This window comes from Folsomia candida, unplaced genomic scaffold, assembly GCF_002217175.1.
Source record: "Folsomia candida strain VU population unplaced genomic scaffold, ASM221717v1 Fcan01_Sc019, whole genome shotgun sequence".
NCBI classification, from domain to species: domain Eukaryota; kingdom Metazoa; phylum Arthropoda; class Collembola; order Entomobryomorpha; family Isotomidae; genus Folsomia; species Folsomia candida.
Window position 1 is genome coordinate 1,046,152 of NW_019091211.1, and position 515,468 is coordinate 1,561,619.

General features: G+C 36.5%; 97 protein-coding genes, 10 long non-coding RNA genes and 1 other non-coding gene across 154 annotated transcripts; 65 read left to right on the plus strand and 43 right to left on the minus strand.

Annotated features, from left to right (window-relative positions):
- The first annotated feature begins 216 nt into the window (after positions 1–216).
- On the plus strand, positions 217–1,117 carry LOC110857659 (uncharacterized protein YkwD). Its single transcript, XM_022106261.2, has 2 exons — positions 217–568; positions 647–1,117. Exons 1-2 carry the CDS (start codon positions 350–352, stop codon positions 929–931), a joined length of 504 nt encoding a protein of 167 aa, XP_021961953.1. The 5' UTR covers positions 217–349; the 3' UTR covers positions 932–1,117.
- A 156-nt stretch (positions 1,118–1,273) lies between these two features.
- On the plus strand, positions 1,274–6,298 carry LOC110857847 (paired amphipathic helix protein Sin3b-like). Its single transcript, XM_035858297.1, has 14 exons — positions 1,274–1,463; positions 1,531–1,775; positions 1,963–2,572; positions 2,780–2,980; positions 3,055–3,414; positions 3,484–3,823; positions 3,932–4,137; positions 4,220–4,642; positions 4,713–4,935; positions 5,001–5,263; positions 5,337–5,505; positions 5,592–5,761; positions 5,825–6,007; positions 6,073–6,298. The coding sequence occupies exons 1-14, from the start codon at positions 1,407–1,409 to the stop codon at positions 6,136–6,138; spliced, it is 3,516 nt and encodes a 1,171-aa protein (XP_035714190.1). The 5' UTR covers positions 1,274–1,406; the 3' UTR covers positions 6,139–6,298.
- Positions 6,299–19,757: 13,459 nt separating this feature from the next.
- On the minus strand, positions 19,758–22,500 carry LOC118438231. Of its 2 annotated transcripts, XM_035858133.1 has the most exons (4): positions 20,887–22,500; positions 20,293–20,654; positions 20,125–20,219; positions 19,758–20,013 (listed from the first exon to the last, which is right to left on the minus strand). In XM_035858133.1, the coding sequence occupies exons 1-4, from the start codon at positions 21,172–21,174 to the stop codon at positions 19,988–19,990; spliced, it is 771 nt and encodes a 256-aa protein (XP_035714026.1). In that variant the 5' UTR covers positions 21,175–22,500; the 3' UTR covers positions 19,758–19,987. The 2 variants fall into 2 exon arrangements, with proteins under 2 accessions (XP_035714026.1, XP_035714025.1); XM_035858132.1 differs by having other exon boundaries at positions 19,758–20,219.
- A 379-nt stretch (positions 22,501–22,879) lies between these two features.
- On the minus strand, positions 22,880–28,057 carry LOC110857527 (solute carrier family 43 member 3). The gene is made up of 11 exons (XM_022106116.2): positions 27,802–28,057; positions 27,423–27,718; positions 26,065–26,195; positions 25,920–25,966; positions 25,799–25,843; positions 25,568–25,692; positions 24,167–24,566; positions 23,918–24,022; positions 23,658–23,853; positions 23,452–23,572; positions 22,880–23,148 (listed from the first exon to the last, which is right to left on the minus strand). Exons 2-11 carry the CDS (start codon positions 27,639–27,641, stop codon positions 23,029–23,031), a joined length of 1,509 nt encoding a protein of 502 aa, XP_021961808.1. The 5' UTR covers positions 27,642–27,718; positions 27,802–28,057; the 3' UTR covers positions 22,880–23,028.
- Positions 28,058–40,795: 12,738 nt separating this feature from the next.
- Positions 40,796–42,880, plus strand: LOC110857559. Its single transcript, XM_022106149.2, has 4 exons — positions 40,796–40,975; positions 41,256–41,810; positions 42,198–42,299; positions 42,364–42,880. The coding sequence occupies exons 1-4, from the start codon at positions 40,849–40,851 to the stop codon at positions 42,810–42,812; spliced, it is 1,233 nt and encodes a 410-aa protein (XP_021961841.1). The 5' UTR covers positions 40,796–40,848; the 3' UTR covers positions 42,813–42,880.
- A 1,253-nt stretch (positions 42,881–44,133) lies between these two features.
- On the plus strand, positions 44,134–45,225 carry LOC118438175. The gene is made up of 3 exons (XM_035858001.1): positions 44,134–44,272; positions 44,338–44,380; positions 44,959–45,225. The coding sequence occupies exons 1-3, from the start codon at positions 44,255–44,257 to the stop codon at positions 45,210–45,212; spliced, it is 315 nt and encodes a 104-aa protein (XP_035713894.1). The 5' UTR covers positions 44,134–44,254; the 3' UTR covers positions 45,213–45,225.
- A 2,511-nt stretch (positions 45,226–47,736) lies between these two features.
- On the plus strand, positions 47,737–48,655 carry LOC110857685. The gene is made up of 4 exons (XM_022106292.1): positions 47,737–47,897; positions 48,069–48,175; positions 48,246–48,400; positions 48,478–48,655. Exons 1-4 carry the CDS (start codon positions 47,824–47,826, stop codon positions 48,565–48,567), a joined length of 426 nt encoding a protein of 141 aa, XP_021961984.1. The 5' UTR covers positions 47,737–47,823; the 3' UTR covers positions 48,568–48,655.
- Positions 48,656–49,792: 1,137 nt separating this feature from the next.
- On the plus strand, positions 49,793–50,590 carry LOC110857546. Its single transcript, XM_022106133.2, has 3 exons — positions 49,793–49,997; positions 50,070–50,163; positions 50,250–50,590. The coding sequence occupies exons 1-3, from the start codon at positions 49,914–49,916 to the stop codon at positions 50,492–50,494; spliced, it is 423 nt and encodes a 140-aa protein (XP_021961825.1). The 5' UTR covers positions 49,793–49,913; the 3' UTR covers positions 50,495–50,590.
- A 298-nt stretch (positions 50,591–50,888) lies between these two features.
- Positions 50,889–52,046, plus strand: LOC110857545. The gene is made up of 3 exons (XM_022106132.2): positions 50,889–51,048; positions 51,123–51,216; positions 51,736–52,046. Exons 1-3 carry the CDS (start codon positions 50,965–50,967, stop codon positions 51,987–51,989), a joined length of 432 nt encoding a protein of 143 aa, XP_021961824.1. The 5' UTR covers positions 50,889–50,964; the 3' UTR covers positions 51,990–52,046.
- Positions 52,047–53,653: 1,607 nt separating this feature from the next.
- Positions 53,654–59,327, minus strand: LOC110857792. Its single transcript, XM_022106403.2, has 6 exons — positions 59,198–59,327; positions 58,894–59,109; positions 54,261–54,296; positions 54,076–54,193; positions 53,913–53,989; positions 53,654–53,848 (listed from the first exon to the last, which is right to left on the minus strand). The coding sequence occupies exons 1-6, from the start codon at positions 59,255–59,257 to the stop codon at positions 53,807–53,809; spliced, it is 549 nt and encodes a 182-aa protein (XP_021962095.1). The 5' UTR covers positions 59,258–59,327; the 3' UTR covers positions 53,654–53,806.
- A 3,756-nt stretch (positions 59,328–63,083) lies between these two features.
- LOC110857797 lies at positions 63,084–64,307 on the minus strand. Its single transcript, XM_022106409.2, has 6 exons — positions 64,172–64,307; positions 63,883–64,098; positions 63,685–63,720; positions 63,501–63,618; positions 63,351–63,427; positions 63,084–63,269 (listed from the first exon to the last, which is right to left on the minus strand). Exons 1-6 carry the CDS (start codon positions 64,232–64,234, stop codon positions 63,228–63,230), a joined length of 552 nt encoding a protein of 183 aa, XP_021962101.1. The 5' UTR covers positions 64,235–64,307; the 3' UTR covers positions 63,084–63,227.
- A 3,771-nt stretch (positions 64,308–68,078) lies between these two features.
- Positions 68,079–68,907, plus strand: LOC110857781. Its single transcript, XR_002548708.2, has 2 exons — positions 68,079–68,619; positions 68,717–68,907. It is a non-coding gene; the product is annotated as an uncharacterized LOC110857781 (long non-coding RNA).
- Positions 68,908–69,149: 242 nt separating this feature from the next.
- LOC110857732 lies at positions 69,150–70,277 on the minus strand. The gene is made up of 6 exons (XM_022106344.2): positions 70,120–70,277; positions 69,847–70,047; positions 69,730–69,765; positions 69,522–69,639; positions 69,375–69,451; positions 69,150–69,310 (listed from the first exon to the last, which is right to left on the minus strand). The coding sequence occupies exons 1-6, from the start codon at positions 70,177–70,179 to the stop codon at positions 69,260–69,262; spliced, it is 543 nt and encodes a 180-aa protein (XP_021962036.1). The 5' UTR covers positions 70,180–70,277; the 3' UTR covers positions 69,150–69,259.
- A 1,261-nt stretch (positions 70,278–71,538) lies between these two features.
- LOC110857593 (endothelial lipase) lies at positions 71,539–74,214 on the plus strand. Its single transcript, XM_022106191.2, has 6 exons — positions 71,539–71,686; positions 72,044–72,168; positions 72,251–72,553; positions 72,958–73,098; positions 73,169–73,379; positions 73,474–74,214. The coding sequence occupies exons 1-6, from the start codon at positions 71,559–71,561 to the stop codon at positions 73,526–73,528; spliced, it is 963 nt and encodes a 320-aa protein (XP_021961883.1). The 5' UTR covers positions 71,539–71,558; the 3' UTR covers positions 73,529–74,214.
- A 502-nt stretch (positions 74,215–74,716) lies between these two features.
- Positions 74,717–78,762, plus strand: LOC110857790 (putative endothelial lipase). Of its 3 annotated transcripts, none has more exons than XM_035858087.1 (6): positions 74,717–74,872; positions 75,330–75,454; positions 75,532–75,840; positions 75,899–76,042; positions 78,264–78,474; positions 78,566–78,762. In XM_035858087.1, exons 1-6 carry the CDS (start codon positions 74,739–74,741, stop codon positions 78,630–78,632), a joined length of 990 nt encoding a protein of 329 aa, XP_035713980.1. In that variant the 5' UTR covers positions 74,717–74,738; the 3' UTR covers positions 78,633–78,762. The 3 variants fall into 3 exon arrangements, with proteins under 3 accessions (XP_035713980.1, XP_021962091.1, XP_035713981.1); XM_022106399.2 differs by having other exon boundaries at positions 74,717–74,865; XM_035858088.1 differs by lacking the exon at positions 74,717–74,872 and adding an exon at positions 74,990–75,292 and having other exon boundaries at positions 75,355–75,454.
- Positions 78,763–79,722: 960 nt separating this feature from the next.
- LOC110857613 lies at positions 79,723–83,331 on the plus strand. Its single transcript, XM_022106211.2, has 6 exons — positions 79,723–80,001; positions 80,069–80,320; positions 81,014–81,382; positions 81,454–81,694; positions 81,983–82,281; positions 82,869–83,331. The coding sequence occupies exons 1-6, from the start codon at positions 79,815–79,817 to the stop codon at positions 83,045–83,047; spliced, it is 1,527 nt and encodes a 508-aa protein (XP_021961903.2). The 5' UTR covers positions 79,723–79,814; the 3' UTR covers positions 83,048–83,331.
- A 3,420-nt stretch (positions 83,332–86,751) lies between these two features.
- LOC110857770 lies at positions 86,752–90,778 on the minus strand. Of its 3 annotated transcripts, XM_022106381.2 has the most exons (5): positions 90,477–90,778; positions 90,279–90,422; positions 89,141–89,500; positions 88,254–88,786; positions 86,752–87,972 (listed from the first exon to the last, which is right to left on the minus strand). In XM_022106381.2, the coding sequence occupies exons 2-5, from the start codon at positions 90,405–90,407 to the stop codon at positions 87,549–87,551; spliced, it is 1,446 nt and encodes a 481-aa protein (XP_021962073.1). In that variant the 5' UTR covers positions 90,408–90,422; positions 90,477–90,778; the 3' UTR covers positions 86,752–87,548. The 3 variants fall into 3 exon arrangements, with proteins under 3 accessions (XP_021962073.1, XP_021962072.1, XP_035713923.1); XM_022106380.2 differs by having other exon boundaries at positions 90,279–90,777; XM_035858030.1 differs by lacking the exons at positions 90,279–90,422; positions 90,477–90,778 and adding an exon at positions 89,741–90,153.
- A 2,523-nt stretch (positions 90,779–93,301) lies between these two features.
- Positions 93,302–94,995, plus strand: LOC110857801. Its single transcript, XR_002548712.2, has 2 exons — positions 93,302–94,031; positions 94,558–94,995. It is a non-coding gene; the product is annotated as an uncharacterized LOC110857801 (long non-coding RNA).
- Positions 94,996–97,705: 2,710 nt separating this feature from the next.
- On the minus strand, positions 97,706–99,314 carry LOC110857922 (putative endothelial lipase). The gene is made up of 6 exons (XM_035858307.1): positions 99,162–99,314; positions 98,975–99,099; positions 98,592–98,900; positions 98,390–98,533; positions 98,108–98,318; positions 97,706–98,020 (listed from the first exon to the last, which is right to left on the minus strand). Exons 1-6 carry the CDS (start codon positions 99,293–99,295, stop codon positions 97,957–97,959), a joined length of 987 nt encoding a protein of 328 aa, XP_035714200.1. The 5' UTR covers positions 99,296–99,314; the 3' UTR covers positions 97,706–97,956.
- A 281-nt stretch (positions 99,315–99,595) lies between these two features.
- LOC110857709 (pancreatic lipase-related protein 2) lies at positions 99,596–101,983 on the minus strand. Its single transcript, XM_022106321.2, has 6 exons — positions 101,513–101,983; positions 101,124–101,248; positions 100,701–101,003; positions 100,367–100,510; positions 100,089–100,302; positions 99,596–100,014 (listed from the first exon to the last, which is right to left on the minus strand). Exons 1-6 carry the CDS (start codon positions 101,638–101,640, stop codon positions 99,969–99,971), a joined length of 960 nt encoding a protein of 319 aa, XP_021962013.1. The 5' UTR covers positions 101,641–101,983; the 3' UTR covers positions 99,596–99,968.
- A 402-nt stretch (positions 101,984–102,385) lies between these two features.
- On the plus strand, positions 102,386–105,564 carry LOC118438345. The gene is made up of 3 exons (XM_035858331.1): positions 102,386–104,030; positions 104,353–104,900; positions 105,373–105,564. The coding sequence occupies exons 1-3, from the start codon at positions 103,511–103,513 to the stop codon at positions 105,430–105,432; spliced, it is 1,128 nt and encodes a 375-aa protein (XP_035714224.1). The 5' UTR covers positions 102,386–103,510; the 3' UTR covers positions 105,433–105,564.
- Positions 105,565–105,916: 352 nt separating this feature from the next.
- LOC110857849 (acetylcholine receptor subunit alpha-type acr-16) lies at positions 105,917–107,472 on the minus strand. Its single transcript, XM_022106460.2, has 2 exons — positions 106,710–107,472; positions 105,917–106,602 (listed from the first exon to the last, which is right to left on the minus strand). The coding sequence occupies exons 1-2, from the start codon at positions 107,470–107,472 to the stop codon at positions 106,058–106,060; spliced, it is 1,308 nt and encodes a 435-aa protein (XP_021962152.1). The 3' UTR covers positions 105,917–106,057.
- A 2,344-nt stretch (positions 107,473–109,816) lies between these two features.
- LOC110857850 (acetylcholine receptor subunit alpha-type acr-16) lies at positions 109,817–111,273 on the minus strand. Its single transcript, XM_022106461.1, has 3 exons — positions 110,641–111,273; positions 110,529–110,580; positions 109,817–110,358 (listed from the first exon to the last, which is right to left on the minus strand). Exons 1-3 carry the CDS (start codon positions 111,271–111,273, stop codon positions 109,817–109,819), a joined length of 1,227 nt encoding a protein of 408 aa, XP_021962153.1.
- Positions 111,274–114,649: 3,376 nt separating this feature from the next.
- On the plus strand, positions 114,650–115,335 carry LOC110857785. Its single transcript, XR_002548709.2, has 2 exons — positions 114,650–114,810; positions 114,890–115,335. It is a non-coding gene; the product is annotated as an uncharacterized LOC110857785 (long non-coding RNA).
- An 8,433-nt stretch (positions 115,336–123,768) lies between these two features.
- Positions 123,769–128,529, plus strand: LOC110857754. 8 transcript variants are annotated; one of them, XR_004836676.1, is made up of 5 exons: positions 123,769–124,060; positions 124,455–126,418; positions 127,010–127,622; positions 127,685–127,750; positions 128,073–128,529. XR_004836676.1 is itself a non-coding variant. In XM_022106363.2 (2 exons), exons 1-2 carry the CDS (start codon positions 123,884–123,886, stop codon positions 125,070–125,072), a joined length of 795 nt encoding a protein of 264 aa, XP_021962055.1. In that variant the 5' UTR covers positions 123,769–123,883; the 3' UTR covers positions 125,073–125,279. The 8 variants fall into 8 exon arrangements, 1 of the variants encoding a protein (XP_021962055.1); XR_004836679.1 differs by having other exon boundaries at positions 127,685–127,737; XR_004836678.1 differs by having other exon boundaries at positions 127,010–127,516; positions 127,587–127,622; positions 127,685–128,529.
- Positions 128,530–128,555: 26 nt separating this feature from the next.
- On the minus strand, positions 128,556–129,813 carry LOC118438262. The gene is made up of 2 exons (XM_035858189.1): positions 129,446–129,813; positions 128,556–128,947 (listed from the first exon to the last, which is right to left on the minus strand). Exons 1-2 carry the CDS (start codon positions 129,759–129,761, stop codon positions 128,589–128,591), a joined length of 675 nt encoding a protein of 224 aa, XP_035714082.1. The 5' UTR covers positions 129,762–129,813; the 3' UTR covers positions 128,556–128,588.
- Positions 129,814–129,944: 131 nt separating this feature from the next.
- LOC110857594 (zinc transporter ZIP3) lies at positions 129,945–132,694 on the minus strand. 2 transcript variants are annotated; one of them, XM_022106192.2, is made up of 5 exons: positions 132,529–132,694; positions 131,349–131,683; positions 130,850–131,143; positions 130,561–130,779; positions 129,945–130,491 (listed from the first exon to the last, which is right to left on the minus strand). In XM_022106192.2, the coding sequence occupies exons 2-5, from the start codon at positions 131,673–131,675 to the stop codon at positions 130,282–130,284; spliced, it is 1,050 nt and encodes a 349-aa protein (XP_021961884.1). In that variant the 5' UTR covers positions 131,676–131,683; positions 132,529–132,694; the 3' UTR covers positions 129,945–130,281. The 2 variants fall into 2 exon arrangements, with proteins under 2 accessions (XP_021961884.1, XP_021961885.1); XM_022106193.2 differs by lacking the exon at positions 132,529–132,694 and adding an exon at positions 131,944–132,429.
- Positions 132,695–133,725: 1,031 nt separating this feature from the next.
- On the plus strand, positions 133,726–134,595 carry LOC110857651 (urease accessory protein UreE). The gene is made up of 2 exons (XM_022106252.2): positions 133,726–133,879; positions 133,958–134,595. Exons 1-2 carry the CDS (start codon positions 133,804–133,806, stop codon positions 134,464–134,466), a joined length of 585 nt encoding a protein of 194 aa, XP_021961944.1. The 5' UTR covers positions 133,726–133,803; the 3' UTR covers positions 134,467–134,595.
- A 2,370-nt stretch (positions 134,596–136,965) lies between these two features.
- LOC110857852 lies at positions 136,966–138,146 on the plus strand. Its single transcript, XR_004836701.1, has 4 exons — positions 136,966–137,007; positions 137,084–137,198; positions 137,265–137,633; positions 137,906–138,146. It is a non-coding gene; the product is annotated as an uncharacterized LOC110857852 (transcript).
- A 105-nt stretch (positions 138,147–138,251) lies between these two features.
- LOC110857644 (putative carbonic anhydrase 3) lies at positions 138,252–139,582 on the minus strand. Its single transcript, XM_022106245.2, has 2 exons — positions 139,228–139,582; positions 138,252–139,158 (listed from the first exon to the last, which is right to left on the minus strand). The coding sequence occupies exons 1-2, from the start codon at positions 139,475–139,477 to the stop codon at positions 138,527–138,529; spliced, it is 882 nt and encodes a 293-aa protein (XP_021961937.1). The 5' UTR covers positions 139,478–139,582; the 3' UTR covers positions 138,252–138,526.
- Positions 139,583–143,562: 3,980 nt separating this feature from the next.
- Positions 143,563–146,010, plus strand: LOC110857853 (cyclopropane-fatty-acyl-phospholipid synthase-like). Its single transcript, XM_035858083.1, has 3 exons — positions 143,563–143,813; positions 144,268–144,520; positions 144,926–146,010. Exons 1-3 carry the CDS (start codon positions 143,634–143,636, stop codon positions 145,726–145,728), a joined length of 1,236 nt encoding a protein of 411 aa, XP_035713976.1. The 5' UTR covers positions 143,563–143,633; the 3' UTR covers positions 145,729–146,010.
- A 194-nt stretch (positions 146,011–146,204) lies between these two features.
- LOC110857590 (zinc finger protein 771) lies at positions 146,205–148,331 on the plus strand. 2 transcript variants are annotated; one of them, XM_035858117.1, is made up of 5 exons: positions 146,205–146,228; positions 146,296–146,403; positions 146,487–146,948; positions 147,019–147,659; positions 147,740–148,331. In XM_035858117.1, the coding sequence occupies exons 3-5, from the start codon at positions 146,495–146,497 to the stop codon at positions 147,947–147,949; spliced, it is 1,305 nt and encodes a 434-aa protein (XP_035714010.1). In that variant the 5' UTR covers positions 146,205–146,228; positions 146,296–146,403; positions 146,487–146,494; the 3' UTR covers positions 147,950–148,331. The 2 variants fall into 2 exon arrangements, with proteins under 2 accessions (XP_035714010.1, XP_035714009.1); XM_035858116.1 differs by lacking the exon at positions 146,205–146,228 and having other exon boundaries at positions 146,235–146,403.
- A 9,012-nt stretch (positions 148,332–157,343) lies between these two features.
- On the plus strand, positions 157,344–164,078 carry LOC110857854 (calpain-5). Its single transcript, XM_035858162.1, has 10 exons — positions 157,344–157,640; positions 157,906–158,225; positions 159,951–160,155; positions 160,240–160,361; positions 160,453–160,530; positions 160,606–160,683; positions 161,035–161,350; positions 161,523–161,969; positions 162,053–163,419; positions 163,494–164,078. The coding sequence occupies exons 1-9, from the start codon at positions 157,464–157,466 to the stop codon at positions 162,236–162,238; spliced, it is 1,929 nt and encodes a 642-aa protein (XP_035714055.1). The 5' UTR covers positions 157,344–157,463; the 3' UTR covers positions 162,239–163,419; positions 163,494–164,078.
- Positions 164,079–171,563: 7,485 nt separating this feature from the next.
- LOC110857720 lies at positions 171,564–174,221 on the plus strand. Its single transcript, XM_022106332.2, has 7 exons — positions 171,564–172,131; positions 172,386–172,506; positions 172,671–172,813; positions 172,901–173,018; positions 173,133–173,430; positions 173,494–173,673; positions 173,752–174,221. The coding sequence occupies exons 1-7, from the start codon at positions 171,632–171,634 to the stop codon at positions 174,132–174,134; spliced, it is 1,743 nt and encodes a 580-aa protein (XP_021962024.1). The 5' UTR covers positions 171,564–171,631; the 3' UTR covers positions 174,135–174,221.
- Positions 174,222–174,469: 248 nt separating this feature from the next.
- LOC110857721 (probable serine/threonine-protein kinase DDB_G0280717) lies at positions 174,470–177,494 on the plus strand. The gene is made up of 8 exons (XM_035858057.1): positions 174,470–174,968; positions 175,064–175,432; positions 175,497–175,571; positions 175,674–175,985; positions 176,185–176,410; positions 176,488–176,920; positions 176,997–177,179; positions 177,255–177,494. Exons 1-8 carry the CDS (start codon positions 174,932–174,934, stop codon positions 177,438–177,440), a joined length of 1,821 nt encoding a protein of 606 aa, XP_035713950.1. The 5' UTR covers positions 174,470–174,931; the 3' UTR covers positions 177,441–177,494.
- Positions 177,495–177,842: 348 nt separating this feature from the next.
- Positions 177,843–178,605, minus strand: LOC110857793 (salivary glue protein Sgs-3). Its single transcript, XM_022106404.2, has 3 exons — positions 178,419–178,605; positions 178,096–178,341; positions 177,843–178,026 (listed from the first exon to the last, which is right to left on the minus strand). Exons 1-3 carry the CDS (start codon positions 178,516–178,518, stop codon positions 178,013–178,015), a joined length of 360 nt encoding a protein of 119 aa, XP_021962096.1. The 5' UTR covers positions 178,519–178,605; the 3' UTR covers positions 177,843–178,012.
- Positions 178,606–180,319: 1,714 nt separating this feature from the next.
- On the plus strand, positions 180,320–181,848 carry LOC118438250. The gene is made up of 3 exons (XM_035858163.1): positions 180,320–181,421; positions 181,501–181,575; positions 181,658–181,848. The coding sequence occupies exons 1-3, from the start codon at positions 180,639–180,641 to the stop codon at positions 181,742–181,744; spliced, it is 945 nt and encodes a 314-aa protein (XP_035714056.1). The 5' UTR covers positions 180,320–180,638; the 3' UTR covers positions 181,745–181,848.
- A 4,293-nt stretch (positions 181,849–186,141) lies between these two features.
- LOC118438318 lies at positions 186,142–188,826 on the plus strand. Its single transcript, XM_035858279.1, has 2 exons — positions 186,142–186,404; positions 188,299–188,826. Exons 1-2 carry the CDS (start codon positions 186,181–186,183, stop codon positions 188,783–188,785), a joined length of 711 nt encoding a protein of 236 aa, XP_035714172.1. The 5' UTR covers positions 186,142–186,180; the 3' UTR covers positions 188,786–188,826.
- Positions 188,827–195,391: 6,565 nt separating this feature from the next.
- Positions 195,392–198,611, plus strand: LOC110857856 (farnesoate epoxidase). The gene is made up of 9 exons (XM_022106468.2): positions 195,392–195,485; positions 195,568–195,702; positions 195,761–195,978; positions 196,117–196,422; positions 196,881–196,998; positions 197,076–197,256; positions 197,640–197,757; positions 197,828–197,969; positions 198,178–198,611. The coding sequence occupies exons 1-9, from the start codon at positions 195,392–195,394 to the stop codon at positions 198,357–198,359; spliced, it is 1,494 nt and encodes a 497-aa protein (XP_021962160.2). The 3' UTR covers positions 198,360–198,611.
- A 378-nt stretch (positions 198,612–198,989) lies between these two features.
- Positions 198,990–201,538, plus strand: LOC110857858. The gene is made up of 5 exons (XM_022106471.2): positions 198,990–199,449; positions 199,548–199,774; positions 199,864–200,001; positions 200,076–200,249; positions 200,321–201,538. Exons 1-5 carry the CDS (start codon positions 199,183–199,185, stop codon positions 201,333–201,335), a joined length of 1,821 nt encoding a protein of 606 aa, XP_021962163.1. The 5' UTR covers positions 198,990–199,182; the 3' UTR covers positions 201,336–201,538.
- A 429-nt stretch (positions 201,539–201,967) lies between these two features.
- Positions 201,968–206,714, minus strand: LOC118438159 (farnesoate epoxidase-like). Its single transcript, XM_035857973.1, has 8 exons — positions 204,043–206,714; positions 203,767–203,984; positions 203,171–203,485; positions 203,002–203,113; positions 202,759–202,939; positions 202,564–202,681; positions 202,355–202,502; positions 201,968–202,292 (listed from the first exon to the last, which is right to left on the minus strand). The coding sequence occupies exons 1-8, from the start codon at positions 204,332–204,334 to the stop codon at positions 202,114–202,116; spliced, it is 1,563 nt and encodes a 520-aa protein (XP_035713866.1). The 5' UTR covers positions 204,335–206,714; the 3' UTR covers positions 201,968–202,113.
- A 607-nt stretch (positions 206,715–207,321) lies between these two features.
- Positions 207,322–208,592, plus strand: LOC110857731. The gene is made up of 6 exons (XM_022106343.2): positions 207,322–207,480; positions 207,575–207,790; positions 207,984–208,019; positions 208,093–208,210; positions 208,283–208,359; positions 208,429–208,592. Exons 1-6 carry the CDS (start codon positions 207,421–207,423, stop codon positions 208,471–208,473), a joined length of 552 nt encoding a protein of 183 aa, XP_021962035.1. The 5' UTR covers positions 207,322–207,420; the 3' UTR covers positions 208,474–208,592.
- Positions 208,593–209,358: 766 nt separating this feature from the next.
- Positions 209,359–212,373, plus strand: LOC110857625 (farnesoate epoxidase). Its single transcript, XM_022106225.2, has 9 exons — positions 209,359–209,494; positions 209,612–209,746; positions 209,987–210,204; positions 210,263–210,577; positions 210,636–210,744; positions 210,804–210,984; positions 211,045–211,162; positions 211,231–211,372; positions 211,453–212,373. The coding sequence occupies exons 1-9, from the start codon at positions 209,404–209,406 to the stop codon at positions 211,629–211,631; spliced, it is 1,488 nt and encodes a 495-aa protein (XP_021961917.1). The 5' UTR covers positions 209,359–209,403; the 3' UTR covers positions 211,632–212,373.
- A 144-nt stretch (positions 212,374–212,517) lies between these two features.
- On the plus strand, positions 212,518–215,120 carry LOC110857627 (farnesoate epoxidase). The gene is made up of 9 exons (XM_022106227.2): positions 212,518–212,822; positions 212,943–213,077; positions 213,283–213,500; positions 213,561–213,875; positions 213,942–214,050; positions 214,110–214,290; positions 214,358–214,475; positions 214,547–214,688; positions 214,774–215,120. Exons 1-9 carry the CDS (start codon positions 212,732–212,734, stop codon positions 214,950–214,952), a joined length of 1,488 nt encoding a protein of 495 aa, XP_021961919.2. The 5' UTR covers positions 212,518–212,731; the 3' UTR covers positions 214,953–215,120.
- Positions 215,121–218,271: 3,151 nt separating this feature from the next.
- LOC110857626 (farnesoate epoxidase) lies at positions 218,272–220,915 on the plus strand. Its single transcript, XM_022106226.2, has 9 exons — positions 218,272–218,535; positions 218,687–218,821; positions 219,042–219,259; positions 219,316–219,627; positions 219,719–219,827; positions 219,885–220,065; positions 220,135–220,252; positions 220,362–220,503; positions 220,593–220,915. The coding sequence occupies exons 1-9, from the start codon at positions 218,445–218,447 to the stop codon at positions 220,769–220,771; spliced, it is 1,485 nt and encodes a 494-aa protein (XP_021961918.1). The 5' UTR covers positions 218,272–218,444; the 3' UTR covers positions 220,772–220,915.
- A 274-nt stretch (positions 220,916–221,189) lies between these two features.
- Positions 221,190–224,011, minus strand: LOC110857859 (cytochrome P450 2K4). The gene is made up of 3 exons (XM_035858228.1): positions 222,428–224,011; positions 222,218–222,359; positions 221,190–221,368 (listed from the first exon to the last, which is right to left on the minus strand). Exons 1-3 carry the CDS (start codon positions 222,542–222,544, stop codon positions 221,190–221,192), a joined length of 438 nt encoding a protein of 145 aa, XP_035714121.1. The 5' UTR covers positions 222,545–224,011.
- Positions 223,023–223,903, minus strand: LOC118432873 (farnesoate epoxidase-like). Its single transcript, XM_035858229.1, has 4 exons — positions 223,828–223,903; positions 223,538–223,755; positions 223,164–223,469; positions 223,023–223,118 (listed from the first exon to the last, which is right to left on the minus strand). Exons 1-4 carry the CDS (start codon positions 223,901–223,903, stop codon positions 223,023–223,025), a joined length of 696 nt encoding a protein of 231 aa, XP_035714122.1.
- A 4,742-nt stretch (positions 224,012–228,753) lies between the features above and the next one.
- On the minus strand, positions 228,754–231,598 carry LOC110857925. 2 transcript variants are annotated; one of them, XR_002548716.2, is made up of 4 exons: positions 231,360–231,598; positions 231,056–231,246; positions 230,669–230,981; positions 228,754–228,942 (listed from the first exon to the last, which is right to left on the minus strand). It is a non-coding gene; the product is annotated as an uncharacterized LOC110857925 (long non-coding RNA). The 2 variants fall into 2 exon arrangements; XR_004836616.1 differs by lacking the exon at positions 228,754–228,942 and having other exon boundaries at positions 229,921–230,981.
- A 357-nt stretch (positions 231,599–231,955) lies between these two features.
- LOC118438177 lies at positions 231,956–234,259 on the minus strand. The gene is made up of 4 exons (XM_035858022.1): positions 233,921–234,259; positions 233,717–233,854; positions 233,071–233,656; positions 231,956–232,976 (listed from the first exon to the last, which is right to left on the minus strand). Exons 3-4 carry the CDS (start codon positions 233,347–233,349, stop codon positions 232,257–232,259), a joined length of 999 nt encoding a protein of 332 aa, XP_035713915.1. The 5' UTR covers positions 233,350–233,656; positions 233,717–233,854; positions 233,921–234,259; the 3' UTR covers positions 231,956–232,256.
- An 8-nt stretch (positions 234,260–234,267) lies between these two features.
- On the minus strand, positions 234,268–237,744 carry LOC110857739. Its single transcript, XM_035858021.1, has 2 exons — positions 237,608–237,744; positions 234,268–237,088 (listed from the first exon to the last, which is right to left on the minus strand). The coding sequence occupies exon 2, from the start codon at positions 235,677–235,679 to the stop codon at positions 234,486–234,488; it is 1,194 nt and encodes a 397-aa protein (XP_035713914.1). The 5' UTR covers positions 235,680–237,088; positions 237,608–237,744; the 3' UTR covers positions 234,268–234,485.
- A 76-nt stretch (positions 237,745–237,820) lies between these two features.
- LOC118438178 lies at positions 237,821–238,310 on the plus strand. The gene is made up of 3 exons (XR_004836643.1): positions 237,821–237,955; positions 238,021–238,184; positions 238,251–238,310. It is a non-coding gene; the product is annotated as an uncharacterized LOC118438178 (long non-coding RNA).
- Positions 238,311–238,371: 61 nt separating this feature from the next.
- On the minus strand, positions 238,372–239,488 carry LOC110857746. Of its 2 annotated transcripts, none has more exons than XM_022106358.2 (3): positions 239,336–239,488; positions 238,983–239,264; positions 238,372–238,742 (listed from the first exon to the last, which is right to left on the minus strand). In XM_022106358.2, exons 1-3 carry the CDS (start codon positions 239,409–239,411, stop codon positions 238,519–238,521), a joined length of 582 nt encoding a protein of 193 aa, XP_021962050.1. In that variant the 5' UTR covers positions 239,412–239,488; the 3' UTR covers positions 238,372–238,518. The 2 variants fall into 2 exon arrangements, with proteins under 2 accessions (XP_021962050.1, XP_035713916.1); XM_035858023.1 differs by having other exon boundaries at positions 239,340–239,463.
- Positions 239,489–239,564: 76 nt separating this feature from the next.
- Positions 239,565–242,996, minus strand: LOC110857745 (farnesoate epoxidase). The gene is made up of 9 exons (XM_022106357.2): positions 242,198–242,996; positions 241,987–242,121; positions 241,698–241,915; positions 241,323–241,631; positions 241,114–241,234; positions 240,850–241,030; positions 240,417–240,534; positions 240,198–240,339; positions 239,565–240,115 (listed from the first exon to the last, which is right to left on the minus strand). The coding sequence occupies exons 1-9, from the start codon at positions 242,292–242,294 to the stop codon at positions 239,937–239,939; spliced, it is 1,500 nt and encodes a 499-aa protein (XP_021962049.1). The 5' UTR covers positions 242,295–242,996; the 3' UTR covers positions 239,565–239,936.
- A 3,631-nt stretch (positions 242,997–246,627) lies between these two features.
- On the plus strand, positions 246,628–247,561 carry LOC118438286. Its single transcript, XM_035858230.1, has 3 exons — positions 246,628–246,951; positions 247,031–247,295; positions 247,385–247,561. Exons 1-3 carry the CDS (start codon positions 246,628–246,630, stop codon positions 247,447–247,449), a joined length of 654 nt encoding a protein of 217 aa, XP_035714123.1. The 3' UTR covers positions 247,450–247,561.
- Positions 247,562–248,119: 558 nt separating this feature from the next.
- On the plus strand, positions 248,120–249,151 carry LOC118438265. Of its 2 annotated transcripts, XR_004836682.1 has the most exons (4): positions 248,120–248,264; positions 248,357–248,551; positions 248,631–248,881; positions 248,993–249,151. It is a non-coding gene; the product is annotated as an uncharacterized LOC118438265 (long non-coding RNA). The 2 variants fall into 2 exon arrangements; XR_004836681.1 differs by having other exon boundaries at positions 248,120–248,551.
- A 2,963-nt stretch (positions 249,152–252,114) lies between these two features.
- LOC110857580 (zinc finger protein 345) lies at positions 252,115–255,587 on the plus strand. 3 transcript variants are annotated; one of them, XM_022106170.2, is made up of 7 exons: positions 252,115–252,267; positions 252,420–252,790; positions 252,859–253,135; positions 253,263–253,943; positions 254,320–254,625; positions 254,689–254,773; positions 254,907–255,587. In XM_022106170.2, exons 2-7 carry the CDS (start codon positions 252,427–252,429, stop codon positions 255,324–255,326), a joined length of 2,133 nt encoding a protein of 710 aa, XP_021961862.1. In that variant the 5' UTR covers positions 252,115–252,267; positions 252,420–252,426; the 3' UTR covers positions 255,327–255,587. The 3 variants fall into 3 exon arrangements, with proteins under 3 accessions (XP_021961862.1, XP_021961864.1, XP_021961863.1); XM_022106172.2 differs by having other exon boundaries at positions 252,862–253,135; XM_022106171.2 differs by having other exon boundaries at positions 252,126–252,255.
- A 2,082-nt stretch (positions 255,588–257,669) lies between these two features.
- LOC110857525 (methyl farnesoate epoxidase) lies at positions 257,670–260,837 on the plus strand. The gene is made up of 9 exons (XM_022106114.2): positions 257,670–258,074; positions 258,147–258,281; positions 258,695–258,912; positions 258,988–259,296; positions 259,477–259,597; positions 259,678–259,858; positions 260,140–260,257; positions 260,334–260,475; positions 260,552–260,837. Exons 2-9 carry the CDS (start codon positions 258,218–258,220, stop codon positions 260,728–260,730), a joined length of 1,332 nt encoding a protein of 443 aa, XP_021961806.1. The 5' UTR covers positions 257,670–258,074; positions 258,147–258,217; the 3' UTR covers positions 260,731–260,837.
- An 800-nt stretch (positions 260,838–261,637) lies between these two features.
- On the minus strand, positions 261,638–263,143 carry LOC110857526. Its single transcript, XR_002548686.2, has 3 exons — positions 262,731–263,143; positions 262,251–262,326; positions 261,638–262,149 (listed from the first exon to the last, which is right to left on the minus strand). It is a non-coding gene; the product is annotated as an uncharacterized LOC110857526 (long non-coding RNA).
- Positions 263,144–265,095: 1,952 nt separating this feature from the next.
- On the minus strand, positions 265,096–267,812 carry LOC110857860. 2 transcript variants are annotated; one of them, XM_035858029.1, is made up of 5 exons: positions 267,043–267,812; positions 266,472–266,727; positions 266,270–266,361; positions 266,064–266,195; positions 265,096–265,296 (listed from the first exon to the last, which is right to left on the minus strand). In XM_035858029.1, exons 1-5 carry the CDS (start codon positions 267,139–267,141, stop codon positions 265,285–265,287), a joined length of 591 nt encoding a protein of 196 aa, XP_035713922.1. In that variant the 5' UTR covers positions 267,142–267,812; the 3' UTR covers positions 265,096–265,284. The 2 variants fall into 2 exon arrangements, with proteins under 2 accessions (XP_035713922.1, XP_021962165.1); XM_022106473.2 differs by having other exon boundaries at positions 265,096–266,195; positions 267,043–267,811.
- Positions 267,813–269,528: 1,716 nt separating this feature from the next.
- LOC110857861 (acetylcholine receptor subunit alpha-type acr-16) lies at positions 269,529–273,182 on the plus strand. Its single transcript, XM_022106475.2, has 2 exons — positions 269,529–270,749; positions 271,775–273,182. Exons 1-2 carry the CDS (start codon positions 269,999–270,001, stop codon positions 272,329–272,331), a joined length of 1,308 nt encoding a protein of 435 aa, XP_021962167.1. The 5' UTR covers positions 269,529–269,998; the 3' UTR covers positions 272,332–273,182.
- Positions 273,183–274,769: 1,587 nt separating this feature from the next.
- LOC110857862 (multifunctional procollagen lysine hydroxylase and glycosyltransferase LH3) lies at positions 274,770–277,831 on the plus strand. The gene is made up of 9 exons (XM_035858136.1): positions 274,770–274,894; positions 274,973–275,203; positions 275,285–275,468; positions 276,527–276,688; positions 276,764–276,868; positions 276,951–277,100; positions 277,183–277,314; positions 277,385–277,509; positions 277,584–277,831. Exons 2-9 carry the CDS (start codon positions 275,094–275,096, stop codon positions 277,612–277,614), a joined length of 999 nt encoding a protein of 332 aa, XP_035714029.1. The 5' UTR covers positions 274,770–274,894; positions 274,973–275,093; the 3' UTR covers positions 277,615–277,831.
- A 202-nt stretch (positions 277,832–278,033) lies between these two features.
- On the plus strand, positions 278,034–280,233 carry LOC110857863. Its single transcript, XM_022106477.2, has 4 exons — positions 278,034–278,191; positions 278,332–278,809; positions 279,129–279,841; positions 279,906–280,233. The coding sequence occupies exons 2-4, from the start codon at positions 278,340–278,342 to the stop codon at positions 280,061–280,063; spliced, it is 1,341 nt and encodes a 446-aa protein (XP_021962169.1). The 5' UTR covers positions 278,034–278,191; positions 278,332–278,339; the 3' UTR covers positions 280,064–280,233.
- A 315-nt stretch (positions 280,234–280,548) lies between these two features.
- Positions 280,549–285,886, plus strand: LOC110857917. Of its 2 annotated transcripts, none has more exons than XM_035858197.1 (3): positions 280,549–280,662; positions 282,296–282,775; positions 283,315–285,886. In XM_035858197.1, exon 3 carries the CDS (start codon positions 284,287–284,289, stop codon positions 285,505–285,507), a length of 1,221 nt encoding a protein of 406 aa, XP_035714090.1. In that variant the 5' UTR covers positions 280,549–280,662; positions 282,296–282,775; positions 283,315–284,286; the 3' UTR covers positions 285,508–285,886. Both variants share the same exon structure in this region, with proteins under 2 accessions (XP_035714090.1, XP_021962222.2).
- A 760-nt stretch (positions 285,887–286,646) lies between these two features.
- Positions 286,647–288,738, minus strand: LOC118438267. Its single transcript, XM_035858198.1, has 3 exons — positions 288,355–288,738; positions 287,775–288,090; positions 286,647–287,454 (listed from the first exon to the last, which is right to left on the minus strand). Exons 1-3 carry the CDS (start codon positions 288,731–288,733, stop codon positions 286,965–286,967), a joined length of 1,185 nt encoding a protein of 394 aa, XP_035714091.1. The 5' UTR covers positions 288,734–288,738; the 3' UTR covers positions 286,647–286,964.
- A 4,589-nt stretch (positions 288,739–293,327) lies between these two features.
- On the plus strand, positions 293,328–294,450 carry LOC118438287. The gene is made up of 2 exons (XM_035858231.1): positions 293,328–293,741; positions 294,064–294,450. The coding sequence occupies exons 1-2, from the start codon at positions 293,376–293,378 to the stop codon at positions 294,448–294,450; spliced, it is 753 nt and encodes a 250-aa protein (XP_035714124.1). The 5' UTR covers positions 293,328–293,375.
- Positions 294,451–302,194: 7,744 nt separating this feature from the next.
- Positions 302,195–305,758, plus strand: LOC110857773. Of its 4 annotated transcripts, none has more exons than XM_022106385.2 (5): positions 304,402–304,554; positions 304,799–304,820; positions 304,895–304,979; positions 305,049–305,193; positions 305,457–305,758. In XM_022106385.2, exons 1-5 carry the CDS (start codon positions 304,475–304,477, stop codon positions 305,563–305,565), a joined length of 441 nt encoding a protein of 146 aa, XP_021962077.1. In that variant the 5' UTR covers positions 304,402–304,474; the 3' UTR covers positions 305,566–305,758. The 4 variants fall into 4 exon arrangements, with proteins under 4 accessions (XP_021962079.1, XP_021962078.1, XP_021962077.1 ...); XM_022106384.2 differs by having other exon boundaries at positions 304,403–304,554; positions 304,799–304,826; positions 304,901–304,979; XM_022106386.2 differs by lacking the exons at positions 304,402–304,554; positions 304,799–304,820; positions 304,895–304,979 and adding exons at positions 302,358–302,503; positions 302,581–302,694.
- Positions 305,759–306,181: 423 nt separating this feature from the next.
- LOC110857772 lies at positions 306,182–307,358 on the minus strand. The gene is made up of 2 exons (XM_022106383.2): positions 306,685–307,358; positions 306,182–306,614 (listed from the first exon to the last, which is right to left on the minus strand). Exons 1-2 carry the CDS (start codon positions 307,007–307,009, stop codon positions 306,487–306,489), a joined length of 453 nt encoding a protein of 150 aa, XP_021962075.1. The 5' UTR covers positions 307,010–307,358; the 3' UTR covers positions 306,182–306,486.
- A 3,224-nt stretch (positions 307,359–310,582) lies between these two features.
- LOC110857632 (acidic endochitinase SP2) lies at positions 310,583–311,663 on the plus strand. The gene is made up of 3 exons (XM_022106232.2): positions 310,583–310,733; positions 310,813–310,974; positions 311,061–311,663. The coding sequence occupies exons 1-3, from the start codon at positions 310,673–310,675 to the stop codon at positions 311,528–311,530; spliced, it is 693 nt and encodes a 230-aa protein (XP_021961924.1). The 5' UTR covers positions 310,583–310,672; the 3' UTR covers positions 311,531–311,663.
- A 486-nt stretch (positions 311,664–312,149) lies between these two features.
- LOC110857608 (non-reducing polyketide synthase PKS19) lies at positions 312,150–319,272 on the plus strand. Of its 7 annotated transcripts, none has more exons than XM_035858107.1 (13): positions 312,150–312,308; positions 312,439–313,320; positions 313,398–315,435; positions 315,505–315,705; positions 315,770–315,992; positions 316,179–316,327; positions 316,394–316,552; positions 316,612–316,671; positions 316,798–316,865; positions 316,933–317,024; positions 318,371–318,388; positions 318,659–318,756; positions 318,828–319,272. In XM_035858107.1, the coding sequence occupies exons 1-3, from the start codon at positions 312,302–312,304 to the stop codon at positions 313,871–313,873; spliced, it is 1,365 nt and encodes a 454-aa protein (XP_035714000.1). In that variant the 5' UTR covers positions 312,150–312,301; the 3' UTR covers positions 313,874–315,435; positions 315,505–315,705; positions 315,770–315,992; positions 316,179–316,327; positions 316,394–316,552; positions 316,612–316,671; positions 316,798–316,865; positions 316,933–317,024; positions 318,371–318,388; positions 318,659–318,756; positions 318,828–319,272. The 7 variants fall into 7 exon arrangements, with proteins under 7 accessions (XP_035714000.1, XP_035714001.1, XP_035714002.1 ...); XM_035858108.1 differs by having other exon boundaries at positions 318,375–318,388; XM_035858109.1 differs by lacking the exon at positions 318,371–318,388.
- Positions 319,237–321,064, minus strand: LOC110857864 (conidial pigment polyketide synthase PfmaE). The gene is made up of 3 exons (XM_022106478.2): positions 320,961–321,064; positions 319,999–320,883; positions 319,237–319,926 (listed from the first exon to the last, which is right to left on the minus strand). Exons 1-3 carry the CDS (start codon positions 320,965–320,967, stop codon positions 319,451–319,453), a joined length of 1,368 nt encoding a protein of 455 aa, XP_021962170.1. The 5' UTR covers positions 320,968–321,064; the 3' UTR covers positions 319,237–319,450.
- Positions 321,065–323,244: 2,180 nt separating this feature from the next.
- Positions 323,245–326,783, minus strand: LOC118438207 (non-reducing polyketide synthase PKS19-like). The gene is made up of 2 exons (XM_035858084.1): positions 325,947–326,783; positions 323,245–323,907 (listed from the first exon to the last, which is right to left on the minus strand). The coding sequence occupies exons 1-2, from the start codon at positions 326,653–326,655 to the stop codon at positions 323,432–323,434; spliced, it is 1,185 nt and encodes a 394-aa protein (XP_035713977.1). The 5' UTR covers positions 326,656–326,783; the 3' UTR covers positions 323,245–323,431.
- A 6,216-nt stretch (positions 326,784–332,999) lies between these two features.
- Positions 333,000–334,129, plus strand: LOC110857595. Its single transcript, XM_022106194.2, has 2 exons — positions 333,000–333,124; positions 333,361–334,129. The coding sequence occupies exons 1-2, from the start codon at positions 333,070–333,072 to the stop codon at positions 333,963–333,965; spliced, it is 660 nt and encodes a 219-aa protein (XP_021961886.1). The 5' UTR covers positions 333,000–333,069; the 3' UTR covers positions 333,966–334,129.
- Positions 334,130–334,225: 96 nt separating this feature from the next.
- On the minus strand, positions 334,226–336,011 carry LOC110857596. Its single transcript, XM_022106195.2, has 6 exons — positions 335,862–336,011; positions 335,647–335,674; positions 335,489–335,567; positions 335,273–335,415; positions 335,157–335,178; positions 334,226–334,385 (listed from the first exon to the last, which is right to left on the minus strand). The coding sequence occupies exons 1-6, from the start codon at positions 335,939–335,941 to the stop codon at positions 334,297–334,299; spliced, it is 441 nt and encodes a 146-aa protein (XP_021961887.1). The 5' UTR covers positions 335,942–336,011; the 3' UTR covers positions 334,226–334,296.
- A 352-nt stretch (positions 336,012–336,363) lies between these two features.
- On the minus strand, positions 336,364–339,330 carry LOC110857581. The gene is made up of 6 exons (XM_022106173.2): positions 339,088–339,330; positions 338,652–338,917; positions 338,366–338,595; positions 338,155–338,286; positions 337,905–338,078; positions 336,364–337,818 (listed from the first exon to the last, which is right to left on the minus strand). The coding sequence occupies exons 2-6, from the start codon at positions 338,907–338,909 to the stop codon at positions 336,816–336,818; spliced, it is 1,797 nt and encodes a 598-aa protein (XP_021961865.1). The 5' UTR covers positions 338,910–338,917; positions 339,088–339,330; the 3' UTR covers positions 336,364–336,815.
- A 495-nt stretch (positions 339,331–339,825) lies between these two features.
- On the plus strand, positions 339,826–342,606 carry LOC110857756 (kelch-like protein 11). 2 transcript variants are annotated; one of them, XM_022106366.2, is made up of 8 exons: positions 339,826–339,985; positions 340,066–340,290; positions 340,673–340,795; positions 340,866–341,077; positions 341,162–341,287; positions 341,364–341,570; positions 341,639–341,776; positions 341,926–342,606. In XM_022106366.2, the coding sequence occupies exons 2-8, from the start codon at positions 340,102–340,104 to the stop codon at positions 342,413–342,415; spliced, it is 1,485 nt and encodes a 494-aa protein (XP_021962058.1). In that variant the 5' UTR covers positions 339,826–339,985; positions 340,066–340,101; the 3' UTR covers positions 342,416–342,606. The 2 variants fall into 2 exon arrangements, with proteins under 2 accessions (XP_021962058.1, XP_021962059.1); XM_022106367.2 differs by having other exon boundaries at positions 339,831–339,996.
- A 92-nt stretch (positions 342,607–342,698) lies between these two features.
- LOC110857757 lies at positions 342,699–343,799 on the minus strand. Its single transcript, XM_022106368.2, has 4 exons — positions 343,495–343,799; positions 343,265–343,419; positions 342,865–343,191; positions 342,699–342,789 (listed from the first exon to the last, which is right to left on the minus strand). Exons 1-4 carry the CDS (start codon positions 343,643–343,645, stop codon positions 342,772–342,774), a joined length of 651 nt encoding a protein of 216 aa, XP_021962060.1. The 5' UTR covers positions 343,646–343,799; the 3' UTR covers positions 342,699–342,771.
- A 321-nt stretch (positions 343,800–344,120) lies between these two features.
- On the minus strand, positions 344,121–346,431 carry LOC118438288. Its single transcript, XM_035858234.1, has 4 exons — positions 346,226–346,431; positions 345,203–345,802; positions 344,689–344,850; positions 344,121–344,613 (listed from the first exon to the last, which is right to left on the minus strand). The coding sequence occupies exons 1-4, from the start codon at positions 346,352–346,354 to the stop codon at positions 344,530–344,532; spliced, it is 975 nt and encodes a 324-aa protein (XP_035714127.1). The 5' UTR covers positions 346,355–346,431; the 3' UTR covers positions 344,121–344,529.
- Positions 346,432–348,388: 1,957 nt separating this feature from the next.
- Positions 348,389–349,553, minus strand: LOC118438330 (acanthoscurrin-2-like). Its single transcript, XM_035858301.1, has 2 exons — positions 349,348–349,553; positions 348,389–349,013 (listed from the first exon to the last, which is right to left on the minus strand). Exons 1-2 carry the CDS (start codon positions 349,481–349,483, stop codon positions 348,808–348,810), a joined length of 342 nt encoding a protein of 113 aa, XP_035714194.1. The 5' UTR covers positions 349,484–349,553; the 3' UTR covers positions 348,389–348,807.
- A 4,348-nt stretch (positions 349,554–353,901) lies between these two features.
- On the minus strand, positions 353,902–355,190 carry LOC110857866 (DEAD-box ATP-dependent RNA helicase 9). The gene is made up of 2 exons (XM_022106479.2): positions 354,972–355,190; positions 353,902–354,890 (listed from the first exon to the last, which is right to left on the minus strand). Exons 1-2 carry the CDS (start codon positions 355,123–355,125, stop codon positions 354,505–354,507), a joined length of 540 nt encoding a protein of 179 aa, XP_021962171.1. The 5' UTR covers positions 355,126–355,190; the 3' UTR covers positions 353,902–354,504.
- A 2,089-nt stretch (positions 355,191–357,279) lies between these two features.
- Positions 357,280–358,231, plus strand: LOC110857748. The gene is made up of 2 exons (XR_002548704.2): positions 357,280–357,402; positions 357,567–358,231. It is a non-coding gene; the product is annotated as an uncharacterized LOC110857748 (long non-coding RNA).
- A 5,402-nt stretch (positions 358,232–363,633) lies between these two features.
- On the plus strand, positions 363,634–368,966 carry LOC110857867 (esterase FE4). Of its 3 annotated transcripts, none has more exons than XM_035858224.1 (12): positions 363,634–364,075; positions 365,362–365,502; positions 365,580–365,648; positions 365,845–365,915; positions 365,978–365,991; positions 366,066–366,205; positions 366,284–366,526; positions 366,891–367,062; positions 367,182–367,360; positions 367,755–367,902; positions 368,213–368,345; positions 368,655–368,966. In XM_035858224.1, the coding sequence occupies exons 1-12, from the start codon at positions 363,776–363,778 to the stop codon at positions 368,848–368,850; spliced, it is 1,806 nt and encodes a 601-aa protein (XP_035714117.1). In that variant the 5' UTR covers positions 363,634–363,775; the 3' UTR covers positions 368,851–368,966. The 3 variants fall into 3 exon arrangements, with proteins under 3 accessions (XP_035714117.1, XP_035714118.1, XP_035714119.1); XM_035858225.1 differs by having other exon boundaries at positions 363,931–364,050; XM_035858226.1 differs by lacking the exon at positions 363,634–364,075 and adding an exon at positions 365,115–365,205.
- A 4,787-nt stretch (positions 368,967–373,753) lies between these two features.
- Positions 373,754–378,747, minus strand: LOC110857918. Of its 2 annotated transcripts, XM_035858173.1 has the most exons (11): positions 378,401–378,747; positions 376,603–376,876; positions 376,328–376,512; positions 376,098–376,260; positions 375,878–376,008; positions 375,731–375,794; positions 375,517–375,657; positions 375,312–375,436; positions 375,119–375,233; positions 374,930–375,013; positions 373,754–374,855 (listed from the first exon to the last, which is right to left on the minus strand). In XM_035858173.1, the coding sequence occupies exons 1-11, from the start codon at positions 378,680–378,682 to the stop codon at positions 374,815–374,817; spliced, it is 1,605 nt and encodes a 534-aa protein (XP_035714066.1). In that variant the 5' UTR covers positions 378,683–378,747; the 3' UTR covers positions 373,754–374,814. The 2 variants fall into 2 exon arrangements, with proteins under 2 accessions (XP_035714066.1, XP_021962224.2); XM_022106532.2 differs by lacking the exon at positions 376,603–376,876 and having other exon boundaries at positions 378,401–378,537.
- Positions 378,748–378,958: 211 nt separating this feature from the next.
- LOC118438241 lies at positions 378,959–379,702 on the plus strand. The gene is made up of 2 exons (XR_004836669.1): positions 378,959–379,351; positions 379,429–379,702. It is a non-coding gene; the product is annotated as an uncharacterized LOC118438241 (long non-coding RNA).
- Positions 379,703–380,751: 1,049 nt separating this feature from the next.
- LOC118438342 lies at positions 380,752–382,565 on the minus strand. Of its 3 annotated transcripts, none has more exons than XR_004836699.1 (4): positions 382,046–382,565; positions 381,472–381,769; positions 381,271–381,386; positions 380,752–380,905 (listed from the first exon to the last, which is right to left on the minus strand). XR_004836699.1 is itself a non-coding variant. In XM_035858328.1 (4 exons), exons 1-4 carry the CDS (start codon positions 382,311–382,313, stop codon positions 381,344–381,346), a joined length of 534 nt encoding a protein of 177 aa, XP_035714221.1. In that variant the 5' UTR covers positions 382,314–382,564; the 3' UTR covers positions 380,752–381,343. The 3 variants fall into 3 exon arrangements, 2 of the variants coding, with proteins under 2 accessions (XP_035714221.1, XP_035714219.1); XM_035858328.1 differs by having other exon boundaries at positions 380,752–381,386; positions 381,472–381,563; positions 381,639–381,769; positions 382,046–382,564; XM_035858326.1 differs by having other exon boundaries at positions 380,752–381,386.
- A 472-nt stretch (positions 382,566–383,037) lies between these two features.
- LOC118438162 lies at positions 383,038–385,257 on the minus strand. Its single transcript, XM_035857977.1, has 2 exons — positions 384,853–385,257; positions 383,038–384,378 (listed from the first exon to the last, which is right to left on the minus strand). Exons 1-2 carry the CDS (start codon positions 385,157–385,159, stop codon positions 383,456–383,458), a joined length of 1,230 nt encoding a protein of 409 aa, XP_035713870.1. The 5' UTR covers positions 385,160–385,257; the 3' UTR covers positions 383,038–383,455.
- A 4,130-nt stretch (positions 385,258–389,387) lies between these two features.
- On the plus strand, positions 389,388–391,559 carry LOC110857868 (lipase member H). Of its 2 annotated transcripts, none has more exons than XR_004836698.1 (6): positions 389,388–389,646; positions 389,726–389,850; positions 390,110–390,418; positions 390,500–390,643; positions 390,771–390,849; positions 390,924–391,048. XR_004836698.1 is itself a non-coding variant. In XM_022106481.2 (6 exons), the coding sequence occupies exons 1-6, from the start codon at positions 389,507–389,509 to the stop codon at positions 391,289–391,291; spliced, it is 999 nt and encodes a 332-aa protein (XP_021962173.2). In that variant the 5' UTR covers positions 389,404–389,506; the 3' UTR covers positions 391,292–391,559. The 2 variants fall into 2 exon arrangements, 1 of the variants encoding a protein (XP_021962173.2); XM_022106481.2 differs by lacking the exon at positions 390,771–390,849 and adding an exon at positions 391,222–391,559 and having other exon boundaries at positions 389,404–389,646; positions 390,924–391,134.
- A 6,973-nt stretch (positions 391,560–398,532) lies between these two features.
- LOC110857869 (putative nuclease HARBI1) lies at positions 398,533–399,567 on the minus strand. The gene has a single exon (XM_022106483.1). The coding sequence runs from the start codon at positions 399,565–399,567 to the stop codon at positions 398,533–398,535; it is 1,035 nt and encodes a 344-aa protein (XP_021962175.1).
- A 2,126-nt stretch (positions 399,568–401,693) lies between these two features.
- LOC118438336 (serine/threonine-protein kinase Nek5-like) lies at positions 401,694–406,040 on the plus strand. 4 transcript variants are annotated; one of them, XM_035858315.1, is made up of 8 exons: positions 401,694–402,092; positions 402,165–402,341; positions 402,881–403,157; positions 403,217–403,378; positions 403,796–404,404; positions 404,459–404,718; positions 404,901–405,354; positions 405,512–406,040. In XM_035858315.1, exons 1-8 carry the CDS (start codon positions 401,905–401,907, stop codon positions 405,560–405,562), a joined length of 2,178 nt encoding a protein of 725 aa, XP_035714208.1. In that variant the 5' UTR covers positions 401,694–401,904; the 3' UTR covers positions 405,563–406,040. The 4 variants fall into 4 exon arrangements, with proteins under 4 accessions (XP_035714208.1, XP_035714207.1, XP_035714209.1 ...); XM_035858314.1 differs by having other exon boundaries at positions 404,901–406,017; XM_035858316.1 differs by lacking the exon at positions 405,512–406,040 and having other exon boundaries at positions 404,459–404,765; positions 404,901–405,069.
- A 5,379-nt stretch (positions 406,041–411,419) lies between these two features.
- On the plus strand, positions 411,420–412,743 carry LOC118438331. Its single transcript, XM_035858302.1, has 2 exons — positions 411,420–411,852; positions 411,935–412,743. Exons 1-2 carry the CDS (start codon positions 411,434–411,436, stop codon positions 412,389–412,391), a joined length of 876 nt encoding a protein of 291 aa, XP_035714195.1. The 5' UTR covers positions 411,420–411,433; the 3' UTR covers positions 412,392–412,743.
- A 185-nt stretch (positions 412,744–412,928) lies between these two features.
- On the plus strand, positions 412,929–414,650 carry LOC110857753 (proline iminopeptidase). Its single transcript, XM_022106362.2, has 4 exons — positions 412,929–413,361; positions 413,434–413,595; positions 413,682–413,898; positions 414,107–414,650. The coding sequence occupies exons 1-4, from the start codon at positions 413,180–413,182 to the stop codon at positions 414,530–414,532; spliced, it is 987 nt and encodes a 328-aa protein (XP_021962054.1). The 5' UTR covers positions 412,929–413,179; the 3' UTR covers positions 414,533–414,650.
- A 1,493-nt stretch (positions 414,651–416,143) lies between these two features.
- LOC110857761 lies at positions 416,144–417,575 on the plus strand. Its single transcript, XM_022106373.2, has 2 exons — positions 416,144–416,513; positions 417,329–417,575. The coding sequence occupies exons 1-2, from the start codon at positions 416,219–416,221 to the stop codon at positions 417,520–417,522; spliced, it is 489 nt and encodes a 162-aa protein (XP_021962065.1). The 5' UTR covers positions 416,144–416,218; the 3' UTR covers positions 417,523–417,575.
- Positions 417,576–420,843: 3,268 nt separating this feature from the next.
- On the plus strand, positions 420,844–422,540 carry LOC110857719 (SEC14-like protein 2). The gene is made up of 6 exons (XM_022106331.2): positions 420,844–421,058; positions 421,138–421,213; positions 421,557–421,600; positions 421,703–421,820; positions 421,900–422,187; positions 422,252–422,540. Exons 1-6 carry the CDS (start codon positions 420,936–420,938, stop codon positions 422,452–422,454), a joined length of 852 nt encoding a protein of 283 aa, XP_021962023.1. The 5' UTR covers positions 420,844–420,935; the 3' UTR covers positions 422,455–422,540.
- An 870-nt stretch (positions 422,541–423,410) lies between these two features.
- Positions 423,411–427,054, plus strand: LOC110857778 (oxygen-dependent choline dehydrogenase). Of its 2 annotated transcripts, XM_035858053.1 has the most exons (11): positions 423,411–423,670; positions 423,765–423,884; positions 423,952–424,145; positions 424,206–424,404; positions 424,470–424,595; positions 425,011–425,135; positions 425,225–425,395; positions 425,651–425,962; positions 426,251–426,407; positions 426,502–426,724; positions 426,805–427,054. In XM_035858053.1, exons 1-11 carry the CDS (start codon positions 423,631–423,633, stop codon positions 427,001–427,003), a joined length of 1,866 nt encoding a protein of 621 aa, XP_035713946.1. In that variant the 5' UTR covers positions 423,411–423,630; the 3' UTR covers positions 427,004–427,054. The 2 variants fall into 2 exon arrangements, with proteins under 2 accessions (XP_035713946.1, XP_021962083.2); XM_022106391.2 differs by lacking the exons at positions 423,411–423,670; positions 423,765–423,884 and having other exon boundaries at positions 424,012–424,145; positions 424,206–424,305; positions 424,377–424,404.
- Positions 427,055–427,826: 772 nt separating this feature from the next.
- Positions 427,827–429,899, plus strand: LOC110857870 (oxygen-dependent choline dehydrogenase-like). The gene is made up of 6 exons (XM_022106484.2): positions 427,827–428,361; positions 428,592–428,785; positions 428,847–429,045; positions 429,111–429,236; positions 429,379–429,503; positions 429,576–429,899. Exons 1-6 carry the CDS (start codon positions 428,208–428,210, stop codon positions 429,789–429,791), a joined length of 1,014 nt encoding a protein of 337 aa, XP_021962176.2. The 5' UTR covers positions 427,827–428,207; the 3' UTR covers positions 429,792–429,899.
- Positions 429,900–430,056: 157 nt separating this feature from the next.
- On the plus strand, positions 430,057–432,530 carry LOC118438333. 3 transcript variants are annotated; one of them, XM_035858310.1, is made up of 3 exons: positions 430,057–430,799; positions 430,867–430,960; positions 431,031–432,530. In XM_035858310.1, exon 3 carries the CDS (start codon positions 431,313–431,315, stop codon positions 432,501–432,503), a length of 1,191 nt encoding a protein of 396 aa, XP_035714203.1. In that variant the 5' UTR covers positions 430,057–430,799; positions 430,867–430,960; positions 431,031–431,312; the 3' UTR covers positions 432,504–432,530. The 3 variants fall into 3 exon arrangements, with proteins under 3 accessions (XP_035714203.1, XP_035714202.1, XP_035714204.1); XM_035858309.1 differs by having other exon boundaries at positions 430,890–430,960; XM_035858311.1 differs by having other exon boundaries at positions 430,890–430,960; positions 431,034–432,530.
- A 119-nt stretch (positions 432,531–432,649) lies between these two features.
- LOC118438334 lies at positions 432,650–433,809 on the minus strand. The gene is made up of 4 exons (XM_035858312.1): positions 433,588–433,809; positions 433,297–433,405; positions 433,085–433,238; positions 432,650–433,006 (listed from the first exon to the last, which is right to left on the minus strand). Exons 1-4 carry the CDS (start codon positions 433,696–433,698, stop codon positions 432,928–432,930), a joined length of 453 nt encoding a protein of 150 aa, XP_035714205.1. The 5' UTR covers positions 433,699–433,809; the 3' UTR covers positions 432,650–432,927.
- An 8,047-nt stretch (positions 433,810–441,856) lies between these two features.
- Positions 441,857–444,472, plus strand: LOC110857774 (BTB/POZ domain-containing protein 6-B). 4 transcript variants are annotated; one of them, XM_035858069.1, is made up of 8 exons: positions 441,857–442,028; positions 442,116–442,311; positions 442,387–442,509; positions 442,586–442,797; positions 442,876–443,001; positions 443,088–443,294; positions 443,367–443,513; positions 443,595–444,472. In XM_035858069.1, exons 2-8 carry the CDS (start codon positions 442,147–442,149, stop codon positions 444,076–444,078), a joined length of 1,464 nt encoding a protein of 487 aa, XP_035713962.1. In that variant the 5' UTR covers positions 441,857–442,028; positions 442,116–442,146; the 3' UTR covers positions 444,079–444,472. The 4 variants fall into 4 exon arrangements, with proteins under 4 accessions (XP_035713962.1, XP_021962080.1, XP_035713963.1 ...); XM_022106388.2 differs by having other exon boundaries at positions 442,415–442,509; XM_035858070.1 differs by having other exon boundaries at positions 441,858–442,020.
- Positions 444,473–444,477: 5 nt separating this feature from the next.
- Positions 444,478–446,907, minus strand: LOC110857775 (thyroid hormone receptor beta-A). Its single transcript, XM_022106389.2, has 6 exons — positions 446,593–446,907; positions 446,007–446,512; positions 445,767–445,941; positions 445,341–445,607; positions 444,704–445,069; positions 444,478–444,644 (listed from the first exon to the last, which is right to left on the minus strand). The coding sequence occupies exons 1-6, from the start codon at positions 446,725–446,727 to the stop codon at positions 444,546–444,548; spliced, it is 1,548 nt and encodes a 515-aa protein (XP_021962081.1). The 5' UTR covers positions 446,728–446,907; the 3' UTR covers positions 444,478–444,545.
- An 803-nt stretch (positions 446,908–447,710) lies between these two features.
- On the minus strand, positions 447,711–449,369 carry LOC110857656 (bacillopeptidase F). The gene is made up of 3 exons (XM_022106256.2): positions 448,190–449,369; positions 447,946–448,117; positions 447,711–447,874 (listed from the first exon to the last, which is right to left on the minus strand). The coding sequence occupies exons 1-3, from the start codon at positions 449,297–449,299 to the stop codon at positions 447,825–447,827; spliced, it is 1,332 nt and encodes a 443-aa protein (XP_021961948.1). The 5' UTR covers positions 449,300–449,369; the 3' UTR covers positions 447,711–447,824.
- Positions 449,370–456,470: 7,101 nt separating this feature from the next.
- On the minus strand, positions 456,471–459,596 carry LOC110857872 (thyroid hormone receptor beta). Its single transcript, XM_022106486.2, has 6 exons — positions 459,299–459,596; positions 458,528–459,021; positions 458,285–458,465; positions 457,459–457,728; positions 457,359–457,388; positions 456,471–457,288 (listed from the first exon to the last, which is right to left on the minus strand). The coding sequence occupies exons 1-6, from the start codon at positions 459,392–459,394 to the stop codon at positions 456,845–456,847; spliced, it is 1,515 nt and encodes a 504-aa protein (XP_021962178.1). The 5' UTR covers positions 459,395–459,596; the 3' UTR covers positions 456,471–456,844.
- Positions 459,597–459,875: 279 nt separating this feature from the next.
- On the minus strand, positions 459,876–462,151 carry LOC118438249. Its single transcript, XM_035858161.1, has 2 exons — positions 461,743–462,151; positions 459,876–461,389 (listed from the first exon to the last, which is right to left on the minus strand). The coding sequence occupies exons 1-2, from the start codon at positions 461,913–461,915 to the stop codon at positions 460,903–460,905; spliced, it is 660 nt and encodes a 219-aa protein (XP_035714054.1). The 5' UTR covers positions 461,916–462,151; the 3' UTR covers positions 459,876–460,902.
- Positions 462,152–471,075: 8,924 nt separating this feature from the next.
- LOC118438224 lies at positions 471,076–474,380 on the plus strand. Its single transcript, XM_035858123.1, has 9 exons — positions 471,076–471,288; positions 471,453–471,576; positions 471,678–472,002; positions 472,077–472,440; positions 472,573–472,928; positions 473,008–473,269; positions 473,338–473,442; positions 473,604–473,964; positions 474,040–474,380. The coding sequence occupies exons 3-5, from the start codon at positions 471,707–471,709 to the stop codon at positions 472,915–472,917; spliced, it is 1,005 nt and encodes a 334-aa protein (XP_035714016.1). The 5' UTR covers positions 471,076–471,288; positions 471,453–471,576; positions 471,678–471,706; the 3' UTR covers positions 472,918–472,928; positions 473,008–473,269; positions 473,338–473,442; positions 473,604–473,964; positions 474,040–474,380.
- A 4,951-nt stretch (positions 474,381–479,331) lies between these two features.
- On the plus strand, positions 479,332–482,328 carry LOC118438158. The gene is made up of 5 exons (XR_004836615.1): positions 479,332–480,188; positions 480,330–480,441; positions 480,506–480,634; positions 480,695–481,723; positions 481,792–482,328. It is a non-coding gene; the product is annotated as an uncharacterized LOC118438158 (long non-coding RNA).
- A 9,001-nt stretch (positions 482,329–491,329) lies between these two features.
- On the plus strand, positions 491,330–492,384 carry LOC110857755. The gene is made up of 3 exons (XM_022106364.2): positions 491,330–491,461; positions 491,523–491,683; positions 492,007–492,384. The coding sequence occupies exons 1-3, from the start codon at positions 491,459–491,461 to the stop codon at positions 492,299–492,301; spliced, it is 459 nt and encodes a 152-aa protein (XP_021962056.1). The 5' UTR covers positions 491,330–491,458; the 3' UTR covers positions 492,302–492,384.
- A 567-nt stretch (positions 492,385–492,951) lies between these two features.
- Positions 492,952–496,057, plus strand: LOC110857873 (SET and MYND domain-containing protein 4). Its single transcript, XM_022106487.2, has 4 exons — positions 492,952–493,402; positions 493,738–494,211; positions 494,574–494,701; positions 494,765–496,057. The coding sequence occupies exons 1-4, from the start codon at positions 493,156–493,158 to the stop codon at positions 495,671–495,673; spliced, it is 1,758 nt and encodes a 585-aa protein (XP_021962179.1). The 5' UTR covers positions 492,952–493,155; the 3' UTR covers positions 495,674–496,057.
- A 4,343-nt stretch (positions 496,058–500,400) lies between these two features.
- On the plus strand, positions 500,401–503,958 carry LOC110857567 (multiple epidermal growth factor-like domains protein 10). Its single transcript, XM_022106156.2, has 5 exons — positions 500,401–500,758; positions 500,826–501,284; positions 501,697–502,024; positions 502,362–502,690; positions 503,425–503,958. Exons 1-5 carry the CDS (start codon positions 500,440–500,442, stop codon positions 503,889–503,891), a joined length of 1,902 nt encoding a protein of 633 aa, XP_021961848.1. The 5' UTR covers positions 500,401–500,439; the 3' UTR covers positions 503,892–503,958.
- Positions 503,959–504,340: 382 nt separating this feature from the next.
- On the plus strand, positions 504,341–507,545 carry LOC110857562 (protein draper). The gene is made up of 5 exons (XM_035858026.1): positions 504,341–504,855; positions 505,494–505,943; positions 506,220–506,565; positions 506,756–507,072; positions 507,218–507,545. Exons 1-5 carry the CDS (start codon positions 504,564–504,566, stop codon positions 507,238–507,240), a joined length of 1,428 nt encoding a protein of 475 aa, XP_035713919.1. The 5' UTR covers positions 504,341–504,563; the 3' UTR covers positions 507,241–507,545.
- Positions 507,546–509,256: 1,711 nt separating this feature from the next.
- On the plus strand, positions 509,257–511,289 carry LOC110857658. Its single transcript, XM_022106260.2, has 4 exons — positions 509,257–509,546; positions 509,647–509,796; positions 510,249–510,345; positions 510,421–511,289. Exons 1-4 carry the CDS (start codon positions 509,529–509,531, stop codon positions 510,657–510,659), a joined length of 504 nt encoding a protein of 167 aa, XP_021961952.1. The 5' UTR covers positions 509,257–509,528; the 3' UTR covers positions 510,660–511,289.
- The last annotated feature ends 4,179 nt before the right edge of the window (positions 511,290–515,468 follow it).

Consider the following 515,468-nt stretch of genomic DNA (forward strand, 5'->3'; position numbering starts at 1 on the left):
TGTTGTGTATTTGATAACATTTACATGCATACAAAATACAATAAAACTGCTACGCATATATTGCTTGGAAATCGCAGATAACTGATAGTTATTGTCCTTGCATGTAATTTTCGGCATCAAAATAAACGCTAAAAAACATTTTGTTCCTGAGAAATTCAAATCCCTCTGTTTATAAGCAATACGGAAAACCAAACATTTCTGGAAACCGATGCTGCACTTCAACTTCTCTCCATGGTCAGGATTTTCATATAAAAAGGCACAGGTTTGCATGAAAATGTATCATCACTAACATTCACCCTTTGACATCAACAACTTCAAATTCCCATAAACCTTCAAAACCTCCAATACAATGAAGCTTTTCATTTTCATCGCCATAATTGCGACTGCATCTGCAACCCCAGTGGACGAAAAAGAGGGGGACAACATCGGGGAACCATTGTACCAAACGACCGATTACCTCTACGTCAATGACGACTTCAACTCCATCCAGCAATCTGGACTTTGCCTGGCTGAAACTAATTCCGTTCGGGCAAGAAACGGCAAGGGGCCACTCGCTTGGGATGGCAGGGTAACAAACCGATTTCAATTAAATTGTCCTACATAATTATGTATCCAGATAAATATTCTGTTAAATGTATGCCCACAGTTGGAATCAGCCGCTCGAAACCACAACAATGTTATGGTGGCGAAGAACTGTTTTAGTCATCAATGTCCTGGAGAGCCAAATTTGGGAACCAGGGTCAGCCAAGTCGGGTATACTTGGACCAGCATTGGGGAAAATATTGCCAGCGGTTATCCAGATTGCAATGCCGTGGTGAATGGCTGGATGAACTCGGCCGGTCATAGAGAAAACATTCTGAGAGATTATTTGCAAGTCGGGTGTCACAGGGCTAATCAATACTGGACTTGCGTTTATGCCCGAGGACGCTAATTTTAGTGGAAGTTTGATGGAAGACTTGTACAATGAGCTGTTAATTAAATACCTACTAATCCATAATTAGTTTCTTTCGAATAAAGATTGATACAGATATACATTGCTTGCAATATGGATTTATGAATGATTTGTAAGATGTACATTTTTTATAAGGAAACTAATAATAAAAACAATAACAAAAAACATAAATTATATATTTTATTACATAAACACTAGTGGAGTTTTTAAATTTACATTTAAAAGCTTCTCATTCTCGGCAATTTTACCTTGGCATCCAATCCTGCAAAGTGAGACGAGGCGACCTCGCGCGTCTTCTTCGCAATGAGGCTGGCTGGACTAACTCCGGCAAACGAGTGGATGTGAATCCTCTCCTCTTCAAAAAACAGCAAACGTTAGCAGTTATTTTCGAAAAACTCTTTAAAAAATTTAACTGGAAAGTATCAACAAGTTTTGAGAGGTTGGGTACAACAAAATGGAGCAGGATCCAAATCACGGATCTCAATCTTCTAATTCTGCTCAAAGTTCACAGGTGAAATTTAATTGATTGACACTTGTTTCACTAGAAATTTTTATATTCTCTCCTTCTCAATATCTAGATTACATCATCCCAAGGTCATATGATGCCAGAGAGCTTTGATGGTGGTGGTCAAGAAGGCAATTACTCCTCGATAAGCCATGACCAAAATCAATCGACTCCTCTTGACCTATCGGTGACGGGATACATTCCGTCTAGCACGCAAGACGCCTTGGAGTATTTGGACCAAGTGAAAGATAAATTTAGAAATCAGCCTCAAGTCTACAATGACTTTTTAGAAATTTTGACGACATACAAATCCGGAGAGTGAGTTATTTTGACCTTTTGAAATTTTAAAACCTTGTCAACTTTTGCGAGTCATAGACTGTGACTACCAATTTACATATTAGATAATTCAAATTTCTTAAAAAAAACTCTAACATATTCCATAATGTGGTTTCTTGTTAATCTTAGTGGTCTAATTTTCTGATTAAAAATGTTACTCCTTTTCCAGCGTCAACATACATGGCGTAATTTCACGAGTGGCCAACTTATTTCGTGGCTTTCCTGAGCTGATCATTAGCTTCAATCCGTTTCTTCCGGAAGGATGCAAGATTATTCAAGTAGATGAACAAGGATTCCAAACCTTGTATCGAGTGTACGGCGAGACGGACTATATGTTGAAAAATGAGCCCTTCGTTCCTCCTCCGGCAGCAGCTGTTTTATCGTCACCTCCCACCTTGCCACCGCCGCCGCCGCCGTCACAGCAGGTAGCACTTTTTCAACCGGAGGACAACAACGTTCGACAAATTATGCAAACCTCCTTCTTCAGCGGTGGACCCATGTCTTCGTCGTCCATTCCGGTAGCATACTCTCAAGCCCGCTCGTCTTACGGAGACCTAAATCAAGTTGCTAGTTTCTACCAAAGTCCGCGTTATGAGACCATCTCGCCTCCTTTAGATGACACAATGACATTGAGTTACCCCGATATTAATTTTGTGAGCGTGGTTGAGCCACCGACCTCTTCTACATCTGCACATGCATATTCATCACTCGAAGGAACTGAGCTCCCCTGGGAACCAATCAAATTTGAAGATGCGATTACCTATGTTAACAAAATCAGGGTAATTAAATATTGATACCATTCCTAACAACTTTATTCTAACCTTGTCAACTGTGCAAATCATGTGATATGAGTAAGATCCAAATTTTAGATAGGATACCAGATTTGATTTTTTACTATTTCAACTTGTACGAATTTACAAATATGTCTTGTCAAGACAGTCTTGACAAACCGAATATGTAATATTGTAAATATTTTGGATATTTAGGAAAGACTCCGTGACGATCCAGAAACATATAATAAGTTTCTGCGGGTCCTCGAAACAAACGTCCACAAAACTCCACAGATGAATGATGCTGACCACATGGAACCATGCACTACCGAAGTTTATTCGGAAATGGCTAAAATATTTCAAAACCAGGAAGATTTACTTAAAGAATTTGTCCAATTTATCATCCCTCCAAACTGCGTAAGTTGCAGTTTATACTATCTACTTTGTAATTCTTAATTAATTATTATCGAACAATTTAATGTTATATTTAGCGTTCCATAAATCAGGGTCAAGTTCCAGAACCAGTGCCCGAGTTGCCTAAAAAATCTGTAAAATTCGCTCTGCCAGCCACCAGTGTTCCTATTGCACAACCAACCCCGTCCAAAAGGGGACGTCCTAAAGGTGTACTTAAAAATAATACGTCCAGGGACCAAAGTGCACTGAAGAAAATTAGGAAGCCTAAAGATCAAAGTATTCATAAACAACGAAAATCACCTAATATGCCTGCCTTTGCTGCGTTGCTTCCTGATTGTCCAGTTAGCAAGACAAACCTTGCCACTCCCAATAAAGTTATCCCAGCAACTGATGCGCCACAGCATGGGATATTGGAAGAAAGCGCATTTTTATCCGAGGTAAGTTTAGTGTGTTTCCAATTGGGTTCTTGTGCTAAACTGATGCATTTATTTATTCTGGTTATATAGTGCCAATCAGTGTTGAAACCTCACTTTGTATTTGACGACGTTAAGCGATGCTTGCGCCACTTTTTCGAGGGATTAATTCCTCGCAAGCATGTTTTGGAAATGGCTAAGCCACTTTTCGCTAAGCACCCGGAGATGTACCGACAGCTACGGAAATTTTTGAATACTCATAAGAAGCAGGCCACTTGTGAACCTGTGTCACAACCACAATTGACTCCAGAAAAGCCAAAAGAATCTGTAACTCAGCCACAGCTGACTCCAAAAAAGCCAAAACAATCTGTAACTCAACCCAAATCAACTCCAGAAAAGACCAATGAACAAACTTTGAAAAGGGGGAAACAATGTGAGCAGAAATTTTATTAATTAGCTAAATACATATTGCCATTCATATGCTCATATTTAAATCAATTTATCATGCTAATCTAAATACCACCTTCATAATTCGAATTAGATCACTCAACTTTTAAAAAAGTAGGAACGAGTTACGTACTTGTTCCGGAAGACCAAGTCCCTGAGATCTGCTCGGGTCGAACCGCCCTTTGCAACGAAGTTCTTAACGACAGGATTTTCTCGTGTCCAAAAAATAAAAGTTTTCTCATGCCGAAAAAATCTCGCTACGAAGCTACTCTCGGTTGTTGTGAGAATGAACGATTCGAGGTAATTACTACATGTATAATTTAATATGCACATTATTTTTCAAGTTACCCGTAAATATGCAACTTACATATTTTTAATCAAGCTTGACTATTCGATCGACTCAAATGCCGAGACAATTAGGACATTCGAAGCCGTCTTACACCGCGGGGCGCGAATGCGTGCAGAGGAACGAAATTCCTATCAACTCTCCAACTCTTTGGGTGGCACTTCGGACATTATCAATATCCTATCTATTCGTCGCATTTATGGAGAAAGAGCTGACAAAACTATCGAACGTCTGAAACGACAACCCATCTCCTCTATTCCGGCCGTACTGAAGCAGTTGAAGTCGTTGGACCAAAAATTGCGAAAAGAGAGGGATAGTAAAAACCAAACTTGGAAAGACCTAATGGATCGACATTACTTGAAGTCGTTGGATCATCAGTCATTCAGTTTTAAACAGACTGACGTCCAAATGATTCGCTCGACATGGTTGGTCAACGAGATTAAAACTATTTACGATAAGGTGAATTTATCAAGTTTTTCGTGCATTCTATAATCCAATTCGAAAATAACCTTTTATTTTTACTTGTTAGCGACACGATAAAAACAATGAAATTCCGGGGACTGGACCTCACTTGAATTTTCAATACTTTGGACATGTCATGCTGGATGAAACTATCAATCTCCTATTGCACCATGTCCGACGCCAAATTCAGACTCATGAAAAGGAAAAAATTAAAAAGTTGCTGAAGAAATTCATTCCAAATTTGTTCAATCATACCAGAATGAAATTGCCTCATAAAAAAGTTGAACAAGGTTTGTTGAAAATACTTAAAATATGATTCAACTCTGAAGTTAAATCTTTCAAATATTTTAAACAGGTGGCAGTCAAAAACGTCCACTCGATGTTGTACAAAATGTGACTCCGAGGACCAAGGCAGCTTACAAATCGTACGCAAACACGAACAGCATGCCGAATGTTGACGGATATGTAGTTGACCCTGGTACCCCGAAGGTAGGCGAATCCAGGAGAACGGTCTATAAGCGGCGATCTATACGAAGGCAGAGAGAAAATATTGAAGGTGAGCGGCGATCCAAAAAGGAAAATTCGTCAAGTGTACTTGCAGCTCCGCAGAGAGATCAGGTATGCAGTGGCATGTCTGTTTTTGTTAGCGACTATGTAATATGTAATTATTGTGTTTTTATTTTATGCAAAGGCCGAAACGTACACACTCTTCTACGTCAACAATGATTGGTACGTGTTCTTGCGTCTGTATCAAATAATTTTGGAGCGTCTTCAAAAGATGTCGGATACGGCAGCGAAGACTGAAGTAGAACCGATTGGCGTGGACCAACCTGCTGTGAACTTAGGATTGAGGGCACCAAGTTAGTTCATTTTGTTATGCATAATATTTGATTTGGATTTGACCTGAGAAAAAATCCACTTTTATGTACATACATCTATCTTCTAGATAAACTACAACCAGACGAGTACTTCCCTGAATTCATTAAAATGTTGAAAGATGTTTTGGATGGGGGCATGGAACTGGCAAAATATGAGGAAAAAATGCGTGAATTGTTCGGCATTCACGCCTACATTTGTTTCACGATGAACAAAGTTGTAACGAACGCTGTACGACAGGTTGGTTAATAGAATTCTATAAAAGCTAAATGTGAATGTTGTTAAAAACTTATTAATTTACAGCTGCAAACGTTAGCCTCCGACAAAATGTGTATCCAATTTACGGATTTATTCTCCCAAGCCGTCAAAGAAGAAGCTGCTGGAGGACCCTCTAATACTTCCGATGATCGTTCACAAGCGGAAGAAACTTACCAAGAACTCGCACAGAAGATTGATCCGAGCGGAAATTGTTACAAAGTTATTTTCGTGAGTCATTTATCGACTTCTTAAACATGACTTTAACTAACCTTCGTTCTCTTTCTGCTCACCAGCACCACAAGTCACTCCGGATGACAATGGAACTCTTGGACGGTGATAATCTTGAACGAAACGGTTGAGAGAAGTCCCAAACCCTGTGGCGTAACAGTCGAACGAACATGGTCTCGGATTTTCGTACCTGAAAATATTTTTTTTTACATCACAGGAAGAAATTTTACCTAATTTTTATAACGTTTTTATAATTCATTTCAATCTAAAATTTTATTCATAGTTTTTGCTGAGCATAATCTTTTCAGAAAATTTTAAATAAATGCAGATTTTCTTTTTTATATAACTTATCATTTACTAGTCTACGTCGTTAGCAAGAGCGTCGTTAGAATACTTAGCACCTGGTACAGAAACCTGATAAAGGTTGAATGTTTCAAGACAAAAAATGGTAATCCCGTCCTCAGCCGAATAATCCAGAACGACGCGACAATTTTCCCCTTTACACTTTTCCTCCTATACTTTGAGACGCAATTTGTAATAAATTTTTCCGCCCGGTCCGATAGTCCTGCAGTTATTCGGATTTCGACATACCTGAAATTTTATCAAAATTATCAAAATTCCACCTCTAAAAAAGTATCTCAATCCCATACTCACGTTACAAGGATGGAGCAAAATACACCAAAAAGTGTCAGGATGCTTGTCGCCCTATGAATCCGGTCTAACCACTTCATCGCCATGTAGCTCGACACCACGCACATGATCAACATGCCCAAGAGATGCACTCCCACCAGAATATTACCAAATATTACATTTGCAAATTTGTCCATGACCTGGAGTTGTCGATATATTCGTAGTAGTCAATACTATCGGAAACTGAAACCAGACCAGCTTTCCTCCAACGAGTCCTGTTTTGTGGAACTTTTCTTTCAGGAATTATAAGTATCGAGAGCCATACTCCGATAGAATAGGTGTAAAGTACCCCGTAAATTAAGTAGTGACAAATTACGTTGCACACCTGGAAAATAAGAGTATTTGTGATTAAATAGTGGACAAATTGCTACTTTAAGGAGAAATTGTTGCCGTATTGTATTTTTTAACCAGAAAAAATTATACTCGTGACTCATTTAGCAAATTTGCAAAGTCTCCAAAAATTTATGTCGTGAGGGGATTTGCAAAATGTGAGTTCGCAAAGGTTATCGCAGCCTTGTTATCCTAATTTGAGGATGGTTTCAATTTCTATTACTTGTAGTGGAGAGGATAAACTTGCAAAAAAATCCCATGGCTTTTAAGCAAATTTTAACGAAATTCACAAAACTTCGCAAGTTATATTGCCATGTTTATAATTTTCGAGATACATAAAATATTGACTTGTGAGTAGCATCCTTAGATAGATACATACGTTTCTCACCTGTAATACGAAATACGTAATGCATCCCATCAGTGGAAAATATTTCCATTCCGCCCTCAACCGGATATGGAACACATCCCTTAAAAATCGGTTGATCGGGTCGACTTTATCCAGCAGTACAAACCCATGCAACACCGGGATAACTGCGGTCGTCACGCTTATTAAAATCAGCAACGATTCCGTAACAACCATTTGCAATTGTAACTTTTCCCGGTATTTCGTAACCATCAGGCTTTTCAGGACAACATTTTGCGACCCTTTTCTCATCCCTTCGTCCAGGGACATGAGTACGTTAAAAATCTTGACGTGTTCTTTCCGCCTCATCGCGACCAGGAGGATGAGGGCAGCACTCAAACTGACCAATACACCGAGGTCGATATCCACCACAAACTGCGTCCGGTTGATTTTGGTCTCCCAAATCCGGAGGTACATTCTCGACATGGATATCGTGCAATAGGTCAAGGTCAAAAGTGTAAAGAATACGTAAACCAGAAAGTTTTGCCATTTTGAGACACCCAACCGAACACGGTCTCCCACAGGTTGGCAAATGTTAAAGGCTGCACATCTCGAGATATCCGTGAAGCGTTGTCGTGAGCAAATAATTTTGAGCATGCGACGAGACAACATGATTGCACAGTGGTGAAAATGACACCGAAAGAGGGGCGATGAACTAAAATATAAATGTTTCTGGAGATTTATATTTAGTTGTAATTTTTGCAATTAATCGTGTACGTATGTATTTATTACCTAGGAAAATATTCCTTAGTCGAATGTACACTCAAGTGCACTGTTACTTGCGCACGATATTTGTGCATGATATTAAATAGTTTCCAGGAAAGTCAGCTTATAATTTACTTACAATTAAAATTAGGAAATAATTTATTCAGTATTGTTATTACTCTGTAATTATTTATGGAAGCATTTCAATGACCTCGTTTTTCTCCAGGGAATGTATAGAAAATTTTATTTCGCCAAATATAGAATAATTGACATGAAATGCACTTGAAGAAAAATGTAGGCATTTAAATTTAAACGCATTTGTGCATATGTATGTATGTTTATTTAAATACATATGTTTGGAACAATACATAGTTCATATCATCATTATTATCTTATGCATACTCCCAATGCGAATTTTTGACTGGTCGAAATTTTTAATTGTCGTGGTGATATATTTGATTAGCCAATTAAAAATCGGATTGAGAGCATGACATGGTGATGACATGAACTATAGAGTGGTTATGGCTGCATATTCTAGATAAATGCATAAATATTTCTAGTAAATTGTTCCATACTTGACGAAATAAAATTTTTTCATGCAGATTCAATTATGTGCCTGGATTTTTAGTCATAACCCCTAACGAACCTAACCTGCTACGATTACTTGCATACTCTCTGCGGAAATCTGTACTTCAATACGTACACTGGATTGGCATATGAACATATGTATGTGCATACAAGTAATCTCGTTCTGGCAATCACGAAAACTATAAAAAAATAAGAATATCTCTTATGATCCAATGAGGGATTCTAAACCGATGAGATTTTTTAAAAATAATTTCAGGTTCTCAACGGAAATCAGTGATTTGCGTATATACTTTATTTATCTACTACTTGCAAAGATTCGCTGTAGGCTGTAACGATAAAAAATAACTAGTACCGTTTTTACAACAAGGTCTGTAGGGTATTTATGTAGGTATGTATACATAATTTAATAAATATGTTCTATAATCTATCATAAATCATTTAATCAGGCGCTTAACTTCCAAATATAGATAATTCATGCTTATGATCATGCACATACAGTATGTCACTTTATTGTAGATGCAAGCCTTGTATGCATTATATAAATCACAAATACTCCACAACGGGTTAATATTTCAAATTCGTTTTTAGACCAATTATTAGCAATATTTCATACTACATTTGTGCAAAATTTCAAATGAATTGGGCTAAAACTGGTGAAGTTATAGATACTTAAATGTCAAAAAGTTGCAAATTGCACGCCACAAAATTGTAGATGCAGCTGAGTTTAATTACGATAACGACCCAGTCTTTCAGTCTACATACAAATTTTGTTCGGGAATGTTTATTTTGTGTAAGTACAGTTGTTTATATTGTCAATAGAAAATATTTTGTAGAAATTTTATTCCAAAATCGTACATGACAGCGAGGTCAATCCAGGATTTCGGGCGGAAAATGTCGTGAGTTATAAAAAAGGGTTAAGTTGTGGAAAAATTTTCGGAGAACATGAAATTTAACAAAATATTGTCAAAAGAATGGGATTAGATGGAAACTCTTGTGAACAATCACGACCGTGGTCAAAAACGCAGCACATCGCCGAGTGAGGATGATGCAATTATAAGAACAGTGAGGATAATCCTCGTCTGTTCAAATCAAAAATTTCGAAAAGTGTTTAAAGTGACCTTTGAACTGATGACCACCTATAATGGATTAGAAACAGGCAGATATTCACTGAATTATCGGGAGATTTGGCAAAATAAACATGTAAGATCTCAAGGAGAGGCCATAAGAAATACTTAGCCTTGGTTAGGCAGAAGTCAGGACGTCCGTTTGTGACAGGAAAAAATTTTAGTTTCTAGATTACACCAAAATTCCATTTCCTGGTTCAGATGGAGTGACCAGAGTGTGGTGGAATCAGAACCAAAGTTCGATAAAGTGATTTCTGGGACCAATTGTAAAAAAATAGACTTGTCAAGGAAATAATAATAATAATAATAATAATAGTATTTATTATACTGATCTTATCATAATATGTGATACAAAAAAACACCTCATGTTATAAAATAGAGAAGGAGACTCTACCAACATTTAGTTAAGTAAGCAACATACATGGTTTCGACAGTTTACAAACTCTCTAAGCCACTACTATTAGTTGGAATGATACTTAACAATACTTATAACTAAACACAATTAACTAAACACAATTTTTATCTTTCAGCATTAGAATAGTTTCATACTTGCAACTAAATATAGTGTTTTTTTCCCTGTATTCAGAATTGATTAATCTAATTAAGGTAGGTAATGTTGAGTTATAATATTTTGCATTTTTAATATTGGTCTGATGAACAATATTAGTCTTTCTTAACATCATACTTGATGAACCAGTACCGAATTCAGGCAAAAATACAGAATAACGACCAATTATTAGTTTAAACCCGAATTTTTTAAGTGAAATGTCCCTACGCATTTCAAGAGATTCAATTTTGAAAGAATTCAATACATCAATATAATTAGTATGATCGACCCGTTTTCTTAAAATAATGGATAAAGCAATTTTTTGCACTTTTTCAAGTTTGTGAATAAGTTTGATTGGTAAACCGGGACCCCAAATGACCGCACAATATTCTAAACCAGATCTAATATATACATTAAAAACATGAATTAATTCCGAAATAGAAAAACCAGACTTGAATAATTTTTTTAATTGATACAATTTGCCCACTGCTAAAGACACAATTTTAGAAATGTGATAGTTCCACTCATATTTCGAGGTGAAGTGAACTCCTAATAATTTTAACTTGTCAACAACAGGAATTTTAACATTATTTATATAGAAATCTGTGGAAAAATTTAATTTCCTACCACCAAAGTTTACAACTAGAATTTCACATTTGAGGGGATTAGGTTTCATATTAATTTCGGAACACGCCTTAGAAAGGACATCAAGAGCTTTCTGCATGTTTGGGAGATTATTACCCACAACTCTTTCTACAATTACAAGATCATCAACAAATCCTGCTTGACAAAAATTTAGAAATTTAGAAATTATTTCAAGATCCAGCTTGTTTAAAACCGAATTCATTACCACAATAAATAGTAATGGAGCCAGCTTTGTTCCAGCCGGTGCTCCACAGGAAATTGTTTCAAAATTGGACAGACATTGGTTAATTTTAACAGATTGTGACCTAGACTTTAAGAACGACATGATCCATAAGATATCTAATTCGTTGACACCATAATCTATTAAAATTTGAGCTATAACTAAGTGATCAAGCAAATCGAACGCTTTTAAAGTATCAACAGCGGCAATGATAACTTTCGAACCCGGAATATCCGCCGTTTTTAAAATAAATTCATTTACTTTACCCAAATAATAAGCAGTTGAAGCTCCTTTCAAACTACCAAATTGAGAAAAATTGATTTTGTCAATCAAGCTAGCATACAACTTATCAAACATAAATTGCTCGGCAATTTTAGAAAAAATATCAGTTTGAGTAATGGCCCTTATATCATTGAGCGTTGAGAATTCTACTTTTTTTTAATAACGGAGTAATAAAGCCAGCTTTCCACACATCCGGAACTGAAAAAGTTTCAAATGAGTAATTGATTATTTCAGTAAGTAAAGGAACAATGAAACAATTCGACATTTTTACTAATTGGACAGGGATACGACCAGGAACATTACTTTTTTTAACATTTAATTCAGTTAATAATTTGTTAACTTGAATTTGAGTTACAGTTAATGGGCTTTGGTTACTCGGAACTGGACAGAGAACAAGCCTGTTAACTCCATCATAAGTGTTACATATAGTAGCAAAGTGATAATTGATTAAATCAGCTACTTGCTTGGAATTAAAATTAGAATAATCAGGTACACTCAAAATTTTATCATAAATACTAGGCAAGGAGAGACCACAAACCTTTTTTACAAGTGAATACCACTCTGACGTATTTGCACTCATAATTTTTGATTTAAATTTATCACGAATATTGCTCTTAGATAATTGAATTTCCTTTTTAAGTAATGAATCTAACTCTCGCCACTTGTTATTCCCTTTCACTCTTAATTTATTTTTGGATTTGACAAGTTTGCGCACACGACTGGTGATCCAGATGGGATCATGAATATTAATCAGTTTATCATAAGGAACAGCTAATTGATTAAACGTTTCTTCAAGAATAGAATTCAATTGAGCAACTTTAGTGTTCAAATCGAGAGAAGAAAACCAATGAATGTCGACTTGAATGTCGTTTAATTTTGAAACAAATTCCTCACTAATTGAGTCTATAGAGGGTCGACAAGTGATAGTTTTACGCATTTTATGACAATTAAATTTCTCATTAGCCAATCTTAGCTGTGGGTACTTATAGTATATGGTGTGAAACCTCTGAATTTTTGCAGGAATGTAATTGTTGGGGGCAGTCACAGTTAAGCCGGGGTATTAACATTCAAATCTGACGCTTACGTCATGACAAACAAGGCGTATCTTGATTTGCAGAAAATAAATCTTTGTCGATTTATAACAAAAGCTGACTTTGGTCAGCGATTTATCCTTCAACATGGCGAGTATTATATCAATATTTAAAAAATCTTCTCAAAATGCTTCAAGGGTAATGGAATAAAGGTGTTGGGTTGGGTTTTTCAATCCCCTGGCCTCAGTCCGATCTAGCATTCATGGTAGACCCTGAAGCGTCCTGCGGCAGAACGGAAACCAACAAATGCAGCTTGTCTGAAAACCATAGTCGCAAAAGAGTGGTGGAATATTGACCAAAGTGTCATTAATAGATTGGTAGATTCGATGTTAAGACGAATTCAAGCCGGCATTGCCGCTAAAAGTAGGTCATCAGCATATTGAATTGGCTGTTCAGCTGTATCTACAATTTTGTGGCGTGCAATTTGCAACTTTTTGACATTTAAATGTCTATAATTTTGTCAGTTTTAGCCCAATTCATTTGAAATTTTGCACAAATGTAGTATGAAATATTGCTAATAATTGGTCTAAAAACTAATTTGAAATATTAACCCGTTGTGGAGTATTTGTGCTATATATAATGTATGCATGCCTTGCATCTACAATAAAGTGAGATACTGTATTTCTAGTGGAAAACCACCCAACATACATACGTTAGTACGTATTTACATGCATGAACTTGCCTACATGTTGTACTTTGATATCACATTTAAGTACTGTATACTTTTATTCACTTTATTTATAAAAAACATTTCAAGTCGGATATATTCCAATGCGTATGTATCTGTTGTAACTCACATATTTGCGTACTTATTTATTACCTATTAAAATTACATGCACCTGCATTTTTCTTTGATATTTGCCCAGCTAATTTTCGCAATTTGTCACGTACATCATTGCTAGCGCTTCCTTCGCAATTAGTACATTTATTTAAGGTTAAACACCTATCATTACGTGTACCAACCCAATTACTCCGCTCATAAGTTTAGGCAGATACTTAATTAACATGTTTTCTTCATGCACGTCGCGTCGTGTTCCAGGCCACGTCATATAGTATCTAATAAAAATTACACTCCTAAGTTCATCCCCGTTATTATGACGAGAACTATAATGGCATCCTAAAATGAAGCATATTTATCCAGTGCTATCCCGCATCCTGCCGCAATTCGGATGCAGTTGGTCTTCATCATGATTACGAAACGCATGCTAAAAATCTACACGGAACGACTTCGTCTCACTGACCAATTTCAGTGCACCCCGATCAGCATCTCGTCCCCAGAAAGTTGCCCACCAACGTTACGGAGTTCAAAATGGAAACATTTTTCCCTCTTCGTCATCTTCTCCATGAGTACGGTTATCTACGTCGTGACGTGTGGAACGAGGACGTTGTTCCGCTTATGGGAAAGTAAATTAAATCTTGTTCACTTTCTCGTGGATGCAGTTTTTGGCCAAGCTGTGTTAGCAATTTGCACCTTGTCGATCTGGATGATTCGCAGTAGGCGAGATCATGCCAAAATGTTTAACGGGCTGATCAAGTTGGATTCCGAGTTTAAAAGTATGAAATAATCGCAAAATTTAGAAAATTATTAATTTCCCGTTCAATATTTTTGCATACATATTTAGAAAAGTTGCAATTTATCGTACTGCAAAATGCGGATGGTTGTCACTTCCGGAATCAAAACTTATCTCTTGAAATGCTAATGTTTGCGACATGTCTGGTAACAACATTCCTCCCGGTTGTGTATGGTCTTACCATGCTGGATAAGGCAGACCCGATTCATAGAGCTGTCAAGTATTTGTTTCACTGGAGGGTTCGGTTGCGATGGAATTTTCTACCAGTTTTGATGTCCGGAATGTATTTTGTGCTTCAAGTAAGTTTCACTAGAATTTTTGTTACCCAGCAAACCCTGTAAATTTTGCAAGCTTATTTTTCAAAATGTTTACGCAACACAAAACTCACTTGAATTGTGTGCAGATATATTTGTAAACTGTTATTGCATATATTGTCAAATGCACGGGTTTTACAGACATTATGGTACAAATGCCTGCGTAAATTATTTGCGGAACATGTTGCTGATAATTTTGCAAATTTGTTGTTTGCAAAATTATTGGTATTAACTTTACTATTAGTTTTAGTATTAGTTTTACATATGTGTGCATTTATGTAGCTTTGCAGCGTTGGATTTCACTATCTTGGATTCTCAATCCTATACTTTCACTCAATCACGGTTTGGCTCAAGCTAATCACACCACGAGGATCGCTAAATAACCCAGGGAAATTCCTCCTTAAGAAAACGTCTCTCTGGAAGAAAACTGATCTCATCTCGCAACAAGATCGTTTCAACATTTTGCAAATTTATCGCCAATTCCAAGTCTTGGATCGATACATTAACGCTGTCTATGGTCATTTTCTGGTCACTCTGCACATGGGTGTGCTCCTTGGCATAGCTCTCATTGCAAGTTACATGTGTATCAGATCTCTTCACGTGCTAAACTTTGCTCCCCAAGTATTAATAATTCTTTGCGTTGTTGTCGCGATTGCGATCATGTAAGTAAATATTTAGTAATGCTACTTTGTGAGAGTGAATTTCATTTAAGTAAATAAATTATTAAATTTTCAGGTACTTCGAGGTTCGACATCTCTCCAATATGTCGAATCTTTCAGATAAATTTATTAAAATTTGCGGTGCACGATATCGAAGAAAAAGTGTGAAGGGGAAGGTAGCAGTGTCGCTTTGGACGCTGCATATCCGGTCTGGATCACCATTTTTTACCATAAAGCATTCGAGTTTTCTACAATTCGTGTATCAACTGATGACAGTTTTAGCTACGTTGCTATTGACGACGTGAAGTTTGATATTTTTGCATATGTATCGTGTTAAGGTGTGGGGAATCAAAAATTAAAAATTAAGTCAGTATATTGACAGTGTTCATGTATGTGGTTAATATGCATCAGATATGTGTATGTACATATACTTAAGTGCTTATTAAGTAAGATGAGCTTAAAATGTTTGCAAATTTTTGAAAATATACTGATAGTGTGAAACATTTTAGCTAAATAATTTAATTAGTTGGTATATAAATATACGCTTCGTATAACGTTTTTCATTGTTAAACTTTCTACGGAAATTCATTACTTGACGCGTGTCACTATATTCACATGTATTAAACGAATGATTTCTCAAATTTGGAGCAATAATGGGTATCATTGAACAAAAATAGCTTTGTTCCTAATTTCATCACTTTCATCCATATATTGCATAAAAACGTCATTGTTTATATGTATCCATCCCACGTGTACAAATTAATGTCTGCTAGGTATGTACATAATACCGTAATACCGTAATATGTACATACCATATTTTCGCATATTATGAGAAAATGTTGTCTACTTACGTCATAATGAAAATAATTTATGTATAAGGACAATCATGTTCAGCGTAAATGTCAAGTTACATATAAATACTTATGATTTAGGTTTCATAGAATTTTATAAATACTATGCAGGTGAAACTTTTGTATCAATTTGGTACCATGGCAGTACAATAAATATGTGACATTCGTATCATATGTATGTAAATATGTACGTACGTAAATAATATGTCAATGTGTTCAGACTCGACATATAGATATGTAGATACATTCTGTGTAATATGATAAACACTAAAAAAATACATGGCGTACTACTGTAAATTATTAGAAGTACTAATATCAGAAGGATTTAACTCATAACTTGCCAAGATAAAGGAAATTTCCTGTAATTAATCTTACATTAAATAATTTTATAACCCATGGAACCTTAACACTGGTGAGTATAAAGATATTTGCTGATGATGTACATACATATGCATTCTAACAAGGGACACTCACGACCTGTCGTTTGAGTCCAGGGTACCCACTATGTTTTTTAGAATCTACTAGGACCCCAGATGAAGGATTCATTCTTATTTCCGTGTAAAACTCATATTTGGCGCCATGGCGTGGCGCCAAATTCGCCAAATTTGATGGTTTTTCATTTTAAAACCGCCATAACTTTTGAAATCCTGGACGGATTTTCAAAATTTTTGGCAAAAATCATGACAAGGAGTTCAACTTTGGTATTCTATGAAATTTTTTCCAAAATTATCACTTTTAACTTTTCACAAAATTTCGAAATTTCGGGTTCGTCGAAAAAATGCTAAAATTATCTCAAAAATTAGAAATTTTGTATTTTTATTTTTTTCTCAAAAATTTAAGTTTGGCGCCACGCCATTGGGCCAAATATGAGTTTTACACGGAAATAATAATGAATCCTTCATCAAGGGTCCCAGTAGATTCTAAAAAACATAGTGGGTACCCTGGACTCAAACGACAGGTCGTGAGTGTCCCTTGTAAGACGAAGTTAATTTTTTTAACAAGATAATATCTAAAACCTTGGCAGGAACATTCAAGTTCTATTGAAAACTGTTTCGTGGTCATCTTCACGTAGACCTGATCCAATTGCGGTACGTAACGAATGGAAATATCCACAAATGACAAACTAATTTTGGAACACCGATTAGCGTAGTGCAGTAAAATATTTTTGTTAAAGCTATTTTTCATAATAATCATCAAATTTAAATTTTGACTACTAAATACCTAGATATTTTAATTGTTAAATTGTATAATAGCTCAATTGGTTCAATTTTGGCTCTCAGGTTTTTTAATATATACAATTTACAAAAATATTAAGGTCAAACTATGTATATTCTCAATTTGTTTAAATTTTTGGAAATACATGTTCGACGACTATGCACGTAAAAATGTGTGTATGATGATTAAAATTAATAATTTCCCAACTACAAAAATTCATGAAAAATTACAAGTTTTATTATGAAATTGAAACATCTTTATGAAAATTAATATTCTTGACAAATGTACATAGGTACATATTTATACCTTATCACCATCCTTATTCCGTCGCGATAAGTAAGGTAGACAAGAAATTAAGCAGCAAAGAAATAAAACCAAGAAAGCTGGTATGCTTCAAATGGAAGAAGGGTTCTCCCGTCTGAAAATTTATCAACCACAATGACTTTGTCATTTTTCCCTTGATACTTTTCCGTCGATGTTTCGAAGAGGAATTGCGAATAAAGGTTTCCGATAATTCCGCAACCGTGGCTGTAAGTTTGACTTCGACAAACCTAAAATCACGACAAGCCAAATTATATTTTGTACAACTTAAAAAACAAAATCAGCAATACAAATCACTCCCAACTCACATTGTGACGAAGCAAACACAAATTCCAATTAGTGCCACCATTATTGTGGCTCGATTCAACCTATCGTGCCATCGGATGATCATGTAATTCGTGGCAATTGAAATTCCCAAAATCCCGCCGAGATGCACGGACATTAGGAAATGCCCATAAATCACGTTGAGCCATCGATCCATGACCTGGAGATGCCGATAACCCTTGATAACGTCAAAGGGATCCCTCGTCATAGAAATCAAGTCGCATCTCATCCATCGCGTGTATCGTCGCCTAAGATGCGCCTTATTGACAACGATTAGCCACACAGTTATGCAATGAAGATAGAGCATGGCGCAGCACAGGTTGTGGAACATAACGTTACAAATCTGCATGCATAGCAAGACATTAATTCATACGCGGTTTTTAGTTTCATAAAATTATTTACGGTTCAGCCAATATTAATAGTCGCAAAAAAATCTGAAAGGTTTCCTGGCAGATACAAGCTAAATAATAATAGCAACTAAATAACCTCTCAGAAAATTTTCGAAGGAAATTCGGCTCCTAATATTGACTGAACAGATTATCACCCACCTGCAGAATATAGTACATGATGAGGAACAAAATTGGCAAAATTTTTACCGCGAGGCGTAGTCTGATTCCCAAAACATGGAGGAAAAATCGATGAATTATTGCAGCTTTATCAAGGACAACAAATCCGTATAAAATCGGCATAAGCACGGTCGCCACGCCAGCTACGAAAAATAACGCCTCCATCGTCAACTCTCTTAACTTGACGCGTCTCTTAATTTTTGGTGCGGCGGAAACGTAGAGAATAACGAAGGGCAGATTTTCTACACAAAAAAATTAAAAATTCAATCAGTTTTTTGACAAATTTTGAGCATTTTGATGAGCATTTTGATATTTGCCACGCAAACTAGAAGTTTTACCCCAATTCTCACCATACCCCATTTCAAAGATATCCTTACCCTTCATACACTTATCCAGAGACATCAGCATGTTAACCATGCTGGCTTGATCTCTTCGTTCCAGCGTCATCAGCAGGGCCATGGACGTCACGACGAACACAGACAAACCTAACGACACGTCAAAGACGAATTGCACCCGGTGAACTTTCGGCTCCCAAAGTTTGAAGTACATTCGGACCACAAATATTATGCAGTACGAGATTAAAAACATGGTGAAGAAGATGAACAGCAGATGTTTTTTCCATGATGAAATCCTTAATTGGATGGGTCCACCGAATTTGCGTAACTGGAATGGCGTGCAGCAAAATATGTCCATGATGTGCTGACGCGCCTCGTAGATCTTGAGCATCCGTAGGGTCAACATAGCGACAGGAATAGATGCATTAAGGACAATGTCGTCACTCCGACTGAATTAAGGTTTGACATTGCAATACCTAAAATACATGTGAAGCAATGTGTCAAGGTGGTCGGGGACAGTTTGTTTAAAAATATGTTTTATTCGCAAAGTTGCAATTAAATGAGCAATTGGCAAATAATAAGGGAAGTTAATTTTGTCCATATTTTTGGGCATGGATAACTTGACATTAGCAAAAATTGGTCTGGTTTTTTCATAAATTACAAATTATAGAAAATGAGATAATTTCTTAAGTGCTTAATTATGCCGGGATATTTTTCCTTCGCAGTTATGTACATATATATTTGCATAAATGTCAGCGTCAGCACACACGACTACAAATTTGTTATAGAATGATGAAATTAAAATAATTTCCTAGCATGGGATGTTTAACATACACAAATATGTAGAAATGTAAAGACATGCTTATATACTTATTTTTTTACATATGCATACACCTTGCAAGCTGATTAACGTATGTATCTACATATTTGCATATGAATAAGTACTAATTTCTTAAATATGCATTTATTTAATACCCCGAAGCGTAAATATATATGCATATGTTTAGAAACAAATATACCTAAGTATGAATTCTAGGACGTACATAAATACCTAGCATGCATACTTAAAATTTAAAAGCAGGTTCTCCATGGTTTTACAGTCCCAAGAAATATTGTTGCCATTTAATTTACTCCCATTTTCCATACTTTCCGGCGATTAGTTTCAGTATCACTGGTTTCCTTAGAATTGTTCTCAGTATTTACTTTGTCGCGATCAGCAGGGTCGCTAAGAAATACAGTAGCTCATTCAGAAAACGAAGAAAGCTGTGACGTCCCAAAAGGAAGAATGGTCGTCCCGATCGAAATCGGATCGTCCAAAGCGACGCTACCAACTTACCCTTCACACTTTTCTTCCTAAACTTTGAGGTACAAGCTCGTATAAACATTTCACATGACGAGGAAACCATTTCGGCCAACAGTACTTCTCCGTAACTAAACAGAAATTTAGCAAAGTCGGATTAAATTTATATACATAAATTTACTTTGAATTTAATTTAAAACTTACACAATTGAAACACAACTCAAGAGTCCCGCCAGAGCAAAAATACTCATCGCCGGGCTGACTTGACCGGGCATTCGTATTAACAGAAAACTTGTAGCGAGTGAAATAACGAAAGTTCCGGCGAAATGAACGCTGAGTAGAAAATTGCCATAAATCACGTTCACCCATAGGTCAACGAGCTGAAGTTGTCTATAAGTTTGAAGAAAATTTAAGTTGTCTTCCGTGTTCGAAACGAGGTCACATTTTTTCCATCGTGTTATCCCTTTGTTTTGAACTCGCGAAACCTCCACAGTTTTCAGCCAAGCGATAGCAGCGTAAATGTAGAGTAAGCCGCAACCGAGGTAGTGGAAGATCACGTTGCTAATCTGTAAGAATTTTGGCAAGATTAAAATTGAGTACGTATGAAGTCTATTTTTTTGAAGATTGGATAAGTATTTGCAAATTTTTCACGTTTTGCACTCGCGAGAAATATGTAAATATATGACCAATCACGCACCTGTAAATTTAAAAAAATGAAATAACACATAATTAATTTTTGCGATGATTATTCGCACAAATTTATAATTTTTACATGTGCAAAAAATATCTGGGACTTACCTGTAAATTAAAAAATACGATGAGGAATATCAAAGGCAGAATTTTCAATTCCAGTCTTAATCGGATGTTGAATAAGCTTAAGAAAAGTCGATGCATAAATGATGCAGGGTCGAGGACAACTATTCCGATAATCAACGGAACCATTAAAGACGCCACTGCTGCGAGGAACATGAGTCCTTCAATGCCCAATTTTAAGTAAAAAGTTTGCATCTTACTTTTCATGAAAAGCATGAGAAATGGAATGTTTTCTAGGAATAAAATTAAAACGCTTGAAACTTTTGTCGGCATATTTACATACTCACGACAACCTTCGCATATCTTGAATGTTGAGCATAGTAAACTAACTTGACGACATTTGCGAGATTTCGCAATACTCTTGATAGATTTCGCAAATTTACCAAAAAGTTTCTATTTCGCAACATTATTTTGTAAACTGGTCCTCTCCATCAGAAGCGATATTTAGAAATTATAGATATGTAATCCATGAAAACTAAATAAGCTAAACAGAACAGTTTTTATTTGGTCTACGAAATTTACGAAATCATATTTTGAAAATCCTCTCTTTTGAGGTACTTTTGAGGTTCGTAAATTTTCTAAATTAGTTGCGATGCTAAGGTTGTCTTGAGTACATTTTGTAAAATCTCGTCCGGTCTACTCTAGATTTTACATAAGTATGAATCGTGACAATTCTTACTTTTCAAATTTTTGTCCAAGGACATTATGATGTTGAGCATATTGATATGATCCCATCGCCCTGTGACCATTAGCAGTGATAACGCCGCCGTGAGAATCGCAGTCTGGCCTAGCGCAACATCCATGACAAATTCTACTCGGTAAATATTAGGTTCCCAGATACGCATGTACATTCGTAAAATCGACATCACGCAGTAGAACAGGAGACAAATGCACAGGACAATAAAGGGCACAAGCTTTCTCCATGGTGACACTTTCAATATTGGTTCACCACGAATTTTTACCACCTGAAATGGCGTGCAGTGAAATAGGCCGGTGATATATTGACGTATCCAGTAAGTTTTTAAAAGTCGATTAGAGAACATTGTGAGATTTCTCGTCTTACAAATGTGTCGTGCTTGTTATTTTTTTTTGAAAGATCAGAAGATGAGCAAAAAAACCTGACACAATCGCGAAATTGAAGACGTAGGAAAATTTGCTTGTTTCAGCTTTAGACGATGATAAAAAGTATTTAATAAATAAACCAGAAATAATTTATTTATGTATAAAGTCTCGAACGCAAAAATACGATAATGTATTTATAACTTATGTAACTCAGAAGCATTTAAAGTGTACGTACAAATACAATGCTCTTGAAAAATGATAATGGAGAATCACTGCCATTAAATACATAAAATTCTCATTATAGCCACAAAACATTATTATATACAAATTACTGTATAACTACATACCTGCATGCCTGGCATGGTTATGGTAATTTGTGATCATTTACGAATTTCGCAGAAATTTAGTTAATTGCTTGGAAAACTACTAATAAGTTAGTATTAATAACTGTAACGAATTTAAACGAGCAATGCTCGTCAGAGCCTCAGAGGCATGTTCATAAATATATACTAATTTAAAACTAATCAAAATTTACATATGCACAGACACATGTATGTACATAAATGTCATGAAAATTGAGTAATTTGTATTAAAAACTGGTCGAAAAGTATTTACAGACGAAGAAGTCGACAGTTAAATTAATTGCAGAATGCACATACGCTAAAAACTCTTGTCAGTATTTCAGCACAAACGTACCACAAATTACATTGAGAGCCATCCAGCCATACTTAAATTACATAAGTAAATACAATCACACTTAATACAGGTGCCTAATCGATGTGGACGATCTCGCACATGGCACGCAAGTGGATGCAACAGAATTTGGACCGACTCATAAAGATGACGACAATATTGCTGATTGGTAGTAGAATTTGCTGATTTGCGACAAAAAAAACGTGGAACCATGGATGAAACATTTATAAAGTACAGCAATTACTTTGATTTTATTAAAAATTTACATGATGAATAAAATACAACTCTGGAAATAGATACATAACTCTACTAAAAATAGTCTACCATATTACATAATCGTATCTCTTTAGTAATGACAAAACACAAATGGAATTAAACATTTTTTCGATTTCGAATCTCTTCTGCTGCAAATCGAAGTGGGAATCGTCTAAGCATCAAATGTCCAGGGCTGATGAACGTGCACAAAATCACTATGCAAAAGGATGTGCTCGCCTAATGAAAAAAAAAGATATTTTATCAGTACATAGAATTTCATTATTTTTAGGACATTACAAACTTCAAAATTTAAATTAAAGAAACTATGGGCATACTTAAGTCAGGCGTTATTAATAAAATACAAACTTATTCATGTTCCAGACGCGTTTTCAATTCAGCTTTACGGTGTTTAAGTTTACAATTATTATTGACATGAGTATGCCCATTTGCGAAAACCAAATTTCGCAAAATTTTTCACTTCCCAAAATTGCAAAATGCCACGTTAAATTTAATCTACAAAATATTTCTTATCTTTCTTACCAGAGTGTAACTCTCATCGGAATGGAAAAGCCAAACATACATCGGATACTGGGCCAGACAAACTATAGAAATCACTGTAAATCCTAATCCCGTGAGTCGGTTGAAATGTTCCGGATAAAACCTGCATTATCACAAAAATCTTGGATTAGCACTGTTCATAATAAAATTGTACACAAAATTTGCAATTTAAGCATTTTGTATCTCACCTAATTCGCACATAGGTATACACACTCGCTATAGTAACCGGCCTGGCTATCGAGACCATCACGATTGAAATGTACACAGCCAACGGAGAGTAGAATAATTTGCACACATAAACCGACAAAATTAGTGTCGTAGTTACACAAAGGATTAAAACGGGAGCTTGGAATTTCGATGCGAGTCGTTCCACTTTGTCCTCCTCTGGAAGAATTTTATCCAAAATTGAGAATTTCGTAATTTCATAAAAATTTGCAATTAATCTCACTCTGTCCAGCCTTCTTTGTAATATAATCCGTCACAATTCCTCCAATTGGGCTGATAAATGGCGAAATTAAGGAACACGTGCCAGCAAACGAGTTGTAAAACGCAACTAGACAAAAAATGTGTGAAAATCAATTTAGTCCCTTAATTTTTTCCATAATTTCTCAAATTTTTAAAGTTATAGAGCAACTATTTATGAAACAATGTATAATTTTTCATAATTTTTCTAAAATAATGTGGAAAATTCTCACACCTTGACTCGCATCGTTTGTCGTCTTCCACGCCCACGTGTTAAAACTCGTAATGTAGAATCGTAACATGTAGACGTTGATGAGCCAGATCATGTGGAGTACGAATGACATGGTTTTGATGGATTCCATCAACGGAATGACGGTAGTGTCGGATTGGCTCTTTTCCTCTTTGTCGAGATGACCCACGCTCCTCTCCAGTTCTCCAGCTTCTCGAGATTTCTCCAGAAAAACGTTATCCTTGGATGATTTCATTGGGATTTTCTCCTTGTATTCCGGCTCAGGAGCGGCTGGTTCTTCCACCTTCATTTTGGGAAGGATGAAAGTGCTGACGAAAGTCAGACCACAGATTACAGAAACTGCTAAGGCTGACGTTTGTAGGGATAAGCCGGCGGAATTGGCGTACTGAAAAACAAATTTTGAGCTTCTTCAGTCATCAGTATGATTTTTTTTTAAATTTGTGTCTAAAAAATAAATAATTTTTAAACATTGAGCGTACTCACGTCAACCTTCGCATATCTCGCATATCTCGCAAATTGAGCATAGCAACATAACTTGCGAAGTTTTGCGAGATATGCGAGATTTCGCAAAAAATTTGCTAGAAAACCATGGGATTTTTTTTCGCAAATTTACCCAGCAATTGAGTATGTCCTTATTTCGCAAAATTATTTCGCAAAGTAATTCTGCAAGAGAAATTACAGAAATCTATGGAAACAATACCAAAATAGGTGTTTTTCTGTAGATTTGCGAGATAAGGGAGTTTTGCGAAGTCATATTTTGCGAATCCCCTCACGACAGAAATATTTTGATCTTCGCAAGTTTGCTAAATGAGTTGCGATGCGAAATAAGAAGTTGTCGTGAGTACGCCCATTAATAGCAAATTATGAACGAGCATTAAATTCTAAATTTCTAATTTTAGAAATATATAAAGGCGAATGGAAGATAAATTGATGTCGTTTCTACAACAAATAAATAAATAGCTATGTATGCATGATATGTATCGCGCAACAAATTATTCTAATAATAGTTATGCAAATGCAAATTGAGGGCAGGTTAAGTAATCACAAAAAAAATATAAAAATGAAAATCTTAAAACATGAAAAAATTCCACTAAAATACCCTCATGAAAATGATAAACGATTACATTTCCTCATTAAAGACCTGGAAATTTTAAAGCCTAAAATTTTCATACGTATTCAACATTAAACTAATCCTAAACCATTCCTTCGTATCCGTGGTAGATATATACATGACCAAAATGCATCCCAAACCACCAAATCCCAAATTCTTCTCCATCCCATCCCATCCCAAAATCAACCAATTATCTCTCAAATTCCAAAAACGGAAACATTCCTTCGCCCAAGATTCCTCTTTTCATCCCTTACTTAAACCCTATCCCTTTTTACCTGAAACATGAGAAACACCGTCGTGGAGATAGCATGGGCAGACGTGTACAGAAACATGATTGTTGATCGCTTCTCCGGCCAAGCGTTCCCATACTGGAGGGCACACAACCGGAGGGTGTTCGCACCTGGTGCACAATATAATAATATATATTAATATGCGCTAATATATTAAAGGTCTTGTTATAAAATGTAAAAATATTATTAATACAGATATATTACAAATATGCTTACCAAGGCAAATGCACAGCATTCCAGGCCATAGGAGCCACGGGGTTTCTATTCAATTCAATTCCCCTCGTAAAAAACATTCCTTTAAAGAAGCATAAAGAAAGAATCGTATCCTCATATTTACCTGCTGTTGCGAAAGACAGCGATAAAAATCCAGCCAGAACCATTGTGCTAAAATTCATGCAAAAAAGACATTATGTATAGGCAGATGTTTCATTTAACCACGTCACATCTTGACCGGAAATGGTCACATAACATGACACACTCACTTTCCGAACAATCTCGTATACCGGAGACCCAAGTAGTCCAGGGAGAATCCAATAATTACGGATGGAATGCCAAATGCTGCCAACATGACGGAATATAACAGACCGAACATGTTGTCTTGGTCTTTACATTTCTGGAAATTTGAGACAAAAGTTTAGTCCGGAGTTGAAATTAGTTTCTTAATGTGTTGGAATTATAATAAATCGTCAATTTTTAAATTCGCATCAACACGAGACTTAAAAATTCATGAATTTATGAATGAAAAAAATTATTGCATGAAAAGGTTTAATTCTGAATCTTTCATTTATGAATTAAAAAAATTATTCTATGAAAAACTTTAGTTTACATAGTGGGGTCATAAGTTCTCGTAAATGCATTTCCGGTAATAAATCCCAAAGTATTAGAGCTATCTGTTCGAAATTTTTATGGATTAACAAGGTATTAATATTGTTTAGAAATCATAACTTCTTTGTCAAGATTTCGTCCACGGGCAATTAGACAAGACATAACTCGTGACGGCCACAGGTCGATCGTGGTACGCGCCAATTTTCGTGCCAAAAGTATTTCAGACTTTTCACCGTTGGCAAAAAATTTAATAGAAAAAAAGGCCAGATATTTGTTGTACAGAAGTCTGACATCCGTTTAAGTATGCGGAAGTCAATACGAAGTCATCACCGTGGTGTGCATGGGAGCAAGTTGGCTGGAGAAATGAAATCTCTGTTTTTTACCGCAAAGGGTACAAGTTGAAGCCAAGAATTATTTTCAGAGTGTCCTAGAGACAAACGTTAATAACCTGAACCCTGGACCCTCCGAAAATCGCCATTGGACCTTTCAACAAGACTCTGCTCATGCGCAAGGTGCAAAATTATCCAAAACTGGCTTCAGACGAATTTTCATGACTTTTTTTCATCCGTAGAACGGTGCTCAGTATCTGCAGACCTTAATCCCCTAAATTATGACTGGTGGTCAAAATTATAGGTACAAGTATGCTCTAAATTTCACCCAAGTGTGGAAGGGCTGAGGTCGCACTTACTGAAGATCTGGCGCTTTTCCCAGGAAATCCGTGCGTGCCGCGATCGAGCAGTTTTCGCCACGACTTATGTCTTGTGTACAAGCCCGTGGAGGAAATTGTGAAAACGAAGTTATGATTTCTAAACAAGATTAATACCTTGTTCATCCACAAAAATTTCTATCAGATAGCTCTAATACTTTGGGCTTTATCACCGGAAATGCATTCACGGGAACTTATGGTCGGACTATGTACATGTAAATTTCAACTATGTAATATTTATCAAAGAGTTAACGCATCAAATTTCATCAGTCAATAAATTGTCCACAAACTGTTAATCCAACATCTTACAATGATCACGTGGTCATCTCCAGTCGCATTATTTCCTCCTCCAAGCAACAAACTAGTCGCATTTTGACCATAATCCTCCCCAGTGAGACACAAGTGTGAATAAACCCCCTCAATTTGTAACACATGAACCAAACTCGGCCACCCAAAAATTAACCCGGAGAAAATCAAGGATTCGCAAAATCCTATCGCGACGGTAACAAGTGGTCTCCACGGAACCATTTTCACTGACTAGAATTAATTATGTCCCTTTTTCTGTCTATGAATTTCCTCTCCACAAAAAATATGGCGTGATAATTCTTCAACAAAGAAAACAAACTTAACAATTAAACAAACAGTTTGCATACAAAAGAATCCAACAATTCTCAGAATCGCGTCACACCTTATCCAAAATCTCACCCTTATCCCCACTGGCCGGCTTAAGAAAAAAAGTATGTATCAAAAATTGCACGGATTATTAAAAATTAACGACTTCCCGAGTTTAAAGACCTCGTGTAACTAATGAAATTCAAGCTATTCTCGCATAAAAAAAGAAAAGTAAGTAAGTAAAACACAAATGGAATGAATTGTAAAAAAGTCTCAATTTTATCTCTCCTCTCACAGCAGGATCTCCCTTTCGACTGGAACTCTTTACCCCGGCGATGAAGACCAAGTAGGAGCAGAAGCTTGAGAAGAAGAATAAAAAACGGGGCAGAATTGCAGATGCGGCATGGCAGCATCTTTTCTTTATCAAATACATGTACATGTACATGTACCATACATTTCTCAGTATGTTGGTTAGTAGTTCTTATCCGAACATAAAGACGACCACACCACCAAAAGGAACCAATAAAAGAGAAGCATCATAAGTATATCCGTCTAAAATAAGTATATGTATAATACATAGTTAGCTAACTATGCATACTTACACCTAACCAAGCATGAACCGAATCGCGTAAGAAAAAATGTGTACGACTCGGTTTTGTTGCAACTCGACTAAATTGAATGCCAGTTCACATTAAGAAAAGCAAATGTTGATGTTAAGCAAAATGCAGAGCCAATCATGAACCCATATAGCAGCACGTATCTATTTGGTAGGAACATTTTGTATGGAGATGCATACTAAATAATGTGGCGACAAAATTATCACCGAAAGTACATACGCATTATAAATAGATATATGTGCGTCGTTGGTAACGATTTATGCCTCCTCGGTGACAAGAGTTGTCGTCAACCACGCTTAATTAAATAAATTTTGGTACGGCGGGATGGTGACAAATATCAATTTCGTGTAAATTTTTACCCCCTCGGTGCCAATTTTGTCACCACATTGCTTAGTGTGCCCATAATAAAATGCAGAACGACTCTCCGTCCCGTCCAATCGCTTCAAGGCAACTACTTGAAACAATCGACTGGACTGGACATGAGGACACCTTTTGCACTACCGAACTATCCTGTTAATTAATGTTTTATGATAATTTTATAAGTCTTCTTCTTCTCCTTCTATTTGCGATGAAGTAAACAAGTCCAAGGTTGAGTGGTTTGGTTTGCATTCGCCGATTTTATCTTCGACTCGAAACCTGTGTCACGATCACCACGACCACCAAAAACTTTTCAACTTGTCAAAAGCAATTTTTTTGTCCTGGCTGCTTCGGAATTAATATGTTGGTCGTATCGCATCGTATCGTGTACACATAGGAGAATCACATGATGCCAAAGTGAGAAGGGCGTCTCCGTGTGTATCCATGTAATTAAATGTTGTATAATAATATTGAGAGTGATAGAGCAGTATTTTAATATTTTGATCTTGCATGGTTTGTATGAAAGGTGAACAATTTTTAATAAATGGTCACCCCACCGGCATCGCTTACATATTACTTTTCACAGTTTGACGAGTTGGTCCACCAATTAGTGAGTAGGTGGTTTTAAATGCCTCGAGATATGTCTTGTGACCTGGAATGTGCTGGGTGTTGAAATTCTTATGTATGCGTTTCTTAGAAATGTTAATAACCTTTTTTTATTACGCAGGACTGATAATAGAGCTAACATAGCGAATAATCGAAAAATAATGATCGATAATTCCAGAATTAGTTCAAATTAGATTAAATAATCGATAAATTTAATAAATTGGGCAAGTTTGCGAGTCTTTTTTTAGTTTATGAGGAAAACCATGTTCATATTTTACTCGCCAATTATGATTAAATTATCTAAATAGTTGATCAGTTTAATACATTTATGAATTTTCCGAGTTTTTTTTTCGTAATTTGCGAGGAAAACCATGTCAATATTTTACTCGTCATTTACTTATGCAACACGACTTGTTAACCTGTTGCATTTATCAGTACATACATACATACTCACTTCTTGCTGCATTTTTTTGTACCACCATGCAATCTGCCCACGTATCTAGAAACGAGCCCAGTCTGCAACTCGGCAAATTCTCCACACCTACAAGTACCACTCTATTCATACTGCAAGCAATGAATACCAAGAATTGCATCATTAAATAATAATTGATGTATGCATGTAATGTGACACTCTCAATAAGTCATAACTCACTCAAAAATAGATAATAATTCACATGCAATTCATGTCTGTCTGTTTGCAAAGCAAATTGAAAATGACGTGAAATGAATGTACATATTCATTTCATGAGGTCTGGAGTGAATCTGCTGACAAAGTGAGACTGACTGCACCAGGCTGTAAGCCAGCAGTTTGGTCAAAGTAATGTACATCTAATGAGTGGGATCGTGTTGGTTTGGTTTGGTTTTGGTTGACCACTTAATCTTTATTTAGTTTTTATCACTTGGTCAATTGGTTGGGTTGTAGAAAGCATGGCCATAGTAATTTGTATGTGTATGACTTCGTAACTCATATATATGCCTTGTTGTCGACTGGCTAACAAGGGACCCTTAAGTGCTGTTACATCTCGATTTCCTTTAGGATGGTCGTAATTGATGGATAATTTAGTGTAACTAATACTGTCATAGAATATATGGTCCAAAATCACGTTTTTTGCGAAATGTTTGCCGAGAGCTGCACCAAAACATGGCATTTTGTCAATGCTTTTAACATACATAGATAAGAGCCTTCGGAATAATGAAATGAAGTTTATAAGTTATACACCTGTCCCTTATTTCATACTGATCACTAATATGCAAAAACCGACCCAATCATTTTTCATTGGTTCAAATTTTGAAAATCTGCAAAATTGTCTAAATTTGAATTTCCTCGTTTTTTGAAATTTTAGCATAAATATAGGACGTCCTATATTTATGCCTCCCTACATATAAATACTTCATAGTGGAGTGACCCCGTAGGGTCCCTCCCGATGAATTTTTTTCAGTTTTCCAAAAAGCTTAAAATCTCGAAGGAGGTGTGGGGAAGTTATTTTGTTGAATATGTGAAACGCTAATAGTACAAATTAAAAAAAATTTTTGCAATTTGCAAGAAAAATATGGCCAACAATTTTGAAAAATAAACTAGCATTGGTCATTATATCTTTTTTCATGAAAAAATGTGAGGTCCAATTTTAGAAAATGTTGGCCAATTTTAGTTGCAATACAAATAAAAACAATCCATTTTGAAAACTTTTTTGCAATACTTAAATATTTAAAGAAGTTTAACATTCAATTTTGCTAAAATTTCAAAAAACGAGGAAATTCAAATTTAGACAATTTTGCAGATTTTCAAAATTTGAACCAATGAAAAATGATTGGGTCGGTTTTTGCATATTAGTGATCAGTATGAAATAAGGGACAGGTGTATAACTTATAAACTTCATTTCATTATTCCGAAGGCTCTTATCTATGTATGTTAAAAGCATTGACAAAATGCCATGTTTTGGTGCAGCTCTCGGCAAACATTTCGCAAAAAACGTGATTTTGGACCATATATTCTATGACAAAGTTTAAGTTGCACTAAATTATCCATCAATTAAGACTATCCGAAAGGAAATCGAGACGGGACAGTACTTAAGGTTCCCTTATAAGTCTAAACTTGAAGAAATTCACAACTCGGTTGTTTATTAATCGTACTAAAAACGTACAACGTCCCACGATTTTAATGGCTTTGGTTATTAAGCAATCATATCTTGGGAGATAAGCGAGATGAGATTCACTTTTTGTGCCGACTAAGGTAAATATTTCCTTATCGGGGTGATTGATAAGACTGGAGCCACACGATGGTAATAAATCTTTCCACTACTTGTCGAATCGTCACGAAGAAGTTATTTGATAAGTCATAAAATAAATGAGGGCTGTCGTTAATAAGTTTCAGATGAGGCCAAATCTATCATAAAAATATGTACGAAAAGATAACAGGTTTTGTAAGAAATATGGTTGAAAAGATGTTAAAAAGAGCAAAACAAAGTAATAAAGTGAGCATAAATGTTTCGAATTCCTTAATTATCCAGCAGTAACTAGTGGAGGTACGTATTGTTTACTGTGAGATCTACTTTTTTGAAGAGCACGTGTTACTTACATGTGACTCAAATTATCATCGCAAACTTCACTGTAACATAATATTGTTTCAGGCTAAATAAGTTGCCGTGCTAAGAGAAATTTATCTCCTTAGACAAATACAACAACACCATAATTTAGCGGTAAAACCGCAGGAAAACCTATTTTTTCATTTCCTGTTCCATGTCTAATTTCATTTCATTCAGTTTCACAGTATCAAAATTGAGAGGAAATGCGAGAAACAAGATTTTTTTTCAAATATCGGTACTACCCAAATTGGGTACTACCGATATTTGATGGTGGGGAAAAATAGGCGCAAATATTGACTCCGGAAACTACATTCTTAATTTTGTATTTTAACTAATTGCAATTGTGATGCTTCATGCAAAACTTTTCACTGGTTAAACATTTTTATTATGGCCTAACCTATTCTAATCTAACTTGACCTATATTCCTCAATCTCGACAAGTATGAATTATATGGTGCGATCCCGCCTCTAGTTGAATTTAAAGATTGTAGGACATTTGACATATCACTTAGACATTGAAAATTAAGGCCTGCACATTGAGTAACCGATCGACCATGACAATGGATATTGGGATGTTGATGAATTTCAGAGGTTAGGGGGGTTGATGAGATGGACCAAATGAGCCAATACATTTGCCAAAATTTGCGCCTATTTTTCCCCACCATCAAATATCGGTAGTACCCAATTTGGGTAGTACCGATATTTGAAAAAAAATCTTGTTTCTCGCATTTCCTCTCAATTTTGATACTGTGAAACTGAATGAAATGAAATTAGACATGGAACAGGAAATGAAAAAATAGGTTTTCCTGCGGTTTTACCGCTAAATTATTTACCAATTTTTATCTACCTCATTGTTCACTTCGCTCAAGCTATTTATTTCAGATTAGCTAAATACATTTTGGCAATTGTTGTTTTGATTATATATTTAAAGTAAACAATATTAAAGAAGTTTATCCCTAAGCCTTCTCATTTCCGCTACCAGCTTTTGATTTAGTTCTTGGCACAACTTGGTATCGTCTTGCTGTAAAATAGCTACACCATCGAGTGTTCGGACACGACTAAGGGCAACATAAGCTTGTCCGTGAGCAAAGAGCTCCGGTCCAAGATATATTACGGCAGTGTCCACTGTTATCCCCTGTACCTTATGAACCGTGACTGCCCAGCAAAGCACTATCGGTAGCATTCGACGCCGTATTTCTTCACCCCCGCGTCCGTTGTTGTACACGACGTCTTCAGGTCGGAGATCGAAGATACCATCTGAATTTCCGCAGATCCTTGGGTCGTCAAACTTTACTTGTACGGTGGCGGGTAGGTCACCAGAACGGTGTTGTTCTCTTGCAAGCATATTCCAGGTGAACCCAACAACGGTCCCCATTGACCCATTGACCAGGTATCGCGTTGTCGTGGAATTTCGGATCACCATAATTCTAGATCCAGCAGCTAGTTGGATGGAAGCAGGAAATCCTCCGCATTTATTGCTGTCTCTAGAACTACGGGATAGAGGTGCTTGGCATCCAACATTTGGTCCAGAGTTGAAGGTGTCCCTTGCCCGAATGGTGTAGACATTTATACTTTTGTCATCGCGAAGTTGTCTAGTCCGCAGGCGATTGTAGCTTGCTACTTGGGCACGGGTTGCATAGATACGGATGGAATTCTTAAACTTCTCTTGCATGTCTTTCATCTTTGGCTCCAGAGGGTTGGCATCCTTTAACTCCCTGGTTCTTAAGATCTCAAGGTCTTCGCTTGTGAGATTTGCTTCACGTAGATGGTTACATATTCGAAGGAGGGGATCATTCACTTGACGCATGTTTACCGTTAATTCCCGAAACTCAAAAGCATGCCAAATGTTGGCTTCTCCTAGATAGAAACGCGGCGTTTCGTAGATGCAGTGTCCATTCACTGGTTCCAACTGGAAGAGATCCCCAACGCAGATAACGTTCTTTCCTCCAAACGGCATCTCAGAATCAAAACAATCGCACAGGCGATGATCAATCTGCCGGAATACCTAATTAAAAATAGTAATTCTTACTATTCATGGTACCGCTGGACCATCATTAATACGAAATATAATTAATGATACATTTGCCTCACCTCGTAGGAAATCATCGAAACTTCATCAAGGATGATCCACTCAACGTTCCTAAATTTTTCGCGCATACGCTGTAGCATTTGAGCTCCTAGTTTGGCGTAGTGTGGGACAGACCCTGCCTCTACGGCCAGATGAAATGTACGATGGAGGGTCTGACCGTTTATATTCAGAGCTGCAACTCCTGTTGGAGCAGCAAGCACTACGCCGTCCAGTCCAGGACCGCCTTCCTTTATCGGAATGAGGTTAGTCAGTAAAGAGATCAAAAACGACTTTCCAGTTCCCCCAGCACCAGTAATGAACAACTTAAGTTGGACTCGTCCTTGATCATCCAAACACTGCTGAATGAGATCGTAGATCTCCTTTTGATCAGGGTTCATTTTGGCCAATTCAGTTTCGAAGCTTTCTTCGTCCATGAAAGGGATTTGATATTCGTCCCCTGGTGCCATCAAAACGTTGCTTGCATTATCAACATCGGGGAAGTAAAGGAAATGGTCGTCCTCAGCAAGGTCATTTTGAAGTTGGGCATCTCGATCATGTGAAATTTTGTCTATAGCAGCCTCCAATGCTGTCGCCATCTCCGGACGGATGAGGTGAAAATCTTCATTTGTCCTCATATCGCTCTTCCGTCGTTCGTAAGTCTCCTGCACAGATTCGCCTGGAATTAGCAGCTCTACCTCCTCATTTCTGAATGGAATGTATAGGAGAATGTGCGCGTAGATAAAATTGGCTGCATCAGTGTCGCTATGGAAAGATGGGCTTTTGACTATGGAAAAGGTTTCTCTCTTTTTCCACATACCCATGCTTCTGTCTCTTAGGTAGAAAGCCCGAGAACCTCTTTGTCTTCGCAGAATTTCCTCCTCAAACCCTTCAACCAAATCCTCATCTGGTTGCACATAACTTCGACATGGTTGATATTTCGAAGCAAATTCAAAGAGGCAGATATTGCCAAGATCATCCGGGCGTTCACAATATTTGTCAATTATGTTACTAGAGTTAAAACAAAATTTAATTTTATGATTAGCATTAAAAGGCAAATATTTATGATTACAATATTGTCATTTACCTAGCAAATTTTACTTCGTCACCATTCAGAAATGCATCCTTTCGAAGCATTCTTATCCGATCCCAAGGACGGAAGGTGGGAACGAAGACGAAGCTACGCGACGAAAACCGCATTGGGATATTACACATTCTGGCAGCACACTCTTGAGACGATAAAGTCCGCCGATTCAAAAGAATTCGGGAAACTTTCTCCATCTGATAACGAATCGGATGATTACCTTCCCTCAAGGTTTGAATTGTGCGGCGAATATCTTCGCGGAAGGTTTCCGGTTCATTCTTACCAATATATTTAGCGATATACAGGGCTACTGCTGCAACCCCAAGAACGGGCTGTATATCCATATTACAACGGAGGAGCCAAAGGAGTTTCGGATGATAATTGTTAATCCACATCTCATCTTCATTTCTTCGTAAGATGATGCCTCGTCCTCGGGTCCTGCTGTCTTCGTCCAATGTTAAACTTGTCTCAGCCATTACAGGTCGAGGAAAGCCGAAGCGGCATGTGCTACCTTTCTTGAAGCATGTAGGTGTATTTTTGTGCGTTTGGTAACGTCTAACCAGGTCCCCAATTTCTGTTTCACCATGGAGACTGCATGAAACATTGGCGTCAATGAATTCGATACCTTCTGTGGTAGCAAAATCTGGTGGATTTTCTACCCAGATGAGGGAGTGTAGATGGGGACTCCCGCGGTCTTGAAATTCAACACGGAAGGTATAGTCGACCACCGGCTTTCCAAATATTGTTGGATCATTGGTCAGTAACTTTATCAGTTCCTGGGTCCTAAGGTTGAAATGACGTGCGGCTGCCACGGGATTGGAGTTTAATAGCTCCCGACGTTCGTCATACGGCAAATTCTGAATATTGGCTGGAACAGGTTCGTCACGCGATGCCCTCCACATTGCAGTGAGAATATCAGCGGAACCAATATCATCAGTAGACACTGTAAGGAAGAACGTAGGTGGACCAAGTCTTGTCACCATTGCCATGATATCTCCTGTGTATTTCTTCCAGTACGACTTGGAACCACGGATGGCGCTCATGTACAAATGAATATTTTCTGCCACCGGAGCATTCTCATTTTCCTGGTCTTGAAATTTCATGTTGGCGCAGACGGCAATTTTGGAATCCATGATAGATTGTTCCGACCTTGAAAGTGCATAGAAGAGATAGTCATTACGACGAAATCGACGATCGGCTGACATCACTCTGGTCGCAAAGTATGCGTGAGGCGTTAATTTAGCAGCGTGATCTTGGTCTCTATTTTCGTCCAAACCGTATTGTCCGTGGGGGAAACATTGAATGAAGCATTTCTCCTCCAAATGAATTTCGTAACGCACGTTAATTGGCGGAGCAGCCGTCCTATGAAGATTCACATTTTCTTGCAAGTTGCAAGAGCTAGTGCAAACGAGATCGGTCACATCTTCTTGCAATTGTTCTTCTCTACTCTGCCCAAATCTGTCCAACCGAGGCTCAAGGAAGTCAATATTGTGGATGAGGCAATCTTCTTGTGCCTCGTCGCCAAATGCAGCATGCATGTCATTGGGATTATCTATCTCTTCAACTTCCGATGGGCTATTTATGTCTTCACGAATTGTAATATTCAGAGGAGTTACGGTAAGAACAGCAGCATTTAGGCTTTGAACACAATTGTTGTTGACTATTTTGCAAAGATGATGGTAGCTTTCTTGACATTGGCGTAGCTTTAAAATTAAAGCCTGCTGAGTTGCTGCATTTGAAATCATGCCTTGTTGAGTCCTAGCGTGACTGTCAAAATAGTAGAGATGTCCATCGCTTTTGCTTAGGCCCATTGTGTATTGACCTACGGGATGGGATTATTTTAAATTTTTGTAATGGAAACATGTTGGCAGTATTTGTGATTATACGAACCACCAGTAATTAACGCGTAGTCTGAGTTGCTCGAGACGAAATCCTCAATGGCACTGGCTAGCGCCCTCTTCGCATAGTCTTCTACTTCTGCCATCCACCTTTCAAACGCAGCGTAGAAGACAATACCTCCGTCCACCAAGCTTATACTAACAGATTTTCCAAAAACATTTGCAATTTGTCCCTCGATCTCATCAGGGTTTAAATAGTCGTATGCAACAATCTGTGCGCGGCCTTCACCATTAGTTGCGTTCCTTTCTGTATGTAAACACGAAATTTACCACTCAATCACAATATCTCAGCACGAATATTCCACATACCTATAATCCTGTTGCGACATTTCTGGTAGTAGTAGTCACCAGCCGTCAACATCCGGTCTCCATCTTGTATTGTCCAAGTACCCGGAGATTTTACTGCAGCATACGCCACAGCGGCAGCAGACATTGCAGTGCATTGTTTTCCTCCAGTTCCTGCTTTTAGAAATCGCTTGGAGGTTTGACAGAAGCTCAGCCGCATTGCCATCATCCACGGTTTTCTTGGAATTGGAACATATCCACCCTCGATGCGTGGCCTTCCCTTCCTATCAGTCACATCTGGTGTTGGATAACTATCACCTTCGTTCTGTGCTACAACGGCATCTTCAAGCCGAATACCGTCCAGGTTGAACTCCTCCATTGTCACCTTTGAGTATCCGGGATTATTTATGAGCAACCACTCTAGAGCTTCACGAAGTACTAAAACCAATACAATTAACATTATGTACTAAGAAAATTGAGTAGTGATTTAAATTGCTCTACCTTGAGGCCTTATATCAAATATGGAGGAATGTGGAAAGTCTCCAACTGATTCCGTGACAATTATTGTGCCGTTTGATGTGTTCGGCCCGAGGCATAACTGCTCCTGAACTTCCTCCACGCTTTGGGCAAAGTGGATGACCTGCCCTTGAAGAGCAACTTGTCCTCGTCCTCGACTCAATTTGTGGATTTTAAGAAAGGCCTTCGCACGACTGACCATCCTTGCCTCCACATCCGTCAAAATACTGATAACGTTGGGTGACTCTGGGACATACATGTTGTTGACCATTGCGGTTGCTGGAACTTTTCCTTTGTTCAGGTTGTCATGGCAACGATGGCAGCGATGGTCTATTTGGTCTCCAGTAGTTGGAACGAGATGTTCCAAGGTATTACTGTCGTACCTATTTGCCACTGACCCCAGGACTCTTCGAATTCCTTCAGTTACTGACAAAACCCTGCAAAATTTAAAGTAAAAATAAATTTGGTGCCGATTAACATGATTCCTTTGTTTCATTATATTTTCTTTTACGCTAACCTGATGCCCTTATCGTACCAAAGACGATTGCAAATGAAACATGTCCGGTTTGCAACTTGGTTGATATTCCTGATGAAGAGTTGTTGGTGAGGTGACAGGGCCAGTTCAACCTCAGTGGGGTCTATTTCCATCTTTTCGACATCAATACTTTCTTCTTGTATGGTTTTTGTGTCCTTCTGAATTTTGCACTTGTTTGCTATATCGTGCTTGTACTTTCGTAACTTTCTTTGTCTAGATGGCATCGTTTGTGTTTATTGTGAACTTGACGTGTAATTAATCGCTTTTATTATGTTGAATTTAATTAAATACTTCGATAAATATAAAAACAATTATATTCTTCGCAATGACATGTGAAGCAACAGTCGTGCAGGTAAACACACCACTTTCCTTATACCGCGAATTCATGGGGTAAAGGGAGACTCACAACACATTCAAACGAAGACACCCATGATGAGAAAATATTATAATATCATTAATACTACATACATATGCATATATGTTAATAAATATTATAGAAAATATTATACATCAAAAATTGATAAAGGTTAACTTTGGAATTGAATATAATATGTAAGTATGAAATCTAATTGAAGTTCATTGGATACTAAAACTATTTGGGCTACAATATTATGGCCAGAATTTGCAAAACCCGAACAAAACTGAATGTAAACGTTTGGAACACGTGAGTTTGGCATTTTTTGCCCCATTGAGGGTGTGGGGGGATGGGGGCACCAATGGGGCCATGGAGTCAAACAAAGATTTTTGTACACTCATGGTGTACTACCATATATCCATAGTACATCGAAATGTGAGATGGACAATTAGGGAGGATCTCCTCCTCAATGACTAACCCTCTCACATCTTCACACCGCCATAACTTTTCACCTAAGTGCGATTTCGAAAAAAGTGGTCCTTTAAGGGCACCCCTAGGGACCCTCAGGAACACAATGAACATCTTTCCAGTTCAAAATATTAATCCCCCCAGTCTGTACCCCTGTCAGACTGAAGCCACCCAAAATTCAACATTTTGAATTTTCGCGCGTATAGGAGGCCCTATTATAAAAAATGTTTCAAACATTTGTTGTAGCCCTAGGCCCTGTAGACAATATCCCGCAATCAGATTTTCATTCTCATTCACCCAGCCCATTTGAAAAAATATTTAGTGTCCCTAGTGCCCATTTACACTTGAAGGTGAAAAGATAAAAAAGTAATCAAAATTTCCAAAAACGGTTCGCGTACCCTATGCCTACATTTTTGAGCTTGTTCGAATGCCACTAACCGCATCCATCTAGCTTAAAAAGTCGGCCTATACGACCAAACAAAATTAACATTGCCCTTAAGTGATTGCATACTATATGTTTCACATATACTTCCATGAGTCATGCAAGTAAATGGGAAAAAATAGAAAAATAAGAATTTTTACAATAGCTCTGACGCAATTTACACTTATACGTTAATATTTCAGTGCTACATATAAACTTGTCTCATTTTTCCCATGACGAGCACACAGAGCAGTCTTATTTACTACTGCTTCCCCTGCTTCAACATAATATTTTACACCATGCACACCCAGCCATGCAAATTATACATTTAGTGTGCAGTTACTAATATGTATAATCTACAATGTAAGTATCAATTACAGACATATTAAGTATGTACATACATACATAAATATTAGTAGTGTGAAACTATGTATTATTTCATATCGTCTCATTTTTACTAAATCATAATAATATAGTAAGACTTTTACATTAGATTCATCTTTGGTAAAATTGATTGATTCTTCTTGAATAAATTTGTGTCACAGATTTATCTAGGAAGTGGCTGGTTTTCTAAATTAACATAAATTCAGGGTAGGAGTATGTTTTGCAAAAATAAATATTTGAGTAGTTATGCATTTTAGTGTTTACACACACGCTTTATTTTTTAGCTACCCCTTAATTGACGCAATTTAGACTTGGTGCTTACTCACATTATTAAATTTAATTCACAATCGCTCCCCGTCACTGGGCAAAACAATGACTTAAATTCAATCTAAATCATGATTGATCCAGATTTATTTAACTATAAATCATGATAATTTTGTTGTTTTTAATCCACACGGTGGATCATCTCCAACATTATGATGGATTTGATTGATTAATGAATAACTACAAATAATGGGATTATCTCAAAATTTGACTCGCAGACCACCAGCGTACATAACAGGAACCCATGATTGCTGTTCGTATGCAGCTAAATTCCATTATTGCGATATGCACCCACCATCTTTCCGCGTCATCGTCAATGTCAAGCTTCTTGGGGTTAATTCTGGGCTAAAATTATCCTCCAATTGAGCAAAATAAATACAGATGTGTGGCAACTATTCACTTACCAATGGAATTAAAATCTTTATCTCATGGATTACTAATTAATCCGGTGTATGCAAAGTTCGAACCCATAGCGTACATACTTAAGATGAAACAATGTACATGCTTATGTATGTATTTGTATTACGAGGGTGGGGATCACATATCTGTCCAGGTATATAAATCCGAACAATAAAATGAATAAATTAGTTGTGCAAATTATTTGTTGCCTTGAACTTGCACTTTAAAATGGCCAGCTTTGTCCGTTCCACGCTGTACTTCTTCCTTTTGTTTGCCGTCTCTTTACAAGTTTATGGTAAACCTCGTGGAATAAGGGAAATAGTAGAGACGAGGTGGAACAAGAGGGGACAAGTTGGTAAGACTTCAAAAATGGCATACAATTTTTCAAAATCGAAGGCAGTACTCACGAATCCCATTGAAAATTTTGCAAATATAGTTTGCGAAATAAAAAACATGGTCACTTTTTCCTAAATTTGGCAGCAAAATTTGAGTAGATATCTTGTCAATTTGGCAAAAATGTTTGGCATATATTTGTGGTCCAGTTGCAAGATTTTGCGAGATATGAGCACATGGTCTTGAGTGCAAAAATCATTCGCAAAATTTCATTAAATTAAATCCCCAAATTTTTTCCTCAGTCTTTCTTGGTGACTCCATCACTGCGGGATGGAACGGAAATGGTCGTCCAACCTTCACCACGTACTACGAGCCACTTGGTACCGTGAACACGGGTGTTTCTGGTGACCGGACAACCACCATCATCGACCGAATCAACAATCAAGGCATCATCAACGACTTGCACGCCTACCTCGCCGTCCTGAAAATCGGGACAAATGATCTCTCTGGCAATGTCCCAGAACAAACGGTGGCGGACAATATTGCCACAATTCTTGGTCTCATTAAGAGCAAAAACCCCGGCGTTAGGATTCTGCTTCTCGGCGTCCTTCCACGAACTGGGGAAGCTATTCATACACGAATTAGGACGGTGAACACGCTAATTTCCTCGTATGCAAATGGGAACGATGTGTTCTTTTTGAATATGGAGGACAAATTTTCCACCGCATTGGGGACCGTAATTCCGGAACTTTTCACGGACGGGTTACACTTGACGGCGGCCGGATACGTGAAATGGGCAGAGACGATGGGACCCCTCTTTGGACAGATTTTGGCTGGGTCTTACAGCGCAAAAACTGGTGAGTCGAGAAAAATGGGAACCGGTGGAATTTTAATGAAAGGATAAAGCTTTATCCTTTCATTGTAACCCTAGGGTTACAAAAATTTTACAAATTGCAATTAAAACTTTGCATAACATAATTACTGAAACATTTATATGCAAAAGTGGTACACAATTCTTGGAAACATTTCCTAAACCGGACAATTTTAAAAGAACATTCACGTGGAATGTATCACCATTATAAGAACTTTGCAGTTTCACTTGATCTTGTAAACTGAATTTTCGATTTTTAGCTTCCAACTCCCACCCTATCTTGAATTTTATTATGTACCTCAAATTTTTTACCCAGAATTTTTATACAAATATGTGTACATTTAAAAAAAATAATCTCTCTCCAATTTTTTAGTCTGGCTGGGCGACTCTCTCTCTTCCCAATGGTCATCGACCGGTATGTCCGTGTGGAATCAGCATTACGCGGCCCTCCAGTCGCTCAACGTCGCCGTCTCAGGTGACATATTGTCATAATAATTTCACCAAACTTGTCAATGCATTAATTTATGCCTTGCGTATAGGTCACAAGACGAACAACACGCTTGACCTCATAGAACGAGTCGGTGTCCTGAATGACCTCAACTCCAAAGTCGCCATGCTAATGATTGGAGGAAATGATCTCCAAGATGGCATCCAAGCACCCACAATTATTACCAACATTAACCGAATAATTGCCCACATACGGGAGAAAATACCTCACGGGAGGATCCTGTTAATGGGGCTTCTCCCCGCGGGAGGTGTGCCCGACTGGGTCATCGAAGAAGGAAAACTGGTCAATGACGCCCTAGCTCTGTTGGAAAATGGCGACGATCTCCGCTACATTGACATGCGGGCCCAATTTGCCGATGAAAATGAGAATATTCATGAAGAACTGTACCATGCTGACAGAGTGCATTTGTCTGTACTGGGGTATGAATTGTGGCAGAGGACGATTGCTGACTTGCTCGCAGAGTTGCTGGAATTTAGTTAGAGGGGTAAAATTAAGTGTGAAATGATGAGATTTTATTGAAAATAAATAATTGTTGGTAATAATGAAGACTTCAGGTTAATGTATTCATGAGATTGATGATGATGGTCAGAAATTTCTGCTCGCAATTAAGAAAACGAGAAACGTCCAGATTCTGGACTCCAGATTGTGAGGTATAAGCACGTGGTGTAATTGAGGAAGTACTGAATGTTAGAGAAAGTTTGTTCAAAATGTGCATACCAATTGGTATTTATGTATTCAATTCCTGACATTTCAATGTAACAAAAAGTATGAATGTATCCACTAATCTGTCTTCACCTTGCCCATATGCATAAATATTTATTGCGAAATTATCATAGCTATAAATATTTAGACCGGCCACTGTATTAAGTTAGTTCGTGTAAAGGAGATATATGCTATTTTCAGAATCATGACCTCAATTATATAATTTGACATAGTTGTGGTCATTTATGATGATTATAATAGGGTCGCACATCACATGCCTCCAAATACTTTTTACAGAGATTCGTGTGTGCTCAAGTATTCGAAACGTTGCACTGTTAGCAATTGGATAGTTGCGTATGTACCTAAATATTTAAATTAGTATGCATGCAAATAATTAAGACCATGCATGTAATATGCACACATACATATGTTTAATGAAGGAGGTAAAAGTGTTTGAAAATTTCTGGTCATAAATTAATATTAGTAAATTTACTGGGGACGCCAAACAAACAAATTTCACACCTGAATTATCTACTGATGATCTCATGGGCGATCATATGCATGCAAAGTTTCCCAGTTGAAATGGAAAATTATCATCTTTTTTCCTATTCATTCGTACATACATAATTCCGTAATTATATAAGTACATATAAAAAGTAAAGCAGCCACAAACTTTCCAAGCCTTGAAACTTTCCTTTCGCATGTAAAATCCCATAATCGTAATTTGCAACGGGTTCGCCAACCGTACAAATCCTGTCGATCAAATTTTTAATCTCGTCACGGCACACTTACATATCTCCAGGAATTTCCAGACATTCAGCCCCAATAAACCAGAATTATGTTCATAACTCTAAATCTCTGTGCAAGATTCGCAACATTGATTTATATGCCAATATATGATGAGTACCTTGATACGATAAGCATCTCAAAGAATAATTTGGATAACCCACAAATCTAACCGTTTATTGAATATAAATGCGTATGGTCAGTTAAACATATCAATCAGCAACAATTGAACATCTTTCGTATTTCCCAAATTTTTGATACGATAATATTTCCATATAAATAGTACCCCATCTTGATCTCGTTGCACATTAACTAGTCTTCTCCCATTTTACGAACCCATTCCTTCCAATCTTTGCAAATCATCAAAATGAACTTCGCCAGCATCCTGATCGGCGTCATTTCTCTTTTCACCTTCACTTCCGCCGGACCAGTAAATGTGTCTCGATGTGAAGGTAGTAATCCATCTTTTAACAATTATACTGGTGTCAATATTTTACAGAAATTATTATTTTACTAGGTTTTGGAACACCGATTGAGACCAGAATTTCTGACTGTGACGGGTACTGCACATTCATTCCGGGCCGCGTATCGTCGTACTAATTCAGAAAAGACCTAAGTGCAGTGGATGCTTTATTCAGAAAAGACCTAAGTGCAGTCGGTGTTTAATTCAGAAACGACCGAAGTGCAGTCGATGCTCAATTCAGAAAAGACCTAAGTGCACAGAAAAAAAGCAAAAAAAGACCTATGTGCAAGTATGTATTTACTTATGGCTAAATCTTGCCAAAATGATTTTTCATATATATCGCGCGATTTAGCCATAAGTAAATACATACTTGCACATAGGTCTTTTTTTGCTTTTTTTCTGTGCACTTAGGTCTTTTCTGAATTGAGCATCGACTGCACTTCGGTCGTTTCTGAATTAAACACCGACTGCACTTAGGTCTTTTCTGAATAAAGCATCCACTGCACTTAGGTCTTTTCTGAATTAGTACGACGGTATATAATGCGGAGCAAGATTTTATGCCAAGTAAATTAGACAACGCATGCATCATAATTCACAATAATTTCTAATTAATAATTTCATATGATCTTTTTAGCCAATAATTTCAAATTAATTTCATTTAATTTATGTGTGTAGGTTCTGCCACTCAATCGCTCACCCTTAAGGTTGAAATTTGCATGAGTCCTGGATTCTGTATGCAAATTTTCGAAGTGGAGCTTCCCGGTTCAGTCGTCCAGCCTGGATTCGTCTACACGGCGAAATACTCCGTTGTACCAAATGACATTTTGGCCGGCAAAACGGTCCAGATGAGGGCCCAAATCTCCCATACCGATACTCGCCGTGTCGACGTTTGTATATATTGTGATGTTGATATTGCACCATTGAAATAAAAAAAAAGTTAAAGGAAATTACTCCAATCGTAAATAAATACATTTTGGTAATTATTGAAAATACGTATGTACATACAACGCAGTGCAAATAATTCATGTTATATCTTCATTTCTCCGATGACCTTAATTCAGGTTAAATAAATATGTAGTTCACGGAAATGTATCCAAATTTAAATTGTTTTATTATTTTGAAAGTTAAAATCTATATTATAAGCTGGAAATGTCTCTTGGCAACGGAAGTGAAAGTGATTTTCCGTGACGGAAGTGAAAGTGGAGAAAGTTAAGTTTCGAATGGCGCGAAAATTCAAAATAAATTAAATTCGAAAAATTAAATGCCAGAACGTGTGGTACTCTTTGTGGGCGTATTTATCTGGGGGTGGTGGTTATCTGGGGGTGGGTGGTTATCTGGGGGTGGGTCGTTATCTGGGGGTGGTGGTTATCTGGGGGTGGGGGTTACTTGGGGGTGGATGGTTATCAGGGAGTGGTGGTTATCTGGGGGTGGGTGTTTATCTAGGGATGGCGGTTATTTGGGGGTGGTGGTTATCTGGGGATGGATGGTTATCAGGGGGTGGTGGTTATCTGGGGGTGGGTGGTTATCTAGGGATGGCGGTTATCTGGGGGTGGATGGTTATCAGGGTGTGGGTGGTTATCTGGGGGTGGTGGTTATCTAGGGATGGCGGTTATTTGGGGGTGGGCGGTTATCTGGGGGTGGGGGTTATTTGGGGGTGGGTCGTTATCTGGGGGTGGTGGTTATGTGTGGGTGGGGGTTATTTGAGGGTGGGTGGTTATCTAGGGATGGCGGTTATCTGGGGGTGGGGTTATCTGGGGGTGGGTATTTATCTGGGGGTGGCGGTTATCTGAGGGTGGGTATTTATCTGGGGGTGGCGGTTATCTGAGGGTGGAGGTTATTTGGGGGTGGGCGGTTATCTGGGGTTGGGGTTATCTGGGGGTGGGTGGCTATGTACCCCCAGATAGGAGGGGTAGTCAGGTAACAAGATTCGATTCGAACGTTCATGTCATGAACTGTTTGTGTTTAGTGTGCACATGTTTGCACTAAACAAGATTGAAAGTGGTTATCGGGGTATGGCTGCTGCATGGTGGTTATCGGGGTATGGCTGTATTATATAGACATCATGAGTAATAGAATATGTATTAATAAATGTATGAAACTGTTCCTCACGACACTTTCCAAAGTGTCTGACCTAAATAGAAAGGAAGTGCTAAATCCTTCTCCCAAGAATGGGAATGCTAAGAATGAGCTGACACTGTACAAAGGTCCAATAAAGTCGGTGCCATAAACATCCGTTATAAAAGGCTACTTGAAATAGCTAACCTAAATACCTAATGTTAGATCATTTTATCCAACAACTGTCAGTGGCACTGTCATTGCCAATGGCAGACTAGGCTGGTAAATATGACAGACTGGGATGGCAGAGATGACAGAGCCAAGTGGATGACATTTAATTGTCCACTTTAACTTGCGTTGCATTGCCAATTGCTTTCACTTCCGTTCGCGTCAAATTGTTTTTTAAAAATAAATATATACAAAATATTTAACTGGTGAAATTTTGATAATCTAATCATCTCTCGCCCGGCGGGAGACGGGTTTATACGCCAGTATTAAATATCTCTCAAAACCTTTGATTAAACAGGAATCGCACATAGCAGATGTTTATCCTTAAAACTAAAATTAAAGTCAAGGGCGTCTTTCTACGTATTTTGTAAAGTTTGTAAAATTATTTTACAGAATTTACGGACAAAATTGCTAAGAACTGCGCCAATTGATTCATTATCACTTAGGAGAAAGTTAAATATGAACCAGAGCGTAGAATTTTCCTTGATTTGATAATGTAACTGTAAAAATTGAGACCTCCGTAGACGACACTGTCGTTTCCTTACTGAAATAAACTCTGGAATGCATAGATATCGAATAATTTAAAGCAAATATCTTCGTACATATTTAATTGTGAAAAGTTAACAAAACCCAGGAAGTAAAAATCTTCATTCCATCCGTCATGAATTCTATCACTACGTAATCTTCGTCCATCTCTGAAAAATTTCGCCAGACCAAACAATCACATTTTCATACAAATCCTTACCTCGTCATGTAAGTACAAAGAATTTGCAACCTGTCGAAATCTGTAGCTTCATGAGAGCCCAACCCTCAACTGATATGCATAAATATGCAGATATTGTAAATCGTAATCATTACTTAATTGTTAATTAATAAATTTGTACTATGCCCTCCATATCAATGTCATAACACAATTTACAGCCTGCTTTACATGCAGATTTACATAATGAATCCATGTACCGTTATCTCCATAGATTATTATGTTCCCCACGTCAAAGAATTTTTTTCAGGAATATATTTCTCGTGGAATAATTTTTTCCTGCGTCACCCACCCATTGTAATTCATCCTTGATCTGGATCTGACAGGCTGAAGAGGTTAACAACAAAATCACGAATTATGATAATCTCTGCACGTAGCTAATTCTTTGTAAAAACTTTGCATAAAAAGGAACCCGATTTCGGACAAATGTCACAATACAGATTTTCATCTCTTGTTAAACAGTGCAAAAATTGTAATTCGCAAAAATCACATTCAACATGCAATTCGCCACCGTTGTCGCCCTTCTCTCCTGCGTCGCCGTCTCATACGCCGGTGTCGTAACTGTTAACAGGTGTGTGGAAATTTGAATTGAACCCGTACTTCACTCCTTAGTAACTTGCGCCATAGTTAAGTTATAACATTGGCGCAAGTTACGAAGGAGTAGTATAAACTAGCTTTAACTAAATACCACAAATAGTTTTTAAATTAATTTGCTAATAAATTTCATTAATTCGATTTCTAGATGCGATGGTATGGGAACGCCAATTCAGACCAGAATTTCCGACTGTGAAGGACGTTGTACATTCCAGCCAGGCAAAATCTACAATGCAGAGCAAGATTTTATGCCAAGTAAGACTTCAATTTAAATGAATCAAAATTCGAGAAAACTAATGTTTTTTTTTGCAAATGTACTTATCAGGTGCCGCCACTCCATCTCTCACCCTGAAGGTCGAGGTCTGCTTTAATGGAGGATTCTGCATGCAAATTTTGGAAGCTGAGCTGCCAAACTCTTCCGTCCAACCTGGATTCGTCTACACTGCAAAATACTCCGTTGTACCAAACGACATCCTTTCGGTAAGATTTAATTTGATTAAAACTTTTATTCAAGTGTCACAATCGGCTATAATTTAACAAAATCGTCTATAACTTAGGGTCAGACCGTTGAGCTCCGCGCATATATATTACATACCCCGACTGCCCGTGTCGACGTTTGCATCTTCTGTGATGTTGATATTTTGTAAAAATAAAATATTTAATCTAGTCTCAAATTGTGTTTGGTTTTAGAGGAAAAAAGTGATATTAAAAACAAGACGAAATATTACGGAAAAATTGTTTTGGAGAAATACTGTACTTAATTTATTCACTATTCTTAATACACATATACCTACATACCTTTTCATGTATGTATTAAATACTAGTAAATCAATAGTTGCAAGTACGATTCATATACTGATATATTCGATGCTAATATCTATCAAGCTAAAATAATGAATCAAGGTAAGAGTATAGAAAATATGGTTCGAAAGAAAAGAAAAAAAAAACAGAAATTGAAATGTTCTCTTAATTTCAGGCAGTTCTGAAATGAAGCACAATGCACAATGACCAAGGATACTCTGAAATTATAATTGGCCCGCAGAAAATGCTGGTTTCGAGCGTAACACGCTTTTCTCCACAGAAAAAGAAATAAAAAGGTACGTTTACTGTTTTAGTTGCTTTGCACAAAGCGATATCACACAATTTCTAATAACTTTGACCACTCCTTAGAGTGAGGCAGAAAAAGTAAAAACAAAAAAGTTGTAATGTTTTGTACAATACTGCGGGCCGTGTTTTTTGGAACCATTTAGTTTGGCACGCACGCTGATTTTGATAAGTGGTCATTTATGGTCATCCTAGATAAAAACCCTTATCAAAAGCAAAATCTTGGGTTATGGATGACCGGAATTTCTGAAGGTAGTCAAAATCCCGGAAATAATCTCCCTTACTTATCTTAATATTTTAACTCTTATCTGTACCACTCACATTCTCCCATCATAAATACGCACACAAATATACTTATCTATTACACACCTATCTAACACTCACCGATTATGTAATACCTACGAATTAAACTTGATGGTAAAACCTGACTAATAATTCCAGTTTCAAACTGACCATGTCATTATCTATGTTCCACATAAACAGCTAACAGGTATACACATACCTATGTATATTAATCGGTGCTTTACCAATCTCGCAAAATTATTGCCTCATTAAAAACAGCACTTCATCCATCCTACATATGTACGTATCACTGGACAAGTCATCAATTACACAACGAGGAACTCTTCACGTCCACACAATCTTCGGGATTATTGTGTTTTCTACGTCAAACAAACAAACATAACGTCTCTGATAACGTACCTCGACGTCAAAACCATTGTGTTTAACGGTGACAATGTCAAGTCTGACAGCCCGCAAATTACCCATGTCATTGTAACAATTGATATAAAAGCAGCCCACATCCTCACCTACCCGTCACAACCGGTTACTTGTGCTAATTAACATAATTTGCAACTTTTAACCTCAATTTTCAAAAACCACGGTCAAGATGCAATCCACCATTCTCGTCGCTCTCTGCTGTATTGCCGTCGCCTCGGCCGGCGTGGTAACTGTGTCGCGTTGTGATGGACTTGTAAGTTCGAAATATTGCTAAATTTTACAAATTCAGGAAATCTTAATTTTTATTTTTATAAACATATTTAAGGGCACCCCAATCCAAACCAGGATTTCTGACTGTGACGGATACTGCCGATTTCAACCCGGAAAAATCTACAATGCTGAGCAAGACTTTATGCCAAGTAAATTTTCGACAACTTAAATTATCTCTTAATTTTGAAGCAAATTTTTCGCCAATTCTTTTATTACAAATTCGCAACTTTCTCAGGCGCTGCTACTCCATCGCTCACTTTGAAAGTCGAGGTCTGCATGAACGGTGGCTTCTGTATGCAAATTCTTCAAGCCGATCTCCCCAACTCGTCTGTCCAGCCTGGATTCGTCTACACTGCCAAATATTCCGTCGTACCAAACGATATTTTGAGCGGATCGACCGTTGAGATGAGAGCCTACATCCTTCATACGCCGACCGCCCGTGTCGACGTTTGCATCTTCTGCAACGTCGACGTGTTGTAGATTTATTCTAATCAAGAAATGCACAATTTTGAACATATTTTATTAACAACGCGCAAAAATAATATGAAGACAAAATAAACTACACAAAAATTCTAATTTTTTTTACTGTGGACATTCAATTGTTTTTTGCATCGCTGTCTCAAAAGGTTCCCCAGTTTTACACATTTATGGCGAACCCTATATTTCGCACTATCTACACACGTCCCTACATAATCCGGGGATTACTTTGTTCTGGGATATATATCACCTGAATACGTATGCATTCAAAAATTCGTACCTTTCTGATAACGTTGCACGATATGAAAACCATTGTGTTTCATTGTAACTCGACACGATCTTGATGGACAACCAATTATCCGGATCAGGGAAACATTTCCATATAAAAGCGACCCGGATTCGCATCCACCACTCATTAACCAACTCTTCTTCCCAGTCATTCCGCAAATTTGACTTGCCAAACCAAACTCAAGATGCAATCTGTCATCCTCATCGCTCTCTGCTGCATTGCCATCGCCTCCGCCGGCGTGGTCACCGTGTCACGTTGTGACGGACTCGTTAGTTCGAAATAGAGCTAAATTTACTGGATTAATTGTATACTAAAATTTTTATTTTTTATGCAATATTTAAGGGCACTCCTGTCCAAACCAGGATTTCTGATTGTGACGGATACTGCCGATTCCAGCCAGGAAAAATCTACAATTGCGAGCAGGACTTTATGCCAAGTAAGATTTCGACGACTTAACCTCTTTTCACTTAAATACGTCATATGACGTATTTCAAAACATGTCCCTAAGAGACCAAATTCGTCATATGACGTATCATGACGACTACCCCTTGAGGACCAAATACGTCATATCACGTATGTTTAAAAAATGCAGATTTCTCAAAATTTTCCAAAATACGAGCGTTTCGTTGTAATTTGTGGAAAACTAGATGGTAAAAAGTTCACTTTTTTGGATATTTTTCTTCAGAAATTCTGGAATTTTCCCCATACCGACCAATGTTAAAAAGTGGAGTTTTCGTGATTTTCGCCAAAAAACTCATAACTTGGAAACAGGCTGAAATAAATATTGAGTTTTTACAGACAATCATGTAAATTCAATTGGTTGCTACCAGATGTAGTTATACATTCAATATCGTACACAACGGAAATTTTAATCGAGATAAATAAAATTGAAAGAGGTTAAACTATCTCATAATTTTGAATCAGTTAACTAATTATGTTTCTTCGTTTTCCTTAGGTGCGGCCACTCCCGGACTCAACTTGAAAGTCGAAGTCTGCTTCAATGGAGGATTCTGCATGCAAATTATCAACGCTGACCTTCCCAACTCATCCGTCCAGCCTGGATTCGTCTACACGGCGAAATATTCAGTTGTTCCCAACGACATTCTCGCCGGTCAAACAGTTGAGATGAGGGCCTATATAGCTCACGTTCCGGAAGGTCGTGTTGATGTCTGTGTCTTCTGTAACGTCGACATCTTGCCAGTGTTGTAAATTTTTTTGAACAAGATAAACATACAAGAATAAAGATTTAAGAAATAATTGCCAAAAGCAATTGGAATTTTATTTATTTATTTTGGTGCGGCTAGAATCGTGAGGGTCATGAAGTACAAGCCAGGAGTTTTATATTTGTTGTAGGTGATGATTGTATGTATCATGATATTAAACGATAAGCTCAACCTGGGAAATCCCTGGATTGATTTTTAGGCGTTGTAAAGTCAATGGTGTCAATGTCAGCAAAAAAAGTCAAGCATGGATCTGATCACCTTTCTGGTGCTTATTCACGTACTTGTTTATATACATAAATATTTGAATGATAGGTGATGCGTATTTACATATGTAAGGCGTACATTTGCATTTCACTCGAGCATAATTTGCATATAAATTAAACCACGGTGTTATATGTATGTATTTCTTGACGATTTCTGGCCAGCTTTTCTCACATTCGTCAGTTTCTGAGCTACGTCGATACTTATTTGGCAAGTTTTACTTTGTCCTAAATATGCGTTCTAACTCTAAAACCTAAACAGAAAAAATTGTAAATTAATTTGCCAGTCAACAGTTTTTTATACAAAGTTATTCGTCCTCCGAATCCCAATTGATCAATCGATCAATAAACATGACGCAAAATAAGTGTTAATTGAGGACAGGTAATTCCCAGCATTGATTGATTGGATCTCTACGTCATTATCGGTTGGGATTCAACCCAAATCAATCACCACATACAAAATTGAAGCATTATGGATTATCGGCGTAGAGATCACATTTATTTCATCATTCGTCATATCTATATCAAAAGTCGTAACTAAATACATTTTGTAAATTTCTGACCATCGCTCGCATTGTTGCTTTGAATAGTATCTATTACAATGTTGGGGAACATATTGATGAAGGTGATTCAAGATTTATTAAAAAAATATATACTATAACTGGTGCATGGTTTTCTGTCTTGCATTGTATATGCACTTAAAAATCTATACACATTCATATGCCTATACAAATATATGCACGTATGTATGCGCGTATGTATCTTTAGCAGAAAGTGAGATTGTAATTATTCCACACCTGATGTTAATATTTGCGACAGGATTAATTACTCCATTCATGTTCTCCTTTTGTTTTCAAACAACTTATATAATTTGCATATGTATGACTACATAACGCTTTAATTGATTTAGTCATTGATTTCACATGCGCATGCACGATGTGAGTTAAAATTATAAGACCACTACATTTATAACATTATTTTCAATAGCTTATGATATTCAGATAGAATACTATTTTACATGAAATTTGCCACGATATTTTGCTATGACACTTTACGATGATATTTTGTCAGGGTACGACAGCTTTTGACAACTATTTTTCATAGCCTCAAAAGCTACAGACATACATCACATTTTTTAAATGTGTACAACATAAAATTAATTAGAAAATTTGCAAGGAAACACATTTGTCCGCAACGCTGGACCCCGTACTTTGGAATTTGTTTGGACTACAATGAAATATGTGATACAAATTTACATAAGTGATGGTTGATAAATTGATGATAAAAATCCGTATATTCTTTTACATATTTACCTATTTACCTACAAGAATAATGTTAATGTATTTACTACGTGTGTTGCATCACGGTGATTTGTGAAATTCATCTGTAATTTAGGTATGTACAGTAGAGATTTTATTTTTTAGCTCCATATAATTTAACCTCATTTATTAGTGAAGGAGAACGTATTTAAATATTAGCATGTTTTAATAATTTCAGGACCGATTATATATATTTATGTATCTATATTGTATCAGATATAGATTTAATCGTCCTCCGGAACATCTCCCTTTTTGAGTTCGCAAATCTGATTGGAAATAAGCATTTGTAAAAATCGTGATAAAAATTGGAAAAAATATTAATCTACAAACCTCCATAACAGATTTCATTGTGCATTCTTTGAACGCCTTGTATCCAGCACATTTGTTGTCCAAACTGAACGATTTACCTGAAAATGGAAAAGTTTCATCGTTGTATCCTCATAATCGTAATAAATAAATAGGACCTAATATTTAATAATATTGCTAAACCGACCATTAGTAGATGCACAATCATCAAAGGCCTTCTTCAATGCGGATTGAACTGCACTGGGGAAAATTTCTTTCACCCATTTTTCAGCCTCAACTGCATTGTAAGTTCCGTCAGCGTTGAGCTAAACGAAGCAATTGAGTTACATTTCACTCACACCAAATACTGAATTTGTACTAACTGAAACTTACCGTTTTCTGCTTCTTCATTGAGCACACATCCATGCACTGCAAATGTAAATTGCATAATTGTAAATTATCACTAAAAAAAGGTTCATGCTAGCGTATTTTAAAATTCATATTCTAACTGAATTCCATTTTTTTCAAGTCATCATATTAACGGATACAGAACATAACAGATCCGATTAAGGACCGTATCAGTGGGTATCCTAGGATCGGTACGGCCTGTGGAATTTCTAAAAGTACGGCCGGTGTGTTGAAATTTTTACTTCGACGTAATCCACTAATTTTTGAACTTTAAAACTTCGTGCACAAATTTAAATATATATGCATTATGTGCAGACCAATGGAGATATTTATTGTGACGGGCAGGTCATAACTTATCTACAATGAGGAGGTGTGAGGTGGTTATCGTCAATTTTACAGAGGTGGGCAAGATCAAAGTTTTCGAAGATCAAAATAAAAGATCAAGATCAAATTTTGCGTCCCATAAGATAAAGATCAAGATCAAATTTTGCGTCCCATAAGATAAAGATCAAGATCAAGATAAATCTGCCGAATACTAAAAGATAGAAGATCAAGATCAAGATTAAACCCCAGATCAAGATCAAGATCACAAGATCAAATAAATTGCAGCTATGTTGCAAACATTTGTTATACATAAAACGATAAATACAACTATGTGTAATGTACGTAGCGTACACTGTCAACTGTGCACGATACAAATACTAGATAAGTAACCAAAATTGGTTGTGTAACCAATTTTAGTTCTTCAAAGCTGACAGCATCAACGTTGTTAAAATTCTTTATAGTTATATAATACTTAACAAAACGTTTGCTGTGATGTTCTAAGTAGTTGAAGTATCAGGTCGTCACAAACTGACCCAAATCGTTGAGGGGTTAAGGATACTCGAATGTAGGGACAAGATCGCCGTTTCAAGAACTGATTCCATTAATCAGTAAGAAAAAAATTAAATCTCGTACGAGTGTTTTTCGTTTCCTTGAATGTGCTTTGAGTAATGGACCAATGCGTTATTTTTCAAAAATTATCAATATGTTTCAAAATGCTACTTTTCATATTTGGGATTTTGATCTTGGACTTGAAGATCAAGATCAAGATAGAAGATCTTACCGAGCTAGATCAAGATCAAGATCAAGATCAAAAGCTCCAGTCGAAGATCAAAGATCAAGATATTATCTTGATCTTTGATCTTGATCTGGTATCTGAGATAATGATCTTGCCCACCTCTGCAATTTTACCTATAATCGGTAAATTATTCACTCCTAGAAATAAGCGGACACGTATTTTTCGTTTTCGCTGGTTGCAGAATTTAAAACATTACCAATTCATCATTTTTCAAAACGCTGTCACCTTTCGAATTTTAATCCGATTTCAAAAACAAAACAAAATCTTTGCTTAGACTTTCTTCCTGGAAATTACATATAAAAATTCAAACCTTTTAATGTTAAAAAAATTATCCCATTTTGAATTGAAAAATTCAAAAATAGCTAAAAACTATGAAATTTAACCGAATTTTAAAAATTAATTTTTATAACTTTATAAAAGCAATTCTGTAATAAAATTTTGTTTAATTAATGATATTGGGTTAAAATTAGAGGTAACAACTTTTTAAGAAATTATGATTTAGGCATTAGTTTTTTTAACTCCGCCACGGGTAAAAAATGCGCATTCTTGAAAACTCAAAAATACGGGTCCGCTTGTTTCTGTGCGTGAAAAACGTAAAATTAGTCCCTTCAAAATCGGCGATAAGCACACTATACCTCTTCATTGTTAGAGTTATTTTTCTGAAGAAATTTAAGCCGTCAAGAAAACTTAATGTAAACTTAACAAGTTTTTTAACTTTAATATTTCTAATTGAATGCGAACTGTGTTTAAAGAAATTATCTATCACATGACTTGACAGCATACGATTACTCGATGAAAACGGACTATATTGTTGTGGTGTAATGTAAGATTATTCATAGAGTGTATATTCATATTTCCTTGTAACTCTGTATGAATGATCAGAACTGGACTGGACATTAAACTCATAGCACGTATTTCGCACTTGCTCCTCTCGTATTTATTTATTTTATGTTATCGATGTCAACCCCGCTAGACGCATCCCACTTGACGACCGATATAACATCACATGGTGGCAGCGGAGTCACTAAATAGTCAGTGGCTTATCGAACTCTTGTCGAAAGTGTTAAAAACTTTCAGTGAAAAGTTAATCTCTCTCTCCTCGTGTGTCAGTGTGTGAAACAGTGCAGTACAGATGGCGTCCAATAACTCAACCTCAAATCCTTACCAAGTTCAAGGACCAGAGCCGTTCTCATTCTCATCTCCTTCGAATTGGCCGAAATGGAAAAGGCGATTCGAACGTTTTCGTGTTGCTTCCGGACTTACCAGCAAGTCTGAAGAAGAACAAGTGAACACTCTCATCTACTTTATGGGCGACACGGCAGACGATATCCTCCTCTCGTTTGGACTCTCAGCTGCGGATCAGAAGAAATATGACCCAGTTCTCAAGAAGTTTGAAGACCATTTCATAGTGAAGCGTAACGTCATTTATGAAAGATCGAGGTTCAACTCCAGGCGACAGGACGATGGGGAGCCGGTCGACGACTTTATCACCTCTCTCTACTCTTTGGTGGAGCATTGCAACTACGCGGCGTTGAAGGATGAGCTCATCCGAGATCGTATCGTCGTTGGTGTCCGTGACCGTCAGTTGGCACAGAAAATGCAACTGGACGATAAGCTCACTCTAGAAAAAGCAATCAATATGTCTCGTCAACACGAAGCTGTTAAGAAACAACAACGTGAACTCTGGGGCGAGAGCAACTCTACTCATTCTGTGGATCGTGTCGGGTCACAGAATCATCAGGAGCACAAAATATCTCAAGAGTCTCAAGAAGAAGGTCAAACTGAAAATCAAGTTCAGCAGACTTCCTGTTCTACTCATCTCGTTGCATCGTGCAAATTTTGTGGCTCATTTCATCGAAGAAAGAAGGAAAGTTGTCGTGCGTGGGGAAAGGAATGCAAGAAATGTAAGCAAAATAACCACTTCGCAAAGTTATGCCCAAATCAAGCCTCTTCCTCATCATCTCAAGTCCGCTCTGTGGAAGTGGAAAAGCAGCAATTTTTCATCGGGACTCTTCAAGTGATTGGATTCGTTGACACCAGCAAGAAGACTCAGCGCCAGTGCAGTGTCGATCTGGAAATGCGGTTAAGCAGTGGTGGTCATCGTCAATCCCGTTGGATCGAAAAAGTGAATGTCGACCAGCAAGAAATCGAATTCAAGCTAGATCCAGGAGCAGATGTCACAGTAATCTCCTCCAAAACGTTCTCTCAACTCTGGCTTCAACCCTCCACCAGAATTCTCAATGGACCGGATGGTCAAAATCTCAACTTGCAAGGGAAGTTTCGCTCACGATTATCATTCAAGGAGAATGATATCAAGAAAGAAATTTTTGTCGTTTCTCATCTCGACCGTTCTCTACTAGGCCTAGCAGCATGCGAAGACCTCAACTTGGTAAAGTGCCTCAACTGCTGGGATGGTATTTCTTGCGTCTCTCCTCTCTCTGAAGTTCCGGAACCCTTCGACGGGTTCGGAAAAATTGAAATTCCCTACAAGATCTCTCTCACGAAGGATACAGCTCCTCCAAGAAAGTCGAAGCGTTGATGGACAACATGGTTGAACCTGATGTCATCGAACCTGTCGACGAACCACCTCCTCTTACCCCTCCTCCAAGAAAAGTCAACTCTACTTCAAGAAAGATCAACTCTCCTCCTCCTCAGCTCTCTCTCTCTCAAGAACCTCAGCGTCACGGGAATTACGTCACCCGCTCAGGACGTGTGGTTAAACCTGCTCAACGTCTCACTTATTAATTTGTTATTAATAATTTATTGATCTTTGAAAGGGGGATGTGGTGTAATGTAAGATTATTCATAGAGTGTATATTCATATTTCCTTGTAACTCTGTATGAATGATCAGAACTGGACTGGACATTAAACTCATAGCACGTATTTCGCACTTGCTCCTCTCGTATTTATTTATTTTATGTTATCGATGTCAACCCCGCTAGACGCATCCCACTTGACGACCGATATAACATCACAATTGTCCTCCAATTAGGATAGGTTTCAAGTCTAAAGTCGCTTCTGCCATGGAAATTCTGAAGCTGAAATTTAGGTGTATTTGCGGTTAGGCAATTTCGGTATACAAATTTGTATTTTTTAATGACGTATTGTTAAAAACACTAAATAAAAATAAGTACAATTTACTTAAAGTTGGGAAAAAATGAGAGTGGCACAACCGAAAGGTAAAATTTGTCCAAACAGGACAAATCTTGTTTAGGTCAGTTCAAAATTGCATAAAATTTGTTAAAAAATATGTCCTACGGGTAGCTAAATTTGGAACACTGTTGAATGAATTTTGCTCATGGGTTGTGTCATCCACTTTTTTACTCACCCATGAGTAAATTTTAATTATTTTTATTTAGCGTGTATTATCTGGTCACGGTGCTATCGTGACCGGGTCCTGGTACGGCCGGTCCCACTGTCCGGCCTGTGGACACGTCCACACTCACCCTTATGGACGGATACCCTCTGGACCGTATGCCTAAATCAAAATAAATTACCAATGCATTGTCCTTCCATTTCTGAATCATCTCTTTTTTAGCCTCCTCCGTCATCGTTTTTGGGCTGACGGTGGTCGCAGAGGTTCCAAAAATCTCGTCGTGACATTCCTTCTTTCCTTCAAACATGCCCTTCATCTTGATTGCCTCCCCCTTGCAGGTCAAGTTGTGGTGCTTGTGGTGACCGTCCTTCATCTTCTTTCCTTCCAGCTTTCCAGCCTATGTGGAATTGAAAATCAGAAAGTAAATATTTAAGTAAATACATATTTATTTGTGTAATGTTTCCAACAAAATTTGATTAACTTACGGACGCTCCAGCAACGAGAACCAAAAGTGCGACGGACAAAGCGATGGCTAACTTGTACATTTTGAAGCTGTTTTTTTAATCTGGGCGAAGATTAGTTTAGTGAGGAAGTTGTTAGTAAAGTGATTAATGTTTGAAAAAAGTTTGCTTAAATAGCAAAGTTTTACATGGATAATCTATTTTGCTACCGAGTGACGATAATCACGTTTCATTTGTCACAATTTTTGCTCACATATAAATAATTACCTAGGTAAATACATATCAAAATTAGTTGTATGAAATTCGTGAGGTGAGTCAGATCCGGTCCTATGTTTTCCTCAAAATCATAAATGCATGACACTAAAGTAATTTTTGGGGATGTGTATAAGTAAGTGTATATGTATATTATTATACACATTTCTGCCATTGACCATGGCAACCAATTATCAAAACTTGTGAACGATTTCATCATGAATTGACACATTTGTGAATTGCACCATCAATGGGAACCGGATGCATATATACGTAAATGATTGTCTAGTTGCTTGTGGTGCTAATCCTAAACTGACCCTAAATACCTAAGCACGTGGGTAACGTTTACATATGTACATATTTGTGACAAATCGGTTATGTACCGTGTGGCAGAGCTCGGCGGATATCATGGATATTGGAGGTTGGAGGGCGATATTTTTTCATGGATATTGGAGGTTGGAGGGCGAGAATTTTTCATGGATATGGATACTTGGAGGTTGGAGGGCGAGAATTTTTCATGGATATGGATACTTGGAGGTTGGAGGGAGATATTTTTTCATGGATATTGGAGGTTGGAGGGCCAGATTTTGGCCCGGATATGGATATGGATATTTGGAGGTTTTCACCCGATATCCGCCGAGCTCTGCCGTCTGGTCCATTTTAAATTTTAGCAAACCACACATTTTGACTATTTCTGTATTACAGCTTCATACATGCATATGTATGTACGTCTTTAAGGTCTCATAATGTGTAAATAAGTTCTTAGTTTCTTACATTATGTGTTAGCACTGGTGATTGTGATACTGAAATGTTCATCTCGAATATTATAATACTGAATAAGTAGTACGAATTTATGAATTCTTTTATTAGAACTTGCTCGAACTTGCAAACATTTTCCTTTATGTGACATCATTATTCCTGTATTCCTGCAGATCTGAATAACAGTCGCAAATGTATTTGAAAATATAATGCTCGCTTTCCTAGAATAGAATATATCGCAAATATCAAATCAAATTACTTACTTGAATCATGTCGCCCAATATATAATTTATAAGAATTGAGTAACCCAATTTCTCAAAGCTTTTTTATTTAAATAGATTTATCAATTCTCATAAAATATTTTACTCAATTATTACATAAGTATGTTTATTTTTCAAAAATGGTTTAACCAAATAAAAATGTATATATCCATAAGTTAGCATAAATCGTTTGACTTCATTGATTTTAAACATATGTAGTAGTAAACATTGTTGAATTACGTAACATATTTTGAAAGTGGAGTATCTAAAAAAAGTCTCTGACATGAAGTGAGGCAGTACAAATTATTATACATATTACTATTCACGAGATATTTTACATTAAATATACATTGAATATTTTCTAATTCGTATTTAAAGCATACAAGTTTGGCCTTGGCTCATCTGCAACTAAGATTTTAGAAATTAATGCAGGTGTATCAGACAAATATTAATTTATTTAGTTGTTGTTTAGACATCACCTTCAACCTCGCCTAACCCTGAGAAAAAAGTGACGAAACGAACTTAATTAAATTAAATAATTTCGAAGCTGATAGAAATTTTAAATTATTCCTTACATAAATGCATCAATACATAAACCTGCATACATTTGATTCGTTACTACGCATTTCTCATTAGTTTGATCCCACGAGAGTTGAGTGAGCATTTCCCTGCGACATAATCAAAATGTGGCGTCGCGAAGGCCTCCATCATCTCCACCGCGCAATTGCGGTCATGCAGCACAGTTCGCTAAAATGCGCCTACTGTTTCACGTGGAATGAAAAAACTCAACGGCCAAAACCTGTCCCACCAAAATCCTGGACTTCCAAACGTTACCAACTCTTCGTTCTCTGGGTTATTCTCATATTCGAACCGATCCTTTTAATTAAATGCTATCAACTGAACAAAGCATCTCCCGGGTATTTCACTTATCCAGTCGCAATATGGGTTTGGATGGTCTTGCCATTTGCCTGTGTCCTCGCCCGGCCGTCCAGCCCGGTTACATTTATCGCGTATTATGATTCCGTGGCGAACTCTGAAAAATGGTTATCGGGTATGGAACACTCAAAATTTTAGCTTGAGCAAATTTGTCACACCATCGCCCTCCCAGGTCACTGAGGAGGGATGATGGTTGACAAGTAGTATGTAAGTTCACCGGCAGGGAAAGGCGTATTTACACACTACTTTACATACTTTGTCTTTACATACTACTTGTCAACCATCATCCCTCCTCAGTGACCTCGTTCGGGCTCTGGTGATCGTAAAATTACGATCAATTTCTCATCTTACAGGTAAGTCTCGATTAATCGTCAATTTTACAGTGTACTCAATGTTGAAAATTTGTGAAACATTTATTTTATTTTTGGCACAATCGAATCGATGAAATTTATTGACTGATTGTTTTAAGATTTTACTAATGGTGTCGCACGAGTATCAGCGTAACTTGTGTTCAGCTCTGGACACAAAAGCTACATGCCATAATATAATTTGACAAAGTTAGGAATATTCATATAACACAACGTTGAGTAACTTTTACCTACGAGGCAGGGAATAAGTCTTAAATTTTTACAAATCATGTACCGAAATCTGTTGGTTTTCTCAGAATTTGTCCCGCATCAAGGATCCAGACATACGCAGGAACGCTGTGAAAAGACCAAATCTGTTCTATCGCTTTTTGCAAAGCTGCTTTACTTCGGCTTCGATTACGCTTCACCAATTGGAATTCTTGGTTTAGCGTTTTCAAAATTCAACCCATTCTACGAGTTCGTCCTGAGCCTGTTGAATTTGCAGCAACCTTGCTTCTTGACAATCGTATTTCTTCGATTGGTCATCGGTTGCATCATCTTAATCGCAGGAATGATAATGCTATCTATTTTCGGAATTTGCATTTTGATCACACTTTACGGAATTGCAACGCTCCTCTTGTGGTCGGTCTTCATAGCTTCGGAAGTAGCCGAAAAATCGCTACAGTTCGAAGCACTAATCCGAATCCATAATTCTCTAAGAATCATGTCACTGCAACAGAGCGATATGGCACGTTTTCTGGTTCAATCGCGTCTCCACCACTTCTACCTCGTCGTCTTGTCAACGTCAGTCTTGTATTACTTAATAGTGCAGTTCCTCGCAGGAAATGAGGGGTCCATGAGTGTCACCGTTCTCGGTACCAGTACAATTTTTATTACAATAGTGACTGAATATTTCGCAATATGCTTCATTGCAAAGGCGTCGTGCACTTCGAAGGAATTCATCAGAAAATTGGTGGGTATTCATGGATCGGATAAATACAGAAGAAAAATTGTCCGATCCTTGCTACCGAATTTTATAAATTTGGAGTTTGTAAGTTCAGTAGACACTCTAAAGAATGGGATTAAGATGGACTACTTTCTCAACTTTTTGGAGAGAGTGACGGGTAATGCGATGAGTTTCCTAATTGCGTCGAAAGAAGGGTTGTAAATGAACTGATTAATAGATTGATAAGAAACATCCGTATTTTTCTTTAAACATACTTATATTTACCTATACCTAATGTACATATGCATGGAAATATGTACTCATGTATGTATGTATTTATGTATCTACATATCTACTATACTGTATCCCCGTGACTTGTGAATTTCATGTGTAACTTAGGTTTATGCAAATAGGTATAAATGGGATTTTATTAACTCGATTTAGTTCATTTAGCGTTGAAGGAGAACGTATTTTAATTTTAGCATGTTCTATTAATTTCGTTACCAGTTATACATATGTAAATAGCCAAATGTTGTGCCAGAGATGATTGTGATTCAATTGTCCTCTGGAACTTCTCCCTTTTTGAATTCGCAAATCTGATGAGAAATAAGCATTTAGTAAAATTGTGACTAAACGCAAAAACAATTGTTAGTAAAAAAAAACACAAGTTTACAAACCTCCATAACTGACTTCACTTTGCATTGTCTGAAAGCTTTGTACCCAGCACATTTGTTGTCCATACTGAAGGATTTGCCTAAAAATGGAACAGTGTTATCGTCATAATCTCCAACGGCATAAATATAGTATTTGCACATTGACAAACTGACCATTTGTGGATGCACAGTCGTCAAAAGCCTTCTTCAATGCGGATTGAACTGCACTGGGGAAAATTGCTTTCACCCATTTTTCAGCCTCAAGTGCATTGTAAGTTCCGTCAGCGTTGAGCTAAAGCATGAAATTGAATAAAAATCGCAACCATAAAATGCAATTCTGTACGTTTAATGAACTCACAGTTTTCTGCTTCTTCATTGTGCACACTTCCATGCACTGCAAATATAGGCAAATTACATAATTGTAAATTGGCAGTAAAAGGAAAGTGGTCTTTAAAATTCATTTTCCGATTGAACTCTAATTTTGTCTAACATTCACCGATTTACAGAACCCAACCGATCCGATTTTGGACCGATTGTGGAAATAAAAATAATTTACCAATGCATTGTCCTTCCATTTCTGAATCCTCTCTTTTTTAGCCTCCTCCGTCATCGTTTTCGGGTTGACGGTGGTTGCAGATGTTCCAAAGATCTCGTCGTAGCATTCCTTCTTTCCCACAAACATGCCCTTCATGTTGATTGCCTCCCCCTTGCAGGTCAGGTTGTGGTGCTTGTGGTGACCGTCCTTCATCTTCTTTCCTTCCAGCTTGCCAGCCTATGGAATTGAAATTTAAAAATATTTAGAAATCACATTTACATAATAAATACAAATTTGAATAACTTATTACCGAGGCTCCTGCAAAAAGCGCCACCACAACTGCGACGGACAAGACGATAGCTAACTTGTACATTTTTGGAGATGATGTTTTCAATCAGGACTAATTTGGATAGTTTAGTTAGAAAGTAGCAAGTGAAGTGATTAGTAGCTGAAAAAAGTTTGCTTAAATAGTAGAATTTTGCGTATGTATGTCACTACCGAGTGACGGTAATCACGTTCCATTTGTGACAATTATCGTTCACAAACCCTTACCTAGGTAAATGTCAAAATTAATTGTATAAAATTCGTGACGTGAAGCAGGTCCGGTTCTACATTTTAAAAAATCATAAATGCATGACATTGTAGTAATTTTTCTGGTTGTAAATTATCAAACCTATGTATGCAAGTTGTCATATTTCTGGCATTGGCCGTGACAACCAAATGTCAAAACTTGTGAATGGTTTGATCATGAATTGACGAATCCCCCTCATCAAATGGCACCGGATATATCTATGAATACATATGTAAGTATGCGTCGTGAATGGTCCGGTTGATTGTCAATTGTGGTGCTAATCCTAAGTTGGTGTACACGTACATATACATATGTCCGAATACTTTATTGCATTTTTGCACATATCCATGAAATCGTTTTACATATATACATATATACATGTACATATGTACATAGGCATGCACAGCATATATGAACGTGTACTTACCAACGTAGTTTAAAAAAAATCAATTATGTACCGCTTGGAGCATTTTAAATTTCAGCATTGTGACATGTGACAGCACTACATATTCCCAATTTTATAAAATTGTAGCCTCATATGCATGTTCTTTAAGAGTAAGTTAAGATCGTGTACATATCGTATATGGTACCACAGTTTATGTATCTCTGAAATGGATAAGAGTCGCAAACGTACATATTTCTAATAACGTTCCCCGCTTTCTACCATAATTTTCGTAGAATATATCGCAAATATCAAATTAAATTACTTGAACGAAATCTCTCCAAAATATAGATAGAATTACTTCTATCTGCATAATTTAAGAATTGAATAACCTTATTTCGCAAAGCGTTTTTATTATTTAAGTAAATTTCTTCGTCCTCACAAAATATTTTATTCGATTATTAAATAAGTGTGTTTATTTTTCAAAAAATTGTTTAACCAAATAAATATCTGCATGGGTTTGCATCAATCGGTGGATTTCATTGGTTTTAAACATAATTCGCAGTAAACACTCTCGGATTACGTTATACATACATTTTGAAATAGGAAAATCTAAAAAAAAGTCGCCGTCATAATGTGAGACAATAAAAACTATTAGATAATATTCAATGCCGTTTTTTTATACGACAAATATATACGTATTAACTACTTGCAAAATTTTCTAATTCATATATGTCTGTATTTAAAGCATAACAAAAGCTTGGCCTTGATGTTTGGTCTTCAATTATTGGTAAGTCACGATTTTTGAAGTTAAGACAAGTGTAGAAGACCAATGCTAATTTGACCGTTGATCAACCTCAACCTCACCTAAGAAAAAAGATGTCCAATCAAACTTTAATTTAATAAAATAAATTAAAACCGGTTAGAAATTCTACGTTCTCCTTTGCATAAATACCTGGAACGGTTCAATAACTACGCCACTTCTTACCAGTTTCGTCCTACGTTTAACATTTTTCAGTGACATAATTATTCGTAATGTGGCGTCGCGAAGGTCTCTACCATCTCCACCGCGCAATTGCGGTCACGCAGCGCAGCTCGCTAAACTGCGCCTACTGTTTCACGTGGAATGGAAAAACTCAACGGCCAAAACCTGTCCCACCGAAATCCTGGACTTACAAACGCTACCAACTCTTCGTTCTCTCAGTCATTCTCATTTTCGAACCAATCCTCGTAATAAAATCCTATCAACTGAGCAAAGCACCCCCTGCGACAGATGGAGACTATGTCGTCATCGCATATTTCACATACCCAGTCGCAATATGGGTTTGGATGATCTTACCGTTCGCCTGTGTGCTCGCCAGGCCCTCCAGCCCGGTCACATTTGTCGCGTACTACGAATCCGTGGTGAATTTCGAACAATGGTTGTCAGGTATGGAATAAGCTAACTTTTAGCTTGAGTAAATGCTATATTGTTGAAAATGTTAAAACAATTACTTTATTTTTGGTATAATTCGATGGGTAAAATTCATCCAAAGTTGTTAATGTTGACACAACATGGAGTAAATTGAGTCTTAGGCACACCTGTTAAAAAATAAACCAAAACTTAGTCCTACCGATCTGAATGAAGGTTCATATTAATATTCGGTCGTTTTCTTTCATTTCATTTCATTTATTTAGTTGGACTTCATTTTTTGCTTCACGCCATGTGTCAACCACAAGATAAAATATGAAAAAAGCCAAATAGCCTTTCATTCACGGTCATTCATCTGAAAAGAGAAAATCCTACGTCCACTTTCATTCAAATGAAAGGAAAGTCATAAATATCAACCATCATAATCATTCCTACATATGTATGAATGAATGAAAGGAATAACTCTTAAGATTACACAAGTTATAAAAATATGTCTATTTTCAGAATTTGTCCCACATCAAGGATCCAGACATACCCAGGAACGCTGTGAAAAGGCAAAATCTGTTCTATCTCGTTTTGCAAAGCTGCTGTATTTCGGCTTCGATTACGCCACACCAATTGGAATTCTTGGTTTAGCCTTTTCCAAATTCAACCCATTCTACGAGTTCGTCCTAACCTTGTTGAATTTGCGGCAAGCTTGCTTTTTGACAATCGTGTCGCTTCGATTGGTCATCGGTTGCATCGTCTTAATCGCAGGAATGATAATGCTATCCATTTTCGGAATTTGCATTTTGATCACACTTTACGGAATTGCGACTCTCCTCTTGTGGTCAGTGTTCATAGCTTCGGAAGTCGCTGAAAATTCGCTACAGTTCGAAGCATTAATCCGAATTCACAATTCTCTACGAATCATGTCACTGCAACAGAGCGACATGGCACGTTTTCTGGTCCAATCGCGTCTCCACCACTTTTATCTCGTCCTCTTGTCAACGTCCGTGTTATTTTGCTTGATAATGCAGTTTCTGCCAGGATATGGTGTGTCCATGACTGTCACCATTCTTGGTAGCAGTACAATGTTTATTTCAGGAATGATTGAATATTTTGCAATATGCTTCATTGCGAAGGCGTCGTCCGCTTCGAAAGAATTTATCAGAAAACTGGAGGATATTCATGGATCAGATAAGTACAAGAGAAAAATCATTCAATCTCTGCTACCGAACTTTATAAATTTGGAATTTGTAAGTTCGGTGGAAACTGTAAAGCATGGGATCAGGATGGACTACTTTCTTAACTTTTTGGAGAGGGTGACTAATTACACGATAAGTTTTTTAATTGCGTCCGAGTAACGAATGCATTGGCGAGAATATAAACATATGTATGGGTATAATCGGTGGTTTGCCGAGGAATAATTTGTGATGAGCAGGATATTTATGAAAATATGTATAACAATACGGTTTGATTTTTATTTTACTTCGCATGAAATTACATTAATTTGACAACATTGCCATTATGATTTGCAATTTTATGCCATAACCAACGGAAAGCATTGCAAAATTGCCAGAATAATGCAGCCATGTAGAGTGCTAACACCCAATTATTTAATTATGATATTAAACTGTTATCTTTAATAAAAACATGTTACACAATATAGCATGTTTACACCCATGTACACATTTATTTAGCAAATTTTACTTTAAAAACATTTTTGCAATCATTTCTCTTTTAGATACGCATCTGCATCACAATGGTTTATGTAACGATATTATATTTAAGTAAATAAGCAGAGGACCAGACCCACAGTTTTAATTACATACAACATACGTACATACGTCAGGTAAGGGGTAGTAACGTCAAAAAATAACCCCAGCACAGAACGAGTGACAGATCAACAGGATACTACGAATTATATGAATTAACACCTTTGCATGGAAATTGTACCTATTTTTAGTGCATTTTAATGCGATTTAATAATGCCGTCACGCTAGCTGTTTCTCGTATTCAGTTAAAGTTTGAACTTGAAAATATTCATACAACAAAGAAGGTTAGAAGGCTTTATTCGTCCACAAGTATTAATAAAAATACTTCACCATTTTTCTTATTGTGCATTCATCATATTTTTGGTAAAGCTATGGCTCAACGACGATTAATTGTCGTTCTTGCAATAACTGCAGTATTATTAGTCTCTCAATGTGTCTCCGTTCGGGTCAGATTTTGCTCAGGCATTGACCTGAGTGGGACTTGTGCCACGAAAAATGTCGAAATAGGCATGTTTCGTACCAAATGTGAGGATTTCCCTTGGAGATTTCGCTGGATCTTTACTGCTCGTTCGGTGAAAGTCGAAGGCAGTTTTTTCACCGGATGCCACTCCGTTTGCAGACTACACAAGAGCGACAGGTAACAAATTGAAGGTTTTGTCATTTTGGAAGCAAACTATAATTATATATTATGACTAATCATTTGCATTCATATTTTTTTAATCCAAATAATGTAGTTGCAGCTGCTGGTTTGGAAATTGTCCCACATTAGACTTTGCTTGTGGTATTAAAAACCTGGAAGAAAGTCATGGATGGGAGGGTGTCACTTGTGTATAAATTAGTTGGTCAGGCGTAAACTTTTATCGAGTGAAAACTTATTGGACGTAAATAAATGTGAATGTAAATAATTAATGAGAATACATTTTTACTCAGCATACAATGTATGCATGTAAATTGTCCATATACAGTTAAATTATTGCATTCATTAAATTGCCGTCTAAATGCTTAGACAAATCTTTAAAACTCTGAAGTCCTTACATATGTATTAGAACCATTTCTGTGCCATCCATCCATGCTGAACCTTGTGTAGTTCAGTACATGCATATACGCCATACGTATAAATATGAACGCATGTACATAAGTACGCTGAAAATTGCCAGACTCAGAACATGCATGTTGACCAATTATAAAGTCCAATAATTTATTTAAAACATCCCACTGAATGTAATTTAGAAAGAAACATCACAATAATTCAAGATCACAAATCACAAATTTAACTTTTATATTTCCTCCGATGATGGCCCGGCATCGCTCTTTTTGAATTCGCAAATCTAAAACAAATTCCGCATAAATTTTACGTAATTAAGGCGACAAGACATATGCAGAATCACAAACCTCCATAAGCTTTGCGAGTTTACAATCTCTGAAAGCCTTATATCCAGCACATTTATTGTCCATATTAAATGCCTTGCCTAAAGTGAAATACGTACATACATAAATAGTCAGAAGTCGACATTTTATTAGGAATATCCTAGCACTAACCATGGGTGGAAGCACATTCATCAAAAGCTTTTTTTATAGCAGGTTGAACTCCACTAGGAAAAACTGCTTTCACCCATTTGTCAGCCTCTTCCGCATTATAAGTTCCGTCAGCGTTGAGCTAAGAATGCGAATTAGGAACGCATTTTCATTAATAATACAGATGCAAATCAATAATTTAAGTAGTTATCTATGTACATGATTAACTAACCAGCTTATGTTTCTTCATTGTGCAGACATTCATGCACTGAAATTAATTAAATCTCATGGTATTAACTCTCATTTGTAAGTGTAAGACTGATCTTTAAATTATTTTTCAAAAACATACCACTGAGTTTTCCATCCACTTTTTCATCATTTCCTTGCGTGCTTCTGCAGTCATGGTGGTGGGGTTGACGGTTGTGGCGGATACTCCAAAGACCTCATCGTGACATTCCTTGTGACCCGTCATCATTGCCTTCATATTGATGGGTTCCCCTTTGCAGGTCATGTTGTGCATGGGATGACCACCTTTCTTCTCCTTGTCAGCCTGGCGGACAAAAAGTGGACATAATTTAAATTTCTATAAATATTTGTATAATAAAATTTTTACAAGTTTTACCGACGCGGTGGAAACAACGACCAAAATGGTCACGGTCAAAGTAACTAGCGACTTATACATTGCGGATGGATTTATGTAATTAATCTGGCCAGATATTACTTTTAGTGCCTGGAAGGTTTGACTAAAGTGAATCTTTTTGGAGGAGACAAATTCGTTAAATATCAAATTTTCGATGTCAAAATTCCCCACCTCAATAAATTAATAATCACGATAATAACACATCATTTGGTGACCAAGCGTTTATTGCAGACGTTTGAACAAGCTCGTGATATGAGGCACATCCGGTTCTAAAATTTGCGTTAAAAATTGTCAATCATGTAGTATTTATTATGTCAAGACGTGGATTTTACAAATCATTGCACATGTTTATTTAAAATTAAGGTGATTAAATAAATGCGTCACATTTAAATATAACACGGATTCAGTTTCACCTTGAAATAAACTTGATTTGTACATAATCGGAAATTGCATATTTTTGTGAATGGGCTTTGTCATGAAGTTGCAAATTTTATTTTACGTAATTGCATAAGTTCATCGGAAGTACAGACAAAATACAATTGGGGCTTACGTGTGAATTATTAATAATAATCCATAATAATTTATTATATTTATTTAAAGATGACTAATATTCAAATCGTTGTAAAAACAACCTTGAAATTAATTCGCAACGTACATAAATACATTTATTACTTTCTGTAATGTAATCTGCAGAAAAATCTATGAGGTGACTTTTGAGAGCATTTTAAAGTTTGAGGATTTGTCAACAAGTGATAAATCGAGTCTGATTAGCGTAAAAATTATATTCCAATTTTTGCCACATGCAGCTTAAATGTATATCGTGGTTGTGTATTTATATAACATATGCTACGAAAAACAACACATATAAAGCTACAAAAATTTGATTAAGGTAGCAGAATAATTGGTCTGCTTTGAAAGCTTTTAGCCATTTTTATAGATCCGTCTGTCTATATTACTTTATTATTTAAATCGCATTTTCTATTGTTTTACATAAGCAATCATTTCCGGATTTTGCTTATCACATTAAATATGTACTTGCATATGTAGATGATGCTTCAAAAAAACAACTTGGATTTATTTAGGTACCATTACATAATGCCGACATCTCATTAGCCGTACATACACAAAAACCTATATTGACTAAATATCTAAAGATCAATCCGTCAATTTAACTTTAGTACCTTAATCACTTTCACTCATGAATATAAATGAAAAAACTGGTCCAAATTATGTAAATATGTGCCAAAGCAGGCTGTAAATATTAAAACACGTCGTACTCCGCGTACCTGAAAATCGACCCTTGAGTACTTGTTCTATTAGCATTTAAATAACAGGTTTAAACCAAATTATCAGAAGGATGTGATGCTATATGTTCCATCAAAGAATAACCACATCATCATTTGCATCAAATAATCGTGACCATGCCACTCCACTCATTAATAGTTTTAAGTTTTGTTGCAAATCTTCCACTCTGTGCAAATGTGCTTCTCCCCTTTGAAATCGGATTCAATCCAGACGACATAAAATTCTATCTAATACAAAGTATAAGGTAAAGTAAGCAGTAAAATTCTGGCACACAGTGGAATTATTCGTGCGTGTTACCTCATTTGCATAAATCTCAGTATCTCCATTTTTGGTGATACGGGCTTTCCATGTTGAATAAACCCTGTCTCGCGAATGAGTCAAAGTATGCAAATTAGGTGACACGCACAAATAAGCCGAACTATGCTTTATTATGCATAACTTAAATACAGCCTTGCAGATTCGCAAGTTCTGAAATTAATTTTCAACTAAAATATTTTGGCGAGCTTGCGAACTTTTTTTATAACGATGCGAACTCGTCATGAAGACCCTCTTTATTTTTTATTAAAACAACAGTCACAATTATGCTACTATGTATTTTCAGTTTCAAACAAGAAATTAAATACGGGGATGAACTATCGCTACGCAACAGTTTCTTTAAACCAGGAGGATTGACTGTTATTAATCTTCATGGATTCGTTAGTCCGATGAGCTACATTTTTTCAGAGAGTAATGAAAAGAAAAACAATGCATTAAATGCATTGTTAATCTAATTAAAAATTGTGACAAAATTCATTCTAAATTTGTTCAGAGTTGATTATTCCCATCACGGAGTCAAAGATTGTCGACAATTTTATTATCGTCGACTGGAGTAAGCTTTCAGGAAAAGTCCTCTTCCCTCCGGACATTCCACTCGAGTACTTAGCAGCCATAAAGAACATCAAAACGACTGCGGATAGGATAACCAATTTTATTGCGTGGCTTACATACAATAATTATTTAAATTTGGATCGAATTCACATCATCGGGCATTCACTCGGAGCACATCTTGCGGGTCGGATTGGAACTGAAATTCAATTGATCATGGGAGGCAGGAAGTTACCACGAATTACGGGTGAATCAACTTATATAAGCACATTTTTTTAGTTCCATGTGGAGTAAATATATGTAGTATACGTAGCACTTGGTACAGTTTCATGCAAGTTTTCTGCGTAGATAAATACTGGGGGTATTCATTACGAATTCGCAATGTTAGCTGAAAACAAATCTCGAAAGTTCCTAAAAAAATATGTAGTTTGGCTTAAAAATTCATTTACCAACTTACTCATCTCCAAGGCTAGTTCGAATTTTTTACAATTATGTTGCGATGCGAGCATGCGAAATCGTAATGAATACCGCCTGTATTTTTAGACTTTGCATTACAAACAAAATATTAAAATGTGTACATAGCTTAGATTTGCAGGTGAATACCTTAGTTACTTTGCACAAATAATTCGGAACGCTCCTTTTCACATTCAGGCCTAGATCCCGCCGGACCTTTATATGATTCACCTTCAGAATGGAAGATTGACAAGAATGACGCCTACTTTGTCGACGTTTATCACACAAACGCCGGTTTGGCCGGTGATAGCTCGTTGGACGGACATGCAGACTTTATGCGTTGGTTAAATCAGTTGAATAAGGAAACCTTTCAGGCATCATGGTTCATGTATCAGTTTTTGTATTTCAGTAAATGGCGGACACTTTCAACCGGGCTGTGACATCATTTCGGAATTTGATGGTTGTAGTCATACTTTTGCTAATTATTGGTTTGCCGCTACTTTTCGAAAGGCTTACATCGGATGCCAATGTTCGAGTCGTGAGTTGGATGCGGCAAATTTTCAGACGTGCCGTGCACAATGTCCGAATCCAGTTTTTGCGGGAGTATACGTACCACACACGTATGTACATAACGTATTTATGTGTATACTTACATACATATATGCTCATAGTTGAAATTGGACGTGCTTTATTCTGATGCCTTAATTCAATCAGGACACGTGGTGAGTACCAAGTTGATTTTCCTGCACTAAGGAGTTCCAGCGGATGACAGAATCTGGAGCATAATTTAAGTTTACAAATTTTATGGAAGTCAGGAAAGCACTGGGATATTTTAGCTGGCAAATTACTTTAATTAACGATAAGTAATAAATAAGTACATGCTTTTGTACATACGTATTTATACCCATACAATTACTTGTATTACAAATACGAGTGTCTAGTACTTACAGAATTAGAGGGGTGGATACAGTATCTATGTACATAGACTTACATACATAAGTGCGTTTTGCATACTACACATGCAGATATTTTTGATGGAATTTGTTCAGATTTTAACCTTGCTCACCATTAAGTGTATACTAAGGGATCCGTACTTTTTCGAAAGTTGGAATTTTTTTTTCATTTTTCACAAATTTAAAATGCTAAATTTCTCTTTTACGCCCCTGCGCACAAAAAGGTTTTTACAGGTAAACTTCAAACCGCATTCAGTTGAGCATAGTGTGTATCTAATTTCGGGATTAAATTAACGACCCCGGTCAAGGGCTGGTGAACAATCATGACAATTTTTACTACATTGAAGCGGTTAAGGATGAGACGCGAATTTGTCACTGTTTGTAACCAAGAACTTAATCAGCATTCTATTCTATGTTGCATGTAGAGATTTCATGCAGGTCAAAGTTCGAAAAAATGTGCACATATATATTAAAATATTTATCTCAAACTAATTTATGTAAACATCTCCGAATAATTTATCTATATCTACGTCAGTTAATATTTATTTCGCATTGTCGCTAAATGATTTCTTGTTATCTTGGAGTTTTTAATTAATTAATCCACATAGATACATAATGTATGTCATCCCAAATTATAAAAAGCAGAAACCAAAAATTATTTTTTGTCATTCGACATAAAATCATAAATGCATAATAAAAATGATAATCTACCTAAATAGCCATAAAATCAGAACATGTAGCCCACACAGGAAACCTGTTGTTCCAACGAATATCTACCTAAATATTTATTTGATACATACTTATTTCCATGTGCATATACAATACTTGCTTGACAAGTTATTTGTGTGGATACTTATCTATTCAAACGTGCTAAAACTGCACACCTGCATAAACTACAATTTATTTAATGAATTGCTATATCCAAGTATATCAATGCATTATAGGTGTCCACGCATTTTATGATGTACATAAACCAGATTTATATGCTCATCTCACATTCGAAATCTCGGTCACCATTTCACCATCATGAGTTTAAAGTTGCCCTTGATCTTGCTCATTTTTGCTTGCAATCTACTCTTCTCCACCAATACATTGTTACTACCGTTTGAAATCGGTTTCGATCCGAACAAAATAAAATTCTTGCTGGTAAAAGGTCCGGGGTTAGTTTACAGATAGAAACATATCGTCGTTGAAGGTGCATTGTGTGCTATCTCAATTTTTGACCGTTTAATTCGTCCCAACACTGTTAGAAATTTGGTATAGTGAAGTAGGTATAGATTTCTTGGTATTAAAGTTGCTACCGCTTACATACTATTAAAATTATACCCGTTAAAAGTTTGCTACCGATATGGTAAAAGTTGAATACTGAACTATTTCTGCACAGTATTACATACATACGTATCAATACCACTTTGGTAGAGTAATAGGTATATGAATACCACTTGGTATTATTTTAATACTGGATTTCTAATAGTGCAGAGCACCATGTTGGGGGATACATAAATATAACGCCCAACAAATGTGATATCACCGAATGCATCAACGACGCTAGTGTTGATAGTTAGCTGTGTAAATACATGGTAACGTGAAATATGAAGTTAGATAAAATGTTCTTAGGGTTTACAAAGAGATTAAATACCAGGATAAGGCATCCCTACAATCAACCTCTTTTAAACCGGGTGGATTAACAGTCTTTCTCACACATGGATTCGCAACACCCGCTATTTTTTACGTTACAATGGGTATGCTTTAGCACCTTATCTTGTAAAAATGATTATCCTCCAGAATAATTTAATTTAAATTAATAAATTCATTGTAGGAAATATCGTCTCCCCCTTCACAACGGATTCGCCCTTCATTGACAACTACATTTTTGTGGATTGGTCAGCTTTATCGGGAAATGTCATCTTCCCCCTCGACCTGCCACTCCTGTACCCAATTGCGGTTAAGAATGTCGCCACTGCGGGAAAACGGGTCGCGAATTTTATAGAATGGCTTCATTACGATGGCAGCATAAATTTGGACAGGATTCATCTAGTTGGCATTTCCCTCGGAGCCCATCTCCTCGGGCGGGTGGGCACTGAAATTCAATTAAGCATGGGTGGAAGGAAACTGCCACGAATTACGGGTAGGTCAAATTTTTGCAGTAAAATTCGCAACGATTTGCAACGCTGTATTTTTCATAGGGCTCGATCCAGCCGGCCCGCTGTATTATCCGTCCCACCCTGATTGGAATATTGACAAGAGTGACGCCAGTTTTGTCGATATTTACCACTCGAATGCCGGTTTTTACGGGGAGAGCACGCTGGGTGGACATGTTGATTTCATATGTACGTTAATTTAATTGTATGGACTGGTCACTGATTGAAAGTGTCAAGGTTCCCCCTACTTTTTCAAACACTTAAAAACTAATTTTGGATATGTAAAAAAGCATAAAAATTTGCAAATTTGATAAGCTTTCTAAAACTGAAAACAGAATTTGATTATCTCTTTTCGTTAAAAAATGACAGCACAAAATTTAGAGGAACTGGAAAAATTAATTTGCCACTCGTGCGAAAAAGTGATTTTCTCGGATCGGAAAAAGGCTCGTGACCACCTCATTTTTCAAGGGATGCACCGGGCAAAATTAATCACACACTATACAGTTATAACGATCGTAAAAATGTAAAACACAAAATTTTGCCTTATCAAACCGTCCGTCAGGAGACCAATATACTGACACGAAACGGAAAAAATGTTTTGGCGAAAACCCCAACATCTCCCTGAGGGTTGCACCCAGACAACTATAAATTTCAAAAACCTATCTTCGCAAGATCATAGCCAATAAGTTGGGCTTCAAAACTTGCAACTTTATAACCGCGCTAAAATACAATGAAGATAAAAAATCCGGGGCTAAAACAATTTATCGAAAACTTGTTGAGAAAATGTTGAAATCGTCTCCCAGAAGTTTCTCGCCGTGGATGATGAAAACTACTGCCCCGCTGACCTCGAAGCGTCAATCGTGTAAAGTTCTGCTCATGTACAAGTAAAAATGACGTTCGTTCGAAATATAATTTCAAAACCAAGGAAAATTTCCAATGAAATATATAAAATGGCTGACGAGTGACAAAAATCGGAGGGTCTCCAATCCATTCTCTTCCACCAAGAATACGAACTCTGCAGTTTATTTAAAAGAGTTTATCATCAAAAGATTGACCCCCTCTATTAAAAACAAACGCGTTTTATTTTGGTCTGACATGGGTACGTGCTAGAATGCCAAAATAATGACAGCGTACCATGGAAGGAAAAAAACTGATTTCGTCGATAAAAAAGACATCGCTCTAAACATACCTCAATGTCGGTCCATTGAAAACTTTTGGGCACTAATTGAGAAACAATATACTTAGAAAAAGGGACACCAACAAATTTCAAAGTTTCGATGGGTTATGAATAAATTCATCATGGAAGTTGGTGAAACGAGTGGCAAACCGCTCATGAGAGGTGTGCGACGAAGCGTTCTCTCCACCGGTAGGGAAGGTGGATTTGGACCAATGAAGGATTAAAAAACTTCCGTCTGGTCATTCTTAGTATTGCACAAAAGTTTCATTAGATTTAATTCATGCATTCATTTTTTGCAGGTCAAAATAACTTGACACTTTCAATCAGTGACCAGTCCATATTTGCATAATAAATACTAATATAATTCTGACTGTTGATCGTAAAACGACTTGCCTGATCAGTATTTTTCGAAATTTTTAGTGAAGTTTCCTGGTTACAGTAAAAAAAAACCTACATAACAGACTTGATATAGCCCGAGTCAGGTCCCAACTTTTTTGTATGAAATTTTTTCGTAAATGGATTTCAAAAAATTTTAAAAATGTAAATGGTTTTTTCCAATTTAAATTCACATTCTTCCATTAATAACAATTGGCAGTCTATTTAACAAATTTCAGCTTGAGACTAAAATTTCAAAAAATACGCATGGGTCATCCAATAGGTCCTCCAGATAAATATTCTTTCCTATTTTAATCCGTATTGTTCCATTAAGAGCCATTATCAACTTGTCTACCAAATGTCAAGTTGACATTGTCAACTCGATTGGATGAGTTTTAAAGATCGGTATGGGTCACCCCCTAGGGTCCCTCCAGATGAAAATTTTTGCAATTTTACTTTATATTCTTTCATTAGAAACTATTAGCAACCTCTGTACCAAATTTCAGCCTTTTACGATAATTTTCAAATTTTGGTACATAATACCCCACCCACCTGTATGACCCCCACCGGTCAACCACTTGACCGATTATTTCGCCCATCTTCGAATTTACCTCCTCATTTGACCCATACTATATATGTGCAAAATTTTAAGTCGATCGGATTGGTTTTACGACAGTTATCGCAAGACAGACAGACGGACGTGACGGGCACATAAGCCTTTACTCAAGCTAAAAACAGCGTAATTCTTGCAAAAATTCGGTTTCTATGTCAAAATTTCGAAAAATACTGATCAGGCAAGTCGTTTTACGATCAACAGTCAGAATTAATTGATGCAATATATTTATGAAAATATTCCAGTAAACAACGGACACGCTCAGCCTGGGTGCAATTTTATCACTGATCTCTTGACTTGCAGTCATGACTTTGCTCTGTTTTTATATCTTGACACTTTTAAGAAAGCTTACGTAGCGTGTCAATGCTCCAGCAGAGAATTGGACCCCGGAAACTTTAAGCAATGTCAGGAACAATGTCCGAACCCTATTTTTGCTGGGGTTTACACACCACACACGTAATTGACACATATTTACGTAGTTATTTCTCTGGAAAATGCATACAAATTTATATGTCATATTTTAAATAATTACATTTTACGTATTTAGAGCGCGAGGCGAGTATCACATCACAGCCGAACATCTTCACACCCCATTCGATATCTTAGGAAGATAAATAAAATCGTCATTTGTCAGTGTACCTATACAAGCTTCAGTATTCCACTTTTGTCTGCTAAAAATTCAAGTAATCATATGTATCTTTATTAGCCAATAAGCATCAATAAACTAGTTTTTGAGGAAGTTCATGGTAAAAGTAAGGATCTTGTTTGTTCTCAATTCTTCCCTGTTCCTACATGCACTTGACTTTGTAGACAAACAGGTAGTCGAGCAACTAAATAAAGTGAGTCGTAGTCATATAAATCAAACTCATTTAGGAAAAATTATGCATTATAAATGCATAAACCTGTTACCGATATAACTATGGACGCTTACAATTGAACATGCATGTGCATATCCTGAACATTTTGCTAATATCAGTAAATAAATTACCTTTCCTTATTTATTCATTGTAGTACTTAGATTACCTATTTTTACATATGTACTTACCTGTATGGGGGCATCAAAACTTCAATCCGCAGTTGCATATGCAGATACAGGTACATCCATCCAATTTATTCGCAATATACGAGTACCCTTAAAATAGTCCTTTTCACATGGAACATTTGTTTTGCAACCAACTGAAATCATTAATTTTAAAAGTATTTGTCTTCAACAAATCTTACAAGAGAAATTTGTTATTCTTGCTACTTACATAAAATTAGAAAGATTAGGAAAAATGGGATAAAATTAGGATGGGATAATTAGGATAAGATTAGGAAGCAACAAAAATTGTCCTAAGAATAAAATCCAGCAATTACAATTACTTAAATAGATATGTAAATATGCTGCAATTTTTTTCTAATTCCGTAACTTTTCTTCCTACGCACGCGCATCGACATCCCAAGCCGCTTCTGTCTTTGTCTCTAGATTATGATGAACTTGCCCTTGAACAAATTAGCATATAAATATACATTGAGGTATCACACATCTTAAAAATATCCATAGCACAACTGGTTTTTACCACCAGGACATAATTCCTGCACATGTCTACGATAAAATACTTATTATATCTATATCTATCCATGTATTTATGTATGCACACTTATCAACTCGATCACTGTCCCTTTCTTCGTAATCGGACCAGTTCCAATGATTAACTTCGATGAAGGAACCAGTTTCCAAAATCGCGTCATTCCCAACGGACTTACTTTCATCCCGAGCTTAAGGTGCGCATTTTAGTGATTGCATAATTTTTGAAATGCGTACCATGTCCGAAACTTTGAAAGTTGTGCTGCTTTCGATACTCGCGTACACAATTTTTCTTCCATGCACGATCCTTTTCGCGATTGGTATCCTGTTTTGGAGGAGCTGTATCAAAGCGCTGGTTTACTTTCGACACTGCGGACAAGGATGGAGAATAGTTGACCCCAGTTCGGTTGGAATGGGTGTGTAAATTAATGGGCGATTTAATCCGAATTTTGTAAATTTTTACTAGTTTTCTAAATCGTACAGCTTCCACGGACGTTTATGACACACATTCCTGGACGATTGCGACTACGTTTGAAATTCACCAGGAGACATTTGATTTGCAAAAGTTACGGACAGATTTTGAGAAAACGATTTTATCTGCGAAAATATGCGAAACTGATCCTTCGTCGAAATTGGCCTACCCGGAATTAACGTCTTGTTTGGAGGAAAAATTTGGCTACTACTTTTGGCGACCGTGTCCCTCTTTTAAGATTGAGGATCATTTCAGTTATTTAGGTGGGGAACAATATTGATTAGTTGATTTCTATGCATTATGTAGGTTGCAATTCTGATCCGATAAGAATCTCTGAACATACATATATACGCAGACCAATTCTGCCCTATTTTCAACAAGGTTTCAACTAAGGAAGAAATTCCTAAGAAATTCCCCTAGGGGAAATTCATCGGGAAAAGTGGGAACAAATTACTAGTTTTCCCCACCCGTACATCTTCGCGTACATGAGGTTGGAAAAACATCAATCCTGGTTGAAATTGTGGTTAGTTATAAGGTGTAAGGTAAACACTCATTGTACACGGTTAAAAAGTGGTTCCTTTAAAACTGTAGACAGATTGTCTACTTAACCAGAGGTGTAAATATGAATAATATTTTTTGCGAGTCACCCATCGCGTTTTGATATGCAAACCAGTTTTTGTTGCTAAAATTCGAAATCTTCAAATCTTTACGAATAATAGTATACAAATTTATGCAACCAAACGGTAAAACTACATTTCGAGTGAAGAAGCGAAATACCAAAAGTTTAGACATACACACATGTATGAATGTAAATATGTATTTGTAACGGCTTACATTTAATTTCTACATTTAATTTCATAGCCCCCCATGAAAAATAGTTAAAAATTACACCGAACATGCCCATTATTACATAATTTGTACTTATTGGGCTAAATTTTCATTCTATACTCCTGTAGATGTTCCCAACCTAAAAAGCATCGATGATCCCGAAGACTTTAACGCCTTATCGAACCACCTCCTTCGTGACAGACGTTGGAAGAAGGGCCAGCCTCTCTGGGAGTGGCTCGTGGTGGAAAAATTAGACGGCAAGAGTCTCGTCATGTTCAGGATTCATCACATCATCGCAGATGGATGGTCCCTCTTTAAACTGGCGGCACGGATGTTCACTACTGAAAATAGCGTACCCTTAGCGTCCGTTATTCCACTTCCTAATGCTTCAAGAGGGAGAAGCTGCTTAATTTCGCCCAACTTTATTAAGGCGCCGTATGAAATGGTCAAATTAAGTAGAACGTTGAACTCCAGCACCACACTTATCCCAGAAGAAGGCATGCAATAACAATAAATATGCATACATATATTCAACAGGGTCAAAGAATATGTCTCATTATGCCCACAGTTCCAATCAGCAAAAACTCGTCCGAAAGCTTGTGTTTTGCCGCGGTTCAGGGTCCAGCATTAAGTGAGATGAAAGCTATCCGATCAAAACTGGGGGTGGACTTCATGTCCCTCTTATTGACTGGATTGTCAGGGTCCATACGAGAAGCCTTCATCAACAAGGGTCTCCAAGTACCCGACGAGATCAAAGTCGCGTGTCCCATCCCGTTGCCTGGACATCCGAATAAGCTCTGCAACCATTGGTATGCAAATTTATGATGGAATCTATTACATACAATTATTGGGGGTATTCATTACGAGTTCGCATGTTCGCATGCAACTTAATTTTGGAAATAAAATTGCAAACTAAATACTAGCCTTGGAGATGAAGAAGTTCGAAAATGAATTTTAAAGCCAATTTTTTGCGAACTTGCGATTTGTTTTTTTGCAATGTTGCGAACTCGCAATGAATGTCTTCATTGTGTCTTTCTTCTGGAAAAATTCAAATGAAGTATTTAACATTTAAATTAAAATAAAACATGTCATTCCAGTTCGATGTGTTTCGTTCTTCTTCCAATTGGAGAACCAGATCCGATTCGACGTCTTCACCTTATTTCCAAAAGGGTTGTTACATTCTTGCACTCCAGCCTTCCAAGTACAATTCACTTAATTGCCCTGCTACATGGCTCTGTACCAATCCCGCTCTTAAGATCATGGAACGACAGGGTTCGGAAACTGTTTCCTGTCGTTTTGAACAACATGGTGGGACCTCCGGCTCGCTGTTTCCTGGCGGGGAGCGAAATACAAAATATGAAATTTGGACTTAACGTTCCCTATAAATCGTCAACAGGTAAGAATTTAACAGATCAATTTATGCAATTTGTTTTTACTTTTGGTTAAAAAAACATGAGGGTTTGCGCGATATGTCGAAAGGTGATGTACTGTTCAGTGAGGTAGAAATAATGACGGTATTCAGGAACGATATCTTCGGACGTCGGTATGTTAATTTCATACTTTTCGAACAGTTTAATTCACGAAAATAGAAAAATACATGCGAAACAAGCTTATGAACGAAAAACGTGCTACTTAATTTCGTAAATTGGCATTTGTTCGTGCAGAAAAATTATGCAAGAAATTTTTGCAAGTTTGGGAACCTTCGTAGGTACGGGACATCTATCTAGCTTCCAATTTCAGCATCCACTGTCCACCAAAAAAAATACTGTCCACTTTCCACCCAAATAAATTTTGTTCACTGTCCATCGATTTTTTTCCTGTCCAGTGTGGACATTTGTCGTTAGAAGATATGGGGTGACGAAAATTATGTTAAAGACGTGTTGAATTTGTCTACATCACATAATTTAAGATATTCATAAATTCACAGAAGCTTTACATCATTTCTTCATAATTTTAATAATATGGTGTCCTTCCTTCTCATAGGATTCGCCTATGGCCTCGGCTTCTTTACGTACAATGGGGAATCAGCGGTAGGAGTGGTTGGACTTGGAGACTATTTTCCAAGCACTAGCTCTGCTGAGACAGTTTTAAACAGTTGCATTAATGAGTGTAGGTTATTATCAGAGCTTTCAACAGACTATTCGGTGGTTAATGTGGAATAGAATTTAACATAAACAAGAATATTAATAAGTATATATGTATTTCTGTATGTAAGCATTTACATAATTATATTAAGATTGACAATCAGTCAACTGTATTATTTACCTTATTTAAGGATTTTATTTATGTGTGTATATATGTATGTATTTTAGATCATATCTCCCACCAAAAATTATTTTGTTGTTAATTAAAATTCTTAGTTATTCCTGTACTAATTATCATTAGTAATTATTAGAAATTTATAATGCATTGTTCATAAATAATAAATATGAGCGAATAATATGAATAACGTGCATTTATTACGCTTGCCAAAAAAATTAGTAAAGCATGAAACGTTACAAGTGAAAAATTTAATAATAGAATTGGTCAGATAAATAATTTATCACACGGAAAAGCATGAGAAATTACCTGTTACTAAACACATTGATTTTGGTGAATTATTGACGTAAAAATCGAAATGGATTTATGCATGGACAGAATAAACAGGACTTAGAAAAGGAAATGTAGTTAAAATGAGACTTAAACTAAACTGTGATAGAAACTATGTGTAAGTACCTGACATGAAATTTTTGCATTTATATTTTCGAGCATACATAAGTTTCAGTTCAGATATGAATTTTAACTAATTTTACATATAATCAAAATAATCATTTTTCTTTCATGTTTTTAATAACTTTGAAGTTGAGTAGTTCTGCAAAGTTCCAAAACTTGCAAACATATGCTTGTTTGTACATACACAATGCATAAAGTTTATGAGCACGGATGAAATAGGGAATTCAAAACCGGACCCTTTTCTGAAAACCGGTTTTCGGTTTTTCACCCACCAAAACCGGTGAAAAACCGGTTTTTCACCGTTTTCCCGAAATAATATTTTGTGCACTAGATGGGGAGAAAAATTAAGTATGTGGGTATCGTAGGTTTAAAAGCCTGACCTTATGCACAATGGCCTAACGTGTAACGGGGCCACCAGCACCCTCTGCAGCACGTGGGCCGATCTACGTGCTCGATCCGCATTATAGTGAACACGTTGTGCTCACACACATAGATAAATTGTATTGTATTTGAGTCTTTAAGATCAGAGTGAATAAAGCCTCCGTCGAAAGCACATCTTGACTTGGTCCTCGGATTCATTTCTGGAAATCCACTTCCCCTCCAGCATTGTCATCACGGTCACCTTAGCATATCGGTCACATCAGCATCTGGGTCAGCATCCGTCTTATCATCTATTGGGAGGAAGTTTGGTTGGTGGATTCGGGGACATAAAGAGGTCACGTCCAGAGGATTAATAGGGCGTAAGTCTTGGAAGAGAAGGTCAAGAGAGTTTCAAACGGAAAGATTCACGACAAACGTCAAACTAATTAAAAAATATATCTTCTCTAATTCTTTGAGGAACTAAATACAGTCAAGAGCAAAACTTTACGACATATGGAAGAGACTTTTGGGACATGTTATTCAAATGGGGAATTAAAGGCCGTAAAGTTTTGCACCGCGTACCTTTCCGAATAATTTTTTTAACGCTGTGATATAATTTTTATTGAATAAAGCGTGCAAAAGTAGGGGGTGACGTGGTAAATTATTTTTGTCGCCGAATTTTTTTCAAGGAACTACAAGGAATTGAAAGAATTAATTTTGGAAGAGACTTTTGGGACAGCCATAAGCACAATGTGTTGTCCCAAAAGTCTCTTCCAAAATTAATTCTTTCAATTCCTTGTAGTTCTTTGAAAAAAATTCGGCGACAAAAATAATTTACCACGTCACCCCCTACTTTTGCACGCTTTATTCAATAAAAATTATATCACAGCGTTAAAAAAATTATTCGGAAAGGTACGCGGTGCAAAACTTTACGGCCTTTAATTCCCCATTTGAATAACATGTCCCAAAAGTCTCTTCCATATGTCGTAAAGTTTTGCTCTTGACTGTATGCAACTTAGGAATAGATTATCTGTTAATTATCTGTAGTAATATGAAGATGCTAATTAATTGTAAATATGTAACCGAAGCCTAGTTGTATTCTAAAAATTATAGAAAAGCATTATCTACTTCGATATGTCATCCAGAAGAAAATACTACATTCGTAGGAAATTAGATAAAAAAGAGACTAGTGTGTCATCTTTAAGATTTTATCCATTTGCAAGGTTGCCCATTTTTCGCGAATGCTTGCACGAACAACCTTACTGTAACATTTGAACTAGATTTTGACCGGAGAAATTTGTGTCTATTCCTGGACAAAATAAGCATTTTCTTAAATGCATAAGTCATACGTACACATGTATGACTTTTCAAAATACGCATTCATACAATTTTCAGGCAAAACTTAAAGCTGTTAAAATGATATAACTTCAGGTTTTTGCACGTGTTTCTAGGTTAGAACCACGTTCGAAGTTTATTTGAAAATATAATTTATGTAAATAGAAATTTGCAGTTCCGAGTATTAATTTATGAATGAAATACGGAATCGCCTAAAAATTTAAAGGGTTTAAAACGCCATTATCGCAGTTGGATACGAACCCACGACTACCTGCTAATAATTTATGTAGTTTTTCAAATTCATTGCTATTAATTTTGTTGATTGTTTTTGCAACTTTTTAAATTGTGTTATTCCAAACAACTAGCAAAATTCTGTTAAAAATTATCAAATAGTTTTTCAAAATAATTGCAGGCCTTAATTTTAGGCTTGAATGTTATCAATTTTGTTTAAATAGCGTCAAAATTCGAAAAATAATAGCGTTTAAAAATTTAAAATTTTGACGAAAAACCGGTTTTTAGAATTACCAAAACCGGTTTCCGGTTTCACCGAAAACCGGTTTTTCTCCGGTTTTTCCGGTTTTGAAAAACCGGTGTTGAATCTCCTAGGATGAAAGTGTTTTTACATACTAGGTAGGAATGTATGTATGGTAAATATATATCTTGTTTAAAGGAATAGTGATTATTGACTAGTTCTAGTAATTATATTTGAGCTAAAATAAAGTGCTAAAAGTATAATTTTTTGATAACTTCAAACCGGAGTACACTAATAAATGTACATAGGAAACCTTTCCTGTACTCACAAGGGACACTCATGACCTGTCGTTTGAGTCCAGGGTACCCACTATGTTATTTTGAATCTACTAGGACCCCAGATGAAGGATTCATTCATATTTCCGTGTAAAACTCATATTTGGCGCCATGGCGTGGCGCCAAACTTAGAAATTTGCATTTTCGACCAATTTCAACCCCTCATAACTTTTGTAGTTTATGTCGGATTTTCAAAATTTTATGCTTAAAATGACCACAAAAGTCAAAATTTTTGAGAAAAAAATAAAAATAAAAAATTTCTAATTTTTGAGATATTTTTAGCATTTTTTCGACGAACCCCCATTTCTAAGAAAATTACGAAATTTTTCGAAAAGTTAAAAGCGATAATTTTGGAAAAAATTTCATGGAATACGAAAGTTTAACTCCTTGTCATGATTTTTGCCAAAAATTTTTAAAATCCGTCCAGGATTTCAAAAGTTCTGGCGGTTTCAAAAATAAAAACATTCAAATTTGGCGAATTTGGCGCCACGGCATGACGCCAAATATGAGTTTTACACGGAAATATGAATGAATCCTTCATCTGGGGTCCTAGCAGATTCTAAAAAACATAGTGGCCACCCTGGACTCAAACGACAGGTCATGAGTGTCCCTTGTCAGAATCAAAGTAAACAAAAAACTAATTTACCACATATTTATCAAAATAATTCCATAGCTAAATAATTTATTATCGAGTACACAAAGTTGATTCACTTATCATATTGCACTTAAGTTTTCACGATTTGCATATCTATATTTTTAAAATTTCATTTCTTACTCTCTTTCACTTTGTGTTGCTTCGGGAACCTTTGACAAATGATATCATATTTACTGCATAGTTTAGTTATGCATAAACAAAATTGTTGACTTTCACAAGATAAGTTTAAAAACGCAAGATTTATGTCATGCTGATTCATGCATTCTTGCAAATGTACGAGCTACATACATATTTCAACACTTAATTATTTATGCACATATGCACATCCACTCATGACATTTCACGCAAATAGATTCTCTTTTGTCCATCCCGACAATACCCGTCAATTTAAGGTATATCTACATACATACTTGGATATGTACATATTGCTGACTTTTGTAAAGAATTGATTCCCATGTAAGTGAACATATACTTACAAAAATAGTACTCTAACAACATCACCCCACAGCAAAAATAGCCTACTTACTGTGTGTACATTGTACATATGTAAGGATATAGGGTTACAATCACCGTAATGTTTCTTATCCGTACTGTATTTTTGGATACATTTACATATCTACTTGTACGGATAAGGACAGGTTGTGTTTTACGTAAAGTTAACAGAAATAGGAATTTATTATGCATATACTTATGTAGGTATACACTGATTTGAACATTGAATTGAATTTGAATCACTTAATCACATATCTTTGAAAATATGTAAATACTGAAAGGATGAAGATACTCAATATCTGTTAAGTATTATCCGTCAACCTCGGAGTCTTCCAATTGGGCAGTATTTTTGCAATTTTGCTGCAAAACCTGTTATAATCATAATATTTCCCAGCTCTCCAACAATTAAACCATCTCTTCGTATTGGGATCCTCGTCTTCTGGACAAATCGGTGGAAACGTGATGTCCAGCGTGGTCAAACTATCCCAGGTTTGCGTGTCGTGGGGAAAGAACATTTTGTAAATTTCGAAAGAGTAACGAAATTTGTCGTGTTGGGTTTCATTGCAGCAAATAATTGAGAGTTGTACTAGGCTAGGAAATTGGGTCGAGTAATTGAGATCAAGGCCTCTCTCCAAGTCGCCAGTTTCGTACAAAAATTCGACACATGAGAGAGGCTGCTCAGGATTAAATTTCGGGTCGGTCCTGTTCCCAATGTGCATTGTTAGTCTGGAAAAACAGAAAATTTTCAGTACTACTATTTTTAGTAAAATTTAAGGTTATGGAAATATTTGTAAGAATTTTATCGATTTCAATGCAGTTATTAATATCAACTGCATGCGCTAGCAAAACTAACACATAAAATGGAGATTTTCAAAATTGGTAAAAAAATTATAGCTAAATGATTAACGATTGAACATTTACATCGATTTAATTCTACATCGGTTAACACACTTGCAAATTTTTGCAATCGCATCACAAATTTCATTTATAACTTATGCATTTCATACTTTTTTAAATTTGGCATTATCGGCCAAACCAGAGTTCCCCTGGACGTATCTGTAAACTGAATCCAGCTAAATTCCAACTCTTCCAAGGTAGCTGAGAATCTGTGGAAAATTTTAGAAAGTATTCCCGGTCCTGCAGCATCCGCTAAGAAAAAATTTGTAATGTGCAACTTCGTCAGAGGAATGTCCACCTCAGGCAGCAGCGAGTAACAGAGTCGATTGCATTTCGTACACGGCTCACAGTTGCATATTATCTTGAAACTTTGCAGTCCTTGATAATTTTCGGGAAACTGGAGCAATTCGCCATAAACAACGGGGAGAACGGATGAATGGACAGTGAGGTTCGTAAGATTGGGACAAAGACGGAGGAAATTTTCTCCATTTTCGTCATCATCCATTTGTAACCTACAACAGGATACTTTTTGGACGCGATTTTGGACTTGGTCGATGGACAAAGTGGTCACGGTGGGGAACACGGGTCGATCAGGGCGACATGGTGGCAAAAACATTTTTCCGCTCGATAACGTCAGAGAAAGCTGTAGAAAAAATAAGAAAAACTAGGTTTTGATTCCATATTTTTAAGTATTAGAAATTTTTGTGCAAAATCTCAACGAATTGAAGCCAAATAGAATTTAAAACCCGTTCCATAAATATAATGCATTTGAAAAATTCTACAACAATGTTGAAATAAAAATATGTTACGGCTTACAACTTATTTCTTATTTTTTGAAAAATAGTTTCAAATTTTTCTCTTAAAAAATACATTCTAGCATTATCAATTCTGAGCTTCTTTGAATTTTGCATTTTTATGATTTTACTTGACATTGGTTGGTTACCATGACAACTCATTGCACAGGCACTACTAAATACGATAAATAAACCAAAATTACCGTTGTTAACGAATTAAGAAAGTAATTTCCAGATCGAGCCAAAAATTTAGCAAATCTTTCCCCCAGAATTCCATCGTTGATAATGTGGAGACTTTTTACATCCATCGTGTTTTCATGGGGGGCTAAAAGTTGGTCCAAATGTGCGTAATTTGGGGGGCAGCCGACACAGCGAATTTCCACTTGTGCTGGGAATTTGTGCATATGTGTCAGAACTTTTTGCGTGTTGAGATCTGTTGAGAGTCGGAGGGGAAATTTTTTTAGGAGGACGGAAACTCCAACTTCAGCCCAGATTTTGGTAACCAAACTGCATGCTTTGATGTCTTCTGCGAGGTCGAGATGAGAGAAGACGCGGTGCAAAAACTAAAAAGACAAATAATTGCGCACTTAAAGTGATTTATTATTATACAGATTTCATATGATAAGGTTTCGTAAGATGTTTTTTGGAAGGAGGTAGTCTTGTTTGTTATTTTTGAAGTATTTAAGTTTTGTACATTATAAACCAACATTCGAAATGTTCACACCAATTTTGTAAACTATGTATACTCTGTAAAATAATTTTACTCATATTTATTCAAGATTAGGTTTTTATCATACATTTACCCCTGTTATTGTGTTTTATTATCATCAAACATTGCAAGGCAGAGACCTTTACGTGAATCATCACGGAATTAACTCGGACACTTGTAACTCACTAAACCAATCGTGTCATTAAATTTTATAAAATCAAAAAACTTGACTTGTATAAATTCTTGCATCCAAAGAATAATTTTATTTATGCAAAAGCAGATTTTCCTTCGTCATTCGTAATCGTTCTAGTTTGTGATGCGCAAAAAATGCAAATTTCGTGCGGCGTAACTTAAGAATTGGTTTTGAGCGACACTTTTGGAATATTTTTTCGGAATTTTCTGATTTTATGCTACACGGTAAACTAGCAGCGTAATTATGTAAGCTACTATAAACTGATGTGATTTCTTCAATTTTACAAATTTTTCACCGTGTAGCAAACACCTGAGTTAATTTTGTCATTGTTTTTAACATATTACCACCGTTACCGTTATACACAGTTACACACATGTTACTTTGCATGTCCAGCTTACGCGTTTATGTGCCATGCTTCACATACATAAAATTTAATTACCTCTTTATTCCATAATACAGAAATTATTGCTGCTTCACCACCAGTCCCATTTTGTACTTTATTATCCATCCGACCTCCCACTTTCGACACGCCGGGGAGGACGGTTGTCGCAAATGCAAATTTACCCATACTCAGTTATCTCGCCTATAATTAACACGCAGTTAAATCACTCAGCCAGCTGTTACATAACAAATTCACCTGACAATCAAACCAGACTGGACACACTCGTTTAACACGAGCTGTACGTTCTAAATTTCAGTGTGAAGGACGGACGGCTAAAAAAATCCTCCAGCTTCTGATGCATCATGATGGATGTACAGTGACATGTACATTTGCAAAGCTTGGGTGCCGAATGCGAGACAGATTACGTGATGGATGTTACGCTAATGGATGGATGGAAAGTATGTATGCTGCCTGCATGGTCAGACTAGACTTGTGTATAAACAGATAACTTACTAGGTAGGCACTATGCGTACAAAAACTCGGTATATTATAAGCAAACTAGTGATAAAAAACATTGTGGTGATGGAAAACCTATCTCCTTATGACGCATGCACAAAACTTATGTAGACATTTGCTACGGGGTGATATTGCTGGCGTAAAGCAAAGTACATATGCATGTAGGTATGTATGTAGGCTGTGCCCTTCTCTCCAGAAATCGGCTATGCTGTATGTACATAAGGGAAGGCATACATAGACGGGAGAGAATCTACGGGAAATGTCATACATAACTTATGTAACATGCAACATAAGTCACGTAAAATGCATGCGATAGCATATCAGGTATTCCTTTTGCAGGAATATGTACATATGACACAAACTTCACGAAACTTTCTTTATGCATGAAAGTCATGCATTAATTTTTCATACAAGGTAGCTACTAGCTATTGAAATCATTTATCAAAGTTAATAAATTTTAAATAACAGCACAAGGTGAAAGCTTATACACTATATTTTGAAGTTTGTCGTAAGTATTAAGGATGAGTTTCTACATAATGTGCATATGTATGAGTGGTACTTATCTCCTTACCTTTACTATGTATATATGTACATATGTACCTACGCATCGAGATGTACATATGTACATAAATACGTATTATGCATATAAACATGTTCATTCTACTCAGGATTGCAAGTTACATAGTCTAATTTGTATTAAAATCAGGTTAAAAATATTGTAGGCGCATTTGAAAATGATCTTCTACGTAAATACGCATGAGTGAAAAATATGTATGTTCAATAAAGATTCATGCATTACGAATTGAAAGTTCCATGGGCAATTTATTTTGGAATCATTCTTTGGGAATATTTGCAGAATCTTTGTATGGGACTCAGAAATTACTACTATGTAACGAAGTACTAACGTGACTAACATCCCCATGGTAGATTTCTTCTGCGGTCACTGCAGGCAAGTGTTTCGGGTCTAAGTAACTTATGTAAATACCTGCAAGAAAATAGTCTCGTACAGTTACTTATTTTGACGTGAAATAAATACAAAAAATCTTTCTGCCGCATAGGGTGCTACCTATATATCTAGATAGCACATACATACGTATGTCATGCATTTATTGGCATTTCTTGCTTTGAGGTGTTTTGAAGATATGAAGCGCACTTGCAAGAAACAAAATACTGGAAGGAACAAGCACACAAGGAATGCTCCTCAGTGCCATGAGTAAAAGTCATGAGCACATAAATCTTGAAAAATATGTACAAATTGCGTATCTAGTTTGTGCTGCACACACACAAATTACTTACAATGCGACGGTGTGAGGTGGTTATCGCCGATATCCACCGGACTAATTTTAAATTGTTCACGTTCAAAAATAAGTGGACCCGTATTTTTTCGTTTTCCTGAATGAGCATATTTACGCCCTTGGCGAAATTTTCAAAAAAAATTTCAGCCAAAATTCGGATTTTTAAAAACGCTGTAACTTTTCGAATTTTAACCCGATTTCAAAAAATAAACCCAATTTGTGTTCAGAATTACATCCCTGAAAATATAAAAATTCATTTTTAAAAAACTTTTATTTTTCAAAAAATTACCGTTTTTTGGGCTTCTAAAAACTCAGAAATAGCATGAAAATATCAAATTTTTAAATTTTTTAAAAATGAATTTTTATATTTTCAGGGATGTAATTCTGAACACAAATTGGGTTTATTTTTTGAAATCGGGTTAAAATTCGAAAAGTTACAGCGTTTTTAAAAATCCGAATTTTGGCTGAAATTTTTTTTGAAAATTCCGCCAAGGGCGTAAACATGCCCATTCAGGAAAACGAAAAAATACGGGTCCACTTTTTTTTGAACCTGAACAATTTAAAATTAGTCCGGTGGATATCGGCGATAACCACCTCACACCTCCTCATTGTTAGTAACTGTTGCTGCTCAAATTTATTTATGTACAGCGACAAGTTAAATTCGCCACTGTACTTACAGAAGTTGAAAAGTTCAACCAACACTTTCTTAACATTTCGTAGGTTATGTGCGATGCGACTCAACCATGGAATTCTGAACATTCTAGATGCCTATAATTACAATGTATATCAGTAGAAGTTGTATATGAATGCGGAATCTTAACAAGATTAAGATTGCCCAATTTGTACGGCATAGATGAACTATTAGGTTTAAGGACAAGTCTAAAGTCAAATTTTATGAGCAGTTTACTTGCTCTGTTGCCAATAACCCTTGCCCGTGAAGAAGAGCAGAACGTGTTGGGTTTTTTTACTTAAATTTCAGATCTGTTATCAAGCTTGTCCTGAACTTTGTCCAGGCATCCGTCCAGTAACTAACAATGTGGACGCAAACCATGTTCAGCCCAAATTATTGTTTTACTACCTTCGTTTGAAAGACTAACTCTTGAGGCAACATTTAGTTCGGAACTTGCGAAAACAAGCCGCATCATTTTTATGCAATACTGAGCACAAAACCAGTATTCAAATTTTAAAAAGTCAAATTTCTCTCTATCGAACTTGCAGTGTCCATAACTGCTTAATTTTTCGCATCTGCGCACGTGCCGAACTATGTAAATATTTTTTCGAAAGAGTTCGTCTTTCAAACTAAGGTAGCCAAAAAATAAACTTGGCTAAACATGGTTTGCGTCCCAATTGTAAGTATCTGTGATATAAGACAATGTAAGACACGTTATCAAAGAACACTGCCTGCTTCTTACTAGGGGGCGTTCATAAATTGTGTGACCTTACTTAAAGCATTATGGTTTTCTTGATAACGTACACCGTAAAAAATATTGGAAAAATAAGAATGCATGCGCATACAAGTCTCGCGGAAAAATTGTAATCGGCTGGCGACAAATTGTAACCACGCGGTATCAAACACCTTGGACCAGTCTTATTTGTTTTTGTACTGAAGAAAATGCGGGCTATAAACTAGGTTAACGGTACCCTTAATTATGTCGGCGTGGCCCCATATATATAACTATGTGCACCCCGCGAGGTTTAAAATTTACTAATAAATTAACTATATAGGTATATATATACTTTTTACTGAACAGAATGGAGGCTATAAACTGGATAAGCCGTGGACAAGCCTTCGTGAGCTACATAATTTATGGATGGCCCATTAAATAAACTATCAATCATGAAAGTTTGTTAGCTTCAATTACGACAGAATATCCTTTAAATAGTTAACTTTGGTCCCAAATTCACTCAGAGTTCAGCAGACAACTTACACACTCTTGGGTTGCAAATAATTTTAATTCAGAAACATAAAAAGTGTGGTATATTTTTCGGATTTTAGAAGGTGAAGGTGAAGTTACTTAATTTATATATTTTAAATAAGTACAGGGTGGTTCATAAATTAGATAACAGGAGAGTTAATTTTTCCCAAAAATTTATTAAAATGCCAGGCGACAAATAATATCTATTTCTACATTTTCAAGTGAATTTTTGGGTAAAATTAGTTTCCTTTCTACCGTATTTCTGAGCCACCCATGTGCATGCCGTAAATTGGTCACACACAGGATAATTTACGCATTTAAATACACCGACTCGTTAATTCGAATTAGTATAAAGTGCGGGTTAAACTTTTAAAATTGTAGTCAGTTTCTGAAAACTTTATTTTAAAACCTGACTTTTTTGAGTTTTTTTCTTAGTTTTTCAGTTTAAAAAAATTTCTATATCACTGAAGGTCTCGTAATGGTTTTCTTATTACTTTGGGATGTAAACATCAGTCTAAAATTAATTTTGTCAAAAGCTACATACATATGTAAATCACGAACTGCAAAAACAATTACATTCATAAACCTGAAACTTTTTCAAAATTCCAGATTCAAAATGGCAATCATGCATCGATTTATTCGTCTCCTTGTCGTTCTTACTTTAACCGGGTCTTTTTTTCCTGGACGGGTAGACGCTATCCTCGGTTGCGCTTGTTTGGCGACTAGCTGTCTCGGCTGGAATGATCGCGTAACGTGTGGCACAAATCAACCTTTTCTGGGATTGCCAATTTTTAATGGAGGCACTTGCAAGTGGGTTAGTGACGAATGCAAGTTCAAATGCCAGGGTGGCTTAGGCCAGATTTGTATCTCCATCTGAAAAGAAGTCATGGAAAATTACACATGCGGCATAATTTATGCCAATTTATTGTAAAAATGAACCGATTCAATAAAATGTTAAACTTATTTACATAATGTAAAAAATATTATAATTTTAAGCCCAAAATCAGCTACTATCTATTTGAATAAATATAATGGTTAAACATGAAATTCAATTGTCATAAGACACATGCATTTAAGACGGGTTTAGGATTGCTATGAATATAAAAAGTATGTGAAGTTTTATGAAATTTTCATTCAGTTTTGAATTTTATTGCACCCACAAAGATATGTACACATGTTTTATGTATCGCATTCAAAATTTCAATCATATTTTTGCATGTTGCATTTTCCCTAAAAAATTTTACCATGAAAATATATTCACGAATGTCAAAGACACTAGCGGATTATATTTTTAATAAATGAGGTTCGTGGTCTACCGTCCACCTCACCTTCCGCGGCCACTGGCAGCAACCATCGAATTATGAATATTCTCCCCATCACGTAACGAGTATGAATAAAAAATCTTATTTATCTGTCGTGTCAAGATTGGGGTAAGTTTGTACTTGTACTAAAAAGTACTGTATAAATTCTAGTAAATCTTACGTTTGCACCTGTACCACAATATGGAACATCTTCTCCGAAGTACTCCAAACTTTTTGTGGTTTATTACGGAGAAATTCGTATACCTTGCCTTTGTAAGGATGGACATAAACTTGTCCTCAAGCCGGTAATAATGCATAATATTAATATGCTTCTTGTCTGTCCGCATATGTAGGACAGACTTATGCAGTATGTGTATGCATGTAAGTACTAGGTGGCCCAAATAAAGTGTTAGTAGATAGAAACGCTGTAGCTTAAGCAGTTTTTGTGCTACAAATTTCTAGTACATTTTAATGGAAAGCCAGTAAATTTTTAAGTAAAAAACAATTTTTGGTTTCTGAAATTTCCTCCCCAACATTAATGCAGAGCTGAAGACGCTGCGTACAGCGCTCGATTGGAGCACGCTCGGAATCCGTGGACAAATTGCTCCATTTCATGATCAAAGAATTTTTTGAAGCTTTCAGACTTCTAGGAGGCTTAGAACACACCTTTGCCACTAACTTTGACCATTTTTCATAATCCGAGGATTTAAATCCAGCAGGGAGGATAACCATTGAAAGTTGACATAAAGTCTGGAATTTGGTTTTTTAGCAACGCGTACAGCATTTTTTTCACTATGCACTGGTGCTGATTTATGCTGCGAGGTCTTATCGAATTCATTGAATAGGATCTCACTTAGGAGGGGAGCTTGCGAGGTTGATAATAACAGATCCTGATGCCCTTTGGATATGTGGTAGGGTCCTATGAGTGTACTAAAACCCTGAAGTGGTTTAACTCCATGGCCACATTTGCGCCCGCCACACCCACTCAAAAATACCCAAAAAACGCGTTCACTCCAGTTTTCACTCACTCAAAACCTCGCCAAAAATCCAATTTTACTCGGATTTTGAAATTTCTTTCACCATTACACTCCCAGATAGTTGCTTTCTTCAATCCAATATCAAACTCAATTTTGCTGATGATTATTTCGCAGGGATAATTTGCGTTGTTGATTACTACAACAATGCTCATTCAGAATTTTAAATTTTAAAAATACTAAAAATTTCGAAAATATTGAGTTTGATATTGGATTGAAGAAAGCAACTATCTGGGAGTGTAATGGTGAAAGAAATTGCAAAATCTGAGTAAAATTGGATTTTTGGCGTGGATTTGAGTGAGTGAAAACTGGTGTGAAAGCGTTTTTTGGGCATTTTTGAGTGGGTGTGGCGGGCGCAAATGTGGCCATGGAGTCAAACCACTTCAGGGTTCTAGTACACTCATGGGACCCTACCACATATCCAAAGGGCATCAGGATCTGTTATTATCAACCTCGCAAGCTCCCCTCCTTAGGGGATGTTCCACGGACTCAAAAATATATTTTGAGAAATTTTATTCCTTCACCTTCCCCCTACTTTGGATAAAATGTAGAGAAATTGCCCCAATCAGCTCTAATCTGCCAAAACCATCACAAAACCTGGATGATGTGAACTTTCGACCTCTTTTCTGTATTGGGGGACATCTTTGACAGATTTGACGTAGATTATGGCATTTTGTGTGATAAAAACTTGTTCGGATGTGAAAATCTCCTCATCTGTAAACAGAATCTTCTTCACTTTTTCGGCTCATACCGCTTGAGGAAAGCACTTCATTTCCTTAGTGGGACTTTCTTTCTGGGTATCATCAAGAGGTGGCAAGTACCACATTTCAAAACCTTAACCCTAAGGTTCAGTTTGAGTACTCATTGGATAATCTGCGTCAACAATGTCAGCTGTGATGCTATTTTCCGTAGGAATTTCGTGGATTTCTTAGGATTCTATCCTTCAGCGCCTTCACGATGGGCGTGGTCCTTGGAGGTTTTCCAAAAATTTTTCTTCGACTGTTCTTAGTCGATGGGGTCCTCATGAACGTTTTTCTAGCCCGCTGAACTAAATTAAAGTGCACGTTCGATTCCTGTCACATTTTTCAAATTCGTCATTTCTCTTCCCCTTTTTTTGGTGGAAAATTATCGTCGCCCGCGTCCTTTCTACATTTTCTCTGCCGATATGCTTTGGAATCAGTTGAAAACTGATTGATGATATATATGCAAAATCGCACGAGGAATCCAACGCACTTATCAGATTTTCATTATCTCCAGCGGTTTTAAAGTTATTAGCTACTAACACTTAGCTTGGGCCCAGTAAGTATTATGAAAAATATAAGAGGTACTTAAAAAAATCTGCAATTTGAATTCCACGTTAAATTATATGTATGTGCATTCATTGGAGCCACTGCACATTAAGTATCAACGCTTTTATAAAAATTTAGAGTTTACAGTTTATATCTATAGCTTTCTTATAGTGGAACACAGGTATGCAAAATTTTATTACTAGCTTTCATGGACTTCTTTAATTGCTCAATTTCATGTATTACAAGTATCCAACCTTGAGTAAATTTCACATGCACGGACGGCTTTCGACGGTAAGTAAACTGATTTTGAATTCCACTACACAGATAAACAATAAATATATAAATCTACTTTAAACTGGTTTGTTAAAAATTCAAATTAATTTATCATCCCAAAATGTCGAATAAAGTGTGAAGATGTTCGGCCGTGATTTGATATTCGCCACGCGTTCTAAATACAGAAAATCTAATTATAGCAAGCATATTTGTTAACTAAACATTCCCCAGAGAAGTAATTATATAAATTTGTCTCAATTACGTGTGTGGTGTGTAAACCCCTGCAAAAACAGGGTTCGGACACTGTTCCTGACATTGCTTAAAATTTCCAGGGTCCAACTCTCTACTGGAACATTGACACGCTACATAAGCATTTTTAAAGGAGTCAGCAAACAGATATACGGAAAAGCTATGGCTGCAAGTTAGCAGATCAGTGATAACATTGCACTCAGGCTGAGCATGTCCGTTGTTCACTAGAAGATTTTTATAAATATATGGCATCATTTAACTAAATTAATAATTATGTACAATCAATTTAACGAACATATGAAATCGACATGTCCACCCAATGTGCTCTCCCCGTAAAAACCGGCATTCGAGTGGTAAATATCGACGAAACTGGCGTCACTCTTGTCAATATTCCAATCCGGATGGGACGGATAGTATAGCGGGCCGGCCGGATCGAGCCCTATGAAAACACAGCATGGCAAATTTTTTGCGAATTTTATTGCAAAAATTTGACCTACCCGTAATTCTGGGCAACTTCCTTCCACCCATGATTAATTGCATTTCAGCACCCGCCCGCCCTACAAGATGGGCCCCCAGGGAAATGCCCACTAGATGAATCCTGTCCAAATTTATGCTGCCATCGTAATAAAGCCACTCGATAAAATTTGCGAGACGTTTTCCCCCTGCGGCGACATTCTTAACGGCAATTGGGTACAGGAGGGGGAGGTCGAGGGGGAAGATGACATTTCCCGATAAAGCTGTCCAATCCACAAAAATGAAATTGTCGATGAACGGTGAATCCGTTGTGAAGGGGAGGACGACATTTTCTGAAATTAATTAATGAATTAAAATGTAATTAGTCACTAAAATCTTTTTGCCCAGCAAGATTTGCATGGCCTACTTTGCAAGAGCCAAAGATTTCCAGGAGTTCCGAATCCATGTACGAAAAAAACTGTTAATCCACCCGGTTTATAGGAGCTCGCTTGTAAAGATACTTTGTCCTGGTATTTAATCTCTTCTTGAAGCCTGAGGGCAAATTATTTTATTTTAACTTAAATTCGTTGGATATTTACAAAACATGGGCTCACCCGAAACCCTTCACTAGCAAAAATTTTATTTTGTTCGGATCAAATCCGATTTCAAACGGTAATAACAAGGTACTGGTGAAGAGGAGTAGATTGCAAGCAAAAATGAGCAAGATCAAGGGCAACTTTAAATTCATGGTGGTGGAATACTGACCGAGATTTTGAAAGTAAGAAGAACATGCGAATCTGGTTTGGATCCTGAAATGTGCAGACAACAATACGAATATGTATCACGTCGGCATCATAATTATTTGCACTTGCAAATACGTGAATAATTGTAATTGCACAGATGCATAGAAATACGCAGGTATTAACCTGATCTTCTCATTTCACGTGTGACAAACACACTTGCTTTTGTGGGTTCAACAATTTTGTTTTTATAGGAATACTAAATAGTTATGTATGATACCAATAAAGGCGAGCTTTCATTTTCTAAGTGTAATCTCAGCACAGGTTTTAATCGAGTATACAGATATTACATATATAGTAAATTTATTCATTTTCATATGTATTAATTACTTGTAAATCAACAATTCAGTGGCAACAAGAACTTAAATACTACCGATTTTGTAATTCAACTAATCCTTGAAACTGTGGTTACTTATACTTACATGCAGATATTATATAGCTTCAGTCCATAAATAACTCTTAATTTACTATGGTTGACTCTTGACTGGTCCATTCTGGTCGATTATGGACCATGGACGGCAAGTAAAGTTAGTGCCCTTGTCCAAATTTATTTCAAACTAAATCTGTTTACGATAAGCCGTATTTTCTGAGTAATTTGTTGTAACATTTTTTTTACTCGAATCAACTCCCAAGCTTGGGAACGTCAACGTGGTAGGTACCACGTGTCCTGCAAAAAAATACAAATTGTATAAAACAGATCCAATCCATCTAATCCAAACCGTAGGGTAAAATATTACATACGTGTGTGGTATGTAAATTCCTGCAAATACAGGATTCGGACATTGTGCCAGGCACGTCTGGAAATTTATCGCATCCAACTCACGACTCGAACATTGACATCCGATGTAACCCTTACGAAAAGTAGTGAAAAACCAATCAACCGAGAAGACATGACTGCAGGAAACCGTGATCTCGGTTATTAAATTGCACCCTGGTTGCAAATCCCCACGATTTACTGAAATGTGTAGCAAAAGGTTATTCTTCCATGTATAATACGAGTATAGTTTTTTTTTTCTTACACGAAAAATCCACGTGGCCATCCAACGTATCATCACCAAAGAAGCCAGCGTTTGTATGATAAACGTCGACAAAGTAGGCGTCATTCTTGTCAATGTTCAAGTCCTGGTGTTTTGGATAAAAAAGTGGTCCGGCTGGATCTAATCCTGAAAAAGTGGCAAATAAATTTGAAGTGTGGGAAAAAATCTTTGAATTGAAAATGCAAATAATTTTAAGATGTCTTTTAAAAATATGTACGAAGTCTAAACTCTTAACAGAAGCATCAATTTTACGAAAATATTTTCATGAAAAACTGCTTGTACAAAAATTTCCAAAATTTACTAATGTTCCAATTACCCGTAATTCGTGTTATCTTTCTGCCCCCCATAATCAGTTGAATTTCAGTTCCTACCCGACCACTGAGATGCGCTCCGATGGAATGTCCGATGATATGGACTCGATCCAAATTCAAATAATTGTTATACGTAAGCCACGCAATAAAGTTTGCTACTCTTTTCCCCGCCGTTTTTATATTGTTGATAGCGAGTACGTATTGGATGGGTATGTCGAGGGGAAAGCCGGGTTTTCCTGCCAGCGTTCTCCAATCGACGATAATGAAGTTATCCACAACCAATGAGTCAGTGACGGAAGAAATCAACGCTACAAATACAGAAATTTAATTTTTAATAAATTTTGAAATTTTGTGTCAATTGTCGTACTAATATTTGAAAATTACAAATTATCCTTTACAATTTTTATGGTTTAATTAGCAAGTATTACGTTTTTGGAAAAGGATTTCTTCCGATGTAAGAAATCCATGCAGATAAACAATAGTCAGTCCACCCGGTTGTAATGAACTTGCACGCAGCGATAGTTCATCCGTGTATTTAATTTCTTGTTTAAAACTGTAAATGCATAATGTTATACAAAGGGCGTCCTATCCTATTTTACGCAGTGGAAAAATTGGCCTTGTAATTTTATTCGACGTTTGTGAATTTATTTTCTTTGTGAAATATAAATATTCTCCAAACTTTTGGCTACCCAGCCTGTGAAAATTTATTTATACTACTGCATAAAATAGGACTAGACGCCCCTAGTAATTGTGAACCTTTATATCTGTATACATACGTCTAATAAAATAAAATAAACACCAGAATTTTATTACTTACCTTGTGCTCTTCACTAAGTAAAATTTTATTTCGTCTGGATTGAATCCTATTTCGAAAGGGAGTAGCACATTTGTACAAAGGGGAAGATTTGTAACAAAGCTGAAGATTATTGCGAAGTGGAACAACATTTTGATGACGATTTGACAAAAGTTATAATATAGTCATATTTAAAGGCACACATAATAATCATGCACTAAATCCTGTTTAAAACGCTTCTTGACGAGTGGAAGTAGACCTTTAAACTTGTTTTATAGCTCTTAAATAAAGCAAACATTCCACTTTGTACGAATTACTAAATCGCGATACCATTTTCACCAAGATTGAGAGATTTCAGAATATTAGTCAAAAAGTCCTTTAACTTGGGAATTTATTCCAAAAGATTCTAGGAACTCGGAAATTTATATGTGAAGATGCTGGATGTTTTCATATCTATGATTACAAGTAGATACAGACGAGCAATCTACATATGCGTCTAAGACAATGACAACTAAAACTACGCCTGTAAGAATAAGGTACCAAGTGTTTCTCTTGATAAGATCAAGTTCGCACAATGCATATTTATTACATATATTCAGATTGGAAGAATAGCCCAATGTTGTCGAGAAAGTATTTATATAAACCCCAGGGTACCTTTTTTGTTCGGGTACTTTTGCATGTATGTAGATCATTCTTACACAAGCATACATAAATAAGATCATTATGCAAATTAGTAGACTACATTTATTGATTGGATGATTTGGATAGACAATCAGGTTAAATTTTATTCAGATTTGCATTTTAAAGATTTTAAGTTCGTCTTATCTTCAACAGCACGATTACGTAAAACAATATTAGCGAGATTAAAAAAAATCATTTCAGGTAAGATCATAAGTTTTTTCCAACCATGTTGTCTCTTGAAAACTTGTTTAGAATACTGCAGCAGAAATAAAACCATTTAAAGTTATATGCAAGTTAAATATTCCTTAATTTAAGGCTTTTAAAAACTATTCTCGATACTCAATATAACGATACATATCAAATCGTTGCCTGCGGAGTCAGTTTGACGCTCTGCCGTGTTGGTTACAATTTATTACCGAGTGGAAATAATAGTTTCAGAGAAATTCCTGGAGAATATTGATATACAAGTTCAGGACAAGTTGTAGCCAGCACGGCCACGGTAGAGTAAATATTATACGTAGTGGGCGTTCATTGCAAAATAAGTTTAAAAAAATTGCGAACTAAATGCTAGCCTTGAGGATATATAGGTATGTTTGCAAATCTTAGCAAAATTTTTTGCAAACATGCAAAGTTTGTTTTTTTGATAACGTTGCTAACGATGCGGGCTCGTAACGAATACCCCCAGTGATTGCGCTTAGTAACGCGTACTTAGTTATCATGTTACTTCAAGTGTCCATTATGTTAATTAGATTAGTGCATTAAATAAGTAAGTCTTTCGCTGTCTATAAATAGAATAATTTAGCTTCTAAGTTACAATGATTCACGTAAGCAAAGTCAATATTTGACGTAATTGTCAATTTGAGGAAGATATGTATATGTAGAGCGCTAATGAATTGATTCCGCGTTTATTTTGCTAAGTGCTCAATCTAATTATTTAATGCATATCAATTTCTAAATGTTTACATACTAGCTGAGTTTTCCTGTTGCATACTGCATCCCAGTCGGTTTACATTTTATGAAACCCGACATTTAAAAAATAACCCAAGGAAATACCTTTAGTAAAGGGAAATAACGTACACTTTCAATAACTTGGTGACAGTATCACTGTAGGAACTGCGCAATTTTACCACATGGTATCACATAATAATCGTACCAAAAAACTATTAAGAATTATAAGTACTAACTTATATAAAATATATTTAACTAACTAAATTATTATTATTATTATTATTGTTATTGTTAATTATTAATATTACTTAATTAACTAATTGATTAAATTGTCAATTAATATAACTCGATTAACGTCCTTAACTTAAATAATTACAAACTTATTTTCTAGGGATGACTCTCGTTCTAAGAATATCCCAATTTCTAGGCTACTTTCCTCGTTCTTTAAACTCTAGTAGAATTTTACCACGAAAATATAAATGGATTCGGTTTCTTTACTTTATCCCAATCCTTTTCCATTGCTTACTCGTCGCTGTAAATATTTTCATGGTTGCCATCTCCATAAAAATGCAGCGACAAGAAATCCATTCGCCAAAAAATCCTGGAACGGCATCAGCTTCAGTTCAGGTTTCTTTTGTCACTACGATGAAAGCAACGTGTCATATTTTCACGACGGTGTACATAAAGGTCGCGATATTATTGAAAGGGGCACAATTGTCGAAATTTTGCTCCGAATTTGAAGAACTTGTCACAAGCTCGAACCAATTAGTGGTACACAATTTTAAGAAGAAATGTGAAAACCGTTTTCACCCGAAATTTTGGATGGAGCTGTTTGCCTGGATGATTGCGTGCACCGTGTTCATCGGAGATATGTGGGACGTGTTTTTATTAAATGAAAACCGAAGTGCTGCTAGTAAGTTGATATGTAAATACATATTTTTCTGGTTTATACACTTTTAGAAATCTGGTATAGTCATGCAGGTAATGATTTCTCGGTAATAAAGTTGCTGGTATTAAAATTATACCGGTCCGTGAATATTTCCTACTCATATAGTAAAATTTTAATACCGAAATGACGAACGGTTACAGTACTAACAATGCGATCGGCGACGTTTAGCTCGAAATTAGTAGAGAAATCGCACAGATTTGCTCACCTCGATCTTTTCTAGACTGCTTTCCTTCTTTTATATATGTAAAATATTTATATTTTACAGCTCTGAAATTTTGATTAATAGGAAGGAGCATCTCACTCTTTACTATCGTCATTCCAGCCACTTTGGGCTACCTACACTCCATCTTCCCCCTCATGCTTGGCCACTATTTGAATCGGTACCTCGAGATTTTACAACGTTTACGGGAAAGCCCGGCTATCTTGGTCCAACTACGAATGCAGATTTATTCGCAAATGCGCCAAAACGTGAACTTATTCATGCGCATTTTTGGGACTTCGGTCGTTATAGATATCGCTCATAGCATTGGACGTGTAATATTTTCTGCGTATTTTCTGGCAGAATCTAGCGATCGACTAATACCAAGCGAGAGGGGGCACGTGGCTGATGCTGGGACGATCCTTTGGTATTCCTACCTGGTCTTCATGATTTGCAAGAAGGGGTCACAGGTGCGAAATTTGAGTGAAGACGTAATAGAAAAATTGGAAGACGACGCCAAATCAGAGTTTATTCTTGGAAGGGATCAAAAAGGTTCAAAGTCGGATAATCCAAAGTTGAAACAAATTTTGGTTCAGACGGATTACTTTAACGTGGATCTTGGACTTATTGCTCCGGTAAAGAGAATATTATAATATGCAAATAATTTGATAACAATATTATTATTACCAGCGGTCAGCGGTGAAAATGTGTGACCGTAGTGGTAAGAAATGTGTTCTCGAGCTGTTAATAATTGCAGTCGCTGAGTCAAGAATGCTATTATTGTGGAGATTTACTATCCGTCAGTAGCAAATTACTATAATAGTAATTTACTATTATACCATGGTTGTACCGCATGGTAATAATTTGTTACCGACTGATAGTAATTTCAACTCTGGTAATATTTTTTGCTTCCAGGTTGCACTTTTTACCAGTTCGGTAGCAAAGTTATTACCACTCGATAACAAATTCCTATGATGGTAGAGTCACATATGTATAACTAGGAACCGCTGGTTATGACCTTGTTATCGGAATATTTATGCGTAGTGTAATCGTGTTGTTAAAAATTATTAATTATAATTTGTAAATTTTCATTGTTTAATTTTGCAGATTGTTGGAACAGTGACGACAAATTTGATTGTTTTAATTCAATTTAAAAAGGGAAGTTAAACTAGTTAAACATAATAAGTGTATTAAAAAATTAAGTTAAATAGTAAAATACCTAACGTAACCAAACCTGTGTTGCATAAGATATGTTGCAAAGTGAATTAGGCATTAAAAATTAACTAACTAGATAATTAAATTTGTAAAAGCGCCCCATCTCGTATTGGTACTTTTGGGATAGTCGAATTTAACTAATTTAAAAAAAATTGCATATACGAGTGAATACATAAATTTTGTGATTTGAATCAAATTTCAATGAAACTTGATATGAATGACTATGAAAAGCTGAACAAAGGAGTCAAGTGGAGAGATTGTCTTACAAGTATCACTACTTAAAATAATGATGCAAATAATTATGAATTAAATGGTTTTACATATTCAGATCAACCTACATATATGTATGCACATCTGTACATACATGGCATATATTAAAATTCGATTGATTCGGCTTAATAAGTAACACAGAACAATTCGGAAATTATGAACTAAAACAATTACTACATATTTTGCAATTCGTAAATCATTGTTTGGTTAGGGGAAGTTGAAGTAATTATTAATATTCAATTTCTAGTGACTTTCTAATGCATGCTACTTTACACATATGTACGAACAGTGGGAAAATTATACATCTTTAGTCCTTGTGATACGCCGAGATCAGTAGAACTACAGTGGAAATAAATGCGAAGCAGATTGATATGACGAAACAAAGCCTTTCCACCACGACCGCTGCAAACATCCATTGTTCCCGTAAATCGTCCGCGATCACTCCAACAACTTCATTCTTAATATCGCGATACAGATAATTCTTTACGTTGTCGTTTTTATCATCCTTGTCTAATTTTCGAATCCTCCCCTCATCCCACTTGGGTACATTTATCCTTAGTAACCATGGCAACCACCGGAATAATAAGATCTTAGTTTTGCTCCCAATACTTTGCGGACCGTATTGACCCCTGACTCGTAGATTGACAACAATCGTGCTCACAACGGAGGAGGCAATGGCGAACATGACGCAATTAAAATATGTTCCCAACAACGGAATTCCATCCGATGTAGACGGCATGGATGCAGAGATGACGTTGATGAAGACGATCAAGGAAAATAAGACGGTGACACCGAGCGACAATTTTTCGGTGGAATCGGGCGGAAGTGTGAATCCAAGTACGGCGAGAAAACCTGGATGACATACATATGCTTATTTATTAGATGTGTTATACATTTTGTGGCGGAATCTTAACATTTACTACCAAAATACATATTCTAGCTTTATCCCATTAACTTACCGATAAGTCCCGCCGGGACAATCAAATTAAACCAGTAATACATGATCTGCCTCTTGATCGTGACTCTGAACAGGACGGACAAATAACCCTCTTCACAACACTCGTACCTCTTAACGATCCTTGTGACCGTAAAAGCCACCAATTTCCACTCCCCGTTCGCCACATATTCTGACACGTCGACAGGATCACTAGTTTCATTGTCGATTTGCAGATCAATCTCCCGCTCTGAATAGGTCCAACTGCCAAACTGAATATTACAAGTCTGACTGTCAAAAGGAAACCAGGTCACGTCCATTTTACAGGTTGATTTAATAATCATGGCGGGAACGAAGATGATCATTCCGTCACTCATAACGTTAAGGTTTTGGTCACTCCGATGTCGAGTGGACTGAAACATTTGCTCATCTGCTGTATTGTGCAGGACGATGTCGGGATTCCAGACACGATTTGCTGGAATATGGACCATAGTAATGTTATGGTTCTCCAAGGGATCCCAAGTAAGGGCTACATCTGACCAAATGTTATGTAACCGGGCATTGATAGTGATGATTTGGTGTTTTTCGTCAACTTGAACAATTTGTAGGAGGGCCATCCCGATCCCGACGGTAACTTTGGCATCATATCGGGCCACTGGTCTGGTCAATTTGTTATAGTTGGTAAGGATCTTGTCGATTATTTTCCCTTCCTCGGGCGAGGCGAAGGAGGATTGAGGCAAAGCTTGGAGGGTTGTTAAGGCAACAAGGATTCGAATATGCAAATTCATTTCGGGTATGAAAAAGTTAGGTTTGTGAATTTTATAATTTCATTCAAACTTTATTAAATTGTATAACACAATTTCCACAAAAAATACTGCTATATTTTGATATCTGAACAGTTTACGGTCAATTCTAGTTTCAGATTCCTCTTTATCTAGGCTTCCCGTACATATGTACATATACGAACACATACTGAACTGTTACATATGTCGGGTAGTAATGGTATCATCATGATACGATTACTAATAAATTCGCTTCACCTCTTGATAAAGTTGATGAGAGTGAAAACAAACAAATTATACTTTCCATCTTACCTGCCAATATGCATTAAACAAGGAAAATATTGACCAAAGAAATTAAATTCGGTGTTACATATGTATGTATGTAAGTGCATATACATATATACACATTTAGGATCGTTGTTACATAGTTGTAATCACTACAATTAGAGTACTACAGAGGAAATTATGTTGCGTACTAATAAATTAAAAGGTAAAATCCTTAAACCGAGACAAAGATATGTATGATAAATACCAATATACTTTTTGCCATGATAACGTTGAGGCATGGACCAGCCGTCATGAGCTACATAATTTATGGATGGCCCCTTAAATAAACTATCAATCATAAAAAGTTTAACTTCAATTGCGACAGAATGTCCTTTAAATAGCTAACTTTGGTCCCAAATTCACTCAGAGTTCAGCAGACAATTCACACACTCTGGGGTTGGAAATAATTTTAATTCAGAAACATAAAAAGTGTGGTATATTTTTTGGATTTCAGAAGGTGACGGTTACTTAATTAATTTTTAACAAGTATAGGGTGGTTCAGAAATATGGTAACAGAGAAACTAATTTTCTCTAAAATTCATTAAAATAACAGGCAAAGTTCCATTTCTACATTTTCTACTGAAATTATAGTTTCATTATTACCATATTTCTGAACCACCCATTTACATCTCGTGAATTACTTTGATTTTTTGAAGTCAACTTTAAAATTATTCAGACCCACGATAATTTACACATACGAGAATTGTACTGTATTTATATTCTCGTATATTTTCCTTGGTGTGAACATAATGGGTCTGCGTATGTAAACATGCGCAAGTCAAATTTATGTATAAAAACTACAGGTTAAAATTTTTTTATTGTAGTAAAATTTCAAAAAATTTTTTTTCTCAGTTTTTTTTAGAATAAAAAATTCCTGTATCACGGAAGTTTTAGTAACGAACTCCTTATTACGTTGGGGTGAAAACAATCTAAAATTATTTAATTTTCTCTGAAGCAGTACATCATGCACCGTAACAGCAATTCATTTCTTAAACCTGAAACTTTTTCGAAATTCCAGATTCAAAATGGCAATCATGCACCAATTTGTTCGTCTTCTCATCATTCTTACTTTAACCGGATCTTTTTTTCCTGGACGGGTAGACGCTATCCTCGGTTGCGCTTGTTTGGCGACTAGCTGTCTCGGCTGGAATGATACCCGAACGTGCGGCACAAATCAGTGGTTGTTCGGGATTCCAGTTTTTACTGGAGGCCAATGCAAGTGGGTTAGTGACGAATGCAGGTTCAAATGTCAGGGTGGCTTAGGTCAGATTTGTATATCCATTTGAAAATATGTAACTCATGGAAGATTTCATGTACGGTGTAACTTATGCTAATTAATCAACGGAATAACTAACATTTATTGTTTTATTTAAGCCCATACTCAATTACTGCATATATCTACATATTTATAATGTTTAAACTTGTAATGTTTAAATACGTCATACAAATATTCAAGACGGGTATATGATTTCTATGAATAAAAACTATGTGACGAGGTCTTATGAAACTTTCATTAAGTTTTAAATTTTATTGCGTCCACATTATCATTTGATAGCATACAAAATTTAAATCATATTTTTGCATGTTGCATTTTTTGTAAACAGGTTTACTTATCATGAAAATCGGAAAACGTCTAAGTTTGTCAACGCCACTACGTACATAGTGAACTTTATTTTGAAAAAAATATGGTCCATGGTCCCCCACATCTTCTGCAGCCACTGGAAGAAACCATCGAATTCTGAATTGTTGTACGTCAATTACATACATCAAAAATTACTAAAATTTTTTTGGCGATTAAAAAAATAATGGTCACGTTCAAAATAAATTTCAACTTATGTAAGACATCGAAATTAAGTTTTTACACAGCAGTAATAATCTACTTTTCCTAAGGATTTGAAGCATCATTCTTTTCAGAATTACTGACATACATATGTAGCATGCAACTTATTAAATTCCAAGTTTACACAATGTAGGAATCTAAGGTTATCAGTCATGTTGGTGAATCCCTTAAATTTCCCACCAACTAATCACTGCAAGATGAGATAATTAAGATAACTGTAGAAACTAATGCGAACAAAATGGATATGACGAAACAAAATCTTTCTACCACGACCGCCGCAAACATCCATTGTTCATTTAAGCCAATTATTTCCGGTTGGGGAATTTTATTTTCATCAAGATCTACCCTGTTTCTAGCGGCGGTACGTAATCCACTATCTTTCCCCAGCTTTCCAATCCTGACATGAACATTTTTCGGTACATTCATCCTTAGTAACCATGGCAACCAGTGGAATAGCAAGATTTTAGTTTTGTCCCCAATACTTTTAGGCCCATATTCTCCCCTGATGCGTAGATTGACAATAATCGTGCTCACAACGGAGGATGCAATGGCGAACATGACACAATTAAAGTACGTTCCTAACAACGGGATTCCGTCCGATGTGGACGGCATGGATTCAGAGATGACGTTGATGAAGACAATCAAGGAAAACAAGACGGTGACACCGAGCGACAATTTTTCGGTGGAATCGGGCGGAAGTGTGAACCCAAGTATGGCGAGAAATCCTGAAAATAAATTGGAAACTCCATTGGATAAGAAACTTTTGGCATGTACACAATAATTGCATAAGCAAACTGATAAACTATTGCCCTAACTTAAAGCATAAAAACTTCGAAAATCTTATGAATTTCTCATTTCATAGATTTACTATCACACCATTTCAAAATGTTCTCACCTATCAGTCCCGCCGGAACGATCAGGTTGTACCAGTAGTACAAAATCCTTCGCTTTATCGTAATTGTAAAAATTATCAAAATATAATCTTTTTCCTCGTAACTAACTATTACCCTTTTAACCGTAAATTCAACCAATTTCCACTTCCCATTCTCCGTATATTCCGACGTGTCCGCTGCTTCCGAGGTATTGTTGATAATCCTGAGATCAATTTCCTCCACTGAATACGTCCAACTTCCAAATTGGACTTGACAACTCTGTATGTCGAAGGGAAACCACGTCACATCTATTTTGCAGGCAGATTTGATAACCATGGGAGGCACGAAGACAACACGTCCGTTATGTTCGATGTAAACGTTCACCTCACTCCGAAATCGGATTGACTGAAAAATGTCCTCATCCGCGGTGTAGTGGAGGAGGATGTCAGGGCTCCAGACACGATTTGCTGGCAGGCGGACTACGGTAATATTTTCGTACTGTAATGGGTCCCAAACGAGGGCGATGTCAGTCCAATAAGTACGCAGCCATGTGTTTATAGTTAGAATTTGATGTTTTTCGTCCACGTCGATTATTTGGAGGAGAACCAGCCCGATGTCGATGGGCATCGTGACCTCGGGTTTGGTCACGGGACGGGTGAGTTTGTCGTACTTGGTGAGAATTTTGTCCATAATCTGACCCTCCGTGGGGGAACAAGATGATAATGATGTGGTCAGGATGATGATGAGGAAAAGGAAGCAGAAATCCATTTCATGAAAGGACTGTCTGCTTTTCAGTGAACTTTTCTTTACATTACACATATGCATAGAAGGAAAATTGTTGAGTGTTCTGAAATATTTCGTAAATTTTAAGTTTGGTAATATATATTTAAATTTGCTTGTTTTGTGTGTATTTATGAATTTAAATCTGTCCTATCCTATGACCAAAGAGGGGGTTTAACTTCAAAGTGGTGGATATAAATAGGTATACATAAGTACGTATGTAAATACATACATCTACATATGTATACATACGTACATCAACTAAATAGATGCACACATTTTGATTGGGTGATTGTATCGAACAAATTATTTTTGTCTGTTTTTTAACTTTATTGACTCCACTCCAAATGTTGACTTGACCATTAAAGTGTTACATAAGTGGATATTAATTTGGTAGAAATTTCCTGGCATAAGTAATTGGTAGCGTTACCGAATCACTAATTAATTGGAAACAAAATTATGAAAATTGTTTGAACACAAATTTATATGGTATTGATAATGTGTCAATTCTCAATATGTTAATTAAGTAGGAGCACACGTTTATGCATTACATACATATGTATTTAAGTACGTTTGCTTAAGAAGTATCCACAGATTGGAATTGGACAATAACGACGAGGTAAGTGGTAATCGTCGCCAGCATCTGCACAATTCAAATGACATATCAACAATTTTACTTAAATTCAATGTTATTCCATCAGTATTTGTACTTACGGAAAGTAACAAACGCAAGTCCAAGCTAATTGCAGAATTTTCTATGCAAATCGGATCCAATGCCGGAAGTGAGACAGTTTTCTGCTCAGAACGAAGTTAGGAACATATACATAAATTATAATAATCTGAAAATTAATCTTAGTACCTCAAATCGTTCCGTAAATTTGACAAACTGTCCTCGCCTAATTTCTTCTTTAAAACGTGAATATTTCATCATTTTACAAAACATTTGGCTCCCCTTGACCAAACCACTTGCTGAATTCGATAACAAATAAAAATACCAGACTGTAATCCCCGTCTGCACAATGGTTACACCTCCCAAAATAAAAGTGTCCATTTTAATCGCAACGTACACAAAGTAAAAGGCGTAAAGAAGATATACGAAAACATAAATGACATTGACATTCAAAAACGTGGAAAACAAGGCTGTAAACTTGGTCACACTTTTATCCAGCGAAATGTACACGCCAATCACATCATGCACTTTTATCCTCTCATTTTCCAAACATTTCAGCAACTTGTGTATCCCAAAGTTATAACTTGACACGAAATAAATTAAGCCGTGGAGTGAAAACCCAGCAAAAATTATATTGAAGGAATACACCCAATTTGGTATGGAATCCACAAAATTAATTCTGTTATGAGAACCTCCCATGAATAACACGTACCCAACAAATAACCCAATTTGCAAACAAGACGGAGCCAAGTGGATAATTAAGTGGAGAAAAATTACAATTCTGGAATTTCTGATATGTTTTTGGGAAGCATTTTCAAAATTGATGTCCAGATTTTGAAACTTTTCCACCAACTGGACATAGTTGTTCCAGAATGATACAAATTCAGCACGCTTAATTAACAAGTCCACTCGCGAAAATAAGGGGCAAAAAAGGCAGCAAAATCCCCACACTTGGCTGGTAAGGACGATCGTGTTGTGACCTTTGTTTGAAAATTCTACCTTGGCTGCATTGTTGACATCATTGTTGCCAAGAAGGGTGGAAATTGCTGTGGGGAAAACAGAGGCTACGATTAGAAAAATGATCCAAATTGTGGAAGGACACAGATGCCAGGCAAGTTGAGAAACTGAAACTGTGTTTGACGAGTTTTTAAGAGATAAAGGGAAAAATCCGGAAAATTGTAAAATTCGGAAGGGCAAAAAAGCCCCAGAAAGTAAGAAATTTTTTCTAAAATTGAGAGAGGGGACAGTTTTTACGGGGAACTTTGACTCCATAATTTGTATGGAATTTGACCCCATTTCTATATCTTGTACGGTGGTTTTTCTTTTTGTGAAACAAAATTAGTAATTTGTTTAATGAGACAAACGGCTAATTAGGTATTTGGCATTTGGGCGTTCCCAAAAAGTTTCCCGACCTTTTCAGTCATGTTTTTTACACACGTGTGTTTGCTATTCAATGAACAGTGAATTTATGTATGTATAAGAATCAATTAGTTTTTTTATTGTTTGGAGCAATATTGGTTTTAGTCGTTCGTTGTTACGTATACGTATGTATGTACATATGTATCTGTTTATGTGAATTCATACATGTATATAAGTAATTCTATGGTAATTCGTGTTATGCATATAAGGAGACAAACGTTTGGGAACTTTGACATTTTGTAGAGTCCGGTAATTGCATCATTTTAAACACTACTTCATCATACCACTTATTGTTCAGGTCACCTGGAACCTAGACTGGTCCATTTTCATGCATTTACACCATATGCGTCTAACTTCCACGTTCCAAGTACTTTATAAGTAATATGCATATATTTAAATACATAAAAATGCGAGCGTAGCTTTATGAATATCTGTACGCACTGTTCACTCGCTTTATGCGGTTAAATAGAAAATAGTAACCCATGATAACCCTCACATATCTATATTAAATTGATTTAACAATACGCCTTCAAAGTTCAGCTTAGCTAATAAATATATCCCACCTCTAAGAAACTACTTATGTATGTATGACAAGATCAATTTGCATTTTATTCCTGGAGGTAACACACAAATCTTATTTGTCTGGATATCAAATATATGATCACGGTGGTGTTAGGGTTTACAAACACATAAATAGCATCAGCATCACAAGTCAATATAAATACCTATATCTTGGATACAAATATCTATATACATACACATTTGTACATACATTATACACATACATAAGTAGAACAAGCCTCTAGGGTTCAAGCAAGTTTTGCGATATGTCAATCCAATCTTTACATTTACGTAAAGATTCACCCACAGATTCTCGGAAGGTTCAGATTTCCTGAGAAAACTGGCCGATTTTATAAACAACATAACTGTACATAAAAGACCTTTTCTATGACTTCCTTCTTAAAATCTGTCCTTAGTAATGTGAAGTCTTATTACAGACTTATTACGTATGTACATACATACTTCTGAGCCAGAGATTTTGTATACCTTTCATAATTTTTCACCTTAAATTCAACAACGACCAAAACAAGGGAAAGGATCTCTCTTGGCAGGATATGGGAAATTCAGACGAAGGGTCAGTTTTTCTGTTGAAAAAGCCCTGCGTGAACGATGTGTTTGATTTCATATAGTGGACAGTATTGTGTCAAAGTCAGTTAAAAGTTCCAGCTTTTTTATGCATAGCCTCTTCCACTTAAAGACCAAACACTGCATACATTTCATATCACAGTTTTAAGTCCTCACTTCCCGTTGAACATCTCGACTGCTTGGTAACATAAAATCGGTCCTCCTGGTAGAAAAGTTGATAAAAGTTGAAAACTTGAAAGCGTATCACACAAAAATGTACTGCAATCTGAGGACGATTGAATTTCTTAAAAGTTAGTGAAATTAATTCTTTATTTTTACCAAATCATGCACTTTGTCAAACTCTAATCTCAAATTTCTTATATTTTCTAGGCGTATTTAAGAAAAATCCACCGCCTGCTGAGGAAACGAATCCTCCCACGTCGAGTGAATCTGAACCTAGCACGGCGACAGATTCACCATCACCGACTTCAACCTCTGCACCCACGCCGACATCAACGAATGACCAACCACAAACAACCTCTCCAGATTCTCCTTAATCCAATCATGTAAATGTAATTTTTCCCCTATTTGGTAACAAACTATTACGAATACGGCCTAAATTTTGAGTGGCACATTTTTCTGATTAATTAATGTCTATCATTTCTACAAATTCTACAAAAAAATTTCTAATTAAGTAATTAAATTTTGTATTTAATTCACGACACATGCTTCGTGGTTATATATGTGAAATTGGAAACTTGATTCATTCCACAATTTCACTTGGGTATTATCAAGTTAATGCAAAATAAATTCAATATGTAAGATAATTTTCTTTAGACCTTGTTTTTGTTTTTTTTGTACACTTTATTACCATGATAAACGCACTCTCAAATTAATTTTTATTTTTATTTATTTTTTCAGCACACAGCACACAGCACATGCAAAATCTTTCTCCGTCGCTTAAACCTGCCATTATTCACCCTCATCTTTCTCAAAAACTCCTTCGACAATGCCGACCCCTTGGACACAACCCCCACGGCGAATGACTCGAGAATAAAAGCAATCAGGAACACGGTACAGCACAAAATCGAAAGAACAATGGACATCTCATACCCTGGCATAAATTGCATCAAAAAATAGTACAGGGCAGACGTGGACAGTAAAACGAGATAAAAATGGTGCAAACACACGGTGACAAATTCACGGGCCAACTCACCCTGCTGAACTGTCATGATTCGAAGGCTGTTATAAATTCGAACCGATAAGTAAAATGGCAAGTTTCTCTCTGCAGGAATAATAAATACGGTCCAGAGATAGAGGACAATTACGCTGTAAATCATTACCGTTAGACAAAGCCGGTAATAGGCCAACATCATCATTCCGCCGATCCAGGTTGTGCTTCCGATTATAAATCTTAGCATGATTAACACTCCACAGTTAGTGGAGACCCTTTGGACAAATGCATAGTATGGGTTAAGATCTGAAAATGTTACTAAAAAAGCCATAAAAGGAGTTACGAAATCTAGAGCAAAATAGAGAATTGCGATAAAAAATGAAACTTTAGCTTTTTCTCGGGCACATCGGTGAGCGTGTAATAGGTTAGGAATGCTTTGTTCCGAATTGCGTGTAATATCTGAAATTTAGTGAAAACAAATGCATACAAATAATTTGACACCCTTAATATTAATAGTCGGGGTATTCATTCGTTGTTCGCATACATATGTAGTTGTCATATTTGTATTTAATGCGTAAAAAAACTTTTTTCGCAACTGCATAAACTTTCCTTTGGAAGTATTCCTATGTTTATACAAATATTCCTATGTTTTTACATAGTCCGTAAAGCAGATTCACCAACTGTAAGCAAAACTACTCATATTTTTCTTTAGTTGACTTTTGAATGTGTTTGTACATAGTTTATAGTCATGGCAATTTAGTCAATTCGAAACCAAAGTTTTAGACAATTTTTAAATTACTTTACAAATGCATCACGACAAACCTGTCCGCATTTTGTAAAACATAAAAAGTTACTTTATCATGCGAACTTGTCATACCGATTGAATACCCCCATTGCGATTTAATAATTACGAAAGGTGTATACGTTGCAGACGCTTTTCCAAATTTGTCAACGCCTCGTAGCAATTAACAAATTTTGTCAGACATGAAGGTGAACTCAGAAACCGAGAGAAAGGAATGATCATCCAGGCCAATAAGGCAATCAGGAAAGTAAAATAAGTCCTTGTTAAATGATCAGTGTCGTATTTAATGGGGGCAGTTTGCACGAGTCGGTAACATTGGAGCAGTATGATGGGAAAGAATATGAAACCAAGTGAGAAGGTGCATAGTTGAAAAGTTCTAAAGACCCTAGATTTAGGCGGGACGGGATGCGCGGTTCGAGATTTCTCATCCCAGAAAAAACAATACGCGCGAAATAGCGAGTTTCGCTGAGAAGCGCGAATTGCGCTGCGAAGATGGTACAATCCTTCGTCATGCCACATATTTACTTTAGGCATTTGAGATGTTTGTTGTTTGTAACTATTTGGAACACTGATTTCAATGAAAGTAATGATGACAAATTGTGGGGGGATCTAAATACATCCTTTTCCTGTGTTTTATCTATACATTATACGTACGTACGTATGTACTTATTTACGTGTTTGAAACGTACGATTCACTTTTGCGAGTTGTTGAGAATTATACTAATTAATTTACCATTGGTACATAATTACATACAGATACATATGCAAAAACGTTCATGTACGCGTATGTATTTACTTGAATCTATGTACATATGCCTGGACGTACATACATACAAATACTTAAATATCAGTAAGTTGAGGTTTAATAATACGCTTTGTTGCCTTAGGTTCGAACCTTAATTATATCGGTGAAAAATCCATGTAGGAAGTATTTAGAGCTGATTATCTTGGGGTTGGAACATATTTATGTACATACTTATATAACGTCGTAACTTCAAAGGTAGTTTGCTTTACTACAGGCCAGACACTAACAATAAGTAATAAGTACCAATAATAAACCGTTACAACGCATGTAACCAAGGGGTGAAAGGAGTGTCATACGTCAATGTGAATATCAAATTGTTCGAAAATTTGTTAAGATTGACACTTCTGACGTGTTTTCGACTTTTGTGTCTTATTTGTGTCAAATTTAACAGTTGATAACCCTTATGTCACCTTTATATGACCTCTGAGGTCAAAATGGAGGTCACCATTGAATTCGGGGTTAAATTTCAGTTGAAATTGAAATAGATATGTCCTATGACCTTTACATGACCTCTGAGGTCAAAATGGAGGTCACCATTGAATTTGACATTGAAAAATAGTTAAAAATGACGTGTCACATGTCAAAACTGACAAGTGACACTTTTTCGTCACTTTTCGTCACTGTGACGATGTCATCGTCACAGGTGACGTCCAAACACAAAAGGACATGAATTTTCGAATTCCTCGTTGAAAATTAGTTAAAAATGATGTGTCACATGTCAAAACTGACACGTGACACTTTTTCGTCACTTTTCGTCACTGTGACGACGTCATCGTCACAGGTGACGATGTCACAGTGTCCATCTTCGAACTCGTCCTGTCCATTGACGTTAGGAGTTTACGTTCAAAATTTCAAGTGTCTATGTCTTTTCGTTCAAAAGTTATCGGAGCTACGGACAGACAGACGGACGGACGGACGGACGGACGGACGGACGGACAGACAGACAGACGGACATAACGATCTTATAAAGGGCTTTCACCCCTTAATAATGAACAAGTCTGATTACGGTGGGGTATCGCCCCGATAATATTAGATGATATCAAGCTGAATAAGTCCGATACGTGTACATAAATGTAATACAAATGTATATATGTATATATGTGTATATATCCCTTGATGAAAATCTATATATGTAGATATATATATATGTATAGTATTTACAAGGACATGAGAAGTTCAAAATTTCAATTCGCAAAAATATGACAGTATGTTATTATCAATAACGGATTAAATTTATAGTAACATTTGCTTAACTGACGATGTCAAAACATACGAATTTATGAACACGTGTATTTATAGATGTATGTATAAATGTATATAAATATGTACATTTGTACACAGCTACTTACTTATGTACTCGTATAATTATATAGTGCAAACAAATATAAATGCATAAATATGTATTTATATGTCCACATGTAAATTTGCAAATTTGAAATACATGAAGAAATTGTACATGTATAGCCGAAGGTCTAAGGAGGAGAGTACGCCAACCTGATAATGACAGATCGTGATGTCCTTTGGATATATGGTAGTACCCCCTCTGAAAGCAAAAAGTGTGAAGCGGTTTGATGCCATGGCCCAATTTACGCCTGTCACACCCCTTCGAAGGCGCGCCCGATGCCAAACTAGCTGCACTAAAAAATTCGCCAAAAATCCAATTTTCTTCGGATTTTCATAATAGTTACATATTTATGATCCCAAATAGTTTCTTTGTCATATCAGATATCAATCTGAACTATTTTGGAATTTTGAATTTTTTCAAGCCATGCCCTTTTCAGGAAATATTCGAAAATATTGAAAATTTCTGAAAAGTTAATTTTGCAACTGAATATGATAAAGGGACTATCTGGGATCACAAATATATAATTATTATGAAAATCCGAAGAAAATTGGATTTTTGGCGAATTTTTTAGTGCAGCTAGTTTGGCATCGGGCGCGCCTTCGAAGGGGTGTGACAGGCGTAAATTGGGCCATGGCATCAAACCGCTTCACACTTTTTGCTTTCAGAGGGGGTACTACCATATATCCAAAGGACATCACGATCTGTCATTATCAGGTTGGCGTACTCTCCTCCTAAGGCCCGTGTAATGCTTGTCTTACAATTAATCACAATGCAGCTGCTGCCGTGTGTATTATTTAAATAATCTTTAAGCATAGAATAATTACAGATATTCCTTCATATTGTTGATGGAAAACTTCTCACTAAAAACTGAAACTATGAGAGTTATACAAATTTCACTTTTAAACTCCAATTTATTTCATTTCTAAGACTTGTGCACTTATCTTATAAATACTTTTCTCCAGTCTTTCAAAATATGTTGAAAATTTTGTTGTTTTTTTATTTTTCACAGAGAATTTAATTGTATCCAAAAACTAAACTAGGTAATTTATCTCTATACGTTCAAAAATAACACTTAAAGATTCCAAGGAAGTTTGAAAATGGGTAAGGAAAATGTTTAATAGTGCACACATGCAATTTCATGCAAACTTTCAGCAATCATAATGACACCTTAGCATATGTAAAGGAAAGAAACGAAACATTTCACAAAGCCATTTACAATGAATTATTCTTTTTTTTGTGAAATCTTTGCTGAATACATTTCTTTGTTATACTTTTATTTTACTTAACCTTCATAAGTACATATTTAGTACATACATACATATTTCTTGAATAATAAGTCTATAATACTGCAACTTATCCTTTTTACTCCTGCATAAACGCGAAGCTTAGATTTTTCTATTTTATTGTGCCACCGAAATGGAACAGTCCACATCCTTCCTATGCAATATTTGCATTCTTTTAAATTTCTTTGCCTTAGTTTCACCCGATATTAGTGAGGCAGTTGATATTTTGAAATCCAAGATAGATTCTCAATACCAAGAACCATGTCTATTAGTGTCATGGGTTTCCAAAAACGAGCCTTACATCATCACCCATAATTACGCAAGGATCCACACTTACCTGAAATTCAATACTAATTCAACTTCCTCTCTCAAACTGGTAACTCCAATTCTTCCAAAGTTTTCGGAACCGTGCAGCCTCATAATTTACCGACATGGAAATATTACATCGTCCAAATTTTCGAAAAATTCCCTTATAAATTTTCATCATAATCTACCCGGTGGAATGCTACATAGTTATCACATGATTATTATAACCCGAGTAGAAGAAGAACATTTCATTTCCCCCGAGTTTTCTGCCCCCGCACACTTTCGACAATTTACCAATCACATTCTAGTTTCACCAAAGTGCTCATTTTACGATATGGATTCAATCTGGAAGCTAAGAAAATTTCCAAGCTCGACACCTCCAAGTTTTCGGGACAGAACAAATTTTCACCAAAATCCTATGATTTGGGCGTTCATGAAATCACGGAAGAGAAGTTTAACACGGAAAAAATTGCTAAGCTATCGCGAGTCTCGATCCACCTTCGACCAATCGCTATCCTTCGTGACGCATATGAGTCGCTGGTTTAACGCGACTCCAGCTGTAAACGCGAAAAGCAGCGATTTTGGTTTTCGCGATGCTAAAACCGGGAAATGGAACGGTGTCGCGGCAGAAATCATTTCCGGTCGAGCACACGTTTCCAGTTGGCTTACCCTTACTCGAGACCGCGCAAATGGTATGCTTTTTACGTCAGTGGGATCCACCGATGGGATTATTTTCTTTACGGCGTTGGCTAAAACGGGAAATGAGAATCCGATCGGAAATGTCTTGTGGGGGTTTGCAAAATCTGCGGTTTGGATTTTGGAGATGGGAATGGTGGTGCTGATGGCAGGAGTTGTGTACGTGTCGTTTAGGATGCGCTCGAAAGGTAGAGGAAACCGGGGGATAGGATTTAAATATGTGGCTTACGTCATCGGTGAATTGTTAAGGGCGACGCTTGATCAGCCTTGTACCAAGATGTTTAACGTGTAAGTAAGCCAACAACGTTAAGATTAGAGTTATTTAACGATAATACTTCCATCTTTTTAATGTGAAAATGTCGTGGATTTTTAATCTCTAATCGTGTATTTCACATTAAATCATTGAGGGTATTCATTACGAGTTCACTTCGTTACCATGGTTAACAGTTCGCAAGTTTGAAAAAAAAAACATTTGCGAACTTTGTGATCTCCATGGCTAGTACACATGTTTTGCAATTTTGACGACTTTATGCGACCTCGTAATGAATACCCCAATTTTTTACCAATGCAATTTAGCGGAGTCAAATTCTAATCCATCTTCCTCCCCAGGTTGGTAATTCGTCCATCACTCACCCTAAAACTACTCGTCGGTCCTTGGATAATAGGACTAATCGTTTTAAATATCGCGCTTAGAACAAAGCTTGTTTCTAGCCTGACTAGACCAATCATAATCCTTCCACCCCAAACTTTTCAACAATTGGCGAACTCACACTATTCCATAATCTTTAGTGGAATCAATGATACCACGGCGGGACAAATTTTTACATCCCTGAAAGATACCCATATCGTTCAAATATTGAATAAGAAAATTGTGGAATTTTCGAGTCTGAAAAATTCCGTGAGTTTTATTAATTTAAAATTTTTCAGAAATATTAGCATTTTATCAATTGTTTAGTCTTCATGCATGTCATCCACTCAATATGGTCCATCCGTCTGCATGATGACAAAAAGTGTCGGGAGCGGTACAGCTAAGCGGGAATTGACGTCACGAAGCGGGAAACCTTTATTCAAACCGGCATCCGAGCTACTCGTCTCATTCTACTCGGTAGTGTATATTTCCAAAGAGATGCACCACATTAAAGGTAATCGTTACAAAATTACCCGCTATTTTTTGCTACTAAATTTATTTTCATGAAAAATTTTCTCAGAAAAATTTTGCCGCCGCGTCCTTGCCTTTACGGAGTCCGGATTGCGGCAACGTTTAATGACGGGAACTTTTCCAAGAAATAATACCGGAAAAGCTAAAGCAGTACGACGTCATGAAGAAGGGGAGTCATATCCAACCGAAAATGAGGTGTCCCATTTGGACGGATATGTCTGGCTAAACTCTTTAAACATTGTCGTACTTGGGTGGATTTTATCAATTTTGGTAATGCTAGTGGAGCTGAGTATACCACAATTTGAAAACTTTTTGAGGAGGAGTGAGCAATTGTGGAAAAATTTAGCAAGCGCACACAATCAGAGTGACAAAATTCATTCATATTAGATATTCCTTTGTGTATTTATTAAGGGGTGAAAGCCCTTTATAAGATCGTTATGTCCGTCTGTCCGTCTGTCTGTCCGTCCGTCCGTCCGTCCGTCTGTCTGTCCGTAGCTCCGATAACTTTTGAACGAAAAGACATAGACACTTGAAATTTTGAACGTAAACTCCTAACGTCAATGGACAGGACGAGTTCGAAGATGGACACTGTGACATCGTCACCTGTGACGATGACGTCGTCACAGTGACGAAAAGTGACGAAAAAGTGTCACGTGTCAGTTTTGACATGTGACACATCATTTTTAACTAATTTTCAACGAGGAATTCGAAAATTCATGTCCTTTTGTGTTTGGACGTCACCTGTGACGATGACATCGTCACAGTGACGAAAAGTGACGAAAAAGTGTCACTTGTCAGTTTTGACATGTGACACGTCATTTTTAACTATTTTTCAATGTCAAATTCAATGGTGACCTCCATTTTGACCTCAGAGGTCATGTAAAGGTCATAGGACATATCTATTTCAATTTCAACTGAAATTTAACCCCGAATTCAATGGTGACCTCCATTTTGACCTCAGAGGTCATATAAAGGTGACATAAGGGTTATCAACTGTTAAATTTGACACAAATAAGACACAAAAGTCGAAAACACGTCAGAAGTGTCAATCTTAACAAATTTTCGAACAATTTGATATTCACATTGACTTATGACACTCCTTTCACCCCTTGGTTACATGCGTTGTAACGGTTTATTTGTATATGGTTTTCTGAATTGCTTAATATCGTATTTGGCAAAAATTAGTTGTCAACAATAGATGCGGACATGTATGTATTTATCATATAATAACGTATTTTTAAAATTATTGCCGGAATTCAGGTATTCTAGTTTGTGAATTACCATACATTAGTATTTAGTAAACTTGAATTTCTACCTACAACAATACAAATGTATGCAAATATTTATGTTGACCCATATTTTCATATATACGTGCACGTGCTTAGAAGGTTGATTTTTTACAATTAGACATTAATAAATATGTACCAACTCAAATGTTTTAAACATTTTTATTTGGTCCCAATTACATATGTGTAATTAATGTCGCATTTAACAATCACGTTTTATCATATTCTTAATTAATTCTATGCAAATTTCGCCAGCGTGTTTTTAAACAAAGGATTTTCCACCACGACCACAATCAATGTGTATGTAATCCAATCCAAATAAATCTCGTATCTTTCTTATCAATCGTAAAACTCGCAGAAATGTATGTGTGACTATGTATTTATGCATTTTCCCTCCCGTGACCACACAAACATATTTATCAGCACGTCTGTTCTCTCTCACCTCACTTGTGGAATTGCATATTGTACATAGCAACAAATTATTTTATATAGTTCTAAATAATACTTATTAATCTCTGCTAAGGAAACATGTCCCCCAAAATTAATTCCCCACAAAAACCCCATTTGAAAACAAGTCCCTCAACTACAAGCATGTCAAATCTTTCATATCTCCAAAAACAACGCTTGTACAAACAAATATTTCTCAGAAAAGGGAAACTTTCCATGGCATCATCGTTATCTCAAATGTTTGCAAAATTTTCAATGGTAAGTAGGTAATCACAAGTATATTTTAACACTGTCAAATTAATAAAAGTGATACATAATTACTATTTTTGTTAAGTTTTAAGACTTAATGTTTGCTTTAAGGCATATGACACTACCAAAGTGGTGTTTATAGCTCGGTATAAAGTTTTACCATTTCTACATGAAAATTTCCTGCAGAAATTTTTACGGAGAGCTTAATTTTAATACCAAGGGGTAGCAACTTTAATTCCGAGAAACCAATACATGTGTGACTTTACCAGATTTCCAACAGTGCTTGTATAAACGTACCTATATACATGTGCAAATCTCTTCAGGAGTTTATAAATTTGCACACTTTCGCACACTGAATTGTTTCAGCCCAAATATTACTAACGTCTTTCTTCCTACCTTTCAGCTCTGCCTAGTCGAACTAAAATTCAATCCCGACTCAATAAATCAACCGGATCCCACCCTTCTCGCTATTTATGTCGTCACCACATCAATCCTCATCACGCACACGGTCATCCTGCACCTCGCCCTGTGTCACATCGACACCAGTCTGGACCCCATCATCGCCTCCTCGAATCACTCCATTGAACACTTCGACTTTGACTGGATCCCGTTTCAAGCCCTCTTTTTCACCTGGGATGGCGTCTACGTGGTCGGAATTTGCGGTGGATTTTTCCTCTTCACATTATGCTTCATTCTACTCTTGTGGATAAAATTTGTCCAAGCAGGCAGTTATCTGCCCTTCGTGGGGATGATATTTATGGGACCGGTTTTCCTCATCGTTTGCATTTACGGGATTGTCCTCTACATACGGGAAAAGCGACAGAGGGGAGAAGAAAGAGCGAGTGACGTGACGACCTACAACGTGAGGAACGACGATTTGGAAGTTTTTGCCATAATATTTTGCGATAGGTGTAAAGTGCATGTCGAAAAGTATTTTACTGGAGAGGAGATGTTGCAAATTAATGATATTGATGTCCCCTGCTGTAAGTATAGGAAACGGTTGTTTAGAAAATTAGAGTAAAACTGTAACACTTCCAAATTTTATAAATCGTTTAATTAGTTTCAGTTTTTGTACGATGAACTGTTTTATATTCTGGATTAGATAAACTCAATGAATAAGAATGTATCCTCAAAAACTATTATTTGATGATTACTCCAGATCAAGATGATGCATGTAAGCATATCTTGTGTCTTCCGTGGGATAATAATACATAACCCGTTGTGAAGATATTTCTGACCAGATTATTCCGTCAACATGGTTAAGTGATATGTACTGTGTTGAAACGTTTAATAATTTCAAGTTTTCTGTAGTGAAAATTCACGACATTCACCAAACTAAGCGGACAAGTCACATAATGACTTGTCCATTTAGAAGGTAATAAAATAAATTATTTTATGATGTGCCGGATGAATTTCCATTCATCCGTCAAAATTGAAAAAAATTACAAATATTTATGACTAAATGAAAACGTAAATATAATACTCACCGAGTTGGATAATATATATGAAAACAAAATCAAAATAGATTAGTTCCATGGGAGCATGGGACTGAATATTCTGTTAATCTCTTACTTCGTGCCTAATTTTTATTAAATTTGTAAACGACTGGGAAAATACTAGGATCCAATCTTTTATTACTTAAATACCGACTTGCTAAAACATACCATTAACACTGTGAATGTATACTCGTACGTATGCATGTATTTTTGAGCATATGTACATATACATATGTACATATGTGACGACAATGTATGGACTTGCGGAATCTGCTTTCAATTAGATTACTACCTTCTTATCACCAAGCTCATACGCAAACTCCACAAAAAGTCATCATCCATAGCACACGCAGGTAATATAAATTAGTATTTATGTGCATACTTATATATATTCATAAGACAACGGCTACACCAATCGAGCATTACTAAAATTTACCTACCTACTTAAACATGTATGCACGTATGTCCCATCTGATCGCTTATCTTGTCACCTTTACCCAATAAAAAAATGCAACCAATTAACGCGTGACTAATATATGCATGCAAAACCATGCAAATGTACACAAATATGTACATAATTTAGTTGTTCCTGATCATTAACTCGCAATGTGTGGACCAGAAGGACGCAAGCAGACAATTTTGCGTACTGCATAAGTTTTGCGTACCCAAAAAATTGAACCCTAAAACTCGAGATTATTTCAAAATGTCTCCAAATATTAGCACTTATTCTTATCAGCCCTTACCAACACAATCCTCAGGGTCAAAGTTTCCTCGTCATGACAAGACCCGGATTTACCAGCAAATATTCACGAGGAAAGGGAAACTTTCAATGGCATCGTCCCTGTCACAAATGTTTGCCAAATTTTCAGTGGTAAGTAATGTAGTCAAATATGTACAAATATAAGATATCTCATGTGAAATTCATTACGAGTTTGCTTGCATGATCGCATCGTAAGATATTCTACTGTGAAATTCACGTATAAGTAAATAATATGAACTCTGCACTCTTAGGATTAAAAGCCCAGTATTAAAATAATACCAAGCGGTACTCATATATGACTCTATATACAAAAGAGGTATTGCTAAGTAATACCGTATAGTAATATGTACTAAGCTCGGTACTAACGTTTTACCATATCTATCTGCGACAAATTTGTTGGGACCGATATAATTGTAATAAGTATCAAGCGGTAGCAAATACCAAATCAATACCTGGCTGACTATACCCGATTTCTTGCAGTGTAAAGATTCACAAGTTCATTATGTAAAATATTTGAAAGCCAATTTTTAGAATTTTTTGACGAAATTGCGAAATTTGTAATGTTTCAAACATCTAGCTCATAAGCAATTAAAGACCCTCAAAGACTAGCTCACAAGGAATATCCTCATTATTCCAATCTCTACAAATATCGAAATTCTTACAAAATCATAATCACCAATGTTTTCGCTTATTTTTTTCCAGCTCTGTCTTGTCGAAATAAAATTCAACGCCTCCTCCAAGCACCAACCGGACCCGATGCTTGTCACCGTTTACGCCATTGTTACGTCTCTCTTCATCGCCCACACGGTCACTCTTCATCTCGCCTTGTGTCACATTGACACGAGTCTGGATCCCATCATCGCCTCCTCAAATAATTCCATCGAACAATTCGACTTTAACCAGCTTCCTTTTCACGCTCTCTTTTTCAGTTGGGATTTCGCCTACGTGGTCGGAATCTGTGGTGGATATTTTCTATTTAGTTTGTGCTTCATTCTCCTCTTGTGGATCAAATTTGCACAATTTGGAAGAACAATTCCCTTGTGGGGATTCATTTTCATGGGACCAGTACTCTTAATCGTGGTCATTTATGCGATTGTGTTGTACTTGAGGGAAAAAAGACAGAGGATGAGAGGAGGCTAGACAAAAAGGAGACTGGTAAATTATTGTGAAATAATAATTCACTCGAAGGCTTGTAGCTCAGTAAACGGGGTAAACTTTAGAAAATTATTTTTTACACACTTACTTTTTATGACTATTTAACATGTGTTAATTTACGTAGATTAAATTTGTATGCTGATTTTCAGCGTTAATTTTTGTAAGTTTGTAAACCTAGTTTCACTTTATATGGGGATATATTAAATGAGCACGTGGTCTTAGCGGCTGGAAATTCTGTCACCGTGTGTATGAAAAATGCTTTTGGAATCCTAAAGGTAAAGCCTGCAGGTAAATTTTGCAAGTTTTGCAAGTACATACATTAGCGTAAATTGGCCCATTAAGTGCTTACAAATTATGTAATCATCAATCCCCAAAAATGAATATGTGAATGTACAATTCCACTCATCCGAATCGCGTTAAATAAATTTAATTCTGTTAATTTTTTCGGTGTTCAGTCAATCTCTCAATAAATACGAAATTACACTGAAAACTGTGCGATTTAAGTGATAATTAAGTACTCAACTTATTTTTAGACTCGCACTAAATGAAAGAGAAGGATTTATACCTATTTTTAGAACTTATGTATAATCATTACCTTGGTTTTGTGAAGGTTCTTCCATTGTCGGACCCAGCTTGCACCAGTATCTCACGGGTTTTTAAGAATGGCCAATATTACAAAAAGCTAAGAATAGCCCAGTCAACAAAGGTGGGATGACTCTTCAATATTTTATTTTATTTCATACATATGCCGGCCGGCACATAAAAAATATGATACTCATTCAAATCTGTGAAGTACTTCGTCCCATCGGAAATCATTAATTGCCACCGGTTTCGGTAGATTTGAATTATGAAAGAAATTGTAACAATGTATATAAAATAGTAAACCAATAAGTTGGCTTAATTTGCAAAACTGTGCTAAACTTATTTGGCACATGGTAAAATTTTATTCAAGGATTAAATAGAAACCAGGATAAAAACGTGACAACTTTGTGACATACTAACCTTTAATTATTTATTAGTTCAATCATATCGATTATTCTTAATTAATAAATAAAACAAAATAAATATTTTACGTGTTAAATTTTTAATTAATAATTAATCTATCTTTATTTAAAAAATTGATTTATCATCTTTCATTGATCTCATATTTTAGTCCTCCCGACTCCACGGCTTCGATGACTGATAAGCCGACCTGCTGGGAACTGGTTGGGTGATTATCTCGTCCGGCAGCAGGTGCGGGAAGGAAGACAAATAGTAAGACCAATATTCCCCAGAACAATAGGGTGCACAAGATGAATGGGAGAACCAGGAGTGGGAGGAGAGAGAGTCCTTTCAACGCGGCCCCCAGTCCTAAAAGCTTCTTGAGTTTTAATAATCCCAGAAATATTAGTTGTCCAATATCTTCCGGTTCTAGTTTCTCTTTTTCCTTCTCCTTCATCTGCCAGCCCCACCCCCAGCCATGATTTTGATGATGATGGTGATTTCCTAGCATGGATTATCAAAGATCATGAGCATAATTAGATTTTTTAAATATTTTATGCAAGCGTTTTTCCACGAGTTTTAAAAATCATGGAAACGTTCGTTTGAGTTGAGAGTAATATTGTGAATAAATTAAATTATAAATAAATTATTAAATTATTTGACGTAGAAAGTTATTGAGCAAACAGATTACGAAATAATCCTGCAAAATATGTATAAACTAGCATGCCCAGCTGGATAAATTTCTGAATAAAAATCTCGTGATTTTCCAGCAGAAAAGTTTTCCAGAAATTGATTTAAACTTCACAGGTTATACATATTCAATATGCGAGATTTGCGAATCATGTCAAAGTTTGGCATAATAATTTATGAATGAATTGCTACATTCATACGCCATAAATATTTTCTACTTATTAACAGAATAAAAATATAACCGAACACTTCAACTTTTCAAAAATTTCGGAAATATTTACATCAAAAAATTAATTATGAAACAAATCTCACCCCCTCCTCCCTCCATCTCATGCTCCACGCGTTTCACAGCGAGACAAGGTAATCCATTCCCATACGATTGAGGAGACCCACAAATTGGTAGATTCATCAAATCAAAGTTATCACCACTTTGATAAGATCGTTTAACTTTTACTGCAGAATGCAATAAACTTTCCCCATTTTGTGCCCAGGGAAAAACTGGGTTTTCTAGAACTGGCAAAGTTTCGTTGTCCATATAAAACGAGTTATTAACATGGACAGAAGAATACCCTAATCTTATTAGTAACACTTCCACAAAGAATAAAATGTACCCCATTTTGTGTAACATGATGACGAGGATACGATTGCGGTCACACTGGTCACAGATTTTTGTAGGTGGTAGTACGTTTCGAATATATAGCGTTGACGTCTCAGTCAGTCAAGCACTTCGTGAGGAGTTAAGGATGCAGCGACATGCACAATATTGTTGTGCATGGTTAGTTCCACTTGGGATATTAAATAAGAAGAAAGGTATTGATGACTTGCAAGTTTTTATTTATAATTCAAATTTAAGTGATCTTTGCAACTTTTCATGGGTTGTTTGCATATGCATTTTTGTATTTGATGGCTTTTACACAGAGTAGGAAAGTCAGATCATTTAATAAATAGTTATAATAGCAACCTTAATTAAGTCACAATTCTAATTTTAGACACTTCTCAAGACTGCCTACAGAAGTACATAATATTTTTATAACTCAAGACACATTTTTTTGTATTCAACATTTTTTATGTGCATAATGTTTTATGTGTAACTCAAGCAAAACATCATCTGCATAAATTAATGCAAATCACAACAACCAACATTATTTTCATGCATTATGATCCTCACCATGCCCGTGATGATGATGGTGAGATACCATTATGGACAAAATTTCCATGAAAATCATTCCTACCACTACTGCGGCAAACTGTAGAATTCCCGCCCCACCAACTTCTTCTAGTTCATACATTTTCTTTTCTCTTTCACGATTTAGTATTTCGAAAAACACGACATACAGCAAGGTCCCTGTCGCCAATCCCTGAAATCAATAAGCATTAAACTGTGTACATTAATTGGTTGTGTCAAATATGCCCTAATCTCAACTCACCCCAATCACTGCTGTATAGATAGAATCTGAAGATCCTTCTGCCTGAATAAGCCCACCCACTCCAATTCCAATGCTTGTAATGCACCCAAAAAATAGGACGGAGCCAATCATAGTCTTCCGGCTGGCACGACTATTCACAAATTCCATTCCGAGGCAAAATGCAATTACGAACTTATGACTCGCCACACCCCCAAACATTACCCACATGGAAGATTCGTTCTAAAATTGCAAATTAAAAATGCAGATTACAATTTTTGCAAATTTGCAATGTATGTATGTCAGTATTTACCTGAATTCCTATCGCCATGCCCTCCATGAATTCGTGAAACGAGAGTGCCAGCAGAGCCATGAAGGCTTTTAGAGATGAAGTAAGATCACTTCCAATGTCTTCGTTTGGGTTATGATCTTCCGACATAATTGCATTTTTGGAATTGGCATCCACACCGATAGCCAAATTTTGTGAGTCAAGGTTGACATTGTTATTGGAAATAATTTTCGCTGAACATGTATCGATCTTGGGTAAGTTTTGTGCGTGGGTGTGACTGTGTCCAAATTGAGTGTCCACCATTAAGATGTGAGCAATCTTTAAGCAATTGAGCACATTTTGAGATAAGTATTTAATTTAATTAATTTAATTTTGTTGTGGAAACATTGACAAATATTTAAAAAATGAATTCGCAATTTTTTACCCACAATTTGCGAAAGTGCTGATTAATTTTTGATTGTACCATTTTACACATTTTTGTGTTTTTTAGCCATGACCAATTTTTTAGCAAATAATTTATTACCTCTTCCACGAAATAAATGAGCCCAAATCCTGCCAACGTAGTTGCCTCTGCTATTGGGAAATGTTTCGGAAATATTTCCCAAATAGTTGAGATTTCTTCAAACATTTCTCTAACGTGTGGAAGGAGGTGGATTAGAGCCAGCGATAAAAGAACGCCGGCACCAAAACATGCTAAAATCGAGACCATCATTTTGTAAGTGTTAGTCTGGATGTAAATTGGGTTACATGTTTTTAAAGATCTAAACAAAATGTAGGGCAGGAATCCAAACAGGGTCGAAATTACGGCCAAGAGCCCCATCACCACCCATTTTTCACAGGTTATCGCCATCTCATTCCCTGGAGATTGAAGGGAATAATTAAAAATTAGTTACATTTTATATACTTTTTCACGTCCATCTTTGTAATTGTGTAAAGTTTGTTAAAGTATAAAAAATCCAAACAAATGAATTGACCAAGTACAAATAAAATATTTATCCGTAACATTTGAAATATTAAATTTTAAAAGATTAGTGTTTACAATATTCAGATCTCAGATTACACAGGTGACGTAAATACTCATACAACAAATAATGTCAAATTCTTATTTTCGCACATACCTTGACAAATATCGAATATTAAATGATTTGTAAAAAAATCTAGAGTCTCACATTACTCATAGTTTATGATAATGCGTCTAGGTAGTTGTTTATTAACTAGGAATAGTTTCAGACTACCAGTCGTGGTTAGGGTAACTATTATTTTTTAAATCTACTCTATAGGGTCGTGGTGAAGGTGCGTTCAAATTTGAAACTAATATCTGGCACCAAATTAGATATTTGCAAAAATACAATTGTTTATTCGTATTTTTTAATTTGGACATTTTTTTTAGACAAGGAGTCATTCAGAAAAGCTTAAAATTTCTGAAGAAATCCATAGTTGCCACTTGGATTGTAATCAAAAACCTTATAGTTCCACGGGAATTTAGGAAGTAATGATTAGCTTGAAATTGGTCGCAAATCAATATTTAGCAATTTAGCCTGATATTGGGGCCAATGCCAAATACAATTTTTACATTGAAATATGAGCCAATTCTTAATTAAATTTAAATTCTTAATTCCCTATCTGGCCCAATTAGGCTTTAGAAATGTGTCATACATTGGCGTGGATGTACTCTAAACACGACAAGCAGTCGGGAACTATACCTGGTAAATAATCACGGGGATGTTTAGTTCATAAACCAACGTTTACATATTTCCATATGAATTTGAAAGTCTGCTGTTGCACCAAAAATTATAATAAAATTAAAATAATATCTGAATATAAATTTATTTATGGGAACTGGAGTAAAAACCATCCCGACGGTTAGTCACCATTTATAATTCCAGGTAAACCAACAATCCCGTACTGAGAGTGTAAAAGATTTTCCTTCCATATCCAGATTTTCCATTGTCAGTAATTCATCATTTCAAACAAATATTTACACCCGGTTTCCTCAGTTATATAAAATAAATCATATGCATCTGTTCCAAAAACGTAATTTCCACCTGTACTAGACAAACAAGTGTGCATAAACACAAGTTTGTTTTGTAATGATATTCCATGCATTTTAGAACAGTCACAATTCACCGAAATAAAAATATACCTTTGTTCATGTTTACTTCACTTCTTGCCAGTTTAAACCATAAAATCTGCTCATATTTGCTTGCAAATGAAGTATAAACACACCTTATGGTAATTCATGTGATTTCATTTAATTGTCATTTTAATTGTGTGACATCAATTGCTCATGAGTCGTCGTGCGTCAGGCTGGAATTGGCAGCAATAACATTATAGCTTTGTTAAATATTTAATTTATGTGTACTACCTACTTTATTTGAGAGATGCCATTTGGTTGTGATTTACATGTGTATTTTAACAAAGTGAAGCAAGGAGGAGAAGGTACGACATTGTCAATGCTAGATTTTGATGCCCTTCTCTGGATAAATATGCTGTTGGGCTTTGAAAATTTCCTGACCATGTCGTTTCATTTCTCGAAAAAAAATTCATAATTAAAATTTAAGCATGATGTTGAGGATTATAAAGCACTTACTGGACTAAAATGTAACAAAGATTTTCAAAATCCGATCAAAATTGGATCTTTTGCGAATGTTTGCACAAAGAAGAGCCTAGCCATTTTCGTCGTTTTCGCTACATTCAGTGGGTGTGACAGACCAGCGGACCATGGGCTTTAACTCTCCTTCTCTTTGCCTACACTCGTTAAGCCTAACAACATATGCATTGCATCAAAATCTGGCTTTGACAATGTCGTACGTTCTTCTCCTAAGTAAATTCCGTTTAATAATTTATTGAAATCCATGATATCTGCCACAATGTGTCATGTCAATTCCTCGATATAAAAGTAAGATATTTCTTCCAGTAGGTCCAGTCTAACCCCATCGACAAACTATTCTCTAAAACTAACAATTTACCCAAATAAAATGAATCCTTCAATTTTCCTTGTCTTCTTGTTCATCTCCCTTTCAGCAGGTGGAGTTGTTAACCACACTCCTTGCGGTAACCACATCACATTTAATTATTAACCATAATTAATATTAACTGCAATTAATATTAAAATGTTACCAAATTTTTCAGGCGGGGAAGGCACCTTCACCGAAATCAGGGTCGACACCTGTTCCGGAGACGTTTGCGCTCTGAGTCCTGGAACTTTGTACGACGTTGAGGCAGATTTTATCGCGCATCACGCCGCGTCCGGTCTGACACTGCGTGTCACAGCAAATTCCACGAATCCTTTGGGACAACAGGACGTAATTTTGGACCAGGAACTCCCAAACTCTGCAGTCACTGCAGGAAAAGTGTACACAATTAGGTTCGACGCCAATCCGCCGGTCCATCTTTCTGGCCAAGCTTTCGCTGTCAAGATAGAAGTTGGGCATGTCCACACTGAGGAGGAGGATGCGCATAACCATGAAGAATGTCATGCAGGTCATACACATGACGACCATGAGAGTCACGACCACGGTGATGACGATGATGAAGATGATCATGATCATGAGGGTCACGTCCACGGTGAGGATGACGAACATGACCATTGTGCTCATGCTACTGATGATTGTGCTGTGATAGTTGTCACAATTAACTAAATCTAAGGGTTAATTTTCCCATTGGTTTTGAAATACTTTCAAAATATTGCGTATGCTTCTCTATGTCAATAAATTATTAAATTCATGCATATTTTGGTGGCAGAGTAATAAATACATCAATTCAAATCATCTATAATGCATATATTAAATATTTTTGTGTACGTAAGCATGTACGTTCCATCAAATTAACTTGTGTATTTACATCAGATAAGTAACTTCCTAATTAACGACTTTTCCTCGTTTCCAGGTTTATTTTTCATTACATAATTAAACCCACATAATGGATTGACGTATAACCGTACATATCTACCTAATTGCCACTTGTCATTTTATTAAATTATGTATAGATTTTTATTTTGTGTACACCCAAATTTTACATTAATTCCCATAACCTTAAATTGTAGGTACACTTGGTGGTGTTAACTTGAAATTTGTAATTCTGTGAATGATGAAAACCCGTTGTAATGAGGATAGTATGTACATAAAGGTTGTACACATGTACAATTTTCCTCAACTATAATCTATATTATAAGCGAGAATGTCTGTCTGAAACGGAAGTAAAAGTAAATTTGTCTGTGACGGAAGTTTGTCCGTGACGGAAGTGAAAGCAGGGAAAGTTTTGGGCGTGGCCTTATGGTTATCTGGAGGTATTGGTTATCTGGGGGTATTGGTTATCTGGGGATGGTGGTTATCTAGGGATAATGGTTATCTAGGGATAGTGGTTATCTAGGGATAGTGGTTATCTTGGGGTGGTGGTTATCTAGGGATAGTGGTTATCTTGGGGTGGTGGTTATCTAGGGATAGTGGTTATCTGGAGATGGTGGTTATCTGGGGGTGGTGGTTATCTGGGGGTGCTGATTACCTAGGGGTGGTGGTTCTCTGGGGGTAGCGGTTATCTGGGTAAGGTAAGCCCCCAATACCTCGATATCGGAATATCCAGGTATCTCAATATTCTTGATATTCTTAATATTCTTGATATTCCTGATATTCCAAATATCCATAATATTCAGAATATCAAAATATCGAGAATATCAGAATATCAGAATTTCGAGAATATCAGAATATCGAGAATATCAAGAATATAGAATCAAGAATATTTTAACGATATTCTTGGCATTGTTGATTTTCTTAATATTCTTGGTGTACCTGATATTCGTCATGTACCTGATATTCTCGATATTCTTAATATTCTTGATATTCCTGATATTCTCGATATTCTTAATATTCTTGATATTCCTGATATTCTCGATATTCTTGATATTCTTGATATTCTAAATATCCATAATATCCATAATATTCAGAATATCAAAATATCGAGAATATCAGAATATCGAAAATATCAGGAATATCGAGAATATAGAATCAAGAATATTTTGACGATATTCTTGGCATTCTTGATATTCTTAATATTCTTGGTATACCTGATATTCCTGATATTCTTAATATTCTAAATATCCATAATATCCATAATATTTGATATTCAAAATATCGAGTATATCAGAATATCGAGAATATGCGGTGCGTTTACATGGCTGGTGCGTTTATTGGGCCGGTATGTTTATTGGGCTGGTATAGTAACTGGGAAGGTATAAAAGTTTGCTTAAACGATTGCCACCACCAATCACCACCATCATGAATCTTTCTAGATGTGCTGATTATCTTAACTTAATTTACTTTGATAATTTTGCTTTGCTAACCTTACTCCGTTGCGGACAGACATTCGAGGTGTCAAATTTATCGCCCGACGGAAGTCGGGCTTATACGCTAGTAGCATTATATTTCTGTAGATGTACATATGTATCTACATACCTAAATATGTAATTGTATTCACATGTAATACAGAAAATAAAGATAACTTGCGGATATACGGACGAGCTGGCGTAAAAATTATATTTCAGGTGGAGGAACCCTGAGAAACATGATATAAATACATGCAAATTTATGTATGTACATCCTTACACATTTTTACACACAAATTCAGGAAAATTTTGCACACCGAAGTATTTAAATAATCGAGACTTATATGAAATGAATAAATACATACATTCAGGTTTGAGCTAATATCTTCACATATATACTTTTTAATTCAGCACGGAATAAGCAATTTTCCACATTAAGAATTAGCCAAACAGATTTCGCCGCAACAATGATTTCAAAACTAGCATCTATAATTATTATTCATCTTTTAATATTGGAAACAGAAAGTTTTACTTTTGAGGAAGATATTAGTTTAACACTTCAACAGAAAATCTTGTTGGATGAGGTGATTATCTAAAGTGTGATTAATTTTAAATTGTCTATTAAGGAATTAAATTAACCTGCAATTTTTTCCAGTTTAAACTACGAGTTTCATCCAGACTAACAAAGGACTATATGAAGACGGAGCTTTATCTCGTTAATTGGTTGAGACGTATGTACATACATACATAAATGCAAATTAAATTGCTAATACATATCTCAATTACAATTTCTGAATTTATGCATGAAATCACTTCAGCAAGCCGATTCAATTTGGATTTAGCCGAGCAGAGATTGAATTGGGTGACTAATTAATAATTTTACAAGACTCTACATTAATTTGAATAATTATTTATGCAAATATGATTTCTCTTCGTAGCATTTGCGGTGGCGAAAAAGAAACAAAATGGATACCATTCAAGACGAAGATTGGTCCGACATGTATGATGATGTTAAATATCATACCGGGGGCCGAGATAAATTGGGACGACCGTGTAAACATGCATATTTTTTAAATATTAGTTGATAATTCTTAATTGTCGTCCGCCACCGTATTACAGACCTTCTCATCGAAGCGAAGGATATCGACATTCGAAAAGTAATCTTGCAAGGAAAGGGCGAAAGATATCTCCGTTACGTGGACAAAGGTGTTGAAGAGGCGTGTCAACTTGTGTACGAATTGGGTGAAAAGTACGGAAATTTTACGCGTGGAAACACCCTCTATAATTTAGATGGGTTTAACGTTGCTCAACATGTCTGCCCCTTATGTAATTTTTTGTATAATTGAATTAACGATAATATTTATATTAATTTAATCAAAATTATGACTTAATTTTTGCTAAATGAAGGCATGCCATATTTGATGAGGGCACTGATTTCAGTTTTAGAGCATTGGCCGGGATGCTTGGATAAGTCGATTGTTGTTCGAGGTGGGCATAGAACGTTATCTTTTTATTGGCGTGCTCATAACATTTCCAATCGTAATCAAAATAGTTTTCAGAATAATCTGGAGAAAATATGAATCACCATAAATTTGGGAATCATAATCCCATAGTTTTCGGACAAAAAGATTTGCAACATCTCGCTTAATTTTTATAAGTTATGAGATTTGCGAAGTAATGTCGTGAGTACGCCCAATGTAGGGTTATCCTTTAATATGAAACATTTTTTGATTTCATGTTGTGCTGAATGATTTATGTAGCTCCGTCAACCGTCGAAAATGCCGTTAAAATTTTTGTATCCCTCGTTTCCGAAGAAATCCGCGGAAATATTCATATCTACGGAACGAACAAAAATGTATGGATGACTGCGTTGTTGAAAGACTTTGACCTCGCCGAGCTACCTCCGTCACTCGGAGGGACTAAAATTTTTGAGGGAATGGACGAGTGAAGATGCATTGGATATATTTATAAGTAAATTTTATTTATGAAAAATTGCAATAATTGATAGTAACCACAAAATTCTTAATAGTTAAGGATTCTTTTTCAAACGGTAGTAAAAATGCACAGTTTCAATATAAATTTATTAAGAAATTGTACTTATATATCTTTTCGAGATAAAGATGATTTAGCTTTATTTGTAAACCAGTTTAGGAATTATAGCAATAAATATAACATACAAATTGGAACGAAGTATCCAGATTAACTACATATTTAGATAATTCAGATCCAGCAAAATTTTTATTTTTCACAAAAATCATACACTAAACCATAGAATCTCAAATAAATAAGTGTGCATAAATATTTATCACGCCGTTTTATCACATTTACAAATTACCACAAACTTAACATTATTTCCTGCATAATACAATTTTCATTCCTCACTACCAATCCCTCACCAAATATTCCACCTGTCTATTCCCGATTTCTTGAACGGGTCTATAATTCAACCTCATCAGCCTCTCCTCATGATTCAAGACTTGTCTAAACCTCTCAATTTCTGACGGTTTTACATAAATCGGTGTCTCCATTACCGTCCACTCAACTACTTCGGAACAATTAGGCGTCGTTAAGGACCCCATGTATCGGAAAAACGTCTCCCTCTTATCCGGTAGCATCCAATGAAGATCTAGCGGAATCGGGATATGGGATTCGTTCGGTTGATATAAAATCGGCAAGTTTGCGGCAATTGTGTCGAAAGATTCGTTAATGTCTTCCTCCGTCCCGGGAGCCAACCAAAGTCCGAGAACCGCTAACCCCTTGGGGTCACCTGACTGCGCCGCGGCAGAAAAGCTGGGGTATTGTGAGTCATAATGGACTAGGTGGACTTCCAGCGGGAATGCGGCACCGTTTAAGGTATGTTCTGACCCCGTCGAGTCATCCTCGCCCCAGTGGAAGTGGATTTGAGCGAAAATATAGGGCCGATCGAACCCGTACCCGGTCATTTCTCCGGCCGAGGTCGGATCCTCGTTGAGGTTAACTTGCACGGTGTGACCATTATTGCGGATCCAGTAATCTATTTAGAATAATTTTTCAAAAGTGAAGAATTTTTGAAAATTGGACAATTTATGGGAATTATTTCTACCTTCTGACGCATACATGTCGTTGAAATCCAAATGAACAGGAGTAGAAATTTGGCCCGGTCTCCGAATGAAATTAATTGGAGATTGCATACTGCCAGTTTTGCAAGCTCCTCCCCATTTTTCACTCTCAGGTCCGCATTCTTCCGATACGTAACAGAAATCGCCAGCTTCGTCGTGATCGTCTGCCCCCTGCGTGAAGCAGGTAAAACATGTAACTAAAATAGTGAGACTTATGAATTTAAATAATTTCATGTTGCCAAGATTTTTGGGAGCAAACTAATTTTTAAAATTTACTAATTATTTTAAAACCTTGCTCGTTAATTAATCAATGTGAACATTCATTACAGCAAAATGATTTATATACGCGAATCCAGTGACAATAACCAGTTTATAATCTGTAATTAATTACAATAAATGTTCTTATCGGCATATACATAATTGTAAATTACTTAACACCGTGATTCAGTGAATCGCGATAATAATTTCAAGCACATAGGTACATATGCACGTACTTATCTTGCGGCTTGCATATGCATGCACGACATCAAAGGCTTATGTGTGTATGCACTTATATGAAAATGTCGCAAATATTTGTGGATACTGCCCTGATCCAGAAATCTGGTCGTATGATTTTAATTAGTAATCTGCACGTGTGAATCTTATGCAACGAAATTGTCTTGTTGTGTAATGGATAAATTATTTATTTTGGGTAAGTATTTGATCTGACACAGGTAATCAATCAACTATTATACATTATTATTAATTATTTAATAATCAGGGCGATAATTGCTGTACAATTATGCACTTCAGGTCAGTCTGCATCCCATAAATAGATCCGCAAATATGTATATACATATGTACATACATAAGCTGGCATACATAATATGTACAAATCTAACGCAAATTACATGGATCATGTAATTTTTGCTTATTAATGCGATTGCTTTGATAAAAGGTGTGGTTTTAGTTCATATGCATTTATGATGACCATGTGTACCAAATATTTGATATTATGCTTTAATATCGAAATAATTTATTTAAAACTGGCTGGTAGTTTGGGATCAGACCTAGAAATTCATTTTAAATGAATCATTTAAATGAAATTTTATTGTACATACATAGATATTTATGCATGCAAATTATATATTAATGTTGAAATTATTTAGTTTTGGTCATCGTCCTCTTCCGTTTTAATAATTCTCATTCTCTGTAAAATTGACCTTCATTTGGTGAAAAGTACGGCTTACTTCATGTCTACCTTAATTTTAAGAAATCAATATCTCATGAAACCAGCATGTCTTAATAAAATAGATTAAAAGATTATTGATTCAACCTCGTTAAATTTATGTCGTACAAAATATCGCGGAAATATCATGTCCAAGAAATATCTTTTAGCTCAAGAAATTCGCAAAATCATGTCACATGCCATCAGTCTTTGACATGGTTTAACTATGTCCACAAACATATCAAATGGTTTCCTACTTGCTATAATATTTAGTAGCATTATTGGAACGTCCCGAAGCTTGTTCCACCATACATACATACATAGATTTTACATATTAAATAGTATTTCACTGTCTCGTTATCTAAACCTCGTGAAATTTAGATTCATCACAATTCCTACTAAACGCCAGTCTCAAGTTGACCATCAGTTAATATGCAAGATGTACCACACACATTTCCTGTCAGCGTTAAAACTGTTCCTAAAATTGCGTAAGTTCGTTGACTGCGTTCCATTTAAATGGAACTCGACACTGTCAAAGTTGGAAATTGGAGAGTTCAGTCTTCGGAAATTTAGACTATGGTTGATAATCTATGCTGCCTATAGCTTCCTCCAGTTTGGGATCATTACCGTGGGAAAATTCTCACTTTTACGGAAAGTTCAAGCCTTTCTTTTTGTTGCGCTTAGTTTTACGGGAACGGGTGTCATCTGGAGCTGGACTTACCTTCCGGTTGATTTGGTGTGTTTGGTTAATGCATTGCTTGTCTATGAGAACAAATTGGGTAAGCAATATTTTGCAGTACTTGCGAACATTTGGCATAGAAGTGACAGAACCTGGTTTTTCCTAGACTTTCACTCAAATATGTTTGCAATTTTTGCAATTTTGCGAATTATTTTTTGCAGGGCTTCCCCCCGATAAGAAACCCTTCCGCCCAGCCAAGCTCCTCAGAATCGTGCTCTACATAATTTACCTGAACGTATTCATTGTTCCAATCGTGATGGTTTTAACCTTCTTCAAGATGCCATGTTTCCCTGCATCCATAGCAAGCCAGATTTTTTCCTTATATTTTGACCAACAATGTAGCGATATTGAAAACCAAATTCGATTCTGCCCTGTACGCCTTCTAATTCTCTTTGTCGAATATCAACTCTACGTCAGATTTTTCATGTTTGGAATGTTCTACCTGGGCTTCTTCCTTCTATCTGGGGTAACCTGTCTCTGGGAATATGTGGATGGCGGGAAGAAACAATTTTCTATAATCACTTTCAGGACTCATCAGATCATTGAGGTCATTTTCAATGACGCCCTTTCCCGCAGAATATATCCCGTCGTGCTTTTCTCTGTGGCAATAATTGGGATTTATTTGGGATTTGTCTTGGTTTGTATGCGAAGCTATATTCCGTGGCCAGAGTTCGCTATTGTACCGGTCGGCGTGGTAGATAATATTGCTGCCTTTACGATAATTACGATCGGACCGGTAAAAATATATCGAGCGACGGAATTTACTTTGGCCGCAGCGAAAGCGACCGTGGGAATTTCAGGACAAAGATTTCCTATTAATCTCAGGCGAAGGGAACTTTGGGCTTGTAGGCCGTTACGGATTAAGTTATTCGGAAATAATTTTATTGATCCGAGAACACCGTTGGTCATTGGTAATTTTTGTTTAGAAGAGTGTGGTTCGCTTATTTTGCTGTTTGGAACGCTCCGATTGTGAGTTGCATTTTAGAGGCCTATTTTGGCTATACGTACATAAATGAGTACAAATTTAATGTAACATTGACCTTATTGGGAATAAATCTAAATCCCGATCAAATGGTCAAAAAGGCATGTCATAAATGCCTAAATACTCAGGACAACTCATAATCGAAAGTTCCGTGTGAAATTCTTAATCAGAAAAATCGAAAAAGCTGGCATTTGGCAGGAAGTCATGTGAGTAGAAAGGAATATCTGTACATATGTAGATATTTACTTATATTAATATATAAATTTATGTGTAATGTTCCATACTATTTAATAAATAGTATTTATCACATGTTTTGTACGTACTGAGACATAATTCAAATATTTACACACCTCAAAAGACGTTTGAATAACCAAGTATCCAAAACCACACTAGATAACATTATAAATAAGTATGCATGTATAACATGGGATTAAATAAATGATGTTAAAATATGAGCTCTACCAATTTTGAAAGGTCACAACTCATGTGTTCAACACGTATCAAATAATTAATAATATGAATTTAATCGTTTTCAACTCGTTCAATAATATCAAAGTTTACGTATACAAAGTCAATACAATTTACGCCCATAAAGCACGTCTTTAAATTTTGTTACGTATGTATAAAGCTGAGGGACAAGAAGATGGATCAAGAATATCTGAAATCTATCAATTAATTATTTATGTTTAAAAAATGTGCTCCAAAAATAGTGCAAAATAGCATATCAATTTGCAAAACTAGACTGAATACGCACAAAATTTTACATATCACGCGTATCCATTCTGCCTCATGTACATATGTACATACATATCTATGTACGTACACAAAAAATACCGTCTGCAGAGTTTCAATGTTGTAATTAGCTCATAATTAGGTTATTAATTATAACGTTTTTACATCCTTATAATTCAACATTGCAAATCTGTGAGATTTCTTTGCTGATATTAATTGATGCATGTCATCAACACTACATAGGTGTAGCACATGCCAATATTAACCTTTACTGCGTAAGATGTCTGAGCCACGTCCAGTCCCCTCACTTTCATTTATATGGCTCTGACCAAAAATCAAATTACAAGTTAGCACTTACTCTATTTATGTGTATGTAGGTATATTTATTCAGGTGGCTGCAGTCTGCATGTTAAGGATATGCCTATTGTTATGATAAATGTCTAATTGAACCAAATTGACTCAAAAAAGTTCCAGTCTATAATCTTTGATGAACCTCTGATTGCCGGAAGTAGTTCAATTTATCGCACAAAGACAAATAAATATTCACGCATGAAAACGCATATCTTACAAATATGAACGTACCTTACGCAAATACAAATAGTATCTGGGCTCCTTGATAATTGCAAATTGTCAGTCACAACAAAAAGTCTGAGCTGGTTTAAGCTGTTGTTATTTTTGTGCGCAGAAAAATTGTCACAGTTTTATACTATACATACATATACATATTAACATGATTTTGATTAATCAAAACATGATTTTGTATAAAGGAATAAAATTTATAATTAAACTGTACAGAAAATTGGAATTGTTTTTCCTCACACTATTTCCAAATTTAGTAGAAAAATACGTACAGTACCATTTCGGAAGGAGTGGAGTGGAATTCAATGGAATCCGGAGATGGGACATCCAGGTAAAGATCAATATTACATATCAAGTAATATTTATATACTTGTACAAACTAGTTCAACTCAATCTGCACTAGTAATGAGTTTATTCGTAAGAACTATGCAAACTTCATAAATTCAAAGATTACAAAAAATATTGGGCATACTCACGTCAATGTTATTTTTCATAGCAGCTCATTTAGAAAAATGATTCGAGTGTCGCATAAAGTTTTGGTTGGTAAATTCCTTTGTGACTTGCGAATTGACAAGGCTAGGTTTTAAGTTGGATTTTTTTTTCGAAAATTATGTCGCGATACGAACATTCGTTATGAATAACCTCATTGGTTTCGATCTAGAAAGTTTGATAATGGTTATGAAATTCTTAAGAAATATCAGAAATTATAGCGTTCCATGCGCAACTGACGAAGCACAAATTTGTATTTTCTTATTAATTTATACGTGAAAAATACTCTTCCTCAGGTCAAGGACAAATCGCTCTACCCTCGTATCGTAAATCATGGTCCCCTTGGTCTCGGCGAAGGCTACATGGACGGACAATGGGAATGTGAGGACATTTCCGCCATGGCATTCAACCTCTTTCACGGCGATGCTTTAGCTGTTGTAAATTGGTTTCATCCCTGGAACAGATTTCTCAATTATATGTCTTGCTCCTACTTTAATCTCCAGAGTCAATCGAGGAGTTGGGAAGTTGGTGAAAAGCACTACGATCTGGGTAATTTATGACCTCAGAAAGGTCTTATTTAGCATACGTTTAAGGCCATTGCACAACTACATATGTATTTATTACCATTGACATACCGACCTTACGCAGACGAAATTGTACCTTTCATGCACTGAAATTACGATTTATCAATACTTATCTGATTCACGTCAGCTCCAAATTTTACCTCATGAGTAAATATTGAAAAAGTACCTCATGAGCTTAAAAAGTACATCATCTTTACCTCATGAGTAATTATCGAAAATTGAAATTTGGCCAAATTCTGTACAATTTCTGTACAATTTCGGCACCGTAAACAAATGGACATCACATATTTTCCTATTTCAATACACATAGGTAGTTACATTTTACCTCCACTGAATTTCTGTTACGTCCAATTGTTTTTTTTTTACATAGGCGACGATTTATTCGAATCTTTCATGGACTCATCGATGAACTACACGTGCGGCTACTGGAAAAATGCCAGCACCTTGGCTGAAGCCCAATACAACAAGATGGAACTCGTCGCCTCCAAGCTTAATCTGAAACCAGGAATGCGAATTCTTGACATGGGTTGTGGTTGGGGTGGGTTGTGTCACCACCTCGCAAAAAATTACCACGTGTCCGTCGTAGGAATCACAATATCGCGCGATCAGGTCGTCGCCGCGAGGAAACGGTGCGCCAACTTACCCGTAGAAATTCGACTGATTGATTACCGGGATTTATTAACGAACAATAAAGACGAACAGTTTGACCGCATCGTTTCAATCGGCATGTTGGAGCACGTGGGGAAAAACAACCACAAAACGTTTTTTAACACGGTGCACAAGTGCTTAACTCGGGACGGAATTTTCTTCTTGCATTCAATCGGAATTGACAACTATCACACGCCGTGCTCCGAACCTTGGTTGACGACGTACATCTTCCCCAATGGATATGTCCCTTATCATAAAGAGATTATTGAAGGGATTGAAAATCTGTTTGTGTTAGAAGATTGGCAAAATTTTGGGAATGACTACACTAAAACTTTGGAGGCTTGGTGGACCAATTTTGAGCTAAATTGGCCCAAAATTAAGGACAAGTATGGTGAAAGGTTTTTCAGAATGTGGAAATATTTTTTCCAGTTTCATACTGGAGCGTTTAAATCGAGAAAAGGTCATGTTTGGCAGATCGTTTTGAGCAAAGAGGGCATTTTAGGGGGGTATTATGCTGGAAGGTGAATATTGTAGAATATGTATATAGTAAAGGTGGTTCAGTATTTCAGTAATTTTTTTAACTAGCAGATTGTAAATAAATACACATACATATTTACATAATTAGTATTAATATGTATATCTTACATATGTCTCTGACTTTAAATTAAGGTCGTAAATATACGTGATGCTGGTTAAAAAATCTAAATAAATTGCCTGTAGTTAACTTAGAACACTTCTATCAAAAACCTTGTAAATTTATAGATACTAAATAAAGTATGTAGGACAATAAATTTAAAATTTACGATACTTCATGGTGCATATATATTTATAGCTTTTTTATAAGCATATGCTATGTACATTACGATGCAAATTTTACACATAAAATTTAACATCGTTCAATTTACATGGAATTGCATGCATCTTTCTTTGTTCATTCGAGTTACGAATATGCATGATGAAGTAATACGTGAACATTTTTCACATTCCCCGATGTTGACGAAGCACGAAAATAACCGTCTGTGAAAGTACGTCATTTTTTGTACATATACATACTTTATCAAATAATAAATAATAAGTTTTTTTAATTATCAGACTGATTTGATCATTGACCATTTGATGTACATCTCGTGAAACAATTTATTTATATAGACGTCCTGAAATCTGGGGATATACAGAAGAAGCAGGCCGGCATTTACACAAGTATTTTGTATTTAAATTTTATAACGATTCATGAAAGTAAACAATTTTATGGAGTTTTGCTAATTGCTGTTTTGTTTTGGCAGAAGCAAATATGATGAAAGCACCCACATCATCAATTAGCAGAACTGGACAAGATTTAATTGGCTCCACGGTTCGTCTCGACAGGTCCAATTGTTCTAGAGCTTCATCCTCCTCACTTCCAAACCAGGGCGAAAATCTATCCAAACGTGATGCAAACTGTGAAAATGTATCTTCCAACAAGATCAAATGTTGTTCCATCTGTTCTGAAACGACGGGTCTCAATCCAATTTCTATTGAAGAAATGAATATTCTGGTGAAATGTGTCCTTAATCCGGAGCAACTTTCTCTTATTCTACTAACACAGGACCATCCTCCAATATTTTGTTGTAAAATGTGTTCCTCAACAATCCTATCCTTAATGAAATTGAAGACGGAAATTGATATTATTACAACTGGTTTACGTGCTGTGATCTCCAGCAGAGGTGGCCTCTTTAATCAAGTCAATAAAAACAGTACAATTAATGGTACGTGTACTTAAATTTCGTCTGAAATTGTCAAATTGAATGCAAACTAATTTGTCTCAATTCACCGTAGAATCCTCAAACGAAGATGTTAGCAACAGTTTTCATTGCGACGAATACTTGACCGGGTTAAGTCAGGAACAATTAACTGAGTTTCCTGAGGAAGAGGAAGAAGTTGAGGAAGACGATTTTTTCATAAAAGTTGAGTCGACCGAAGAAAATGACACTTATTACGATCCTCTCACGGTTTATGAACCAGAAGCCATGGAAGATGACGACAGTTTAACAAATTCGCGGATGTCAGAATCCGGTTTGAATGCAGAACCTGTTCCTAATTCCACAACTAAATTAAGATATGAGTGTGAAAAATGCCAAGTAACGTTTTCAAAAGCTCACCATCTCCGACGTCATCTGAACAACAAAAACATTCATCCTGTTCCTCCGAAACCTTTCAGTTTTCCTACGAATCAGTTCTCCAGTAAGAAGATGAAAATCCCCAAAAACGGCAAACGTAAGACCGAAGTTTACAAGGCAACCACTCGGCCTACCTGCGTTACGTGTGATAAAACCTTCGCTTTAATGGCACATGTGCATCGCCATGTTGAACTGGACCATTTCCTCGACAAGACTTTTTGTCCGTACGGTTGTCCACTACAATTTAGAACGGAAGCTGACTGGTTGACGCATTTAGAGCAGTGTAACTCTACAAAAATGGTAATTTTCGTTATGCCTTAAAATGAAAGTAAATGATGAAAACTTAATAATGAAAACTTTTTTGACATCGTAATTTACAGAGTAACACAACAGGGTGCATTTGCCGTCATTGTCGTATCCATTTTCGCAACATCTTTCTTCGGATGGAACACTATGTGCGATTTCATAAAGATGTAATGCATCCTTGTCGTGACTGCGAGCACGTATTTTCCAGTAAAGACGTGCTGGATCGACACCGCCGAGCTCGTCATTACACTGCGTTGACGTTAAGACTGGAAAATATCAGTTAGTTCAAATTCGTGAAGGGAAATTGAATGACATCGGTTTTTGAGATTGTCAAGCGTCAAGGTTAGATAATTACGCCGGGTCTACCTATAAATATTTGTGTACATGGTACAAGATATCTCAATTTAACTAATTCCAATGAAAATATAAGATTTGACTGCCAGGAAAACTAATAAAGTAATTATTAAATTTACTTCTTTAGTAAATATATTTAATTGATAGACATACTACTTTTAAAGTAAGAGTTTCGGATAAAACGGGCCGGACTAAATATTATATTTCTTAAATATGTGTATAGCATAATATAATTATTCCAGGAATTTTAGCCCACAATACATAAATGTATAATCCTGACCTTATTAATAAACTATGAATTCCCATTTAGAAGTGTTTTCGCTGAACGTTGTATATACGTATACTGACCTGATACGTTTTTCTTAGGAGGGGAGGTTGTGTACTATCAACTCCCGGATCTCGATGCCCCTTGGATATGTTGTTAAGTGTCCTATGAATGAACAAGAACCCTGAAGTGGTTTAATGCCATGGCCACATTTGCGCCCGCCACACCCACTCAAAGGTGCCCAAAAATCGCTTTCACTCCAGCTTTCACTTATTCAAAACCACGCCAAAAATCCAATTTTACTCCGATTTTCAAATTTCTTTCACCATTATACTCCCAGATAGTTGCCTTCTTATTTCCAACATCAAACTAAACTATAGCTTAGGATTAGTCCATTGGCACTTGAACACAAGCTGGAATAATCCAGTCATTAGTCATAGAGCATTACTCATCAATATGTAAATGTACATATTTATTCTTTACATTATGCATCGAAATTTCAAAATTTTGGTTGGTAGCTGAAATTTGGTACAGAGGTTTCTAACAGGTCTTTATGGAAGAATAAATTGGGAAAAATTTCATTGGATGACCGGAGGGGGTGACTGATTTCTTAATTTCATGTGTCTATTTGTACTACCAACAGGCAGTTGCACACATACGCATGAACATTCATACATACATACATAAATATGTACATAGTACATACTTCAGGGTAGACCATGTAAAGAAAGAATTATGTATATGCGTAGGTTTGTGAATAAATTATGTATATCTGGGCTTTACGACACAAATACCATAAAAGGTATAAAGAGTATTTCGTTAACTTACATAAATCTCTAATCGAATTGATGGAATATTATGGTTTACCGTAAATTAAAGGTTGATATGATATGTACATGTACATAAATCTGAAATTCGCGAGTTAAAGTTAAAAGGTAGGGAATTCGATAATTATTTCACTAAGTATGCATGTATACTGGAATTTAGTTTTCACATACTTATATGTACTTTTTTTATCGACGAGTGCCTAGACAATTCTTGGATAATCAAATATTTAAGGTAGTTATACACTCTTAGAAATTGGGTTACGATTATAACAAAAAAGTAAACGTATGTGACTCTATCGCCGTAGTTATGAATTTATCCTCCAGTGGATACAATTGTCACCGACAAGTTATAAAGTTTCACCGACTTGGTATTGAATTGTTACCAGAGCTAATAAATTTATAACCAGTTAGTGACAAATTCATAACCACGGCTGTAGGGTCTATGTACGTTTACATTTTGGTAATAATCGTACCCCAATTTCTAAGAGTGTACGTAAAACTTCAATATTTTCCTTTACTTATAAATTGCCCTCTACCTTACTCACTAGTATTATTACAAAAAATACCTTTGAACGTAATGCAGAGTATGATTAATAATATGTACTGTTACGTACCTACACATGTACAAACCTAAAGTAAAGCTACGCTGGACTACTTTGATATATTTTTTTAGAACTTCAATCTATCAACTCGGCATCGTATTTACTCCATAAAAGAAGTACGTCTTAACCTTCGTGGACAAAAGGTTTAGGTGCAAAATCACGCTAGAAAATCCCTGTAGAAAACATGTCCTTTCTTCAGTGTCAAGCTATCCAACTTCTCAAATATCTGTACCAAGACCACTACCCTTTTCTGTACAAATGGCCTTTCACCCTGGACAAGAAGACACATTTTTTAGTCCTCCTCCGTGATACTCGTCGAGGGGTGCCCCTTCTTCGAAAATTGGCTCCCACCCTCGTCCTGCTTATCATGAGTATCTTATCAATTCTGGATTTATACGTTCCATTCCCCCACAACGGCACGCCAGAAGAGGACAAAGCACTTTTTATCAATCAAACAGTCCTGTCCCTTGGAAATGATGAAGTCATAATGAAAAGCAAACTGTGGGTATCCGTGTTCGTCGCCACGATGGAACTTTGCATCACCGTGACGGCATTCTGCACGTTCTTTCTTCACTTGGACGACATTGTTCACGGAACTAACTGTATTATCAAGTTGTACAATAAATTCCATCCTTGGAAATGCATAAGGCGTAATTCGACATTGGACACTTCATTTCGCGCCAACTTGGTCAACATATACAATTCAATTAAAAGAGGTGACGATATTTTAGGCAGTGTTTTAATAGCGTTCATCTCTTCTGGGTGGATAATCATAACCCCATCTTCTGTAGTACTAACACTTTTCAATCTGGATCCGCTGGTACATTTATTGTTGTACACATCCAAGAAATACAAGCCTTTAAGTTACATTATTCAATTTTTGTATGATTATTTGGGCGCCATCCCAATTGTGCTAGTACGATACGTGTTTACAATGTTAACATGGTATGAACTTGCCCGCATTGTCGTCTCCATTCTCACAATGGGAATTCTCTGGGTGAAATGGAACTGAAAAATTGTCTGCAAGTAAAATACATCACGAAATTCATCCTTAAGAGTGCCGATAAACAGGTTGGTTTACAACATGTGAAACTGTATCGACATCTGTGGCTGTCCTCCTCTCTGTTGCGGTGGGTACAAGGTAACTTTGGATTTTTAATGATCGCAACCATGGGAATGGTAATGATTATCACCAATTTCTGCAATGTCCGCGTCGCCAGTGCTATGCCGGCGATTGTTTCGGCAGTCCTGATCTACGATTCGCTTATGATGGGAATTTTGATGCAAATTATGGTTACTTTCTGCACGAGAAGAAATGAGGAGTTGTCCGAGGTCCTGAGGCTTAAGGGGTGATCCATAAATTATGTCACGCTGAAGATGGGGGGGAGGGGGTCCAAGGATCCGTGACAAAGTGTGACATATGGGGAGGGGGGGTTCGGCCGATCTGTGACATAACGTTTTGGAGGCCTAACTTAATGCAAACTATAACTCACATTTTAATTCTTCGACTACGACCAAACTACAGTTTCGCAATTATTTAGATATATATCCGAATATCAAAAAGACCTTTGATCCAAAGCATCCAAAATTTCAACCAAGTTTCAGATTTTGAGATTTTAAACCAGGTTTCTACATTTTGTTCAAGCCTTCAAATAATTTGCACAATATCCAATTGTTTGCAAATTAAAAAAATTCATGATGCCATAAAGTTTGCATAATTTCAAAAAATCGTCATAAGTTTGCAACAATTTAAAACATTACAAAATCTCCAACAATTTGCACAATTTAAAAAATTCCTCCGAACCCTATTTTTCATGGTTTCAACAACGTAAACTGATCGAAGACAACTTTCTGCATGATTCAAAAATGTTAACAATTAAAAAAATGTATAACAACATTTTCAGGCGTGACGTGACAAGAGGGGGGGAGGGGTCACGACTAGCGTGACAAAGGCGTGACAACAGGGGTGGGGGGGTCTTAAAAAAGGGCTTTCTTGCGTGACATAATTTATGGATCTCCCCTAATCGTAATGGGGCCGGCATTGTGGGTGGAATGGAGGGAAAGATGATACGTCAGGAAGTAAAAAGTTTGCCGAGAGGTTGTTTAGGACTTTCCGTACCGGGAGTGTTTTTTTGGTCGATTTATAAAGGATACTAATATTTTAGTCGCAAATATCATACTTTCGAAGACGCTGGATGCTTTAATTATTTATAATTAGATGTGTGAACGCGTTTTTGCTGTGCGAAGTTAGATATAATATTTATGTTGTGTTTAAATATGTAGGAAAGTTTGTTACTGTATAAAAATGTTGAATAAATAAATATATTTGTACATAAATACGTCTATATGACTGGATTTGCGTATGTAACCTTGCATGAGCCGCCTGGATGATAATCACAGAAGTATTATAAATCCTGCACGAGGTCATATATTTACTTTACTCAAAGCCAAATAAAATGTACGTGCATACATACGTGACGCAAGGCACAAAGATTCTGTTGATCAGATTAAGAAGGCATTCATATTGAAAAAGTCTCGTAACTAAAAGACAGAGACGATGGTTGCGTCTCCTTGTGTGCCGAGAGACTTTTTTCTATGGAGGGGGCGGGGCGAAGAGAGCAGCTGATTTTCATGTAAACAAGGCAGGCAGTTGCATGTAAAAAGTTGCTTTGGATTTTGAGAGTGACCGTTCCCAAACTCCAAACGGGGCATCGCGAACCAGAAAGGGAGAACAATCCCGACTAAAACTTCTAATTTGCAGCTAATACAAAATGGATTGATTTCGTTTTGGTGGCAATAAATTCCTAAGTTTGTGCTTTAGAATTTCCATTAGGCAAAAATTCCATAATAAATCTCAAAGAAAAGTATTGGACTAAAAACATGATAACTTACATGTTTCAGTCCAATACTTTTCTTTGAGATTTATTATGGAATTTTTGCCTAATGGAAATTGTAAAGCACAAACTTAGGAATTTATTGCCACCAAAACGAAATCAATCCATTTTGTATTAGCTGCAAAGGAGGAGGCACCCTCCTTACGTGAAATGCCCCACCGTGATATTCGGCTCAATTTTTGATATGTTGTACATTTCGACGTGCCGAACAAAAAATGTATTGGTCCCTAAGCCTTAAGTGACCTGGTTCGACCGGAAATAGAGGTCAAAGGTCAGTGCACTTTTTCGCTCGAAACCCCATAAACCGTATATTTTTAGAAAGCTACGGACCTCCCCAGTCCGAATATACACCATACTTGGGTCAAAGGTCAAGCCTTGACCTGTCGAGGTCAACCCTTGGCCTGTCGAGGTCAAATATGTTATTGAGGCAAGGTAAGATTTTTGGGGAAAAGTGGGCAAAGTACATTTCTGATAGGATGACTGCACCCTTGCTGGAAAAGGGCATTATTACATAGTTGGGTAACACCACATAATCAAGATCAATAAACACAAATGTTAGTGTTACCCAACTATGTAATAATGCCCTTTTCCAGCAAGGGTGCAGTCATCCTATCAGAAATGTACTTTGCCCACTTTTCCCCAAAAATCTTACCTTGCCTCAATAACATATTTGACCTCGACAGGCCAAGGGTTGACCTCGACAGGTCAAGGCTTGACCTTTGACCCAAGTATGGTGTATATTCGGACTGGGGAGGTCCGTAGCTTTCTAAAAATATACGGTTTATGGGGTTTCGAGCGAAAAAGTGCACTGACCTTTGACCTCTATTTCCGGTCGAACCAGGTCACTTAAGGCTTAGGGACCAATACATTTTTTGTTCGGCACGTCGAAATGTACAACATATCAAAAATTGAGCCGAATATCACGGTGGGGCATTTCACGTAAGGAGGGTGCCTCCTCCTTAGAAGTTTTAGTGACAAAAATCATTTACATTACTAGTAAGTGGCGAGGAGGAAAACTCAACTCGCTCACTAGGATGCACAGACTGTGCCCGAACTCAAACTTTAATGCACATTTCACCTTCTGCAATTTCTCTTTGTTCTTCTTCCCAAGTTATTCTGGTCGGAGGCCCAGTTAGAGATAACGATAAAGGATTCCGAGAAAGCTCGGGAAATATTACTTTGACTTGAGTGCGCCTATTATAATCTGTACATAAGTATAAAGTTTTAAGAAGTTGTGTAAAATTTTGTAGTCATCGACATTGAAAATACCAATGCTTGCTCTAAAAATGATAATAATTTTGTACTAATTATTAAGAATTTGCAGGTCATACGGAGCATTGGAGGACTTCAACCTGCTGGACGCCCTGTCCGACCTTACTTCCGTTTTCCCACAGCAAGTTTCAATTCCAGTTTTGCAAGAAAGCGACGAGGAGAGAATTGTGTCCAGTGATGTATACTGTAATCCATATTAAGGAAATTATGAATAATACACTGGTAGAGGGAAGTTTAATGTGTTGCTCAATTTTAGATTTGTGGATAAATAATTTATCATAAATGATTTCTGGGCTTTATATTAGGGCATAAATACCATGAAAGGTATCAAGAGTATTTCGTTAGCTTGCATAAATCTTAAATCGAAACGATGGAATATTGAAAAGCCACCGTGGTTTGCCGTAAATTAAAGGTTGATATGATATGCATAGGTACATAAATCTGAAATTCTTAAACGTAAAACTTTAAAGGTAGGGAATTTGATAATTATTTCACTAAAGTATGCATGTATACTGGAATTTGGTATTTACTTACTTGTGCTTTTTTATGGACGAATGCCAAGACAATTCTTGGATAATCAATTATTTAAGGGAGTTATACATAAAACTTTAATACTGTCCTTTGCTTAGAAATTGCCCTCTACATACATAACTTATTAGTTCCTATTATAAAAAAATACCTTCGAATGTAATGAATAATATGCTTATTGCTTGGTAATACTTTTACGTCCCTAAAAGTAAAGCCACGATAGACTACTTTTGTACATTTTTAGAACTTCAATCTATCAACTGAACATTGGATTTATTACTTAAAAGAAGGACTTCTTAGCCTTCGTCGACAAATATTTTAGTATAAAATCATTCCGGAAAGTTCCCATAGGAAACATGTCCTCTCTTCAGTGTCAAGCTGTCCAACTTCTCAAATATCTGTACCAAGACCACTACCCTTTTCTGTACAGATGGCCTTTCACCATGGACATGAATACGCGTTATTTAGTCCTCCTCCCTGATACTCGTCGAGGAGTAAAGCTTCTTCGAAAGTTGGCTCCCACCCTCGTCCTGCTTATCATGAGTATCTTATCTGTTCTGGATTTATATCTCCCATTCCCCCACAACGGCACGCCAGAAGAGGACACAGCTCTTCTTATCAGCCACACAGTCCTTTCCCTTGGAAATGATGAAGTCATAATGAAAAGCAAACTTTGGATATCCAGGTTATTCGCCACGCTGGAACTTGGCATCACTGTGACGGCATTCTACACGTTCTTCCTGCACTTGGACGACATTATTCACGGAACCAACCGCCTTCTTAAGTTGTACAATAAATTCCATCCTTGGAAATGTATACGACGTAATTTGAAATTGGACACTTCATTTCGCGCCAAGTTGGTCAACATATACTATTCGGTTAAGAGAGGCGACGATATTTTGGGCAGTATTTTAATAGCGTTCATCTCTTCTGGGTGGATCGTCATAACCCTGTTTTCCGTAGCACTAACACTTTTTAATCTGGATCCACCAGTACATTTCTTATTGTTCATATGCAAAAAATACAAGGCTATAAGTTGCATTATTCAATTTGTGGGTAATTATTTTAGCCTAATTGGGCTAATACGATACGTGTTTGCAATGGTAACGTGGTATGAACTTGCCCGCATTGTCATCTCCATTCCTACAATGGGACTTCTCTGGAGTGAAATGGAATTAAAAAATATTCTGCAGCTGAAATACCTCACGAAAGCCATCCTTAAAAGTGGCGATAGACAGATGAGTTTACACCATGTGAAGCAATATCGACAAGTGTGGCTGTGTTCATACCTGTGCAAGTGAGTTTCGCTTCACTCAACTTCACTCATTTTCACCTCGAGTCAAATTCCCTTCACTCCCCTCACTCACGTGAAGGAAGGCTGAGTGAGGCTTCACTCACTGACAAATCTCATTCGCACTCCTTCATTCCCTTCACTCCTTCACTCCTTCACTCCTTCACTCATTCCCCTCACTCATCTATTTCATTCACTCTTTCTTTCATTCAATAAGTCCCTCGTGTCATCATAAGTTCAATATTTTAGCGCCATCTATTGGGGCAACGTGAGACTAGGCTGGGGCAACGTGGGATTCAACTGGGGCAATGTGAGACTGGGCTGGGGCAACGTGAGATTCTATTGGGGCAATGTGAGACTGGGCTGGGGCAATGTGAGACTGGGCCGGGGCAACGTGAGACTAGGCTGGAGTAATATGAGACGGTACAATGTTAATATTGCCACGCGAATTTCAGCACGTATACTGATTATCTATCCTATATTCCTTCACCCTTCTTCCCCGGAGACGAACGTGTGAAAGAGATGAAGCCTTCATCTCCTTCACTCCTTCACCCTTCATTCCACTCATTTCTGATTTGGGCCTCCCTCACTCACCTTCACTCACTCGATTAAAGTTCTCAATTCCCTCACTTAGCTTCACTCTCCTTCACTCCCTCAACGCGAATGAAGCTTCAATTTGCGAAAATTGAGTGAAGCTGCACAGGTATGGCTGTGTTCCTACCTGATGCGGTGGGTAAATAGTAACTTCGTATTTTTAATGTTCGCAACCATGGGAATGTTAATGATTATAAGCAATTTCTGCATTTTCCGTTTCGCCACTGCTATGCCGGCCATTATTTAGGCAACCCTGATCTACGCTTCTGTTACGATGGGAATTTTGATGCAAATTATGGTAACCTTATGCACGAGGAGAAACGAGGAGTTGTCCGAGGTCCTGAGGCTTAATCGTAATGGGGCCGGAATGGTGGGGGGAATGGAGGGCAAGATGGTACGTCAGGAAGTAAAAAGTTTGCCGAGAGGTTGTTTAGGACTTTCCGTACCGGGAGTGTTTTTTGGGCGATTTATAAAAGATACTAATGTTTTGATCGCAAATATCATACTTTCGAAGACGCTGGATGCTTTAATTATTTATAAATAGATGTGTTAAAGCGTTTTTTGCTGTGGGAAGCTAAATATACATATACATATATTTATGTTGTTTTTAAATATCAAAAATTTACTACTATATAAAAATGTTGGATAAATAAATATACTTGTAAATACGTGTATATGACTGAATTTGCCTATGTAATTTTGCATGAATGATAATCACAGAAGTATCCTGGATGAGGTCATAAACTTACTTTGCTCAAAGCCAAATAAAATGTACGTGCATACATACGTGACACAAGGCAGAAAAATTCAGTTGACCAGATTAAGGCACATTTCACCTTCTGCACTTTCTCTTTGTTCATCATCCCATAGTTACTCTGTTCTGAGACCACAGAGAAAGATAAAGGATTCCGAGAAAGCTCGGGAAATCGTGCTTCCACACTCGTACTCACATTCACACACACTAACGTACATTTAATATACGTAAGTATATCTACTACTATATACAACTTTCCCCCCTTTCTTAGCCAGATATACATTTGTGTACCTTTTCTCCCAGTGAGGTCACATCTATTCAACCTGCCGCTTCAGAGTGGAAAGCTTTCTCGAAAATTCCAAACTCGTTTGGAACATATTATAAAAGAAACAGGAGTTACTAAAATTAAATAATAAGATGGTTAAAGTAGTCGACTTCAAGGGACAAAACTACGATAAATTGAAGAAGGAATGTGCCCACTCGACAGAATTATTCACCGATTCACTTTTTCCTCCGGGAAATGAATCTTTAAATCTCAACCCAGAAAGTTCTATCCGGTTGGGAAACAATGCTGTTGAATGGAAAAGGATCACGGTAAAATACTTGAAATTTATAATAAGCAACTATGCACGTGGTGCATTCAAATTTTATAAGTAATTTTTAAATTCACAAAATTAAAAGAAATCCCTAAGACAAATTTACAAGTTAAAAATCTTGTAAATGATAACGGACCAGTGCCATATTTTAATTTGATTGAAATTCATAACGCAATTTTACAAACTAATCAAGACCATAAAAAACTAATTACTTCTGAAATGTTCAAATTAATTCTAATGTAATGTCATTATTTCAATTTAAGGAAATATGCGACACTCCAAAACTATATGAAAAGACGTCAAAATGTCACGGGATGAGCGATGGGCTTATCGGTAACGGTTGGTTCATTTCTGCCGCTAGCGCGATGGCTTCCCGCCACGAATTATGGGGTCACGCGATACCAAATCATGGCAATGAGGCGAACCCCGTTGGCATTTATCACTTCCACTTCTGGAGATTTGGTAACTGGTTGGACGTTTGTGTGGACGATTATCTTCCCACGATAAATAATAAAGTGGTGTCCTCCCATTCACTGAACGAGTCTGAATTCTGGGTTTCTCTGTACGAAAAGGCGTTCGCAAAGTAAGCAATTTTTAAATAATTGAGAGATTTATAAGAAATATTGAGCGCAAAACTTCTGCTGGAAAACCATAGGATTTTTTTTCGTAAATTTGCCCATAAGAGGGGGCATGTTTTTATTCCGCAAAATTATTTCGCAAAAATCATCCTCACCATCACCAGCGAGAATAAGTACAGAAATCCATGGAAAAAATATCAGATAGGTGTTGTACACAGTGGCCGCGGAAGCGTGGGGTCATGGGGACAATGTCCCCACGGAAATTTTGCCATGGGGACAGTTAATGTATGTATTTGTCCCCATGGTCTCGTGGGGGTTATGTACATACATATAAAACTTGCATCCTTGAGGACTAGATAAGACTAGAATCTGGAAATTATGCTTACGAATGTGTATTTATAGTATTCAATGAATACTATATAATCATGAATACTATTCATGATTATTCGCTCGTTTGATAAAGGTACATAATATTGTGTAAAGTGATGTTGGGAACATACCAGCAATAATACGAATAATCGCGTTGGGATTTAAAGTCTGATAATTAATAAACGTGCCGATAGCTTATTTGCGTTGATGAACACTGGCAAAGTTGTCAGTGTTCTTTAAAAATTTAAAAGTTCTTTTAAATTTGTGCTACCTATAATATGTAACCGAAAAGATAATCTTGTCGGTAGAAGGACTTTGCACCACTTGCGTCTGTTTGTACACTCGAATAGCTACAAAATAGTGTAGGATCGTCACTAGGGCTATGTGCAGTTTTCAAGAAAAAAACGAACAATTGGGTTTTCCACATATGTACGTTACATGCATTTATTGCAAATTTACCGGATCGGATAAATAAAGCCAGAGTTAAATTTAGCTCTACTTCGGCTAAATCCTACCCTTTTTCCTTGACTACATGGCTTGGGTATTTACAGACAATTTATTAAATTTCTTTCAACAAATTGCCTAATGAGAAAACTAGTATGAATGCTGTAAAATTGTGATAGGTGTCAAAGGAAAAAAGTGTTGGTTATGTGTAATTGATCCCAAAGTTGGGGTTCCGTGTTTACCATTTACGAAGACACTCTTGGCATTGCGAAAAAACTTTAAAAACTATTTTAATAAATCGTAGTTGGCATCATCATAAACTAGAAAATAACCTCAGGGTCTTAAACTGGATCTGGTCAACGGAATAGAGAATATGACTTAATACATACCGGAAACTTTACAAAGAATAAAATATTGCAACAATATTTGACGACGAGAAGCTGGTCAATTTGTTTGCAACGTTAACGATTTTTAGAAATAAAAACCGTATTCTTTTGCGAAAGAGATGCAGATCAAACTTAAATCGCCAAAAATATTCACCACTGTACTCTTGACGATGAAGGCTTGATCCAAGAAATTTGACTTTAATCTGGAAAATTAAAGCCCTAAGTAGATTCATAGATTGTGAAATCAAGAAGTTGTTTTGTCGACTTTTTTCCGACAAGTATGTCCCCACGGTCAAAATCATCTTCCGCGGCCACTGGTTGTACAAGCAGGTTTGCGAGACTTGTGAAATCTTATTTTGAGAGTCATAAATTTTTAGAGCTTCAAGTTTGCGCTGCGAAATATTACTTTGACTTGAGTACGCCTATTATACATACCTATGTATAAAATTTGAAGAAGTTTTGTAAAATTTTGTACTCCTCGACGTTGGAAATACCAATGCTTGCTCTAATAATTTTGTATCAATTATTAAGAATTTGTGGGTCATACGGTGCAATGGAAGATTTCAATCTGCTGGACGCTTTGTCCGACATTACTTCCGGTTTCCCACAACAAATTTCCATTCCGGTTTTGCAAGAAAGCGACGAGGAGAGAATTGTGTCCAGTGATGTAATCCATATAAAGGAAATTATGAACAATACACTGGCCGAAGGAAGTTTGATGTGTTGCTCAATTTTGGTATGCCTGATTGTTACATGGGTTTAATAATGAATTTACAATTTGCATAACTAACATTTTCGTCTCATATCATTATTGTTTAAGGTAAGAGAACCATCTGAGCAATCCGCCATCACTGAATCCGGACTTGTTCCTGTACATAATTACGTGGTCACGGCTACTAAGGAAATCCACCTGGATTGCACGGGACACCAATCAATGTTTAAGTACATGCTTAAAAAATATATCGCAGTTTTTAAACTTTGAAGTTTTGATTTCTTGGAAATCATCTGTGAAAATTGTTTTTTTTAAAATTAGGACAGGTGAAAAAATCCTACTCGTCAGGCTGAGGCACCCGTGGGGTTCTAAGGAATGGAATGGCCCATTCAGTGAAGAGTAGGTCCACTTATTTGTGCTTTATGTCTTCCTTCGTTATGAAATTACTGATTTATTCATTTCAATTTGTTCCAGATCTTTGGAATGGACACGCATCGAAATTGGAGAACGAAACAAATTGGGCCTTGTATTTGAGGAGGATTCAGAATTCTGGTATTTTCCTGTTTTCAATTTTCTAAAAGCGTATTCAGTATTATTCTGTAATTCTGTACTCTGTAATTTCCCAAAACGTTTGTGCTTCAAAACCATACCTGTCAAACCTATGTATTATCACCCAGAAAACGGGCTTATGTCTTTATTTCACAACCTGATTTTGCAAGCCATGTATTTGTTAAACGAGTTGCAAAAATGACGTGAATACGCCCAGTACTCGAAATTAAGTTAGACGGTCCTTCGAATAAACATACCTTAACTTTACAAAATTTAAACCCCTCACAGGATCACAAATATCAGCGTGAGTCGCATAAGGAACCTAAAATATTTTAAATCCTATTACTCTTACAGGATGCCTTTCGAAGATTTCATATCCAAATTCGACCTCCTGACAATTTGTCATATAAAATCACACTCCATATTGCCCTCACTTCACAAGGGTCGTCCCATGTGGCACGAAGCGGTCGCCCTCGGCGCCTGGACGCGACCTAACCACGCCGGCGGTGCGTACTCCTCCATCGGAAAGGATGCCTGGCTTCATAACCCACAATACCGCTTGGACGTCTCACACCCAAAAATCGAACTCATACTGGAATTAGTGCAAAAGGAGCAGCAACTTCATGACGGGACGCCACATTACACGAAAGTGGGATTCAACATTTTGAAGGTATTCACGCATACCAAATAAAATTCCGACTAGTTTTATATCACTGCAATTTGTTAATTTTACTCTTACTTTTAAACTTTTAAAAATTACTTAAAAAAAATTGATTTTTACAAATTTCCTTAAAATTATGAAATGGATAATTCGTTTAACGCAATGTTTCTGAATTTTCAAGGTTGAAGAAAATCGAGAGCATCGCATCCACAAAGTGAGCAATCCACCAATCATCACATCCGATTACGTGCAAGGTCGAAACGTCGTGTGGAAAGGAGATTTAACAAAGGGTCGATACGTACTTATCCCAACAACGCATGAACCCCACATTGCCGCCGAGTTTATGATCCGACTCCATTCTGACACCGAAATCAAATTGAGCGAACTAATTGATGACTACCCGGATCCATTTTTGAACTGCCCGCCCTTCGTGACAAAGCCCGTGGCGGTGACGCAAATCACAGTCGTGGGTGCTACGGGGTTGGCCGAGTGTGAAAACACTTTCTGCATCGTGAAAGTTGAAGGTGAATCTCTGCAGTCGGAAATTGTTTATAATTCCCGCGAACCACAGTGGGGTCTGCAAGGGATATTCTATCGGAAGGATGTCTGCAAGCCGGTGATTGTTGAGGTGATGCGGGTTTTTTGAAAATTTTCGGATTTTCTAAAATTTTCTCAAAGTGTGATGTACATATTTCATATAAAATATTCCAGTGTTGGGAAAGCAAGCCGCAGCACTTTGACCGATTTCTGGGGTCCGCTGTCCTCAGTGGAGAATCCGACAATGAAATGATTTCCCTTAAAAAATCCCTCGTCGGAAAGGGCGACAAACGGACGGAACTACATCCCGGAGAAATTGAGGTCCTCATAGCAACATATGACGACCTGATGGCAATTTAAGCTTTGTCAGATGCAAATGAAGCGATACATAGCGTCTAAAAATCTAACTTGATAATTAGCACCTATGTATGTAGTTAGTCATAAATAGATATGTTTACTATTAGATATTCACTCCCGGAAGGAATTAAAATTGTGGACAATTTTGCTTCTTGCAAGCCTAAACATGAATCAAGTTCTGATGACATGACCTGCCAAGCATGAAGTGCTTCATTTTTTTAATAAGTAGCCTCAGATAAATACATACATACATACATAAATCTATCTGTATATAAATACTCATTAATATGCAAATCTTTATCTATGCGTCGTCACTAAAACTTTGAACTTTGTGAAAAATAACTGTTGTCTCCCGTTAAGTATGTAGATATTTAAGCAGAAATAATACTTGTGTATGGTATAGTCTTTTTATGTCTTTACATTGCAAAACTTTTACCATAAGGCTCAGAGGAACTCATTAATAGTTCACTTAAAAAGTAGAATGGTTAGTTGCTCAGCATCTGTATACAATTCCAGTGTCATATTTATCTAGTTCCCAATAAAGGCTTCACTGCAACCTGAAACCACTATAAAATTGGACGATCTTTGGAATTCCATTAGATAGTTTTACAAAATACATGATATATCTGTACGTGTTTAGATTAAAATTATAACATTTTAAACGACGGGCTTCTCCTTCGATAGTTTTTTAGTTACTGGGTACATTTATTTCCCATTGGAAATTCTATTTCTGTGAATTTCACATAAATGAAAGAATTTATCCGGTATGTAAATGCACAAATATACACAGACTCCCGACAAATTCAACAAATTGGCCTGGATTATATAAATACATTTGAGTTTGGGTATCTTTACGACGAGCAGTGGTCCTGGTCAACTCGCTACCCTAACGCAGACCGCCCTACATGAAGCGATCTTCCGCATATTGCAGAGTAAAATAAGATTCCATTTAGATAATATTTTTTATGGTTACATTAAATTGTTGTCGTATGTACTATATGAACAATTATAAGTAGATAATGGTACCGGCCAGAATATTTCGTTCCCGGAGACTTTAAATGACACTATCCCGTTTAAACTTGGTCCCAAAAGTGTAGTCAATAACCAACCAATCAAAAAACAGCACATTGCTCCAAAAATTTCCCCAGAACAAGCCGTTGGAACGTTTGGAAGCGGATTTAACGGTAACAGTTTGCATTATTTTGTTCCGATTAGTCCCCATTTATTTTTTGTCTAATGTTATACCCCAATTTTCTAGGTGAGTTCACAATATCGTTTAAAAACAACACCTCTGGGGTCCCAGAACTACATCTTGAATATGGAAAGTGGGGTTTGGCTTGGTTGAATCAAACTTCTCCGTCAACATTTGCATCACCGAGTGGGATTCCGATTTTTGGATGCTGCTCTGGCCCGAAAATAAGGGCGTTCTCAACCAAACTTTAGAGTTTGTCAATGCCGACACAATTCGGTACTTGGATCAGGGTGAGGAAAGTACGACACTGTTCAAAAGGGGGGAAAAAGTTGGTGACTTGCCGGTAATTCCGTGGGAGGAGGAGACCTGTAAAAATAAGGTGTAGACATGGGTTCATTTGCGTAATTATTTTCGCAATAATTAAATTCAATTAATATCAATTAAGAATATAAGTTCAATAACGTATAAATTCATGTAATTAAAAAATAAAAGGTCGCTAAGTTTATAGATTAAAATCCGTTATCTAAAAATTATCTGTAAATACCGGCGAGTTATTTCTGGTTTAATTATTATAGACATTTTTTCTACAAAAATTTATGTACGCACTTAAAGTATGTACATGTGTACGAGAAATAAACGAGAAATATTTGCAGCGAGATCCTGTCGTATTTAATAATGATGAATGCTTCATGAATTCGTGTATGTGCACTCTAAATAGCGTTCTGTAAAATTTATTCAAGGACGAGTAAAATGGAGGGTGACTTAACAATTGTTTTGTCATTCTCACCCCTTATTAAGTAGCGTCAGCTACTTACTGTGATCGTTTTGTCCGTCTGTCTGTCTGTCCGTCCGTCTGTCCGTCCGTCAGCAGGATATCTCCAGAACGAGTCAACATAATCAAACCCCGTTTTCGCCATTGTGCTTCTAATTTTTAGTTCTCGATCGAGCTCGGAAATTGGGTCAATCGGACCACACCCAACGGCGCCAGGGGGTGTGGTCCAAATTAAATTTAACTCTAATTTTCGTGTGGGGTGTCATTTTAAAGGAAATTTCCCCACGAATTCAATGGCGTCAAAATTTTTGACCTCATGACCTTCAGGACGAGGTCAAAGGTCAAAAAATGCATAATTGTCATATGGGGTGTCATTTTAAAGGAAATTTGACTGGGACTTCAAGGAGATTAATATTTTTGACCTCATGACATTGAGGACGAGGTCAAAAATACAGAATTGTCAAAGATAGTGTCATTTTAAAGGACATTTCGATCATTCTGACGCTACTTTTTTATATTCGTTTGTAAGGGTTTATTTATGTATTTACTTACAATGAGGACGCAAAAAATGTCCAGCCTAGATTTTGTTCTCACCGTCTCAGTTTGAAAGACCAACTCTTTAGAAATATTATTTAGTGAGGCACTTGCGCAGTGCATAAATTTCAGCGTGTCATTGGCACCACAAGTTCGCGAAAACGCTCAGGGTTCCAACAGAACATCATGACGTGGTCGTATTCCGCTGGGAAACCGAACGAGTTCGACAGTTTTCGTGAACTTGCGGTGCCAATGACACGCTGAAATTTTCGTAGCTGAGCAAGTGCCGCACTAAATAACTTATCGGTTCGGTCATATTTTGAGAATGCTATTTTTGCTCAACCTAGAATAAATTTTATAACTTTATTTATAATCACACTACCCCTCACGTCATTCGTCATCATCACTTCTCTTTTCATGTCCTTCAAGTTAATTCAATTTTAATAGTCTTAATTACTACCAGAAATATAACCAACGCATTCTACTATAAAATTGAAACACTAATTACATTTATTTGTGTGCATAGTATTTGTTTTAAATTACAGTCAAATTGGCGACCTTCCATTGGAAGGCTTCCAAATTAGTTGATTTTAATAGAAAAGCTGTTTCGTTATGTAGTTTAAATGCTAAAACTGTTGGTATGCTGGCCTAACAATTATTGTTAAATATAACCCATCTCGTTGACTAGTACGTGGCATAGTCGTCAGAAAAGTTGATCAGGTACAAATACACACGAATTATAAGTGACTTCATATATACATATGTATATGTACCCACCAAAATAAAGTGCATTTATACCTGGCGCAATAACCATGAGTGTAATTTGTTGTTTGTTTTGTTAATTAGTCCCATCAAGATAATCGAGACCGTATTCATGTCGTCAGTCTTATTAGGGATGCGTACATAGTATTCCTATATAGTTGGGGAAAGGGGTCATAACTTATTGACTATATTTGTCAATCATGAAACTGTTTTATAAAAACGGTTTCCACATTGTCGTATGCACATGCATACATATTATGCCATTTAATTTCGGTAGTTTCCGTTACAGAAATCAAATTTGTACTTAATGTCACACTGCATGCCTATGTTCTTATCGGAGGGAAAGTGTGGACTCTGCAATAAAGTTTCTTCTTCAATTCCACGTATTCGCCATGTTTATCGAGTGATCAACTTACTTATGAAGGTCAAGATATTAATTCACTCTGAACCAAGCTTATTCTCTATTAACATTTTTTCTTTAAAAATTACATAACTTTAACGAGCTATAAAATGTTTAACCCTCGGACATTAAAAGTTATCGAGATTTCTATGAAAATTTACTCATCGCTGGGAAGTAATCCGTACAAGTGGAAATCTGAGTGTGGATCTTTCTCCGCTTCGACTACGGTGACGAGGAAATTCACATTTTTTATAGCAGTTTCGCATACATTTTTTCTCCTTTGCTTTCTCATTTGGAGACTTGTCCAACACACGCAAAAATTGGAATCGAATCGCTCATTCCAAGCTATTGTTTGGCTATGGATTTGGATCATTTTAATGAGTTGGAGTTTGGTAACTTTGTATAATGGGTGGACGAAAAAGTGGGAAATTGTGGCACTATTTAATGGCGTGAGACTTTTGACAGCGAATCTAGAAAGAGGTAAGGTTTTATTTCAGGAAAACTGTATGTATATAGTTTATAGCGGTCTAGAAAACTACTATCGTATTTAAAAGTTACACACCTATTCTTACAGAATACCCAGCCGCTACAATGAGGAGAGTCCTGTGGAAATTCAATATAATTGATGTCCACTTCATCGCCGTAATTTGGATCGTGCTTATGTACGCCGTCGCTGTAACGCTCATGTTTTCTGTTGTTCCGGCAAGACAACAGTATTTTTATTCTCTCATTTCGTCCTCGAAACCGGATAAGATGGACGTAATTTTCCTAACGTTTCTCATATTTGAAGCATATGCAAAGACTTCTCAGGTATTTATGATGGGGACAGAGGCATTCTCAATCTTGCCCACTCTGCTTCCCACAGCCTTCTGGATGGACTACTTTCGCAGGTTGGCTAAATTATGTAAAGGGTGTCAAAGAAGCAAAAATGAGGATTTTCAAAGGCATACATGAAAATAATTTTTGAATAGATTTTGCAAATTTTTGAATAAAGTATATACCTTGCATACTACTCACAATGGATGAGGTCTACCTACCTAAGTATCTCGGATTGACCAAATTAGTGCAATCGATCACAAATTTCCACGCGGAGATACTGCCTTTCCGAACACATTGATGTTTTACGAGTGGCTGCGACATTTTTCTGTAATTTTCTTGGTTTTCCTATTAATATCTACATTTGAAAATCCTTGTATTTCTTTCTTGATTACCCTCTATGTACAGATCTTGATTTGCTAAGATTGTGCATAGCATACGCAATGGAGCAAGTTAAAGCATACAAGTTTACTATGATCGATTTTTGAGTAATGCTACTCAAAATCAATCAAATTTTACAAATACGGTCCCTTTATAAATTCTTTTACAGGAGTTTCGTATACTTTCGACAGCGTGTTATGCTAGCATTACAAATCAAATCATTTAGTAAATTTGCACAGTTATAAAAAATTACGTTGCGACGGAATTTGGAATTCGCATTTTTTCCCGAATTTTTAAATCTTTAAATTAGTAAACAGTCGTATTAGTTGTATTAGATATATTTTGATTTAGTTTCAATGGATTTCTGTAATTTCTATCGCGTGCGATTGATAGAGATCAAAACATTGTATGACATTGCAATGTCGGCATGCACGGAATTGCAATAATTCTCTCTACATCACACGTACGATGTATGTATAGGATTATTTTGCATGGTAAAAACATGCCCAGTTTCTGCTTAAATTTGTGAAAAAATCCCACATTTTGCCGGTGAGGGTTTTCACAAAATCTCGAACTTGCATAGTTGTGCTCAATTTGCGAGATACGTAAATATGTATGTATTTATGTATGCGCATGATATAGTTAGTACGTCTAATCTCAAAACTCCTCAATCTAATTATCCATTTCAACATACGTAAATAACTTTGTTACATACACAATTTTTTCCAGAATTGGTCGGAACACGGCACCGATTTCCGAGAAGATTTCCATATTTCAAAAATTTCACCTGCTAATCACCTACTACAACCACGCCTTCGTCACACTCCTTCCTCCAATGTTATCCGTCTTGAACCCTACCGCCTTATGTGTCACGTGTTGCTTTGCGGCCATCAGATTTCGCAGTTTCCTCCCAATTTTCGAATACATCCCGTTTCCCATTATATTCAACAATGAACTCGTCGTCATTGTCGTGACGCTGCTTCCTGCTGCTGCCGTTTACGACGTATCGGATAAACTCCGTCGTCATATTCGCAACGAAGTTAACTCGGGAAGTGGAAAAGTTTCGAGAAAACGTTTAGCCACTTTGCACGCTTTTGGGGTAAGAATTGGTCCAATCCGTAAAGTGAGAAAAATTGCAATTCTGATGTGCTATAATTTAATAGCGAATTATATTTTTACTTTGTTGATAACATTTCCTCAGGAGAAGGTTAGTCGGTAGATTGGAATGTGTAAACATATTTACTTATGCATGTACACATTTATTAGATATTTACAAGAAATTAAGACGTAAATTATGTATAAATACGTAGTTAAATTGTGATCATGATTAAATGCAAAAATCAAAATAAGCCAGTTACACGGCAATTTATTTATGTACGATTTTAATGTTGTGCTGATTTCCATAACGTTGAATTTAACTCGTTCGACACCTCGGTATGTTCCCTTGTTAGTCACGTTAAGCTTAACACGAGTAAGATATTTAGCGACCTAAGACCACCCACCCACCCACATTTGTGATGACATAATATGTGGAAGTTCTTTAACCTTCTTCAACAGAAAGCTTAGAATTATACTGTCACTACTATTTCTTTCGCAACGAATAAATTAAATCAATTTAAGATCTGTGTAATATTGTTGCTGTTTAATTTTTTCAATTATATAATGTCAATATACCAAATGTGTAAGTTGAAAAAGTAAGTAATCATATGTGAAGAACATTTCAATTTTTTCAATTCAAGTCGATATACCAAATATCATCTCTTATCATCCTGTTATCCATCTGATCGATAGTTTGTCCTCCAAAAGCGTAAATTCTATTCAATTTCGGTACGTAAACGGCATCAGTATAAATAAATTTTAAAAAACAAACTTAGGTGAAGGACGCGCTTAAAATATTAAAACAAGAAGCATTACAAAATGTCATAAATCGTTTAATATTTACTAACTTTTACTTCACCGGGGGCCCAACTAACACAGGAAAAAAGGTATACTTTCAAGGATTTGGAACAATTATACGAAATGCGTAATATGTATTTGTATATTAAACTTGCAAGATTTGAATGATTATCTTTCAATAAATCGCGACACCTCTTATAGAGGAAATTTGCTCATGTTCTGGCGTATTTTTAATAACTTCTGTAATGCTGCCCTTCATATTTAATCAAGTCGTTGGTTTAGCTACATTTATTATTGATTATCATTGCTTTGAAAATTTAACAGTTGGGCCCCCGGTGAAGTAAAAGTTAATAAATATTAAGCGATTTATGACATTTTTTAATGCTTCTTGTTTTAATATTTTAAGCGCGTCCTTCACCTAAGTTTGTTTTTTAAAATTTATTTATTTAATTATTTTTGGTGATTTGTGAACTTATATGTATAAAATCATATGCAATTATAAAATCTTAAACGTTGTTAATTCTCCTGTTTGTGGACGCTTGGCATACCAATTTAATTCCGCAGTGGGTGTGGATGCGTGGCATGCCAATTTAATCCCCCAGTTTCAAAATTTTAAGGATTGTTCTGTTCTGTCAAGGATGCCTTGACACTTAGCGATCTAATAATAACGTAATTCGATTATCTAGCAACATTGGATATGTTGAGTATTGAATAGCGATGCTGAATAAACTATCACCGCACGTTAGCAACCAGTAACTTAACACGTAAATAGGTTGCCTAATGCAAATATTTCAAAAAGCTCTAATTCCGTCAGTTTTGATCCGATTAAGTCGAACAAAGGCTTACAATTTGCGTATTATCCTGGAGAATAATAAAAATGGCAAGCCCCCGGTCGGAAACACTTCCTTGATGCCAAGAAATGGATTTGAAATTTTAGGCATCGGACTTTCTACCTGAAGGAATTAGAATTTTTCAAAAAATAAAAAAAACGTATCTGTAAAACAGAATTCTTTGGTTTTTTTGTTTCAGCATGTTTTCCATGCAACGAACGGTTTGGGCGAAATCTCAGTGCGACCTTTTCAAAGTTGCAGCTGATTGCATACCTAGGCTTCGCCGTAACCATGGTGATCTTTTAACATGATCACCTTATGGTTACTTTTCCTTCACCTAAGAAAAAAACATTTGCTGATCTTCTTCTTCCGGAAAGTTTTCAATTGTGAGTGGCGCCAACACATTTGTTTCAACATTATACGTCCAAACGTTCGGGGAGGTATAGTTTTGAACGTTTCCGAAAATATAGATCAACTCCCCAGTCCACACCGTCGACAAGGGAGACACATCTCCACGGCGATAACCAGTATCGAGTTGTAGCACCTCGACATGATCCATTTCGATGCTGTACTTCCCAACTTTGTGACAAATTGGGTCCGGGAATGTGCAGCCAAACAGGTAAATGCTGTCGTTTCCTGTGTACCAGAGGAAAATCAGAGAAAATTCCTATTTTAAGAGTCCTGTTAAAGACTCTTGAAGGGACTAGGTTAAAATTTGATTGTCCAAAAATTGAGTTGGGAAATTATTTAAATAAAAATGTTTGTTGAAATTAATTCGTGTGACATGTCATTTACTGTCGTATGAACATATAAGTATAATATGATTATGATCAACATATTGTCTAATTTAACTGATCCTTAATTTAATCATACTCATTGTCAGTTCAATTATATGACCTGCATAAGTTCAAAGGTATATAGGTGTCAACAAGATAAATGACGTAACTTTTTGAATTTTCTTACGAATCCACAGTTACGAAGGTCGTGAAAACTCTCACCACTTGTTTCCCCTTCGATACTGACCGTTTAGGTTTTTCATTACCTGCGTATGTGTATGACTCATTTCCCGTTTGAAATTCTATTTCTGTGAATGCAAGAATTCACATAAATGAAACAATTGATTGTACATCCGGCATTTAAATATATACATTTCCTTATCTACCCATAATGCCATCACTGTCCTCGACAAATGACTCGCGGCAAATTAAACAAATTGGCCTAGATTACATAAATACATTTTACATTATCATCATAATTTGCAATTAGTACTGCAGACAAGTTAACAAATGACACATCCCAAACTTGTTTACGATATCTGTCCACTTTAAATATCAATTGAATTCGTATTATTCATGGAATAAAACTTATGCACTTATAAGCATATTAACCACATGCAATGCGTGCTAAATAAGAACATACACAAAATATGAACCGTGAAAGATATCACGGTCTTCCCCTGTTTTCCGCGTTCTGTTTTATGCAACATCAATCATCAGTACATTAAAAGTACTCAAAAGCATCAGCTCAAAAAACAATTAACTTTTCCGTGACGTGCAACATGTACACTGCTTATGTGTGTAATATTTGTACATCAAATGAGTCAGTATTTTTCGGTTGATATAATAATTCCTAAATGTATCATTAAATACAATGCTCTCTGACTTTAAATCACAGATTACATTGTCAATGTCAAAATAAATCTGTGCGACATGACGCAGCGAATCGAATAAAAATCGTGACACAGATGAGCAGCACGCATCAGTCGATTTTTTGCGAATTTTGCAACAACCTAGCACAATACAATTTTAACACCATGGCAAAATTTTTCCAAACTATTTTTCTCAGTCTTCTATTCACGATAATTTCCGCTCAAAATGTTATCCCCCCAGAAACTCAGACACAAATTGACGCTCTCGTCGAAGCATTAATGCAGACCGAACACGTGCCAGCCTTTGCCCTATCAATTACCAAGAACAATGGTGAAATCTTGTACAACAAAGGGTACGGATTGCGCGACCGGGAAAAGAATGTTACCGCCGATGCCGACACTTTATTCGGAATCGGCTCCGTTACAAAAAGTTTTACTGCCGTTGTTATCGTGAAATACCTTTCGGAACGGTTTCCGGACTTGGGAGCGTCCGTGCTCGACACGCCGATTCGAGTGCTAGCTCCCAGCTACAATTTCACCCTGGGAGACAAGTACCGGTCGGAGAAGGTGACATTTAAAGACCTCTTGGCACACAGGGTCTGCACTCTGCCGGAATCTGTAGGCATGTGGGTAGAGGCCTACGAAGGGGAAGATGACTTCTATTAGTACGTGCATATATGTATTTACAACTGTAATCAATTTTTCACCGTAAATTAGGAAACAAAATTGCCACCGAATGTTACCGTAACGAGGATTTTTTTTATCAAAAAATTAGTTCTACCTCTGTGGTAAAATTTTTGTGGATGATACAATAACTATGTACATATTGTCGTTCTGCACATATAATGCATCGGCACATCCGCATGCTAGTTGGCATGTTTATGTAAATTCGTTAAATTAATATGTGTTAATATTACAGTAGACAACGCTATGCTCCAGAGTCGTGTGGGTTTAGAGACGGATTTCTCTACAATAATGGACTCATCGGAATGGCAGGACACATTGTGGCTCACATGGCAAATTCTACCTATGAAGAGATGGTAAGAGTAATTCCCTACTGGGATTTGCATAATGGATAAATTCGAACAACACTAACTTTGGTAAATCGCATGCTGAATCAGCATTGCTGATTCATGCCAAAATTTCAGCCATTATGTAAATGCATTTCAATCGAAACTAACGAGGTTTATTATTAAATTTATAGTTGTCCAATCTTCTAATTTCCATTGGAATGAATGACACCACACTGATAAAGCATACCGATGATCATGACAACATGATGAATCGAGCTCTCCCATACATCTGGAAGGGCAATCAACTCATCCGATATAATTCCGAACTCTTAAAGTAAAATTATATTTACACATAACCAATGAAGTTGACGGACCTGTGTCAAGTCCTGTTAAATTAACGTTACACATTTTAAATTCTTAGAAGTGTCGTCTATGCTAACCCGGCCGGTGGCATATTAAGTTCCTCAAACGATATGGCGAAATACATGCAATTTCACCTAAATCGGGGGAAAGTTGGGACCACACAAGTCGTGTCTGAGGTAATTAACCATGAACTTGATAATATATGATCATTTTAATCGATTACACCGACTAAAATAAAAATTTGGATGAATAAACACGCCAAATTCTCAACTAAGGGTATTTATTTATAGGAAGCTATGGGCTGGCTACGAATTCCAGCAAGCTCGATATTCTCCGGAGTCCTAAAAACCGACCAGAATCCCGACGTCCTAATTAACGTCGGAGTTGGATACGGTCTTTGTCTCGGCGTCACAGTTTATGACGGTTATCTGCAAGTTTGGCATAACGGGTATATCCCACCGTTTCAATCCTTGCTCAATACCTATCCACATTTGGGCTTGGGTATCTTTTCCTCGAGCAGTGGTCCTGGTTCACTCACGACCCTTACGCACACCGTCCTACATAACGCTATCTTCCACATATTACAGCGTACGACATGATTTAAGTTAATGTTTTTTATGGCTAGTTTTAACACTATCTAAATAATTGTAGATAATGATACCAGCCAGAAAATTTCGTTCCCAGAGATTTTAGACGCTCTCCCACAAAAGCGTGATAATCAAAGTGTAATCAAAAACCAGGTAAAAAATACTTCTGAAGAGAAACAACAGCAAATTGGTCCCAAAATTTCTCCAGAAGAAGCCCTTGGAACGTTTGGAAGCGGATTTAACGGTAAATTTAATTACAGCAGACTATTTATAATATTTTATCGCCATTTAGTTTTTACTTTATTTTACCCCATTTTTCTAGGTGAGTTCACGATATCGTTTAAAAACAACTCTGCCGGGGTCCCACAACTTCACGTTGAATATGGAAAATGGGGCCTGGCCTGGCTGAATCAAACCTCGCCATCAACATTTGAGCTGATTGAGTGGGATTCCGATTTTTGGATGCTGTTCTGGTCTGACAATCAGGGCGTTATCAATCAAACTTTAGAGTTTGTTGATGCCAACACTATTCGGTACTTGGACAGTGGTAACGAAATTGCGGCACGGTTCATAAGAGATCAAAAAGTTGGTGACTTGCCGGTAATTCCATGGGAGGAGGAGACCTGCAAAAATAAGGGTGTTGTAGAGATAGGCTCATTAATAAGTGTCATTATTTTAGCAATAATTACCAACATGCTCAATTAATTTTAATAATGTATATATGGATATCGTTCGAGAATAACAGGGTATTAAGTTTATGGAATAAAACCTGTTACTACTATAATTTTGATATTTGGCCAAAAATGTGTTCAATAATTGAACAGATTTGTGTAAGCATTCATGTATGTATGTACCAGTGAAAGGGAATGTGCATATGCACTTATGTACATATTTACTTTCAATGTGAGAAATATAACCAGTCATATGTAGTTAGTCATTCATTGGTTCTTATTGAATTAATTAAATCTGACAAAAAAAGTCAAACTAGAAATTAGTTGAAAGTAAGTGCATCCCCGAAACTGATTTCAAAGTATGTCGAAACAGGAGAAGTTTTATTCATCCTTGACGTGAAAAGTATTTCATGGGGAGAATAGCATGAAAGCGAATGCGTGTATTTATATAAGTGACATGCATTCATTTCCATGCAATTTTCAGCCTGGTTTTGCATGGAGTCAATACAGTATTGTATGTGTGTATACGCATTGTATACATTATGTACATACCTACATACATGAAATATATCGCCATTAATCTGAATATGTTATGAACAGTAAAATAAGCACCGCGACAACCTGGTTTATCGTTATATTTCTAGATAAGTATTTTCGGTGTGTAGATTGTGTGTAGATTGCGGCTTCATAATTAACTGATAGCATCGACAAGCATATGTACCTATTGTTTAACCGAAGGATGAGTAAACTTGGAGTGTGAAATTTTAACCAAATCCCGTTTTAATCATAGAATAAGTAATACCATATTATTTAAAAATAATAGTAATAATAATGTCTTCAGACTTGACTCTTCCTCAAACCGACACATGTAAGTAATCCATAGTTTGCGAATAAAAAAATTAAATATAACATACGCAATAAAAAATAACGTAGAATAATGCATTTATTTACTTATATTTCTAGCTACCAAATTTCAAATACCGACAATTGCATATGTACTAGCCATACCAAAACTAAACTCATGGATATGGCGAACTCGTGACCCAAACAATGTGGGGCAAGAAAACAGCTATTTTGCCAAATTTAATGGCCCAGGAATGCAGATCTTGCGAAACGCTTCAAACGACGACCTCAACACAGTAATAATCCTGCTAAACACTTTGGAGAAAGAGCTAGTTTTGAGTGGAAACGAAGATACAGAAAACCAAATACGGTCGACAAAAGTTCTGGTTAAGGCGACATTAAAAATCTGGATTCAAACAAGTCAAGGCAATGCTTCGTATCAAAATCTGAGCGAAATTTTGAGGAAATTTAATCTTATAGAAGAAGCAGGTGAGAAAACCAATTCCTAGGATTTCCTGAAGTGATGGATTATTTATTCAAAAACAAATTTTAGACAGGATTGACAATTGGATAGTTAATTTTCGAAGGTTGAAGGATTTTCATTTGAAAGAAAAAGATGACTTTCTCTGTAAGATTCATAACAAAAAAATATAATTTTCAAAAATTTTAATTGACAGAAACTTCTGTATGTTCGCGGATATATTTGCACATGATAAACGTGTCTTCATAGTGACATCCGAGCATCTGAAACCCATCACCAAAACGCTAAATTTGCCCTCTCTTGACCACTGGTTTCAAACCTTTATTAACTCCCGCGAAGTGTACGGATTGGGAATGCTATTCTTGGAGAATGCTACAGAAGCAGATATAAAACGCGTGCTTGGCATGAACGAGAAGGCGTCGTATGTGGCTCAGTGCACATTAGAAATTTGGATTCAAACCGAAAAATATGAAGCAACCTTTAACAATTTTGTGAGGAACCTTTGGATTCATCGTGGAAATATAAGCCTTGGACCTTGGTCACCACAAAAAAGAGTAATAGGTAAATATTAATAGGTGCATAATGTACTAACTCACTTTTTGCCCGTTTCATCCATCTATGTTGGAGACGCATATATTTATGTACCTTATGTATGTAGGAAATATAGCGGCCAAGAAATGAGATAGCACATAATGCATCTTCAACCACGATATGCAAATTTTTACATATTTAACTCCCCTCTCAAGTATCCTTCTTCCAGAAACCCTGATAGGTCGCAGGGAATACTTGAAGGGTTTAAGTCCACTCGGCAAACCTGAAAATAATCCACTGCCTCCTGCTCCCCCACGTGCCTATTCCTACCTCGAATCGAATTTTGACTTCACTCCAGAAGAACCCATCGGACAAGGTGGTTACGGCAAAGTGTTTAAAACAACGTTTAAAGCTGATAAGAAAATCTACGCTCTGAAATATTTTGGGATGATGGAGTATGAATTTCAAATTTTGAAAATTTTTCCCATGAAAATTTTTGCGTATGAATGTAACCATTTTTTTAATTCTTCAGGGAAGATGAAGACCGCGAATCCGCCGTTTTACAAATGCTCCCCCCACACCCAAACATAATCCGTGTCATAAATTCCTGGACTGAAAGTGACATTGTCCAGTATTTGAATCCCTCCATACCTCCAGGCCCGGAGAAATATCACTTCATTCAAATGGAGTATTGCAGTCAGGGTGACTTAAGGAACTGGCTGAATCACAGAGAGCTTACCCATGAAACAGATGCGGATCAAATATTCCGTCAAATTATCTCCGCCCTTGCACATCTTCATGGCGTCCAGCCTAAAGCTATCATTCATCGGGATGTCAAACCAGAGAATATTTTCATGCAAAAGGATCGTAATATTAAGCTGGGAGATTTTGGCTTATCACGAGAAATTGATAAGTTCGATATGACGAGCAGAACGGGGACTTCGTTCTACAAGGCTCCCGAGCTGGTAAGGAAATGCATATTTCATAATGAAGTCGCCATTATCATTTTGTGTCAGTTAATTATTTTTTACGTTTTTTTAGAGAATTCGACGTGGGAAAACGTACGACGTGTCAGTTGACATCTATGCAACTGGAAAGATTTGCTATGAATTATTTTGCGACAGTTTCAGCGTCAGGTTCGACAAGGATGCGTGGGAGGAAGCAATGGATAAAGTGGAGAAGTTTGACTTTCTTGGAGATTTTGAGGCAAAATGGCCAGAAAAGGTTTATTTTATGCAATTTCCTAAAACTTTCCGTGTTGATAAGCAGGGTGATGACACATATCTAAAATTTGAACAGGTTCCGTTGTTGAAAAGGATGCTGGATCAAAATCCGTCAAATCGACCTAGCGCTGCAACAATTCAGAGCTATTTGAACCGGGAGATAACATCCTTCGAAATTCGAAATTTGCACAAAGTACAAACAATCACCATCAGGAAAGAAAATGCAACATTGTATAATTCTAGTTTTAGGCGTTTTTTTTAATAAAATAAGCCATCAATTCGTTGAAATTAAATGTACTAATTATTTTATAATTTATCTGATTGTGCAGAAGTTATTTAATTACGTACAAATACAAAGTTTGCACATATACAACAAGAAATACGTACGACTTATCAGTAATTGCAGTGTAAACTGGGCCACATATGCATGCAAAACACATCACTTGGTCGCAGTAACTACCAACCAAGGATAAGATCACAGACTAACAAATTCTGCAAAATATTGAAGGATGGTTATGATTCGCAGTAAGCGTAAATATATCATATGTATGTATGTATGAATGTACATAAATATGTATGTTTTGTCGTTAATAACAGATAACAGTATGAAACCTACATAAAATTAAAGCTTAAAAAACATATGTAAAGAATGCTGTCAATTTGCTACATTTTTCGGAATTTTTTTTATTTTCTTGTGCAGATTTCCGAGTAGATTGTGTATAAACTTGAACCAATACTTTAAATATGTAAACTTCATGTACCATAGATAAGATTTAATATAAATATTTATATACATTTCAGCAACTGGTCTTTCATCTTCTGTTGCTTCCACTTTTAACCGGATGACGCTAAAAGGAATGGAAAGTTATAAAATAAAAATCTCACGGTCAATATTGTAACTTCATGTATGTACTTACGAGTCGTGGTTGTTGTGGCTTGTGTGACCGTGCAAGCCCACGAGTTGTGAGGTCGTGGGGTAGGACGATGCGTTGTCGGGCGTGTGTGACGCGTTGGTCGAGGAGTCGTCGATGGAGCTACCGTTGTCGTGGTGGTCGTCGTAGTCGTCGTCGTTGTCGTTGTGGGTGGTGCATTGCACATGCAGGAAATTGAGTACCCGTCCGGTCTGGTGTATGTGAAAGTTTCTCCCACAGTTCGGCATCGACCTGAGAAACAAGGAGAAACCAAATTATACATCGCAAAACTTCATATGTAATTAACATAGTTGAAAAAATTAACTTACGACGACTCAAATTGAAGTCTTCTTCTTGTCCCCGAGTTTCCGAGACGAGGAGGAAACTACAGCAAAGTGCGAGGGCGACGTATGCAGTGATTGACTTCATGTCGGAATTTTGTATGTATGTATGTAGAAGGATAAGTTTGATGTCTTGTGTGGCTGCTGGTTTATGGCTGGATTAATAATTTAATTTTGTGAAGCTGAGGTTTTATAGGGATGCGATGACGTGACGGCGAATATGATTTAGAGGAAGAGATCTAGATTGAAGGGGAAGTTGTTGACTGTTTTTTTTAATTTTGTTTGTGCGTAGACGACAGGATTGTTTAAATTGTGGTAGGTACATACATAAATTATTGTGTAGGGTACGTGCTGTCCAGCATATATTTATTGTTGACATACATATTTAAGTATGCATCAGGTCGTTTTCCGAGAAGTTGAGGAGATCATAGGTCACTGACGCAATTGGAGAGGATTTAATCAGTCTGTGGCTAATTTCTTGAGCTTGATCCATACTAGCTTAATCCGCCTATACATATGTATGAATCAGACTGACGATATTCAACACAATTTGGTAATTATTGGTTGGAAGGACAGATGCGTATTAAATACATGCATACTTTTTTATGTTTTGAGATACATAATGTAAATACATATTTCAAATATTTCATGAAACTCTGTTCCAAAAACTTGTTTGTAGGTCCATTTAATAATTAGTGTCATAGGAAACAATTGAATACTGGTTTTGTAGATTCTTGATCCATCCGTAATTAAATATACGTAAGTACAACATACTTCTCACCTTTACTACAATCTGGAATTGGAATCCATGAGGCAGGAGATTACGTAGTCACATGTTACAGAATAAAACGTGCCTGGAGTCCATTTTAGACATGTAAAGATGGAGAAGCAAGTATCTTAATGTATGTTTGATAGATATCAGCTCATGCCAAATTGGTATAATGTACATGTGTCATGTATACACTTTCATTCGTAATAATGTACCAATTGCATTAATTGGCTACATCTGAAGCTATTGAGAAAATTGGTCAAGTATGTAATTGTCTACGTGGAATGACAAGAAATAAATGATAAATAGTAAGTCGAATCAATACGGAACAGATAAATGCATGGATATTGATTTTACCGGAGTCCATTTGAACGCTTTTAGCTAATAACTACATATGTACATATGTAGGTAGAAATTAGTACTGCAGTCACTAATTAAGTTCGTAGTAGATGTAGGTACATATAATACCTGCTACGTTATGTGTAAATCGTCATCAAAAAATAAAATATGTTTAGATGTACGTATATTTAGATACGTACATACAGACCTTTGTACTCTGTCGCAAATATGTATCTGTGCATCATTAGGTCAAAGGACTAATTCATTTTGCTGGGGTTGAATTTAGTCATTTTGTGGATTCTTTCCTCATTTCTTGACTAAACCGTTATAAGAATATATCTGTACATATTTACATATATACATATATACATACATACATATAAACATGTAAAACTCTACAAGAAATGTGTACATAAGTACATATGTACATACATGGATTATATTACGGCGCTTGGTCGTTTAGCTTTTTCGAACTAAATTTATGTATTATGATTTCATGGAAAGAACAATAATAAATACCATATTTATGATATATGTATTATATATTATGACGTAGGGATAAATAATGTATGTTGCTGCATATGATAATTGCCAATAAATAAATGAAATTTCTGTATCCTACATATAATACCTTGTGACCAATTAAATGTAATCATACCCTATTTCAATCTACTTAATTGGAAAAAACACTTACTTATTACTCCACCCAACCAGTATGAATCAATCACAAATTACCTTCATACACTTTCCTCCAGCTCAGTTATCCACATATCATGGCATCTACAACATCCTTCCTCTACTTTCCCCAAGCACTCGGCTACGTCCCACTTTCTCCGGAAAATTTTCCCTTAAATAAAACTAAAAACAAGAAATCAGACATTTCGAATTTTCGAAAAATCAGGAATCTCTGCGTGCAGTTTCTCCCCCCACTTCTCTACTCGTTCCTAGCACTCTCCGTAGTTCTCACTTTTATTTATCGCAACAGAAATTCATCCACTCCTGACCTCGTTTCCCTCCTAAAACAAAGAGGCACATATTATTTTGTCCTCTCTTTCAAAGCAGCATGTCACCTGTATTGTGCAACATACATAAAATTGGACATGTTATATGAGAGGAAGAAAATTGCAAAATTCTATGCAAATTTTTTCGCCCTCCTGAAAGACGTTAGGTGTCAAAATAACCGATATTTTTCCCGTTTTGTAGCCGAGTTTGTTATCTTTATTTGCACAATTACCTTCTGGACTCTCGAAATGTTTTACTACATGAGAACTTCTATAAGAGCTACCCCTCAATACGCATATCTCGTCGGGGTGCCAGCAACGCTGGGATATTTTCACTCCACTTTTACATTTCTGCAAGCATTCTTCCTTATTTGGTATTTGGAAGTGTTAAAACTCATACAAACCCGAATCCAGGTTCAATTTGAATTAAGGGAGATTAAAAAACCCTGCCTAAATTTTCCTGGCATTAATGACTTGCAAAATTTACGCGAAGAGAAACCATATTTGGACCTTTATTTTAAGGAAGAAGACACAAAATCGGAGATGGTTGCACAAGCGCAAGATTTACAGAGTTTGCTGCTCCTGTACAACAAGGTTCGATTACAAGGGAAAGAATTTAGCAAGCTGTTCGGCTGCTGGATAACCCTGGACATTGGACATAGCGTATTAAGGATAATCTTTTCTGCGTACTTTATTGCGTCGATTATTTCAAAAAGGGATCCATCTTTTTCGCAAATTGTTCAGAATTTCTTAACCGTGCTTGTGTACTCTTACTTGTTGTACATGGTGGCTAAACGGGGGTCTCAGATAGACGAGGAAAGTCGGGAAGTTGCAAAGGATTTGGAATATTTACTGGAAATGGAAAAATTTCATATTCCACGGGTATTTGAATAATTGCGTTCTCTGCATTTTCTTTGTATGCAAAATACACAAATCAAAATTTGTAATTAAAATTTTACAGGATAGAAACTTACAATTAGAAAGGATTCAGATAACGACGAAATTCATGAATTTGGATTTACGAATTCTCACACCGGTAATAATTGAACTAATTTTATTTAACTAACTAAATTTAAATTGACATCAAATTGATTGGTGATATTATTATTTTTCCACAGATTCTCGCCACCATCACAACTAATTTATTGGTTCTTATACAATTTCATAGCAGTAGTGCTCGCAGCTGCCCAAATGGGACAGATTAAGAAATGTGGAAATTTGATACTTGTGCTTGTGTTTATTGTGTACTTGACAAGTGTCTTATTTTAGCAATTCATTCGTTTCATAAATGTAATAGATAAATAAATGTGTTTTACTTTATGGTGTAACTACTTTTCAATTTATTAGAGTTGATATATATATATATATATATTCATACATATATTGTAATATATATATTCTTAAGTGTGCTAATTAATTCTGATTTTCTGCTGCTACCTAAATTATGCTTTTCTCCAACTACAGAAAAATACATAAATCGCAAAGGTTTACATACTTATTTTACAGTACAAAAAAATGTAGTGATCATTATCTCTGCGTTTTATTGGAAATCGATTTTGCAATAAATCTTAATTGCACACAATTTACTAGCACAAGGGAGAAAGTAGGTAACGAAGTAAGTATATTTAGTCCTTGAATTACCAAGCAGGTGAATATTTACTATAATAATTGGGGGCTATGATTTAATTCTACATATGTGCTTGCTTGCAGTGCCACGTGGGGGTGATAAAATAATTATCGTGTTGATGTTGTATCTACATTCTGGTGGATACCATTTGAAATACTTAGCAACCTCAGAGAAGTTGAAAAATGAGCTGAATTACTGCTTTAAAATTTATGGAAAGGTTGGGGAGGATTATTTTCCGGATAATGCATGTGCAAGTAATGTGACCTCTACATGCATGTACTTTTGACACCTGTATTTACATTTAACGTGAAGAAACACTTGATTATCACGAACTTGTATAAAAGTTTACACTCTAAATACGCTGTTATAAAATAACTGTTTAGGTAAAAATAATTGTCCATTAAATTATTCAAAATTTTCTCCCCTCTATGAAAAAATTGATGCCAAAATTAGAGTACAGTCTGGAAATCTCCTAGAAACTTTTAAATATTAGCATATTTATGTATTCGGCGACAAATTTATTGCCACCTTGATTTGAGTGTGCATACTATATGCTACGTAAAGAACGTCCGGGAATGAATGGGAATGCGCGCTCTAGCGAGTATATTGACAAATCAATAAACCCGCGAACTATAATAATTTAAATTTCTGAAAGCCCACTTCATTAGGGTCAATTTGGTATATCACTCTTAAATTTCAAAAATGGATAAGGGTAGAAGAAGCTTGTTTGAAAGGGAGCTGTTAGCAAAACGAGTGATGGAGTTCTACAACACGACAGCCAACCGAGACTCCAAGGTGACCTGGAACTTTTTTAAGCAGGAAGGAATTCCAAGTTCAAATGTGTATTCCTACATAAAAAAGTTCAAGGATTCCGAAAATGTGCAATTCAAGAAGCCAGCTGGTCGTCCGGCGAAGCTAGCGACCACTCGAGTGAAAAATAGAATTGAAAAAATTTTCAAAACCAAGCCATCAACGTCAGTAGCTGTAGCTGCCAGGAAAGTCAAAATTTCCAAAAGCTACCTGGGGGAAATTAAGGTCCATAAATTAGGAATCAAAGCAAGGACCAAAAAACCTGCACCAAATTACAAGCCCGTACAAGAAAGTCGGATCAAGGATTGCTGTCAAAAATTGTTGAAGAAAATGCGTGGAAAAGTAGTGATCCTGGATGACGAAACGTATGTTCCGGTTGACCCTTCAAATCTTCCAGGGCGTCATTTTTTTCATAGCTCGGATCCCTCTGAAGTGGCTTATGAAGAAAAAGTACGAAAAAAAGACAAATTTCCAAAGAAATATTGCATTTGGCAATGCATCTCCAGTCACGGACATGTATCAGACCCGGTAGTTCTCGAAGGGAATATCAATCAAGATATTTATCTGAAAAATTGCGTCAAGGCTGGATTGGAAGCATTTATTAATAGGTTTCACAAAAATGATAAAGTTTTGTTTTGGCCTGACCTCGCCACTTGTCACTATGCAAAGAAAGTGACCGAGTACCTCAGAAAGAAAAATATTGATTTCGTACCAAAAGATATCAACCCACCTAATGTACCCCAACTCCGCCCAATCGAAAAATTCTGGGCACGTTCTAAGTCAGTATACTCCCGGCTTCAAGATGTGCCTGACACCTTTCAAAAATTCAAAGGACGATGGAAGAAAATCACCTCGGAAGTGGCAAAAACTTCGGGAAAAAATTTAATGAAAAATCTTCGCAAGAAAATCGAACTAGTCGCCAACGGGGGTGTGGCGGCCTTAGCTATTAATTAAATTATGTAGGTACGTATTTGGTATTATACATATGCAAAAAGTTTAAAATTCCGATAACTCATTGTGATTTTATGACCACATTTTCAGACCATTCCCATTCATTCCCGGACGTTCTTTAAATAGATAAGTTTCATTCTCATCCATCGGCCTTGATTGTGTTTTTATAATTATGTCACCGTTCTTAGGCACTATTTCATATTTATTTGCAATTCTCTGTACAAAACAACTTCACCTCGTCAGATTGTTGATTGATTCCATCCTCAACTTTGACAATTCATGGGTTCGTTGTTGAAAACAAGAATTTTAAGAGATAATTAACACAACTCATATGTGATTCTAAGTTAGCTTTCACAAAGTTTGGTATTTATCCAAGCTATGATTTCTAATTGCATGTATCCAAAACTGTGACATTCCAATCGCGTGGAATGGAAAATGGCATACCTTAATTATCCAGCAGTTTCCATTGCATAGATACTTCAGCATGTCACGATTGAAGCTAGAGGTGTGTAAACAAATGCAAATAGCACAGCTTCGAGGAACAACTTGGAAGAATTTTGGCAGCTCCACTTATTTGTAACACTGTGATTTCCGACAATAAACTAATCAAGCCAGGAAAATGCAGGATGCTGGAGCATTAAGGAAACGCCGGAAGAGAAATTTAACAAAGGTGAGCAAGCCAATTACCACAGAAATTATTTGTAAAACGTGTACGTACGTCAACGTGTTATTTCGCATATAAATTCATTTAGCAATTAACATGCAAAAAGTTTAGTTAAATATGCATGTAGAAATGTGCTGGGCAAATTTGCATGGTGTATTGCATGGTATAAAATTTTACGAAATATCGAAAAATTTCGCAAAACTTGCTAGAGTTATGTACATATTTTGCTGTGCCCAAGATTTCCGAGATTTTTGAGCTACCAAGGTTTTTATGTTTCACAGTCGTTAGTACGTATGAATTTCTGAATATCTTTCAAAAACAGGTCGATGGCCTCGGAATTAAGCAGTACACTCGGGATAACGACCAATTTAATATTCACAACCTTTTCGAAACGTATTCAGAAAACGATGATACTTTTATGATTAAAATTTCAAATTATTCTGGAGGAGTCCGACGAACTCAAGACATCGAGTCTTCAGGTATACATTTTTCCATATGATTTTGTTCAGACATTTAGAAGCACCAATAAAATTATGACTTTCCATTAATTTGCATACCACAATTTCATGCATTATTAGCCGGTGACATCGCATCCGTCCTAGAACTAAGGAACGAAACAGCCCCCGAACGACCCGTGCTTCTCAGCAGTAGCGTCTTATTTCGTCTAAAATGCATCCTAAGACTGGGAATCTGCACGTTTTGTTTTCCATGGACGTGGAATGAGAAAACGAATCAAATCGAGAAATGGGGACAAAGACCGCAGCAAGTTTGGAAAATAGTGTACATTTTCTTCCTCGTAATAACCTGTGGAATTACGGTTTTCCAATTCTACTCGTTCTTTGAAAGAGTTCAGGTGGATGAGGACGGAGGATATCGACCTGTCTTCCAAAACTCATTCGCCATCCTAAAGTGTCTTTTCACCCTGTCGTTAAATTCGTGCCTGATTTTTCATAGAGAACAAATACGAATTTATATCAATACTTTGCTAAACTCAAATCGGGTGCTGGTCGGTAAGTAAAAATAATTGCAAATAAGCTTTCCCTAAAATTTAATGCATACTCGCGGCACGCAATTTTTGAGGGCACGTTTGGGATTCGTTGATATGAAACTCGTCACTGTTTTTGGATTTTTTGCACGATTTATCTACTCGCATTGGAAATTTAACAACTCGATTCTTGACGTTAAATAAAATTGTGTGGCAATTAATTTCAACGATTAAGGATTTTTAGTGTAAAATTTGCATTCGATTTTTGTAATTATGTAGGTTCCTTTGTTCTTTTTTTCGACGTTTCTGAACATACGAAAGTTAGTTGCTCAATTTTTTATATTAGAATTCTAGTTATATTTTGTAAATGGATTTTTTTAATGCCAAATTTTTATTCTACTTTTTAAAAATAATTCTGCAACAATAATTCTGAGATATATGTATTTCTCTTATCGCCTACCCACATCACATTTTTTTGTTTTTGCTTAAAAACATAAGAATAATCACACTGTTTTACGATTTTTTTACAGAAAAGTACGTTGTCAACCTGACTGAATACAAAGAACGGGGTGGAGCTCTCTTGAACATTTCCGTGTGGACCAATATGATCCAGGTGGGAATATACGTGTGCAATTTCCTCGCAACGCCAAACGCTCCGTGGTATCTGTACAGCTACATTTACACCGAAGATAATCCATGGTACTGGCTGCTACCCGGGGCCTTTCAGGAATTCGTTATGGGGGGCCAACTGATCGCAATATTTTTGCTAATTGGCTGGATCAACGTGGCTCACTGCATAAGTGTCGAATTCTGGCTGCAGGAAGCACAGTAAGTAATATACGTAGGTGTTTTATTATTAATTTTCAAAAGGTATGTTCCGCACTGTTTCTGACCAAAATTGTGATGAAATAACAAACTTCAAATACATTTAGGAGGCTGTGATTTTTTTCAGTTCTTAAGGTTAACGTCAACACTAGCAATAAATCGGCAAACTTTACCTCGACGGAAAAAATGCTAGATTTGCAAATTAAATATCGTAGTGTGATTTAATTTTTAATGCTGGATAGGCAATACGTGTCGCAGATTTATGGTTGAATGCTTAAAATGTACAATGAAAACTGCCCAACACGAAACACAAATTCAATTGGGTCAATAATTTTTAATTATGGCGAAACGAGGTCTCGGGCAAAAAGTCGCAAGGACGCTCAAAATCCGCTTCTTCCACAGAAAGGCTCCGGAAACTAGAGGAACCAATAATGAGAGATCCGCGATTGAAACTGTCCTATATAGCAGATGAGATGGGTGTTCCAAAACCAGCAATTTGTTCCATGTTAACTGAAGACTTAGGTATGAAAATGGTTTCCGTCCGTTGAGTATCAAAATTGCTTTCGGCATCTCACAAACAGGATCGAGTCGACTTTTGCAATGCAAATTTTAACCTATTAAATGAAAACTGGAACCTGCTCAATATTTTATTGGCTGCATATGGTACTTGGGTTTACTATTATGACCCGGTGACCAAATAATAATTCCCTCATTGGAAGCTCGAGGGGTTGCCACCGCCCGTGAATTGAAAAGTGCAAAAATCTGTCAAAAAAATTGATGATGACCATTTTCAAGGATACCAAAGGTCCCCTCCTTATAAAATTTATTGCTGGAAATACTGCAATAAATGGGGCCGTGTATGCAGGAACCCCGAAGGAGCTGCGTCCTCCGGTTGAAAAGAAACGTGGGGTCAAAATAAAGAGTTGGCCTTTTTTTAGACGACAACGCGCCACCTAATACCTGGCTTTTTGCGAGGGTTAGTGCAGACGAAAATCGCTTTACCTGCACAAACCACGCCCCGTGCAGTCCAGACTTGTCCCTTAGTGATTATTATTCGTTTCGAAACTTAAAGAAAAACATCAGGGGAAAACGGTTTTCGGATGATAATGAAATCAAGTCGTAAATTTTGGCATATTTTCGAGGTAAATTTTAATGAGTTATTGCTAGTGTTAATGTTAACCTACAGAACTGAAAAAAATCACAGCATCCTAAAAGTATTTGAAGTTTGTTATTTCATCAAAAGTTTGGTCAGAAACAGTGCGGAACATACCTTTTGAAAATTAATAATAAAACACCCACGTACATATGTATGTATGTACATATTTGTTTAAATTGGGTATACTCACGACAAAACTCGGATATTTCGCAAATCTTAACATAAGGACGTAGACATGCGAAATTTGATGTAATTTTGTAAAATGTTTGCTTGAATACAATGCGATTTTTAAGGAAATTTACCTAGCAAATAGACATTCTCAAGATTATTTCACAAACTTAAATATTATCTCCATTACGAGTGATAGAAAATTCATGGAAACTAAATAAAAATAATAAGAGAATTCACGCAGTCTTTTGTAACTTTGTAAAATCCGTAAATTTTGTGAAATAATTTTACAAATTTTTACATAAAAGAAGCTCCCTGGTAAAGTCGCAAAAATTCGTAAACTAATTTCCCTTGGAAATAATTGTAAAAGTTCATGTAAAAGTTTACGATTTTTACGGATTTTACAAAGTTACCAAGAACTGCGTGAATTGGCTCAAAATAATAGGCTTTCGTTATCGTTTTGCGAAATTTGCGAAGTAATTTTTCCCTCGCAGCCTAAATTTTTTGATCGTCGCCAATTTTTTCTATAATCCCAACCCATTTATTTTTAACGTTTACTAAATCTCATTTTAGCAAAAATTACGACTCTACCTGGACAACTGAAGAATTACGTGACTCTGTCAAATCAATGGAGACATACAGATCTCTCCAACTCCTCAACATTATATTCAACCATTCCATGGCTCCGTTGGGAATCCCTGTCGCTAAATTTGTCAATTGGACTGCAATCGTTCCCTGTTTCTATGTCCTGCTTAGATCCATGAATAGCAAATTTATGGATGAATTTCCAGGTGTGCTCACATACCCGCTGAGCGTCATAGACTGTGTCACCCATGCGTATGGAATGCTGCAAATTTCATCCGAAATGCAAGGCATGTCTGAAAGTTATCTCACTTCCTGGAGTGCGACGGGAAATTTTGACCTTCGAAGGGTCCTCGTTTCCTGCCCCACGCTGAAAATAGGCGTCGCAGGTTTCTACAAGATCTCAGTTTCGACAACAGTTACGTTTTTTAGGTCGATTATCGAGTACACGGTCAACTGCATTGTGACATTTAAGTAAATGTAAAGAAATATCCGAAAATTCTTAAGATGCTGAAATAAATTTACTGCCCGTACTTATGAGACAAGCCATATTTTGTATTTATTTTAAGAGTGTTTTTATTCCATTCAACAAAAATTGGTGCCTTTTTTCACAATTTTTTAACTTGTAACATTTTGCAAAATTTATTTACAGATAGACATCGTAATTTTACATATTTACTTATAGCGTATTCATGTCAACCTTGGCATATCTCGAGAATTGAATAACAGAACTCGCGAAGTTTACGAAATTTGGCATGTTTCTAGTGTTTTACAAAGATTATTTCGCACACTCATCCTTATGCCTTAGAAATTGGAAATAAAATAAAAATAGGAAAACATAAATTTTGTACAGATTTGCGAAATTATATTTTGCGACACAAAATTTTTGAGCTTAGTAAGTTTACTAAATGGGTTATCGTGTCTTGAGCACTCTCATGAATTAAATACTTCACTCCTCCACCCGATTGACTTCCACCCCTGATAAGCAAAACGAGCTGTCCATCATCCTCTGATACACTGCGACATCAGTCCTGTCCACCATTGTACTTAACGCCCCCACCATCGCTCTCCTCAGCACGTGACCTCTCTCCACAGAATGCGTCGCAATTATCGTTTGATCAATCGCCATGTGATTATTCACGACACATTTCGCCATTTCGTCTGGGGACGCACCTCCTTGCGCGGCACGTAACGTTTCCCACACGGCATCAACGACATCTCGACATCGAGTCACGATCTCTTTGGGAAACTCATTTCCCGCTATGAGTGTCACAACTTGCCCCCAGAATCCCTCCATGACCACGCTGCTTTGCAGATGTACCTCCGATGTGACAAATTTCCTTAAACGACCCGACTTGGAGGGACGGTCGTCCCGATACAAACACCTGTTTACGACCCAATCCCCAATAACTGCGCAATGCTTACACTCTCCCGACGTGTACGGGCTGAGGGACGTCATTTTGTGGGTGGGCACCCAATTTTCGTGATGCAGTGCTGCTTGTTTCCCCGTGTCGGCAATTTTCCCCGTTATAAAAGCTCCATGTCGTGCTTTCTTTGTCAAAGCGGCGTAAAATGGATCCGTCATTTCGTGAGTTTCTGCCAAGTGGGTCACCACCCGGTAATGCGGTACGATGGAGAACCATGCAACCGACCCGATCGCCATGTCCGTACCGTAGTCATGACTGGCGTCGCCTGCGCCACAATTGCATGCGGCGACCTCATCCACCGTGGAAGCACACACGTCAGCATAGTCAATAACGGCGGGAAGCCCGCCATATCTTCCCGCTAGATGGACCTCGTTGAATGGCTCCTCTGCAAAAATGTCGTTGTGGACGTCGGCCAACTCATTGTATCGGATAATAGTTTCTATAGCTTTTTTGATCTCGTGACATTGCGATGTTCCAATTGGTGCATACTTGTCCGTGATGGGAACCCCGTGATCATCTTGGTAGAGGAGCGGGAGTTTGAAATAAATCGGGAGCGCGCCATCCCACCAGCGGTTCTCCATGTATTCTAACGGGGTGGGATGAGACGGGGAAATGGATAAAGTGGGATCTTTTTCGTATTGGTCGACTAGCTCCATCTTGCGGGAGAGGAATGCGCATGTTGTGATAACTTCGTCCACCCCAGACGCCCATTTGGCCCCTTTGACTTTCAGACTGTCCAACATGGCCGTCATATACGCCTCCTTTCCTCCCATGCAGGGATCATCTAACGCTCCGACGTAATCTATGCAGGTCGTGAGACACATCGCGGAGGCGGAAACGGTCAAATTTTTGACGGAGAATCCCCTCAAGTAGAGGAAGAGGTAGATCGAGGTGTAATAATCTCGTGCAGCGCGAGCCTGAATGTCTAAGAGGTCCGTGACCCCCATTTGTTTGTAGTTCCTGACCAGGTCACCAGCCTCGGAACCTTTCCGTAACTTGGCGGGGAACGGGGTAAATTGAAACGATTTTTCGGATACGAGGCCTAACCTTTTCTTCTCAACGGTGTAAGAGCGTAGGATGCTTTTCAGGGTTGATTCCAGCCTCGTGCTACGGAAAATGTGGCGACGTTTCCAGGCTTCTTGGACGAGCTGGTGGGCTTCGGCCAACCCTACGTCTGGGTCAAGGGTCATGCTTGGCTTTCCGTAAGGTGTGTAAAAAGGTTGGTCGAGCTGGACGCCGGAATCGTGGGGCAGTTTTACGGATCGTAATTCCTTCATGACGTCGGAGAAAGTATGGCTTAATTGGTCTAAGGTCCAGGAAGCGTCATTTTGTAGGTCGGAAGCTCCCGGCAGAATTGTCGTTTCTCCCAAAATTTGTGCTTGATTCTGAAACTCCTCCCAGATTTTGTCATAGTGCGGTTTATGAGGGAGGAATGATGACATAGCTAAATAGCGAGCGACAAATGCTGGAATAAATAAATGCAGATGTAACTGTTGCTAAAACCTTGAAAATTATGTACATAGGAACTGAACCCCGGATATGCTAATTATTAAAATGATTTACGAATGAATTTACTTACGTACCAATTTCCTAAATTGTGTAAGCGGATGTGAAAGATGTAAATCGAACGGCACCGGACGCAGGTCAGGAACAGACAAGTTTGTAATAAACACCTCTCACGAGATTTTATATGCGTGATTCTTCGTGAGGAATTAAGACGGCGCAATAATCCTCACCGATAAGGAAAGTCTGGACAATATCGTTTGGAATTTTTTTCTGGAGACTGCGACTGAAATCATAAAATCATCCGTACAGGGTCGTCCATTCAGTACGATGTTGAATTAATTCAATCCATCACTGTGTAACTCGAGCTTTCTTTATCTGCGTAATTTTTAGAAGGTACGAAATAATGAGATTTAAGCACCATGTTGACTCGAATAGAAGCTTACTTCTGTACATAAATGTGAAATACGAGTACATAATTTGTGAATGAGGTTGTGCAATTGGTCGTAAATTGTAAATGATCCAAGGCACCTACATATTTGCACGCGGCTTCATAAATGTGTAACATGTAGGCTCCATTCTTCCATTCCAGGTACTTATGTAAATGTTCTCCATTTGGATTCCAATTTTAATACTTACTAAACTCAATTTATCCAATTTTTTAATACGCACATGACTCAGATCTCTAATTTTTTTAGCAATAACCATATTTATGTGCCGTGAACGTCTAGAATGTGTGTAGAAATATGTAAATCGAAACCAATGAAAGTATATACCGTAAATACCTCTATTTATAGCCCTATTCTAATTATGTATAACCGATCTCCAAATATAGCCAGGTCAAGAGGGCAAGATTTCAAAATTATAGCTGGGTCTCTAATTATGGCCTGTCTTGTCCGCTATGTCGTGGTTCATATGTAGCTATCATCAAACAAAAATGCTAAACATTCAGTTAATCAAAGATTAGCGTCAAAATTTCCAAAAATATTAATTTCATTTTAATAAGAATGCACCTTGACAACAAATTTTAAAAAACTACTAAACATAGTTTAAAGACGTAGATTTAAACTAAATGTTGTACTGTTGGCATATCTTGCTAAATAATTAAACTAAAATTGAGTCAACATTAATCATACGTAATTTCGTAATGTCTAAAATTAGGGTAGGACAAAATTTAGCCCGGTTTCTAATTGTAACCGGGTCTGTGATACGTAGTTTTGGATGGTGTGTGGATGATGCCACCCCATCAATCGCACCCCGGCTAACGCACCCCACCATTGCCACCCCGAGAATAATGCCACCCCCGAGCAATCGCACCCGAGTAATCGCACCCCTGTAGATGCTACCCCTTATCAATCGCACCCCTAGGAGTATCCCACCCCCGATTTTGTGAGATTTTGACAAATTTTCAGGACAAATAAATGAGTGTAAGTATGCGATATGTTGCTGAATTTATTGGGGTTGTAAAACAATACTAGGATTATCTCATGAGTGAGATTTTGAGTTACCGTCATCGTTTTTAAATAAACTGCGGCAACGCAGGGTACACAAGTAGCGCAAAAATACTGAGAATGCGATACAAAACAAAGGAAATATAGATTTCCGAATCTTAATTATTTAAAAATATTAAAATAATTTAGATTTCTTCATTTATGTGTAGCCACTCTGAAAAATCATGCATCTTACATGTTTACTGCTTTACCAATCTTAATTAATCAATCAATCTTGCTGTTTTACATGTCCTACATGTTAGATTCAATTTTTCGAAAAATCTCATTTTGCCCCAACCACACCCCCTGTGTGTCAGGGGGTCTGGCACAGCTCGGGAACACTTAATTCAACTCAACTTAATTCATGAAGGACTTACATATTAATCCTGCTACTAGTAAAAATAAAGCAAACGCGTAGTACATATGTACATATTGCTTTCTTAATGCTTCCCTAATGCGTGCAATTTATTCAAATATCACCAGGCTTAATAAATTAAATTCATAGTTCGACAAAAAATCTATAAAAAAATAAAATCTCCGTAAAAATTGAAACACGTGTTTCAACGAAAATAAATCTCAGTAAAAATTCAAATATCGTCAAAATATAAACAATTAGGTCTACAAATTAATCAGTTCTAAGGGGTGGCATCTACAGGGGGGCGATTACTCGGGTGCGATTGCTCGGGGGTGGCATTATCCTCGGGGTGGCAATGATGGGGTGCGATTGATGGGGTGGCATCATCCGCATATTAGCCCTTATTATTATATATTATATTTGGATATTAGCCCCGGCTATAAATAAAGTATTTACGGTATGTACTTAGCAATATATGATTCACTCGAAATATAATTCTCTCCTTCAATTTCAAGTTCATATGTACATTTTAAACAAACGCAGAAAATTTTCCAACAGATAAATATTAAAATGTTATTTAGCACGTGCAAAAATGCTGCACGTTTAATACATGTTACACGCATTAAATTATTTATGCGGTTGTAATCTAAAGTTCTACTTTCCTCAATGGCGCAAACATTCTTTTGTATATTGTATATAGGTACATATGTAGGTAGTTTAATTAAAAGAACATTTATTGTCTTTCACAATGGAAAATTTCGAAATTCCTGAGCTATTTAACACAAAGTGGAAAAACATGAATGGAGTTAACTACGAAATAAACGTATTCCATTGATCATTTAAAATTAAAAATGCTCCTCATGTCTTCCAGAGTATGCAAAAAGGCGCCTTTTTGGGAAAAAATTCATGCCTTTTTGCCGTTTTGCCCGTTTCAATGCCGAATTGCCTTTTTGCGTGCCTTTTTGCCCGTTTGATGCCTTTTTGCCTTTTTCCGTATGTTTACATTGGGCATTGCCTGGACCATTTTACAAACTTCACTATGCACGAGAAAGTACCAATAACAGTGTAATTGGGTTTATATTTCGGTTTTCTGTATGTAAATCGTTACCAACCTTACACTTCTAAACAACTAGCCCACAACATTATTTCCTGACGCACTCATGATAATTACGAGTGTTTGTGAATATTTGTACACCTGTCCAAATCCTGTCCCTGTACAAATCCTGCGAACTGTGAAAGATTACAACTAATGACTCACAAATCATGGGAGCGTATTATCACATTGCCCCGATTTTACCAAAAAGGCAAAAAGGCATTTCGGGCAATCGGGCATGGGCAAAATTCACGTGCCTAATAGGCAAAAAGGCATTTCAGGCACGGCATGCCTTTTTGCCCTACGATAAGTAGTCTACGGATCTACGGTAAGTAGTCTTAAAAAATCAAACTTGTTTCTAATTTAGTCGCTAATTTTTATTTGAAAAGTGAAATTTTTATTGTTTAAGGGTAGATAGCCGTCGTATTTTGGTCAATTTTGGATATTTTCCACATACTTTCAATCCTGTGTTTTAATTAATTTTTAGCTGGTAAAGGCAACGATGACGCAAATGCTAAACACACAAGAAAATTGTGATCCTTATCAGGCAGTAGGAATATGTATATTATGCATATGTATGCATATATCTAATTCATCTAATTTCGTAACAAATTGATTGATTGATTAAGCGTTTTTATTATAGGAGTCGTGTGAGCGCCAGCGTCAGCACAAGTACTGGTTCTCAGAGAACAAAAAGATATTTAAGTATTTAATTTCAGTAAGTGCACATCAATTTATTAAGGCGATCATAATCTAAAATTATACTTTCCTCAAATGCATAGATAGATACATACATATTTAATATATCCAGCTATTTATGTATGTAGATCATCTCTTTAGAAGAACATTATTCGTCTTTCGTCATCCAAGGTTTCGTAATTCAGGAAGTGGCAGTATACGAAAATTGAAAAAAACGATAACCTAAGTCGTGAAGGAATTCAATTACCATCAATATTTATTTGGCTCCACATGGTTGGTCTTTCTATGAAATTCTATTCCTGGCATGAATTTGTTCTAGAAAGCAATAAATTTTAGATAGAGGAAAACTGTACCTAAATTTTACACATTTTATGATCTCTTACACCATCCTCAATTCCTCAGCACCACTTTTACCACTTAACTCTTCCAGTCAAATTTTTACTTGTAAGTGGAAGTGATTGATTTTCTGTAGAGAAAATCTTCATTATTTTTCAGTCAGGTTTCCAAATTCTTGAAAATGTTTCTTGTCTATGCCGTAGCCGTCGTTGGGGTATTGCTAGCATACTATTATCTGCTAAAAGATGACGACGACACGAAAGATGAACCTCCAGGTAAATCATTAAAAATCATTTAATCGTGGACGCGAATTTGACAAATTTATTGTAATTTTGCGACAATTTTATGATGTCCTAGGTCCCCGAGGTTTACCAATATTAGGAAATTTGCTCGATTTGGCTCGAGCTTCGGATGACCTGACCAAAACTTTTGGCGTTTTAGGGGAGAAATGGGGGGAAATATATACGATAAAAATGGGGTCTAAAAAGACAGGTATTTTGATTTCAAATTCATAAGTTTCCGAATTTGTTTTCATTTTACATTGTTGTAGTCGTCGTAACGTCGAGGGAGTCCATGCAAACGGTGCTTTCCCACGAGGGGGCTCATGGCCGAGACATGTGTGGTATGTTCAAGGATCGCTGTTGGGGTAAAAATTTGGGACTCGCCATGTCTGAGGGGGAATTTTGGGAAAAAACGAAAACATGGACGTTCAAGACTTTAAAGACGCTAGGATTTGGCAAGTCAGCCGAAGTGGAACGTTACGTCCAAGTAAGTCCTGCAAATAATAAGAAGGTCTCAATAATTTTGGAGTTTTTATACTTGTGCAAATTTATGTGATTCATATAAATTCACGAAAATAAGTTTTCCAATTTACATAAGTTACAAAAGCTCAATTTAAAATTTTAGAAATCTGCGGAACCATTTTTTACCGAAATTGACCAGAAAATGGGGGACGGCGGTGCAGTCAATATCGAACAGCTCTTTAGCCCGACTGTTCTCTCCATCTTGTGGCAATTAATCGTCGGCCGAATTTCCAAAGAGGACGAACCCATCATTAAGGTTTTGGCTGACAAGGGTAACAAATTGGTGACAAGTAGCGCCGTTAGTGTTGGACTAGGCCATGCGTTTCCTATTTTGAGATACCTTTTCCCTAACTGGTCCGGGTATAATGTACAGATGGATTTTAACAATACGTGTCATCAGGTCGCCAGGGTAAGGAAATTGCAACTAAATACATAGATGGACACAAAATTTGCAAAGTATTTATTTATTACTCCAATTAATTCCTCATTAGAATAATTAGTTATAAGTATTATTACACGTGTACGTTCATTCACGTCAACGTCTCGTTTCATATCCAACCTTATTTAGAAAATTATTAGTTTGTGAAATATCTAAAAATCACACAGTTCTCCAGCAACAAGTTTTGCAATATCTAAATAGCAAAATTTCACAAGATTCTAAGTGTTATATTTATATTTATGTTCATTTTACGAGATTTACGAGATGAATTGATTTGTGAAGGTATTAGTGGATTTTTACGACTGTTTTATATAAATTCTTCACGAGTATAAACATTTTCATGATTTATGCACTTCCAAATTGTACCCATCAATAATTTCCATGTTATAATGACTCACTCTTTTTAATTGTAAGTTGTAAATTTTCAGAATCTGTACGCTGAATCCGAACAGAAACTAAGATCAATTCCTGACGCCATACCAGCTACAAACATGTTGGACGCCTTTGTCCAAAACAGTGCGAATGATCCGCACGATATATTTCACTGTATGCAAATAAGGCACCCTAATTTATAATTAAAGATGATCCACACATAAAAAATATGGGACCATATTTTTCTACAGGTCTAAACTTCCAGTTGGTCTTCATGGACCTCCTTGTCGCCGGGACGGATACAACGAGCACTTTCATGGAAGCCAGCGTTCTCTACCTCATAACTAATCCGGACGTTCAGGAGAAAGTGTATCAGGAAATATTGCATATCGCACCTGACGGGAGACCACTCAAGTTTTCGGATAGACAAGAGTAACTTAATTTAATGAGGGATGTGCACCAAAAGTCATAGATTTTGGGCTGAATGATTAATTTGATAATTATATACCATGCTAAGATCATGCATGATATTCGTAAAAATAACATGATGGAGCGTGGGCCCAATTATGGTGCTTGTCGAGAAAGCGGGTGGAGGACATTTTTTAGACCATTTAGGGTCCGGGAATTTTCCCGGATTATGATCCCTTGGTTTTCGAACAAGCACAGAAAACGAAACCCACCCGACGGAATATGTATTAATCTCTTCTTCCTGAAATCAATGACACCCACATTGCACCACCCAATAATTTATTTTATTTATTAGTTTATTATTTACACAAAATTATAGATTAACTTGTTAATATTTTGATAAATAGTATGCCCTACATTCAAGCTTTCTTCCTCGAGACGCACAGACACGCCCGAACTTTGCAAAATGCGTTGCCACGCCGCGCTCTGTGGGACATAAAATATAAAAATTATACAATTAAAAGGGTAACAAATATGTAAATATGAGATGATAAAATACATACATATTCAATGTTCTACCCAATTTGCTTGACAGGACACCATTATCATGATGGATATGCGACTGTACTACCAGGAGAAGAAAATTTGGGGCGATCCAGAAGCATTCAGACCGGAACGATTCATCAACGAAGGGGGCCAACTTGTTAATGCGAACAGTATAATTTCCTTCTCGTTCGGTACGTTAAATATTTGCAAATATGTAAATTTTGTAAATGCGAAATAGTTACAAAGTTTTACGAGACAAATAGGGTTATAAGCGTGTAATTTTATAAAGATTGGAAAACTTATAAATATTACTTACAAATTTACACAGTTTACGAGATAACAGTTACATACATATAAATAATTTGCATATTTTACATTTAAATTTCTTACACTGATCAGGAAAACGGGCCTGTCCGGGAGAAGTTCACTCCAATATTTTGACCTTTATCCTCCTCACCTCGATGTTGCAGCGATACAAAATCTCAATTCCGGAAGGTGAACCCAAGCCGAAGTTGGACTTGAGGCAGGGCTTCTCCGTCAAACCGCACCCTTTCAGGGCTAGCTTCACTAAAAGGACTTAATAAATATCGATCTTTGATTTCCTTCATCTGTAGTTATGTGAAAAAAATTGTAAATTTTTCTGATGAATGATAAATTGATTTAACGGAATAAAATTAAAAGTATGTATGCCAATAGAAATTATTGCAAAATACTATTAGTATTTAAAATATGGGCAAGAGACTTTGATTGTACGGGTACGGTTGAAATAAAAAATACAAATTCTCCGACAAGATACGAATTTTTAATCTTCATTTTTTTAAAGTTTCAATAAATAAATTAATAAAACTTTTCTATAAATATAGGGATGACGATATACAGATCTGTATATATAATGCGAGCTAAGGTTGAAGGTGCATTTTGATTTTGTGTTATCTCAGTCATCTCAGTGGACATTGAAAATATGATGGCCAAATGAGATAACACAAAATACACCTGCAACAAGTTTCGCATATTTATTCTATGGAATTGATAATATGAACGACGAAAGCCTGACATGACAAGGTTATTTAAACTTATTTAATTGCACATATTTAATCCATGAAAATTCCACCTTTTTCTGAACAATTGTATGTATGTAGATATGTGCCTTTGGCATCGAAATGTCAAAATGCACTTTGTACATTCATTCATCAAAAAATGGCGCACTCTTGTTTATGTTTACTGACAAGCTGTGAATAACAGGTGAAGCAAACAACCTTCTCGACCGAAATTATTTAATAAGACTGTTAAACTTTCAATTTAAAACCCAAATTCAGGTGTTGAGCTAATATTAATTTAGAAACTTCAACGTTTTTGTAATAAAGTCAATATTTTAAATTTCTACGAAACTTTCCAACCTTTTCGATGTCATCCCCACCCCCACCAAAAAAGGGCCGATTCGATCTAGGGAAGAAACTCTTCGAGCAATACGAAGCCGGACAGAATGTGGACACGACCGTCATTGTGGCAGACCAGAAGTTGTTTGTTCACAAAAATGTGCTTATCGGAGTGTCAAACGAGTTCCGCGATCAATTCAGAGAGAAGCAAAGCAGCAATGCGAAGAATGATGACATTACCGTGATTGAATTTCCTAAAGAGACATCGGTCGAAGTGGCCAAAGCGTTCATAAAGGTGTGCAGGACAAAAGACAATTCCAGAATTAAGTATATTCTAATGATAGGTAATTATTAATTTAATTAATAAATGGTCATCAATTTGGTTGTTTACAGGTCATATACATGCAAGAGATGGATCTGGACGCTGATTTCAATCAAATTTTAGACGTGTTGACCCTATGTGACAGATATCTCGTCGACGAACTACTGCTCGTGGATCTTGTCCCTTCCTTTCGCGACAAAATAAATGCCGACAATTGTGTCCAAGTATGTGAGGCGAGTTTCAACCTGGGGATATCGCAAGACATGTTGCTGCAAGCTGGACTCATATGCTTAACCATGTAGGTGTAGAAGTATTTTATAAATTATAAAACTACATATATGTAAAAAAAAGCTACATTTTCATATTCATTCGTTTCCGATTTTGTAGAAATCTTGCTACCATTTTCGATCGTTCCGGAGCTACTATGAGTGACAAATTGTGGGACAGGATTCTTCAAATTGAAATTGCAGGACAGGATGTTAACGTTACTATTAGCGAATCCAAACTGTTTGAAAATCTGTTAAAGTATGATAACCCAATTAAATAGAATTAATTAACATACTTCTTTGATGGGCTTATACATTTTACAATTTTTGCAGATGGCGACAAGTCGATGAGTCAAGAGAAGAACACTTCCAAAAGCTCTTGTCGCTCGTTCGCTTCCCGTTAATGACGTTGGAAACAATTGCTCGAATTGTGGCACCATCTGGCGTCTTATGCGATACAGATTTGACTGATATTTACACTTACATCGTTGGCGGTGGTATAAATTGGTATGGGTAATTTACGCATTATATTTCCATCCCTAGGTCATTTAATAAAATACATAACTTAATTTGGACAGGAAACGAATTCCGAGATTCGTCACTCGTTCCAGAAGAATCCAACTTGCCAAGAATTCTGCAGAACTTAAAGAAATTTTAAAACGCGCCAAACCCAACGCCTATATCCAACTCAATCCAGATGAGTACGTGATCGAGGAAAGACTCTGCATTCCGGGCAAAGTCACCTTGACCGGAGCAACCAATGGCACGACTACCATTAAAAGGATAGTGTCCAACAAATCCGGCCCAGCCATCTGTATACAATCCAATGACGTACATATTTCGAACCTTCGCATTCTCTCTGAAGCTAGGAATCCAGCCAAGGAGGCAGTGAAAGCTTGGGGATTGACACTTCTTGGGTCTCGGAACGTCATACAAAATGTGACCTTGGAAAAGTGCACCCTATACCTTGCGGGTCGAGGTCGATACAACACAATCAGTCAAGTGACCTGTGAGAAAGGCGAAATTGGAATCTTGATATCCGGCGAGGGGCAGGCTGAACTCTCAGAGAATTGCTTATCCGACTTGAAACTGAAATCCGTTAACGTTGGGATTTTTATAAATGAGAACGTCAATGGAACCAGGATGAAGAACATTCACTGTACAAATGTTTCGACAGGGTTCAACTTACGATCAAATCACAACATTGTTTCCAACCTGATCTACGAATTTTCCGAGGTTTGCGATGACACGGATCAAATCGCAGTCAATATTTGTAGAGGAAGTTCCAACATGGTGAGTAATGTCGTGTGCGAGCCGACCACTAATTCCGAGAAAACCTTTGCCATCAAAATTAATAAATCAGACGACTCGCGAGACGCGAAGAAGAACACGATCAACGGGTGCGTTGGAGGTGCGGTTGATCTGGGGGGCGAATTCAACACGTTGAATAATGTGGATGCCGGACACAGGATGACAATTCGTGGAGAAGGTCATAAACTAGAGAATTGTAAGGCGGAGCGATGCATAAATAATAATTCTAGTGGAGTGGTATTGATCGGGTGCAATTTTGTAAACGGTGACGAATTTACTTAAGCGTTATGAATTTTTCGTTTACTTTTGACCTTGTTTTTTTTAACTTACATTCGATAAGGTAAGATACTAAGTTACTAAGTTTTGTCTTTTTTGACCCACTGTTCATTATTTTATTTCTTAGATAACATTACACATTGCAATGATTTGTGCATTTATTATTTTCACATGAATTAACCGCAAAATAAAACTGTTTACTACAATACTAAATCGTCAAATCGTACATACCAATTGGTACACGCAAGTTTAAAAAATTGTATTACTTCAAAATCTACTAGTTCTAAAGTTCCTACTTTAGAGAGCAAAACATGTTATTAATAATAACTTATTATTGACTTAATGTATTGTTACCCCATGTATTTACAGTATACATGTTTATGACGATACTTTTCCGTATTGAAAATATATAATTCATCGTTTAGTTAATGCTATACATAATTCGCACTTTATAACAATCCACAGGCATAAACATATTTAACATATTCAATTTTGCATAAGCTTTATTGATTTCCAAATGTCAAATGCTAAATGAAATCCAAATACCAAATGAGAAATGATCTTCCAAAAAAGGTTAAGATATTTTTAAACTCAATTATCTTTAATCGAAATGCATACCACCAACAAATTATTTTTATTTCAGTAAAATTGAGCATCATAAATTTCTCAATAATTTATTACCATTTCGTCCCACTATCCCAAGAATTATAAGTAATTGTTTTACAATTATGACAAATCATTACAAATTGGTATTTACTTATTTGTTTAACTTCTCCCAATTTATTTATCGTCGAGTAAAGACTGCTTCGAAAGGGTACGGTTTCGAGGAGATTCCAGGTTTCAAGTCCAACCGTGGGAGTGGTTGACCCATCGGAATGGAAACTTTGTACCACAACACAAACGCGGCGAGGAACATGTACCCCACAATTTTTCCGTGCAATTCACCCGGACAATTTCGTCGGCCTAGGGACACATACATAAGTATAAAAATTCAGGTTTTAATATCTAATTTTCATTCTACTCACCAAACGAGAAGGAAACGATGCTTTGCCACGACGGATCCATAAGCTCGCCAGCCTCGTTTAGGAATCTTTCCGGTCTGAATACTTCCGGGTCACCCCACACCTCTTTAGATTCGCTGTAAAGGCGAGTATCAGCCAGGAGGATGGTGCCCTAATTAGCGAAATTGCAATTAGTTTAGTGAAATTTTCTACAATTTATTACTTCCATGCACCTTTTTAATCGTATAGTTTTTATATTTTATATCCGCCGTCGCCAAATGTGGGGCAAGATTCTGTAAAACTCGGGCGTTCCGATGTACTTCGTAAATAAAGGCTTGTGTGTAAGGCGTCCTAAAAGATTTATAATTTTAACGTAAATACAAAAATGTGCATAAAATTTTAATTTATTTTTCAAATAATCCGCTTACTCTGATCGATCCGCATACCCAGGAAACCCCCCGTTTGGCGCTACTTTCAAAACCTCTTGGTAAACTTTCTCCTGTGCTTCCGGAAATGCGACGAGGTACAAGACAAACGCCTCCATGAACGAACTGGACGTATCCGTACTGCCCATGATTAAATCCTGAAATGTGATTTGCCAGTTTTCACCTGGATGAAAAAACTATTATTATTTTGAGCCTTAAATTAATCATAATTTAATTATTCCGTACAATTGCACATTTCTTTATCGTTCAAGGTGTTCAAAACGAAGGCTTCTAACAAAGATGAGGGTTTGGTTTTCTGCGTGACTTTTAATTTTGCTTCGCAATCGAGATACATTCTCTGAAAAATTTGCAGTTATTAGTTTTTATTAAAATATCCAAAATGTATTTATCTCACCTTTGCGATTGCGTTGCACGTATTGAAATAATCCATTTGAATATTGTACTCTAGCAAATTTGGGAAGACGCGTCGCAAGAATGGGAACGCGTTGACGATTCCAGTCCCGAAAACGCCACTCTGCAGACATCTGTCCCCCTTTTCTGAGAGGATTTTAATCTTTGGCATATCATCCGGGTCAAGACGTCCGACACACATTTGCCACATGATGGTCAGGATGGAAGGGTGGAAGAGAAGGTCGACTTGAATGGCTGCGCTGTTCTTCTTGGTACCGATGTGGGTGTCAATTTCGTTAAATAGCGTTTCCGCAGTGGTCTAGGGGATGGGAAAAAATGAAACACATTAGTGGTGATCAACGACAAATTTGCAAGTTCCATGTGTTAATTTGCATAAATACAACTTTTCAAAAGATGCTAACGAAGTCAATTTATCGTAATTAAAAAATATCAGCGGTGGTTTTACGAGATTTATAAAATTACAAATATCTACATATGAGGTAAATTTCAGAAATACATTTGAATCTGTGTTCATTTTTTTAAATTATTTCTAGACGCATTACGTATTTATACTAGTTTATTAATTTATTTATCACTCACCTGAATGAAACTCTCCATCTCGACGGATTTCGCGAAACCGAAATCTTTCAAATTTTTGAAAGCCCACGTCCTCAAAGTTTCCCAATATAAACCTGACGACGCTAATATTCCAATCGGTTTGTGAAACGCTCGGTCGGAGACTGTTCCAGAGACTTCGCGACCCAAGGCGGACTCGTTGCTGAGCACCGTCTCCATCGATTCTTTCGACGTCAGCACGACTGTAAAATTTTTTAAAAATTTGAAAACTTGGAAAATCTTGGTTTAATTTGTACCAACCAGTCTTTTTTGTTCCCATTTGCAAAGTATATATTTCCCCCCACTTTTCGGCCAAGATTCCCAACGATTGCGTCATATTACTCGACGCCCAAATCAAGTCTAATAAATTTCCGAGAATTGGCAACGTTTTTGGACCTGAACAAAATTGTAAAATTTTAGCCATAATTAAATGTGTAATTTTTCTTATATTCATAATTTTACCTGGCGGTTCCCCTGTCTTATCTTCTTTACGGAGAAGATAATAATATACGAGGAGTGCCACACCCACGGCGAAAGTGTAAAACACAAACATATTTTTGTGCCGATTATTTCCAGAAATCTAAAAACCTTTACAAAATCCCTAGAAACACTGGAAGTTCCAGTCTGACAGCAAATTGGAAAAGGACTGCCCATAGTCATCTATAAATTGCTTTTTATACACTAAGAATAATCAAATTCAAATTTAAATTGATATTTAACGGAATTAACGATGGAGAGAAATGTGCATGCATAAATAATTCTGGAACTTCTATTCTGCATGTTTCAAGCTAAACGAAATAATCTTTTCGTTCCGATTTTCCTCGTCTGACAGAGTGTGTTGTATTTTTACGGCATTTATTGTGCAATTGTTGCGAATGTGAGGAAAGTTTTCTTCTCTTAATTCTGCATTAACTTTAGCAATGTGAATTTAATGTTCCGATCGATATTCATTTCCTCTTTATCTAAACACAACTTCTTATGTATGTACATATGCACATGTATGTACATAACCCTGATTATCCAAAGATTGTATGTATATTAACATTTCAGAACACAGAATAAATCCTATTTTATTTATTATCAGATGGCTAAATATGTATAAGCAATTCTTATGATAAACGAAATCAAGTTATAAATTATCTACGCAGCATTAATGGTTGCATATGTACATACATAAATATGTAAATTAAATATAGGTATGTAGCAAGTTGTGTTCCCAATAAAACACATAAATAGCTTCATATTTATCGTTTACCTAGTTGCGTGATCTTTCGGCGTACATAGATATTTATGTACATGCATATCTATGTAAGTGTAACATCTGAATATACTTCCTCTAAACAGCGTCGTCAAAAAAATCATCACCCAGTGTATCGAGTCCCGATATGTGTGCACACATAAATGTGCATGGCTTTTGTCGATACATTCAAAAAATCTATTGTCGTGACAAATGTATTTATCCCAGCGGATAAATCTTCAGCAAAATCATCCGATTAGCTAAATATGTACATCGGCGACGATGTTGTATGTATGTACTATGTGGGGTGACCAGACTACTCATTAATAGAGACAGCCAGGCCAGCGGCGGTAGCGCATTTAAGGCTAATTGCCGACTCCCCTAAGGACACTTGCGTTTAATATTGCGAATTCTGCCATTCGCGATTGTTTAAAAATCTTCCAGACTTAGCAATAAACCTTGCTAACCTGGCAAACGGCATTTCAAGTAATTCCTCGGAGGTCAGATAAAGCCCTTCGAGTACTACAAGTCTAGTCATCGCAAAACAATCACACTGTGTAATAAAGTGATACCCTGTTTCCTTCCCCTGTCCGCACAAGCAGCCAGGGGAGGACACCAGGTTCAAATTATACAGATGTGAGTTCAAAGTATTATGCCCCGTTATTACCTGAACCAGTTGGCGCAGTGAGTTACGGTTTAATTTTACAATGTTCCCCAAGTTTGCCTGGTATGGCTCCTTAAGAAAGAGTTTGGTCTGCTTACACAGATGAGTGTCCTGCCACCTAGATTTGTGCGCTTTTTCAGCCCACTCTCTACAGGCCTTTTTACGGTCCGATTTCCCAGGCCCGCAAACGGTTACTTTACTAGAGAGGTTATTGCAAAGGTCCATGTGTGACATAGGCCCTTTGAATCCCCTCCCATACCATCCCAACCATTGGTTGTTCACTTGCAAACGATACATTGTTGAAAGTGCGACTCTTTGAATCCGAATGTCCATCGGCTCAAGCCCGAATAGGCACTCCAAACTCGCAGAGGGAGTACTCCTCATGGTTCCAGAGGTCGACAGCATTGCCACCCTCTGTACCCTATCCAGGAGTTTCATATGGCATTTGACTTTCGAAGCACTGCACCACACCACTGCTCCATACTCCATTGTCGGTCGGACGATGGTTTTATACATCCACATCACTGTAGAGGGTCTAAGTCCCCATGTGGGTCCAATCGCCCTTTTACAGACAGCCAGGGCCATCATACCCTTGGTAGCCCTGTCCGTACAATGTGGTTTCCAAGATAGCTTGCTGTCAATTGTGACCCCAAGATATTTTGCAGATTTAGTAAACGGAATAGGTTTTCCAGCAATACTAAGTAAAGCTTCGCTCCCTACCCGCTTACTCGTGAGTAGAATGGCAGCCACCTTGTCGCCCTCAACGCCGAGGTCTACTTGCTGACTCCACCTATTCACTATGTTGATACTCCGCTGAGCATCCTGTACCACTGTCCCCAGATCCAGTCCGCGACTCAAAGTACTTATATCATCGGCATAGCCGTTTGAGTACACCTGTGGTAAAGAGTTCCTCAATTTCTTGAGTACCTCATCCACCACTAGGTTCCAAAGCAGGGGAGAAAGTACGCCACCTTGTGGGCAGCCCCTTTCCGCCACTCTGCTTAACCCGTGAGATGCCGTACGCACCACCCGGTTTCGTAGCATGTGCGAAATAAGCCTTGCACACACCGGATCGACCTTATTCTTATACATACCATCCTCAAATATCAAATTGACCATGCATACTTAAAAAAGAACGACCGATGTTTCCTGACCAAGTACATATGCACATCTACATATGCATATCAGGCAGGTTTACACTTATTGTGAATTGGACACTGAAGTGAATATGTAATACATCCGGTGTCAATTAATGCGTACAACTTTTAAATGTGCCGATTCATGATGAAGTCATTCAAAAAGTTTTCATAATGGTCTGGTCACGGTTTTTTATACGTAATGTCATGGTCATGGCTGACCTCGCCAGAAGTATTGTAACATAATGTAGAAAATGCATAAGTGGCAATATATCGGATAAAAATAAGTTATAAAATTAACAACCCTAAAAAACTCTTATGCATACATAATTCGATACATTTATGGTTTGTTGGAAATTGCACGTACGTATTTAGAACCGGATCTGCTTCACATCACGATTTTTATTCAATTGGTTCTGACACATAAATGTATGTGAGAGATAATTGTCACAAATGAAACGTGATTATCGTCACTTCGTACTTAAACTGATAATCATGTAAAACTTTACTATTTAAGCAAACTTTTCTCAATCATTAATCACTTTACAAACAACTTTCTCATCAAACTAATCCTCATCCAGATTCAAAAAACCAGCTTCAAAATGTACAAGTTAGCCATCGCCTTGTCCGTCGCAGTTTTGGTTCTCGTTGTTGGAGCGTCCGTAAGTAGATCAAGCTTTTTTGGAAACATTATACAAATAATTCCTCATTTCTTACATTATTCACTTTCTAATTGTCTAATTTTCGATACCACAGGCAGGCAAGATGGAAGGGAAGAAGATGAAGGACGGTCACCACAAGCACCACAACCTGACCTGCAAGGGGGAGGCCATCAACATGAAAGGTGCGTTTGTGGGAAAGAAGGAATGTCATGACGAGATTTTTGGAACCTCTGCGACCACAATCAACCCGAAAACCATGACGGAGGAGGCTAAAAAAGAAATGATTCAGAAATGGAAGGACAATGCCTTGGTAAATTATTTTTGTTTACGCATGACTTATGCGGCATAAGGTCCTTTATCGGGTAGGTTGGTTTCGGTAAATCCGTGAATATGGGGCACCGCTTGCAAAAAAATGAGTTCAGTCAAGATATGAATTTTGAAATAAGGGAACTCTTTCATTTACTAAAGAGGTTAATTTACAATTATGTAATTTACTTTTGCAGTGCATGGAAGTGTGCGTAATGAAGAAGCAAAAAACTGTAAGTTCATTCAACGTGCATATCTACTTAATTGGATTTTTGTGGTTTTCTTTCCTGATATTTCATGCTTTAGCTCAACGCTGATGGTACTTACAATGCAGCTGAGGCTGAAAAATGGGTGAAAGAAATGTTCCCCACTTCAGTTCAATCCGCATTGAAGAAGGCGTTTGATGACTGTGCATCCACTAATGGTCGGTTTGACAATGTGCAAATATTTTATTTATGATGTTGAAGATATGACGGCAAAACTGTTCCATTTTCAGGTAAATCGTTCAGTTTGGACAACAAATGTGCTGGATACAAGGCGTTCAGAGATTGCAAAGTGAAGGCGATTATGGAGGTTTGTAATTTGATGAATATTTTCTCCCAATTTTTATCACAAATTTTACAAATGTTTATTCTCCGTCAGATTTGTGAATTCAAAAAGGGACAATTCAATCCAGAGGACAATTAAATCTGTAGCTGGCACAAAATTTGGTCATTTATAAAATAATTAGTCCGGAAATTAATGGATTAAAATAAAAATACGACTTCCTTCAATAATAAATGCAGTCAAATTAAATAATTAAAATTGATGGACTCATAATTTCGTTTATGTATTTAAAATAGCACTATGTATACATATGTATGTATATTTATGTACTTTCATAATACGTACATGCATTATGTAATACATATATCAAGAATGAAAACTAGCGACTAACTTAATTACAAATACCTAGCTTTTAAACATTGTCCGATGTATTAGGTGCATAATGAATTAAGAGTTTTGCAATTAATTAAGCTGCCGTCTTGCAGCAAGACGACAGTTTAAGCAATGTTTTACTTTGCGAAGATAATATTAATGTACATAAGTATGTACATACTTTGTATACTTATGTAAATGTGGCATGAAACCCACATATGTTGCGAATCATAACTCACGATATGATATCAATGATGCACATCTCAACAAGTGTTTAATCGGTTCAACAAAGTATAAAACACTTATTCAATAGATAAATGTCCATGCGTGTTTCTGTTACCCATGTCAAAGCGGATTTTTGTGTACAATTTTTTATCACCTGCTGGACATTGTATATATACAGTGAAGCATCCCATGATTGCATCTCCATTATATAGATAAGTACCTGCCCTCCTGAAGTCCAAGGCTGCACGAGTATAATTTTTTTCCTCAGTTTGCTATCTCATCCTGAACAGAATATAATTATGCAACGACTCACCGATTTTGTACAATGAATTCATTTAAGCGATTCAATATGTTAAACGATTATATTTATGTATGTACTTACATAATTAAACACTCTTCTCCTGAAAATGTCAATGATCGCACTTTATTTAAGGTACATAATCTCAGTTGCGAAATTTGTTCCAGTGGAGAAGCATGTTTGTCTATTACGCTCTCGCTGTTATTATTTCCCTGATAATTTACTACTTTCTTTTAAAAAATGATCATAGCAGCAAGGAACCACCAGGTACTTTCCACGCTCCATGAGTTACAAGGAGTATTTTACTCTGAATTTTTGCCCATTTTGCAAAATTTCAACTGAGTTGAAATTTCTTATGTTATTAAGTCATTTATTTTTCTGCAGGACCAAAACCATGGCCAATTATAGGAAATCTGTCCGATTTGGCAAAGGCATCGGATAACATGACCTTGTCGATGGGAATATTGGCAGAAAAATATGGGGAAATATATTCCTTAAAAATTGGATCCAAGAGGACAGGTGCGTACGAATTTCTGTGCATGAATAAGTTACCAATGTCTTTACAAGATGATTGTTCTTATTTGCATGAAATTGTGCAAATGTTATTTAAGACGCACATGCATGCATTAATATGCATGTACGTATGTATGTGCATTATTGTGCATACATATTTTTATGCAAATTTATATACATAAGTACGTACCTACGCAAATATTTAGATAATTAGACACTTATTTTTTGACGTCGCGTCGCCAACAGTCATCCTCACATCGAAAGAAGCCATGCAAGCCATCTTCACCAATGAAGCCACGTTTGCTCGAGATTTCACTGGAATGTTTGCAGATCGAAGTTTCAATAAAAATTTAGGAATTGCCTTTTCTCATGGAGAAGTTTGGGAAAAGTTGAGACCTTGGGCTTTTAAAACTTTAAAGGAACACGGTTTCGGTAAATCTGCAGACATGGAACATTTCATTCAGGTAAAAAATGCTAAACTCATGGAAATTTGTGGAATTTTAAGATTTTTAAAATTTCCAGGTTTCATCCCAACGTTTATTCTCCTCAATTGATGGCAAGATTGGAACCTATAAGAAGAGTTGTGACCTCGATGTCGAGCTTCTCTTCAACAATTCCATCCTTTCCATCATGTGGCAAATGGTGGTTGGCCGCATTTCCCCGGAAGATGAACCGTACCTAAAACTCATCGGGGAGAAAGGGGATGCTTTCATCCGAGCCAGCGTTTTTGCGACGGGGATCGTCAATGCGTTTCCTTTTTTGAGATTCATCTTTCCAAAAGCCTTAGGATATAATTTGCAAATGGACTTTTTCAAAACGTGCAATGAAATTGCTCTAGTAAGAACCAGAAATCTAATTTTGGTAGAAATTATTCAATATTTCGTTCAATTTACAGACTTTGTTCAACGAAATGGTACAAAAACTGAGGAAATCACACATAACGCCTACCAATTTATTGGAATCCTTTGTCCAAAATTGTAGCACGGATCCGAAAATTTTTAACGGTACTGAAATTGAAGTTATGCAAAATTATGGTTAATTAATGCAAATTACTTGTGTTAAGGTGAAAATTTCCAGCTCACATTTCAAGACTTGCTTCTCGCCAGTGCCGACACGTCCAGTTCTTACATGGAGTTTGTCATGTTATATCTCGTCGCTTATCCGGATGTACAGGAGAAAGTTTATCAAGAAATTTTAACAGTTGCAGAGAATGGGGAAGAGCTTAGTTTTTCAGATAGAAAAAAGTATGAATAGACCTAACTTTGTTAAGAAAAAACGTAATTTTTTTAATTGGGTAAAATTAGGATGCCGTACATCCAAGCCTTCTTCTTGGAGACACATCGGAAGGGTCGAGTCCTGCAAAACATGGTGCCGCGTCGTGCTCTGTCGGATATTGCTTATAAAGATTACATTATTAAAAAGGTGTTGAACCAGAATATCTAATTGATGGGCAGGGTTCATGTAAATGTATGCAAAATTGTGGTTGCTAGGACACAATTATCATGGCTGACACGCGGCTGTACTTTGAGAGCGAGGAAAATTGGACAGATCCCGACGCATTCAGACCGGAACGCTTCCTGAACGAAGATGGACAAGTTGTAAATGCAGGAAATATTATCTCTTTTTCGTTTGGTGAGTTAAAGTACTAAGCGTTGTGTACATAAATGTGGCCATGTAATGACTTGTTATTTACAACAAACTTTTTTCCCCAGGGAAAAGAAACTGTCCTGGAGAACTGCATGCGAACATTGTTGCATTTTTGTTGACCACCTTACTCCTCCAACGGTACAAATTGAGCGTTCCTAAAGGTCAGGAAGTTCCCAGGTTGGACTTGAGGCCTGGATTAACTCTAAAACCGCATCCTTTTCAAGTTACATTTACCAAGCGATAGGATAAGGACATGAAGATTTTGAAATATTAATAAGTAGTTATACAAATGTACATAAGTGAGCATTATACGTGAGCAAACGTGTTTTTATAAATTTCATGCTAATTCTAAGGAATTTGAAATATAGTGCCATTTATAATAAAAATGGTGAACTTAATTTTAAGGATAGACATAAATTGTGCAACATATTACATATTTTATTTTATGCACATCATATTCCTTAAATGACAAGCGACTTATGATACAGAGTATGTTTTTGTACACAAACACACTTCAGTCAAAATTTTCATGATTTATATAATTCAACAATTTTATGAATACTCTTGAAACGTTACATTTATAACTATAACTAATCAGTTTCTTTAGTGACATAATTTAATTAACTAAATTATGCATTGCAACTGGAGATGCTACTGGTTTTTTGTGTATGTCTCAAGCCACGCTCAACGAGTACTTAAATTAATATCAAATACCTATGTAGCTTCAAGACGCATGTATGTATGTATGTCTGCCCTCAGTACCTTCCACGTGTATTATTTATGTACGTAAATACATATTTATCTATTTACGTACTTTGTGTACTTTAAAAGTTGCATGAAAATACAAAATTTTACGATATGATGTCTGTCATCTGTATGATACACAGCTCGGCAAGTTATGTTGTTGTGAATTTAATCGGTTCTACAAAATATAAACGACTTATTGAATAGATAAATGCCCAAGCGTGTTTTTGTTACCCATGCAAGAGCGAATTTTTGCGTACAATTTTTTACCACCTGCTGGACATTAGATCAAGTTGTATATAGTGAAGCATTCCATGATTGTATATTCATTACATAATTACCTATCCTCCTGAAGTCCAAGGCTACACGAGGATAATTTTTTTCCTCCCTGCAAACTTGCTATCGCATTCTGAACGGTGTGTGCGACGTACACGAGACACCGATTTTTTATAACCAATTCATTTAAGCGATTCAATATATGGTTAAACGTTTATAAACATGTATTTATATAATTAAACACACTTCTCCTGAAAATGTCAATGATCGCACTTTATTTAAGGTACATAATCTCAGTTGCGAAATTTGTTCCAGTGGAGAAACATGTTTGTCTATTACGCTCTCGCTGTTATTATTTCCCTGTTAATTTACTACTTTCTTTTAAAAAATGATCATAGCAGCAAGGAACCACCAGGTATATTACTTCACACACTCCATGAGTTACAAGGAGCATTTTACTGTGTGAATTTTTGTCACTTTTGCAAAATTTCGGAGTTCAAAATTTGATGTTATTAAGTCATTAATTTTTCTGCAGGACCAAAACCATGGCCAATTATAGGAAATCTGCTCGATTTGGCAAAGGCATCGGATAACATGACCTTGTCGATGGGAATATTGGCAGAAAAATATGGGGAAATATATTCCTTAAAAATTGGATCTAAAAGGACAGGTAGTAACAATTTTTTTACATGCATTGCATAACTGTCAATGTCACTATAGTGTAATGTTCCTACATGAAACTATCCAAATGCAATTTACATAAGTCTCGCTTGCGTATGTACATATACAAATTTGCAAAAATGTAGATATCCATGCAAATTCAAGACGTCATATTTGCTAAACATTAAGTTCAGTTTTTTAAAAATTGTCAACAGTTATCCTCACATCGAAAGAAGCCATGCAAACCATCTTCACCAATGAAGCCACGTTTGCCCGAGATTTCTCGGGAATGTTTGCAGACCGAAGTTTCAATAAAAATTTAGGAATTGCTTTTTCTGAAGGAGAAGTTTGGGAAAAGTTGCGACCTTGGGCGTTTAAAACTTTAAAGGAATACGGTTTTGGTAAATCTTCCGATATGGAACATTTCATTCAGGTGAAAAAAATGTCAAATCCTGGGGAATTTGCGGAATTTCAAGATATCTAAAATTTCCAGGTTTCATCCCAACGTCTATTCGCCTCAATTGATGCCATAATCGGAATCGACAAGAAGAGTTGTGACCTCGATGTCGAGCTTCTCTTCAATAATCCCATTCTTTCCATCATGTGGCAAATGGTGGTTGGCCGAATTTCTCCGAACGATGAACCGCACTTAAAACTCATCGGAGAAAAAGGGTATGCCTTTATTCGAGCCAGTATTTTTGGGACAGGGATCGTCAATGCGTTCCCGTTCTTGAGATTCGTCTTTCCAAAAGCGTTAGGATACGATGTGCAAATGGATTTCTTCAAAACTTGCAATGCAATTGCTCTGGTAAGAATCACAACAAATTTCCAAAATTTTCCACTCAAATTATTCACTATTTTGTCCAATTTACAGAAATTATTCCAAGAAATGGAACAAAAATCGAAGAAATCACACATAACCCCTACAAATTTACTAGAAGCGTTTGTCCTAAATTGTGGCACAGACCCAAAAATTTTCAATAGTATGGAAAATTAAGTTATGCAAAATTAAGTCTAATTAATACAAATAAGTTCTGTTTAGGTGAAAATTTCCAGCTCACATTTCAAGACTTGCTGCTTGCCAGTACCGACACGACTAACAGTTTCATGGAAATTGTCACGCTCTATCTCGCCGCTTATCCGGATGTGCAAGAGAAAATTTATCAAGAAATTTTAACAGTTGCAGAAAATGGGGAAGAGCTTAGTTTTGCAGATAGGAAAAAGTATGCTTCGATTTAACTTTGTTAAGAAAAAATGTAAGTAAGTTTTCAAATAATTGTGTAAATTCAGGATGCCGTACATCCAAGCCTTCTTCTTGGAGACGCATCGAAAGGGACGAGTCCTGCAAAACATGGTGCCGCGTCGCGCTCTGTCAGATCTTGCTTACAAAGACTACATTATCAAAAAGGTGCGGAATTTCATACACAAAATCTTTAATTGATGGATAGTATTGCTATATGGACACTTGCTTTTTCTTAGGATACCATTATCATGGCCGATACACGGCTCTACTATGAAAGCGAGGAAAATTGGACAGATCCAGATGCATTTAGACCGGAGCGTTTTCTTAACGAGGATGGACAAATTGTGAATGCAGGGAGCATTATCTCTTTTTCCTTTGGTGAGTTAAACATTTGAAGTAGTTAGCATTATGTAATTTTGGTGTTGTAATAATTGATTCTGAACTAATTAATCTTTTTCTCCAGGGAAAAGAAATTGTCCTGGAGAACTGTATGCGAACATTGTTTCGTTTCTCTTGACTACCTCACTCCTCCAACGGTACAAATTAAGCGTTCCTAAAGGTCAAGAAATTCCAAGGTTAGACTTGAAGCCGGGATTAACTCTAAAACCGTATCCTTTTCAAGCCGCATTTACCAAGCGATAAGATACGGGGATGAAGTATTTTTGTGCAGTATTGATAAATAGTTATACACAAATGCACATTATACATATTAGCAACGTGTTTTTATAAATTTCGTGCTAATTCTAAGTTATTTACAAAATAGTGGAATACGTAATAAAAACAGCGAACTTCATTTTTTTTCGAAATGTACATACAGACATAAATTGTGCAACATATTATACCTATTTTATATTATGTACATACATACATACATGTATGCATATTCTTTAAATGACAAGCTACTTATGACGCAGAGTATGTTTTTGCGCATAAACACACTTGGGTCAAGTTTTTCATGATTTAATTCAACAATTTTATGAATAATTTGGAAATGTTACATTTATTTACAAACGTGTAACTCCTCAGTTGATTTATTTAGTATACACAATCAATTAAATTTTACATTGAAACTGGAAATGTAGGTTTTTTTGTGCATGTCTCAAGCTACATACACAAGATACTTATTGCAAGAACACAAGTACCGAATTACTTTCAACTTCAGGCCAAGGTTACTGGACACCTATCATAAACTTTGTAACTTATATATGTATGTAGAATTATTTGCATTGTCGAGTGTCAGTACACACTCGTATATAATTTTACTTGTGGGGTAACACATTGGGTTGAGCAGTTTTCAATTCAATCTGCAAATACATTCGCAGTTGCTTCGCTTGGCATTATTTTTACAGATATACAGAAGTATGTATCTATCTATGCAATCGAGTTTAATACGGTTTCAATGACGAAACATCGCTTGGATACTTATATAGGTGCACACACGATGTGGATACGTGTGTGTGCATATATATATATAGATATATGTACATATGTATTGTGTACATACATATATGCATAATAAGCAATCTATGATTGCACATCCATTATACGTATGTAAAAGTATTTATATGTACCTGCCCTGCTCCAGTTCAAGGCTGTACGAATAAATTTTGCCCCCTGGAGGAAAGGTCCTCCACATGTCACTCTCAGATCTTGATGTACTTTGCATACACGGGTCCCCTGGCATAACCAAAAATAGGTTTTTACTCAATCTCAATGGCCACATTTGTGCCCGCCACACCCGCTCAAGGGTGCGAAAAACACGGTCAACTGACATTAAAAATTCGATTTTGTTCTGATTTAGATAATTTTTACATCTATGTGATCCCAAATACTTGTGTACATAGGGTGGAATTCAATAAACGCTGTCTTAAGCATTTGCTTAGATAAGCACATGCTCAGCAAGGTGTTTGCTGAGCAAAATTCCGTATTCAATATAAATTCGACTTAGGCATGCGTAAGTTTAAGAATGCTTAAACTTACGCAAATTCTGAGCAACGGCTAGGCAACAAAAATATGAGAGTTTGACCTTGCGTGAACTGACAAAATTATGAAAAACCTTGATGGTCGGCTTTTTGAATCTTATTTCATCTCGGCTAAAATATCAACCCGACATTTACCACTTTTTAACAAACTTAATTTTTTACAACCTAATTAAACTTTAAGTGTACCTTAACTAATTAATTTTCGAGGGTATTCTTTTTCAACTACTGAAGAATTTTCCAAAACACCAAAAAAAGTTACACCTCGTCTGAGAAGAATCTATTGTTTTTTAGTTGTCTAAGCCCATTAAAAATCTAAAGGAGTGGCATCAGGACTTGTCCAGGTATCTGGGAATTAGGAATGATTGAAATCCATAGCATTTCTCTTTTAACTTGGCTGCATACTGCGTGGTTTTCGGAGAGATTTTCGGTTGAATTTGGCCCTTTTTTGACGTTTTTGAAGTTTGTTGTTGATGGTGCAAGCACATGCAGCTGACATACTTTAACAACTTTTCCACTTTGAGTTTGGGCCTGAGTGTTTTCCTGGCTTGTTAGAGCGTCGATTTTTCGAAAAACGGTACGCGTTACGTTTTTGGGGTCTGGTACCTTACAGAGGATAGCAGTCCCGCTAATTTAGATTTTCATCCAATTCCAACGGAAGTAAGTATACTAGACTCTGTAGAATGAGCAACACTATCCGGATAATTTCAGCTTCTCCAAAATTTTCGTTTGTGACAATTTTCCTTCCGAAAAATGTTTTATGCGATGGTCGACTTCGGATGGGCATTTTCATAATTTCTTGGGCATTTTTTGACGAATTTTTGTCAAAAGCCCTCTAAACTTCCCCTATCCGACTCGAAAAAAGATTTTAGGCTATGTGTAGGAAGATGTACTTCCAGCTTTGAGAAACGGACGATACTTTAAGAAAATTTCTGTTCCGGTGGAAGAAAATTAGTAATGAAATTGCAGTCTTCCGGAAAAGTACTAATGACGGAGGTGAAGAAAAAGGTTAAATACGAGATGGATAATGGATTAAAGTCTTCTTTGTCCGGAGATATATCCAGTTCGATATATTTGGAATATTCTACAAAAATTTCAAATTTCGAAACCTATTTTTGACAACTTCGCTACTAAACTTACAAAGTGATGCACTATTTAGTAGATCCAGTATATGTGAAACTGTTTTTGAAGTTTTACCTTGTATGTAATTGCAAATAATTAGAATATTTAATAAACCGTTGCAAGCGAAATGTAACAAAGGGGTGAAGCGAAACGGTCACACGGTCATAGCATGTCAAAACCATGTCGATTTCTGTAATCCTCGCCCCAAACTACGTGTAAAACGATGAAGACACAAAATTTGACATTTTTGACTTTGGTGTCGTCTACACGGTCATAAGGTCATGACACGTCAAAACTATGTCAATTTTTGACATCCTCGCCCCAAACTACGTCTAAAATGGTCGAAATAAATATTTTTCTAAGCTAAATTATAGTTACGCAAGTCGTTATTCCACCTCCGAGCTGGAATAACTTTAGGCAAAAAATTTAGGAATTTGTGCATATTGAATACATAAAATCCTAAATATTTTGCTCAGTACTTGCTTAGAATTTTTCCTAAGCAACAAATATTGAATACAAATAAAATTTGCTTAGGCAAATTTCTCTTGCCTAAGCATTGCCTAACATATATTGAATTCCACCCATAATATTTAGTAGAAATCTCACTTTTTTATTTTGATTTTTTTTGTGTGAAATCCTTAGTTCAAGAGCAGTGGAATGTCTTGAAAAATCGAATATGTGTGGCGGGAACAAACGTGGCCATGGAGTAAAACTACTTTAATTATGCATTACTTCCCTGGGGGACTAAAATATGCAAAGGGCATCAAGATCTGAGAGTGGCATGTAGACTGCCTCTCCTCATGCAAACTGGCCATCTCATCCCAAACCGCGTATCCAATCTACATGACCTACCGCATTGTACAATCAGTTCGTTTAAGCGATTCCATGCACTATGGTTAAACGCTTCTCCATATGTACATACATACATATTTATAAAATTTAACACTATCCTCTCTTCAAAATGTCCATGATCGTACTTTCTTAATCAGTTGTTACATAATCTCAGTTCCGAAATTTGTTTCACTTGAGAAAGATGTTTGTCTATGTCGCCCTCGGCGTTACGCTTTTTCTTACAATTTACTTCTTCCTTTTGAAAGATGAGCATAACAATAAAGAACCACCAGGTATGTAATTCCACATATTTTACAGTTTATGTACAACTGCATAACTTACAAGACATATTTTACCTTTGTGAACTGATGTTTCGAACATTCGCTTCAGTCGGAAAGTTGTTTTTATAAAATTGAAACTTTTAATTTGGTGATTTTTCTGCAGGACCAAAACCATGGCCAATTATAGGAAATCTGCTCGATTTGGCGAAGGCATCGGATAACATGACCTTGTCGATGGGAATATTGGCGGAAAAATATGGGGAAATATTTTCCTTAAAAATTGGATCTAAAAGGACAGGTATGTGTATATAAATATGACACATTTTTTATGTAATGCATATGTAAGTTGTCAATGTCTCCACATGAAATAATGCAAATAGTAAATCACATTTGCATATGTATGCATGTACATACAGATGTGTACATTATGCAAAAATATATATATTTACTCATGCAAATTCAAAATATCTAGAATGTTACATTAATGCCAATTTCATATTTCGAAATCATCAAAACAGTCATCCTCACATCGAAAGAAGCCATGCAGACCATCCTCACCAATGAAGCCACGCTTGCTCGGGATTTCTCGGGAATGTTTGCAGATCGAAGTTTCAATAAAAAAATAGGAATTGCCTTTTCTGAAGGAGAACTTTGGGACAAGTTGAGACCTTGGGCGTTTAAAACTTTACGAGAATTCGGTTTCGGTAAATCTTCCGATATGGAACATTTCATTCAGGTGAACAAAATTCAAAATCTCAGGAAACTTGCAGATTTTTGACATAAATTTTCTAGGATTCTTCCCAACGTTTATTTGGCACAATTGACGACAAGATCGGAACTGGTAAAAGCTGTGACGTCGATGTCGAACTTATCTTCAACAACCCAATCCTTTCCATCATGTGGCAAATGGTGGTTGGTCGCATTTCACCGGAAGACGAACCGTACATCAAACTACTCGCGGAGAAAGGGGATGCTTTCGTTCGATCCGGCATTCTTGGGACGGGGATCGTCAATGCGTTTCCGTTTTTGAGATTTGTATTTCCAAAGGCGTTGGGATACAATGTGCAAATGGATTATTTCAATACTTCCAATACAATCGCACTAGTAAGGGTTACTGAACAAAATTTCAAATTTTAACGCTCAGATTTCAAATTTGTTAATAATTACATAAACAAGTATTTTACCTAATTTGCAGAATTTGTTCAAGGAAATGCAAGAAAAATGGAGTACGTCACAAACGACACCGACAAATTTATTGGAAGCCTTCGTCCAGAATTTTAGCACGGATCCGAAAATTTTTAATAGTACTGAAGTAATAAAATTAACCCTAACTATCAAGTAATTAACCTTTGTTTATTTAGGTGAAAATTTCCAGCTCACATTTCAAGACTTGCTTCTCGCCAGTACCGACACATCCAGCTCTTACATGGAGTTTGTCATACTGTTCCTCGTAGCTTATCCGGATGTACAGGAGAAGATTTATCAAGAAATTTTAAAAGTTGTACCGGATGGGAGAGACTTATGTTTTTCAGATAGAAAAGAGTACGATTAAAGGATTTTATTTAAGTGGAATTATTAAGAAAAATTACCTACTTGATATGATAAAATTAGGATGCCGTACATCCAAGCTTTCTTCTTGGAGACGCATAGAAAGGGACGAGTCCTCCAGAACATGCTGCCTCGTCGCGCTCTGTCGGACATTGCTTATAAGGATTATATTATTAAAAAGGTGCGAAATTACATAATGTAAAATATTTAATATATTGCAATATTGCAATATTGTATATTGTAAAATATTTAGTATGCGAAGTATTTCTATACCTGTTTCTGGTGGCTAGGATACCATTATCATGGCCGACACGCGGCTGTACTATGAAAGTCAGGAAAATTGGACAGATCCAGACGCATTTAGACCGGAACGTTTTCTTAACGAGGCTGGACAAGTTGTGAATGCAGGGAATATTATCTCTTTTTCGTTTGGTGAGTTACGTATTTAAAGTATAATGTATCTAATTATGGTCATGTAATACCGTAATTAATAATAATTTATTAATTAACTTTGTCTCCAGGGAAGAGGAACTGTCCTGGAGAGCTGCATGCGAACATTGTTGCATTTTTGTTGGTCACCTCACTCCTCCAACGGTACAAATTGAGCGTTCCGAAAGGTCAAGAAATGCCCAGGTTAGACTTGAAGCCGGGATTAACTCTAAAACCGTACCCTTTTCAAGCCACATTTACCAAGCGATAGGATAAATGTTGAAGGATTGATAAGGTTAGATTAGCAGTTATAAATTCACATTGCATTGTGTTTTTTTATAAATTGAATATCGCAACATTGTGCCATTCATAATAAATGTTGTAACTTTATTGTTTTCATACAAATTCACATAAATTATTCATATGGAAAACATATTTTATTTCATGTAAATTTTACCGGCAAGCTAAATATGATGCAGAGTAAGTTTCTTTATACACGTAAATACACTTCGGTCGGTCAAGTTTTTTTATTCCAAACGGAGATTCGTGCATGTCAAGGAACATATACATATACGTATATACATATGTAATTAACTGTATCAGTCAAGACTGCTTACTCTAACTTTCTTAGGTACTCATGTTTATTACGTTGATTAATTTTCTTAACAATTCAGGACATATGTATCTATTTACCTTCGGCCACAATGAACCTTGAATGGGAACGGTTTTTGTGCGAAGCCTGGTTTCATATCCAGTCTTGGCTTGGGTTCGCCCTGTGGAACGCTTAATTTGTATGTTTGTACGATTGAGGTGAGAAGAAGGAAGGACAAAATGTTGGCATGATTTTCTCCCGGACATGCTCGTTTTCCTGGTTGTTTTGTAAAAAAAAGTCAAAATCGTATTAACTTTTTGTTAGACATACATATCGTCGCTGTAGATCCATAACCTGCCAAGTTGAAAACCAGTTGGAAGCATAAAATGCCAAGTTGAAAACCAGTTGGAACCATAACCTGCCAAGTCTGTTTTGGGGTGTATTGCGATTTTAGTCTATAAAAATTTGGCATTTAGCTAGCGATAAAATGGCTTTTTCAAAAAAATTATTAACCACCTAGTTCCGGAGATATTAAAGATCAAAAACTGATAAAATTTATAAGATTTGGCTTTCTCTTGCTCGAAAAACTCGTGGCAAGATGGCTAATCTATGCGATCTAGGAACTGTTTAATGTTGAATGCAAATTTATATTTCATCCAAACAATTTCAAATTTGGCATGAACATGCATAAATATATTGTTAATCATAACATGACATCAATTCCCGCTCCGATCGCTATAAATTTTTCAGGAAAAATCAAAAACCGTAAAAAATTTGGTTTTATATTTTTCCTGAAAAATTTATAGCGATCGAAACGGGAATTGATGCAACATTATGATTAAGAATATATTTATGCATGTTCATGCAAAATTTGAAATTGTTTGGATGAAATATAAATTTACATTCAACATTAAACAGTGAAAAAATCAACTACTGCGATTCCTTCAACCAACAATCATGTGGTTCGGGTTTTTACGCTCTCCTGAAAAATCACGAAAACAGACTTGGAAGGTTATGGTTCCAACTGGTTTTCAACTTGGCATTTTATGCTTCCAACTGGTTTTCAACTTGGCAGGTTATGGATCTACAGCGACGATATGTAAATACATCTTAAACTCGACCTACCAAAAGAAAAGGAAATGATGGCGTCAGCATTAACAAGATTTCCATCCGAATTAATAAATCTTTCAGGATTAAATGTTCCCGGATCTTGCCAAATGTTCTTGTCCTCGTAATACAATCGAATATCGGGAATGATTACGGTGTCCTAAAAACATATTCAAATTTACTCATTAAGGATTTAACTGTGCAGTTTCATTATTGATTTTGATTCACCTTTTTAATTGTGTACTCCTTATACTTGAAATCTCTTAATGCTCTTCTCGGAACAAAATTTTGTGCGAGTCGTGATTTGCGATGGGTCTCGAGAAAAAATGCTTGCGTATACGGCATTCTGGAAATTTCCACACAACATTATTAAAGGATTCAGATTTGTAAGATAAAATTTATTTACCGTTTTCTATCCAAAAAATTCAGAAAACTCCCATCCGGACATATTTGCATTATTTCACGATAAATTTTCTCCTGGACATCTTGGTACGAAACGAGATAAAGGAGCGCTGCCTCCATGAAGGAGCTTGTCGTGTCGGTACTGGCCAAAAGCAAGTCTTGAAATATGAGTTGGAAATTTTCGCCTATATTACCAAATTTTTTAAATTAGAAAATTAATTACGCATAATTACGGTTTTATGCACATACAACTAAATATTTTCGGCTCCCTTGCACAATTCTGGACAAAAGCGTCCCGCAAATTTGTAGCCGGTTCGAAAGATTGCTTCAGTTTTTGTCTTGCCTCCGATTCCAAGAAGAGGTCCTTTAAAAAGTAGAAGCTTACTTACATAATTGAGATTATATTTAATTTATTAATTATTTACGGTTTCTGGTAAAAGACTTCAGAATTTTGTATTTGTTTCTGTTCGTACTGTTCGTAGGACAGAACAGATTTTTTTAAGTTGGGATGGCTATTCTGTTATTTATGCAATGTTCGTTCTTAATTACATTCGTTCCTCACCTTCGCAACTTTATTACACGTATTGAAGAAATCCATTTGCATATTATATCCTAGCAAATTTGGGAAGACGAATCTCAAAAACGGGAAGACATTAACGATCCCCGCACCAAAAAGGCTACTTTGTGCAAATTTGTTCCCCTTTTCAGACAAGGTGTCGATAAGGGGTTCATCCTCTCGTGAAAGGCGACCAACTATCATTTGCCACATGATGGCCAGGATCGACTTGTTAAATAGCAAACCGACCCCGATGCTACCACAGGTCTCCATTTTGTTGTCAATTTCAGAAAATAAGGATTCCGATGCAGTCTAAAATTTAATGAAGAAATAAATATGTAAACCCATTTTTTGGATATTTTTTTAAATAAAATAATTACACGGATAAAATTTTCTATGTCAAACGATTTTCCAAATCCAAGTTCCTTTAAAGTTTTAAACGTCCAAATTTTTGATTTTTCCCAAAGTTCTCCTTCGGAGGTGACAATTCCTAAATTTTTATTCCAACATCGATCCGCAAATGTTCCCGATCTGTCACGACCGTTTGAAGCGTCATTGGAGAGAACCGTTTGGATGGCTTCTTTTGAGGTTAAAATAACTACGCAATTTTTTAAATTCAGAAAGTAGTTTACTAAATTTTCATGTAAATCTTTAAATTATTTTCGTCTACCAGTTTTTTTCGACCCCATTTTTACAGTGTATATTTCTCCATATTTTTCTGCTAACACGCCAAATGTTTGGATCATATTGTCCGATGCTCTCGCCAAATCTAGCAAATTTCCTAAAATTGGCAATGGTCTTGGTCCTGTGAAATACATACAGAAATGCACGTACAAGCTGTGTATATGTATGTACAGTCAATCCAAGAAGTATTGGCAACCCCAACGGAAGCTAAATATAATTGGTTATAACTTTTGAATGCATTATCCAATTAGCATGAAATTTTGCACACATTTGACAAATCTAATGTGGTACTCGATGATAATAATCCTTTGTTGATTAAAAATAGATTGTCACGATTTTTATATAATTTGTTGGAAAATTTGCGAAATTAACCCACAAAAAGTATTGGCAACCCTTAATTTAAAAAATCATAATCATAGATACTGCAATTTTGTTTCGATAAACTGCTTCTAGTACCGCGTAGCACCCCCCCACGACGCAATAAGAGCAGAAATTCGCCTTGGAATTGACTCGACCAGTTTCTTTATAACGCTTTTTGATATGGCTTCCCAATCTTCTTTCGAACTTTTGACAAGCTCGTTTTTCGACTAGTGATTTCCCACCAGTCCCTCTTATCTCAACCCGTACAATCAGAATCACATCGGGAGACTATGTGGCCAACGAAAGAAGCATAACTTTTTCGGTATCCAAAAATGTGCACGGTTAATTTGGATGCATGTTTGGGGCCACAGCATTTTTGGAATATGAAATTCCTTCCTGGGTCATGTTTTTGTCAAATATTTTCCAGTTATCGTTTGGAATGATTACTTAGAACTCCTTGGTCATGATTTCGTCGATAATGACCAGGTAACTACGCAGCGATCTGGTCATTTAACCCCAAACCATAATCTATTATCCTCTATGCTGAACTGCCATATGCACCTATTCGTTTTTCTGAGCCTTTTATTGCATCCAACAGACTTTAACCATTTAATTTGCTCCGAATAGGTAAAATGAGATTATGTGAGACCATCAGACCCTTTTTCATTCATTCGAAGTCTATTAAAGATGGTATTTAGCCCGTTCCAATTTATTGAGTTGTTTCGTTTTGGGGACCTTCGCGCCTGTCGGGATACTGGACCCTGAAACCCCATGGCATGATTTTTGATTGATTACCATAATGCATGCAATGTTGACCCCACAGTTTGTACTCAAATTTACGATGGTTTTGGGAGCTGAAATCTTCCGATCTCTAGTGCTAATTTGCTTGATTAATCCGTTGATTTTAGGATTAGCAGGCATTTTTAATAGTATCATAGAAAACCAGGAACTTAAATTTTTTGCCTCATGTTCTTTGGCTACGTTTCGAATAGTAAATATCACGGAGCATGTTTTCTGTATGAGTTATTGATATCCAAGCTTGATTGTGAAGGAGGCACGATTATTTCTAGCTCCGCCAAGAATAACCCGTTTGGTGTGGACGTTTTGGTTCTAGACGATACCAATCTGGACTTACGAAGCAGATAAAGTCATATTCTGTGATCGGATTAACTTACCTTGATAAGACGCAGAGGTTTGTCGTGATAAAAATTTCGCACAAATAATTATGACACAGGTTGCCAATACTTTTTGGAGGTTCGTACCTGACTCGTTCGTATCAAAATCAGGATAACGTGCGGGTTATTTAATTTTAGTCGGAAGCATGATTATAGTCGAACACTACATTACATTTTTCAAATGTATGCAAAATTTCAAACTAATTGGATATTGCATGCAAAAGTTATAGCCAATTTTATTTAGCTTGCGTTGGGGTTGCCAATACTTCTTGGATTGACTGTATTAATTAAGTTTGCATGTTTTTATTTTATTTACCAGGTGGTTCTCCCGTGGTATCATCGCCTCGTAGAAAATAATATATAATCAACAGAGGGCGGATATGTATGTATTTCTAACTTTTTCATTCCCAATCAGATCTTACTATAACTTCGTATACACACATCCTATCGAAGCATGATTTCAAAAATTCAAACATGGTTTTCCATATTTTACATATTTTAGGGTTTTCGTACATATACATATTTTCATACATATTTTGAGGTTTTTTCGTAAATACACATATTTTCCTACATATTTCGAGCATTTTCTAAAAATAAACATTTTAATGCATATTTCAGGATTTCCTGAGGAAAAAATATGTTTCTTCATTCAGACGTTAAAGTTGGATAAAAATTATACTTTCATGATAACGGAGTTTAATTCGTGTAAACGACTAGAAAATCCATTTTGCCCCATTTTTCAAGTCATAAAATTGCCCCTGAAAATCTCTAAATATGGCTAATGTCGTTTTACGGGTCATTACATGAATATTAAAATACAATACATAATAATTCATTAATAAGAGTGTTACAAATTTGAAACTTTTAGAAAATTAAATGCAAATATAGTAGAAAATTTCGGTTGAAAAATATGTTTTACGTGCATATTTTCGCATATTTTTAAGTACATATTACATACATATTTTGAGGAATTTAAGTACATACATATCCGCCCTATGATAATCAATCCCACACAAACTGTGATGGCGATGATGAAAAACATTTTGTGAAAATCTTTAATTTCCAAAATTCGTAGATGCGAATTTTTTTAAATTTTATGTTACAGCTGAATAAAAATATATAATTTGATAAATTCACGTAGTGGATTCAGAATAAGAATCAGGCGATGATTACGACACATGCAATTTAAATTAAATACATGTAATGTGTGACGAGGAAAATAAGTTTGCTGAATTTTTGCTGTGCAGATTTTCACAGTCAGGGATAATAGAAGGATAAAGTTATTTCATTATATTTGTAGATCAGTTATCAAACTGGAGACGAAAAAACCAGTTTTTTGTAACCCAATGAAATTTTATGGGCCTCAAAGTTGGGTTAGTACTGGAACATGCAACCTATTTTCCATATCACTTATGTACATAATTCACGTATTCCGCTAACATAAGTATGTACGCAAATGTATACTAATATAATAAATATTGTACATACACGCATATGTATTTATATAGGATGCAATATGTGATCTGTGTATATGTGCATACATACATTACATACATTCAGTAATTTAAGTGAACGCAACCTTGTTGCCTTCCGCATTATAACTTTGCTCAACGTTTATTTAAAATTACATATATTTAACGGATTCTATATATATGAATATAGTATACGCAATCCAAAGGTCGAAAATTTTTACGGGGTTACCCGTAGAATCCTGACGAGGAATAATTATTATTTAAGTGGTCAAGTATTTACTTACGTACAGCACCAGGGCATAAGTTTAAACCCGGTCGTATGCTGCGCGCCCCGATGGCTCAAGCTTATCAGTAGATTTTATTCAGCCATCGGGTTAAGGTTTATGTTGTACAGAATTTAACTGGCTTTCTAACGGTACTACATTTGATTATGAAAAAACTAACGGGTATGCGTAATTAATCATATCAGGAAAAAACACAAAAAAATTAGCTGCAAAAGTTTAAACCCGTTCCATATTAAAAATCATTTCACAACAAAAGGGCAGTGAGACACGGATTTAACAAAAATTTCCATTCATCCTAGTCCCCCTACTTGCTAAAACAGCTAAAAACTGGGAAAGAATCTGAAGTTGGCCATTGCTGTGAAAATATATTGTAAATTTCCACGAGCGGGACCTGGGGCCCTTAAAAATTAGTGCTATTTTCAAATTTAACAAAAATTTGATCGAAACAATTATTAGGAAATAGAAAAATATATCTACTGTACCATATAATCCCAGGGTTGTTAAAGAGACAGTAATTTGATAAGTCTTATCAAATTGCTGTCTCTTTAACAACCCTGATGTAATCCTAAATCGGGACAGCCAACCGTCAAATCCAAGCAAATTAGCTGAAAAATTGTTTCAAATTCAATCCAAAATGGTGGGATGCTATTCCAAAATTTTATCTCCGAAATCAAGGGGCATTGTCAGATCCAAGTTAACCCATGAAATGTGAAGAGGAGACTTTATGATCAAAATCTCAAGGGTAGATGAGTTCGAAAAAAAATGTGGTTGACTATGCCAAGCTTAAGCCGAAGACTGATATGGGTAAATGAACACTCTGAATGAACCACCCAAGACTGGATCAAGGGGTATCGTGACCGGGCGAAACAAAATTCGGTATTTTAGTCAATAAAATGGTGGAATACGTTTGGAGGAGACCTGGAGAAGGTCTTAAAAAGGAATTTCTTGTACTCAATGTACAAGACATTCCTTTTTCCAAGTCAAGACATTTCAACGTGCTCATTGGCCTATATCAGTCTTTGGCTTAAGCTTGGCATAGTCAACCACATTTTTTTTCGAACTCATCTACCCTTGAGATTTTGTTCATAAAGTCTCCTCTTCACATTTCATGGGTTAACTTGGATCTGACAATGCCCCTTGATTTCGGAGATAAAATTTTGGAATAGCATCCCACCATTTTGGATTGAATTTGAAACAATTTTTCAGCTAATTTGCTTGGATTTGACGGTTGGCTGTCCCGATTTAGGATTACATGGTACAGTAGATATATTTTTCTATTTCCTAATAATTGTTTCGATCAAATTTTTGTTAAATTTGAAAATAGCACTAATTTTTAAGGGCCCCAGGTCCCGCTCGTGGAAATTTATAATATGTTTTCACAGCAATGGCCAACTTCAGATTCTTTCCCAGTTTTTAGCTGTTTTAGCAAGTAGGGGGACTAGGATGAATGGAAATTTTTGTTAAATCCGTGTCTCACTGCCCTTTTGTTGTGAAATGATTTTTAATATGGAACGGGTTTAAACTTTTGCAGCTAATTTTTTTGTGTTTTTTTCTGATATGATTTATTACGCATACTCGTTAGTTTTTTCATAATCAAATGTAGTACCGTTAGAAAGCCAGTTAAATTCTGTACAACATAAACCTTAACACGATGGCTGAAAAAAATTTACTTAGACGCTACCGCCTACGTGACGCGGAGCATACGACCGGGTTTAAATTTATGCTTGGGTGCTGTAAATACAACTTTTGAACAACGCGTTTCTTTCAGCAATGGACGATTTGCGTATAAAATCGATATGCTTTTGCACATCTGAAAATTCACCAAATTTTGACATAGATAATGCAACATCGCAGGCCCCGTTTTAGGTATAGGCGAGCTAGGCAACCGCCTAGGGCGCCAACGTGCTGGGGGGCGCCGGTAGGCGCCCGTATACACTAGATAAAAACAGGTTTTGAGCATTATAATTTGTCGGGGCTGAGAACATTAAAAAAACTGAAATATGTATAGGAAAAACAAACTTTATTTTCAAATATTGTTCACAAATTGTTAGCTTGAAAATCCTCCTAGATGAAGTTCTACACTCTAAGCAAAAACTTCAATACCTCCGGTGACGGTCGGTGTCAATATATAACTTAACCGCCTTGGTTAAACTGTTGATTCCGAGTTATGATGATTTTGACACCGGTGGTTACAAGTTACAATGCTCTGAATCACAATTGTAACCATGGCGGTTAAGTCATATATTTACACCGGCTGTATTGATTTGACAAGTTTTTGTCTTACGTATATATGTATGTATACGTAAGACAATTTCTTCGTAAGAGTGATTTACAATGTAGAAGTGTGGAATGGTTATCTCCAATTTTGACCTGACCAATTTTAAATTATTAACGGTCAGAAATAAGCTGGCCCGTATTTTTGCGTTTTCCAGAATGTCCCATTCTAAATAAATTGGATTAAAATTTACCCAAGGTTGAGTAAAATTTGCGATCACACAACTGGTTGAGTAAAGTTTACACTATGAAAGTTGGAATTTATGCAACATTGTAGAATTTTAGCTCAACCTTGAGTAAATTTTACCTTCGTCGGGTAAATTTTGCACAACCCGTTGTGTCATCGCAAATTTTACTCAACTTTATTTGGAGTGCCGTAAAGAAATTGTTTAGTACATTTACGACCAAGGATTTTCAGTGCTATCACTTTTCGAATTTAGCCGGACCAACAAACTTGAGCACAATTTTTTGTTCAGATCTATTTTCCTGAAATTATAAAATGTAATTTTTTAAAACACTTAAGTTTAATTCTAAAAAATAACATTTTTGCACCCTTAATGATTAAGAAATTTTCGTAGCATGAAAAGTTCAAAAGTATTTAAAAATGTATTTTTATAATTTCATGGGAGTAATGAGCAAAAAGTGAGCTTAATGTTTGGAATAGGCTTCAAATCAGGAAAATCCACATTTTGGCTCACAATTTGTTAAATAATTACGCCACATTACATTCTTAAACACGTGCATTCCAAATAGAAAACGAAACTTATGCACTTTATGTGCGCTCCGCTTATTTCTGAGCATGCATATTTTTAAATTTGTTCGGTCCAAACCTGGGATAACAACCTTACAGCTCTCCCTTGTTGGTTTGATTTTAATTTTTAATAAGCAAGTGAGAAATTTTTATGAGGTTTCTGTGCTATGGCGAATATTCATTTATTTTTGTTAGGGATGAAATATATGTTATCAAATTTATTTAAAAATTGCTGATTGTGCAATCGAACGCTAAATTCAAATTTGTGTACGATTATATTTTTTGGCGTATTTCCGAGCAAGAATCTCTGTTGGACGGTAAAATACGAACTTTGGCCCCTTAGGGATTGCTTTGAGCTCACGGAGCGGGAAATTTTCCATCCACAGAGATTTTTACTGTGCAATAGTAAAAGTGTTTGATCTGACTGTGCCAGCACATATGGCCATGGGGGCGCCACTAAAGTTTTGCCTAGGGCGCCACATTGCCTAGAACGGGGCCTGCAACATCGTACCATTCATTTTGAACATGTCGTACGACCTGTAGACTCCTAGATAAATATGTAGATACATGTGTATAAGTACATACGTACTTATTTCTAATTTTCATTCTGGTTTCTAACTTTCCAGAAACTATTATTTATTGCAAATTTTATTGTACCAAGACCAATATACAGATAAAGCTAGTTTGTGTGTGCTAGATCACTTTTCTATTTTCATAAATCCTCTTAGATAATTTACAGATGACGCATTTTGTACTTTCAGAAGTAATAATAAACTCTCACTTAAGCCATTGTCCTCAGCATGATAGATGTTGCTAAAATTCTCCTGAAATCAATCACATATTTCATGCACAGTCAGCAATAAGTTTATTTTCACTGGTATTTATGCAAATTTATTACCTCGAATTTTTAATAGGATGTTACGCATTTTGAGTAACACGCGGTTGGACAGCAGCTCAAATAACCGCTCCCGCATTCCAAGTCATGTCGACAGTGGACACCTGGCAAAAATATGCACGGTCCCCCCGTCAAAAGAAGGGTGGGATCGACAGGGGGACAAGTCCTTTGACCCTGTAATCCTATTCCTCCTCCTTTAAGAGAATTTACATCAAAATTATTATATTTTCTCTTCAAAATTATTTCTCGCGAGTACAAATCTGTTAACTGAACTGATAAGTATTTTCATAGCGTGTTGCTGACTTACGGACTTCGATGGGTATGCTGCATACGGAGGTGACACCACTGATTAGCAAAATAATTCCCAAAATTCCACCCATTTTCAAATTTTTCAATAACTATTCGGGAAAAAACACGACAGTCGACTGCACACAAATGCTCATCTTTTAACCTATTTAAATATATTTTAGTCCAACCGGATACAAATAAAACAACAAAATCATTAACTAGTTTTGAATGTCTACAAATTGATGAAAGCCTATAATTCCAAAGGATTTTGAATGATGTGATATAAATTCGCACATTTTTGCAATGTAATCATAATTATGCTACTTACGTCAAAATTAACTACATACATGACATCTCAATTTTGTGTGACGCAGGGATGAATCATCTCAGATGACACGGTGAAATAATTTGTTATACCACCAAGATTTATAAGATCACAAGCTTACGCACAACAAATTTTTTCGAAAAAAATATTCCACCCACGTCAATATTATAAATTATGTCAACAACAATTCAATTTCAATGCAACACATATGTATTTATGAAATGCATATTTACATATTTATGTATGTACGTATGTACGGAGAAAGTAAGCATTTTCATACACAAGGAATATAACTTGGAACATAGGTTTATTGTACAGTACAATATCATTGCTCACAGTTTGCAAAAAAACAAACATTTTCTTATTATTAAACAATGGGATTACTATAATTCTAAACTGAATCTAAGGAAATAACTGGTCCGGGTAAGGTTAATACTTTCATAAAGTGAGAATCTTCTATTCTTCTATCCTTCTCCTATCCTTCTTCTCCTATATGCACCATGAATAAATTATTAATGACAAATTAATATAATAAGCGTATGTACGATACGTTCAGACTGTTAGGCAGATATTTAGACAAACATTAAAACATTAATTATTCACGTTGTGATAAAATACGACTCGACGCAGCCCATCAATCATTTTGATCCCTTGAGCATAATAATTATGAGCAAACATTTGTTGGGCGTAGTCGTCCTGGGTGAAATCGATGGGAAGAATAGTTTCTGCACAATTTGGGGGGATTATCGGAGGAGGAGAATTATCGTGGGGAAGAAAATCTTCACGTGATGTGGATTTCTTTGTCCTCTTTGAGGGAAGAAGACTTCGGGCTGACCAACCAAGTGTGTTGTCGGAAGGAAAGAGCGTGGGGTTCATATTTACCACGATATTTGGGTCGGTGATGAACGAGGGGCCATCAGAAGCAGGAATATTTGACGTGTTGGCGTCGTCTTCTTCGATTGTGGGTGGGATCAAACATATTTCGTCATCGCTTTCTTCTTTAATTTGTGAAGATGTTGTGGCGTCATCAGGCTGCGATTGCTCTATCGCTTTTCGCTTCTTCTTTTTCTCTGATGTTGAACTGGTGAGGGTGTCGATGGCGTCAGAGACTACATTTACATTCGAATTGATGCACATGTTCTTGAAAAATTCTTCCGGAACGTAACTGATATCTTCCAATTCCAAGTTCTCATTTAGATAAGGTCCCGTTAGAATGAATTCTGGCAACTCGAAGTACAACTCTTCTCCTGCGGTGGGTGGCTTGTGTAGTGTTTTTACTGCGTTATAAAGGTTGAGGATGTGCTCCATATTCTGCATAGTACATATATGACAAAACAACTGAATTAAATATAATCATGGATTAAATTAGCTCGTATAGTTAAATGTGAATGAATTAATACCCAACCTTCTTGTGCTTATCAGAACGTACAACTATTCTGAAAAAATTGTTGATAACATTAATCACATATCTCGTGACAGTCTCTTTCTCTCCAATCGCATTTCCTTTTTTCACCAAAAGGCCGACGTAAACCCAGAGGAAGGCCAAGGCATCAACAACGCCTAACGGTGAGGAGCGAGGAGTTTTATTGAGTACTCTCAACAGCAAGGGCATTGTTTCCTCATCTGTAAGAACGTCTACAGGAATAGTGTCTACCATCTCCTGGATCAGTCGAGGCACCTCCATCAGGCTCAGTCCAGACTTAATATGCTCCCTCAACTGGTTCCTATGTTGACGGAATAGGTCAAATTTGAAATAGCAGGTTTGGATGGCTTGGTCTGTCGACAGGGTTTGTTCCAAACACGGCTCGATCAATATCGCCCAAATTTACGATTCTTGCTGAGAATTCCTTCGCTCGGTTGATGATAATTTCATCCAAGGTTAACCGTATTTTCAATCTTCCAACCTGTACGATGAATTCTTCTTGGTCAAGTGGACCAAATATGTTTGAGTGTTGAATCATAATCATAATTTTATGTAGCTCGAGTAGCGCCTAAACAAGAAAAAAAGTTTTTTATAATGTACAATTAACAATTCTTTAATAGAAACAAACCGAGGCTCGATGTTCCATACAAAATTTGTACAATATTTTAAACAACACGGGACTCCTTTGATTCGGACCATTGCTGTGGCGAAGTATTTTGCTGCAAACCCAAGCAAACGGGATCCAATGGTCGCCCTCAGTCACCATCTTTATAAAATTAATGTAAAATTAAGTTCTCAATTACTAATACAAAATTAATTTCCAAAATCTCACCACTTTGTTCCTGATATGTTGCAAACATTTGCATTCAAAAGAATAATCATATTTTTTGATACTGCGGATTAGTTTCTCAATCAAGATGAGCTCTCTTTCTTCGGGAATTGTAGACTTTGTATTTTTAAATTCCTGATATTCTTCTACAATTTGGTTGACAAATGTTTGGAAATGAAAAAATGGATCGCGAGATAAATTTTCATTGCGGGGCTCGCAATTGCCAGCACTGCGGGGCATTTTTGAAAAATTTTGAAAAATTTTAGTTACTGTGGATAAATGAACTTTTAGAATTTGATGAAACATATGACAAGTTCAGGTTTGGTGGCATATATTAAGTCGGAGCAGGATAAAATGAGACTGGATATTCACCTCGGTTTCATTGTGGAATTGAGATTTCTCATGCAGTCGCCGATGGGATGCATGCAATTTTCTTTCGTGTAGAGAAATCGACTCTTAATTTCTTTTCAATTTAATTTGAGATGTAAATTATTGACAAGAAGTTTAAATCGCTTTTATTGAGTTTATTGAGTAAATTCATACGCCATGCATTCAGATGCGCGACACGTTATTTTTTGTGACACACGAATTGCTGTGCACTTTTCATAAATTTTCCCCAAATGAATGTAAACTCGTCCCATTGGATGATATTTGTCCCATTGTATGAAGCATATTCAACGACGACCCCACAAAAACAGACCGCTAGACATGTGGTGAGTAGTATGAAAGTCGTTTGAATACTGTCGCCAAGTCTTACCGCCTGGAAGGAGGTGGCGTACCGAAATTTCTCATAGTTTCCAAATTTAGCCTTTCTTTCTCGCAATAATGTCGCATCGAGGGCGACCTGATTAGCAACCTGACTGTAAATCCCTGCATCTAAAAACATTTTAAAATAACGAACCATCCTTGATTCCCGCCCAACCCTCAAGGTAAATCCGACCAGACTTTCAAAAATCGTTTTCTCCCCACGGTACCAACTTTTCGTGGGATAATTTCTCGTCAAGTAGTCATAATAGGCGTTAACCTCACTTGACGGTCCGATATAAGCTGATCTCTCACACTGCAAAATTTCTTCCTCGATAAGACGATTTACTTCGTTAGTGGTTACATTGTTTGAAAATCTCAACTTTTCCGGATACTTACGAATCCTTGAATTCAGCATGAAATACAGTAAACGTTGCAAATGTGGGGGGAAATTGTCCGACTTGTAGTTAAAATCCGAATAAAACTTGGAAAATTTAAAATTAGCAACGTAATACTTTATCCAAAAGTTTGGTACGAATTCGGACAAAACTGTGTAACAGAATCCTCCCAGACCTTTAACGAAGGGTGGAATTGTTAAATTTTTGCTGTGTTCCCCCTCCAACAAACGCCTCTCGTTAGTCCTGTGCCTTATCATGGTGCTGTTCACGATTATTTGAGGGTTATCTTGACAAGAAATTTTTTCATACGAATCGACCCGTTCACCGGGAAGCGGTGAGTTTAAATTTGTGATGAAAATACTCAAGTAGCAAGAACTTAGCAGCGCGCCGATCAAGAGCCACGGAATATTTATGAATCTAATGGGAACGAAATTGCTCAACTTTTCCGGGACGGTGCTAACTTCGTCGATCAGGCAGCCGTAAAAGTATAACAAAAGCTCAAACAGGTAGAATATTTTGTTCAAAGCGTAAAATCCCAGAGATAGAAGGAAAACAGACAAAAGAAGCGTGACAACTGTTATGATCCAGACGGTGCACAGTAGGCTATGGAGCGGCGGCATAGGACAAAGGAAAGGGGGGTAACGAGTCCAGCGCTGATTCTTGTACCAAAAGATAGTTCAGAAAATCTAGATTATTTTAAATATAACAACTTAGCAATTTCGTCTGCCCCATTCCGAGATATTTGAGTTCAAAGTGTTTACAATTTTTCCAAGGCGAGCCAAATAAGTTTTATTTCAACTTCCACCATATGATATGGGGCATCGTGAACACTTGTTGTTGGTCTCGTCATTGTTTAAGTCATTGTTTAGCTTACGAGAAGGAATATAATAGTAGAAATTTACGGAAAGCAATCTAGAAAATGGAGGTTTTATACCGTGATGGCTTCAAGATGGATGTTAGTTGAGTGAGAAATTTTGGTAGAAAATGTGTTTAGTATGGTTAGAAAAATTTATTTCAATTCTGGTTCTCTGTTGAATAGGTAAATATGTAAATACATGTTTAGGAGTATTAGTATTACAATTTTGTTGGGTTATGGGTTACAAATGACAAAATGTCGTAACAATTTTTACTTTGGCATTTAGATAACAAAATTGAGGATGTGCATAATTGCCCGGGGTATATACATAACTAATTTTCCTCATATTAAACTTGTTTTGTGCCAACATGACCAGCACAAATTTTTGGTAATAAGACATCGCAGAGCTGGGAATTTGATTGAACCTATCGGTTTCTACATATTGTATTTACTGCTAACTCACATCAGTAATTACGCCCTGTTGGAAATCTGGTTCAGTCACGCAGGTATTGGTTTCTCTGTATTAAAGTTTCTACCGCTTGGTATCAACATTATACATGTCTATAAAAATTTACTACTGAAGTAGTAAAACTTTAATACCAAGCTTGTCCAAGTATTTGTACATGTTAGCTATATAGGATAACGAATGAGTACAAAATGCCAATCTACACATTTATTTGCATTAGGTAAACATTAATTACATTTCTAATAAAGATATGCGGTATTGTTAATGATTTGGAGCTTAGCAGTCCAAAATATGTATTCATTAAATTCTGTTCATAAAAATAATTCTCCGACAAGGTTCGTCCCAGGCTAATAAATTTGGTTAAAACTTGTTTGTATTGTTTGATTATATGCATTACAGCTACCCAATTAAAGCATTACATTGTAAATACAAAAAACCTTCAAAATTTATGCACAAACAATAAAGTGTATTACAGTAATTGCATATGTACTTACTTTCTTATGTAGTATCAAATTATATGTATTTATATATTTATTTGTTATAGAATAAATGTTACAAATTCTGGAAAAATTGTTGGAAAAAGTTGGGCAGCGACGAGTCAAATTTGACTGTTTCTTCAATCCGACAATTACAAAGAATAGAGTTGCACCATAATTTTGGGTAGCCGAGTGAAGCACATCTTCTGAAACAATCGTTGCATGATCCTCCTATGTACATAAATACGTATATGTCAAAAAATATTAAGTACATACACACATATTTGTAAATAATACCAGAAAATTACAATGAGAATGAATGGCAGCACAAATTGTTAAATAGGGTTGCCAATCCTATCCGACGGATTATCCGAGCAACTTACTACAGCTATCCTATCCGACCCATTTAAACTCGGATAGGATCGGCAACCCGACTGTTAAAGTTTTGGGAAAAATTTATATGATAAAATACAGCACTAATTCACAAAATGAGTTAGTTTTTCACTACACTTGTGTAATCAAAATTTAGTGCGGCATTATCTCGTCTCGTGTGACTTGAAAATATTACTAATAGATCTTACATAATTAAACATCACCATAAATATTTTACAGAATAGCAATAGCATTATGTATACATTACTTTTTAGATAATCATGAAAAATTTGTCAAAAATGTTACTATTTCATTATTGTGCGGGTTGGGAGAAGTAAGTGCATATTTACGTATATAACAATGATACATATTAATTACCTGTTACACGTTTGTCCAACTTCTCCTCCCGATTTTCAACCTGGTTAATTTCTTGGAGCTCCTTTTGCTCCGCACCGTAACGCCCATTGCAGTTAATCGTCACCGAAGAATAGGTACATGAAAAGGAGAAAGTATTTATCGAATAATAAAGTCACAATTAACAAAAAAATGATAGGTTTCATTGTATCTTTAGTACGGGTAGATAGTAGAATTTAAGTCGTTCAGATTTTCAAAATTTGGAATCGATTTGTGAAAGGAGTCGGAATGATAATCATTCAATGACTGCTTTTGGTTGGACCGAGTTTTTATGCAAATTGTTGACCTACATTGAACACGTAAATCGAGGAGGTAGGTATGCTGTTAACTCATATTATCTCCATGAAACAAACATTGAAGGACATTTTATTAAACAGGTTGCGTTCGTGATCTCACGAACATGAAACACGTGGAAGATAACATGAGAAATGAGCACGATTGAAAAGGGCAACGACATTTTGCGTCGATATCAAATATTGGGCCAACTCATGATCTGGAGTTTTAAAATTTATTTATGAATGTTTGTAGGAAACCTTTACAGGTAAGCATGATAATAACTGAACTTCGTACAAATTATTCAAATCCAATAATCTAAATTTTATTGCAGTCCAAGTTAGAAAAAAAATACCTGAAACTTCCAAAAATATGTATTTTATTTTGTACCCATAATGGCCAAATATTTTTTAAAAATGTTAATATTTATGACAAATTGGCAGTATTGAAAAATATTGAAAGTATTTTTGAATTTATTTATACAAATATTCATATGTTTGTTGAACATGAACATACCATTGTCCACCAGCTTGACACTCGTGGCAAATTAAATGAGAATGTCCAAAATAAACTTCCGCCGAATGACAATTACATAATATATATTAATTTACAATATAGCCAACCGACAAAATAATAATTTCCATGAGAAAATGTGTATGCTTTAAATAATCTAAAAACGAAAACGAGCGTGCAGATCCATTGCAAAGGTCTTTCACACAAGAACATTGCGAACTCCTGATATCCGGACTGTTCCTCGTGGTGCAGACATCACTCTTACTCTTTATAGCGACCCCACAAGTGAAATGAATTCTGGGGTGAATCATTCCTAAAAGAATTAGACATAAATATTGTTCTAATCAAAAATATGCTGGGAGTGTTAATTACGAGTTCGCAACTTAAGCAAACAAAATCCGAAAGTTTCAAAAATTTGGACTTGAAAATTCATTTGCGAACTCCCAGGGTAGTACTGAGTTCACAATTTTTTGTGAAGTCAGTTGCAAAATTATGCCAAAATGTGAACGCGTAGCTAATATCTCCAATAAATATTTCACTTTTATCCACTAACGCTTCTCTATTGCAATATCCTTAGATTTTGTGAGGAATGAGGTCCTAACGTAAAATGAAGTTTTGCGACAGACGGGAACCATCATTTCATCCGTTTCAATTGCGCTTGGAACCACAATGTCGTCATCGACTTGAGAGTTGAGGTCACTTTCCTCTATGGTGGATAACCTACTAAAAAAGGATTTTGCCTTTTCATGAGAACAATCTCGGACAAGGTATGAGTCGTTGTGAGGACAGCCGGGGTGTTGCGAGGTGAGGCAGACGTAGCAATCCAAGCCGAATACTGGATATTTGTATTAATGCTTTAGGATAAGTAGTACTTGATAGAAATTTGAAATCATGTACACAACTTACCTACACGACATTGTGTGAGAATTGAGATCAACAGTAATGGATTCAAATTACGTCGGGTTTTAGAAAACTTGGGCATTTTAATTGTAGGGAATAATGTTATTGCTCAAATTATGAAAGTTGTTGCCGAGTGAAAAATTTAACTATGCACAAGAAAGTCGGGTGAATGTGTGGTAGATTTGTATTGACCATTTCCTGTCTGCTTAGGTTCTTATGTGGTTATTTACTGTGATAAGAAAGAATGCATATCGTATTTTATTAATTGGACTGCAAATTATATTCGCAGAGAATACATTATTACATTTTACATTTTAAAAAGGCTAAACGACCAGCGCCGCACAAAAATGCATATTATCTATGCATACAAATTTACATCATGAAACTGAATACTGACAGAACATTACTTTAACTTTAACCTTGACACTAGGCACTCACACAATCTATTAATATCAAATTCATCCATAATACTTATAAATCATGAGGATTTTTCTCAGCTCCACTGCTACTTTCAATAACTTTGTGTGTACACCTTCATTATTATTATGCTAATAGTTTATGAAACTTAAGGAAATTAATAAATTTCCAGAAATATTTATCTTGAAATTTATCGACGCACAAATTTCGCCTTAAATGGGAACGGTTTCATTGTGATCCCTGCCATCATGTCCAATCTGGGCATTGCTTCTCCATCAGGGACGCTCAACTTGTATTTTTGCAGGAGAGAGGCGAGCGTTAGAAATGTGACAATATTTGCATGCAGTTCTCCAGGACAGTTCCTTTTCCCTGTGAACATGAAAGAACATCAAATTAATTACCTTCCCTTGTTTTACGTATGTAGATAGGAATCACTAATTAAAAACCTCACCGAATGAAAATGCAATGATACTCGAGGCATTTACGAGTTCCCCATTTTCCCCAATAAATCGGTCCGGTCGAAATTTTTCAGGATCGCCCCATAGCTCCTTGTCCTCGCAGTATAATCGCATATCACATAAAATTGTAGTATTCTGTAAACAAAATGCACAATTATCACAAAAATTAGGTCTGCTCATAATTTAAATAAGCTATTGTCAGTTATTGTTACCTCTTTAATAATATACTCCTTATACTTAATATCTCTAACTGCTCGCCGTGGTAACGAATTTTGCAAAATTCTCGCTTTCCTATGCGACTCAAGTAAGAATCCTTGAGTGTATGGCATTCTGTTAAAGTTGCAAATTTTAAATGTATAAAAATATGTCTTTTAGTAAATAATGCGCGAACTCACCACCTTTTTATACACACAAATATAATTCGCAAATTAAGCAAATTCACATAATTTTTCAAAGTTGTGTGAAATTTGCAAGATTTTGTACACTTTTCTCCCGAGCTATTTAATTTTTGTCTACCAATTTACCCAGGGAAATTGCATGTCTTTATTTGTAAACTGTTTGCGATATTTACGAGTTGCGATACGAAATAGCCCATTGCTGTGAGTACGCCCAATATTTAGCTAAATAATTATGTATTTGTCTTACACTTTTCTATCTGCAAATGTTAGAGGCCTCCCATTCGGTGCAACTTGTAAAATTTCTTGATACACTTTCTCCTGCACTTCTGGATATGAGACAAGGTAGAGGAGAAGTGCTTCCATGAAAGAGCTCGAGGTATCCGTACTGGCCAAGAGTAAGTCTTGGAAGATAATTTGAAAGTTTTCACCTGTCAATTTAAAGTTAGCATAATTTCCTACAAATAACCAATTTTGTTTAAAAGTTTAATATGTAGATACAAGGCTTAATTACAATTAAAAATTTGTGGATCACTTCCATCAATATAATTTTGGACGTATGACTCCAGTAAATTTTTAGGTTCAGTGATCAATGGACACGACCTTAATTCTTTTTCCATCTCTAGAAAAAGTGTCTGGAAAAAATATACATAATTTCCGAATAATATTTACAGTAAAGTTAGTTGATTTTTTAATATATAAAAATAACCAATATTGTCTCACCTTTCCCACTTTATTGCATGTATTAAAATAATCCATCTGAACATTGTATCCTAACGCTTTGGGGAAGACGAATCTCAAGAATGGGAAAGCGCTAACCACGCCCATCCCAAGAATGCCACTTCTTACAAATGCGTCCCCTTTTTCGGACAGGATTTTAATCAGCGGTTCATCCTCTGGAGAAACTTTGCCCAGCACCATTTGCCACATGGTGGATAAAATTGATGGATTGAAGAGCAAATTGACTTCAATCACGTTTCTCTTTGCCTCCATTTTATGGTCAATGTCGGCAAATAAGGTTTGCGATGCGGTCTGCATGCAAATAATTTAATGACAGTAATTTTCTCGTAGTAATTAGTTGGCTATAAAATTATTTACCTTAATGAAACGCTCCATATCCAAGGATTTACCAAAGCCAAAGTCTTTTAACGTTTTAAACGTCCAATTTCTCGTTTTCTCCCACATTTCCCCCTGCGATCCAGCGATTCCCAGATTTTTGTTTAAAATCCGATCCGCCAGCATGCCCGTAGAGTCTCGGCCATATGCAGCATCATTTGTTAAGATGGTTTGCATAGCTTCCTTTGACGTTAGGACAACTGTGAGAATTTGTACAAAAAATGATTTTTTGTCTAGAATTGCAAATTGGGTTGATAAATTTTGTATTTACCAGTTCTTTTGAAGCCCATCTTTAACGAGTAAATTTCTCCATATTTCTCCGCCAAGATGCCCATCGCCAATAATAAGTTATCCGAAGCGTTCGCCAAATCGAGCAAATTTCCCAATATTGGCAGCGCGAAGGGACCTGATGGATAAAAATTACATACCGCATAAGAAAATTTCTATACCTAATTTTAATAAATTTGCCAAAATTTACAAACCTGGAGGCTCGCGTGATTTTTCTTTTTTCAGCATATAATAATACGCGAGCAGTCCCACAAGTATGGGAAGAGCACATAAAGCAAACATCTCTGCCATTAAGATTAGCTTAATTCAGCCAGGAAATTTGCGACAAACGAGTTTTATGTAGACCACTGCTGTATAAAAAGATGTAAAAATAAGGGTTTGGAAAACACACGCAACAACGAAATTCCAGGCGATGAGTGTGAACAAAATGAATAAAGATTAATTGTGCAGTATTAAGAAGGACAGATTATCCGAGATGTTCAATTATTTAGGTTTGGCGAATGCACATACAATGTATGCATTCACAAACTGGATATCATGCACATTCTGCTTCACTGAAGAGACGTGTACGTAAATGACCAGTTTTTAAGCATGTTTCATTTAAAAATGTAATCTGCATGGATGCAAAATTATTCGCACATGGAATATATAAGGTCTATGTAGATATTCTCCAGTTAATCCGTCTATGTAAATACGTGACAGCGTTAAAACACCAACTGACACAAACCTTGAACGACACGAGGCACTCTGAATATTTTTATTATTTTTATAAGCAACTTTGCAAATTCAGCGTTGTTTGGTTGCAGTCTCTTCCATGAGGTTTAAACTGGAGTGGATAAAATTACAAACTTAAAAATTTTATATTTCTTTCCTGTCAATTAATTTGATTAAGTAAAATTTCACATGCATTTACACATGTATGAAATTTCAATAACACTGTACGCCAATTGATACCTACTTCTACCGCAGGTTTTGACACAACTGCGATTCAGTAACTTGGTACATCAGTTTTTATAATCTTCAGTTACATGTTTTTCATGAGAAGAAGGTACAGGTACATACATATCTTCATGCACATATTTAATATTTACCTAACCCTTCCTGCATTGATTGACACGCGATCCAGTCAGTACACTCTTAGGTCATATAAATATATGTATGTAAGTTATGTTACGTAGGCAATATATTTACTTGGTAAACATTCTTTCAAGCGTACAATTTAATAATATGTTGCCCTCTTATTTATAAAAAGTTGTTCTGCCACAATCACGTCAACAAGGAGAAACTTGTCATGGAATTTTTTTCTTATATAAGCTGTCTTATCATTTATAACCATGTACATATGTACGCTACGCCTAAAATCCAGACAAATCTAGGCTGGGTTGGATTCTAAAAGGTACATAACTGAAATGGTAGACAGAAAAATCCTCAAGGGTCAGGTTCGTATTTGCATTGTTAACAACGAAAACAGAGATGACTTTTATCGTAAACATGTGAGGTACATGTACAGTTGTCTGTCTAGTTTAAATATCAATGCACAATAACAATAATAATATTTATCTCTATTATTCCCTCAGTGATTAAACTTTGATGACCGCTTTATTATGAGCATGAAACAGTGTGGTACATATTGTCTCTTCGATGAGAAATCCAATTGATACATACAATGAACTAATGCATTCATGTATATATTTATATAGAATATTTTCATGTTATCAATATCAGTCTAGATATGCTTGCTTAAAATAATTAGTACTACAACTAATAATTAGTACAAAAAATAGATGTTTAGCAAAGTACAGTTCATACTTGGTTTCAATCATTATTTAGTAAATATTGCTATGCAAATAAATATTTACAATAAATTTTCATACGTTGCGATTTTTATCGTGTAAGATTTCCTCATTAACTTTATTTGTTCAACTAAATACGTATATACTCCTGAAATTTGTACAATTTTAAGCCGCCCATCAACATTTACAACAAGAGTAATAAGTCCACCATACAAGCTAAGCAGTTAGTTTTGTTGGATTATCAGAGGTGTCAATTCGTCCATAAAATTATCCCAAAATCGAACCTTAATTGGGGCATACGACATTACCAACTTTCTCTCCATCTTACCCTTCACTTTGCCCTTCAAGCCCTTAAGGTAGACCAAACTCTTCCTGTAAATCTTACCCGCTCCACTGCAATACATGACATTCAGAATGAACGTATTCACCCCATTCAACACAAAAAACATCATCTGTATCATCGACATCAAATCGTGATACTTGATAAAAGCCACGGTTGAAACCACCTGCATAGTGTGACCAAATAATAAATAGGAGGGAAGCACATTTCCGCTTACAGCTGCGTTCAGGATCGTTTCCGAAACTTGCAATTTCCGATATCCCGTCGAAAAGTGGGAGGAGTTGAAAATATTATAAGATTTCTCCCACAAGTGAAGGATCCCCGCTACCATGACATGCACAATGTAGTGGGGCCCGTTAATAAGATGCCGGTACACTTGTACAACTTCGCATGAAATCAGGAGCAATCTGCTTATCAAAATGATAAGTTGACCCTATGGTTTTGGAACACTCGGTCCCTTGGAGGATAAAGGATCCAAGAAATGGTGGTTGGCATGGGAAAACGAGTAGGATTATGGTTATTGCGAATGGGAAGATGACGTGGCATGTGACCTCAACCAGGGAATACGTCCAGTGTACAATGATTGCCAACAACTCTTCATTGCGCGTTGCTGAAAAATAAAATTCAAAATCGACCATCATTTTATATTTAAGTTTAATGGAAAATACTGAGCGCACTCACGACGACGTCTTATTGCACTCAATTGACAAACTTGCGAAGCTCTAAAAAATGTCATTAGGTGATGTGCAAAACATGACTTCAGAAAATCAGAAATCTCGTAAATCAACTTCTCAAGAGACTTATTTTGATCTCATTTTAAAACATTTCTGTCATTTTTTTGATGGTGATAGTGAGGATGAGCAATAATTTTGCGAAATAAGAACCCATTTGCTAGATAAACATCCGAAAAAAATCCCATGGTTTTCCAGCAAAATTTTTGAGAAATTTCGCAAATTTCCCACAACTTCCATAGTTATTTTTCTATGCTTATTAACTATTTTACCGGTTGATTTCTTTCCATCTGTAGCAACGATCAAGTTCATCAGTTGTATCCGAGAAGAATCAGCGCCCCATTCCATGCCAGTGACAGTGGCTCCGCTGTAGATCAATGTTACCGTTGCGGCGAATATCTTTTCAACGATTTGCGCTTCTGAGAAATAAATCCCACACATTTGAAGGATAATATAAAATACACTTAACAAGAGAAGGGTTCTGATCCACTCTTGGGCATACTTGGAACAAGGGAATACCCGACGCTGGTCAGAATCCCAAACGTAGTACAAGCAGCGAGTTTTCTTGCCGACGAGTAAGTCGCGTTTCAAGTGTAGGAGAAGAACGTCGGACAGCATTTCGTTGCCCGGTTAAAGACCAATTGACCGAAATTGTGGGTCCAACATAAGCTTAACCTTATATTTACGAAACCATTCTTAAGTTGGTTTAGAAGTACATACCCGTACATACAATGGGTAACATATAATTATGGCTTACTTAAACGTGCAGTAGTTCATGCATTGAACAAAGATACTATGTTGGATAATGCGAAATATATAGTTAAAATTCGCCACGAGCATCAAACATTATTGTAAATTCATAACATCATTATTTATTTACTTAGAAAGCAAGTGATTAACGTTTTAGAAATTTCAATCTGATGTTGATCCTATCCAAGATTGTAAGGTGTATGTACATAGTTTACCTCTACATTTATTGAGGTTGGCTTCATAGAAATTTACATGAATCGAAGCAAAAGGTGGTATTAAATAACTCATCTACAGAGAGTTTGCAATTTTGCAATACTTTAGAGTATGATCTAAATCTTAAGACCATTAAGATATTTTGAAGTAGCTCAGTTCGTAATTATTCAAATCGAATAAATAGTACCATAAGGAGGAATGAGTGATACATGAAATTCTAAGGTGGTCTAATATTTTTTACTAATCTACGTTTCATGCATTCCTCCATATTTTATGTAAGTATTAATTTTTTTCCTAATATGTATGCATCTAATTGTATAGTTTTACAATAAAATAGCAAAAGCTTGGCTGTATCCGCTATATCAGATTATCTATGACACGATTGTAATATTTTTGATACAATGTATTTGTAGAATCTACATTGTATATATCGGCAATTTGTGATTTGAAGCTGGTATGAACTCAAAAATTAGTGTACTATGCACATATGCATACATATTTACATACATATACTTGTGCAATGAATATAAATTGTCTCTAAATTTGTAACTTCAAGCCCAATTCCTTTTTGACAAAAAAACCCATAGTTTGGTAATGTCAGTCACACCTTCGCCATTCGTATACTTGTGTTTATAACATTTTAAGATATAAAAAAGCAAAGTGTTTAAGCTCATAATATGAACACGAAATATAAATGTATTTTGCTCCTTACTTCCATCATTTCCATTTCAATTTTATCCATCCCATTTTTCATATTTGAAATGAATCAAAATTTGAATATTACATTTCGATGTGAAATGAATAAATTGGTGGCAAATAATAGTATTCAGCTCTCCAATAATGAAACAGTGAATGGAGACTACTTAATTGACGCGGCCATTAATTGGACATCGTATTTCGATGATCCGATAAATTTGGACTTACTATTGCAAGAAAGCAGAGTTGATTTCAGCGTTCTTGTCCCCTATTTAGTGGAAAAGATTGGAGATCCAATCGCCATCTCGATTTCATACGTTTGCATTCAACATAAAATTGAGGAGATACGATTTCTCAGGGCAATACAGGAGAAATTTCCACATTTTAAGAAACTTGTGAACAATCTGGTTCCGGATGACGTAATGGTATGATTTTTTTTTTTACAAAATTACATATTTTACTCGATTGCTTAAGTAACATTTTAATTTTTGTACGAAACTGCAGATTTCGATAAATCGTCTTATCCTCGTATTTCAACTGACACTTGGGAACAATGTAATTAATTTAGTTTCTGTATCAATTATTACGTTAACTTTTATATTTCTCTGGGAAACGCATAGTTTCCACGGACATATTCAATTCGTGTACGTCATACTGGAGCTAATACTTCGGATTGGAAAAGTTATCGAGTACTATAATATTGTGGAGAACAATGGAGAAATTGATCTATTTTATGGAGAAACTTATTTAATGATCTGCCCAATTACAAGTACGAATACATGCAAAAATATAGAAATTGGAGGTATGTATGTATATTTGAATGCATTATTTAATCAATATATTTTCTCCTTGTTTCAGAAATTTTGGAGGATTTCATGATTTTCGCGAGATTATTTTGTTTGACGATTATCGTATTTATTTGATTTATGGAAAACTTTTGGGTATTAGTAGATTAATGATTGCTCATAAGTCGATTATTTTATTCAGAATTATGTTGCACGTTTTTATTTGCAACTTAGGAGGAGAGTACGCCAACCTGATAATGACAGATCTTGATGTCCTTTGGATATATGGTAGTACCCCCTCTGAAAGCAAAAAGTGTGAAGCGGTTTGATGCCATGGCCCAATTTACGCCCGTCACACCCCTTTGAAGGCGCGCCCGATGCCAAACTAGCTGCACTAAAAAATTCGCCAAAAATCCAATTTTGTTCGGATTTTCATAATAGTTACATATTTATGATCCCACATAGTTGCTTTATCATATCAGATATCAATCTGAATTTTTTTGGAATTTTGAATTTTTTCAAGCCATGCCCTTTTCAGGAAATATTCGAAAATATTGAAAATTTCTGAAAAGTTAATTTTGCAACTGAATATGATAAAGGGACTATCTGGGATCACAAATATATAATTATTATGAAAATCCGAACAAAATTGGATTTTTGGCGAATTTTTTAGTGCAGCTAGTTTGGCATCGGGCGCGCCTTCGAAGGGGTGTGACAGGCGTAAATTGGGCCATGGCATCAAACCGCTTCACACTTTTTGCTTTCAGAGGGGGTACTACCATATATCCAAAGGACATCAAGATCTGTCATTATCAGGTTGGCGTACTCTCCTCCTTAGCCGACCTCTGACTTTAGTCTCATCTAAACCGAAAGATGTCATAATTTTAAGATATTTTGCATTTGGATCAATTTCCCCTGCAGTTTTGGCCAGTGTGCATCTCATCCTTAAAATGGTTTTAGAATAAGTTATCATCTAAATGAAATTTTGCATTATTTTCTAATAAATTCTAAAACACAGTTACATATGCATTTTGTTAAAATTTAGAAATCAACCCTGTAAATCGTTACGAATTAATCGTCACTGGATCTCGGAAGGCTATGATTCCATCGTGTCAGGAATATTGTTCGCTGTGAATATCGTTTTTGTCGTGATGTGTCATCACGAAACAAGAAAAACACGAAAAGAGGTTGAATTTTTACATAAATCTGAAACTCTAGTTAAAGCGGATAGAACTACCCGGTTTGTTTATAAATTCTAAAATACGCAAATTCCTTGTTTCCTGGTGGATGAAATTTGCTAAATTTAATTGCTCAAATAGATTACGACTCTACGTGAAACTACTACTGCTACTCTTCATCTTTAATTATTGCATGGTGATGATTAATGATGCCCTAACGTGGGTGGATATAACGCCGTATACGGATCCAACCTATGTTTCATTCGTACTAAGAAATCTGACCTGCATGCATGGCACATTATTATTATTTGTACTCATGGGGCAGAAATCAACCCTGATAGGATTGCGAAAAGTGGTGGAGAAAATTAACGAGAGAATCAAATGCGAAATTGGTAAGGCTAATTTTTTGCGAATATGTACATAGATATTTTTGTGAAAATGAAATGATTCGACGGAATCAATGCAAATATTTTAGCGAATGAATGTAATAAATGTTTGCACAGGTTCTCGAGATGCAGGCCCAATGCAGGGAACAGCATTACTCCTGTCAAAAGTTCGCTGTTTTACTATGAAATTAAAGAAAAAGATTGTGACTATGTTACTTAAATTGTCGGAATTCTGTCAATTTGTGGAGTGTAAGATGACATTTTGTAAAAAAGAGATTCAAGAGTAAAAAAAAATAAAGAGGTATAAATTTTTATGTACAATCAATACAATCAATTTATTAAATCACATAAGGCATTTGGCCCTCACCATGTTACAAATAGGTGAACTTTAGTTACAAATTTTTATGTAGTACTTCGAAAGTATTATGTATGTATATGTATTTATTTATATTTGTGCAAAAATTTTATTCGCTCAAGTTGAAGCTACTACATATACTTCTTGATATTCCTTTAATACTTTATTTTGCCTTAATGCACTTAACTTGTTCTACTTGCTTTTATATATGTAGATATGTTGTAATATGCATGTCCTGTTATAAAGGTGTATAATAATGCATAGCCTTCGACTCGCAAAAAAATAAGCAGACAAAGCTGTACAAAAGTTCAATTATATTTTCTACGTTCCAGGATCATCATGTGGATTCAACGACAAATTGCTTAAAGATATCCATTTTTGGATACAGTGCGCAACAATTACATTCCTTCAAAAATAACTTCAAAATAAAATAAATAAATTACTTGAAAAATGTCACCCATACGATCCGATAATTCTAACTTAAATTACATTACTCTCTATAAATTTTATTAATCCTTCATTACTTGTTCTAATTTTTTATTAAATTTTGTAGTTTTAATCTGGAGATATGTATGCATGTGTCGCATACATTTATGTAAATAAGTATATTGATATATGTACGCTTACATATGTATTTAAATATGCATTCACTTTTAATGAAGCACTATTCTTAAAACAAAAGGAGCAAGTTTGCCGTTTGAACAGAACAAAACTCCTGAATTACCAAAGGCGTCAACTGATCCATGAAGTTACCACCAAATCTGACCTTCAGAGGTGCATACGACTTTAGCAATTTCATCTCCGCTTTACCCTTCACCTTTCCCTTCATACCCATCAAATATTTACAACTCTTTCCGTACACCATCCCTGCTCCGGTGCAGTACATCACATTCAAAATTGTTGGATCCAGTGCTAACAGGAGAAAAAAGACTAGCTGGGACCCCTTCATGACATCGTGATACTTGATGTAAGCGAACATCGACACAATTTGCATGCCTGGACCTAACACCAAAACGGCTGGAAATATCCTCCGTCGAACCGAGGCGTTGAGAATAGTTTCCAAAACTTGCAGTTTCCGGTATCCTTCCAGAACTGAGTAGTACAGAAATTTTGAAGTTGCCTGCCAAAAGTGGAGAACCCCAGCTAGGAGGACGTACATTGTGTAATGCATACCAGCCAACACGTGACGATACAGCTTCATTAATTCGAACATAATTAGCATGATTCTCTTCATGACCATGATGCACGAGCCAGATTGGAATAAGGTTTTCGAACATTGGTCTCCGTGGAGGAGGAAGGATCCCAGAAATGGTGGCTGGCATGGAAACATGATAAGAAGAAGGGCCAATGCCGATGGAAATATGACATATGCAGTTAGATTCAAAAGGCCGTATACCGAGTGGATGATTTTGGCGAGTCGTTTGTCCTCCCCAGGGTGACCGGCTAGCAAAAGTTACAGTAATTAATTACAGTAGTTAATTACTAATTAATAATTAGTTGGTTAAAAGGGCGATCAGATTTATTAGATGGACAAGTGAAGACACTTCTTATTACCCAGATTCAAGAATAGGGTACTAAGTTTTGAACCTTATCTCACCTCAATAATTAATCGATTTACTTACCTTCCTCCTCATATTTAGTAGATGCATATACGAGATTCATCAATTGCAGATTGGAAGTATCCGTATTCCACTCCATCCCCACGACAAGACATGCAACGTACAACCATGTTAATGCTGCCATGAATATTTTTTCAGATAATTGCGCTGTGGAGGTGTATATCCCTGTAATTTGCAGGAAAACGTATCCCCAGCCAAGAATACTAAACGTCCGTGACCATCCCCGATCAAATTTTGAAGCCGGGGTGACACGGCCTTTGAAGGGGTCCCACGCGTAGTACAGGCAACGATTCAACTTCGCGACGAGAAAGTGGCGTTTTACGTGCTGTAAGACAATTTCAGACATTTCGTCCTCTTATTGCCATCCAATTGAGGAATGTGAAAAGGTATTAGAATACATTTATGCAGCATAACTGACATTTACATTTAAGTCCTTATGCAAATAAAATTGGCGTCGGGATAATCTATTAATATATATAAATAGTTACATACGTACGATCCAGTATCTACATATTTAATTTTAGTGGGTAAGATCTTGCTAGAACACAAATGTTTGTTAATGTAGTCTGGTCAGGAGCTGTCAGGCCTTCAAGATATCCATAAATTATAATTAATTCAAAAATATTGATGCGTATGACTTTCCTAACCAGAACCATTAAACCGAGCTTAAATTACGAATTTTAGTTTAACAAATTTAGCCTTTCATTAGAAACATATGCAAATATTGATCAATACAATACAAAAGCTACTTGTTACCTGATAAGTTTATTTATTGATATTTAGGAATCCTTGTGCCATTCAACAGAATATGTGCATACGTATCTGTAAAATGTAACATACAGGTACATATTTATGTAGAGCAAAATAAATTGACAATCTGACGTTTATTTAGTTTAACCAGAAATTCAAGCTATTTAATTACATATATGAAACAACATGTATGAAACAACTGTGAAATTTTGAACGAAACCCTAAGCATTTTAAAACATTATATGCATGCATAGCATAGTATATCTTATTCCATGATATTTACTATACATTACCTGGGGCTATCCCTGTTAGAAATATGTATAATTTTAAAGATTGGTGTTTAATATGTTTTTGATGAAAACTTGTCGAAAGCTCAATTAATGATAGATAGTACAATTCATTGAAAAATAAAATATGTAGATAGCGAAATACCTAGATAAATTTTTGATAGAATGGCTTTTGGTGAAAGTTCATGGTTTTTTATGGATACATGTATTTACATATCTCACTTCTAACGTGAGACGAATTTTTCTCTCGGCACGAACTCGATGTCATCTGTTTTTCAATTCTTTCAGCAACTCCAAATTTGCTGAAATTTTGTTAAAATTTGATTACCTGTAATATTTTCGACATAATTTTGTGCGTACACGTTTGAAGTAGGTTAAATGGTAAAATTAATTTATGCATTGTTTTTGTATTTGCATTTAAAACACTACCTATTATGTGCAATGTTTTGATTTTTTCATAAAAAAATTGAAAATTAATCAGTCTATATCTTTTTGTAGTAAAATATTTAATGTACTTATTTCACTGTATTTAGATCTGACATGACGAGCAATCGGTGCCTTCTCTGTTTACAAGTTGTCGACACTGGTGAAGAAAGTGATGACGACAAATGTAAAGCGAAAATAAAAGTCGCGACCATGTGTCAATTATTAGCGCCTTCTCGCCCCAAAGACAATCCAACGTCTTATCATGACCAATTTGATGAGGACGAAATTTGTTACTTCTGTCCGGATTGTCATCCAGTTGTCGCTCAAATTGAAGAAATTCGCCACCAAATTTCACTCCTTGAAGGTCAAGTCGAACAGAAAATTGTGCAAATTAAGGAAGCAATTTCGAATTATCCCCTGAATGGAGGGGACCGATTAATGGAGATTAGGAACCTTATACTACGCAGGACAGGTGCAGGTGGGTCATTTGCAATTAATGTGGAAATGTGTAGATTCGTAAAATTTAATTTACGTTTACCAAATTAGCAGAGATTTTCGTCAATGTTAACCAGGATGACGATAATTTCGTACAGAACGAGTTTCGGGTCAAAGTAGAACATGAAATCGACCATGGCGACGACCACCAATTCTTTGACGACTGTAGTTCTTACGGCGAGACCACGTTTATTAATTACGAACCAGATCCCAAAAAGGAGGGCAGCAATGATCCACTTGGCGATCTGGAGGATGAAGATTCTGAATTCTGTATCACACCATTCGCTCAAAAAATGCCAAAGGGTCGCAAGAAAACATCATCATCCCGGTAATTCAAATAAGCATGTATTCGCGTTAATAAATCATCCCCACGATGAGGTCGTAATGCACAAACTACGGACATGTCACTGCGGAATGACGATTTGTTATACTAACCTACTTTATTTTATTTGTAGAGCTGTACGTGGAAAAATGAAGCGGTCCATTTCACGGGAACTGAAGAGAAAACGAATTAAACGCGAGCCTCGACCCGTCCTCGAACCGACACGGTCATCCTCTCGCGTCAGAAAGACCGTACTTCCTCCTCCAGTGGAAGTCAAGAAAATTCTCAAAGTCTCCCTGGAAAGGATCCTGCCAGTCAAAAAACCTCAAAAAGTTCGCCCTTACAAATGCACTTCTTGCACCAAATCTTTCCTCACTTCTGACACCCTTACTTACCATATTGGACGGATTCATTCTGGGATTCCTTGTCCCACTTGTGATGCCAAGTTCTCCTCAATAAAGGAAAAAGACGCCCACATGACACGAGTCCACAACATTGCGCCTTATGCGTGTTCTCTGTGCGGTAATAAGTTCTACAAAGCTAGTCGTCTTCAAGTACACTTGTTCACGCGACACGAAGATGGAGAGAAGAAATTTTCTTGTGCCAAGTGCGACAGGAGTTTCGCCCTAGAACAAAACTTTGAGAGACATGTGAAATTTCATGAATTGGATGGAATCAAACCGATCGTTTGTGACGTATGCGACTGCAGATTTAAGGACGAGGAAACGCGTGACACGCACAAGGCCACGCATATACCAAAATACCAATGTGATCATTGTGGGAAGCGATGCCAATCTAAGCAAATGTTGGCAAGGTCGTTATTACTTATATTTAATTTCGGCGTACATACGACAGTCTTTTTTTAGAAATTTACGAAGCTAAAAAAATTGGACTGAGGGGATTCGTAAAATATGATTTTGCAAAAAAGCTATAACACCAGCTATATTTTTTTATGTGTAATTTCTAGCACTTTAGATGAAGAGCATGAGTTTACAAATTAGAAATAGCACAGTAGCTGGGTAAATTTGCGAAAAAACAATTCCAGTTTTCCAGCAAAGGTTTTGCGAAATCCTCAAGTTGTGTTTTTATGGTCAATTTATTTAGTTACATGTGACGGTTGTCGTGAGTATGCCCATTGTTGGATTATATTAATTAAAGCGACATTACCGATTTTCTATTATCGTTTCCAGACACGTGCGCTCCCACACCCGCGAAATGGCAGAGAAATGTTCCATCTGCGATGCCCCCTTCCGTGACAAACCAACTGTCCAGCGCCACATTGCCCGCGACCACTCCAACACTCCCCCATCACACATTTGCCACATTTGCGGAAAAGCATTCTATCTCCCATACGACCTCACGAATCATCTATACCGGCACGACGGAAAATGGAAGGTTACTTGCGAAACTTGCGGGGAAACTCTTCCGAACAAAACTGCCTTCCAGGCACATCTGGTAAAGATGCACGGGGCAGACCCGTTAGTTTGCGAGGAGTGGTAAATTTTCAATCTATTTCTATTAGTTGAATATTAGCAACTTAAACTAATTTCTAAATCTAGCGGAGCAACGTTTGCGACACCTCTACGATTAAAGAAACACAAGAAGAGCCATCTAGAGACTAGGCCAAGGCCATATGAATGTGATGTAAGTAAAAAAAAAAACAAATAGCCTCGATTGCAGCTTGACGGATTATACGTCTAGATTGGATATTAAATTGCACACTGTATAGTTTCTCACATTTTATGTTACTGAACTAACCTATTTAATCTTTCGCCAGATTTGCAACCGACGGTACTTAACAAATAAATCCTTAAAAGAACATCGGACGTCTCACTTCGATGAACGTCACTTCCCCTGCCCCCACTGCGAGAAGTCGTTCAAAACATGGAGTCAACGGAGTAAGCATGTGAAGCGAATCCACACCGACTTTGTGAGACCTACACCCCACAAATGTCCCCACTGTGATAAAGCCTACCCACGCAAGTCTTATCTGGAGGGTCACATTCGTTCCGCCCACACGGGTGAGAGGCCCTTCATCTGCGACGAATGTGGAACTGGCTTCGTGCTCCAGACCATGTTAAATCAGCACTTGAAAGTGTCGCATGGCGTGGGTGTGACGGCGGAGAAGAAAGAAAGACTGCCCAGGTCCAAGAGGGACGTCGATGTTTTAAAATCCGCTGGACAGGATTCAGACTGAAGATTTTACACATAATTGATATTATTTATTAAAAGTTTAATTTGTTGTGAGAATAGTGGTCAGATTTGTAGGTACGGAGTTTTGATACTTTTTGCATCGCGTGCAGATGTAAATTTGTAAACTTATGGAAATATACTTATTTTTCAAATTTTTCTGCAATATGTATATTCCCCATATATGCAAATTTTGAATAAATTGAGTTAAAATTGTTTTATCTACTTACATTTTTAGTTATACAAATATCACATAATTCCAAATTAATATGTAAGTGTACATAATTGTTTATTTTTACTGCTGTGCATAATTCCTGCAAAATTAGCCAGTCTTTTGATTCTGTAATATGTAAAAATTGAAGTAATGCCAATTACTATTTATATTACTGGTTGAATTTGTTAACGTGAAACTTTATTTTGTGTTAACAAATTCAGTAATTTAATTTCCTCTGAAATACATAATTAGTGCATTCATAGAAGATCATGATCATGTGTATGCATATATTTACTCATGAATACATATGGATAATATGGATATATATACATATTTATATGTTTAGCTTATTCACATTGGATGGTAAGACGATTCAATTAACAATGAGGGTATTCATTATTTCTTCGTATCCGTAGTATCGTAAAATAGTTTACGAAGAAAAAACAAGGGGTCAGGTTTAGTAAAAATCGTAAGCGTAGTAACGTGATTTTCGATGAGAAAATCTTACGACGCTTACAAAATCTCGTAAGCGTCGTAAGTATTTTACGATACGAAGAATACTAAGGATACGAAGAAATAATGAATACCCTCAATGAGTATGAATAGATAGATCAATACATAAACATATGTATGTATACACATGAATTACAAATACATGTATGCAGCGATACAATAAGTTGTCAGTGTTGTCACCTTGTCACTGTATGTATGGTGTCCTACATTGTGCTCGCGCTCATGTGCACACGCTCCTCTGCTCGCGCTCATCCGCACACCCTCGATTGCACACCTACACATTTTGCACACGGATGATTCTGCACACCCTCATCGGCACACCCTCAACTGCACACGCACACATTCTGCTCACCAATCATTCTGCACACCTAATTATTCTTGGTTAACATTTATGAGGGGTTTCGACTATGTATGCGTAGTCCTAGGAAATATTTTTCCTAGGACTAAATTGGACAGAATAATTTTATTACTAATATTTAATGACGGTAGTTCAGTATGGTTTAAATTTAATTACAATTTACTAATTGTTAGTTGATACTTCTAAATTTCGAAAATATATTGGATGTCTTAATTTACCTATATAAGATACATACTTGAATGAAAGGATCGACACCTACATATACCAAAATGACCACAATACAGGACTTATTCAACAAACTGATGGAATTTCCGTGTAAAATGCGCTTTTCGTCAATTGCGGCCAAAATACTTGTGATCATCCTTATAACCTTCATAAATTTTAACAAAGAATAATTAGGTGTGCAGAATGATTGGTGAGCAGAATGTGTACGTGAGCAGTTAAGGGTGTGCCGATGAGGGTGTGCAGAATCATCAATGTGCAAAATGTGTTGGTGTGCAATCGAGGGTGTGCCGATGAGCGTGAGCAGATGAGCGAGTGCATATGAGCGCGAGCAATTTACCGGTAATCGTATGTATGACATACAGTGACAAGGTGACAACACTGACAGAATAAGGTACATGCTGCATTATGCACCGTGCGCATACATATACAGTGTATGTATATACAGTGTATGTATGTGTCTTTTAATAGATATTGACAATTGTGAAGTGTTAAAATTTGTCCACATGCATAAACCAGTTCTCCAATAATAACCACTTTGCATTAAATAAGCGTTTGTCATCTTAAAGCAAATATGTACCTACATAGGTCATGCATTTATGAATGTTTTAAGAAAACATGCATGTATCTGCACTTAACTTTTTATAAGCTTGGGAGTCACATGTATATAAATATGTATAACGAAATCAGTCAAATTAATGACTGTGGAATACTTGTCATGTACTCAACTTATGTTAATCAAGGGACGTTCGTAAACTTGGTAATGCAAAGAAGGGTGGGTGGGTAGTCACGGCCCAATGATATCGTTCCCATGTGGCACATGTTGAAAAGGGGTGGTGGGTAAAAATTGTAAATATGTATACAGAAAAAACGAGGAAAGTCCAAAGTTAATTGTTTTTATCTAATCTCATAATTATGGCAGTGATAACGTTTCAACATGATACAAATATTGGAGTAGGAAAATTGTCTGATATATGTCCTGCCTAATTAATTATGCACGTCCATAAGAAGTATAAAAATACCACGCAGAAAGTAGTTTCTTATTCAGTCCTAATGAAAAACATTCAACAAATTATTTTTAGTATGTATTATGCATTGTATTATGTATTTTAGTATGTATACGTGCTTAATAAAACTAATTTGGTGAAGCTTTTTTTTACAGAGATGTACTTACATCTCTGTATTTATGATTTCACAAGCAGTTTTATGTGCGTCAGAAGTAAGAATGCATTGCGAGGATTTCTAGTTCCATCAATTTTTTTTAAAATTAAATTAATTATTATAGGATTTGTGTAATTTTAAAAGGTCAGAATTTTAGTTTTGTTAAAGTTACGTACTATTTACACAAGTCAAAGGGAAATGTTCACCTTGTGCGCCGTATTAATTTTTGTGGCCATCAGTGTCTATTATTTTCTTTGGGGGGGACGATAATTCCAACGAACCTCCTGGTAAATGTGTACATAAAGTTTTATAAAACATAACAAGGTATTTAGGAAATATTTCAATTTCAAAATTTCCAGGTCCCAAACCATGGCCAATTATTGGAAATCTATTACATTTGGGGAACGCGTCGGATGACTCGACATTGGCGATGGGAATACTGGCGGAAAAGTATGGAGAAATATATTCGTTAAAGATGGGATTCAAAAAAACGGGTGTGTAATTTTTATTTTTGGTCCATTTTTGCCTTCATATATATGACATATGTACATGCATACATATTTATTTACATGAAGACTATTCACGCCATGCACATGTACTGTACAGGCGTAACTGGTTTTCGTACCTACAGTAAAAGGTCGACCAGATTCCGGCAGTAGATACATATACTATATATTTGTAACGACGTACTGATACTGATATGCAAATAGTACAAGCAAAATTAAAAATTCTGCATAGTAAATTTAAATACATGCACCATATGACATTTCCAATTTGCAGAAAAATAAAACTTTATAATATGCTAATTTTTCCTTATTACCCATACTTGCAAAAGTTTAAAACATTCAGAAACTTTCACTGTTAGAAGTAAGCAAAATTAAAATTAGCAACCTTTCATTTCCTTTAGTCATCCTTACATCTATGGAAGCCATGAAGACCATTTTCACAAACGAGGCTGCTTTTGGACGTGATATTACAGGAATGAGCGGAGACAGAATTTTACACAAAAATATCGGCATTGCTTCATCAACCGGGAAAATGTGGGAAAAGACGAGAACTTGGACGTTTAGAACGTTAAAAGACTTCGGTTTCGGAAAATCCTTGGATATGGAATGTTTCATTAAAGTTTGTAATTTTTGGTGGTTAATGAAAATACTAAATTTCACCTTTGTAAATATGTACATACATAAAAATTTTCAGACCGCATCACAATCCTTGTTTGCCGATATTGATAGTAAAATTGAGACGCAAAGTGGGGTCATTGAAATTGATCGGTACTTTAACGCGTCCATTCTCGCCATAATGTGGAAAATGATCGTGGGTCGCATTATCCCGGAGGATGAGCCCAATATGGAAGCTATATCGGAAAAAGGACATGCGTTCATGCGGAGTGGCGTCCTCGGGATGGGAATCGTCAACGCTTATCCATTTTTGAGACACATTTTCCCAAAAACCTTGGGATATACTGTGCAGATGGACTATTTTACAACATGTAACAGGGTTGGAAAGGTGAAATTTGTACAATTTCTAAATATTTACTCCAAATCTAAAATACTTAGATAATTATTTAGAAAATTTGCGAGATTTTGCAACTGTCTAAATTTTTTTTCATTAAGTACTGATATTTATTTATTTAGGTAATCGTGATAAACTTTTTATCATCAAAATATATATTTTGTTTTTTTTCAGCATCTTTTCCTTGAGATGGAAAATGAGTTAAACTCGTCCCAATTGACTTCCCATCACAATTCTTTACTTGAAAAATTCGTTCAAAATTATACTGCAGGAAATGATCCCGAGTTGTTTAATTGTATGTGTCACAAACAATTGAAAAACTAAATTTACTGATAGTTGGTTTTTGTAAACAATTCTTGCCATAAATAATTTTAGGTGAAAACTTCCAACTAATATTTCAAGATCTCCTCCTCGGAAGTACAGACACATCCGCGACATTCATGGAAATCGTCGTCCTTTACCTCATTGTTTATCCGGCCGTTCAGGAGAAAGTGTATCAAGAAATTTTACGCGTTTCCCCCAACGGAAGAGATATCAGTTATTCGGATCGGAAAGAGTAGAGAATTAACGTTTATAAAGAATTTCGAAAATATTGAGACATTTCACGGTGTGAACTTCACGCAGTCATTGGTAGCTTGTAAAATCCGTAAATTTTGTAAAATAATTTTACAAAATGAAAAAACAAGTTTACAAAAAAACTTTGCAAACTAATTTCCCTAGAAACCATTGTAAAAGTTTTCAAATTTACTGAATATTATACGGATTTAACAAGCCCTACGCGTGAATTGCCTCATTACAGATATGTATGTACCTTATCAATTGCCTTTTGCTAAACAGTATGCCATACACGCAAGCCTACTTTTTGGAAACACATCGAAAAGCGAGAATGCTCCAAAACCTATTGCCAAGAGTCGCCCTGACCGATATACCGTATAAGAACTACATTATTAAAAAGGTGCATTTTTGGCACACATTTATGTAACAATGAAAATTATCTGTGTATCGTTTACATGCAAATTTTTCGCTGACAGGGTACCCTCATAATTTGCGATACGAGATTATATTACGAGGACAAGGAGAGATGGGGGGACCCTGAGGAATTCCGACCGGAGCGATTCATTGGCGAAAATGGAGAACTTATAAATGCGTCGAGCGTCATGCCATTTTCGTTCGGTAAAATACTAAACTAAAGTTTTTTGGAAATTGAAAATATTTAACTCTGTCGTCGTTAAATGTTTCATTGACACAGGAAAGAGAAACTGTCCTGGAGAACTGCAGGCAAATATTGTCGCATTTCTGATGGTCACCTCCCTCCTGAAAAAATACAAGTTAAGCGTCCCTGATGGAGAGGCAATGCCCAGATTGGATATGACAGTAGGAATCACAATGAAACCGCATCCATTTAAGGCAAAATTTGTGCGACGATAGATTTATCGGGTTTTGCCAGATGCAAATGGTAGTACATAATTTCATCATATGCATAGTCAATTTCAATGAATTTCAAGTGAATAATAATTTCTTAATGGGATTACGTATTCTGTTTGTATGCATCATATTTATTTTGAAATACTCATGTTAGCTTCCAGGTAAAGCGGATATGTTGAATTCCTATGGATCTATATTTTTCAGGTGTCTCGACCTAATTTACTCCAATTAATCGTACATTACCTTATTATGATTTTTTCTATATAAAAATATATCGGCTTTATTTATTACCTCAACAAAACAAATGTTTATACATACATACTTTTATAATCTACTAAACTAATTTTCTTCAAACCGTATAATTACATAATTTAAAAACTACAAATTAATGGGTTACAAGCAAATTTTACATTCCCAATTTTAAATTCTCAAGAAAAAATAATAATTTACGAAACATGTACAATATTAGCCACACATTTCAACACTTTAATTTTAAAATTACGATATGTAATGACAACGAAACAGGAAAGAGTTTCGCGAGTTACAAAGATTACATTTAAATATGTAGCAAACTCATCTAACGAGTAGACTTAAGACAAAGTTCGAAACTGTTTTAGTTAATTATGACGTATGAAGTACATTATCGTAGTCATATATATTACCGACAGTTTTGACAGGGCCAAATATTTTAAATATTTAACTGGTAAATCTAAATGTCTTCAAATTTATTGCATACTGCTACATCAGGAGCACAGATTAAATATAATATTATGAAAGGATGAAATTAACTCATAAATATGATTTAAAATAGGGAAGGGGTGCTGCATGTTCTTGCTAAATAGAAACTCGAACGTACACATTTTAGAACCTTAAAGACAAATTCTTCAGTAGTCTACATAATTGCACCATGTCAACTTTTCATTGTAACCATGAATGAATATGTATTACATGTATTCATACAAGTAGTAAAATTAGGATTACAGACGATTAAGAAGGTATCTAATTAATGTAATAAAAGAACATTAAATAATTAATATACGTACGTATAAGTGACGTATAGAGAACAGATCGTGAAGTATAAGATCGATTGAGATTTGTCAATAATATCTCAACAATCTAACAAAGAGACCTAAATACTGAGGATGTGTTGATACAGATTCGCCACTGGCATATGCAGGATGAAAATTATGGAGATGTTGCTTATGCGTATATAAATATATAATTAAAATGAATGCTGTGTTTATTATATGTATTACCAAGAGGACATAGAAGACGTGGATTTCGGTCATTAATGCGAAGTGGGTATTGTTATCAACATGTACGTATCCGTGTGTTACTCTTATCAGGATGAGTTATGCATAGTGGTTCGATTTGCCGTGTTCATTTCCTCATTTTTCACCCCCGGGTGTGGATTATGTTAACCTGGACAAAGAAAATAGTAAAAATATATGAAGTTAAGACTTAAATTTAACGATATATGGCCAAATCCTGATAAAAATAATAAGTTTGAAAAATAAACTAACTTTGCAGATTGTAGTTCATCTAATGTAATCCATTCGTATTATCGTCTTCGAATGGAAATGGTGAGCTGATTAATTTCTGTAATTTAAACAAGCAATTGTTAGTTATGTAACAAATTGGTAATTTATAGCTCATACAATATTCATGCATATTTATAGTTGGTTGAATCTACGCACACATAAATACATACATACGTAGGTTGTCTTCTCAGATAATAATCACAAAAGTACAAAGACAGATAAGTAGATTGAACACAAAATCATTACTTCGTAGGTGTATTTTCAGATAGATACAAATAATTAACATAGGTATATATTTTGTCTGGTATCTATCTATATACAAGCAACTCAAGTCATACTTCCTTATTATTTCGAAACCTTTACTCAAGACAAACCTTATGAATTCAAATGAAAAGGAAATTTTTAATTTAGTGAAATTTTGAGTGAGGAATGTGGAATGTTCCGTGTTAATAAAATATTTACTTCTCTGACCGGTTAGATGTTTCCTTCCTAGTACCCTTTGCATGTCTCCCATCTCGACAACCATTTAGGAAGGTATAACTCTGCCAATTTATCTCTTCAGTTGGTACACAAGAACACAGTTGTAGTACAAATTCACGCGAAAAACGACACAATTTATTCAACGCACCAGTTCAGTCGGGATGAAAGCTTGAACTGATATCAGAAAATGGGAAGCGTCCCTTTTCGTTGGAGTCAAATCTACTTCGTTGTGCATGTGGTGAACTCTTTGACGCGTTACCCTTCCGTTAAGGGTTCTGTAGTTCTTGACGCCACGAATTGAAAATTGTGTACTATTTAAATCAAGTCTGTGTTGCACTTGCAGGCAGGCCACTCCACTCGCTAGAGAAAGAGGTTTTTGATGAATATGTACTTGGACCCTTGAAGAAATTTATAGTTATAAAAATGAGTGACTATCCATACCTACATACCTAAATATAAGGTACATATATTTATTAAAACTCACTATTTCTCACAAGAAGAAGAACCATCTAGATTGGAAACGGAGAAGAAAGGGTGTAAGTAGGATTTAGCAGAAAGAGACCATTTAGAAATTTTATTCTAAAAATAAATGAAAAAAGGTTTCACATTTCTTGGAGGCATTAAATTTTTGTATTTCATAAAATTCGACGGTTGATGGTACCTACTATAGTAGACTAATCTACATATATATCTACAAATATTGTATTTTTCCTGATAAAAATTAGTTTAGGGAGCTGCAACCCTCTATTGCTATTGTATATTTAAAATCATTCATACAATGAGAAATACGAAAATCCTGAAATTGATTCCTAACAATAAATTTGCATACTTACATACAATGGAGGTCCCCACCTAACGTGTGCTCACAGATTTTGACCAAACTAATTTCAATTGATCACAAGTTTAATTAATATGAAATTTACAAACGACATTCTCTGCCATTCGGCTGAGATATTTGCATCCGAGAAGGAGAAAATGCGCAGGAAATTTGGAAAATGTACATTTTGTCAACTTTAGCCTCGTTGTGATCGATTGTCACTAATTTGCTCAAGATATGTTTGTCATACGTTTGGAGACCTCCATTGTTAGTCGATGATGTGCATATTTACGCTGATTTCTAATTGCATTAAAATATAGGTGTGTGGCAAGTATATTAAAATGATTACGTGGAAACACCCATTTGGCAAATAGAAAATTCCATGATTATCCCAGTACATACATACTTTAATAAATTACTTATCTCAAAAAAACTGCAGCTACGTAAAAGTGTCGATCCTGAAAACCAATACAAATTATGGGGTCAAATCTTCCAGGGAAAATCGTCGCTCCCACTTTGCAGAAACATTCCTTACTCTCAGGGGCGTATCTCCCCTTCCGAATTTTACAATTATCCGGTTATTTCCCATTATCCCTTCACTCTTCAAAAAATACACTCTCCATTTACAAACCTGCATGGCACCGGTGTCCTTCCACCCTTTGGATCCTCATCATAATCATAATTACTTTTCTTCTCACATTTATTTCTGCCTTGCTGGGAAATAATAACGTCGCTAGTCAGGCCTTAACAGTGTTTGCGAACCGGGGACGAAGCACAATAATTCTTACCAGCACCGTGTGGGGATTTTGCTGCGTCTTCTGCCCATTTTTCTGTAGGGTAGACCTTTTAACTAAACGTGCCCGATTTGCAAAATTTTGCGAAAACTATTTCCAACTCGTTGAAAAATTTCAAAATCTGGACTCAACCTTTGAGAAAAATTGTGAAAAACATGTCGGAAATAATAGGGCAAAACTTATTCTGCACTTAATCCTCCATTTGATCACTACTTTTATTCATACCGGATTATATACCCAGTCCCGGTTAAGATTTCAAGATTCCTTTAGCAGAACTAATGTTATAGATACGACGCGAAATTTGCTATATGCCGGCAACACGGCGTTGACCGGTTTCTCACTTCATGGGTTAATTTATTTCGTGTCCAGTTACGAATTTGGAATAACCGAGTTGTTAAAATGTTTGGAAAATCATGAATTAAAAGTGCACGACGTGGTCAAAGTGTATCTTTCGTTGGATAAAAATGTCACCCAATTTATAAGCATGTTTAGCACGTTTCTTAACATTAATGTCGTCTACGTCTTTGTTTATCTTCTTTATGACTTTTACTTTGTATATATTGCAATTGAACTTGGGAATTTTGTGCTGGGATTTATAACCGCAGTTCAGATTTTAATTACAATCTGGTATTTTTATTTGTTGTCCAATTCTGCCAGTGGTTTGGCCAACGTGAGCAAAATGTTTTGTAAAATGGTAAAATATTTGTATCTTAAAGAAGAAATGGGACAAGGTAAATTTGTGAAGGTTACGGAACGATTTCAGGTACAGAATATTTTATTTTCGAATGTTTGAAATTTCCTGAACATAAATTTACACAACTTTATTTCTGAACATTTAGAATCCTAACTCGATGCCTTTATTGGATTCAATTTGTATAGAAAATTCTGCTTTCCGTTTGGACTTGCGTCTTTTGTTGTCAGTAAGTCAATTCTGGATCTATTTCAGATACATACATAAATTTACTAAATTTGTACACACATAATACAAAATATGTACATTAGTATTAGTTAATAGACATTTTAATTAATTTTACAGATGCTGGCTACAATTACGACCTATCTCGTCGTAATTGTTCAATTCCAGTCTGGAGACAGGTCTTAATCACATTATCATTTCCATCTTTTGCCGAGAAGTATTACATATTAAATAGTTAATTAAATACATAAGTATATTTATTGGTAACTCTGTACATATGTATGTATGAACATGCATATTTACATATGTATATATCGATAGCATAACATGTAGAGAATTGAATGATGAATAAATCTAAGTAATTTACTGATACTCAAGAATTATATGGCACGACTAAAATCGTGGGCGTACTCACGTCAACGTGGTACGTCGTGTCCCAATAATTTAGTAAATGGTTTAAACAATCTTGTGAATTTAAATTGTCAATTTTCTGAGTAAATTTGGGAACAAAAATCACAAAGTTGGCATCTCTCAAGATTTCGTTATAATGTACATTAGTTAACATGCTGAATTTATTACTACGAGCCATGCAAACGTTGCAGTTTAGTACTTCACCCGACCAGTAACCTAGTCATTATAATTCGTCATTGGACCTAATATCGTATTAATCCACGATTGTGGAAGTGAGTATGTACTGGCAAACAGCTCTGGCTATTTATCAGCCTACAAAATGTTTATATCTGCTGCGTGAAGGCATGCACGACGAAGATGAAATATCCATGAATTACTTCCGCGATGAAGAGCAGGCCCAAAATTATAGTTCCGACGTCAAGAAAGCATAACACGCCAAATACGATACCGACGAGGAGAAAGAGACCGATGTTGACAATCATCCATATTTTACACTTTCTCTGAATTTTCTAATATTCCGAAAGTTATAACAAATAATTTTAATTGTCCATTTAAAATATTTCAATTAAATTAATTAACTCACGTCGCGAGCCCCTTTGAATAAGTTTATAGACGCCATGAGCAGCAGTATCAAAGTGATAATGATGCTTGTAAATATTATAAGATTTACCCACACTAAAATATGTAAATAAATATGTAAGTAAAAAAATAAATCATACATATGAATCATATGTATGATTTATTTTTTAATGCACCAAATATAATGCACCAAAAATTATTCTTACTCGGAAATGGGATAATTTCGCCTTGTTCGGATTTTTTAGCTTTCTTGTTTATCGCGTCACCATTTTTTTCAGGCGGATGTGTGACATCTTGTGGTTGCAAATCTCTAGACCATGACCGGATATCAAATTTGCCGGTGGGAGATGCACCATCAAATTCGTTAGGATTTTCATCGTCAGAAGAGGGCTTCAACATTAGATCGCCTCCATGTCGCCCAATTATTGCCGTGAAGCCAACCACGGCAGCGATATATATCACCTGCAAATTTATGAATCTTATTTATGAATTTTGGCAGGTTTCTTAAGCATGCATATGCAAATTTTTTGAGGGTATTCATTATTCTTTCGTGCTCTTAGCATTCTTCTTATCGTAAAATAAGGTTCGATGGTTATGAGATTTTGCAAGCGTCATGTAAGATTTTGCAATTAAAAATCGCTTTAAGGATTTTATGAAGCTTTACTCTTTTTATTCGTAAACTATTTTAAATACGATACTAAAGATACGAAGGAATTATGAATACATTCTCTCAGACTTTATGAGGTCATAATTTCCTCAATGAATAATTTCACTCACAACTTGGAACAAGGCGATTGATTTGGTAGCCGTTTTTAATGGCATGAATCCCAAGCAAAGTTTTTTTTCTTGGGCTTCCGCAGCAGAAGGCACGTCCATTTTGTTTTGTCAAATTTTATTAATCTTTGTGAGGAATTTGCAAATTAATTCACAAATTGTTCAGCTAGGTATGCGCTTAAGTTATATATAAATTGGTACATATGTAAATAAATAAGTCGATTATATGTATTCATGGTAAATTACTTAATTACACATATTTAATGAGAGGAAGATTTTTTTGCGTGCAAGCTGTTCAAGATTATTGCTTAACTGAATTACGCGAAGTTTGCAAGGTCCTATTGTACATAAACGGTTTTTAAGAATTAACATGAAAATGAAAATAAACAGTTTTTCTGGAAAATCGCAGACGAGTATTTTGGGAAGACGCCGGGAGCAGAACATAAGATAATGTATGTATGTACATATGCAAATGTGTACACACTGCATACATACATATTAAAAGTACTCACTCATACACATGTTAGCAGATGTTGATCAATTATGTACCATTGCCAATATCGATTCCTTGCCGGTGGTAAGTTTTAAAAATGCTGTGCAAGTCAGTTTGCAAATTTATGCTTTCCTAATGGTGTTTATCATGCATCATAATTTTTGCGAACTTAATAAAATAAGTTCTACTTTTTCTCGTTTAGGAATGTTAGACATGCCAAAATAAACAAGTTGCGCATTTATGAAAGGAAGCAGAACAGAACATATGTATTTGCATGCATACATACAGTGGCATCAAGATAACCTTACACCGCCGAATCGCCAGTTTTTGAACGCACAATCTCAGGCTGAATTCCGCATAAATCGCCAAAAAATGAGGGTCTCGTTTTTACTTTGGTGACCGTAATATTTGATCGTTTGAGGTCATATTTGGCACACATATTGCCAATTATATTCCCCAAGGTGGTTTTCAAGGATTTTAACCTAGGTCACCTGCGTGACCTTCCAGAAATCACAAAATTTTTTGCATAATATTTGGTTTTTACACTCTAGTGACTGAACTTTTCGACCTTTTGAGGTCATATTTGGCACACGGACTCGCAACCATATTCCCCAGGGTGGTTTTCAAGGATGTTGAGCTAGGTCACTTCAGTGACCCCACAGAGGTCATTCAAGTTTTATGACCTCTGTAGGATCACAGAAGTGATCTGGGTCAAAATTCCTGAAAACAACCCTAGGGAATATGATAACCAGTGTGTTTGCCGAGTTTGAGCTCAAAAGGTCAAAAAGTACGGTCACTAGAGTGCAAAAACGGCCCAAGGTCATAAAACTTGAATGACCTCTGTAGGGTCACTGAAGTGACCTAGCTCAAAATCCTTGAGAACCAACGTGGGGAATATGGTTGCGAGTCCGTGTGGTAAGTTTGACCTCAAAAGGTCAAAAATAACGGTCACTAGAGTGTAAAAACCAAATATTATGCAAAAAGTTATGTGAATTGTGGAAGGTCACGCAGATGACCTAGGTCAAAATCCTTGAAAACCACCCTGGGGAATGTGATTGGCAATATGTGTGCCAAATATGACCTGAATCGGTCAAATATTACGGTCACCAAAGTGACCCTCATTTTTAAGCGATTTGTGCGGGATTGAGCCTGTCGTTGTGCTCGCATGGCCTTGAGATTCGGCGGTAAGGTTATCTTGATGCCACTGTACATGTTTTAGAGTTTAATTTTATTCAGGATGCAGTTAATACTAATTAATCCCCCGAGTAAAAATTTGAACGGGCCTTCCTGCAGAAATTCGGTTCAAGTTTCCGGTTCAAGTTTCCGCAAACTTTATGCACTGAAATTTGTACAGAAAAAAATATAGTACTATACACTTTCATTTCTGCAGAATATGTAAAACCAGGAGAGGTTATCTTAAGGATTTGTAAAAAAAATTGTGCAAAATATTTACAATATGCAACGAGGTTTACTGAAATATTCGACACTGTCATGTCATTTCTAACTTGGCCAAGTTAGTTCAATCAGCCTAAATATTACCAAGAACCTGATGGAATGAAACTACGCAAATACTAAATATTAAAATAGTCTTCTAATCTTAAGCTTAAGTATGCACTAAAGAAAAAAAATATGTAAGTCTATCAAATATTCCACATTCTTAAATAATTAAATTTATGTCATGTCCACATATGTATGCCCTAAAAGCCTATCCAGTCACGAATACTGAAAATATCACATTGTATTTCTGCCTAAGCCCAAGCGGCTACTAAAAACATTAATATCACTTCATTTTCAAAAATTAAGCTAGTCAATATGTGCATCAAACTGGGCATGCAAGCACGCAATAGTACATGATTATGTATGTACAGACATACATAATTTATTTTTCGTCTTTCTCCACGTATGCAAATAGGTACATAAATACACTCACTCAAGTTGATTAGAAAAGGAAAACTTTTTTGTAGTATTATCATCACAGATGAGCAGACAGTAAAGTTCCAGTGAAGTCGATGCGCTTATTTTCAGTCATATTTTTGGTGAAACTCACCAGCAAAGATACATAAAATTTGTCTAAATGTACATACATACAAATTTTCTTACTTTTTTGGTGATTCCATCATTCAATTTAATTAAAGTTTGTATAACCAACATTGCGCTTCACCCGAGGAAGGGAAAGTTATTGACAAAATCCTTACAAACTTGCTTGTCGTCTCTCTCTGCGTATGAAAACTCACTCAAGTTAATTAGAAAAGGAAATCACATACTTTCTGCAATAGTACAATATCAGACCAGATGTGCATAAAGTAAAGTTCCATGGAAGCTGAAGTATGTATTTTCAGTCATTTTTCGGTGAAACTCGTCAGGAACGATCTAGAAATAATTTTATCATAAAATTTAATTAAAGGATAACCTAAATTTCTGTAAAAAAAAGAACAGAACCAGTAAACCAAAAACTTTTTATCAAAAATGAATTCGTGCATTCGAATCCTTGTTACCATTGCAACCATCCAATCTCTCTCCGCTTCGCCCGAGGAAGCGAAAATTATTGACAAAATCCTCACAAACTACAACAAACTGACCAGACCTGTGGCCCGACATGATGCCAAGGTGACCGTCGAGATTGGGATGACCCTCCTCCAAATTATTCAAGTTGACGAAAAACAGCAAATTATCACGATCAACGCTTGGTTACATAACCACTGGTCGGACGCAGCCCTTATTTGGGATCCTTTGCAGCACGATAACATCACCATGGTCCGTATTCCCGCGAATTTGATCTGGCATCCTGACGTCATGTTGCATCGTACCGCAAATGAGCAAATGTTCCAGGCGGCTCAACACCGCGGTGAGCAGAACGCCAACATCATGAGTGACGGACTGGTCGTCTTTGTTCCCGCCATGATTATCAAAACCATCTGCAAAATGGACGTGACCTGGTTTCCGTTTGACAGTCAGAGTTGCCACTTTCAGTTTGGCAGTTGGACATATTCAGAGCGGGAGTTTGATTTACAAATCGTCACTAACATGAGCGACCCTACCGACGTTTCAGAGTATGTGGCGAATGGAGAGTGGAAACTGGTGGCTTTTACGGTTTCGAGGATTAATCGGAAGTACGACTGTTGTGAGGATAGATATCCGTCCGTCCTGTTCAAAATTGAGATCAAGAGAGAGATATTGTATTACTGGTTTAACTTGATTGTCCCGGCGGGACTTATAGGTAAGTTCATTGGTACTTGGTAAGGCTAGATGGGGCAAAATAATGGGGGTATTAGCATCACTCAGAAACGTCGCTTTGCAAATTTGTCGTGTTGGCGAAATTGTATGTTTTACATGAAAATACATAATCCGAAAATGAAAGGAGAAATGAAGATTCCAGGTGACGACGAGTTTGCGAAAAGTAGTTTACGGCAATAATGGATACCGTTTTGTGTTGCATATTGATTTCATGAAAAAATAAGAGATTGCGATTGGTTGTCATATCGCTACTCCTTGTAATCATCTCAAAGTTGCAAAGACATGTTTCGAAGCGACGTTTACGGCCTTTGCGAAGTTGACATGAATACCCGCAATGTCTAATTTTCCGAAATTTTTCGAAATTTTCCCAGAAATTCTGACATTAAAAAATTCCGCCATAAGGCCTAATATACTCGTCATTTTAGCGTCATTTTCATTTCATTTTCACGATCAACTCAATTTATACTTTTTCGGTTTCATTTTGCTTTCAAGAAAAATTAACGCCATGCCAACAGCAAACTGATTGCAATTTATAGTTGCATTCATTACATTTTGCTTTCATTTTGGTTTCATTTTCATGCCGATTTCCAAAGTTGAAAGTGTTTCAACTTTTGGAAAATTAAAACGGCGTTAATTTCTTTATAATCAACTGTAACTATGGTTGCACTATATCAGGCTGCATTGTAGGGTTTGTTTATTTTATTTTTACTTGTTATATCATGTATCCTAGGTTTTATTTTGTGACATATTAAATATTTTTATTTTATTTTGCTTTTCTGAACCGTAGTTTAGGGCAACAATTAAGATTCCTTTCAAATTCATGATTTTAATTTTTAGTTGCTGTGAAAGCAAAATGAAATGATCGGAAAATTAATGTTTCATGAATTTCTGTGAAATAGTATCAATTACAAAGATGAAAATGACGCGAAAGCTATAGTGAAATTAAAACTAAATGAAAATGAAATGACGAGTATAAACACGGGGTAACGTGTTTAATTTTCTGTCCAGGATTTCTTGCCGTACTTGGATTCACACTTCCGCCCGATTCCACTGAAAAATTATCGCTCGGCGTCACCGTCTTGTTCTCCTTGATTGTCTTTATCAATGTCATCTCTGAATCCATGCCGTCCACATCGGATGGAATTCCTTTGCTGGGAACGTACTTTAATTGTGTCATGTTCGCCATTGCATCCTCCGTTGTGAGCACGATTGTTGTCAACGTGCGTATCAGAAGTCAACACGGTCCGCAAAGGATTGGGAGGAAAACTCAAGTCGTGTTGCTCCGCTGGTTGCCATGGTTACTCCGGATCGACGTAAGGAGGAAACCGAATGAGGAGCAAATTCAAAAAATAAATAAGGTTGGGAAAAGCGATCTAAAAGCTAATCTTCACCCGGACGTGGATTCGATTAAAACTGAAGTTGTTGGAAATGTGGACAAAGACGAGTTACGGGAACAATGGATGTTTGCAGCGGTCGTGGTGGAGCGATTGTGCTTCGTCATATCAATCTGTTTTGCATTTGTTTCAACTGCGATTATGCTAATCTCGGCGTATACCGAGGACTAAATTAAACACTAGCATTATTTGTGTCGTAAAATGTATTTACGCTTAATTTTTCATTATATGTACTCAGAAATCATCAAATTCTATTATTTATCTCATGTCGCTGGTGTATCAATCAAGCACAAATAGATTTATTCCACAATGTATTTAATAATATTGTGTTTACTTGCATAAAATTTATAAGAAATTATGCAAACATGCGCACGTACATACATGCATAAATTCGTGTGTAATATACTGAAACTCAGAATTTTTTATTTGCGATATGCATAAAGATGATAACTACGCGTTAAGTAAACCTTTTGCTTACTTATGTACATATGTACACACATATGCACGTACTTATTGCATAACTAGTAATTTAAACTGCAAGTCAAAATTAAGGACAATAGATACAATTTTTATATCTGAATTGTAAACTGTAAACACGGAATTTAAGCAACCTCTGGTCATTTAACAATTTAAATGTCCATTCATAAGCAAATTTAGTTCAGGTTTCAGTAACTTGTGGTAAAGGTACATGTATGCAAATTAATATTTAGTTTTGCTTGATTATGGAACGGTTAGCAAGTGTTCTTCTTTTTCTCATATTTCCACTGAATACTTCAACCGAGCTTAATACTACTCAAGGCCGGATTTCGAATGAATTTTGTAAGTCGGATATGCGGGTGTATTCACGTCGACATCTTACTTTGCAAAACACCCCAATTTTGTTGACAAATTTGCGAATAAAAATCCCATGATTTTATATTTAACAAAAATTTTGAGGAGAATAGTGCAAATTTCACAATATTCAAAAGTCGCATACCTATATTGATATTGATATTTTTAATTTAAAAGTTTTTCAATGTTGTCGTGAATGAGCCCATCGTTAAAGTATTCACTTTACCTAAAAATGTAGTAAATTTTTTTAAACTTACAATGGAGGCGCAAACCATGTTCAACGCAGATAATTTTCTGACCATGTTAGTTTGGAAGAGCAAGTCTTTAGAAACAACATTTGGCTTGGCACTTGCGCAGATGCGCAAAATTCGGCACGTTATAGGCGCCGCAAGTTCGCAAAAACATGATTTTTCAAGCACGGTCTTACGCGAGCTCAGTTTTTTTCCGTCTATGTCACTCACTCTTTCACTTCCACGCGAGGGCATTGACCCCGCAACCTTTCATCCGCATTTTCCATCAATAATTCCGAATTGTTATATTTTTAACTATAAATTTTGGAATTCATTTCCCCCAATTTCATAATTTTAATAATTTTAATATTCCCCAAAATAATTTTTATTACTTGTTCAGAAAACTTTTGACTGTGAAGATACAGATCCGATGCAGAGCAGAGGAAGAATAAACTGCAGAAATTCTTGTCCAAAAATCTTATAAAATTACGAAATTACGGGTGAATTAATTCCAAAATTTGTAGTTAAAAATATAACAATTCGGAATTATTGGTGAAAAATGGGGATGAAGAAGGATTACGACGTCAATATCCTCGCGTCGGAGCGAGAGAGTGAGCGACAGAGACGGAAAAAAGCTGAGCTCGCGTACGACCGTGCATGAAAAATCATGCGTTTTTGCGAACTTCCGGCGCCCATAACGTGCCGAATTTTGCGCATCTGCGCAAGTGTCCAGCCAAATGTTCTTTCTAAAGACTTGCTCTTCCAAACTAACATGGTCAAAACATTATCTGGGCTGAACATGGTTTGCGCCTCCATTGTTAATTATGTATCCATAATTTCAGGCAAAACAAAAGTAGAATGTGGCAAGTATAGCACAAGACCCAATCGGGAATCGAATTGCATAATTGGAAAAGATCAGTGCAGTATTCACCCAACTTTGGGGACTTTTGTAAATTTTAATAGGAGTGTAAGTACGTTAAGATATAACTCTAATCGATGAAAAATAATGTGTGTTATCTATTCCTCAGGATATTAATTTTCCGACGGTACAGTTGGCCATCTTTATCAAAAGACCGACACCATTTATAGAAGAGTTCTTTGAAAAAGTCGTAAATCTTGACTACCCCAAGAAAAATTTAGGCATCTTTTTGTACAATGGTGTAATTTTATTTCACTACATAATTTGTATAATGGGCCTACTCACGTCAACTTTTTACGTACTTCACATAGTAGGATTTATCTCGCAAATATTTTGTTAAATAATAACCATAATGCTGGACAAATTCCATACTTTTCCCGTAGCAAGTTTTGCGAAATCAACAAAACATCACACAGCAATTTCCAAGCTATGTGACAGTTTTCGTGAGTATGTCCAATATTAAATATTATGACATTCATACAGTTCTTGCAGATGCGGAATTTTATAAGCGCGTGCAGATCACCTATTTCATAAGAATCTTGTAAATTATTTTGCAAAATTACCGATTCTAAGGACTGTCTGAATTTTCTCCTTTTTATTTTACCTGAAACCTGACATTAAATAAAATACAGGCGCTATACCATGGCCATCAAGTGGATAATTTTCGGCATAAATATTCAAAATTCTATCAAAGTTTTACGTCACTTGGAAGTCGGACTAGAATTGGTGACAATGACGCTAGAAGAATAGCTGTGTAAGTTAAAGTTAAGTTTATGCTATCATGTGGGTAAAATGCGATATCTTATTAAAAAATACATTAATACTTTTACAGAGATGAAGCCATCGCAAATGAGTTCGAATATTTCTTTAGCCTCAATTCCGACGCACATTTGGATAATCCTGCCACCCTAAAAATCTTAATTGGCGAAGGTAAAAAAGGAATTATTTCACCCATGCTGATACGTCCATATTCTGGCTGGTCCAACTTTTGGGGTGCTATTAACCACGACGGGTATTACGCCAGGTCAAAAGATTATGTGAGCATTGTTAAACGAAATGTAACGTAAGTGCTAAATGTTCAATTACCTATCGTGCAGTTTATGTGTAACCGATTTGCAAATTCGTGTTTTTACGTATTTTCTAGAGGAGTATGGAAAGTCCCATTTTTATCCGGAGCGTATCTCATGAGTTATGATATTTTTAGAAATTCTACTCTTCGACCAAAATACACGAATAATTTCCTAATTCCGGAGTTAGCATTTTGTTTAAATAATAGAATCAGGAATATTCCTATGTTTGTCTCAAACGTGGTGGAATTTGGACATTTGGTAAATAATTTTCGCAAGTTTTTCCAGTATTTAAATAGTTTTGCTAATCTGGCTCCTAAATTGTGCGATTTGGTGTAAATTTCCATCCAACAATTGCCACCCACCAATTTCCACTCGACAATTGCCACTGTTGACCAATTGCCATCCACCATTTGCCACTCCACAATTGCCACTTTTTATCAATTGCCATCCATCAATTTCCACTCGACAATTTCTGCTGTGGTGGGAATTGTTCAATTCCCACCTTTGCATTTTTTGTGTAACACCACGAAGTCATTCATGCCCCTGTAACAGAGGTTTTGGCTATGCTTATCCCAAGATATGCTATCACTGATAAAACAATAATTAAACATAATTACCGACAAAGTCTGCACTCAGTGTCGAGTTTTATCTAGAAGATAAAACAAAGTTGTAGAATATAAAATATTCCACAAATAGCTGACCCATTCCTCTCTTCCAACGGCCAACTGATTAGAACAGATCAGCAAAAGACCAGAGACCTAGACCGTACGGGCCAAAAACTATTTTACCCTGACCGTAAAGTTCTAAAAATCTTCCTTTCATTCTTTCATGGGCCTTAACGCACTCACTTGCCAAATTATTCACAATTTTCCGAATTCGAAACAAAAATTTTGCTGGAGACGCTGTTCACTGCCACACGACCAGATATATTCAGACAATGTAACATGCCTCATCGTGTGGCTCACTGCATAAAGATTTCAATGGATATGGGTGATGTTTTTTTATTATTTTTTTTCTCTACCCTTCCTTATCTTGTTAAACATTAAATTAAATAGATTTTATGGGTGATTTCGTGGTATGATATGCTACATAAATAATGCAAAGGTGGGAATTGGCATAGAGCGGAAATTGGTGGATGGCAATTGGGAAACAGTGGCAATTGTGGAGTGGCAAATGGTGGATGGCAATTGGTCAAGAGTGGCAATTGTCGAGTGGCAATTGGTGGGTGGCAATTGTTGGATGGAAAAGTGCACAATACCAATTGTGCATGCTGTAAATAACAAATAATTTTTAACATCTACAAATTTCATATTTAGATTAATTCAGACAATTTTGACATTACACGAATACATGCCGAGTTGTATGAATTATTCGACAACCGATACGATTGGGAGAAGAGATATCTACACGCGGACTGGAGTAGTGTTCTCAATGTGAATCAGTCTTTGGTCGAAATTATGAAAAATCCTGAAACAATGGTAAATACTTAGATTGCGATGTGCAATCTATGCAATTTACACTGTAAGAATGTTATTCTTCATATTTTTAAATAGCCCTGCCCCGACGTTTTCTGGGTCCCTTTAGTCACCCCAAGTTTTTGTGAGGAACTTATCGACGAAATGGAGGTGTATGGAAAATGGTTTATGGGGCTAAATTATGTACATAAAGATTTTGCTTTAAAACTCGGTTCGTATTATTATTCATTATATTAATTAAATTAAAATTTTAACACAAATTAAGGACCATCGTGCCGAGGGTGGCGCCACGGAGGACGCTCCAACGGTGGACATTCACCTGTATGAGATTGGATTTGGAGACGTTTGGTTAGAATTTCTTCGCCTGTACGTCGTTCCACTACAAGTTAAGCTATTCATGGATAATTTACCATACGTGAGTTATTTTACACATGTAAAAATGCAAAACTAGGGCACAAATTTGCATCAATGATTCAAAAATTGTATTCCTTTTCCAGCCACCAATCGCTAAAATGAACTTTGTCGTCCGCTATAAACCTGATGAACAGGCGTATCTAAAGCCTCATCATGACAAATCCACCTACACCGTAAATATCGCGTTGAACAAGGGAGGAGGAATTGATTTCGAGGTATTCACCAAATACCAATTGTCGTCAGGCTTGATATTCTTATCCAAATCACTTGTGACCCGATCTGCAGGGTGGAGGATGCCGATTTACACGGTATAATTGTTCCATTGATCATTCCAAAGTTGGACACGCTTTGATCCATCCAGGAAAATTGACACATGAACACGAAGGTCTATCAATATTGAGTGGAACCAGGTTGATAAAAGTGCACTGATTTATGACAAACTGAAGTGCAGTAATTTGTACTAATTCATTTAATTTTCTGACAGGTATATCCTTGTCTCATTTGTGGATCCCTAAGCAATGGAAGAATTAATGCTCATTAATTAGAATCAAGATTTAAAATAAAGATATAAATTACCAATATGTACATATGTACATTCAGCTACATTTACAGATACCACTGCTAATGAGTAGTTCCACAGAATTTGTACATTTGTACCCGCATGCATGTATGAATATATGTATGTACCTACATATGCACATTTTTCTCTAAATATATCACGTTGTAACGAAATTTCACAATAAAATATCGCATAGTAAGCACATGTAGTCAACGACAAAATATCTAATTGAGAAACATAAAACTGCAGCATACGTATGTATGTACATAAATATGACGGAGATCACAAAACATGTTCGTTGTACATTCGTTCCATTCCGTCCAGGGTCACTTCACTGCTTTATCCTGCGTGACAATCGGCCGGCTAACTTACCCAGCCTAAACACAGATGAAAATGCAAACATGTGTATTTAATTAAGTGATCAGAGAAGATTGATGAGATCTGTGCATGTGGTGATTGATATCTTGTGTACTTTCTTTACTTTGCTGATTATTAACAGGTGCCTAACAAAGTGACATTGAAATTTGCAGAAGGTTTGTACATATGTGCATAATTTGTTCTTTTTGATAAATGTTATGAATTACTATATACACAAAAATTAAGAGTAAAATTTGATGTATACTAATTCTCTGAATCTTCTGTAATTATTTAAAATTTCGGTTGTGCACCTCAGAAACCAAAATGAGCCAGGAGTCTGACACTGACGGATTGAAAGACTCCGAAGTACTGCCACCACAATTGGAAGAAGCCGTTTCATCTACAATTGTCCAGAAAATCGCTTCCGCTTACAAGCCTGATGCCATTGTGGTGTCATACTCCGTCAAACCTGGTACAAAACCAGGCGATAACTACATGTCGGTCATGTACGCGGTAGAAATCTTACTGAAAAATGGGAGCAATAACCCTGAAAATATTGATGTAATGCTCAAAACCATGCCGAAAAATCCACTCCGCATTAGAGAAATTAATGAAATGGCCGCATTTGTCAAGGAAGCGAACATGTATACTCAACTTTTCCCAGGGATGGTAAAATTCCAGGAGGGCAAGGGGTTGGAAAGGTCCCAAATATTTTCCGGGTGGCCGACCTGTTTCGCAACTTTTCAAAATGGTATAGATGACTACTTAGCGATGGAAGACTTGAGGGGAAAAGGGTTAGTATTAAAATATAAAATTATTTTAAAATTATTAGATAGAGTGGCGATTAACTCACATAACTGTAATCAACTAAACTCCGTGTGCAACTCCGTGTGCACAATTATGTTACAATTTTTTGCAAAATACAGCGATGCTTTTAATCCTGCAAGCTAATTTCCTTTACTAAACGGTCAATTTCGTATGCTAAGAATTTTACTGGGTTACAAAGATCGGCGTGAAACGCTGAAATATTTTACATAGCCTAAAATATGTACATCAGTAGCATGCGATAATTTAAATTGTACATATTACTAATCGTTGCTATTATTACTCCAGGTTTTACATGGCTGATCGCATCAACGGCCTGACGCCTCCACAAGTTCGTCTCCTCTTGCTAAACCTTGCTCAATTTCACGCCATCTCATACGCCCAATTTGGCGGTGACAGGACCGCCATAATGTCAAAGTACCCTTGGCTTGAAGAACGCATATTTCCCCCCGCGGATAAAATAGATCCAAATATGATATCCTGGATGAAATCGTCCATTGTCAATCTCTCCGACAGGATCCGTTCCGCCGGTCATGCACACGAGGCCGATTTAATGTCCAAAATTTATGGTGGCGACGACCCCAACGACACCACATTCTGGTCCGACATGAATTCCCTCGTGTCCGGAAATAAAAAACACGTTGTCATTAATCACGGCGACTGTTGGACGAATAATGTTCTGTTTCATGAGGACGGACGACTCAAATTTATAGACTTTCAAGCATCCCGATGCGCTCTAAGAGGTGTCGACCTAGCATATTTTATGCACACGAGTTTCTCCAATGAAGACTTGAACGAGAGAGAAGATTTCTACTTAAAATTGTATTACGACGAGTTTATCAGGTTTTTGGATAAGTTAGGTTTTGATACGAGTGGGGCGGGATTGTCGTGGGAGGATTTTATGGAGGAGTGGAAAGAATGCAAATTCTCTGGAGTTGTCATGGGCCTGTCCATGGCGCCGTTTATATGCGCCGAGGCCGATGTACTTCCCGATATGGAAAGTATGTGAATTTAGTATTTGAATATTTAAATTTTGTATTTGATTTTGATTCCAAAATCTGTTAGACTTAAGCCAAGACGATTATGGAGCGGATGCCGTGGACAAAATGATTGATCAAGTTGGCTGCGGAGAAGGGAGCGCGTCATGGAAGAAAATTTTTAATCTTGCCGTCAACCATTTACCAAGGTGTCGACAAACGTTGGAATATGCGAAGAAGGGATGAGCAATGATGCTTTTTTGCAGCTACAACTAATTTTGAATATCTTATTATTTTTATTATGACTCGAATAATAAATTTTGGAATGGTCAATGCTGGCTGACGCAGAAAAAGTGTGCTTACCAGTTTACTTGCTATATGTAAAGTGTGCATAAATAAAGTTGTGTAATTTTAAATCCAAGTCTAAATAAGGTAATTTATCAGTGACAATTATATCCTCTTACATATTAATTTTTTCTGTAACGTCGGGCCTACTGATGTCATGAATGCTAAACCTAACACGGCATGCAATTCATACAAATGCATACAATGTTTGCAAGTAAACGAGAAAATAATTGACTAGGATGACACTGTATCGTATATGATCAATACAAAAAATTGCTCATTTTATTTATACATAGTGGCCCTGAGCCACTCCAGCTCAGGGTCATTTTAATTAAAAAAAGTAATACCAACAAGCAGATGTGAAAGGATGTACAAATGTAATACCGAGCAGATTGACGTATTTAATCTGTGCATTTGGCAAACCTTTGATCGCTTGTATGTACATAGTTTCTATATTTTACTGTCTTTTATAAGTGCCTAAAAATTTAAATTTGCGAAAGGTATGTGAAGTTAATAATGATGTTTGTTTCTTGTTGAAGGAGGTTACTGTTTAGTGCATACACAAAAAGTTTCAAATCAAGGCAATTCACGTAGTTCTTGGTAACTTTGTAAAATCCATAAATCCTGTAAACTTACAAACTTTTACAAAATTTTAGAAAATTACTAAGGGAATATACATAGCTCACAAATTTTTGTAACCTTATTCAGGTAACGCTATCCTTTCTCTTAGTGAGGCAAATACCTAACAACGAAAAAAATTACTAAGTATGCATTTGACCCACCCCAAAAAAGTGACCATCTGAGATATCTCAGTCATTTCTTAACCGATTTTGATGAAATTTTGTACCGATTATTGTTACATAATTTAGAAATGGGATCTGATCCGACTAAGCGATTACTTGATTTTTACCGGAATTATGGGCAAAAATGTGGCCTTAGAAACACATTTGTAATTATTGCTAATTACTAGCAAACTTTATCATCAATTTGAACCCCACGAATTGTAGAACAGTTTATCCCGAAAATTTTAAGTATAAATACATCAAAATCCGTTCCGAATTGATTTAGTTATTCCAATTTAAAGACCATAAAATTCATAGACGTTCTACGAATCAATGTCATTGACAACGACATATGAATAATAAATTTAAGACAAAATAAATATTCAAAACTGTAAACAGAAGAACTAATATTTGATTCTGCAACACTTTTGGTACAATGCATGAAGTGGTGGTTGTGAGTGTCGCACCTTCAGATTAGGTCATTTGGTATCTAGTAATCTAGACCAGACATCTTAAGACCAAAATAACGTGAATCGGTTAAGAAATAACGAAATAATTCAATTTTGAAAACGAAGCATTTAATAAAATTATCCCGGATACAAATATTGAAAGGGGATGGTGCATCCTATTGATATTCCAATTACAAGTTATAAATAAACAAGGTCCCAAAAAAGGGGAAATCTTAGTGAGGTAGTGCAATCATAAGTAATAAATAAAATTAGATTACCGAATTTTTGCATCACCGCTCTCGGTACCATTTTTACAGTATAAATTTTTTTTGCATAGGCAAAGGCAAATTTGCATTTTTTTTGCATAGGCAAAGGCAAATTTGCATTTTTTTTTGTTTTTCATTTTTTGCATAGACAATTTGTTTTGCATAGGAATTCTTAATTTTATTGAATAAATTGAGAAAGAAGGCATTTTTACTGTGTAGTGAACGAGAAGTGGGTTAAATTAACTGAGATATGTAAAATATAATGGCTAAACAATTATGAACTACGTATTTGTTTAAAAAAGATACAAATCTATAATTTCAATTAATATATCAATTTGGATATTCTATTCAGGCAAAATCATGGGACCTTTTGAGATGACAACTTTTCTATTTAAACGATTAATGCTTGGAGTAAAAAATTGTACCGAGAGCGGTGATGCAAAAATTTGGCAATCTAATTTTATTTATTACTTATGATTGCACTACCTCACTAAGATTTCCCCTTTTTTGGGACCTTGTTTATATGTTGTAAAGTTATTTTACAAAACTGATTTTGCAAGTTACCAATACATAGCTCAAATTATGTACCTCATTGTTTAATTCGCCAGTAATTTAAATTCCTGTTTTGTTCATAAGAAACCAAAATGAGCCAGGAGTCCGATAAACAAAAAGATGAAGAATTACTACCGCCTCCACCAGAAGAAGTTGTTACACCATCAACTGTTCAGAAAATCGCATAGAAAAAACTGCCTACAAGCCTGATGCCACTGTGGTGTCATACTCTGTCAACCCTGATACAAAACCAGGCGATAACTACATGTCGATCATGTATGCGGTAGAAATCCTATTAATAAATGGGAACAATGACCCGGAAAAACTTGACGTAATGCTCAAAACCATGCCGAAAAATGCACTCCGTGTTAAAGAAATTAATGATATGACCGCATTTGTGAAAGAAGTGAATATGTATACTCAAGTTATCCCAGAGATGATCAAGTTCCAGGAGGACAAGGGATTGGAAAGGTCACAAATATATTCTGGGTGGCCGACCTGCTTCGTGACATTTCAAGACGGCCTAAACGACTATTTGGCAATGGAGGACTTGAGGAGAGAAGGGTTAGTAAAATTATTAAGTAGAGCTAATTTTACTCGGGTATTTGTAACTCATTTAACGATATGTAAAGTAAAAAATATGTGCAATTAAATACTTTAAAATTTTTGAAAAGTATTAATTATTGAGCTTTGTAAGATCCGTAGAAAATTTCCCTTACGTAGTAATGGAACTTATATAAATCACTCTAAATTTGGTTGGGTAAGAATTTATTGGGTTACAAAACTCTGCACAAAAATAACCCAGAAATACATACTTAATATAAATATTCGCAAGTTGTGAATTTTAGCAATGTATCTATGCAAACTCCCAATCTTTTGCTTGGCTAAATTCTGCAGAATTAAAACTTAAAATTTTGTTTTAGTTGTATGGTGTAATATTTATGTCCTTTTACATCGATCACTCGATTCCCCGGAAGTAGTCCTATGAACCCCTCCCCCAGTGTATGCACATCCTAATTCCACCTCCCCAACAAATTACAAAAAGATATATACATTTTTATGTTCTACAAGTTCTACAATAATCTCTACCATAATTATTCCAGGTTTTACGTGGCTGATCGCATCAACGGCTTGACCCCTCCACAAATTAGTCTCGTGCTACTCAACCTTGCCCAATTTCACGCCATCTCATACGCCCAATTTGCCGGTGACAGGACCGCCATAATGTCAAAGTACCCTTGGCTTAAAGAACGCCTATTTCCTCCCCTTGACAAAGCCGACCCAAATATGATTTCCTGGATGAAATCGTCCCTCATCAGCATCTCCGAGAAGATCCGTGCCGCCGGTCATGCTCACGAGGCTGATCTAATCTCCAAACTTTATGGCGGCGACGACCCCAACGACGCCCCCTTCTGGTCCGATTTGAATTCCCATATCGACGGAAATTCGAAACTGTTAAAAATAATCATGATATGATCTGCCAATGATGTATGTCAATTATGTGCATAGCATCAAATATTAGACCACCAACTATTATGGGTGGATTTGCATCAGTTTATTAACCTGCTAGGTTATGCATGCATTATGAATGCATTAATTGTACTTGCTTATATACGACATGACTTGATCTTAAATAAAGTAGTCGCTAAATGTACTCGTTGAGCAGATGAGCTAAACCCTTATTTTGAACACGTTATCAGCACGGCTCTAGTTACTGCTCAACTTAATCTGAAAAGATTAATATGTGAAAAGTTCTACAATATAAAAAAGTGAGACTGAGACCAAGATCTGAAAAAGACTTGTGACTAATTCAACATTGTTAAGTTGTTCTAATAGTAAGTCAGAAAATGACTTCGACTACAAAAATTTCCATGAGGAGATTTGATACTTCATCCATCTCGAAGTTAAACGGAGAAAATTACACGGTTTGGAGGATAAGGTTAGTGTGTTTCTTTAAAACTCATCAATTAATGGAAATTGTTGACGGGACACAAATACGCCCAGCCGCATCAGGACCTGACCAAGAAAATTGGGACGAAGGCAACAACGAAGCCTTAACGGTCATGTAATTTACTATGACAGATGAACAAGTAGAAACGGTATTTGGTTGCAAAACTGCACCAGAAATGTGGGATAAATTGAGTTCCATATATCAAAGCACAAGCGGAGAAAATAAACAAGCCTTGTGGCAAAAGTTTTACTTGATTATGGCTGATGAAAAATCGCCAGTTAAAACCATGATTCAGATACAGAATATTGCTTCACAGCTCAGAAGCTTAGGAATAGTAATTGATGACGTAGCTGAAGTGGCCAGAGTAATCTCAAGCTTAGCGGGAGATAAATACAGACAATTCAGGGAAGCCTGGAGATCGGTGGACATAAGTAAACAAAGTACCAAGTTCAAGGTTGATGAATGCATGAAATTAAATTCTGATATCGTAGTTGAAAAAACTGTGATATTCGGAACCGGAGAATTAACAAAAATCTCAGAAATTGAGGATTTGAATTGTTTTGTTGTGACTAACGAAACGCCCTCATTCTGTAAACCAGTAATGAATGTGAAAGATGAAATTATTGCCACCAACATTACAGAAAACAATGTTAAAATACCGAGATATAAGAATGGAAAAGATTATCAGAGTCAAAGGTTAATCTCATTTGCCCCGGAGAAAGAAAATATGTTTTGGCTGAATGAATTGCATACGAGTCATCGAGCTTTGAAATATGCAATAAACACTGACATTCTACACAGACCTCATCGTACGAAAAGTACCGAGGAAGCCCCACCTGAACAAGCAGTTATACCTGTCACACGACGAGATGATACTAAAAAATCAAATCAGAGAAACCCAGGAAAAAATAAGAAAAAGAGGACGAATGCTCGTGTTTTAATTCCAAAGAATTATTGCAAGTTTAATGCACCATGGTCAGAAGAATTTGAGATGTTAAAGTTGTTTTTCAGCATAAGAATTCTAGTCCTGATCAGATTTCATGGAAGGGAAGTCTTTTTTCGAAGAGAAAAAGGAACACACTTCCGTAAGTCCAACTATGTGCTGAAAAAGCATAACATAAGCGAGTATCAACCTCGGCTCGTTTTAATGCAGATCTGCATGCAGTTTAAAGGGAGCGAGCGTGCTACTTATGAGTTTGCACTCATTGTTTTACTTCTGTACATGCATTCGAATGCATCAGAAGGAATTTCCCAGTATTTAAAAAGGAGAAAAATCTGTGAGCATTATTTATGGGATTGGCCTATTCAAATTGGTAAAACCGAAAAGTTTTGTCCAAAAATGTGAACTAAAAAAGGGAAAACCTTTTGTGAAGTTTTATTATTTTATTGGTGCTCGTTCTCAGCAGCAAAGAATATGTGGAGGAGCAGCAGCAGTTCAAGGAGCAGTCTACCCTACTATGGAGCTTGGTGATGGAACGACCCGGAGAATAATATTTAATTAGATCATATATGTTTAAAGGGAGTGTTAAAAATAATCATGATATGATCTGCCAATGATGTATGTCAATTATGTGCATAGCATCAAATATTAGACCACCAACTATTATGGGTGGATTTGCATCAGTTTATTAACCTGCTAGGTTATGCATGCATTATGAATGCATTAATTGTACTTGCTTATATACGACATGACTTGATCTTAAATAAAGTAGTCGCTAAATGTACTCGTTGAGCAGATGAGCTAAACCCTTATTTTGAACAGAAACATGTCGTCATCAACCATGGCGACTGCTGGACGAATAATATGCTCTTTGCTGATGGCGGGCGCTTTAAATTTCTCGATTTTCAAATATCTCGTTGCGCCCCGCGGAGTGTCGACGTGGCATATTTTATGCATACGAGTCTCTCCAACGACGAGTTGAACGAGAGGGAAGATTTCTACCTGAAACTGTATTACGACGAGTTTATCAGGTTTTTGGATAAGTTGGGTTTTAACACGAATGGAGACGGGTTATCATGGCTGGATTTTATGGAGGAGTGGGAAGAATGCAAATTCTCCGGCGTCCTCATGGGCTTGATCATGGTGCCGTTCATGTGCGCGGACGGGGGCGATGTTCCGGACATGGAGAGTTCGTAAATTTTTGAAATCTTCTGTCTGAATTAGAATCTAAACTTTTTGAATTTTTTAGACATAACCCAAGACGATTATGGGGCGGATGGGGTGAACAAAATGTTGGAGCAAGTGGGTGGTGGAGAGGGGAGTGAGTCGTTTAGGAGAATTTGTAATCTTGCCGTCAACCATTTGCCGAGATGTCGACAAACTTTGGAATATGCGAAGAAGGGTTGAAAGAACATTTATTAAACTTGAACTTCCCTTTGTATATAAATATGTATGTACATCGTCTTATGTAGATCAAAATAAAAATTTCAAAAGTTTTTGAAACGTTGCAGACGAATAGAAAAGTATATTTATTGTTTTCCTTGTCACAAACTATATGTTCACAGATAGAGAATTTATCATGTAAACTTATGTAATCTAATCTGCGCAAATTATGCAGAAATAATTTTTTCACTGGGCGAATTTGGTCTAAAACTGGGGACCAGACCATGCTCACCTCTGTTATTAGGTTGGACTACATATGTAAAGGACACAAATTACGAATTATTACAAATTATTCTGGTCACAGCATAATTAGCTAGTTAATATTTTCAATTTCATATTATTTATATAAATATAAATGATATGACAAATACAATATTTAATATTTGAAATGTCAATTGATATTTCAAATATTTTATAATTTAGGGAATTACATTTTCCGGGGGAAATGTGACGAGCAGAGTAAAAATATTGTTCGCTATGAAATGATACATCAAAAGAATCGCTATCTTTCTAATTTTACCAATTGGGCCAATCCTTACGCCAAATGGGTGCAGCGTTGCTACACGTTTTCTTAACACCTTATTCATACTCATATTTCCCTCGGTACGAATTTTCTGGCAAAGTTTGATCGATCCTTCGTAAATCGCAGTGGCGGGAAGAAGCGTCACAAGGAGGACGACCATCCCATTGTTGGATAAGACGGGAAATGGCAAGTATTCGAAAATTGGGAGAAAGCTGTGAAATCGGATGACTGCGAAGAAACACGAGACGCTGATGCCAACCGGGATGAACACGGATATAACGGGAGTAAGGAGTTGGACAGAGGCGTAATTATAGTACGTTATTAAGACGTGAAATTTCCTCAAGATTTCGACCTTTTTCCAAGTCGGAATAATATTATGTTCCGCTCTGAAATTTCGAATTAACAAAATTAGTCTCGTATTACGAAATACAGTAATATTAGGCATATTCACGGCAACCTTTTAAATGCATTAGTCGCATAACAACTTATGCAAATAATTTTTCGCAGTGAAAACATGCCCTTAGGAAACATGGATAAATTTCCCTACAAAAATCCCATAATTTTTTTTAAGTTGCACATTTTCCAAAGTTTTTTACGTCTACAAAATTTGCGAAAGTTAGCAAGGTATTTAAATACGCCGCATGTACGAAATATGCGAAAGTTATGAGTGCATCCATAATTTACATAATTTACGTAATTTACGTACTTTTTACAATAGTCCAACCAGAAATCGGTTGGAAGTAGCACTGGAAATATGGAGAATTCTTGCATGGCCATCATGCATACTTGCGAAGCTTTAGCGTAAATTTCGAATCCGAGAAAGAGAAGAAAAGCTGCGTCAATCCTGGAAATTTTGCTCGGAGAAAGTAACGAATAAATGTACTGAGGTCGTCCAGGAACGACAAAGAACATGATGGATACGGCTCCCACGTAGTTGAATATAATAAAAATAACCACAATAAAATGGACATCCATCACGTTGAACTTCCAGATTACCGACTTCATTTTTACGGTAGGGTGTTCTGAAAATTATACAATTATACATTTATGATTTCCGGGGGTCTTAAAAATTGCATAAAAATCATGAGAACTACTGTCTGTCCAAAATAGCTTGTCACCTCATTTTCATAATCTCGTAATCCCCATTTTCTATGATTTATGTCTCAAGTTTGGACTAAAATCTGTAGCTTTCGCAAATGTGCAAATTATGAGATCTGCTACTTTGAACACTTAAGTATTTTCTTAAAGTAATCGTTCCTCAAGTTTAATTTGCGGAAAATACTCACCTCTCTCGAGCTGTTTCATTAGTAGCGTCACCCCTTTGAAATGGGCGACAACTTCCCGCTTCTTTGTCCACCCATTGTAGAAACTTACTATGGCCCAAGTAGTCAAAATTATCCATATCCAGAGCCAAACGATGTCCGGGAAGGAAGGATCGGATTCCAGTTGGTTCGAATATTGGATAAGTCTCCAGATAAGGAAGCAGTAGTATAAAACCGTGCTTGAAAATCCAATAAAGAACGTAATTTTCCTCCATAATTTACTAGTCACCTTGAAGCAACTGACATCATCGTCGCTGTTATTCCACTCGTAAAGATGGCTTCCCATACAGGAGAAAATTTTCATGGAAATTTTCATGATTTTTAAAGTCAAAATGTTAAACATTTCGGATGTTTGTTTCAATTTAATTGAATTTTCCCGATTGGACGAAATCTTATATTTTTGAAGAATATTCGTTACTAACGAATATCTTACGACTGGCCTACTTTCTTTAAGAGAGAAATAGTTCATTGGATACGATTTTTTGTACGAGCTTCCAATATTGATTTTTTAAGTAAATATCAGTATTACGCGATTTTTTGTTACACTTCACACTTGTTAAATTACAGAGTCCGTCTGTCCCTTGGCCGCCGTCTGTACGTACAGTCAATGGAAAAAGTATTGGCAACCCCCACGTCAGCTAAATAAAATTGGCTATAACCATGGAATGCATCATACAATTGGTATGGAAATTTGTACCCATTTAGCAAATATAATGTAGTTTTCGATTATAATCATGATTTATTAATTAAAATTAGATAAACACAGTTTTTAAATAATTTGTTGGAAAATTTGCAAAATTTACCCGCAAAAAGTATTGGCAACCCTTAACTTAAAAAATCATAAATCAAAGAAACGCCAATTTTATTATGACAAACTGCTTCTAGTATTACGTAGCACCTCCCCTCGACGCAATACAAGCAAAAATACGTCGTGGAATTGATTCAACAAGTTTCGTTATAACGCTTTTCTATATGGCTGCCCACACTTCCTTTGAACTTTTGACAAGGTCGTTTTTCGAAGAGTGGTTTCCCACCAGTCCCTCTTTTCTGAATCCGGACAATCAGAATCACATCGGGAGACTGTGCAATCAACGAAAGAAGCTTAACCTTTTCGATCTCCAAAACCTTGCATCGTTAAATTGGCTACATGTTTGGGGTCACTGAATTTTCGGAATATAAAATTCCTTCATAGGTCAGATTTTCATCAAATAATTTCAAATTATCGTTTAGAATGATTATTTGGACCTCATTGGTCATGATTCCATCGATAATGACCAGCTACCTACCCCACGACCTAGTCATTTAACCCCAAACCATAATCGCTCCTCTTCTGTGTTTAGCTGTCATACGAACATATTCGTTTTTGTGAGCCTATTATGGCATCCGCCAGACTTGAACCATTCAATTTGCTCCGAATAAGTAAAATATGCTTATGTCAGACCAGCAGAACCTTCTTCATTCATTGGAAGTCTATTCAGGGTGGTGTTTAGTCCATTCCAATTTATTGAGTTGGTTCGTTTTGGGGACCCTCGCGTCAGTCGGGCTTCTGGACCCTGAAACCCCATGGCATGATTTTTGATTGATCACAATATTGCATGATATGTTGACGCCACAGTTGGTTCTCAAATTCAACATGGTTTTTGGGGTTAAAATCTTCCGATCTCGAGTGATAATTTGCTTGATTCATCAGTGGCTCGTGGGCGTAGGTGACTTTTTTCTTCCGCACCATGGAAAAGTAGAAACTGAGATTGTCATTTTATATTTCTTGGCTACCTATTCAATAGTAAATATGGAAAAGTATGTTTTCTCTTTGATTTTTCGATAGTAAAGCTTTTTTGTGAAAGATACATGATTATTTCTCGCCGCGCCAAATACAGCTCGTTTGATGTCGCCATTTTGGCTCCAGACAACACAACTGTAGACTTAAAATGTAGCTAACGTCATATTTGGTCACCTAATTAACTTACCGTAATGAAATGTGGTAGCTGATTAAGAAAATTGTTTCGCGTAATTAATTTGGCCACATGTTGCCAATACTTTTTGCGGGTAAATTTTGCAAATTTTCCAACAAATTATTTAAAAACTGTTTATCTAATTTGAATCAATAAAACATGACTATAATCGAAAACTACATAATATTTGCTAAAGGCCTACAAATTTTCATGCCAATTGTATAATGCATTCTAACGTTACAGCAAATTTTATATAGCTGGCGTGGGGGTTGCCAATACTTTTTCCATTGACTGTAATTATCTTCCAAATTATGATGGAACGCTCATATTTGTCAGGTGTCTAGTTGAAGAGATATAATTTAGGAAATTCTATATTATTCTGTTTGTATAACTTACGCAGTTTAGTGAATTGGACGTCATCAGTTGAATTTATGTAATTTATATGTAGGTGGTTTTCTTTTTAATTGTTTTACATTCAGAGTTCTAGATTTATTGTCGTAAATATGTGAATATCCTTCCTGGACTTATATAATTTGTTTCTTCCTAGAAATTTTGAACTAGGCTTCGTTTTAGACAATAATTTTTAATTGTTTAATAACTGTAATCCGTTTAAATGCAACGTAATGGTCATGCTTAAATATTCGAAACACGTGTAGCTTGATACCATTCTAAAATTCGGTCTCTATGCCCCGAAGAAAGTAATAGTTAATGTCTAAAGCTTGGAACGCTAAAACATGTTTCAAGAATATCATTCATGCTACCAGTTAAAAACTTGGTGCAGGTAAAGGTATTACATAAAATAGGATTTGTCCATTACATTTATGTCGCTTTTACCACTTTCACCACAAAAATAGTTCCTAGGGACTGCTTGTCATGCAATCAAGATTTCATATTAAATTATGCACTTCGTTTTATTGTTTAATTTTAGAACGACTGCGATTATATGATCGATTAAAAGTTCAACGCATTACCCGATACAATGTACTTACAAATGAAAAGCACCAGAAGAAATCCTTCTGAAGAATCAATTGAAAATATGAATATAAACAACTTTGAATAGTTACTAAATAGTTCCAACTTATATAATTTTCTTAACTAGGATCAGTCCTTTACTTTATTTGTTTTACGGATAACTGGAATTCCAATTTGTATGCTAGTATTATGTTCTGGACACATCGGTACTGTCAATCAAAATTAATTAGGCAAACAGCAATCAACTTTCATATCGTAGCCTAAATACGTACTCATTTGTTCGAGTCGATTAAGGCATAATACTTAATAATTTAAATGTTTCATGTATATCTCCAATTCTAGTGGAACCAATTTTATTCCAGTATCACAGCCGTTGCAGTAGAGAATTATCCTCTTTGTCATAATAATTGCAAGTAAACGGCCACTTGCAATTATTACACCGTGAAATACTGACCTAGCACGAATTTCTGTACCGTGGCAGTGATAGGAGCGTCGTATTTAAGTATGCACGTTACAGTTGAATCTAGTCAATTCTGTCTTATCTGCATAATTCTGTATTTAGACATTTACTTATCCATAATTTGAATGTAAATATACCTTTAAATGTTGGAATGGTAGATGAAATGCATCATTGTTCCTATTATAAATATGGCTGAATGCAGATAATTGCTGAATATTTAGCAAACACGCGATTCTACACAAGCAATATATACGGCGCATATACCAATCAACATTATTTGCTCTGACCTTTCCAACAGAAAGTTAAATTTAGTCCCAAATGACTTTGTGAAAGTACGTATTTCTATATTTATAGTGTATAAAAATGTACCATGTTGATTTTTGACATGTTTTCCTTGTGCAGGAAAATATTGGGATGTTGAATATATGTAAGTACAGTAACCCATACTAAATTACTTATGCAAATAATTACTAAACTACTTATGTGTATCATATATTTAAGGTATTGAAACAATAATATTTGGAGAAGTTAAATATGTACATATGTATGCATATGCATGTATGTATATGTATAAGTTTACACTCATCACTTAAAAAACGTAATCCATTTCAATTAAATGATTTTAGGAAATTCATCAGAAAAGAACACAGCAAATATTTGCCAAATGCTTGCACCAAAACAAATTTAAGTAATTGGAACATTCGATAACTACCTAAATTTAATCATGCTACAATTGCCAACGTTATGGGAATCTTATTGCGTGGTGAAAGTAGCACATTTTTTCTAAAAAAAATACTGCATTTCCCGTACATTCAATTTTTCTGCTCGTTTTTGCTATACATATTTCTAAATGAGTTTGGATTCCAAAATTGTAGAAAAACGGCAGATTGTACAATGTGGAAGGTATTCTAAACTATTAACCGACTTCTTCCAGCTTGCCTACGTCGTTGGGATATCTCAATTTAAATTCGTTCCTGACAATGACGCAGTTCGACGTGATGATGTACACATTTTCAAACTGCATTCTACCAATCGACACAGGGTAGCAAATTTAACCCGTAAAAATTTTCAAAATTTTAAAAGGAAATTTTTAATTGTATTTATGCGTCAGTTACTTTCTGCCTTGTTCCACTTCACAATGCTACTTCACTACATCCTGGAAGGAAGGAGGTTGTTCTCGTCGCACTTTTCGTACCCATTAAATAATGCAAATCCTTCCATTTATTTCTTAATATTGCACGATATCACAAAAATCGTATTTCGAGCAGTCGTCGTCAAAACACTTTGGCGGAATGGGTCTGATTTCTTGGAAATTGCAAATTTTCTAGAAGAATGCAAACAATTGGCAGCATTTCAATATAAACATTGGGTAATATGTACTATTTGCAATCCATATGCATAAAATAAGCATAACACAAATTTAACCATGTATGAACATAAAATGTAGTTAAATAATTTACAAATATAAAAAAATTGTCCCTCTTGTCGTTAACTTTCGACTTACTACATGTTTTTGTAAATTTCTTTGTATCAAAATTTTGCTTGAAGTTTGTCTCAATTTTTCATGGAAAAGCATTATTTTTTAAAATCTTTAATTCCAGATGAATTCGAGAACTTTTATGATTTCCATGATGACATTTCTTCTCTTAAGCGTCACACTGTACACGCTCATCGGAATTTACGTCATTGAATGGGAAACCAGCACAATTTCGTTGGAATTGATACTTCGGAAATATATTTCTCACGGAAGGGGAATGTTTCTTCTCTCAATCGATACAAATTCCACTTCTGAGGCAGGTGGAAATCAATTAATCGACATTTTCTTCTTGATTAATTCCCTGACCGGAGTATTCTGTCGTCAATCCATGGCAGTTTTTATCAACGCTATCATAATTCTAAATGCCTTAATCCTCTGGAGCTCCGTAAAAGGGTTCAAAACATTGATAGACCTTCATAGTTCAGATAAGGTGAGATTGAATTCTTAACGCTATTACTAAGAATAAATAGATAATTATTTTATAATTAATAAAACCGGGAGTTAAGCTTCACCAGGATTTTTTTATTTTATTCCTATTTCAAGCTGATAAACTTGATGTCAATGAAATCCAGGCGTTTTTTTTTCATCCGTATTTTTTTGCACAATTGCCCTTTGATTAGAATTTCTGGGATCTAATTACAATTTTTCAGAAGATTTTCTGAAATAAAAATCACATTTTTTAACTTGAACAAGTTTATGGTTTTCGAGATGCCCTTTCCACTTATTTTTTTTATTCATGTTTGTATAAATAGGATGGCAACAAGGACACAAATTTCGCCACAGACTTCGAACTCATCACGAATTACGACGCTATTAAGAAATTATCTAGCCTAATAAATGCGGCCATGAGTCGTATTTTCTTCCTCTTCGTGGGCGAGGCTCTTTTATTTTACTCGACCAATTTAAATTCGCTATTAGTTGGAAGTAGTAAGATTGATAAATTTAGAAAGTCCATCTACCTAATTGAATTCGTCTCCGTTCTTTTCCTCTGCGGGGAAATTTGTAAAGTGTTGGAGGACGCGGTGGGGCAATGGGCTTATCAATCAGTCGTCCTCGATAGCACCAATACTATGAGCGGAAAAGGATATTTTAACGTTTTAATTAATGAGGCCAAGTCCCATGTGTGCGGGATAAACTGATGCGTGTTCGTAATGGATTATAGCGCGATATTTAATGTAAGATCGGATTTATACATGATACTTAATCATTCCTGACCACTTGAAAAATTGCCTTTATTTTATTTACAGCTAGTGGCAACTATGGTGACATATTTTGTGATTTGTGCGACACAAAACCTTTAAATTTATTACAACTTCAAAATGTACATTTCATTAATTGCTTTCCAACGACCGCATGTAACAATGGCCAGTTTCTTGAACAATATTTAGGCTAACGTGGCTGAAAACATCCAAACAATTACACCATTAGCGAAAAAACGCATTAAAAAACCCACAAATTTGGTTCCGCTAATTTTTGTGGGTGATCAATTTAAAATTAGTGCAGTCAAAATCGGAGAAAATCACTGTCGTGCCTATCAGGTTATCACCTAGCATCAAATTCTTATCAGTGTTAGACTAAAAGCAAAAATTGACTACTATGCGTTATTAAACGTAACCAACCCCGTCATAGTAGCATCCACACAGGAATACAGAAACCTCCCTTTCGTCGACCTTTTCGCCATGAAGAGTTTTGTCCCTAGCATTGTCGCATAAACTTTAAACGGGCGCAACGCCGCTGTTGCCCTTTTACGGGCGCGAGATCCCAGCGTGCCCCTCCCACCGAGACGGCTTCTCTGGATTCCGTCATCCAGCGATGTAACATTTCTCCAGGTTTGTAGCAGTTTTACACTCCGATCGTAGCAATTAGCCGCCTTTGGTAACAGTATCAGCGACAATATCGGGATAACGGTTGTAATCATTGGAAAAATCAAGTAGATCGGCATCGGAATTACGTTCCACATTCGAATTGTGGCGATACTGCAGACGACAATGAGCGACCCTCCTATCGCCATCAGAGCTGCAGTGGTGGGACCTTGAAATGCTATCAATAACTCGCTACCAAACGACAATGCGACATAAAGAGTTCTTAATCTCACATTGCCCTCGTTTGACACCATTTTGCCCCTTAGGTTGTGGAAATCGTGAAGAACCTGCTCATATATCTCGAGCGTTATGATAAAGCAAATTACGAGGAAGGATAACGTTTTTACGATCTCGACGCAACCATAGGTAATCAGGGGCAATCTGATCAAGTATGATAGCAGGATTACAGGTCTTGATGAATTTCTGCTGCTTATATTAAAAAATTCTCGAAGGATGAAATACGGGATGTCGAGATTATTCAGAAACAAAAACAAGGCGCCGAAATATCCCAACGCTGACATCAAGAGGATCAACTTGCTGATTATGTGACCAAGCAGATCAAATCCTGGTTTGGTTGTTGAAGCCATTGACCAAGAGACTGTTAATAAAAAAAAGTTTTAGTAGCACTTTAAAGAATGTGGTAATAAATCACTTGCAGGATCACTATGAGTTTCTGTCATCTAGGTTGCCATTTGTCGTTCAATGGTAACAAAAATCTCTCAAAATTCGAATTTATTAACTTCTAGTACCAAAACTAATCTTAAAACATTAGCAAGTAAAAGTTTCGCGCAAATTATTTTTATTATAGACGACAAATACCTAGTAACCCATGGATCATAGTAACACATTATTTAGAATTTAGGAATTTATTGGGGGTATTCATTACGAGTTCGAATGTTCGCATCGCAAGATATATTTTTTTTTATTTTGCGAACTGAGATGTACAAGTTCGTAAATGAATTTTCACCCATAATTTTTTGTGAACATGCAAACTTTGCTTTTTGCTAATTATGCGAACTCGTCATGAATTCGTCTTCTCGATATCCCATAATTTTCGACGACTTTACCTGATTTTACTAAAACTTCCATCTGTACAATACTGTTGAAGCCTTTCACCGTTTCCTTAGGATTCCTCCAAACAACAAAGTAAGCAAATGTCGTGACATTTTGACAAATTAATCCCAACCCGAAAATGACCATTACTACGGAATAGTTGTCCCCTGGAGATGGAAAGTCTCGAAAAAACAAAAGATATTCCGGTGCTAGTGCCAGACTGATAAAGGTCATGGATGACAAGCCTACAGAAATCCATACTTTTTTCTCTGCATTACAAAACATTGCTCTCCTCTTTGGACTTAATCCGATCGGGAATATGTTTCCGAACGGGAAGAATTTTGCATAGTTGGAAAAACCTTGCCAAATTAGGTCCGTCGTCATGATGGTTTCTTGTGAAGCAAAATTCTACAACAATTACGTAAGAGTTGAAAATCAAGCTTATAAATATGTACATGCAAAAAATTGCGACGCAGATATTTTACATAACACGATAACATCACAGGATAACAACTTAAAAAATATGTAGCTAAATATAGTTTACTTTCAATAATTCGAGTATAATTACGAAGCGATTGGAATCTAATTGCTGTTAGGTCAGATTTCTGCCTAAATACACACATAAGTTCTTTTTAATTAAAGAGAAAAATATTTGAACCCTAAATGTCAAAGTTAGGTGGAACGATTATGCAGGATGAAACCCACCAATTTCCATTCATAAAACTAAAGTTACACAATCGATTTAAATCTTTCTGAATGATTTGCGTCATAAATGAACACTACGAGTGTACTAAATATTTTAGTTTTCATGAAACACGCACTTCATATCACTTCACAAGTTCTTTACTAAAGGGTGTTAATAAAGTCCGATCCCATGCATTTTTTGGAGCGTGGTTGTTACAAATTCAGCTGGAACTTTTGAACCAGTGAAGTTATTTATTTCAAATTTTTACCATGGGAGGAACAACTAAACGTGTAAGTCATGAGCATCTTAGAGTTGAGATACAAACATTGCATCAGCAGGGGCTTAAACCTACAGAAATTGTGCAAAAATTGGGCTGCAGCCGCAGAACTGTTTGGAAATGGAAGAATAAAAATTTTGTCCACGACAAAAAGCGACCAGGGCGACCCAGAAAGGTGTCACCTACCACAAAAAGAATGATTAAAAACAGACTTTGCAAGAAAACCGGTAGTTCATTACGTAATTGAGCAAGGGAGTTAAATGACTCAAAACGCTATAAAGAGAAGAAGAAGCAAATTAACTGTGTGACCGTGCAAAAATTTGTGAAAACTACGAAGTGGGGTCACACAGCTTACAAACTAACCAAAAAAACCTCTCATGTCACAAAAATATATCGATGACCGTCTGAAATTTGAAGAACTCCTTCAGAAAAGTGCCCATTTGAGTGAAAAAAGACTTGGTGAAGAATTGCGCAGTCACATCCTTTGGACTGACGAATCTATTATTGAACTATATCCAAAATTGAACCAACAAAATGTTCGTTACAGGACAGAAAACAAATCGGATGTACCATCAAGAGCGATCCCAAAATTCGGGCTTAAAGTTATGGTAGCGGGTGGATTTTGTGCACGTTGCGTGACCCCTCTACATATCATACCAAAAGGCCAATCAGTCAATGCAAAGCATTATATGGAAAAAATATTACCTATCTATTTCGATAGCATGGGGAACAAGGAAATATTTCCGAATGAAAGAAAAATAGTTTTCATGCAGGATGGTGCTATAGCCCATACAGCAAAAGCGAGTTTGAGTCTCATCAAGACGCAAGTTTCAACGGTCTGGAGCAAGGGGGTGTGGGCCGCTAACGGCCCAGATTTGAATCCCCTGAAGAACCAGTGGTCCATACTTAAGGAAAATGTATACAAAGAGCCACAACCCCGGACGAGGGAAGAGCTAGTAAAAAAAAGTTCAAGATGTATGGAATTCGATTTCCAGAGGAACATTGGAAAAATTAGCACAGAGCCTTAAACAAAGAGTTGAGGGCATGGTTAAAGTAAATGGTAACAAGACCAAATACTAAGGTAAATATGTCGAACATTTTTTGTAAGTATCACGGGTAGTTTTTTTTTATACTAGCCTTCACTTTTTTACAGGAAAAATGGGATCGGACTTTATTAACACCCTGTAGTTGAAACTAGTTACTTTGAACTCTAGCATATGTATATATAAATGTATATGAATGGCTCACCAAAATATAGGGCGAATCACTCAACCTAATTTCCTCATCCTAATTATTAAGTAGCTTCAGCTACTTTATGTGACTTTGTCTGTCTGTCTGTCTGTCTGTCCGTCTGTCTGTCAGCAGGATATCAGGAGAACGGATCGAGATAATCGAAATCGGTTTTCGCCATCATACATAGGACCCCAGGGGGAGGATCCTATCAACTTTTGGGGGCAACCGGACCACACCCCCTTTGGCGACAGGGGGTGTGGTCGGGGCAAAATGAGATTTTTAGTGCAATTTAATCTATGGGTAAAATTAGGTGAAATTGAGTGAAATTAAATGAAATTAAGTGAAATTAAGTGAAATTAAGTGCTTCCCCGATTGTGCCACACCCCCTCGGCGCCAGGGGGTGTGGTTGGGGCAAAATGAGATTTTTAGTGCAATTTATTCTATGGGTAAAATTAAGTGAAATTGAGTGAAATTAAATGAAATTAAGTGAAATTAAGTGAAATTGAGTGTTTCCCCGATTTTGCCGCACCCCTTCGGCGCCAGCGGGTGTGGTGGGGGCAAAATGAGATTTTTATTGCAATTTAATCTATAGGTGAAATAGAGTAAAATTATGTGTTCCGGAGTTGTGCCACACCCCCTCGGCGCCAGGGGGTGTGGTTGGGGCAAAATGAGATTTTTATAAAAAATTAATCTATAGATGAAATAGAGTGAAATTAAGTGTTCCCGAGTTGTTCCACACCCCCTCGTCGCCAGGGGGTGTGGTCGGGGCAAAATGAGATTTTTACAAAAAATTAATCTATAGGTGAAATAGAGTGAAATTAAGTGTTCCCGAGTTGTGGTGGGACCGTTTGGGGTGAAGTACGTCTGAAGCTACTTCCGTATGCGCGTTTGCGACGGTTTATTTTTCTAGCATTAAGATTTCGCCCAAAGACCAGCCGTACTATGTATAATAATACCTGTATCGATTTCCTTTCGGATCGTCTTAATTGATAGATAATTTAGTGTAAATAAAACTTTGTCATTGAACATACGATGCAAAATCACGTTTTTGCGAAATATATATGAATATAGGACGTCCTATATTCATGCCGTCCTATACTTATACTCCATAGTGGAGGGACCCCGACGGGTCCCTCCCAGATGAATTCTTTCAAGTTTTTCAAAAAGCTTAAAATCTTGAACGAGAGATGGAAAAGCTATTTTATTGAATATATTAAAAGCTGACGGCATAAAGTCCCAAAATTTATTACAACTTGCAAAAACATATATAACCAACAATTTTGAAAAATACGTAAAATACACTGGCATTAGTCATTATATCTTTTTTCATGAAAAAGTATGAGGGTCAATTTTGGAAAATTTTCGGCAATTTTGTTGCAATAAGAAAAAAAATTATTCTTTGAAATCTTTTTTGCGATGTTTAAATAAAAGAAGTTTAACATTTAAATTTGGTTAAAATTTCAAAAAACGACGGAATTAGAATTCAGAAAATTTTGCAGATTTTCGCAATTTGAAAAAAATTGACCAATGTTTGCATTTTTTGCATATTGGTGAGCAGCATGAAATTATGGACAGGTATATAATTTATAAACTTCATTCCGAAGGCTTTTTTCTATGTTAAAAGCATTGGAAAAATGGCACGTTTTAGCGCAGCTTTCGCCAAATATTTCGCAAAAACGTGATTTTGCATCGTATACATAAGTATATGAATATGGGGTTCTTGCCCATGTATCTTTATTTATTGCGTTACACTTTTTATGAATTACGTGAAATTGTTTTGTTATATTTTCCCTGAAAAATCGAAGTGCTTTAGAATGCCGAATTTTTGTCACATTTTTTCACCTAAGCTAGGTTTAAACATGTTTGTTCATATGCAATATTATTACGACGCTCATGGAACGGTCACGTCTTTATTTCGTGCATGTGCATGCTGTGATCCATATGTATGTATACCTACTTTAATCATCGGACTAATTGTTGCTATTACCATCCACAATGTATTATTACTCGGGAAGGTGTTGCAAAATCCCCAGGGGGTGTAACCCCCTCAAGACATACATATTTCGGTCCAGGGGAACAAAGTAAATGCATCTAAAACAATTTTACCGACCACACCCCCTGTGGGGGAGTTACACCCCCAGGGGGTGTGGTTCAGAACTTTTTATATTTTCGGAATCAGAAACTCATGCTTACTCTAAATTCAAAGTTTTGAGTATTTAAAAAATTTTCCGATCGAGTTATACCCATTTACATGCCCCAAAACGTTCGTTTCCGGGCGACTTTGAAGGGGTGTAATTCTGCGTACGGCAGCTACCCGACTAAGGTATTTACGGTTTCTCACTGCCACGAGGGGGTACTCCAACTTTGCAAGAAAGGTCCGTCGGGAACCTGCCGTTACCAGAGTTACACCCCCTCAAACTTTCTCAAAAAAGTGCTATTTTGAAAGTATTAAAAAACATATATTTTGAATTTTGTGGAATGCCTACGGGAACAAACGAACTTCTCCAAATGTTTTATAAATTTTGTGTCTTGAATGCACTCCACAAAATTCAAAATCTATGTTTTTTAATACTTTCAAAATAGCACTTTTTTGAGAAAGTTTGAGGGGGTGTAACTCTGGTTACGGCAGGTTCCCGACGGACCTTTCTAGCAAAGTTAGAGTATCCCCTCGTGGCAGTGAGAAACCGTAAATACCTTAGTCGGGTAGCTGCCGTACGCAGAATTACACCCCTTCAAAGTCGCCCGGAAACGCACTTTTTGGGGCATGTAAATGGGTATAACTCGATCGGAAAATTTTTTAAATACTCAAAACTTTGAATTTAGAGTGAGCATGAGTTTCTGATCCCGAAAATATAAAAAGTTCTGAACCACACCCCCGGGGGTGTAACTCCCCCCACAGGGGGTGTGGTCGGTAAAATTGTTTTAGATGCATTTACTTTGTTCCCCTGGTGCGAAATATGTATGTCTTGAGGGGGTTACACCCCCTGGGGATTTTGCAACATCTTCCCGAGTAATAATACATTGTGCCATCATAACATGGGTTCTTCCACCACCACTAGTTTACTAACATATTAAACAAGCGTACATTTAGCTTCTGAATGACGGGGAAAAGGGGAAAATTTACTATACGTTATCCCTACATAAACGTGGAATGTGATGTCAAGTAGCATATTTATATAGGTAAGTATGTATGTACAAATGCATGTTTACAAATTCTGCACTCAAATTCCGCTAATCCAGTCCGAGATTAAACTTTACAACCAAACATAACTTGGATGCATGCAACAATTTATTTGTAATTTAAACAAGGTTAAAAAATCACAATAGGGATTAACGCCTGCTTGAATTTATGCGTTGATGGTCAAACAAAGTTCTAGCTAATCTCCAAAATCATTATACAACCGTCAAGATCAAACCACGTATTAATCTCTGAAAGGATTTGCACACCGATATTTACGGCGCCTGCATTCCTCCCAACTTCTGAATGTACATAAACCTAATAAATATTTTTCGTCATAGTGACGACATCCAAAACTGCATCAGACCAGAAACAAATACAAGCATTATATAAAAAGATGATCACAAGTAGAGTTGTACAATGAGAGCATGAAAATAAGTGGTGGAAATTTTGTCCATTACATAAATGCCATAAATGTGAATTCATTATGACATGAGCTTTATGTGGGTACGAACTAAGATTTTGCACAAATATGGCAATTCGGACGTGTCACAAATACCTCAATATTTTAAGCATGGGCAAAAGCACAACTCTAATCGTAACAATATTTTATCTAAACTTATCCCTGATTCCGATTTGGACGAATTTATCCCAAAAACAAGATGCAAACTTACTGATTAATGCATTCCAGAAGATATCAAATATTTCCTGACACGTAGTTAGGGATCCGGTCGGGTATAAAAAAGCGACAAATGTGACCAGTTGGTATAACAGAATCCTTAAGTATTTCACAGCATTGAGATAATATTTATTCAAATTTGCACTGCAAAAATGCAGAAATTCGTCGCCATGTTGTTCGCCCTTGTCGCCATCGGGGCAGTTAATGCAGGCGTTGTCGATCCAGGTGTGAACTTTAAGTATTGTATTAAGTGAAAGCATGTTTAATTAATCAATTAATTGACAAATTTCATTATTTACCAGCATACCGATGTGGTGGGCTAGCGACTCAATTGCAATTAAGGATTTCTGACTGTGACGGATACTGTCGTCTCATGCCAGGAACTCTGTACAATTGCGAGAATGATTTCATGCCAAGTGAGGAAACATAAGTTAAAATAATTTCAGAAATTTAATAATTTTAAGTTATCTAATTCGATTCTATAAACTACAGGCTCCGCTGCGGCCTCACTTTCCCTTCGTGTCGAAATTTGCATGAATGCCGGATTCTGTACGGTCATTATTAACACCGAGCTGCCAAATTCCTCCGTCCAGCCTGGATTCGTTTACACGGCGAAGTACTCCATCGTACCAAACGATGTATTGTCAGGGTCGACCGTAGAATTCAGGGCCTCAATACTTCATACCGATAACTTACGAGTTGAAGTTTGTGTGTCCGCAGATGTCGACATTCTCACGCTTCCATAAATTTCAAAATTTGATTCGCCTTTTAATCATACATTTCATTTCTAAGTACAAAATAAATCTGAATTTTAAAACTTTATTGAAATTTTTATTTGACTATTTACACATTTCCGAAATTTAGTTATAATTTATTTACTTAATTTTTGACATGTACGAATTTAAATGTACCAAAATTTCTCACATGCTAAAGTTTTTGCATTTCATAAGTTTGTTAATGCTTAGAATGCTTATAGCAATCTTCAAAGCTGGACTAAATTACATACGACCACATCCATCATACGAATCCTTTCTTAAGTCAATATATTTACAATTCAGGTAATAGAGTCCAAAGCATTTTATGTTATCATCGGACCATACATTTTTATATCCAACAAGTAGCTAGAAATTTTATTACATTAAGTTAATTGTTCGGTAGTAAGCGGTTAACACTCACAAATTAAGCTTTATTAATTAATCTCAAATTAACTGATATCATTACCAGACCACGCCAAACATTTACGGTGAAGTTCAGCCCCTAGTTTTAATACAGTCTGTCTGATATATAAATAATTTCACAAGTGTTTCATTAGGCCATTATGCTACTGATATGTAACAATATTTTTCTACGCATTTCGCCCTCGAACACCAAATACGTACATACGCCAATAAAAATTTCTTGCATAGATACATATATTAAAATTATGCAGCTAAATATAACCGCATGATCTTAGGATTAGCACGGTGACAGGGTCCAGTTTGTATGCCATACATGTTATCAATCCGTGCATTTTCATACCCAACCCAAATACCGAAACATTACAAGTTTTATTGCATTAATTTCATATCACAGGTTTATTGTTCGTAGTAAACGGTTAATATTAACAATTACAAATTAACTTTACTAATTCATCTCAAAATTCCATGATATCAATTCCAGACAACCCCAATGCTTTATTAAATTCGGCCCTCAAAGTCTTAATGCACGTGTGCTAATCATCATAAATATATACGTATAAACAAGTAAGTATATAATTCGGCATTACAATTCAAACTAAATTCTCGTCCTTAACCGTCAAGTCGTCCAAGTACATAAATGCATGCATACGTCAATAAAAATAAAAATCTGCTACAATCTTATTCTCATCACGATATTTACACATTGTATTTACAATTGAAAGTATCACGCCCTTTGTTACCGCAATCATTAATCCACGCCATCACCTCTACGCAGTATGTACTATCCGAAAACTATGTAGTTATGTATCTATCTCGTACACTTCAACCCTGGACAAACGGATTTAATCCTTTATTAGGGGCAATATTCCAATAAATTCTTAACCATCATTACTTTTATTGCAATATCGTACGCAAATCAATGCCAAACCATGCCATATAAAAGGATCCGAGACTCCATAATTCTGCACAGTTGCAGTCTGCTTTCAAAGTTTGTTTTAGACTTTCCAGTCTTTTAAAAATGCAGAAAGCTTTCGCCATTCTTCTCGCCTTTGGCGTCCTTGCTGCCGTCAATGCCGGCGTGGTCGATCCTGCATTCAGGTTACCACACAAAGATAAAAACATAATTCATGTCAAGGTGTAAAATCTAGAAAACTTTCAAAATTTCAAGTTTCCAAAAGCATCCAGTTTAGTTAAATCATGATTACATGTACTGATTATGGGCACACTTTTACTCTGAAATTGATTGTGAAATAATTCCAAATAACTTCTGCTAAATTATCACTCGGCATAATTGAAACTAATTAATTGCAACCAATAATTAACTCAATCTATCATTTTCCAGGTGTGGTGGTTTAGCAACTCAACTGCAGGTAAGAACTTAACGTAATTACATATTTTAACGCAATACTTAACTATTAATTAACTATATTTAATAACTCTGCAGCTCAGAATTAGTGACTGCGAAGGGTACTGTCGTCTCATGCCAGGAACTCTGTACAATTGCGAGAATGATTTCATGCCAAGTACTTAATCACAGTAATTAACTTGCAGACTTTATGAAAAATTGTTCACATCTTTTTGAACTAATTCAGGCTCCGCCTCTCCTTCGCTCACTCTCCGTGTCGAAATTTGCATGAACGCTGGATTCTGCACGGTCATTATTAACACCGAACTGCCAAATTCCTCCGTCCAACCTGGATTCGTTTACACTGCCAAATATTCCGTCGTTCCAAACGAGTAAGTTATTTTTTTCGCTTTTAGCAAAAAAAGCAATGCGCTAAAAGAATTCTGGTATTAAACTTGCTACCACTTGGTATTAAAATTATACCGGTCCGGAGAACTTTGCTACCGATATGGTAAACTTTAATACCGAGCTATTACTATGCGATATTAGATATAAGTACCACCTTGGTAGAGTCATACATATACGAATACCGCTTTGTATTATTTTCATATTGGATTTCTACGAGCCCTGTTTTAATTAATTTATATTTTTGCAGCATTCTCTCAGGACAGACTGTAGAATTTAGGGCCTCCATTCTTCATACCGATAGCTTGAGGATCGAAGTTTGTGTCGCCGCTGACATTGACATTCTTCAACTTCCATGAAAAAATTGACAATTTTTCGAACTCATTATGACAAGTTCGACTTAAATTAAAAGAAAATTGAAAGATTGTAAATGTTGGCAATTGTGCTATCCTAAATTAAATAGAGTAACGTGGAATACGTGTACATAAATTTGATGAATGCTTCTGTGATTATAAAAATATAAATAAGCATGTGAATGTGATATTCAAAAAATTAGTGGGGTTGTGCATTATTTTAAAACTGTGATCTAGATGTACATATGTATGCATGTCAAAAATGCTTGAAATTAGCGTGGTGTTGGTGCGTTGCAATTTGTACTGATATGTAACAGATTAGCGAATGTTTCTTTTTTGAAGTTTGAAGGAATCATTGTGGGTATTCACGTCAACTTCGTAAAAAACGTCGCTTCGCAACATATCTTCGCAAGTTTGTGATGTTTGCGAAGAGTTGCGATGCGACAACCAATCAGATTGCTTTATTTTTTTTACGAAACATGCGAAGCAAAAGGGCATCTATTATCGTCGTAAAATATTTTTCGCAAACTCGTCGTCAAGTGAAATTTTAATTTCTCCTCATTTTGTTAAATGTTGCCAGACAACCTCTTACACTTTTCCGTCAAATGAATTATTTTCTGCAAATAATCAATTTACGCATTTTCATGTAAAATAAGTCGTTCACGACACCGATTTCGCAAACACCGCAAAGTTGCGAAGATGTGTTGCGAAGCGACGTTTTTAATTGACGTGAATACCCACATTATTTTATTTGCTCAAATTTACATATGTATTTATTAGAATTTTAAAACTTGGGCCAACATCGTACCGTATTTAAGAAATTGTATCTATGTATCCACCTTTTGCCGGCATTCTGAAGGTATGCTTCATATAAAGTTGTGTATTTTAATACATTTTTAATACAATTAAAACAAACTACTAGAGGTCTTAATAATATATGTCCAATTCATCCCTGTGTCGCCCAGGTGGGTCTCGGTAATGATCAAATCCCCCCAATTCGTCTTCATAGTGATGTCGGTAGGTTTGGTGGTGATGATGTTGTTCATAAATTGGGGCTTCGAATTTAGAAAATCGAACATAAATTATTGCGTATAATAAACTTTAAAATCATACGAACAGACTTACCACTAGTCGTTGTGGTAGTTGTCTCAATTTGATTAATACGGCATAACGGACGCATATCTGGCACCTTGGCAAGATTCCTTTGTCTGGTCATTTCCATATTGAGACGTATGTTTAGCAGATTTTTCATTTCTGCCGTCACAATTTTTACCATATCTTCAGATTGGCTTTGTTTCAGTCTCAACTGGATTATTTCTCTCTCGGCGAGATTGAGTTTATCCTGCAGGTTAGATGTGGTTTGAAATTCTTGTGAGGTGGAAATTGCTCCCTGAAATCGGTCACAAAACACCATTACGAGTGGAAAGAGGATTCTGCTTAACAAGGACATTTTAAAAAATTGAAATAAATATGTATTTAGTTTTCAGATCAGAGCACAAAGATTAATTTATGTATGTAAAGAAGATGAGCTCATATCTTACTAATGACTGACAATGAAGAAAATTTAGTAACGTGGATGTATGTGCATCTCCATGTTTATATACATACCTATGTACATACATACATAAGCACGTGAAATGTGGAATATTGCACGCAGCTCGTCTTAACATGTACTCTAATTCATGAATTGGCTAAATTTGGGTAGATCATGTTGACCGGAGTGATAAAACTAAAGTGTTGAGGACAGCTTGTACATAGTGTAATTTGTGAAATAAATAATATTTTAATAAATAAACCTATGTACTTAGGTACTGCGTAAGATCTGCGTTATTAACTCTGCTCACACCAGTCACCGAATATTGCAAACTAAAGTTTAGCGATCTATTAAACCAGTCCAGTAAGATGTACATACATATCTAGACGAAGTTGATGAATGGGTTACTAGCATACCTTGATCATGAATGATGTTGGCTAAAAATTAAATTAAAATCGACACATGTGCATACACATTACACACATATGTACGTACATATACACATTTGTACATTTAACATGTCAACAGCGTATCAACTATACTTTAAAATGTATTTTGTACACTACATATTTTTTATCACACGGAAGACTTGGCTTCGTAAAAATGTAATCATTCATACCATTTCATAGAATTATATTTATCGGTTACTTCGTACAAATAAAATTAACAGAATTTACATATGCGTGCATATATTCATGCGTTTCAATATGCAAACGTGTGAATAAATATGTATATATGTACTAAATATAATAAAATGTGTGTAGGTACATAAATACATATACCATATAGATAAAGAATACGTACGCTTTTATGGCACCTTAATAATAGTAAAGGTAAAAAAATATGGGCAAAACTGATCGTAAGCTCGGAAATCTTATTGGATAGTCACAACTTATTCACATTGTCAAAAATGACCTGAAATTTAATACTTTGCGCATATAATAATAAATAAAAAATGGTATACTTAATGAAAAAATTATTACTATATCTGTATTCACGAGTATACAGAGATGGCTAATGAAAAATGAAACATGACTCAACAAATATTTAATGTCCCGACCTTTCCTTCAACCGGGACTATCCACCCAGATCAGGTTTAACAAAGGTACTAGGAAAAATAATACTGCTGCAAAAAAAGTATTTAAAATCAAATTGGCCCCATCTGCTTAAATAAGTAATGCACTTGCTAACCTTGAAATATGTAATTATTTCATTAAAATATAGAACATTGCGATTTTTTAATGAATTTACAGATATGTATGTACATATAACCTACATATAAGTTTGCACGTTCCGAATAAATAACTTAAGCATTTCGAAGAATACAGCCATTCGTGGGTGATGAAGTATCAATAACGAATGCTAACTTTTCAATTACTGCATAACTATTGTAATTTTATGTCATACTTATTCCGTGGGGGAACTTGCATAAAGCATGTGGTAGATTTGAAGGGAGTAAGACATTATATCCATCCCATTTTAATTTTATGTGGGACATACACATGTACAAATCTATATTAGATATATATTTATTTTGGTCAACCAAGGGTCGTGAGTGAAGATTCCCCTAAGATTGGTCGCATTTTCTTTGTACGGTTCCTTGCAAAACTTATCATTTGTATTCAAGCAAGACTGGTCGTATATCCTTTATTCTGCTAAGGATATTGTATTAATTACTGCGGCTTTTTTTCAAAGGTCAAGATGTATGTGGTAGATATACATACATACAAGTAACTATGCCGGATTCAGGCATTATATAAACTGGGTCGAATCTGATACGCAGTTCCATTAATGAAGACGTTATAACGCAGAATCGGAAGCAAGATTTGAGTCGAAAACTTAACAAGTGTCAAAATTCAGGTAATATTTAGCAGATTTATCTTGTCATATTTATGGGTATTATCTGTAAATTATTATTACAGTGACAATTACAATTCAATAATGTAACAAAGAAATTAAAACTTACCATCACCCTGCAAAAGATTTTCTCATTGCAGGGTGATAAATTTAAATTTCCTGGAGTATTATCAACTTCGTAAAGACAAAAAATAAAGGGACAATCTTACTACCTAGTTATTAAGAATTTATACGTATATACATATTTATTATATGCATATTTATTTACAGACTTCTCCACATTTTAACTATGAACTTTCACGTGGGACAAACCATCTACATCACGCTACTAATTATCTTAAATTATAACAACTGCCAAGTTCGTGGTCAGGATGAAGTTCTCCTCCTTCAGTATGATGACCCTTGTAGATATGCAGCCGATCCCGCCGCGGACGACGCTATGTGTGGCATTGTCGGTGATAACTTGTACTGCGCCGCGTCCGCCGTTTGCGCATGCGCAGACACGTACGGGAATGGACTCACTTCCGCACAATATGTAGTCGCGGCAGATAACGCTAGTTGTATATTAATCCCGCAGTGAAATTAAAACAATGTTTATTCTAGCCTTGATTACATTTTCAATTATTACACAATTTTTAAACAATGTGCATACAGAAATCTAGTACCTACGGGTGTAAAGGAGCTTATGCATGCTGTATTCTAAGCTCGTGGATTACTTCGTTTAACAAAATTTAGCCTGATAAGATCATTTACTACTGTATTTAAATATTCCAAAATTAATGTATTAGCCCTTCGCAAGATATTGACAATAAACGAACGATATATACATATAAACCCAGTGCACACTTGTATTCTTAAAAAGAATTATTTCATCATTCAAGACTCAAACATGTAGTTCCATATCCATGAGTTTATCTAAAGAAACAATTAATCAAAATCAAAATTAAACTTTTCTAAAAATATTGTAACTATTTAAATATGAAGCAATTTCGGTGACATTTGCTGCTTTAAATAAGTGCATGGTTCATCACGATAAATACATACTTTTATTAACATCGAAATTATTTTATTTCACGGATTAACCTACTCATGTAGATTATACATACGTACCTAAATACTTCATATATACTGGTATTCAATCATGGGATCATGTCTTCAATATTGTTTGACACCTTCCGGTTACCGATATCAAACTATCTATTTGTGCTTCATTAAACATTTTTGATTTTATTCTTTCCTGGATAAGCTTTGATTACTTATTTACATAATTGCATGTTAACACACCGAAATTTTGTAATGTTACGCAAACACATATTTATGTACATATGTCAAACTACAGATATTTGATGCGAGGAATTATTCGTGTGTGACGTCTGTTGGGTACAGAATGAATGGCAGGTAGCGAGCAAATTAATTTTGATTAATGATGTAATTTGTCAATTTTTGATAAATTTATGTCCATTGTAAAATAACAGTCTTTCTGGTTTTCTTTGTCAAATATGAATTATTTTCATGTTATTCAGGTTATCACCTTGATTCACTAAAGTATGAAAAATTTGCAACTGCTGGTTTCACCAAATTTTGACACCTGCACAATGCATTATTGGATTGATGAATATTCTAAATTCATATAAAAAGCGGTTCGGAGAGTACGAAAATCATTCCAACTTCAATTGAAGAGCGAACCATTGAGCATTATCAGGAAAATATCAAGCCTTAAATATGCAACTTTTCCACATTTTCGTTGTGGCGTCAGCCGTCTTCTTCTCCGCAAATGGACAAGGTACGAACCAAAACTTTAAAGAGATTTCCAGTTTCTGAAATTTACACAAAAATTCTAAAAAGTTGTTGCTCAATTTTAGTGTCGGTTACCCAAGCTGAATTTGAGGCTGGAGTAATGACCAACGGGTATCCAAAACCTACCAGCGCCCAATATCAAGGTTTCGTCAATTCACTCTCCGCCGGCACAATTACGTCCAAAATGGAAGCTGCCATGTTTTTGGCACAAACTCTCCACGAGTCCGGTAAATATATCCTAGTTTACAAATTAAGGAATACTTATTCATGCATAACTTCCGTATTTTACACAAATTTTTAAACCTTCCATCAGCTGGTCTAACCACCAAGCGAGAATGGGGCTGCTCCGGTCAGAACGGGTGTGCCGACCGATACCCAGCATGGAGCGAGTGGGTCGCCGAATGTCAGGGTAGCAACCGTCCCTCCGGCGTCAGTTATTATGGGCGTGGCTACCTCCAGCTGACCTGGTGCTCAAACTACATTCAAGCATCGCGCGCCCTCGGTAAGGGAGACACCCTCAAAACCAATCCTGACTCCGTCCCTCAAACGGAAGATTTGTCGTGGGGTGTGTCCGCCTGGTTCTGGAAGGTCAACGTGCACTCCGCTCTTGGCGGCACGAACGAATTTGGCCGAACCACGAAAGCCATTAACGGTCAGACTCAAGAGTGCCAAGGAAACGGGCAAAATGCTGACAAATCAAGACAGCGTTACGCCTATTACACCAAGGTCTTTGCTGCCTTCAGGATTTCCGGAACGCCAAATGAGGCTGGCTGCCCGTATTGAGGGGGTTAAACCGAATGATAAATGGTTATGGTTCTGCACGAAAATATTTACCTGGTCAAAGTATTACTGTTTTAATTTGATGTATCATTAGAAGAAAATGTAGTAAATTACTGAATAAATTTCTGAAGTGTGATTTTCTGAGCGTACTTCTTTCAGGTTTCTTCTTCTATTAGGTTTCAGAATGTACAAATGACTGCTTTTCGCATTTACATATGTGTGATAAAATTTAACCACATTTTGCAAAATTGCATAATGGCATATGTATGTGCATTGTGCATGCATGCTGTTTCTAAATCAGAATTATGGCTACGATTATGCACAATGCATAAAGAACTTAATCTTGTTATAAACAAATGCAGATAACCTATCCACATATGCATACAGAATTCTGGAGCTAATTCATCTTGGACTTAATGTTCCATATGAACATCATGCTCATAACCTCGGATCAAAAATGTAATTGCGACCATGCACGTGTATACAGTACATGTCTGTTGGCAACCTCGTGAACTGAGTATGATGGAAGCAATAGAGATGAGATTATACATATATGACTTATGTATGTATATGCACCTGATAATGAATTATGACGCTGCCCTGATATCTTGTGGGCCAAATGTCGACATAAACGTTTGATTATCACGAGACAATGGCCAGACAAACGTATGTATGTTGCATAAATAAAAGACAACTTCTTATAAATTCCCAGTCGTGAATCATTGGGTGAAGAAATATCATAAGGAATTAATTCAACAGTAAATTATTTGCATAATGACAGGTAAATATTTCAATTTTGCAAATTATTCACACATGTGAAAGAATATCTATATATGTAAATTTGATCCAATTTGCGATTAGCATATCTATGTACATAGGTATATATGTACTTATCCACTTAATTCATGTAGCTCCTACCAGGGACGAACTATTCGCCTTTATCGACGAATCTGCACAGCGAGACGCTAATACCCCAGGTTACGACATTGTGAATGGCCAACCGGATGCCAAACTCCTGCATCTTTCTGCTCCCACATTTGTCTCATTGTCAAACAAAGTAAAAAATAGCATCGATTCTGAAGTTCAAAATGAGGAAACCTGTTCAAAACTTGACCCTCAATTTCGACAAGCGTTCCTCTACCAAAATTTATCCGACCTTGCTCTGACGACTCAAAAATGGCTAAAAACCTACCAACAAAGTAAGGTCGCTCCTACCACCGGGAAAAAATCGAAGCTCTGCTTCATCATTACCTGTCAAGGGACGCATTATCCCTCCATGGGGCAGAAACTGTACTCCTATTCTCCCCTATTTCGACAGCATTTCGACACCTGTGCCAAAATTGTGAAAACCCAGTACGACGTGGACATCAAGCAATTTCTCGAGGATCTTTCCGAGTCGCCAGACTGGATGAATTTTCCTCGTAACTTTCTCCCTTATCTGCTCGCCGTTCAATACGGCCTGTTCAAACAGTGGGAGGCTTGGGGGATTGTGCCCGATTACGTGTTGGGTCTCTCATTCGGAGAATACGGGGCTGCAGCCATGGCTGGAATTTTAACGCTTGAAGAAGCCTTTAAACTGATCATGACGAGGGTGGAGCTCATGACCAAGTTTATCAAGGAGGAAGCAATGTGTGTCGGGATGATGAACAAGGACCAGATGGAGAAGATCATTCAAGAATCCAAGATCGACGGGGGTGACGAAATGAAAGACATGAACTTGGAAGTTGCTGCGTTCAATAGTCCAGTTCAAACTTGTATGGTTGGTGAACTAAAATATGCGACGAAATTTGCAGGTAAAAATCGAAAATAACCCTCAGAATTTTGAAGTTTTTCTAAAATTTAGACTCATATTTTTTCATCTTGACTACAGAAACCTGTAAGAAGAACGGCATAAAATGCCTCGTCAACCCGTATCATCCGTACCATTCCTCCATGACGGAACCAATTCTACCCGAATTTCTTAAAACGACAAGCTCCGTAAAGTATGAAAAAGCCAAATGCAAATTTATTTCCACAGTCGACTGTAAATTGAAGGAGACACTGGACCCCACCTATTTTATCGACCATTTAAAACAATCTGCAGATTTTATTGGAGGGATTGAGACCACGTTGGGAGAAGGAGTTACCCATTTCTTGGAGATTGGGCCACACCCCATTCAGTTACAAATGATCAAGGACATTTTGACCAATAATGACCCTGCCTGGCAGGAGAAAGATTACATGTTCTATGCTTCTCTGAGGAGAAAGTTGGACGATAAGTTGTGTTTGTTAGACACGCTGGGCAGATTGTACACGAATGGGTACGATGTAGATTGGAAAGAGGTGGAGAAAGTATTCCCAGCTTGATTTGCATAATTTTTAATTTCTGATATTGGAGTGCATACATATGTGCATGTGTAATGTAATTAAATATCTATGTTGAACCCAAATTCCATACGGAGTTTAGTTAATTTTGCTTCGTTCATTATACACATATAGTGGTATAAGAGAATTAAGAAGATACATATATGTAAATTTCATTTTCTTAATGAAACAATTTTAACTAAATTTTCCAATTACCTATGCACATATGAATTAACTGATATATGGTGAGTACATTCTATGTAAATTATTTTGAAATATGTACATATGTACCTATGTACTTATACCCACTGATTACACAATTGATTCGTCGAAGGGAAAATAGTCTCCATCGGGTAGATAGTAAATTGAGACAATTAAATATGTACAGAGGTGTTTATGTATGTATGTACATAGTCAATTACATAGCGTGGGAAAATTTGGCCATTGAGTTTGAACTTATTGATTTCGAGCAATATGTGCACACACGATAATATTGACGTATCATGATGTATTCCTAATGTTAATTTCATAACGAACGAAGCACATGCTCGTATCAACCACAAAAATGCATACATTTTTAATTTTCCAAATCCTAAGATCGTCCACGTGCCACTCTACTTCACACGAGGAAGAACCAAACCGCAATACAAATGCATACTTAAATCATGAGATAATCATTTTTGTAGAAATGAGCCGTAACCCATTCATATTTCCATGAATTGAGGTGTTATCTAGATAAGCAACTATTGAATGGTGAAAGTACATAAATATGTATGCACATCTACACTGACTTTTTAATGCGGTTTGATGTCGTGACTGAATTGTCATACATATTGTTTTGATTATTATTGACCGCAATGTTTTCAAAAATTTGGCATGCAACATTTTAGGCACATACATACATACCTAAGATACATATATACATATTTCTATGTCTGCATATATATGTATGTTGCTGGTTGAGCATAAATTGATAAAAATGAAAGTTTACTGTTAGGTTGAACCTATATAAATTAGTTTGTGCTCTATAACCTGTATTGTGTACATATGTCCGACACGGTGACGGCAAAATTACAGCATATCCTAAAGTTTGATATCTCCATCTATGTAATATTACAAATGTGTAATGTCTATCGAAAAATTTATCGAGCTGTTTGTCAAAATCACGCATCATATGAATCATTTATTGAAGTCATGCCTTCATTGTCTGGTTGAATCCAGTCTTCTAATGAATTTTGTATCGAAATTATTTTCGGGACGTGTAGATTTGCAGGTATAAAGGGTAAGCTGTGATGATATTCTTTAGTTAAGAGTTTCAACTTCGAGTGTTAGCACATGCCCCCTTAAATTGTGAAACTAGTCTTGATTTTTTTCATACACTGGTCAAATTACACAGAAATGTTGACCATACCGTACTCAAAGTCTCATCAGTTTGACCTCAACGTGGTGGATGGAGTACTTCTGAAAGAAATGGGCTGGTGGGAACCGACCTCGCAGTACTTCATGAGCAGCAGTTTACACGGTCTGCGATACATCGGACAGCCAAAGCGTCACCCGGTGGAAAGGTACACATAAATTACATCAATTTTGAAAAGAAACCTGCCGACGATGCAAATTGACTAAGTTTTGTTTAGATTATTCTGGTGCCTCGCGTTTATCATGTCGGTCGGATTTGCGACCGTTTTGATCCTCCAAATCTGGCAAAAGTACCGCCTCACCCCGGTCATTATAGTCTTCCAGCCAAAAGATACGAGAATCAATCGCTTACCGTTTCCCGCAATTACTATTTGCAACACGAACAAGGTCCAGAAACCGGTGGCCGCCGAGTTTGAAAAGTCAGTCAAAATGAAATGACTTATAAATTAATTAAATTAAAAATTTGTATGCAATATTTTGCAGACGAGTAATGGAAAGTCCGATGAATCGTAGCGCAAATTATGATCTTTATTTGTTAAATCACATCTGCAACTCAACCTTAACATTTACCGATTTCTTCAACCTTTCCCTCTATGAGGGCGCCGTGCGAAAGGACATTTTCGACCAGGTCATGGAATACAAAACGAGTAGAAATCTTTCCTTTGGGTCAACCTCGGGTCAAGGTGTTGTTCAGCTTTTGAGAGACGTAAGCAAGCAATACAAATATATTGTGGTGACAATCTAATCAAAGATAAAGAAATAAATAGGGGCATTCATTGCGAGTTCTCATCGCAGCATTTAAAAAATGCGAAATACTAGCTTTGAAAATGCGCACGTTCGTAAATGAATTTTCATTTTTTCGAACTTTTTGAATACCCTCAATGTTTTCCAGGCTGCCCAAACATGCGACGAGATGATCCTTCTTTGTCTGTGGGAAGGAGAGGTTGAGAAATGTAGTGATTTATTCGACGAAATTGAGACTGATTTTGGTTTTTGTTGCGTCTTTAATATGGTCCCGATATCCTTGTTGATGAATCTCAGGTAAATAAATCTAACTTATTTATAAATCCGTATTGCTTGACTTATTTTGCAATTGTTTTTTTTAAGAAATGATCCCCGAGACGACCAGAATTGAAGACTGGGAATCACTAGACTTGGAATTCTCCCTCAAATACTTTAAATACTACACCGTATCGAACTGCGAAAACGAATGCATTGCAAACTTAACATTTAACGAGTGTCAATGCACTCGTTACTACATGCCAAGTAAAATACATGAACATTTCAATTTTATAATTGACCATTTTAACATGACATTTTTATAGGGAGCGAAGGTCAACTAATTTGTGGAGTAAGGAAGTACTCTTGCTCGGAGGAGATTCTAAGTAATCAAACTTTTTCAATTTTCATTTTATTTTATAAGTTGCGTCATGCAATTTTAGATAATCTTTTAGCACCGTTTGCAAAATTATTTTTAGTAATGCGGAAATCTTGTTTGTCTTTGTCTTTAGAGAAAATTTTACAGGAGGGATTGCAAGACAGGTGTAAAATGTGCTTACCCACCTGCACTGACATCGAGGTAGAACTATTTTTTATGAGTTTTATTAATTATTGAGTAAATTAATAACGCGTCCGATATTTTGCAGTTCAAAATGAGCACAAGTTTCATGCCCATCCGGGACGATATTCCACTTTGGGAGTATACAAATAGGACGAATGACTAGCTTCAGAAAAACCGGTACATGGTGTTGGACGAGTTGTCGCAAAACTCAAAACGCTCTTACACGTGTCCAATATAATCAAAAATTAAGGTATACATGTTCGCGCGTTTTTTCTCAATGTGCCCCAATTTTTTTATATCACCCCAAATACTGGAAAAAATCATTGTGACGCTTCTGGTATGCTGATTTCTGCCAAACTTGGCAAGCTTTCCTTATTTGGGATCGCCCACAGTGCCTGAGAGAATTGGCCCCCTAGGTTGAAATTTATAATGCCAATTACCTGACAATTTTGACAATTTTTTTCGTTTTTTCGACATATTTTCCTAGTTTATGGAATGGTATCCTTCTAGCTTCATATCTCTACAGAAACCCTATATTCTGCTTCGAATACCGTTTACCCTAACCTGATAGCGAAACTATTAAGGGTACTTTGTAGGGAGATCGATTTTCATACATGTTCCACCGAAATACCAATAATGCTAATTCTTTCCATTAGTATCAGTCCCACCTACCCCAATTTTTGACATCTTCTACATATTTAGTAGTCGAACAATTGTTGATTGCAAAAAAGGTCGAAATCGACCTGTTTGACCTATGTTCAGGGGGTGGGGGAAGTTGTCGGGAGATCAAGTCTCACATAACCCCATAAGTGGGGTATCGTTGGAAAGGTCTCGGTGAGAGGATTCAGAATATATATACTTTGTGGGGTCTGGGACCACCCCCTAATAATTTAGAGACAGAGAAATATAATTGAGTTTTCATCAATCTACTGCTATGTTAGCTCTCAATCTGCTCCAGTGTTAACAGCTGTATACCTGGAAAAATAAAACTCATTACTACTACGCTAAATTGGGGTAGGTGGGACTGATACTAATGGAAAGAATTAGCATTATTGGTATTTCGGTGGAACATGTATGAAAATCGATCTCCCTACAAAGTACCCTTAATAGTTTCGCTATCAGGTTAGGGTAAACGGTATTCGAAGCAGAATATAGGGTTTCTGTAGAGATATGAAGCTAGAAGGATACCATTCCATAAACTAGGAAAATATGTCGAAAAAACGAAAAAAATTGTCAAAATTGTCAGGTAATTGGCATTATAAATTTCAACCTAGGGGGCCAATTCTCTCAGGCACTGTGGGCGATCCCAAATAAGGAAAGCTTGCCAAGTTTGGCAGAAATCAGCATACCAGAAGCGTCACAATGATTTTTTCCAGTATTTGGGGTGATATAAAAAAATTGGGGCACATTGAGAAAAAACGCGCGAACATGTATACCTTAATTTTTGATTATATTGGACACGTGTAAGAGCGTTTTGAGTTTTGCGACAACTCGTCCAACACCATGTACCGGTTTTTCTGAAGCTAGTCGAATGCATCTTGGTCAGTTTTTACACTATAAAACATTACACCTCGTATATTCGGGGTATTCATTAAGAGTTGGCTTATTCGCATAACTTGCTAACTAGATACATACATACGTATGTAACAACTAACCGCAATTCTGCAAGTTCGAATATAAATTTCATGTAAATTTTTGCGAGTTTTTGTTGCAAGCTTGATTCTTAATAACGACCCGAACTGTTAATGAATACTCCAGAATATAAATAGTTACATACAAATAGTTATAATTGTACAAACTGTTTGTGATAGGGTTGGTAAAAAAGTGTCCATACTCCACGCCCACTATTTGGCGGACAATACACACCCGAGGCAGAGAAAAGGGCTGTATGGATTCATCGATTTACTTTGTAAGACGTTACACGCATAAGATCACAACCTTAATTTGAATTACAATTAATTCGAATTAATTGTATATTAGCCAACACGGGTGGTCTTCTCGGCCTTTGCATGGGTTTCAGCGTCCTCAGCATATTGGAGATTCTATATTTCTTCACATTGCGACTTTATTGTCAGACACGGTCAGGCAGGACCACAGGACAAAAAATGACCAGCACAATCAAATCCGTTTGGAAAAAATTGAGACAATTTCTCCGAGTTAAAGAACCCACAAATGTGACATTGTTCTATTTTAAGCATGCAAAAAATAGTGTCCAGTTTCTTAATTATCTACCGAGAGAGAAACTCGGTAGTGTAAATGTCCCTCAGATAAGAATTATGGAGGAACCAGTCAGCGACAGGATTTTTTGGTAGTGAAATTAGCGACAGCGTAGTTAAGAGTGAGTAGTTGCTTGGTTTCATTGATGAATGTTTAACTATCCAAGACTTAATTACAGAAATATATTTATCGATTTAATTCTCTTCAATCCTTCTTTACGTTATTTGCCATCACACATAATGAATGACACAAAATTAAGTAACAGAAATTCTTATGCATAGAATTTATCTCCAATTAAAACTAGCTGGAGGTTTGTGCATAATGTATTTGTGTCCAACATACACATTTCAATACGTTACCAATTATGGAATTACGGATTATGCAAATCAAGCTGGGAATACTTTTTCCACCTCTTTCCAGTCTACATCATGCCCAATCGAATACAATCGTCCCAGTGTATCCAACAAACACACCTTGTCGTCCAACATTCTCCTCAAGGAAGTAAAGAACATGTAGTCCTTCTCTTTATATGTGGGGTCATTATTGTCCAAAATATCCCTGATCATCTGTAGCTGAATGGGGTGTGGTCCAATCTCCAAGAAATGGGTGATCCCCTCCCCCAACGCCGTCTCAATTCCACCCATAAAGTTTGCTGCGTTCTTTAAGTGATCAAGAAAATATGTGGAGTCCAATGTCCCCTTCAGTTTGCAGTCGACCGTAGAAATAAATTTGCATTTCGCCTTCTCATACTTCACGGAGCTTGTCGTCTTGAGAAATTCGGGTAGAATCGGTTCCGTTAAGGAGGAGTGGTACGGATGATACGGGACGAGATGGCTTTTTATCCCATTCTTTGTACATATTTCTGAAATCAGGGTAAATTTTCGAGAATTCTATAATTTGCGATAATTTCAAACGATGTTAATTTTATTTTTACCTGCAAAATACGACGCCCATTTCATGCTCCCTACCAGGCACGTTTGAAGGGGACTATTTAACCCTGCAATTTCCAGTTTTATATCCTCCCCGACTTCCTTCTTGGCCTCCTCTAGCATTTTTTCCATCGTTTTCCTATCCATCATCCCGACACACATTGCTTCCTCCTTGATAAACTTGGTCATGAGCTCCACCCTCGTCATGATCAGTTTGAAAGCTTCTTCAAGCGTTAAAATTCCAGCCATGGCTGCAGCCCCGTATTCTCCGAATGAGAGGCCCAAAACATAGTCGGGCACAATTCCCCAAGCCTCCCATTGTTTGAATAGGCCGTATTGAACGGCAAGCAGATAAGGGAGAAACTTTCGAGGAAAATTCATCCAGTCTGGCGACTCGGAACGATCCTCGAGAAATTGCTTGATGTCCACGTCATACTCGGTTTTCACAATTTTGGCACAGGTATTGAAATGCTGTCGAAATAGGGAGGAGTAAGAGTACAGTTTTAGCCCCATGGAGGGATAATGCGTCCCTTGACAGGTAATGATGAAGCAGAGCTTCGATTTTTTCTCAGTGGAGGGACCGATCGTACTTTGCTGGTAGGTTTTTAACCATTTTTGAGTCGTCAAAGCAAGGTCGGATACATTTTGGTAGAGGAATGCTTGTCGAAATTTTGTGTTTCTTTTTATTGGAATTTCGTCAATCTGCTTATTATTATTGGTGTCAACGACTCCTCGAATTTTATTGGACAACGTGACAAGCGATGGAGCTGACAAATGCAGGATTTTGGTATCGTCCGGATTATCTTGGACGTATTCAAATCCTGGTGTTTTGGACGAATCTTGCGGTGCCATTTCGTCCAAGAGGGCCAGCATTTCATCCCTGGTTGGATCTACATAGTTTTCAAACAAATAACAACCTTAATTTTTAGCAAAATATTTTTTTTTAATTCGAAAAAAGTATTTGTACCTGTCATCTTGTCAACACAATAGATTACTACCAAAGTTTAAATCTGTATTACCCTGCATGATCCTGTTATGACCGTCAATTTATACCGTCAATACATCTGTCTGATGAGTATCAGTATGTGAAGCGATAAGTGCTTATGTATTTATGAACCCCATGACTGAAATAATCACAAAATTCTCGTGATGATAACCCATCACGAGCTCTTGCCCGTCACTAAACACGAGGAGATGATGGAATGTCACGATATCTGGGTCACATTTTTGCAGAGTGTCTTCTGCATGCACCCTTTGTTTAAAACATGGCAATAATCCTGGCTAAATACTATTTAGCCAGGACACTTACTGACACTTTGTCCACTGACACTCGGACTCGGACAAAATCAGTGACACTGACATTGTGTCCACCGACACTCGGCCACAGTGGCTGACCTGACACTGACACTGTGGAGGTGGACGACACCCATGTTATATGGACACTGTGTCCCATGACATACGGCAGTAGCGTACCAACGGTGGTATACGGTGGAAAAATTGATTTAAAAAGGATTGTTTTATTGGATATTATTCATCCTTAGTTGTTGCTTTATATCAGACAACAAACTCAAATTTCTGAAATGTCATATTTTTCATTCCATCATTTGAAAAATACTCCCAGAAAGTAAAGACATGACAGAAAGTAAAGACAGAAAATGTTAGAAAATATTCGACAAAATATTCGACGGGATTGCAAGTGAATATATCTAATAATGAAACTAATAGTTGCCAACCATCTGACACTTACCTGACTCGTTAAAATTTCAAGGAAATCGATAATAACAGTGAATTATCGGAAATCCGGATTTAAAAATTCCGAACATGGCAGCCTTAGTGCTGGTTCGGTAAAGGTTCAATTAATCCATTAATGTTAAGTCAGATTAAAAAAATAGAAGGGTTCGTTCATATTTACTACAATAAAAACATATTCGGGGTATTCATTATGAGTTGGCAGGTGCACTTATTTTTTTTGCAAAGCCATAATTTTTTTGGAAATTATCTACCACATGTACATTGAGGGTATTCATTACGAGTTCGCATGTTCGCATCGCAGCATAACTTTTTTGAAATTGCGAACTTTGCGCAGCAACGAAGTGAAGACACTTCGCAAATGAAAATTTTATTTAAATATCTCGAATTTTGTAGTGAGAAAAATTCGCAAATTACCATTAGTTACCGAAGTTTTGCGCCTAAAATTTACCAAATAAGAAATTTTATAAAATATTTCAAAAGGCCTTCGGTAACTAATGGAGATTTGTGGACTTTTCCCACTGAAAAATTTGTTAAAAATATTTTGCGAACTAAATACTAGCCTTGGAGAAGCGCAAGTTCGCAAGTTGATTTTCAAGCCAATTTTTTTTGTGAACTTGCGAACTTTATTTTTTTGCGAACGTTGCTAACGATGCGAAATCGAAATGAATACCCTCATTATGTCACAACTAATAGTAGCAATTCTGCAATATTATTTTCATGAAAAATTTTTGCGAGTTTTTGTTGCAAGCTTGATTCTTAATAACGACCCGAACTGTTAATGAATACTCCAGAATATAAATAGTTACATACAAATAGTTATAATTGTACAAACTGTTTGTGATAGGGTTGGTAAAAAAGTGTCCATACTCCACGCCCACTATTTGGCGGACAATACACACCCGAGGCAGAGAAAAGGGCTGTATGGATTCATCGATTTACTTTGTAAGACGTTACACGCATAAGATCACAACCTTAATTTGAATTACAATTAATTCGAATTAATTGTATATTAGCCAACACGGGTGGTCTTCTCGGCCTTTGCATGGGTTTCAGCGTCCTCAGCATATTGGAGATTCTATATTTCTTCACATTGCGACTTTATTGTCAGACACGGTCAGGCAGGACCACAGGACAAAAAATGACCAGCACAATCAAATCCGTTTGGAAAAAATTGAGACAATTTCTCCGAGTTAAAGAACCCACAAATGTGACATTGTTCTATTTTAAGCATGCAAAAAATAGTGTCCAGTTTCTTAATTATCTACCGAGAGAGAAACTCGGTAGTGTAAATGTCCCTCAGATAAGAATTATGGAGGAACCAGTCAGCGACAGGATTTTTTGGTAGCATTGTGATTATGTATGTAACTGAATTTGTCACGGCAGAGTCACTAAGAGTGACTAGCAGCATAATTTAATTGTTAAATGTTTAACTATTCAAGAATTTATTAAAGAAATCGACGTATTTACATATCTAAAAACTTTATTCTCTTTAACCCTTCTTTGCTTTATTTGCCATCACAATTAATGAATGTCGTAAAATTGGCTGAAATTCTTTGCATACATAGATTTTTTTTTAAAATAAAACTACATATGTAGCTGGATTCTTGTGGATAATATGTGTGTCCAATATACACACATCTTTCAATACGCTAAATCTTGGAATTATCTAAGTATTATTCGTGCAAATCAAGCCGGGAATACTTTCTCCACCTCTTTCCAATCCACATCATGCCCAATCGCATACAATCTTCCCAGTGTATCCAACAGACACACCTTGTCGTCCAACTTTCTCCTCAAGGAAGTAAAGAACATGTAATCCTTCTCCCTCCACGTGGGGTCGTTATTGTCCAAACTATCCCTGATCATCTGTAGCTGAATAGGGTGTGGTCCAATCTCCAAGAAATGGGTGATCCCCTCCCCCAACGCGGTCTCAATTCCTCCCATAAAATTTGCTGCATTCTTCAAGTGGTCGAGAAAATATGTGGAGTCCAATGTCCCCTTCAGTTTGCAGTCGACCGTGGAAATAAATTTGCATTTCGCCTTCTCATACTTCACGGAGCTTGTCGTCTTGAGAAATTCGGGTAGAATCGGTTCCGTTAAGGAGGAGTGGTACGGATGATGCGGGACAAGGTGGTTTTTTATCCCGTTCTTTGTACATACTTCTAAAATCAGAGTATATTTTTGAGAATTATATAATTTGCGGAAGTCGGAGAACTACAAACGATGCTAATGTTAGGGTTGCCCTGGGTAGTGGTAATACCCGGTACCCGGCTACCCGGTACTCGGCCTAAGATTTTCGCCGGGTACCCGGCTACCCGGCCGGGTACCGGGTAGTATTTGTATATTAAAAATAACGGGAATTTTTCTAGTTTTTTTCTAGAATTTGCAACATTTTTTGTTAAAAATTGCAAGTTAAACAGTGCAGACTTCATTTTCCCCGAGTAAGTTTGAGTCCGATTCTAAATTTGTCTCCTAATTCACCAGACTATCACCCCTTGTGGCTTGTCGAATATTTTTTTTAAATATTACCTAGTACTTGCCTCCCAATTTTTAATGTATTTAGTAATCCTTCGCCTTGACTGCCACTGCCAGGACAAGTGAAGCTCGCTTCTTTCTGTGCCTCTTTATTAACTTACGGGCATGGCGGTTCCATAAGACATGATTCGGGCTAAACAGTGAGTATTACATATGTAAATGAACGCATCATGTGGGACATGCAAAGGGCGTACTCACGATCATGTCTTATTTATCATCGAAATAATTTAGCAAACTTGTCAGGCTCAGAAAATTTGTCTCTTGAAGGAATTCGAACCCCTTCACGACTAAGGACGTCTATTTTGATCTAGGTTTAATAGATTTTCCAAATTTGTTTCGCTGAAGATGACGAGGATGAGTTTGCGAAATAATCTTGAAAAAAGACAATGTCTTTCTAGCGAAAACTTTGAGAAATCTTGGAAATTTCCCAAAGCTTCGTAAGTCATGCTTAATGTGCCAGATATGCAAATTGCCTGATTGCAAATTGGTTGACGTAAGTGCGCTCAAAGTAATTTAAAAATTTGTATGATAATTTCAAATTAATTTATGATAATTTCAAATTATCATACAAATTTTTAAATTACTTTGAGCGCACTTACGTCAACCAATTTGCAATCAGGCAATTTGCATATCTGGCACATTAAGCATGACTTACGAAGCTTTGGGAAATTTCCAAGATTTCTCAAAGTTTTCGCTAGAAAGACATTGTCTTTTTTCAAGATTATTTCGCAAACTCATCCTCGTCATCTTCAGCGAAACAAATTTGGAAAATCTATTAAACCTAGATCAAAATAGACGTCCTTAGTCGTGAAGGGGTTCGAATTCCTTCAAGAGACAAATTTTCTGAGCCTGACAAGTTTGCTAAATTATTTCGATGATAAATAAGACATGATCGTGAGTACGCCCTTTGCATGTCCCACATGATGCGTTCATTTACATATGTAATACTCACTGTTTAGCCCGAATCATGTCTTATGGAACCGCCATGCCCGTAAGTTAATAAAGAGGCACAGAAAGAAGCGAGCTTCACTTGTCCTGGCAGTGGCAGTCAAGGCGAAGGATTACTAAATACATTAAAAATTGGGAGGCAAGTACTAGGTAATATTTAAAAAAAATATTCGACAAGCCACAAGGGGTGATAGTCTGGTGAATTAGGAGACAAATTTAGAATCGGACTCAAACTTACTCGGGGAAAATGAAGTCTGCACTGTTTAACTTGCAATTTTTAACAAAAAATGTTGCAAATTCTAGAAAAAAACTAGAAAAATTCCCGTTATTTTTAATATACAAATACTACCCGGTACCCGGCCGGGTAGCCGGGTACCCGGCGAAAATCTTAGGCCGAGTACCGGGTAGCCGGGTACCGGGTATTACCACTACCCGGGGCAACCCTAAATTTCCACGTAAGTGTTGGCCAAGTTTGTACCTATTCTTTCCATATATATTATTTCATACCAATTCTAAACAGGAAATCCATCGGATTTTAATTTTTTGGTAAGGTTTTGCTTTCGAAGTAAGAAAATTCCATATTTAAATTACCCGGCCGGGTAGACCTGGTACTTAAGTATACCCGGCCGGGTACCGGGTATCCCAAAGCAGACCGGGTACGCCGGGTACCGGGTAAATAACCGGTACCCGGGCCAACCCTAGCTAATTTTAATATTACCTGCAAAATACGACGCCCATTTCATACTTCCTACTAGACATGTTTGCAGGGGACTATTTAGTGCAGCAATTTCCAATTTTATATCCTCCCCAACTTCTTGTTTGGCTTCTTCCAGCAGTTTTTCCATCGTTTTCCTATCCATCATTCCGACACACATTGCTTCCTCCTTGATAAACTTGGTCATGAGCTCCACCCTCGTCATGATCAGTTTAAAGGCTTCTTCAAGCGTTAAAATTCCAGCCATGGCTGCAGCCCCGTATTCTCCGAATGAGAGACCCAACACGTAATCGGGCACAATCCCCCAAGCCTCCCACTGTTTGAACAGGCCGTATTGAACGGCGAGCAGATAAGGGAGAAAGTTACGAGGAAAATTCATCCAGTCTGGCGACTCGGAAAGATCCTCGAGAAATTGCTTGATGTCCACGTCGTACTGGGTTTTCACAATTTTGGCACAGGTGTCGAAATGCTGTCGAAATAGGGGAGAATAGGAGTACAGTTTCTGCCCCATGGAGGGATAATGCGTCCCTTGACAGGTAATGATGAAGCAGAGCTTCGATTTTTTCCCGGTGGTAGGAGCGACCTTACTTTGTTGGTAGGTTTTTAGCCATTTTTGAGTCGTCAGAGCAAGGTCGGATAAATTTTGGTAGAGGAACGCTTGTCGGAATTTTGTGTTTCTTTTTACTTGAATTTCGTCAGTGTTCTTATCCATATTATTGCTGGTGTCGGATTTTATTGGACAACGTGACAAGCGATGGAGCTGACAAATGGAGGATTTTTGTATCGTCCGGATTATCTTGGACGTATTCAAATCCTGGTGTTTTGGACGAATCTTGTGGTGCCATTTCGTCCAAGAGGGCCAGCATTTCATCCCTGGTTGGAGCTAGTTTTCAGACAAATAGTAACCTTAACTACTAAGCATGTACCACTTAATATGAGAAATTTTCAAACGCTCGCGCGAAAAAACTGGCACAATTTACGCAAACCCGGCCTAAACTGTTTGATTGACAAACCAATTAGATAAGACTCTGATTTTTTTCTACTCTAAATTCTGAAAAATGGCTCCACCATGAGCATTTTAAGTTGAGGCACACTGAAAAAGTTTTGCAGTCAGAATTTCACCGGAAATGTGATAAAAAAGGCGGAATTCACGTGGGAATGAAAGTTCTTTGGCCTCAATTTATAGAATAATAAATGTAGCAGGTGTTAGAAGACGAGTCATTAATCATGGACTGCCTCCTCCCCCTATAAACCGCCCCCTAGTAAATCGGTCGAAAAAGCTAATAACGAAGCTCAACCGTTTGATCGACCAGGAAATCCCAAAGAGCATTCGCAGTATGGCGAAACTACTAAAACCGAATCCCACAACTATTCAAAGAGTCATGAAAAAAGACTGGGACAAAATCAAACGGACGAAGACAAAACTGCATGCGTTGAACCAGCGTCATTTCGCTAATCGCAAGTTTCAACGCTAAAAAGCGCTAAGAGAACTACCCTGCTGGAGGTGCAGACGAATAGGTGGTCACAATCGACGATGCTTTGTCCAGGGTAGATGACCGTAACGGGAGAAGGTCAATTTGCTGCGCGTCGTAGAGAAAATGTACAAATTAATTACGACTTTATATGGGCTTTGGAAAAGTTTTTTGGACGAGTGGTTAAAAATAAGCCTTAAAAAGTGTAAGAAACTGTTTTCATTAATCAATGAGCGCTGCAGACTTGTTGACTAGAATAAGGGACATCACATAGAGGAAGTTAGTCACCTAAAACAAATCATATGTGGATGCGAAAAATAGTTGAAGTCTTCTCAAAATAAGTGGTACACCCTCTGTAAAAAAATATACAATAAAAATAAATAAAAATATTTTACCTGTCATTTTGTCAACACAATAGATAACTACCAAAGCTTAAATCTGTATTACCCTGCATGATCCTGTTATGACCGTCACTTTATACGGACAATAGATATGACGAGTATCAGTATGTGGAGTGATAAGTACTTATGTATGTATGAACTCCATGACTGAAATAATCATCTCGTGATGATAACCCATCAGAGCTCTTGGCCGTCACTAAACACGATTAGATGATGGAATGTCGTGATATCTGGGTCACATTTTTGTGGAATGTCTTGCGTGTCATCTGCATGCACCCTTTATTTAAAACATGACAATAACCTTGTCTAAATAGACCTTGGACAGGATTTGGTAAACCAGGAATTTGTTTAGGCGCATATATACAGTTACTCAAATTATTGATGGCACCATTCCAAGTCGTGACACAAACCGTAGTGTCTTTGCATTCTGGAAATGTGTCATTATTGTGAAATACATCGATCCTACAGGAAATTTAATGGGGATTTCAAAAATCAAAGCAGTTTATCGCTAACTGTAACGGTTTGCAAGATATTTTAAATAGAGCCATTAAACTTCCAAAATGCATGCAAAATAATTGAAGGCACCTTTATCATTTTTCGACATTGCTGTTGGTCTACAAACTCCAAGCTAAAAATCATGATGTAAGTTTGAGTTGCCATTGCTTTTAAATGTGCCAAATGCAATTTGACAATTACGAATATTGACAAGGTCGACTACAATTGTTAGGACTGACTTGACGATTGAGCAACGAAAAAATATCATCGCTGTCCGCGAGAAAGGGTTAGGATTCTCTAAGAAGTGCTCCAAAACCAAGTTTTCGAAGTGTATTTTGCGATACACAGTTAGAAAATGGAAGGAAACCAGAACAGAGGGGAATTTACGCGGCCGGGAACCGAAATGGACGACCATTGGGAGGAATCGTCCAAATATAGTCCGTAAAATTTTGACCCACCGAGGACTTTCTGTCCCGAAATCACTTCTGAAGTTCACCAACAATTCAAAGTACATTTTACACCTCAAACCAATTGCAACAAAATTCGAGAAATTGTATTTAAACGCCAAGTGGCGCCGAAGAAACCATTCATCTGTATTCAGAATATGAAGGATCACCTCGTATGGGCAAAGGCAACCAGTTGTTGGACTATCAACGACTGTAAACGAGTTACTTAGAGTGATTATAGCATATTTAACCTATTTGGGTCCGATGGGACTGTAAAAACCTAGTAGAAACCTTGGGAAGCCCTGAAATCGCATCGCATGAGGAAGACAGTGAATCATGGTGGCGGAAATGTCATGATTTTGGGCCCTTAACCATTGGGTTAAGTTGAAACATCGCACTTGACTGTTAAAATTATCATTGAAGAAGTACAGAAGACCATTTTGTGGCACAATTTGATAACTTTATTCAGATATCGGCGTCTTGGGGATAACTTTGCCTTCCAACAGTATGGGTACCTCCAGCATTCCGCGAATATCATCAAGCGGTACTTCGAGGAAACTAGGATCAACGTTCTTTATTGGGTAGCCCAATGTCCAGGACTAAACCACATCGACTTTTGATGGGCCCAATTGGAGCAAAGAATTTTTAACAGCACTCCAAAACCAAAAAATTAGTTACAAGTGATCATCAGCAAGAAATGGGGTAATCTAGGACCGGAAGTGGTCAAAACCTTGGTGGATTCTATTTCATGTCACATTCAAACAGTAATTGGTGCAATAGGGGGCATCACAAAGTAGTGATACAAATTTACAAGTATATTTCAATAAAAAATTAGCATGGTGCCTTTAATTATTTTGCATGCATTTTGGAAGTTTAATGGCTCTATTTAAAATATCTTGAAAACCGTTACAGTTAGCGATAAACTGCTTTAATTTTTGAAATCCTCATTAAATTTCCTTTCGAATCGATATATTTCCCAATAATGACATATTCCCAGAACGCGAAAACACTAGGGTTTGTGTCATGCCTGTGAATGGTGCCATCAATAATTTGAGTAACTGTATAAACTAGCGTATAAGCCCGTCTCCCGCCGGGCGAGAGCTTATTTGATTTTCATGAAAATTAAGTGGAATTTTGCAAAACACTAACCAATTAAATATTTTAATCTATATTATAAGCTGAAATTCTTTGTCGCCGACGTAAGTCAAAGGACTTTGTAATGAACGTGAAAGTGATGATATTAGTTGATGGAGATTAATGTTACAGTGCATCGAAGTCAACCGCACAGAGTTTCTACGCGACAAAATCACGGGCCCATTTTATTAACATGCGGCGGGCTGAAATTCAAATCAAATCCATTCGGTTGACCTCGCTGAACCTCAATAGGAAAACTAAAATATTCAAGAAATCTAAACAATTCTCACGCCATACTATGTGATCGTAAATATACGGTCAAAACGAATGGATCCTATGAATTAAAGCAAAATGAGTATCATATTGTTATACCCGGTTCAAAATCTGACATAGATATGTTTGACGTGTGTTCATATGTGACCTTTGACTTGGTCAACACCGTCACTGGTGTGTGGCATGTGAAAGTGCGTATGATATCATACATATTCATGCTCAGCGTTCAAAATCTGTTCAATAGAAGATTTGACTAATTCATCGGAGGTCTGCATGAAGGGAATTGATTCCATATCTTTAATGTACGTTGACTGCACATGAAGGAATTGTGTATAACATGGGCAGCCGATAGGAACATCGAATAACCATGAGGACATTGTCCCTCTGTCCCCACCCACCCTTCTGCGGCTACTGCATATTTTTTCTGGTGTTGATAGCGGACATGCTCTTTATGTGAAACTGCAGTGAGACCTGCAAAGGAGTCTTGAAAAAATATTAAATAGCTGAGTCATTTATTGGTGAGTGACCCCACCAACAGATCACGCAACACTGGGGGTGTAACATCCTTCGATAGACAAACCCCAGCTAATGTCGGGCACCCCTCAATTACTTCCAGCATAGCGCATTGCGGTAACTTTATTCCACAAATGAAAGGAACGGAATCCATTCCCCTTCCCTTCCCTTGATGTGAAGATTTCACTACTTCATCTGAAGTGTATCCAAAGGGAAGGGAAATCCATTCCCTTTCCCTTCCATTGATGTGAAGATTTCACTACTTCATCTGAAGTGTATCCAAAGCGAAGGGAAATCCATTCCCTTTCCCTTCCCTTGATGTGAAGATTTCACTACTTCATCTGAAGTGTATCCAAAGCGAAGGGAAATCCATTCCCTTTCCCTTTCCCTTCCCTTGATGTGAAGATTTCACTACTTCATCTGAAGTGTATCCAAAGCGAAGGGAAATCCATTCCCTTTCCCTTTCCCTTCCCTTGATGTGAAGATTTCACTACTTCATCTGAAGTGTATCCAAAGCGAAGGGAAATCCATTCCCTTTCCCTTCCCTTGATGTGAAGATTTCACTACTTCATCTGAAGTGTATCCAAAGCGAAGGGAAATCCATTCCCTTTCCCTTCCCTTGATGTGAAGATTTCACTACTTCATCTGAAGTGTATCCAAAGCGAAGGGAAATCCATTCCCTTTCCCTTCCCTTGATGTGAAGATTTCACTACTTCATCTGAAGTATATCCAAAGGGAAGGGAAATCCATTCCCTTTCCCTTTCCTTGATGCGAAGATTTCACTACTTCGCCTGAAGTATATCCAACGGGAATGGAAGAGGAAGGTAATCCCATTCCCTTATGTGTAAGCTAAGTAAATCTATCTTGTAATTTAAACAATCCAATGTAAATATGGGGTACCCATCAAGGGAACGGAATCCGTTCTCCCTTCCATCATTTAGCCATAACACTGGTTTGGAAACGAGCCTGAATGAATGGACCTGAACGGAACGTCGGTAACCATATATAAGGGGGAACGTCATCCTACTCCCCCAGCAGAGCGGTAACCCTATCCCAGGGGGGCACACCCTCCCACTCCCCCCAGCAGAGCGGTAACCACATCCCAGGGGGGCACGCCCTCCCACTCCCCAGAAGAGCGATAACCATATCCCAGGGGGCACACCCATCCTCTCCCCCCAGCAGAGCGATAACCATAGCCAAAATGGATACAACCAATTATTCCCCCCAGCAGAGCGACAACCGCACTTAATAATTACCGTTAACTTCCCTTCCTGATAAGCTAACCAGCAAATCCTGGATAACTGACTTATCAACCTTCCAAAACAGTTGATATGCAAATCACTTTCTCCACTTTCACTTCCGTCACGGAAAATTACTTTCACTTCCGTTGCCAACAAACATTTCCAGCTTATAAGATAGATATTTAGTAAATTTGGAGTAAAAAATTGTGCATACAATATTTTGTCATTCTGTTTGCTTTAATGCTTTAATTCAGGGTAATTTAGTACTTATTTACATACATCAAGGCATTCAACATTTACGTTGTAGACAAATTCTTGTTTTAACATTCATTAATATATTATATGCCAATGGAGGTATGCAAATCCATATATGCTTATAGAATTTACATACGATAATCTTCAGGTGTGTTTGTAAGTATGAGTTCCGATTCCTCCAAGTCCGATATAAACGTTTGCAAAGGAAACTGTTTAATTCATTAAACAACAAATACCTGAATGTAGCCTGGTTCGAGTAAACGTAGATAATTATAAAATTCTAAGGAAGCACATATGTAGGTACGTTAATCATTGCAAATTCCCCATAGATTTTTACATACTTATATAAACGAGCAGGTGCCAAAACGGGTCAATTTATTTAATTATTTTTAGCAACTATGCACAATATTTTAAATACTATGTAATACATAGTATTTATAGATAGTATGTATATGTGTATATATATATTTACATCTGTACGCATGCACATATGTACATATGTAATTAATTTCTATTTAAACCTCAAATTTCCTATTAAAATTTCACATTAAATTATGCAATTTCAATGAAACAACTGTAAATATGTATGTACATATACATACATATGTACATGTACACTTTGTAAATTAAGATATGTAATTCCTATTCCATAACCACTTGTTTCAAACAGCCTTTAACCCCATTGAAGCATCAGTCCTAACGACACACGTGCCCATTAGCACAATTACAAAATTGTATGAATCATTTTTTATGTATTCCAAATATTCTTCGAAATTATTAATTATTGTGCTTACTTAACTGCTCAATTTGCGGTTCTCTTAATTAACCCTTCTCCCGTATAAAAGCCAGCCAATATTTCACTCAACATTATCACTCGACAAACACTCAATTAAAACATGTTTAGCTACAGTCTCATCCTCCTCTCTCTCCAATTTCTACTCCAAGTCAATGGTAATCAATTAGATAAAAAACCATAATATTTCTGAAAAAATAGTTATATCTGTATTTAATAGGAATATTGCTTCTGGTCGCCTCTTTTGTATGCAATAATTTTCACTATGCCAATTTGCTGGGATACGGGCTTTCCTTAACTTTCTCTCGCTATTGAATGCGTCAAGATATGCAAATGAGGTGACCAGCCAGAAAAATTCTAGACTACGTACTAATTCTATTCTAAATATTTCCAGGAGTCGAAATTGAAATCGACGCCACCGCCGCGGCAAAATATGAATCCTGCTGCGTCGAAGACCTCCGCACCTCAATTGCCTCCTATTACGACAAAATGTCCGCCCATTTCGCTTATCCGGGTTACACACCCCCACAAAAGTTAAAGTTCATCCTAGAACTTCGAGCTGAAGACACCAATGGTCATGGAATGTCGAGTCATGACAATATTTACACTGCCCACTGGCTCGGAGCGGAGGACACGATCAACCCCTTCGTCCAACGCATGATCCTTGAATCGTCATTCTGGTCGATTGAGTCCTTCCCGAATGACATGGCTAACAAATGGTTGCAAAAATGCTTCGTTAACTACGCCTACATGTATTTGCATGATACCTCCGACGAGAGTAAGGAAAGGCCGGATACCACCGATAAGACCAAAGGGCCTAAAAATGCGTCCCCAAGGGAATGCGCGTACTGGATGAACTATGTCGTCAAGTCGACTGGAGGGAAGCCTGACGTGGCGCAGAAAGTTTTTAAGCTGGCGCGAGAAGGTAAATATACCGACGCCGTGTGGAAACAATTAACGGGCAAAAGTGGGAAGCAACTTTGGGATGAGATGAAGTAAAAGGAAATGGTGGAGAAATCGTACCTGATATTTGAATTTGTTAGGAATTATGTAATCCAAATTACAATATGGGATTCTATTTGTGTAGAAATTTCAAACCGATTGTGCAAATTGATTCAATTTTGATTATATTTAATAAATTTAATGCAAATTATTACAAGTAATATTTCGTAACGAAATTTTCGTTTATTTCCACTTACAAGTAATACATATTAAATATCCATGTGACCAAGAAATTCATTAAGTCTCGTTCAAAATTAAACATTTTTTTTACAAGTTCACTTTATTTTGGAATACAAGAAGCTACAGAGTTATTCTTTTCGTTCATTATTTAGATAAGTTCTAAGATATCAACGTCCGCAGCGACGCAAACTTCGACATGGAGATCATCCGAGTGCATTATATAGGCACGGAATTCGACTGTTGATAAAAACCAGACCAAATGTTCCATAAAACCATTTTCCATATTTGGCAGGAGAAGTTGAGACAGAGCGAGAAAAGTGGATGGCGGTGGGTATCCACCAGACTATAATTCTAGCCCGGGCTACCGCCTATCTCGTAATGCAAGTAGCCCGGGCCAGGGACAGGGGAGACCGGGCTAGAATTATAGTCTGATCCACCACCAGCACGCGTTAGGGTCGTATGCGCGATCCATTTTCTCACTCTGTTACTCTCTCTCTGCACTCATTAGTGGCCAGAGCTTGTTATGGCTCTTGCTGTATAAGCCCCTCCCTCAGAAACTTTGACCCCAAAAAAGTCATGGTAGCGGTCACTTTGCAGCGGACCACAAAAGCTGAAAATGTAACACTTCTGATCCTTCAGAAAGCATCTGGCATCAGGTTGTCAGCCGCAAAATGACCGCTAAGGTCACTTTTTTAACGATTTATATGTAGGTCAAAAAACCGCCAATTTTCGAATTTTGAAAGTCTTGATGCATCAAAATGTTCATACTCATGAGGGAAGTCAAATGTCAAATGCAAGTTGGTATCTATTTCTTTTTGTACCGAGTGTACATTGACCTTCTCATTTTTGACAATTTCTTTTCCCGATTTTTGAAGGGGGGTGGTTGCATAAAATTCAAAAACAGCTATGCTATATTGATCCCCCACCCAAAACTGAATTTGTAATTTTTTATGTGCAATTCGGTGAAATCGATGCGAAAGAGACTTGCACTTTTGGCTCATTTTGTACCTGTTTCTCCTGCCAGGATATCCTGCGCATACATAATATTAAACAATTACTTATCCTCAATTAAATTTTACTTACAATTTATAAGACATGATACATATATTATGATGTTTACATACGTTTGGAACAATTGAATACTTGGCCGTGTAAACGAATCCGGGCTGAACGGAGGAGTTGGGAAGAACCGTGTCAATAATGACGATACAGAATCCGGCGTTCATACAAATTTCGATCCGAAGTGACAACGAAGCAGAAGGAGAACCTAAAATTAATTAGATAGTACGGTGTAAAAAATAGTTTAAACATGTAAATTAGATGTTATGCATGAAACTTACTTGGCATAAAGTCATTCTCGCAATTGTATATTTGTCCTGGCTGGAGGCGACAGTAGCCATCGCAGTCACTAATTCTGAGCTACATGGTTAATTAATATATAAGTTGTCAATTAATGGTTAACTTTTCAGTAATAAACACAATCACGTTAAGTTTATACCTGTAGTTGAGTTGCTAATCCACCACATCTAGAAATTTTAAAATTTTAATGAAACTTTTGAGTTCATTTTTTTTGTTTCATTAGTACAGATTTACAGTTAATTCATTCCGTTTGTACTATTTTACAAAATTTCTAACATTTCCATATGTCTGAATTTTCTGAAGTTTCTGACAAGCTGATTTTTTTTACTTATTTCACTCAGAAAAATTACTCACCTAAATGCATCCACCACTCCGGCGTTGGCTTGTTGAATTATGGCGCAGAGCGCAACAATAAGACCGACGAATTTTAACATTTTTGCAGAGAAAGTTTGTACGAGGAAATTTGTCTGATTTTACACAACTGTGCCAATTAATACAAAATTGTTCCCATTTTATATGATACAATGATGACGAAAGTCTATGCAAGCAATAAAAATGGTACAGATATGCAGACTAAATATTTTATCTTAACGGATCACTAGGGAATGCAATGACGTATTTAAAACCAGGTTATCCTTGGATATGTATATATGTATTTATGACAGGACAATAAGGTGGGTCAGAAATATTTATTTCAACAAATCCGTCATGATTGCAGATAAATTTGCATTATTCACGTCCCATTGTCTTATACGAATACCTGGTGGAAAATAATTACTACATTCCGCACGTATGCATAAAACTATTTATTATATCCCTATTCGTGCAAAATCCAGTGGCTGCTTGCAAAAACTGATGAAGGTAATCCCGGTGTTAAATAATTTATTGTGCAAAAATTACAAATAATTTCGTAATCAATTAAAGCTCACAGACGAATTTTAAGCTGTGTGATTATATGTACCAGTCGAAGTGCTTAAAACTGCTCTAAAAGAGCAGTTTTAATTGTTTTAGGCAATTGCTTTAGGCACTTGCATCGTGCTTTACATTTTAAGGTTATCATTAAGCGCAACATACAAAACATTGCAAAGAATTTACACTTATTTCGTAATTTTGTTAACAAATTGTTGTCAATAAGAAATATTTTACATAGCGTCTTCTAGTCATTGTACTTTAGTAATTTTTCACTACTATATAGTATACCAGTGAGCATAATTATAGTCGGAAAAATAAAAGAAAGACTGTCATAATTTACATATAGATTCGTATCAAAATAAAAATCAAGTCAATAAAATAAAAATAAATAGCATTTTAAGTCATGTTTGAAAATTTGCACCCAATCAACCCAACTTCACTACAATTAATCTTTAAGCACTGTTTAGCCGTACAATTCTCTAGCTCATGGCCTTCTCCACGAATTATCATTGCGTCACTGGCATCCACATTATGCAAAGTATTGTATTCGCCCCCCAAATAGACCGCACCACCCACACAGCCGCTGACCACATTTTTCGTTGTTTGCGACCCCTCTGTTGTAAGAATCTTGACGGAAAATGTGTTTTTAACATTAACCTTCGGTTCGCACATGATATTATTCACCGTATTGTAATTTCCTTGAGAAATTTCGACACAAATTTGATCTTTCTCATCGGCCACATTGGAAAAGACGTACATCACGCCAGAAACGATGTTGTGATTTGATTTTAGCACGATTCCCGTCTTAACATTTGTGCAGTGAATATCATCTACCCTGGTTCCAGTGACGGTGTCATTTATAAGGACCCCAATGTCAAGGGATTTCAGTTTTAAGCCGGATAAGGAATTCTGAGACGGTTCAGCCTGCCCTTCGCCGGATATCTGGATTCCAATTTCTCCTTTCTCACATGTCACTTCGCGGATTTTGTTATTTCGACCTTTACCGATCAGATGCAGCTGACATTTTTTGAATGAAATATTTTTTATTGTATTCCGTGACCCGAGCAGAGTCAATCCTTCAGCTTCGGTTGTCTCTTTGAATGGATTCATAGCAGTACAGAGAATTTGAAGGTTTGATATGTAAACGTCATTCGACTCGATCAAGACAGCTGGACCAGATTTATCGGAATAAACCCTCTTGAGAATAGAAGTACCATCGGCTGCCCCGGACAGAACGACTTTCTCCGGTATGTTAATTCCCGTCTCCGTTGTGTACTCTCCAGGATTGAGTTTGATAAAATCGTTGGGTTTGGCGAAAGATAAAATTTCTTCAAGTTGTTCAGAATTCTTGACAAATTTAACTTTTCTTGAATGAGTGACAAATCTCGGAGTCCGTTTCCTGCCACAAGGATTATTTAAACTTAAACGATTCAATATGCATGTACATACGTATGTAAACAGAATGAATGCATACACAAATCTTACCCATTTTCACCACCGCCAATAATATAAGTGTAAATATCAGTCAAGTCTGTATCAGATAATACGCCGGATGGTTCCACAATCCTGGCAATTGTTTGCAAGGTCATTAGCGGGAACCGAATTAGGGACAACAGCTTTTGAAACTCTTCTTCTCGTGACGAGTCAGACTGCCGCCATCTATAAAAATTGTAAATTGTAAAATGTATCAGCCCATCTTGCATAAATATGTTAATGCTAATTGAATTCACAATACTTCAGAAGATACTCAAACAATCTGGGTTCACTGAAAGCTTCGTCGACATCCGGTCCTTCAATGCGCAGCATCATGTCCCACAATTTATGACTCATAGATGCCCCGTGACGATCTAAAATGGTTGCAATATTTCTACAAAAAGAAAACCGAATATGAAAATCCTGATATTTTGGTGTCGTACATAATTAATGAAACATTAATTAACATTAACCTAGTTAAGCAGACAAGTCCAGCTTCTAGCAACGTATCCTTAGATCTCACCAGGTTGAAACTCGCCTCACAAACTTGAACACAATTTTCCAGATTTATTTGGTCACTCACAAAGGAGACACATTCCTCTAGAAGCTCGGGAACAAGATACCTATCACAGAGGTACAGCACCTCCAAAAGCTGATTGAAATCAACGCATGTATCCAGATCCATCTCCTGCATGTACATGACCTGTAATAAATTCGAAATTAGTAGTCCTACTAATAAAATCTTGCTTTTTTTGGCACCTTTATAAACGCCTTTGCCACGTCGATCGAGGTCTTTGAAGGAAATACAATCATGCCTTTCACCACACCGTTGCTTTTCTGCTGAGTTAAGGTAAGACGGAACTGGTGTGACACTCCGATAAGCACAATTCTGTGAACGTAAAACTTCCAGTCTTGCACAATGATAGTGGTATCTACGTTCTCTCCAGCTTCATACTGCTCAAAAAGTTTCTCGCAGATATTAAACCGGCGCTTTTTCGGTGGGGGTGGGGATGACATGGCATAGGCTGCAAAGTTTCGTACACAAAATAAAATATTGATTACTTTAATCGATAAAATAAAAATGTCAAAAAACAACAAAATCTAAATTTCAGTCATTTGTTTGACAAAGTTAATTCCGGCTAAACTGATAACAAATTATAATTCACAATGTCAAATGTACATATTTTGTTTTCACCTGTTGGTAAATTTACTCTGATTAGTCAGGTTGTCGTCAAAAATAAATATAAAACCACAATAATTAAATTAACTTTAGTTATAACGTCGTCGTCTGCGATGGCGCCGTTATTTCCAGCTGTCATAAAAAATGATCCGAAATTTGAGACGACAAATTCCGTGAACGAATACGAACGAACAAAGAAGAACGCGGAAAAATGCTGCTCTCGCTCGTCGCATATTTTCTACACGAACGAAAATCCGAGAACTCACATCATTAATTTACACAATTCACAGAATATAGATTCTACCAGAAGAATCGATCTTATGTATTCGAGTGACGCTTATGGAAGAACGGGGAGAGCCAACCAAATAACTCGGTGTACATTTGGGGGATGGCACCTCCGCATCATCATCATCACCACACCTCCTGGCATCAAAAAATGATGATGAAAGCACCATTTTTGTTACATAGGTGGCGGTGGCACCCCGATTTGTACACCAGAACACACCATTCTGAGCTGCGTCTTCACAAATTTGATGCTCTACGAGGGTGCGTTCTGGTCCACAATTAGGGGTGCCACCGCCACCTATGTAACAAAAATGGTGCTTTCATCATCATTTTTTGATGCCAGGAGATGTGGTGATGATGATGATGCGGAGGTGCCATCCCCCAGGTGGGCCAAATGTACACCGAGTTATTTGGTTGGCTCTCCCCGTTCTTCCATAAGCGTCACTCGAATACATAAGATCGATTCTTCTGGTAGAATCTATATTCTGTGTACACAATTAAATCTTTTCAGCTGCCTCTCACTATTACTTCACTAATTTTATAATAATTAACTTCTGCCATACATTCGCCCAAGATTAATTATTTAAAAAACGTTTCACGTTTAATTCGATGCTGCAAAATTTTTATAGTAAGAAAGAGGTTATCAATATATAGTACATATTTAATTAATCTTGTCATTAATTTAATTGTGAGTTTGCTACAATTTAGGTGGATTAAGCCGAACTAAAAATAAATAAACTAATAATGGGGGACAGTGAGGGAAGTGTAGATATTCCTACCGGAAATGGAGATATTTCTGTAACCGGAAATGGAGGGGTGGTACAAGGTCCAAAATGGGAGTGGATCGGATCTCACGACCAGCGGCTGAAAAATATGCTCGTAACCGGATTCCAAAGTGATTTGACCCTCGTGCTAGGTCAAGAAGGGTTAAAGGTTGGGGGCAGATATCATTAATTATGCATTATTAAATACTAATGATAACTTATCATTGATAAGTGTAAGATATTTTGTCAAAGTCTAGCAATTTGGTGTAACACTTGTGTAATCTTAGAATAATTAATTAGTAGGTAAAGTATCATATACATATTTAGTATTGGAGAAAGGGGGGGGGGCGTTAAGCCATTTTTTAAGATATTGGCCAAAATGTGTAATTTTTCCTCGCTCATGAGGGTATAACATATAAATTGAGCGACTGCATTATTTTTAACAACTCATATTATGAGTTGTTAAAAATCTGTTATGAGTCTCATAACAGTACTAGTATTATAAATTTATAATTTAACGCTTATAAATTTGGATGATTTATTTATTACAGGTTCCCGTCCACCGAATCTTCCTTCAGACTGGGTCGCAAGTGTTAAATGGCAAAATAAAGGAATCCGCCAAAGAGCTAATAATTGATAACGTGGACACGCGCATTTTCAAAATGCTTCTCCAGGTAAATATATAGAACAATTTAGATTTTCGTGTAACTTTAACGTGTAATTGAGATAGATAATTGTTTACAGTATTTTTACACTGGGAAGTCCGAGGTCGAAATGATTGATGCATTGGAATTAATGCAGCTCGCTACGGAGTATGAGGTTTCTGGTTTAAGGGACGATTGTGCTGCTATTTTGAAGGGAGACTTGTCAGTGGAAAATATTCTTCCCTTGTTCCAAAGTGGGATGCAGTATGCTCACGGTGATTTTATTCAATGCACGCTCAAGTTTATTTGCGAGTAAGATTTGTAATCATTGATTTGCAAGTTATGAGTTTGTGCACACACGCTAATACATGAACATTTTTTATTTCTCATGAACAGTAACGCCACAGTAGTCCTAAAACGGGAAGAGTTTGCCAACCTGCGTCTGGAATGTCTGATCGAAATAATACAGCAGGATTCGCTGAAGGTTTTGAAAGAAATGAAGGTTCTTGAAGCCGTTCATCGGTAAGAAATTAGCATTAATTATGTACATACTTAATCATTGAAATGACTTGACTAGGCTTATTGTTTATTTATGAAGGTGGGGTTTGGCCGAGTGCAAGCGAAAAAATTTGGATCCTACAAATGCTGAAAATCTTAGAAGCTGCCTCGCCAAACCGTTGAACCACATTCGATTTCCATTAATGGATCCTGCCGAGTTTGCTCTAAACGTGACTTCGAAGAAGCTTCTTAATACGGATGAGTCAATGGAACTGCTGACCTGCTTCCTCGTTCCACCGAAGAAAAGGCAACTTCAATTTAATTCTTCTGTAAGTCAGGTGGCGATTTAAATCTTAATTTCCAAATCATATACAGAAACCTCCTCCCACCTGGCCGATTTGTGTCAAGCCCTCGTCACTTTATTAGTGGAGAGACCACCGTTACTCGACCCATTACTGACGACATACGAAAAATTGATAACGTGGAAAATGTAAATGGCACAGAGGCAATAGTGTAAGTATTAGTCTATACTAACCTTAATATTTGCACGTCATGCTATCTAGATATCAAATATTTAACAACAAACAAAACTATACAAAAGAATAAAGGTTTAAATCAAACCAAATCAAATCAGAGTATATATTTAATTGATTGTTTCTCAGGATTCGTGCAAGTGAAAGCGTGCTGCTGAAGTCGATTTCGATTCCTAAGGAAATTCTGCAATTTGAAGCTAATTTGGATTATTTTTATGATTTGGTGCAAGCTACATTGACAATTTGCAATGGAAGTGATTCTCAATACAACGTTGGGACCGAAATTGACACAACCCTGGACAATATTAAAATTTGCTTAAAACCACCATATCAAATGGACAAGCAGGACGGTTGGACTAAGATAATGTTAACATTATCTGGTCAGATCGGCTACAACAATGTTACATACGATTCATACAGGCGAGAAGTGAAAACCAGGGCTAATTCGAACCTAGATGAAAAATTATTCCCTGAAAACCAGCCAAGCAGAGTGGTCACAAATTATGAAGGTTTTACGACTCGCGGAGATTTTCTTGACGTTGAGATAAAACGACCAGAGGGGGAGGGAATAGAATTAGCTTACGGGTTTATTGAGGAGTTGGAACTTGAAGCTGTTTAATGTGCATGTCCACCCTTTTCATGTCTCTGGTCATAGGTTAAATGATTTTTGTCATTTCTTGTATCTTTTTTGTGTTGCATTTTCATTTTGTATTACATTTGTATTACATTATTAAATATGGTTCAAATCCATCGAATTTAATTCTGGAAATATTTTCTTTTCTGCTAATAAACAAGCAATATGTTTAACTATATAATACTTATCTGATATGTCAATGCATATCAGTCCCATTCAGTGCATGCCTTATTATTGTCTGCCTTCCCAAAAAAACTCACCAACCGCATCGAATTAATATTATTTATTGCAAGTTGACAATATGTTTTTACATCACAATCGATCAGTTGGTCCTCCACAGTCTACCAGTAAGTATTGAACTGTAAATAAGAAACATAATTTTTCTGTATAAAAATTTCTTCATAATTTTATCTCCATTTTTATCCCAATCTTACCAGCATGAACGACAACACGACAATGATTCCCTTCAACCTGGGGTCCAGCGACGGTGGAAAGGTCACCATTGGTGACCCTCCATCCCCATCGTGCCCCATGGACCCAACCTTCTCCCCATTAATGATCACATTATACGAGGCCGAACCTCCGCAGCAGCACGCAAAAAAACAACACCCCCCGCACGGAACCTTCCCCGGTTTCAAGGTCACAGATCCGCCCCCCGTTGAACTATTCACTTGCAACGTTTGCATCCCGAAACAAGGGCAGAAATTGTTCACCGGGTTGAGAACGCCGAGTTGCATGTTTCCACTCCTGATTTTTCCACCCTGTACAAAAAAATAAGTAATTAGATAAACCGTTTTTATTAAATTTTAAAAAATCATAATTTTTTTATTTTACGGAAAAATCTAAATCCACCGAAATGAATTCGGTCCCATTGTTGTCAATGAACATCATCGATGCTGCCCGAGCATACTGATTGTTCACGAGGACTTGTTCACTGTACGAGAATATTTGATGGTTATTAGAGTCTGACGCGTATCTAGTGGTCTGTCCTGTAAAAAATTGTTAAATGATTATGCAAATTTTCGCATGAGTAACACATGATAAATTTTAAACTAATGGAAAACCTGATCTCTTAATGTAGTAAGATCCCAAGCCGTCCAAAACTTGCAAGTGGTGAGCAGGAACTTGCAACACGAAGGACATTTGTTGCTGTTGGGGATAGACGACGCCAGGTTGTTGGGAAATTGGCTGCATGGGAATTCCGTTGGACGACATATTTTTGAAACTGGAAATTTGTTTTAGTTTACACTCCAAACGAGAAATTTACTCTCATCAACGAGATAAATATGCATACATATACAAATGACGATCTTGTACTGGGGGCCAATTGAGTTACCCAGTTACAGAAAAAGCGACCCGTGTTCGAGTGGCTTCATCCTTTATTACACATTAATTATCAGCCGGAAATTAATTGTCTCATATCAATGGCATATCGGTTGGGATGGTGCATTACAAATGTACATACTTAATTGTGCCTATGTTCGTTAGTTATGCATAAGCACAACTTATCTTGACTGTTAATCGAGTGAATGTATGGAAAATATTGCATCAATTGCGTGTAACTATGTTTGTGTGTGACGTAGATCCGTTGTACTTTAAATGATAAGATATTACGTACAGTTCAGTTGTTAACGGAATGCCACTGACTGGTAATTAATGTACATTATTTTTATTACATTTTTAATCATACTAACACGTACACATACATACTTAATTGGGGTGGTCCATTAATGATCATTTACGAATCACCCATAGGAATCACCCCAATAATTCATTAGATTCAATGGGCGTACTCATGACAGCGTTTTGCATAGCCCTCAGATTAAACATAGCAATTTGATAACCGGAACTTCAGTTTGCGAAATCTCACACTGTGCAAATTATGTTGACGCAGTATGATTATTTCCTAAACTGACAAACAAGTTACAATGCAAAAAATGTTGACGTGAGTATGCCCATTACAACGATTTATGGCAATACATTAAAAACTATTGCGAATTTGACACTTAAATTTTCTATACAGAATATTGATAAATACATTTTTACAAAAACCTTACTATGTACTAGAAAATTAATTACATAAGTATATTTGCAAGAGCTTAAGTAGTCGCCTGTTTACCGTTTAAGCCAACCGTTCCAAATTGCAGCAGTATAAACGAATGAGTAATCATTATGCTGGCCATCTGCAAAAATATCCATTTGCATATCCAAATCTGGTGGGGACCAATTGATGATTTAAATTCATTTTTTTATCATACCGATCCAACCAAGCCGAACGTTATGGTGAACATTCCTTCTCCCCGAAATCCGACGGGATGATTACTTAACTCGTCCAAGTACAAGGCTACATTGCTCTGCGAGATGTACTTGTCACCCGTCGAGTTGACAACTTTTTGCAGCCAATTTCTCATGGCTTGGATCTAAAGAGTTCAGAGGAAACAACATGAATATTACATACATAATTATCATTTCGGATATTTTCGCCCCATTAAAAAGTTTAGAAATTTTTGCATGAAACAGAGAAAACTTTTAATTTTTAAAATCAACTTGCAATTAAAATTAATTACTATTTTTTAAATTTTGGTATTGAGATTAAGGATTGAGATTAAAAATATAGAGATTTAGATTAAGGATTAAGATACGGATCGATTTTTACAAAAAATTGGGGTTGAGATTAAGGACTGATTAATCCCTTATAATAATCTCAATTATAAATCCTTAATCCAGGGTCGACAAATCTCTGTATTGCATAAATATATGTAATGATCTTACCTTCAAGGGCGAACTTGCCGCATGCATCGTAAACAAGAAGAAGGAACATATAAAGAAAATATAGTTCAACCTTGTAAACCAATTAATCCCAGTTAACGAATTTGAAATCCCTAACGGCAAGTAGAGCAAGGAATCAATCATTTGAAACAGGGTGACCCTTCCGACCGCCGCATTGGCATGATTTCCCAGCCTTTTAAGGGCCGCATAGTGTCTCAAAATCCCTTCCACCGTGTCCTTATCCATCCCTTTGTTTCGCCTCAAGTCCGACACGAAATTAGCTGTCACTCTCGACAACGTGAACGACATGAAGAGTTGGAGCAGCTCGGTGTAAAAGGTGAGGAAAAAGTACCAAAATTCCATCGCCAGGTAAAATACGGTTACCGTGTGGTCAAACGGACCCATGTGCTCCACCTTCGTCGAGTTGGGCGAAAAGGTGATGACGTCTTTGAGAAAGAAGACGCGACGTGCGTCCAACAAGTACATTTCGTAGAGAGGTTTGAACTTCACGGCGTAAAAGTCAACCCTACCCTCGCCTCCGAGGAGCCAAATAGTAGGCCAAAATATGTACAGGGAGCACATCGTTATGGATAAGGCTTCAACCTGGAATTAAGTATGTAATTAAAAAATATTTTCAAAAAATATTTGAAAACTGCGAATCACGTTATTTTTGGGCGTATTTATATCTATTTAGTGGTGCATTATCATTTATCATTTGAGATGATAGTTACGTCAGAAGATTCGGAAATTTCACAAAACTAGAGAAATAGTTCTGCTATTTTATTTGGATTTACTCTCTGTAATTTGTATAACTTGTAGTGGAATGGAAAGAATCATTTTTGTGAAATAAAACATGCAAGGTTTCTGGAAAAATTTGGGGAACAAATTTCATGGTTTTCCGAAAAAAAAATGTAAAATCTCATCGACTTTTAAGTTGTACTACTATGCTAAATTTGTGAAATATTTATCTTCATAAGATTTTCGTGAGTCCATTGCTAAGAGTATGCATTGATGGCATGAACTTACCCAATATTTTAGCGCGGCAGGTGTCGAGTGTGTCCCTTGTTTCCGGATGTCATCACTTCGTAGGACGTTCAAGAAATTGGAAAAAGATTCCCTTCTCCAGAGAGCAAAAATGAAGGAGAGAGCGTACATGATGGTCGTTATTTTTTGACAAAAGCTGAAAATCTTTTGGGGCTCTTTGATTAAAATGTCGAAATCGTACTCGGCCACTCTCCAAACTCCACGGTACATTGCGGAAATATGAATTATGGAGCAATAGATCTGCAAAAATATAATCAACACAAATTTTTTGTGGTTCTGCAAAATATTTATAAGCCTTTACAAAATTACAAAATTGATAAATAACTTAATTTTAGTATTAAACAATTATAATCTTTAAAGATTTTGCAAAAAATTAAGCTTCACAAGGTTCACGTTTCGAATTTTCCTTGCATAAATAATGAGGAGTTTTACAATTTCGCTAACAAATATACTGCAAGATACGCTTATAATTTTGCTAAACTTTTAAAACTGTAAGATTGTTAGATTATTTTAAAACTTTTGTGCAATTTCAAAATCTCTCGAAATTTTCAAAATTTCCTGCTTTACCTTTCTGAACGTTGAAGTTTGTGGTACCACGTTAGTCTTGTTCTCTTGAGTCGCATATCTGTACGGATACACTCCCAAGAAATAACCAAAATCAAAGAAACAGCGGATTATGAAGGAAAGATCCAAGTAATACGGTTTGCTAATTTCCATCATCTTCTTAAATTTTCTTGCTAAATATGACGAAATAAATATCATTGATAATTACGTCTATTTGGCAAGACGACTGGAACAAATGATCAAAGGTTACCAGTTGAGAATGGTCATCGGTTATCTTTATCTTATCATAAACAAAGAGTAACTAACATGCGGAAAGATGGCTCGGCGTATTAAACTAAATCAATTTACATCCCCTGGACAACATCCATTACATAAAATCTAACTCCGCAATTAGTATGGGGTGATGACCATGGGTTGTTATCAATCGGAACCGGTGAAAGTGACATCGACACACCTCTCTCCATTATGTTTTACATGCCGCATTTATTTCATGTGAGGTAAGAATGGCAGATGGTTGATTGAATGAGTTCTCCGTTCGAAATATGCTTTATTTCATCACAGAATTGGAGTAAAAACCGTTATCTTTAAAATTTCTCACGTAAAAGCTTATCAGAGTCAAAGTCCGATCTTAATATCTAAAATACAATCCTACGTATGTATGTAAGCACCGAGAATACAGCGTAATAAGTCATTAATAAACGATCCCGGTTGAAATTGAGTAATCGGTCAATAGGCCAGTCACACCATTTTCATCAATATTTATAAACTTGTCTCAATTTGTCTCAATTTTACACAAAATCTACTCATCGCAAATTGTTAGTTGATTAATAAAAGTACTTAACGTATGTAGACAATAGGAGACTATAAAACGTTCGATGTTTTAAGTAAGAAGTCAATCTGTTATGTTATCCACTCGTTTTTCGTTGATAGTGGATATATTTTTTTTTTCCTAAAATTAAATATAGTTATTTATCCTAGCAAAGCGTGGTTACAGATATGTGTATATGTACTTATGTATGCATATACAAATATATATACGAATTTTTACATAAAATGCATAATCATATTGTGTATGTATATAAGTGTATGTGTAAATATGTGCGCCTTGGCAAATGTACTGTAGTACCCAAATATGCATGGCATGCAAATATTTTTGGTATGCTTATCGTTGAATATATTTAATTATACCTCATTTTTCGAAATTATATGTATAATTACCATATTTGGTAGTACCAAACTCTCGATTGTCAACTTCCACTTTGGCGTGGACCTCTATTATCCGTAGTACTAATAATACACATATCGAATATAAGATGATATTAAAATTATCGATTCTATCCATCATCACAAATATTTAAACCAACAGTGTTAGCCATATTTTGAATGTCAATTGAGGGTATTATCATTTAACAATTTGTACAGTTTGTATTGATATGTTCACATGTTAACATGCAATTCTAAGGAACCCGTCATACTTTTAGATAAACACGTAGATATGTATTTATGCATTTAAAATATATTTGTGTATGCTAAATATGCAAATATATCTACCTATGTATAGGCATTACTTAAACTCAATAATTAAACTTGCGTATATATTTACTTTATTTTACTAGACACAAAGAAACAGACTCGTCTATATACTTCACAACCAAACAATACAATTTTTTACGACTTGTTTTGTTTTTTAGGATTACAAGCATAACTCAGGATGACGATTAAACATGCATTTTTATTGTGTCAGACTTATTGATGGACTCGTGTCTAATTTTTTTTTACCATAAGTAACCCACAGATTATACTGCTTCTGTTTTTATGGAATATGTGTAATAAATGCATCAGTAAATATGTATGTATGTATTCAACTAGAAATAGTGTAAATAAAAATTTTCAGTACACAAAGTGGCTACAAGTTACTAATGAAAAATAAAATTACGAAGCAATCATAATCCATTCCGGAAAGCAGCATTGATTTCCTGCTGATTCTTCACAACAAATTATTATCCTCGGAAACCTCTCCCTCCAAAACCCCTCCCACCGAACCCTCTGCCCCCAAATCCCCCACCGCCAAATCCTCTCCCACCAAATCCACGCCCACCGCCGAAGCCTCTGCCTCCAAAACCCCTCCCACCAAATCCTCGTCCCCCAAATCCCCCACCGCCAAATCCTCTCCCCCCACCGAAACCACCGCCGCCATAGCCGCCGCCTGCAATAAAAATCACAACGATAAGTACATACCTATGTACATAGGTTAAATATTAAATGAATTCGCTGATAAGTTGTACAAAATTGTCTACCATTTAAGTACATATCTAAATGACGAATTTAGATCAAAAACTTACTTTCCAATAGATTTGTCAAAATTATGTACTAAGCAAAGAAAACACAAAGCTAAAATTCAGAATTTTTAAAGCCAGAAATTCTACAAAGTTTTATTCACTTCGTATTTAAATTAGAATATTTGCTGTAGGAAATTTGGTTTTAGGAAACTTATCATCTTTAATGTAAGTTACAGTACAAATAATTATTCAAATTCTTACCAAATTGTCGTTTCACCCTGTGCAAGAGATGGTCATCATTTTCATGGATCATCTTCTCATCTTCTGGCACTGGCGATGCCACGGAAAGTGCGACGAAGCACACAACCACAAACACAGCAATACTTATTTTGTTCATTTTAAATTACAGATAAATATCTTGTCTGGATAACTAGATAAATAGCTTAATCAATACTGTGCAAAATTCAATCTCCAGCCGTCCTATTTATGTGTACTACGCGATGACGTCTAATCAAAAAATTTACAAGAGTATGACAACGCACTTCCTTCCGTAAAAAAGGTAAAAGTGACGTAAGCAAATTCTTACAGATTTTTTTTACTTTTGTTATAAAATCATAATGCATAATCATGCCACGATATGACACCTTTAATTAAGCGCATACATAATTACGAGTTGCATAACTGAGATTTTTCTCGGACAAAAAAATCAAGGACTTGGACAAGAGATGGTTGAATGGGTACATATACATAAATGTATGGAATTTGTAATTATCTAATTTTTCCACATTCGGAAATCCGTTGTTGGGATGAATTTCTATTGAAATATGAGTGTGAAATATCTGGATATTGGGATTACCAATTTTTTGTAGGATTAAGTTATCCTCAAATCCTATTGTTTTGCTGTCGTGCTGGAATACACGACGTTAGTACACAAGCTGGTCACATCATTACATAAATATGTAAATCTTATTATTCTTTATTTTTTAGGGATTTTGATTTAATTTTATGAGGTTAGAATTGCATATGGGTAGGACTCTTTTCGTCGTCAGTTGTCAGTTTCTTTCATGTGTCTTGCAACTTGTAATTGGTAAACAGATAAAACCTACGTGAAAAAAAGTTGGCAGCAAATTCAGGCAACAGATCGAATTATTTAGTTCAATTTAATTGGCGTTTTATTGCACAAATATGTATCAAACCCCGTGTATTCATACATACCTATGTAAATATAGTATATTTATTTTATTATTAATTATTACTACTTTATTTCTAAAAGTCCATTTAGTTTGAACCAAGCTATGGAGGAATTTGCATGTTCCCATAAAAATTGATCGTACTCGACGTTACTTTTGCCTGAACGGCACATTTGTCTTAATTGTTTTCCAAATCTCTTCGCTATGATTGCCCCATGGTATTTCTCATATTCGAAAACCGCGACACAAAAGCATCCTGCTAAACAAATGGATAGCAAAATGAAAATAGTTTGAATACTGTCGTCAAGCCTGACCGCCTGGAACGATGTAGAATATTCAAACTCTTCATAGTTCTCCCTTTTGATCTCCTTTTCTCGAAATAATGTCGCACTCAGGAAGACCCATTCTGATACCCGCTTGTAAATTCCGGCATCCAAAAACTGTTTAAAATACCGGACCATCCGTGATTCCCGTCCAACTCGGAACATTGAGCCGACCGGCCTTTCAAAAATGGTTTTCTCTCCACGATACCATTTTTTCATGGGATAATTTCTCTTCAAATATTCGTAATAGCTTTCGACCTCAATCGATGGTCCCATGTAAGCGGATCTATCACATGATAAAATTTCTTTTTCGATAATTCGATTTACTCCGCTGGTCGTGATATTGTCAGAAAATCTCAACTTTTTCGGATACCAGCGAATCCTTGGATTCAGCATGGAATACAGTAAATGTAATAAATGCGGTGGAAATGTTTCAGCCCGAAAGTCAGCCTCGTAATTGAAGTATTCCGTGAATTTGTAATTTTCATGGAAATCCTTTCTTCCATGACTTGGTATGAATTGAGACAAAACCGTGTAGCAGAATCCTCCTAACCGTTTAATGATGGCGGGAACGGTAAAATTAGCGATATTGTCGCCCTCTAAGAAATCCCTTGCGTAAATCCTATCCAGTAACGTGCTATAATTTAAATTCATTTTCGGTTTCTCGCGACAAGAAATTTTTTCGTACGTATCCAGCTGTTCCCTTGGAAGCGGCGAGTTTAAATTGGTAATGAAAATACTCAGGTAGCAAGTACTTAGCAACATGCCGACCAAGAGCCAGGGGATACTTAGGAATCGAAAGGGTAGAAAAGTGCTTAATTTTTCCGGCAGGTGGCTCACCTCGTCGATAAGACAACCGTAAAAGTACATGAAAAGTTGCAACGGGTAGAACATTTTGTTCCAAGCGTAAAATCCAAGCGATAAGAGGAAAGTGGATAAGAGAAGCGTGATAACTGTGACTATCCACACGATGGGCTCGTACGGCGCCAAATACAAATAAAACGTCACCTCACTCGGCGCCAAGTAGCACGAGAAAAAGGCAAAACCAGGAAACGTTGTGATCACAATTTGACTCCCAGATAACCGAGGGATAAGATCTTCCAGCTGGAAAGCCGGGTAGAAGCAGGATTCCGTTAGGGCATGATTGCACTGCGTATTATACATTCGTATATGCCTCGTCGCGTTTAGTTTAGTTAATGCCTCCGTAATTAAAATTTCTGCTAATTCTTTATTCTGAATTTGAGGGTATGTGTTATCAATCCAATTAGATTCCGATGGTGGCGGGTAATTTGAAAACAGTTTTCCAGTTGTTTGGATACTCTCGCACTCAAAATTCTTCAGAATTGGGACACTCCCTAAACTTTTTTGGTGACATAATTTAGTCCTATTTCCCGCGAGAAGTAATAAAATTGAACATTTAACTGGTAACAATTTCTCAAAGTTAAATGGTTGCGAATATAGAGGCGAATTGGTATTTGCTAACAATATTTCTGAACTTCTAGGAATTAAGAGAAAGTAAAAATTATCGGGATAAATTTCCAAATCGATTTCACCATTTAGCGTGAAATAATGAAAGCTCTGAGTTGCAATCCAATATCCGGTCGCTTTTGCGTGATAATTCGTAAAATTTGGCGAATTTATGGTTAGAAATAAAATTACAATTTCGCAAAGCCAACCTTTATTTTGAAGGATGCTAAGTTGGAAGGAGGAGGTGTTTACTGTTTTTCTGTACTTATTTGGACTAAAATTATTCGTCAAGGGGCGTTTGGTCAGGGTAAGTGGAACGTTCCTGCTGGTTGGTAGGTCAGATGAGGAAATATCATTGAAGACGAGGTGATATCGACAAGTAGCGTGTGGTTTTAGAATCCATGTCAAATTTATAGAAGAAGATGCCACAGGGGGTTTAATGAAAGTTAAATTTGCGGTGTGACTCAACGCGAGAAATGTTACATAGAGGGAATTTAATTTCTTCATTGTTCAGGTGTTTCAAAATTTAGGGCAGAATTGCATACGGAATAAGTAAGGAAAATGTCTATAAGAGATAATGGTGGGAAAGTGGTAGTTGCATACAGTACAGTACGTAGTTTGGTTATCAATGTTGATATCATTTTTGATATCAACAAATTATTTTATTTTACGAAAATTGAGGATGTAAAAAGTAAAAGTAATTAACTGGACGAAATTAGTTTTCCTAGCTTGTTGATAACTTTGTGCATACTTACAACTTATTTAAGAGGGTGACCCAACAAGCAGGACCAGGACAAAATTCTGGCACAGTGCAGAAATGCTTTTTAGTCTTTCATTGACTTCAATTTCTCTAAAAAACGAACCTTTTTGTAAATCATGCATACATACATATATATTCCAATACTCAACGCTTAAAATACATCGCGTAAGGAAAAAAATCTTTGCTTATAAATTTTGTAAATAGGTCAAATATTTGTTACCATCCTTGTGCTTATGTTTATGCAAGGCAGTCTTCACACGCGTGGTGCAGAATATCTACAGGTACATTACATTTGCATATTAGAACAGTGCCATTATTTTTTTTGCATTCGTCTCTACCGGACAAAAACTCTGCATGTTAGCTGTACATATGTTAGCTGGGGACAAATACATAATGCAGATGCATATTTATTTAGATTGGAAAAGTTCATCATATTTATAATCAATTTGCCATTAGCATATTTTCATTACAAGTCTGAATCGTATTTGAAAACCTCAAGGTAAGGTACATCTGTCGGCTAGAATAGCCCAAAGATTTTAACGTGAAAAATGCTTGGCAGATTTAAATTTCAATCTTTAAAATGTAATTGAAATAAATTATGTTGTGAAAATTTTCAAAAACATCGGATCCATATTCACCGTGCAATACTTAAAATCGTACAGACGTTTCTTGTCTGAAAATTAATTTTTGCTTACAATGTCTGAATTTAATAAAAGTTTGTGATGGAATGAGATATTAGGATGTCATAAAAATGAGTGGGTCGGATCGAATTTTAACTTTAAACCTTATTTTTGAAGGGTGAGTTATCATTACTAATTATGACTATTTACCTTCGTACATATGTGTGAATTTTGATGTTTTTATTATGAGCTACTTATACGTGGAGTCACGGAAGCACGTTTAATATTTAAATTATTTAGCAATACATAGGTATATATTTACATATGCAGATTGTAGCATTCACATTTTATTTTTCCTGGAGTTTGAAAAATTAAAACATTTACATATTTACATATACAATTAAAAATTATGAACAGAAACAAATAAATATAGACTTCCAATATATACAAAATGGTGACAAGTTAGTAATGAAAAATATAATTCTGAATAAATCACATTATAATTCTACATATCTCATCCGGGAACTGGATTTGATTTTTTGGTTAGTTGCATACACAAGATAGATCCCTAAAACGGGCGGCTTAGGTGAAGCGAAGGGAAGTGCGATTAAAATACTTGCAATAGCAACAAACCATAGCAATACCACCAGGTGAGCAGTGGTACTTGCATTTATGAATATCGTGGCCATTTCTTATCCGATTTTGATTATCTCAAAGTTAATTTAAAGCTAAAAATATTTAGAAACTTTTTTTCACAGTACATTTTTGATTTAGGTCCTCAATTTTTTCGTATAAAGCAATGTCACTTTTTGGAGGGTGTTTTTTGAGAATATCTCAGGAATGGGTAGGCTCACAACCGACCAGAGTTGGAATCCAAAAGTAGACCATTATAATTAACTCTCGGCACTTATTTCGCAAAAATCGGTTAAGAAATGGTAAAGTAATGTGGGTTTGTCACTTTTGAACGTTGTAGTAAATGCATACTTAGGTATTTTTTAATCATTAGATCACCATAGCTTCACCTAAGAAAAAAATTATTCTCAAAAACCATGGAATCTTTATCCCGAGCCGAATGGTCTCCCGAAGCCACCAAAAGGTCGATTGCCAAACCCGCCACCGCCAAAAGGTCGATTGCCAAACCCGCCACCGCCAAAAGGTCGATTGCCAAACCCGCCACCGCCAAAAGGTCGATTGCCAAATCCGCCTCCGCCAAAAGGTCGATTTCCAAATCCACCTCCGCCAAAAGGTCGATTGCCAAATCCGCCTCCGCCAAATGGTCGATTGCCAAAGCCACCCCCGCCAAAAGGTCGATTTCCAAATCCACCTCCGCCAAAAGGTCGGTTGCCAAAGCCACCCCCGCCAAATGGTCGATTGCCAAAGCCACCCCCGCCAAAAGGTCGATTTCCAAATCCACCTCCGCCAAATGGTCGATTGCCAAATCCACCTTCGCCGAAATTTTGTTTTAGGAAACTTGTCAAGTCTGATGTAAATACCACTAAATAAAAATAATTTTTCAGATTCTTACCAAATTGTCGCTTCACTCTGTGCAAGTGATGGTCATCATTTCCTTGGGTTAGAGGCGTTTCGTCGATTTGGTCATCATCCTCTGGTACTGGCGATGCCATGGAAAGTGCAACAAAGCACGTAACCAGAAATGCAGTGACAATTATTTTGTTCATTTTTAACTACAGATAAATATCTTGTCCAGCCAACCAAATAGTTTGATCAGTACTGTGAACAATTTAACCTCCAGCGGCCACTATTTATGTAATGTCCGCCTTGACGGCGTCTCTTCACAGAATTAACACTTCATTATGAGAGTGCTTTCCTTCTTCCGTAAAAGAATTAAAGGTGACGCGACCAAAATCTCAAATTATTGTTTACGATTAAAAAAAACCTCTAATTAAACAGCAAATAGTAACGCGTATCAGAGCTTCATTACTGAGAAATTGTCAGCGAGAATTTTCTCTGTTCAAGAAATCTGATTTCAAATTTAAATATAATTTATGAAACCCCTGGATCACCATTTTTGATAATTATTTAAATCCTGTATTTGTTATACCAAGATGAATGTACATATGAGCTGATATAAATAAACCCTTTCGAATGGGTGCGACGGGCGTTAATGGAGCCATGGCATCACACCACTTGGGGGGTATTTCTCACCGATGATGTACTACAACACGTCCAAAGGACATCAAAATCTGGGATAAGCAAGTAATCAAGCTTAATTAAATTACCTCCTTGGATTTGTACTACAAATGCAAATATATAAGTTTTTATGGATTAGACAATAATTTTCATTTGTGACAGATTTAATTTCTAACTGATCCATAATCGTACATAAACGTATGCATGTAATTCGACATGAAGTTCATATTATGAACTACATGCGTATTAATCCCGTCTTGCTTTATTTATTTTAAACCTAATAAACTCATACATATGTATGTACATACATTTATAAATACATACCTATACATAATGCATATATATGTAACATAGTTTTGCCTATTCTAATTAGAACGATTAATGTTTGTTAATCTTGTTTAATAATCATATTTATTAATCTTCTATAATTTATTAATTCTTCTCTCATAATCCAATATTTTTCATGGAACTATTTTTAAAGTTGAAATCAACCAAAATTATCTAAGTACTTACTTAGAATCCATGAAGTTCTTGGTAAATACATTTTTAAGGTTATACAAATGTACATAAGTAAGCACTTCCGAGAATTGTATATTGCATCATACGACATAAACAGTAAAAATGCATACTAAAATGATGAATAATCTATCAATCAATCGCAGGAAATCCTAGGAGGTCAAATTCCCACTTTTATATAATGCCATCTCATCTAAGCAATCATTTCTTGGTGGAATTTTTGGACCAATCTGCATGCACAGAAGTACAATTATGGTATTAAATACCTGTATATCAATTAAAGCTACAGTCCAGCAGTAGATACAATGAAGTAGAAGAAAGAATGTGATTAAAATTCTGCATTGAATATTCTATATGAGTGAACCTGGTGACCTAGTTACTTATGTGTGCCATACATAAATAAATATTAGTAAATATACTTAAATCGGGGGTGAATGGTTATGGATTTCAACAAAAATAAAAATTGGACCCTCGACAATGCGGGGACTTTTGGGAGTGTGCTAATTAATTTAAAGTACGCGATATCATAACTAATTTGCCCGATTGACGGATCAAATGATTGCGAGAAGCATATATTTAAATACCAATATAAATTTAATCCACTGCTCATGCTTGTCTTAAAAATATGCACATAATTACAAAAAATTGTTCTAATTATCGACATCCAATCGATTTCGTATAAGTATGTATAGGTTTTTTTAGTAAAATTAAGTAAATATTTAAGTGAATCTCAAGACATATTTATTTTCATGACTACTATTGCACTATGTAAACACGGTTAGATCTTCATACCTACGGTGCAGTATTTACTATTTACGTACAAATGTATATTCATGCATGAAGTCACATTAACAGCACACATAAACCAACAAAATGATGCTTTTCCTTACTCAATATTATATAAATGAGTGTGTACCTACGTGACTTGGTAATCATCATCTATTTAAATAAGTACATTTAAGCAGTAATCTCCAACACTGCGAAAATCAGAAGCATCAATTTGCGTCACTTTTCACTCAAAACACCAACTTGTGTATTGAATATGTACCACACCACGGATACTGATATTCCAATGAGATACTACGAATATGAAAATATTGATTGCCTTAAAATTTGTCAATTACATAATTTTGGTATAAATAGATGTTGACAGAGACCAAATTAGTATCAGACTATTTTGTAAATCACATACATCCTTTCCGGATAACTTACTTCTGCATACGCATAAAAAAGAAATACAAAAATTTCATAAAAATCTTCACAACTTTATATACCGTCAAATAAATAAGGTAATTATTTTATAGTTATTTTACTATAATTTTACTTCTGTAGGGAAAAAATAATAATTCACTCTTCTTAATTTTTATGCCACCGTGCAAACAAAATTTAAAAAGACAGAATTTATAAATTACAAAAGTTTATTTAATTTTTAATTCCAAATTAATAATTTCAGAAAAATGAGAAACTTTCCACTCTTCCTTGTCGCCTTCCTAATTTCCGCGTCTGAAGGGCGTCGCTTCGTCAACGTGGCGACGGGGAAATGTCTCGACAGCAATGGAAACGGCGACGTTTACGCGCTTGGCTGTAACGGTGGAAATTATCAAAACTGGGACTGGCGAGGCGACCAAAGCATCGTCAATGTCGCGACGGGAAAATGTCTGGACACGAATGGGCGCAAATTGTACGCTATTGGCTGTAACGGAGGGTCTTATCAGAAATGGCACGGCACAAACAACCTCGGCGTCGTCGATGTCGCAACGGGCCACTGTCTGGACAGCAATGGGCATGGTGACGCGTACCCCTTGAACTGTAATGGGGGTAGTTACCAAAAGTGGGTGGCGTAATGTGGTGAGATTATGAAAATTTCGAGTCTCGAGGTGGAAAAATAGTTTATTTCTGTGATTCGGAAAATTGTCAAAGCTTAGAAAACTACATATATAATTCTAGTTAGTTTTATACTTGTAATTAATTAATATGCGTAATATTTTTAGGGTACATTTTCACTAAAACACCACACAAATCATTCTACTTATCTTAATTGCCATGTGCATGTGTACGGTTTATTTTATAGATGGCTTTAATAATAAATAAGTCCTTAATTGTTATTTTGAGTAATTACATACATTTAAGAAAGGAGTATATGATTTTTTCTAAATATTTGTCTCAAGCGTTCTAAATATTATTTTTCAAACCTTAACATGATTTTAAATGTTCGTCATATATTTTTTGCATCTATGTATGCATAAATAGTTTTATTTCAATTGTTGGGACAAAACTATGTAAATATGTATCACGCATAATATATGTATGTACATATTGTCTACATATTTTAGCACCTGTAAGACTACATACATAGATACATACACGCATATGGACATCGTTGACTCAAAGAATATGTAGATCGAGTGAAATATATACTTGGGAAATAAACAGAAGGCAATAATTTTATGTATGTGCGAAATTTTGGGCTTACCCAAGTCAGCGGTTAGTTTGCCTTACCAAATTAAAATACCAATTTGCTGCATATATTTATGTACATACATATATTTGTGAACAAAATCCCATGTCTTTTTCTAATTTCACAAAGCTCTGTAATTTACAGTATGCTGATACTAAAATATGTTCCATTTGCGAGCTATCCAAGGATCGTCATGACAGCGTCCATAATACAAGACAAGGATATGCGAAGCATTTAACGTATTTTATTTGTTACCGTTCCTTAACTTTTACCACTTTATAGTTTAGTGAAGTTATTTGTTTGCCAAATTTACGCTCGCCTTTATAACCGAAATTTTTACAAATTGTGCAGATTCTTCTACTTACATATTTAAATACACGGCCAAATTTCCTCCACGACTCTACCAGAAAACAAGAAATGGCTCCTAAAAGCACGGCACTACATAACACGAACGGAGTCACGAGACCCCCATCAAGCTGCATCATGGCCGGCTTAGCTTCACTTCTCCCACTCACAGGGTGTCTCCTGGCCCATTTTCTCAACTGCATTTCTTCATCCACCCGATGATAAATCCCAGATTCGATAAGGATCTTGTAATACCCCGGGATTTTCGAAAAACCTTCTCCATCGAATATTAACCCAAATTGCATAGAAGTACGGACTTCTTTTCCCCTTGTGAATTTAATCCAGAAATAATTTTTTGACAGAAATTCAAATTCAGCAGCAAGGTTATCAGACTCTGCAATAAAGACGGATTTTCTGCACAAGACGATCTCACTTTCGATAAGTTTCTGAAACTCCGAGTTCGGTATAATCTTCCGAACGGAGGCATAAATAGAACGCGGAAAATGCGTATGTTTGGGATTCAGTAAGTTCAAATTTGATAATTCTGACGGGTCAAACGTGTTCAGGATACTATTTATCGAAAGTGGGTTTTCTTCCAATTCATTTTCTACGATCTTGTACATGGGAGTATCTTCGTGAAGACGGAGCAAAAATTCGGGAAGACTAAACCCATCGTTTCTATCATAAGGGAGAGATAGCAGACTGAAACAGTCTGACTTGGCGACACTCACAATGTTCAGTATTGCATTGTATAGAATTGAGAAGTTTTCCTTCTCATGGGATTCGGCGTACTTATAGAGAACATTGTGATAAGGGACGACTTCTTTCAGAAAACTCAAATCGGAATTGATTCCGTTTTCGTAATTCGCGCCACATGAGAGGCCAGGAAACGTTTCTTTGGAGTACGACCTAAATGGTGCGTTCAGCTCGGTGATCATCAACCCGTTGTAGCAATTGGTTAAAATGACCGACATCAGACACCACGATGTAAAGATCATCCGTAACCAGGACAATTTCTCAATTTTCCCTGGAATAGGAACCGTCTCTTCGAAAAGGGTGGCAAGAATGAAAAGCCATGGTGAAAATGTGACTTTATAGTTCTCCGTGAAATATAGAGCCACAAGTGTGACCGAAATGATTAAGGCGACCGAAACTGCTACCGAAATCCATAGCGCGGGTTGGAACGGGGTAATATAAAACTCGAAATCAATACCGGTTTCGGCGTAACAAGTAAGAAATTCCCATCCAGTAAATTTTAGAGTAATCTTACTTCCGTGCTCGTACAATGAAAATTTATGGATTCCTAATGTAGGGTGGTTATCGTGATTTGAGAAGTGGAAAAGCGATATATTACCATGGCGAAACACAATTTGTGCTAAAATTTCGATAGAATTTAGCTTTTCCGTTTTGAACGGATTGATCAATTGAGGAGATGCAATCAGAGCATAATCAAGGTGGGCGGCGTATTCATAATAACAGAATTTTCTGGGCAGATACACCCACGAAAAGATTGTATCGACAAAATCAGCTGGAGTTTGAGTATGTGTACAAAAATCGTAGCTTCCCCGGATCAGCTTATCATTACCGCTGGGTATGCAAATTTCGAAACTCATGCTTTCCGCGAATGAGAAGACCACGGCGAGATTTATAAACCAAATTCTCAGCGGCGGACTGAATTGATCCTTTGGAAGATTGGTAACCCAAATGGCGAATACTCTTTTTTGCCTCGGGTACACCAATTGGTTTTGCTCCAATATACGGTTGTCATTACGGGTGGATGTAGCCAAACTTCCCAATGCCATGAAGCCATGTTCAGTAGGGACATTGTAGTGGGCATCACTAGGCTTACTTTAAATGGCGCGAATCGTCCGTTCGAAACCGGGATTGCTCTCGCCAAGTCATTTTTATCGGCGTAGAGATTAAGTTCTTTAAGTAGGTCGAGATTTTGTGGAAGTTGTAGAACTTTGAGGGCTGAATATTTACTTGGGGAGGATGGAGCTTGGTGGAATTGGGCAGAATGTAGGCCATCATCGGAGATAATTTGGAAATCAAAGTTACTATCGGTCGGAATGAAATCGTAAAGGTTTATCGCGTTGTTAACTTCTTGCGGGGTTGTGAATTTGAGTAAGCTGGAAATGCACAAGATGTGAGTGAAAGTTGGCATTTTTGAAAATTTTGACAAGTCTGAAAGCGTGAAATGAGGAAGAGAAGGAAGGACATCGATGGATATATATACATATTTACATCCATAGTTTTTTAATCAACTCGAGTAATTTGTTAGGGTAAGAATTAGTCCGAAGTAAAAGCAACGTGCGTGTCAAATATCGGTGCCAGGCACATTACTAAGCAAACATATTAATATTAAAGAAGTCATGGCTTTTATCGATTTGTATCAATAATTAAATTTTCATTATATTTACTTCGCAGTATAAACTTGGAAATTTAAGGAGTTTTATGTCAAATTACACCTACATATTTACTAAAGGAAAATTTTATTTTAATAAAGGAATAAGCGTATAATTTAATTATTAATGTGGCTAGATATATTAATAACTATTTATTTAATATTACCAATAAAATTTGTTACAGATATAATTTATATCTGCAAAATTGTAGCAATTTCCATTTAGGTATCTAACATTAATGAATACCTGACCCTGTATCTACATGTGTACATACATATTTAGCACATGACATAACGATAGAGTTCTTAAAATATGTACATACCTACTTATTTATTTATTTACTTATATATATACGCATGATGCATATAAGCCATAATATTATGTAATGCAGATGAGATGCATGAATTATTTAGGCATCTCTACAATCTGAAAGAGTAAATAATCCTGTAACATTGACTCTCAATCCAAAAACATACTTATTCATAAAGAGGTAGATTGCATTGCACGCAGAAAAAGATCATGAAAATCAGTCCTGTCTTTACGCTAATCCTTGAAACTGAGCAGACATACCTAAATTGTACTTATTTATGTATCGATGCATGTAAGCAAGCAGTGCCAAATCCACTATGATATTTCCGTCCCAAAATATTTGCAATCCCACATGTTTAGATATTTCTCTTGAAGTTCCAACCAATTGCCTTAGCTAACAATTGTAGTTTCTCAATTTTACCCGGTTCCTGCTTCAATATGTCCATTTTACCAGTGTGCAAACAGTTTGACGATTAAACATATTTAGTAAACCACCTAATTTTATTTCGTGTCTTGTAACTCATTCTTGTAATGTCATTGTAAATTGTCGTAACAACAAAAATTCATGCGTGATTATATAATAATCAAGGCTTCCGTATCAGTAAGTAAGTATATGTACACAGGTAAACCTTCCAATGTGACATCTAAATGTTTTCAAGTATTTATTCCTTGCACTTGACTTATAATATTGCTATGCATATAAAAATATGTTCTACAAGTAATATTGTCTACAGACTAGGCTACATACTTGATATCGTACATACATGCAGACGTACCAAAACGTACTTATTGATTAAGGTACATTCATGTACCTACATATATCTGTATATCTAACGGTGCAGTAATTGAATTGACTTATGTATGTATGTACGAAATTTGCATATCTAGTGACCTGTACGACTGAAGCCACCCTAGCTGATATGTACATATGTATGTATGTACAATAAAGTGATTACGAGACATTGCTGCTTACTACGTAGAGATGAAAACAAATGCACCTTGATCATGCACCAAATCAAGATAAATTCATCTCATTGACAAGTTGCCCTTTATTAATTCTGCATACTTTACATACGTCAATGTTATGCAGAGTTCCAGTTTTTTTTAAATAATCTACTCAATATCACAAAATAAATTGCCACTGTATAAAAATTATCCCCAATTACATAAGTAACTAAAAGACCACCATGGACATTTTTCATTTGGGAATTACTGTTTCATTTGCTGGGACTCTGAAATCGAGGATAGAGTTTTACAAGGGAACTGGCCAAGGTGTACAGCTGCTCCTCCCCTGCCGGATGAATCCACGATTACATTACCCGAACAGCCGAATTATTTATTATTTCACATCACTTATTTTTATTTTGGCGTTCAAATTATTCAAGTTCGTAAGACTTGTACGCCAAAATAAAAATAATAGAAGTAGAAATCATACGAAATTGAATAATTTGAACGCCAAAATAAAAATAAGTGATGTGAAATAATAAATAATTCGGCTGTTCGGGTAATGTAATTGTGGATCCATCCATTATGGGAGGAGCAGCTGGACACCTTGGCCAGTTCCCTTGTAAAACTCTATCCTCGATTTCAGAGTCCCAGCAAATGAAACAGTACATATCCATTTACTTTGTTAGCCTATCTGATATCTATCTATGTGCATGCGTACAGAAACAACAATGCTCCTGGAATCCAGAATCCATAAAAGTGCACAAAACTTCACACCATTATCCAAAATAATTGATGTTGCAGCAAAATATATTTACTGATGCGTACGTACCTTACTAGACAATAAACCGGATTATAAGTACTTAAGTCAAGATAGTCAAGATGCATGTAGACTCCTTATTATAAGTCGGTAGCGAATATTGTGCAATTTATGGGTTCCATGCAAATGCAACAGTGTTGAACAGGTTCTCAATTCATGCATCTTAATTGTGTACCTGATAAGTTAACGGATTATGAACGTTACAAATTCAGCACTAGTTTCATTTTAGGCATGACTACTCATGCACTATTTACTGGACCAGAGTTTGCTAGCGCATTTATTTGTGTTTCCTATTTACCTACTAACTATTTATTATCTAATCTGCATATTTGTCATCCATACCATATACATATGCATAAAGAGTTCAGTAGATTTTTACCATGGTGTTAGTCATCCCCGTTCAACCGTTGGTGTTCGTATTAAATATTTTATGTAGCTTGTTGCCTTGTAGAAACCCTTATCAGTTGCCAGAGATCGTGTATGATCACAGCAACGATTTGATCTCGGCGAAATACTTGAACAATAGCGGAAGTGACTATTTTGACGTGTCAGCCGCCTTAGAGAAAAATGTGGTACAAACGAATCTCGGAGTTATTGAGGGTTACTATCAAACGACGACGGGAGGAAGAAAAATTGGAGCGTTTGAAGGCATTCGGTACGCAAAAGCGGAGAGATGGGAGGTAATAAGGGAAAGTTTTAAGAAAATTATTTTCTTGTGTGTACTCACTGGAATTACCTATAAAATTCATAATACCGACAATATTAATGGGGCCAATGCTAGTAGAAATTTTTTAAAAGGTTATGGTCACAGTTTGTGCTATTCTGGTTAAGGTTGTAAACTCGGTTGACCAGTTACCAATATGCATATACACTTAAATGCTTGTAAAACATTACTACAGTTCACGGAGTCTTTATTAACTTTGTAAAACCCCCCGTAAATTTTGTAAAATATTTTGACAAACTTGGACAAAATAAAAAGACGCCTTGATCTGAGGAGGGGAGCTTGCGAGGTTGATAATAACAGATCTTGATGCCCTTTGGATATGTGATAGGGTCCCGCGAATGTACTAAAACCCTGAAGTGGTTTGACTCCATGGTCACATTTACGCCCGCCACATCCACTCAAAAATGCCCAAAAAACGCTGTCACTCCAGTTTTCACTCACTCAAATCCATGCCAAAAATCCAATTTTATTCGGATTTTGAAAATTCTTTGACCATTACACTCCCAGATAGTTGCTTTCTTCAATCCAATGTCGAACTCAATTTTTTGAAATTTTTAGTATTTTTAGAATTTAAAATTCTGAATGAGCATTGTTGTAGTAATCAACAACGCAAATTATGCCTGCGAAATAATAATCAGCAAAATTGAGTTTGAGATTGGATTGAAGAAAGCAACTATCTGGGAGTGTAATGGTCAAAGAATTTTCAAAATCCGAGTAAAATTGGATTTTTGGCGTGGATTTGAGTGAGTAAAAACTGGAGTGACAGCGTTTTTTGGGCATTTTTGAGTGGATGTGGCGGGCGTAAATGTGACCATGGAGTCAAACCACTTCAGGGTTTTAGTACACTCATGGGTCCCTATCACATATCCAAAGGGCACCAATATCTGTTATTATCAACCTCGCAAGCTCCCCTCCTGAGTAAAGTTACAAAATTTGTAAACTAAATAATTTCCTTAGAAATACTTTTAAGTTAAGTTTGTAAAAGTTTGTGAGTTTACCGATTTTACCGATTTTACAAAGTTAATAAGAACTAGTAGAATTACCTCGCCATGAAAATGATGAAATGGTTAGCTTACAAGCATCCAAGTAAGTAATATCACATGGATTAAAAAAATTTTACATATTACGTATTGATTAGCTTACATTAAATTGATGTCAATCCGCTTGATCTTTTTCATTTAACTTAATTTTATAAAGTTATTTCGCTTTCAATCTAATCTAATTGTATTATTCTCCTTGCAGAAATCTGTCCCTACACATGGGTGGAGTGGCGTCCTCCATGCAAAAGCTCCAGGACCGGACTGCCTACAAATTAATGCAAGAAAAGTTATGAAACTTTACGGCGAGGAGGATTGTCTGTATTTGAATGTTTATACTCCAGTGGTAGGTACTCGTATGCACTTAATCCATGTCATATCGATGTAACTAGCGTGTTTTGACCTGTATGTAATTTTCTGCAGATTTCTGGAAATAAGACGAACGCTGCTCTTCCCGTTGTTGTCTACATTCACGGAGGCAGCTTTTTGTTTGTAAGTTGTACATATTTACATTTGTACCCGATAGTAAAATATTTATTAATCTCACTTTAACTGAATATGTACATATGCCAGGAAAACTTTAATTCACATGTGCAAAAATTAATAAGATATGCTTCTATCTGTTAACTCAAGTAGAACAAAAAAAAATCCCCCTGAGAAAATTATTAAGAGTAATGTATGATTACAGGGAACAGGACGCGAATATGGGGCAGCTTACCTTTTAAACGAGGACATTGTTCTAGTCACGCTTAACTACAGGTTTAATCAGGACAATTCGTATTTCTTAAAATACTTTAAATGTGTGTTAAATATATTTACAGGGTTGGAGTTCTGGGTAAATTTCGCCTTCTTTTAATATATCTAAACCTGCCCACAAGATGACTGACACTGAGCTGATCTAAACCCTAGGTTTTATGAGCACTGGGGATTCCGTACTACCCGGAAATTTAGGGTTGAAGGATCAAGTTCTTGCGATCAAATGGGTCAAGGAACACATTACGGAATTCGGCGGAAATCCAGAGTCAATCACGCTATGGGGATTTTCCGCAGTAATAAGATATTCAAAAATCATGTGGTCAAAATTGATAATGAAGCTAAAAATTGTCTAAGTTTTTCCCTTAAATCAGGGCGGCGTTGCTGTCCATCTTCACATGATGTCCCCCCAGACGAAGGACCTCTTTTCTCGTGCCATTTCTCAAAGTGCTACGGCCTTCTGTCACTGGGGGCTGCAACCTCCCTCAAGACTGCGAGGATATACGGAAGAGCTAGCAAATTATTTTCATTGTCCGGTTAATGATGCCACAAAAATGGTCAATTGTCTCAAAGATATCGACCCCGTCAGTGTTGTTGCTGCACAAACGCAGATTTTTGTAAGTATTTATATTGGAGGCAATGCACGCAGTCCTTGGTAACTTTGTAAGATAGGAAAAATCTGTCAGCTTACAAATGTTTGCAAATATTCAGAAGGATTACCATTCAGAAGCAGAATCAGCTTACAAATTTGTGTAACTTTACACAGATCAATAGCGTCTTTGAAAAAGTCTGTAAAATTATTTTACAAAACTTATAGATTTTACAAAGATAGCAAGTACTGCGCGAATTGCCTCATTATCTTTGAGTATATTTATAAGACGTAAAAACGTTAAAACATTTTCTTAAAATGTAAAATTGTAATCAAATCATCACCAAATGTTCATAAAACGTAATAAAGTACATGCTTATTAAATTTTTCAGAGATTTTTTCCATTTCCCGTCATCATTTTCACCCCGACTGTAGAACTAGAAAATTACGACGAGTCCGCATTTTTAACCGAATGGCCAGATGAACTTTATAAAAAAGGAGAAGTTTCTAATAAGCCGTGGATCGTTTCAACTTCAAAGCATGAAGGACTGACGGCCATTATGGGTGCGTATACATAATATTGAACTTAAGGAATATTTAGTATTGAATTTAAGGCATTTGTTCATCAAATTAAAATAAAATTTCCTACAAAATTTTAAAATATTGTGGTATTTTCATAACAGCCTTAGAACTTTCGTGGCGCTGGTCGGCTGTAAAATTGTATTGGAATCGTGTCGCAAAACACGTCCTTGACTTGGATTATCTCGGATTACCTAACCTTAATAAAATTATCAGGGAAATCACAAGGTTTTATTTTGGAAATCGACAAACAACGGCTGTAACATGGTTCGACTACTCGAATGTAAATACAAAAATTGAATTATATTTGCTAAATCTTATCCGAAAACGTACTCGTAAATTTTGTCCGGGATACTGCATTATTACAACATTTGCATAGCTTGAGGATCTTACAGAATTAAGTATACCACCAAAAATTTCCAGGATTTGAGTGACCAGGAAACAGACTTAATTTTTCTCCGCGCAATTATTTCGCAAAATGTTTCCTGAATTTGATGCGAACACTTTGTCGTCTGTATGTCTATTGTTTCAAAGAATTTCTAAATTTTGCAAACTCTAATGCGTACAAATTTACTATTTTTCCAAAAATAAGATTTGATATGAAATCGTGCCACAAGAAATCGAATGCTTTAAACAAATGTACTACTTACAATTGCATTACAAGCTGCATTTTTCAGATGATCACTGACCGCTACTTCCGTGTCCCAGTGATCAAAGGAATACAAGCACATTCGGAAATTGGTCCCGTTTATCCGTACTATTTTCCCTTCAACAGTGGAAATTATTCTATGGGCGATTGGAATCTGCATAGACCCAAGGAATGGGGTTTGTCCATTTAATACATATCAGAGCAAATTGGCTGATAAGTGATAAATAACACAAAATAAATAATGAGGCAACTCACTCAGGCCTTTGCATATAATTTGTAAAATTCGTAAACGTCGTAAAATAATTTTACAAACTAAAAATTTGCATGCCAATTTTGCAAATAGATATGAATGCATATCTGTATTTGTAAAATTTTATCAAAATTGTAACTTACAACTTGTAGGTTTGCAAAATTTACGGATTTTACAATGTTACCAAGGCCTGCGTGAATTGCCTCAGAATATTAACGACCTTTGTAATTCGATAGGAGCCGGTCATGGAGAAGATGAGCATTACTTCTTCAATTCTACTGACAACTATCCAGGATTTAAAAGATGGGATGCAGAGCATAAATTGAGCCGAATTATGCTCAATTATGCAACTAATTTTGTCTTTAATGGGTAATTTTTTTAGTAATGAAAACCTTGCCGAATTTTAATTACATGCATAAACCGGTAAAATGAATGTATGTACATATTTAATTCATGTCACTATTTTGGTAAACTTTAAAAACCCTCAAAAAATCAAAATCCATGTTATATTTCATACTTATATAATATGTAAAACGGGTTCAATTTTGTGCAAAATTGCATACAAAATTATTCAAAAAGTTTATAAAGGTGACACGAATATCATGTTTGTAAGACTTGACGCTTTACTCATTTTGATTTTATAGATCTTATTTAAATGTTGGATTTGAATGTTTACAGAACGCCGTCATACACACCTCGTTCAGAAAATCGTGGAGAACGCAGTATGCCAATCTGGGAGAGGGTGACAGACCCGAAAAAAATTTGTTTTCTACAGTTTGATAACTCTGTAGAGACGATTATGCCAAAGTTGACCAGAGTAAAGTTTTGGAATAGTCTTAACCTCTCTGATTCAAAATTATGGGTAGATTTGTGACATATGTATATTTTTCGTTAAATTATTACTTATTTTGTTGATTGAGGTGATATACATAAATATGTACATATTTTTCTAATCGAGTTGAAATATATGGAAGATATTGGATAAACCATGACAAACGTATGGAGATTAATAATTTGTGAACAATGATTTTTTAGACTGTAGGTTTCCCAACTTAATATCAAAGACTTATTTTTCTTCCGTCAAATCAATTGTGCAATCATGAATACTTACCTACATATTTCAAAATAATATGCATAGAATATTCATCATACACGACTCAGAATTCACATGTGCATGTATATATGTGCATACATACATATGTATTTATATGCTGCAGCCCCGTCGAGAAAACCGTTTAAGTATCACATTATTAAGATGTCATTTCTATCAGACAGTAAATAAGTATGTATTCTAAATGGAATACTGAAAGCTTATGTAATATGTACATAAACTAATTAAAAACACAATGAGCTCCTTGCAATCTAAGTATTTAAATTGCTTCTTCCGATCAATACCTCATTAAATACATAAATACATAAATACAGTTAATAAAAAAATATCAAAATACATATATAGCTTTATTCGGTATGTACATACATATAAGTAAACCAATCCTCTATTTCCTATGTCTACATGTGTACATATCTATGTACATAAATGTTAATGATCCCAGTTCTCTGTCAGCTAAATTCCACTAGAAACATTAAACTGAAACTGAAATCTGCATTTCCTTATCCTAAAAATTTTTCACAAATTCAACCATGCCCAGGTCGATCAAAATTTCAGGAACGTTGTTTTTCTTCTGCCTATCTTATACCCACATCAAATCAACAACGATATTATCAACATCGTACAGTACACCCTTGGCTGAAATATTAACACCCAACACTCATCATTGTAGATTTCATCTCATCTTCAACCACCTGTCCACCTTGGACCTCCCCACGACGCACAATCTCCCCCTTACACTAACCAAACAAGCCCTAACGCTTAATTTTAACCCATCCTCCTACATACCAAACAACACCTCTGCAAAACTTGACATCCTCCAAAATAAAGGGTGGGTGTGTGAATTTGTAACTCTTTTTGTCACCCAGAAATCCCCCAATTTTACGAAATCGCACGCTACAGCGTTAGGATATTGGGTTCACACTCAAGCAAACAATTATTTCAGCCTTCCAGATAGAGGACAAATCACATTTAAAACTTTTCCAGATAACCTGCACTTTCTCCTCATTCTACGCAGCCCAAATAACGGCAAAGGAATTCTATTAAGTGCAAATTCTCCCTTGTACAATCAACCCTTAAGAGATGCGTACTTACTTCCCGTCAAATTTTCAATTTTACTATTTTCTAATGAGAATAAAGTGCAATTGTGTCACAAGAAAAGCTTAGACAGCGTTCCAACGCTACAAAATTTTGCATGCGGTACAATCCTCACTCGAGATACGTTGTCCAATTTAAAACTTCCCCTCAACGAGAACACAACTGGTTCCATTCGACCCTTTACGGCGATGTGAACACATTATCAGAAATTTTAATTTCTACCGCGTTAACAGAACTTAACGCGACGAGACACTCCTTAAGTTATTACCCAACGAACGAAGATTGCTATCAAGTCCTCATGGCTCCCTGTCTTTATCCAGTTGTCAAGTCGGAATGGGAGCTCGGTTTCTTTGCTACGGTTCAAAATCAAATCATGATTACTTCTTTTCCCGGTTTTTCCTTCCTTTCGTGCCACATGGTATCGAGTGGGTTGAACTTTAACCTGTATTTAGCCCCGTACGATGGAGCAGTCTGGATTGTCACGGTTTTCATGATTTTCTTGTCCGGATCCGTGTTATCTTTTGGATTCTACGCTTTATATAAAGAAAATTATGCGTTTAACCTTTTCCTCTACATTTTTGGCTGTCTAATCGACGAGGTGATCTACATTCCGAAAAAATTGCTGGTAGCCGTACCATTTCGAGTTCTTATTATCCCATGGCTTTTACTTGGGATGATTCTAAGTAATTGCTACCTGAGTATTTTAATCACAAATTTAAATAAGCCTCAGCGTGGGGAAAGGGCCGATAAGTATGAGCAAATTTCCTGTCTCAGTAATAAACAACAAATTACTACGGCTAATTATACCATGATCAGTGACAGATTCTACGCTAAGGAGCTCATAGAGGGCGACAATATCGCAAATTTTACGCTTCCACCACTAGTCAAATCTTTAGGGGGATATTGCTACACAATTTTGTCAAGCTTTAAATTTGACTTCTTGCCTGAACTTAGCAAAACCAAGTATAATCTCCTCAGCTACAAGTTTTCGCATTTCTATTACGAAATTAACTCTCAAGCGTACAGTTTTCCACCATATTTACAACATTTGTTATTTTCCATGTTGAATCCGAGGATAAGATGGTATCCGAGCAAGTTGAAGGGTGCAGTCGATATTAATGGTGTTATCGAGGAGGAAATTTTGCAGTGCGACAGATCTGCTCATATCGGGCCGTCGAGTGAGGTTGGGATTTATTACGACTACTTGAGCAGGAACTATCCCACGAAAAAATGGTACCGTGGAGAGAAAACCGTGTTTGAAATGCCGGCCGGATTTACATTCCAGGTCGGGAAAGAGTCCAAGATGGTGTTCTACTTTAAGCTGTTTTTGCAATCGGGGATTTACATCAGAGTTTCCAATCAGGTCAAGCAAAATGCAACCTTATTGAAGGAAAGAGAGGCTAAAAAGAGGAACAAGGATCAGGTCATGGATCAATTTCAATATGTCACTGCGATCCGGCTTGAGGATAATGTTCAAACAATTTTCATCCTGTTGGTTATATGCCTGGGATTATGTGTGTGTATTGCAGTAGTTGAATATGTAAAATATAATAGAGCAATTATAGCAAGTAGAGTTGGACTATTTTGGATAAAATTAAGACAACTTATAAAATTCAGACGTTGTAAGCGGAGCATTAGAAGGACAATATCTCAATTGTTAAAAAAACTAAGCTAACTTCTACACATACTTGCAACAATTTTTATATGCAGGTCCGAACCCTTGGTAATAGATAATTTAAAGTAGACAAGAGTAATAAATTAGGCGCCACAAAATCCGATATTTCTCCTTACGCATCCTGGCAATCTCAATCATATTAGTGAAACATTTTGATTTCCGAAATTAATTACGGTCTAAAAATTGTCCAGTATAAAAATGGAATTTCACGAAATAAGTCCGGTTTTGCTCACCTGTACGCAAAATTTTAGACACCTTTGGAAATTTCCTGTAGGGTTTGACCCCCAGAATAAAATATTTGTACACTTGGAAAGAAAAAGTTGTCGTTACCAAGTATGGAATCGAATCATGCGATCAGTGTCACTACTTTTGTTGGTCACATCGGTTGGAATTTTATTATGGATCAATTTTTCAATGGAAAATTCACTCAGCATTGCTGAACTTATAATCACTTTCTTCTCCACGATATCTGGGGTCATGATGGTATCAATTCATCTCGTGGTGAACACCTGGATGGAAATATTAACAAAGATGGCGAACCAGTTGGTCAAAAATTATGACGAAATGGGGGAAGGTAATATATGTATGCATATAAATTTGCAATGTTTTTAGCAATAATTTCCCAGAATTTATTCTTGGCCCATTCCACTCAAAAATTTTATGTCCGTTTGCACTTGCAAATTGTAAGTTACAATTGACAAAAAGCACAAATGCACCCAGTTTTTGTTCGTATCAAGTGTTGCAAAAATCTAGTTTGACTCGGAACTTGAAATATTTATCAAATCTATGTATGCACATTGGTCCCACCCAATTTTTAAAAATTATTTTTCCAAGAAAGTAGCTTGAAAATTTTTACGTTTACTTTACATTTCCGCACACATAAATTTATTCCGAGTACATAATTTTTACACCAGGTGAGCAACCAGTCTTCAAGAAAGGTACGACACACACCACATCTTTTGCGACCAAAGTAATTCAAACCGTCGTCTCAATTCTGGCCCTACTTCCCTTCGGTCTCGTGCCATTCTTCATTTTACAAAATGTAGATCCACCCCTCATTCTGTTCAACCTTATCCTCCAAAAGTTCCAAGTTTCCCAAAAACTTGATAAATACTTAGAAATACTAATCTTCCTGAAGAGATGCTGTTACATGAGCATCGCTGTGTTTGAGGGTTGTCGCATGTTCGCTTGGTACTTGACGACCTCGTTCTTCTGGCTGATCGGGTTAACGTACAGCCAAACGAGGATGCTGTCTCAATTTCCACCTGCAAAAGGAAGCACGCTCCTTCGATTGGACCACTTGATAAAGACTTATAACCGATTCAGAGTCATATGTCAGCATGTCAGAGACATGTTGAGGAACTGTTGGGGCCTCTATTTCCTGGTTGGACTGCCCCTCTCGCTCATCTATAACTTTTGCTCGATGAGGATGCGGGATCAGTTCCCGCCACATTTTTACGTCATCTTCCCATACGCGATGGTCACCACGTGGGGCGTGTTTCATGTCACGATGGGTCTCCTCATTGAGGTGGGGACCGAGTCGGAGAAAGTATTGGGAGAAATGGTACGTCAGGCGGGTAGAATTTTTGGTAAGGGGGATAAAAAGTGGATGAATAGAAGAATAAGGGGGATTGGGAGAATTTATGTGTCTGCAGGATTCGGAACGTTTGACTGTTTCAGGATTGGGACCGGTGTCAAGGTTGAGTTTTACAGGTTAATTGTTGATAACACTATTGGACTATTGTTGACGGTGAATATCAAGGGTTAGTGGCATTGTTGTAGGTATACATAGAAGTATAAGGGTACGTTCGTAGTAAAATAAGATATTTAAGTGACATGCACATAGGAAATTATGCATTTTTGTAAGTTTTATGTGTACAATTCAATAGTGTAAAGTAAAGTAAATTTAAGTATAGATAATTTATTGTCAGGTTTGGATAATATTTAGTTTAGAGCTTTGGATAAACTGGACTTACGTTTTACAGAATACATACATACATTCACACGCATGGTATATAAACAAGAAGATTATATCCTTGTAATTTAAAATAATAACGTCTTGACTACAACTTTTTAGCCCGAACCAGGGCTTATGTACCCGTGTTGTCTGTCTATCTGTCTGTCTGTCTGTCCGACGATAACTCTCTTTAAACTTATCCGATCGACTTGAAATTATCCACACATCTGGACTATGCAAATACACAACTCGAGTTCGAAGATGGGCGACATCGGTCCAGAGGTTGACCGGTGGGGGTCAGCAGAGTGGGTGGGGTATTATGCACCAAAATTTCGAAATTGTCGTAGAAAGCTGAAATTTGGTACAGAGGATGTAAATGGGTCCTAATAGAAGAATATAAATTGACATTGGAAAAATTTGTGTCTGGAGGGACCCTATGGGGTGACCCCCACCGATTTTTCAAAATCGTCCAATCGAGCCGAAATTTGGTATAGGGACTTCTAATTGCCCCTAATGGAAGAATATGAAGTGAAATTGGTAAAATTTTCATATTCCGGGACCCGTTGGGGTGACCCATACCGATTTTCAGAACTTGTCGCAAAAAGCTGAAATTCGGAAGGGTGATACTTAATGACTTCCCATGAAATTATATGGAGTCAAAGATGTACAAAAAGTAACCAGAAGGGTACCCATACCGATTTCTAAGAATTTATATATTCAGCTAAAATTTACTGAGGAGTCAAAAAATAACTTAGGATTCGAATTTTGGAGGGTTAAACTTCGAAATTTTTATAGGAACAGCCTCAACTGTTCGTGGTATTTGGTGCAAAGTAATACTACTAACTGATGATAGCTAATGCAAAAATTAGTGAAAAATAGTATAACATTCTGACCAGCATGGGTTTACTAATCAATCCTGGTTCGGGCTGAGCAAAGCTGTATTGATAGGTTTTATACTATTTAAAAGTTCTACATATGTATCCCAATTTCAGCTCGACAATTATTCCAGGTGGCCCGATGCATATGATTTCCTCCTTCCCACTATGAAAAAATTATAATAATTTCCAAATAGGAAGTAATATAAATAAATTAGTATTTTGGCTGTTCATCGAAACCTGTGCTCATAACGAGGACACTGTCGAATAAGACGAAAATTAGGATACCGTTAGCCTTCAAGCTTTGTGTACCTGAACGCCTCCCTAAGTATTTAAATAAATCTCATATCTTCCATATTTTAATCCCATTATAATTATACTCATTAGGAAGCAAGGTCTTCTATTCGGAGAAATATAAATACAGTTCACCTGATGAAAATGTATATTCGGCTTCCCCAACTTCGCTTACTGCTTTACAGGTAATTTCCATTTGATTGAACGTATTATTATGAACTTTAAAGTCATTATCACTGTCTTCTGGAGTCTAAAGTTTCGAAATTGACTCTTACAGATATTTCGCTGGCGATATTTTGGTACGCATACGGTCTCACGACCTCCTTACCAAAATAGTTTCGCTTTGAAACCACTGAATTCGGGGGAGTGGTATCCCTTTTGCTTCGCATTTATAATAAGTTCCCGATGCGTTGGACGATGTCCTATGATTTGTGATTGTCGGTGTCTCAGAATCTACATAAACACATTCACATATTGGTCATAGTTAACAGTTTGTTTGTATCGGATACTTATTGTTTATGGCATTTTATTACATTGAACATAAATGTTGAACGAACTGTGTCGCCATTCTTTTGAATCAGCAACCGAAGTATTGCAAATGACGGTAGTCATATTTTTGGTTAATTTGATAACCACCGTCTTTGAGAATTTTTCTATCGACTCTTGAAACATTTCTGATAAAACAGGACAGGTTGATTGAGACAAGACATGAAACTATTATAGGTACCATTTTCAGATGCAAATCACCATTTCCTGGGGGGTCAACTAGCACAACTGATTTGTTTTTAGTTGTGTATGATATTATCGAACCCTATTAAATTGTAGAAATAAACAAATATTTTTAAATATCAAAATATTTAAATTATTTTTAAATGCTGGGTTAAAAATATGAACCATTGCAAAGACCGATGACCACGCTGAGCATATGAACGTCACGTTTTGCCCATCATAATATTTTTGAGCTTTCTTGGCTGGATGCACAACCAAAACGCCTGGAAGTTTTAGCACATCCATTCTTCTGTTCACTACAGAAAGAAATGAAGGATTTATTTGCCCTGTTACATAAATAATGATATTATGGATGAATGTATGAATCTAAATATTTTCAACCTACGAACACGCTGTTTTATTGTTTTTCCATCCACCATATAATATTGAGAAAATACTAAATGTCCATCTGAACTCGTACACTTAAGAACTCCCGAAAAATTTGTTGGGTTTATCGGATTTGAAAGATTTTGCCCTCTCGTAAAGTTAACACAGGATGGGTTACTTGCCTAAATGTAAGAATGCAACTAAAAAATAAGTCTGCAAGTAACATTTTGCAGAAATATGATATCGAACCAGTGATTTGCACAAGTCCATCTTCCCATTGCATTTTGCAATACCTATCCCACACTGGAATTTTGACTGGTGGAGTAATTTGCTTTCATAAGAGAAAGTAGCAGTGACTAAATCCACTATCATTTTCAGAGGACATTCTTGGACACATTTTGATGGTCGAAAACAGTTCAATGTCCGGTTGAGTGCTATAAGTGACATTTTGAAATTTTGAAAATCAGTAAGCTGAACAATTAGAGTTATAGACTAATTAAATTATTCATAATACTGTGCCCAACCAAAATTTTGGTATAGATCTACTGTAACATTGTCGTTGATTTCCAATCGCTCTAAGAAAATAATTGAGGTGTTCGAAATAGGATGTTCAACAATTCGACACGTAACGTTCGGAAAATTTGGTGTATCAGTGGTAAAATCAAGGTTATACTCTGAATTCAGACTGAAGGCTAGGGTTAGGGTTAAATTTGAGCGATATTCGTAATCCTGGCCATCAATTGAGCTGAGTCGAACTTGTTTGGTTGTTGAAACATCAATTGATACAGTTTCAGCACACTGCGAGATTAAATATGGTCCTATTTAACTGATCATAATTTAATACTACTTCCGACCATAATTAATACTTTTTTCCCAAATACTTTCTTTCATCATAATGGAATCTAATTTGACCATAACTAGAATACTGACTTATTCATAATAAATCCTCCGTCTAGCATAACCAAGTTATTGGCGAATGCTCTTCAGTTTTTTATGCCAGAGCGAGGATTATACAAGTATTGAGTAAAAATATATCTTCGTTAAACATAGTAGGGTCAGTGAGGGTTACTCTGACCACTTTTTTTCCGAATCTGCGTTCTTCAGTGTAACAAAAAATGGTTCCGAGTCAAAAATAATTATTTTAAACATCAACTAACTATTTCGCTTTAGTTTATAATCAAAAAAGTTTTAAAATATAATTGGAAGTAATATTTATCAATTATTTAAAATAAATAAAACAAGTGTGCACATTAACCCCACCAAAAGGAGGTAAGTGGGGCCAGTGGAGGGGTTAGTGTGGACACGGATATGTTGTAATGCAAATATATTTGCATATTAAAATGCTTTTCGAATTTAAAAATTTTCGAATTCATGCCAGATCGAGGATTATACAAATATTGCGTAAACTATATTTTTTAAAGATGGAATTTGAAAATATTCGAATATAAATTTGGACAATTTACGGACAAGATATCTGCGAGGAACAATTACCCCTGAAAATTATCCAAATTATGCATTTCAAGGATTAGAATCCAATTACTAAAATCATTCACACCTATCCACTGTGGGAAGCAAGCGATAGAAAAAGTTGATACATAAAACGTTACTTAAAATGCTGCAACGTTTAAGGAATGATTGCCGCTACATATGTTTTTCCAAAAAGCATTTAAAATCTTCCAACGCTGGTCTCAATTAGTCAATTATCGTTCAAATTAAAGGTTTCGCAGCCTCCACCAGACGCTAAATGTATACCCATTTAAGAGAAATGCAAGCGTGGTAGACCAGAAAAACCTTCCGAGAAATTTGTAATTGACTAAAAATCGAAAAGTTTGTAAAGTTTTTTAAAGTTTCATATTTTAAAGCGATTTTAAAGTTTATTTTTACTTATGGTAAAATCGAGTAATTATAATTGATAAATATTACTTCCAATTACATTTTAAAACTTTTTTTGATTATAAACTAAAGCGAAATAGTTAGTTGATGTTTAAAATAATTATTTTTGACTCGGAACCATTTTTTGTTACACTGAAGAACGCAGATTCGGAAAAAAAGTGGTCAGAGTAACCCTCACTGACCCTACTATGTTTAACACAAGGAAGCACTTTATTATGGTGGGAGATAGTATTCGGGGAAAAAGTATTAATTATGGTCAAAAGTAGTATTAAATTATGATCAGTTAAATATTATCCTTTTTATCATTTAACGACGTAATATTTAAATTTATAATTTTAGCGAGTGGGTCTCATCATTAAAGTCTTCAAGATTGTTTAAAAATTAAAATATCTATTATGCATCTATTTATATAAGCATTTATGTGCGTACCTCGAAAACCCATTCCACAGGAGAAGTCGAATTGCATGTAAATGTCAATTTTTGATGTTTTAATGCTTCATTGTACACCCTCATCACACTGGGATTTCGAACATCAGAATGATAAGAGGTTAACTGCAAAGTTTCTCCAGCTTGAGACTCTACACTGATTAGTTGTACTTGTGGGCTAGTGACGTTAAGCAACTTTTCCCCAGTGTCTGTGAAGGCAACTGTCTGTGTTATGCAGAATAAAACTGTTTTGAAATACAGATTTAGTTTCGCACGTTTAAACATTTTAAGCTATTTATTGCACACAGTACATATATTGTGTCAGTAATTATAACGTGCTAACCTGAACAATTAGTTCGTTCATTAGAAATGATTAACAATTGGTGCGTTGTAAAATAGCATAACATACAAATACCACATCCGCTATACCGGATGTGGTACATTGTCCTTTAGATATTTTATCTATGGATAAAATATCCAAAGGACAATAATTTCATTGCATTTTTTGTGGTGTACGGACAGAATGAGTCAATTATTATGATTAAAATTTAGTGCACTCTCAAAAATGTACCATACTTCTCGAAAAGTAAAAAAGAATGTAACCCTGAACTGAGCATACGAAGGTATTTTAAAAGTAAATCCAGTTGCTCTCGCATTAGTAAGCGATCCTTTTAACTCTGAAAGAACCATACTTGAGAATAACTTAAAAATGAGTCCACGTCTACTCCAATTAAAGTTAATCGAACTTCATTCCGAGTAAGCCTGCCGCAATTCGCCCGCCCTTCTTGATTTCTACCTTGGAGTTTGTTAGTCTATTCCAGACTTACATACACATTTCCCTCGTGAATTCCGAAATTTAAATTCCCATTTCAAAAGTTTCAAAAATGTGTGATACGGAAATCCAAAGATTATTATTTCCACTTAATCTTGGAAAATACTGTTAATTGTTTAAAGGTAAGATCTATTTTAGATTCATTCCATTCTCTATTTTTACAAAATAAACCCAAACTTTTGCACATTTTTTAACATAGATAATAATCTAACCGGATTCTTTACAACACCTTCAAAAAGATGACCTCATCCACGTCGTCCCACCTTTTCAACCTAATCTTCCACCCATTGTCAAGGACAAATTGATTGAACAAATTATGCAGAATATTTAACTCTGTTTCTCAGGTTATTTAGTGTTAATATCTCATTTTTTGCCATGCTGTAATATTATTTTTAACCTACATACATATGACAGTAATTGGATTGTAAAACTTAATAGTTGTGAAATAATAAATAATCAATTACATAAATATATATTTGCCATTTTTAACTGAACTTTTAAATTAGTAAGGCGAGCCCCGGACAGAGTAGGTCATATATTCCAAACCGTGTTCACGTTTACTTAGAATCGGGCAAAATTGCATCATATAGAGTAACATCTTACTATGTGTCGTTCAAGCCTTGTGCATAATTTGGAGCATGCTACAACTCTGAGCGGAGTAAGTCCAGACTAGTTCCTGCACGCATTACTCCGGGCAGAGTCGAAGCACTTTGACTACGTATTAGAGTGACATTTTACTTCATTCGAAGTGAAAATTTTTAAGAGTGTGCAATAAAGATGTATTTACATTAATATATTTAAAATTAATTGTGTTCGAAAATTTTGTATATTTAAAATTAATAGTAAGTACCATTCCCATGCACATCATGCGTATAGGAAATTATGCATTTGTGTACCTTTCATGTGTACAATTCAATGGCTTAAGTATGTATATCAATGTATAATCTTCGGATAACATACTTAATTAACCAACGTACCAAGAGAACTTTTATTTTGCGTTTTCAACAAAAACGGTTTATATGAATATGTATGTATGTATGTGTATATGTATGTATATGTATATGTATGTGTATGTGTGTGTGTATATGTATGTATATATGTATGTACTAATTAAGTGCAAATAGTTAGGAAACTATCATCTAAATTATCAATCCATGGTATGCATTAATTTCAGACTTCGTGATTAATTAAATTGTAGCACGAGATGTCAACTTGACACAAGTCATGTGTATGTATATACATAAGTATGCAAGGGTAGTGCACAATCCTACGTTGTGTATACTATGCATGAAAATTGATATCGATATAGATATATGTTTGTACATGTGGACTGAAATTCCTGTAAATTCTGGTATTGCAAAAAAATCTACCTACAATAAAACCTATAAATGGATAACTTGTTTATATTGATTTGCATGCTACATCGTAATAGACATCCGATGTCAATCAATTTAGCCTTTAACGTTTTACTGTTTGAATTTTGCCTGGCTTAAAAATAAAATAAACGTTACACATCCAGAAATTATTTTTTGCTTTTATAAGTAATGTCAAAGTAATTTATTGTCAGGTTTGAATAATGGTTTGGAGATTTGGATAAACTGGACTTAAATTTTACAGACTTCTTTCACACGCATGGGATATAAAAGTCCATTATGGAGGAATAAGACACGAAAAGGCTATAAAAATAAATAAAATCAGAAACATTTGGCGTACTCACGACAATCATTGCAAATCTTATAAATTGAGCATATCAATTTGGCATAACCAAATACATACTGCGAGATTTGAGCGATTTCACAAATCTCTTGCTAACGTTTTTGATTTTTGTTCAAAAATTTACCCAGCAAATTGGAAAAATTACATGTACATATATTTCACAAAAATATATTGTAAACTATTTGGTAAACCATTTACTATGAGAGAGACAAGCCGTTGACGTGAGTACGCCAATTTCAATTATACAAGTAGATATAAATATAAATATGTACATATATCTGTGAAGTAAAAAGATTGTATTATTGTATGCATCTAAAACACTAACGTTTTGACTACAGCTTTTTATACTAAAAGTACTACATATGTATCTACTGGAAATCCCAATTTTAGCTCGAAAATTATTCCAGGTGTTGCCCGGTGCATATGATTTCTTTCTTCCCACTATGAAAAAATTATAAAAATTTGCAAATATCAATAATAATTATAAATTATTATTATTTTGACTGTTCATTATGTAGGTATGTACCGCAGGCATTTCACGATTGTGGACACCTCCTCATCCGCTGATTTTTGCAAACCACGCCAGAATTTGGCAAGCTCTCCACCATCACCGTCCTCCTGTGGGAGTGATTTTGCATCAAAAGCTGATGCCTCCAAGTCCCAATCTAGCTTGAATACTATTTGGAATTTTACCACATTCTCGCCTTTATTCTGGTGGATGGGAAGTCGGAATTGGTCCTTGTATTGCCACGTTGTCATATCACGAGATTTGATATTTTGCATAGGTTTTTCGTTATTTCGCATATTTTTCAGTTGTATCGGAACTGCAAAAATAAATGGGAAAAATCAAATTTTTTGTGGGACAAAGACTAAATTTAATTAATTTCAAGAAACGATAAATTTCGAAAAGAGTACAATTTCTTAATTAGAGAATATTTTAATCACACAAACACAAATTTTGAAGTCAGTCGTAGAATAAACTTTGAAATCTTCCAAATGTAAAAAATGGAATCGAAACGCGATGAAAATTGTACTTAAATTGTGAACTAAAAAATCAATACACACAGAAAACATACAATTTTCACAATCGTCTCTCTCACCTGGTTTCAAATGCTTCATAATTTTCTTCATCTCGAAATAAATGTAGACGCAGAATCCGAAGCTCCACAAGCCCACAATTACCAGGATGGAATAGCCGATTCGCCTTCGCGTCAAGAGATACGGATCTGTACAGAAAAGTAAGCAATTATAGCAGACAAGATTTATCGCCATGATGATAACGTAGTTTTTAAACTGCTTCTGAATGTCGTGGCAACGCTCGATAACGACGTTTTGATTGGGATCGTAAAATACTGGGGAAGAATCCATTTTTAGAATTATTAATAAATAAGCCCAAGAAAGTTTAATGGGACTGAAATAAATTTGGCTAAATTGGGACGAGTGAAAGTAGTGAATGGGAAAAGTTATGTCCACGGTTGACGACGCATTTGTTTATTTAGATGACTAAACCTTCATAAGACACGTATTCGTATCTATTTTCCTACCCGGTTACGGGTATTTAATATAGTTTTAGCATCCTATTTACTAAATGTGTCCTACGTGGAAAAATATGACTGGAGTGGTTCTATTGTTTTGCTCATCGTGTAGTCATGACACCGAAAATGGCACTTTAAAATTCATGAAATGCACCTTTATATATGCAGTTCGCATTGAGACTAGTCTATGCATTACGTTTAAAGGAGATAAATTTGTTGTGCTTGAGCATGAAAAATTTTACGTACGAAGAGAGATATTTTTTCAAGATATTGCAATATGCAGCTTTTTAGTTTTGCTAGACATTATCTTATATAGAAATCTGTACCTTCAGGGGTTGACACTGACCGTATGAGAACCAACTGTGTCTATAATGTGTCAAATTCCGAGCATGTATTTATAATTTTCATAGACACAAATACACACATATACATACATACATATTTGTGCATACCTATGTATTAATGAACATCTTCGCTAACCGAGCACGAACAACTTATGAATACATTTCATCGTTAGCGAACATTAAAATTATGCTTATATCCATTTATCAAGATGATACGTTTACTTACTTACGTTTATTTATGCTCATTTCAACAGCGCATACATACCATATATACATGTGTAAGTTATGCTATTACAATGACATGATTTATTTTTGCGATTATTTAAATTAGATTTATATATTACTCATACACCTATGACATTGTTATTTTTAAATTTTTTATTTGTAACATTATTATTTTTCCTTATTAACACAATATTTATTTAGGGATCTTTACTTCCTACAAAATAGTCAACTTATACGTAACATCCTAGTAAGATTTCACAGAATATAGATTCTAGTAGAATCTATATTCTGTGGTAAGATTTCATAGTTTTCATAAGCACATACTGATATAATATTTATAAGTATATAAGTTCGATGTGTAGGCAAGAACATGGTGCAAAAACACTACCCTTCTTAATTAATTTCATTACTGGACGAGTAGAAGAGAAAGAAAAAGGATAAAATACGAAGTCCTCAAAGCACTCGCGGACCCCGGTGTCGTGGGAATAGTGCCTGGCGTAGTGGTTGATTCTGGCGTTACCCTGGTTGTCGATTCCGGTGTTATCGTAGTCGTTAATTCTGGCGTCATCGTGGTTACCGTTGTGGCTACCGTGCTTGTCTCGCTCGCCGTCGTCGTCGTGGTTGCTTGCGTCGTTGGATCGGTCACCTGTCTCGGCGTCAAATCGACATACCAAATCGAATCGAAAACCTCTCCTATAATTCCAGCCCCATCTTTTGACGCTCCCCCAAAGAAATAAATCCTATTCGTTTCCTCCACCCAGACCGCACTCGTCCCCGCAAACAAATTATCCGCATAAACAGGAAAGTTATTCACCGCCGCTAACGAGGCAATCATCGTGTCGGGATCAAACCTAATAATTCCATCGGATCCAAATCCTGCACTCATATTTCCGTAAAATCCTCCAATTATGTAGCCAAGTTTCCCATCCGTCACGGCCGCCGGTTGATCCACAATCTTCAAAAGAGACCTCGGACCATACTCCGTAACTCGTAGAGTGTTCAGGTCAAATCGGGCGACGGAATCAAGATCTGAGTCGGAGAGGCGGTCATCCCCAAAGACAAAAGCGGATTGTGACGCGGCATGATAAAACGTGGCGATTGGGTGGTACGCATTCGGCAGACTGGTCACTCTCTGCGTCGCATTCGTCGACATGTTGAAAGTGATGAGACCGAAGACGTCCAATTCACCGCCGAAAATGTAAACCGTGTCGGCAACAGTTATTGCACTGCTGGCGTAATTTGCGGAGGGAATGTATCCAACTACTTCGACATTTTGAGAGGATGGAGTGAATTTGTATATCGCCCTGGAAAAGCTCGCTAAGCCGAATCCTGCAAATTTTAAGAGACATGTGAATATTTAATATGGTACTCAAAATTTCCAGTTCGTGTCAGTTAGAGTGAGCCGGTTATATAAAGAGTTCATCCGAACCGAATCCGAATTATTCGGTTCGGTTCGGATGGATATTTTTTTCAATAGAAAAATTCGGACTCGGATGAATGGATATTTTTTAGCCTGAATATTCGGATTTGGTTCGGATGGATAAGACAAAGTGTTAACTCAGTTATCTCAAGTCGTAAGTTAGGAGTTGAGATGAGTCATGAATTGAGTCCACCGTGGTCATCATGAGTCATGACCACTGCTATTTCAAGTGCCGATAGAAATTAAAAGTACTTATCAACGACTCATCATTACCCTCAACCTACCCACTTCAACTTATCATAAATAACTGGGTTATATATTTTTTAATAAATACAAATAATAACCTAACAAAAGCAAAATTCATTCCCATTAAATTTTCCTACCCGAAATGTAGTACACATTTCCATCCTTATCAATGGATGTCGTTCCGGAATAGAGCGTCCTCGGCAAGGAAGCCACCACTTGGACCGTATCACTAATGATATCGTATTTCAAAATGTCACTAAATTCTTCGCTCAAATTTCCACGACCTCCAAAAATGAAGATTGAATTCTGCCCGTCAAAAATTGCACACGTTCCGAATCGTCCCTTCGGAAGTGTGGCGTTCGCTTTAACAGCGACCAGATCTGATTGCGACTTAACGCATGAGAACGAAAATAAAACTACCAAAAATATTTCAAGGTGATGCATTTTAATTAAACGTAATTTAATTGAGATTTTCTGAATAATTAATTTAATCCAATAAATATGATGACGATATTGAATCCAGTGGAGCAAAGTGGAAAAATGTCACGCAATAAGTGGTATTTATTATCAATGATCGGTGGTGAGGTTTAATTAAATTATGCTCTCAGAGTTTATCTTGACCAAATTTGCATGTCATTGCGATGACATGGATAGTTTTACTGATTTTGTCTACGTGCCTCGATAACGGGACAAGTTTCGGGCTGAAAAATGTGTATTGTGTTGTGATTTATTTCGGTATGTTGGGTAGTCTAACATATTAATTACCAATTGTTATGACCTCCGGGACAATGAACGTGTGCAAAATTTAATTGATCTCTGTAATAATGAATGATGTGGAGTACTCATACGACAACTTAATATTTTTAGCTCTAAAATCTCAGGGATTGGACATTTCTACATACAACATATTTATGTTTGCGAAGCTTTGTATTTTTAAACAAATGGAATTTTTGTTCTCAAGTTCATTAAGCGAAACACATATTTTTCTTAGGTGAGGCAAAAGTAACAATGGGTGCCCGCAAAAAAGCGTCACCATGGTTACGGCGAAGCCTAGGTATGCTTTCGTATACACCCTTTGAAACTGTCAGCGAGGCTAGAGCCTAAACGGTTAATCCTACGCAAATGGCGTAAAGAGCAATCGTGCAGAGGAGAATTAGGAGATGTGGTTTTTCAATATGCCCGATAGAAAAGTTTTATTCTTCGCTCTCAAATTTGGATTTGAAACTTTACAATCAAAATTTGAGACACTTCTGTCAAAGGACTATATGCATAAAACCTGATTTTATCATGCAGAAATCGGTTGTGCGTCATTTAAAACAAATCCGACTGAGATCGGTCCAAAACTGATGGAAGCATATGAAACCATTCATGTTGCTAACCAAAAATTACAATATTCCTAGTTGGTTGCTACTAGCTATCAATATAACAATTTTCCAAATACAAGTAGTTGTGTTAGGCAATTTGCCAAATTAATTGGTCAATTGTAATTTCCATTTTTGGCCAATCGCACAAAAAATTACAAATTCTTTTGCAAATTCAAATTTCAATAATTTTATATTTAAGTACTGTATTTAAGTGTATTTAAGTATTTGTCAAATTTACAAATTTTAAATTTGAACATCCTATATGCACATATTTTGGATTTAAATGTTTATAAGTTCATTTTGTAATTTATAATCTAATCCAGATTAAATAATCTTCCTCCCTAATCCAGATTGTTCTCGTGAAATAACTAATCCCCGTAAAACCTAATATCTGAAAAATTATTTTCTGCTAAATTAATTTAAAAATTTGGATTATTGATCCTTAATCCGTTTTTAAATTAATCTTGCGACCCTCTGTACATATTTTCAACTAATTTTGTAATGAAAAAGATTCAAGACATTCGGTCTTCAAAAAGTTTAACAATTTTGAGGTGCAATTAATTGTTTGAAAATGTGCATCACCTAAAATTCATGAAATAAAATAATTTTAAAAAAGCTTGCTTAGGCGAGGCGCTGCTAAAAGTGAAAAACAAGGCCTCTGACATATCTTTTAAATATCTCGTACCTTTATCATTGTAACAGAAGTTGGTGACTTTGCATCACCGCGAGGCCAAACATTTTACGCCAAGCCTCTAGCAATAAAGAATATATTCTAAAAAATTCACAAGAACCTAATCTGGGTTCACGTCAAAATTAGCATTTATCACGTTTTAGTTCGTACTGAAAACTAGTTGTTTTAATATGTAAATAAAATTAGGAAATACCCTCGCGTTGTTATTCGTGCGTCGGCATCTTAATTTTTTGCATAACACCTATTTAAAATTGTGCACATCCATCAAATTTTTTTAGCTACCTGAATTACTGGTTAACTATCGAATTTAATTATGAGCTAAATAAATATTATTGATCATATTGGTCCTCTGCATAATAATTTTACAAAATCCACTCAATTTTATAACCCTTTCGAAGCAATAAGTTTGTTTAAGCGTTTATACATATAGATACAATTTTAATTAGCAATAATTGAATATCTTAGCAGAAAGTGTAAGTAATAAACGTCGTGGTATGGTAAACGGTAAAAATGTTTGGCCTCGCGGTGAGACAAAGCCACCAACTCCTGTTACAATGATAAAGGTACGAGATATTTAAAAGATATGCCAGAGGCCTTGTTTTTCACTTTTAGCGGCGCCTCGCCTAAGCAAGCTTTTTTAAAATTATTTTATTATTGAACAATATTGTTTTGCAAACTATTTATTTGCTCAATAAATGTGTGATGCTACATATATGGACGTATGTAAGTCGTTGACGTGAGTAAGCCCACTATAAATATTACCCATTTTTACGGCACAATATCTAAAATTTATAGCATATTTTTATCAATGCACATACATACATAAGTCACCCTACCGGATATATTTAATTGCGTTATTTTTTCCATTTCCTGCTTACATTAAAACAATGCTAACCTATTTATGTAAATCGTTTTAGTAATGTGAAACAAGACGTCCACAACTAAAAATATGCTTTACTCGTGTAAAAATAAAGTGAGAAAAATATTTGGCTTCTGTATAAATACATACATAGATTCAAAACAGAGGTCGACGCCGATAAATTTTGGCGCGGAACGGCGTCCGATTGTTAAACTAATAGGAAATCTGATTTATCGGCAGTGGTAAATGCTATGGTCATCGACCTCTGATGATCGGGTGTGATCCAAAACTATTGTTAACACAACAATTGGGTGAAATTTATTCAATCATTTAGTTAACGGTTAGATAATTTTTCACAACCATGGAAAAAATTTAACCCAAATATCGTGTCGTCCTCTACAGTACTCAACCTTGAGAAGATTTACTTATCTTTATTTAGAGTGTGGCTGAAAATTTAGAAACTACACATTTCAAAAATTGCAGTGGTGCATCAACACATACGAATTCTTGCAATGGGTTGTCCAAACTTGACAAAAATAAAAACCCTAAGCAATAGATTTTGAAATTTACAACAGGAAAATTCAATTATATCCAGTGTAAACCCGGGCGCCTACCGGCGCCCCCAGAGGTTTGGCGCCCCGGGCAGCTGCCCGGGTTGCCCGCCCCTACATCGGGGCCTGTATGTAAATTGTACAGAGGGCAAATTAAATTAGATATATTATTAGAATCTAGGTTAAATCAAAATTAAAATTAGGTATGTAGTATACTACGAAATGTTAGTACAGAATAAATCTAAAATTGTTCATTTCCTAATTAACCGTAACTTTGTGAATTAAAATCTGATAATTTACACATTTAATGGTCAACTGGATATACCTAAATATGTACTTATGTATGTATGTAAGTACCACTCCTACACAAACTGCATGCAAACACCATGATTCGACATGTATATGTCTCTAATATACATACAGATACATACATAACTTGACCAACAAAACGTGTTTACCATTTAGCAAGTACACATGCACGCATCTACATACATGGGTATTTATTTCCCTTTCATTATGTCCCTTTCATTGGAAAATTTTCCTAAAATTTTCTCACCATTGTACATAGCTAATTGTTTACGAAAATGTAGTCTAGTCATCCGGACTCATGGTCTGGATTTATATTTTCAGCTAGAATATCCAGCCCACATAAATTTTATAATTTCGGATAAAAATATTATTACTCGCCAACCCATTTTTGCATTTTTGTTTTTACACAAGTCGCAAGATATCCTAGTTGCATTCGAGATTTTCGATTGCATATAAATATATGCATTCGTACATCACATATATATGAGCATGTAAAAATGTGCGTAAAATTATATCTACTTATACTAATAAGTAAAGTATTTTTTTAAATATGCAAATACATATGTACATACCTAAATACATACATACTTACATAACAAACTAGAGTGTTGGCGTAATTATTAACCGAATGTGCTGACTGTGCAAGTACACACCTGTACATATATCCATCTGGATCTTTACTCCATAATTATTTAGACAAACATGTTTCATTTTGTTCAATATGCCATAATTTTCCATGAAACACCTTTGATATATGATAATGAATCCTAGTTTTGTTTTCTCGTGATTATGCAACGATTAGGTAAACCAGTCTGTCTGAATTATTTTTTTACGTACATATTTATCTACATGGGCACATATATGTGCACATGTATGTATGCATACCTGCTGATTGAGGATGGAAAATTGTACCTGATTGTGTATTTACAAAATATAAGTCACAACTCGTGCTCCATGCAAAGTTACAGATAACTCTCAGTAGTGTAAAGTATTACCACATTGCACGACATCACAACCATGTCGTTACCACTTTCCTTGTTCTTCATCAATTTAATGTTTTTAACTCATCTTCAGTCAGTTTCTTCAAGTTTATTACTACCATTCGAAATAAGTTTTAATGCAGACAAAATCAAATTCTATTCAATTTCAACTCAAGGGTATGTATTTTAATTACATAAGTCGATTATTAAATTAATCCCATTAATCACTTGAATTATGTGTGCAACACATGAACAGGGTCCCACATGAAATTAAACTGCTAGACAATTCGTCCCTACAATTTAGTCCGATTAAAAGGAAAGCTCGCACAATAATTGTAATACACGGATTCGCAGTTCCAACAAGTTTTATGCTTGCAAATAGTAAGTTATATTAAATTAATAAAATATTTTGAGATTTTTAAATTCATTATAATCTTGTGCAGGAACTTAAATTTTGCATAGAACTTTTTTTAGTCACACATATAACATAATTTACAGGACATTTCTTTTAAACAATTTTAGTTTTGTGGCAATTAAAGTGTCAAAAACATTCAATGTAAAATTATAATTCCTGCTAAAAATATTACAGAGCGAAAAAATTGTTATAGACATCAAATTATGTTTTCTTACGAAATTACAGGGTGGCTAATTCGTATTTATATGAAAAAGTATCAATTCGGCGATAATTTAATTCTCGTCGACTGGTCTGCATTGTCGACGAGAGGTTACAATATCTTCGACTCGCCCTTCTTGTATCCCATGGCGGTCGGGAACGTGGCTAAAACTGGGGACCGAGTTGCACATTTTATAAAATGGATGCATTCCGAGGGTGCCATAGATTTTGATGGGATCCATTTAATTGGAATTTCACTAGGAGCACATGTCGCCGGACATGTGGGAACGGCCATCCAGCAGACAAATGGTGGGAAAAAGATATCACGAATTACAGGTAGTTACATAGATACATATGTACGAAACATTGTTCGTAAAATTGTGTGCAAATTTGTATTGCAAAAAATTATTTGTCTAGGATTGGATCCTGCCGGTCCTCTTTATTATCCTTCCCACCAGGAACTGAATCTAGACAAGACTGACGCCAACTTTGTCGATATTTATCACTCCAATATGGGACTCTATGGCGGAAGAGCGTTAGATGGTCATGTCGATTTTATTAGTGCGTGGTAATTTATTTTTTAAATAGTGCTAACATTGCTACCGAGGTGGTAAAATCAAATGTAATGGTCAAATACTGCTCAGTATTTGACCTTTACATTTGATTTTGATGCTTTCCCATTTTGTAGCTCCGGAAGGCTCTAATTAGAAATTCCTGACACAAGATTTCATAGAAAAGTATCGTTCTCCTCGGGAACAAATGATACTGTAATTTTTTATTTATTTTGTTATCAAATTTTTTACGGTGCACATTATTTTAAACTTAACTTTATTTTTTGTAGTAAATAATGGCCGTTCTCAACCCGGTTGTAACACGGTGACAGATATTTTCTTCTGCAGTCACAACTTTGCCACGTTCCTCTTTGCCGACACCATTAAGAAATCTTACGTAGCGTGCAAGTGTTCACCGAATGATGAAAATGATCAATCTTTAAATCAATGCCCGACACAATGTCCAAACCCAGTAAATGTTGGGCTGCACACCTCAAATTCGTGAGCTAATAAACTTATTGCTTGTTTTCATTGTTGACACGAAATTTCAAATGTGCTTAGTAACTTACATTTAATATTTTATTTCAGAACTCGGGGAGTGTATCGCATAAGCGCTCGGAATGTACCGCAGTATTTTAGAACTATTCAACTTGACTAGAGTAACGTCGCCGAAAAGGGAGAGCTCCAATTGCGATCCATTAAAATTGGTTAAAATTGGTGTCGGAAAAATATAGATGCTTCAGAGGCATTATTTGTTCACCACGCGTTGGAAAGTATTAAAAACAATAGCTACCCATATATGTATGTATCGTTGACTATAAAATATATATTTTAAAAATCTGCACGCATTGTCGCATATCTATAAACAAATGAACATTTCCAAGCAAATAAACTGAACAATAAAATATAGCTCGAAAAAGTAAAAAGTTCTAAGGTGAGGAAGTGCTATTAAAAGTATTAAACAAGCTCCCTCCACCACCCAGATAATTTTACTTCGCCTAGGCTGTCTGTCGCATGCAAAATATCTGTTGTAAATTAAAATATGCAGGTCATAAAAAAGTCGCTCATAGAGTCACCTAACAAATCTAAAAACAATGGTGGTCTTGCATTGTATAATATCGTTTAATATAATATAGTTTAAAATATAATTTAAATATAGTTTATATAATAGTTTTAAATATAATTTAAATATAAAAAAAATTAAATATAGCTTAAAATTTCGGTTTATCAGTACAACGAGCACGATGTCGAGCTAGTTATACAAATAATTACTAAATATTTAGGGACGGATGAACCATATGTTAATTAGTACCAAATTATCATAATAGCTAATAATAATAATGATACCCTTACCACCCAGCAATGTTGATCTGGATATTAACCAATTCAAAAGTTAACTTAGGATCAAGAAATTAATTCTAATTCTTATTTTCTTACGTGACGCCGAAACATTATTGTCGATATTTTGCATGCGATAGACAGCCCAGGCGAAGTAAAATTATCTGGGTGGCGGAGGGAGCTTGTTTAATACTTTTAATAGCACTTCCTCACCTTAGAACTTTTTACTTTTTCGAGCTATATTTTATTTAATTCTTTTTTAGGTTTGAATTTTAAAAGCAAATATAGAACATAACCATTATTACACGCTATTTGCAACGAAACATTTACACTGTTACCCCCGGTTTATACATTGCATTATCATTGCTTTATGTCACCATGGCGTTCTCACTTCGTCCTTCTGTGACCATTTATGCTTATTTACCAATTATTTGACCTCCCATTAGCTTTCTCTTCCAAATTCTCCGAAGAAAGTAAAAATTGAATTTTTCAAATTACGAAAAATGCCTTCATTTAATCGGAAACTTGTGATTAAAATTATCTTGGTGAGGAGGGAGAGACTTCGGGCTCAAAGAAAAGCTCGAGCAATGTCTATCAGACCAATTTTGTTCAATCGTCTGCTGCATGGCGAAAGTTTTCTTGTTCACGAACTTCTCAATGATCCCGACTACCACCATGTTTTGGTAATATTGACGCGAAGAGGTAGCAAGGTTTGTACCCGTCACCGGACAAAGCCCGGCTTACTTTTACGTGTCGAATTGGTCGATGTAGCCGAGACTGGAAATTAGAAGGGTCATAATGCTCCTCTAGCCAGGGAGTGGCAAGATATTCCTGGTACAAGTTTCCACCGCTGGTTGGAACTGCGATGGGGGGAGAATCTTGGTCGGCATCGGTTGGGTTAGGTTAGGTTAGTAACCTAACCTAACCTAACCTAACCTAACCTAACCTAACCCAACCTCAAATATTTCAGGTATATTTATATATATATAAATTTTTACAATTAGATTTTTCAATGTACTAAATATTTAATAAATCTAGGATGACTAAGAATAGTTTTGACGAAATCCTTCACCTGATCGAGCCCGATATCACATGTAAGAAGACACACAGTCGCCCAATCATGCCCATTGAAAAACCTGCCCTAACATTAAGGTAACCCAATAAATAATAATTGTGATAATTATTCAAATTATTAACGACGATTATTGTGTGCAGATACATGGCATCCGGGAACTCTCAAGTTTCACTAGCCCTAAGTTACCGGTTCTCCCCATCAGCGGTTTCCGGTATCCTCCGTGAAGTAACTCGAGCAATTTGCAAGAAATTGGTACTTGCCAAAACCAACTGAAGAGATTTGGAAGGAGAATGAATCCGTCTTCCGATTGAAGTGGAACCATCCCAATGCGTGTGGCGCTGTCGATGGGAAACACATCAGAGTCCAAGCCCCAGCATTATCCGGATCGACCCATTTTAATTATAAGAATTTCTTCTCGGTCGTCCTCCTAGCAATCGCAGACCCCAACTACAAGTTCACGGCAGTACATATTGGTGCTAGCGGATCACAGTCAGACGGTGGGATTTTCGGACGATCGTCTCTCGGCATGGCGTTGGAAACTGGAACACTTGGTCTGCCGCCCCCAAAGCAAGTAGGAGGAAAGGTACTTCCCCATGTACTCCTGGGGGATGATGCATTTCCTCTTCGAAAATTTATGATGAAGCCTTTTCCTGGAAAATTTTTGGAGAAGGAGAAAAGAATCTACAATTATCGGATGTCACGGGGGCGAATAGTGGTCGAGAATGCCTTTGAGATATTAGCGGTCAGATGGCGACCACTATCATCATCGATTTGGAGTTTATAAAGAAGATTATTGAGTTAGGAACAATTTTACACAATTTTTGCATGACCAAGATGGACCACAATGGAATCACTGGAGACATATTTGAAGGAGAAGAGATAATTCCCGGAAGCTGGAGAGATGAAATACACAGCTACAAGGAATTTCTCAGCAAGGCAGTAATAGGGCGGCGGATGAAGCAATTGGAATTCGACAAAGTTTCTGCGATTTTTTTAATGGAGAGGGTTCAGTTCCGTGGCAGGATTCAAAAATCTAAGTTAAATTTTAATGATATTAATGATTTTAATTGATTTACAAATGCATGTTATTTTGAAAACAAAATTTATTTAAGTAGTAAATTCATTAGGGGTTGAATTATTGTGCATAAATTGCAAACGTAGTATACAAATTAAATTCATAATTACAATTCTAAGCATTTCATCTCAGCATTATGAATTAAATTATTAATATCATGCTGAAGCTCCAAAAACAATTTGCGACCTTTTTCCGAAATAATTCTTAATTTGGGTGCCAGTGCCTTTGCATACATTTCAAACTCGTCCTCCTCTGTTTTCAATATGGCCAGCAACTCCTTGTCAAACTGGTCGACTTTTCGCTTCATGCCAAACTTCGTATGTGACCGTGCAGTGGAGAGGTCCTTAAAACGGGGCACAATGGTAGTTGTTTGTCCGCCCTCAACGTCTAGAAGTTCCTCGATCTCCACCACTTCGGACGAAGTGGTTTGGACTCCGTCTCCAGCGGTCACATCCTCGTCAACATTTGAGAATGTCCTACACATTAACACAATTTCATAAATTACAATTTTTAAAACTATCTGGAATTGTGACTTACGTTTCTTCAGGCTCAATCTCATCTTTCAAAAACCTCATAGATTTTTCGTGGCGAAAGAATGGTCTGTTTCCTGCACCTTTCCCACTAGGATTTTTTAAACGGCGGAGAAATCCAGAAAACTGTGACCTCAACTTTTGCCAATGCTTCTTCAGGGATTCGGCTGAAATTGCAAGATCATAATTGCAATTAAACGTTACTTTCAATTAATAATACTAATTAAACTTACCAGTGAAATTGTCATTCTCGAAACTTGCGGCGATCTTTTCCCACTTCTTCTCTTTCAAATTATTATTTTTGAATTGGGGATCCTTCTTTGCAAATAGACATGGTTCCAAACCCACTAACAATATCAACTTTTCCTCCATCGTTGTTGTAAGTACCACCGACATAATTAATTAATCGCAAAAATTTGATTATTTTGCATGGAAATCTTTACATTCGCCTACCGTAGTTAGGATGATGGTCTAATTCGGAGGAGAAGAGAATGCGAACGCGAAATAGGGGAGAAGAGAAAGTAAGAAAGCTAACTTAGATGACCCCTACGGGTCAACCATTTGACCGATTTCTCCCCCATCGAACGTTTCCTAGCTTTGTCCGATATGCATATCGTAAAATTGTCGTGTTCACGGACGGACATGACGGTCCCATAAGTCCGGGCACGGGCTAAGACTAGAAACTACTCCATAGCGAGGGTGTAACTATATAGTTACTATATAGCAACCAATCGGAAATTTTCGTTATAGGGAAAAGTCGCTGGTTTCTCAACCAATCGACCCAATTCTTGTTTCCCCTTATAGTAAAGTGGGGGCGATCTTTCATAAATTTAGATACCCAGCTATGTAGGTAGTCTCCTTCATACTTAAATTGTGAAACGCAACCATTCACCACCATCAAAACTTTTTTCTGGGAGGTCATATCGAAAAATCCCTTAGGATAGCACTAGATTAGGTCCGTAATTGATTTTTCGGTCTCTTTATTTTTTTCTCTAAAACGCACCCCCTTGGCTGTAGGAGGCGGTCAAGGTTTTCGAAGGGGGGGGGGGGTGAATGCATACTAAGGTGTAAATGTAACCATAGTTTTTTTTACCTCACCTTAGAAAAAATAAAGTGAATATATTTTTATTAATTTTTAGTAATTAAATTATATTTGTATGCAATCTACTATGTAAATACATTGATCAGTCAAAATCAATTTATTTCTAGGCTGTGTATTTGACCCACATAATTCGTCACAACTAATAATACACGTTAGAGACTCTAATTTAGAGTATCCCATATGAAAATCTTTTTCTTAAAATTTGTTAATTTTGAGCAGATAAGGAGAGGCACGCAGAATCCTGGCTGATTTTTTCGGCATAATTTATTCTGTCAATAATATCCTTCACATTTACATGCATACAAACATATATTCCGCAATGCCGCATAAAAGTTTATGCAGGAAATTGTGCAAAGTTCTGCACCTCTAAAAAATGTGCAAACTTTCGGCCGTGATGTTTTCCATGTTTAGTCTAATAGCAACGAGATTATATTATATGTATTCACCACAAAGCCAATCAACGAAAGTTCTTAAATTGTTTCGCCAAGGAAAATGTTTAACTCCCGATCCCAACCAAAAATGCAAGCGGCCTTATCGACGTGACAATTTTACAATGCAAACTTCTCCCCTTTACTGTTTTTAAGTTTTTTCAAGTTTTTAAGTCTGCAAATTGAAGACGCCCAAACTTTATCCACATGATTAAAATATGCAGATCGTACAATTCTCTAATTTTGGTTAGAAATAAGGGAAAGATTTTCACCAAGGTGCCCATGCATTGCATGACATAAAGTACATGAAGATCCAGTGTATATGTAGCAGGCGACTTATTTCGTACAATACGGCCATGTTATTTATATAGCAGGCTGCAAGTATTTTTGTAAATTTCCCCATCCAAACATTAACAGTCCTTGTCAGCAAACAGTCCTAAGTGAGAGTTCAAGGTAATTATTTCAAGGGGAAAAAATATATTACAATTTATGCATATTCTTGTGTTAATGTGTAAATATGGAGGTATATGTACAGTGGGTTGTCAAAAGTGTTGGTGGTCCATCTTGCGTTCGGTACTGTTGAAGATAACATCGCTAAAGGATGGTAATGAGCTAGTTATGCTACCCTCTGCTACAGCCACCTTAATAGGCTAGAAAATACTTCAAACAGAATTTGAAAATGTTACCCCGTTCGGGGGAAATTGAGAAAAAAGTGCACAAATATCATAAAAAATTTTGCCAAAAGTATTGGTGGTGGCTTATTTTTTTATGTCTGCAGGCCACAAACATCGGAATTCTTACGGTCACATTCCTAATGACACAAAAATCGCCACTTACACTCACACTTTGCTGAGTGTGAGTGTGAGTCTCGATTCTTCACTCAACTCAGTTGGTATTCTTAATGAAAATTAATCTCCACTCAGAATTTGTGAGCTGAGTCTCCAATTTGTGAGCTGAGTCGAGATTTTTGAGTGGGACTTTCAACTTACTTGCAAAATAAAATTTGCCTACTTTGTTCTCAAGTAAATAATAGTAATAAATTTACTAATAGAATTCGTGTTAACGATTTAACATCTACGAAACTTGGTGCATTTCTCTATGCTAGTATCACCGCAAATTATCAAAGCTATTATTCATTGGTTGGAAAGAAGAGTGTGATCATGTCTAATTCGGAAGATGAATCTGAAAAAAAGACTGCAAAATTACCCCCGTTTACTTCTGAGGAGAAGGAAATTTTGTTGGAAATAGTGAATAAGCCGTCTGTTAAAGCCGTAGTAGAGAACAAGCGAACCAACGCTCTATGGACAGCTCAGAAAAAGGATGCTTGGGACAGTGTGAGTACGGAATTTTGTTCCCACATTTCGGTAGTGAAACGTACAGGGGCTCAGTTGAAAAAAGGCTGGGAAAATCTGAAAAGTCGCTGCAAAAAACAGGTTAGTTATGTTATCACTATTTTCGATTACATGATTAAAATTATAATCTGAAATTATGATCGAATTACATTGATACATTTTTTAATAGATTTCAAAAAAGAAAAGGGGGCGAGGTAAAACCGGCGGAGGGTCGAAAGAGAATTCTCTTTCCCCAACCTCCTACAAGGTCGCAGCCATTGTTCCGGCACAGATGACCTCGCTTGATAATAAATATGACGATGACGCTGATTCTGCAGGATCGGGTGTGGAACTTGGATTTGATGAGTGGTTACGAAGTACGTTATTTTGTCACAATATAATTGTATAATCTATATAAATATATATCTATTTAGGACGAAATCAAAAAGATGCAGCCAAACAAAGCACGGTCGAAATTGAGGCAACTGCTGTCGTCCCACCATCTGATTGCGACGATATAGGATGTACTAATGACACAACTGGTGAGACCTTTTTATCATGCTTTTATCAGGCTTCAATTTTACAATTTGAATGACCATTTGTAATTTTTAGTTCGATAGGTGATGTGTAGTAAAGGCAGGCAATCAAAACCACAAGACCGGAAGAGGAAACTTCTTGCTGGGCATGAAATTATCATTTCACTGGAGGAAGAGTTACAAGCCAAGAAACTGAAACTGCTCGACCTACAAATTAACAGAGAGGAGAAGAATATTTTAATGGATGAAGAATTTCACGCTGCGAGAATGAAATTGATTAGTTTACAAATTGAAAATTCTAAACTATGCAATGATGATTTGTAAACAATTATTCCGCTTAACCTTAAATTCTAGTGATTGCAATTCAAGTATGTATGTATACATTTTATGCATTCAATTTATTTAATTCGTTCGATATTTTATGTAAACAATTTGCATTTAATTAAATACAAGAAACAGCAAATAAAAATTCTCTAAAATTCAATTATGAGAAATGAGAAGAAATTATTCGGTTCCTAGCAGAAATTCCGGAAGTTGTACTTTGGTTCCGTATATTTTCGTTCTCATCGTCCTCGTGATCCTCATATTCGAATTCCAAATCGTCACGATACATAATGGCAATATTGTGTAGAACAAAACATGCAACAATCGTGGTCAGGGTTGTGGATAGCTTCAGGCGCATATATCGCAGACAATTAAAACGCTGCTTCACAGTTCCAAAGCAGCGCTCGATGGGGTTCCTAGTTTTGATTTGACAACTTTGGTATCGCTTTTCGGCTGCAGTTCTCGGCATTGTCAATGGTGTCATCAGATATGGAGTACAGCTATATCCGGAGTCACCCACAAGTATCCCTGGTACTTCTTCTCGATCGAGTTGTCTGCAAAGTGTTGAATTTTCGAAAATCCTGTTATCGTGACATGACCCGAACCAGCGTGCTACAATGTTGGTTACTTTCAAGTCTGATGTACAGACTGCTTGAACGTTGATAGAGAAATTTCCATGTCGATCTCTGAAAAGCTCTGCGTTATCTCCTCCAACTGATTTAATCGGAACATGTGTGCAATCAATTGCGCCCACCACCCCTGGAAATCCGCCATAGGTGTAGAAGCGTTGGCGAACTAAATTGGCTTCATTGTTATTAGGATACTTGATAAAATGAGGGCGCAGGGCTGCTAGGGCACCGGAGACACGTTTGACCAACTTCGACACAGTCCCTTGCGATAATTGTGCCAAATCACCGACCTGAATTTGAAAGCTGCCCCCAGCATAAAAACGTAAGGCAACGAGTAATTGCAGGATTGGAGGGATCTGAACTCCACGCCTCAATGGACTGACAAGCTGATTTTTGATCTGGTCAGCCACAAATACAGTAGCGTCCTTGCTGAGACGATACCGGGATTGGAATTGGTGCTCGGAGAGGGATTCCATTGGATTAGACTTGTCCTTCAATTGACGACTCGGGACAATGTGAATACGCTCTAATCTATCTTCATAATCTTGCAAACGGGAGAGAGTCATGTTTTCACTGTGTACATAAGTGGATTAATTTTAGATGAGTTGAACAAAAAGTGTGGAAGGAATTTGGGTATGTTTATTATATTTTTATAACTTACGTACTTAACGAAGAAAGTAATTTTTCAGAAGTTCCAAATATTTTCAGGAAAAATGATTTTGTTGTATGAAATCAAGTAATTTTTATGCAAGCGAACGTTGAGAGCGCAGCCAAAGATAGCTCGTTGCGTAACTAGCGAAATTGAGTGATACTTTCGAAAATTGGTTGAGTGGAGAAATAAAAAAGTCATTGGGAATACAAAATGTGAAAATTGTCTGAATTGAACTCATCTCCATGACCCAAAGTTCACTCACTTTTTTCCAAAGTCTCCACTCACGAGAGTGGAGATGATTTTCATTAAGAATATGAAATTCATTGAGTTTAAGTGGCCACTCACACTCAGGCCGAAAAAATGTCATTAAGAATGTGACCGTTATTCTCAACGTTATTATCAGACTCTTTCATGTTCATTATGGTACAAATCTACCAAAAACTGCGAAAATAGGTGAGTTGTGTATCACTGAGAAAAATTTATCACCAGCATGCACGGAGGATGGGTTGGCCCCCAAAATAACGACCTTTCGACCTCCTGTAAGCTCTGTAAAAATCAAAATATATTTAAAACTTACAAGTACACTTGTCTTGTGATCAACAAACGAAAATAAAGCCGAGCAACAGCCACCGTATCACAAAAAAGCAGAAAAATGACATATTATGGTAATGTAAACCGTTTTGTGAAGATCCCAGAGGTTACAAAAATAATCCAGAAAATCCATGGATCATAAAATTTTGGAGGTTATTATATATGGGAGGCTACACGTAGCAAATTTGCATCGAAGGAAGCCGGTTAGTAAAGATACACATAGCAAGAAAAATGTTTCAAATATGTACCAGTGGAAAAATCACGCACGGTGGGAGGGAAAGCTATCGACACGATATCCTGTGATCGGATGAAGACAAATTCTGTTTTCTTGGAACCCGGGGACCTTAGCATGTTCGTAGAAAATCAATTGAACCACTGATAACCCATTGCTTAAGAAAAGCTGTGAGACAAAAAAGAGGTTATCTTCCTTAGATTACTTCTTCGGATGTAAGGAATTTAATCTTATCTTCATCTCGACCAGATTCAATGATGAGGTGGGGTAACTTCCCGCAAACAACGTGGGGAGCATTAGTTTAAATATTACCGGAATGAATCTGTACAATACGTACTGCCCTGGTTCGTTTTCTGACCCCTGGGATCTTCACAAAACGGTTTAGGTTACCATAATATGTCATTTTTCTGCTTTTTTGTGATGCGGTTACTGTTGTTTGGCTTTGTCTTCGTTTGTTGATCACAAGACAAGTGTACTGGTAAGTTTTAAATATATTTTAATTTTTAGAGAGCTTAAAGGAGGTCGAAAGGTCGTTGTTTTGGGGGCCAACCCATCCTTCATGAATGCTGGTGATAAATTTTTCTCAGCGATGCACAACTCACCTATTTTCGTAGTTTCTGTTAAATTTGTACCATAATGAACATAAAAGAGTCTGATGATAATAATGTTGAAACTAAGAATTCCGATATGTGTGGTCTGCAGATATAAAAAAATAAGCCACCACCAATACTTTTGGCAAAAATTTGTATGATATTTTTGCACTTTTTTCTCAATTTCCCCCGAACGGGGTAAGATTTTCAAATTCTGTTTGAAGTATTTTCTAGCCTATTAAGGTGGCTATAGAAGAGGGTAGCATAACTAGCTCATTACCATCCCTTAGCGATGTTATCTTCAACAGTACCGAGCGCAAGATGGACCACCAACACTTTTGACAACCCACTGTACATGTAAATAGATAGATACACATTTAATGTTGTATGCTGTATGTTCAATTAAAAAAACACAAATCTGCGAGAATGTACACATACATTCATTTGCATGTACGACGCTGTTAAACATATTTACAGTTAACCCGTCACATGTATACTGATATATGTCGTGACAAATATTTAATCTAATCTGCGTCAACTATGATTATTTGTAGCGATGCAAGTTTAACTGATCATAAGAGAACCATAATGCTTTAGTATATTTAGCAACAAGGAAACTCTTCTTCGTCTGAGCCGAAAATATCATTACTATTGCCTTGGCTAATTCAACAACATCAGTAAATCTACTTATTTTAACTGCTGATTACTGTATAAAGATTAAAAAAGTTACACAGAAGTAATAAATTTCAGTGAGCAGAATTAGCCTTTAAGTTTACAAACAACCATAAAAAATAATTCAACTAGATAATTACACAATCCATTCATAAATTAAGACAGCATGGCTTCAAAAAACTTCAAGAAGAAGTCAACTCCTTCAAAAAACAAGGGATACGTTTCCCGAATTTATAGCGAGTACGAATTAATGTGGGAATTAGGAAGGGGATCGTTCGGAATAGTTTGGGCTGCCAAGAGGCGTGGCACTTCCCCTAAGGATCCCCCCTACGCGTTGAAACGAACATTTCCGGTGTAACCCTATAACACCTCAATTTTTTATTTATGATCCATATTATCTCCGATATTAAATAATTCACTTTACAGGGATGACACTCAAGGATTTGATGACTTACGACTCATGGAAAAAGAACTAGAAGCTTTATCACAATTGCGGCAGTACCAGCATCCCAACGTGGTCGAGATTAATACAGCCGTGATTGAGAAACCTCCGGAGGGTTGGGTGGAGGAAAATGATCCGCTGTTTAAGGAATTTATGAAAGGGTGCGTTAGTTTTCAAGTAAATCTAATTTTGTATCTCATCCCGACCAAAATATCTGCCGATACTGCACTGTATTTATACCTTATTTATTATCTGGCTGTGTTTCATGTCTTGCACTGCAACGCAAGAAATGAAAGGTTCAAGAAACTGCAAAAAATCGCAAGAAACATGCGCCATCTAGCGAAGCGTCGAATGTATGAACTTTTGTGGTAGGAAGTAGTTTCTTGCATCTCTCATTTCTTGCAGGTAAAAATAGCTGTTCATGCGGTTATTTCTTGCAAATGGTTACTTGCACCAGAAAAACTTGTATTTTATTATCCATTTGTCCTTTTTTGGCATCGGAAGTCTTTTTTATCAATGTAAACTTTACACAGGTAAAAAATAATCGTTATTTATCTAGTTTATCGTAAACCAATTAAATGCCAGCCTTGAGGATTTACTCGGTTCTATTACCGTCTCAGAAAACGGGTAGATCGTGATCCTACTCCTCAGCGTTGCTTTAGTCGGATCATTTACCTATGTATTTTTGTTCATAATGCAGCGTACCCGAAGCTGAACTGCTCGACTCATGCAACGGTTTCGGCGGGGCAGGCACAATTTGTCCAGTGACCATAGTCCAACGATATTGTCCTGGTGGGACGCTGGAGGATTGGCTAAGAACGACCTGTCTTGCAGACAGAGACGCAGATTTACTACTAAATTTCGCCACACAACTTGCCGATGGATTAAGATTTCTCCATTATAAAAACATAATCCACAGAGACCTGAAGCCGGGGAATATTTTTCTTAAAAAACTTGACGAATTTCCAGGTCACGAGGTGATAATTTATACAGTATCAAGTCACTGTCATTTTCCAAGTTAATTTATTCTGTGCAGGATACAACACTAATTCGTTTGGGGGATCTTGGCATGTCCAAATTTGTCCAACGAACTGATCGCGAGATGGATACGAGAGGAACAAGGCTAGATAATCTTAACCTACGTGACGATGTGACCAATGCTTCAGCCGGAACTCCGTTATATCTCAGCCCGGAACAGGTATTTATATATTTGATTATTTGAATAGTGAAGTATTTATAGATCGTGATAATGATAGACTTTAAATCTCACTCTTTAAGCTTCACTCAATATCCTTAAATGCACATTTCTAAAATGGCATCAATTTCATGAGATACATAAGTGCAGCTTAAGATATTTAAATGCAAAGTTAATTATCAGTATTACAAAACCTTGCACTTTAAAAATAGCTTATTTATTTTTAGGGAAATTTCTTATGAAAAAATGACACCTCAATTATCTAAAACGGTATTGAGATTTCAGACAGCTCAATTTACACGTTTAATGTCGTACAACTATGTCACTATTTAAGTAAATATTTCGCAATTATAATTACTAGATATGCACACATTTAGCCTCCCAACTAGACCATAATCATACCCAAATAAATACGTTTAGGAAGCCGGTCTCTCGTACGGGTTCAGCGTTGACGTCTACGCCCTGGGCTTAATCTTGGCTGAATTATTTCTCCCATGTCCAGCTAAACCAATCCTATTAGAACTAAAAGACTACGCCGCCAAGAAAACGTCTACATTCAATCCTACCCTAATTTTGTTTCCCGTCATGGAATTAATTTTGAAAATGATGTCCACCTCGCCGCAAGAACGACCTTCTGCGTCCACCGTTCATTCCGTACTTTTAGCGATTTGGAGAGGCATGCTGACTCTGCCGGTGCATTATTATCCCACCACTTTGAATACAACAAGTCGGCTTCCGAGCCCATCTCCCGCCAGAGAAAGCGACATCTGGCTGGAACGCCCCGAGTTAGATGACCTGCTAAAATCATACCAAGATTCAAGGGAACGCATCTTTTTTCTTAGTGGACCAGCGGGATCTGGGAAATCTACGATAGGATTGCAATTCGCGCAAAAAGTGACGCTAACAGATGGCGGGACCTCCATAATTTGGATTACGTTAAATGAGGGATGGGTCGTTAAGAACGAGTTAGAAGTGGTCGGGAGACAATTACGCGCTAATATTTACCGGGACAGTGGTCATCGTGTCGCGGTAATTTTGATTTATTAGCCAATAAATACGTGTCCTAAGTCAATTTTTAACTAGGTGTCAGAATTTATTTACCTCATTAATGACGCTTTTCGCGATCAAAAATGGATCTTTATTCTGGATAACTTCAATAGCGGTAATCCCTTGGAGCATGCAGTACTACTCGAGTTGATCAGAATACAGCAAGACATAACCGTTACGAACAAACCATTCGTTCTAATAGTCACGAGAAAACAATACCTTTACCAAACAATACTATCCGAACGACTGCATTATATTACAGAGAGAGAATTTGGCCCAATATTTACTGGTTCAAGGTTAGACGATACTCTAATAAGGATATTCCTACGTCGGGCTTTACCAGGTTTTATCCTTAATTCAATTAAATGAATAATTTTCTGAAACTTATTCAATAGTAAAACCAAGTAAAACAAAGTGAATTTTTGCAGCCATAAATTAAGTCTTACAAGCTTAAATATTTCGAATTCATTCATTACAGACTACTTCAAAAATCTTGGCGTCATATCAACCCTTCCATTAATTTCGTAGAGATCCAAATCACCGGAAGTTCCGTGTTTGGTATGGAATATCTCTCCAGGCGATTAAACCTTCCACAATCATTGTTTCATGGAACGCTTTTCAAGCTGGGCCAACTTCTAGGCTGGAACCCGCTATGTCTCCATTTGGCGGGATGCACTATTTCCTCTCTGCCCTTAAAACCGGAACTATCATGTCATCCTCCCCCGGTTGTACAAAACTTGGAAACATATATCACGTCATTTATCAATCTTATCCAAGAATTTTACGGAGAATTTAAAAAAGTTCCTAATTTCTACCGCTTCGAGGAATACGCCCCCTCGTACACGGACGACTACATACCTTTGATAGTATTACATCTCACAATGTGCCAGATTGAGGAGGCTCTATCTTCTGAGCAAGAATTACTTAAAATGGTTCGTTTAATACAGTTAGATATACTTTTCCTTGGAAATTCTCTTCCAATAGGAGAATCTTATATGTTTCAATACTCAAATCCCGCAATGAGCAAACAAGAAATTGATGCTTTAGAATGCAAAGCTTACAAAATTCTCGAATCGTTTGGTTTCCTAGAAAAGTGTGAAGAAAAGCGAAAATATTTCCATGTTTGTGGAGAATTTATAACAGGATTGACGAATCATACCAGTCGTGATGATTACGATGAAGAAATGAATTTCCCAGTAAAACAGGAAGGGAGAGGTGTCAGGCGATATAATTTAGATGTTTGACGCGATTATTAGTCACCACCTTGACCTCATAATGACCTTGCTGAATTATGTACGTTGGACGTAAACCGTTCTCATAAATACTTAATTACATACATATTTTTACCATAAATATGTAAAGTTTTACAATTTTTTGCTCATTTCAAAGCTTGAATCAGATCATTAATTGAATTATATTTGGCTAAAATACACCGTTGCACAAAACGGTTTTTGAGTCCTACTTGTACATTTACATATGAATTTTTATATATTTATTTACATAAATACCAAGCTTGTGCACATTGTCAAAGTGAAACTATCTAATAAACAATATTAAATTATAAGTTTAAATGAAATAAGTATTTAGTACACAAATCCAGGTTAATAGAATTCTAAATTTACATATCACATCCTGTTGGAATTGCAACCAAAAAATTATTCATTTCCTCACAATTAGAAACGACATAGTTTGCCTCATACAAAATTCCTGCACAACGAGTGGGGTCAAAACTTCGACGAAATTGTTACCATATCGCAACCTTAGTGGTACCAAAGACCTGTGAAATTTCCTAGCAATTTTTCTTCCGTCACCTCCTTTGCATCTGGCGATCCACCCATGACTTGCCCCGTTCGCTTTTGCCGCAGCAGAAAAGGTTAACAAGGTGAAGCTAAAGGCCAACACGTACAGCCACAGAAACATCAGTGTCATTAAACCCTGGCTCGCGTGGAACATGTTAATCGTCACGAAGGACATGATTATTTGCAAGGCTGGCAATAAGAGGGCCGTCTTCAAAAAGATGCTTTCCCGAGTGCTGGCGTTCAGCAATTTCTCAAAAATTTGCACCTTCCTGTACCCCACTTGACTTACGAATAGAATTTCGTACCGTTGTATGAAAGTTGTGCACTCGATCCAGAGAAAGGTGACGCCTGTGAGGAGAACGGAGATGATGTTGTAGGACGCACCCACTGCGACTTGCATGAATAGGAGGAACTCTAATAATGCGGCAAAAAAGACGAGATATTTTGGATAGTGAAACGACAAGAAGATATCGTTCCGTGAGCAAAGTATGGAACTGAGAAGTCCTGGTTGACAAGGGAGGAATATTGTCAGTAAGCCATGCAATGTGGGAAAGAGGTAGAACCCGAGTTCGATAAGGTCGAAGAAGAGGACGAGGAATCTGAGGAGATGTTTGATGCTTTGGCGATACTGAATATCTGTTTAGGTACAAATTTTAGATAAAATTAGACGTAATAGAAACAAAGATATGTTTAATTGATAAAAATTTTCAAAATGGATTTTTGACCAACTCATAAATTTTTTGGTTGAATAAGTTGTATTTGTCTGCATTAATTAAAATTTGCAATTTTTGCCCAACTGAATGCCTCAAGTTCTTAGAATTTCGAGACTTCAACCGTTTCTCTGGTTTAATGTGCAAAATAAATTTATGAAATTAAACACAACAAATAATTATTCAAATTATGAGAGGTAAAATTATTGTCATGCAAAGATCACCTTTTGTGGAGAAGATAAAATTCAAAAGTTGTCCTTGCACGTAGTCTGGTGATATTTCGAATCTCAACAAGAATGAGATAAGCGAAAGTGCAGTCATGGTCATGCCCAAAATACTTTTCGTAAGACTTGCCTCCTTTATTGTGACGATCGAACATATCCGGATTATGATGCAGAGGAATTGCAGAATCGTAAAAGCTGCACGATCGTTTGATTCTTTTTTGAAATTTGGGATATTTTCAATTTTTGCTTATCCCATTTTACAAAGAGACAGCGGACGTAGTTGCCTAATTTTAGTACACGCTGTATCCGGTCGAGTAAAAGAATTTTGCTCATGTTTTTTTTAGAAATATTATACTCCATGGGAAGTACTTACATATACATAACTAATTTCTTACCAAGCGTTCTGACGACTTAACCGTCCCGTCAAACAGGAAGAGAGAAATTGCGTTCAGTGTAAAAGGAAGGATGTGACGAATTTCAGAAATTAAGCAAATATTGACATACCTTTCCCCATTCACAATTTCGGAGGTCATATCTGAAATTGTCAATATTATACGGAAATGAATTGTTTACATTACAGCTGAACTTTGGGGGGAATGTAAATTATTCTCCGCTACATACACACAACGTTAGATATTTATTTATTGGGCATATTACTTAGGATTAGGTATTTACATGAAAAGACAGGCATAACACCAGCTCTGACTATGGTATCCATTAAATAAATAGTTTATTTTGCTAAGATTTACTTTATATTAAAAAGCAGTATGTAACTGTGTTTGAATTCAAGGCATTAGGTAAACAAATTTGCACGAAAACACGAAATGATTCCAAAATAAGTTGTACTCGTTCAAGTCAAAGTTGTTTAAAAATGTGGCGTTGTAAAACGTTATAACGTACATAATTTATCTTTTCTCTATAATCTATATACCGACGCTTACTATGTGTAAGACTAATAAATTTTAAAATCTTTCCTTTTTTCCGTATCATTTAACTCACTATGCGATGACGCCAGCAGTCTCGCACCGATTTTGATGAAATTTTGATAATTAGGTAGCCTCAGGTACATAATTGAACACGTGTTTCGGGATTTTTCATAATGCTCAGTTTAAACAAAGTTATGATGGCACAAGTGGCCGAAAATTCGCATTTTTCTCTCTCAAAAACGAAAAAATAAAAACTACACGAGAAAAATGCGAATTTTCGGCCACTTGTGCCATCATAACTTTGTTTAAATTGAGCATTATGAAAAATCCCGAAATACGTGTTCAATTATTTACCTAAGGCTGCATAATTATCGACGTTTCATCAAAATCGGAGCGAGACCGCTGGCGTCGTCGCATAGTCAGTAGAAAATCAATAAAGTAAATCAGCGATGTAAAGCCGCAGATTATGATATAAAGCTAAGATATTCGTATCCTCGTCGTGTACATGAAGCTTCTGGTCCAGAAGTTCTGGATAACACAGGTTGTACAATCTAAGTATATTTTATCGGCCCCAATATCAAACGTCACAAACATGATAACAATTTTTCTGAATCTCCACTAATTCTTTCTAAAAATCTTCGTAACAAATTTCTCATCTTATTATAATCACGAAATTATGATGGGATTATTATTAAATTATTATATCCGTACGCGAGAATCTGTATTTTCTCCCTCTCGAAAAAAATTTCACAATAAAAATGCAAATCTCGCTCACGAATATCGCCATAATTTCGTTTAAACTTTGCATTAAGAAAAATCCTGAAACACATTTTAAATTATTTATCGAACGCTACATAATTATCGTGGTTTCGTCTAAATCGGAGCGAGACCACTTACGTCATCGCATTGTAATTATGTATACTAGATATTGCATATCTAAAAATGCAAAATAAAGAACGTCCGGGAATGAATGGGAATGCACGCTCTAGCGAGTATATTGACAAATCAATAAACCCGCGAACTATAATAATTTAAATTTCTGAAAGCCCACTTCATTAGGGTCAATTTGGTATATCACTCTTAAATTTCAAAAATGGATAAGGGTAGAAGAAGCTTGTTTGAAAGGGAGCTGTTAGGAAAACGAGTGATGGAGTTCTACAACACGACAGCCAACCGAGACTCCAAGGTGACCTGGAACTTTTTTAAGCAGGAAGGAATTCCAAGTTCAAATGTGTATTCCTACATAAAAAAGTTCAAGGATTCCGAAAATGTGCAATTCAAGAAGCCAGCTGGTCGTCCGGCGAAGCTAGCGACCACTCGAGTGAAAAATAGAATTGAAAAAATTTTCAAAACCAAGCCATCAACGTCAGTAGCTGTAGCTGCCAGGAAAGTCAAAATTTCCAAAAGCTACCTGGGGGAAATTAAGGTCCATAAATTAGGAATCAAAGCAAGGACCAAAAAACCTGCACCAAATTACAAGCCCGTACAAGAAAGTCGGATCAAGGATTGCTGTCAAAAATTGTTGAAGAAAATGCGTGGAAAAGTAGTGATCCTGGATGACGAAACGTATGTTCCGGTTGACCCTTTAAATCTTCCAGGGCGTCATTTTTTTCATAGCTCGGATCCCTCTGAAGTGGCTTATGAAGAAAAAGTACGAAAAAAAGACAAATTTCCAAAGAAATATTGCATTTGGCAATGCATCTCCAGTCACGGACATGTATCAGACCCGGTAGTTCTCGAAGGGAATATCAATCAAGATATTTATCTGAAAAATTGCGTCAAGGCTGGATTGGAAGCATTTATTAATAGGTTTCACAAAAATGATAAAGTTTTGTTTTGGCCTGACCTCGCCACTTGTCACTATGCAAAGAAAGTGACCGAGTACCTCAGAAAGAAAAATATTAATTTCGTACCAAAAGATATCAACCCACCTAATGTACCCCAACTCCGCCCAATCGAAAAATTCTGGGCACGTTCTAAGTCAGTATACTCCCGGCTTCAAGATGTGCCTGACACCTTTCGAAAATTCAAAGGACGATGGAAGAAAATCACCTCGGAAGTGGCAAAAACTTCGGGAAAAAATTTAATGAAAAATCTTCGCAAGAAAATCGAACTAGTCGCCAACGGGGGTGTGGCGGCCTTAGCTATTAATTAAATTATGTAGGTACGTATTTGGTATTATACATATGCAAAAAGTTTAAAATTCCGATAACTCATTGTGATTTTATGACCACATTTTCAGACCATTCCCATTCATTCCCGGACGTTCTTTATGTGCGGTTAAAATGATCCAAAGTTAGCAATACTACAAACATACATGCATATGTAAACATGTAGGTATGTATGTATTTGTACGTAGGTACATATACAAACATATTTAAATAAATATGTCGATGAATTGACTTTTATGTTGGTGAATTTTGTGTACGTTTTACATATTTAATTCTAATTGGCATTTAAATATATATATGTAATTTTGCCAAATTTTTTGCATTCGCTAGAATTGACCTTAACAATACAATAACATAATTTTCTAGTATATGATATGTAGGATGCCCATACAGATAAATAAACTTAATAGCACAATCTACCTTATAATTCAGAAAATATAAATATTAAAGTAGTCTGTTTTTCTAAGAATTGTAAACTTAGAAAAAGTAATCGACTTATTTAAGTTAATTTATAAACCGGAAAATCCCAATCTACCTGTTTTTTCGGAAACCCAAGGAATATGAAACTCTGAATAATTAATACATAAGTATTTTTCCTTCCAAAACTATCATGTAAATATAAGGACGCTTTAGCTTGAACTTGATTTAACCACTTTCTTCTTAAGCCTTCATCCTCAGTTTAGCTTTGCAAACCCAAAACCCGTAATCATGACGGACGTCATGTTCCAGATTGCTGACTCTTATGCACGGATGTATAGTCGCTGGCCACCCATCGCTATAATTTGGAGTCCCGAGACCCACCGTTTAGTCTCAATAACTGATCCACGAGCCTTAATTGGATGGATTCTAAGTTGTATCTTCACCATGGGCCTTAGCCAAGGGATTAAACTCCTTCAAGCTGGATATCTCATCATCCGGACCGTACAAATGGGACATTTTCCCTCTTCGGCTGAAGAACCGTTCGCCTCACCCATGCAGCTTCTTTCTATCGCTGTCGTAACGATTGGTTCAGGTGGAGGAATTCTCATTTCACTATTTGGTTACATTTTCAGTAGACAAATCTGCACGTTATTAAATCAACTCCTCATTATAGAAGAGCATCTCACCCAATGCGGTAATTGTTTTCACTCCACAGTCATAAAAATTTCTGGTAATGTCAGTTCTCCAGGAAAAATAATGCAATGTTCACCTTAGGCAAAGTAACCAAACTGAGGATGAATGGAAACACAGACAAACCGACTAAAACCAAAAAAACTTCTGTAAAATTATCCTTGCGCAAGACAATATTCATGCCTCCCATGTTTGTGGTATACATGGCTCCAGCTTTGGTAGTTTTTGCATTGATCGCGAACTTGGATCCTCTCTACTTTTTATTTTATTGGTTTTCATACCATGGACTATCATTCCCTGTCCGATTCGGTATTCGACTCGTTTCATTCGTAACTCTAGTTATGTCTGCAATCTCCGCGGGTCAGGTACTTCTCGGATGTGGATACGTCTTTGTCATGGCTGCATGGACATTGCTCCGCTGTATGCGACTCATTGATGAGGATTACAAAGTGAGGACAAAATTGCTCTTTGCGAGCCCAAAAGAACTGAGGTACATATGCAAATACTACATACATTTAGCCAATTTTTACCACCTTAATTGTTCTCATACGAAATTACGACTCAAATTTCAGCGTCTTTGTCATCTTGTACAATCGCGTCATCTTAATTCTCGCCGGTGTCGCGGCTCCTCAAGCGTCAGTGACCTTGTTCATGCTGGTTGGCTGTGCCTTGGTAATTATCGTGTTAAACATAATGTCCGTCAATATGCATGACCAGCTCCCGTTGAATATCTACCTGATGGGTCCGTTCTTTTCGGTTGTGCTCATCATAATTCTGAACACTGTGCTCAAGTTTGTGTCCTATTATGAGCACATATCAGAAAATATGCTTCGTCTCTGGAAGAATGACCCAATTCTGGTGGTCTGGGGTGTGCATAAAGTGCATGGAAGACGAGTGGCTGCAATGCGACCAATTCGCGTTTTCATGGGCATTTGGACCACAAATTTACTCCCGGTGAATGCGCAGTTTCTTTGCCATTATGATGCGTTCATTGCGGATTCAACGGTTTTGCTTACATTGAATAATTAGTAAACAAATTTGTTTATGAGGGATTGCATATGTCCCTCCTGTTTTCAACAACAATTATTCTGAATCCTCAAAAAATCAACGACTAATTTTTTTCTAAAAATCTTTTTGACAAATTTCTCATCTTACGCATGTCTTGACAATGAATGGTAGATAGCATTCGAAATATTGACAAATAAAGTAAATCGTTTATTCGTTTTCAACAATAACTCCGGGTAATCCAAGTGTTAAATAAGTACATTCATACGTATCTAAGTCATGCATACAGACACACATTCATTCATGTGAAAATGTGTACATCCATACGTACAACAGTAAACGCTGAAATTGTTTGACCATGAACTCTTTCAACATTAAATTCATTGCATATTGCAATCGTATCCTCACCTCGTTATGATTCATAACTTATCATAACGTATAATAACGTATGATTTGTTCATTTTTTGAGATGACTGATTGAGAAGTTTGTATTAATTTATCCTTAGAGGTTAGGCTGACTGAATGTGTAAAGATATAAATATGTATTGCATATTTACATATATCCGTACATATTTCTGGTTCCATGCGTAAATATTTCTCTCAAAATATCAACTTGTTGCATTGTATTGTATTCAACTTGTTCAAAATTATTGTTCATCAAACTCTCGAATAGTTTGTTTGGCAAACGCTTCACTTTGTCATTGACACATTCTTATTAGCTAATTGGCAGGACAGATTACATTTCAAGAAGACCACATCCAGCTAGATCACTCAATTCAATTTGTGTGATTATTTGGCCAGAAAGTGTACACATGTCAGGAAGTTGTCAAATTTCTAACTTTACAAGATTCACTAGAGAAATGAGTGACGAGACCCTTCTGTACCCCGCCATCGAGCCTTTTTTCTCCGGACACCTTAAAGTTTCTGATCTGCACTCAATTTACTACGAACAATGTGGAAATAAGAATGGTCTACCAATCGTCTTTTTACATGGGTAAGAATTCATGATAAGGATACAAATAAGATAAGGTCCTCCAGGCGTATTTACTAAATATGTATTTTGCAGGGGCCCTGGCGGCGGATTCTCGCCACGAGACCGGCGATTCTTCGACCCTAAAGCATACCATGCTGTCCTTTTCGATCAACGTGGGGCCGGAAAGTCGACGCCGGCTTACTGCTTAGAGGAGAACGATACTTGGAGTTTGGTGGAGGACATTGAAAAATTGAGGTGTGGTAAATATTAATACTTTTCACTTGTTAGTTGTTATTACGCCACTCATAATTATTTAATATGTTAATTTTGCACGTGTTAAGAAAACATTTAAACACTGAGCGATGGGTGGTGTTCGGTGGCAGTTGGGGCGCCACCTTGGCCTTGGCGTATGCTGAAAAACATGTCGAGCGCGTCTTGGGTCTCGTTCTGCGGGGTGTCTTCACCCTGAGAAAAGAAGAAATTGACTGGTTTTACCAAAAGGGTGCGTCATTCATGTTTCCGGAAGCGTGGGAACAGTATCTCGAGCCAATTCCTGTGGTGGGTAGCTATATACTGCTCACATATCCATATAAACAGTCTCAACTCCTTGGAAAATTTTCTGAGAGGTTATTGGGTGGTTAATTTTTAATATAAAATAGTCTGCCAGGACACCTTTCTGATTTTGTGGCGACCATTAATATTGTCTGAACAGTACTTAACAATTGAATTTGTTTAAATATGCGTTATCATTATATTTTATCCGCAGGTAGAGAGGTCTGACCTGCTTTCAGCATACCATAAACGACTCAATGGAGAAAATCAGGCAGAGAAAGTACGATGTGCCAAAGCTTATACGACATGGCAAATGACGACGTCGCAACTTCGTCCAAACCCGGAAACACTTGCCATGGCAGCAGATGAGAAGTGGTCGTTAGCACTCGCAAGGATCGAGTCCCACTACTTGGTCAACGGGGGGTTCATGCGACCCAATCAAATTCTCGAAGACGCCGTGTCCATTGTGCAAGGCCGGTATGACGTCAATTGTCCCCCTACGACTGCATGGGACCTTTTCAAGAAGATTCCTACCGCTGATTTCTTTATTGTGGATGATTGTGGTCATTCCGCGAGAGAAGTGGGGATTACGGAGAAGTTGGTAGCAGTTTGTGATAAATATAAGAGTCTGAAAAAGTAAAGTTTTAAAAAATCGTTAATTTGATACTGAAATTAAAGACATTTAAATGTGAAGATTTGTCAGGTTTGATTTTGTGAATAAAAATGTAAGTGAATAAAATCATTTCAGGAATCATGGATTATGGACTTTGACTACAAACTCTTAAATAATTCCGTGCACATATGTGCATAAATTCGATAATATTTATATTATATGTATGTATACATACGAGTACATTACATACATATTTATATTGCAGACTCCGTAAATTTACTTATTACGGGATTTTAGATTTCTCCATGCAACAAATTAATTACACATGTATATTAATTAATTACATACATATATATTTACAATTATTATTATTTACATGCATATGTATGCAAACTAAGTAAGTAAGACGCTTAGTGGACACTTAACTTTCTAAGACCCACTTCGCCCAATTATTGATATCACCATGCATGCTAAATACATTGGCACTTTAATATGTACCTTCTTTAGTTCTCACCATTTCTTTGCGCATTGCATACATATGCACATATGTAGGTATGCATTTTGCACCGATAATTTTATCTTTTCCATTCAAACAATGCCTAGGTTAATAGGTGTGCACGCATCAATTGTTTTCATGTTTCTTTTACGCACTGATTTAATTCCTTCTCTTGGTTCCTGCCTCAGATTTAGTTTAATATTTGCTTATGTATATATACATATGTACATTAATATGTACGCTACCTACAAACCGAGACATCCGACATTAAATCTCATCCACTCTCCTGTCTCTTTTTGATAAATGTGCAACAAGTATGTCTTCACTGACAGTGTAATAAGTAAGCATGGGTATCATCTCCCGTGACGGGGTAGCAACCAGACCAAAAAACTCAAAACCAGATTGATCATTATCATAAAGTAAGTGGATAATTCAATAATGAAATCCCCTAAAGACCAGCAGCATCAGAAGCTCATGTAGACACATACCGTACAGAGTTAACTCATACATACTTTTGTTTACGACTTTCCATCATAAATTTGTAAGATATGATTTATTTGATATGGCTTGCGAATCGCAGAATTTTTATTGGAACTCATATTGAATTTGAAACAACGCACTGATACCTTGTTATATAGGCTGACCTAGAGAAATTACTGTTGCACATTATCTGGGTCGAAACAGGATGAAGCATTAATTAAAAGCAACAGGGTGTGTGCATCCAAACAGTAATTAGTTATGTTTTTTGTGGTTTTATCCGATGATACAAATAATGTACAATTGAAAACTTGGTTTAAAAAATGTTTGCACACCCTTACAAATAAATCTTAGATATGAAATAATATTACAAATCTATCACACATGTATGCAGAATAAATACATTTTTTACAGTTTGTAATTAAAATAATTTCACAAATCTTGCAAACTCCATATCGATCAGAATTCGTAATTTACTGCAAATGTGGACACGGATTACGAACCCTGGCTTCTGCTTACATGAATGAAGACGAACCCAATATCGATGCGGAAACAAGTTTTTAACTTTTGAATTCCTCTCCACATTCTACTTATTTCTTCAACTGCGAGTTGCACCCAATAATCTGAACTCTTTCACACGTGTCTCGTCTCTCAGACAATTAAGTCGCTTCCTGGGAAACGAGGTAAAAGGGAAATTTGCGTGCAAAAAATTCAGAAATTTCTTAACTGATACGCAGAAAATGGGAATATTGGGTGGCGGCGGAGGTGGAGGAGGCGGTGGGGTTGGTCTCGGTGGCGGTGGTGGGGGCGGTTTAGTCGGCGGTGGCGGTGGTCTCTGCGTCTTTTCTTGTGCCGCAATTCTCTCCGCATTTGGAGCCATCGCGTCCCTTTATGATTTTGATATCGGATCGGAAAGTGCCTTCTTTGCGACAACTGGTCTCGGAGCGTTGTGTTTCGCGAAGTGCCAATATTTGAGGCTGGCACAGGAGAAGAGTAGGATTCATAGGAAGACGGGCAGCGTAACTTTCAGAGATGGTGAGCAAAAAGTTATATTTCATGGTGCTATGCATTTTTAAGAATTCGGTCACAATTTAGCGTCCGAGACACTTTAATAATTTGAGATGTAGTAAAATATTATACATATGTACATCTACATATTGAGGCAATTCACGTAGTCCTTGCTAACTTATAAAACCCCTAAGTTTTGTAAAATAATCTTGCAAACTTGTACAAAACAAACAGACGCCCTAGCTCTGAGTATGTTTGCAAAAATTGGCAATTGTCCTTAGAAATGTTTACTTGTAAAATTTTGTAAAAATTTGTAAGTTTACATAATTTACGGATTTTGCAATGTTACCAACCACTGTGTGAATTGAATCATTATGTGCATAATTGATTTATTTAGGCAATCAATAAATTGGATATGTATTTTAATGATACACTTAACGAATGGATAGAAGTTAGGTACATAGTCAAATTCGTAATTTTATAAAATTACTTTTTCCACGACATTTTAAAATACCTGTATTTACTTCTAAAAGACGTATTTAATCTGATCAAGCTTATAATTACTTTTTTCTATACGTATTTTTTTGCAATATCTAAACCACAAATTAGTATAGACTTTATAATACATACTGTTTACGATTAATTGTCCCATTATAAAGTATAGAATCAGAAGAAATCAGAAAAATAATTATATACAATTTTATCCAAATTTGATTAAATGTGTTTCGTTAAAAAAATTCTAATGGTCTAAAAATTAAATTTGTTACCAATTATATAAAACAAATCCGGAATGTATGTACCATAAATTATTTTATTTATTTAATAAAATTCTGATTTTTTAGATCCACTTCAAAACTATGGTTGGACGCCAGCAGACGCTCAACAATACGACAACGGAGGTGGTCGAAGGAAAAGACAAATCGCTCCTGAGCATGATTTCCAACTTGACATGAAAAGCCATCATATTACCAAAAATGACCTCAAGATTGACAATGAATCCAGTTTTCCTTTTCCGAACCCTAATGGCATAGATTGATGTAGAATACACGTGTAGAATGTGACCCTAAACATCTTCATAGCATATTTAAACAAGATATAAATTTCCAAAAAAAATTTGCACCTGCAAAGTTATAATTTGATAATCTTGAAATTGTTTTTCTATTTATATAATTTACTACTACATAATTTATTACCATCTCTATGATCTATATTTATTTTTACAGAATAAATTTATTTTCACAGTAGAGCTTACTTTTTTGAGGTCTTGCAGAAGTAATTCATAACAGCATGTACATATGTATGTAGAAATATACCTACATATACGTATGATACATATATGCATGTAGTCTTGTAGAAACATTCATTCATACATACATACATGAATATTTAATGAAGATTCTAACTTTCTCCAGCACATAACTTTCTCCAATAAATATGTGCATAAATACAAGATATGTGTATATAAATACAAACGAGGACATGTGTACATACTGTGTATGTTTACAGTTTACTATATAGTGTACAGTTTTCGCAATTATGTATGGAGCTTTTTTCGAACCATTAAGAAAATTTGAAGTTTACACATAATGAAGAATTAACAGAATTTGCAAATACCGATATCGTACACGTGCTGACAGAATGTGAGTTCTTGTCAATATACGACACCTGATTTTAATTAAATATTTATTCTTAAGTACTTTGGCAGTGAGTAGCTACCTTGTTTGAATCTAATCGGCAAAGGAGAATAATTTTCGCTCTGAGGAAATGGTTTCGACTGTCAAGTTCTTCTCCAATCGTATGAAACTTGCCATTATTTTGAAAATGTGTAACTGTCATGTATTCAAAAAGTGATAACAAGTTCATTATAACTACCAAGCTATCTATTTATCGAAATATTACCAATTATACACATTTACATACTACAAAACATCCTTGACTGCCAAGATATTTTGGAAATTTTAAGCTCTCCGGTATTTTACAACTTAATAAATTTCTATTGGCTACCATACTTTTCTTTAAATCTCCTTAAATTTCTTTAAGTAGGATGTGTAATTTTTGCCCCTGTTAGTTCGTCATCTTGATCGTTGTCGCCATCTGAAATCTGTTCCGTTCGAGTTTGACAGAAATTTAAAGAAACTTGTGGCAATCAAAAACCCCAAAGACATAAAAATCTTCCGATGCTAATGCTTAATTACGCTCGTGTACGTTGTCGCTACTTTTCTTTACCTTTGCGCTGGACCACTCACAGTCCAGAAAAAGTTTCAGGGCTTCAGTTTCTTCGGAGTTTACATGATCTTGTTGTTTGGCAAATGGAATTATTGGTTGGACATCGCACCGATACAAGTCATCAATTCGTGCATGAAGTTTGCGACAGAGCTTGTAAAAGGTGGGTAAAATTTTATTCACACGCATTCGATGTCACATTATTATTTTCATTTAACAAAATATCAATCAATCAATCAATCAGTATTTATTCATTTTAAACGATGGCCGCAGCCCTTATCGCTACATGAAATATTTAGATATGTAGACAGCATATTATGTGTACATTCCGTTAATAAAATTTATGTTTGACCCAAACAATGTCACTGGTTATGATAAAGTCATTGAGGAAAGTAAGCAATGGGACTTAAAAAGTTGAGGTATTATTAAGTATCAATGTTAGTGCAAAGTTGTTATGGAGTTAGCTCACCGAAACAGTTGTTAGACGGTGTCTAAGTTTATTAGATTCTCGGTATCAGTGATACAAAATAATACTGAAATAAACTACACAATTTTATCCCATGATGTGGTACGTATTCGTAGTTAAGCCTCATTTACTTATAAAAAACCACAATTTTAATGAATATTTAATTACATAGGTTTATGAGTATATGTACATATTCACTTATTTACCTTTATGTATTGTGACTTAACATAAGAATCCCACAGGAACACACAATACTTTGTGTGTATTTAGATACTAGGAGTATGTACATAAACATAAAATAACCCAGCTCGTTGATATCCATAATCCATACTTTCGTAGACCGTCAACCGTGGAATTGCTTGCAAGTCATCCAGTGCATTAAATGCAAATAAATTGTTGCATCCACAGATTCGATGATAAAGCTGAGAAACTTGTATATCGCAGCATGAAATTCATAACTAATTCCTACAGGAAATTCCCCATATTATGCAAATGTTTATCTAATCATACTGGAAAATGTACCTCCTTAAATCCCGTCAAGTAATAAAATACTCATTTGGACAACAATTTGCATAATTATTACTTATGTATGTTCATTGGGTTTACTTGAATTGTGCACTTTGTCCCAACCTAGCAATAACCGTGAAGAAATAGTACACATGCCCAACTATGTATGTTTTTATGTCCAGTATCCTTGAACAACAAGACTTATGTACTTATGATGATACCGTCCGTGGGATGAGGGGTAAGTACTTTATTTTGACACTCAACTAGTGGGCATACTCACCTCAATTCTATCTTTTACAACAATATTAAAACTCATGTAACAAGCAGTTTTCGAAATGAATACGCACATATGTATCTATGTATGTAGATAATAATATGCTGTATAAATTTTTGAACACAAATCTCATGGTTTTCGAGGACGAAACGTTTTTTTTCTTCAAGATTTTGCTCTTTGAACATGTTTAATTTATAAAATTTCAGAACCCATTACCCAAGTTGACGTGAGCATGCAGAGTCAATTGATTGCATAATTCGTACATGCGTCAGAGCAAAAATAAATTAAGGTAGCATCTTCTTACCTTAGTTCCAAGTTATCGTCACTTGTGGGAATTTCCAGCTGCGGTCGGCGAAATATGTAGGAGTGTCTCGGCTTAAACACCCAATAACCAGATTTTAATTGGTAAAATCCTTGCAAAATTTATTTCTCATGCTTTCCTTCCATTGAATAAATCCAGATGGGATGGAAAGATTAAGTATTTAGGTAATGTTAATAAAATAACTTGTTTTCCTTCCTATCACTTTAAATCATATCCAAATAGCGATTAAAGAAAATTAATGAATCCAAAATGCGCATTCATTGAACCTTTTAATTAGCGAATAGGACGCTTTTATAAAAACTGGCTCGCAATTAAATATAATAAGATCACCCAACAGCATCTCATCGTGCTACAATTCATAGTAAATAATTACCATACTTGGGACAATACATATAAAATAATAGTTGATAGTGAGATGGAGTATATGCTATATATGTATGTATTTACTGATATGCACATACAATGCTTGCCGAGCTATGCATTTATTTGCTATACAAGGAACATAAAGTCCATGACATGAATACTTTCAATGTGATGATTACTTACTACATATTACATAACCTAAAATAAAGCAGTCCTTCCATTTCCTTGGTGCAGTTTAATTCGCAACATCCTACAAGGAACATACCTAATTTTGCGAAAAATTTAGCCATACAAATGTCGACTAATTGTACATTGGCGTGTTTAGTCGTATTAATTATAGCGGCGACATTCGTGAGAGGAGTGACATTTGAGGAGGACACAACACTAACTTTAACCCAAAAGAATCTCTTAGAAAATGTAATCACTCATTTGTAGAAAAAAATTCATATTGAATATGTCCTTCAAAGATAAATAAATATTTTGTGCCGAATTTCAGTTCAAGTCGTCAATGCTGGATAAAGTACCGCATGGATACATGAAAGAAGACATTTTCTTGCTTAAATGGTTGAGATGTAAGTTTCTAAATAATTGGGGTGCTCACGTCAATTTTGCAAAAAACGCATGTCCAACTAACAAAGTATTTATTTATATACATATATGTACATACATACATTTATTTATCCCTCAAATATTACTGATAATCTTCGCACAAAGTTCGCACAAAAAACAAAATTCGCAAAAAATCTGGCCCAATAATTCATTTTCAAACTTGCTCATCTCCAAGGCTACTATTTAGTTTGCAATTTTTTTAAATTATGCTGCGATGCGAACTCGTAATGAATACCCCGAATGTTGTTTTGCATAAAATCTATGCAGTTTAATTTCACCGATTAATTTCCACACTTGAAATTGCAGCAAGCCGATTCGACACAGATCTAGCCAAATCTCGATTATTAAAGGTTCCCACAATCATAAAAATCTAAATTATTTATACGCATCAAAACGTTTAACAAATATTTAACCTCATCAATCCACTTAAAATAATTTCCAAACGCAATTAGGATATCGAATGGAGAAAAGAAAATAATCTGGACAATATTCACACCGAAAGCTTTACCGATTTATGGCGGGATGGCTTCCAATTTACAATTGATGGCAGAGATAAATCCGGAAAACCAAGTGACCAAACACAAACATATTACACACACATCCGTTCAAAATATGTAGTTGTACTAACTAAAATTTGCATTTCTTTCAGTATTTTATTTCAATGCGGGATCCTTTGATCCTCGAAAAGCCATCGTGCAAGGAAAAGCGGACCGATTGGAGCGCTATACTTATCAATCTATCGAAGGCGGATGCAAATTAGTACGTGAACTTGGTCAGAAATACGGAAACGTGACAAGAGCCGTGCTAATAATTAACTTTGACGGATTTAATCCCATCACGCATTCCTGCCTGCGTTGTATTCCAGTCTTGTTAAGGATTTTAGTCTCATTTTTTGACCACTGGCCGGAATGTGTTGATTCATTGACGGCACTTAATGGTATATTAATTAGTACAAAGGCAGTAAGAATTTTGATAACGAATTTGCATTTCTTTGTCCCCAGCTCCTGAATCGCTGCTGCCACTGGTCGAAATTTTACGTCCCGTGGTCGATGACATATCCGGGATTAGGATTCGCCTCTTTGGAAAGAATAGAAAACTTTGGTCGGAAGCTTTAGGGAAGGAGATTGACCTCACAGAACTTCCCGTGTCACTTGGAGGGAGTAAAAAGCATAAGTTAGTAGATCCTGATGAATATGATTTGTAATGTATTTTAGAGAAACATTTCTGTACAAATTGTGTCATAAATTTAGTCAAAAATAGTTTTCAGTAAAATACGATTTTTCGCATGTACATGTTGATCTTTGATTTTTTAAATTGATAATTACACGGGTAACTTCCGACTCCACAAATTGTGACCTAAATTATGCAAAGTTTTTCATTTTGAATACACAATCTCGTAGGTCTGAACGCGTGTTTCAATCTTACCCACGGGGTAAAATAACTTTAGGTTCTTACAACTACTACATTCATTTGGAAAGTGGAAAATTTGACAACTTTAAGCACTTTTGTTCTCTTTGGATGCAAATATCTCCCCCAAATCCGAGCAATGGTAGATAGTGCATTTAGGAAGTTTCATATTAATTAAATCTGATAGATTGACACTATTTAATTTGGTTAAAATCGGAGAGCATACTCCGGGAGACCACAAATTGTGCCTTCATGGTCAACCCAATCTTTGACCTTGTCTAGACTGGTTACTAAATTAATTAAATCGATGCGACCAAATTCGCTTTGTGCAGGGTTTTGGCCTTGCATCCAGTTGCACTTTTGCATAATTATGTACGGAATAATGCATACATACATTTGTAAATCTGGATGACAATGCTTTGGCATGAAATGATTATCTATTTCTTACGTGAGGCAAAAAAGTAGAGGCAAAAAATCTCCAGGTAATCGACAAAAAAAACTTGTCGCCAAATGTCGAAAAACTCACCTAAGTATGCATTTGCCGTATGGTGACCTCGAGGCTTTAGTATTGATATCATGTTACTGTCTTAATTGTCTATTCAGAAGATCCATTTAAACATCTAATATATAAATATATACAAATGGAAATATTTATATATAATGTGTGAATCTATTGTATGCAAATGCATTTATTATTGCAACAATAAGTGTATGGGTACCATTATGTTGAGACAATATATCATTCTTTGGTAATAAAGAATTAAAGCCAGGCTGAAAAAGGCACATTTACAAATCTTCGTTAACCTCGTGCAGGATTAATTGCTGACATAATTACATTACCGAAAGATCGAAAAGTGTCTCTTGTCATACCGTAATGACAAACGTGCAAATCAACTTGTAAAGCATTTCTAATGTGCTAAAATGTTCACAAAGCTTTTAAAAGTTTAGGATAACCTTCTGTATAAGAAAACACATGTCACGCAGGTCCGATAGGGATATTCTTACTTCTGGGGGTAGGGTCACCATAGTGAGACTAACGTTAACTTGGTGTGCAAATTATTTATTTAACAACCATGTTTAAACTTGCTTTGCTTGTTCTTGGTTCAGTCTCGCTAATCATAAAGCAATATGTCGAGCAATATCGGAAAGTTGATTTGGACATGACCCTGGCCGAGCTGGAACCAGATTTAAGCCTGCCAAGGATACAGACTTACGACTTTATAATTGGTAACAGTAATGAGCATGACAATGTTAGTTTTTGGGGTGTCTACTGTGTAAAATTTCTAATTTATAGTTGGGGCTGGCACGGCGGGCTGTCTGCTGGCGGGACGTCTTTCCCAATATTTCAAGGTTTTGCTTTTAGAAGCTGGCGGAAATCCACCTCCGGCCGTGAACGCGATGATATGGGCATCTCAAATTAAGGCGGACACCCTCATCAATTACCAATTCAAGTCTAAACAACAATACCTGTCATTAACAACTGGCGGGGTAATAAAATATTGACTCCTTTTCGATTCTTTTGTAATTCCCGCCATTTTTTGGACGCAGATATTAAACATTTCCATGGGTAAAATGATGGGCGGGACGGGATCTCATAACACAAACTTTTACAATCGCGGTTCGCCATATGACTACGATCAGTTCGCAAGTATTACGCAAGACTCGAGTTGGAGTTATCTAAATGTTATCAAACATTTTAAAAGATTTGAAAACTTTCAGGGAATTTTACTCAATGAAAATCAGCGAGGTTGTGACTACAAATTTCTCAACATGCATGCATGATAAAATTACAAATTACACAATAACACCTAGATTATTACGGTATAAGTGGACCCATTTCTGTTACCTCATCCACCTCACAGACACTTGGAATTTGGCTGGCGCCCGGTCGCGAATTAGGATTCCAGGCGGCAGACTCGAACGCGTTTCAGATTGAAGGTATTTAAATAAACTGTACAAATGAGATGTACAAATGAGATGAAATAATCGGCAAATCGAAACTTTCTCCCAGATCAAAATCAGAACATTTTGTACAGAATACCAAAAAAAATTGACTCTTGACCTCGTCGACAGTGACACAGAGTCATCATGGGTTGATGGGTGAAAATAATACCAGGTTGGATAGACCTTGATAAGTGCTTCCAACTTCACACTCCACATGGCCTATTTATTTGCCATTCAATATATTATGACCTATGACCTGACGCCATGACTGTTTAACCTAAAATATTACCTGCTTCACTAAATAAAATAAATATCAGTACGGGTTGAAAATGTTTTTGGATTAAAAAAACAAATGTTACATTTTTCAGTGTTTAAAATAAATATTTTTTATAAATATTTACTATTTAAGGTTTCGCTCCCCTCGCCTTGTCGATTAAAAATGGAATGAAATCCAGTTCTTACACTGGCTTTATTGAAGGGGTTGAACAAACCAAGCCTAATTTGAGAGCCTTGCGATATTCCCAAGTTCAAAAGGTACGTATGTAAGTAAATACACGATACATGGTTACATGTCTCACTTGTCAAATTTAATCCTACTGTTTACTGAATTTTCAATTATGTAGATTTTACTTAACGGGGACAAAGTCGCATACGGCGTGACATATTTGCGACACGGAATTCCACAAATTGCTCACGCTTCACGAGAAGTCATCATCTCTGCGGGGGCTGTCCTTTCGCCAATTATGCTAATGAAGTCGAGCATCGGCCCTGCCAAAATTCTTCAAGCTGCCAAAGTATGTACTTATGATTCATACGTTATGAATTACTAGACTTGTACGCATGCCCATATGGCTGGGGGATTTTTGGGAATTTGTTTAATATTATCGGACATTAATTTAAACACCTTGGGGCAATTTTAGCATAAGTTCAACTCACCGTATTAGACGCATGTGTACTACATATTATGTAGATACATGCATATGTATTACATTTTTTGTCTGTACTGTACCACAGGACTTTTAAATCTGTGCACTTATCTAACCCGATAGATCCCAATCGTGCAAGATCTACCAGGAGTCGGACAAAATCTAATGGATCATGCTGCCATCCATTTCAAATTTCAAATTCTTAACCCATCCGCAGTTCAAGCACTGAATCCTCTAGTGTCCGACCATGCCTTCGAGGATGCCATTATCAAGTTTCAATCACCAGTTAAAACGGGACCATTTGTTGAGAATTCCCTTCATCAAGCGTTCGTTGTATCATCTCGTGCAAGGAGAGAAAATGAAGGGCACTGGCCGGATTATCATTTGTTTTTTTACACGGATCTTCAAAGTGGACTTGGAACTAATGCAACCTACGTATGTTAGTTTAAGGGGTTTTTGGTTTAACGACCATGGAGAGAAACGTGGGACATCTATCTCACAATGCCTCGCAATGTTATGCTTATGACCCGATTTTATTTCATGAGATCGCCAAACATTTTGAAGGGAAATGGAATTTTGTCAAATTTTTTATTGCAAATGCAAGGTTAATAGTTTTACCGTAGTGGATATTCAGAAGTCAATATTTTATTTCTTGTTGAAATTATGAAGCTAAATATCATCATGCTCAAATTTGTATGTGCATTTCAGCATGTATAATTTCAGATTGATATAAACGTGGAATTTGGGAGGCCTAAATCCAGAGGGTGCGTCATCCTGAATACTGACGCATATTCTTCTGGGGAAACAGACGATGAGAAATTAGTCAGTCTCGACTTGGGAAGTTTTACAGATCCGACTGATATAGATGTTCTGCTTGAAGGTGGACATTAATAGATATACATACATGATTTATTATTGCAAATATACCGAGTTGTTGAATTAGATTATTGATAATCCATGTATGTAAATGTTAGGCCTTCGCCTGGTTTTCAAGATTAAAGAGACCGCTCCGTTCCAAGCGTTGAACCTAAAGTACTTACCAGACGTTCCAGCACCATGTAAATTGCACAACTTTGGCTCGGACGAGTACTGGAGGTGCTACATCGTACAGACATCAAGCTCAGCGTGGCATTTCTCCGGATCTTGTATAATGGGCAGGCGAGATGATCCACTAGCCGTGGTAGACTCGGAATTAAAGTAGGCTTAAAACATGTTGCGTATTACGTAGTAAATTTACATATTTATTTATTTTCGTGTAACTCTATAATTTGTTACAGAGTGCGAGGAGTGTCACAATTACGCGTCGTGGATGCCAGCGTGCTGCCAACTTCGACGAATGGGAATACAAACGCACCCACACTTCTCGTCGCGGAGAAAGCAGCGTGTCAAATACTTCGGGATTACTTGCACCCATACAGCGATCCTAATTTCTGTCCGTTAGATAATCCCGCGTATTTTAAGCCATTTGGTAAATAATTAATGCTTGTGTTTGTTAGCATGTTTGGATAATAAATATTTAGGACCATGCTCTTTTTGCAGCACTTATAATTTTTCATCATTTTTGCAAGAGGAATGGGTACTGGCTTTAGTTCGATTGTCTAACATGCATATAGGCATGTATATACATATGCAGCATTTTCGATATATACGCATATATCGAAGTTTGCATTGGAATCCTATGACCCCTAAGATAACATCCTATGATAGGATGTCATCTTTTGGATCATGGAATAATCACATGATTTGTGGCGTGCAGACGTAACCTTTTCTAATTTTCGATGGACATTTTAGAGTGGTAATCAAGTTGTAATCAATTAATCAATCAATCTCAAATATTTTTTCTAATTCCAACCATTGCACAAAATGCCTCAAGAAACGTTGGTTGTATTGACTTGGACCACATGATTTTAAAACTTCAACCAAATCGGAAGGTTTTATTTCGCATCATCGCATTGTCGGATTTAATTATTTCATCGTTTTCGTTGCATAGGCTACGTAAGTATTTCGAATTTTGTTCTTTTAAATGTGAACCTTTATCCGTACATAAATCTGACCTCCAGATTTATGTACATACGTAAGTAATGATATTGTGTGACTGTCTGAATTGTCCATACAGAAGATAAATCCCATTGTAAGATCTAAACATGTATGTATAAATACACGTATAAAGTTATTTCAATATACATATGTATGAATGTGTGGATCTATTGTATGCAAATGAATTTATTGCTGCAACATTCGTTTGGGTGCCATTGAGGGCGACATTATGTTAAGGAATTATTTTTTGGTGAAAGCAAGCTAAAAAAACCACATTCAATAATCTGATTCAAGTAGGATTCGTCGTTTAAATATTATTTCATTTTCATGGATCTGAAAGTGGCTCCTGTCTTGCCGCAATGACAAACATGCAAATCAAATCGTGAAATATTTCAAATGTGCTAAATTGTTTAAAAACCTACTAAAAGTTTAGAATAATCTGCTGCATAAGAAAACACATGTCAAGCAGCTCCGACTTCATACATAAATATATGATATGTTGCATGCAAGCAAGCAACATATCCAAAAAGGTCAAGACGAGTAGTATTCATTTGAGTGGGGGAATATCCTTAAATACCTCTAGAGAGCAGAGTCACCGTGAACTTAACGGTTATGTGATGTGTCAATTGTATATTTAACAACCATGGTTAAGCTAGCTTTTTTTGTTCTTGGTTCGGTCTCGTTAATGATAAAACAATATGTCGAGCAATATCGGAAAGCGGATTTGGACATGACCTTGACCGAGCTGGAGCCGGATCTTAGTCTGCCGAGGATACAGACTTATGATTTTATAATTGGTAAGAGTACTTAACATAAAAATATTGAAACTGTGGTCGCGGAAGCCGTGGGAACATTATAATTATTGGATAAGGGAGGGAGGAGTTTATATAACATGGGTAGATGATAGGGACATTGAATAACCGAGGGGACATTGTCCTACGGTCCCCGCGCTTCCGCGGTCACTTATCAGAATGATTAATTTCCCATGTTAGTTTACGGGTTTCTACAATTTTTACATATTTTATAGTTGGCGCTGGCACGGCGGGATGTCTGTTGGCGGGGCGTCTTTCTCAATATTTCAAAGTTTTGCTTTTAGAAACAGGCGGAAATCCACCTCCGGCCGTGAATACTATGGTATTCCAAGGCTCAATTATCACCGATACCCTCATTAATTACCAATTCCAATCCAAGCAAAAACACCTTTCATTAAAATCTGGCGGGGTAATAAAATATTTGCTTCATTTTTAATTTGGTTTAAATTCCCGCCCTTCTTTGGACGCAGTTACTGAACATTTCCATGGGTAAAATGATGGGCGGGACAGGATCTCATAACGAAAACTTTTACAATCGCGGTTCGCCATATGACTACGATCAGTTCGCAAGTATTACACAAGACCCTAGTTGGAGTTATTCAAATGTTATCCAGCATTTTAAAAGAATCGAAAACTTTGATGGATTTTTCCTCAATGAAAATCAGCGAGGTTGGAAATAAAAGTTTCTTAATAGACATGCATGATAAAATTACAAACCCGGTAATTATTCGTAGATTTTTACGGTACAAATGGACCCATTTCGATAACTTCGTCGAACTCACCAACGCTTGGAATTTGGCTGGCGGCCGGCCATGAGTTAGGATTCCAGGCGGTAGACTCGAATGCGTTCCAGGTCGAAGGTAAATATTTCGGATCAAATGGACGTCACAAACGGGTGAAACAAGTGGCAGAATAAAAAATTTGTGGCCTCAAAAGTCTAGCATCTGGGACATACATATTGCTATTATTTTGTTTAAAGCTAAATATTCGTAAATACTTAAGGTTTCGCCCCTCGAGCCTTGTCGACGAAGAATGGGGTAAAATCCAGTTCTTACACTAGCTTTATTGAAGGAGTAGAACGGAACAATCGTAATTTGAGGGCGTTGCGATATTCCCAGGTTCAAAAGGTATGTAAACACACAATAAATATCTTACTAGTCGAATTTAATCGTTCTGTTTAGTGAATATTTTTGAATTAGATTCTAATAAACGGAAACAAGGTCGCGTACGGCGTGACATATTTGCGACACGGAATTCCACAAATTGCTCACGCTTCACGAGAAGTCATCATCTCTGCGGGGGCCGTACTTTCACCGATTATGTTGATGAAATCGGGCATTGGCCCTGCAAAAACGCTTCAATCTGCAAACGTACTAATCACTAGATTGTTGTATCCATATTCAAAATACCATTGACTTTTTGGGAATTTAGATATTTAACATTACCGGACATTTAATTACAGTATGTAACAAAAGTATAGCTACGATGACATATTTTTTATCTCGACATGATGCCGTAATATTTCAACTTTGAAACTCCGTACAAAAATGTCAAAACTATCTGCCGACAATTTCCTCGTCGCCGATTTTTAATGTCGCAGATAGGTCAAAGGTCAGGATTATTTTTCTAAAAAAAATTGAGGCGTCGAAAAAAAAACTTCGTGGATAATTTGTTTTGAACTTTGCAATATTTTTTACTGGATGCGGCATGCGTTTTGAAGAATAATGAGCTTTGGTCGGACCGTGTACGATTTTTTTGGCGCCCACAGGAATTTTTCGCCCAGGACAGGTTGGAGGTCTAAAATCGCCGCCTTGGCGAAAATTAAAAGACTGAAATATACGTTTGCATATCCCGACCCTCTAAAGTTTAACTAAAGTTTTTATAATATTTCTATGATGGTCACGATCGACCTTTGGTATGGGACTACTCATTGTAAAATTTTCAAAATTAAACATTAACAGGAACAGGAATTGTAGCTGAATTTGTCGCAGTCCGTGTAGTAAAAAAATGACTGGGGAGAAATTAAATCAACACCCTTTATAATCACATGACTTGTGGCGTGGTGACGTTACCTTCTCTAACTTGCAAAATCACAATTTTATTGTACTTAGATATAAATATGCAAGTGGAAATTACGCCAAGAACTTGTTCTACCGACAATAATGACACACCTCTATGGTACTTTGTCCTCACGTTAATTGCAGAGATTATCCGTAACCCTGACAATTTTATTGCTGGCAAATACACGTTTGAGTTTTTAAGTTACGTAAATTCTTGTTTTTATGGTATAAATTAAATAAAAGTATGTAGCTCCTGGAATCTGGTATCTGTGGAATTAACACATGAGAAAAAGTAGAAATTTATTGCAGCTATTTCGTTCAGTTGGTAAAAAACGCTGAAGCCAGTCAAGTCTACAAAAATCGGTCAGTATATAGAGAACTCAGTGTCTTTACAGATATTCACTTTTTACCAAATCTTTATAAATTACAGCCTTACTTTAATAAACCATCTAGACACGGAAATTACAACTTAACCACTACGCCAAAATGCCCATCCCGAAAACGTCAAAGCCGGAAGAAACTGGGTAAATATTTTATTCGATGGAATACGCTTTTTCCGAGTGAATTTACTCAACTTAAATTTTATACGTTTAGCAGCTTAAAAATTGTGAACTATTCGTCATACAAACCTTACTATGATTCCATATGGAAACGGATGGAAAATCCGTGCCCGAAAGCACGTGGCGTCTCTGTCCCTCGTAACTCTGGCCTTGATAAGGACTGCACTCAGAGCAAAATCGCTAAACGCGGTGTCTATATATGACCTCACCGGTTTGGTAGCGATTTGCTACAGAGTTGTAGTTGGGGGGCCAGGAAGCATACATAGCAGCAGCGGTGGATTCGACGAGAATTGAGGGGTCCTTATTTCCCCCAGAAATGGACGAACTTGTCATGACAACAGCAATGATTTACCACAAGGCTGACTTGCTGGAAAATTGTGTCGCAGAAAACATGAAAGACGCCCCACTCATTCAGAGAAACGTTACGCCGTACGAATTTATGGAATCTAGATGGTGGGACGCCGCAATGGCGCCATACTTTAAACTGCCTCTCGCTTTTGATGGCGGGGCTGGTGTGCCGGTGGATGAAAAATGGGCTCCTTTAGGGACAAGAATTTGCGTTTATATTCGTAAAGCTGTTGACATTCTTATTCGTCACAATGAACTCGTTGATATTTTCCACGATTTACGTTCAAAGGAACCGATGAATGAGGTACATCTTGCGGCGCGCTATGGCGGTCTTGCCGCCGTAAAAAATTACGCTGTCGCGTGCGCCGCATGTGTCGACGAGGTCGCGACATGCAAATGTATCGCGGGAGACGTTAGTCACGACTATGCTACCGATCTCGCGATCGGTTCCGTTGCCTGGTATCCCATCGTACCGCATTACAGGGTTTTAACTCAGCTGGCGGAAACGAGGCATTTGACAAGGTCGAAGTATACCGCCCTTGCAGCGAAAACAAATCATGGCGCTTTCATAACGAGTGACATGGCTGACTCGGGGGAACACGGGGCGTTCCATAACGACGAGTGGGAAAGTTTGACGACATTAACTTCACTCGAACCGTTCATATCGGGAGAATGTCAGCATTGCGGGGTGATTAGCGACTGGGTCATAAATCGCTGTCTTTATCGAGACGATAGAAAGGAGAAGGGGAAAACTCTTAGAAAATTTGTGATGGACGCGTTACATTTAAAACGAGATAAAAAGATGGATGGATTCTTTGGGGAGATTTTGACCATAGCGGCAGGAGATGAATTTCCCGCCTTTTTAGTGAAGCAGTGCATTACAGCGGTGGAAGCAGTTTGGCAAACCCTTCGTGCCGCTGGGACCGATCTCCCACCAAATGTGGTGGCTGGACAAGTTGTCGAAAACCATGTCCGGATAGATAAAGCTTTCATTGAAACGCATAACCATCCTGGAGCGCATGCCCTAAGACGAGCCTTAAGCGGGACGTTAAGCATAATGATGGATCGGACAGATGTGTCGCCGTACCCGCGAATTTTAGATGCAGCTGTGATCCATTCAATTAAAATGGGAAGTGTAATTAACCATGGTAAAGTCTAGTAATGGTATTTTATGTTGAAGTTTGGGCCAACACACATGAATATAAAATGAACAATACTTGTTGGCTATAATTTTAAATTTCCTTTAAAATTAATGTGGATAGCAATGTCAAACCAACATCACAATATAATACGCTTTATGTAATACTTTTTTGGTTATTTTTAATTAGGAATACGTATTTACATAGATGTTCCAAATAATTAAAAGCTCCAATTCCAATGTCAAATTTTATTATGATTATGATTTTTAATCCGTGGCACTGGCAAGTATATATTTATATAGTAATATTTTTGAATAAATAATTAAGCAGCAAATTTGAATAGATAATAGAACACTAATAGCACTCACAAAATTCTTAACTTTCATACCAATTTCATTTATTTAGCTTGTTAATATGAACTAACTACATATGTAAAGTTGCGAATCAAGGAACCACTTGCAATTTCCATTGTTGATTCGCAGCTTGAGAATTGCACGTACTCCACCCAACTCGGTTACCCGCCCTGTGCAATTATAATAAATTATTAAGTCCAGAAAACAACAATATTGTCAATGTTGCTTATGCGTATTTAAAACTGTACCCGCTGTTGGTCACGCATTGTCCTCGACTTTTACTTTTCAGCAAAAAGAACCCATTTCCGGTAGATGGCGTTTCATACTCGTGAGCAACGCTGAAACATCCTCCCGCCTGGAGAGATACTTCATTCCGTTCTTCACCCATGTTCACTAGCATACCTGAGAAAAAAATTCTGTCAGATCAGGAGGGAATTCAACTGCATAAAGTGTCACTAACCTCCACTAAAGAGTGTCCAGTGACTGACGGGGCTAATGTCGATGAACGGCGTTGTTATCACTGTACTGAGTGCCCCACAAGTAACCCCATCCCGGCGTGAATACAGGTACTATAGCATCGAGAAGATTATCTAATAGAGACTAGAGATGAGTCGGCATTTTGAAAACCCGACCCCCCAGAACCCGATCGGGTTACGAGTGGGTCGGGTTTTACTGGGTTGATCTTTGACCCGACTCACTTCTAATTCAGACCAGTATATTTCCTAACAGAATTGCGTAGTGTATTACCCACCGTGTTATCAGCTCGATTGATAACGAAACTTCCACTTTGGACGGTCATTGGCGACACGGATTGGAACAGTATACCGCAAAACGCAGTGACGAAAATCAAAATTTTGGCCATGATTGTATTTCAACAGCAAAGAAAAGTTGTTACGATTTCAACTTAAATTAACCGTAAATCATCCCCACCACCAGCGGCTTCTTATGGCGAGTAGAATCAACAACTCGAGCTTCTCTCTTCCTATCTTAACACATGCTAGATAATTCTACTGTGATTTTTACCAAAAATTACAATTTGCGCTCAATTTTGAAGGCATTTTGATGTTCAGTATCTCAAATTGTTCACAAGAACATGCTCTATAATTGCCTTAGATGATTTGTTGGATTTTTATTTGTAATTATTTTTACACCAATGCAAAGTTTAAAAATTTGGTGGAAATTATTAGAAACAAAATTTCAAAAATTCCTCTAAGGCAATTATAGAGCATGTTTTTGTGAACAATTTGAGATATTGAACATCAAAATACCTTCAAAATTGAGCGAAATTTGTAATTTTTTGTGAAATATCAAAGTAGAATAGTTTATCATGTGTTAGGAAAGGCAGAGAAAAGCTCGGATTTCTGACTCAAATCAACATAGGAGTCGCGACTCAGGACTCGTGAGTGGTGGTGGTGAGTTATGCCCAATGTATTTCACTCCATATTCATTTTTAGGCAACTGCGCGCCACCTTCGAATTTGCTGAGAACTGAAGTTAAATGTATTCATCACTGGGAGCGAAAGTGGAGCTATCAAGGTTCTGGCTGGCCTCCGTCCCATGCATTCTTAATGCATGAGTGCAGGCAAGCTTTATATATGAAGTAAAACCAGCCAAGTGTGGACAATGAGCTTAGTTCTTCATCATCCCAAAGTACACAATTTAATTGGTTTATGATTCCAGTGAAACGAAGTTGACGCATACGTATGTATGTACATATGTATTGACACCAGTGTGTCTCTTCTAACTCTTCTAACGAAAAATGGAAAATAAAATTAAAAAGGTTAATATTCTCTCTAAAATTGTCAATATGTTTAATACTTAATCCAAATTTTATGAATTTATTGGTGACTTGAATTTCCTTCTATGAAATGCTTTACCGTATTACGCTTTCCTTGAAACAAGCAACGATACGAATATTAAAGTAGGAACTCAACTATATTACTTATCTATATTATTATAAATCCATACATACCTCAATATTTGCGTCCCGGAAAGTTATGAAATTCTGACCAAGAACATTATGCGTCACGCGTAATAAACAAGATCACTTTATTGGTTAAATAAGGTTAAATATGTATTATTTTATTGTAGATTGTGGGTCCCGAGAATCGACTCGTAGATACATACGTAGCGATTAAACTTAACCGCTATTGTCCATACATATTTACTTATACCTACCATCATTTATTCAAGGGAGGAAAACATTTCTTGCGAAACATCATATTTGTACGAATAATAGGACCTTATTAATTTAAGCCAGATTCTACATAAAAGTGAATTTGAGATTATAAGTTTACTTAAAAGGTCGTTTACTCTGCACATCTTGTTATATGTACACATATACAGCCAACAGCGGAATTATTTGTGCTTGTCACCTGATTTGCTTAAATCATTGTCCATTTTTGGCAATACGGCTTTCGACGTTGAATAAGCTAGGTGTCTCTCGTTAATGCGTCAGAATATGCAAATCAAGTGACCAATACCAATAAATCCTCTGTACATAAATAAATACCGATATACGTACCAAAGGTATGTTAACTCTAATTTCTCAATTCCATATAATTTTCTTTGACTACAAAACATCACTTCTTTACACATTACTACAACTCTAACCGCTTCTCCTTTGGACAAGGTTCCTCCGTGACCTCGATATAACTCTGGGTGGCAAACGAAACCAGTGTGTATCCCGAAAAGGGAAAAATGAACCCTTTCTCCGTCTCATTCCACGCTTCCGGTGGGACATTGTAGCCCAAAATGTCCAAAACATACGCAATTTCGTCAACCTGTAAGCAATCTGTGTATCCGAGATCCCTTCTAGGCCTCAATTTCACCACTACATCCGCCTCCCACGTCAACTTAAAGTCTTTCACGACGCTGAGAGAGTCCGTGATGTGCGCCACCGTCCACGGAGACACGGTCACTGTGCTGCTGTACTGATACTGGATGGATCTCGTGACCGATGAAAATTCAGAGTTCTCACTTCGCTCCGCTTCGAAATTGCGGTTAGTCCAAACTTTCCCCGTTTTTACGCCGAAACTAGGGCTTAGTTTTACCGTCGGGATTTCGACTGATACTCCCACCGAAACGGAGAGGCTAGAAAGTTTGTTTACTCGGGAAAGATTTTCTTGAGAGAAGAAAGTTTGAGTGGTTTCATTATTTTGGAAATCAAAGTTCACTTTTCGCTTTTGTGGAAAGTTTGAACAGTTTTCGATCACGTCGCTGAAACCGATTTGCCAGGATTGGTCGATCTTTGTCGTGTTGGAGGGGATGATCTCTGGGATGTCTTGCCACGTAAAGTTGTCGAGATGACCGAGCACCTCGTACCTGGCGTGGACGAAAACCGTGTAATCGACAAGGTGGAAGTGGTACGGCGTGGCGCGGATGTGGGGCATGGATTTTGAAATACTTATTAATTTGGTGAGATTCGCGTTCTGACGGATGTGTCGGGCCGAGGTGCAGTTGAAGTCCAGTGTTCCATAAAATGGAATGGTTTCGTTTCCTGGAAAATTTATAAGACATAAATATTTTATGCGCAAGTTCGCAAATGAATTTTCAAGCCAATTTTTTTGCCAACTTGCGAAATTTATTTTTTGAGAACGATGCTAACGATTCGAAATGAATACTTAAAATCCTCACCAAAAGTAAATACCCCATGATACATATCCTTGCCGCTACATTTGTAAATCCCTCTAGAAAATTCCGAGCTGAGAAGAAACACATCTTTCGCTGCGCCTTCTACCCTCGTTAAATTAAGTTTATTCCCTTTTTCGCAGTGGTAGTCTGTGCCAAAATTGGTAATTTCATACGTTTTTCCCACGCTCCGAACGGTCCACCAATGATTGGGGTTGAGCAAGTGTGGTTCGTTGTTTTGCGTGCATAAGAAATGTCCCGTCCCTTTGTTCTTTACAGCGTAGAGAGACGAGGATGTTGGATATGCGCTATTTCTAACTAGTGGATTGGGAGAAGTTGGGAAGTGTACGTTTGCCCCGACTAGGAAAGTATCCTTACAAAGTAGCGAAATTAGTAGCGAAACGGTTAAAAATTTCTTCCAGGAAAAAAATTGCTTCATATTGGAAACAAACAAAAAATTTCAAGAATTTAACACGACGGGGAAATTTTTAAATGACAAAATGGTGAGTTGGGTTTTATGTGCTGCCATAGATCAAAAGTAGAACTGGCCAGAAAGGGACGAATTTATATAGTTTTATCCAAGTTCAAGACATTGATTGGTAAATTGAGCATTGAAGTGTGATTCAGTCTTGAATGCTGTTTAGTAAGTAGTTTGTAGTAAATATGATATAAATGGCGTGTTGTAAATATATTTAGCAATGAGGAAGGGTGAAGATGGGAATTGAAGGATCTGGACTAAACTTTTTGACTAACTTAATCTATAACTTACTACATATTTGCATACCTAGTTATTAAGTAATTCTATGCAAATAAATTTTGCCTGGATTATTATAGCTCGCGACAATACCAGGATGAGATCATTTTCATTCGCATACATAACTTACAGAGGTCGATAAACAACTTACCTAATAATTTCTTAACAATATCGCTCATGGGAAAATTGTGGTCTGCAAAAAATTATTACTCAGAAAGTACTATCCTGTTCATAAGAATACTCATGAATGCATGCAGACGCGTTGTATATATTTGCATAACTTGCAAATTCCACAGAGATGTACTTATGCATATAATTAAGTAAATACATTCGATTCGATGGTTATCATCCCAAATTTACAAGAGCGTATTTTTAATTATGAAAAAGTTTATTGTGTTATTGTATACGTTTCATTGATTTATTCACAATAAGCTTGATTTACAAGAGCAGTGAGGACATCTGGGGACATTAAAATTGTTGGATAGGGGTTTATATAATATGGGCAGATGATGATGACGTTCAACAACAGTGGGGATACTGTCCTCCTGTCCCCACGCTTCCACGGCCACTGATTTGTGTAATATGAGTGTTAGTTAATTCTTCTCGTGGGATTTGATGGACAACCGACATTCGTGAGAAGTATGGCACAACTGCATGCTAAATTTCTGCCATTTATGTCGAATGCATGCAAAATAAGTCTGGACCCCAAGTATTGACTTTATTTATGTAATTTCTTCACACTGTTTACTGTTAGGATTGCTGGTATTCATTCACGGTAGTTCATCGTGACCAATATATGTGACTAACATATATTGGATAAAACAACTCAATGTTAAGAAATGCACTATAACTAACATTAGGAAATTTAAGCAATATCCAAATAATCTTTACAGCAGGTTTCCAAAACAAAGCACAGTTTTTTAATATACCGTTATTTTGCACCGTTGCTTAAAACACGTTTTAACAGTTTTTAAATACTTATTCCACGGAGGATTAAGTATTTAACGAATAAATTGTTGATGTCAGAAATATGTAGTTATTAAATTCTATAGAAATTGTAAACTCTGTAAATTCAAAAACATTAATGCATTGCATATTCATTTACTTGGGAATCTCTCCCAGTCAGGCCCGCTTTTGAGATAATACATACATAAATTTATGCCAAATCGATTTGTTAAACAAATATATACTAACCGGACACTTTTCCTCGGTTGACTTATAGTTATGTAAGACAATGTACTGTACTCCCCCAGAGTAGCTCCAGCTTGTAGAATAGTCTAATTATTCTATTAACCACGACATTGCTTTTATGCTTGGTTCAAATTACTTGAATTTTTCTGGGTCATTAAATTACATGAATGTACACACTGGCGTCTTTTATTTATGTTCTCAAACCTTGATTACAGGCCATCAGGCAGAGCTAAATAGTTATTATCTTCATGCTGACAATTTTGGATGGAATATTTATTAATAAAATTAAGAGTTGGTACCAGGGTTAGGCATAAACCAAGGTTTTGGCGTAGGCCGCTTGAATAAGTATGTAAATCTGCTGCAAGTTCAACTCATGTAGAGGATCATCCACCTATATGTATGTCAAGTCAGATTGCGACACGTGTTATGCACATATGTACACAATAGTCGATTGCCATATGACCCTGTAAACCACCATCCGTCAAGCACTTTAAGGTGACAACTTCAAATCCAATATCAACAACTTATAAAATTTATATAACCAGTACCCACTCATCAATTGGTCTGCATTAAACCAAATTAAATTCGCAAATTCACTCATTCTTCGTTCATAACTTTCAACCGAACAGTACATGACTGGAAACATGGCCTTTTCCTTGTCTCTAATCACCTTCAAAATTCTGACATTTTTATATGTTTCCTGTACATGTTCATATACACTTTTATCTTTGGGAACATTACATTCGCCCAAAATCCACAACGTAATCGGAGCATCGTCCAAATCTACTGGTTGCACAATAGTCATCATCTTTGAGAAAATGTCGTCCTCTAATTATCATCCTATTTCTTCCTATAGACCAGGAGTTCTAGTTCGCCTAGTTAATTCACAAAATCCTAGTAACGTGTATTCTTTAATTCGCTGGAAACTGCCTCCTAATCTCATCTTGCCTCCCTTAAAGTTTCGACCTAACTGTAAAAACGTGTACCTTTACACCACATCCTACCAACGCCCTCATCATTTAACGAACATAATATCCGCCTACACCCCAGTCATACACCCCAGACCAAAATCAGCCATTAATTTACGCTATGAACAGCTGGTCTTATCTCATTTTTACGTCTTCTTGATATCGTCATACCCCCAAAGTTATTACAAACAAGGAAACGCTTTAGATGATGAAGTTATGAGAAATTTTGTCAACTTTTTTGCCATAATTTTCCTCCCAGAAAAGGACAACAAATTAAATCGAGAAAGTTATACCATCTGCCTTTATTCGACTCAACTAATTTTTCCTTTACTCTCCCATTTTCGATGCTTTATTGACTCTGGGTTGGATATATCATGGAGCAAATTGAAACTGGCGCGAAAATGGAAGAAAATTGACCCTTTTGAATCAGACTTTCGGTTCCTCCTCCTGGAAAGCATATTTAATTACTATAATGACACATTCGACTCAGAATTGGACGACATCTCGCCAGAGGCCGAGTTCCAAATGGACCTTCCACTTGAGCTTTTAACTGGCGGGATTAACGGTTGGGCGGTCGTCGTCGTGGATTCAAAACCTTTTCAATTCATGTCATGTTACACCCCGCCGGAATTAAGCTTTCGATTTTATTACAAACCTTTCCAACCAGCTGTATGGTTTGCCGTGATGGGATGTGTCCTCTTATTGAGTGGGCTTTCCCATTTCTATCTTTCCAAGCGGTATGGGAAGATGGCTACGTCTTTTAATAGTGGGTTCTACTTTGTTGCGACCCTTTTGAAAGATCCCGCCTCAATTCCAGACGTTTTAAAGCGAGAGAAAGTCTTCAACTTCGTAGTTATACCGTGGACTTACACAACAATCGTACTGACGAGCGCCTATCTAGGTTTGGTAATAACTAGGTTAAACTCACCGCCTGGAGGTGAGCCCATCGCCACGTGGGAAGAGGCAGTATGCCTGGAAAAGTAAGTCTTGTTTTCCGGCAAAACTGAAGTTTAGAGGTTTTCTACGATTTAATTAAATCAATTATTTAATGTTTTTACAGAGTGAGAGGCCATCTAGCAATAATGAACACCTCGACGCTACCCTCTATTCACGAATGGATGCTTCTACATAGCAATATTTCTCTTCCGTCTGCAGACCCTTGTTTTAATTTCCTTTCTCCCGTCATTGGCCCATTTGATGAAACAAAACTCGACTACAATCATATCGTGCTTTACAAATTTGTGTATTCTATATTTGTATTTTGGTCTAAGGCAAACTTCTTATCGTTGCGGATTCAAACGATATTCTCCGCCATAGTTCAAAACGGGATAAGGTTTATCGCACTAACTCCCGCCAATCGTAGTTTCACAACGAAGGAATTATTATCTAAAGTTCTGGAAGAGGTTCTACTTTGTGGGAAAACTTTGCTTGTCGCTACTCGTCAAGAACTCGACGTTGTGGCGGAGAGATGGCATAAAACAAAATTCCATTTCGGAACTGAACCCTTAATTACGTCGACAACCGTTTGGGCATTTGAGACTTATGGGGAGGACATAATTGTCAAAGGGTTTAAACGGATTTTCGAGTCGGGAATTTACACTTGGCTGGAGAAACAATCAATTGAAGGAGAATATTTGACACTGGGAAAAGATTTGGGTGAGGGGGATTCTTTTAAACATACGATTAAAATTGGGGGGCGGATTAGAACTATATTTTTTATTTGGGTGGGTGCAAGTACTTTAACAATTTTAATATTTTTAGTAGAATTCATACTTTTAAGATGTCAAACATATGTATGTAATTTTCGAGTGATTTGTTTTTATGGAGCCTGATTTCATGAAAAATAAAAATTGGTTTTAAACGTTGATATTGCTCTGTGGATATTCTCATTATGGGGTAAGGATTAAGTAAATATCGGTATTTTTGAACAAATGAATACTGACAAATACTAAAGTATGCGGTTTTAAGCATTGACGTGCATGCAGGCCCGTAGCGACGTTTTGTCCGGCCTGGAGAGTTTTGCCGTGGTACGGCCTCATATGCCCCCCAAAATTATTGAATCCCTGATTTTACCTATTGTACTTTATTGCTGACCCTGTTTTACCTAGCGCACTTCATTTCTGACCCTGATTTTACCTAGTGTACTATATTGTTGACCCTGGCGGTACGGCCTGGAGAGTGTCTCTCCACCTCTCTCCACCGTCGCTACGGCGCTGCGTGCATGAGTATGTAAACCAAGTATCTATAACCAAGTACGTATTTAAAATTTATCTCCAGTACCCAGGAAGTTGGATAATTTTGGCAAACCATGCAGTCATAAATTGGTGTTTTGATGACAATTATATCATTTTTATTATTATTGAGAGCTTTGATGAGCAAACTGGAGATGAGTAAATTTTGAGACTGTGGATATCGTGAAAAGTGAGATACGGACAAAGAGAAAGCTGCTCGCCGCATTTTTCTTACACGAATGACGAAACACAACAAATACATGCAAGTCGAAGCGTATAGAAACCCAGTAGCTGGCTCTAATTAAAGTCAAAACTTAACTATTTGCCATTTACTAATTAACTTGTACTTAACACTCAAGTTACATAATTATTTGAGTTTAAAGCTTAATTCGACGTTGAAAAATTACAAAAGTGAAACGGTTAACAATAAAAAACATTTTGTTATTTTTGTTGTCAATGTAATCTGTTGGATGAGTTGATTTATATTTAAAATTGTCCTTGTTTAGGTGGATAAGTCGAACAAAAAATAAATTAACAATGTGCGACAGTGGGGGAAATGCCCGGATTTCTACGACCGGAAATGGAGAGGTCCAAGGTCCAAAATGGGAGTGGATCACATCTCACGACCAACGACTGAAAAATCTACTTCTGAGCGGATTCCAAAGCGATTTGACCCTCGTATTGGGCCAAAAAGGGTTGAAGGTTGGTCCAAGATGTCATTAATTATTTCTTACGAACTTACATCTGAATTTGATTACTGAATTTACTATGTTTTGGGTTCCCGTCCATCGAATCTTCCTCCAAGCCGGGTCGCAAGTGCTTAATAGCAAAATAACCAAATCCACTGAACAGCTAATTATTAAAAATGTGGACACACGTATTTTTCAATTACTTCTCAATGTAATTAATATAGTTTTTCGTGCATCTTTAATTATTAAATGTACCTTTTTACAATAATTTGGATACATTTTTTCAGTATTTTTACACTGGGAAGTCACAAGTCGAAATGATTGATGCCTTGGAATTAATGCAGCTCGCTACGGAATATGAAGTCTCTGGTTTAAGGGACAATTGTGCTACTATTTTGATAGGAGACTTATCTGTGGAAAGTGTTCTTCCCTTGTTCCAAAGTGGGATGCTATATGCTCACGGTGACTTAATCCAAAGCACGCTCAAGTTTATTTGCAAGTAAGAGTTGTGATTGCATTAATTCGAAAGTTAAGAGATTATGAATTTATATACATCGTTTTAATTTTGCATACACAGGAACGCCAAAGCTGTCCTGCAACGTGAGGAATTCACCAAGCTGCGTCAGGAATGTCTCATCGAAATAATACAGCAGGATTCGCTTAAAGTTTTGAATGAAATGGTGGTTTTTGAAGCAGTGCATCGGTGAGAAAGTTAGCATTACATTTATTACCTAGCTAGTTAAATAGCTAAATATTTAAACGGCTTGATTTGGCTTATTATTTATTAAGATGGGGTGTGGCCGAATGCAAGCGCAAAAATCTGGATCCTACCGTCGTAGAAAATCTTAAAAGCTGTCTTGCCAAACCGTTGAATTATGTCCGATTTTCTTTAATGGATCCTTCTGAATTTGCTCTAAACGTGATTACCAAAAAGATTCTTAGCACGGAGGAGTCGATGGAACTACTCGCCAGCTTTCTGATACCACAGAGGAGAAGGTACATACATTGGAATTTTATGTATGCATAGCTGCAGATTTAAAGTTTAATTCATATATGGAACATACACAGCAATCTTCTCCCACCTGGTCAATTTTTATCAAACCCTCGCAACTTTATTTGTGGAGAAACGACTGTTACTCGGAGCATTGTTGGCAACAACAGATCAATTTCTGACGCCCATTCAGGCGGAAATGCAAATGGCAGTGAGACAATAATGTGAGTATATATTTTATATATGCAATGCATGCAACTTGAGACCTGCCGATATACATATTTATTTTTTTGATTGTTTCTCAGGATTCGTGCAAGTGAAAATGTGCTCCTGAAGTCTATTTCGATTCCCAAGAAAATTTTGCAATCTAAAGGACCTTATGTGGACTATTTCTATGATCTGGTGGAAGCTACATTGACAATTTCCAACGGAAGTGATGCTGCATGCAAGCTTGACAACAAAATCGACACGACTCTGGACAACGACCTGCTCAAAATTTGCTTAAAACCCCCCTATCAAGTGTACAAGCACGACGGCTGGACCGGGCTCAGGGTAACGCTGTCTGGTCAGGTCGGCTATAGTCGTGCTTCATTCGATCTAAAGAGACGGACGAATATGAGTATACATAACGAAGTATTCCCTGAAAACACGTGCAACCGAGTGGTCACAAATTATGGAAGCTTTAAGACTCACAGAGGTTTTCTTAACGTTGAGATTAAACGACCCGAATTATGCGGACCACATCTATCGTATGGTTTTATTGAGGAGTTGGAACTTACAGCGTTTTAATTAATATTTATGAATGCATTTTCTCAGTTCTAGTTCCTTATTTCATAAGTTAAAGTGGTTTTCAGATTCACTCATATTTTTGTATAATATTTTCCACGGTATGAATTTAATTTAATTATTTATTTATGATACCATTCGATCGATTTTAATTTGTAAAGTATTGTTTTTAATATTATTCATTGATTAAGGATAAGAATCATTCGGGATTCGACGATACCCTCATTCTAGGGAGGGTTTGATAATATAAATATGAAAAAGGTTTCAAATTTCATGAAATATTGATTGTTTTACAATCAATATTTTACTATTTTTTGCATTTCTTTAAAACTTGTTCCGGCATTGTTTTCCGAATGATCTACTTATAATAAAGCAAAAATAATGGTACGAAAATGCAGACAATTGAATTGTATTAACATTAAGTATTTATTGTATGTATGTATGTTTGTCTACGCGAATATTATAATTGACTATCTCACGTCTCGTGGTCCACTACTTTCACCAGCCTCATGAACCAAGCAGTCCCACGGACACGCGAGCAACTCTGGTATTCGGCGCATGAAGGCTTGCTACACAAAATGCAAAAAAATATATCTACTACCAAGGAAATTAATATTCATCTTTCAACCTTAATTCCAATTTGAGGCCCGTGACCGAAATAAGCTGGTTTAATCCCCCACTCCCCAGTGGTGTTCACAAAGGTACGAATCAGTAATTGGAATGCCTCCGAGTTTCTTGCTGGTGCATTAACTGTAATTGCCGAAGTTGGACTTTCTTTACATGTTCCTTGACTTCTACAATATTTCTTCAAGTCTCTAAATTGATTTTGTTCTCCAGCGGGGGTTTTATTAACTAGTGGGGGCGAAATATTGGACTTTTTTTGAAGTTCTAGAAGATGCCGGTGCATTTTATCGACTTGATGTTCCGTCAGGTTAAGTGGTAAGCCCTGATGAAGCTGGCAAATTTGGGTCAATTCCACCAGTTGAGATAAGAGCTGTAAATATGCATATTTAAGATTAAACAATTTATTCCCAGCATAAGTTTTGGAAGACGTTGAGGGAAATTAATTACGAGTTAGCATCGAATTTAGAATATTGTTTTAAACTTTTCTAATTTATTTTGCGAATTGTGGAGATGCTCAAAGTTGATTAATCGTTTTTAGGTAAATTTTTTCACAGAATTTTTACAAACTTTGTTTACTTGAAAGTTCGATGACAGATACAAACTCGTCGTGAATTGACTTCCTAAGTATTAAATTAACTAACCTTTGGAAATGTAAGCCTCCCTTTTTCTCCTTGTACAAATTTTACGTATTTTTCCAACAATCCGGAGTACATTTCCTGCGCTTCATTTATAGCTGTTCGGTCGTCAAACTCGGTACAACTATCTGTTCCACCACAGTCTGAGAATAAAACTACCGGAATCATTAGCATAATGCTGGTTTCGTCGGGGGCAATATCTCGAATCCTTCGGTTGAGTTTGGTATGCATTTCTGACAAGTCTTGAGGACACAAATCTTGCAATTCAGCCACCTGGAAAAAAATATCGTGAACATTGCAAAATAAGGTCAAGAAATTTCTACTGAAAAACAAACATGTATGGTTTTATTTTGTAAAATTATTTCGCAACCACTTTTTGCATGAATTGCAATGTAAGAAGTTGACGTGAGTACCCCACAGCGTATAACTTACAGGGATGTCCGGGTAATTTTCGCCATCTTTTGAACTTATCGTACGTTTCTCGAAATCAAATGTGATTGAACCTCTCAGAATGCTCATATGCATTCCCGACCGTCTCAATAAATTCGTTTGGTCGTGGACAGAAAGTTTTGCAAATTCGGGAATCATCTTCGCAAAATATACGAATCTAAAAGAACAATTTTTACATAAGTGCTTATCTTCCAAATTAAAAATATCTGATTCCATACATACCTTCGAATCGACGTAGAAATGAATCCGATCAGTAAAATTTTTGATTTTGTGGGACTTACGACTTCATTTTTTTCGCGAGAAGGAAACATGTACGGAATTTGTTCACACGCAGATTTATAAAATTTTGAAATATGTTCGATCCTTGTAGCATCTTCACCACTCAGTTTTGCATCATTTGGCTTATCAATAATTGGATGAATCTCGACTTGATCAGTTTTTGATTTTTGCAACTTTAAATCTTGCGTCTTTTTGTAATCCGCTAGCACCCATTTAAAATCCATTCCAATTTTGCAACATTTCAAAAATCTGCAAGCTTTGCATTTCTTTCTCGTTTTCTGATCGATTAAACAGTCCCCTTTAAATTTGCAATTCTTCTTGAAATCCTGCTCGGATTTGGCATCTTTCAAATTCTTGAGAACAAAATGGCGAAAGAAAGATTTGCAACAGTTGCATGACATCCCACCAAAATTGTAGGATCTCGCTTTCTCTCCGCAAACATGGCAAGGCTGAAAATATTTATAATGCATGTTTAGCATTTGAAACCTTAATAATCAAGAATATTTAATTGAGGTAAAAGTAATTTTACATTCTTTTCTTCTTCAGAGGCTTGTTTGCTCAACCTTTTCGTCTTTTTGGCATTGGAAACACACTTTTCTTTCTTGTTTTCCGGTGTCAATTTATGACTCGATTTCCTCTTTCTCTCCGTGGTTGTTCCTTCCATTGTACATACGTTTATTAATTATAAAATATGTAGCGTATTTATGATATCGACTAGTATTTTGTGTACAGAAAAGCTGCCACAAATTTCAAAATTCACGAATAATAAATACGAATTTGTTTAACAATCATATGCTCAAGTGAAATAAACCACTTCACATCTTTGACATTGCAGTGGTGCCCCATATGTACATGATGGTATCAATCAACATATATACATATTGTACCTATGTGTAAGTTTTTATCATCTCTGGAAAGTAAATGACGTAGTATGTATTTATGCATGCACTACCTAATAACTTACATGAAATGAAAATACTTAGGATTAGTTGGTGGACGTCCTTGTATTTAGAATCCAAAAATTCTTACCCATACACGCATGTATGGATCTTAAACATCACATATCATACAGCGTATGTATGTAGCTTCGACGAATATTGACGTGTCACTAGATGCATCTCTATTAAGACATCTCACAAATACCAAGTTGTGGGTATTTTAGATCAATACCTGAATAAATATGGGGATGATCATGCATTTGCAATTTTACTACATACAATACATGGCATGCATTCCACGTAAAATCGTGCTTACGACAGTCCATCAAAATTGTAATATACTTAAATTTCGATGCTATCAGTGTTGCAATTTAAGTAATCTATTATGTCACAGTACTTAAATTAAATAGATTTATACGTTTTTTTATTTTTATACGTATGAATGAACTTAACATGTGAAGGAATTTCAAGAATTTGTTGGGAAATTGTCGTCTATTTGCATGTAAGATTTATTTTCCTTAAACCTATGTACATATGTACAGTATGTAATGTATGTAATCATCTTAGTGCATACCATGCACTGAGATGATACTTTGGATGAAGTCAAATTCTATTATTTCGGATCATGTTTATTATGCGTACTTTAAACACTGGAAGGAATAATTTAACGGACCAGATTGGCATTAAGGATTTTTTTTACAATACATTTCTTCAGATTTTATTAAGATTTTGTGCAGTTATTATTTTGTCGCAGAAATTTTGTGAGAAAATAAGTTTTCTTTGAATGAATTGAGTCATAAAAATTGTCTAAATTCCAACAGACTTAGCGGACTGAAACTCTAAGGGCAGCGGCAGCATCGATACGCCCGTAACCTGTAAAGTATATTAAATTAATTTATCTAGTTTAATTACCACTGGCAGCAAGGATATTTCAAGTTAATTACCGTATGCATTATTCGGGAAATCTCCCGACCCTGGCAAACCACAGTTCCTGTCGGCGTTCGAAAGTGGAGGCTCGAAAGCTGACGTGGATAAGGCATTCACAACCTCATCGTAGCCAAAAGTAGGGTTGGCTGAGAGGATTAGGGCAATAGTTCCTGCGGTGTGGGGGGTGGCCTATAAAAAGTAATTCATTTTAGAAATCCAGTCCCAGAAACAAAGAAAGTTGAAATTCTTTCGCAAGCTCACCATTGAGGTTCCAGACATGGTGACGTAATTGTTGGCACCAGTTCCGCAAGAAACAACGTTGCTTCCTGGGGCAGAGACTTGTGGTTTCAGTGCTCCCGATGGGCTTGGTCCCCTCGAAGAGAACGAAGACAGGGCATCAGTATCAGTCGTAGATCCCACAGCGATCAAATTGGGCTGATTTCCTGGATCCACCGTCGTTCTGCAGGAAGGTCCAGAATTTCCAAGGGCAAAAACTGGAATAATCCCGGCACTTCGCCACGCCGAGATCTGGCTGTTGAACCATCCCGATCCGAAGGGTTGGAGCCAAGAGGCCGAAACAATGTGTGGTTTAGGGTTGGCCGTGAGCATGAATTGGGCACAGGTCGTCAGAGCAGATTCGGTCGTCCCTCCATTGTTGTTCAGCCCACGACAAGCTATCCATCGTGCCCCAGGAGCGACACCGATACCATTTGCGCGGCCGAGAACTGTTCCAGCGCAGTGGGATCCATGTCCTTGGACGTCAGTGGGGTCAGCCGTATTGTAGAACGGGTCAGACCAAGCACCGGCGTATCCTTCGGTGAGGGCGGTGTGACGAAGGTTGACGCCGGTGTCGATAATGGCGACGACGATTCCTTCTCCTTGTGTGGTTGCCCAGGCGGCGGGTGCGTTAATTTTGGCTACGCCCCATTGTGGTGTCTGGGTGGTGTTGTCTTGCGGGGCGACTTCCGGACCGCGAGTGGTGGGGTGGAGCATGGCTGTGTAATGGGGTCGGATGACAAAATCGCCGGGGGTGGAGGCAAGTTGAGCCAATTTCTCGGACGTGAGCCCCTTAACGAGGATGATGTTGGAGGCCCAGAATTGCTCAGTGGCGAGGCCGAGGGAGGCAGCGACGGAGATCAGAGGAGCCTGGGCGGCGGATGTGAGACCTTGAAGAGTTGCGACGAGAGCGGAAACCTTGGCGTCGCGGGGGAGGGAGGAGAGCGCGGCGTTGGAGTCGGCGACCGACATGACTTCGGGAAGTTCGAGAATCGCTTCGGTTTCTCCGTTGTAGACGGCGAGCGACAAAGAAGGGTCGATTCGCCCGGCGGAGATGGAGGCAGTGGCGACGAGGAGGAGGATGAAGACCTTCATGGCGATGTTTATTTTAGTAGAGACTTCTAATTATTAGTTGATTCTAATTATTAGTTAAGGAGAAAGTTGTGGTGAGTGAATGAATTTCAGTGGTCAACTTTGTGGTCTTTTATACCAGTTCGTACAACATGAGCAAGTTTGCATGCTAATCCAGACTTTGGAAATATGACGGAAAGTCCGGAAAGATAAGTCGACCAGAGAGCTTATCCTCGCCATTTCCCCGCATCGAGTGCCTTGCAGGGGAATTTTGCCATTGTTCCGCATGTACATATCAGCAGGAATTTCCTTTTGGGTAAGAGTTTCGTAAGGCTGGATAAATGATACATCAATGCCAACAGAGGTGCAAAGTACCGCATTCGAAGATGTGGTGATGTCATGTTCAATATAATTTTACTGACAAGTTATGCACATCCAGTGAGAGAGATCATATCTTCATGTAATCGAGCAATACTTATGCGAATACTTTCCACAGAATATATTTATGTAACTTGTACAACACGCATACATACGCATTGTGTTGGATTATTAATTAATTAAATATATAAATATGTGGGCTACAGATTGATAAATTGTCTGAAAATTTTCCCCTTTGTGTTGATCAGTGTGTCCTTTGGTGTAATTCACGTGGGGATATTAACATGCTTATGCCTTCCACAGTAAAATTTGGTAACATGATTTGTGCATGACCACGTTTTGATCAAGTGGAGATGAGCTTCGGTCGAGTAGGGATTCCTGTGTTGCTCGGCATTATCTATGATTATCGGATTTAAACGATGATAAGCCATGCTTAGGCCAAGCCCTCAATATTATACATAAATAGTTAACATGGCCTACTTACATACATACATACCTACATCTACTCTAATAAAGTGTTAGTATGATCCCTGGGTCCGTCTTCGCAATGCAAATTGCCCCATACAGTAGACAAAGAAGGAAGCGGAGCAACCACTGCACTGCATGAATAAATGAATACATGAACATGTACACCCCACATACATACATCACTCATCAATGGTGGTTATCATGATAAGTGATCGTGATAAACACTATTAATTAATTATTTTAGTTTGAGAAACTCTACCCACAGCGAGTGGCATGTCAATTCGAATGTATTTTTGACGCTGAATCCAACGCCGTCAATGGTTTTGACCTGCGAGGCCCCCGTGACCTCGCCGTGACCGTGGTGTCCAAATCTGGCTTATTCGTGATGTCGCATATCAATTCGAATGTATTTTTGACGCTGAATCCGAATCCGTCAATAGCTTGGCGTTAATTGTAGAAGTTAACGGGGTTTATGGAACTTAACGGGAGCGTGAAGCGTGGGAATTTAAATAGTTAGCTATGCAGTTACTCCCACGCGACGGGAATTTAAGTAATTAGCTATTCAACTACTCCCACAGGGGGGAATCAAATTTTACTGTGACCAGGTTAATTAAAATGCAGTATGACTTGGGCAAACCCTCAGTCTGATGTATGTATGTAGTATGACAAAGTCTCCACTGGGAATTATTTAAAATATAGTATGACGGATTTTTCGCTTTGGGCACACCCCCCACTGGAACTCTAGAACCCGGCCTTGGCCGGGCTATACGCTAGTAGATACATAGTTTACGTAATTTACGTAGTTTATATAGTTTACATAATTAGTAAACTATTTTTGTCAGTCTATGGTGATATAATCTCACATACATAATTAGGATTTCCCTAAAATATGAGATTTTCCGAAATTCCAAACTCGTCGTCTAACAAGTTAAAATGAAATCCATCAAGATCAGGACTTACTTACATATGTACATATGTGTAGCTTGACATGTATTTATTCATATATTTATATGTTGTCATTCGTACAAAATGAAACCTGCGTTACTCTTAAATTTCTACCCCATGTCTCAGATACATACATCAATTCATCCTTCATTCTTGTCCATTTTCAGTAAGTGTAAAAAGTTATGATGACCTTACATTCTTACTGTGTCCAAAGGAATTTGCCGGAATAGGTGAAAAAGCTAAACTAAGCTTACCAATGATTGATTTCTTGCATGGATGAACAGGATGTGGAAGATTTCATTAATAATTCAATATGTAAATAGAATTCTACCACTTCTCATTAACAATTAAGGAGTAAAGGTATGTATGCAGCTCGTGTGAAAGTGTAAATATTTTTGTAGGAAATTTATATGCAAAGTTGTTGCATTGGTAAATTGTTTGGCAGACTAACTATAGTTTAAGGCTATATTCAAAGGACAATCCAGAAATATTTCATCTTGTTATCTCCCCGTTCTAAAAATTAATCAAGATATACTTCTCAGGACCAGTCGCTCAAAAATTTCTCAAATTAGGTATTTAAGGTTGCGTAAAATTGACAAAAGTTTTGTCTGCATTATTTAATGTGAAATCGACCTAAATTTTTAATGAGAATAAATACCCAGCAGAACATATTCAACAAATATTTTCTTATGTAGCTCCAGTAACCAAATACATCATAAATACATGCCCAGTTAATAGTTATCAAGACTTTGATACACCATTTCAAAAACTTACATACATTAACACTTTGAGCATGAAAATTATTCCGACAGTCGCCAACTGGGTTTTGCACAATAATATACGAATATATGTATTTATGTTATCAAAATGAGCAAAATTCTCGTCTTCCGCCGAGTGAAAAGCCACTTAAAGTTGGCGAACAAAGTTCGCTGCGTGTTCGTAAAATTTAACAAGATTTCTGACAAAATGACCTCAACTTCAAAAAACAAGGAAAGAACCGTAGTAGCCTTCATGATATTGCAATTCCTTGTCATAATCGCTAAAATGTGGTCGGTCACTGGAAGAGTGTCCAGTTTTACGGAAAACATCCTCGGCATTGCGATCGCGTCATTGTCCACTACCGCATTCTTGCTGCGAAGCTACTCCCCCGACTATGTCCAAGCGCAATTCCTTAATTACATATTCTTATCAAGAGGTGTCCTTCCAAACAAATACAAATACAAAGATCATATATTTTAAGATTTCATTCTGACTTTTGCTTTAACAGATGCCAAAAATGATGCTAATCGGGACAAGTTTCTCACTTACCTCGTCCTATTCTTTTACATGGTCGAATTTTGTTACTACAGTTTACCCATCGTCCATTGGTTTTCGGTGATGCTGCTTCCTTGTCAGCCTGGACTGTCCAGTTCCATTCTTTGCTCGGGAGATAATGGTTTTCAAAATGGTGCAATTGTAAAATTAGTTTTTGCAGGGTTGGAGTTTCTCGTGTCCATGCAAAGCGGTGTAGGTGGATCGTACTACATCGTAATTATCCTCCTGACTGGGGTGACCTTTCTCTGGAAGGAGTGTGGAACCTTCATAAAGCGATATAAAAGTGGAACATCCAGCCAAATTGAGTACAGGAAGGTACTCGAAAAACTATTGAATGCCTGCACCCGTGAGCAGATTTTCTCGAAGGCGGCCCTCCTTCTGCCGACATTTCAAATCATGACATCTTTCTCAGCGATTAAGATACTTCATTCGGGTCATGATTTGATTGGTATAGCATTTGTATGTCTATGTGTATATTTAGTGGCGTTGAGTTTCACTCTGCTAACATTCTCCGCAGCGGTGAAGGTTTACGGGGTTAGCCAAAAGTGGATAACGGAGTGTAAAGGGGCTGACAAAGAGATTTGCGCTAGGAAATTTCACAGATCTCTGAGACCTCTGAGGTTGGAGTTTGGCAATAACTTTGTCGAACTACTAACGCCACTGGTCGTGCAGGAATTTTGCTTGAGGCAGACGGTGTCATTTCTGCTTGTGACAAAATAATAAATCCTGGATTACAGAGAAACCTCATGTTGCGTCCAATAAGAAATATTGTAATGTGCATACAAAATCACAGGAGGTTTTTTTTCGATTGCTTATATTTTCCATAAAAAGATTTTTGAATTTTTATCTACAGTGACCTTAAAATTAGCAAAAACGATAAAATTGTACGCAGATACGTTTTACCTTTATGAGTTTGGAAGTTTAAAAATTACGGGATCATGTCTAAATAAAATTTTAGAAATAGGCCTGGAAATTTCACAATCTTTGAGACCACTGGGGTTGAAGTTTGGCAATAATTTTGTGGAAATACCGTTGGTCGTTAACAGTGCGTAATTTTAATTTTAATTAAGTAAGTCAAGCTAATTTGCCATGCACTACTTTCATAGAATTATCTCAAAGTAGTTATCGACGAAAAATAACAAATATTTAATTGAATCGATTTCAATTTGGTCGTTGGTTGATTTTGTTGGACTTCGGGTAGCGGATCTTATTTTCGCTACCGCCTGCAACCCTACTTCCTAAGCCTAAATACAGTACACTATACTTTGAAAAAGAACCTCTCGTATTCTCAACTTGCATTAGAATTTAAAAATTAAATTTGTGGGAGAATCTTATGAAATCCAGAATTTCCTATGACGCAGGCCGGGCCCCTTCGGGGCCCGGCCCTGGTGCGCGTCACCACCTACCACCTGCACGCGGAGGCCCTGGTCGTTAAGGAATTTTGGTTTAGACAGACCATGTCATTTCTGCTAGTGTCAAAATAAAAAGCATGAAGAGAAGTTTGGATCAAGTAAGGCTCCTGCTTGCTGACCATGACTCGGATAAAGCCTCATGAAACTGATGCTAATCTTCATGACTTAATGGGTCGTTATTGAGATGTGGAATCTTTTTCATTTAAAATGAAGGACAAATGCAGATTTAGCATTAAATTTTCTGTTCATATGTACTTGTGTGGCAACAATAATACAAATTTCATACATCCGACTTTGCAGTATTTAAATCGACAATATCTATTATGTATCTATCTTATCTAAATCTGTAAACTCTCTGCATTACTGTTAAATTTTGTATGCATAGATGAATTACTACATGATCTACCTTTGATAAATCTATCCTCCACTTCTATCCATATTCATGTAATATGAATGAAAAGCCACTATAATTCGGAAAGTGCCCAGAGGATTTATCCACGGCAGTAGAAAAAGTTAAAATGAGCTTTTTCCATGCATTGGACCAGAGGTCGACGCCGCCGATCTCGAGCCGCCATACGCCGATGCATTTTACGCGCCGCCGCCGCCGAAAAATTTGATTTCCTATTCCTTTAACATTGCGACGCCGCGCCGCGCCGCCGACGCCGCCGAAAAATCACCAAAAACTGGCGCCGCCGCCGCCGAAAATTTGTCGGCGTCGACCTCTGCATTGGACACAAAGGACAAGATGTATATATGTAAAGAGTTTCATGGGCGACATCAAGCAAATATTAAGTATTTCACGTTTCTCATTAACGATTCAGCAGTAAAGCGAGCTCGTGCAAAAATGTAAATATTTTGCAGGAAATTCACAACTGGCCTGCCGAACTGGTTAATTATACATCATCGGTAGGTAACTATTTTCCAATGTATCCAAAAGTTAAGCGAGTTAACTGAGCACTGAAACGTTTAGCCTTAACATGCGGTAATGGATTTTATAAATTAAGTCCCAAGTTTTTAAAGATACTACTTTACAGTAGATTGCTCTTAATTCTAGTTGTACAAATGTTTTCTAAAAGAACACGTCGACAATTTCGTATGAGCTTACTGCTTTAAAATTTTAATGATAATGGAAACATGAACCAATATTTATTTAGCGACACTTATGGCGTCCGGTTCTAATCCACACCAAGTTAAATTTCTATTAGTTTTCTTCCCTCTAAAATTCATATATTTATGAAGTTTAGACTATAATGACTGTAATTTATTACAGTCATCAAGCAGTTTTCGTACGATAAATACATATGAACCCAGGTTGTATTAGATAGATTTTTTTAAAATGAGTAACATTCTAATTTTCGGCCGAGTGAAACGTCATTTAATATTAGGGAACAAGTTTCAATGCCTATTCGTAAAATTGGACAAGACTTCTGATAAAATAACCATAATTTCCAAAAGAAAAGAAAGAATCGTAGTTGCATTCACCGTGTTGCAATTTCTCGTCATCCTCGCTAAAATATGGTCGATCAACGCAAGGGTGACAAGTCTTACGGAAAACTTCCTCGGAATTGGTATACTCGCCATATCCATTGCTCCATTTCTGCTACGATGCCACACCTCCGCCGACCATGTCCAATTGCAATTCCTCAACTATCTATTGCTGCCAAAAGGAGGTTTACAAAAGCTTTTTAAACATAGGTATTTTCGTCTTTACTTTATAAATACATAAAATTCTATTATTTTTCACAGATGCGACGACAAAAAACAATGGAAAACCGTTACCTCTTCTTACATATCTTATCCTGTTTATTGACATGGTCGAATTTAGTTACTACACAGTTCCCACATTGCACGGGTTACTGGTGATGCTTCTCCCTTGCCAACCAGGACTTATCAGTTCTATCTCCTGGAATAACGGTTTACAAAATTTGGGCACTGTAAAATTATTCTGGGCGGCATTGGAATTTTTGATATCCTTGCAATGCAGTATCGGCGGGGCATACTATCTCATAACGGTTCTGTTAACAGGGGTCACCTTTCTTTTGATCGAGTGTGGAAATTTTGTCAAGTTGCACAAATTAGGAATTGCAAATCAGATCGAGTACAGAAAGGTTCAAGTTCTCGAAAAATTATTGAACGCCTGCACACACAAGCAGATTTTCTTGACGGCAGCCCTCATCATGCCTGCGACTCAGATAATAATTTCCTTCGTGGCGATTAAGGTTCTGCACTTAGGGCATAATTGGTTGGCGGTGGCGTTGATGTGGGTATACGTAATGGCGTTGGGTTTCACTTTGTTAGCATTTTCCGCAGCTGCGAAACTTTACGGTGTGAGCCAAAAGTGGATAACGGATTGTAAAGGGACTGAGAAGAATAAATGCTCAAGAAAATTTCACAGGTCTTTGAGACCACTTAGGTTGGAGTTTGGCAACAATTTTGTCGAAGTTCTCACACCGCTGGTCGTGCAGGAATTTTGTTTGAACCAAACCGTGTCATTTTTGCTTGCGACAAAGTAAAGGCACGATAAAAGAGAAATATCCATCAATGTCATAAAAGTTGTTAAATCTGTCGACTTATTTAAAGATTTAATTAAGATAGAGCTAGAAAATTTAATTTAAAATGTATGCTTAAAGAATTTCATGGAATGAGAAATTGTAGTCGAGGGACGTCGTACCAAGCTTGCTGTATGTACATAACATATTTATGTATGTATGCACGCTTTGACTTTATTAATCTTTTTGGGTTATTTAATTAAATAAATCTATTTCATGCATTTTGACCTACATAATTAGTTGAAAGAGATGGAATTGTAAATAATAATTGTCTTGTCTTGAAGGTCTTCTGTCACTTTACTTTGCATAACGCATTTTGCATAAAAAATTACGATACTTTACTCATTTATTTCGAAGACGCATAAAAATAAAGTTTTGCATATAAATTAAACACTTTTTAGTATTAAGTAATATAGAATATCTCAAAGAATTTACATATATAGTTGTATTTAGTATGCAGGCTCTAGTGACAATTCACACCATCAATACTTATTCACCTATCATCACAAACTCATCCGCTTTCGACCAGAGTCCGCAGAAATCGACAACCTCGACACATCCGCGACCAGGGAATCTAACGGATTAGTCACTAATGTTGGCATCCGTCGCATGAAGGCTTTTTCCACGCCCGTGTGGGGACCCCTTTCAAAGTAATACGGCTTAATCCCATATTCGCCAGGATTACGGACAAAGTTATGAATCAATGCGGGTAAACCGGGATTTTCGGTCGGTGGAAAATTTGAAGTCTTTAGTTTTTCAAACATTGCTCGTTTCCTGCAGCAGTCCTTTTCTCCGTTAACGTCCTCTCGTGGTGTGGGCTGCGTAATATTGTCAGGCACAACTGATGCAGGATTCGCCACCTTCTGCAGTTTTAGCAAATGCAGGTGCATCTTATCCACTTGGCTGTCCGTCAAGTCGAGGGGGACGCCTTGGTGGAGGTGACTGGCCTTAATTTCACGACGTGATGTTAACATGACCACATTAATAGTTCATAATTTTTAAGGTGAGCTGACCTACCTGGGTAACGTCCATTAATTGGCAGAGGAGCTGAGTAAAATTAGTCAAATTTATGGGATTGAAATTTAAAATTTAGTTACCTAAAAGATTTTCAACTCACCCTGGGAAATACTTGGCGTCCTTTGGTCTCACCGTGTAAAAATTTTAAGTATTTTTCCAGTAATGCGGTATAATGTTCTTGGGCGGCATTTATTGTGGAATAATCTTCATACTCCGTGCATGCTTCACCTCCTCCGAAATCGGAGAATAAAACCACGGCAATTAATAACATGACACTCGACTCGTCCGGAGAGTGGCGTGCAATTCTGGCATAAATTTCGTTACACATTTCTATCAGCTCTTCTGTCCAGATGCTTGTCAATTCGTCCAACTGTGGAATGTATTAAGCTAAATTATCAAATTATGGAATCATAAATTAAATTCAGGATTTCAAAATTGCAGTGTTTATGTCACAACGTAAATTTCGCATCGGAACTCATTGAACAAATAGTTTGCGAAATAATGCGTGAAATTAATTAAAACACACTGGAAACATTTGCTGGTTGGCGAAAAAAAACCCATAATTTTCGAGCAAAATTTTCCGAAAAAAATATTTGGACAATCTCGCAAATTTCACACATCTTAATAAGCCATTCCACTTATTCTCAATTTACGAGGTTTGCGATACGAAAGTTGTTGTGAGTACCCCAATGTACATAAAATTTTATGTATGCATGTAAAATGTGTGTAAATAATTATACATGTACATATTCTTAGATTGTCGCCGTAATTTTTCGTCCATTGATTAAAAATTAAATATTTCCATGCATAGTAATAACTATGTAAATATGAACGAATATTACCAATCACACTGGTCGGTAAGTTACCGACCGGTAACACATTCCTACCTAATTATTCAAATTACATATTTGTATTTAAGTACATACACAAACTTCTGGATATTTTTCAGACTCGTGATCTGTATAATTCCACGTTCGTTTATCGAAATCATAGGTGACCACATCGCGAAGAATTATCATTTCAACGACCGATCGTCTCAATAAATTGGTTCTATCGTGTAGTGAAAGTTCCTTAAATTCTGGAATCATACTCGCAAAGCAGACGAACCTGAAATAATAAAAAAAATTAATAAATTTGTATTAAAAAAATAAATTATTCATCGTATCCACCTCCGAATTGCGATTGACATGGCACCAATCAGCAAAAGTTGTAACTTTGTAGACGATAAGACTTCGTCCTTTTCTCTGGACGGAAAATTATACGGGATTTGTTCGCAGGCTTTTTTAAAGTATTTTGTAAGATTTGTAATTATTTTGAATTCTTCGTCTGTCATTTTACAGACTGAGGAAGCAGTTGGCTTTATAGTAGCGTTATTATTATTTTGTCCTTGTTTAAGTTTCTGACTCCTTTCATGATCTGATAACACCCATTTTGGATCCATTCCAATTTGGACACATTTAAGAAATCTACAAGTCTTGCACTTTTTTCTGGAGGCTTTGTCAATTATGCAATTTCCTTCAAATTTGCAATTCTTAATTAAACTCATGTTCTCATAGTTCTTTGCACTGTGTAGAATAAAGTGCTGGAAGAAAGACCTGCAACAATTACATGAAATCCCTCCGTAATTATGTGATCTGGCTTTGTCCCCGCAAACATTGCATGGCTGAAAGAGATTTTTTTCAAAATTAAATACGGCCTCAAAGATAATGAGACAATTCACGAGGTCATTTGTAATTTGTAAAATCCGTAAGTTTTGTAAAATAATTTTACAAAGTTTTACAAAATACAAAGACGTTCTTGATCTGAGGAAGTTTAAAAAAATTTGTAACCTAATTATCCTAAGAAATATTTGTAAAATTTTGTACGTTTACAGAATTTACAGATTTTACAATATTATCAAAAACCTGCGTGAATTGCCTCAATGTAAATAAAATATTTACCATATCATAGACGCATTTACTCCTCGGCTTTTTAGAGTAACGCTGACCAGATTTATTTCTATCACCACCAGTCGTCTGGATCACTTTTTTCCCCATGGTATTTTAAATTAAAATTAAATTAATTTTATTAATACAATTTTTTAAGTTTAGCAATTTCTGTTTATCTTCTGTTTTTTTAATTAGATTTAATATTTAGGTTTTGTGAAACTCAATGTGTTTGTATTTAGCTAAAGTTTATTAAAGTGATGTGATCATACTGACAGACCACTTCAAGCTGTTGTCATGGAAACATGCGTACATGACAACGATAATAATTTATACCTACTCATTGTACAGTGATACAAGCATGTATGTAGCTATGTACATCAGGCTGATGGACCGACCTTGGTCCATCAGTCGCTGACTACGTATGCAAAGATTCTCAATGGTGCTTATGTGCACAGATATGTAATTAATTATAATGTATCACAGTCAACAGTAAATTATATACGTATGTACATTGGGTATAGTATATTTGAGTAACTCCATAGTTAAAAAAATGCTTCTCAGTAAATCATATCGGTAGAACTTGCATGCATTTAAATATGGTCTCAACTAGTAATGAAATTATTTTTATTATATGTGTCAGGTGAAAGCATATATAACCACGTAAAAAATGCATACTTTTCTTTTAAAAGTTTTGAACCCGATTTTAATTATTACCCTGAGAATAGGGAAACCATCTGAAATGGTTAATATTTACCAATAAAGTCTAAACCTGCTAGTTTTAAAATGACTAAACATTACAAGATTTAAAAACAAAGATTTAAAAAGACAATAGTTAAGGCTCTGGTCACCAGCATGAAAATAATAAAGCTGGATCCATAGTCCGTGATTCATGATTTGTGGTCATGATTTCACGGTTGATAAGTAATTATGTACAACGTATAAATTAACATATCCTCATTACAAAATAAACCCATCAGAAAATCGGAATAAAGTTTGTGTATTGTTTTAAAATTGTCGAGTATGGACGGATATACTATATGTATGAACATATGTATATTATATATGTACGCTTATTGTAAAAACAAATCATCAACGAATCACGAATTATGTACCCAGCTTAACGCATCTGTAAAATAATATCTTGCTTTGTCAAATAAACTGTTTGTGACGGGTGTAACTGTTTTGTTTAATATTCAGCAATAGACCAGAAAATTTTTTCATCTATATTTGAAACTTTATACTTAATTAAACAACATTAATTAAGCGCAAATTTATAAACATATTTACATACACACTTATTTATGCATGTCTACGGTTATTATTTTGTACAGTATCACACTCAGGATTAGGATTAATCAAAAATTTAATTAATTACAAATCCTTAATTATAAACAGAAGGATAATACACTTATGTATACTAATTATTTATTTTCAAAGTTGAACGCAACGCTAAGAGAATATTTCTGTTAAATAAATCACCCTGCATTTTTAATTGTGAGGTCCAAGTTATGATATATTTACACACAAGGATCAGTAAATTTACGCCAAAGTGTACATTCAACTGGGCACATACACAACCCACCTAATTATGAATATGTACATCTACAAACACATACTTAACTCGATGACCTTATCATAATCAGTGACATGGTTTGAGCCAAGCAGAAATTCTGAATCATCAGCGGCGTTCCTCGATCGATATAGTTCGACCAGAACTTAATCTTCATCGAATTCAGTGCCTTCACCTCCTTCCTCAAGTAGGAACCTCCCACCGAGATATTATCCAGCCTCCGACCATATTTTACCAGCATGTCATGCGGCGTGGAATTGACCCATGATGCCAACGTGAAGACGAGCACATTAGCCACAAATCCGTCCACCAAGAAGAGCGGAAATATGAGAAATCCCGGCATCGCAATTTTGTCATGCATCATTACAGACACAAATTGAGATACAATTTGAACCGCTGGTATGAATATGACTACGGCTGGGGAGATTTTCGTCATGAGGAAATCATTCAACATTTTCTCCAAAATGTGCACCTGTCGGTACGATTGAATGCATAGTGTATGCTCCAGAAATTTCTTTGCATGTTCCATTTTGCTAATTAAGTAAAACACAGGCAGGTTATGGTTCAGTATATGCACATATATATGTATCTTGCCCACATAAAGTTACACGTGACCGCGGAAGCCAAGGGGCTTCTGGGGACATTAACATTGTAGGATAGGGGAGGGAGAGGTCTATATAATATATGGACCTGGACCAGAGTGGAATCGGATATCCGTTTTTTTATCTCCGTGTCCCGATCCGATTGGTCGGGTCGGATCAGATATTTTTTTGTCCAAAAACCGGTTCGGGTTTCTGAAAACGTTCATTCGACTCAACTCTGATGGGACATCGAAACATGTCGAGGACATTGCACCTGGCTTCGGCTGCCACTGAAGTTCCCTTACCTGCGGAGAATTTGTAGGTAATTTAGAATACAAATAATCCCAACGAAGAGGATGTAGAAGCCCCACATGGATCCGGAGTAGATGGCTTGTGCGGCCATCCATGTTTCGAATACGATGATGAGAATTTCCGGACCGAAATTCATCCAGTTTATGCTCGAGCAATGGGTCGACATTGAGAGGAGAAAGGGTGGGAAGCATGGGTCGAAGAGGAGGAGGCAGAAGACGCCGACCGCAAAGGCGATGACCGAGTATTGAAGAACATGAAGTAGGTCATCATTTTAGCTGGGGTGGAAATTGTCAGGTTTTCCTCGTCTGTGGGAAAATTTCAAGATTTAAATTGTCTTAAGAATCATGACATAAGCACGTTTTGCTTAATAGAAAAACATATTTTTTTCTTAATTTCACAGTCTGAAACATATCGACCACATTTATTTATGTATGTACATGCATATGTAAATATCGGTATATGCATAAATATCTAGAAACACCTCATATTTAGCACATCCTATTAGCATTAGTGACAAATTTTTAATTTGCATGAACAAAACCTTACCCACCTTTTACCAACTCTGTCTCAAACTGCATGCACGAATTGATCACTTGTATCGGTGCGATATCCAGCTCATAATTCCATTTGCCAAGCAGTAGGATCACATAGATTGCGAAGAAGCTGAAGCCCTGAAACTTCCGCTGGACCGTGAGTGGTCCGACGCAAAGATTGAGAAACATGGCGACCACGTATAAGAGCATGATTAAGCATTGGCACCGGAAGATTTTTATATCGCTGGAGTTTTTTATTGGCACAAGTTTCTTGAAATATTCATCAAACTCGAACGGAACTGCTTTAAGAAGGCGACAGTGACCGAGATGACGGACCAACATGGGAAAAAATTGGGTCGAATACATAGTGAAATTTAGGAGAAATGAGTTCCAATTTATTTGTTGTGCAAAGATAATATTCGTGCGGAGGCTCAAGAACTACTGTTTAAATCGTTTGAAATAGAAATAATTATGCCTTATCTTTTCCAGAGAACCGTAGTGTATCAGTAGATATTTGGCTGGTAGAAACTATTTGCATAACTATATTATTTACCTAAGACATTTGAACATCGTAAATTAATATTTCTATTTAACTGTGTAAAGATACCTATCCGTTGAAGGAAGCGCCAAAATCAAAGGTCGAGTTTGACGCATTAATTACGTTCGCGATATACATTTGCGAACACCAAAAGCAAACTCGGTATTCAGATTAATGTGATCAGGACTTGTTCATTTTGTTCCAGGTAAATTAAATAAATCGCTAATATATTTACATAGCCTAGTGAAAATGGTTTATTTTATCTCAATTTAAATTCGTGTCTTCATTTCAATTCAAAGCTGACGCCCTGGAATGTCAAGTCCAAAAACCTGTTGGTTGTATTTGTATTTGTGCTTCCCAGGTCAGGGTTGCTAAAGTAAGTATGTAGTGGATTTTTGAAGAAATTTATTTTGAGGAATATGTATTTTTTTGTTAAACTTGTAAATCAGGAGATCATGCTTACATACATTTATTAATCTATACACTGTTAGAAATCCGTATAGTCATCCAGATATTGATTACTCGGTATTAAAGTTCTACCCCCTGGTATTACAATTATACGGGTCGGTAAAAACCTGCTACCGATATGGCACAACTTTAATACCGAGCTATTGCTTACTACTTACATGGTGTTACTTATCAATGCCACTTTGGTACAGTTGTATTAGAATACCGCTTGGTATTATTTTAATAATGGATATCTACTACTGTTGATCCAATATTAATAGTCGCAATTTCTTGGAAAATTTTCTGAGAGGTTATTTGGTTGCTAATTGAAAAATAAATAATCTGCCAGGTAACCTTTCAGAATTGTTTGCGACTAATAATACTGGACGAAGAGTAGTGTATTCATCACCGAGATGAGAAATACTCAATGTTAGGAACCCTGGCCAAAGCGTCATTAATATAATTTATGTAAAATCTAAAACAGAGCAACACTCCACTGGTTAATATCACTTTGGACAAACATTTATTTATTTACATGGAATTGTTTTCATGGTAATGTCAAATTTCCTAGAATTGATGAAGCATTGTTATATATTCAAAGACAGACAATAATATTTTCGTCGAAGCGAACATATTGTTTGATTGGCTAGAAAAGCAACATTCGCTGGTAAAATATGGAAGCATATTTAGATGATTAAATATTAGGTCTGGGTCATGTTTAGATTTAGGTAATTCAAACACCACTTTCTCTTAGCACTATGCAAATTTCGGAAATTCTATTCTGACTCAATTATGAATAAATATCAAATGATATTTATTCATTCAAAGTTAACACGATGTTAACTTTGCGAAGGCAGTAATTTTAAACATTTCATGCTAACTAGAAAACATAATTCTTCAATATGTATTGATTATGTATGTATGTATGTAGAAAGCTCCGTTTAAATTATGCCAGCACTAATGGTTTTAAATAAGAAATCATCCATTCGGGAGTTTTAGACTATGCTTAATTAAAACATGAAATTTAAAGTATAAACTTTTTAGAGATATGTATGCTCATTTTCGTAATTAACTTCATTTTGGTGTACATACAACAACTCTTAATTTTGCACTTAATTGTATCGTGTATCGTGTCCTTGATTTTTTTTTTCAAAAAGCTTCCATCTCTTTCCTCGCAAAAGTGAAGTATTATCTTTCTAACAAAGCATTTACAATTGTACATAAAACTTTGCAATACAAAGTTTCTTTTCTCACATGTGCCGTTGCAGATTTTACACTACATTCACACCGTAATTTCCGCCCAGCAAATGTATGTGTGCGTTAATAAATTATTTATGTGTAGCAGTATTTACGTTTAAGGTCTTCTACATATACCACATGCCCGAATAGTACCAAGTTGGAAACCCAGCGTCAAGACCATAAATATCAACGTAAATAAATAGATACTTAATTTGCCATGCTGTGACAGGAAACTTAAGTGACGATAGACTGCTTATGTACCTATTTATTTTTAATATTTATCACCTTATACATACTCCATAGTAAAACATCACTAATTAAGTTTTTTACGTGAAGTAACACTAATTATAAATATGCAAGTACTCGTACCCTGCTTAAAATATTTTTTACGAGGAATCTCATAGAATACATATAGAATTAACAAACATGCGAGCATATTTATTTACCTAGGTAGGTATTTATGTGACACTAAATTTGTAATTTTAAGACCCAATTATTGCTACAGATGAGACGAATAGAAAAGAATGTGAGATTTATACAAATGATCCTACAAAAAATCGACTTGGAAAAAATCTATGCCTTATAACGCATTAATGACCACGAAGAAGTAGCACACTGATGGTATTAGCCATACAAAAATTCAGTAAATTCAACAAGGTCTGCATTTCAACAAAATTAGTTCCAAATTTCATCCTCACCGGATGCATTGTCTCAATTTGTAGTCGTATAATTTTTACATCTTTGCCATGCACCAACCTCCCTATCATTCTTTGCCTCACTGATACCGATGTTTCAGTAATCTTCCCTCCAACATAGGCATAAACGCTCATCACAAGCACCGTGTCCAAACCAAGAAGGGGAATCATGAGAAAAGCCAAATTTTTCGTGACCCCAAATCCAAGCAGGATCGTTAAAGAGGAACTAAGGATATTGATAAATACGAGATCCATAAGCATGATTGACAGATAATACTGTCCCATTAATCCGTTGATTTGACACTCCATCAATTTCTGATGCACGTAAGAAATGTGGAATTGTATAAACTTTCCGACAATTCTAGCTGAAACCGATCTGCAAGAAATTCATAAAAATTTTTTAGCAGAGTATCCAAAATTAGAAATACTAATTCTATTACGCATCAAGTGATTGGAGAGAATTCAAAAGAGCCGCGATTATCGAGACGTATAAGTGATATCCAAAAAACAATAAATTTGTGCCTGCCCAATTCCACAAAGCCCATTGAAAAACGGCCAGTCCAAATTTTACCAGCCAAGAACTGATGTCATTTTTTCGGGAAATCCAGCAATCATTTTCCCCACATGACTTGAAGATGGTTGTAACGTATCCAAGAAACGGAGGTACGCAGGGGTATAGATATGTCAGGACGCATATTCCAAGTTTGAAACCCATATTATAAGGTTCTGACTAACAATTGAACGTTCTAGTTAATTTTACAATAAAGTAGACTAATTATAGATTAGTTTGGAATTTTTTTGCCCCGATTTTTTTACCCTAATTAGCAGAATGATGTAACTAAGGATTTAGCTTGATCCACTATAGCGGGAACTTTGAATGTTGGGGGAAATGTGAGACATGGCTCCATCAATTTTTCATCAATTTTGAAACCCATATTATAAGGTTCTGACTAACAATTGAACGCTCTAGTTAATTTTACAATAAAGTAGACTAATTATACATTAGTTTGGAATTTTTTTGTAACGATTGCTTGTCCCTAATTAGTAGAATCGAATTAATTACTTTTCTCCGCTGAAGCGGGAATTTCGAATTTCCGGGGCAGTGTGCGACGGTGCCCATCAATTTCTTATTAACTAGTCTCTTAAGCCCGTAGTGCGGGCTCTAAGCAAAACGATTTTATTATTTTATTACGAAAAACGTTAACTCACGACCCCATGGGCGTGACCACGAAAAACGTTGTCACGACTCTAAAGGGTGTGACCACGGAAAAACGTGCCGTCACGACTCTAATTGGGTGTGTCCACGAAAAACGTTGTCACGACTGTAATTGAGTGTGACCACGAAAAACGTTTAGTCACGACTCTAAAGGGGGTGGCCACGAAAAACGTTCAGTCACGACTCTAAAGGGGGTGGCCACGAAAAACGTTCTTCACGACTCTAAAGGGGGTGGCCACGAAAAACGTTCTTCACGACTCTAAAGGGGGTGGCCACGAAAAACGTTCAGTCACGACTCTAAAGGGGGTGGCCACGAATAACGTTCAGTTACGACTCTAAAGGGGGTGGCCACGAAAAACGTTCAGTCACGACTCTAAAGGGGGTGGCCACGAAAAACGTTCAGTCACGACTCTAAAGGGGGTGGCCACGAAAAACGTTCTTCACGACTCTAAAGGGGGTGGCCACGAAAAACGTTCTTCACGACTCTAAAGGGGGTGGCCACGAAAAACGTTCAGTCACGACTCTAAAGGGGGTGGCCACGAAAAACGTTCAGTTACGACTCTAAAGGGGGTGGCCACGAAAAACGTTCAGTCACGACTCTATCGGTGTGACAACTAAATTCGTTTAGTTACGACTCTAAAGGGGGTGACCACGAAAAACGTCCGGTCACGACTCTATGAGTTCACCACGAAAAACGTTCAGTGACGACTCTATGGGTGTGACCACGAAATTCGTTTAGTTACGACTCTAAACGGGGTAACCACGAAAAACGTCCGGTCACGACTCTATGGGTTGACCACGAAAAACATTAGGTCACGACTCTAAAGGGGGTGGCCACGAAAAACGTTCAGTCACGACTCTAAAGGGGATGACCTCGAAAAACGTTAGGTCACGACTCTAAAGGGGGTGACCACGAAAAACGTTAGGTCACGACTCTAAAAGGGGTGACCACGAAAAACGTTAGGTCACGACTCTAAAGGGGGTGACCACGAAAAACGTTCAGTTACGATTCTAAAGGGGGCGTCCACGAAAAATGTTAGGTCACGACTCTAAAGGGGGTGACCTCGAAACACGTTAGGTCACGACTCTAAAGGGGGTTACCACGAAAAACGTTAGGTCACAACTCTGAAGTATGGCATTGTTCTAACGTTTTAAGTACGTTTAGGCACTTAAACCAAAAGCCCGCCCTCTAGCGCTGAAAAACAGCCAACATCCGATAGGTGGCGCTGGTAGGTAATTAAAATTAGTAAGGCACAGGTCAAGTGTCAACTTTACCGTGGGGCACAGAGGTCACAGGTCAAGTATAGTGGATGTGCCCAGGTCACAGGTGAAATGTCAAATCTAGTGGGTGTGCCCAGGTCACAGGTCAAGTGTAGCGGGTGTGCCGAGGTCACAGGTCAAGTGTAGCGGGTGTGCCCAGGTCACAGGTCAAGTGTAGCGGGTGTGCCGACGTCACAGGTCAAGTGTAATGGGTGTGCCCAGGTCACAGGTCAAGTGTCAACTCTGTAAAGTGTCAACTTTATGGGTTGTACACAGGTCGCAGGTCAAATGTCAAGTCCAGGGGTGTGTGCCAAGGTCACAGGTCAAATGTCAAATCTAGTGAGTGTGCCAAGGTCACAGGTCAAATGTCAAATCTAGTGGGTGTGCCAAGGTCACAGGTCAAATGTGAAGTCTGGTGGGTGTGCCCAGGTCACAGGTCAAATGTCAAGTTTAGGGGGTGTGCCCGTTCATTTGATCAAGTCTCGGCAGATCTAAAGGGTGTGTTTCGTTGTTATCGTGTTCGTCAACGTTTTGGACACGTTTTGACACTTTAGCGAAAAACGCCCTCTAGAAACGAAGAATGTAACATAGTGCCCCACCTGCCGCTAGGTGACATTAGCTTGGACAATGTGAGACACGTGTGTAATCAAGCGCCAAGTTCAACTGGTAACACACACCACTGCACAATTCTTGGTTCTGATTTTTATGCAATGAGACCCACACCGCGAGGGGGTCAGCATAAGTCTAAACCATGTCGATCTCTGAAATACCCGCCCAAAACTACCCGTCTAAAACTGTGGAAACCAAAAGATTCGACAATTTTCGACTTTAGGGTCGTCTACACGGTCATGGGGTCGTCGCACGTCGAAAGATGGTAATTTCTGAAATCCCTGCCCAAAACTACTAACCCTGTAAAAACCAAAAATTCTACAATGTTCGACGTTGGCGTCATCACTGTGACGCCGTGACCTTATAAATTGCAATGCTCATCTTCGGGATTATCCCGTCCCCAAAAATTAAAAACTTGTTGGCGTAAACCGGATGTAGAAATTCGAATCCGTTCTAAAGTTATCGTGGATACGGGCGGACGGACGGACAGACATCTAAGACATTTCCATAAAGGGGTTTTCACCCCTTAATAACTACTGGGCAAACAAATTTTAAAACACCATCTTATTTTGTATTTTTGTAACCGCCGATCTCCATGAATCGGGGGCAGTCTATGGTGGCCAATATTTTGTACTCGTGTAACCAGCGATCATTCATTGTTCGGCCAGTCCATTTTTGTACTTTGTACTTTGTTTCTTCATGAAATTTGAGATGCTAGACGTGCAACTTTTAGGGTCATAATTATTACTACTACACGATTATTGCTTATACTTTTGTCGATTTGTTCATTGTTTATTAATAACAGCCTTCAGATCTCACTAACTTAACAATACCATCTATGAGTCGCCGCGAGATCGCTGTTGAGTCTCCTCTCTCCGCATTCATTCGTGCCTGCTCGGAGAGAGATGAGCTGCATTTTCTCACTGCTGCAGCTGGACAAACTCCATTTTGCTTCTTTTTTTATTCGTATAGTAAATAATTTAAAATACTAAATTAATTACTTGATAAATATACGTGTACTACTCAAAAACAAAAGTACACGTATACAAAATTAGCAAAAATGTCAGTTACTGCCATTTTTCTTACTAATCTGCCCAACGGCATAACAAGAGAAGATCTAAAATATCAACTCCAGTACTTGCATCCCAACAGTGAGTTGAATTTATTTATAACTATTATTATAAACGTGTACTAAAACAATTATTTATTCGTGTTTTGCAGTTTTCGTTTCGCCTTACCCAGAAACATCAATCGACGTCCAAGTGTACACAGATGGAGCACCTGGTCTCTCTGTCGCAGTTGTCAAAGGAATCGACTTCAATTTTGAAAAATTGATACTGCAGACTCGCGGATTGAAAATTTCTCATGAGGGCAACAACAAGAGGACCGTCATCATTAAGCCGGCAAGTATAATAAAGGGTGTTAATAAAGTCCGATCCCATGCATTTTTTGGAGCGTGGTTGTTACAAATTCAGCTGGAACTTTTGAACCAGTGAAGTTATTTATTTCAAATTTTTACCATGGGAGGAACAACTAAACGTGTAAGTCATGAGCATCTTAGAGTTGAGATACAAACATTGCATCAGCAGGGGCTTAAACCTACAGAAATTGTGCAAAAATTGGGCTGCAGCCGCAGAACGGTTTGGAAATGGAAGAATAAAAATTTTGTCCACGACAAAAAGCGACCAGGGCGACCCAGAAAGGTGTCACCTACCACAAAAAGAATGATTAAAAACAGACTTTGCAAGAAAACCGGTAGTTCATTACGTAATTGAGCAAGGGAGTTAAATGACTCAAAACGCTATAAAGAGAAGAAGAAGCAAATTAACTGTGTGACCGTGCAAAAATTTGTGAAAACTACGAAGTGGGGTCACACAGCTTACAAACTAACCAAAAAAACCTCTCATGTCACAAAAATATATCGATGACCGTCTGAAATTTGAAGAACTCCTTCAGAAAAGTGCCCATTTGAGTGAAAAAAGACTTGGTGAAGAATTGCGCAGTCACATCCTTTGGACTGACGAATCTATTATTGAACTATATCCAAAATTGAACCAACAAAATGTTCGTTACAGAACAGAAAACAAATCGGATGTACCATCAAGAGCGATCCCAAAATTCGGGCTTAAAGTTATGGTAGCGGGTGGATTTTGTGCACGTTGCGTGACCCCTCTACATATCATACCAAAAGGCAAATCAGTCAATGCAAAGCATTATATGGAAAAAATATTACCTATCTATTTCGATAGCATGGGGAACAAGGAAATATTTCCGAATGAAAGAAAAATAGTTTTCATGCAGGATGGTGCTATAGCCCATACAGCAAAAGCGAGTTTGAGTCTCATCAAGACGCAAGTTTCAACGGTCTGGAGCAAGGGGGTGTGGGCCGCTAACGGCCCAGATTTGAATCCCCTGAAGAACCAGTGGTCCATACTTAAGGAAAATGTATACAAAGAGCCACAACCCCGGACGAGGGAAGAGCTAGTAAAAAAAAGTTCAAGATGTATGGAATTCGATTTCCAGAGGCACATTGGAAAAATTAGCACAGAGCCTTAAACAAAGAGTTGAGGGCATGGTTAAAGTAAATGGTAACAAGACCAAATACTAAGGTAAATATGTCGAACATTTTTTGTAAGTATCACGGGTAGTTTTTTTTTATACTAGCCTTCACTTTTTTACAGGAAAAATGGGATCGGACTTTATTAACACCCTGTATATGACCATTCTATTGTATAATAAAAATTACAAAATATATTATGATTATTTCTTGTCTATTGTAGGATGCAGGGGATGAGAGAAGACCGGACGGAAAGTTCAAACTAGCTAAAGTTGCGGTTGCCAAAAGGGAGTTTATTAATCGTGTCGGTGTTTCCCACCATAAATTAATCGAAGTGTTTGAGCCCCGTTTCTGGGACACGATAAACACAAACTTTACCACCGTGCAAGGAAATGATGACGATTATCAAACTTATCAAGAGGACAAAGTTGTATATGTTAACTCGGTAAGTCTTATTAGTTCGTTGACAATATAGTTATTTTAGACGTGTAGTTAACTCGATAATGTTATATTTGCATCTAGTACTAGTTTGTTGGTGCAGGTTTTTTTAGTAGTAGTTTGTTACAAGTTTAAAAGTATATCCTACATGTAACATTTTTGTTGTTCTAGACACGTTTAAATTGCCATTTCGTGACAAAAACGAGTGACGTGAATTACATTAAAACCATCAGACCGGGAACCCATTCTACTCCAATCGTTTTTCATTCGACATTGGAACAAGTTCAAAGTATTGGTGAGCATATTTGGCATTTTTGTTGACATTACTTGGCACTTTATTTATACGCGTAGAATTGTATTTATTTATTTATTTGCATACATATATTTTTTAATTAGCTCAATGGAATGACAACCTGGTCATCCTAATGTGTCCTTTCGACTTGCCTCCGACATTTGAATCTCGAGATAAGTCCCTGAGGGCCACCATCTGCACTAAACAGGGCCTTGGCGTTGACGGAGCCATAATCCCAGTCAAGGATCTGTCCTCCCAAATGGGATATATTCCATTTTGTTGTTTCAACCAAGAATTGTTGAATAAAAACTTTCTGGATGGACTTAGCAGCCATTGTTGGCGCTGCAGACAACCGTTTGAATTGCTTGGCCTCAACCTTCAATTGGTCTCGATTGCAGGCCGATGCTCGTGCAGTTATGAGAGGGCAGGGTAACTAATTATTATACTAATTATTATAGTACACGTTAATCGTTTATATTTTAATTTGCTCTTATTTTGTGTAGACCAGGATTTGCCTATCATTGGCCAGATGAAGACTTTACCCGACTGATTGGTGAACGACGCGTCAACGGGATCCACAGCGAGCTCATGATTAGCCACTACCCAGTGAAACAATTTTACAAGGATCCATCCGAGTACCAAAACATAATTGGTCCTTTACTTGAAGAAGAGTGGAACCATTCTACAAAAAACTTTAGCGACACCAACAAGACGCGGGGGGTGATTATTCAAACGGCCCTAGTGGAAACCATACATGAAGGAGGAAAGAAGTTCATTGTGACCGCCGCAAAAATCAGCATTTCCCCGAAGCACGCATGGAATAAGGACAACACATCTTGTATCACCAAATGTACACTGAGCTGGAAGGTAAAATAAATTTAAAATCATACCCGTGTATTTAGTAGTTGTCGACACTTTGCACCGGCCGATCACCAGGGTCGGCTGGTTCACTCTGTAACTATTGTACTTACGTTGCAATTATTTGTCAAATTCATGCAGGGTCAGGAAGCTAAAGCCAAAATCCACATGATGAAGCTCCACACGGACGGAAAACTCCATGTCATCGTCACGCTGAAAACACTGGCTTCCTGTAGATATCTGGTCAACAATGATAATGTAGTGCAAGTCATTCCCACGCCAAATAAGAGCGACTATTCATCCATGAAAAATGCAATTGATAACTGGGTGAGCAGCCCCTTGGATGCATACAAATTACTTGGACTTTTACTGGATCCTGGCAAATGCCCATCTGCATGCTGGAGATTTGAAAATCGAGAAAAACCAAATAATCGTTTGTGGCTTCACGAAACATTGTTAAACTTGGAAAATTACAACAGAGCTTGAACATTGAACAGGTCTGGAAAAAAATATGCAAATGATTAAATTTGTACATTCTTTATGTATTCGTGTAATAAATCTCATTAAACGTTTCAGAAACGGGCATTATCACGAGCGGAAGACTTCCGAGTAAGTGTCATCCAAGGTCCGTGAGGAACAGGGAAAACGTACACCTTGGCGATGATTGCAACGATTTTGGCAGTAAAAGAAGAAGGAGCCGTGTTTCTCTGCGCCCCATCTAATTATGCAGCCGATGTATTAGCCCTTGCATTAAGTGCCACTCTTAATGATAGTGGCATTAAATGCCGAATTGTACGCGTCCTATCCAGAACCAAGGGCAGGCATTTTTTGGATAACGGTGAGTATTATAGAGCTTGTATTATATTTTGTATTCAGTCGTCCAATTGTTTCCTTCCTTTCAATTAGACGCATCAAAGGCGGATCAGTTTCCTGTGCTCCATGAGGAGGTTCGGAAATCTCCACTCTGGATGAACGATGATAATATGGAGGATCTGGACATCATAAAACATCGTAATAATTATAATTAATTATATATTAAAATTGAATATAAAGATAATTATAGACAAACGCGTAACACAAACAACATCGTAATAATTATATAGTAAAATTGATTATAAAAATAATTATGGATAAGCGTGTAACACAAAATCAATTTTATTTTCTTTATACAGATATCGACAATAAGACCGAGTTTCTGCTGACACAAGCACAATCTTCAGCGTTGGAAGCCCACATCTCCAGTGTCGAGAACGAAGTGCTCCAGAAATTCGACGTTTTTATCGCAACTGTGGGATGTGTCGGGGACCAGCGATTTTCGTGCATGGCCAAAAATGGGGACATTACCACAGTGATGCTGGATGAAGCGAGCCAACTCAGTCAGCCCCAAACCATTCATATGTTAAACTTGAACCCAGCTCGTGTCATCTTTGCTGACGACCCCATGCAGCTGTCTTTCACAATCACGTCACAAGCCGCTTCAGCCGCAGGTCTTGGACTGTCATTCATCGACATGCTGCCAGGGGTGGATGAAGGGTATGTTTTTAAATTTTAAAATGATAAAGAGCAATTAATTAAACGTGCAAGACATTACACCTCTTATCTTGATAGGCACCATGCGTATGACCACAAAGGATACCCTTGCCCGCCCCCTTGGATAACTCTGTGCGGCAACAAGTCTCCAAAAAGAAACGTTGGATTTTTGACGAATATCAACCGTATTAATGTGGCCTTGTCGAGAGCTCAGGAATTTCTCTTTGTCGTCTGGAACAAGCAGTTCTTTTCTACAAACCAACTTCAACATTTCAAATCCTTGACCAACTTGTTGAACAATTGCCCGACATTTTCTCAACTTCATTCTTAAATGAGTATATGTTCGAGTAATTTATTATACATTCTTACTTCTAATGAATAATATTTGTTTTCTTTTGACTTATGCATAGACTATTTGTATACCATTATTTGGATTATTTTATTCCTTTTTGATTTCAATAAAAATCCATCATCCTTACATTTAATCGCATTATTTCTTATTAATCCATTTGTTATCAGCAATTATTTTGAGTTCCACTCAAATCAGCATGAGTTATAGGGTTCGGCTAGCACTCAGGCACTTTCTCTGCAAGACACAGTGTCAGGAGGACCTCAATGTTTTCAACTCGAAGTTGTCGCAAGTACTTATTAATTTAAGGGTCGCATTTAATGGCGACCCTAAACGACTGAATGGGATACCCTAAGAAATAAACCTACGGTGGACTGAATGGCCTACCCTAAGAGGTCGAAAAAAATAGCTAATAACTGAATCTCGACCATAAAGTTCTGATAGTTAAAAATCGTTAATTTACATAATTTTTTAGGTAACTACATCTCGATTATCATTTATTAAGACCATTTCTCAGAATTGATTCTTAAATTAATAAAAAATCATCAACACGGGCTCGCTTGCATTTCTTTGGGTTCCCTGGTTTACATTTTAACCCAAGAAATACATTTTTGCAAGTATCAGGGATATTAAAATCTCTGTAGATGTATGCTAGTCTGGTCAAATGCCCACAAACATTGTTTTTTAAATATTTGACAATTACATAGAGAAATCAACTAATTTAATTCTTGTCCTTTTGTCTGTACCTACGGATTTAAAAAAAATTCCCAGATAATCTATAACCATTCTAGTTTCCTGTAAAAATTACTAGAACGTTCAATTGTCATTAGGAAGCTTATAATATGCGATCAAAGATTTATGAAAAATTGATGGATCGTATATCTGATTGCCCCATAACTTTAAACCTCCCGCTATAGCGGATGAAGGTAAATTTTTGATTAGTAAATTTCTCTGATTGGGATCATGGAATCGAGACAAAATAAATTCCCACATGTTCTATATTAATGGTAGTTTACTATAAAAATTACCAGAACGTTGAGTTATTAATTAGAGCTTTATAATATGCGAATACACATTGCTGCTACGAGGACCGTCCTTTTGGCGTTTCGGCGATTCTGGGACCGTCCTTTCGGCGTTTCAGCGATTCTGGGGGGAACGTGTTTTTTTCGTTTCGCCCTTCTGGTACCATCCTATTGGCGTTTCGGCGATTCTGGAAACGTTTTTTTGGGGTTTCAGCGATTCGGCGATTCTGGTGGGAGCGTTAGAATAGTTTCTCGGAAAATTCGCTAGAAAATTCACTAGAAAATTTACTCAAAAATTCATTTTGAAATTCGTTCAATTTTTAGTCAAAGTGTTATAATATTCGTATAAAAATTGATGAGAAATTGATGGACCCATGTCCCACAATGCACGCGAAATTCAAACTTGCCGCTCCAAGTAAAGATTGTATATCCTGAATTAATTCATTCTGCTAATTAGGGACAAGGAATCGGGGCAAAAAAAATTCCCACATGTTCTAGAATTACTCTAGTTTAGCTTAGAATTAACCAGAATGTTCAATTCTTAGTCAGAGTCTTATAATATGTGATCAAAAATTATTAAAAATTGCTGGAACCATGTCTCACTCTGCCCCGCAAATTCAAACTTGCCACTCCTAGTTATGATAGTAAATTTTTAATTAATTGATTCTACTAATTAGTGACAAGGAATCGGGGAAAAAAATTCCCAGATAATCCATAATTACTCTATTTTCTAGGAAAATTAACTAGAACGTTGAATTTTCATTAGGAAGCTTATAATATGCGATCAAAAATTGATACAAAATTGTTGCAACCATGTCTCACAATGCCCCTAATATTCAAAATTAAATCATTCCAAAAATTAGTTACAAGGAATCGGGGCAACAAAAATTCCCAGATAATCTATAATTAATCTAGTTTTTCATAAAATTAACTAGAACGTTCAATTGTTAGTCGAAGTCTTATAATATGCAATCAAAATTTATGAAAAATTGCTGGAACCATGTCTCACATTGCCCCGCAAATTCAAACTTGCCGGGTAAATTCTTAATTAATTGATTCTACTATTTAGTGCCAAGGAATCGGGGCAAAACAAGTTCCCAGATAATCTATGATTAATCTTATTTATCATAAAATTATTTAGGACGTTCAATTGATGTGCAGAGTCTTATAATATGCTATCAAAAATTATTAAAAATTGCCGTGTCACAAAGACGTGTGTTTTCACCCCTTTGCTACATTTCGTGTGCAACGGTTTATTTTTGTTTAGTATGTATAATTTAGTTAAATAAAATATATTGGGACCTTAGAGTAAAGTTTAGGATAAATAAGGATGGTTATTGGCAAGTTAGGGAAGGCCATTCAGTCCCCCGTAGGGTTTATTTTTTAGGGTAACTCATTCAGTCACTTAGGGTCGCCATTAATATTTACTCATATGGGTAAAGTACATAGGTAAATATTTACACTGAAAATAAAAATTTGACGAATCAACACCGCCGGTGTCAATATATGACTTAAGCCGGCGTTATATTTTTTTCTCCTCGCTCTATTGAGCGAGAAGAGCTCTCGCTCTGCATTTCCTCTCCATGCTACGCATGGGTCCAGAAATCTGACGTGATTTTTAACTTTGCGAGTTTCAAAGTGCACGCAAAAGTTTGAAATTTTTACAATATAATTATTAATAGTTTTGCAACAAATTACCTTGGGCCGATAAGCAATTGTGATGGTAGATTTATTTATATTAATCAATAATCTCAAATTTGCAGATATTGATTAATATAAATAAATCTACCATCACAATTGCTTATCGGCCCAAGGTAATTTGTTGCAAAACTATTAATAATTATATTGTGAAAATTTCAAACTTTTGCGTGCACTTTGAAACTCGCAAAGTGAAAATAACATCAAATTGTTACCACTTTTTGTGACTCGTCTCACCTCGTCATAGAGTATGTGTGGTGGCAAGCTCCAACTACACATACTCTTCCCACTGGAAACCACTAAAAATGTAAACAACTCCTAATGATATTTACAGTTTTTTGCAAAAAATCAAAATTCCCACCAAAACTTATGAACTTTTTACCCCACCGAGTTCATCAGTTTCGCCACTATGTGATTTATGAGGATTCGTTTAACATAAAATATAGTCAACTCTTAACCGCCTTGGTTACAATGTTGAATCCGAGTTTTGATGATTTTGATACCGATAGTTATAATGTTATGACCGAACGGAAAAAATTCATTACTACTCGGAATCACATTTGTAACCAAGGCGGTTAAGTCATATATTGACCACGTTTTGTTTTGATTGTATTAACCAATGACACGTGAATTGAATAAGATTTGTAAAGTGCAATTTCATATCCGGATTTGCAAATTAATACACTTCTGGCAACAAAAGTTTGTGTATCGAGCTGTGTATGCATAATTTAGACCAATTTACATTGCACAAGCAAATAATTGAGTGGAATTTAGAAAAAAACTTTTGCAAATTACATGATAAAATCAGTTACAAATATTTTCCGGTGTCCGGTATGGCTGAAAACCAGTACTCGTGCTGACGCGCTCGTACGACACCATTAATGAAAACTTCAACAAATTTTATGTATGAATGAATGTGTACTTACTACATGGTAACTTATAAAGTCTACACACTCATAATTAATTATACATATATAGCAAACGCGAATAAATTCAATAAACTTAAACGTGTATACATATGCATACATGTGACATATGTACATGCATGTTACGATGTTACCCATCTGCGTGTTCAAAATTCCATATCACACACCAGTAATCATGGCACGCTTTTTTGCATGCAAACAAAAAAGAACTGCAAAATAATAAAAAACAATTACACTACGTCGCAAGATGGTTGTCAGCTCTTAACCATTTAGAATTGTGGTCAGTTTCAGAACGCAGAGTTGTCTTCTCCCTTCTGATTCTGATAGTTTTGTCATATCTCACAATGTATTTATAAATAATAAATACATTGGTATGTACATACGTACATATGTACATATTTGCACACTATCTTAACAATAAATATTTTCGATTTATATGAGGAACCAACCATAAAGATGTTGAAAGTTGCTTGTGCAAAAATTGACCCTAAATGATATCTCAAGTCTTGCAAAAATTCCTCGTACTTAAACTTAACACACTCTACATATATCGTCCAAGATTCAAGTCAAGTACACAAAATCAGCTACAGGAAATATGAAGCATGATAACTAACAGGAAATTGCATTTTGTATTAAGTATTTTGTCTCTGAAAATTTTCTCGGTATTCATTTGCTCCTCTAACATTGCGATTAACCTGGCAAGCAAATTAAGTACTTTACATATATAAAAATTATTCCGCCAGAAGAATAAGTATTTAGACCTAGGTATATATGTAGTTAAAAAATGGATAACACAATTTTAATCCAAATTTGTTATCTAACGGTAATTTTCATACGTAAGTCAAGTAATTTTTAATAGTAGACAGAGATATTTCTGCAAGCATTATAATGCGCAGTAGATAGTTTGACATAAGCAGAATTATACCATATTTGGCCAACCAGTTATGCAGACGTAATTTGTCACTGGGTGGTTAAAAAATCTAATTTCTCTCTAACGTTGATAATGACGTATGCATGCAAATGAATTCGCATAATAATATAATAGATACATAAGAGCAATTTTTTTCGTACACAATATTATTATTATTATTGCTAATAAATACTACATTGTTTTTCATATTGTTCAGTTCAACCCTCTCAATTTGTTCTAACTCTTCTGTCTGGAAATTGTACGACTTCGAATAACTTGTTCTTGTGCTCCACCGGAAAATGTATTCCAAGTAATTATGTGTGCGACAATTGTGACGAATTATGCCTTCCCGACCTTAATTACGACACTATTTGCATATCAAATGCACTACCCGGGTTCTACTGCTATTTTATGATGAGATAATCACCCACAACTCTTTACACTACAATAAATATGACACCGCGATACAGATTTACAATTAATAAATTCCCCAAGTATTTATTCCCACTAGACTTCAATAACTTGGAGGGAGAGAGGAAAATAACTAACTTGACCAAATACATACATTGTCACTTCTCGTGACCAAATAAGAAACTTTACGGTGTTGGAGAGATGACTCGCTCAACACATTACCGCAGAGGATGACCTTTTGCGGTGTCCTAAAACATACCCTTTTGACTTTTCACTCCTTCTTCTTAATTATTACTGTTGCTGGAATTTCCTCTCCAACACGGCAGCAGCTTGATCGTCGTAGTTCCTCCCTCGACGAACTCCAGCGACGAACTGACTGATTTTTCTTCGAGCTCGCAGTTTTATGCTACGAGCCAAGAGCATTCTCATGGCAACTCACATTACCCCGAAAACAACTTTTTCCATAAATAAAATAATAATAATACTCTCTCCTCACACAATGATTACAAAGACTGCAATCGACCGGACCCAGGAACTGATCATTCAGACGAAGTCAACTGTTCATCCTCGTATATGGACAAAACCCAAGTATTCTACGTGGATAAGTATTTATATAAGTTCGCTGCGAAATTTCCACCGATAAATACGAATATTCCGTTATTAATTCGAAATTTATTTTACCAAATACAACGATATAATATGTATAAATTAGGCAACATACGCTAATATTCTCACAAATTGATTTATGTATGTACTGTGGATTGTGTAAATTTCAGCGCATTTGTGCACGCTCAGACTACTTTCGATGTCACAAAGGGAATAACTGCATCCCAATATCGTACTTGTGTAACGACTTGATAGATTGTATTGATGGGTCAGACGAAATTCCGACAGATTGTGGAAAAGCTAAAGTGCGTAATAATTAATTTATAAAAAAGTGTATTCATATTTTTTTTGTATTGTCGAAGTCGATGACCGCAGTATGTACATTAAGATATGCATATCATATGAGGTTTCAAGGCATAATTTAATAGTAAATATGTACTCATCAGGGATGCAAACCAGGCTCGTTTCAATGTGCTTCGTTCGAGTGTATACACCTGTCCAAGAAGTGTGACGGTTACATCGACTGCTTGGACGGTTACTCAGACGAGGCGTGCATAGGTACGAGCACAATATATTGCTAGGCTTCATGCCAATCGGAAAATTTACACGATCTTTAATTCAGATCCTCAAAAATGTCGTGCGAAGAGTGGAAAATTTCTGTGTGGGTTAAATGAAATGTGCCTCGAAGCTGACAAAGTATGTGATGGAATACCCCACTGCAGAGACGGCTCGGACGAGTTCGATGGATGTGGTGACTAATTAAGTAATCAATTAGTATAAAATTAAGGTAACGAGTTGATCTGATTTAAAGGACTTGTCTGTAACAACTCGACTTGTACTAATGGTTGTGTTCCCGATCCGGCGAAAAACTTCAGCGAAACATGTTATTGTTTCGATGGATATGAAATCAGCTCATCGGGCAAATGCATGGATAAAGATGAATGCAAAGTGTTTGGAAGCTGTTCGCAAATTTGTAAAAATAAGAGAGGCAGCTTTGAGTGCTCCTGTCTGGACGGATTTCACCTTGGCGTAGACAATTCGTCCTGTGATGTTACAGGTGTGTTATAATCTTATTCGACTGGAATTTCATAATAAGGACCAATACCGCCTAATATGGACCTAAAAAATATTATTGATATTTGTTTTACTCCTATTTTTTTACCATACGATCCTCGACGTCATCCCTCTCATTACTAATAGCATTGCAGTGGTGACGTCGAGGGTCGTATGGTAAATAAACCGTTAAACGCATGTAACGAAGGGGTGAAACCGAGAACTTTATAACATTTGTGAGGTGACATATGTATCAAATTTAACATTTGGTGTCAGTTAACAGTTAACAAACAGTCATTTAACAATTTCATGTTCTTTGAGGTAAAAATGAAGGTCACCCTTGAATTCGGGGTTAAATTTCAATTAAAATTGACATGTATCATATATAACGTTTAGTGATCTTTCAGTGACCTCTAAGTGATCTTTCGTGACCTTTGAGGTCAAAACGGAGGTCATCATTGAATTCGCGGTTAAATTTCATGTCAAATTGACATATGTATGCAATTTGACCCCTATATCCAACGTATCCGAACTGATCAGAGAGATGGTGGAAGTTTGTAATTATTCTGCTGCCAAGGAGGCAAGCGAAAACATTTATGACATGTTGGATAAGATGAGCAGAAACAAGTCACTCTGTGCGATCGAGGCCCTGACCTTCCTTTGGGTTTATGTCGGAGTGTTTGAGAAGAGATGGATTGAAACGGGCGAAATTCGAAGTGCTAGCCGTAAAGAGGACGCACTCGCCGGTAGACTTTTTCAAGCAGCAGTGCAACAAGAGAAGGACAAGGTGAAAATAAATTTAGAATACGTCCTAATAATAATCTCAATGCTAATTCTGCATCATTTAATCCGTAGAATATGGAGCACGTTGCTAATCTTTGGAATGCGATGTGGTACTTGCACAAACCCAAACCAAAGGAGGTGTACTTTTCAATTACGGATGCCATTTTACGTGAAGCATATCCCAACGTGGACTTGACCTTGCACTATTCAAGGGTCAGTTACGAGCCAGATAAATTCTTCGAGGTGATGTCCATGGGTAGATTCAGAGGATACGTCTCAGCGTGAGCTGGGAAGAGAAGACAACCGAGCTAAAATTGTTCGTATAGTAAAACACGCATCCATTACATAAATTTACAACTTCTTTAGAAATTTCCAATATGTCGTAATTCCTCTAATTTTACATGCACCTCAAAACGACATGACTTGTTTTTATCAAATTTTGGACTTGAGTTATTATTTTACATTTTTTATTCAACACATGACATTTATTGACCACTTTGATTTTAGCATCAACGTATGTACATGAATTATTTAATATGCGTTGCGTACATACACATTGATACTTACGATTTATGTACTTGCAAATTTTGGTCTAGTGTGACTTGTTCAAGTGGGAAGTAGTTTTGAATAATAAATTATCAATAGCAAACAAGTTACACGCAATCGTCCCTATTCCTAAGTTATTATTTATTGCGTATCATACATATAAATTTCTTCATGTACAACAAGTACGCATAATTTTAAAAATCAACCTAGCGTTTAACTTGACAGCTTGACATATTTACGTAGTTTATTTGAATTTTAACCATTTTATATTTAAGATGTACTTGTCTAAACTCTGACTACATATGTACATAAATATTTAATATTTACCAAGTCTACCTATTGATAAACCAGGGTGACATTAGTGCATGTCAAAAAACATACATATCTCTTTCAAAAGAGAAATACCACGAAATTACTTATAAAGTTTGGTTTCTTGCAATACACAACAACGCCGACAGTAAAACCGTTCATGTCATTTTCAACAATTATTTTTAACTATGTATGTCTCCAGATTTTGGAGATATTGTTTCTGGAGTCAAAGCTGAAAACGTGACGTACCTAAGTATTTCATGCACAAGTGAAGCAGACTCTAAAGTCATATACTGTAATGTATATCTTACAATATTATAATCAATGCCTACTCTTAGTTCAAATATTTTCAAATTTCAGTCACTTTTATGAAGTTAAAAGCTCACATAAATTTGCAGTAGTCAAATCACGAATTTTTGTTGTGCCTGGTCACTTACAAGTACCAGATTTTGTGGAAAATTTGATGTCACGAAGGCACGATTTTATTTTATTACCCAACAAGTTTGACTTCCCCTTAGAAAATCATTTGCGTACAAAAACTAGTTTTTCCGAAATTTCAAAATGTGACCATCCTCTAATTCCAATCAAGTACACCATTTTAACCCCAAGTCGACTAGACAAAATATACTTTTGGAACGTGCTCCTTAAAGTTGGAACATTTCCAATAACCGAATCCTGGTTCTCTCCAGTTCTATCACCATTTGAAAACGAAACCAGAATCTTTTTAGCCGTAGAATTAACAAAACGTTTCAACGTTTCGGGATTTTACACGTATGCTGATTCCTCTGAAATCCATCCATCACTTACCTTTGGGATAACCGCGCTTAGAAATCGTTCCGGACAGTTATTTTATTTCGGCCGAGATCACCAAACCGGGTGGATCACACCTGCAGAAATTGTGACGGGGTGGAATTCCATCGTTAACCCGTTACCATGGGAACTATACCTTCTAACGGGTATAACCCTCGGCGTTGTTTCTACAATTTTTTGGTTCATTTTGAAATTTTCCCCGGAAACCAAAACCATATCTCTACAAAAGATCGTGGAACTATTAATTAGGCCATTGCTTGACGAAAGTGAACCTATTCCCGCGAAAATTGAAAATATCACCGGAATAACTGTTCTGTTCGTAACATGGCTAGTTCTCAGCTTCGTATTAACAGAAGCCTACAAGACCGGATTACTCCAAAGTCTGGTTAAAGCAGAGTTATCTCAAGTTCCCGAAACCTTCAAAAATTTGATAACCTCAGACATCCCATACTTTGCAATGGCGGGAACTTTGCAGAAAGCGTCGCCTGATAACTGCACTTTTACGAGTGGTATCTTAACAATTTTTCGGGACGAGGTCAAATTCAGGGGGAATTCAAATCCAGAATTTAACACAATCTTACAAGCTCTTAATACCTGTTTTTCTATGGAGATCGATTACTCCGACGTACGAAAAAGAATGTCCGAGCGGAAAGAGATCTTTGTCGGAAATCGTTTCCAGCTGAACGGGCTACAAAAAAGTTTTCCTCATAAAATTCCAATTTCCAAGGAATTTCTCAAAATTAGGGAGTACATTCTTGTATCGAATGATCAGTTTCAGGAGGAATCTATTATTTTGATGAATCGATTTTTAAGTGCGGGCATAACTCAAAAGTACATCGCGGAAGAAAATATAGCATTTGAGAACGAAATTACACAAGATTCGTTAAATCTTGAGCCTAATTTGTCCCTGAGAAATTGCTCGTCTGATGAGAGTAACGGGTTCAAGAGGAGGAATCAGTGTTTGGTCCTTCGAACAGGAAAGTCAGGACCTGAATCAATCGGGGTGAAGCAGATGACAATCTTATTTGTGGTTGTGTGCATGAGTTATTTACTTTGTGTTATCGGTATTTCGTTGGAGTTTTATTTTCATACAATCTAATTTAAGCAAAACAAATCATATCATGTGAGCCATTACGAATTTGCATGTTTTCAATGCAACATAATTTTGAAAACAAAATTTCGAACTAAGTACTTGAGAGATGCGTATGTAAGTTCGCAAATGATTTACAAAACCAATTTTTTACGGACTTTGTTCTTTTTCAAACGTTTCTACACATGTTAACGATGCGAACTCGTAATCAACACATGTTTCCAATGTCTTAAGTAGGCCGCAATAATGTAATAATATATCTGTACACATGGTAGCACATCTTTGTGTAAAGTAGCCAGATTTTATAACCTATTGTAACGCCCCCTGTTCTACTATGGGGTCTGCGTGTCCCGATCCACACCCACTTTCGTGGGTGTCCCTTATTTTGTGATTTTAGTGCAATAAACTTGGAGATGAAGTTCACTTTCTAAAGGAAATTTATATATATGCTTATTTATATCAATACCGACTGAAAAATATTGATTAACCAAAATGCTTATATTATTAAATATGTGGGAGAGCTGATGTTATATTTATATTTCCTAAAATTACTTAAATTGTGAACTTATTCTATTTTAACTAACGAATCTTAAATACTTAAACAACCTTGATGGATGAAAAGCTAAACCTGCTGATCCCGTGCCTAAAACTACACTCCCCGTTCTTCTCTCTCCTTACCGTATATATCTATTATCCTATGCTCGTAATGTAGTGAGCTCTGCCTGCACTCAAGTGCATTCAAGGTTACGGTTTGGTTAACCATGAATGGCGAGTCACTACTTATATTAAATATGTTTCTCTCTGTTTTTCAATTTCCATACCTACCCATTGATCATATTGATTAATTACTTCACAATTAATGTTGTCCACATTATGAAGTATAATCAATGTGAAAAATCTACTTTACTAACTTAACTGGTAGATATGGAAAGTGAATACAAAATTATGGTTTTCCACTCTTACTCTCATTATGGAGTGATGGATGAGAATCCATACGACCCTTACATGCAAACTAAATCTATGTAGTTTGAATCCCTTGACCTTTGGAATGCAAAGTTGCTTATGCAACAGCATTACAAAGGTTGCACTATAAAATAAGCTAGTAGAAGATAAGCTATACAATTGTAATAAATTGCATAATACTTTTATCCATCGGACGAACTATGTATATAAATATGTCACTTTAATACATAAATAAATACGTAGATTACCCTCCGCTATAAATTTTAACAGCCTTCAAAAATTCATTTCAACAAAAAGACATTCAATCAATGTCATCGTTTACAGGATCAACCATTAAAGATTTTTAAAGGTTTGGATTATTTAATATGTAGCTTGTCATATTTGGCAACCCTTCTGAAAAAGTATAAACTTTAGAATAATTTATTTTTGCCTTAACATGACGTCAACTAGACCATAAAACCCTTCATGTCGGAGTACAACGAAAAAAAAAATAATCTAATAAGTTTATTCCTGAATTAGCTTATTGATTTTAAATTAAGGTACAGAAAAACAACGCTGTCATACTTATTTGCCATTTTGATGTTATTTTAATGCCCTTTCTTCAGCAAGTCAGACCTAATTCAAAAACTATTTCAAAATCTGCACCAAATCAGACATCATGGTGGTCAACATTCTCCTCTCCTTCAAATATTTTGAAATTTACTACAACAAAAAGTACCCGTTCGGCTATCCATTTCTATTTCGGTGGAATTCCGCTCAATCAAAGGTCTACCTTCTAGGGCATCCAGAATCGGTTTTTCCGATTTTGTAAAACCGGTTAAAAACCGGTTTTCGAGTTACCCGAAAACCGGTTTTACAATTTTTTAAAAAAACGGTTTTGTCAAAAACCGGTTTTATCACACTCGAAAACCGGTTTTCGATTTTGGACAAAATTTGTTTCAAAACCACTAAATATTTGTCATATCTTGTTTTTCATGCAAAAATTAATTGTTCTGAAATATTATTTGTCAATTTAATGCCCAAAATTTGTTCAGCTTTAAATTTTACAATATTATATTTAACAAATTTTAAAAATTTGGTAGAAAACCGATTTTGAAAACCGGTTTAAAACCGGTTTTGGGGAAAACCGAAAACCGGTTTTACGAAAATTTCAAAAACCGGTAAAATCGAAAACCGGTTTTACGAAAGTTTGCCAAAATCGGAAAAATCGAAAACTGGTTTCTGAAAATTTTCCGATTCTGGATGCCCTACTACCTTCATTGCTGTAAATACAAAAAACTGCAGGCGTTCTTTGAGGTGTGGCCATTATTAAATGCATTCTTCATCCTGGGCGGATTTCTCACCAACATTTTCATCACTTTGAACCCACGTGATGATTTCTTGAAATCCATCTCCATCTGGATCATTTACATTATTTCGGTTCTGCTGGTTATCCAAATTTTGTCGTATCAATCCATCCTCATTGGTCGGCATGGCGACGAACTAGCATACGGACTTAATCAAGCAGCTAGTTTTTCAAAATTACTCAAAAATGGTAGGTTAATTATACTTTAACAATTGGCGTACTCATGACAACCTGCAAAGTAAGCATATGTATTAGATATTAACATAACTTGCGAAGTTTGCGATATTTTATGAAACATTTTGCTGGAAAATCGTGTTGTTGGTCCTCAAATTTACCTATCAAATGGGCCTAGTTTTTTCGAAACAGTATTTCGCAAAATATTTGCTAAATTAGTTACTAAAAGAAGTTTTAGTACGCTGCGAAATTAGACGTTGTCGGGAATACGTCCATGAAAATTATAGAAATTTTAAATCCACGAAAAATAATAACTTTTAGCCGCTCCAAAACAACCCGTCAAGCCGACCCTTGAAACCGACGACTGGCTCAATAAACGGATACACCGCCAAATAGTATTTCGTTACTATGGTTTTCCAATCCTTATAATTTTTGATGTTTACGCCGAGTATGATTTTATAACTCAGATTTTGAGACACTTCCTCGGGAACGTAACCTTAAACATATTGCCTTATCAAATACTTTATCGAATTTTCGAATTTCTACTCCGTTCCCTAACAACTTGGTTCTTTTTTGCCGAAGCGTTTCGACTTCATCTCTTCCTTGTAGCATATTCTTTAATTTGTCCTCAAGTCTTGCAAAAATTGGTCAATCAGATACAACAATTGGTCAACGATTCCTCCACACGACGTCTAACCCATTCTCATCTCAAGTTTTACCGCACCTTCGAAATTATTGAGCGAATATGCGACAACTGCATTTGTTTTATTGGATACGTTTACGTCATGGGGTCAATTGGGTTGTGTTCGTATGCAAATTACATACTAATTTCGAAACACGATATCCTCCCGTGGTGGCTGCTTGGTACGATGATTCTCTGCATAGTGGTAGGAGTGTCAGGATCTCAGATTGCCCTCAATTTCGCAACTCAAATTTGTCAAAGATCTGACAGAATTCGAAACCGGTTTACACGCTTAGTCATACCGATAGTGAAAAGGAAGCTTTTTCTGCGTGAAATGAAATCCTTGAGAGAAATCAAGCTGTTGTTGGGATTTCATAGGGTGAGATTCATGAAGGTTGATACAATAATGAAAGGAGAGTTTCTCAGTAATATTGTGGAGTTTACGGCAAATGCACTGCTGCTTTAGTCCAGTTGAGATTACCTATATAAGTTAAAAGACTTGGTTTTTTAAATTATGTGGAGTTTACCGTTATCGTTTGAAATTTGAAAATTTGCAATTTTCAGTTTGCAATTTTCAGAAGCAAAGCATGGAATCCTAAATTTTAAATAAATTATTAGTATGTCGTTTTTCAGCAATGCGTAAACAATCTACAAAAATAACATCGCTTACAATTGGCTTATCTCAAATGATTGAGTTAATTCCCCTCGTAAGTTTTGCCATATGTCTTTAAATTGTTTCGTATCTCAATAAATATAAACCGGTTTATGAGGACAAAAATCAATAAAATTAAATAAATATGTTAGATCGAATCCACAACGAATTCGTTAAATTGTTAAGTTGTACATTTTCTTCGGAAGGGCATTACATTGGTCTGAAGCTATGTACAAGAAAGAAAGTTTGTATTTTATTTTTGGAAACATTACTGAGGTGGAATAATACAAACATTTTACGTCTAGAAATTATTTATGTAGTAAGAGGCAAAATAAAATGTTCCAAAGCAACTTAATTGTCCAGAGAGAAAAGCTTATATACGACCATCAACAAATATTTACTTGACTAGGGTAACTGCATGTTTCTGGGCGAATTTTTCATCCTTTATTAAAAACTAGCGTATAGCCCGCCCAAGGCCGGGTTCTAGAGTTCCAGTGGGGGGTGTGCCCAAAGCGAAAAATCCGTCATACTATATTTTAAATAATTCCCAGTGGAGACTTTGTCATACTACATACATACATCAGACTGAGGGTTTGCCCAAGTCATACTGCATTTTAATTAACCTGGTCACAGTAAAATTTGATTGCCCCCTGTGGGAGTAGTTGAATTAGCTAATTACTTAAATTCCCGTCGCGTGGGAGTAACTGCATAGCTAACTATTTAAATTCCCACGCTTCATGCTCCCGTTAAGTTCCATAAACCCCGTTAACTTCTACAATTAACGCCAAGCTATTGACGGATTCGGATTCAGCGTCAAAAATACATTCGAATTGATATGCGACATCACGAATAAGCCAGATTTGGACACCACGGTCACGGCGAGGTCACGGGGGCCTCGCAGGTCAAAACCATTGACGGCGTTGGATTCAGCGTCAAAAATACATTCGAATTGACATGCCACTCGCTGTGGGTAGAGTTTCTCAAACTAAAATAATTAATTAATAGTGTTTATCACGATCACTTATCATGATAACCACTATTGATGAGTGATGTATGTATGTGGGGTGTACATGTTCATGTATTCATTTATTCATGCAGTGCAGTGCATGCATGCAGTGGTTGCTCCGCTTCCTTCTTTGTCTACTGTATGGGGCAATTTGCATTGCGAAGACGGACCCAGGGACCCAGGGATCATACTAACACTTTATTAGAGTAGATAAATGTGATAGAAATGCAATGTATAAAATAAATTGAATACATTTAAATGACCAAGAATCATCGTCACTCTCAATATTTATGTATTTGTTTATGCGTGCACTTGCTCGGTATTTACTTGATCTGCTAGAACAAAGTCTTGTGCAATTAAATATGTGTGAAATACATCTTTATACTTTAGACTACTCAACAACTTCTATGCATTACAATTTTGTTTATGGAGAATTGGACAGGGTCTTGCATACAACTAGAGGTGAGCTGGATATCCATTTTTTTGGATAATGCATGGCCCGATCCAATCCAACTGGATTTGGATGGATTGGATCTGAAATTTTTTGGGCCAAATGGATTTGGATGGATTGGATCTGAAATTTTTTGGGCCAAATGGATTTGGATGGATTGGATCTGAAAAATTTTGGGTGAATTGGATTTGGATGGATTGGATTTCAAATTTTTAGGGTGAAATGGATTTGGATGAACAGGATCTGGGTGGATTGTCGAATTGGATAAATTTCGTCACCATAAAGAATATCAGGAAGTGTTCTTTTTAACACTCCGATCTCATCTTAACATTAACTGGGCCATACTTTTGTTGCATGGAACACACTGTGACACATACAGTCCAATAAGATTTATCCCGAACACTAACCATGAGTTTATATATATAATTCTTTGGATAATCCATGCCCTGATCCGATCCAACTGGATTTGGATGAATTGGATCTGATATTTTTTGGGCCAAATGGATTTGGATGGATTGGATCTGAAATTTTTTGGGCTAAATGGATTTGGATGGATTGGATCTGAAATTTTTTGGGCCAAATGGATTTGGATGGATTGGATCTGAAATTTTTTGGGCCAAATGGATTTGGATGGATTGGATCTCAAAAAATGACGATCCAGCTCACCTCTACATGCAACTATGCAGGTTCAGGGTTAATTATGACTTTTATGCATGCAGAGATCATGTTCAGCATTTATTTGGGAGATGCACGTGAAAATCGCGAGTAGGGAAGTTGTGGTTTCATTTCATGAAGTGTTCAGTCGAGGAAAGTTGAGTGGAGTGGGTTGACGAGAACAAAGCGTGTCCACGTCAACTTGGGATCCAAATGTTGGTTTGGGAAACTGACTGCACGGAGGAGAAACTCGTCGAAAAGCTGCCCTCTCATATTTCTCCCTTTCTCAAACGAGATGAAAGCTCGCGTTCCATTATGTTCTAAAAATTTTGATAAATACATAAGACCTTGGATCATGCAAATTTAACAAGTGCAGTGTTTCTATTTAGATGATGCTATAATGAAATTTGGTTTGTATAAATATGAATACTTATATTACAATTGAATGTACACGATCATCATGGCATGATGCAATCGTTGTCATCCATGTGACCGAAGATATTCCAGGACAATTTTTAAATTTCTTGTTCCGATTCCTTTTCAACTACGATTTAGTTAAATTAAATGTATGCATTTAGATCAGAGTCATGTTGATAAATATCCTGTAGTAATGGCTCGATATTGTGTATAGATTCACCACATCAGTAGGAAATTTCTACGGATTGATATAATTTTAATACCAATTTTAACACCGAGAAATCAATACCTGCGTAACTATACCAGATTTCTAACAGTGTACCCCAATCCAAGGTTCAGACCCTGGCTAAATAATGTACGTAGTAAAAAAAATATGTTTTAATACATTACCACATCGACCCGGTGACTCACCATATATGTACATAACCATGTACATATCATATAAAGGTTAACATGTATACAATAATTGCAGTTATCTTATTTCTGCATTACCGTCGAATTTTTTTGCGATAAGATAATCAGCTCAATACGTTCATGTTACTGTTCCATTCGATCGTTTACACATATTGTCGTACTCCACGGAACTTGAATCGTCCAAAAAATTGAATATTTGTCCATAATTTTACCAAATTTATAAACCATGGTAAGTCATCAATTTAACTACAAAAATCTTATTTCTTCAGTAAATAAACGTATTTATGTAGTCGTTAAGTATCAGTGAAGTGGATCAACTCATAACTAAGGCGGACAACCATGGCGCAAAATTTATGGAAAATTGTCATCCAAAAAATAAAGGATTATGGAAATCGCGAGCAGCTCGTTCTAGCGATGTCGTCATCGTGAATAAGACCAAATTCCATTTTAAGTAAGACAATGACGATGTTTTCAATCATGATATTTTATATTCGGAAAATTTACTTGGTAGCTTGTAATGCAGTAAACTTAGTAAACCTATAAACGTTTTGCATATTACAAATATAAGTACAAATGAAAATCTAGTTACAAATTTACTGTAAACTTATCAGGTATTTTTTTGTATTTGAAAATATTCTGTAACACAATTTTACAAAGCTTGTACAATTTTCAGAAATTTTCGTGAACTCGGCGACCGAGAGATTACAATACCTAAAAAAAATGTTCCTCCTCCAAAAAAATATCTGACTAAAATGTTACCTCCTTTGTTAACAGATTGACCTCGGAGTCGAAATCCTCCGGCGTGTGGACTGAAGAGATGCTACCCGTTTCAGACATCAATCCTAAACGGTCCGTCCTCTTCGGGTGTCAAAGTCGCGGATTTATGACGGGGTGCACGGAATGCTGCGTTTCATACAAGAGCAAATGTGGCAATGCAGAATTCACCGTTTACACGAGCAATCCATTCGTCGGTGCGAAACATGCGGGTGCAAAATTTGCATCAAATGTCACTGTTGCAACGAATCTTGGCCAGCAAAATAATAACATGGTCTGTTTCACGGTCACATAAATGATAAGGTTTTCAAGACTTATAAAAGACACAATGAATGTAAATAAGTGTATGATTTCAGAAAATAAAGAATTTTTACCTGATTTTTTATTACTCTGGCGATGTGTTTATTGAATTTCGGAACTATGTATACAAATTTACATAACGCCCTTTAATGCAAAAGGGTTAATTGCATCCATTAATCATTTCTTGACATCATGCCACAGTTCACTAGTTAGCTTGATCTTGGTTTAACTAGATTTGCAAATTTCTTACTTTTCTTACTCTTTCTTTTTACTTTCTATGCATATACATATGTATGTACATATGAATTCTGGGACATATGTAAATACATATGTACATATGTACATGTCCAAGTCCTGAACCAGGCAAACTCAATAATACGATTTGTGTAATGACTTGTTTGTATCACAAACATACATCAATATACACATGTATCGATACATATATTTATTTTAAGTTTTTCATATGGTAAGTAAATATCAGTAATTTTAATGTGCTCACTATGTGCAGCGAAAATATCTCTGTTGTCTCTATTTTGTTCTCCAGCCTGTCTTGCAGAGGATCAAATCTAGTTAGCATACATTTACCCAGTTAAAAATAGACCTCATTCAATACATACAAAGGTACATTCATATGTACATATGTGTCTCTGTACATTGCGTATTCACATTCGCATGGTCTTTTTTCGAATCTTAAGATTAGTCTACATCTCTTCCTGTTCGTTCACACACAGAACTTGTACAGCACAATTTTAAATAGTATTGCTACATAATTACCTTAATTATTTAGTACCGGTTGGTAAAATTTTTCAATTTTTTTAAAAATTACTCTGCATTAAGAAGTATTTTATAATGGACGATTTTGACAATTTGTCGTACACAACTGTTACCGCAGCCGCGTCAATTTATCTTGGAAATTGTGCCATTAACTCGACCCATTACAACTCTGTGAGGGATTCTTTCCTCAAATCTTTCCATGATGATGGAAAAAAGCATGAATTTTTAGAAAAATATCACAAATGTGCCACAAATCAGGAGAGGATTGATCTTTTTAGACCCTACTTTAATTGGACTTCAGTTCCAACAGAATTTCTATCAGGTATTCAGAATAATACAGAAATTTTATGAACTCGTTATATTTTGATGATTTAGGTTAAGCTCAGAATTTACAATAGGCGTATACTTAGCAAAGAGTTTGTGAAATAAATAATTCGTTCATGTAACGTTTTTCTGTACAATTTTGCAAACAAAAGCTCGCTATTTATCCAGCAAAAGTTTTGTCAAATCTCACAAATTTCGAAAAACTTAATATGTTCAATTTGAAATAGTTGCGAAAATTATAGCTATGTAGTACGCCTAGCTTAATGTAATTTCGATGTACAGCTTTGCACCAACAAATATTTCAATCAATATTAAAAATTATGCACATTACAGGAAGGATAGGCTGGCAAAAGTCTGCCGCGCTATCGAACGCCTTGCGCCTCCAAGGGGGCGAAGAAAACGACCACACCCACTCGTTACGTGCGTACAACCTCTCCCTCTCCTTCGCTCCGCCCAATTCTGTCCAAGAAGCTCTTTCATATGCGGCCAGGTCTGCATTATTTCAGCGAATCTCGGAATTCAAGCTTGCTCAAAGAGATGCACATCTGGCTAAATGCTGTGCATCCTTTTCTGACCTTGATGACACCATTAGACACCAAATTGAGGAGAGGGCGAAAAATAATGCGAACGGAGCAAGCATCACAGGAAATTTAACACTGGGGAAAGTTCTATGCGAAGATATGGTCGCGATGATAAGGAGAAGTCCAAATTCTGACAATTTATTACATGGCGCAACAAGTGGAGTTGAGCTCAAAGTTGATCCCATTGCTGGGAGGAAATTAGTCGCGACACGAGATTTTCCAGCAGGTAAAAAATAAATGGTGCATATTTTGCTAAATAATCATACTCTTAAGAGTCAAGTATTAAAATGATAGCAAGTGGTATTTATATTGCACTACCAAAGTGGTATTGGCAAGTAATACCGTTTAGTAATGGATATGTAGCTCCGTGTTAAAGTTTCACCATATCGGTAGTATTTTTTTACGGACCGGTATAATTTTAAGATCAGGCGGTAAGAACTTTAACACCGAGAATAAGTACCGGCGTGACTAAATTAAATTTCTAATAGTGCATGATCCATATACTACACGGTTGAATAATGCTGTCAATGGCGTAAACTAAATGTAAAACCTGCATTATTTAAATACCCCTATTTTTTGTAACAACAGGATCACCCCTCCTCTACGATGAGCCGTATGTTATCCTACCCGAAAATATTTTAGGTTGGAACACTTCCCGTTGTTCCACCTGCGCCCAACCAATTCTCGGTGGTGTGCCTGATCCACTATCGCCTTTTGTAAGTCAGCATTAAAAACATTTCATGTTTTACGTTACCAATTGATAATCTATTAAATTACAGGCGACCTACTGTTCGGCCGACTGCTTATCGAAACCCGCCGCACTTCCGGCAACAATTCTATCTTACATTCAGGCCTGCCCCTCTCTACATCAGGCCCTCCTCCCACTTACCGTCCTCTACAAACTATCCCGAACTCAAACTCCCACCCAAAGCTCTGTCCACTCGGACCCCTCTCGATCACACACCTCCATCTTTAACCTCATTCAACACAAGTCGATCCCCTGGAAATTCGATTCTTCTAACTCTGTCCCGCCCGAATTTACCGCCCTATTCGTTTCCCAGCTTGCCGCCGAACTCACTACAAATCTCAGCTCTCCCCTCTTCTACCCGGATCCCGCCCTCCTTCTCCACTTGTTGGAATCGCTTCCCTACAACGTCGTCACCTTGTCCACCCCGCCCACAAGTCCGGCGGGAGGAGGTCCCTATGCGACCGGAGTATTCAGTAGGATCGCCCTCGCCAACAGCTCGTGCCACCCGAACGCCTTACTTTACAAAAACTCTCGCTCTCCCGTCGGACTTTTAGTCAGCTGTCGCAGAATTTCGAAAGGGGAGGAGATCTTGCTCTGTTACAAGAGCCACTGGAGTCGGGAATCCATCCATGATAGGAGGGCGTGGCTTCTTACCCATTACAAATTTGATTGCGCATGCGCCGCTTGTCAAAAAGGATGGGAAGAAAAGGATATGCAGTCTGAGCTAGTTTTCCAGGGTGACTTGCTACAAAAGGCGGCTCATTTTGAAGAGGATTTCGAACAGGTTATAGCTCTAGTGGAGGAGGGCGAATGGCGGGAAGGATTTGATGCTGCGGTACGTTGTTGTGATCAAAGTGGTCATTTCGATCCAAGGTGGGACATGGTCGTCGCGATGGAAGAAATTCTAAGGAGGATAGTTATTCAATTACAGGAAAACTAGTGGGAATTTTTATCGATAATCAAGTACCTATGTGCGTATATCTGTATGTGCTGATTTACTTTACGGGAAAATAAATAGTGTCAAAATGCAATGCATCGCAAATTACTTATATTTACATAGATGAAGAGGTTTAAAAATCGCAAATTGAATACGTGGAGGAAGGGAAAATTGAGACGAAAATTCAAATCCGCATACAAGACTAGTTGCTAACCTGGAGATTATGCAAGCTTTGACAGACATACAGATAAAACACTCCAAAATTGCAATCTACACGGAGAATACAACGGTCACACGAAATCACAGATTTTATGAAAAAATTAACTTTGTATTAGTGTCCAATCACATTGTTTCACGATTTTCTAAAATAAAATAATTGAACACCGATGAAAAGCCAATTTCTTCACAAAACCTGTAATTTCGCACGACCCTTGTATTCTTCATGTAGATTTCGACTTTTTGTAGCTGTAGGGGCACTGAAAATCCAAACCACTGGAAAAATGGATATCAGAACTTAACTGTACCTACATAAGTTGCCCATCCATGAAAGTATGTATATTATTTTTGCACAGTAAACCAATATATCACACAGTTCGTACGATTATCATTGTACAAGGAATATGTGTGTATGTCGAAAAACTGACTATACAAGAGTTTATGTACATATATGTAATCAATTTCAACACAAAAAAACATCATGCCTCACAACCCATCGTAGAAACCAAAAAATACTTCAGTTAAGTAAGTGTGCCATTAAAAACAAACTTACTATATTGTATAGTGGATTATCCTCACGAAATGTTGTGATACTTATTTATTATCAGGTGCAAAGGAGTGAATACGTAAGTATTTAATTTCCTGGGTACAAGAAAATAACGGAACCAAGATGTTTTGTTGCCAATGCACTTGTCTTGCCCGTGCTACGTACTTGTAGAGAAAATATGCCAAGTAGTTAGTGTTTATATTTAGTGTTCGATTCGATTGGTCGAAATTTGTGACACTTAAATACTTGCCGTAACTTAAGATTATGAAGTTCCACATATTTATATTAGTATATATTTTGGGGGATTCCTTACGCATGTTCGCATCGCAACATAATTTTTACAAAAAATTTGCGAACAAAATGATAGCTTTGGATGCGCGTTCGCAAATGGATTTTCAAGCCAATTTTTTTGCGAACTTTGGTTTTTTGCTAACGATGCGGACTCGTCATGAATACCTTCATTGAGTATGTACGAGCATATATTCATGTATACATATATTTAAATGGGGGTCATTGAATTTCGAAGCATAGTGAAATATAAGTACATTTATCTAAATGCATTATTATGAATATGAAGTGCTTGTTCCAAGTACATGTTTCTCAGGTTGCAAGCCTACTGACCTTTACATTCATCCAAAGACATGCAGAAAGAAATGGCAAATCTTCCCTTTGTAAATATTCGCTCTTTCGTTCTCGCCGCATGCACTGGCCCAGTCGCAAATTTGGCACTCCAAGTACTGCTCGATATAAATTATGTGCGTACATACGTATGCATGTATGCAATTTCGATCGTGTGAATCTACACTTTAGTATTTAAAAAACTACACCAATATAGTGACAGAGGCAAATAATTACATTTACTGGTATATATTATTACCCATACTACGATACATACACACAAATTCCTCACATTGTAAATATTTACACATTCATGCCAACCTACATATTTATGTTTGTTTAAACTGTGTGACAAGTGACAATTAAGTGACACACATTTAATTTCTAGGCTTTGCGAAGGAAAACCAAGCCAAACGAAACGAAGGGAAAGAAACTACGATCATTTCGGACCATTAGTTTTTGCAACCTGTAGAACGAGGTGTGTACGTTTGCTAGTTCTCATCTACCCCATCGTCAAACTGTACATTAAAAAAACGACATGATAAACATCCATAAATTTCTATTTTCGTACGTATTCATATGTAAAGCCGTAATAAGTTTCAAGTCCTATACTTTTCGGATAATATCGACATGATCAAACTTTCAAATCCAAGAGACGCTTTCATACGTATTACGTTAATCTATTTAATCAGATTAATATCTGGCAGCAGGAGCTTGTGGACAATCTCGAACTTATTTGCAGACTGTACATTTCAGTTTGTTTTTGTCGCAAACAACAAATTCGGGAACTTTGATGTCACAACTGACCTGCATCGCTGGACGAAGCCAAATTTGAATACGCCATTACTTTTAAACACAATTATTCCCGGTACCGATTCATTTTTAGAGCGCAACAATTCATCTCTATTTCCTGTCAGGACGCAATCCTGGCTAAAATCTACGCGTTCTTTAACAACATTCGTCACTCTGAACTCGGGGAAATTTGAGAATGGACAGTATCACAGCACCATTTTAATATTCGAACTATTACGGAGAGAAAATCCCACCTACATTATTGCACATTTGGATGAACCCAGTTCAAGAAAGTACTACACGTTATACCCCATATGGCGGGGAAATTCAAAACTTATTTTATACAATTTTAATGCTCCCGCCGTTATATGGATTCCTTGCGTAGCATGTCACGGCAATGCAAAATCTCACAGTACTCAGGATACTACCACGCTACAAGACCTGGATAAAATTTGGATCGCGCGTAATTCGAATATGCAGCATCGCATCGTCCAAGATTGGACGGTGAGTCGATACGACATATACAAAACGCGGTGTGGTCCATCCTTATCCCGATTTGAGGGCGAGTACGACGTCGCATATTGTGCAATATGGTCAATCGGAAAACAATACAATTTCACAATTCGACCCGGTCCGGATTCTACCTTGGTTCTTGGACAGCCTGAAACCTATTACGTTGGATTGCTCGCTTTTCAAATTGTCCTCAATAACAGCACCATGAGAACCTTTATCGACTCGAAAGATGGATTCTTATCGAGCTCATGGGTCAATTTTGGATTTGAAATCGTAACTCAATTTCCCTCCTCGATCGACAACTTTAACGTTTTTCTCTCCCCGTTCGACAAAACCACGTGGATGTTGATAGTTCTAAGTTGTGTGATAATCACGATCGTCCTACAATTTGACACGTCCGATAAGGAAATCAGAGTGCCCCCCATTTTCGAATTTATTCGCGTCGCAGCCATCTTACTGGGTCAAATTGGCGGGAATCTTTTACATAGTTACAAATCCACTAGGGTCAGCAGGACAGTCTTTCCCGTCTGGTTGTTTGGGTGTTACATTCTCATGACGAATTTATATCAAGGGTCGATTTTCTCCTTTTTAACGGTTTCAGTACCCCCAATTGTTCCCGAGACGCTGAGGGCATTAGCAGAATCGGGCTACTTAATCGTCACCACGTCGCACTATTCGTACACCTTGAATTATTCGACCTTATCGTACCATTCGCTCCTGAAGGACGGAATTATTCCCGAAATTATGTCAAAATTGGGTAACAATAGTAATTTAAGACACGTAATTTCTCAGTTAGACTCAAACCTGGTATTCATCCACCCCTTGAAATTCGGTCTGTCCAACTGGGCCGACGCTATTAGCAGTTCAACCCCGATTTCCGGGGAGGGTAAGAAAACAGTCCGTATTCCTAGAAAGGAGTCCTTCGCAATTTTAGACGTAAAAACGAGACTGGTAATATTTTCGGAATATTTAAAAGTTACGGGGAAACGGTACGTGGTCGAAAATAGGGAGGAGACACCCTTTCATTCCATTGTTTTTGCGACCTGCATGAAAAACTTTTTGTACCCGTTGATCCATAAGTCGTTCAATTATTTGATCGATTCGGGGATCCAGGCAAGATGGGATGACGTCTTTGATATGCATAACAGATTAATGGTCATGCGCCAATTGGGGAATGCAACGTATAAGAAAATATTTGCGAAATTTATGGCAAATAAAGGGACTGAAATGCACACTTTCCCAGAAGCCAGACCGGTTTCGTTGAAAGTTATAAAATATGTTTATACAATTTGTGGAGTGTTGGGAATTTCTAGTTTGGTTGCTTTCTTGTTTGAGGAGAAAATTTGGATATCGAATTTTTTTGCGAGCATCTGCAAAGTTGTGAGGAATTTGAAGGACAAGATAATATCGATAAATTGTACAGTTTATGGAGGGAGTGTATATAGGATGGTTGTATTTAAGCAGTGTGTTTGTCCGAGAATAATGAAATTTAATTAGGGTAGAATGATTTATTTACATATGAAGCAAACCATGTATATCTATTTGCAAGTACGGTCATGCTAAATTTGACTGTTGGTGGTACGATGGACACTATTAACACAACATGAAAGTGCAACAAATTACCCGAATTGCATCTTTTACAGATGACTTTAGCTTTATTTGATATGCTGTAGTCTTTGTATGTCAAATATTAAACTGTTGAAGCCGCATGAGATTTAGGCTTTATAATCATCAGCCCCTAAGTAGTATTTCAAAATATGTATTTACTTACATTTACATACACACATATCTTATAAAATATCCTATAAAATTACATAGCTCACTAATTTGTAATATGCTTTCTTCACTTATAATAAACTGATTCTTAACCTTTAATTACATAGGTATATGTACCTATTTGCATAAGCACCTGTACATGATTATCAATCTCACTTGGACATATGCAAATAGTGTTACACTATCACTTTATCACTTATCATGTTAGTGTCATCCCCAACTCCGCTCTGTTTGCTATATCATCCTATCAAGGGTGTTCATGCTTTAGTTAATCTTTGGTTTCGAACCAATAAGTGCTATTATCCGCATGTGTAATTATTTTATATTTTACTTGATACAAATGTCTAATACGATTTTCACCGTGTGGAGTATCGTCCTCCTGTGTACACTATATTTTACCCAACCTACTTCCGGATTAAATTACGAGTCCAACTGCATACCAACAAACACAATTTCGTTTTGTGATACCGATAAATTTCTAGAATGCATTGATTACTCGTGCAATTGTAATTCGACCATGAACTGGGACCGGATCCAGAACAAGTGCGGCATTAATGTGGGACAAGCTTGTGTTCTTGCACCGAACGAGGGAGATCCACCATGTTATGGAACGGCAGTTTGCCAAGGTAAGATTTTGCATAAACTGGCAAACCCGAATTTTTGCCTAATTTTTGCAAATATTTTTTTTTTCAGAAAACTCGGGTAATCCCGTCTGTACCTGCGTAGCCCCAGATTACCCGGCAGAAAATGGGGAGTTTTGCATCCATCTTGTCGACACGGCAGGATCAAACTGCCGAAATCTTGGGGTGTCGTGCAACGCCGAAAAACAACTAGCATGCCGTGGTTCAAGCTGCTTATGTAATCCGGGTTGGGAAGATTATAGAGGCAATTGTTATGCCAGTTTTAATACGACGTGTGTTTCCGGAAGTGTGATTCCACATGAAAATTGCTTCGACGCGTTTGGTCTTGAATGTAGTGAGGAGACGGGTAGGTGCGAATGTGGGCTACCAGAGGATGAAGTTTGGGGGGAATTTAATGACTTTGGATTCTTCCTATGCCAAAGGAAAGTTGGAGCAGTGTGCAACGACTCTCTCGACGAATTTTTTGACCTACACTGTGTAAATACGGCTTTATGCAAAAAACCGAGTGAAGGTGAGGTTTGATCTTGTATTTTAGAAATAATTACGGAAATTGAGAAATTGCGGACAAGCTTGTTAGTTTAGTATACTCCAATAATCTGTATTTATGTTTCCGTTCTTCCTCGACTCAATCATTTCGTGAAACTTTTGTTCAAGTTTTCCTTCGCATCTTTAGTGTTCTTCGTATCGTAAAATAACTTACTAGATTTTTTAAGCGTCAAAAGATTTCGTCATTCAAAATTACGCTACTAAGCTTTCGATTTGATGCTTGACCCCTTATTTTTTCTTCAAACTATTTTATGATACTAAGGTTATGAAGGAATATTTAAGTAATAGTTTCATTGGAAAATCTTTGTCACATTTAAATGAAATTTGTCATCAGAGTGGGCATTAATTATAATTCGAAGAAAAAATTTTGTAAATAGACGCACCTTCTCCAATCTGTGTCTGCCCGCCTGGTTGGATTCCATCGCTCGACAGATTGAAGTGTGTGCCCGAAGTGGTACTAGAATATGGAGAGAATTGTACGATACGAGGAAATACCCACGCTTGCAATCGAGACAAAAATCTGCGTTGTTTGTGCGGTGACACACATTGTAATTGTGCGTGCGGGACTGGGTTGAGCCCGAGCGCTGCGGGAGTGTGTCACGCAGGATTTGAATCACCTTGTAAGATTGGAGATGAAGCCGAGGATCACTTGACATGTCTTGATGAAGCGTTCTTAAAGTGTGACGTGCGACATGGAAAATGCGGGCAAGTTTCAAATTTTGACTAAATAACCAAGTGTTTTTAGGACAACAATGTTTCTGGGAATTATTGTGCGTGAGGAATTATTTGTGCGTGTCCCTCACTTGCATAATTCTCACTATGCCCATTTTCGGCGATATGGGGTTTCAATGAGGCGACTATTTAGCGCAAATATCTAACTGTATGTAGAAAACCTTACATAACTAATAATAGTCTTTTTAACGTAAGTTTCAAATTTCGTTAAAGAATCGAGGACACAAAAATGCTTACCAGCAAGAAACATTTATTTGCATGTCAAAAATTTAAATATTTGTACTAAATAATTACAAGAGTATTTTCTTAGCTGCCAGGACAATTCGGCGCAATTCTATGATTATCGGAAACAAAAATGCGTCCTTAAAGTGACAGAAGAGTGTGACCCTGCAGGAGTTGGTGATCCACGTTATATTCAGTGTCCAGCAACCTCGACCTGTAGACAAATCCAAGACCGACACCTGTGCTGGTGTATGCAGACATATTTCCCGACTGGAGATTTGACATCGTGTCAAAGCAGCTCTGTGGGGACTAAGCTAACCCACGGAGACGCCTGCAATGACTGGGATTATAAGCGATACTGCCCAGAATATTTTAATAATTTGTTCTGTGTTAACAGCACCTGTCAATGTCCGGAAGGTAATTAAATTTTCTCGCATCAATAGTGGTATTCACAGTAACCGATTATTGCGATTATAATCATTATCGATTATAATCACCCAAAAATTCTCTATGGGGAAAAATAAACCAATGTGATTATAATCGTCAAAAAAATAATCCTCTCCCAGGACGATTATTTGGATTATAATCCTTGATCCAAATGCAATTTTTTTAAAGCGTCCGAAAAAGTAGCCGTTGCTATGATACTATTTAATGAATCCTGCTGGATATTTTAGGCGAAATTATCAAAATACAACAATAATCTGGTGCGTTCATGGTATATGATTATAATCGATTGTGATTATAATCGTCCTCACGATTATAATCGGTTACTGTGAATACCACTAATAATACTGGAGAAATTTGCTTTTAAGAACAAAAATAATAAAGCTCGTATTTTTGAATTTTTCTTAAAGTATCTATGAAATTGGCTGCTTAGGCAGAATTTTAAGAATAGCGAGCTTCGAATAAAAATCACAGATTTTTAAAACGTTACAACTTTTTAGACCTCACCGATTTAAAAACTCGCAAAAATACATACATATACGTAGAATTATCTACGTGTATGAATTTTCAAACATGTAGACAGTTTCAATTTTTAACCACATTTAAACCCTCTTTCTTTAATTTTTTGAATTTTGAAAAATTAAAACATTGAAAAATTTAAGTTCTCAAAAAACAACTTTTAATTAATCCCGTCATTATATCCACAGGTGGTTACAGTTTTGACGGGGTGTACTGTTACGCAGACTATGGAACAGCTTGCAACACATCTTCCACACTTCCTAAAGACACATGCAATTACAGAAGATTTCTGGAATGCTCTCCAACCAGAGATACTTGCATTTGTAGATCGAGCTTTGTCTACGAACCGGAAATTGGACGTGAAGCATGTTTCTTCAAATTAAATAGTACTTGCGACATGAAACCAGACCTCTGCGTTGCGAATGCCTTCTGCTATTCCATCAATCCCGACGCTACTTCAGGGTCATGCCAATGCAAAGAGGGCTACAGACCTGGCGATGGAGACGAGTATGCAATTTGCATACCAGAATATGAAACCCCCAGCACTCCAAAGCCTAGCACAAGCACGCAGGAAAATTCCGCTAATGCATTGCATAATTACATTTCAACCATTTTGCTAGTTTTAATTGCATCAAGTGCTTTGTATTTCAGGTAAAAATTTATGTAACCTCATTAAGTGGAAATTTTTGGAACAATACAATTTCTCTTGCGTAATAAGATAACTTGACATGAGTATTAATTTGTTGCATCCAATTTCCTACCAATTTAGGTTATCTACAACTTTGGTGATCAAACAAATTGCCAAATTTTTCGCAATATATAAACTACGCACATACATACAGGTACAGGTGTCAATATTCAATTATTAGTGTGGAAAGGACGCAGATTATCCACACAATCGATTCAACTCTGTACTTAGGTACACTTTTACGTACATGTGTATGTACATAATCTCCAAACATGTTTTTAACGGTTTGACATTGACGTCAATTCCATCCAGGACATCGATATCAGTTCTTCCTGACTTGGACAAGCATGTTATGAAATTATGTACCTGTTGACCATCCAAGTTTATCAGTTACCGAAAACTCCGCAGCATCTGCAGACATGACAACCAATTGATAAGCATAAGCATATCTCGACAGAAACTTATACATAAATTTGGCACATATTTACATACATAATTGATATTGTTAATAATTGGGTAGATAATAGAAAAGTGTTACAGAATACAGATTTTACTCTAGTCACCCACAAAATAACGGGTCCACATTATTCGAGTCTGACCCTTATAGAGAGCACACTAAATATCATCTGATTTGCAAATATGAATCAAATAATAAAGGCGCAATGTTTAGTCTTGCTAATCCTATCCGTGCTAAACGCTGTGGTTAGCTGGGCCTACCTCGATTATGAAGCGCCATGCAGTCCCAGTGATACAGAGAACGTCTGCGACCCGTCCAAATTCCTCAAGTGTATAGATAACACGTGTCTCTGCAATGGAACAATGGTCTGGGATGTAAAGAATGTGGAACGATGCGGTTTAAAGCTGGGTCAGGTTTGCCCAATTTATCCATCATTCCGGGGTCCCTTCTGCTATGGAACGGCGGTCTGTAAAGGTACTAACCACCATGTTGTCATATTTCCCATCGTAATTTTAGAAAATACTTTGAGAAATAATCTTACCATGAAATTCAAGGAGCCTAATTACTAGATATGCACATTTAGGAACAAAAATTCAAGTAATGGTTTTGCTGCAAAAATTTATTTGAAGTATAGCGAATTTCACGAATTAATAATGGAGGTCTCCTAGCGTCAGCTTTTAACGACATTAGTGTCAATCGATCACAAATTTAATTAATATGCAATTTGCAAAACACACTATCTCAGGTTTGGCGTAGATAAATATTTGCATTCGAAGAGGGGAAAACGCGCGACAACTTTGGGATGTGTTAAACTTGTCAACTTTACGGCGTATTTTCTCCTCTCTGGATGCAAATATGTATCACCGCCAAACATGACCATTAGCAGAATGGCAGATAGTGGCAAAAGAGAGATAGTCTCTTTTGCCAAATTTAGTTGATTAAATTTATGATCGGTTAACACAAATTTTGTCAAAATCTGTGAGCATTCATGCACACGCTGCGAGGCCTTATGGTCAATTAATTATATTTTCGTGCTATGCTAAGGTTGATATGAGAACCTTGAGTATTTTGGAACAATTATTTGCGATCTTTAATTCAACATTACCTTTCAGAATCTGACGGTCATCTGCAGCAAGGAATTTGCACATGCGTATCACCCGATGAACCATCGCCGAATGGGGAATACTGTATTCACCTGGCCCACAACGTGGGAGAATATTGCACCCAACATTACGTGACCTGCAGTACCACAGATCGCTTAATATGTTCTGGTACCCAATGTACATGTGAATCGGGGTGGCTCGTTAATGGTACCGTCTGCATGGCGGGATTTAACAGCACTTGCAAAGTTGGTAGCGAATTACCCATAGAAACATGTAGAAGTAATAATTTGCTCAAATGTAATCCGGAAACTGAACGGTGCGAGTGCTCCCGCGGAACAGATCACATTTGGCATGAAAATACAAAAATTTGTCTAACTAAAGCTGGGGCAACGTGTGAACATGATGATTTCCATCATTACGAATGCATTGAGAAAGCGAGTTGTAGAACCGGACCAAACGGTTAGTCGAAAGTTGTATTTAGCTTAAAAATTAATTTCAACCGTAATGTTTTTATTAAGGGTATTCATGATGCCTTCGTATGCTTAGTGTCGTAAAATCACTTAGGACGCTTACGAGATTTTGTAAGCGTCGTAAGATTTTCTCATCGAAAATCACGTTACTAATTAAGCTTACGATTTTTATGAAGCTTTCATAAAAGCGTCCCTTTCATGTTTGTTCGTATACTATTTTATGATACTAAGGAGACAATTATGAATACCCTCAATGTTTTGACAGGTTTGGGCAGAATTTGCACCTGTAATAAATACCATCACCCCTCTCCTGACGGAACTGAATGTGTGCAAGACCCCGTTGAAAGAATCCTAGCCCCTGGAGAACTCTGCGATCCCGAAAATCTCGTGGAAGTCTGTAATTACGCCAAGGATAATGTGTGCTCCTGTCCTAACAAAAATTTCACCTGCTCGTGCGATTGCGAAAAACCGTTTCTCATCAATTCAAAGGGCGAATGCCCAGCTGGGTTTGAAGCACCTTGCGAAAATTTACCAAATTCTCCAATTAACTTGACCTGCAATGAAGAAGCGTATTTGAAATGTCATCAAATTGGGGAAAATTCTACGTGTGGGTAAGACAATTGGATTTTGAAATCACCGCATTTTTCATAGATGCAGTCATCGAAATTTTAGCTAGTATCAACCAGCCCCATTTTTTCATTGGCCAATTTCCAACTAATATCGCTGCGACGATTTTAGTTTAAAGCATCTCTTGCAATTTCAATATATCTAGTTTTTTAGCTAATTTGTAATCTATTTCAGGTGCGATTCACCCCTTAGCCAATTTTACGATCGAGTTCTAAAAACGTGTCAACTACGAGTTGGTCAAGAGTGTGACCCGAGTCCAGACAAAATTTCGTGTCCAGAAACTTCCATCTGTCGCAAAACTGATGGGGACATCACACGTTGTTGGTGCGAGCATAGCTACAAACCTTCCGAGGATGAAAGGAGGTGTTACTACACTTACAGCGCAACCCAGTTACCGCACGGTGCGGCCTGCCAAGAGTGGAATTATCTCGAGTTTTGTCCGAAATCTTGGAACTTATTTTGTGTAAATGGCACTTGCCAATGTCCAGAAGGTACACGTTTACTTAATCCACTTAAAATAATTAGACAACGGAGTTGCCACCGTATGTGTAGTAATTATTATCATGTTGGTAAAGACTTGAACCCGAATGGTTACAAAAATTTCTGCATAACTCAAATTGGACCTTTTCTGATTAGAGATTGAAGGAAAAATATGGTAGCAACTCTGAATTTCATGGAAACAGTGGCCGCGGAAGCCGTGACGGACCACATTCGTGGGGACATTGACATTGTAGGATAGGGAAAAGAGGGGTTTATATACGTATATGTAACATGGACACATGATCCGGACAACCGTGGGGGAATTGTCACTGTCTCGCCACGCTTGTGAAACAACTGTACTTCAATTAATGTGACCTTTCAGTAGCATATCTTTACCAACGCGGTGACGATTTTGTAACCAATCTAGATATTTTGAACTGTTGAAATAAGTATTTAACAAAGTCTGCATATTAACGATATCCTGGTCACAGGTGGATTTCGCTGGACCAACAAGAGTCGTTCGGAAGGGTGTTACCCGCAAAAAAATATGCCCTGTAAACCTAGATACACGTATGTCAATCTGACATGCCACCCGGAACAAAAATTTACCTGCACAGAAAATACCTGTCAATGCTTGTCCAACTATTTATACGAGGACAATAACGAACGAAGTGGTTGTTTTTTAAAACTTTATGAAGCATGTGGAGAGACAAGTGCGGATCCATTTCCTTGTATTTCAAATGCAACTTGTACCAATTTTAATGCACCCGGACCGGATTCGCCTAAGTCTTGTCGGTGCGATAGAGGTTTTATATCCGAATGGGAGGAGGAAATTGATGCATTTGTGTGTACGGCGGGTGTGGATGCAGTATCACCATTTTCTTTTGGTTTAATAATTTTCACAACCGTTTTGTGTAAACTGTTGTCATTCGATTTGGATTAATAAATTAAAATCATGTCGAAATAAGCAAGCATCAAAATTATGTTTTATGTACAATATGAGAAATGTTGATCAGTAATTCGTTGATTATTTAATGAGGGTATTCCCGATAGCTGCTTACGTACATATGTATGTACATACATACATGACCGTTTTATTCCTTATATTGCAAGGTAACTTCTGGTACTTACGAAATATTTTTAAATCTCGGTGATACATAAGTACTTATCTATTTATGAGACATATATTTACGAGACAGTATGATGTATGTACATACATACTCATTTACGTATGTATGTATGTATGTAAAAATGTAAGTACAAAAATACATTTAATATACTGCCTAAGCATGGGGTAATAGATACGGAACATGGAATGGAGTATCATTAACAGTCAGTAATAAGTATGCATATATATGTACATAAATTTATATGCGTATGAATATGCGTATGAATACCGACAAATACTGATATGGACATGTATGCATGCATATATGCATTTGTACATGCATATGTAAACATAAACATGTCACTCCATTAATTGAAGATATAACATTTGCAATTTCATTGTGTTGAAATTCGCCTTTTATCACATTTGTAGTGTGACACCAGTAAGCAAGATCTTGTTCAAGTTTACGACGATTTCTTGGTAATGGACACGCCTCGTCCAAATACACTCTAAATGATATCGTAAAAATTTGATGCATTGCGTTAGCTGAGGTGTCAAAAACAGGTTTTTTTCTCATTCCTAATCCGAGTATCGTTTATCCAAAGCATTGGATTACCGTTAAAAATGGAAACTAATGTATGAACCTATGTACATATTACATAAATCCGGTGTGCGTACTGATATGTAAATGATATGTTAAATAATTTCACCTGTCCATGCAAAATACATGCATTATTTACTAAACCTGTTGCAAATTACCAAGTATGGAAATTATCAGAGTTAAAGTTAATTCACCTATTAACAGATTATTTAGTGTGATGATCAAGTCTTGATCTTGCAGTTAATAAATTTTCCCCCATCAATTTCTCATATTGCTTAATTGGTTAGCATCTAAACTTGGCATACCAATTTGACATGTTGCGTCCCATTTTATTAATCTTAATTACATGTATTTCTAAGTAAAATGTGACGATATCATGATTTTCTGAGAAACCGACTCCTTGGGTGTTGCATACATACATACATACATGCACACCTAAAAATATGTATATATTTTGTCATCGTATTTACACTAAATATGTATGTACTAGTCGAATTGTGAAAGGGAACACACTCAAATTTACATACTTACATATTATCCACTTAATCAAAGGGGAGGCGATTAAATGGCCTACCTATTATTTACCGACATGTATTGATATGGATCAATTTTAGTTATTTTAGGTGTCGCTCCATTTTTAAGATTGTTTGCTAAGCTAGATAAAGTAAACCAATTTGCAAGCTTGTCTCAGTCGAAGTTGGACAAATCTTTGGTCAGTGTGCAATAAGTATTTAGTATTTTGTAAAATTTTTGTCAAGATGAAGATAGCCGTACTGGTAAGTTTCTAGGAAGAACTATGTATTTTATAATTTATTAAACCCAGGACTTATTCTTAGGGGACGAAAATTGTGTACTGAAATTTATTTCAAATTCCAGATTATCGGTTTTAGCTACTTTAGCGTAGTAAATGCCGGTGTTGGGATTCTCTCCCCACCGGAGGAAGCAGACGCTTGGGAACTTTTCGCAAAATTTTGTGGATCTGGATCCGAAGGCGGAGATTGGGGTGGGGCCAGGGTGTGGTGCAAGGTGACTATTTCTTGAACTGATTGTGAAATAATTAAATATTAATTATACGATAAATTACTACAAAACTATTATAAATTTGTTACAAAGTATTTCAAACTGAAGAAATTCACGTAAGCGTTGGTAACATTACAAAATCCATAAATTCTGTAAACTCAAAAACTTTTGCAAAGCTTTGCAAATATTTTTTGCAAAAAATATTCGCAAAATTAACTTAACATTTTTGTAAACTTATTCAGATCAAAGATGTCTTTCAATTTTTTAAAAAGTTTGTAAAATTATTTTTACACAACTTATCGATTTTAATAGTTATCAATAACTGCGTGAATTGCTTCATCATCAATAAAACTATGATAAACCTGTCATAATTATGATTTGATAAAAAAATTTATGTAAATGTATGCATACTTTTAAAAATTAAGAGTAAATTAAATATTAATTTTTTCCTTACGCAGTTCGGCCCAGGAGAAAATTTAGAGGTTATCAATCATAACGTGGAGGCTCCAGCAGCAGTAATTCCTGACTCCGTCGTGTTCGTGCAACCCCCACCCGGTGAGCAGAATAAGAAATATCCTAAATACACATAATTTGAAATTAATGCTAAAAAATAACTATGATTTATTTTAGTAACCTACAAGCACAATATCGCCGTCCAAGGAGGAACAGGAATTGCTCCTCGTACGAAAATCTACGTCCTTCCACAAAAGTCGTCCCACTCGATTACCAGCGAATACAATCCTGGCGCTGTCGTAACTTCGAAGCCTAACGTCTTCTTTCTACGGAGCAATGGGGACGAGGGGTACAGATACGGCACCCCTGCCCCACCTGGCATTGCCGGATATGAAGAACCCGCCCTAATTAAATAAGTATGTAAGCTGGTAAAAATTGGTCACTTGACGGTAACGGCATGGCGACCAATTACAACGATACAGTAGAATTATGTCAAATCTTTTGTTACGTATTTTATTCTTTAGAATGCAAAACTATTAATAACTTGGTAACAATTTCAAGCAGTATTACCAAAAAATATGTTTACACATGTACGAAAATAATATGCATTAACCTCTTAATTTAGCATAGATACAGTAAATAAGTTTTGAATTAAATATATGTATACTAACAGATCTATAATTTTCCTCTGTTTGGTCGCAACTTAGCTTAAATTTTTGTACTGTAAAGTCGAGAAGTGATTATTTAATCGTCTCATTGATAGAGAATCTTAAAGATGAAAAAATTAAGTAGTACGTCGACTTCCAGGTACTTGACCAAAAATTGTTGTACGAAAATTTGATGATAAATTGACCAATAATAAATTAGCGAATTTGGAGTTGGAATTGGAAAATTTAATTTGTGTTAATTAGAAAAATTGATCAATGTGTGTAACGAAATTGGAGCTATGGATTCCTTGCCGATTAAGAGTAAGTAATGATGTCCTAATTTTTAAACTGACAACTCACGATTGGTTTCTTGAAGTAATAAAAACATAAGTAAACTGGTAAAACTGTTGCAAAACTAAACTACAAAAGGCGTTAGGTGATGGTTTTGACGAATTCTCGGGTGAATATCTTTGGCGGGGAGTTGAATTTTGGACTGATTTTTGGTAGGTTGCAAGATAATACTCTCAAAAAGATATCTTTAAAATTTTAGGGTGATAGCTTCACAAATGCACCCTACAGTGCCCCCGGAGTTGGTAGAAGCCAAAAAAACACTTTCCAAACTTAATTGCTTACATAGCATGATAACCAAAGAGGTCAGAGGTGAATGATTGTTAATATAATAACCCTAGATAATCATTGCATGTAATAATAAAAGAATCCGTAATGAATCACACAACGTGGGCCTCCCATCATCGCGGATAGTTTGCCCAAAAAATGATAAATCAGACCGTGCGCGGAAAAATTAACCTGCTGACCTTGAAAGTTGACCCACCGGGTCAAATGCAGCTTGAGGGTAAAGCTGGAAGTGTCCTAAGTAATATTAAAACAAACAGTCAAGATTTTGTGTAAACAGTTTTATAGAAGGACCCGAGCTAATCAGCTGTCGCAGAATCCTAAAAAACTCGTGAACTTATTTGGAAAATTAATGGTCAAATTTTTTCGAAAATAAATTTTAATAATCTTTTGGTGTCCCCTGCTGCAGAACTATTTTATCTACAAGGTACAAGTGACAAAATAATAAAATTATTGCGTTTTGGTTAGTTAAATTATTTCTGAAGTTCGACATCGAAAACGACGGGAACTTTTCCAAAAAGTTTATAAGGTCTGATGAAAACTCAGTCCGTGGGGTGTAACCACTTATCAAAATTTTGTCAAAAGTACTTCAAGTGCAATATACTATATGTACCTTGGATAAAAACCACGTTAGGGATTTTTAGCATCAAAGTCGTAAAATGTGGGGGCCTTAAAAGTGGAAGAGTTGCGTTAAAGAGCGCATTTCATTAGGACAAGTATGAAATTAGACTGTAAAACGGACTTAAAAGATAAGCATGAGGCAAAAGTGGTTTTATATAGTGAAAAGCATGCTAAGTCCCTTAAAAATAGTCGCAAAAACTATTTTTGCATCAGGACCTCAGAAAAAAATATTTTGTTCAACGCCATTTTATAAGAACACTGGTTTGGAAAACTAAAAAAGGACACCTCTCCAAATTTGACCTTGCCTCATTTCGCAGAGTACACAAAATCGGAAGCCAGATATGCTTACCGATAGTTTGATACATGGGCTTTCAGATAAAAAAAGTTAGAAATCTCTACGACTAAAATCCATCCCGCAATTAAGGCATGAATTCGTCAAAACCATGTCCTAACGCCTTTTGTATATTGGCAACAGCACTTCCACTTCACCTCGCATTTCATGAAATGACATGTTTAGTGATGCCGCATTGGAAGCTTGACATTAAGTTGAAAGTATCCATCCTCTGATGCTGTGTAGAAATAGGTTACAAAATGACAGCTTTACTTGAGAAGCATTACTACTTACATACATACATAAGTATATTCTCCTACCGCAAGTTATTCTTAGGTGAAAGGTGAAAAACACAAAATTTAGTGTTATAACTTTCACAAAAGGGTCAGAGCCACATAAATCGGTCATTCCTTTATCGGTTTTTACAGCTGGCGATTACATTTTCCATTCTAAATTATCTTATCTTATAATCTTACTATATATTTTTTCATAAACTTAATGCATATTAAGTAAGTATATAGCGATAAGAATATAATGCTAACAATAAGTACTTTCTAATATCCACCTTACCTATTTACTCAAAATAGGTAATTTAATATTTTTCTAATTAGAACAGGAGCATATGACATCGTCGAGTTTGACATATGCATCTAGATTTTAATTGAATTTTAATTCCAAAATTAAAAAAATATATATGTATATATTCTTAATTGCATCTATCTGAGGGATGACCGTTTAGATTATCTAGTACAATATTTCTATGAGATTCAGATAATCGTAGTACTGTGAATGTTAAGCAAAACAGGCTGAAGGCTGAACTCCTAAGAAATAGGAAAACTCTACCAATTTTTACCTTGTAACATTACATATTTTCCGTTATGTAATAGTGAACCACTTTCCAATTAGGTAAGACACTTGTTAAAACTATTTTGTGGTCGACATACTCAATCCAACTTTCACCTTCACCAAACATGCCGAAATATTGTGCAAAGCGTCACATGTGTAACCGTTCCATTTACATAATCACTCCCATTGAACGTACCTAAATTAATTAATGAGCGTCACTCCTCCAAACAAATGTCAATAAGCTGTCGTCGCCTTGCCGCAACAATCAATTTCTTAAATTATCTAATGGACCATAGCTACGTTTCTACTTGTCCTTGTCTAACCAGCGAAGAAAGCATGAGGAAATTAAATTTGAAAACATTAGTCTTCCTTACATTAACGTATTTTTGCAATTTTCACTGCATAACGACAAATATCGTTTATCTATTGGATAACGAAATTACGGGTAAAGTGTCAAATATACAATTTTTTCAAAGGAATATGTAGATTAATAAATAATTTTTCAATTAAAAAAATAGGAAGCCCTGCATCCGAAATCTTACTTAAGAATATATTAGATCAGCCACACTTTTACATTTCGGTTTATCAATTTTCTCTGAAATTATGCTCATTCGTAAGTGAATTTACATAAATATACTAATCAGAATGATTTAGTGGATACGAATTTAAATAATTTAGGATTTTAACTCTCACCCTGAAAATCACCACTTTGTCGACACAAAGAAGTTACACGGATCTCCTCTCGTAATAATATTCACTTTGCGACCGATTGACGACATTTCAGTGAAATTGTGCCCTCAAATCCAATTAAATTATAACGTTGCCTGGATTACTTTCCGTAACGGCTCGATACAACTTTGGGACGGATACTATGTCAAATCGAAACTTTTTAAGAATAAGATTTCAAGTAATCTTGAAATTTGGTCATTTGACATTTACAAAGTCATGGAACTCATCCTGTTTGAAAAAGTGAGCAGGAGGAAAGACTTGACCGATGTTACGGTACATGGCGTCACATTTGTGAGTTTACATTTGCCCATATTGCCACAAACACTGGGGATATTCACGCTCAAAAAAGTCTAAAAGTCGCTTCGCAACACGTCTTCTCAACTTCATGGGGTTTGCAAAATCAGTGTCGTGAAGGACCTAATCTAAATGAAAATGCTTAACTGAAAATTACAGGAGAAATATAAATTCATTTGACAACAAGTTTGTGCAAAATAGTTTAGGACGATAATAGATTGCTTTTTGTGTCAAATATCCAAAAGTGATGAAGATGTGTTGCGAAGCAACGTTTCCGTCTTTATCGAAGTTGACGTGAATATCCCAACTAAGTATTTAGAATTATACATTTAAATTCATACTCCTTGTTGCTCAGCACAATCCTCTTGATCCGCCCGTAATTCCAAGAGAACAAGGACCACATACAGATGGGCCAAATCCACTTTTTGCAGATATTGTACCCTTCGTCGAAGACTGTTTTCTCGACTTACAAAGAATTTTCGGTTTTTCGTAAGCCAACAAAATCTATAACAATTTCATACATTGGGCGTACGAACGTCAACAATCGTATTTCTCGATTTCAATTCGGACTGAATGGTCATGTAAATATGTATGATATTGAGGATCATTTTATGAATTTTCCTAAATTTTGTCAGATATGTCTTCACGGAAAACGTAAACGGAGACGCTGATTCCCGTCTCTTCCAACTTCCTGGAAATAATTCCGAAACCTCCATTACGGCCGACATTGGAATATTCTTTCGTGGGCAAACAATACAAAGACTTCGCGTATTCACTTTACTTCAACCGATACAGAAAGCTAGGTAACAATGCAAAAACAATGAGGCAATTCATGAAATAATTCCATGAAGACCTGCATGCATATAACTTCAAAATATTTACACTATTAATACGTAAGCCCTCAGTTAGGCTAAAAAGTTACTTGTAATTTGTATTTTTTTCAGGTACGCCATGTTCTTTAAGAAACCTAGTCTCAATTCCGTTAGAAACGTACACTTCCACCCGTTTAAGAAGGTAACGTGGGGCTACTATTTCTTGACGTGGTTTATTTTTGGACTATTTATCACATTGGTCAAGCACACTGTCAAGCTTTCATATGAAGCTGGTATCGTACAGTTCATGCC

Coding starts and splice junctions, on each gene's coding strand:
- LOC110857559 (XM_022106149.2), top strand. CDS start 40,849: ATGGCCAGCTTTGTCCGTTCCACGCTGTACTTCTTCCTTTTGTTTGCC. Junction 41,811..42,197: donor GTCTTACAGCGCAAAAACTG/GTGAGTCGAGAA, acceptor CCAATTTTTTAG/TCTGGCTGGGCGACTCTCTC. Junction 42,300..42,363: donor GCTCAACGTCGCCGTCTCAG/GTGACATATTGT, acceptor CCTTGCGTATAG/GTCACAAGACGAACAACACG.
- LOC118438177 (XM_035858022.1), bottom strand. CDS start 233,349: ATGGAGGTGCCTCGACTGATCCAGGAGATGGTAGACACTATTCCTGTA. Junction 232,977..233,070: donor GTTCTGATAAGCACAAGAAG/GTTGGGTATTAA, acceptor TGTACTATGCAG/AATATGGAGCACATCCTCAA.
- LOC110857739 (XM_035858021.1), bottom strand. CDS start 235,679: ATGCCGCCGCTCCATAGCCTACTGTGCACCGTCTGGATCATAACAGTT.
- LOC110857847 (XM_035858297.1), top strand. CDS start 1,407: ATGGAGCAGGATCCAAATCACGGATCTCAATCTTCTAATTCTGCTCAA. Junction 2,981..3,054: donor TTATCATCCCTCCAAACTGC/GTAAGTTGCAGT, acceptor TGTTATATTTAG/CGTTCCATAAATCAGGGTCA. Junction 5,506..5,591: donor CTTAGGATTGAGGGCACCAA/GTTAGTTCATTT, acceptor TCTATCTTCTAG/ATAAACTACAACCAGACGAG.
- LOC118438287 (XM_035858231.1), top strand. CDS start 293,376: ATGAATTCGAGAACTTTTATGATTTCCATGATGACATTTCTTCTCTTA. Junction 293,742..294,063: donor ACCTTCATAGTTCAGATAAG/GTGAGATTGAAT, acceptor TTGTATAAATAG/GATGGCAACAAGGACACAAA.
- LOC110857854 (XM_035858162.1), top strand. CDS start 157,464: ATGGTTAAAGTAGTCGACTTCAAGGGACAAAACTACGATAAATTGAAG. Junction 158,226..159,950: donor TACGAAAAGGCGTTCGCAAA/GTAAGCAATTTT, acceptor TCAATTATTAAG/AATTTGTGGGTCATACGGTG. Junction 160,531..160,605: donor AATGGCCCATTCAGTGAAGA/GTAGGTCCACTT, acceptor AATTTGTTCCAG/ATCTTTGGAATGGACACGCA.
- LOC110857863 (XM_022106477.2), top strand. CDS start 278,340: ATGAGCCAGGAGTCTGACACTGACGGATTGAAAGACTCCGAAGTACTG. Junction 278,810..279,128: donor GAAGACTTGAGGGGAAAAGG/GTTAGTATTAAA, acceptor TTATTACTCCAG/GTTTTACATGGCTGATCGCA. Junction 279,842..279,905: donor TGTACTTCCCGATATGGAAA/GTATGTGAATTT, acceptor AAAATCTGTTAG/ACTTAAGCCAAGACGATTAT.
- LOC110857873 (XM_022106487.2), top strand. CDS start 493,156: ATGGACGATTTTGACAATTTGTCGTACACAACTGTTACCGCAGCCGCG. Junction 493,403..493,737: donor TCCAACAGAATTTCTATCAG/GTATTCAGAATA, acceptor TGCACATTACAG/GAAGGATAGGCTGGCAAAAG. Junction 494,212..494,573: donor GACACGAGATTTTCCAGCAG/GTAAAAAATAAA, acceptor TTGTAACAACAG/GATCACCCCTCCTCTACGAT.
- LOC110857860 (XM_022106473.2), bottom strand. CDS start 267,141: ATGGACGTGCCTTCTGCTGCGGAAGCCCAAGAAAAAAAACTTTGCTTG. Junction 266,362..266,471: donor CGAAATTATCCCATTTCCGA/GTAAGAATAATT, acceptor TACATATTTTAG/TGTGGGTAAATCTTATAATA. Junction 266,196..266,269: donor TATTCAAAGGGGCTCGCGAC/GTGAGTTAATTA, acceptor TCGGAATATTAG/AAAATTCAGAGAAAGTGTAA.
- LOC110857778 (XM_035858053.1), top strand. CDS start 423,631: ATGTCACGCAGGTCCGATAGGGATATTCTTACTTCTGGGG. Junction 425,963..426,250: donor TTGGAACTAATGCAACCTAC/GTATGTTAGTTT, acceptor GTATAATTTCAG/ATTGATATAAACGTGGAATT. Junction 426,408..426,501: donor TATAGATGTTCTGCTTGAAG/GTGGACATTAAT, acceptor TGTAAATGTTAG/GCCTTCGCCTGGTTTTCAAG.
- LOC110857859 (XM_035858228.1), bottom strand. CDS start 222,544: ATGCCGTATACGCAAGCATTTTTTCTCGAGACCCATCGCAAATCACGA. Junction 222,360..222,427: donor AGGAGTACACAATTAAAAAG/GTGAATCAAAAT, acceptor ATATGTTTTTAG/GACACCGTAATCATTCCCGA. Junction 221,369..222,217: donor CATCATTTCCTTTTCTTTTG/GTAGGTCGAGTT, acceptor CAAAACAACCAG/GAAAACGAGCATGTCCGGGA.
- LOC110857732 (XM_022106344.2), bottom strand. CDS start 70,179: ATGTATAAGTCGCTAGTTACTTTGACCGTGACCATTTTGGTCGTTGTT. Junction 69,766..69,846: donor AGTGGATGGAAAACTCAGTG/GTATGTTTTTGA, acceptor AATTAATTTCAG/TGCATGAATGTCTGCACAAT. Junction 69,452..69,521: donor TGAATGTGCTTCCACCCATG/GTTAGTGCTAGG, acceptor ATTTCACTTTAG/GCAAGGCATTTAATATGGAC.
- LOC110857685 (XM_022106292.1), top strand. CDS start 47,824: ATGCAATTCGCCACCGTTGTCGCCCTTCTCTCCTGCGTCGCCGTCTCA. Junction 47,898..48,068: donor GGTGTCGTAACTGTTAACAG/GTGTGTGGAAAT, acceptor TTCGATTTCTAG/ATGCGATGGTATGGGAACGC. Junction 48,176..48,245: donor AGAGCAAGATTTTATGCCAA/GTAAGACTTCAA, acceptor TGTACTTATCAG/GTGCCGCCACTCCATCTCTC.
- LOC110857870 (XM_022106484.2), top strand. CDS start 428,208: ATGGTTAAGCTAGCTTTTTTTGTTCTTGGTTCGGTCTCGTTAATGATA. Junction 429,046..429,110: donor CCTCAATGAAAATCAGCGAG/GTTGGAAATAAA, acceptor AATTATTCGTAG/ATTTTTACGGTACAAATGGA. Junction 429,237..429,378: donor GAATGCGTTCCAGGTCGAAG/GTAAATATTTCG, acceptor TAAATACTTAAG/GTTTCGCCCCTCGAGCCTTG.
- LOC110857745 (XM_022106357.2), bottom strand. CDS start 242,294: ATGGCAGAGATGTTTGCTTTATGTGCTCTTCCCATACTTGTGGGACTG. Junction 241,632..241,697: donor ATATGGAGCGTTTCATTAAG/GTAAATAATTTT, acceptor ATTTGCATGCAG/ACCGCATCGCAAACCTTATT. Junction 241,235..241,322: donor CATGCAATAAAGTGGGAAAG/GTGAGACAATAT, acceptor TATTTTTTCCAG/ACACTTTTTCTAGAGATGGA.
- LOC110857853 (XM_035858083.1), top strand. CDS start 143,634: ATGATTTTGATTAATCAAAACATGATTTTGTATAAAGGAATAAAATTT. Junction 143,814..144,267: donor TCCGGAGATGGGACATCCAG/GTAAAGATCAAT, acceptor ACTCTTCCTCAG/GTCAAGGACAAATCGCTCTA. Junction 144,521..144,925: donor TGAAAAGCACTACGATCTGG/GTAATTTATGAC, acceptor TTTTTTACATAG/GCGACGATTTATTCGAATCT.
- LOC110857546 (XM_022106133.2), top strand. CDS start 49,914: ATGCAATCCACCATTCTCGTCGCTCTCTGCTGTATTGCCGTCGCCTCG. Junction 49,998..50,069: donor TGTCGCGTTGTGATGGACTT/GTAAGTTCGAAA, acceptor AACATATTTAAG/GGCACCCCAATCCAAACCAG. Junction 50,164..50,249: donor TGAGCAAGACTTTATGCCAA/GTAAATTTTCGA, acceptor CAACTTTCTCAG/GCGCTGCTACTCCATCGCTC.
- LOC110857746 (XM_022106358.2), bottom strand. CDS start 239,411: ATGCCCAAGTTTTCTAAAACCCGACGTAATTTGAATCCATTACTGTTG. Junction 239,265..239,335: donor TCTCACACAATGTCGTGTAG/GTAAGTTGTGTA, acceptor ACAAATATCCAG/TATTCGGCTTGGATTGCTAC. Junction 238,743..238,982: donor GGATATTGCAATAGAGAAGC/GTTAGTGGATAA, acceptor TAATTCTTTTAG/GAATGATTCACCCCAGAATT.
- LOC110857709 (XM_022106321.2), bottom strand. CDS start 101,640: ATGTTGTTCCACTTCGCAATAATCTTCAGCTTTGTTACAAATCTTCCC. Junction 101,004..101,123: donor AGAAATCCTTTTCCAAAAAC/GTAATACTTGCT, acceptor CTGTATTTGTAG/CGTTGATTTCTTCCGTCACT. Junction 100,511..100,700: donor AAAGATAACACGAATTACGG/GTAATTGGAACA, acceptor CCACTTTTTCAG/GATTAGATCCAGCCGGACCA.
- LOC110857545 (XM_022106132.2), top strand. CDS start 50,965: ATGCAATCTGTCATCCTCATCGCTCTCTGCTGCATTGCCATCGCCTCC. Junction 51,049..51,122: donor TGTCACGTTGTGACGGACTC/GTTAGTTCGAAA, acceptor GCAATATTTAAG/GGCACTCCTGTCCAAACCAG. Junction 51,217..51,735: donor CGAGCAGGACTTTATGCCAA/GTAAGATTTCGA, acceptor CGTTTTCCTTAG/GTGCGGCCACTCCCGGACTC.
- LOC110857659 (XM_022106261.2), top strand. CDS start 350: ATGAAGCTTTTCATTTTCATCGCCATAATTGCGACTGCATCTGCAACC. Junction 569..646: donor CACTCGCTTGGGATGGCAGG/GTAACAAACCGA, acceptor GTATGCCCACAG/TTGGAATCAGCCGCTCGAAA.
- LOC110857651 (XM_022106252.2), top strand. CDS start 133,804: ATGAATCCTTCAATTTTCCTTGTCTTCTTGTTCATCTCCCTTTCAGCA. Junction 133,880..133,957: donor TGTTAACCACACTCCTTGCG/GTAACCACATCA, acceptor CAAATTTTTCAG/GCGGGGAAGGCACCTTCACC.
- LOC110857644 (XM_022106245.2), bottom strand. CDS start 139,477: ATGAAATTATTTAAATTCATAAGTCTCACTATTTTAGTTACATGTTTT. Junction 139,159..139,227: donor CGACATGTATGCGTCAGAAG/GTAGAAATAATT, acceptor TATTCTAAATAG/ATTACTGGATCCGCAATAAT.
- LOC110857757 (XM_022106368.2), bottom strand. CDS start 343,645: ATGTCGTCCAACGGAATTCCCATGCAGCCAATTTCCCAACAACCTGGC. Junction 343,420..343,494: donor TTACTACATTAAGAGATCAG/GTTTTCCATTAG, acceptor AATTTTTTACAG/GACAGACCACTAGATACGCG. Junction 343,192..343,264: donor CGGTGGATTTAGATTTTTCC/GTAAAATAAAAA, acceptor TTTTTTGTACAG/GGTGGAAAAATCAGGAGTGG.
- LOC110857922 (XM_035858307.1), bottom strand. CDS start 99,295: ATGAATTTAAAGTTGCCCTTGATCTTGCTCATTTTTGCTTGCAATCTA. Junction 98,319..98,389: donor TGGACATGTCGATTTCATAT/GTTCGTTAAATT, acceptor AAAATCTTCTAG/TGAACAACGGACATGCTCAG. Junction 98,021..98,107: donor GGGGTTTACACACCACACAC/GTAATTGAGACA, acceptor TTCTGTATTTAG/AACGCGTGGCGAATATCAAA.
- LOC110857626 (XM_022106226.2), top strand. CDS start 218,445: ATGTTTGTCTATGTCGCCCTCGGCGTTACGCTTTTTCTTACAATTTAC. Junction 218,822..219,041: donor AATTGGATCTAAAAGGACAG/GTATGTGTATAT, acceptor TCATCAAAACAG/TCATCCTCACATCGAAAGAA. Junction 219,828..219,884: donor GGATCCGAAAATTTTTAATA/GTACTGAAGTAA, acceptor TTGTTTATTTAG/GTGAAAATTTCCAGCTCACA.
- LOC110857525 (XM_022106114.2), top strand. CDS start 258,218: ATGGGAATACTGGCGGAAAAGTATGGAGAAATATATTCGTTAAAGATG. Junction 258,282..258,694: donor GATGGGATTCAAAAAAACGG/GTGTGTAATTTT, acceptor CATTTCCTTTAG/TCATCCTTACATCTATGGAA. Junction 260,258..260,333: donor AGAACTACATTATTAAAAAG/GTGCATTTTTGG, acceptor TTTCGCTGACAG/GGTACCCTCATAATTTGCGA.
- LOC118438207 (XM_035858084.1), bottom strand. CDS start 326,655: ATGGATAAGAACACTGACGAAATTCAAGTAAAAAGAAACACAAAATTC. Junction 323,908..325,946: donor ATGGGCGTCGTATTTTGCAG/GTAATATTAAAA, acceptor CTCTGATTTTAG/AAGTATGTACAAAGAACGGG.
- LOC110857773 (XM_022106387.2), top strand. CDS start 302,431: ATGCAGAAATTCGTCGCCATGTTGTTCGCCCTTGTCGCCATCGGGGCA. Junction 302,504..302,580: donor TGCAGGCGTTGTCGATCCAG/GTGTGAACTTTA, acceptor ATTATTTACCAG/CATACCGATGTGGTGGGCTA. Junction 302,695..302,770: donor CGAGAATGATTTCATGCCAA/GTGAGGAAACAT, acceptor TATAAACTACAG/GCTCCGCTGCGGCCTCACTT.
- LOC110857864 (XM_022106478.2), bottom strand. Junction 319,927..319,998: donor ATGGGCGTCGTATTTTGCAG/GTAAAAATAAAA, acceptor CCCTGATTTCAG/AAATATGTACAAAGAATGGG.
- LOC118438330 (XM_035858301.1), bottom strand. CDS start 349,483: ATGAACAAAATAAGTATTGCTGTGTTTGTGGTTGTGTGCTTCGTCGCA. Junction 349,014..349,347: donor CAGGGTGAAACGACAATTTG/GTAAGAATTTGA, acceptor TTTTTATTGCAG/GCGGCGGCTATGGCGGCGGT.
- LOC110857862 (XM_035858136.1), top strand. CDS start 275,094: ATGCTGATACGTCCATATTCTGGCTGGTCCAACTTTTGGGGTGCTATT. Junction 275,204..275,284: donor ATTGTTAAACGAAATGTAAC/GTAAGTGCTAAA, acceptor CGTATTTTCTAG/AGGAGTATGGAAAGTCCCAT. Junction 277,510..277,583: donor TCAATATTGAGTGGAACCAG/GTTGATAAAAGT, acceptor ATTTTCTGACAG/GTATATCCTTGTCTCATTTG.
- LOC110857856 (XM_022106468.2), top strand. CDS start 195,392: ATGTTTCTTGTCTATGCCGTAGCCGTCGTTGGGGTATTGCTAGCATAC. Junction 195,979..196,116: donor AAGTGGAACGTTACGTCCAA/GTAAGTCCTGCA, acceptor TTAAAATTTTAG/AAATCTGCGGAACCATTTTT. Junction 197,970..198,177: donor TATAATTTCCTTCTCGTTCG/GTACGTTAAATA, acceptor TACACTGATCAG/GAAAACGGGCCTGTCCGGGA.
- LOC110857792 (XM_022106403.2), bottom strand. CDS start 59,257: ATGTACAAGTTAGCCATCGCTTTGTCCGTCGCACTTTTGGTTCTCGTT. Junction 59,110..59,197: donor TTCTCGTTGCTGGAGCGTCC/GTAAGTTAATCA, acceptor AATTCCACATAG/GCTGGAAAGCTGGAAGGAAA. Junction 53,990..54,075: donor TGATTGTGCATCTACTAATG/GTCGGTTTAGCA, acceptor TTCCATTTTCAG/GTAAATCGTTCAGTTTGGAC.
- LOC110857861 (XM_022106475.2), top strand. CDS start 269,999: ATGAATTCGTGCATTCGAATCCTTGTTACCATTGCAACCATCCAATCT. Junction 270,750..271,774: donor TGTCCCGGCGGGACTTATAG/GTAAGTTCATTG, acceptor TTTTCTGTCCAG/GATTTCTTGCCGTACTTGGA.
- LOC110857755 (XM_022106364.2), top strand. Junction 491,684..492,006: donor AAGACCAAATTCCATTTTAA/GTAAGACAATGA, acceptor CTTTGTTAACAG/ATTGACCTCGGAGTCGAAAT.
- LOC110857770 (XM_022106381.2), bottom strand. CDS start 90,407: ATGGGTAAATTTGCATTTGCGACAACCGTCCTCCCCGGCGTGTCGAAA. Junction 88,787..89,140: donor TTCTTAATTCGTTAACAACG/GTAATTTTGGTT, acceptor TTTTTTCTACAG/CTTTCTCTGACGTTATCGAG. Junction 87,973..88,253: donor ATAATGCCAAATTTAAAAAA/GTATGAAATGCA, acceptor CTGTTTTTCCAG/ACTAACAATGCACATTGGGA.
- LOC110857719 (XM_022106331.2), top strand. CDS start 420,936: ATGTCGACTAATTGTACATTGGCGTGTTTAGTCGTATTAATTATAGCG. Junction 421,214..421,556: donor CTTGCTTAAATGGTTGAGAT/GTAAGTTTCTAA, acceptor TTGAAATTGCAG/CAAGCCGATTCGACACAGAT. Junction 422,188..422,251: donor TTCATTGACGGCACTTAATG/GTATATTAATTA, acceptor CTTTGTCCCCAG/CTCCTGAATCGCTGCTGCCA.
- LOC110857596 (XM_022106195.2), bottom strand. CDS start 335,941: ATGTTAAAATTCGTCGGTCTTATTGTTGCGCTCTGCGCCATAATTCAA. Junction 335,675..335,861: donor GGAGTGGTGGATGCATTTAG/GTGAGTAATTTT, acceptor TAAAATTTCTAG/ATGTGGTGGATTAGCAACTC. Junction 334,386..335,156: donor TATCCTGGCAGGAGAAACAG/GTACAAAATGAG, acceptor TTTTATCAACAG/TCGAATTCCGTGCCTATATA.
- LOC118438318 (XM_035858279.1), top strand. CDS start 186,181: ATGATCCAGGTGGGAATATACGTGTGCAATTTCCTCGCAACGCCAAAC. Junction 186,405..188,298: donor TTCTGGCTGCAGGAAGCACA/GTAAGTAATATA, acceptor ATCTCATTTTAG/CAAAAATTACGACTCTACCT.
- LOC118438333 (XM_035858310.1), top strand. CDS start 431,313: ATGGACGAACTTGTCATGACAACAGCAATGATTTACCACAAGGCTGAC.
- LOC110857594 (XM_022106192.2), bottom strand. CDS start 131,675: ATGGCGATAACCTGTGAAAAATGGGTGGTGATGGGGCTCTTGGCCGTA. Junction 131,144..131,348: donor TCATTTATTTCGTGGAAGAG/GTAATAAATTAT, acceptor AATTGCTTAAAG/ATTGCTCACATCTTAATGGT. Junction 130,492..130,560: donor TCTATACAGCAGTGATTGGG/GTGAGTTGAGAT, acceptor TATTGATTTCAG/GGATTGGCGACAGGGACCTT.
- LOC118438159 (XM_035857973.1), bottom strand. CDS start 204,334: ATGTTTGTGTTTTACACTTTCGCCGTGGGTGTGGCACTCCTCGTATAT. Junction 202,940..203,001: donor CGATAAAGAAATGTGCAATT/GTACGGAATAAT, acceptor TTTTTCATCCAG/GTGAAAACTGGCAAATCACA. Junction 202,682..202,758: donor GGGTATGCGGATCGATCAGA/GTAAGCGGATTA, acceptor TAAATCTTTTAG/GACGCCTTACACACAAGCCT.
- LOC118438345 (XM_035858331.1), top strand. CDS start 103,511: ATGACTCTCGTTCTAAGAATATCCCAATTTCTAGGCTACTTTCCTCGT. Junction 104,031..104,352: donor TGAAAACCGAAGTGCTGCTA/GTAAGTTGATAT, acceptor TTTGATTAATAG/GAAGGAGCATCTCACTCTTT. Junction 104,901..105,372: donor ATCTTGGACTTATTGCTCCG/GTAAAGAGAATA, acceptor TTAATTTTGCAG/ATTGTTGGAACAGTGACGAC.
- LOC110857593 (XM_022106191.2), top strand. CDS start 71,559: ATGCCACTCCACTCATTAATAGTTTTAAGTTTTGTTGCAAATCTTCCA. Junction 71,687..72,043: donor TATCTAATACAAAGTATAAG/GTAAAGTAAGCA, acceptor ATGTATTTTCAG/TTTCAAACAAGAAATTAAAT. Junction 72,169..72,250: donor GAGCTACATTTTTTCAGAGA/GTAATGAAAAGA, acceptor AAATTTGTTCAG/AGTTGATTATTCCCATCACG.
- LOC110857872 (XM_022106486.2), bottom strand. CDS start 459,394: ATGGGGAAAAAAGTGATCCAGACGACTGGTGGTGATAGAAATAAATCT. Junction 459,022..459,298: donor GTAAATGCGTCTATGATATG/GTAAATATTTTA, acceptor AATCTCTTTCAG/CCATGCAATGTTTGCGGGGA. Junction 457,389..457,458: donor GACGCCAAGTATTTCCCAGG/GTGAGTTGAAAA, acceptor AATTTTACTCAG/CTCCTCTGCCAATTAATGGA.
- LOC118438224 (XM_035858123.1), top strand. CDS start 471,707: ATGTGTCCTTTCGACTTGCCTCCGACATTTGAATCTCGAGATAAGTCC. Junction 472,003..472,076: donor TGCAGTTATGAGAGGGCAGG/GTAACTAATTAT, acceptor TATTTTGTGTAG/ACCAGGATTTGCCTATCATT. Junction 472,441..472,572: donor AATGTACACTGAGCTGGAAG/GTAAAATAAATT, acceptor AAATTCATGCAG/GGTCAGGAAGCTAAAGCCAA.
- LOC118438286 (XM_035858230.1), top strand. CDS start 246,628: ATGAATAAATTGGTGGCAAATAATAGTATTCAGCTCTCCAATAATGAA. Junction 246,952..247,030: donor TGGTTCCGGATGACGTAATG/GTATGATTTTTT, acceptor ACGAAACTGCAG/ATTTCGATAAATCGTCTTAT. Junction 247,296..247,384: donor AATGATCTGCCCAATTACAA/GTACGAATACAT, acceptor TCCTTGTTTCAG/AAATTTTGGAGGATTTCATG.
- LOC118438288 (XM_035858234.1), bottom strand. CDS start 346,354: ATGTACGCTCTCTCCTTCATTTTTGCTCTCTGGAGAAGGGAATCTTTT. Junction 344,851..345,202: donor CGGCAAGTTCGCCCTTGAAG/GTAAGATCATTA, acceptor TGAACTCTTTAG/ATCCAAGCCATGAGAAATTG. Junction 344,614..344,688: donor CGTTCGGCTTGGTTGGATCG/GTATGATAAAAA, acceptor ATATTTTTGCAG/ATGGCCAGCATAATGATTAC.
- LOC110857754 (XM_022106363.2), top strand. CDS start 123,884: ATGTCCCCCAAAATTAATTCCCCACAAAAACCCCATTTGAAAACAAGT. Junction 124,061..124,454: donor TGTTTGCAAAATTTTCAATG/GTAAGTAGGTAA, acceptor CCTACCTTTCAG/CTCTGCCTAGTCGAACTAAA.
- LOC110857850 (XM_022106461.1), bottom strand. CDS start 111,273: ATGGATTTCTGCTTCCTTTTCCTCATCATCATCCTGACCACATCATTA. Junction 110,581..110,640: donor TTGAATTTACGGTTAAAAGG/GTAATAGTTAGT, acceptor ATTACGATAAAG/CGAAGGATTTTGTACTACTG. Junction 110,359..110,528: donor CGTTCCGGCGGGACTGATAG/GTGAGAACATTT, acceptor ATTTATTTTCAG/GATTTCTCGCCATACTTGGG.
- LOC118438267 (XM_035858198.1), bottom strand. CDS start 288,733: ATGTTTAACATTTTGACTTTAAAAATCATGAAAATTTCCATGAAAATT. Junction 288,091..288,354: donor AATGAAACAGCTCGAGAGAG/GTGAGTATTTTC, acceptor TATAATTTTCAG/AACACCCTACCGTAAAAATG. Junction 287,455..287,774: donor TGGTTGGACTATTGTAAAAA/GTACGTAAATTA, acceptor TCGAAATTTCAG/AGCGGAACATAATATTATTC.
- LOC110857756 (XM_022106366.2), top strand. CDS start 340,102: ATGGGGGACAGTGAGGGAAGTGTAGATATTCCTACCGGAAATGGAGAT. Junction 341,078..341,161: donor ACGCTCAAGTTTATTTGCGA/GTAAGATTTGTA, acceptor TCTCATGAACAG/TAACGCCACAGTAGTCCTAA. Junction 341,777..341,925: donor AATGGCACAGAGGCAATAGT/GTAAGTATTAGT, acceptor ATTGTTTCTCAG/GATTCGTGCAAGTGAAAGCG.
- LOC110857917 (XM_035858197.1), top strand. CDS start 284,287: ATGACAGATGAACAAGTAGAAACGGTATTTGGTTGCAAAACTGCACCA.
- LOC110857918 (XM_035858173.1), bottom strand. CDS start 378,682: ATGTTTAAACGTGCGAAACTAAATCTGTATTTCAAAACAGTTTTATTC. Junction 376,877..378,400: donor CTGTGGAATGGGTTTTCGAG/GTACGCACATAA, acceptor TTAATCTCGCAG/TGTGCTGAAACTGTATCAAT. Junction 376,513..376,602: donor AGATCTATACCAAAATTTTG/GTTGGGCACAGT, acceptor TGTCACTTATAG/CACTCAACCGGACATTGAAC.
- LOC118438175 (XM_035858001.1), top strand. Junction 44,381..44,958: donor AGAATTTCTGACTGTGACGG/GTACTGCACATT, acceptor TTATGTGTGTAG/GTTCTGCCACTCAATCGCTC.
- LOC110857595 (XM_022106194.2), top strand. CDS start 333,070: ATGTTTAGCTACAGTCTCATCCTCCTCTCTCTCCAATTTCTACTCCAA. Junction 333,125..333,360: donor ATTTCTACTCCAAGTCAATG/GTAATCAATTAG, acceptor AAATATTTCCAG/GAGTCGAAATTGAAATCGAC.
- LOC110857562 (XM_035858026.1), top strand. CDS start 504,564: ATGAATCAAATAATAAAGGCGCAATGTTTAGTCTTGCTAATCCTATCC. Junction 504,856..505,493: donor TGGAACGGCGGTCTGTAAAG/GTACTAACCACC, acceptor ATTACCTTTCAG/AATCTGACGGTCATCTGCAG. Junction 505,944..506,219: donor TTGTAGAACCGGACCAAACG/GTTAGTCGAAAG, acceptor ATGTTTTGACAG/GTTTGGGCAGAATTTGCACC.
- LOC110857721 (XM_035858057.1), top strand. CDS start 174,932: ATGTCTTCAGACTTGACTCTTCCTCAAACCGACACAT. Junction 174,969..175,063: donor TCTTCCTCAAACCGACACAT/GTAAGTAATCCA, acceptor TTATATTTCTAG/CTACCAAATTTCAAATACCG. Junction 177,180..177,254: donor AGGCAAAATGGCCAGAAAAG/GTTTATTTTATG, acceptor AAATTTGAACAG/GTTCCGTTGTTGAAAAGGAT.
- LOC110857753 (XM_022106362.2), top strand. CDS start 413,180: ATGTCAGGAAGTTGTCAAATTTCTAACTTTACAAGATTCACTAGAGAA. Junction 413,362..413,433: donor CCAATCGTCTTTTTACATGG/GTAAGAATTCAT, acceptor TGTATTTTGCAG/GGGCCCTGGCGGCGGATTCT. Junction 413,596..413,681: donor GAGGACATTGAAAAATTGAG/GTGTGGTAAATA, acceptor GCACGTGTTAAG/AAAACATTTAAACACTGAGC.
- LOC110857527 (XM_022106116.2), bottom strand. CDS start 27,641: ATGGTTCCGTGGAGACCACTTGTTACCGTCGCGATAGGATTTTGCGAA. Junction 24,023..24,166: donor GACAAACGATGCGAGTCAAG/GTGTGAGAATTT, acceptor TTTTTTGTCTAG/TTGCGTTTTACAACTCGTTT. Junction 23,854..23,917: donor TACAAAGAAGGCTGGACAGA/GTGAGATTAATT, acceptor AAATTCTTCCAG/AGGAGGACAAAGTGGAACGA.
- LOC110857613 (XM_022106211.2), top strand. CDS start 79,815: ATGCGTACCATGTCCGAAACTTTGAAAGTTGTGCTGCTTTCGATACTC. Junction 81,383..81,453: donor CACACTTATCCCAGAAGAAG/GCATGCAATAAC, acceptor TTATGCCCACAG/TTCCAATCAGCAAAAACTCG. Junction 81,695..81,982: donor AATAAGCTCTGCAACCATTG/GTATGCAAATTT, acceptor ATGTCATTCCAG/TTCGATGTGTTTCGTTCTTC.
- LOC110857656 (XM_022106256.2), bottom strand. CDS start 449,299: ATGAAGGTCTTCATCCTCCTCCTCGTCGCCACTGCCTCCATCTCCGCC. Junction 448,118..448,189: donor CCATGTCTGGAACCTCAATG/GTGAGCTTGCGA, acceptor TACTTTTTATAG/GCCACCCCCCACACCGCAGG. Junction 447,875..447,945: donor TTTCCCGAATAATGCATACG/GTAATTAACTTG, acceptor TATACTTTACAG/GTTACGGGCGTATCGATGCT.
- LOC118438262 (XM_035858189.1), bottom strand. CDS start 129,761: ATGTTACACAAAATGGGGTACATTTTATTCTTTGTGGAAGTGTTACTA. Junction 128,948..129,445: donor TGAGATGGAGGGAGGAGGGG/GTGAGATTTGTT, acceptor AATCCATGCTAG/GAAATCACCATCATCATCAA.
- LOC110857731 (XM_022106343.2), top strand. CDS start 207,421: ATGTACAAGTTAGCCATCGCCTTGTCCGTCGCAGTTTTGGTTCTCGTT. Junction 207,481..207,574: donor TTCTCGTTGTTGGAGCGTCC/GTAAGTAGATCA, acceptor TCGATACCACAG/GCAGGCAAGATGGAAGGGAA. Junction 208,020..208,092: donor TAATGAAGAAGCAAAAAACT/GTAAGTTCATTC, acceptor TTCATGCTTTAG/CTCAACGCTGATGGTACTTA.
- LOC110857775 (XM_022106389.2), bottom strand. CDS start 446,727: ATGGAAGGAACAACCACGGAGAGAAAGAGGAAATCGAGTCATAAATTG. Junction 446,513..446,592: donor CCTCTGAAGAAGAAAAGAAT/GTAAAATTACTT, acceptor AAATATTTTCAG/CCTTGCCATGTTTGCGGAGA. Junction 445,942..446,006: donor ATTTCTACGTCGATTCGAAG/GTATGTATGGAA, acceptor TTGTTCTTTTAG/ATTCGTATATTTTGCGAAGA.
- LOC118438331 (XM_035858302.1), top strand. CDS start 411,434: ATGTTCACCTTAGGCAAAGTAACCAAACTGAGGATGAATGGAAACACA. Junction 411,853..411,934: donor GCGAGCCCAAAAGAACTGAG/GTACATATGCAA, acceptor CTCAAATTTCAG/CGTCTTTGTCATCTTGTACA.
- LOC110857866 (XM_022106479.2), bottom strand. CDS start 355,125: ATGAACAAAATAATTGTCACTGCATTTCTGGTTACGTGCTTTGTTGCA. Junction 354,891..354,971: donor CAGAGTGAAGCGACAATTTG/GTAAGAATCTGA, acceptor ATTTCGGCGAAG/GTGGATTTGGCAATCGACCA.
- LOC110857797 (XM_022106409.2), bottom strand. CDS start 64,234: ATGTACAAGTTAGCTATCGTCTTGTCCGTCGCAGTTGTGGTGGCGCTT. Junction 64,099..64,171: donor CGCTTTTTGCAGGAGCCTCG/GTAATAAGTTAT, acceptor TCAATTCCATAG/GCTGGCAAGCTGGAAGGAAA. Junction 63,619..63,684: donor CAATGAAGAAGCAGAAAACT/GTGAGTTCATTA, acceptor TTCATGCTTTAG/CTCAACGCTGACGGAACTTA.
- LOC110857627 (XM_022106227.2), top strand. CDS start 212,732: ATGTTTGTCTATTACGCTCTCGCTGTTATTATTTCCCTGTTAATTTAC. Junction 213,876..213,941: donor CTTGCAATGCAATTGCTCTG/GTAAGAATCACA, acceptor TCCAATTTACAG/AAATTATTCCAAGAAATGGA. Junction 214,291..214,357: donor AGTTTTGCAGATAGGAAAAA/GTATGCTTCGAT, acceptor GTGTAAATTCAG/GATGCCGTACATCCAAGCCT.
- LOC110857632 (XM_022106232.2), top strand. CDS start 310,673: ATGCAACTTTTCCACATTTTCGTTGTGGCGTCAGCCGTCTTCTTCTCC. Junction 310,734..310,812: donor CTTCTCCGCAAATGGACAAG/GTACGAACCAAA, acceptor GCTCAATTTTAG/TGTCGGTTACCCAAGCTGAA. Junction 310,975..311,060: donor ACAAACTCTCCACGAGTCCG/GTAAATATATCC, acceptor ACCTTCCATCAG/CTGGTCTAACCACCAAGCGA.
- LOC110857567 (XM_022106156.2), top strand. CDS start 500,440: ATGTGTAATTATTTTATATTTTACTTGATACAAATGTCTAATACGATT. Junction 501,285..501,696: donor ATGCAAAAAACCGAGTGAAG/GTGAGGTTTGAT, acceptor TTTTGTAAATAG/ACGCACCTTCTCCAATCTGT. Junction 502,691..503,424: donor CACCTGTCAATGTCCGGAAG/GTAATTAAATTT, acceptor TTATATCCACAG/GTGGTTACAGTTTTGACGGG.
- LOC110857608 (XM_035858107.1), top strand. Junction 313,321..313,397: donor ATATGCGACGAAATTTGCAG/GTAAAAATCGAA, acceptor TCTTGACTACAG/AAACCTGTAAGAAGAACGGC.
- LOC110857867 (XM_035858224.1), top strand. CDS start 363,776: ATGGTGTTAGTCATCCCCGTTCAACCGTTGGTGTTCGTATTAAATATT. Junction 366,527..366,890: donor CTGCACAAACGCAGATTTTT/GTAAGTATTTAT, acceptor TAAATTTTTCAG/AGATTTTTTCCATTTCCCGT. Junction 367,361..367,754: donor CATGGTTCGACTACTCGAAT/GTAAATACAAAA, acceptor TGCATTTTTCAG/ATGATCACTGACCGCTACTT.
- LOC118438334 (XM_035858312.1), bottom strand. CDS start 433,698: ATGGCCAAAATTTTGATTTTCGTCACTGCGTTTTGCGGTATACTGTTC. Junction 433,406..433,587: donor TCAATCGAGCTGATAACACG/GTGGGTAATACA, acceptor TCGATGCTATAG/TACCTGTATTCACGCCGGGA. Junction 433,007..433,084: donor CAATGCGTGACCAACAGCGG/GTACAGTTTTAA, acceptor ATAATTGCACAG/GGCGGGTAACCGAGTTGGGT.
- LOC110857793 (XM_022106404.2), bottom strand. CDS start 178,518: ATGAAGTCAATCACTGCATACGTCGCCCTCGCACTTTGCTGTAGTTTC. Junction 178,342..178,418: donor AGACTTCAATTTGAGTCGTC/GTAAGTTAATTT, acceptor CTTGTTTCTCAG/GTCGATGCCGAACTGTGGGA.
- LOC110857761 (XM_022106373.2), top strand. CDS start 416,219: ATGGGAATATTGGGTGGCGGCGGAGGTGGAGGAGGCGGTGGGGTTGGT. Junction 416,514..417,328: donor CAGCGTAACTTTCAGAGATG/GTGAGCAAAAAG, acceptor CTGATTTTTTAG/ATCCACTTCAAAACTATGGT.
- LOC110857625 (XM_022106225.2), top strand. CDS start 209,404: ATGTTTGTCTATTACGCTCTCGCTGTTATTATTTCCCTGATAATTTAC. Junction 209,747..209,986: donor AATTGGATCCAAGAGGACAG/GTGCGTACGAAT, acceptor CGTCGCCAACAG/TCATCCTCACATCGAAAGAA. Junction 210,985..211,044: donor AGTTTTTCAGATAGAAAAAA/GTATGAATAGAC, acceptor GGGTAAAATTAG/GATGCCGTACATCCAAGCCT.
- LOC110857868 (XM_022106481.2), top strand. CDS start 389,507: ATGTCGTTACCACTTTCCTTGTTCTTCATCAATTTAATGTTTTTAACT. Junction 389,647..389,725: donor TATTCAATTTCAACTCAAGG/GTATGTATTTTA, acceptor ACACATGAACAG/GGTCCCACATGAAATTAAAC. Junction 390,419..390,499: donor AAAGATATCACGAATTACAG/GTAGTTACATAG, acceptor TTATTTGTCTAG/GATTGGATCCTGCCGGTCCT.
- LOC118438250 (XM_035858163.1), top strand. CDS start 180,639: ATGTTATATGAGAGGAAGAAAATTGCAAAATTCTATGCAAATTTTTTC. Junction 181,422..181,500: donor AAAAATTTCATATTCCACGG/GTATTTGAATAA, acceptor AAAATTTTACAG/GATAGAAACTTACAATTAGA. Junction 181,576..181,657: donor ATTTACGAATTCTCACACCG/GTAATAATTGAA, acceptor ATTTTTCCACAG/ATTCTCGCCACCATCACAAC.
- LOC110857720 (XM_022106332.2), top strand. CDS start 171,632: ATGGCAAAATTTTTCCAAACTATTTTTCTCAGTCTTCTATTCACGATA. Junction 172,132..172,385: donor GGGGAAGATGACTTCTATTA/GTACGTGCATAT, acceptor TTAATATTACAG/TAGACAACGCTATGCTCCAG. Junction 172,507..172,670: donor ATTCTACCTATGAAGAGATG/GTAAGAGTAATT, acceptor TTAAATTTATAG/TTGTCCAATCTTCTAATTTC.
- LOC118438249 (XM_035858161.1), bottom strand. CDS start 461,915: ATGTCGACCCATTGCTCGAGCATAAACTGGATGAATTTCGGTCCGGAA. Junction 461,390..461,742: donor TACCTACAAATTCTCCGCAG/GTAAGGGAACTT, acceptor TTACTTAATTAG/CAAAATGGAACATGCAAAGA.
- LOC110857774 (XM_035858069.1), top strand. CDS start 442,147: ATGTGCGACAGTGGGGGAAATGCCCGGATTTCTACGACCGGAAATGGA. Junction 443,295..443,366: donor CTGATACCACAGAGGAGAAG/GTACATACATTG, acceptor GAACATACACAG/CAATCTTCTCCCACCTGGTC. Junction 443,514..443,594: donor AATGGCAGTGAGACAATAAT/GTGAGTATATAT, acceptor ATTGTTTCTCAG/GATTCGTGCAAGTGAAAATG.
- LOC110857849 (XM_022106460.2), bottom strand. CDS start 107,472: ATGAATTTGCATATTCGAATCCTTGTTGCCTTAACAACCCTCCAAGCT. Junction 106,603..106,709: donor TGTCCCGGCGGGACTTATCG/GTAAGTTAATGG, acceptor TATGTCATCCAG/GTTTTCTCGCCGTACTTGGA.
- LOC110857658 (XM_022106260.2), top strand. Junction 509,797..510,248: donor GGGCCAGGGTGTGGTGCAAG/GTGACTATTTCT, acceptor TTCCTTACGCAG/TTCGGCCCAGGAGAAAATTT. Junction 510,346..510,420: donor GTTCGTGCAACCCCCACCCG/GTGAGCAGAATA, acceptor GATTTATTTTAG/TAACCTACAAGCACAATATC.
- LOC118432873 (XM_035858229.1), bottom strand. CDS start 223,903: ATGATCCAAACATTTGGCGTGTTAGCAGAAAAATATGGAGAAATATAC. Junction 223,756..223,827: donor AATGGGGTCGAAAAAAACTG/GTAGACGAAAAT, acceptor AAAATTGCGTAG/TTATTTTAACCTCAAAAGAA. Junction 223,119..223,163: donor CGTGTAATAAAGTTGCGAAG/GTGAGGAACGAA, acceptor CATAAATAACAG/AATAGCCATCCCAACTTAAA.
- LOC110857580 (XM_022106170.2), top strand. CDS start 252,427: ATGACGAGCAATCGGTGCCTTCTCTGTTTACAAGTTGTCGACACTGGT. Junction 252,791..252,858: donor ACTACGCAGGACAGGTGCAG/GTGGGTCATTTG, acceptor TTACCAAATTAG/CAGAGATTTTCGTCAATGTT. Junction 254,774..254,906: donor CAAGGCCATATGAATGTGAT/GTAAGTAAAAAA, acceptor ATCTTTCGCCAG/ATTTGCAACCGACGGTACTT.
- LOC118438336 (XM_035858314.1), top strand. CDS start 401,905: ATGGCTTCAAAAAACTTCAAGAAGAAGTCAACTCCTTCAAAAAACAAG. Junction 402,093..402,164: donor TTGAAACGAACATTTCCGGT/GTAACCCTATAA, acceptor TTCACTTTACAG/GGATGACACTCAAGGATTTG. Junction 404,405..404,458: donor ACAGTGGTCATCGTGTCGCG/GTAATTTTGATT, acceptor ATTTTTAACTAG/GTGTCAGAATTTATTTACCT.
- LOC118438162 (XM_035857977.1), bottom strand. CDS start 385,159: ATGCATCACCTTGAAATATTTTTGGTAGTTTTATTTTCGTTCTCATGC. Junction 384,379..384,852: donor AAATGTGTACTACATTTCGG/GTAGGAAAATTT, acceptor TAAAATTTGCAG/GATTCGGCTTAGCGAGCTTT.
- LOC110857858 (XM_022106471.2), top strand. CDS start 199,183: ATGTCATCCCCACCCCCACCAAAAAAGGGCCGATTCGATCTAGGGAAG. Junction 199,775..199,863: donor GGACTCATATGCTTAACCAT/GTAGGTGTAGAA, acceptor CCGATTTTGTAG/AAATCTTGCTACCATTTTCG. Junction 200,250..200,320: donor GTTGGCGGTGGTATAAATTG/GTATGGGTAATT, acceptor TAATTTGGACAG/GAAACGAATTCCGAGATTCG.
- LOC110857590 (XM_035858117.1), top strand. CDS start 146,495: ATGATGAAAGCACCCACATCATCAATTAGCAGAACTGGACAAGATTTA. Junction 146,949..147,018: donor TAAAAACAGTACAATTAATG/GTACGTGTACTT, acceptor AATTCACCGTAG/AATCCTCAAACGAAGATGTT. Junction 147,660..147,739: donor AGTGTAACTCTACAAAAATG/GTAATTTTCGTT, acceptor CGTAATTTACAG/AGTAACACAACAGGGTGCAT.
- LOC118438342 (XM_035858326.1), bottom strand. CDS start 382,313: ATGGATTCTTCCCCAGTATTTTACGATCCCAATCAAAACGTCGTTATC. Junction 381,770..382,045: donor TATGAAGCATTTGAAACCAG/GTGAGAGAGACG, acceptor TTATTTTTGCAG/TTCCGATACAACTGAAAAAT. Junction 381,387..381,471: donor ACAATCGTGAAATGCCTGCG/GTACATACCTAC, acceptor ATTTTTTCATAG/TGGGAAGAAAGAAATCATAT.
- LOC110857772 (XM_022106383.2), bottom strand. CDS start 307,009: ATGTCCTTGTTAAGCAGAATCCTCTTTCCACTCGTAATGGTGTTTTGT. Junction 306,615..306,684: donor AACTACCACAACGACTAGTG/GTAAGTCTGTTC, acceptor CTAAATTCGAAG/CCCCAATTTATGAACAACAT.
- LOC110857581 (XM_022106173.2), bottom strand. CDS start 338,909: ATGTCATCCCCACCCCCACCGAAAAAGCGCCGGTTTAATATCTGCGAG. Junction 338,287..338,365: donor GGACTTGTCTGCTTAACTAG/GTTAATGTTAAT, acceptor TTCTTTTTGTAG/AAATATTGCAACCATTTTAG. Junction 337,819..337,904: donor ATTGGCGGTGGTGAAAATGG/GTAAGATTTGTG, acceptor TCCTTGTGGCAG/GAAACGGACTCCGAGATTTG.
- LOC110857790 (XM_035858087.1), top strand. CDS start 74,739: ATGAGTTTAAAGTTGCCCTTGATCTTGCTCATTTTTGCTTGCAATCTA. Junction 74,873..75,329: donor TTGCTGGTAAAAGGTCCGGG/GTTAGTTTACAG, acceptor AAATGTTCTTAG/GGTTTACAAAGAGATTAAAT. Junction 76,043..78,263: donor TGGACATGTTGATTTCATAT/GTACGTTAATTT, acceptor AAAATATTCCAG/TAAACAACGGACACGCTCAG.
- LOC110857869 (XM_022106483.1), bottom strand. CDS start 399,567: ATGACTCTCTCCCGTTTGCAAGATTATGAAGATAGATTAGAGCGTATT.
- LOC118438231 (XM_035858132.1), bottom strand. CDS start 21,174: ATGCCGACAAAAGTTTCAAGCGTTTTAATTTTATTCCTAGAAAACATT. Junction 20,655..20,886: donor TCGTATTTTTTAATTTACAG/GTAAGTCCCAGA, acceptor AAATTCTTACAG/ATTAGCAACGTGATCTTCCA. Junction 20,220..20,292: donor TTGAGTTGTGTTTCAATTGT/GTAAGTTTTAAA, acceptor ATTTCTGTTTAG/TTACGGAGAAGTACTGTTGG.